This window comes from Eubalaena glacialis, chromosome 4, assembly GCF_028564815.1.
Source record: "Eubalaena glacialis isolate mEubGla1 chromosome 4, mEubGla1.1.hap2.+ XY, whole genome shotgun sequence".
In the NCBI taxonomy this organism is placed as follows: domain Eukaryota; kingdom Metazoa; phylum Chordata; class Mammalia; order Artiodactyla; family Balaenidae; genus Eubalaena; species Eubalaena glacialis.
In genome coordinates this window covers 34,926,990-35,418,343 of record NC_083719.1, presented here as the reverse complement: position 1 = coordinate 35,418,343, position 491,354 = coordinate 34,926,990, and the positions used below count along the sequence as shown (strand labels likewise).

The window sequence follows — 491,354 nt, the reverse complement described above, 5'->3', positions numbered from 1 at the left end:
CAGGGTGTCCAGACACAGACCTCGGCCTGAGAACTGTACTTGTGTGTAACCTAGGGAACGTGGTTTTTTAAATGCCTTGCGCTGGACATCTGTCAAATACGAGCCTGCCCACCTCATTCCACTGCAGGGAAAAGAAAGTGAGAGAAGAAGCTGTCAAAGTGCTTCAGAAAGTCAATATCGTTCTGCATAAGCCTGTCATTTTGTTAAAGCATCCAACTCCCAGTCACCACATGCTTTTCTGAGTAGAAAGTTCAAAAGTCCAGTTCCAGGTTGTCTGAGATCTGACGGAGCAGCCCATCATGCTATCTTTTCACTATTTACTTTATTACTGACAGCCAGTTGTAACGTCATTTATTTAACAGATTCGGCTTACTAAATGACATTTTTTTTACAGGGTTCCCAGACACAAAGCCAAATATATACCCAGAGAGAAATGTTTAAGCAACAACTTAAAGAAACCAAGCTTCTTAGCACTAGAATAAAAAATCCCCAGGGCATGGAAAATAGTACAGGGAGGCCAAGACTAGGGAAGGAGCATAGTACCAAAGAATTCGGGCAGCAGATGTCACATAAGATACCCTTCTTTTTAAAGGAATCAAAGAAGTGGAAAATTCTGTTCCTTCGAGTCTTTTCTGGTGCTCAGCTGTGGCTCAACAACCCAACTGTTCAAGGCAAAGACACCCAGAATGAAAGGAGGGGGAAAGATTCTAGTAGGGGTGTGGACCACACTGTCCCATCCTGAGGCAGGAGGCAGGATGGGTGTTGATCTTGAACTGGTCCTGCTCTAGCTGTATCCCACTCAAATATAATGAGGCTTCTTTTCCCTAAGAACCGCCCCTAATCCCTTGATTTCTGGGGTTCCATGCTTTGCTAGAGCAGTAGGAGTGCTTACCAATGTCTGGAGTTTTTCAAAGGGGAATTGCCCACATAGAGAGAGATTAGGGCACAGGCAGGCAGAACACCTGCTGGGTGGTCAGTACTGCCAGGCTGGCTGAAAGGGCAGCACTGGCAGAAGTGGAGAACAGGCAGTCCACGAATGCTGACTCCACTCCTTCTGAGATGAACTTCCAATTTGGCCTTTCAGACTCTGACACTGCCAAATTCTCTCTTTATATCCCTTCTATGCCTTCTCATTCTCACCCGCCCCCCTCACCCTCAAGCTCAGAGAATCTTCTAGCAGGTGCCAGAGGGACTCACGAAATATTTTCTAAGTTCTATCGTTTATGCCCTGAGATGATTTCAGGGCCATGCTTAGCAAAGAAAGATTACCTTCTTTCTTCCTCTGGGTTCATCTGGAGCCTTCATTCTGTGAGACAGGGAAGCTGACTGCTCCGTCTTTGGGAGAAAGGTCATCATGCACAGAAAACATTGGTTAATATAAAAAATTAGGGAACCAGACATAAATTTGCAACTTACGTGAAAGGCAGTCCTTTTTAAGCCCCATGAATAGAGATCCTCTGATCTCATATATGATCATGTATAGGTCTATAGTAGTATTTGCCTCTTTATATTTTCCAGATTATGAGGGAAAATGTATCAGGTACTGAATTAACTAATTTGCTACAAGTTAAGGCATGCCAGAGTACATTTACCTTATGAAATGTGAAACTGTACTTACCATTCCTTCCCCGCTGCCTGGAATATCCTACTTTGACCATATAGGGAAATTCTCCTTAACCTTCAAATTCCAGCTCAATTGTTTAGTGCCTGGCTTTTCCCAAAGGTGGAATTAATTAATTAACTATCCCTGCATCTGCATCCTCATGGGTCTTTATACCTACTTGTATTAAATATTTCAGTTTTTACTAATATGTCTACTTTTCCCATTAATTATGAGACCTCTGAGGGAGGCACTATATATTCTGAGTATCCGTACCTAAAATGTCTACGTTGGTGCCCAGCAAATGGTACGATGCCCAATAAATGCTTAACCAAATTGAATGAAAATGTAGAACTTCCAAATTTGTATCTCAAACCCAGATCTTTATACAGAACTCTGAACTGCCATCCTCCACATTTTCTCACACTCCACATTCAAAATCGGGTTACTTCCTGACCCCTCCATGCCTAACATCTGGTCCAAACCACCATAGTCCTTCACCTGGATTACTGCTGTAGTCTCTCAAACTCCTACTGGTCCTGTTTTCCTGGGGGATCCAAACTAATACAATATTTACTGGTAAAATTAGTAAGATTCTAGAAATAAAGCACACCTACTTTAAAAGATTTTTGAAAACTAACACTGAATTCCCATCCACTAGGTTCTTTCAACAAACGCTGAAGAGCCTGCACCATGACAGGTTTGTTCTATGAACATAAGATGCCTCAGGGAACAAAACTTACATGGCCTGTTCACAAAGACCTTGCCTTCATGGGGCTTACATTCTATTTGGGAGAGACAGTGAACAATAATCGACATAATAAATAGGTAAATCACTGAAGTGCTGCTCAAAGGAAACTATAGTAGGATAAGGGTTTCAGGAAAGCCAGGTAACAGGTGGAAGAATGCTGGGAATTCCTTCCTTGCCCAGGACTCAGCAGCATATTGTGGAGTTGATCATGTGATGCTGTGAACACCCTGGAAGCGCACCCTTGACTTTCCCCACGCCTGTCCCCAGCCCCCGCCCTCAATTGCCTTGGTTGAGAAGATGGCAGGGGAATCATGAAGGGAAGGAAACAGCTGAGGAATGTATTTACCTTTTCTTTCCCCTATTGAAAGGCAACAGGGGAAAAACTATTTCATGATCTGGAAATTCTTAGCCAAGACTTATGAGGTGGTCCCAGAGCCAGAACTAAAGCTTAAAATCACCATTTATTTTATGAATTTCAAAAAATAGGTATTTCAATTCAGAGCTCTTAAAAACTAAAAGGAATATGTTTGCCTGAACTCTCTCTAGTGGACTCAGAGCCACCCCCAGAAAAGCTCAGGACCTGGGCAATGCCAGCCATGTGCAGCCAGTGGGTGGAAAGGAGCCAGACAAGATAGGTCTCAACAGAGACTCGTGAATGAATGTTCCCCTTTAAATGACTTAAGTGCAAAAATTAAAAAAATTTTTTTTAATATTTTGAGATTATTTTCTCTATCCTCCCACCAAATGCAAAAGCTTGTTTTTAAAAAGCATCTGATAGATGGTCCTCCAGCTTCTGTCTGGATAATTATATTGATGAGTAACCCATTAGCTCCCTCATTGGGAACCAAGTTCCATTTTGTGACTGCACCATTTGTTAAGAGTACTTTAGCCAGAATCTGCTATTCTATTATTTATACCTGATTCTATCTCTAGAGCACATAGGGAAAAATTAGAAATTTAAATTTGCTTTTTTTCATGAGACACACTTTCCGCATGTCTCACCGTAAGTTACCCCTCCTCCAGGCCAAACACATGCAGGTCTTCCCACTACTTTTCATGTGATGAGGTTTCCAGACCCTACACCATGCTGGACCTCCACCTTAGTATACACTTCAATTCATCAAAATCCTTCATAAATTGCTGTTCCCAGTATCAAATTCAATCCCATTATGGTCACCACAAGATAGAGGAGGGCCATGAGCTTCCAACTAGGTGTTCTGGAGTAATGGAAATGGCAGAAGCCTTGGAGTCCAGTAGATGTGGTGGGAGCCCCCAGCTCTGATCCAACTTCCATCTGTTGTCACTCAGCCTACAATCCGAGGAAGTGAATTTAGCAACCTTACCATGATCAGGGCATTTCCATCCCTTCTTTTCTTTCACATTCAATCCTCTCCTACTTTTTATCTTCACATATTGCTTGGTTCTTTCCTTCTATCCTCTTTATTTTTAAAAGAGGTGGGACTATAAAAGCAAAAAAAGATGTGAATGAGAAAGGGATCTGAGCAGGTATGAAAAAGTTTTTCATAGCAATTTTATAGAAATTAGGCACACAGAGTATTTCCAACTACTAAATAAACTATCAATCTAGTTTGCTAATCAGACTTCTCCAGGGCATAATGAAAACCCAAGAGGAAGAATACTGAATGCTTTGCATACGAAAGGAACAGACCTGCCTGCCACCCATTGTCTACCCAGTGAAACCAGGTAAGGTCAGGTGAGGGGAGGAACTGCTGGAGAACTCCTTGAGGCAAGAGAGGGCTTGCAGGGTAACAGAACTTTACTCAAGGTCACTGGCCCTCTGCAGCACTTGCTGAACCAGGTGAAAGCTGAGACGTATTAACCAGAGGAACTCATAATATCTTGGATAAAAGAATTTGAGAGCTAAGTCAAATAGGTCTCAACTGTTGTAGGCAAATAATAAATCAGAATGTCTGTTGAAATTAAATTTGCTTCATAAATTTTTTTCTCATACGTTTTCCTAACGCTATAGAGTATTCCAAGCACATTCACAGCAATTATGTCGATTTTTCTTCACAGCAGTCCCATGAAGAAGGTGTGATTATCCTCTATCAGTGAGGAAGCTGGTTAAAGAAGCAAAGCAACTGGACCAAATCATGCAATTAGGTAGTTATAGGAGTTGGATAGGAACCCAGAGCCTTTCTGGGTCAAGTCCATTCTTGGGACTCCTCCGCAGTTTCTCCAGTTATCCACGCCAACAATTTTGTCTATCTTCTGTTTTTAAACCAGCAGACCACAGAAAACTTTAAAAATTTCCCCCAATCTCTCTCTCTGTATAATATATATTGTTGATATGAATATTAATTTCTTAAATTATATGGAAAAATTACATTAGATTATTAACTGTGTTTTCCTCTAGGGAGTGAAAAATTTTAGAAAGTGGGAGGGAGTAGGGGGAATGAAAGAACAAGGACTTTTACAGTTTTACACTCTAGTTTTCTTTTTTAATTGAGGTATAGTTGATTTACAATATTATGTTTCGTGTGTACAACATAGTGATTCGCAACTTTTAAAGGTTATACTCCATTTGTAAATAGTTTTCTTTTAAATCAGGGAACATAAAACCTGAATCTGCATAACAAAGACCTCATCTATATCAGAAGTTGAGTATTCATATGATACTAAAATTCTGTGCTTTATGAAATGCTTGAATGGCATTTCATAATGCCATTCTACTAGCTCCTCTAGTAGATTAAATGTATAATTCACTTTAAAATAATTTGATTCATAAGCAACATTCTAGAAACACATCCATTGTACAATGTGAGATGAGGTACTACCTCTCATCAATTTATTATGTAAGTTTTATATATAATAATAGACAGTTTTTATTCTGTCTATATGCCTTATTATCTATTTTATTATTTATTTGCCTTATTTATTTCTATCTGTTTAGTATTTTCCTAGCCCCCATCTTCTAAAAGAGGATTTGAGGTGCCTTCTGGAGAAATATATAAGCCATGAAGAAGAATAAATAAAACAAATGAGAAAATGGGAATGGAAGAAAAATAAGGTATAAAACTAAGATAACAGGCAAGGATCGTTAGCTCTTGAAATGCATATTATAACATCCTGTTCATTTGCTAGAAGTGGGCCACAGTTTTGGCTCTGAGCTTCTTTGTGACCATAAGAAATAAGAAGACATGATCCATTATAAGATGTATACTTTCCATAGGGTGAAAGCCAAGAATTGCTTAGAAGTGCATCTTCTTCTGAAACCAAAACATACAAGAAATTGTTCCTGAAGGTCATCATACAGGGACTCAACATAGTGGACTGGATGATGTATTAGTGATGTTGTATAAGACGAGACTGAGGGACATTCTTTCCCTCTGAGAATTCATGTGCGGATACCAAAGTGGGAAAATGCTGCCAGAAATTAGAGGCAATCTCACACTCATCTTTAACTCCTTTTTAACTCAAAGCCATTGGTAAAATTTAATGGTAAGAACACAAAGTATTTATTTCATAGCGACCACAGAAAGTTTTGGTTCAAAGTTATTTTAATTTAGTAATATCTTAGATTTGAGAATGCTGGTATTTAAAGTTTTAATTGCACTCATAGTTCATAAAAATCTTAATCTGTGGAACTATGTGTCCCAGAGTTTGAACAAAATCCATCCAGATAAACAAAAAACAGAATAAATAAGATATTTGAGATTTATTTACAATTCTCGGCTTTCATGGGATTACTTGAAGTAAAAGATTGACCTAACTACTGCCTTATCTGGAGGTTTATTAGGTTTACTGTAAATACATCGACTGTTGCACTTATGTTTATAACTCACAAAAAAGTTAATAAACATTTTAAACCACATTTGCATGCTTGATGCCTGATGGGTGTTGATTCCAAAATGAAAATTATCAAAACGCAACTTAGAGCCTGTTTTTTCCCCTTTAGAGCACTCTCTAGAAATAAGTTTGCAGAAATAAACAGTATTAGTAACTTTCAGTTATTGAAAGTGGTCATAATAGGACTGGTGGAATCAGCAGCCCAATTTTTGTGGCATGAATCAAGGTCATCAAAGTTTCTCTGATAAAGTTCCCCACTGTCTTCTCACACTGCTGTACCCCAGATTTGTCTTTCTGGGCATGCAATTCCAATGTCAAAATCTCTTCTTTTGGTTAAGGCTTCGTTTGTAGAACAGTCTTTTCAAAATTCAAATATTTATTTAAGATGAGCCACAAATTAATTTATGAGAAACTATTTACACAGTCACAGGGATGAATTAAGTGGTTATAATTTTTAAAACAAAGTAGTTGCTTAATTTATGGTTTTCCCCAAGAATTCCATATTTTGAAGGAGATTGTGTGCCAAGTATAAGTTCACTTATATTCCCATTTTCATTAATCTCTCTATATAAATACAAAATTGAGCTGCAGATCACTGTGAGATAAAATTGGGTTAACATAGTTTCACTCAGTGGGCAGGAATTTGGTGTTTCATGTTTCCTATCTGGCTTTATTATGGGTAATGTATATTTTGCATTAGAAGAAAGTGATTATACACAGATATAGGTATATCATAATATAATATATGTTTATATATATTCTAGAATTTTAATTTTAAAACATAACATATTTCCATGGTAAAAAAAAAATGAACACAAAAGAATATAGAATGAAAATTTATTTGCAACAGATAAGACAGAAGAAAGACTTAATTAACCTATAAAGAGCTCTTAAAAACTGATTTCTAAAAAACAGACAAATTACCCAATAGAAAAATAGACATTTCAAAGATAATTAAGAAGAGACAATTCACAGAAAAATAGAAAAATAAAAAGAATTATAAACATATGAAAAGATGCTCAAATTTATTCACTGCTAAAACTGTAAATCAAAACAATAAAAAACTTTTTTTTAAATCTATCATACTGGAAAAGATAAAACATGTTAATAATATGCACTATTAGTCAGGGTGTGGGGACAAAGATATTCTTATTCAATGTCGATTGAGAATGTAAATAGGCAAAATCGATTTTCAGGATCATTTGGCATGTTGATAAAGTTTTAAATGCATGTATTCTTTTACCCAGAAATTCCACTTTTAGAGGTATATACTTATAAACTCACAAAATTTTGCTAAATTATATGAATGAAAGCAATTTAAAAATGATTCTATATTGTTTATCTTTTGACTTTTTAAAATGGTATATTGTTTCTATGAAAAGATATTTAATTTTTACATGGTCATATTATCCATTTGCTCATCACAGGCTATTTATTACCTTACATAGTTAACCCTGCCTTGAGATAAGCCCAAATACCACCACTTTTCATTTGAGGAAACCCAACCAAGAGAGCATTCATTCACTTACTCAGAATGAGAGTAGAGATTTGATCTCAGTTCTAACTGACTTCAAAGCCTATGATATTTCACCTCATTATACTCAATCTTGAAAAGTTGGAAAGACTGAAACCTTGAAAGTAACTTGGGGATCGCCACCACTGTTTTAATTCTTAACAATTTGGGGACCATTAGATGGGAGAAAGGATTCTTAGCTGCTGATGCATAGTCCTCCTTAGTGTAGTCACTTATTCCACCTCTTAGTTTTTGGTATATAAAATATGCATCCAAATCTTTCTCAAACTTAGAATGTTGGAATAAATAAAATCACATTTCCATATTTGGAAATTTGTCTCTGAAGGTAATAACGTTTTCAATGATTTCCAAATGGGGAATTAGCACATCAGAAAGATTGATAAAATAGATAATCAATAAGGACCTACCGTATAGCACAGGGAACTCTACTCAATATTCTATAATAACCTATATGGGAAAAGAATCTGAAAAAGAATGGATATATGTATATGTATAACAACAACTTTTCTGTACAACTGAAACTAACAAAACATTGTAAGTCAACTATACCCCAATATAAAATTAAAATTAAAATTAAATTAAAAAAAGAGATAACATCTAGAATGGCAAGTACATGAGGAAAGGCACACTCCCATATAATGATGGTAATGTATGGTTAGTAACATTTTCAAAAGACAATTTGGCAACATATATAAAAATTTAAATTCTGCATACCCTTTTTTTTTTTTAACATCTTTATTGGAGTATAATTGCTTTACAATGGTGTGTTAGTTTCTGCTTTATAACAAAGTGAATCAGTTTTACATATACATATGTTCCCATATCTCTTCCCTCTTAAATTCTGCATACCCTTTGAACCATCGATTCTACTTCTGGGATTGTCCAACAGTAACATCTACCCGAGTAAAAAGACATATGGACAACGATATTTATTCCATATTTAATAGCAATAGAGACAATCTGATGACAAAATACTCCTTAGTATAATCAATTAAATCAAAAGTTTATACAATGGAGTGGGATGCAAATATACAAAGAATGAGATAGACCAGTCTTCACTGATATGGGCTGCTGTTAGTGATCTATTATTAAATAAAAATAGTTGCAGAAAACTAAAGTATGAACCAACTTTTGTAAAAATGCATAGCAAAAGATCTGGGTTACCCCTAGAGAGGGGATATGGGAAAGGGCAAGTGGGGAAAGGTGAATATTCACTCTGTATTTCATATAGTATTGTGTACTGTTTGAATTTTCTAGTGAGTTTAAAACTTTCACAAATTCAGTCTTTATATAGTTTTGATTTTTTAGATTTTTTTTCAGTGAGCAAAGACAACTTCTGTAATTTTTTAAAAAGCAATGATTTTTTATAAAGGTGAAAGTAATACAACTGCTTTGGTTTAAGAAACAGGTAGTATAGCCAAACTAAGTCAACTACTTTGACTCAAACTAAGGCTGAAAACTGTCTTCCATTAACAACACAAAGCAATAGATTAGAGAGTTTTACTTTCAGTAAGAATTGTTTACATTAAAATTTGGTGAGGGAGTAGCACTGACATAAATACACCACCAAATGTAAAATAGATAGCTAGTGGGAAGCAGCTCCATAGCACAGGGAGATCAGCTCGGAGCTTTGTGACCACCTAGAGGGGTGGGATAGGGAGGGTGGGAGGGAGACGCAAGAGGGAGGGGATATGGGGATATATGTATACATATAGCTGATTCGCTTTGTTATACAGCAGAAACTAACACAACATTGTAAAGCAATTACACTCCAATAAAGATGTAAAAAAAAAAAAAGGAAAAAAAATTGGCATTGTTATTAACCCAACTTTCTTGAGAGGTCTTAAAACCATTCAAGCAAAAATGACTCACAGAGAATGATGGTTATGTTAAAAATCCCCATAAGGCCTCCCTTCCCATAGGCTTAATACAGACCCAACTTATTTGTATATTCTGAAGAAAGGAAGAGTTCACAGTGCGATAAGGCTGGTCACTCATTCCAGCTCCCACTATAATCAGTTTCTTTTATTTCTTCTGAGTGCTGGCACTCCATCTCTGTGCCCAGCAGATTATCGTCTCAGCACAAGTCAGGGAGGAGACGTGCATTCTTTCCTGGGGAGGAGTTGTTAGACTTCTTGGCACATCCTAGGTTAAGGTTGGATTATGCTATCATGAAAAAGAGTTTAGCTCAGGAGGTAATCTGTACTTTGTTAATTTATCTGGGCACAGAATTTACTAAGGAAAAACTCTGTAATTCTTGCTCCCTGGTGGATTTCAAAGAAGACATGGTAGCTTTTCTGCTTGAATGCTCTGCATATGATGTGCTTTGTGATACTTACATTTCTACCCAAATGAAAGGTTTTAGTTAGAAGCTGGAGATGATTCTTTTAAAAATAGATATTCTAAATATGCCAGAAAAGAGGCTGGTCTGGTCAGGCCTGGGGATGGTGTTAGTGTAGTTTAGATTTAGAAGTTATGAAATTGGTGGAAACACTTCTGGGTCATTGCAGTGAGAGGTTTAGCAATGTTGTACAGAAGCAAAGCCTAACAGACTATGGTTTGTTTCTTCTCAGATTCAATTGTTACAGTTACTTTTCTTCCAAAAAGCTGGGGACATAAAACCTACTCCACTGTCTTGCTGCCCTATCTTCCCAGTGTAGAACAACAGAGGCAGCTCAGAAACAGTAGCGCTGTGAAGGATCTTTTTTTTGAATTATATTTTATTTATTTTTTTATACAGCAGGTTCTTATTAGTTATCCATTTTATACATATTAGTGTATATATGTCAATCCCAATCTCCCAATTCATCACACCACCCCCTCCCCACCACTTTTCCCCCTTGGTGGCCATACGTTTGTTCTCTGCATCTGTGTCTCTATTTCTGCCCTGCAAACCGGTTCATCTGTACCATTTTTCTAGGTTCCACATATATGCGTTAATATACGTATTTGTTTTCCTCTTTGACTTACTTCACTCTGTATGACAGGCTCTAGATCCATCCACGTCTCTACAAATGACCCAATTTCGTTCCTTTTTATGGCTGAGTAATATTCCATTGTACATATATACCACATCTTCTTAATCCATTCATCTGACGATGGGCATTTAGGTTGCTTCCATGACCTGGCTCTTGTAAATAGTTCTGCAATGAACATTGGGGTGCATGTGTCTTTTTGAATTATGGTTTTCTCCGGGTATATGCCCAGTAATCGGATTGCTGGGTCATATGGTAGTTCTATTTTTAGTTTTTTAAGGAACCTCCATACTGTTTTCCATAGTGGCTGTATCAATTTACATTCCCACCAACAGTGCAAGAGGGTTCCTTTTTCTCCACACCCTCTCCAGCATTTGTTGTTTGTAGATTTTCTGATGATGCCCATTCAGGCTGGTGTGAGGTGATACCACATTACAGTTTTGATTTGCATTTCTCTAATGATTAGTGATGTTGAGCAGCTTTTCATGTGCTTCTTGGCCATCTGTATGTCTTCTTTGAAGAAATGTCTATTTAGGTCTTCTGCCCATTTTTGGATTGGGTTGTTTGTTTTTTTAATATTGAGCTGCATGAGCTGTTTATGTATTTTGGAGATTAATCCTTTGTCCAATGATTCGTTTGCAAATATTTTCTCCCATTCTGAGGGTTGTCTTTTTGTCTTGTTTGTAGTTTAGGTTGCGGTGCAAAAACTTTTAAGTTTCATTAGGTCCCATTTGTTTATTTTTGTTTTTATTTCCGTTACTCTAGGAGGTGGATCAAAAAAGATCATGCTGTGATTTATGTCAAAGAATGTTCTTCCTAGGTTTTCCTCTAAGAGTTTTATAGTGTCTGGTCTTACATTTAGGTCTCTAATCCATTTTGAGTTTATTTTTGTGTATGGTGTTAGGGAGTGTTCTAATTTCATTCTTTTACATGTAGCTGTCCAGTTCTCCCAGCACGACTTATTGAGGAGACTGTCTTTTCTCCATTGTATATCCTTGTCTCCTTTGTCATAGATTAGTTGACCATAGGTGGATGGGTTTACCTCTGGGCTTTCTATCCTGTTCCATTGATCTGTGTTTCTGTTTTTGTGCCAGTACCATATTGTCTTGATTACTGTAGCTTTGTAGTATAGTCTGAAGTCCAGGAGCCTGATTCCTCCAGCTCCGTTTTTTTCCCTCAAGACCGCTTTGGCTATTCAGGGTCTTTTTTTTTTTTTTTTAATTTATTTATTTATTTTTGGCTGTGTTGGGTCTTCGTTTCTGTGCGAGGGCCTTCTCTAGCCATGGCAAGCGGGGGCCACTCTTCATCGTGGTGCCCGGGCCTCTCACTATCGTGGCCTCTCTTGTTGCGGAGCACAGGCTCCAGACGCGCAGGCTCAGTAGTTGTGGCACACGGGCTCAGCCGCTCCGCGGCACGTGGGATCCTCCCAGACCAGGGCTCGAATCCGTGTCTCCTGCATTGGCAGGCAGATTCTCAACCACTGCACCACCAGGGAAGCCCTATTCGGGGTCTTTTGTGTCTCCATATAAATTTGAAGATTTTTTGGTTCCAGGTCTGTAAAAAATGCCATTGGTAATTTGATAGGGATTGCATTGAATCTGTAGATTGCTTTGAGTAGTATAGTCATTTTCACAATATTGATTCTTCCAATCCAAGAACATGGTATATCTCTCCATCTGTTTGTAACATCCTTAATTTCTTTCATCAGTGTCTTATAGTCTTCTGCATACAGGTCTTTTGTCTCACTAGGTAGGTTTATTCCTAGGTATTTTATTCTTTTTGTTGCAATGGTAAATGGGAGTGTTTCCTTAATTTCTCTTTCAGATTTTTCATTATTAGTGTATAGGAATGCAAGAGATTTCTGTGCATTAATTTTGTATCCTGCAACTTTACCAGATTCATTGATTAGCTCTAGTAGTTTTCTGGTAGCCTCTTTAGTATTCTCTATGTATAGTATCATGTCATCTGGAAACAGTGACAGTTTTACTTCTTCTTTTCCAATTTGTATTCCTTTTATTTCTTTTTCTTCTCTGATTGCCGTGGCTAGGACTTCCAAAACTATGTTGAATAATAGTGGCGACAGTGGACATCCTTGTCTTGTTCTGATCTTAGAGGAAATGCTTTCAGTTTTTCACCATTGAGAATGATGTTTGCTGTGGGTTTGTCGTATATGGCCTTTATTATGTTGAGGTAGGTTCCCTCTATGCCCACTTTCTGGAGAGTTTTTATCATAAATGGTGTTGAATTTTGTCAAAATCTTTTTCTGCATCTGTTGAGATGATCATATGGTTTTTCTTCTTCAGTTTGTTAATATGGTGTATCACATTGATTGATTTGCATATATTGAAGAATCCTTGCATCCCTGGGACAAATCCCACTTGATCATGGTGTATGATCCTTTTAATGTGTTGTTGGATTCTGTTTGCTAGTATTCTGTTGAGGATTTTTGCATCTATATTCATCAGTGATATTGGTCTGTAATTTTCTTTTTTGTAGTGTCTGATTTTGGTAACAGGGTGATGGTGGCCTCAGAGAATGAGTTTGGGAGTGTTCTTTCCTCTGAAATTTTTTGGAAGAGTTTGAGAAGGATGGGTGTTAGCTCTTCTCTAAATGTTTGATAGAATTCACCTGTGAAGCCATCTGGTGCTAGACTTTTGTTTGTTGGAAGATTTTTAATCACAGTTTCAATTTCATTACTTGTGATTGGTCTGTTCATATTTTCTATTTCTTCCTGGTTCAGTCTTGGAAGGTTATACCTTTCTAAGAATTTGTCCATTTCTTCCAGGTTGTCCATTTTATTGGCATAGAGTTGCTTGTAGTAGTCTCTTAGGAAGCTTTGTATTTCTGTGGTGTCTGTTTTAACTTCTCCTTTTTCATTTCTAATTTTAATGATTTGAGTCCTCTCCCTCTTTTTCTTGGTGAGTCTGGCTAATGGTTTATCAATTTTGTTTATCTTCTCAAAGAACCAGCTTTTAGTTTTATTGATCTCTGCTATTGTTTTCTTTGTTTCTATTTCATTTATTTCTGCTCTGATCTTTATGATTTCTTTCCTTCTACTAATTTTGGGTTTTGTTTGTTCTTCTTTCTCTAGTTCTTTTAGGTGTAAGGTTAGATTGTTTATTTGAGATGTTTGTTGTTTCTTGAGGTAGGATTGTATTGCTGTGAAGTTCCCTCTTAGAATTACTTTTGCTGCATCCATAGGTTTTGGATTGTCATGTTTTCATTGTCATTTGTCTCTAGGTATTTTTTGATTTCTTCTTTGGTTTCTTCAGTGATCTCTTTGTTATTTAGTAACGTATTGTTTAGTCTCTGTGTGTTTGTGTTTTTTACGTTTTTTTCCCTGTAATTGATTTTTAATCTCATAGTGTTGTGGTCAGAAAAGATGCTTGATATGATTTCAAATTTCTTAAATTTACTGAGGCTTGATTTGTGACCCAAGATGTGATCTATCCTGGAGAATGTGCCGTGCACACTTGAGAAGAAAGTGTAATCTGCTGTTTCTGATGGAATGTCCTATAAATATCAATTAAATCTATCTGGACTATTGTGTCATTTAAAACTTGTGTTTCCTTATTAATTTTCTGTTTGGATGATCTGTCCATTGGTGTAAGTGAGGTGTTAAATTCCCCCACTATTAATGTGTTACTGTCGATTTCCTCTTTTTTTTTTTCTTCTAAAACTTGGGAAATGCTTATTATGTGTAAAGTACCATTCAAAGTGTTTTTTTGTTTTTTAAAAATTTATTTATTTATTTATTTATTTATAGCTGTGTTGGGTTTTCATTTCTGTGCGAGGGCTTTCTCTAGTTGTGGCAAGCGAGGGCCACTCCTCATCGCGGTGTGCGGGCCTCTCACTATCACAGACTCTCTTGTTGCGGAGCACAGGCTCCAGAGGTACAGGCTCAGCAACTGTGGCTCATGGGCCCAGCCGCTCCGTGGCATGTGGGATCCCCCCAGACCAGGGCTCGAACCCGTGTCCCCTGCATTGGCAGGCAGATTCTCAACCACTGTGCCACCAGGGAAGCCCGATTTCCTCTTTTATAGCTGTTAGCAGGTGTCTTATGTATTGAGGTGCTCCTATGTTGGGTGCATGTATATTTATAATTGTTATATTTTCTTCTTGGATTGATCCCTTGATCATTATGTAGTGACTTTCCTTGTCTCTTGTAACATTCTTTATTTTAAAGTCTATTTTATCTGATATGAGTATTGCTACTCCAGCTTTCTTTTGATTTCCATTTGCATGGAATATCTTTTTCCATCCCCTCACTTTCATTCTGTATGTGTCCCTAGGTCTGAAGTGGGTCTCTTGTAGACAGCACATATATGGGTCTTGTTTTTGTATCCATTCAGCGAGCCTGTGTCTTTTGGTTGGAGCATTTAATCCATTCATGTTTAAGGTAATTATCGATATGTATGTTCCTATTACCATTTTCTTAATTGTTTTGGGTTTGTTTTTGTAGGTCCTTTTCTTCTCTTGTGTTTCTCACTTAGAGAAGCTCCTTTAGCATTTGTTGTAGAGCTGGTATGGTGATGCTGAATTCTCTCAGCTTCTGCTTGTCTGCAAAGCTTTTGATTTCTCCATCGAATCTGAATTAGATCTTTGCTGGGTAGAGTAATCTTGGTTGTAGGTTCTTCCCTTTTATCACTTTAAATATATCATGCCACTCCCTTCTGGCTTGTAGACTTTCTACTGAGAAATCAGCTATTAACCTTATGGGAGTTCCTTTGTATGTTATTTGTCATTTTTCCCTTGCTGCTTTCAATAATTTTTCTTTGTCTTTAATTTTTGTCAATTTGATTACTATGTGTCTCGGCATGTTTCTCCTTGGGTTTATCCTGTATGGGATTCTCTGCACTTCCTGGACTTGGATGGCTATTTCCTTTCCCATGTTAGGGAATTTTTCAACTATAATCGTTTCAAATATCTTCTCGGGTGCTTTCTCTCTCTCTTCTCCTTCTGGGACTCCTATAATGTGAATGTTGTTGTGTTTAATATTGTTCCAGAGGTCTCTTAGGATGTCTTCATTTCTTTTCATTCTTTTTTCTTTATTCTGTTCCAGAGCAGTGAATTCCACCATTCTGTCTTCCAGGTCACGTATCCGTTCTTCTGCCTCAGTTATTCTGCTATTGATTCCTTCTAGTGTATTTTTAATTTCAGTTATTGTATTGTTCATCTCTGTTTGTTTGTTCTTTAATTTTTCTAGGTCTTTTTGTTAAACATTTCTTGCATCTTCTCGATCTTTGCCTCCATTCTTTTTCCGAGGTCCAGGATCATCTTCACTATCATTATTCTGAATTCTTTTTCTGGAAGGTTGCCTATCGCCACTTCGTTTAGTTGTTTTTCTGGGGTTTTATCTTGTTCCTTCATCTGGTACATAGCCCTCTGCCTTTTCATCTTGTCTATGTTTCTGTGAATGTGGTTTTTGTTCCACAGGCTGCATGATTGTAGTTCTTCTTGCTTCTGCTGTCTGCCCTCTGTTGGATTAGGCTATCTAAGAGGCTTGTGCAAGTTTCCTGATGGGAGGGACTAGTGGTGGGTAGACCTGGCTTTTGCTCTGGTGGGCAGAGCTGAGTAAAACTTTAATCCGCTTGTCTGCTGATGGGTGTGGCTGAGTTTCCTCTGTGTTGGTTGTTTGGCCTGAGGCGACCCAACACTGAAGCCTACCCGGGATCTTTGGTGGGGCTAATGGCGGACTCTGGGAGGTATCACGCCAAGGAGTACTTCCCAGAACTTCTGCTGCCAGTGTCCTTGTCCCCACAGTGAGCCACATCCATCCTCACTTCTGCAGGAGACCCCCCAACACTAGCAGGTAGGTCTGGTTCAGTCTCCTATGGGGTCACTGCTCCTTCCCCTGGGTCCCGATGCACACACTACTTTGTGTGTGTCCTCCAAGAGTGGAGTCTCTGTTTCCCCCAGTCCTGTCAAAGTCCTGTAATCAAATCCTGCTAGCCTTCAAAGTCTGATTCTCTAGGAATTCCTCCTCCCGTTACTGGACCCCCAGGTTGGGAAGCCTGACATGGGGCTCAGAACCTTCACTCTAGTAGATGGACTTCTGTGTATAAGTGTTTTCCAGTTTGTGAGTCACCCACCCAGCAGTTATGGGATTTGATTTTATTGTGATTGCACCCCTCCTACCATCTCATTGTGGCTTCTCCTTTGTCTTTGGATGTGGGGTATCTTTTTTGGTGAGTTCCAGTGTCTTCCTGTCGATGATTGTTCAGCAGTCAGTTGTGATTCCAGTGCTCTTGCAAGAGGGAGTGAGAGCACGTCCTTCTACTCCGCCATCTTGAACCAATCTCCTCTCGCTGTGAAGGATCTTATATGTGAAATCATCATTCTCACATAACAATGACTGTCGAAGAAGGAAAAACCCCTTTTAGGTTTTTTGAAATAAAGAAGAGTCATTAAGCTATTGAAAGTGTACAAAGTCAGAATTAATGAAATAACAGTTGAGACTGATAATTTTCTAGGATACTGGTAGTATGGTCAATTATTTGATGGAAAAGCCATTTCAACCTAGAATTGCATGAAACTCAGATAAAAGAAACCTGAGCCATAAAATAGCTAAGAAGGAAACCTGAACTTACCACAGAAGCAGTTGCATAAGCCATGCAAGGCCAAAGGTTTTACCAATGCTTATGTACAGAAACTGGAAGTTAATGGAAGTTAATACCTGAACCCCAGCTATTATCTATATTTCATTCTATATAATGTCATATTTAGTAAAATGAATATAATTCTTGTTTCAATCATTCTTATCTAACCCTCCTGTCTTTTTAAGGAACCCAGTTGGAGAACCCTTGTGGATATTATTTTAGGAAGGCATCTGTGGCAGTCATGGAAATGCTAAGATCTCCCTTCCAGAGAACTTGTGCAAGTACTGGGGTTGGCAGACTACCTCCAGAGGCCCAACCTTTGGATCCGCCACAATGTTCATGCCAAGGCTGCACTTTCTTCAGGTTTCACCCAGCCAGTGACTGGCTACTAGGGCTGGGCCATTTCTGCCCAACACCAGACTCTTCTAAAGGGCAGTCTCTACTTTGTGGCTCCCCATCGACCTGACTGACGCAGTGTCAGAGCTGTAGTATAGTCTGAAGCTCTTCCTATTCAATACATCATCATCCTTCCTTCCTTCTCTCTTTACAGAGGTGCTAGACCTTCATCACAGTCTGATGCTTTCCTTGCCTATTCTGCTCCCTCTCCCCTACATCTTTCACAGGTGTCTCCTCCAAAAAATCCTTCAACTATCTAATTCCATCTTGCCTTCAGCTTCTTAGATAACTTGAGATGATACAGCATTTGAATTAAGTGGACCCCCAATTTGCAATAGAGATAAAAGTTCTTTTAACTTTTAAGTATACTTTTAAAGAACTTTTAGGCACTGCTTAAAATCTTGTTCCAACAAGAGTCATTGCTGTCTGAATGTGTTTTAGATTACTTACTTACAAGGAGGCCTTGAGCAAGATGCCCCTTATCTGAACAGTGGAGCTATTACTGTTTACAATGCTGTGAGAGAATCTTCAGGGACTTGGCTTTCTCTCTGACCCAAGTACAATTTGTTTTTCAGCCAAAAAGAGTTACTTCGATGCCAGTTGGCCATCACTGTTGATTGGCATCTCACTGGCTATACTTTGCAAAAATATGTTTGATGATGAGGTTCAGAGTTCTTACATGCAGATCAACCCACTGGATCCATCAGATTCTAAAGAATAAGAGTATCATATAGAATTTTTCTCACATTTGTCTCTGCTTAAAATGATAACTTATTCCTTGAGGATGTCAAAATCTGATTTTAATATGATCAGATTCAGATTCAATTAATGAAAAAGGATAAATCAAGAGGACGAGTTTACTTACATTTTTCAGCCATGTATGTATGTATCTGTAATATGTTCATTTTCCCCGCAGATGGGTAAGTAGGATCATCCATTTTCTCACTTACACAGACCTCCTTCAAAGTGTCTTGGTTTTACACAGGCACTTTGGGTGCATAAGTGCCCTGGGTTCATTATAGTACCCTGTGCAACTAGTGAGATTCATGAATATAATTTAAATAGTATGAAGAATTTCTTGATAAAACTCCAGTCAAATTTAATTTTTAAGCCCTTTAGAGCAGATTATTTTCACTATGTATTACAATACCATCAGGAATTTGAGCATAGTGGATTTATATATTTCCTGTGTTATTATTGTCTATGTGCAATGACCTATTAAATTGATTACCTCACATAATTCCCATTACAACCCTATGTGTTATGTTATTTATCATCTCTAATTTAAGATACGGAAGCTGGGTTTTAGAAAGGATGAGTAATTTGCTCAAGGTTACATAGCTAGCTAACAGTTTAGCAGGGATTTTAATGTGCGTTAGTCTGACCCCATGTCTGCACTTTTATGTACACATGGTACATCTTTCCTAAATGTCCTACATAATAGAAGATGGGGGCCATGCTACACATTAATGTAACATTGGGCAAGTCTTTTAACTTCTCCTGGAGAATTTATAAAACAAGCAGGGTGAGTTGGCCTCGAGCCCTAGACTCTCTCTGGGGTTCCTTCCTGCTGTAACATTCTTTTACTCTATAGCGAATCTGGATAAGCTCCTACCAAAACACAGTCTGAAAAAAATTATATGCATTGTAGGGTGCAAGCCTCTGCACATGCTGATCGGGTATGCCAAGTCTTCTGAAACGTTCTTAAATGTCTATCACTCCCTCTACCTTAAAATAGAGTACATATGGCAACAAAAGAAAAATGTCATTTATAGCTTTGATGAATGGGTGTCCTGTGCTCCTGTTGGGGAGTATATCTAAGTTTAAAACCATGATTAAATCTCAAAACCAAGACATCATAATTTAAAACAAATGGATAGCTGTAAACTATATATAAAAATGCAACTGAATTCACCCAAATCTTTAAAGAAAGGCTTATATCCTACAAACTTTAAATTAGTGTTCCTTATTATAAGTTCTAATTCAAGTAATAGTATTTGGGTGATAGGTCTCTGATTTCCTCCGCTGCACTCATCCTAAAGTTTCTAGTCTGATAACGCTAGCAATCTATAATAATGATAATATCTGAGATAAAGGCATTTGGATCTAGAAATGGTCACTCAAAAGTATTCAAAAATCAGTGAATCATCCAAATGGAAAGTCTCCTATGTGCAGTATGATATAAATTATTTGTTCTCTTTGAAGGATTGGCATCTCATACCTATCCTGAGGTTGAAAATATACAATTTCCATGTAAAATACACAATTTCATGTTTGCATTAGCAAATTGATGCCATGTGAGCAGAGTATTGTTGTATGGGCCAGGTGGCACTATGATACAATCATACAATTTCCTCCTCAGAGGTCTCTTCAGTTTTATTCATTTACTCCTATAGTTGTATACTACAGGAAGCCTTGAATGGATTTGCTGGCAATTTGGACTATAATAGAATGTTGTTGAATAACTTGCTCATCCCCCACTTGTTATTATCAGACAAAAAATAGGACATTGAAAAGTGAAGTTAATATTTAAATAGTCAAAGCACTGAGAGTTCCCAAAAACACTGAGCCCAGGATTTAGTTTATAAAATTTCTCTTCTCATGTGTTCTCTCCCCAACTGTTATTCCTGTCTTAACATCCACTTCAAGTTGAAGCCAAAATTTTGCCCAATGGACCTGCCATTGCATGTTTATTATTTCTTTAAAAATCAAATTTAGCATCATATTGAAAACATGTTGAATGATCAAAATGAATTCTGTAAAGCTCAGTCTTTCCTTCTGATTTTCTCCGCAGCGGCAGCTGGACTAGAGGTGCTTTCATGTTCTTTAAGAACATTTCTCCTTCTTGTTATAGATGCACTCAGCCAGACCTGAAAATATCATTTTCTTTTCTTTTACCCATGAGGGGAAATAACCCAGATTTTAATTTGGCAAATGTGCCTATGAAACAAAACTGAGATACCTCAGTTTATGTGGATGGTCTCCTTTTGATACACCATCACCAAAATGAAGCAGAGAAACCTAGGTTTTCGGTTTTTCTTTTTTTTTTCCTGGTTGAAACAAAGAATTAAAAGGAAACAGAAGAAACAAGCTCCTATCTTGCCAGAAACACACATATCCACAACATCCCTGGAGGTGCCACATGACTGATATGGCTCTTGTTAAACAGTAACTAATAGCAAAATGGCAAGCAGCTAAAAGGAAATTGGCTTAACACTTCTCAACCCCAAAGTGAAGTGTTGTAATGAAAGGGCAGCACAGAGAACAGGTGTAACTCAGTGTCTTGATGTTAAGTCATAGAGGAGAACTGGCAGGATTTGAGTTTTGTGAGCAATGAGTGCAGGCATGCCCGTATTTTTCTGGGTGAATAATGCTTAAGTTTGTAGCTGTTTAATTTTCTAACTACTGCTACTATCCTACCCGTCTGAGCCCATTCAGAATGACTTACCAATTATATACCAGGGCATACAATTTCAGATGATTATTTCATATCTCTCCTCTCCTCTCAAACCTCCAACTTCTCTTCTCCATCCTCTCTTTTAGCTGTGACCTTGCTTCTTAGTTCACCAAGAAAATTGAAGTAATCAGAGGAAAGCTACCACAGACCCACCCTCCGCCACCACTGCCACCACACCTACCCACCTTCCAGCATCTGTCCACGTACACCTGTCATGATCAATCAATTTTCCACTCCTACTAAAGCCAGACTCCCTTCTTGTGCACAAGATTCCATGGCGCCTCACTCAGGACATTGTTGTCTGCCTTCTCTCCTGCTATTAATTTTTGCTCTCTCCTGACTCATTCCTGACATATAGTCACAATTAGTATATTAAGGAGAAAAACTGTTTTTTATTCCAATTCCCCTCCCAGCTGTCATCCATTATTTGTAATTGACTCAAACTGGAAACAACCCAAATCCATACCAGCATGTTAATGAATACACAAATTGTGGTATATCCATACAATGGAATATTAACAACAAAAAGATTGAACTACTGACACATACAACAACATAGATAACTCTCAGAATGATTACATAAGCAGTGAAAGAAGCCAGGGCAAAAAGTGCATACTTCATGATTCCATGTTTAGAAAAATTTAGAAAATGAAAACTAATCTATTGTGGCAGAAAGCATATCAGTGGTTTTCTGTGGATGGGGGGAAGGATGACTGGCGAGAGGAAGGGATAACAAAAGGACATGAGAAAACTTTTGATGATATTGGATATTTTCATTATCTTGATTGTGTTGATGGCTCCACAAGTGTACACATATTTCAAAACTTATTAAACTGTATACTTTAAATATGTGTAGTTTATTATTTATCGATTATACCTCAACAAAGCTGTTAAAGAAACTGGAAACATCAGAGTGTATCACACAGTAAGTTTAAACTTTGTTTCCTGAAAATTTTGTTTCATTGTGTGTGTGTGTATGCAGCACTTGTATTTTCATATCAATTATCTCTCACTTTAAAAAACTATTTTCTAATTAATTAATTTCTGTCCTTAGGTATGTTTTTTGCACTCCCCTTCTGCTTCTCCTCCTCCTCCTAAATTCTGGAATTAAGTGCATAATTCATTAATTTTTTTCTCTTGTTTTTAAGAAAAAACTAATTTAAGGCTATAAATTTATTGGGGACTTCTCATGTATTATTTTAATGTAGTGTTTTCAGAGTCATTAGCTTGTTCTGGGCTTCTTTTTGACCCAAACAAAGATTAATTAAGAGAGCTTTTAAAACTATCTTTTATTGAAGTTTAATTTCTAATTTTATTGCATTGTGCTCAGAGAGCCCTGATCAGCTTCTTCTAATTAGAATGAAATATTCTGGGAGAGAGTATATTAAAGTGGTTAGGAGGAAGCTCTGAGTCACACACGCTGGAGTTAGAATTCTGTTTTTCCCACTACAATACTGATTTTGGGGGCACAGATTAGATAAGTTCTTTAAGCTTCAGTTCCTGCCTCTTTAAATAGGTTTAATAATGTCTATCTCATTGTATTATTGTGGGGATTAAATGAGATGATAGATGGCAAAAAACCCTTGGCATGGTGGCTGGCCTGAAACGGAGCTAAACTCATATTAGCTAACTAGTATTAACATTGTCAATTCTTTTTTTGACTAGGAAATAATGTTTACTCTAACATGTATTCTCAAATTACAGCATTTAATCTAATTTATAGAACATCTTTAGTACTTATATTGTTTAAATCAGCTATGTCATTTTTTCTTTGTATTTCAAAGTGGTCTGCTTAAGTCTCCCACTAAAGTATTTTTTCAAGGACTTCTCTTTTCCAATCACTTCTTTGTATATTTCAATGACCTGATATTTGCTCCACAAAGTTTCATGATTATAATCTCTTCTTTGGGATACCTTGAATCAATATAAAGTGTTGACCTTTCTCCACTTAATCCAGTCCTTTTAGGCTTGAATTCTAGGTTGTTTCTTATAATAAAATGGTCACTGTTTTTTGCTTATATTTTTACACTTACCTAAAGATATCTTTTTAATTTAAATCTTTACGTTACACTTTTAAGCCTTTCTTTTCAAAGACCATAAGGTGGAATCTGACAAATCCATTAGTCTTTATTTTTCAATAGAGAGTGTCAACCCAGTTTTGCTTAGGATTATGTATGTCTTTCTGCATTAATGCTTCTTAGAGGTTATTTTTTACTCTGGTATTTGATTATGTTTTGTTTTTTCTTTTTATTCAATTGATTTCTAAGATACACTCTTTGGAATTATTTTTATTAGAAAAATTAGATCTATTTTTCTGTGATTATGAATACTAAGAATGCAATGGTTTCCATTGACACATTTGTAAAATAATTTTCCTCTTTTCTTCCTCTCTCAATTTCTCAGTTTTATTGACATCATCTATTATTCAAATTGAGAATCTATTTGATAAGATTCTTATGTTTTACAAGTTTATTTTTAATATTTATATTGGAATTTTTGAACATTTAAAAATGACTTATTGATATTTTTGAAGTCTCTGGTTTGTGAGTTTTAATGTTTTTCCACAGTTCATTTATTTTCCTCATTCTTGAGTTCTTTATTTAGTTTCATCTCTTGGATAGCTCTAGCATATTTTTAAGTAATGTTTTAAGGGATGGTATCTGGATAGCACATTTTTTAAAGCCCTTGCATTTTTGTTCTTTGATGAGTATTTTGATCCGTAGACTCAAATCTTTCTTCAGTTCAGGAAATATTTTATTTTCCTGTTGTTTCTTTGACCATGGACTTTGCACAGTATGCTCTATACTTTTCTTCTTGAATTCCCATTAAACTCACTTTGTTCTATTTTCAATCTATGTTCTGGGTAGTCTCCATTTGCCCCTCTGCTCCATTTGTCCCTCAGCCCTTCTCTGTCCTACTATGTGTCTCAGAAAGCCAACCTCTATAGACTGCATTGTCCAGTTTCTCTTGCCTCCTGGTCTGGCTGTCAAAAGGAACCAGTGGGGCTTCCCTGGTGGTGCAGTGGTTGGGAGTCTGCCTGCCAATGCAGGGCACACGGGTTCGAGCCCTGGTCTGGGAAGATCCCTCATGCCACGGAGCAACTAGGCCCGTGAGCCACAATTACTGAGCCTGCGCGTCTGGAGCTTGTGCTCCACAATAAGAGAGGCCGCAATAGTGAGAGGCCGGCGCACCGCGATGAATAGTGGCCCCCACTTGCCGTAACTAGAGAAAGCCCTCGCACAGAAACGAAGACCCAACACAGCCATAAATAAATAAATAAATAAATGGATCATCACATTTAAAAAAAAAAAAAAAAAAAAAGAACCAGTAAAAGATCAGAAGGAATGAGGAGTGGGGCGGTGGTGGTGGTGTATTTACTCACCCTGTTCCCTTTCTACCAGGCCTGAGCTGGGACAGAGGCTGCATTCCTCTACCAAATGTCACAGCTTCTGTTGGGCAGCACCTCTTCATTGGTTAATGGAGGAGAAAGATAACAATGTAATATAAAAATGTATAAATTAAATAATTACAGTTTGGAATATTTTCTATGAGTCAATAAATGGGGTGTTATGGTACAGAGTACCCTGAGGAGGCTACTTAGAGTCTGGGCAAGGAAACCTTCCCTCTGGAAATAACACTTAAGCTAAAAGATGAGCAGGTATGAAGAGCTGAAGAGAGAACGGTACACACAGAAGGAATTGTAAAGCAAAACGCTTTTGGTGTTCTGGGAATGAATAAAAAAGTCCAGTGTGACTGGAGCATAGTGAGAAAGGACAGCCATGGAATTAGATGAAGATGAAGAAGACAAACCATTAAAGTGTAATGGAAAGCTATTTGAAAGTTTGTTAGCAGGGAGAAATGTACGTTTTTAAAGGATTGTTTTGAAGGCTGTATGAAGGGTGAATTGTTGCAAAAGTGAAAATGGACAGTACAGGTAGTTGGCTGTTGTAGGAGTCCATGTGAGCGGTGCTAAGGACGAAGATGGTAGCAGCCGATTATTCCTTTCTCCTTTTAGCATTTTTGCAGCGCTAAGATTTTTCACTCTTGTGTCTTTCATTCCAATCGAGGATTCAAAATGAAATTCAGCTGAATTCAGCTGAAAATACATTAAAAAACACTCAGGGCTTCCCTGGTGGCACAGTGGTTGAGAATCTGCCTGCTAATGCAGGGGACACGGGTTCAAGCCCTGGTCTGGGAAGATCCCACATGCCGCGGAGCAACTAGGTCCGTGAGCCACAACTACTGGGCCTGTGCGTCTGGAGCCTGTGCTCTGCAACAAGAGAGGCCACGATAGTGAGAGGCCCGCGCACTGCAATGAAGAGTGGCCCCCGCTTGCCGCAACTAGAGAAAACCCTCGCACAGAAACGAAGACCCAACACAGCCAAAAAAAAAATAAATAAATAAATAATAATTAAAGGTGCTAATAATTTAAAAAAAAAAAAACACTCAAAGAGTGCCTCTCGTTCCAGTGCCACTTTTTCAGCTGTTTGATCTTAGGAAATTTTCACTTGCCTCAACTTCAGTGCCAGATTTGCTTCTACTTGAAAGTAGAACATTAGGGCTGTTTTGGTTCATGTGCTGTTTGGTTCATATACTTTCAAAAACTGTCAGCAGTCGAAGGGTCTGTCTGTATTTCTTTTCTTCCTTTGCCTCAGCCATCTTGACTGTCCTAAGCAGCACTGACTTACCTTAATTTCCATGTATATTCCACTTTAAAAATATGCAAAGATTCAGACTCTACTTACAGTTAACCCTGCTGTACTTTCACAGAGGCTGTGCCTTCTAATCAAGGTTATTCCTTATCACCATATGGTGGCAGACCATGAAGATAGTAGATGGTGAGCCTCCAAAGTCCTTTGATGGCAGGGTCTTCTCTTACATTTCTTTCATACCCTTCAAATTGCAGGGCTGAACCCAGAGATGGTCACGGGCCTGGTGTGAGATCAGTGAGTGAGTGGACCTCGCAGAGTTACGCTTACAAGATCTCTATGCAGCAAATTGTAGCAGTGATGCTTTTTATCTAATGGCAGACTTGATGTTCAATAGCTTCCCCTAAATCATTTAAACCTACTTCAGGTTTAATGGGCAAATAAACCTCCTCCCTCTTCTGTTCCACCCCAAGGCAAGGCATGATTCCTTGGTTTGCTCGGTTCATGGTGAGCCTATTGCCTTCTCTAAGGGGATTTGTTCTTCATTTCATTCAAGCAGGGTCCCAATTCTACTTGGCAATAATCCCCAAATGCTTTGCATATGTTTTCCCATAAGGACTGGGAGAGACAAACAAATTTAGGGACAGCCACATGTATCCTAAAGTATAATGTGGAAAGTATGCATATTAAACTTCATCATGGTCCTAGCTTATATATTATGACTACAAAAAATTAGTTTTAGTTCATGTATCCAATACCTAAGTGAAGCAAATGTGGCCCAGGAAAAAAAATGTAAGCTGCATAAAAATCAGACAGTTGTTCTTAGAACACCTGCCTTCTATTTTCTCTCGGTTTGACCTGAGAAGGAACTGATATTAAAGGAAAGACCTAAGCAGAGTTTATCTGCTATAGGAGGACACTTATGGCCTCCTGGGCTTTGTCTGCATGGAAGTGCCTGAGTCAGTTTTAGCTGAGTCAAGGCAATTGTCTAGGGAAATGCCTCAGTTGTCAAAAGAGTTGAAATGATTGGATGTTCGTGCTATAGTGCAGTCATTTTGATTTTCTATTATCAAGCTGAATAAATTTCTAAAAAAAGATTAACCAATGACACACAAACATGACCTAATAATAAAATCTGTGGAGCTATTAGTTCTAAGCGTTTGGATGGAAACTAGAGGAATCCACAAGAAACACTCTGTCCTTGGGCGTCTTATTCCCTAGAGGGTGGGAACTGTGACTTGCTTCTTTTTTTTCTTTTTTTAAAATTTATTTATTTATTTGTTTTTATATTTGGCTGTGTTGGGTCTTTATTGCTGTGCGTGAGCTTTCTCTAGTTGAGGCGAGCAGGGGCTACTCTTCGTTGCAGTGTGTGGGCTTCTCATTGTCCTGGCTTCTCTTGTTGTGGAGCAGGGCTCTAGGTGCAGTAGTTGTGGCTCGTGGGCTCAGTAGTTGTGGCTCGCAAGCTCTAGAGCACAGGCTCAGTAGTTGTGGCACCCAGGCTTAGTTGCTCTGGGGCATGTGGAATCTTCCCGGACCAGGGCTTGAACCCATGTCCCCTGCACTGGCAGGCAGATTCCCAACCACTGCGCCACCAGGGAAGCCCTGTGACTTGCTTCTAACCAACAAAATACAACAGATAAATCACAAAACCAGAAGAAAGAGATGGAAGGAAAGGAGCTGACCGAAATAATTTTGGGGAACAGGGTTTTGACTGAACACTGTAAGTCTAAAGATAAGTGTATACAAACATTTCACTATAGGTGGAAAATTTATTTCTCACAAGGATATGGGTGGGAATTCTGAAACTACTTTTTTTTTATACTACAGTTGATAATTAAGTGTATATGTTATAGGTAATAAGAGCCAGGTTTCTCACTTTCAGAGAAAAAAGTTACAAATGAGGAGAGGAAGAAAGTAGAATAAACCCTATAGAGGTGGATTGGTGTCAGAGGCATCAAAATGGACTCATGTTTGTTTTTAAATATGTATACAGATAAATAAGTAAATGAATAAATGAGTTAATATATTAGCTTTATCCACTGAGAGTGGCTAGAATAGTGATATCCCAGGAGCAATGAGCACAGCTAACACCCCGAACTTATTTTCTAAATGTCATTCTCCAATAAAAGCAACCAGAACTCCTTGGAAAACTGGTTTAGTCCAGGACTGAGTCAGGGAAAACACAAGATTAGCTTGAGCATCTTGTGGTGTCTGAAAAAAAGGAAGCACACACACACACACACGCAAAAGAATTGTGGCATATCAAAATGGCACAGTTTTAGAATTCTAAAAAAGTTCCCAATGGCCAAATTTAGAACAGCTTGAGTAAAAAAAAGTTATAACCCAAAGAATAAAATAAATAAAACAAAATAAATATCCATGAGTTCATACTAATATATATATATAAATAAATAAATGACCTAGAAGTGACAACTCTTCCTTACAGAAGAAGTACAATTAATATATGTAAAAGGAATGAAGGAAATAAAAAAAATCACCATTAGAATATCATACTAAGAATTGCTGTCAGCAAGTCCATTATGTTTGCTTAAGTCTATTGGCTAAAGTTTAATCAAAACAGGATTTTTGTCCAAAATGTCTAATTTACAAATCCCTTAGTCACCAAATGCATTCATCAATTAACACTTCTGATCAAGTATAACACTAATTAAAATAAAATTAAGACAACATACCAAAAAAACATAATAGTTGATTAAATTTCTAATTTAATACTCCTATACAATTCCACTGTATTTTAAAAACCATCTGTTTTATTATAATTCCCTTTTTAAACACAAGAATGTTATAGCGATAAATGTTAAAACAAGGATTTTCTAATATGAAATGAATCTAAAATAATCAAACTCTACTTTTAACATTATTTGAGAAGAAAAGAAATTCTACCTCTGCATTGTGCTTAGTTGTTATTTCTAATTTTTCTTTCTTAGCCTCTTGGAGTTTCTTTCTGAGATCAGCAGTAATATCCAAGTGTGTTTCACTTTTAACCATTTGTTTTATATCAGATGAGGCATTCTTCAACCTATATGAGATCAAAATAAAATTCTTATTAAGTAAAAAAAACCCAGGTTTTTTGCATAATCTCAAAATATCTCTTTCAAAATATTTAGTAATTACAAAGGAAAATTACTATTTTGTAAGTTGCCACCTTAGCCAGATGATCAAGGTTAACATCCCCAGTATTAATAGCTATCATGATCCCTGATATGAAACCCTGAGAAGGGCACATCACCCCTATGGTAGCCTTCCCAATTATACATAGCCTCAAGGTAATTATAAGAAACATTAGACAAACCCAAGTTGAGGAATATTCTTCAAAAGAATTGACCAGTACTCTTCAAAGGTGTCAAGGTCATGCAACATAAGAGAAGACTAAGGAACTGTCATAGATTGGAGGAGACCAAGAGACATTACATCTAAATCAGGGGTGGGCAAACTTTTTTGTAAAGACACAGATAGTAAATATTTTAGGCTTTGTAGGCTATATAGTCTTTGTTACATCTATTAATCACCACCATTTTAGTGTAAAAGTAGACAGCGATAATAAGGAAATAAATGATCATGGCTGTATTCCAATAAAAACTTTATTTACAAAACCAGAAAGCGGGCCAGATTTGGCCTGTGGGGCTGGAGTTTTGCTGATTTAAGTATAATTTAGGATCCCACAGTATAGACAAAGGAGAGTCAATGGAAAAAAAAAAAACTGGTAAAATCTGAATTAGCTCTGTTTATTAGTTAATCATACCAAGATTAATTCCTTAGTTTTCATAAATATTCTATGGTTATGTAAAATGTAAACATTAGAGAAAACTGGGGGAATGGTATATAGAAATTCTGTAAAATTTTGCAATTCTTTTGTAAATCTAAAATTGTTTTTCAAAAAACTCCAAAAAGTCAATTAGACAGATACACACATACATACTTAGATACATATATACATCATTGGAATTGAAGGTGCCTAAGAGAGCAGAGGCATGCTTAGTTACTGCAGGAAGAGTCAGTGCAAACTTGGCCAGAAGCATATTTGTAGGCCTGGTGAGCTTTGAAAACTACTACAAATTGAACTCTTATTTAAGTGTTTTTTCAAGTCACTAAAATTTTCCCTCTAAGCATTTTTATTTTATCCTTGAGACAACAGACATGCTGGGAGCCATTTAGGAGATTCTTAAAATAACTTATATAAAAATTGTTCATTTGTAGAGAAAACTCTCACAACTTTAAAGAACTACTAAAAGTGCATTTATGAGCTGGTCAAAGCAAAGTTTCTTCTTATCATCCTCAAATGATCCTTTAAATGATTCAGGTTAAACTGTCAATTCATTTAAAGAGTCTGAGGTCTTTTGTGTGCTTAGAAACATAAAAAGACCTGCCCAAAGACAAAGGCAGATAACTCTACATATACATATTCACAGATTTCATTCTACATTTCTTTTAAATCCACTTAAAAATGCTTAATTATTTTCCTGAGAAATATAGAAATATGTGGTGGGAATAGGGGTAGGGGTTGTGGCATTTGGACTTAGGCTGGAATTGAAATACCACTTCTTCCCTTGGTAGGAATCATATATATATTTCTGGCTAACTTTTTTTTTTGTACTGTTAAACCATACTTGTAGGATCTTAGAAGATCACTTACCTTGGAAGTACCTGAAGTCATCAGCCATGAGGCAATCAACAAAACTTTATTAAGTATAACTACTGTGTGATAACTCTCTCAGTCTCCATCTTGTTTAACTCAAATCCTGTTAGAGCAAGCTCTAAAATCTATCACAAATATAACCATTTCCACCATCTCCTAAGTCCCAAACTAATACAAATCACCATTGTTCCTCACCTGGGCTCCTGCGTCACCTCTTACCTAATCTCCTATGTCCACTCTTCAGTTTGCTCCTCACATAGTAACCAGAACTGGAATTCAGATCACATCACTTCTCTGATTTGTATCCTCCTATATTTTCCCATTTTATTAAAAATAAATCTGAACTTTAAAACTGGAATTCACATCACTTTTCTGATTAATACCCTCATATTTTCCCACTGAATTAAAAATAAATCCAAAATCCTTTTCAAGGACTACACAGTCCTACACAATCTCCCTCCTCCTTACCTCTCTGTTCTAATCTTGTTATTCCCTTTATCTGGAATGTTATTTCTCAGGATTTGTGTGTGTGTGTGTGTGGCTTGCTTGTTCTTATTTAGATCTCAGCTCAGATGTCAGAAAGCCTTCCTGAATTTCATGTATAAAGTTAGCCCCAGCAGTCTCTATCTCATTACATTCTTTTCTTCATAGTACTTGTTACTCTCTGCAATTAGCCTGTTTCCTTTATATGGCTGTTTTCTTGAACTAGTCTCTTGAGGGTAGGGACTGTATCCATCTTACCCACCACTGTACTTCCAATGCCCAAAATGTGTCTAGCATGAATAGGTGGTCAATGAATACTCCTTGTTAAAAATAAGTGAACCTGTGAATGAATTAATGCAAGGCACTGTACTAAGCAAATACAAGTATTCAAGATTGATTTCCATCCTCAGAGAGTTTATAATCTAGTAATTTGCATGACATACTAGGAGAGATCTTACAAGACAAGGGTAATGCAGGGTCAGGATGGTTTATAGGAAGGACTGATGAATACTGACTGAGGAGATCAAAGTGGTATAATTCAAAGTATGCATTAAAGAGTCAGTAAATTTTTAAAATGCAAAGACCTGTGGCTGCAAAAGGGGTGTGTAGACTGCTCTCTCCATTTACTCCTCCAGGCCAAGGGTAAAGCCCATCAGGGAATGTAGCAGTAGACAGCAGACAGTGGGAAACAGGAGCAAGAATAAAGGGTTTATGAGGTCAGTTAAGAAGGCTTCTGCTCATTAAGTGACAGTTGGAGCTATAGAAGTAGAAGAAATTTTGTGGGAGAAGTGGGGAACTGATGCAGATAAAGGCAGAATAAATAACTACATCTAAGAAATAGGTAAACATAAAGTTACTACCAGGGAGAGAGACAGACAGAAAGAGAGACAGAGAAAGAAACAAAGAGAATGGCCAGAGTGGTAGAAAGAGAGCATGTAATAGAAACTCATATTATTTATCAGCCATTTCAAGTCAATTTTGAAACTAACAAACACAAACATTATCTGGTAGGATTTTAACCAGAAGGATTACAGAAACCGAGGGAAAAGAGGTCCAAGAATGAAGAGTTGGCCAACAGGGTCAAACAACAAGTCTAGAGAACTGGGAATTGGGTTTGGCAATCAGGAGGTTGCTTCAGACCTTCTGGGAACAGCTCTAGAGAAGTGCTAGAGGCAGGAGGCAAAGTGCAGTGGGATAAAGATGACTGGCAGGGGGTCAAATGGAGGGAAGGCAGTGAGTTTAGTTTTGTTTTTCAAGAAGTTTGGTGGTGAATGGAGTTAAAAAAATGTGTACTTTATTTTTGTTTTGTTTTCAGTGTTTTTGTTTTGTTTTGTTTTGTTTTGTTTTGTTTTTGATGGGAGGACATGCAGCCATTGCAAATCATCTTCTGGAGGGAGCATTGACGGGGGTGCCTGCATCACTGAGTGAGGCCTAGTCATGCAAATTACTATTGATGTGCAAATATGGTCGGTGTTGGAAGGATTCCCTCCTCATGAAGTGAAGGAAATTGGGGCCAGCCAATCTAACCTGTTAAATGTACTAAACTGAGTTAAATTTGGCTCGTATACATATGTTTCTGTGAAATTCATCTGTTTCTACACTCTTTGTTCTGTTTTGTGTTCTCTTAGTTCTTTTCCCATAAAGTTTTCTTTTAAAAACTTTCACATTAATTTGACTAAATTAGAAGAAAATAATTTTTTTCACACTTTAGTCAAGATAGATTAGTATATAGTTGGGCAATTGGGGGAAGTGTGTATGTATGTGTGTGCGTTGGGTGATAGTACAAATTAAAATGATTTAAGGTGGATAGGTGAATAGGGATTGGGAACATATTAGGGGAAAAGGTAGGGACAACTGTAGACGCTGGTCCTTTATTACTTGCATAGTTGTCCCTATTAAGTTATAGAACTAAGATCAGTTGACTATCAAACTTTTGGGGAGCTCAAAACCTTGCTCGAACTTTCGATACGTTTGCATGTCTGGCTTATCCCTATGAGTATAGACATTTCAAGGGCTTCATGTGGCTTTCTTCCTGCTCTGTTCACCCTCACAGTGTCTAGCATGAGATTATGTACTTTGTGTGTTATCCTCTGCTGATGGCCATGACCAAGATTCACCACAGCTCTAGAATTCCTGCTGCATTTCGGTGCATTCAGATGTGGCCTGAGGCATGTTTCAAGACATGAAAGGCTGAATCAAGCACGACACTAATTCTGTATCTAATATGAATCCTCCTAAATTAATAGCCAGGGTCTGGAAGTTGTTTCTCCTTCCCAAGACCCAAGGCAATAGCTAATTATTTCAGTGTGAAGGCTGTTAATGGAGCTGGAGAAGAAAGCCACTGAAAACTGATTTCTTTAAAGCTAAAGTAACTGAAGAAAACATCATTCAATCAGTCAAGAAACATGTATTTGGCATCTAGAACTTACTATGTTCTGGGCAGTTAGATGTTTGTCATGAAAATTTAAATAAGAAAATAGTTCCTGTTATTAATGGGCTCTACCCTAGTGATCTATGTAAGATGGTGGCCATGAGACAGGAAAAGCTTGTCTCTGAGAGATATAAGTAGAAGTCATGACTTAAGAGAACAGATACGTTAACCTATAGGCAGATCCATAGGAAGGACAGCCATGCGTGACCTCTACAAACCACATAGGAGGTATTGACAGCTGTTTGGACATTTACTGTAAAAGTCAAGAGGAGAGCAAGGAAGACTTGGATTTAACAGGAGTCTTCTACCAGTTGTTCTGGCCACCAATGCCCTGAATGTGATTCTTTTGTTGCAGGATAATTGTACAAGAGGAACAGATAAGGTGGCATTATAAGATTTGAACAGTGGACAGAATGAAAGCAGAAGAACTTACAAAAGCCATCTCTTGAAGGTGTAGTGATGAAAGCAACAGAGAAGTTGTGAGGTCTCCTAGCAGAGAGGGTATTAGGATCTGCCTGCCATTTCTATTCCTTCACTCCTCTTTCATGTTGTCTGTCACGTCACCTGTGGACTTGGGATCAGCCAGCTTGTTTGACTTGTTATTTGACTCTTTTTACTGCATTGAAAGCTGATGCTTCTGACTGACTCAACTGTAGATCCATTCTGTATTGCTAACACTGGACTGTGTCTGAGCTCTGGTAATTAAGGTTATCTTTTTTTTTTTTTCTGCCTGAAGTGGGTTTTGCAGGATTTTGCCTGGTGACAGTATTTTATTACTCACCACAGTCTACTGAAAAAAATGAGCTATTAAGTACTAAAAAGACATGGAAGAATCTTAAACGCATATTATTAAGTAAAAGAAGCCAATCTGATAAAGCTATATACTGTATGATTCCAACTATATGACATCCTAGAAAAGGGAAAACAATGGAGGCAGTAAAAAGATCAGTGGTTATCAGGGGTTGTAGGAGAGAGGGTGAATAGGTGAAGCACGGAGGATTTTTAGGGCAGGAAAATACTCTGTATGGTACTATAATGATAGATATGTGTCATTATACATTTGTTCAAATCCATAGAATGTGCGACACCAAAAGACAACCCTAAGGTAAACTATGGACTTTGGGGAATTATGATGTGTCTATGTAGGTTCATCAATTGTAACAAATGTGCTGCTCCAGTGGGGGATGTTGATAGTGGGGAGGCTCTGCAGGTGTAGGGCAAGGACATATGGAAAATCTCTGTACCTTCTCCTCAATTTTGTGTGAACTTAAAACTGTTCTAAAATAATAAAGTCTTTAAAAAATCAAGTCTATTAAAAATAATTTCTAGAACATTACCAAAGTTATCATCATAATCTCCTTTCCATCTTTTGCAAACTACCATCAGGTGTTCCATTTTTCTTCATTAAAATTTTTTTCTTTTTATTAAATATGACTTCAGTTAAACTAAGAAAACTAGAATTTGAGGTAATAAATACATTTATAAAATTAATTTCCACTGTATATTATTAATGTTTAATCTTTTTGTCATACATATTCAAAATGTATGACATTCAGGGGTTAAGAAGCTGCAGTATTCTTTCTGTACTAAAAGAATTTTAGAATTTTTTTGTTCTCTGAGAATAGACCTCTCCCTCTCTCTTCTAGATTTTCTAATTTCAATCACACTCTCAGGAAAGCTATATGCATAAAAATTGCAAATTGTATCCAAGTGAAATATTTATCTCACAGTCTCACAAAGCTTACATCCTTATACTCTGTCTGCAGTTCCCGTTCTTAGAGTCACACCATTAGGTTAGGCTTTTATTACAATGTGGGCAACAGAAATGAAGACCATTATGTTTCAAAATCAAAATTAAAGGAGGGGGTATTGAACCACTGCATCCATTCTTGAGAAATCTTTCCTAAATTACTTCTCTTAAAGCCTTCCCTGGTGAACTCAGCCTATTTTCTGTCTACAGCAATAATTGACACTTTATTATTCTGAACTTCAAATTATTAGTATCACATACACATAATCTGATATATTATTACATACATTTTGTTTCATTAAATGGCTCTGTGTTCTGAGCTAGACCTTAAACCCTTGGGCTTTTGTCTCACAGCACCTTGCTCTGTAGTGGGTCTATGGTTTATATTCCATAAAAACTTGACTATCAATTGACTATCGGAGACATTACCAGAGAGCAACATACAGCTACTGGAGTTGTGATTACTTTGAATTTGAATTCGCTGCCTTCTGCACTTTGCTTAGCCTCTTTCTGCATTTTCTACCTTGCTACAGCACTGTGAGTTGCTGTCCTCCTACAGGCTACAAAAATACCATTGTCCTGTGGATTATGAGTCTTTCTGCCTAGTTATTACTGAAAATTGTAAAGACCTCTTTAAGCTTGAGCTCCCTTCATCTGTGCAACACTCAGGTCTGCTTTTAAAGCCAGTGTATTGTCTAGGTCCTCCTGGAGGAAGCCTCCCATCAGTCATCATGTTCACTAATAATGTCAAACCTTTCCCACATTAGCCTTTTCATTTACTATTCTTTGGAACCATTTCAAACTTACTGTCAAGTAATAGCCCACCATCATTTAACTCTGTACATTATGGCTTTCTTCCTTCCTCCACATTCAACTCTTCCTCCTCAAACACTCAACTCTCCTACCCCATACAACCTCTAAACTAGACATTACTGCAAAAGAGTCATGAGGTTTTCAAGCATTTCTCTGCCCTAACAATTTATTTCCAGAGTCATAATGCATTTAATCTTTCTAAATTTCTCTGACCTTCTTAAGCTTTCATATAGGAACAGGATGCTCGGTTAAGTAGTGGAGCATGAAATATCCCTTTGCTGTTTGGTACAGGGAAATGGAACCCTGAAAATCTATTTGAGGCATAATCATCTGATAACTGTTCAAACTCCAGGCAGAGCAAATCAGGAGCGGATTTATTACTGCTCCAAAGTAAGATTTTGATTTTGATAAGAGTTTCTGAACAAGAAAAACAGTCATTTCATGCTGATATTACTTCTTATATTTTTGTTCAAGCTTAACAACCTATGCAAGAGTAATAACATTTCCCTCCAACTTCTGCCTTTCACAAAGAACTGTTATTCAGAGACCATAAGCCCTACAAGTCATTAATGATCATCCTGACTGAATTATTTAGGAGAGCTTTCTGTGGACTCCATGATTTTAGCCCACACTGGAGCTGAATTATAGAGGTCCTATTTTCAGCATGAGGCTGTGATTCCCTATGTTAACTTGAACATCTGTTGATTTAGATATTTGCCTACCCAGAAGTCATGTGGTTGTCTTTTGAAATACATTAAATGTTAATGGGATCCTTAGGGGAGTCTTCTTTATGTAAATAGTGGATAATTCATATTCTGTGCTTAACGTTTTTCTTCCTGTTGATTTTGGTGTAGAGCTGATGGGACGTATAATGCTTCCTTTAACCACAGGGAAGAGGTGAGGCTGGAGGGGTAGAGGGCTTCAGTTGTCTGTTCCTCACTGTACATTTATTTCCAAGGCAATGTTTCAGGGTAGTAGAACAACCTCTTTGGGCACAAATGTTGGTAATGCATTTCTCTAGACGAAATAATAAGTGAGGTCCAAATCCATTTTCTAGAACATTTGGGAGTGTTTTGAAGTAGTCCTGATGTTCCCTGAGGTTATGGAATTCCATGCTCCATTAGGAAAAGGTGGCTACAAATGTGATGGAGAGAGAGGCAGGAGTTCTTGGCACATTTGTGTGTGTTTTCTAATGTGGTTGGTTTGTGTGGTCTGAACAAGTAAATGGCAAGGAGGGTGCAGAAAACCCCATGTCTTCTGGTCTTCTAACAAGTTGACCTGTGTGCCACAGAATGAAAAAGGATGGAAAACTCTTAAAAGGAAGACCAATTGTTATCTTGGCACATTTGTCAACAAATTGATCCTTAATTGTTCACACTGACTTGTTCAACACAAATGGCAAATGCCTTTATAAATCTAAATCTGCCATGGATTAAGGTTACAAAGAGTCCTGTTCACTCCAGGGCGTGGTAGTCCCTGTGCTGCTAATGCTGTTATTTTAAAATTAGGGATTAATGGTCCTCTTCTTCTAGGTGTCTGATGCCCTAAAAAGTTGCCCAACACCAAATGAAACAAACCTACGTCTGCTTCATATGCATCATAAGCTAACCCTTTCCTTAGTGTTTTTGGGTTTCATGGGAGAATTACAACATAGTTTAAAAATGTGTGAGCTGTGAATTTATCTGTGTGATTACCAAACTGCAAACCACTTTATGGCAGTTATACAAGTCCAGTGTGGACAAAGGCTGCAAACGTATGTTTATGTCCTCCCTCTTCCTGTTAATTAGATTCAAAATGACTCCCATAACGTCAGAATGACCCCTCCCCCACCCCCAAATGAGAAAGTGGTGATTATTCTTGGGAGAGAGAGAGCACACGCGCGCATGCGCCGTGAAATCCCTGTGGAAATCCCTGATGAAGGGAGGGGAGTGTGCGTGGCTGGAGGTCAGGCCAGCTTAAGTCCCTGCTGGTCCATCTTTATGTCATCTATATAGTAGGCTCATGTACAAGCTTTTATTTGAATCTAGAGTCCAATGGCAACAAGTTAAAAAAAACCCTGCTTTTTATCACAAAACAGCTAGCAAAATTAATTTTTGATGCCATGTCTCACTTCCACCCTCTTTCTACATCCTTATTTTCTTGATCTTTATTCCAGTCAATCAATCAATTAATAAAATCTCTATGGCCTCCTCTTAGAAAGCTTAATTTGTAGCAGGAATAGAGGATGGCACCATCCATGGCTCAGAACTTTTTTGTAAGGCCCTTCTCACTACTCCATAATCTTTATCTCTACCATTCTCACTCTGATGGCTCCTTTGTCCTCTACTCAATTACCTGAGTCCTCTGCTTTCATCTAAAATTCTTTCTCTCTTTCTGTCTCTCTTCCTCTTCCTCCTCTTACAATTCTCATTTCAAGAGGAACCACAAAAGATAGTGAGGCAGAGAGTAAGAGTCAGAGATAGAGAAAAATGCATGACTATGGTACAGAGACAGCTATTCTCTCCTTTTCTGTATCCTAATTTATGCAACTTTTACTGGGATCTTTGTTCCTTTTATTAAAAATATGCATAAAATTCTTTAGAGCAAAGCAAAGAGCAGCTTTAGCTGCAGACAGCCGGTGACACTGGCAAGCATGTCTTCTAAAGCTCCTCATGCTCCCCCTGGCCTGCCCCCCACTCCCTTATGTGTGTCCCCTGCCCCAGACATGCCCACCTTCTTGCTGCACATCACTGAGCAAAAGCGAATTCTCAGTGGATATGGAACAAGGGTTGACAAAGTTTTCCCAAAAGGGGCCAAATAGTTAATATTTTAAGCTTTGCAGGCCACATGGTTTCTATTGCAACTACTCAACTCTGAAGTTGTTACACGAAAGCAGCCAAAAGCCATACATAAATGAATGGGCATGGGTGTGTTTCCAATAAAATTATATTCATGTACACTTAAATCTGAATTTCAAGTAAGTTTCATGTGTCACAAAATATTTTTCTTCTTTTGTTTTTCCGCAACCATTTAAAAGTATTAAAAAAATTCTTAACTGGTAGGCTGAATAACAACAAAAAAAAACGCACAAGGCCATGGGCCAGATCTGGCTGGAGGGCTGTAGTTTGCAGACCCCTAATATAAAAGATAAACTCTCAGAGGCTATGAATTTGATGCCAGTGACATGAAGTTTAATCTACTTCTATTTTGGCATGAGTCATGCACACAGGCGAGGCTCTTTCAATACAATACGTCTCAAGGCTCCCTTAAGGCATCCAATTATCCCAAATCATAAGTGAAGACAGAGAACATTCCATCTTGAAAGAACTGAAAGTTACTCAGGAAGTCAGATTTTCAGAGAGCATTATGATCTACGCATGCCAGCTTTTAAATTCTCATGGTCACCGGTAGTCTCCTCCTGTGGTATGTTTTCCATCTGCAATTACCTCCATCTGTAAGGAACCCGGAAAGCACTGCCACATAGATGATGTCACTCTCCTCAAGCATGATACCTGAAGGAGGGGAAGCAGCAGGATTAGAAAAAAAATCATTTAAGGGGAAGAAAATATATCCCCTCTGACAGAAGTTTCCCGTAGCCAAGAACCAATAACAGCATTGACCCAATTCTAAAATGGGTCTGGGAAGTTCAAAATTCAACTCCAGTGACCTCAAGGGTACAATACCCACCCCCCCAACTCTCCCTTCAGTAAAACCTGTCTTCCAAGGAGAATAAAATTTCTAGGGCTTGCCCTTTGCTTCACTCACCGCAGTGTTTGCTTTTCACCTGCACTCACTTTTGATCATTTTGAAACTACAAAGGGCCTTGACAAAAGACAAAGAAGAGCTTGGCTTCCTGTGAGATTTTCACCAACTTTGTTGCTTTCAGAGCTGGAGCCTACCATCTATATCCAAGCAACGAAATGACTGCATCATTTGAACAGCAGAAAATTGAGTAGGAAAATTGAATTCTGAAGCTGAAGGACAGAGTACAGAATCAAAGGCCCTTGCTTATAAATGAGTTCTGTTCAATCTTGCTTTTTCATGTATCTTCTTTTTGTTGTCAGACTGTTTTCCCAACTAGATAGTCATACTGGGAAACTCTGCTTGAAGGCCATTTGATATCTAGAGGAAAAAAAAATCAACATATAACTTGAAGAAGTGGTGCGTTTTCACAGAAATTAAAAGAAACATTTGTTGTGATGACATACCCTGTGGCAAGGATATTGTATTAGAACAAACAGTTCCCAACTTATAAGTAGATTGTGAGCCAAAATTTGGAAGTCAGTTGTTTGCAACTTGGAAGGCATTCGCCTATAGGGACAGTGTTGTAGGTGGTGGCTGGACACCAGCATTTAGTTGTGATGGCTTGTGTAATCCAGTCATACTTTTGAAATGGTAAAATGACGCTGTTTGAGCTTCTCAGACTGAAGTATGCAGGGATTAACAATGAACATTTCAAGTCAGGGAATAAACATGGTACAACTTCCTGGCATGTTAATTTTGTTATAAAATTTAAGGAAGAATTCTTTCTGAATTAAAAATAAATATGTAGAATTTTGAGTAAAATAAAAAATCCCTGAAAACTTTAAAGATTAATCATGAGACTTCAAAACTACCTTGTGCTTATAGCTTGAAAGTTTGGTCTAAGTCCCCAGACCCCCTTGATTTCAGAGCTCTCCTATTAGGCAAAGTGGAGACGTGCGAGGAGCAAAGCAGTCCAGCATGACAGCTCCACGTTCACCTGCAGCACGGCAGCTTGTTGTATAGACTCCACTGGTCCATGCCGCACTAAGAGTCAATGAAACTCAGCTTTGTAAATTACAATCTTGCTGGGGTGGAAGGAAAGAAAGCACCCAAAGGTATTTGGAGATTGGAGGAGGCCAAGGAGACATGATAACTACATCCAGTGTGGATCCTGGATTGGATTCTGGAATAGGAAAAGGACAGTAATGGGATAACTGGTGAAATTCTAATAAGGACTGTAGATTAATCATACTATTGTAACAACAGTGGTAGGGGGAAGAAGAGTAGGGAGGTCAGAAACACATGATAAAGATTGAACTATTAAAAAATCAGTAGTCATAGCAATCTCAGTCTTTGTTCTCAAATATCTTTTTATCAATTAGTAAGATAGGGGGATCTCCTGATATTGTTTCCACATATGCCATCACCAGAGACAGCACTAGTGAACAAGGCTGAAAGCAGCTGGGGATGAGTATATAGGGCTTTCTTTGGATGATTCACACATCTAAATTGGACAGTACACAGAGGCAGATCAAATTGTCTCCCAGACTCCACCATGGCTGTGAGGGTTCAGGGTGGCACGGAGCTTTGTTGGGAGACTTCCTCATGAACTTTCTAAGTCAGAGGTCTCATTCCAAGGCAGTCGACCTGAAAGTCCTGCCCCTACCTCAAGATATTGGTGGGGCCAGGAGGATTTCCTGCTCATGGGGGTCAGTGTAAGGCTTAGCATCAGTTTTGGCCTGAAGTGTAATTTCCCAAGCCCTTAAAATATTCAGGTTGTCCATGAAAGGAAAGGAACATTATATTAGTGTGACAGACATTCTGTCAATATAATTAAGCTATTGGATCTCTTTCTTCTTTAGAAATGGATGTGAAAGCAAAGCAGGGAAGAGCTAGTTGTGTAAAATGGAAATGGCGATGAGTGGTATGCCATTTAAAGAGAAAAGGGGCAGAAAGGGAGACGCTACAGCGGCAGGTACAAACTTACATGACTACAGTTTTGCTGCACCCCTGTGGATGGAGAAGTAGAAGTTTGGATATTTGATGGCATTAGAACTGCCTAAACTATAGACACACATGCGTACACTCATTTGTGCGTGTTTTATGAGATTTTTTTCTGACTTGTGCTTGCTTTACTTTTACTTCAGAGGTTAGTGTCTAGGGAGTGTATTAAGAGTAGGATGGAGGGAAGAGTAAGGGATGATCAAGATGCTCAAGGTTAAGATAGATAACTAATAAGAAGCTGCTGTATAGCACAGAGAACTCTACTCAATACTCTGTAATGGCCTATATGGGGAAAGAATCTGAAAAAAAAAAAAAAGAGTGGACATATGTATATGTATAAGTGATTCACTCTGCTGTATACCTGAAACTAACACAACATTGTAAATCAACTGTACTCCAATAAAAATTTTAAAAAAAGAAAAAAGAAAACAAAAGAGTCAGGGACCAGAAAGAGAAGTCTGCCTATGGCATAGAAGGCTTCCTCTAGTCCACAGTCATGCCTAAGAATGGCTCCTTATGTCTCCAACTATTCGAGAAAAAACAAAAACTACTCCCAGAGGTGCTCTAAACCCTGCATGGAGCATAAAAGAAACATTTCCCAACATTTACTATTCTGTTGTTTGTTCTGAAGGCTTCACAGCATTTAGTGAGTTAGAGATCTCCAAGAAAATGCCTTGCTCTGCAGAGCAAATTTCCTCTGTTCTACTCTATGACATAAATCACAGCAAGATCCTTTTGACCCACCTCCTAGAGAAATGGAAATAAAAAAAAAAATAAACAAATGGGACCTAATGAAACTTAAAAGCTTTTGCACAGCAAAGGAAACCATAAACAAGACGAAAAGACAACCCTCAGAATGGGACAAAATATTTGCAAATGAAGCAACTGACAAAGGATTAATCTCCAAAATATACAAGCAGCTCATGCAGCTCAATATCAAAAAAACAAACAACCCAGTCCAAAAATAGAAGATCTAAATAGACATTTCTCCAAAGAAGATATACTGATTGCCAACAAACACATGAAAGGATGCTCAACATCACTAATAATTAGAGAAATGCAAATCAAAACTACAATGAGGTATCATCTCACACCAGCCAGTATGGCCATCATCAAAAAATCTACAAACAATAAATGCTGGAGAGGATGTGGAGAAAAGGGAACACTCTTGTACTCTTGGTGGGAATGTAAATTGATACAGCCACTATGGAGAACAGTATGGAGGTTCCTCAAAAAACTAAAAATAGAATTACCATATGACCCAGCAACCCCACTACTGGGCATATACCCTGAGAAAACCATAATTCAAAAAGAGTCATGTACCACAATGTTCATTGCAGCACTATTTACAATAGCCAGGACATGGAAACAACCTAGGTGTCCATCGACAGATGAATGGATAAAGAAGATGTGGCACATATATACAATGGAATATTACTCAGCCATAAAAAGAAATGAAATTGAGTTATTTGTAGTGAGGTGGATGGACCTAGAGTCTGTCATACAAAGTGAAGTAAGAAAGAGCAAAAAAATAACATATGCTAACACATATGTATGGAATCAAAAAAAAAAAAAAAAGGTTCTGATGAACCTAGGAGCAGGACAAGAATAAAGATGCAGACATAGAGAATGGACTTGAGGACACTGGGAGGGGGAAGGGTAAGCTGGGAAGAAGTGAGAAAGTGGCATTGACATATATACACTATGAAATGTAAAATAGATAGTTAGTGGGAAGCAGCTGCATGGCACAGGGAGATCAGCTCGGTGCTTTGTGACCACCTAGAGGAGTGGGATGAGGAGGATGGGAGGGAGACATGAGAGGGAGGGCATGTGCAGATATATGTATACATATAGCTGATTCACTTTGTTATACAGCAGAAACTAACACAACATTGTACAGCAATTATACTCCAATAAAGATGTTAATTAAAAAAAAAAAATTTCCTCTGTTCTAATATGGCCCAGCCCAGCCCAGCCATCCAAAGGGTAAGATGTTTGTAAATGGATTCACCCAAGCCAGGATATACTTGTGTACTGTTGGAAGAGTTTTTTTTTTCCCCTTAGTGTTTAACTTTTTATTTTGAAACAATTTTAGATTTAAAGAAAAGTTGCAAACATAGCACAAAAATTTCCCATTGAGTTTTTCCCAATGTTAACATCTTACATAACTATGATACAATTATCAAAACCAGAAAACTAATATTGGCACAATGATGCATTTAATCTACAGACCTTATTCGGATTTCCCAGTTTTCTCACTGCTGTCCTTTTGCTATTTCAGGATCCAATCCAGGATTTCATGTTGCATTTAGCTGTCGTGTGCCCTTGGTCTCCTCCAATCTGTGATAGTTCCTCAGTATTTCCTTGTCTTTCATAACCTTGACAATTTTGAGATGTATTGGTCAGTATGTTGAAAACTGTCCCTCTTTAAAGTTACGTATTTTGAATAAGAATACCATAGAAATGTTGTTTGTCCCTTCTAGGAACATCATGTTGAGAGCTTATGATGCTAGTATATTTTATTATTGATGATGCTAACCTTGGTTAACCAGAATCCTGCCATGGTTCCCCACTGTAAAGTTATTCTTTTTCCCTTTGTAATTAAGCAATATACAGTGAGATACTTTGAGACTCTGTAAATATTCTATTTTTCATTATATGTCACTCAACAATTTTAACATCTATCAATGGTTTTCTTTGCAAAAAGTATTATTATGGTGATCACCTAAAGGTGATTTTCTATTTATATCATTCTTTTTATGTTTATTCATTGGGATTCTGTTGCAAGGAGGAGCTCTCCCTTCTACCCCATTTATTTACTTATTTGATTATTTATATCAATATGGATTCATGAATATTTTATCTACAGGTTATAATCTAATACTATCATTATTTACTGGAATAGGTTTTTTATCTGTTTTTTTAAAATTTTGCTTTCTAACCTCATGCATTCTGACTTCCTAAAAGGTGAAAGTTATATAAAGAAAAACATCCTCTCACCTATCTTTAGATATTAAATTTTAGTGCTAGACCTGACCTGAATAAATCTTTCGGAAACACTAGAGAGACTGGAAGGCACGGGAAAATGTTTGGTATATTTTGGTAATACATGATTCCAGACAGCCTTGTCTCAAGCAAGCAATTTAAAGATACCCTCAATGGCTAGAGATAAGATTTTAAACCAGGAGAAAGAGAATACTTTCAACTGGGAAGATGAATATGAAGATAAGCTCCATATTGGAATTATTAGAATTTGGCTTTGAATGCTCAGAATTTGTCTAAATTGTAAATGTACAACTTCCTTGCTGTTAACTGAATCCCTCTCTCTGTTATTTCCTACTTACTAAGGGAGAGAACACAATATCCACAAGTATTCGATGCAGAAGAGGGACTTCCCCCTGTGTACTATTTCAGAACCACTTTTCCGAGAAAAGCTGAAAACAAACAGTTGTGAGGTGTCCTAAACATAATCCTTTCCCCTGGGTAAGTTGTTCTTTAATGCTGGAAACTACCCACCCCCCTTCCCTGAACTCCCACAGCTCATTAGTTCTTTTCTTAAGACCATTACCACATTCAGTCCTAATCATTTCTACTCAGAAATAAGCTGCTGCTTTACTTGATAATATTAATGAGTTATTTTTACCTTTTTAGGCTTGATAATGGTATTGTGGATTTATCTTTTTTAAGATTCCTTATTTTTTTGGAGATATATACTAAAATATTTATGGATTTCATGATATGTCTCAGATTTATTTCAAAATCATCCAGGATGGGGTTGGGGATATTGGGTAGAGGGTGTAGGAAAATATCTCCATGACCTTAAATCAAAAAGAACTTCTTTATCCATTGATCTATCAGTGGACACTTAGGTTGTTTCCATATTTGGCTATTTTAAATAATATTTCAGTGATCATACATTTAAAGTAATTATTTATAGGTAAGGACTTACTAATACCATCTTACTGTTTTCTGAGTTTTTTGTAGTTCCTTTGTTCTTCTTTTGCTATCTTCTTTTGTGATTTGATGACTTTCTGTAGTGGCATGATTTGACTATTTTCTCATTATATTTTGTGTATCAAAAATAAACCCAAAATGGCTTAAAGACTTAAATATAAGACATGTTACCATGAAATTCCTAGAAGAGAATATGGACAAAACATTTTCTGACATAAATCGTACCAATGTTTTCTTAGGTCAGTCTCCCTAGACAATAGAAATAAAAGCAAAAATAAACAAATAGGACCTAATCAAACTTACAAGTTTTTGTACAGCAAAAGAAACCAGAAACAAAATAAAAAGACAATCTATGGACTGGGAGAAAATATTTGCAAATGATGCAGCCGACAAGGGCTTAATTTCCAAAATATACAAACAGCTCATATAATTCAACAGAAAACAAATAACCCAATCAAAAATGGGCAGAAGACTTAAACAGATATTTCTCCAAAGAAGGCATACAATGGTCAACGAGCACATGAAAAGATGCTCAACATCGCTAATTATTAGAGAAATGCAAATCAAAACTACAATGAGGTACCACATCACACTGGTCAGAATGACCATCACTGAAAAGTAGACAAAAAACAAATGCTGGAGAGGGTACGAAGAACAGGGAACCCTCCTACACTGTTTGTGGGAATGTAAATTAGTGCAGCCACTGTGGAAAACAGTATGGAGGTTCCTCAAAAAACTAAAAATAGAGTTGCCATATTATCCAGCAATCCCACTCCTGGGCATATATCTGTACAAAACTATAATTCAAAAAGAACATGTGCCCCTATGTTCATAGCAGCACTATTCACAACAGTCAAGACATGAAAAAAATCTAAGTGTCCATCAAGAGATGAATGGATAAAGAAGATGTCATACATATATACAATAGAATACTACTCAGCCATAAAATAGAATGAAATAATGCCATTTGTAGCAACATGGATGGGCTTAGAGATTATCATACTAAGTGAAGTAAGTCAGAAGGAGAAAGACAAATACCATATGATATCACTTATATGTGGAATCTAAAATATGACACAAATGAACTAATCTATGAAACAGACTCACAGACATAGAGAACAGACTTGTAGTTGCCAAGGGGGAGAGGGGGGTGGGAGAGGGATGGATCAGGGGTTTGGGATTAGCAGCTGCAAACTATTATACAGAGAATAGATAAACAACAAGGTCCAACTGTATAGCACAGAGAACTATATTCAATATCCTGTCACAAACCATAATGGAAAAGCTCATGAAAAAGAATATATATATATGTCTGAATCATTTGCCGTAGAAATTAATATAACATTGTAATCAACTATACTTGAATAAAATAAATTTTAAAATAATAATGTGTCTCAGTATAAACCTTATTAGGTTGAACCTGTTTAGGGATTTTTGAGTGTCATGTACCTTCATGTCCAATTCTCTCCCCAGATTTGGGAACTTCTCAGCCATTACTTCTTTAAATAAGCTTTCTGCCACTTTTTCTCTCTCTTTTCTTTATGGGACCCCTATAATTCATACATCAGATCTCTTGATGGTATCCCATAAATTTCATAGTCTCTTTTTCATTACTTTTGATTCTTCTTTTTCTTCTCTGAATGGATTATTTCAAATGCCTTGCCTTTAAGTTCAGAGATTCTTTCTTCTGCTTGATCAAGTCTGGTGTTGACACTCACAATTGCCTATACTTAATTTCATTCACTGTATTCTTCAGGTCCAGAATTTCTGTTTGGTTCTTTTATATGATTTCTCTTTGTTGAAATTCTTATTTTATTCATTATTGTTTACCTGATTTTATTGAACTGTCAGTGTTTTCTTATAGCTGATTGAGCTTCCTTAAAACAGTTGTTTTGAATTCTTGGTCAGAAAATTCATAGATCTCCAATTTATTGTGGATGATTACTAGAAAATTATTCTATTCCTTTGATGGTACCACGTTTCCTTTATTTTTTTGTGTGTGTTCCTTGAAGTCTTGCATCGCTGTCTTTGAATTTGAAGAAGGAATCACCTCCTCCAGTTTTTACTCACTGGCTTCAGGAGAGAAATACCTTCACAAGTCAGCCCAACTAGGGATTCTGAGGCTTTTTCAGAACTTTTCTGTGGATGGGATGTACCCACTCCACACCTATTCCTCCCTCTTGGGTTATTCTTAAGATTGTATGCCTTCTCTTGATCCTGCAAAGCCAGGTTGAATGCTGAGAGCCTCTCTTTTGTTTTCCTTGGAGAAGTGCTGTCAAGTGCTCAAGTTTGTGTGCCTTCTCCCAATGCTGCAGAGCTGTGTTGGCTTTCTGTGTGTGCTTTCAAGCCATCTGCAAAGGCTCATACTCAGTCCATGCAGGCATATGCAGAGAGCTGGCCATATGAGTGTGGGTGACGTATGTGGAACACTGGGGATGCCTATGGGCCAGTTGGGGGAGTCTGCAGGCAAGGCATCCAAAGTGGTTTATGAATGGGCTTCCTGATGGAGTCTGCAATGTGGTGAGTAGAATCTGCAGCCCTCTGATGAGTTCCAAGTCCTGGTTGCTGTGCTCCAAGCTTCTCCCAACCCCTCAGTCATGCCAATCACCTCAGCATTCTGGGTTGGGTGAAAAAGAAGTAGGCCTCTTGGGGAGTGTCCCACAGGGCCGGGGAAGCCAGACAGTCACTCACTATTCTCTCACTTTCCCTGTGGAAGAATTTGACACTGGGCTGTGCTGCCTTGGAGGAGAGGGGTAACATGGATAAAATGAAACTGCTCTTCTTACCCTATTCAATGCATCTATTCTTGGATTTTTTGCTCCAACAGTGTGCTAGAACGTTTCTGCTAGACACCCAGTCTCTGACAAAAGTACACTGATCTGTGGGTCATTGTCAAAGTTGATCTTCTATGAGGGATGAGGATGGAAAACAATTAAACCATGTCATTGATATCACTCTCTCCCTTCTGAATTCATTAATTGGAATTTTGTTGTAAAGAAGAGCTATCCCTTGTCCCCTATTTATGCATGTATTAAAGAAGTGAGAAGGGTGAGAATTAGATGCCTTTATTTTATTTTATTTATTAATTAATTTATTTTCATAGTGTCAATTCTTTTATTTTTAAATATTTTTTAACATCTTTATTGGAGTATAATTGCTTCACAATGTTGTGCTACTTTCTGCTGCACAACAAGTGAATCAGCCATATGCATACATATAACCCCATATCCCCTCAGTCTTGTGTCTCCCTCCCACCCTCCCTATCCCACCCCTCTAGGTGGTCACAAAGCACCAAGTTGATTTCCTGTGCTATGCAGTTTCTTCCCACTAGCTATCTATTTTACATTTGGTAGTGTGTATATGTTAATGCTAACACCTCACTTTGTCCCAGCTTGCCCTTCCCCCTCCCCGTGTCCTCAAGTCCATTCTCTACATCTGCATCTTTATTCCTGTCCTGTGCCTACGTTCATCAGAACCTTTTTTTTTTTAAGATTCCATATATATGTGTTAGCATACGGTAGTTTTTGCTCATTCTGACTTACTTCACTCTGTATGACAGACTCTAGGTCCATCCACCTCACTACAAATAACTCAATTTCATTTCTTTTTATGGCTGAGTAATATTCCATTGTATATATGTGCCACATCTTCTTTATCCATTCATCTGTCGATGGACACCTAGGTTGCTTGCATGTCCTGGCTATTGTAAATAGTGCTGCAATGAACATTGTGGTACATGACTCTTTTTGAATTATGGTTTTTGCAGGGTATATGCCCAGTAGTGGGGTTGCTGGGTCATATGCTAGTCCTATTTTTAGTTTTTTAAGGAACCTCCATACTGTTCTCCATAGTGGCTTTATCAATTTAATTTCCCACCAAGAGTGCAAGAGGGTTCCCTGTTCTCCACACCCTCTCCAGCATTTACTGTTTGTAGATATCTTGATGATGGCCATTCTGACCAGTGTGAAGTGATACCTCACTGTAGTTTTGATTTCCATTTCTCTAATGATTAGTGATGTTGAGCATCCTTTCATGTGTTTGTTGGCAATCAGTATATCTTCTTTGGAGAAATGTCTATTTAGGTCTTCTGCACATTTTTAGATTGGATTGCTTGTTTTTTTGATATTGAGCTGCATGAGCTGCTTGCATATTTTGGAGATTAATCCTTTGTCAGTTGTTTCATCTGCAAATGTTTTCTTCCATTCTAAGCGTTGTCTTTTCGTCTTGTTTATGGTTTGCTTTATTGTGCAAAAGCTTTTAAGTTTCATTAGGTCCCATTTGTTTATTTTTGTTTTTATTTCCATTTCTCTAGGAGGTGGGTCAAAAAGATCTTGCTGTGATTTATGTCATAGAGTGTTCTGCCTATGTTTTCCTCTAGGAGTTTTATAGTGTCTGGCCTTACATTTAGGTCTTTAATCCATTTTGAGTTTATTTTTGTGTATGGTTTTAGGAAATGTTCTAATTTCATTCTTTTACATGTAGCTGTCCAGTTTTCCCAGCACCACTTATTGAAGAGACTGTCTTTTCTCCATTGTATACTATTGTCTCCTTTATCAAAGATAAGGTGACCATATGTGCATGGGTTTATCTCTGGGCTTTCTATCCTGGTCCATTGATTTATATTTCTGTTTTTCTGCCAGTACCATACTGTCTTGATTACTGTAGCTTTGTAGTATAGTCTGAAGTCAGGGAGTCTGATTCCTTCAGCTCCATTTTCTTTCTCAAGATTGTTTTGGCTATTCGGTGACTTTTGTGTTTCCATACAAATTGTGGACTTTTTTCTTCTAGTTCTGTGAAAAATGCCATTGGTAGGCTGATAGGGATTTCACTGAATCTGTAGATTGCTTTGGATAGTATAGTCAGTTTCACCATGTTGAGTCTTCCAATCCAAGAACATGGTATATCTCTCCATCTATTTGTATCATCTTTAATTTCTTTCATCAGTGTCCTATAGTTTTCTGCATACAAGTCTTTCGTCTCCTTAGGTAGGTTTGTTCCTAGGTATTTTATTCTTTTTGTTGCAATGGTAAATGAGAGTGTTTCCTTAATTTCTCTTTCAGATTTTTCATCATTAGTGTATAGGAATGCAAGAGATTTCTGTGCATTAATTTTGTGTCCTGCTACTTTACCAGATTCATTGAATAGCTCTAGTAGTTTTCTGCTGGCATCTTTAGGATTCTCTATGTATAGAATCATGTCATCTGCAAACAGTGACAGTTTTACTTCTTTTTTTCTGATTTGGGTTCTTTTTGTTTCTTTTTGTTCTCTGATTGCTGTGGCTAAAACTTCCAAAACTATGTTGAATAATAGTGGTGAGAGTGGGCAACCTAGTCTTATTCCTGATCTTAGAGGAAATGGTTTCAGTTTTTCACCATTGAGAACAATGTTGGCTGTGGGTTTGTCATATATGGCCTTTATTATTGAGGTAAATTCTCTCTATGCCTACTTTCTGGAGAGTTTTTATCATAAATGGGTGTTGAATTTCATTGAAAGCTTTTTCTGCATCTATTGAGATGTTCATATGGTTTTTCTCCTTCAATTTGTTAATATGATGTATCACGTTGATTGATTTGTGTATACTGAAGAATCCTTGCATTCCTGGAATAAACCCCACTTGATCATGGTGTATGATCCTTTTAATGTGCTGTTGGATTCTGTTTCCTAGTATTTTGTTGAGGATTTTTGCATCTATGTTCATCAGTGATATTGGCCTGTAGTTTTCTTTCTTTGTGACATCTTTGTCTGGTTTTGGTATCAGGGTGATGGTGGCCTTGTAGAATGAGTTGGGAAGTGTTCCTCCCTCTACTATACTTTGGAAGAATTTGAGAAGGATAGATGTTAGCTCTTCTCTAAATGTTTGATAGAAATCGCCTGTGAAGCCATCTGGTCATGGGCTTTTGTCTGTTGGAAGATTTTTAATCACAGTTTCAATTTCAGTGCTTGTGATTGGTCTGTTTATATTTTCTATTTCTTCCTGGTTCAGTCTCGGAAGGTTGTACTTTTCTAAGAATTTGTCCATTTCTTCCAGGTTGTCATTTTTATTGACATATATTTGCTTGTAATAATCTCTCATGATCCTTTGTATTTCTGCAATGAGTTGTTATTTCTCCTTTTTCATTTCTAATTCTGTTGATTTGCATCTTCTCCCCTTTTTTCTTGATGAGTCTGGCTAATGGTTTATCCACTTTGTTTATCTTGTCAAAGAAACAGCTTTTAGTTTTATTGATCTTTGCAATCGCTTCCTTCATTTGTTTTTCATTTATTTCTGATCTGATCTTTATGATTTATTTCCTTCTGCTAACTTTGGGGTTTTTTTGTTCTCCTTTCTCTGATTGCTTTAGGTGTAAGGTTAGGTTGTTTATTTGAGATTTTTCTTGTTTCTTGACGTAGGATTGTACTGCTATAAACCTCCCCATTAGAACTGCTTTTGCTGCATCCTATAGGTTTTGGGTTGCGGTGTTTTCATTGTCATTTGTTTCTAGGTATTTTTTGTTTTCCTCTTTGATTCCTTCAGTTATCATCTCCTGGTTATTCAGTAGTGTATTGTTTGGTCTCCATGTATTTGTAGTTTTTATAGTTCTTTTCCTGTAATTGACATCTAGTCTCATAGCGTTGTGGTCAGAAAAGATACTTGATAAGATTTCAATTTTCTTAAATTTACCAAGGCTAGATTTGTGACCCAAGATATGATCTATCCTGGAGAGTGTTCCATGAGCACTTGAGAAGAAGTGTATTCTGCTAGTTTTGGATGGAATGTCCTATAAATATCAATTAAGTCCATCTTGTTTAATGTGTCACTTAAAGCTTGTGTTTCCTTATTTATTTTCATTTTGGATAATCTGTCCATCTGTGAAAGTGGGGTGTTAAAGTCCCCTACTGTGATTGTGTTACTGTCGATTTCCCCTTTTATGGCTGTTAGCATTTGCCCTATGTATTGAGGTGCTCCTATGTTTGGTGCATAAGTATTTATAAATGTTATATCTTCCTGGATTGATGCTTTGATCATTATGTAGTGTCCTTCTTTGTCTCTTGTAATAGTCTTTATTTTAAAGTCTATTTTGTCTGATATGAGAATTGCTACTCCAGCTTTCTTTTGATTTCCATTTGCATGGAATATCTTTTTCCATTCTCTCACGTTTAGTCTGTATGTGTCCCTAGACTGAAGTGGGTCTCTTGTAGACAGCATATATATGTGTCTTGTTTTTGTATCCATTCAGCCAGTCTATGTCTTTTGGTTGGAGCATTTAATCCATTTACATTTATGGTAATTATCAATATGTATGTTCCTATTACCATTTTCTTAAATGTTTTGGGTTTGTTTTTGTAGATCTTTTCCTTCTCTTGCACTTCCTGCCTAGACAACTTCCTTTGGCACTTGTTGTAAAGCTGGTTTGGTGGTGAATTCTCTTAACTTTTGCTTGTCTGTAAAGGTTTTAATTTCTCTGTTGAATCTGAATGAGATCCTTGCTGGGTGGAGTAATCTTGGTTGTAGCTTTTTCCCTTTCATCACTTTAAATATGTCCTGTCACTCCCTTCTGGCTTGCAGAGTTTCTGCTGAAAGATCAGCTGTTAACCTTATGGGGATTCCCTTGTATATTATTTGTTGCTTTTCCCTTGCTGCTTTTAATATTTTTTCTTTGTATTTAATTTTTGATAGTTTGATTAATATGTTTCTCAGCGTGTTTCTCTTTGGGTTTATCCTGTATGGTACTCTCTGTGCTTCCTGGACTTGAGTGACTATTTCTTTTCCCATGTTAGGGAAGTGTTCAACTATAATCTCTTCAAATATTTTCTCACACCCTTTCTTTTTCTCTTCTTCTTCTGGGACCCCTATAATTCAAATGTTGGTGCCTTTAATGTTGTCCCAGAGGTCTCTGAGACTGTCCTCAATTCTTTTCATTCTTTTTTCTTTATTCTGCTCCCTGGCAATTATTTCCACCATTTTATCTTCCAGCTCACTTATCTGTTTTTCTATATCAGTTATTATGCTATTGATTCTTTCTAGAGTATTTTTAATTTCAGTTTTGTGTTGTTCATCACTGTTTGTTTGCCCCTTATCTCTTCTACATCCTTGTTAAATGTTTCTTGCATTTTCTCCATTCTGTTTCCTAGATTTTGGATCATCTTTACTATCATAACTCTGAATTCTTTTTCAGGTAGGTTGCGTGTTTCATCTTCATTGATTTGGTTTTGTAGGTTTTTACCTTGCTCCTTCTTCTGTAACATATTTTTTTGTCATTTCTCTTTTTTTTTTTTTATGGGTGGGGCTGTATTCCTTTCTTACTGGTTGTTTGGCCTGAGGCGTCCAGCACTGGAGTTTGCAGGCAGTTGGATAGAGTTGGGTCTTGGTGTGAGAATAGGACCTCTGGGAGGCCTCACTCTGATTAATAGTCCCTGGTGTCTGAGGTTCTCTGTTAGTCCAGTGGTTTTGACTTGGAGCTCACACCACAGGAGCTTGGGTCTGACCTCTGGCCTGGGAACCAAGATCTCACAAGCTGGTCACTGGGGGTTCCTCCCATCTCCTTAGGTGTCTGTGGTCCAGCACCGATGCCTGGTAGGTGCCCTAGTTGTGTGGAGAGATGAATTCTGTGTCCTCCTAATCCGTCATCTTGACTCCACCCTAGGTGGCTTTATTTTAAACTCACATTTTAAATATTAACATTTTTAATGAAACACAATACAAATAAATGTATAAAACACATATGGACTACCTTATAAAAGTTTCTAAAGTGAACAGACACTTCCAGAAATAGGTCACTAATGGTTTTCCATAAACCCTTAGTGCATCCTTTCCTAGTGACAATCTACACCCCTCTTAGAGATAACTGCTGCCATGACTTTTATAGTAAACGTTTCTCTCCATTTCTTTATGTATTCCTAAACTTTAGAGTTCACTTTTGCCCATTTCTGGATTTTATATAAACAGAATTATGCTATATGTATTTTTATGATTTTCTCCAACATATTTTGAGACGTCCATATTTCTGTGGATCTCTGTACCTCGTTTATTTTTAGTGTTGTAGTATTCCATTGTATGAGTATAACACAATTTACTCATTCTGTTAATGGGTTTATAATTGTTTTTAGTTTTTTGCCATTATGAAAAATGTTACTATGAACATTTTTGTGTATGGTTTTTTTGTCTTTTGGGAGATTGATTTATAGCTCTCTATATCTTCTATATATATGTTAGTAGTTCTTTTTTGGTTACATTGCTGCAAACATCTTTCTTCCCCCACTTTATGACTTATCTTTTCACTCTTTTTATGTCATTTGATGAACAGATGTCTTAATTTTAATGTCAAATTTATCATGTTTTCCTTTATAGTCGGTGCTTTTGTATATTGTTTATGAAATCCATCTACACCACAAGGTCATAAAGATATTCTCTTATATTCTTCTCTAATACTTTATAGTTTTGGCTTAACATTTAGATTTTTAATACATCTGTGATTGATTTTGTGTTTGGGGTGAGATAAAGATTGAATTAAAAAAATTTTTACCTGTGTATAGTTAATTGTCCTGAAGCCATTTATTTGAAAGTATGTTTTTCATTAAAAAGACCTGTGGTTAAAATTACACAGTCATAAAAAAAGGAAATAATGCCATTTGCAGCAACATGGATAGACCTAGAGATTATCATATGAGGTGCAGTAAGTCAGACAGAGAAAGGCAAATATCATATGATATTACTTATATATGGAATCTGAAAAAAATGATACAAATGAACTTATTTACAAAACAGAAATAGACTCACAGACATAGAAAACAAACTTACGGTTACCAAAGGGGATGGGGGGAGAAAAATTAGTAGTTTGGGATTAACATATATACACTACTGTATATAAAATAGATAAGCAACAAGGATCTACTGTATAGCACAGGAAACTATACTCAATATCTTGTAATAACTTATAATGGAAAAGAATCTGAAAAAGAAAAGAACGTATATATATGTGTACATATATAACTGAGTGACTTTGCTGTGCATTTGAAACTAACACAAAATTGTAAATTAACTATGCTTCAATTAAGAAAAAAGACAAGTGGTTGCCAGGAGTTGGGGTTAGGAGAGACGGAAGGACGAATAGGCAGAGCACAGGGGATTTTTAAGGCAGTGAAACTATTCTGTATGATACAGAATTGATGGACACATGTCATTATACATTTGTCAAAACACATAAAAAATGTGCAACACAAAGTGTGAGCCCTCGTGTAAAGTATAAAATTTAGTTAATAAGATATTAGTATTGGCATATTAATTGCAACAAATATTACAATTACAAGATGTAAATAATAGGGGAAATTGGAGGGTGGGGTGAGGATATTTGGGAACTCTGTTCTGTACACTCTGCTCAATTTTCTATAAACCTAAAACTGCTAAAAAAAAAAAAGTCTATTAATTTTTTAAAAAAATTCTTTTTCTCAGTGCTCTGAGTGCCACATCTATTATAAATTACATTCCCATGGGACTGTTTCCAGGTATCCATTCTGTTCCATTAATCTTTTTATTTATATCTTATCAATAAACATTGTCTTATCAGAGCTTTATAAGGAAGCTTCCTGTCAAATTCTCCCACTTTTGTATTTATTTTGAAGAGTGTTTTGGTTAGTTTTGGTCTTTTGCATTTTTATAAATTTTTTGGAAACAACTTGTGAAATCACATACATACACACATGCATGCATGCACACAAGTAGTTAGTATTTGGACTGAGATTGCATTGAATTTATAAATTAATCTGGGAAGAATTTATACTTTTGTAATATTGTCTTCCTTTCTATGAACAAAGTATTTTCTCTATTTATTTAATTCTATTTTAGTATCTTCAGTAAGGTTTTATAATTCCCCCTGTAGAAATCTTGCATGTTTTTGTTAGATTTATTCTCAGTACTTTATATTTGTTGATATGCTTATAAATGGTATCTTTTTAAAGATTTCACTTTCTGTTTGATTCTGTTGTCTGAAAATATGGTTTATTTCATATATTGACTTTCAATTCTGGGACTTTGCTCAGCCCTACTATTAACGTTAATAGTTTACCTCATAATTCTTTGAATTTTTATACATATCATTGTATCATTTGTGAATAGCAGTAGTTTTGTTTCTTTCTTTCCAACCTGCATAACTTTTAAATTTTTTTATTGCTTTGCCTTTTAGTGATCACTAGAGCTTCCAGTTCAGGGTCAAACAGAAGTGGTACTCTCATGCATTCTCTTCTCACTCCTTATCCCAAAGAGAAATATTCAAAATTTTTACCTTTAAGTATAATATTTATTGTAGGAATTTTTTTCTTTTACAGATACCATCTGTTATATTAAGGAAGTTCCCTTTTATTTCTAATTTACTAAGAGTTCTTTTTTTTCCCTCACATTACTGAATTTTATCAAAAGATTTCACTGCATTGCAACCCTTAGGTGGAAAAGAGGCTGAAAACTACAATCATTATGCAGTATAGCTATCTGTGTAACTAAAAATTGGGAATATAATACTCCAGAGCAAAGAGAGCCTGGGCTGAGGGGCCACTGACAATCTCTGCTGCAAGCTCCAATATGTGGTGGGGCCCTTTTACTGTTTAGAGGTTTTTTAATTGGTAGCCCTTGGTATAGGACTACCATACTTTCCAAGGAGGGGAACATATTTCCATATGGGAAATATGTGGGTCCCAGGTCCTAAAATCCCAAGAACAAGGCTTCCTGAAGACTTTATCTGGGATCCAGTGCCCTATATCAGAGCAGGGACTGGCCAGAGCTGCAGAATCCCTTTAATCCTGGGTGTTGATGTCTTGGGCACAACAGGCAGCTGTTCCACTGTTGACACTCCTCTTCCTCTTCTCTGATTTTCATTCATTCAGTCTTCTGTTGTATTTTAAACTAAATTTGAATTTCATTTCTGGAGCTCATTTTCACAGTTCCTGAGTTACTCAGAGAAAAGACATCATCTCAATACATGACTAACAGAATTGAATTTGAGTAAAGGTGGTTACAGTTTAATTTTTAATAAAATGACTGCATTGGCTCTCTTAAAAGCTAAGTGATCATTCTCATTTGGCCCTTTCTCCTTAAAGTTAGTGAAACAAAATCACTAGGTTTTGAAAAGAACACTGAACATAGTACCAGGTAATGGTGTTGCCTGTGGCAATGACAGAAAAGAGCTCTCTGGCCTCAAAGGGCTCAGATTCCTTACAGTGGGCTCCTTATCCAGGTCTCAGATCAACTGTGTTTAAATGGGCTAACATGGTGAGCTATATTTATAGGGAAAGATATTGAAACAGAAAATTTTAAGTATTTCATGGACTTAAAAATGTATGAATGCATCTAGAGTTCCAGAGCTGATGCAACCTAAATTTATCCTTGTTTTTTTTCCAGCTTTATTAAAATATAATTGACATGTAACATTGTATAAGTTTAAGCTGTACAATGTGATGATTTGATACATGTATATATTGCAAACCATCTAACTGATAAGGTGTTAATATCCAAAATATATAAGGAACTCATACAACGCAATAGCTAAAAACCAATCTGATTAAAAACGTAGGCAGAGGGGGACTTTCAAGATGGTGGAGGAGTAAGACGTGGAGATCAACTTCCTCCTCAAGACTACATCAAAAATACATGTACATGTGGAACAACTCCTACAGAACACCTACTGAACACTGGCAGAAGACCTCAGACCTCCCAAAAGGCAAGAAACTCCCCACATACCTGGGTAGGGCAAAAGAAAAAAGGAAAAACAGAGACAGAAGAATAAGGATGGGACCTGCACCTCTGGGAGGGAGCTGTGAAGGAGGAAAAGTTTCCACACACTAGGAAGCCCCTTCACTGGTGGAAACAGGGTGTGGGTGGGGGGGAAGCTTCGGAGCCATGGAGGAGAGCACAGCAACAGGGGTGCAGAGGGCAAAGCGGAGAGATTCCCGCACAGAGGATCGGTGCCGACCAGCACTCACCAGCCTGAGAGGCTTGTCTGAGTGGGGGTTGGGAGCTGAGGCTCAGGCTTCGGAGTTCAGATCCCAGGGAGAGGACTGCAGTTGGCTGCGTGAACACAGCCTGAAGGGGGCTAGTGTACCACAGTTAGCCAGGAGGGAGTCTGGAAAAAAGTCTGGAACTGCCTAAGAGGCAAGAGACCGTTGTTTCAGGGTGCGTGTGGAGAGGGCATTCAGAGCACCACCTAAATGAACTCCAGAGGTGGGCACGACCCACGGTTATCAGCGTGGACCCGAGAGGCATGAAACGCTAAGGCTGCTGCTGCAGCCACCAAGAAGCCTGTGTGCAAGCACAGGTCACTATCCACACCTCCCATCCCGGGAGCCTGTGCAGCCCGCCACTGCCAGGGTCCCATGATCCAGGGACAACTTCCCCGGGAGAACACAAGGTGCGCCTCAGGCTGTTGCAACGTCACGCTGGCCTCTGTTGCCACAGGCTCGCCCCGCATCCGTACCCCTCCCTCCCCCCGGCCTGAGTGAGACAGAACCCCCTAATCAGCTGCTCCTTTAACCCCATCCTGTCTGGGCAGAAACAGATGCCCTCAGGTGACCTACATGCAGAGGTGGGGCCAAATCCAAAGCTGAACCCCAGAAGCTGTGTGAACAAAGAAGAGAAAGGGAAATCTCTCCCAGCAGCCTCAGGAGCAATGGATTAAATCTCCACAATCAACCTGATGTACCCTGCATCTCTGGAATACCAAATAGACAATGAATCATCAGAAAATTGAGGTGGTGGACTTTGGGAGCAACTGTAGACTTGGGGTTTACTTTCTGCATCTAATTTGTTCTGGTTTTATGTTTATCTTACTTCAGTATTTAGAGCTTATTATCATTGGTAGATTTGTTTATTGATTTGGTTGCTCTCTTCCTTTTTATATATATATAAATATATATATATTTTTTTCTCTCTTTTTGTGAGTGTGTATGTGTATGCTTCTTTGTGCAATTTTATCTGTATAGCTTTGCTTTTACAATTTGCCCTAGGGTTCGGTCTGTCCTTTTTTTTTTTTCTTTTTTTTAGTATAGTTTTTAGTGCTAGTTATCATTGGTGGATTTGTTTTTTGGTTTGGTTGCTCTCTACTTTCCTTCTTTCTTTTTTTTATTACTTTTAAAATTTTTAATAATTTTTTTATTTTTAATTTTAATAACTTATTTTCTTTTATTCTTTTTCTTTCTTTGTTTCATTTTTTTATCTCCCTTTTCCTCTAGGCCTTGTGGCTGACAGGGTCTTGGTGCTCCAGCTGGGTGTCAGGCCTGAGACTCTGAGGTGAGAGAGCCAATTTCAGGACATAGGTCCACCAGAGACCTCCTGGACCCACGTAATATCAAACAGCAAAAGCACTCCCCGAGATCTCCATCCCAATGCTAAGACCCAGCTCCACTCAACGACCAGCAAGCTATGGTGCTGGACATCCTATGCCAAACAATGAGCAAGACAGGAACACAACCCCACCCATTAGCAGAGAGGCTGCCTAAAATCATAATAAATACACAGACACCCCAAAACACACCACCGGACACAGTCCTGCTCACCAGAAAGACAAGTTCCAGCCTCATCCACCAGAACACAGGCACCAGCCCCCTCCACCAGGAAGCCTACGCAACACACTGAAACAACCTTACCCACTGGGGGCAGACACCAAACACTACGGGAACTACAAACAAGCAGCCTGCGAAAAGGGGACCCCAAACACAGTAAGTTAAACAAAATGAGAAGACAGAGAAAAATGCAGCAGATGAAGGAGCAACATAAAAAGCCACCAGACCAAACAAATGAAGAGGAAATAGGCAGTCAACCTGAAAAATAATTCAGGGTAATGATAGTAAAGACGATCCAAAACTTTGGAAATAGAATGGAGAAAATACAAGAAACGTTTAACAAGGACCTAGAAGAACTAAAGAGCAAACAAACAGTGATGAACAACACAATAAATGAAATTAAAAATTCTCTAGAAGGGATCCATAGCAGACTAACTGAGGCAGAAGAACGTATAAGTCACCTGGAAGATAAAATAGTGGAAATAACTACTGTAGAGCAGAATAAAGAAAAAAGAATGAAAACAATTGAGGACAGTCTCTGAGACTTCTGGGACAACATTAAATGCACCAACATTTGAATTATAGGGGTCCCAGAAGAAGAAGAGAAAAAGAAAGGGTGTGAGAAAATATTTGAAGAGATTATAGTTGAAAACTTCCCTAATATGGGAAAGGAAATAGTCAATCAAGTCCAGGAAGTGCACAGAGTCCCATACGGGATAAATCCAAGGAGAAACATGCCAAAACACATATTAAGCACACTATCAAAAATTAAATACAAAGAAAAAATATTAAAAGCAGCAAGGGAAAAAAAACAAATAACACACAAGGGAATCCCCATAAGGTTAACAGCTGATCTTTCAGCAGAAACTCTGCAAGCCAGAAGGGAGTGGCAGGACATATTTAAAGTGATGAAAGGGAAAACTCTACAACCAAGATTACTCCACCCAGCAAGGATCTCATTCAGATTCAACAGAGAAATTAAAACCTTTACAGACAAGCAAAAGTTAAGAGAATTCAGCACCACCAAACCAGCTTTACAACAAATGCTAAAGGAACTTCTCTAGGCAGGAAGTGCAAGAGAAGGAAAAGATCTACAAAAACAAACCCAAAACATTTAAGAAAATGGTAATAGGAACCTACATATCGATAATTACCTTAAATGTAAATGGATTAAATGCTCCAACCAAAAGATGTAGACTGGCTGAATGCATACAGAAACAAGACCCATATATATGCTGTCTACAAGAGACCCACTTCAGACCTAGGGACACATACATATGAAAGTGAGGGGATGGAAAAAGATATTCCATGCAAATGGAAATCAAAAGAAACCTGGAGTAGCAATTCTCATATCAGACAAGATAGACTTTAAAATAAAGACTATTACAAGAGACAAGGAAGGACACTACATAATGATCAAGGGATCAATCCAAGAAGAAGATATAAAATTGTAAATATTTATGCACCCAACAGAGGAGCACCTCAATATATAAGGCAAATGCTAACAGCCATAAAAGTGGATATTGACAGTAACACAATCATAGTAGGGGACTTCAACACCCCACATTCACCAGTGGACAGACCACCCAAAATGAAAATAAATAAGGAAACACAAGCTATAAATGATACATTAAACAAGATGGGCTTAATTGATATTTATAGGACATTCCATCCAAAAACAACAGAATACACTTTCTTCTCAAGTTCTCATGGAACATTCTTCAGGATAGATCATATCTTAGGTCACAAATCAAGCTTTGGTAAATTTAAGAAAATTGAAATTTAATCAAGTATCTTTTCTGACCACAATGATATGAGACTAGATATCAACTGCAGGAAAAAATCTGTAAAAAATACAAACACATGGAGGCTAAAGAATACACTACTAAATAACCAAGAGATCACTGAAGAAATCAAAGAGGAAATAAAAAAATACCTAGAAACAAATAACAACGAAAACACAATGATCCAAAACCTATGGAATGCAGCAAAAGCAGTTCTAAGAGGGAAGTTTATAGCAATACAATCCTACCTCAAGAAACAAGAAACATCTTAAATAAACAACCTAACCTTACACCTAAAGCAATTAGAGAAAGAAGAACAAAAATCCCCCAGAGTTAGCAGAAGGAAAGAAATCATAAAAATCAGATCAGAAATAAATGAGAAAGAAATGAAGGAAATGATTGCAAAGATCAATAAAATTAAAAGCTGGTTCTTTGAGAAGATAAAAAAAAATGGATAAACCATTAGCCAGACTCATCAAGAAAAAAAAGGGAAAAGACTCCAATCAATAGAATCAGAAATGAAAAAGGAGAAGTAACAACTGACACTGCAGAAATACAAAGGATCATGAGCGATTACTACAAGCAACTATATGCCAATAAAATGGACAACCTGGAAGAGATGGACAAATTCTTAGAAACATACAACCTTCTGAGACTGAACCAGGAAGAAATAGAAAATATAAACAGACCAATCACAAGCACTGAAATTGAAACTGTGATTAAAAATATTCAAACAAACAAAAGCGCAGGACCAGATGGCTTCACAGGCGAATTCTATCAAACATTTAGAGAAGAGCTAACACCTATCCTTCTCAAACTCTTCCAAAATAAAGCAGAGGGAGGAACACTCCCAAACTCATTCTACAAGGCCACCATCACCCTGATACCAAAACCAGACAAAGATGTCACAAAGAAAGAAAACTACAGGCCAATATCACCGATGAACATAGATGCAAAAATCCTCCACAGAATACTAGCAAACAGAATCCAACAGCACATTAAAAGGATCATACACTATGATCAAGTGGGGTTTATTCCAGGAATGCAAGGATTCTTCAGTATACGCAAATCAATCAATGTGATAAACCACATTAACAAATTGAAGGAGAAAACCATATGAACATCTCAACAGATGCTTAAAAAGCTTTCAACAAAATTCAACACACATTTATGATAAAAACCCTCCAGAAAGTAGGCATAGAGGGAACTTACCTCAACATAATAAAGGCCATATATGACAAACCGACAGCCAACATCGTTCTCAATGCTGAAAAACTGAAAGCATTTCCTCTAAGATCAGTAACAAGACAAGGCTGTGCACTCTCACCACTATTATTCAACATAGTTTTGGAAGTTTTAGTCACAGAAATCAGAGAAGAAAAAGAAATAAAAGGAATCCAACTCAGAAAAGAAGACATAAACCTGTCACTGTTTGCAGATGACATGATTCTATACATAGAGAATCCTAAAGGTGCCAGCAGAAAACTACTAGAGCTAATCAATGAATTTGGTAAAGTAGCAGTACACAAAATTAATGCACAGAAATCTCTTGCATTCCTATACACTAATGATGAAAAATCTGAAAGAGAAGTTAATGAAACACTCCCATTTACCACTGCAACAAAAAGAATAAAATGCCTAGGAACAAACCTACCTAAGGAGAAGAAAGACTTGTATGCAGAAAACTGTAAGACACTGATGAAAGAAATTAAAGATGATACAAACAGATGGAGAGATATACCATGTTCTTGGATTGGAAGAATCAACATTGTGAAAATGACTATACTACCCATAGCAATATACAGATTCAATGCAATCCCTATCAAACTACCACTGGTATTTTTCACAGAAATAGAACAAAAAAATTCACAATTTGTATAGAAACACAAAGGATCCCGAATAGCCAAAGCAATCTTGACAAAGAAAAACAGAGCTGGAGGAATCAGGCTCCCTGACTTCAGACTATACTACAAAGCTACACTAATCAAGACAGTATGGTACTGGCACAAAAACAGAAATATTGATCAATGGAACAGGATAGAAAGTCCAGATATAAACCCATGCACATATGGTCACCTTACCTTTGATAAAGGAGGCAAGAATATACAAAGGAGAAAAGACAGCCTCTTCAATAAGTAGTGCTGGGAAAACTGGACAGCTACATGTAAAGGAATGAAATTAGAATACTTCCTAACACCATACACAAAAATAAATTCAAAATGGATTAAAGACCTAAATATAAGGTCAGACACTATAAAACTCCTAGAGGAAAACATAGGCAGAACACTCTATGACATAAATCACAGCAAGATCTTTTTTGACGCAACTCCAAGAGAAATGGAAATAAAAACAAAAATAAACAAATGGGACCTAATGAAACTTAAAAGCTTTTGCACAGCAAAGGAGACCATAAACAAGACCAAAAGACAACCCTCAGAATGGGAGAAAATATTTGCAAATGAAGCAAATGACAAAGGATTAATCTAGAAAATACACAAGAAGCTCGTGCAGCTCAATATCAAATAAACAAAGAAGCCAATCCAAAAATGGGCAGAAGACCTAAACAGACATTTCTTCAACGAAGACATACAGATTGTCAACAAACACATGAAAGGATGCTCAACATCACTAATCATTAGAGAAATGTAAATCAAAACTACAATGAGGTATCACCTCACACCAGTCAGAATGGCCATCATCAAAAAATCTACAAACAGTAAATGCTGGAGAGGGTGTGGAGAAAAGGGAACCCTCTTGCACTGTTGGTAGGAATGTAAATTGATAGAGCCACTATGGAGAACAGTATGGAGGTTCCTTAAAAAACTAATAATAGAACTACCATACGACCCAGCAACCCCACTACTGGGCATACACCCTGAGAAAACCATAATTCAAAAAGAGTCATGTACCACAGTGTTCATTGCAGCACTATTTCGAATAGCCAGGCCATGGAAGCAACCTAAGTGTCCATCAACAAATGAATGGATAAAGAAGATGTGGTACATATATACAATGGAATATTACTCAACCATAAAAAGAAAAGAAACAAAATTGAGTTATTTGTAGTGAGATAGATGGACCTAGAGTCTGTCATACAGAGTGAAGTAAGTCAGAAAGAGAAAAACAAGTACCATATGCTACACATATATATGGAATCTAAAAAAAACCAAAAAACCAAAAAAACAAAAACCGTTCTGAAGAACCTAAGGGCAGGATAGGAATAAAGACACAGACGTAATGAATAGATTTGAGGACATGGGGACAGGGAAGGGTAAGCTGGGACAAAGTGAGAGAGTGGCAGTTGCATGGATATGTATACACTACCAAATGTAAAATAGATAGCTAGTAGGAAGCAGCCGCATAGCACAGGGAGATCAGCTCGGTGCTTTATGTCCACCTAGATTGGTGGATAGGGAGAGTTGGAGGGAGATGCAAGAGGGAGGAGATAATGGGATATATGTATATGTATAACTGATTCACTTTGTTATACAGCAGAAACTAACACACCATTGTAAGGCAATTATACTCCAATAAAGATGTTAAAAAAACAAGCAAAAAAAATATGAGCAGAGGACCTGAAGAGATATTTTTCCAAAGAAGAAAGACATACAGATGGCCAAGAGACACATGAAAAGATGCTCAACATCTCTAATAGGGAAATGCAAATCAAAATCCCAATGAAAAAAAAAAAAAAAGAAAAAACCCACAATGATATATCACCTTACCGCTGTTAGAATAGCTATTATCAAAAAGACAAGAAATAACAAGTGTTGGCAAGGATATGGAGAAAAGGGAACCCTTGTGCACTGTTGGTGGGAATGAAAATTGGTGCAGCCACTATGGAAAAGAGTATGGAGGGTCCTCAAAAAAGTTAAAAATAGGACTACCATATGATCCAGCAATTCCAATCATGGGTATTTATTGGAAAAAAATGAAATCACTATCTGAAGGAGATATCTGCTCCATGTTCATTGCAGTGTTATTCAAAGCAAATTTTAATAAAACTTTGTTCTCTTTTCTGTTTACAGTACTAGCTTTAACGATTTAAAAAGAAAAAAAGAATATATTTTTATGTATTTATGAATTCAAGAGGTCCTTATATTTTACCTTTAAACCAATTGCTTCCATAGTCAAATTATCTTCTTTCTTCATGTTGACACTTGTAGGAACTTTTTTCTGTAGCTGTTTGTGAACTTATTGGCAGATAGATTCAAGTGTCTTTTCCCTCTATGATTTTATTTTTATGAAAACTAGCAAGCAGGTACTATACCACTGTGCTGGTTTTCTGTTCATTCCTGAGGACAAGAAAAGAAATATTAATCATTATTCTCTTTGACTTGGGGATTTCACAGCCAGCAAGCACCTTCTTCTTTTAGATTTGTGTACTTTTCTGGGTGGATTCAGAGAGATAGATAGGGCTGGGGAAAAACCCTCTTAAAATAGAGATAGGTAATGTAAGGTGAGGATTTTGATATTCGTTTGACAAAAAGACACACTCACATTCATGTAGTCAGTCAGCAAGGCAGTGCACATACATACATGCACACAGCAGAGAAGGGGAAATTCTTTCGAGCAGGCAACTTAGCTATGGAGCTATAGAGATTTTACCTCCCTGTGCATTAGCCAGTGATCTCTGGATATAATGCATATTGGAGTAGGAGTTGGTTTGCATATTAACTTCAAAACAGCCTCAGAGTTCAGATTTATTTTTCAATATCCCTCTATTCGCTTTTTGTCTTTTACATTCCTCTTTTCCCCCAAAAGTACAATTAAGTATATATTCCCATTCTTTGGTTAAGTGAAATTTTATTATATATAATTTTTACCCTTCAGATTCTTCCATTAAAATAAAGAGCAAAGAAACAATAAATAAAACAAAAGATCAAATCATTTCCTTTTCAGAACTATTATCCAAGTTCTTCTGGTTTAAAATTTCTTTAGTGTTTTGGTCTGAATTAAGAATTATAGATGGTCAAATTATAGAATTTTGCACTCATTCATTCTTTTAGCCTAAATATGGATGGTCTTCTATGTGCCTGATATGGTGTAGACTCTGCATATATAATGGCCAGAGAAATAAATACATAAAAGGAACAACATGGTCCCTGCCCTCATTGAGCTTACAGAAATTTAGCTACATACATTTGTTATTTGTGCTTTTGAGATTCTTTGCAAAAACAAGAGTTGAATTTGCTACATTTATAGAGGAGGTCATTATATTTGAAATGTACAGTCTGTAGTCTTGAAGGATAAAGATGAATTTTATGCTAGAGTGTTATAAGATGAAAGCAGGTTACCTGTGGTTCCATGATGAAATTCTTATTTCTTTGAGGAGAGCAGAAGGCAGCTCAGGGCCCCTTCTTTAAGGTCTGGCCAAACTCCAGGATGATGTGATATTTGGGAGGAAAGCATTGTTCTTTGGAGTATTTCCTTAAATAATAAAGATGTCAAGAAAACAGTGGAACAAAAGGAAAGAAGAAATGGTAACGAAGATAAAAATGTACAAAGAATAAAAGAATGGAGGAAAGGAAAGTAAAGAACAAGTTAGAAGAGGTAGGAGGGGAGGAGAAAGAGAAGGAAAGGGGAGGGGAGGTGGGGGAGAGGAAGAGGATGGGGAGAAGGGAAGGGGTTTGGGAAAAGAGGACTTAGAAATAACCAGTGGTTTCCTGAGACACAAGGAAGGAAAATAACCACTAAAAGAGAATTTTTTCCTTAAAAAAAGAAATAAGCCCACACAGCCATCCCCTCCTCCATGTTGCCCCTTCCCCTGTGCCCCACTCCTGCCTGCTCTTGTTTGAGGCATTTTCAAAGGAAGCTTAGATCCCCTTGGGCCACTCACCTATCTTTTCTCCAAAGCATCTTACTGGAGGTTGTTACCCTCTCGTTAATGAACTCTAGAAATTCTGGTTTTGTTAAGTCTTTGGAGAGGAATTATTTCTGAACTAATTCTGAAATATATCTAATTAGTTAAAATAAAAGCAGCCTTTTAAAAACATGGCTTCATTAAAATCATCTGATTCTTTATTTAAATAGCTTTTCTCTGAATTCCTTCTATGAGGGAAGATGCAACAAAAAAAGATCAGAGAGAAAGAACGAATACATTTTAATGAATATCTTTTATTTTGGTAATTAGAATTTATGGAGTCACAACATTTAAGTATTGAATGCATGATATTTTTATCTCAAAACCCTGTCTATATATTTTGTTTCTAAATAATTTTTGATGAGAAGCCCACTTGGGAGGAAGAAAAATGCTGTAATGTATGGATGTAAACATTGACCTCTGTGATTTGTACTCAGCGAGGATCCCTACCCAGGTGTGGGTGTGTTGTATAGTGTCAGGAATGTTACTCAAACTCTAAGGCCAGATGTCTTTCACATGTAAAATGGAAGAATAGCATTTACCTTTTAGGATTATCAGGATTACAGAAAATATCTATGAAGGCATATGGAATGCAAGAAATAAATGGCACCTCTTATTAGGGTGCCTGCCCTGGGTTCTTCCTTTTCTTGACCTTCTAATTCTAACTTTTCTGCTTCTGTTGTAGGTGCTGTGACCTAAGCATTATATGAGCAAATGTGTTAGATGCATGTAGAATTAGAGTTAACAGCAGTTGAGAGGCTGTTCTAATGGCAAATTGCATAAGTTTTACTCCTTAGAATCCTTGACCTCTATCTATGCAGCTCAAAACTTCTTTTGCCTTTTTCCTGGTACTCAGAGTACAGCAGTCTGTAAGTGGTCTATGCCTCAGTAACGTATTGCTATAGTTTCAGTGATCCACTGGGAGGTTTTCAGGTTCAAGTGCAAATAGTTCTGTTTTGCCTTAGAAACTTGGAATCACCCACACTGGGAAATCACCTATTTTTCCATCTGATTAAAGTAGTATTGCAGAGACATAATGCAGCTCTCAAGAGTAAGTTAAGTTTTTTTGAATAAAAGTTTTAGCCTGAATAAAAATTTTAGACCCTCCTATGTCTTCCAAGAGGACATTGCCTCAAGATGTCGATTTTATTTTGTAGGGAGACAGGTGACCTTTAATTTGGGTTCCACCTACCTCTACCTTATTTATTTCAAGCACTGTGGGTACAGGCAGACAGATATTATATACTCCAAACACTATTATATGTGTATTATTTTATTTAGAGTTTCTTTTTCATTTTCTAGCAGAGAAGGTAGTGCAGGATACCAAACACATATATAAAACATGCATAAAAATGTATTTTCTGCTTCTTCCATCTTACTGGGGCTCCCACAAAGCCTCAACATCTTTTAACACCGATGTCCTTCCAGAATTAACCACGTGGTGCATCTCTCTGGCCTGCTCTTCACAACATGACTCTCATTCACTAATTCACAATTTTCCCTGCTTGTCTCTCACATCAAAATTCATTTGTGCTAGGTCCCTTTTATATATTCATATAGTCTTAGCAATGGAAAGACACAACTATCCACCAAAATTAGGAGTTCCTATTATAATAGCGGTTCTCCCTTCTTTTGGTTTCAGTATCCCTTTTATACTCTAAAAAATTATTGAGAACTCCAAAGAGCTTTGGTTTAAGTGGGTTATAGTTATGAAGATTTAACATATTAGAAATTTAAATCTAGACCTATTACATGTTAAGATAAATAACATTTTTATGAGGAATAACTGTGTTTTCCAGAAATTTACAAGAGTGTCACTGTTTAACATATGGATACTCATATCTGCTTCTGTATTCAATCTGTTGTATTATTTCATTCAAATAGCCCCTGGAAAACCCCACTGTACACGCATGAGAGAATGAGAGTGAAAAAGCCATATGACATCTTAGTATTTGTATTAGTTTTCTACTACTGCTGTAACAAACTACTACAGACTTAGTGGCTTAGAAAAATTAAAATGTATTATCTTATAGTTCTGGGGATCAAAAATACAAAATGGGTGTCACTGAGCTAAAATCAAGCTGTTGGCAGGGTCGTGCCTGCTTCTGAAGGTTCTCGGGGAGAATCTGGTTTCTTTGTCTTTTCCAGCTTTGAGAGGTCACCAACATTCCTTGGCTATGTCCTCTTTCCATCTTCAAGGTCAGCAATGTTGGGCTCAGTCTTTCTCATACTGCCATCTCTCTGGGGCCCTCTTCAGATTCCCTCTTCCACTTTTATGGACACTTGTGATTACATTGGACCCACCCAGATAATCCAGCATAGTCTCTTTATTTTAAGGTCCCATGATTACACCTTTAATTTGTTACAGTCTTAATTCCCTTTGCCATTAATGTAACATATTCTCAGGTTCCTGAAATTAGAACATGGACATCATTGGGAAAGCATTATTCTGCCTACCACAGTATTATTGTTAAATTCATTTTGACCCCATGGATCCCCTGAAAATGTCTCAGGGAACTTCAGGGGTTCCCAGATCCCTCTTTGAGAACCATTATTCTGTGATATCCCTAATAGGTAGCATGTGCTTGATAAGGTACTTCATAAGGCAGCCTTTTTTAAAGAAGTAGGTAAAATTTAAAACTTTAAAAAAATTTGTCTTCTGTAACTCCCACCCAGTAATGCTCTTCTATTCCTTGGAGCTACAAAGAGTAAATCCACTCCTTCTACAATGTTAACATACTTTCAAATATTTTAAAAGTAGTATTGATTTGTCATTGAGTCATATGATTTTTCTCTTCATGTTAAACATGGACAGATCCTTCTTAGAAAAGTTATGACAACATCAACAATGATAATATTTGTCCAAACTCTACCTATCCTTCAAGGCTCAGTCTAGTGTCAAATTTTCCATAAACTTCCTCAGATGCCTCTGATAAATTGTTTTTGGTTTCTCTGCTCTTCTATTGCTCATTACAAGAAAATTCATTTATATTTGGGGCTTCTCAGTGTGCTAAGATTGTAGATTTCTTGAGGGCAAGGTCTTTCACTCATTTCTTCTTACATTACACACAGTTTAGTATCTATTGGGGAAGGAGCTCACTAAATGGTTTTGAATGAAAGGATAAAATAATTGGAGCATGGGTCCCAGCTGGAGTTCGTGTTTACCCATGGTCTTAGGAACACATGGCATGGTGGAGGATTCCTTGCAGGAGGCCTGAGAGCAGAGGTTCCTGACGGTGGGGCATTCATCCCAAGGGAAAGGAACATAGGGACACACTCTGATGTGAGGAATTTGCCACAGGTCTGAGGGAGGAATGACTGAGCATAACACAGTATCTGCCACTGGGGCTATATTGAGTGCTGGGGAGGAAGGACTCAGAATGAAAATGGAAGCACTGTTTCCTGAAAGTCTCTACAAGAATAGGTAACATAGTGCAGCCCCATTCCAAGACCCACATTCTGGTGAGTATCACATGATCACACAGCTTCTCTGAGGCACAGACTTGTATCATCACAGCAGGACCTGCTCAAGACTTCTGCCCAAGCTCTCTGAGCAATGGCATCTTTAGCAGAGACAGATTGTTAAAACTCTTTTCCTTGAACAACACTTCCCTATTTCCCTCACCACTCAGCCCCAGTGACCCCCATTCTGCTCTATGCTTCTAAGAGTTCAACTTTTTTAGGTGCCACATATGAGTGAGATGATGCAGTATTTATCCTTCTCTGTTTGGCTTATTTCACTTGGCATAATGCCCTTGAAGTCCATCTCTTTTGTTGCAAATGACAGGATTTCCTTCTTTTTTAAGGCTGAATAATATTCGTATATATTCATGTATATATTTTTATATATATCACATATTCGATGTCCCTTCATTTGTTGACAGACACTTAGGTTGTTTCCATATCTTGGATATTGTGAAAAATGCTGCAATGAACATGGGGGTGCAGATGTCTCTTTGAGATACTGATTTTATTTCATTTGGAGTTTCAGATATATAGGATGAATAATTTCTAGAGATCTAAGGTACAGCAGGGTGGTTACAGTTAACAATACTGTATCATATACTTGAAATTTGCTAAGAGTAGATCTTGTTCTCAAAAAAAAAAAAGTAACTACATGAGATGATGGATGTGTTAACCAGCTTGATTGTGGTAAAAATAATTCATATTGAATACACACATATATCAAAATATCACATTGTATACCCTAAATATGTACAAATTTAACTTGTCAATTATACCTCAATAGAGCTGAGGGAAAAAGCTCTTCAAGAATCAACAGAAATATTAATTTTGATAATATAAATGAGAGCAGAGGCAAAATAGAGCAGCAGTAGCTCCCTTACCTCCTGAGTGAAAGCATTTGCTCCTCTTCTGAACTCAGGCAGGGAGGCCGGTCCTGAGGCGGTCATTCACTGTTAACAGAAATAAAAAGCAACAAGACACCTTGGTGCAGGGAGGAGGGTGAAGCCACCATATGATAGCTCAGGAGCTAGTGCTTATCTTGAAAGACACAATCTCTACTGAAGGAATTGGGCTTCGAGTGGGGCATGGAGGCCCTGGAATTGTGGGTAGGGTAGAGCCAGGGGAAAAGTTCTGTTTCGCCTCCTGTTTTTCACCCCCAGAATGGCGTGGCCCACGTTTCATGAACTGCAGCTCCCCATCCTGCCTTGACTTCCTCACAGTTTTACTTCTCAGAGGGAGAACCTTGGTCTCCCCATCTCCCACTCATTTCTGCTGTTATAGAAGTCCCTGAAGTGTTGAAATGATTCCCCAGTTGATGAAATCTAGCACTTTGCCATAGGGCGAACACTTAGCTTCTTCTGCAAACACTTGAGTCTGCTCTTATTAGAATCTTTTTTTCCCTTGAAATCAGCTCTGCTTACTGTTAACAACTTACAAACAATTCAGATATATTAGCTTCAAACTTATTAGAAAGATACATAGTGTGGAAAAGCAAATAAATATTGTAATTCATTCCCTGTTTGTTCATTAAAGAAATCAGATAAACATGCTGATCTTAGTATTCTGATGGTGTAAGTATATATGTGTCACCAATTTTCATAATGACCCCAAAATTAAATAATCACGTTCTCATCCAACAATTGTATAACACTCATTTTGTTCCAAAGTTAGAGATATCAATAAAAACACATGCTGCTCTGCGCCAGATGAGAACATTGGTTTTGTTTTCCTACTCTTCACTTCCAGACATCTGTATCTGCACTCCATCCTAAATTACCGGGGTCTTTACCACTCACTGAGTGCCTCCCATGGCAAGTACTAAGGCGTTCCCGCCCACACTGGCCTTTGCTGTGGTGTAGTTTGTCTTCCAGACTGAACATTGGGTGATGTGCTCTGATATCAGCTGACATGTGGTTAGTCCCACCTGGTTTTCAAACACTGTGACTGAAATGCCACTGTTACTGGCATTGGTGAATAATATCCATGGTCACTGCCGTTGTCTTGGGTCACAATGTCATACAGTGTCCTACTGACACCAGAATCCTGGGGTTTCCCTAACTCATTTCCAACCAGCTTTTTGGCTGCTCTACCTTACTACACTGACTTAATCTGCCAAGCTCTTTTTTTCTGTTATTGGTATTTGACCACCCAGGTGCTGTATTGGACTTGAAGCTTGACTTCTAGGCTTGCCCTCTCTCAGGATAGAAGTGTGGATGAAAAATGTTGCCTGCTATATCAGTAAACAAAGGATGTTTTGGCCATCAAGCCGTCAGCCACTGCAGCCACCCCCCAACTGTGCACCCTGAGGGGATTCAGAATAGAAAAAAAACAGGATACTTGCCCTAGATAGTTAAGGAGCATATCAAAAGAATGATTTCAACTAGTCCAGACTCTTGCATCTTCCCATACACAGAAAAGTGCTAAATTCATTAACTTGAGATATCTGATTTTTCTTTAACAGTAATCTTCTGATGTTCTGACTACCTGTTTTTTGTTGCAAAAACTCCTATTTGTCCTGGCTTCTCCCTTTTCCCTCCTCAGAGTAATCCCTCAGAGCCATCTGATAGGCTGTCTCCCAGGCTTAAGTCCTCAGTTTGTCCACCAAATAAAACATAATGCTCAACTGTTAGGTTGTGCATTTATTTCAGTCAACAGAAGCTAGGCACAATTACTCTCTGCTGTAAGATTCACCCTAACACCATGAGGGTTTCTGTGGTGTTCAGGAAAATGTGCCACTCAGATATCTGACGTTGGAGAGTATATACTGACCCACAACTCTACCTGTTATGCTCAGAAATGCATCACTGTGGTTGAGTGAGGCCACACTTCCCAGGGACTGTTCCCAGTCACTGAGGAGCATGGCCAGGATATGAAGGTCAGGAAACTACCTGGAAGGCAACCGCGTTCATCTGATGGGTGACTTTGGCTCAAGGACTTCCTGTAGGCTTTTCCAAAACCTTCTAAGAAATGTATTGTACTCTGCATCCTCTCTCCTTCCCTCCTTTCCCTCCCTCCTTCATAGGACTCAAACCTTTATCACAGTCTGACATCTCTCCTGGCTTCCTCCCCACTTTCTCTCACCAGTGTTTTACCCAATAAATCTCTTTCATGTCTAATCCCATCTTGGCATCTGTTTCTTCAAAGTCTAGAACTACAACAATTTAGAACAACTAAAAATTTCATCCTCCTGCCTTATTTCTCAGGGGTACTATATCTAAGATTGAAATCTCAGCCATATCTCTTCCAATTCCCCTCTTCCTACTTTCTAATTGACCTTTTCTTTTAGATGGGAGAATGGCTAACATTATCATTTTGTAAACACTTCAATTTTATTGTTTATTTTTGAAACTCTAAAATCTAGCTTTTAGCTTTCTTCTTACTTAGAGAAATCAAGTTTTTGGAATTTCAGAAAACAAAATCTCTAGCCAAACATATCAAACAAAAATCTCTTTACTTCCCACAAAATGTGGCTCTTACTTTTGCTTGCATACCATGTGTTCAACAAAAGTTCATTCAGAAATTCAGTCACTGTGTGTCAGACACACAATTTACAATATGTGTCAGACACATAATTTACAATATGAATCACAAAGTCTGCAAGAATCCCTTGATTTAAGAGAAAACGTTCCCACCAAGGAGAGAGGAGATGATAGTTCCTTTCTGGATTGGAAGGAGGAGATTATAGGGGAGAACAAGAGAGTTTTAAGGGCCAGTATTAGGCTCTGCTCCATGTTTCTATCCTCTGTAGACATTGAAACACTGGTGTGTGTGTGTGTGTGTGTGTGTGTGTGTGTGTATGTATGTATGAGAAAGAGAGAGAGAGAGGCAGGGAGGGAGAGAGAGAGAGGGTATGTGTCAGAAGTCTCTGGATATGTTCGAATCTCTGAAAGCTGATGGGTCTTGTGTCCCATTTTACATCTGAAATTGCAGGTGAAAAGATTATAGGGTTAAGTATGTTTCTCTCCTGGTCCCTTTTTTTTAAAAAAATAAATTTATTTATTTTATTTAATTTATTTATTTTTGGCTGTGTTGGGTCTTCGTTGCTGCGCGTGGGCTTTCTCTAGTTGCGGTGAGCAGGGGCTACTCTTTGTTGCGGTGAGCAGGCTTGTCACTGCGGTGGGTTCTCTCATTGCGGAGCATGGGCTCTAGGCGGGTGGTCTCAGTAGTTGTGGCACGAGGGCTCAGTAGTTGCGGCTTGTGGGCTCTAGAGCGCAGGCTCAGTAGTTGTGGCGCACGGGCTTAGTTGCTCCGTGGCATGTGAGATCTTCCCAGACCAGGGCTCGAACCCGTGTGCCCTGCATTGGCAGGTGGATTCTTAACCTCTGCGCCACCAGGGAAGCCCCTCTACTTGTCCCTTTTAAAAGATGAAGAAACTCTAAAAAGAGTGACAGGTAACATCACTAATGCCTTTGAATAGCATAGTTCTTTGTAGTGGGGGCTGTCCTGTGCATCCTGAGATTGTGGGGTGTTTCAAACAGCCCTGGTCTCTATTCACCAGGCGACAGCAGCACTGCCCTCTACCCCAAGCTGTGACAATCAAAAACGTCTCCAGCCATTGTCAAATGTCCCCTGAGGGGCGACATCACCCCTGGGTAAGAGCCACTGTCCTTATAGTAAATTAGAGTCAGTTAGATGGCTCTTTTCCATGCTACAGGGACCAGGGTATCACAAGCCAGGATGGAGAAAGGGCACTGAAAGGGATGGTGAAGCCAAAACACCAAACTCCCTTTGCTATCATTTTGTCCTGGGTTAGGTCTTTGTTCAGTCTTTGGATTCTATCAGGATTTTTAAAACAAAATCCACATCTAAGTATGTGAAAAGGAGAACTATTCCAAAAAACAGGATATAAAGAAGACAGTGGGTGTGTTTAATGGCCTGAGGTTGGTCAGGTTGCAGCGAGCAAGCTAGTTTCATTTAATGGCTTATTAGTGGGCTGCTGAAAAACAGTGTCCTAGTCCTAAAACAAAATCTGCAGCTAGACCAACAAGCAGCTTGAGCCCCAGACATACATAAGTGTCCCAGGCAGAAAATAATAAGTTGAAATTCATTTGGCAAAATATTAGCTAATGCAGTTGAAAAAAAAAACCACACCACAGATATTCTGATGGGAAAATACACCTAGTGAGTAATATTTCCAAAAAAGCCTGTGAGTGTGCACACAGGATGAATTCTGCAGTCTGATACCACAATAAGAAAGACTAAATAATTTTTAGATGTGGGAGGCCTAGAAAAAGCATTAGCTTCATATGCTCTGACCCTGAGACTCTGGGTAGTAAATATAGCCAGGTGAGGTCACTCCTGGAATTTATTTACTTTGGCTTATTCCAGGTCTGAATAGATGGAAATTATTTGGCAAGCGTTCAAGAGTGAGCCATGACAAAGGTGGGCAAGGAGGTGGATGAAGAAGTTAGAAGGTGGAGGAGACAGAATATTACCAGGAGCTTCTCCTAAGCACCAAGAGTGAATACTATGCCGCATAAACACTTCATCAGAGATTGATTTATGGTGGAACCATTTAAAGTGACTCATACTCTAGAATGTGGTGGTCATTAACAATGTGTAACCTGCAGTCGACCCACTCAGAAAGTAGCCTTGTCAAGACAGAGCTCTGTAGGAGATACGCTTATCTGCTTTTATTCATTTGGGGCACCAGAATTAATCATAATAGGTAAGGTTCTAAACATCTCCAGGCACTGTGTAATTCATTACCGGGAGGAGGTTCTTTAGACTGAGACTTTAAAGACAACACAATGATACCACACTATATATATTTTACTGACCTCAGCAAAACACTAAGGATCTATATATTGCACAGTATATGTACACATACATGTATCTATGTATCTATCATCTATCTATGTTTCTATCATCTATCTACCAACAATGTATTTTGATATCTATTTACTAAGGAATTAGAAATAACTCATAACTAGCATGATCAAGAGAATAATTTGCATCCTTGTCTGATGTAGATCCTAGTCTCTGCGTCTCATGATGTGTCCCTCCTGAGCAGGATGTGCTGGGCTATCCGTTTCTTAATGAAGGCCTTTTGGATTAATCCTAGGAAAAGCACACTGAATATAGGCTGTGTTCTTTGGAGGTGAGCTGATAAATTTCCTTATAGCAGAGATTTTAATGTGCTTTGGAGATACTGTTTTTTTTATGGGAATACACCTGTTAATTTTCTTTCATAAAATTAAATTCATTACACATAACTTTGTTTTTAAAATTATCCTTTTGGAAACATGTATATTCTATATGTATTAAAAAGTCACTGACATAAACTAAAATAATTAAATTCTACTAACTTTGTCATTTTTACATCCTCAAAGAACCTCACAAAAAATTATGTGAATCACCTTGAAATGTCACCTCCATGTCAAATAGTCAAATAGGAGCCTAGAAAGATTAAATTACTTCCTGCTTTAATACTTTGGTTTGTCTTGATAAATACCAACCTGTGCAGTTACCTACGATGGCTCCCTTCTCAGCTGGTTGGGAAGAGAGACAGGAGTCCAACAGAGCCTCCTTAGAGCTACTCTCCTCTTCAGGTTCTGATTCCTGTCCTCACCCCTTTTCCTCTCCAACTTTCCCTTCAAACCCTCTTGCTCTGATCTGATTTCCCCAGCTTCTGTACTATCACCTAATCTAAAAATAACTAACGTTCATTTAATGGTAAATATTAATATAGCCTAATTTCTAATCAATCTACAGAAAAATATCCTTGGCTCTTCATTAAAAAAATTTGCTGTTGGTTCATTGTTTATTGTAACCTATGCCAATCAGGCCTGAAAGTCAACTACTAAAAGGTATTTTGTTTAATCTGCAAAGTGTTTTAGAAATTGGTTAATTGGGGGACAAAACATATTTAAATGAGAAGGAATGGGGGGATCTACCTACCAGCCAGTGAGCTGAAGTTCGGTAGTCTTTCTGCTGGGCAAGGCTGCATGACTTGTTTAGTATTTGAAGATAGGCTGGCATGCCTTAGGTATCAAGGATACCTCTGATGAGAGCACAGGGAAGGTGATCTAAAGAATTGTTAAGGAAGTCAAAAGATCACCCCAGAATGTGCCTGGTAGAAGATTCTAAAAAGAGGCTTCTTTAGTGGAATGGCAATTTTGCTTTGTCATCAGCTAATTTGCTGATGTTGGTCTTATAGAGCTTTGTTTCTCAACTGAATTTTTGAAGTTATTTGTCTTACTTCAACCTGTTCCTAAAATGTTGTAATGTTTGGTCTACCAAGCTGTTTCATTCTGGTATGCCCTCAGAGGTATAATGAGCCCAAGACCCAGGAAATACTGACGTTCTACCACCTTATGATTCTTCTGTATTCAGAGACGGTCATCATACTGTGATTATAAAATGAAGCACAAGTCTGTATTGTTATGTGAAGATGAAAATGTGAGTTCTCCTGATCCTATAAGTGAAAGGAGTTAATCCATGTGATTATGCACTAGGCCTACTGCCACAGCCCTGTGTTTGTAATGTTAATGAACACTTTGAGCTTCCATAATCCAACCTTAAACATCCAAGTTATGAGAGAACAGACATTTCCATGTAAGAGTTATGTGATTTAAACAATACACTTACTATTTTTATTAGTGATAGCGTTTCCTTCTATCTGAAGGGTTAAGGATGAGAGATTGCTAGCATTTGGGGGTATTGTTGTTTTTTCCCTTTGACACTTGTGAAAAGAGATGAAATACACAATATAAATGGCTGGTGATGAGACTTTTGAATTCTGTATCAATATTGTCATCTCTTCTCCAATAAGATTAAAACTGAAGTAGGTGGTACAGTGTGATGGATGTAAAGTAGTTTAATAGAGATAAAGTGTAGAATTATCTCTTATTGGGGGCACTTAGGATAATTTCCTTTTCCATCTGAATGCCTGTTTAAATTGCCTTTTATACCTAAAATTTTCTTATTAATCTATAGTCATCTTAGCATTTTCAAACCAACAAACATACTCCTTAACTCTTTAATTCAGTGCTACATCTCAGGTTAGTTTTCTGAATCTGTAGCTATGGAAAACTATGATACATTAATAAAACTATAGCAGTTTGAAAAGAAAAATATCTTTCCAACTTTTTCCAAGACAAAGCAGTACAATTTCATAACTGCAAGGGACCCTAGAAGTATTGAATCCAACATCTTCATTTTAATAGAAGGAATAAGACCTATGGGAATAGAAAAATTTGTCTGTCACACAACTTGCTGGCCCTAAAACCTGTGTTTCTTTGTTCTGGGTGCAAAGTTGGTCTCCCTGTGTCATGGTTCCGGCCTGTGAAAGAATACTCTCATATCACATATCATTTCCAGGTGTACTGATAGCTAAGGAAGGAGCCTCTGCAGAGGCAGAACAGCTTAGTGGGTAAAGTTTGAGTACTAGACTGAGAGGATTCTGGCTTGCAGAATCCTGGCTCTACTGGCTGTTATTTTAGGCAAGTTACTTAACTTCTCTGACCTCAGTTTCCTTATCCATAAAATGGAGTTTATAATCTTGCTAAATCTACAGGTCATTGTAAAGGTCAAATGAGGCTCTGACACATATTATGAACTCAATATGTTTCGGAATAAATAGCCTAACTCTGGTTTTGACAACCATGAGTGGAGTTCAGTAATTTTAACATTGAGAGCTTTATCTCTTTATCTTCAGACCACAGAATTCAATAAGCAGAGGGTAAGAAAGATCCAAATCAATTATGACTAACAGACTGGTCTCAGTGTTTTGATTTGCCAAACCCAGCTAGCCTGTATAAATTGGAAACCTGAGTCTTTTCCCAGAGATTCAGATCATTTTCACCACCACAATTCCAGGCAGCAGAGCATCTATCTCAACTTGTGACATCTCCAGGGATAGAGACTTGAGAGCCCTCTAGTGAGTCCATTTTGGGGGATTTAATCCCCATCTTCTCAGTTTACCTCCCTAAGAAAACAGCAAGAAGAGAAGAAAGTCAAATTTGAACTTACTGAATGTTCGTAGTAATATGTAAAAGATACCTTAAGTGTGTGATTTGGGTTTCCCCACATTTGAGTGTGAGTAGTTTATTTAGGAAGTGATCTCAGAGGGCATCAGTAGGGGAGCAGAAAACAAGACAGAAAAGTGAAGAAGATGCATTATCAAGCAGGCTATTGCTGTGAACAACTGGTGCTCAACCTCTCTGTGGAATTAGATGTAAAACACACCAAGATTTATTGTACCTGAAATGTGAAGAAGCTAGGATATTTACCCTTCAACTTCAGGCATCCCTGATTGAGAGCTGTTCCTGGGTGATTTAATTCCCTGACACTTCCAGCCTGTGCCATACATGGGCTGAGAGAAAGCCATGTGGCAGGATATTGCAGTAGAATACTGCGGCATAAACTTGATGAATGAGTGAGTATGAACAGAATCTGGGTGATGTCGCTGTAGTATGTCTTATGATAAAACCAATAACCACTGGAAAGCATCTGGCCACAGAATGTGATTCTTGAAACTGAAGAATCTGATATATTTATCTAATGAAGTATCTTTGAAGAAATAAAAATAGACCATATTACATCCTTCTTAGAAAAAGCAGGGGAAGGTGGACAAGAGGTGTCCTTTTGCACCTGAGGACGCATATACCTAAGCCCACATCCTTTTGAACCCATCTTCATTCCTAATTTTACTAATACTTTCTGGAAATATGGCTTATTAGAAATCATTCTGCAGTCATGCTCATAGATTATGTATTTTGCACCTCTTTCCTTCCCATATATTATTATAACAAATTTTGTCATGGTATTACAAACCTTTTGTTAATTAGCATTTGGGTGATATTTTTTGAGGGACCCATGTACTATAAAATTGTTATATGGGGAGGGGAGCATGCATTTATAGATTAGGTATCATGCTTAATACTTTGGGATAATTTCCTAAGTAATAATAATAATAAAGAATAATAATGATTAAAAAAAGAAATCATTCTAAAACACAACAATAGGCCGTTATCTCTGCAGTTCCCATTTTCCACTCGGCACATAGTGACAAGACGTTTATCAAGTAGGTGGAAACATCAACAGCCCAAGACTTGGCTCTTCATAAAGCATTGTATTTTGCAAAAATTCAGTTGATTACTAATTATAAATGGACAGAAGGATAATATAGATAATACTGAAAGAATAACAATATAAGGAAAGTTAGCATGAGTCTAACTCAAAATTCAGAATAAGTTCAAGCTGTTGCTCTGGCATATGTCTTCATTTGGGACCAGAGTGAAGGGTGGGAAATTTCAAAATTACCCAACATGTTTTCTTTTGGTACTTGGAAAGATGTCTAGGGTTTTTCTATTCTTTTCAATTTATGAAATGAGCCCAATTACTTGTGTTCCTGGGATGCATTCACACAACTAAGAATTAAAGCACCATCTTGGGTCCTTCTTTTTCTCTACCCAGGCTCACTAATCTGCTATTTAGGAAAGACAGTGATAGCATATATTAAATTTACTTGCATGTCATGACTTGCTCTAACAGCAATGCAATGTTATCTTTATCTTTTTCAGTCAAAGTTTTAAACAAACCCTGTTAACGAAGTCTTATCAATAATTTTGATGAGACAGAGTATCCATAAACTACTCTGCAGAGGCAGCCTTTGGATAAGAGTTGCACATTAGGACAGCAGCTAAATGATTGTTGTAGGATCCACAGCTATAGAGGTAAATTAATTTATATTTTGGTATGCCCTGTGATGTCGTAAAAATGGTAAACCCAAACTATTTAAAATTATGTCTAAGAAGGCAGAACATTTGCTCCCATTGGGCATTAGGTGGAAAATCAGGCATCAAGTTGAGTTTGCTCAACACTATGCTTTTGTTGATTGTTTACAGATCAACCACCAGCAAAGTGGAACAGGGACATTGGATTTTGGGGGGTTGCTTTTAATGATTGCAATTAGTTAATGGATTGTTAGTGGACCGGCAATTAAATATCAGATTAATGACTAAACAATCAACTGGGAAATGGTTACATCCTTTATTTTAATTTTTTAAAATGGAAGCATTATAAAACAAGTTGGCAAACTACGGCCCATGGACCAAATCCAACCCACCATTGTTTTTCTAAGTAAAGTTTTATTGAAACTCTAGCCATGCTCCTTTACATATTGTTTAGGGCTGTTGTTGCATTACTGTGACAGAATTGAGCAGTTGTGACAGAGACCAATGACCCCCAAAGCCTAAAATACTTACTATTTGAGAAAAAGTTTACTCACCTCTGCTACAGAGATGTGACAATTATTTTGTACAACATATGCTTGTAGACTGCTACTTAAAGAGACCAAGGATGTGGGTTTCATTGCTATGTGTACATGTTAATATTACCTTATCATGCAGACTCTAATTTGCCCTCTTTCTACTCAGCTCATGGCAGAGGGAGGATACTATTTCTCCTAAAACAAACAGACAAACAACCAAATAGCAAAAGGTCTTCTGATGAATCCCAGTCCCTTCTGATGTACGTCAGGGAATATTAACTTTGTTCTGTCAAGAACAGTCTTCCATTCTATGTTGAGCAAATTGTTACTCTAATATACTGGTTCTCAAACTCCAGTGTATATCAGAATTATCCAGAGAGCTTTTTAGAATGAAGATTGCTGGGCTTAATCCCTCCTTTCCTCCTAGTTGCTGATGCGGTGGATCTAGGGTGGGTCTTAAGAATCTGCATTTCTAAACAGTTTCCCAAGCGATGCTGATGCTGCTGGTCTAGAGATCACTTTAAGATCCACTGCTGGAATACACTGAGGCTGATTAATTTCTGTCCCTCTCCTGTATAGGCACTTTGCCTTAAAGCTGAAACAACCGTTACCCGCTCATGGTTTAGTAGAGAATGGTAATCAACAAAGAACAAGCAACAATCTCCTTAAAGGTGACTATTTCACACTACTGCAGTACACCAATTAAAGCAAAAAGAAAGAACAAGAACAGGTGAGACTAACCAGTCTTAGTTATCAAGCTACTATAAGGGAGCAGAGACAGATATAAAAGACAGATAATGTAGAAAGTTTTCATTCTGTGGGCGTGTAGCAACTGACAGCAGAAGGTAGGAGTGTTTGTGAGGATAGAAGAGAAGAGATGAGACATTATAAGGTGTTAAGATGTCAAAATGTTCTCAGCATTTTTAAGTACATGATTCATTAGGTAGTGAATCATAGAATTTACATTGTGAGAGATCATCTAATACTATCTTTTTCCCCACATACGAATTTAAGATGTATGTGTGTGGATTTACATAAATATTTATTCCATAAAACTTTAATGTTAAAACTGCTCACTTGGTCTCATATTCATAAATTCACAAGATCCTCTTATGGTCAAAGATTTCTTTTGCAACTAAAAAAACAAGAAACAAATTACATTAAGCACCTAATATCATATAACAAACCACTAATAAGACAAAGAAAAATGCTAAGTCCCCTTGATTCTTGGTGAATAAGGCAGACATTAATGGAAATAAATAAGCAATAAAGGTTTATTTTTCTTGGATACTTTTTAATTTAAGTTGCTTTGCCTTTTCTTGAGGAAAAAAAAGTAGGGGGAGAAATTTAATCTCAAAAGATTAAATTTGAACTGGGCAGTGGTGAACAAATATAATTCATACTCTACCCTCTCAACAATCATAAGTAAACACGATTGAAGTGGCTTCCTATTAGAAAAAGTTCTAAAAAGTTAGAACTGGGAAAATTTAAACCTGATGTTTCTCATTTCCTTCCAACTTCTCCTGTGTCTGTTGCAACACTTGACTTTTCCTCTGCATCTACGCCGGTGGGTTTCTGGATTGCTGGCACCGTGGTGTGTCTGGCTATTGCTCCTGAGAAGAAGAGGCCCAGGCTGGGCATGCCTGAGCTCCCCCTGCTCTTTCCTCTAGTCCCTGCATGCTCCCTCTCTGCACTTCCTGCTGTCAAAGTTATCATTGTCTCCAGTCGCACAAGCCCAGAAGCTCAGAGAGAACCCTGCCAACTCCTGCTTCCCTCTCAAATCTAGCCTGTTCCCAGTCTTCTCCATTCCTCTTTTTTTTTTTTTTAATATCTTTATTGGAGTATAATTGCTTTACAATGGTGTGTTAGTTTCTGCTTTATAACAAAGTGAATCAGTTATACATATACATATGTTCCCATATCTCTTCCCTCTTGCATCTCTCTCCCTCCCACCTTCCATTCCTCTTTTATAATGTCTTTCACACCTGTCCCCTTGTCCCCTTGTCTCTCTCGTTCTCTCTCTCGCTTCCACTTCCACCCACCCACTCTAAACCCCCCTCAGGGCATAGTGGTTAAGAGCATGGGTTTCAAGCTAGGGCACCTAGACTTTGCTCCCAGCCCCCATGCCTCTGAGCTGGCAACTTCTGATGTTAAAGTGTCTGAGCCTCAGTGCCATCATTTTATTTTAAAAGTGGGCATAATAATATTTGCTCATTCAGTTGTTACGAGGATAAAATAACATACAATGCGTAGCATGGTGTCTGGCACACAGTAAGTGTCCCCAAGTAGAGTGACTATAAAAGTTATCATTCAGGAGGTGAACTTATTGTGTAGCTTCAATTTTCTTTTGCACCTTATATACAAGTACTTACTTTCTTATCTAATCTTGTATTCCAAATTTTCTTTTACTTTCTTATATAAAATTTTTATTGCCTTTTATGAAGGATTCATCTTCCACCCTGGAGGAGAGGACCCTGTAGAGAGAGAAAAACAAGAATTCACTGTGTAGGGATAGTGGTGAAAATGTCTGCCTTTGTGCAAATGTCAGAAAAATCAAAGAAGGCTCTCCCATCCTTCTACCAGCAGTATTCATATATTATGTTTAAGTTTTTAGGGTGCTTTCATATTTGCCATTTCTCTTGAACTCTACTGTTATGGATCAGATTGTGTCACTCCCAAATTCTTGTGTTGAAGTCCTAAACCCCAGTACCTCAGAATGTGATCTTATTTGGAAAAAGTCATTGCAGATATAATTAGATTTTGATGAGGTTATACTGGAGTAGCTCCTATTCCAATAAGACTGGTATCATTATGAGAGGGGGAAATTTGGACCCAGATGCACACACAGGGAGAACATCATGTGAACATGAAGGCAGAAATCAAGGAACGCCAAAGATAGCCAGCAAATCACCAGATGCTAGGAGAGAGGCATGGAGGAGATTCTCCTTCGCACTGTCAGAGAGAGCATGGCCCTGCTGACACCTTAATATCAGATTTCTAGCCTGCAGAATTATGAGATGATAAATTCCTATTGTTTAAGCCACTCAGTTTGTGGTAGTTTGTTATGGCAGCTAGCAAACTAATATGCTTACAAAGATGCTATGAGACAGAGCAGGTGGTGACTGTAAAACAGACTAGGGTGTGAAGGAACTACTTCAACAGTGGTAGCTGGGGAGGGACCAGGAAGGCAGGGAGTTGCTGCCCAGTAGAAGTCAGGGGACCCAGGCTGGGTCCTCAGGCAATGCCTCTGTTTCCCTCCCTGCTCAGGCTTGGCAAGGAGAGGAACAGGAAGTTAGATCAGAAGATGAGGCCTGAGCTAGCCTCTGGGAAGCCCCAAAGCACAGGTAGCCATTTCCCCATTGCTGAAGGTTCATCTTCCTGAGAGTGGAGTCCTCCAGGACCATTAAAGGGCAGAGGGCATTATGCTCCCAGCCCAAGCAACCCTGAATGGTTTTTAGTTTGTAGAATTTTCCATCTAACACAGTTTCCCAGTGCATTTAATTCTCATAGTCAATCAACATCACCCCTGCTCTATCTAACCCGCAGGCCAGAACAAATTATAATTACACTTTTAAAGGCAAGAAGGGTAAGCTAACTCACAACCTCATGCCAAGAGGTATAGAACATGTACCAGTGCCAGCTGTTTTCTACATCTGAGTTTTCCCCCTTTAATTGTGAATTTATGACAGTTTAATGAATAACTGAATCAGCTGGAAGTCTGATATCAACATAAGTGGGATTTTAATCAGAAAATAAATCCCTTTCAAATTTATCAGCTGAAAAGCATCCAGATCTACCCCCTCGGGAGCTAATTTTGGTATATTCATGGTGATGAGAATGGCAGCCCAGAGTGGCTCAGGAAACAGATCATCCCCTAGGCAACATGAAGCACGCTGGTGGATTCTATCTCAATACGCTTTGTCAGATTGAACTACACTCACTGGAAGGGAGCACCTAGCAATATGTCTGCTATGAATAGTGCAGAATTATTTTTTCTTGTTTTCTGTGGGTTTTTTCCTTCTGTTTTGGAATTTTAAAAACTTTTGTAATAAAAAAGTGCTACCATTCCCCCTTTATAAGTTTCAGTCAGGCCTAGACAAACATCAGTGCAATCTTAAAACCCATTGAATTGAAATCTAATTGGCCTCTCTGTAATAAACTTGACGGATAAAAAGACCACATACCTATTTAAATTTGTATTTCAGTTAAACAATGAATAATTTTTTACTATTAGTGTCATCCAAATATTGCATGGGATATACTTCTAGTAAAAAATTTTCCATTATTTATCTGAAATTCAAATTTAACTGGATGTCCTATATTTTTATTTGCTAAATCTGGCAACCCTACTCTGTCAGAGATGAAGGTTTTTCTATCCCAGTTTCTGTGTTCCCTTAATCAAATAAGAAGATGTTACTGCGTTCTTTTTTTCCTTAGCAAAGAAGAACTTTGAGTGTGCCCTAGAACAGTTTTTTAAAACATGTTGTCCCTGATCACTCAGTTAAAAGGTTAAAATGCCAACTCATGAGTCTCACTTAAGTCGAGTTTAATAATCGGATTCTCAAGCTCCACAGGAGAGCCTTAAACACGGTAAAGAAATGACCCCTAGGATGTGGACCTCAGTTAAAACCTGATGTGAGTGTCCTTTCTTACTGTAGAATGTATCACTCTGAGGAAGCATTGAGATTTGATAGCACTGGAGACTACTGCATTTTTATCATAGTCTCAGTTATTGAAAATAACACTTTATTTCTAATGCCTTTCTAGAAATTGCCAAAATATATACTTGTATTTAATTAAACTGGTTTAAGAAAACAAAGGTATAGTTTTTATTCATCAAAACAATTTACCCACACTCTTGTTACTGTGCTCATCTCCAGGCCTCCAGGCCCAGGCCTAGGGACGAATACAAACTATCATTCACAATAGTTCTGTATTTCTAGGTCTCAAAAATATATCACAGGTGGAAACCCTGCTTGGAATAATCCAGAATCCAGAAAGCTTTGCTACAGTTTAACAAAATTTATTATATTGACATTAAGTGATATACAATGTAATTTTAAATACCACTCTAGATAGCAAGTTACTTTCTTGTGCAAGATATTGAACTCACTCAGTTTACTTTCTCATCTAGAAGATAATAATAGTAATAGTAGTACTTCAGGGTTTGGGGGGAATTAACCTAAAGATATGTGTAAAGTAATTAGCACTGCTGCTTGGCATATGTACATAGCACAGTGCTCAATGAATACTAGTTGCTAGTATTATTATTATTAAAAGTATTATTTCATTTATAAAATCATAAAACTTGCAAAAGACATATAGTTGGAGAAGGCTTTTCCATAGCAGTTCTTTCCTAATTTTGCATTCTGGGGCTACTATGGAAGGACACCACTTTAAAACCCAAGCACAGTGCTATGGATGTGATGCAAAGATGTAGCCTAAATCCTTCCTTCTTTCCCCTACCATCTATTGTTGGGAATTTTGACTCTTTACTGAAAGTATTGCCTGATGGCTCCATTGTTTTTTCCATGTTACCAGAGGGGCCCCTTTGATACAGTAAACACAAGAAATGCAACCAGTTAGCAATTTAATTAAAAAAAAATCTATATTCAGACCAGTGTGGCTGAAGAACAGTGAATAAGAGAGAGAATAGCAGGATTTGAAACTGACTAAAAAGCTGGAGATTGGTTTGAAATGCTCACATTTTAATTAATTAATTTTATTCTGAATGTGCTGGGGAGCCATTGGAGGGGTGTTAGTAAAGGAAAGACATGATTACCATTGCAACAAAAAGAATAAAATATGTAGGAATAAACCTACCTAAGGAGACAAAAGACCGGTATGCAGAAAACTATAAGACACTGATGAAAGAAATTAAAGATGATACAAACAGATGGAGAGATATACCATGTTATTGGATTGGAGGAATCAACATTGTGAAAATGACTATACCACCCAAAGCAATCTACAGATTCCATGCAATCCCTATCAAACTACCAATGGCATTTTTCAAAGAACTAGAATAAAAAACTTCACAATTTGTATAGAAACACAAAAGACCCCGAATAGCCAAAGCAATCTTGAGAAAGAAAAACGGAGCTGGAGGAATCAGGCTCCCTGACTTCAGACTATACTACAAAGCTACAGTAATCAAGACAGTATGGTACTGGCAGAAAAACAGAAATATAGATCAATGCAACAGGATAGAAAGCCCAGAGATAAACACATGCACATATGGTTACCTTATCTTTGATAAAGGAGGCAAGCATATACAATGGAGAAAAGACAGCCTCTTCAATAAGTGGTGCTGGGAAAACTGGACAGCTACATGTAAAAGAATGAAATTAGAACACTCCCTAACACCATAAACAAAAATAAACTCAAAATGGATTAAAGACCTAAATGTAAGGCCAGACACTATCAAACTCTTAGAGGAAAACATAGGAAAAACACTCCTTGACATAAACCACAGCAACATCTTTTTTGACCCACCTCCTAGAGTAATGAAAATAAAAACAAAAATAAACAACTGGGACCTAATGAAATTTAAAAGCTTTTGCACAGCAAAGGAAACCATAAACAAGACGAAAAGACAACCCTCAGAATGGGAGAAAATATTTGCAAATGAAGCAACTGACAAAGGATTAATCTCCAAAATTTACAAGCAGTTCATGCAGTTCAATATCGAAAAAACAAACAACTCAATCCAAAAATGGGCAGAAGACCTAAATAGACATTTCTCCAAAGAAGATATACAGATTGCCAACAAACACATGAAAGAACGCTCAACATCACTAATCATTAGAGAAATGCAAATCAAAACTACAATGAGATATCATCTCACACCAGTCAGAATGGCCATCATCAAAAAATCTACAAATGGGCTTCCCTGGTGGCGCAGTGGTTGAGAATCTGCCTGCCAATGCAGGGGACACGGGTTCAAGCCCTGGCCTGGGAAGATCCCACATGCCGCGGAGCAACTAGGCCCGTGAGCCACAACTACTGAGCCTGCACGTCTGGAGCCTGTGCTCCGCAACAAGAGAGGCTGCGATAGTGAGAGGCCCACGCACCGCGATGAGGAGTGGCCCCCGCTTGCCGCAACTAGAGAAAGCCCTCACACAGAAACGAAGACCCAACACAGCCATAAATAAATAAATAAATAATTTTAAAAAAAATCTACAAACAATAAATGCTGGAGAGAGTGTGGAGAAAAGGGAACCCTCTTGCACTGTTGGTGGGAATGTAAATTGATACAGCCACTATGGAGAACAGTATGGAGGTTCCTTAAAAAACTAAAAATAGAACTACCATACGACTCAGCAATCCCACTACTGGGCATATACCCTGAGAAAACCATAATTCAAAAAGAGTCATGTACCACAATATTCATTGCAGCTCTATTTACAATAGCCAGGACATGGAAGCAACCTAAGTGTCCATCGACAGATGAACGGATAAAGAAGATGTGGCACATATATACAATGGAATATTACTCAGCCATAAAAAGAAACGAAATTGAGTTATTTGTAGTGAGGTGGGTGGACCTAGAGTCTATCATACAGAGTGAAGTAAGTCAGAAAGAGAAAAACAAATACCGTATGCTAACACATATATATGGAATCTAAAAAAAAAAAAAAAAAATGGTCATGAAGAACCTAGTGGCAAGATGGGAATAAAGATACAGACCTACTAGAGAATGGACTTGAGGACACGGGGAGGGGGAAGGGTAAGCTGGGACAAAGTGGGAGAGTGGCATGGACATATACACACTACCAAACGTAAAATAGATAGCTAGTGGGAAGCAGCCGCATAGCACAGGGAGATCAGCTCGGTGCTTTGTGACCACCTAGAGGGGTGGGATAGGGAGGGTGGGAGGGAGGGAGATGCAAGAGGGAAGAGATATGGGGACATATGTATATGTATAACTGATTCACTTTGTTATAAAGCAGAAACTAACACACCATTGTAAAGCAATTATACTCCAATAAAGATGTTAAAAAAAAAAAAAAAAAAAAACAAGACCAAAAATGGGCAGAAGACTTAAATAGACCTTTCTCCAAGGAAGATATACAGATTGCCAACAAACACATGAAAGAATGCTCAACATCAGTAATCATTAGAGAAATGTAAATCAAAACTACAATGAGGTATCATCTCACACCAGTCAGAATGGCCATCATCAAAAAATCTACAAACAATAAATGCTGGAGAGGGTGTGGAGAACAGGGAACCCTCTTGCACTGTTGGTGGGAATGTAAATTGATAGAGCCATTATGGAGAACAGTATGGAGGTTAAAATTTTAGTTTTAGCACATAGCACAGGGAGACCAGCTCTGTGCTTTGTGACCACCTAGAGGGGTGGGATAGGGAGGGTGGGAGGGAGACACAAGAGGGAGGATATATGTATATGTATAGCTGATTTAGTTTGTTATAAAGCAGAAACTAACACACCATTGTAAAGCAATTATACTCCAATAAAGATGTTAACAAAAAAAAAAAAGGAAAGACATGAGCAGATTTGCTTTTTGAAAAGATCATTCTGGCTCCCCTAATTCCCTCAGGCAATAAATAATCTCTCCTTCTTCTACTTCTATGGTTTATGGTTCTTTGTTTTGTTTTCTGTGTATATATTCTTCTATGTTTATGGTTCTTTGTTTTGTTTTCTGTGTATATCTTCCTTGATTAAATGTAAACTTACGGAAGATGGGAAATTACCTTATTTTATCTTTATAACCCCTATATTTCTAGGTGCTTTGCAAATAATAGTTAGTCAACAATCAGTTTTTAAGTGTGAATTAGTGCACAGATAGGAACAAAGAAAGCAACATAACCAGCCCCAATCTGCAAGATAGGATAAGTGACAAAAACCCAGGTGTTGACACTTCTCCTCCAAGGATGGCAGTTTTCACACAGTGTGTGGCTCACTCGGCACTGCATTAAACTAGAGCAGTTTCACCACAGGGCATTTTGATCAATCCAAAGTAAAAGCATTTATTATCTCAGTCACTGTTTTGTTTGGGGGTCATCAAAAAGAAATGACACAAATTGTGAAGGTGCTATTTCTCGGATACATGCTATATGAAAAGGAGATTCTTTTATCTGTACAGGATGCACACGCTGTGCTGTATACCATGGCCAACTGTCATAGGCTGGTGTCCTTACTGCTTTTCTGCATTTAGGTCAGAATCTTGGGAGCAAGATGCAAGAATAACAACACCTTGTATTCTCATACCACCACAATTTTTAAGTGTCCCCAAATGTTCCACAGATGTTCAAATGTATGAGGAATGTGTAGCACTGAGCAGTTAAGGGCTCGAGGTGTCCTGATTCTAAGCTAAGTTTTTATTAATCAAAACAAGAACACAAAGGATGTTTCCCACCTTTCTGCCTGTACATGTAATGCTTTGGACAAAAATTTTTCACCCAAAGTTCCAGTGGGGTATGGAAGACTGGTAAAGCCCACAGGACTGATAAGAAAGAAATGGAAGGCAAAGATTGGATGAGCTTTCCCAGTCAGCTGTGCATACATCAGGATGGTTGCCTGTCTGGGACTGGACTTCCAGAAGACCGTGGAGCAGAAAGGATTTAGCCAAGAAAATGAAGGAGAGGATCAGAATGAGAACACCTCAGATTGGCATGAAGCCAAAAGGGGCCAGAGTGCAGAAAAAATATACTGACTGGGATGTTTATTGAATGCTTTCTCCATGGTGTTTAACATAAAACTACTTCCCCAAATATTTTCCCAAATCTTCAGTAAACTATATATTGCTTAATATTGCCTTTGAAGAGAGTCAATTCTTAGGAATGAATGTGGGGAAGTGCTGAATCCAGCTTCAAGGGTAGCTGTGGGCAAGAGCCGATGCTCCCCTGAAGCCAGGATCTATGGTTACACAACTCCAAAATCAAATGTCATATTTCGCCTGATCTTGGAAAATTCTTGCCACAACTTTCAGAAATTCATTCATGAACAGCAGCAAAAAAAAGATGAAGTTCTTATTCTCCAGAGTTTTATCTAAAATATATATATAGCACGCAGGATCTAAACTGGTGATAAATTCTTAGTCTGTACTTTCTAAAGATAATTTTTTATTGAGAAATCATTCAGAGGCCCCTGTTCTTTAAAGTGGCTGGACAGTGTCCATATAAGCTCAGTCTTGCTGTCTTGCAAATTGTTATTGGAAACATGATTAGACTCCAAAAAAACATCTATTTGACTTGCAACCTTTGGCCGGCTGACTGCTTTTTCCTGTCTCATCCTTTTACAACCAGCTCCATTGAACCAGCTGCTTCCTTAGGCTCTCATAAAGGAATGTATGCTCTTGGAAACAAGAGAAAAATAAAAAGAGAAAAGGAAAGCAGAAAACCTGTTCTGTATCAGTTCCCATGATGAGGTGGGGATTGTAGAGCTTTATTTTATCCAACCCCCCTGAACACTTCTGTTATCCGTCAGACTTCCCTGATGAGTCTGATGTTTCCTGTTTATTTTTTAATAAACTTTAAATTGATGCATACTACTTAACGAACCACACATCCCATAAGTCTAAAATTCCATAAATTTTCACAACAGTAACACTCATGTATTCACCACTAAGGTCAAGAAATAGGACACCAGCAGTACGCCAGAAGTCCCCCTCGTGTCTTCTCCTAGTCATTACAACCTTCATTCCTTGACAGGAGTAAACTTTACTTCCAATTTCATAGATTAGGTTTTTCTTTCTTAATACTTTATCTGTAAATGGAATCATATTAGTCTGCTTGAACTGCCATAACAGAGTGTCACAGATGGGGTGGCTTAAATAACAGAAATTTATTTTCTCACACTTCTGAGGCTGAAAGTCCAAGATGAAGGTGTCGTCAGGGTTGGTTTCTGGTGAGAACGCTTCCTGGCATGTATACGGCAACCTTCTCACTGTGTCCTCACATGGCCTTTCCTCTGTGTGGACACACTCCTGGTGTCTCTTCCTCCTCTTATAAAGACATAAGTCCAATAGATTAGGGCTCCACCCCTATGACCTCATTTAATTTTAATTATCTACCTAAAGGCCCTATCTCCACATACAGTCACATTTGGAGTTAGGGCTTCAATATATGAAATTTTAGGGGTGTGTGTGTGTGTGTGTGTGCAGTTTAGTCCATAATATTCAGTATGTACAATTCTATGCCTAAATTTTTGCTTAATATTATGCCTGAGATATTCATTCATTTTGCTTTTGTGAAGCTTTCATCCATTTGTTTTCAATGCTATAGTATTCCTTTGTATGGGTAAAATATATTAGCCATTCTATTGTTGATGGACCTTTTAGTTGACTCCAGTTTGGGGTTATCACACATGAAGTTACTATGAACATTCTTGTGCATGTCTTTAGTAAATATATGCACACACTTCTGTTTGGTATTTCCCCCAGTAGTGGAGTAGTTGGGTCTTAGCATATGTGTATGTTCAGTTTTAGCATATATTGCCAAAGAGTTTTCTAAAATATTTGAACCAATTTACACTCCCATCAGCAGCATATGAGAATTCTGGTTGCTCTATATCCTCACCAACATAGTTATTGTTGACCTTTTACATCTTAGCCATTTTGTTGGATGTTTAGTGGCATTACATTGTAGCTTCAATTTACATTGATGACTAACGATTTTGAGTACCTTTTTATATTTATTGACCTTTTGATATACTATTTTGTGATGTGCCTATTTTGCCTGTTTCCTTTTGTATTAAATATTTCTTCTATAGATTTGTTAGGGTTCTTGATATACATGTTATGTTTAATTTTTCTTCAATTCTGTAGTGTCAAAGAACAACTTCTAGATTTTTTTAGTCACCATTGACATAGAAATATTTTACTCACATATATAAGTGAGAACTGTCATTAGACTGTTGTTAAGAAACAAAGGCAAAGAATAGACTTATAAGAAGAGAGAAAAGGAGAAATCTGTGGACAGTCTGAGCCATCTGAGAACAGTAAGTTTTGTTTTACTCTGTTTTTCGTGTAGGAGGAGTCAATTGATGTTGGTGGGTGGATTCTCCAGAAGTAAACACTGAGATGGAATTTAGGTCACAAATGTCTGTGAAGGGAAGGGGAATAAAGCAGGTTTGGAGAGAGGGAACTGCAATTCAGGACAAACAGAGTCATTGCCAACATTTCAGGGAAGAGTAAATTTTGCCTTTACATTTTTGGGGGTAAACTGATAAACTAGAAAAATAGTCAGTCTAGGCACTTTGCCCTTGAGCAGGTTGGGTAGGTTTATCAAAAAAAACAAAAACAAAAACAAAACAATTTATCTTTTAATTCTATAAAAATTTCTAAGAGTTTAGCTGTCCTGTAGTATATCTGGCCATTTCTTTCTATTACCAGCCCCACTTTAGGCCAGTTCTGCAGATTCCCTTCATCAAAATTTCTCAGTGGCTTGTCTTCCCCCTCCCTTTCTAGTGTATGCTAATGAAGAGAATTTCTTTGATTTGTACTTAATTTTAGTTCTTTAAAACTTCTAAGATAATGTAGGAAAATATCTTCATGACCATAAAATAACAAAAGTTTTCTTAAACAGAATATGAGAAATACTATTTAAAAAACAATTTATAAATTAGACTGCATTGAAAATAAGAACTCTACTCAGATGTCATTATAAGAGTTAAAAGACTATGAGAGAAAATATTTTCCCATACATTGTATCCAATAAGATTAACTTTTTTTTTGGTGTTTGAATATCCAATTGACCCAATGATATTTCTTTGTTTGTAGTCATTTTACTATGATGTTCCTAGGTGGATTTTATTTATATTTTTCTTATTTACTGTTTGTAGCATTTCTTGGATCTGTGGCTTGACATCTTTCACTAATTTTAGAAAATCCTTGGTCATTATCTCTTCTAGTATTGCTTCCACCCATTCTCTCTTCTTTTACTGGAAATCCAATTACATATGTTAGATCTTCTCACTGGTGTCCATCTGTCTCTTAAATGATTTTCTATATTTTCTTCATTTTGCTTTCTGTACTTTAGCCTGGATATTCTCTTCCCAGTTCTAAAACAGTTAGAAAATGCTCTCCTAACTTTGTCTGATATTCTGTTAAAAACAATTTATTGAGTTTTTGTGTTTTTCATTTCTAGTATTTCAATTCAAGTCTTTTTTTCTCTAACAGATTCTAGTTCTCTGATAAAATTATCCATCTATGGTAGTTTTTCCATTATCTGTTTTTCTTCTCTTGGTTTTAGATTATTTGTTTTTGTCTTGTTGTATGACTGGTAATTGAAAGAATGCTAAACATGTATGAAAAATTGAGAGCTAATTAGAGATTCTGGATAACATTATCCTTTTCCAAAGAGAATTTACTTTTGCTTCTTGAAGAAAGTTAGATTAGGGCAGATTATTTCATCTCTTCTCAAACTGAGCTAACAAGGAGCTGGGTTTCAGCCTTCCTGCAGGCTGGTCAATTTCCTTTACTATTTAAGTTTTGCTCCTCAGGAGTTTCAACTGAAAATATGAAGTATTTTCCAGGGCTTCTCCTCCTTGGCAGACCTTGATCTTCATTTTTTAAAAAATCCCTTGAGACTGCCAAAAACTCTGACCAGCTTGTAAGGTTCTTAGTTCTAGTTATGAATTGTCAAACACATGTCAGAGCATAAAAGGGAACTTATTTCAATGGTTCAGGAGTATCTCACAGAACACACAAGGTAACTTGATCCATGGAGATGGAAAAGATGCTGATGTTCCTTGAAAAGAAAAGCATAACTAGATGTTGCACTCACTTCTCAGAACTTCTTTCTGAAATCACGACCTTTCAAGTCCTTGGTGCTTTGATGTCCCTTTAATGCCTTCAAACAAATTTTCAGAAAACATTTTTTGAGATTTCCAGTTGTTTTCAGTGGGATATGAAATGAGACAGTCCGCTGATAGCCAAAAGTGGAAGGTGTTTTCCTGTCCTTTTAATTGGTACCCTTCAGCTCTGCATAAGTCCTTCCTCTCCTTCCCTCCCCCTTCCCAGTTACTGTTTTATCATATCCACAGGAGACGCATACCTAGTTTTAAGGAACCACCTTTGACTTTGACTTTGCCTCACAATATTTAGGATTGTACACTTACATATTTCAATTCAGATAACACTGACTCCTGAGACTCACCCCTGCCTGGGCCTGGAAAATTTATCCCTACAACTCAGTAATAATTCTGAAGGCATTTGACAGTGTCCTATGGCTAATACAGTAAAAATATTATTGAAGTTAACTAATGTTTGATGTTTGCCAGGTACAAATAGTGTGTGTGTATATATATATATATTTCTACTAAAGTTATTTAGTGACTTTTAATTCTTATTTCTAAGCCTTATTATGGATTCTATTTTCTCCAATGGCTTCATAAAGAGTGAATTGAGAATTACGAGAGATGGAGATACCTGAAAGACTAAACTAATCTGTTTCCTTAGCTCAGAGTTAGAAAGAAACTTATTATAGGAAAATAGCTAAGATGAGTGAACCTTTGCTCTTGCCATTTACTATAAGACCTGGAGAATGATAAATCCCTTCCTGCTGAAGAAGGTGAGTATCTGAGGCTACATTGGAATAAGATTAAGTGATGAAAAATTAAGGATAAGGTCATTGTGATAACTGGTAATAAAAACACACTCAAACCTCATTAAGCATAAAAGGAACTTATTGATTCAGGAGCATCTCATGGAACACACAAGGATTCAGGAGCATCTCATGGAACACACAAGGTAATGGATCAATGGAGATGGAAAAGATGCAGCCACTGCTAGATATGTCATGTGAAGCATAGAGCAAAAGAGAAATAATGTGGTTATTTTCCCTCCTACAACCCTCTGATCCGCCACAGTTTCTGATTGGCCAAACTTAATTGGAAGGCAAGAGAACTTTGGAAATAGAGAATGTATTAGCCCCCATGGGAGCAAAGAGAGTGCAGGGAATGGATTTGAAGATAAGATGCAAATGACATATACTGTTATCAAAAGACAAACTATTAGTTTATTGTATGAAAAATATGTGATAATGGTCCAGGAAATCCTATTTGAGAATACTATTTAAATGACAGTCTTTCTAAGGAAAATTTTAAAGGTGACGGTGATTTTAAAGACAGCGACATACCTATCTGAAAATAGATATACCAGGAGCAGATTCCAAAACCACAGACATACCTCATTTTATTGTGCTTTGCTTTATTGCACTTTGCAGATACTGTGTTTTTTACAAATTGAAGGTTTGTGAACCCTGCATTGAGCAAGTCTATCAGCACCATTTTTCCAACAGCATTTGTTCACTTGGTGTCACTCTGTCACATTTTGGTAATTCACACAATATTTCAAATTTTTCCATTATTATTATATTTGTTATGGTGATCTGTGATCAGTGATCTTTGATGTTACTATTGTAATTGTTTTGGGGTGCCATGAACCTCGTCCATATAAGATGGCATTTTAAGTGATTAATGTAGTGTGTTCTGACTGTTCTACCTACCGGCTGTACCCCATTTCTCTCCTTCTCCTTGGGCCTCCCTATCCCCTGACACACAACAATGTTGAAATTAGGCCAATTAATAACCCTGCAATGGCCTCTAAGTGTTCAATTGAGAGGAAGAGTCTCATCACGCTTCTCACTTTAAATCAAAAGCTAGAAATGATTAAGCTTAGTGAAGAAGGCATGTCAAAAGTCAAGATAAGTAATAGGCCCCGTGTGACAAATAGTCACATTATGAGTACAAAAGAAAAGTTCTTGAAGAAAATTAAAAGTGCTACTTTAGCGCACACAAGAATGATACGAAAGAAAAACAGCCTTACTGCTGATATGGAGAAAGTTTTAGTGGTCTGGACAGAGGATTAAACCAGCCATAACATCCCTTAAGACAAAGCTGAATCCAGAGCAAGGCCCTAACTCTCTTCAATTCTATGTAGGCTGAGAGAGGTGAGGAAGCTGCAAAAGAAAAGTCTGAAGCTAGCAGAGGTTGGTTCATGAGGTTGAAGGAAAGAAGCCATCTCCATAACATAAAAGTGCATGGTGAAGCAGCAAGTGCTGATGTAGAAGCTGCAGCAAGTAATCCAGAAAACCCAACTAAAATAATGAATGAAGGTGGATACATGAAACAACAGATAGTCATTGTAGATGAAACAGCCTTATATTGCAAGAAGGTGTCATCTAGGACTTTCACAGCTAGAGAGGAGAAGTCAATGCCTTCCTTCAAAGCTTCAAAGGACAGGGTTAGGGACTGATGCAGTTGGTGACATTAAGTTGAAGCCAATGTTCAATTACCATTCTGAAAGTCCTAAGACCCTTAAGAATTATGCTATATCTACTCCGTCTGTGCTCTGTAAATGGAACAACAAAGCCTGGTGACAGCACATTTGTTTACAACATGGTTTATCAATATTTTAAGCCCACATTTGAGACCTACTGCTCAGAAAAAGAAGATTCCTTTCAAAATTTTACTTCTCACTGACAATGCACCTGGTCACCCAAGAGCTCTAATGGAGATGTACAATGAGATTAATGTTGTTTTCTTGCCTGCTAATATGACATCCATTCTACAGCCCATAGATCAAGGAGTAATTTTGACTTTCAAGTCTTGTTATTTAAGAAATACATTTTGTAAGCCTATAGCTGCCATAGATAGTGATTCTTCTGATGGATGTGGGTAAAGTAAATTCAAAGCCTTCTGGAAAGGATTCACCATTCTAGAGGCCATTTTAAAATATTTGTGGTTCATGGGAAGAGGTCAAAATATCAACATTAACAGAAGTTTGGGAGATACTGATTCCAATGTTCATGGCTGACTTTGAGGGGTTCAAGACTTCAGTAGAGGAAGTAACTGCAGATGTGGTGGAAATAGCAAGAGAACTAGAATTAGAAGTGGATCTGAAGGTGTGACTTAATTGCTTCAATCTCATGATAAAATTTTAACAGATGAGAAGTTGCTTCTTACAGATGAGCCAAGAAAGTGGTTTCTTAAGATGGAATCTACTCCTGGTGAAGATGCCGTAAAGATTGTTGAAATGACAATAAAGGATTTAGCATATTACATGAACTTGGTTGATAAAGTAAAGCAGGGTTTGAGAGGACTGACTCCAAGTTTGAAAGAAGTTCTGTTGTGGATAAAATATTATCAAACAGCATTGCAGGCTACAGAGAAATTGTTTGTGAAAGGAAGAGTAAATTGATGAAGCAAACTCATTGTCGTCTTATTTTAAGAAATTGCCGCAGCCATTCCAACCTTCAGCAATCACCACCCTCACCAGTTAGCAGCCATCAACTCCCAGGCAAGACCCTCCACCAGCAAAAAGATTACGACTCACTGAAGGCTCGGATGATGGTTAGCATTTTTTAGCCATTAGGTATTTTTAAAATCCAAGTACACACGTTTTTAAAGACATGATGCTATTGCACACTTAAAACATTTGTATACACTGGGAAACCAAAAAATTCATGTGACTTGCTTTATTGCAATATTAACTTTATTGCAGTGGTCCGGAACTGTACCTGCAATATCTCCGAGGTATGTCTGTAATGGTCTTCTTCGGTAATCATATGTATGTTGGCCATACGTTCATATGAATGCATATTAATGCTTATGATATGCATTTTCACACATTTTCATATAATTGTCTTACTTATTCAGATATTTCATGACTTAAAAAAAATATTTCCCCTTGCTTAGCTCATCATGTTGAACTGAGTCTTTGCGCATGAATCTGAATGTCTGATTCCTCTTAAGACAATGAATCCACCTGGCTTATATCTACTGTGTGGAGAAAGTTCACCTCCTGTGGCTGAAAAATACTGAATTAGAGCTAGTTTCTATCTACTGAAATGCTTCTCAGCTACGTTTTAAACTGTGAATAAATTGAAGAGTACAAAAGAGGAACCTCTTTTATAGGAGTTAGTGGAAAACAATTCCAGAATGTATTATTCCAGTTTTTATTTTACTCAGAACAGAATTAGATAAAAGCCTAACATATCTCTCTTCAGTTTTAGGATATCAAGAAATGGAAGACATCACCAGTGAACCCAATCTACTGTTCTGGTATAGAAACATCGTCAGCCTAACAATAAACAAACAATCCAACTCTTATAAGCCATGCAGAAAACAAAATAAATACTTTGAACTTAGAGTTAGGATAGAGAGGTTCCTCATGGGATGTGTGAACTTCCACCCCGCTTGAACATTCTCTATGATTCTTTCCATGGAGGGGATGCTACTAAAGAGCAGGACTTGTAGTGGGACTGTCCCTCCCTTCCCTTGTCTGTGGGCTGCCATTTGATTCCTGAAAGAATTGTATCAAATAAATTTTTGAGCCAAGATCACATCTACTACTTTGGATAGTCTTCTGGGCCACTGCCATTGACAAGGAGGTTTGGAATTAAAGGGAGTTTGTTTATTTTAGCTTTACTGAATCTACTCTGGTGGTAGGATATCTGGGGTAAGGCAAAGAGACCTCTGTAACAGCACAATCCAATGCTGCTGGATGGAAGTTTCAGCAATGATCTATAATCTGTGCTGTCCAATATGGTAGCCACTGTCACAGGTTGCTATTAAGGACTTGAAATATAGCGAGAATGAAACATTAAATTAAAAAATTTTTAAATTTAATTCACTTAAATTTAAATAAACACATGAGGCTAGTGGTTACCTGAATTAATTTCCTATTGTTGCTGTAACAAATTACTACAAACTTAGTGGTTTAAAACAGCATTTCCCAACCTTTTTGGCACCAGGGACCAGTTTTGTGGAAGACAGTTTTTCCATGGACTGGGGAGGAGGGGTGGTTTGGGGATGATTCAAGCGCATTACATTCATTGTGCACTTTATTTCTATTATTATTACATTGTAATATATAATGAAATAATTATACAACTCACCATAATGCAGAATCAGTGGGAGCCCCGAGCTTGTTTTCCTGCAACTAGATGATCCCACCTGGGGTGATGGGAGACAGTGACACCCCAAGTGTGTTGCTAGTGTCCAGTCTCCTCCGTGATCTCGTTTTGGTTGCTGTCACTGCAGAAAACCCTGCTTCACAAAGATTGGATGTTGGAAATGGAAGCAGGCTTTTCAGTGCTTCTGCGGCAATCTCAGGATATTCTGCTTTGACTTTAATCCAGAACGTATGGAGATTTGAAGTTGTCTCAAGCATACTTTTAAGGCCACTGTCATTTGCGATCTCAAGCAGTTGATCCTCTTCTAGCACGGACAAAGTCGATTCACCTGGCTTATTCACAAATGGGTCGCGGATCCATTCCTTCCCAGTTCGGGGGTCTTTTGTGGTTGGAAAGTAATGCTCAAGCTCTTTTGAAAGCTGGGATAGGTGATCATGCACCAGCTGGGAGAAAGAAGGCCCTGGCTCAGTCTCTCAAAATCTCTGCTAATGTTTGAAACATATCAAAAATCCCAATGTTCACTCGTCACCCCCATAATTCCAGTTTGGCTTTGAATGCAGCCACATTATCTGCCGACTTGAACACAGTTGTCGTCCTCCCTTGAAGTAACAGATTGAGTTCGTTGAGCAGGTTGAATATGTCACACAAGTAAGCAAGTTTTGCGACCCATTCTGTGTCACTGAAATGTGCTGCCAGGGGTGACTGTTTTTCTAAAAGAAATCTCTGGAGCCGCTCTCATAACTCAAAAATTCTGGCCAGTGATCTACCTCTAGAAAGCCATCTCACTTCTGTGTATAAGAGAACACGTGTGTGCTCTGCGTCCTTCTCCTCACAGAGCTGCATGAACAGACGTGAGTTAAGGGCGTGTACTTTAATGTGCTTGATAATTTTAATCACATCCTGCAAAATGTTGTTAAGTTCAGGTGACATTTTTCGGCTAGCCAGCATTTCTCTATGGATGACACAGTGCATAGACTCACATTCAGAAGCGGCCTCTTTGACCTGAGTAGGGAAACCAGAAAGCTGTCCAGTCATGGCAGCTGCTCCATCTGTGCATATACTAACACATAATGACCAATTCAGTTTTCCTGATATGTAATCATTCAAAGACTTGAATAGTTCTGCAGCTGTGGGGTTCGTCGGCAACAAAAGTGCACGTAACATATCCTCATGCACATCCTCCTGAAAAATATATCACACAAAAACAAGCATTGTTGCCTTGTTGTCAACATCGGTAGACTTGTCAACCTGGATCATGTACCACGGTGACTCATTAATCCTCTCTAAAAATTGTGCCTCAATATCCTCTGCTATTTCATCAATTTGTCTAGTTATGGTGCCAGCCGAAAGAGGAACACGTGCCACCTTTTGAACTGCAGCCTCTCCTGTAAGTTCATGACAAATGTCCTTAGCAGCAGGCAGGATAAACTCTTCACCAGTAGTAAAGGGCTTCTTAGCTTTAGCAATGTGGTTAGCCACTAAGAATATTGCTCTTGGTGCAGACACTTTTGATGAAGTGGTGGCCTTCAATAATTGCTTCTGTTCTTCTTGTCCACATTTTTTTTTCTTTTGAAAAACTCCAAAGACTTGTCTTTTAATGCAGGGTGCTTGGTCTCCATGTGGTGAAGCAGTTTTGAAGGTTTCATGGCTTTGTTGGATAGCTTGTTGCCACATATTATACAAAGCGGGCTAGGAGAATGTCAATCACCTGTTGCAATGAACCCATAATTTAAGTAGGACTCTTGATATTTTCTTTTAAATGCAGCTTTCTTTTTGTTGGCAGTCTTAGGGTCTTCTACTGTCTCATTATTGGGTCTTTCTCCCTTTACAAAGAAGCTCTCCAGCGACGTTTGTTTTTTTACTCATTTTGGCTAGAGTTAGCTTATGGCTTACCAAAACTGTGACTAAGAAAAGTGCGCGGTGCAGGAAGGAGGTGCGGATGGAAGCGGTAAATAAAATAACAGGCGTGCCACACGCGGACTAAAATAAATGTCGGTTTCTGACTTAAAGCCTGCCGCCAGATGCAGTGTACAATTGAAGTACATCTACTCACTTGCCACTATAAACCCGGCCACCACATGCAGCTTAATTGTCACTTGCCACTCACTGATAGGCTTTTGATATGGGTCCGCAAGCAATTGATTTATTATGGTCTCTGTGCAGTCAAACCTCTCTGCTAATGATAATCTGTATTTGCATCTGCTTCCCAGAGCTAGCATCACTGCCTCAACTCCACCTCAGGTCATCAGGCATTAGATTCTCATAAGGAGTGCACAACCTAGATCCCTCACATGGGCAGTTCACAGTAGGGTTTGCAGTCCTATGAGAATATAATGCCGTCACTGATCTGACAGGAGGCGGAGCTCAGGCAGTAATGCAAGCAATGGGGAGCGGCTATAAATACAGATGAAGCTTTGCTCGCTCGCCTGCCACTCACCTCCTGCTATGTGGCCCAGTTCTTAACAGGCCACGGACCACCACCGGTCTGTGGACCGGGGGTTGGGGACCCCTGCTCTAGGGGATAATCTATTCCTCTCCTTTCCCAGCTTTGGGAGGCTGCCCACATTCCTTGGCTCATGGCCACATCACTCCATCCTCTGCTTCCATTGTCACACTTCCTTCTCTGATTCTAAGTCTCCTGCCTTCCTCTTTCTCTTATAAGGATCTTCATGATTACAATGGGATCACCTGGATAATCCAGGATAATCTCCCCATCTCAAGGTCCTTAATCACATCTGCAAAGTTCCCTTTTGGTATCTTAGGTAATGTAGTCACCAGTTCTGGGAATGAGGACTTGGACATGTTTAGGGGGGAACATTATTCTGTCTACTATACTATTGTGTTGAATACTATGGCTCTAAAGAGAAGTCAGGACAGGGCAGGTACGAAAAAATCTGGAAGAACTGAAGGTATAGAGAGATATGTCCAAGATTTCTAGTTACAGAGATAGAAATTAAGCTGTGAAAACCGTCAAATTTTTATTAGAGCCCACAGGAATCCTGATGGAGGAGAAGGGGTATTTGATTTGAGAAACAAGCATAGAGGTGCATTAATTTACCTCAGTAAACTCTATTATAATAATTATTAGAAACAAGGGCCAATAATATTTGCTTAATACCAACTTATCTGAAAGTTCTATAATGGTAGGTTTTAGATTACTTACTAAAATTTCTATGGTTGATGGTGTCCAGCTCAGTCAACTGTGCCAGTCAGAGCAGGCCATGATGGATTATATGGATGGATTGCTTGCCTTTCAAGTAAGCTCGAGAAATAACATAATATTCACTATTTCATTCTAAAGTATCATTTTTAACTAAATTAGTATCATAGTTGACTTATAATAATTTTAGTTGTTTTCTAAAAATAAGTTCATCCTCAAAGAATGTTTTCCAACATGAAGGATAGTCTTGTAAAAAGATGCCACATCCTTAAAGTAACTCCAAAGAAAAGTTTCAAAATCATTTTGATCAATGACAACATAATTTAGTGTTACCCTGAATATTTTTAATATCCTTTGTTAAAGTTAAATAAAATGGAAACCAGGCTTGAAGCTCTCCCTAGCAAACAAAATTAGTTAAGACACATAAGCAAAACTTCATCTAGTTTACTCCATGAATGTAAACAAAACTTAGGTTATTTCTTGCAAATGCCTCTGATAATCATAAATGAAACTTTAATCATCTTCCTAAAATGGTATAAGATAATCAATTTTAATCAATCCCCTGCTGTCTGAAAACTCCCATTTTAATAACCAATCATTGTAAAGGTTAAACAACTTCCTCATTTTCACTTTATAAGGCATCCTGTAATGGCATGCCTCCGAGCTTTGTACCAGTTTCAGGTTTGAAGTACCCCTGTTCACCATTTGTTTCTCACGCAATAACAAGTAAAACTCTCTGAATTTCTTTTGATATCTTGCATATCAAAAACACTTAAATATTCCAATGTGACTTTTTAGGAACAATATGAGCTGAGCCTTAATTTTTTAGTGTGTAGATTACAAATAATTAGTGCTAGTGTGATCAGATCTTGTGTCAACTTCAGTGGGGCAATTTAATTTTATGAACATATACTGAATACTCTTTATGTGCTGATGATATAAAAATGCACAAGATACAGTTACTGTCTGATCTCAAGTTATATTTTAGTCCAGTAAGGGACATACTTAAGCAAACAAGCAAAAACTTGCAGGACATTAGGTGTTTCCTCAAGTTATAAATCTCTACCAAGTACCATACAAATGTTAGTTTTCATTTATTTAGCACTTTACAGTTTGCAGAAGTCTCCTGTGTTCCCAAGGTGCAACCACACTATAAATGAGGAAGCCACCATCTAGGAGAAGGAGGGGACCGCTGATGGTCACTTGGGCAGTAAATGGAGGAAGAGATTATCACCTACTAATAGTTTATTACATCTACTTATAAAAAATCTATTCTGCCATACTGCCACACAAGTTATAAAGTGATAAATGGAAGAAGTTAGGATGCAATATTATGGGAATCCGAGGAAAAGAGGCAAGACTTGATTGGGAGGAACCAGAGAAGGTGTCACAACTGGGTCTAGAATGGTGAGTAGGAGCTGGGGCTGACCAACGTGGAAATAGTAGCTTAAACAAAGTTTCTAGAATGGGCTTCTCATTATCCTTTTATTACATTTTCCTTTTTTCCCACCATACCAAACTACTTGCTGTTCCCCAAACACACCTTATTTTCTCATGCCTTCTCTAAAGTCATGCAGTATCTTCACCTATACCTCTCCAGTCACCTCCCCCTTGGTCCTTTGTTTTGCTGAAAAGTGCCTGTTTATCTTTTATCAGCTGAATCATTTCTTTCTTCTGTGAAGCTTCCCCTGACCAGCACCCTTCACACTTCCCTCCTCCTCCCTTCCCCCTAGACAAACAACAGATGGAGGGACTATTTGTAGTTTGTCATATCACCAAGGGTAGAGAGAGAAGCCAGGTAGATCTGCGAGGGCATTTCTTCTGTAAGAGAGCATGTTAAGAGTCTGCAGAGTGTTGAAATAGGTTAGGCTCAGTGAGAGCAGAGAGAGAAGAGTGAGAGATATCTGTAGTAGTAACATTTAAAGGGCAGGGAGCAGATGAGGTGAGAGAAAGGGGAAAGTAAGTGTAACATGACTCAGATTTTGATCCTGGCTGACTTAGAGCAGGTGTCAGCAAATTTGTGCTGTAAAGGTTCAGATGATAATAATAACAACAACAACAATAATAATAATACTAAGGCTTTTGGGGCCATAGGGGCTCTGCTACAACTACTCATCTCTGCCACTGTGGCACAAAAGCAGACATAGACAATATATAGATGAATTCATTTGGCTGTGTTGCAAGAAAACTTTATTTACAGGAACAGGCTGAATTTGGCCTGTGGGTTATAGTTTGCAAACCCAACTGAGAGGATGGTGGGTCCTTTATCAGAAATAGAGGTTCCAGGAGCTGAAGCCTATTTACAGATAAGGGAAAACTGGCAGAGGTGGGGCTTAATTGAATTTGGATGTGTTGAATCTGAGATGCTGGCATGAATTCCATGTGAAAGTGTCCAGCAGGCAGTTTGGAATATACAGTTGGAAAAATCAGGAGGGAAATACAGATTTGGGAGTCATTGTCACAGGAATGACATAGTTTTACTTTAATAATTTCTTCTATAGGAGTGTAATCTATACAAAACATTTAAAAGATGTGAAGTTATGCTTGTTACAGTTCCCAGAATTCAAAGGCACAGCTAACTTCCAAGTGTAGGTCATTTAAAGGAGGTCTGCAGTTTGAAACTAGCAAATAAGGAATCAGAGGGCCCCCTAAATGTCACTGATTGGTCAGTGACCTAAAATAAGTGACGCTAAAATATTGTCTCCTGTGGCATCTTGAAAACAAACCAAATAAAGAATCAAACCTGCTCTTTATCCTGTGTCTCTGTCCTTCTTAGCAGTAAACTGAGCTGGAATCATGGGAGTCATTGGAGATTTCCCATCCTCCCTTTTGAGCCTCCTTGCATTCATCTGGTTCATTTCATATTTTTAATGTTTCAAATGCTGATCTTTCTTCTTCATTACTGGTGCCTTGTTTTAGGCCCTCCTCAGTTTTTGCTTGAATTGCTGCAATAACCATTTTACCCTTCTTCTAATCTTTGACCTTACCCTATACTACCAATAATATAATATTATTATATACTAATAATCTCTATACTAACCCTCAGTCTTGTGCATTCTCTTCGCTGTTTGCCATTGATTTCAGAGATCCAGTTGAAAAATTTGTGCTTCCCTTCCCTGCTAGGCTCTACTGGTCCAAAAGATCAGGTTCCAAGAGGGAGAAGGCTTTCATGAGGTCACTTTTGCTTCCTTGAACCAAGACCATCTGTTAGGCAAGGAAGAAGAGCCATCCTTAGCAGGGGTAATTGACCCTAATTATCAGGAGACACAATAGGGCTGTTGTTACACAGTGGGGACAGGAAAGAATATATTTGATTCCCAGATGATTCACTAGGGTGTCTCTTGCTTCTTTCCTAATTTTGATAGTAAATGGACAAGTGCAGAAGCCAGGTTCTCTATTGTCCGATTATGACAGTAAATAGACAAGTTCAGAAGCCATATTTTTAAGAAGGTCATGGGGCTCTAAAACTCAGGGATGAGAGTCAGGGTCACCACATCATGCGAGCCCCGTAGACTAGCAGGAGTGCTAGTTAAAGATGAGAGTAATCTAGAATTGGTAGTTGAGCAAGGAAATGATAAGCACTAGTTGCAGCCCTGAGACTATCTGTAACCATGGAGGCTGCAGTTCATTTTGTTAGCCTTCCTTAGGTAAGTTTTCCCTGGAAAAGAGACCATCCAGAATCCTGGACGAACTCTTCTCAGATGGGAGGAAGCAAGCAGATCTGAGGGATGCAAGGGGTAAACTCTAGTGGATGCTGAGGTGCACAGCCCAGATCCTGTCTCCAGGACCCAGGCACCCATGCCCCCACCTGTCAGGAACTGACTGCTCCAGGCTGAGGCCCTCCTCAAGGTAGAGAGGCCTAGCCCCTTGCTTCAATTTGGGACATATCTAGAGAACCAAACCAGCCCCAGGGCTCCGTGTGGGAGTGGCTGGGGCCTCTGCTGCAGATGCATCACAGTTCGACTTCTCCCCCTGCCCAGTCCTGCCTCCCTCACTTCCTTACAGGTATTGTTCCTGAGGACACTCCACAATAAGCCACCCACTTGCAAATCTCCATCCCCATATCTGTTCCCCTGGGATCTCAACCTATAACATACACTATTACAACATTTTCCATGTTGATATCTAGGGAGTTACCATTTCAAGTAAGCACATTTTTTATTAACGAAAATTGTGCTCTTGATTCTTTTGAAGTTCAGAACACATAATGCTTATTATCTATTGCAGCCTCTCTGCTCACAGGCCTGGCTAGTTCAGCCACTGACTCATGGCCTCTCCTCAGGCACATCAGTTAAGATCTGTGGTCTCATTTTAAACCAGCCAGGAAATTGGGCCCAAACTCCAGACTGGAGACCTTTGAAAATCATGTTAAAGCCATATTAATTCAATTTCTGTGACTTTGGTTATATTTCATGCTCTATTTTAAGCTGTCACTTTTTAATCTTCCTGATTTTCATTGTTTATTCAAAGATGAATGATGCACTAGAACCTTGATTATATCAGCTGAACCAAATGTGTGACATGAAAGCCATGTAATGTTGAAAAGGCTGCCAACCAAATAAGATTTCCCAGAATACAAAACAAGTGGAATAATGAAGCCCAAGTTTTGTCTCATGGACACTTTACTGCAATAGTCAGTGATGAAGATAAATGTGGTCTGAAATTGTGTCCATGTTATGTATTCGGTCAACACATCCTAATATGGAGGAAGAGCACTTATAAGGTAAATATCACCCTAGGCATTTGGATGTTTGGCATGGCAGCAGAACTCCCCCAGTACTGGCTATAAGACAGCTTAAAAACTCACTCAGGCCTCTAGCATCTACATCTAATGTTTAAGGAGATTGATTTGTATTACATGCTTCCAGTCTATTAATTTTACATCATATCTCAACCTTAAACGTTTCTGTGCTTCTTTGGTAAGATTTTTGTTTGGAATTAAAGGTCTAGAATTTTAGAGCTGTCTTACATTACACTTATTGACTGCCTGGCTTGCCTTGCCTTCTGGATTGTAGACTCTCTGTGGTCAGGAACTGTGGCTTATTCTTTTTTTTTAAATTCTGGGAGTTTCCTGTGAGCTCGGCTTCCTCAACATGGCAGCGCCCTTGTCTGTGGAGGTGGAGTTCGGAGGCTGTGCGGAGCTCCTGTTTGACGGTGTGAAGAAACATCAGGTCACCTTGCCTGGACAGGAGGAACCCTGGGACATCCGGAACCTCCTTGTCTGGATCAAGAAGAACTTGCTAAAAGAGCGGCCAGAGTTGTTCATCCAGGGAGATAGCGTGCGGCCAGGGATTCTGGTGTTGATTAACGATGCCGACTGGGAACTGCTGGGTGAGCTGGACTACCAGCTTCAGGACCAGGACAGCATCCTCTTCATATCCACGCTGCACGGCGGCTGAGGGCCCTTCTCTGTGCCTGGGCCCCCTTGGGGTGGGGAGAACAGAACAATCAGACATCCCCTTGGGCCCTGCTTCCAGATCTCCCTGTCTCCCTTGGCTGCTTTCTTCCTTCCTCTGTCCCGTGAGCTCCCTCCAGGCAGGGAAAAGAGGCCAGGTGCTAAAAATGAGCCTTTCTCAGACACGTGAGCAGGGGAAGGCAGGCAGGCGGGCAGGCGCCCGAGCCCGGCACTGCCTCTCCCAGCAGCTGAGGTGGGGGAGGGTGCCCCTCAGTCTGTCAGGAGTGGAGGGGTCTGTGCGGCCAGGTGACCCTGCAGCTCTCTACTCCTGTGTCTCAGTCTAAACACTGAGTGACCGCTGACAAGGCACTCCAGCTCCTGGGCCGTGGTGCCTTCCTGGGGGAAGATGAATGGATCTGAATAGCTGATGGCAGGCCCCTCTCTTCTCAAAGATTGGAGGGGTCTCCGCCTCAGTTTCCCCATCTGGACAGCAGAGGGCTCTGCCTGTCCCCCACTGATATCATTGTGGAACCCCAGCTGGGGTCCCCTATTCAGTGCTGCCCCCCCACACACAGCAGCTGCTCTTCCAGCCACACCCCTCCTCCTGCTCCCCCATCCACAGCCCTTGACCCTGGCTGGCCTCCCCCAACACAGTCCACCAGATGGGCTCCTGAGACCCTCCTCCCGGCAAAAGGCTGCCAGCATGCAGCTCATTCCGCTGAGGGGGGAGAGAAGGAGGGTGTGGGCTAAACCTTGGACTGGCATATAGAGGTTTGGGGGGGGTCGATGTGCCTCAGTTTCCTCCTCAACAACTGAATTTTTATAGTATCTGAAAACTGGGGAGATACTTGATGGCACAAATGTACACTTGATCTCCTCTCTCACCTTCTGCAGGAAGCAGGATGGGGGCAGGCAGCACCTGGTAGGCAGGATGGTTCACCCCTCCTCCCTCCATCCCTTCTGGAAGTCTTGGGGCCTCAGTGCCTGCAACAGCTGGCCTTGGGCAAATAAAAGCCTAGGTTGTTTACTGAAAAAAAAAAAAAAAAAAAAAAAAATTCTGAAGTCTCCTGCATAGGAATTTGTGGGCAATATGTTAACAATAAGTCATGCTGAGTTTAATTAGGACTGGCAGAGCATTCAGAACTCAATTAGCTGAAACTTCTCATTTTTGAGATGAAGAAACTGAAGCTCTGAGCAGTAGGAAATAAATTATTTATGGAAGGGCTGAGGCAAACCACATAATATGCACTAATTAAAATGAGAAAATGTAAGAACTCGAATATGACTTATTTCCAGTCTGTTTTCGTGCAATTACTTACATCTGACTAGAAAGTAAATTGCCCATTATTAATTAAGGAACCTTGCTTGTTAAAAGGCACCTCTTCTTACAGGATACCTTCTTGTAGTTATACATCTTGTCTGATAAACTTCTATTTTCTAAATCATTTTTCTATTTTCAGTAGAAAGTAAAATATCTTAGATTCATTCACATTAAGGGAAAATTTGATGATTTCTTCCTGCTTTAAAGTAAGTTCTGCAGACTGATTACCATCTAAACCTTAAAGTCCTAAATGAAATGGATTACTAATCTGATCTTTGGAATGTTTTGGTAATTAACAGTTGTAGATATTAGATGAAAACATTTAAAAAAATATTATAATGTAAGTTTCCATAGCAGTTTCTTAGGTGATACTGTGAAAAAATTTGTTTACTTGCTTTCTTGGTTACCGCTATATTTTCTCCTCCATTGGGCATTTGCTTTGTCAAATATTAAATAGAATTCTAGAACAAATTAAGTGAATTGTAAGCTTAGAGACAGGCTGCCTTCATGGCATGAGACCTCTGTATTTGCACGGTCCCAGGCTTAGAAACGCCATGTGCTTGTTTCAATGTTCTGCTGTCACTTTCTTAAAAATTCTTAAGAATACTTTAACAAGGACCTGCATTTTAATTTTGCACTGGATCCCACAAATTAAGGAGCTAGTCTTACTTAGAAGTAATTTGAAAACCATCAAATTCTTATCTTTCCTTCACAATTCTAATAAATATTAAAAGTATTTCTTTTGTAAAACTTCAATCAAAGAATGCTCGAGAATTGAGATGTTAGTTGAGACTTGATCCCTAACACTTTTTTTTTTAACTTTCTTTGAGCTAAATGCATTCAACTACTTTTCTGTCTGTCTTAGTAGATATAAAAGGGAATTTTTTTGGTTGATGGAGGACTTTGTGTGTATTGGTTATAATCATAGGTTTGAAGATATATAAACCAGGATGAGTATTTCTGGAATGGCCAGAGAACTTCACGTGTCTAGAAACCAGATCTATCACATTCACAACTTTTCCCTAAGGTTTTGCACAGTGCATGGCATACATTAGGAAGAATTGCTTTTCTAATGAAATCCCTGGCTTGTATAGACTTAATTATGAGTATCCTCTTCCTCCTATTATTAAATGTAGAAAATCAAAGTGAATTAATATTGCTGGTTATCTGGGACCTGGTTAAATGAGATTTTACTGAATACTATGTCCATTGTTGGGATAGGTATCAAAAACTATCAAATTTGCAAATTTTTGTACAGAATTCTTAGATGGAGGGTATGGGAATAGAGGAATGAGATTTAGAGAACATGGAGCATAAGGAAGTAAGAGAAAGAAATTGATAATGCCCAGATAAAAGGAAGCCCCTGATACGACCTTATAATTTAAGATTCAAATGAATCACATGTGCATTAAGAGACTCAACTTTCCTCCTATTCTCTCCAAGGATTCCTTGAATGAAAGGAGGGTTACGTTTCTTTGAGTCTCTTGGTTCTGAGTTCCTGCTTCTGCTAAATCAATTGAGTTTGAAAATTATCTTGCCTTGTCCTCAAATACTGTCCCTTTTCCATGCCATGGCTCACCCTGTGGGGACCTACAGAAATGGTAACGGTTTTAATGAGGATTTGGGTTATGGGAGGGGTTATGCTTTTCACAAACACAGACACTTTGAATTCGATATTAATATGTTCTCATTCTTAAATGTCCTTCTGCCATCCTAACAAGGGGAATTTCTCACTGAATAACATTTCTCCTTGGGTTCTAGTCACCTGCCATGTTACTCTGTTCCCTCGCTCTCTGGTCCATGCTCATCCCCTCCTCTCTCCTCTCTCACTATTATCCCAATCACTGTATTCCATCTTCTTCCAGACGACACATATTTATACTCTCACACTAGTTTTATTAATAAAAACTGTTCTCTCCAGGATAGGAACTCTGGTGAAAACTGAGGAAAACAGACTATAAAATACATACTTACCCTAAATAAAAGTGGAATGGTACACATAGTTCTTTGGCTTGCTCCGCTTCCTCAAACATCTTTTCACTCTTTTCTTATCCTTCACCTTTCTGTTACATTTCTCTTAATCATAGAAGAAAACATTGCTGTGACCAAGAAAAAATTTGATGAAAAATTTTATTCTCACATTATAGCTTAACAAAATCATGTTTTTCAAACCATACAGATGAGTTGTATAGTAGCAAACTCATAACAGTCAATTAGTAAGGATTTTCAGAGTTAAAGACTGGTTTGTTTTATTTTTCCACTCATTTAATTTATTTCACTTGTTAAAGCATTTTATTGAGGTATAATTAACATATGAAAAGGTGTACATATTTAATATATACAATGTGATGTGTTTGGAGATAAGTGTACACCCTTGAAACTATCACCACATCCATGCCATTAACATATCCATCACCTCCAAAAGTTTCTTCCTGACTCTTTATTTATTATTACTTTTTATGTATGACAAGAACACTTAACATAAGATCTACCTTCTTAGCAAAATTTTAAGAATACAATACAGTATTGTTAACTATAGGTTATGATGTACAGTACAGATCTAGGATTTATTCAACTAGCATAACTGGAACTTAGTACCCTTTGACTAGTACATCCCCATATACCCCTCCTCCCAGCCACTGTTAACCACCATTTTATTCTCTGCTACTATCAGTTTGACTATTTTAGATTTCTCACATAAGTGGTACTGTTTAGTATTTGTCTTCCTATGTCTGGCTTATTTCACTTAGCATGATGTTCTCCAGGTTCATCCATGTTGTCACAAATGGTATGACATCCTTCTTTGTCGAGAGATTTTATCCAAACGAATACTGAATTTTGTCAAATGCTTTTTCTGCATCTATGAAAATGATCATATAATTTTTATTCTTTATTCTGTTAATGTGATGTATTACATTTCTTGATTTGCCTATGTTGAACCTTGCTTTCCAGCGATATATCACACTTGGTCAGGTGTATGATCCTTTTAATGTGCTGTTGAATTCAGTTAGTTAGTATTTTGGTGAGGATTTTTGCATCTATGTTCATCAAGGATACTGGACTGTAGTTTTCTTTTCTTGTAGTGTCTTTGTCTGGCTTTGGTATTGGGTCATGCTGGCCTGATAAAATAAGTTTGGAAGTGTACCCTCTTCCAGTTTTTGGAGGAGTTTTGAAAGGATTAATATTAATTCTTCTTTAAATGTTTGGTATGATTCACCTGTGAAGCCCTCTGGTCCTGAGCTTTTCTTTATTGGGAGGTTTTTGATTACTGATTGAATCTCCTTATTTATTATTGATTCAGGCTTTCTTTTTCTATTATATACAATCATTTAAAAAATTTTTAGATTCCACATATAAGTGGTAACATACAGTATTTTTCTTTCACTGTCTGACTTATTTCACTATGCATAATACCCTCTAGGTCTATCTACACCATTGCAAATGGCAGAGTTTCATTCTTTTTATGGCTGAGTAGTATTCCATTGTGCATACTACTACACACCACATCTTCTTGTCCATTCATCTCTGGATGAATACTTAGGTTGCTTCCATATCTATGTTATTGTAAATAATGCTGCTATGAACATTGGGACATCGGGGTGCACGTACCTTTTCAAATTAGTGTTTTTGTTTTCTTCAGATGTATGCCCAGGAGTAGAATTGCTGGATTATATTGTAGTTCTATGTTTAGTTTTTTGATGAACTTCCATACTGTTTTCCATAGTGGCTGCACCAATTTACATTCCCACCAACAGTGTAAGAGGGCTCCTTTTTCTCCACATCCTCACGAACATTTGTTATTTGTAGACTTTTTGATGATAGCCATTTTGACAGTGTGAACTGATATCTCATTGTGGTTTCGATTTGCATTTCTCTGATGATTAGTGATGCTGAGCATCTTTTCAGGTGCTTGTTGGCCATATGTATCTCTTCTTTGGAAAAATGTTTATTCAGGTCTTCTGCCCATTTTTTAATTGGGTTGTTTGCTTTTGGATATTAAGTTATATGAGCTGTTTATATATTTTGGATATTAACCCTGTATCGGTCATATAATTTGTAGATATTTTCTCCCATTCAGTAGATTGTCTTTTCACTTTGTCAATGGTTTCTTCGCTGTGCAAAAGCGTTTAAGTTTAATTAGGTCCCATTTGTTTATTTTTGCTTTTGTTTCTTTTGCTTAGGAGACGGATCCAAAAAAAAAAAATTGCTACGATTTATATCAGAGGGTTCTGCCTATGTTCTCTTCTAGGAGTTTTATGGTTTCTGGATTTATACCTAGGTCTTTAATCCATTTTGAGCTTATTTTTTTTATATGATGTGAGAAAATGTTCTAACTCCATTCTTTTACTTGTAGCTTTCCAGTTTCCCCAGCACCACTTATTGAAGAGAGTGTCTTTTCTCCATTGTATATTCTTGTCTCCTTTGTCAATTCAGGCTTTTTATTTCTTCTTCAGTCTATCTAGGTAGGCGTGTGCTTCTAGGAATTCATCAATTTCTTCTAGGTTGTCCAATATGCTTGTGTATCATTGTTCATAATAGTTTCTTATGATTTTTGTTTCTATGGCATTAGTTATAATGTCTTCTCTTTCATTTAGGATTTTCTTTAGCTGAGCCTTCATTTTTTTCTTGATCAGTCTAGCTAAGAGTTTGTTGATATTAATTATTTAAAAAAAAAAACTCTTAGTTTCATAGATTTTTTTTTCCATTGTTTTTTTGTTCTCTGCTTCATTTATTGATGCTCTAATCTTTATTACTTCCTTTCTTCTGCTGACTTTGGGCAGGTTTTGGAGCTTCTTGGAAGGGAGGGATACACAAAAATTTTATTTGGGGGTGATTTATACAGTGGTGTTTGGTGTTTGGGCAGAAGAAAAGGGATCTACAATGACACAGTAAATTAATACACTTTTAAGAGATTCTTGTGAAATACTGAAGTATCCTTCCAAACCAGACAGGGCTACTTACACATTATTCATGTCAATAAGAGCATTTAAATGGAAACTTTTCTGAGGATCCAGATGCATACTTCATGAATTATACCTCATGAAATGAGAAAGCTTAATTCAGTTCCAGTGATTTTTAACAAGGGATGCATTTTCAAATTTGGAAACAAGCTATAAAATACTGTAATGCTCATGCATTACATTGATCAGTGACGATAAATGATTAGAAGAAGGGAAAGGCAGAAACACATAAGTCTCACCTGAGGAATTTTTCAAATGAGTAGATTCCCCACCTTCTGCCAGAAAGTATGACCACTATGTCTAGAGAAGAACAAATCCACATGCAACAAGCACAGCAGATGAATTTGATGCAAATGGTCCACAGTCTGAGTCACACCAGAAGAAACTCTACCTGGGGTAAACAGTATAAAGAGTGTCTGTTTTGCTTTTCTGTTCAATTTTTCAGGTCAGTTAGCATGGTTCCATCCTCTTCTTCAGAGATATTGAATCAGAACATTCATGGGTGTGATCCCAAAAGAGATCATTTTAAATGCTACCCAAGGGGTTATAATAATCCATTAGTTTCCTGTTGGATTTGGAATCCAGTGTTCCAGAGCAGTGTTTCTCAAAGTTGGTTCAAGAATCACTTGTATCAGCACAACCTGGGAGCTAGACAAAATATAGATTTCTGGGCTCCTTCTCAGGCTCATTGAACTCAAATTCTCTGGGATGATGTCTATGAAAAAACAATTTTTAGCTAGATCTGTCCTTGTTGTTTGAGAATATCCTGGAAAACTAAGTTTGTTCCTGGTAAAACAACAAAAGATCAAAACTAAAGTAAATGCAGTTATAGAACTGGCTGTCCTATCAGGAGGTATGTGAAAGATTCTGATCAGGCAGAGTATGAAGACCAGCAGGATGCCAGGTTCATACTAGATGAGTATAATAGAGACAGGCTTACTTGAGAGTCTGTAACACAAGAGCAAAGGGAAAATGGTGAGAATCGGTGAGAAGCATCACAAGAGGACACAGGGGTCTCTCTGGGGAGTTCTAAGGGCTGTGTTCTGAGTAGAAGGATGAATTCAAGAACTGCAGGGCTCACCCTCAGAGTCAAAGGTTAGTCACAGTATAATGAGAGGACTTTTGTGAGATATCTTCCTTGGCATTTTCTTAATCAGAGCTCTTTGGTTTGAAAGTAGAGAACCATTCAGGCTAGTTCGAACAAAGGGAAGGTTACTGTAAGGATGCTTATGGAGTGAAAAGTGGATGAAATCTACAAAAATGTAAGGGCTCAGTTTTAGAGATGGATGATGGTATTTCTGGATTAAAGGAGTCTTTAAATGCCTACAAACAGAAACTTAAAGACTGGTGCTTTGCCATTAACAACACTCGCTGCTCTCGACCTGTCTGGAGCATTCTGGCTTTTCTGCTTAAAATGAGTATTTCTTTCCTTGATTTCCATTCAGTTTTTCAAACTGGGAATCTAACTGGCTAAGGCAGTTGTGTTTGTTTCTCCAAGTTGGTCATCCTGTGGATCAGTTTGCCATCACTGGTTTAATTAATTTGGTGAGAAATGGTGGGGATATGGAGTAGGGGAGCAGCCACATGATTCAAAATCTCTTCTTGGGAAGCAAGGGGGAGACATATTTCTTTAAACCACAGAGGGTGAGCAAGAGACAGCCAGAGTAATAAACATGTTTGGGCCTTTCTCTTTTTAATTGAACCACTTACATACACATTAATTTTCACCTGGGAACATGATAACTTTGCTTGACATCTCACACTGGGGCACATGAGAGAAACAGAGAAAGTGACCTGGCTAGAAATTCAGAGAAAAAGCTAGAACCCCCTGATATCTGGACAGGATACTTTTGAGACTCAAGAAGACAGTCAGAGCCCACTGTGGCCTATATGTCAACATATTTGTATACCTTAGGATTAGGTCTGTGCAAACAACTTGATAGATTTTTAAATTTAGTTATTTAATTATTTAATTAATAATTATTTATTTAATTATTCTGTGGAATTCAGGTAAGTATGTGTGATTTCAGACTATGCTTCTGTTCCCTTCTGCCAATTGCAACACTCTGATGGCTCTGGTTTCTCAAATCTTGCTAACATAAAAATGACTTTTTATGGGTACAGTTCAGTAGATCTATATAATTTTCTCTTCATAGCTTTTGTAGCTGGTTGGAAAAGGTCTATATGATGCCAGCATTTCCATATCTCAGTATGACAGATTTTTTTTCTGCACACATTCTACAGTGAACCCTTTTGAGACATAGCAAAGACTTGTGAAAATGTGAAGATGTTGTAGCCACTGGTCTTCTCTATGACAAATAATTTTCCACTTCTTCCATGGTGAGAAATTATAATACTACATTGTCTGTGTCCCTTTGAGAAAAATCAGTGGCTGGCTTTCTGAGGCCAGATTAGAATAATGATAATTAATAAATTATCTCAAATATGTTCAACAATGAAGTAAGGAAAAATGTATCTGAAAGGGTAAAGGTGAAACATCCAGAAATAAAAACATTGCATTGGGGGAAAGCAGGGGGGAGGGGATGAATTCAGAGATTGGGATTGACATATATACATTAATATGTAATATGTATAAATAGACAACTAATAAGAACCTGCTGTATAAAAAATAAATAAATAAAATAAAATTCAAATGAAAAAATAAAATAAAATAAAAACATTGCATTTTGTATCCAAGGACCAGAGCCGAGTCCCATCTGTGACATTAATGCTGCTTTTTGGACATAGTCACCTAAAACTTCTGAAAAATTGAGTTGAATTGGTTCTGTAAACTATAGAATGTTAGAACTTATTATATGAGTATATATACATATATGTATATATGTGTGTATATAAAAGTATGTGTGTATATATAGTGGGTGTTATGTATATAATTTGCCATCAGAAAACTCAAACTTTATATATTATTTCTTTGTAAGCTCAGGCTCTCTCTTTGGAAGACCCACGACTATGTGCTAAGGACTTTGAAACTCAGGCCTCAGTCAATGTCCATTAATCCATCTATCCATCTGTCTACCTATTCAGTCTCCCCTGAACTTTAAGGTCTTAGATAGTGACATGGTGAGGTCTGATATCTGAGGTGAGAAGAAATAAGAAATCATTCCATTTCTATTTTGTTGTTGTTTTTTGTTTATTTGTTCCTCATTTTAAGTCCTGGTTTTCATTTTACGGAAGGGATGTTAGGTAATGTGTCCCTTAGAGGCAGTAGCATGTATCCTTATCTATCCCCAGGAACTAATGGGGCACTCAAAAGTATTTGACAGCATGAATGCATGAACATATGTATGAATGTACTTCAGAGACTAAAATTCTGGAAGCTTCTCTATGATCCACGCCCTTTGAAAAGCTCCTGTCCAAGGTTTATTATGAAAGATAAAACCAGGGACTTGAAGAGTGGAATATTTTTTATTCCTCTTTTGTTCAAACTTCACTATGTTTGAGCAGTGAAGGACAATGAAAAGAGGAGAAAGGAGAAGAAAGGAAAAGATGGAGGAATTGGGTAAAACACTCTGGAATGCTGCATGCATGGTAAAAAGAGGAAAAAAGTTCAAGACTCCAGATGGTCATCAGAGTGGCATTACCACTAGCTCTCTCAAGGCTTCCACCCCCATCACTTCAAATCCAAATCTCTTCTCTTTTAAGAATAATGACAATGTTGTACTGATGACATGGATGAAGACTAATCCAGTTTAAATATCAATTTTGCAAAGAAATTTTAAATTAAAAACAATTCTATCCAAATTCCTCATTCCCATGGCTAGTTAAACTTTTCCAGTTCTAAATTATAGCACAGGAGAGAGCAATATTTATAGCTGACTTTGTCATTGTGGGAACACATGTAACCGCAGCCTCAATGGATGCTGGGACTTGAGAGGCAAGCTGGCATAAGGGAACTGGAGGGAAATGTGAACCAGGCTACTTGTGGTTGTCTTTGCAAAGGCATTTAGCTTTTAGGTCATTTTTATTGCAACTAGCATCCAGTTACAGTGATGTGACCATGGGGACCTTAAGAACAGAGCATTGCCATTTGATTTTATTACTGTTGCCTATATGTTGTAAAATGGATGAGTTTGATGCCTAGACCTTTCAGTACATGATTTCTTTTGGAGGCATGATAGTCTCAGATCCTTTCATAAATGCCATCTAGTCATCCTCATTCAGCCATTTGGTGGAAGTCTATAAAATTATAAGAGATGGAGTTAAATGAAATACACATTGGATTTTAAAAGCTGCCCCTAATTACCCATGAATATCTCCCCAGAGGTCTCTTTTTAGTAGCACAAGAAATATCTCTTTTAGGCTTCTGGACAATAGTAGCCATTACAGTCCCTTATAGGGTAAAATTAGAACTTAGGTAAAATTTGGTCATTTTATAGGATCCTAAGGAGACTATGATGTTTCTGGTTATCGAAGAAGATTCTGCAAATCATTTATGCTGTTGACACCATGACATTTTAGATCCTGAAATGTAGCTAGACTCACTGCTGCTATAAATCTAGCAAACTGAAATCTTTTCAGAGGTAAAAAATACAAGAAGAAGAAATAGTTTCCAAATCTAAAAGTAACACAATTTTACAATTTCTACCAAGAGAAAATTAAGAAAATAAATGAGACTTTTTGTTTGATCTTGATCATAACATGAAGAATGCTGCCCCTGAGAAAAAGTGGCTTGAATTCCCCTCTTTAATTGTTCAGCAAATAGAAAATGTTTGTGAGCAGTCAAGGAATAATAGCAATTAAAAATTAATCCTGAGGGAGGGGCAAGATGGCGGAAGAGTAAGACGCGGAGATCACCTTCCTCCCCACAGATACATGAGAAATACATCTACACGTGGAACTGCTCCTACAGAACACCCACTGAACGCTGGCAGAAGACGTCAGACCTCCCAAAAGGCAAGAAAATCCCCACGTACTTGGGTAGGGCAAAAGAAAAAAGAAATAACAGAGACAAAAGAATAGGGACGGGACCTGCACCAGTGGGAGGGAGCTGTGAAGGAGGAAAGGTTTCCACACACTAGGAAGCCCCTTCGTGGGCAGAGACTGCGGGTAGCAGAGGGGGGAAGCTTCGGAGCCACGGAGGAGAGCGCACCCACATTGGTGCGGAGGGCAAAGCGGAGATTCCCGCACAGAGGAGCGGTGCCGACCAGCACTCACCAGCCGGAGAGGCTTGTCTGCTCAGCCGCCGGGGCGGGCGGGGCCTGGGAGCTGGGGCTCGGGCTTCGGTGCTAGCCGGGAGGGAGTCCGGGAAAAAGACTGCAGCTGCCAAAGAGGCAAGAGACTTTTTCTTGCCTCTTTGTTTCGCGGCGCGCAAGGAGAGGGGATTCAGAGCACCGCCTAAACGAGCTCCAGAGACGGGCGCGAGCCGCGGCTATCAGCGCGGATCCCACAGCAACAGGGACGCAGAGGGAAAAACGGAGAGATTCCCGCACAGTGGCTCGGCGCCGAGCAGCACTCACCAGCCCGAGAGGCTTGTCTGCTCACCCGCCGGGGCGGGCGGGGGCTGGGAGCTGAGGCACGGGCTTCGGTCGGATCCCAGGGAGAGGACTGGGGTTGGCTGCGTGAACACAGCCTGAAGGGTCTAGCGCACCACAACTAGCCGGGAGGGTGCACGAGAAAAAGTCTGCAGCTGCCGAAGAGGCAGGAGACTTTTTCTTGCCTCTTTGTTTCGCGGCGTGCAAGGAGAGGGGATTCAGAACGCCACTTAAACGAACTCCAGAGACGGGCGCGAGCCGCGGCTATCAGCGCGGACCCCAGAGACGGGCATGAGACGCTAAGGCTGCTGCTGCCGCCACCAAACAGCCTGTGGGCGAGCACAGGTCATTCTCCACACCGCCCCTCCCGGGAGCCTGTGCAGCCCACCACGGCCAGGCTCCCGTAATCCGGGGACAACTTCCCCGGGAGAGCGCACGGCGCGCCTCAGTCTGCTGCAACGTCACGCCGGCTTCTGCCGCCGCAGGCTCGCCCCGCCTCCTCCGTACCGCTCCCTCCCCCCGGCCTGACTGAGCCAGAGCCCCCGAATCAGCTGCTCCTTTAACCCCGTTCTGTCTGGGCGGGGAACAGACGCCCTCAGGGGACCTACATGCAGAGGCGGGTCCAAATCCAAAGCTGAACCCCGGGAGCTGTACGAACAAAGAAGAGAAAGGGAAATCTCTCCCAGCAGCCTCAGAAGCAGCGGATTAAAGCTCCACAAACAACTTGATGTGCCTGCATCTGTTGAATACCTGAATAGACAACGAATCATCCCAAATTTAGGAGATGGACTTTGGGAGCAGGATATATTAACTTTTCCCCTTTTCCTTTTTTTTGTGAGTGTAGATGTGTATGCTTCTGGGTGAGATTTTGTCTGTATAGCTTTGCTCTCACCGTTAGTCCTAGGGTTAGGTCCGTCCTTTTTTTTTTTTTTTTTTTTGGCTTAAACAAATTTTTTTTCCCTAATAAATGTTTTCTTAATAATTTTTTCCTTATTTTCTATTTTTAAAAAAATTTTTAATAAGTTTTTTCATATTTTTTATTTTAAAAAATTAAAAAATTTTTTTTCTTAATAAATTTTTTCTAAATAATTTTTTTCTTATTATTAGTATAAAAAATTAATAAATCTATTTTTAAAAATTAAAAAAAATTTTTTTCTTAATAAATTTACTCTTAATAATTTTTTTTTCTTATTTTTTATTATAATTGCTTTATTTTATTTTATTTTATCCTCTTTTTTTCTTTCTTTCCATTTTTTCTCCCTTTTATTCTGAGCCGTGTGGATGAAAGGCTCTTGGTGCTCCAGCCAGGCATCAGGGCTGTGCCTCTGAGGTGGGAGAGCCAACTTCAGGACACTGGTCCACAAGAGACCTCCCAGCTCCACGTAATACCAAACGGTGAAAATCTCTCACAGATCTCCATCTCAACATCAAGACCCAGCTTCACTCAACGACCAGCAAGCTACAGTGCTGGACACCCTATGCCAAACAACTAGCAAGACAGGAACACAGCCCCATCCATTAACAGAGAGGCTGCCTAAAATCATAATAAGGCCACAGACACCCCAAAACACACCACCAGACGTGGACGAACCCACCAGAAAGACAACATCCAGCCTCATCCACCAGAACACAGGAACTAGTTCCCTCCACCAGGAAACCTACACAACCCACTGAACCAACCTTAGCCACTGGGGACAGATACCAAAAACAACGGGAACTACGAACCTGCAGCCTGTGAAAAGGAGACCCCAAACACAGTAAGATAAGCAAAATGAGAAGACAGAAAAACACACAGCAGATGAAGGAGCAGGGTCAAAACACACCAGACCTAACAAATGAAGAGGAAATAGGTAGTCTACCTGAAAAAGAATTCAGAATAATGATAGTAAGGATGATCCAAAGTCTTGGAAATAGAATAGACAAAATGCAAGAAACATTTAACAAGGACGTAGAAGAACTAAAGAGGAACCAAGAAACGATGACAAGCACAATAAATGAAATTAAAAATACTCTAGATGGGATCAATAGCAGAATAACTGAGGCAGAAGAACGGATAAGTGACCTGGAAGATAAAATGGTGGAAATAACTACTGCAGAGCACAATAAAGAAAAAAGAATGAAAAGAACTGAGGACAGTCTCAGAGACCTCTGGGACAACATTAAACGCACCAACATTCGAATTATAGGGGTCCCAGAAGAAGAAGAGAAAAAGAAAGGGACTGAGAAAATATTTGAAGAGATTATAGTTGAAAACTTCCCTAATATGGGAAAGGAAATAGTTAATCAAGTCCTGGAAGCACAGAGAGTCCCATACAGGATAAATCCAAGGAGAAACACACCAAGACACATATTAATCAAACTATCAAAAATTAAATATAAAGAAAGCATATTAAAAGCAGCAAGGGAAAAACAACAGATAACACACAAGGGCATCCCCATAAGGTTAACAGCTGATCTTTCAGCAGAAACGCTGCAAGCCAGAAGGGAGTGGCAGGATATACTTAAAGTGATGAAGGAGAAAAACCTACAACCAAGATTACTCTACCCAGCAAGGATCTCATTCAGATTTGATGGAGAAATTAAAACCTTTACAGACAAGCAAAAGCTGAGAGAGTTCAGCACCACCAAACCAGCTTTACAACAAATGCTAAAGGAACTTCTCTAGGCAAGAAACACAAGAGAAGGAAAACACCTACAATAACAAACCCAAAACATTTAAGAAAATGGGAATAGGAACATACATATCGATAATTACCTTAAATGTAAATGGATTAAATGCTCCCACCAAAAGACACAGACTGGCTGAATGGATACAAAAACAAGACCCATATATATGCTGTCTACAAGAGACCCACTTCAGACCTAGAGACACATACAGACTGAAAGTGAGGGGATGGAAAAAGATATTCCATGCAAATGGAAATCAAAAGAAAGCTGGAGTAGCAATTCTCATATCAGACAAAATAGACTTTAAAATAAAGACAATTACAAGAGACAAAGACGGACACTATATAATGATCAAGGGATCGATCCAAGAGGAAGGTATAACAATTGTAAATATTTATGCACCCAACATAGGAGCACCTCAATACATAAGGCAAATACTAACAGCCATAAAAGGGGAAATCGACAGTAACACAATCATAGTAGGGGACTTTAACACCCCACTTTCACCAATGGAAAGATCATCCAAAATGAAAATAAATAAGGAAACACAAGCTTTAAATGATACATTAAACAAGATGGACTTAATTGATATTTATAGGACATTCCACCCAAAAACAACAGAATACACATTTTTCTCAAGTGCTCATGGAACATTCTCCAGGATAGATCATATCTTGGGTCACAAATCAAGCCTTGGTAAATTTAAAAAAATTGAAATTGTATCAAGTATCTTTTCCGACCACAACGCTATGAGACTAGATATCAATTACAGGAAAAGATCTGTAAAAATTACAAACAAATGGAGGCTACACAATACACTACTTAATAACGAAGTGATCACTGAAGAAATCAAAGGGGAAATCAAAAAATACCTAGAAACAAATGACAATGGAGACACGACGATCCAAAACCTATGGGATGCAGCAAAAGCAGTTCTAAGAGGGAAGTTTATAGCAATACAAGCCTACATCAAGAAACAGGAAACATCTCGAATAAACAACCTAACCTTGCACCTAAAGCAATTAGAGAAAGAAGAACAAAAAAACCCCAAAGCTAGCAGAAGGAAAGAAATCATAAAGATCAGATCAGAAATAAATGAAAAAGAAATGAAGGAAACAATAGCAAAAATCAATGAAACTAAAAGCTGGTTCTTTGAGAAGATAAACAAAATTGATAAACCATTAGCCAGACTCATCAAGAGAAAAAAGGAGAAGACTCAAATTAATAGAATTAGAAATGAAAAAGGAGAAGTAACCACTGACACTGCAGAAATACAAACGATCATAAGAGATTACTACAAGCAACTCTATGCTAATAAAATGGACAACCTGGAAGAAATGGACAGATTCTTAGAAATGCACAACCTGCCGAGACTGAACCAGGAAGAAATAGAAAATATGAACAGACCAATCACAAGCACTGAAATTGAAACTGTGATTAAAAATCTTCCAACACACAAAAGCCCAGGACCAGATGGCTTCACAGGTGAATTCTATCAAACATTTAGAGAAGAGCTAACACCTATCCTTCTCAAACTCTTCCAAAATATTGCAGAGGGAGGAACACTCCCCAACTCATTCTACGAGGCCACCATCACCCTGATACCAAAACCAGGCAAAGATGTCACAAAGAAAGAAAACTACAGGCCAATATCACTAATGAACATAGATGCAAAAATCCTCAACAAAATACTAGCAAACAGAATCCAACAGCACATTAAAAGGATCATACACCATGATCAAGTGGGGTTTATTCCAGGAATGCAAGGATTCTTCAATATACGCAAATCAATCAACGTGATACATCATATTAACAAATTGAAGGAGAAAAACCATATGATCATCTCAATAGATGCAGAGAAAGCTTTCGACAAAATTCAACACCCATTTATGATAAAAGTCCTGCAGAAAGTAGGCATAGAGGGAACTTTCCTCAACATAATAAAGGCTGTATATGACAAACCCACAGCCAACATTGTCCTCAATGGTGAAAAACTGAAACCATTTCCACTAAGATCAGGAACAAGACAAGGTTGCCCACTCTCACCACTATTATTCAACATAGTTTTGGAAGTGTTAGCCACAGCAATCAGAGACGAAAAAGAAATAAAAGGAATCCAAATCGGAAAAGAAGAAGTAAAGCTGTCACTGTTTGCAGATGACATGATACTATACATAGAGAATCCAAAAGATGCTACCAGAAAACTACTAGAGCTAATCAATGAATTTGGTAAAGTAGCAGGATACAAAATTAATGCACAGAAATCTCTTGCATTCCTGTATACTAATGATGAAAAATCTGAAAGTGAAATTAAGAAAACACTCCCGTTTACCATTGCAACAAAAAGAATAAAATACCTAGGAATAAACCTACCTAAGGAGACAAAAGACCTGTATGCAGAAAATTATAGGACACTGATGAAAGAAATTAAAGATGATACAAATAGATGGAGAGATATACCATGTTCTTGGATTGGAAGAATAAACATTGTGAAAATGACTCTGCTACCCAAATCAATCTACAGATTCAATGCAATCCCTATCAAACTACCACTGGCATTTTTCACAGAACTAGAACAAAAAATTTCACAATTTGTATGGAAACACAAAAGACCCCGAATAGCCAAAGCAATCTTGAGAACGAAAAATGGAGCTGGAGGAATCAGGCTCCCTGACTTCAGACTATATTACAAAGCTACAGTAATCAAGACAGTTTGGTACTGGCACAAAAACAGAAATATAGATCAATGGAACAGGATAGAAAGCCCAGAGATAAGCCCACGCACATATGGTCACCTTATCTTTGATAAAGGAGGCAAGCATATACAGTGGAGAAAAGACAGCCTCTTCAATAAGTGGTGCTGGGAAAATTGGACAGGTACATGTAAAAGTATGAAATTAGAACACTCCCTAACACCATACACAAAAATAAACTCAAAATGGATTAAAGACCTAAGTGTAAGGCCAGACACTATCAAACTCTTAGAGGAAAACATAGGCAGAACACTGTATGACATAAGTCACAGCAAGATCCTTTTTGACCCAGGTCCTAGAGAAATGGAAATAAAAACACAAATAAACAAATGGGACCTAATGAAACTTAAAAGCTTTTGCACAGCAAAGGAAACCATAAACAAGACCAAAAGACAACCCTCAGAATGGGAGAAAATATTTGCAAATGAAGCAACGGACAAAGGATTAATCTCCAAGATTTACAAGCAGCTCATGCAGCTCAATAACAAAAAAACAAACAACCCAATCCAAAAATGGGCAGAAGACCTAAATAGACATTTCTCCAAAGAAGAGATACAGATTGCCAACAGACACATGAAAGAATGCTCAACATCATTAATCATTAGAGAAATGCAAATCAAAACTACAATGAGGTATCATCTCACAGCGGTCAGAATGGCCATCATCAAAAAATCTAGAAACAATAAATGCTGGAGAGGGTGTGGAGAAAAGGGAACACTCTTGCACTGTTGGTGGGAATGTAAATTGATACAGCCACTATGGAGAACAGTATGGAGGTTCCTTAAAAAACTAAAAATAGAACTACCATATGACCCAGCAATCCCACTACTGGGCATATACCCTGAGAAAACCATAATTCAGAAAGAGTCATGTACCAAAATATTCATTGCAGCTCTGTTTACAATAGCCAGGACATGGAAGCAACCTAGGTGTCCATCATCGGATGAATGGATAAAGAAGATGTGGCACATATATACAATGGAATATTACTCAGCCATAAAAAGAAATGAAATGGAGGTGTTTGTAATGAGGTGGATGGAGTTAGAGTCTGTCATACAGAGTGAAGTAAGTCAGAAAGAGAAAAACAAATACAGTATGCTAACACATATATATGGAATCTAAGGGAAAAAAAAAAAAAAAAAAAAGAGGTCATGAAGAACCTAGTGGCAAGATGGGAATAAAGACACAGACCTACTAGAGAATGGACTTGAGGATATGGGGAGGGGGAGGGGTGAGATGTGACAGGGTGAGAGAGTGTCATGGACATATATACACTACCAAATGTAAAATAGATAACTAGTGGGAAGCAGCCGCATAGCACAGGGAGATCAGCTCGGTGCTTTGTGACCACCTAGAGGGGTGGGATAGGGAGGGTGGGAGGGAGGGAGATGCAAGAGGGAAGAGATATGGCAACATATGTATATGTGTAACTGATTCACTTTGTTGTAAAGCAGAAGCTAGCACACCATTGTAAAGCAATTATACTTCAATAAAGATGTTTAAAAAAAAAAAAAAATTAATCCTAGCATTTAAATAAGACCTGATCAAAACCTGCTACTGGAAATCCAGGACTTCCCTTTTAAAATCCTTCTTTTCAAAGGTTAATTTCAACAGAGGGTTGGATTCTTAGCGTTCCTTTGCAGAAATATTTCGATTAAAGATAGGAATTTGTGCCTTTGGCTGAATTACCCCTGACATTTCTAAATTAAATCCATTGTAACAGGAATAGCTCTTTCTACCCTGGAACATATCGAACCTGGAGTCAAATCCTGGTTTAAATCTAACACCCTCTAGTAATTCCAAAACTTTCCCAAGCCATCTCTTTGAGAGACACATGGAGGCAAAAATAAGAATGCATTTTAGACAATAATTTGCCAAAAGTTCAGCAAGTTGGAAAGATATTGAAACCCCTCAAAACCTAGATGAAAAATTTCTGAAATAGAGCCTTGTGCCACTAAAACATCTAGATGCCCAGTTAGACATATTAGCTATTGCAGTTGAGTCAGCAGTAGTGGTTCCTAAAATGCAATTGCAAAATAGTTTTGTTAGGCCTCATGAATCTAAGATACTATTAAAGTCTGTCCAATTTGTTGTGTTCAAGGGGTACCAAAATACTACACTGTTAATTTGCCTTAACCTTTTTGTAATTTGAGGAGTAATTTGGTTTGTTTTCATTCATCAGAATCCCAGCAAACCCTAAATGACAAAATGTTACAGAGGCCAGGTCAAATCTGGCAGGTTTAGAGCATGATGATAAATGAGAGATACCTTCTAGCTACCCAATGAGTGTGTGTATCTGTGAAAACTATATCATATGAACCTTTGAGGTCACTGAGCCCAATTCACGGCCAAATCCCGGGATCTCCTCGACAGCAACCCTTGACCTATTGTTTCGAAGTCTCTGCTTAGATACCTCAAGTGATTCATTGTACCTTGGCAGAGCGGAGAATATTAATATTAATTAATAAAAGTAAGTTTTATTTGCTCATTTATGTTGAGCTGAAATCCTCCTCCTGCTAACTTCCATCCTATAAATGGAAGAAAATAAAAGGTGTACAGTTTTCAAAAATACAAGCAATGTTCTTTTGTGCTTGCTCCTTCTCCTTAGACTTCTTACAGAATTGCTTAACTTGCATATTTACAGAATCCATTAAAAGCAATGCCAGATGTTGATAGGAAGAGCAGCATGGCAATGCATCTCAAAGCTAGAGAGTGATAAATTTTGGCAATATGCATGGTGCTTGGAAGCACAGCATGTGGGGCAAGACCACCCCATTTTGAATCCCAGCTCCGCCCCTTACTAGCTGTGTATGCTCTGATGAGTTACTTAACCTCACTGTGCTTCAATAAAATGGAGCTATTACTATCTACCTCATAGTGCTGGGAGGATCAAAAGAGCCATCTCTAAACTATTTAGAACAACACCTTGCTTATAAAAGTAATACTTTGGCTCAATGTGAGGAAAAGTGGTAACAATCAAAAAAGAAAAGTAGATTTCCTGGCACAGATAGAAATATGAACAGAAGTGGGATACCTGCTTTTTAGGATTGAGTGTGTAGTCCTGCATCATGTACCTGTTTGAATTAAGATTGAATTAAGGCATCTCCCAAATTTAAGATCTCAATCTAAATTCATGGAAGATCAGGCTTATAACACTTGTCCTATAAAGATTTAAAATATGTAAGGATTTAAAATATGTAAGGATTGGCAACAATGATACCTTATATAGCTAACGTTTCACCTCATGCTTTAGGCCTTTTTTATTTGGACTTTGTGACCATTCAGACATTGAAAAATCCCTGTTGATGGGAAAGAATGGCTTGCAGAGCCAATGAAGAGTCACAATGCACGTACTTCGTGAGCTTCTCATTAGGGAGCTCATGGTGCCTTCATCTGGGAATGGTAAACGGCCACATCTGTTCACACCAGCAGGCCTGGCAGCTATAAAATTAAATGTTCTGAAAGAAACAAAGCTTCGTTTCTTTAAGCATATACTATAATTCATCAACTTTGTCACTAATTTTGGCTTTTTTTCCTTCCCAGAATACAAAAATAGCAATAATATTATTAATAAAGATATTCCAAACTGTCCTTTATTTTTCATGCCACTTTGGCAGAATCTGTGGACATCCTCTTTCAACAACTTGTCTAGAACTCTCAGCATTTTCAACTGATTTAACACTCCCACACTGGGCCTTTGTGGTGTCATCAGGCTGAGTTCTTTTCCTTGCAGCTGCATTTCCAAATAATTCCATCCATTCACTGGATTCCACATGTGGCTTCTGACTTCTCAGGTTTGGAAATAGGCCTCCCATGAATGAGATAATGAAGGCTCCCATGGCTGGCTGCAAGGTTCCCTTTTAACAGTAGATTCTTAAGACCCTAAAATATTCTTCAGCATTTGGCATAGCAGACAGTCTACAGCAGCTATCTGGCTTTCTAATAAGCAGAACAGGTTGTTTCAGTGCAAGAAGAAGCTGTGGTCTGAGGTTGGGTGTGAAGTTTATTTTCCATCTGTTACTGAGAGATGTGTGAGTACCTGAATGGGAATGAAAAGTTACGTCCTGCAGCTTTTCTATTGAATTACCAGTCAGTAACCTTTTTCTACTGAAAGGTATTATAAATTAGGAATGTGTTCTTAATTTTCTATGGTTTATTTTCTTCTCTTATGCCTGTCAAGACAGAACCTTGGAACTTATAAATTGTATAGTATCATTAGAGGAGATACAAATGATGAAGATTCCAGATTAATCCCTCTTCTTAGAAACCAGACAGAAGGAAGGCAATCTGCAGCAAGCCAACCTCAGTTTCTAGACAAAATGTGGTTCATCTGAATTCTTATTTTCCAAATGGCTGCAATTAGCAGTACAATAAGATATGCCTGTGGTACGCACAGCTACGTCCCTTTAGAATCATTGCTGCAATTTATATTCACCAAAAGGCACTCAAGGACGCTATATGGGGTCCTGTTTTTAACAAGGCCAAGATTAATACTACCAAGGTTAAAGGTCATGAAAAAGAAACATTGGATGTTGAAAAGCCACACACAACCCGAGATCCCTGGTCTGAGGGAGTTTGATGTAAATCTATTTAGCAGTGCAGTTTTATGTTTTGGTTTGTCTTCAAATTTAGCATAATGCTCCATGTGAGTAGAATAATCTTTCACCAAATAATGCCCAGTAATTTTCTTGATTCTCATTAGTTCCTCTGTTGTCACTTGTTCATCCTTTCTGTCTTTATACTGCAGGTCTGTCCCTGGGCTCAAGTGAAGATTATGAAATAACAAAATTTCCCCTGTAAAAATCCCCCAAGTAAATCTGAGAAAATATTTAAAAGAAAAATGAGTCATATTATGAAAATTGGTTAGTTATAACTGGGAAAATAATTCATTTAGAGAAATAATGTTGTGATGGTTGGTTGGTCAGTAGCTAGCCCCATCCACAAAAGCCTACCTTTTATATTTCCAAACTATCAATACTTCAGTAATTCATTCAATCAACAGCTAGTTATTGAGTACTTGTGATGGGCCAGGCACTGTGCTGAGCTCTGAGGACTCTATAATGGGTAAAACACTGCCACTGTCCTCAAAGAATTTACAGTTTACTGGGGAGACAACAAGCACCAGACAACTGGGGGATAATAAGGTAAACTGTGTTTCAGAGGCAGATTCAAAATCTGAATCTTCTCTTCTTATCTTTATGTCATGGTTAATCAAAATGAGTCTTTATTTCCTGGCCCAAGCTCATTGTTTTTTAGAGAACAAACTTGTGAGACTGTTGGCCTTTGCTAGTGATCATTGAGAATGGGAGTATTATTAGAAGACTCAGGACAGGGAAATATCTTCAGGTTTTCAAAAAGACTAAGATGTCATTTCTATAAAATATTAACTAGTAAGGTGATGTCAATCTCAATTAAGCTTTTAGGAAGCATTATTGAATAAATAGTTGGTGAGCACCTAGAAGTAAAAGCAGAGATTACTAGGGATTCACCAAAAAGTGATGAATTCCTATTTTGATAGGGTTACTTGATTAACAGAACAGAGAGAAGCAATTGATGGAAATCTAAATTTTACCAAGACAGTTGACAAAATCTATCATTATAACATTGTGTATAAACAAATGATGGGATAATATGGTACTGTTTAAAGTACAATTAATTCAATTGAAACAACTTTTAAAAAAAATCAAAGTCTCTAAGCTTATAAAAGGGTTCTGTCCTAGCCAATGTTTATCATGACTTGGAGAAGATATAGAAGGTATGCTCATCCAATTTGAGGATGAAGAAAATCAAATATGGAGGATTAGAGAGTATCAAATGACAGACTCAGGAGCTCCAAAGATTTTCACAGGCTGTAAGGAAACAGACAGATCAAAGCTATTAGAAAGAAGATGAACAATGTGGATAACAGATTAAAATTATCTAACATAAGGATAATGTTATTCTCAAAGTAGAAGCTGTAATAAGTGTAAAAAGAAATATGTGTAGAGCTAAATTTTATAGCTCATTTTTTGAAACAGGGAGCTAAACTTTTCTTTACATTGTGTGCCAGGAAAAACTGAAGCAGAAAGTTGGACACTGAAACACATTCTAATTACTGAATGTCCAGGTTAATTTCAAGAGACTTTTAGATATCAAAACATATTCTAGTTACTGAATTTCAAAAAGTAAGTCATCGTCAAGTGGGAAGAATCAGGCTGGCTCAGTTTTCTCTCTAGTGATGCTCACTTCTCAAAGACAAAGGATACTTGTCCCCAAATTTGAGAAAACGATCAGTTTTCTCTCTAGTGATGCTCACTTCTCAAAGACAAAGGATACTTGTCCCCAAATTTGAGAAAACGATAGTGACCCAAGAATCTTAATTTCAGCCAAATTGTTGAGAAAGAATAAAGGCAGAACCTTCATTCTGAGACATGAATGATGTTAAGAAAACTCACTCCTCTGAGTTCTCCTTGAAAATAAAATATCCAACTAAAGGATAATTTAAAATAAAGAACTCTACTTGGGAATGTATGAAGAAAGGACTGAGTTTGAGCATTGAATTCATTTAAACATAAAACCTATGAATAATATGTTGGTGGATGAAGAATAGAATAAAAATGTTATAAACTCTTTAGACTTTAAGAAAATAGTTTATAAACATTTGGAATTAGGGAAAAGATACATAATTGTAAATTGAATAATCTATTTTATTTTTTAAATGTTTTAGATTTACTTTTGTTAGTTTTTGTTTTTAATTAATGGCCTTTTTTTAAAAAAGTAGTTTTAGGTTTACAGAAACATTGAGCAGAAAGTACAGAGTGTTCTCATATACCCCTCGCCTTAAACACAGTTTCCTCTATTTTTAACATCTTGTATTAGTGTGGTTCATCTGTGACAACTGAGCCAACATTGATAGATTATTATTAACTAAAGTCTGTAATTTACATACGAGTTCACTCTTGGTGTACATTCTATGGGTTTTGACAAATGTATAATGACATGTATCCACCATTACAGGATCATATAGAATAGTTTCATTGCCCTTAAAATCTCCTGTGCTCCATCTATTCTTCCCTCCCCACTCCATCCCCTGGTCCACTTTACAAATACTGATCTTTTTAATGTTCCATAGTTTTGCCTTTTCACATAATTTAAAGCAGTAATTTAATTGATACTGTCTAAAATTGAAACATATAGTAAAAAATTCATATGACTCCATCCCTAAGAGTTTTCATTTCTTTTTCTTAACTTTAGAAAAAATTGTCTCCCAACTGAACCAAGATGGCGGAGTAGAAGGACGTGCTCTCACTCCTCTGGTGAGAACACCAGAATCACAACTAGCTGCTGGACAGTCATCGACAGGAAGACACTGGAACTCACCAAAAAAGATGACCCACATCCAAAGACAAAGGAGAAGCCACAATGAGATGGTAGGAGGGGTGCAATCACAGTAAAATCAAATCCCATAACTGCTGGGTGGGTGACTCACAAACTGGAGAACACTTATACCACAGAAGTCCACCCACTGGAGTGAAGGTTCTGAGCCCCATATCAGGCTTCCCAACCTGGGTGTCTGGCAACGGGAGGAGGAATTCCTAGAGAATCAGACTTTGAAGGCTAGCAGGATTTGATTGCAGGACTTTGACAGGACTGGGGGAAACAGAGACTCCACTCTTGGAGGGCACACACAAAGTAGTGTGCGCATCGGGACCCAGGGGAAGGAGCAGTGACCTCAGGGGAGACTGAATCAGACCTACCTGCTAGTGTTGGAGGGTCTCCTGCAGAGGTGGGGGGTGGCTGTGGCTCACCGTGAGGACAAGGACACTGGCAGCAGAAGTTCTGGGAAGTACTCCTTGGCGTGAGCCCTCCCAGAGCCAGCCATTAGCCCCACCAAAGAGCCGGGTAGGCTCCACTGCCTCAGGCCAAACAACCAACAGGGAGAGAACCCAGCCCCACCCATCAGCAGACAAGTAGATTAAAGTTTTACTGAGCTCTGCCCAGCAGAGAAACAGTCAGCTCTACCTACCACCAGTCCCTCCCATCAGGAAACTTGCAAAAGCCTCTTAGATAGCCTCATCCACCAGAGGGCAGACAGCAGAAGCAAGAAGAACTACAATCATGCAGCCTGTGGAACAAAAACCACATTCACAGAAACATAGACAAGATGAAAAGGCAGAGGGCTATGTACCAGATGAAGGAACAAGATAAAACCACAGAAAAACAACTAAATGAAGTGGAGATAGGCAACTTTCTAGAAAAGAATTCAGAATAATGATAGTGAAGATGATCCAGGACTTCGGAAAATGAATGGAGGCAAAGATTGAGAAGATGCAAGAAATGTTTAACAAAGACCTAGAAGAATTAAAGAACAAACAAACATAGATGAAAAATACAATAACTGAAATTAAAAATACACTCGAAGGAATCAATAGCAGAATAACTGAGGCAGAAGAACGGAAAAGTGACCTGGAAGACAGAATGGTGGAATTCACTGCTGTGGAACAGAACAAAGAAAAAAGAATGAAAAGAAATGAAGACAGCCTAAGAGACGTCTGGGACAACATTAAACGCAACAGCATTCGCATTATAGGGGTCTCAGAAGGAGAAGAGAGAGAGAAATGACCAGAGAAAATATTTGAAGAGATAATAGTCAAAAACTTCCCTAACATGGGAAAGGAAATAGCCACCCAAGTCCAGGAAGCACAGAGAGTCCCATACAGGATAAACCCAAGGAGAAACACACTGAGACACATAGTAATCAAATTGGCAAAAATTAAAGACAAAGAAAAATTATTGAAAGCAGCAAGGGAAAAACGAAAAATAACATACAAGGGAACTCCCATAAGGTTAAAAGCTGATTTCTCAGCAGAAACTCTAAAGGCAGAAGGGAGTGGCATGATATACTTAAAGTGATGAAAGGGAAGAAGAACCTACAACCAAGATTACTCTACCCGGCAAGGATCTCATTCAGATTCGATGGAGAAATTAAAACCTTTACAGACAAGCAAAAGCTGAGAGAATTCAGCACCACCAAACCAGCTCTACAACAAATGTTAAAGGAACTTCTCTAAGTGGGAAACACAAGAGAAGGACCTACAAAAACAAACCCAGAACAATTAAGAAAATGGTCATAGGAACATACATATCGATAATTACCTTAAACGTGAATGGATTAAATGCTCCAACCAAAAGACACAAGCTTGCTGAATGGATACAAAAACAAGACCCATATATATGCTGTCTACAAGAGACCCACTTCAGACCTAGGGACACATACAGACTGAAAGTGAGGGGGTGGAAAAAGATATTCCATGCAAATGGAAATCAAAAGAAAGCTGGAGTAGCAATACTCATATCAGATAAAATAGACTTTAAAATAAAGAATGTTACAAGAGACAAGGAAGGACATTACATAATGATCAAGGGATCAATCCAAGAAGAAGATATAACAATTATAAATATATATGTACTCAACATAGGAGCACCTCAATACATAAGGCAACTGCTAACAGCTATAAAAGGGGAAATCGACAGTAACACAATAACAGTGGGGAACTTTAACACCTCACTTACACCAATGGACAGATCATCCAAAATGAAAATAAATAAGGAAACAGAAGCTTTAAATGACACAATAGACCAGATAGATTTAATTGATATTTATAGGACATTCCATCCAAAAACAGCAGATTACACTTTCTTCTCAAGTGCGCACAGAACATTCTCCAGGATGCAACACATCGTGGGTCACAAATCAAGCCTCAGTAAATTTAAGAAAATTGAAATCATATCAACCATCTTTTCTGACCATAATACTATGAGATTAGAAATGAATTACAGGGGAAAAAATATAAAAAACACAAACACACGGAGGCTAAACAATACATTACTAAATAACCAAGAGATCACTGAAGAAATCAAAGAGGAAATCAAAAAATACCTAGAGAAAAATGACAATGAAAATACGACGATCCAAAACCTATGGGATGTGGCAAAAGCAGTTCTAAGAGGGAAGTTTATAGCTATACAAGCCTACCTCAAGAAACAAGGAAAATCTCAAATAAACAATCTAACCTTACACCTAAAGGAACTAGATAAAGAAGACAAACAAAACCCAAAGTTAGCAGAAGGAAAGAAATCATAAAGATCAGAGCAGAAATAAATGAAATAGAAACAAAGAAAACAATAGCAAAAATCAATAAAACTAAAAGCTGGTTCTTTAAGAAGATAAACAAAATTGATAAACCATTAGCCAGACTCATCAAGAAAAAGAGGGAGAGGACTCAAATCAATAAAATTAGAAGTGAAAAAGGAGAAGTTACAACAGACACCGCAGAAATACAAAGCATCCTAAGAGACTACTACAAGCAACTCTATGCCAATAAAATGGACAACCTGGAAGAAATGGACAAATTCTTAGAAAGGTATAACCTTCCAAGACTGAACCAGGAAGAAATAGAAAATATGAACAGACCAATCACAAGTAATGAAATTGAAACTGTGATTAAAAATCTTCCAACAAACAGAAGTCCAGGACCAGGTGGCTTCACAGGTGAATTCTATCAAACATTTAGAGAAGAGCTAACACCCATCCTTCTCAAACTCTTCCAAAAAATTGCAGAGGAAGGAACACTCCCAAACTCATTCTGAGGCCACCATCACCCTGATACCTAAACCAGACAAAGATACTACAAAAAAAGAAAATTACAGACCAATGTCACTGATGAATATAGATGCAAAAATCTTCAACAAAATACTAGCAAACAGAATCCAACAACACATTAAAAGGATCATACACCATGATCAAGTGGGGTTTATCCCAGGAATGCAAGGATTCTTCAATATACACAAATCAATCAATGTGATACACCATATTAACAAACTGAAGAAGAAAAACCATATGATCATCTCAATAGATGCAAAAAAGCTTTTGACAAAATTCAACACCCATTTATGATAAAAACTCTCCAGAAAGTGGGCATAGAGGGAACCTACCTCAACATAATAAAGGCCATATATGACAAACCCACAGCAAACATCATTCTCAATGGAGAAAAACTGAAAGCATTTCCTCTAAGATCAGGAACAAGAGAAGGATGTCCACTCTCACCACTATTATTCAACATAGTTTTGGAAGTCTTAGCCACGGCAATCAGAGAAGAAAAAGAAGTAAAAGGAATACAAATTGGAAAAGAAGAAGTAAAACTGTCACTGTTTGCAGACGACATGATAGTATACATAGAGATTCCTAAAGATGCCACCAGAAAACTACTAGAGCTAATCAATGAATTTGGTAAAGTTGCAGGATACAAAATTAATGCACAGAAATCTCTTGCATTCCTATACACTAATGATGAAAAATCTGAAAGAGAAATTAAGGAAACACTCCCATTTACCATTGCAACAAAAAGAATAAAATACCTAGGAATAAACCTACCTAGGGAGACAAAAGATCTGTATGCAGAAAACTATAAGACACTGATGAAAGAAATTAAGGATGATACAAACAGATGGAGAGATAGACCATGTTCTTGGATTGGAAGAATCAATATTGTGAAAATGACTATACTACCCAAAGCAATCTACAGATTCAATGCAATCCCTATCAAATTACCAATGGTATTTTTTACAGAACTAGAACAAAAAATCTTAAAATTTGTATGGACACACAAAAGAGCCCAAATAGCCAAAGCAGTCTTGAGGGGAAAAAAATGGAACTGGAGGAATCAGACTCCCTGATTTCAGACTATACTACAAAGCTACAGCAATCAAGAAAATATGGTACTGGCACAAAAACAGAAACATAGATCAATGGAACAAGATAGAAAACCCAGAGGTAAACCCATCCACCTATGGTCAACTACTCTATGACAAAGGAGGCAAGGATATACAATGGAGAAAAGACAGTCTCTTCAGTAAGTGGTGCTGGGAAAACTGGACAGCTACATGTAAAAGAATGAAATTAAAACACTCCCTAACACCATACACAAAAATAAACTCAAAATGGATTAGAGACCTAAATGTAAGACCAGACACTGTAAAACTCTTAGAGGAAAACATAGGAAGAACACTCTTTGACATAAATCACAGCAAGATCTTTTTTGATCCACCTCCTAGAGTAATGGAAATAAAAACAAAAATAAACAAATGGGACCTAATGAAAGTTAAAAGTTTTTGCACAGCAAAGGAAACCATAAACAAGACGAATAGACAACCCTCAGAATGGGAGAAAATATTTGCAAACGAATCAATGGACAAAGGATTAATCTCCAAAATATATAAACAGCTCATGCAGCTCCATATTAAAAAAACAAACAACCCAATCCAAAAATGGGCAGAAGACCTAAATAGACATTTCTCCAGAAGACATACAGATGGCCAAGAAGCACATGAAAGCTGCTCAACATCACTAATTATTAGAGAAATGCCAATCAAAACTACAATGAGGTATCACCTCACACCAGTTAGAATGGGCATCATCAGAAAATCTACAAACAACAAATGCTGGAGAGGGTGTGGAGAAAAGGGAACCCTCTTGCACTGTTGGTGGGAGTGTAAATTGATACAGCCACTATGGAGAACAGTATGGAGGTTCCTTAAAAACTAAAAATAGAATTACTGTATGATCCAGCAATCCCACTATTGGGCATATACCCAGAGAAAAACATAAATCAAAAAGACACATGCACCCCAATGTTCATTGCAGCACTATTTACAATAGCAAGCTCATGGAAGCAACCTAAATGCCCATCTACAGATGAATGGATAAAGAAGATGTGGTACATATATACAATGGAATATTACTCAGACATAAAAAGGAACGAAATTGGGTCATTTGTTGAGATGTGGATGGATCTAGAGACTGTCATACAGGGTGAAGTAAGTCCGAAAGAGAAAAACAAATATCATTTATTAACGCATATATGTGGAACCTAGAAAAATGGTACAGATGAACCGGTTTGCAGGGCAGAAATTGAGACACAGATGTAGAGAACAAACGTATGGACACCAAAGTGGGAAAGCGGCGGGGGGGTGGGGGTGGTGGTGTGATGAATTGGGAGATTGGGATTGACATGTATACACTGATGTGTATAAAATTGATGAGTAATAAGAACCTGCTGTATAAAAAAAAATGTGCCTTCTTGATAAAATGTTTAAAATAAAAAAATAAAGAAAAAATTGTCTTGCATAAAGAAATACTTATTTGAAGTTCACAATTAACTTCTGTTTTAATTATTTTCCTTTTTAAAGGTCAAAATATATTTTTATATTGTTAGTTTTAAAATAGTATGCATAGTATGATTATATTTCTACTAGTTTTTTCCTGAATATATCTAGATATTCATTTACCCAACTGCACATATACAGAGCTATATTTGGAATCATGTTTAACAAATATCATAAAGTTGTTCTGGGGTATTGAGATTTTGGATAATTTGTAGCTGTTTTTTGGTGATTTATTTATATTCTTCATATATATGTCATGTGCATCTCTATTTTTAATAAGAATTATTATTTTTAAAAAGCAAATAAAATTTATTGAAATAAATGTAATGAGATTATGCAAAATTTTTAATTTGGGTCAAAAATGTATCTCATAGCTACAAGAAGTTTGGGGTTTTTTGGGGCTTGAGCCACTTGTTCTCCTTGAATGGCCCTGCAATAACCCTTTCTCTGCTCAAAAAAAAAGAAAAAAAAAGGAAGTGAAAGCTAAGAAACTTAAAAAATACTTTTAGTATAGATAAAAGTGAGCTTAATGAGTGTACTTCAGAATTTAATGAAACAATAGACTGTATTAATAATGTCAAAATGAGGAAGTCCCTATGTGCTCTGAAGACCACACCTGGAATTTCTGGATGCAAATACAAATGTTTTCAGAGAAAGAACTAACAGGTAGTTGTTAACATGGACAAACCATGGAGAGAAATAATTTGATTTGGTGATACAAAATCCTCCTGAAAGGACTCTCCACCATCAATGTCTAGGTACAAGTTGGTCCACCTTTTGGCATGGATGTTGTGGTAAGAATTCCAACTTCAGGTGGGTTATAAGAGTGAAAGATCTACATGTTTCCAAAATGTTATCCGTTTTAAGACCTAGGTTTGGAAACAAGCAGTGATGATGTGATGAGCACAGCTTTTCCACAATCAGATAAAGCCATTGAAAGCCATACTGATGCTACCTTGTGAATCATCACCAAGTGTGAACCACCAGCATTTCAGCAAGCAGTTGTTCGCCTTCATCTCTCCAAATGTTCGGGAAGATTTTTCTTCCCAAGGGGCAGTGGTAGAAGAATGGGAAAAGACTATGTGCTAATTAAGATGTATATTTTTTGAAGGATGCTTTTATGATTGATGCAAAAAAAAAAAAAAACATCGTGTGCATCCCAATATTTCTTCTTAGAGTCTCAAAATTCAAACCGAGGAAAAATTTAAAATGTGTGTGTACATAACATATGCAAGTATATGATTAAAGGGCAATGTTTGTGAAGCTAATTTGGAAATGTTTGCTTCTATGTCTCTATCTTCTACACCCTGTACCTCTTTCTGTGTAGACTGTGGAGCTTTATAGCTCAAAGCGGTCTTAGCAATCATTTAATCCAACCACTACATTGAACCAATGAGGAAAATGAGGCTCAGAAAGGTTAAGCAACTTTCTCAAAGTCACATAATTGGTTCCTAACAGTGATGATCCTAAACATCAGTACTCTTGACTCCCAGCCCAGAGGCTTTTTTAGCTCATATCAGAGACTGAACTATCTGTGCCTTTATGGTCCCTCTTCATATTGGCTTTCTGATATAGTACAATGCTTTGGGCAAAAGCCTTTTTCAGTACATACCTGTCACAGACATTTTGGATAAGCTACAATCTTTGTCATTCTCCTGTTTTTGTGTCTATATACTAGAGTGAGGTCCTTGGGGTTCTTTGCAAAAACCATTCATCTTCCATCGTCCTCTGTTCAAGGAAACATATGATTTAAAGAAATTCATGGGGGGTTTTTTTGTTTGTTTATTTATTTGCTTGAGAATATTGAGTAGAAGAGAGGAGCCCTTCATAGGTCAAGGTTCTGGTTTGCAAACAATAAGATCCATTCTGTCTGATTTAAGCAGGTTTAAGCAGTAAGGAATTTACTGCAGAATATTAATTAGCTCATATAATCTCCTGGAAGACTAGAGGCTTGTATGCTGCACAATTTGTATGCTACACAACTAGGAACAATGAAGCCAGGAAAAATGCCTTTTAGACAAGAAACTATTCCAGTAAAAATCATGCTGCCACTGCACACCACTTAAACTCTCCATCAGCCAGGCCTCTACTGCACAGGGAACAGAGATCCCATCCCTTTACAACCATTAGAACCACTTTCATTGTGGTGAAAGGGCTCCCTTCAGGGGTCCCTGGAGCTTCCAGAGCAGTTAACTCTCATTTTCAGGAGGTATCCACAACAACTTCAAGACCTCTGCACAGAGCATGACTATTCAAAGCACAAAATAATGGAGCCTAAGAGACTGGTTCTGGGCCATGAAACCTCATCATGAGTTTCTCTTGATTCTTTGAAACCCCCTATCTGCAGCCTGAGTCAAACCCCCAACCTGCAGCCCTCTCAAGTGTGTTCCTTTCTCAGACCCATCACATTCACAAAGGATGCCCTTTATGGTGCAATGGAAGGGCTTCTGTCTAGATGGGTTTCTGTTTCATTAATGGAGACATTCACTAGCAGTGGTGTTGCATATGCATAAGAATTCAATAAAGTTTTTCTAATGACATTGCTTAGTTAAACAGGCACCTTTGTATTTTGCGGGTGTGGGGGGGCTGTGTGTTGGTTAACCTGGAGCATATTTTCTAAATTAAAATAATAAGCATACTTTATAATTATCACTGTTGGTCGTCCCAACTTTGATGAATTTACATGAAGTTCCTATCATTCATGGTTAGAGATGGTTGAAAAAATAATAGCTGAAAAAGCTTTCCTAAGGTCAGTGAAGACTTCCTGGTCACAAAGTTCTCTTCTGAGGGAAAGTTAGGAGATCCACCAGAGATGATAACATCACAGTACTGTACATCAAGTGAGACTTGGAAATAATATAAAGGGACATGCTTATCCTGGGCTGGATTTTATTCAAACACCATGCAGATGACATATCTAAAATGTCTAAAACAATTCTCAGCAAAGAATGATGTAGATCTGAATGCATTCCAGATGGGAACAGGGTTTATTTACTGGACTCAGAAGCTGAAGAGAATTTAAATATATTTGCTAAAAAAATAAAAAAGGAAGGACAGGAAAAAGACAAGAAAAGATATATAGAGAGGAAAATTCTAGGGCTGAATTTGTAGATAATTTCTGCTGTGAACTGAGTATACATGTTTAAAAATCTGTCAACCACCTAATCACACAAACCTGTGTTTTAAACCTGTTGTCTCTATTCAGTCACTTTTTGGCTGATTGATCCTTCAAAATTTGACCCAATCTCTAAAAGAATGTTTTGATTAGGAATACTAACCTCACTGGAAGATTACTTTTTTTTTTTTTTAAGTTGTCAGTTTCTTGAGCCTCTGGGAACACAAGATGAAGCTGAACTTTAAAAAAAAAAATCTTAACTATTCTGTTTGCTAATCCAATTTGTTAGAACTCATTCCATTCAACTGAGAATTTGGAAGCCTCATTATCAATGGTATTATCTCAGAACACAAGGCAAAATTTCTGACATATAATTGGAATCCAGTATGCTCCACAAAGAGTGCCAGATACATTTTTTGATAGAAGAAAGAAATGAGTGGCAACAGTTGGTGAGGTAAATTCACTTCTGAATAAATAATGTATTTACGGTCCATACACAAGTTTTGACATCAATTCATTACAAAAATATGTCATCTCATAGCCCACAGGATGGCAAATGGAAATAGATTAATATAGATCCAGAAAGACATGAAAGGGCATTTGTACAGGTATTGAATATGGCTGTTATTAAATAGTGTTTCTTTCTTTTTTTTTTAATATTTATTTATTTGGTTGTGCCGGGTCTTAGTTGCCGCAGGCGGGCTCCCCAGTTGTAACATGTGAACTCTTAGTTGTGGCATGCATGTGGGATCTAGCTCCTTGGCCAGGGATTGAACCTGGGCCCCCTGCACTGGGAGCACAGAATCTTAACCACTGCGCCACCAGGGAAGTCCCAATAGTGTGTTTCTATTATGTGATGTCATCAATGGGAGTTTGGAGGTGGATGGGCGAATAATAGTAGAAACCTTATGGACAGTTTCCTCCCTTCCTGTTATTTGTGAGAGGCTTGAATTTTAAAGAGAACCTTGAATGAATATACAAGAGTGGAAAGATATTCCAAGTCTGACAGAGAAACCGAGAGTTGGCACAGAAACACTTACAGCAGAAAATGCACATATTAGTCAGCTTTGCTGCAATAACAAACTATCTCAGCAACTCACAAAGATTTATTTCTTGCTCTCATCATATATGGGTTACAGGCAGGCTTGGCTGGGCTTAGCTTCATGCATTTTCTCATCCTAGAACCCAGGCTAAAAGAGTAGCTATCACCTAGGAAGTGTTATTCTCATGGAGGGAAGGTTGTGGAAGAGGGTGAGCAGAAACTTGTGATGCCTCTAAAGCCTCTGTTCAGAATGCACACACTGATATTTCTACTTACTTTCTATTGGTCAAAGCAAGTCACATGGCCAAGCTCAAAGTCAATGGATGAGGATGCATATTCAGCCCACTGGAAGGCACAGAAAAAGGTGTGGGTGAATAATTTTATCACAGGGAGGGAGAGAATAGTTGGGAATAATCTAATCTACCACAATGTATCGAGAAGAATTGTTTTAATAGACCTGATGAGACAGGATGGGGCAGTAATAAGGGTTAGATTATCTAGGGCTTTTTCAAAAACAATCTGGAAATACAGGAGAAGTTTGTCCTGGTTTGGAGAGCAACCTCAAGCAGGGTCAACCAGATAGAATCATAGTTAGAAGTGGTGATTTGTCTTAGATACCTCAGGACTCTTCTTTCCTTTCCTCATCCCATCTTAAAACTTTCAGTCACTTTATAAGCTCCCAACTCACAGCATCAAATCTTACTTAGGATGAGGACCTATCAAAGTGAGACACTCACAATGGTCTTCAAACTTAGCATTTCGAGGTTCTCTCCAAATGACAGTATATATACAGTCACATTGACAAATTAAACATTTAATATAAATTTAACCATATCTTGAGCAGTTTTTTCATTTTTTAATGTAATAGGGCCCTGAAAACAAAAGGACCTGTCTCAACTTTTGACAGGCTCAGCCTAAGAATGTATCTGATAGTGTACATCTAGTGGAAGAGTATTTTTTCAACAAAATTTTATAGGGATACCCAGTGGATAGAAATGTTACATTCTGATTTAGGCAGCACAAGGGAAAGTCCAGAGTTACCTCCACTTTCAACTCCATTCTCCCCTGCTACATCTGAGGACTGCTGAGGAAGCCCTATCAATTTTTGAAGCACTGCGGGAACACCACTGCTATAGGTTTCTGATAAGGCCTAATGAGTCACATCTTTTGGAGCTTTTAAACAGTCCCCAGTTTGGTCAGAAAAGGGAACAGAGCTCTAACCCTGGAATACATGGCTCAGTGGTTGATCAGGGAAGTATTTGGGAGCAGGAAGCATTTCTGCCATCCCAGGAATCATGCCACATAGGAGGCTACTACTCATAAGGTAAACTGTAATGCAAAGTACCAGAGAGGGAGTGAAGAAATCTCTGAAGTAGGAAAGAGAGAAGTATCTGTGCTTGATATAAGAGAAGGCAAAGAGGAAGGAGAGGTGGAGAAAATCAGAGCAGGGTTGGTAGTTTGATCAGCATGGAATGAAAAGGAGAAGGTTCTGACATTCCCACACTTAACAAATGTCGAACTCTTCAGCTCAGCTCTCTATGCTTCCATGGGACGGATGCCTCTGCGATCCTCAATTCAGCTGCTCAGTTAGTTCTCCATATACAAATGATGGTGAGACATTCATATACAGGAAAGAGCATTCCAACCGGTGTATCTTATTTAAAATATAATCCTGCCTTTTATAATGGCACATAAATATCTATTTTTTTCTAGCATAAGAGAAGAAAGAAATATAAACTTCTTAATCCTAGTCAGGTACCCCATCAGTGCCCTGCTACCAAACAATAACTTACTCAACCATTTATTTCATTAGGAATGGCTAGATTCATTTATTACAGTTTATTGATCACTGTAATGAAGATGATGTTGATGGTGATGTTAGCTAATAATTATCAAGCCACTTATTGTATGTGTAGTACTTTACATTGATTACCTCATTTAATCCTCACAATAACCGTGAGAGACAGGTATTATTATTATCTCCATGTGTAGGCAAAGAGAGGTTAAAAGATGTCTCCATGACATATTACCACCAAGTGCTGAAGTGTGGATTTGAATTATACCGTCCCATGAAAGCTTTACAACAATGCTGTAAGATGAGTATTATTATTCTTATTTTACAGACAAGCACGTTGAGGTAAGCAATTTAACCAAGATCCTGCAGCTAGCTAGTAAGTGGTAGAGCAGAAAGGTAAATCTGGAATTGCCTAACTTCAATGTAGCCATGTTACAGGCTACATATCAGTGTAAGTAAAATAATTTTACAGGGTAGAAGAATAATCATCAGTTTATATTTACATCTCTGCTCTGCCACATATTAGCTAGGTAATATTTAGCATCAATTTCCTCACCTGTAAAGTGAAGACAATGATATGTGTATTATACTTCAGGTTCTTGTGACAACTAATTTAAATAATGACATAATTCGAATGTTGGTGCGTTTAATGTTGTCCCAGAGGTCTCTGAGACTGTCCTCATTTCTTTTCATTCTTTTTTCTTTATTCTGCACCTTGGCAGTTATTTCCATGTCACACTGGTCAGAATGGCCATCATCAAAAAATCTACAAACAATAAATGCTGGAGAGGGTATGGAGAAAAGGGAACCCTCCTACACTGTTGGTGGGAATGTAAACTGGTACAGCCACTATGGAGAACAGTATGGAGGTTCCTTAAAAAACTAAAAATAGAGCTACCATATGATCCAGCAATCCCACTCCTGGGCATATATCAGAAGTAAACCATAATTTGAAAGGATGCATGCACCCTGATATTCATTACAGCACTATTTACGATAGCCAGGTCATGGAAGCAACCTAAATGTCCATCGACAGAGGAATGGATAAAGAAGATGTGGTACATATATGCAATGGAATATTATTCAGCAATTAAAAGGAATGAAATAATGCCATTGGCAGTGACATTGATGGACCTAGAGATTGTCATACAGAGATGCAGTAAGTCAGAAAGAGAAATGCAAATATAGTATAATATAGCTTATATGTAGAACCCAGAAAAATGGTACAGATGAACTCATTTGCAAAGCAGAAATAGAGTCACAGATGTAGAAAACAGACTTGTGGTTACCAAGGCGGGAAGGAGGGTGTGGGATGAATTGGGAGATTGGGATTGACATATATACACTACTATATATAAAATAGATAACTAAATTATATTATTTAGAAAAAATATGCAAAGAGATCTGTAAGTTGTTCACTGTTACAGTAGTACAGACTCTCTGTCCAGGAAAAAGACTCAGTATCAATAGATGCAAATTATCTATCAATCAATAAAATATGATTAGCATTTTACTATTCATGAAATAATATGAACAATAAAAATCAAAGGCAAAAAATTCAATGCAAGATATAAAAGAGAATAAAAGAAAATATACCAAATATAGACTTTGATTGTCTTTGGTTGTAAACTAAGGGTGATTTTTTTTGCCCCTCTTCATGCTTCCCTTGTATTCTCCAAGATTTTTTATTATGAATATGCATTCTTGTAGTCATAAACAAAAACTTAATATGCTTCATTAAAAAATTATTGCAAAGGCTCAAAAAATAAACAAATAAACAAATAAATGAATAAAGACATAAAGTCTTGCTACAAACTAAGCTCTTTATAAGTGTTAGCTGTCTCTCTTCCTAACATTATTCTCCCCCCCTACTGTTCCCTACTACATATGTTAATTTACTCTCACAAGATTCCACCAAGCAGATGTGCTTGACATCTCTGCATATAATTTTAATTTACTTCCCTGGGTCCGTCTCCAAGGCATGTAATAGCAGTTTGGAGAGCCCTGATCTTTAGAAGGGTTGCATATTATTTTTTCCAATATTCAAAAACATATGTGAATACCACAGAAAAATTATTTTCAGTACTAACAATGTTACAACATAGGAAACCACACCTGTGTACCATTAGATTAGAATGAAACTTATCAGAATCAGAATTCCTGTGGATTCCTGTGACCCATTAAATAAGGGGTACTTAGATGTTTTCCTAGTTGGTATTGTACTCTCTCTGACACAACTGTCAAGTTATGTCAAGTTGTGTAGACACAACTTATCTTAATGTTTATCTCAGATGAAAATATTTGACTTTTAGCAGTCTCAGTCTGAAATAAAGCAAAAGAAAACAAGTACATACACACACACACACACACACACACACACACATAATTTATAGGTTTAAATAAAACCCTAAAATTACTCTGAGAGCTCATAAACAAGAGTGATGAATGATCCATGAGTCATTACAGAGGTCATTTTGGCTGAACCAGGACCATGGAATTAATTTTAAGAAGAAATGGCTCTTGAACATAAAAAAATATGAGGAATAAATATTAACTGTGTGCAATCAGAGACATCTCTGAAGTTTTCAGTTTGATTTAGTGTCATCCCTTATTATCTATATATAGGGCCTTAATCTCCTCAATTAAGGATTATCATTCTTCATTCAAGAATTGTATTCAACAGAAGCACTGGGGAATCATTAGCTCAATAAAATAATAGTCATGTATATGGGGCTTAATGAATAAAAGGAGATATTCATTAATCTCTTTTTGAGCATCAATTATGTGCAAGAACTGTGCTGAATCCTAGGCATACAAAAACAAACAAAGCATTATCTTCCCCCAAGAAATTTACAATCTAGTGGGAAATTCAAATGCATAAATTGATTATTACAACATATAAAGTGCTCACCTAATAGACCTAGGCACAATGGGCACCCAGACCATGTCACAGCCATCACGTGGTTGAAACATAAAACAGAGCTTGTTGCTGACAAATTTACTAGCAGAGAAGCGGCAGAACCACATGATCCTCTAGGTTCTAGTTGTGTCGTGGGGTGGTGTGCCTAGGCCAGCCACAGTGCGATAGGACAGACCGTGGGAGTCTGCCCCTGAAACATTCTTCATATTTATAAAGGGAGGGGCTCTCTAGGTGACTATGTAACAGTGGGCTATTCTATAAGGGAATGGCCTTGTTATAAAGGAGCAGCATACAAAGATTGGGCACTACATCCATCTGTTCTTCAGGGGAGTTACTCATACTTGCTGAGCCAGCAACCTGCCAAACTACAAAGGAGAAGACTATTAACCTCAAGGGCCATCTGAACTTGCTTCTTGTTCTGGAAGTGCAGAGAAAAGCATGGAGATTCAGAGAAGGCTTTCTGGAGGAGGATGTTGGTATTGAGTTTTGAAGGAGTTAGTAAAATGAGGAAGGGGAAGATCATTCTGGTAAAGAGAAGAGCAAGTAAGAAGGAATAGCATGAAGGACACAGCATAGCATATTCCTGGAACTGCAAATGGTCCAGCGTGGTTGGATAAGAGTTAGTAGTGAAGCTACAAGGCAAGTGGATGCCAGACCAGTGCATCATGCAGTTTCTAATAGCTCAAAACAATGAGGAATTTACCTGCATTTATTCTTTCTATTTAGCCTTTACTTGCTGATGTTGGGGAAAAGGGATCACTGAACAACCAAGTAAGCAAAGATGACAAATCCTGCCTCTTAAGTTTAAAAGCCACTGGTCTAGGTGTAAACAAGAAATATTCGGATGCATATGTACAGACAGAATATTCCTGTTCCTTATCTAGATAAAAACAGTTTGCTAGGGGAAAGGGAGAGGAGGGAGACCAAGTAGAGAGAAGAAACCTTCAACCCTCAAGAAGATACCAGGAGGGTCCAGAGACAGGGAACTAAGTGGATGTAAAACAGAACTGAGAGTCCAACCTAGCTATTCAGGGTTGCGGTGACCTGAATCTTTTGTTTCCATCTAATGAGAGCTGCCAATCAACAGTATCCCATCACCCATTGATTGTATAGTAGGAGTAAAGCCCTCTTTTCCCCTAAGGCTATGCTTGACTCTTCAAATAGCTCACACCTTTAAGACAACTGCACTTTTAAGAGCTTGGGATATTATAATTTCTAGGTCTCATTACTCCCAGAGAGATGGGGATGGTATGGAAAGGAGAGAGTTTCCAATGGTCAAAGTGGAACTAAATATGTGGTAGTGTAATAGAGAAGAACAAACCTGACTCCATATTGGATCTGTTTCTTTAGTTCTAATCCCTGTGCTCTGTTGCCTGAGCTTAGTCATGCTGGCTCTGCACTTTTGTAGAAGAATGTTGCCTAGAGCCTGAAATATATATGATACCTTATTCTCAGGGCTCTGGCCTTTAAAGGTATAATAATTTTCCATTCATATAGAAATAAAAAGTTTCAGAACAGAAAATAATTGTTTTGTTGGAGGTTTATAGCATGGACGGCTGCAAGAACAAAGGATTCCTGCACAAAGAAGTTTGCAACAACCAGCTTCACTTCCTCCCCTTTTAGTATAAAAGAAGCCTGAATTCTAACTCTGATAAAGTGGTTCTTTGGGACACGAGTCCACCATCTTCTCAGTCTGTTGGCTTTCCAGCTAAAGTCACTATTCCTTGCCCCAACACTTCATCTCTTGATTTATTGGCCTGTCGTGGGGTGACCAGTAGAGCTTGGACTCAGTAACAGTAGAATATCAGATACAGAGAGTCCATGAGAGGCTGTGATAAGTTGGAAAGACTAACATGTTTATTTTCCAGAGTGAAATATCCAAAGTAAGGCAGGTATAGACAACTATAAGGAAGAACAACCATGGTATGAAATCATGACCAAAACCAATAAGACTCTAGAAATCCTTTAATACCTGTAAAAATCTGCATTGCAAAGTCCTCTTCTTATTTATTTGTTAAAAACACTGAAAAACAACAAGAATTTTTTCTTTAGAAGCCTACATAAATGTATTTTTTAAAAGAATTATTAATGTCAATTTCTTCTGTTGTTATTTTACTATTACGTAGTATAAATACCATTAAATGAGACTCCAAATTCTGAATTATAATATTTTAACCTGTGTTTACTGCATTGACATTAGCCTTTTGGGATCAGTTTTTTTTTTTTTCCTTCCTGATTATCAGAGTACCAAAAATACCTTAAAAGAAAGGAAATACAAATTTCAGGAAAAAATAGTAAAAAAAAGAGGAGGAGAAAATCATATGTCATCCTACCACCACAAAGAAACTAGTTTTCACATTGTTAATCTCAGGGCTTTATTCCTTCCATTTTTTTACCAAGTAATATTTTTTCATATAGTTAACATTATCCTATTGATAAAATTTTTCTTTTACTCTTAACTCTATGTTATACCAAAACATTTGTACATGTTCTTGAAACCAAGAAAAAGTCTATTTTCTAAATTTGTTTTACTGGTCGTTTTAATCATATACTTGTTTCCACATCCCCAGGCAGACAGCAGGAACAGGGTGGAATTACTGGAATGGGACCAACCCCTGGGGAATGTAACAGTACTGGAAGGAAGGGACTATATGAAAGTATGCCCTAGTTAAATGAAAGGTTCTTTAGTGGGAAGCAGGCTTTTAAGAATTGTGCCTTGGATAACAAATAGAGCAGACATTTTTATTTAGTCTGGAGCTAATCTTAAGGGAGAATTAAAAGGAACATAAAGACAAAATTCCCTGTGTATGTTACCAAGTCCAAGCTCACACTGCTTGCCACATGACAGGCCAATAAATCAAGAGACGAGTTGTTGGGGCAAGGAATAGTAATTTTATTTGGAGAGCTGGCAGATTGAGAAGCTGGTGGATTAGTGTCCCAAAGAACCATCTTGCCTCGGTTTGGATGCTAGTTTTTTTCATAGAACAAAGAGGGGGGAGGTGAGGAGGTAAAGTACAAAGGGGATAAATTGTTGCAAATATCTCCTGGTTCCAGCCAGACTCTGAACCTCTGTTAATTTCTTCTTTCCTGCAGCCATTCACAGGTGGGCCTGGTCAGGATGTTTTCTGTGAGCTAAACAAAGGTATTTTAGCTTAATGTTCAGGCATGGGAGGCAGGGTTCCCAGAGATGGGCCATTATGTATACTTTAAGCTATAGGTAACATCCCTTTAGTGATTAACTTGTAGCAAAAGCACTAGAATACAAAGGTTAAAGCAAAAGAAACAGATCCAATATGGAGTCAGATTTGTTCTTCCCAATACATGTGCAAGGAAAATTACCTACCTACAGCAGTGCTTTCCTAGATGTCAAAACCAATGCTGTGGTTCACAGAACTGGTTCTGACTAGCTGAAGCTGATAAATGACTATGAATGTTGAGCTACCCCAGCAGACTAGATTCTCAATGAAGCTAACAGAAGACTTTTTCCTGACAAGTAAAAAATGGGACTTATTTTAACAATTACAATTAGAGGTAGGGATTCATTTCAGTCTATCCAGAGTACTAGTTTTAATTAATTGGCATAGTGCCATGAATGCCCCCACATTTCAACTCTAAAATTACATTGACATTTTGCTTTTAGAGTACTACTGAGTGAATTTCTTCAGTGTGTGTTCCCTGGTAAATAAATACATTAAGCTGTTGTTTTGATTTTTGAGTTTTGTTTCGTTTGCTCTGTTGTTGCTGCCGTTGCTGTTATTCTTTTTTTTAAATATCTTTATTGAAGTATAATTGCTTTACAATGTTGTGTTAGTTTCTGCTGTACAATAAAGTGAATCAGTTATGTATATACATATATTCCCATATCCTCCCTCTTGACCCTCCCTCTCACCCTCCCTATCCCACCCCTCTAGGTCATCACAAAGCATCTAGCTGATCTCCCTGTGTTATGCAGCAGCTTCCCACTAGCTATTTATTTTACATTTGGTAGTGTATATATGTCAATGTTACTCTCTCACTTTATCCCAGCTTCCTCTTCCCCTCCGTGTCCTCAAGTTCATTCTCTACATCTGCATCTTTACTCCTGCCCTGCCACTAGGTTCATCAGTACCATTTATTTAGATTCCATATATATGCGTTAGCATATGGTATTTGTTTTTCTCTTTCTGACTTCCTGTTGTTATTCTTTTTTTAAAATTTTACTTATTTTTTAATTGAAGTATAACTGACTTCCAATATCATGTTAGTTTCAGGTGTACAACATAGTGACTCAATATTCTATACATTACAAAACAGTCACCATAACAAACCCAGCTACCATCTGTCACAATACAAAGTTACTATTATATTATTGACTATATTCTTCATGCTGTATATTACATCCCTGTGACTTATTTATCTTATAACTCTAAGTTTGTACCTTTTAATCTCCATCACCTATTTCACTCATCTCCCCATCCCCCTCCTCTCTGGTTTGTCCTCTGTCTCTAGGAGTCTGTTTCTGTTTTGTTGTCTGTTCATTTGTTTTGCTTTTTAGATTCCACGTATAAGTAAGATCATATGGTATTGTTTTTCTCTGTCTGACTTTCACTAAGTATAATACTCTCTAGGTTCATCGTGTTATCACAAATGGCAAGATTTCATTCTTTTTTTATGGCTGAGTAATGTTCTGCTATATATATGTGTGTGTGTGCTTATATGTATGTGTGTATATATATATATCACATCTTATTTAACCATTCATCTGTTGATGGACACTTACGTTGCTTCCATATCTTGGATATTGTAAATAATGCTGCAATGAACATAGGGGTGCATACAATCTTTTCAAATTAGTGTTTTTGTTTCCTTCAGAAAAATACTCAGAAGTGGGATTGCTAGATCGTATGGTAGTTCTATTTTTAATTTTTTGAGGAACCTCCATACTATTTTCCATAGTGGCTGTATCGTTTTTATTCTTGTACCAACAAATCAATGAGTTGAGTGAAGTGGTGTAATGTGCACAACAGTAACTTTTCCTATTTGCTTTTTGTATTTTAAATCCATTAGATGTGTTTCAAAGTGTCTCTTTTGAGTGAAATGAGAAGTCTTCTCACCTGCCCACAATATTAAGAATGACAGAAATGCTGAAAAGTTTGTCAGGTTTGTGTCTGTGATGCTTGGTAAACTGTTCTGATAGGGCATAGTGTGGGGAATACAAGGAGGGAGGAAGAACAATAGCAAAGAAAGGCTTTAAATAGACATGCAACCCACTCAGTCATTCCATTAAGCATCTCTGGAAAAGATGAAGTATTTGGTCTCTAGGGTCCCATGTATTTCCCAGCAGTGCACATTATAAACCAGTGATGCTATGAACTTCTGCCTCCTTACGTTCGTACAGAATTTATTATCTGTGTACAGATTACATCATTATTAACATCAAGGCATAAAAACTAATAACTCAAAATGGGAATAGACCTTGGCCAAATCATGAAGTATGCAAAATTTGTCTTCATCTCCCCTTTGCCTCAGATACCCAAAGGATGTCCTCCCCTGGGCACCACATTTGATACTATTTCCAACAGTCAACTTCCCAAGCTCCAGACTCTTCTTACTCCTTCCTCTTATCAGAATTCAGTTACAGGTTTACCATTCTCCTGGACATGGCTCATTTTTGTTTTTTTTTCCTAAAATGGTGGCTAATTTCTTGGTACACTGATCAAACTTTCAAGTCTAATTAAGAACAACAAAGAATGAATGCTATTAGTGACCCTTTCAACGGGAGTTTTCTAGCGCCATGGTCTTCAGAGAAATGGATGTTTGAAAGGGTATGCCCCACACAGCAAGGAGCTTAGGAGACAATTCTCAGGAGGACCCCTTCTTGGGGCTCCCAGGTCATAGCCACCAGATGACTGTTTACACCTATTGTGTAAAGCTCTTTCTTAAGGTATGATTTGAATATTTATGCTTGTGAAACACCCTGCCAGTTTGGCTCCTAACATTGTTTTTTAATTACTTTGTAGAGTTATAACTTATATATCTTTTATTCAGTGGTGGCCTGTTATTTTACTTTTTAAAATTATCATCAGTCTCATCATCATCCTAGCAAAAATAATCACTACTTCTACTTTCACAACCATGAAGACTATGTTCATGTTCTGAGTCTTCCGTATGTGTCATATGTCTGGGAAAACTGCCCTCCTGTTTCCATGAGGTGAGGAGGGAACCTCAATGAGATAACACAGTCCTCTTCTATGGGAGAAGTATGCATCTATCTGATGTTGAGATGGAAAGATTCTGACATCTTCTGGATGATGTTTCTTCATTAGATAGAGTGAAGTTGTCAGACCCCTAAATACATGTCCTCACTTGTTCTATTTCCACTTACAAAGCTCTAAGGACATTAAAGCTGCCTATGGAGACTCCATCTCCAAAAGGAATTATGAAACGTCACTGTGGTTTAACTATGGTTATCAGATTTATCAGTCATTAAGTCCCTATTTTTATTCTTTTCCAATGTCAGTTGGTTCAAAACTGTGAGGGACAACAGTAAAATTACTTCTCAAAGGCTGAAACCCTTAACACCAGGCTCTATGCCCAGAGTTTTACATGCATTATCCTGATTAACTGTTACAACAACGTTGAGAGGTAGATATTATTACTCTCATTTTACAAATGATAATGAGAATTTCAGTGGCATAAGTAGCAGGTAAGTAGGAGAGAAAGGATTCAGGTCTAGGTCTATCACGTTGCTTCCTAGTCTTTATGCTTTTACCATCCAAATACTCATCCTTAAACACCTTATAGTGTAGTATCACTTGATTTTGAAATTTAGGTAAATGGAATCATGCTTTATGTATGCTGTTATGTCCGGTTTCTTTTGTATTGTTCATGAGATTTTCCCCATGCTGTTCCATATAGCTGTAGTTCATTCATTTATATATTGAATAAAATTCAATTGGCAAAACTTATTTTTTATACTTCTAATGGACATTAGAATTGTTTATAGTTCTTTACTATTTGAATAATATTACTATGAAAATTCTTGCACATGTCCCTAGGTACACATGTGCATTTCTCTGTATTAAATCTTGCTTCACAACTAACACTTGATATTCAGTCTTCTAATTTTAGCCATTCTGGTGAATGAGTAACCGTCTGTTCTTGTGGTTTTATTTTGAATTTCCCTGATGTTTAATGAGGATGAGCACCTTTTCATGTGACATTCTTGGTTGTTTTGTTTTCCTAATTTATGAATTGCCTTTTAAATTCCCTTGCCATTTTTTTTTTCTACTGGATTCTACTGGGTATCTGTCTTCTTATTGATTTGTAGGAACACAACATATGATGGAAGCCTTATGTCAAGTATATATGTTGCAAATATCTTCTACCACTGTCTGGTTTACCATTTCACTTTCTTTTGATGAAAGGAAGTTTTAAAATTTAATATAATCAAATATATTGGTTTTTTTTTCTGTTGTTAGTATGTCTTGTGTCCTTTTTAATAAAATCTTCTCCTACCTGGTATAATGAAACTATTCCCCTATATTAACTTCTAAAAACTTCATTTTGCTGGTTTTCACATTCAAGTCTCACTTGGAATTGGTTTTTCTGGTGGTATGAGGCAGAGGTTGATTTATCTGATTCATTTTCTGTTTGCTATAGGGAAATTGTCCCAGTATAAATTTTCCAATTTATGGAAAATATCATGTTTTACTCTTTGCTCTGTAGTGTCTCCACTGTCAAGTGTTTATATGTGTGTGGGTCTTCTGGGGGTCTTCTATTCTCTTCCATTGGCTGATATTTCTAATCTGGTGCTACTTCCACACTGTAAATAAAGCTTTATTTGAACACAGCCATGGTCACCCATTAATGTATTTTTTATGGCTTACTTTGGCACTGCAAGTGCAAAGTTGAATAGTTGAGACAGAGACAATATAGCCCAACAAAACCTACATATTCACTACCTAGCCCTTTACAGAAAAAGGTTGCTGACACTTGTTCTAACCTATACAATAAGATTTTTCTTTAAATGAAACAATATATTAAAATTGGTAAGAAAAAAATATAATATTATTGTCTACTCAGGAAGTCCAATTAAATCAGTGAAAAGAAAAGTACTAGCACTGATGACAGAGTTCAGTAAAATGCAAGATTATAGGACAACTACAAAAAAGAAACACTTTCTTGTAGCTCATTAGCTAACTAGAAAATATTATGCAAAAAAGGTACCATTCTCAAGGGTAATAAAAGTTTTAGTATCCACTAGCAATAATCTTAAAACTGTGAAGATTTTAAGTAAAATTACTACAATTTATACATTAGTGGGGATGTACTCTCATGTTTGTGATGTAAAGTCTTTCCATTAAGAAGAGTCACTCTATTTATACAAGTCTTATTTTGTATTTTTCACAACAGCCAGGACTCCAGATGGTGTCTCTAGATGAAGTGTGCAGGAGCCCCTCTAGGTTTGGTATCATCATCTGTAATATGGGGAGAAAAAAAATCTTTCCTACTCACCTCATACAATAGCTAATGGGATAAAATGGAATATTAGATGAATTAAAAATTTAAAGTGCCAAATGAAAAAAATGATATTAGCATTTATGTTTAATTCTATGTGAAAAGGAGAATGAGAGCAATGAAATCAGAATACATGTAGAGGGTGTAAAGTGAGAAACACAAAAGGAAACTAAGGATGCAAGGTTTTAAAGTAAGATGATAGGTTAAGCTATCCAAGGTCATCTCATGTTTACTGCAGTCTTTGGAAATTAGGTAATTTCTTGTGATGTGCATTTAAGTCATGCTGTGGTGTAATGCGTGGGATTTGCTTGGAAATCATATTTAAGGCCCAGAAATGGATCAGTGATGAACAGCAAGTAATATTTGGGAAGCAGTGACACTTAAAGTAGGCAGTTAGAAAGTACTAAGTAGAAGTGTTCAGAAGAGAAAGGCTGAGAGAAAGTGATTATTGCTTCATGCTAAAAACTGCAGTAGAAATGTGCACCTGGGTGGTGGGCACAGAAGCTGGAAACTATACTTCAGACTGGTTCTGGGAAAGAGCACTGGTGCTTCTTTGAAGTACAATAATCTTACTGTGACAGGGAGTGAGAGGGTGATACTGCTCCTTCCCTTCTTCCCTGTGTTTTATTATGAATAGTGTGGTCTTTAGAGATAAATAGTATTGGAGAGATAGGCTTTTAAACCAGAATGATGGTCAGATTACCTGGGGAGATTTTAAATCATACATATCCGCAGACCCAAATCTGCTGAGGATGGAGTGGGGACAGGAATTCGTATCTTGAAGATTCCACTTTTGATCACCCCAGTTTGAAAGTTCCAGAAACATTAGGGAAAGGACCCTTGTTGTCTTCCTGTCTATTTAGGAGTTCTTAAATTTAACAACTCCTGTCTATTTCAGAGCTGTTAAAATCCTGTGAGCCTCAGTCTGTTCCTCTGAAGATTAGATCAGAGTATCTTTAAGACTCCCTTCAGATCTTTGCCTCTGTGAAGTTTTAGAAAATCAATCACATAGAAGATTTGCTATAGAGCTCAGTTTGAACATTTTGAAAGAGATTTTCACCATTAAAGTCAGTTAACCAAAGGACTGTCTCATCTTGAACATCTCAAAGGAAGAGTAGATCTAATATATGTCAGTTAAGCCTTGACTGAAATCATTCATTCAACATTCAAGAATTCACCAAGAGGCCTTTTTATGACAAGCACTGTCACATGCACTGGGGATAGAGAAGAGAACACCACACACACAATCTCTGTCCTTGTGGTACTTAATTCTGGAAGGGGGGGGCAGCAGGTAGAACAATAACAGCCAAAACAAACAAACAAACAAACAATTACACGTTAGGATAAGTGCCATGAAGGACACAGACAGGATGAGATGATAGAAAGTAATTTGGTGGGGATGGAATCAGGTGTCTACTTTGCATAGGATATTCATGGAGGGCCTCACTGTACTGGCCCCTGAAGGAGGAGAGGGAGCTTGGCATCCAAAGGGGAGGGAGAAGAGTTTTCTAGTTAGAGGCCCAGTGAGTTACAGAGACCCTGAGGGGTAAAGAACTTGGAATGTTCAAGGATTGAAGGGAAGACAAATGGTGACTTGGATAGGGCCAGTGGTGGTGGAGACCCAGAGAAATGGCCGGGTTTGAGAGCTGTTTTAGACGAAGAAAATAGATCTTCCTTAAAGGAAAATAACACTCACCTCCTTGGTATGACAGAGAAATACAGAAACATCTGAACACTGAGCCATTCTGTGAAATACTCATTGCATGATCTTAGCCAAACTGTGTACCCTCTCTTTGCCTCAATTCCTTCATCTACAAAATGGAGATAATAATACTCACCTTATGGGTTGTTATAAGGATTAAAACTAGAAAGTAAGTATAAATATTTTGCACAGTGTTTGGAATATATTACATTGTTGATAAATGTTAAGTAATGTTATAATTATTATTATTAATTTTTTTATCATATGGTTTTATAGAAGAGATGAGTCTATCAGTATCCTAAATAAAATAAGCCTCCATCCTAGGTATTTAGGTTTACTCCTCACTGGAAAAACGAAAGACTCCTAAATCAATATAGGAAATTTATTTTAAAATACTTTGTTATAGACAGTATAATATTATACAGGGACCAGTTAAAATTTTATATCTAGAGGTAGTCAGTTAGCATGTGATCAAGAATGTACTGTTTAGGAGAGGTCAGCCAGCATTGTGTCAAGTACCAGAAGCCACGCTGGTTATCAATAAATTTATCGATATGTTTAACATACTGAATGTAAAAAAAATAGGTTTTATTGCTGAAACCAACGTCTTGCTAAATAACGTAATGGATGTTATATGTAGCTCTTGTTGGTGAAATGAGGCATTTCCAATCTTGCATTATCTAGACAGAAGGATTCAGCAAGGTCTGTATCCTGTACCCATTAAGAACATCACCCACGGCTTGATCCCTAATAGATCCTATATCCAGCTGTCTGGGTATATCTGTTTGCCTCATGCCCACTAGAGGACACAGACTTGGGAATCTGCCTCATATGAATCTCTAATACCAAGTATGCTTAAGTAACTTAGATGACATAGAAATGGAACTTCATCAAGCTTACAGAATATATTTATTAACTGTGATACTTGCCTTCTTAATAAATATTTAATAAATGTTATATGTGTGGAAAACTTTATTTGACACTGGCTTTCATTATAAAACATGTAGCAAGACTGTGGGAGATTAGCCCTTTCCTCAAATTTTATTGGTGGATACTTTCTTCTACCAAGAAGAATATAAGGAAACTGAATTGCTTGGGAAAGCTTGCAATAACGCCACGATTCCAGTGAATCACTTCCCCAATGCCCAATGTAGAGCCTTGCTTCCAAATAACAGCTTCTTTGGTATAGAAGCTGTGACTGCTACTTTAGTTTCCCTAAGATCTGTGGACCAGGAGTGGCCATGGGAAAACAACAGGTGCTCTGTTACCAAATTTTTGTTGTCACCAGTGATGGCTATGGTATCCCTGCTGCTATCACCGTAAAGAAAGTCCTTGTCCCACCCGAACTGCTCAAATGACCTTTTCTTTACTGTTGCTATCCAAAAGGAATTATAAACGGGGGGTTACACTAAAGGTCATTCCCTTGCCTCTCACCACCTCCCCGATTCCACCCCCTCACACAAGAGAAATATCTGGACCTAGAGACTTATACATTCAATGCCTGGTCCCACTCAGGGGATTCCAATGGTAACACTACTTTTCTTCCTTCTTTCCTAGTCTCTTACATAATAATCCAAATGATACAGATCTTCTTTTTCCCCATTGGTAAATACAATCTAGACTATTTTCCTTGGGCAGATGGATGAGATTTATATTCAGTACCTCTAATCTGTTCAAGTCTAGTATTTAAGTAGGGATAATATTCAGATGTCCTGAGAAGATTTTTCAAAAATATATATATACATATGTATATATGTATATGTATATATATATATGGCTGAGTCACTGTGCTGTGCACCTGAAACTAACACAACATTGTAAATCAACTGTACTTCAATAAAAATAACAATAAGCCAACATCACATCTCAAAGATAATTTTTAAATAAATATATATATAGTTGTGAGGCAAATTTGGCTATATTAATATTATTGAGTTCTGCAGATGAGCAAGGTGAACATGAGGTTGATTTGGTCTTTGGAACATCCTGATAATTGATCAGTGAATTTTGAGATTGTCTTTCCCTCTTATTCCAGAATAACTTTTCATGATAATGATAAATTATGTATTGACATTTGATGTAGAATTATTTCTAAGAAATAAAATAAATTTAATATTTAATAAAATATATATGTGCATATGTATATATATACATATATATGTATATTTACACACACACACATACCTAGCCCCCATCGTCATAGAATCAGACTCCTTTCTCTGGGTGGACCCAAGCATGTATAATTGGAAAAACTCCAGGCTATTTACATATATAACCACATTTCAGAGCTACTGCTTAAGTTTCTAAACAAATTGGGTGTGGCCCAGGTTCACTAAATGGGTAACTAGGCTTGCCTTGATACATGTTTTCAAAACATTTCATTTCCTAAAACTGTGGAAGTGTAGCTCTTAGAAGTTCCCAGCTGTTTCTCTTGCATTCTTGTCTGCCATATTCAAATGGTTCTTAAGGACTGGGGTCATCTCTCTTCCCCTCCTCTCTTGTTAGGTGGTCCAGCATAGACCAATCAGGACACTTTTAATCACATTTTTATAGGTCTTGGATTATACTGGCAATTTGGAGTATTGGGTTGGAGTACTAAATCTTCTGGTTCCACAAGCCCATTCTCCAGGTCTGAGCTGCATGCAGAAGTTCCCCACCTCACGCTGGGGGTCAGGGAGCACATAGCTAAAGAGGCGGTGTTACTCAATCTGATGGGGGCAAAATGGAATGGGTGAAGAATCAGGCAGGTCAAGAATCAGAGTTGCTGAGGGGCTCATACAGGAGGATGTTTCCAGTTGACAAATAGTAAGCATTCATGGTGTGCCTGCCCTGTGCTCTTCTGGGGTAGGTGGGAAAGACTTGACCTGTGTTTTCTTGTAAATCAGGAGATTCTAAACTTTCCTCAAAATAAGTGAAACTTTTAAATTATGCCACAGGGTTTTATCTCCCATGGGTACTCATTAATTATTTGATCCAAATTCCTTGCATCGTAGCACAATGGCAAAATTGCAAACTATGAATTTTTCAAGAGAACACTGGAAACCAGTTGTAAACACTTGAAAAACACGTAGTTAAATTCACAACTCAAAAGCAAATGTTTTGTTTTTCATATTCACATTATTTTTGTAGGAGTGGGCAAACTGTGTCACCTTGCATACCTTCCCTCTTTTTGTACATCATTAGTTCATTTCCACCTTCATTCATCATTCATTCAATAAGTATTTATTGTATGTTTGCTATGTGCCAGGTACTGTGCTCTGACCTGGAGATAAAAGGATGAACACAAGTGCTCACCATTCCTACTTCTTGGAATTCTTACTCTGGTGAAAGACAGGCATTAATGAAAATATCATACATCCTTATAAAGTTGCATTTTAAGTGTTAAGTGTTACAAAGGAAAATGATAGCATACTATGAGTGGGTATAATATAATCTAGTTAGATGAATCAGAAAAGACTTCCTTAAGGATAGGAAGTGGGCTGAGATCTGCAAAATAGGTAGGATTTAGCCAGGCAAAAACATGCAACAAAGGGAACAGCATGGGAAAAGTCCATGTGGCCAGAGGACCATCTGAGTTTAGGGAACTCAAAAAAGCCTGGAGTAGCTGGAATGAGAGAGCGAAAGGAAGGGCAATAGGAGATAAGGCTGAGAATGTAGGACAAGGCAAGGTGAGGAGGGCTCCCCTCATACACATTGTCTTACCCTCTCTGATTTTCCCCTTACCCAGTTCTCTCAACTGAAGGACTTCATTTAACACTCCCAACACTTTCCCTACATCCACTACTTTCACCTAGAATTTCCTCCCCAAATTCCATTTTTTCCATGACTCTTTCAGTGATGCCTCAAATAGAATTTATCTGATACTTTCTGTTTCCATGAACTTTGCATTTTTATTAAAATTTATCATATTTCAGGTTACCTCATACTTTTTTTAAACATATATGTCTCTCTTTCCATATTTTATGACCTACAGAGCAGGAATCTTGTTCATTTCCTATGGGTCCTAGCAAAGTATCTTGTGTCTAGCAAGAGTCTCATAAATTCTTATTGAATCATGTTAACACCAGGCTTCTGTAGAAAACAAAAAGTCAAATACATTCCTTTGTTTCCTTTCTTTTAAAGATTTTTTTTTTTTGCTCAAAAAAAAGGCAACAGAGAACAGAAAAGGTATTATGTAACATTGCAGACAGAATCCAAAAGTCCCTTAATATTTTTAAAGATTAACTTTCTTTTAAAGAAGAAATATGCCACATGAAGTCCAGATAAGAATCTCCTGCTATTTGGGGAGATATTATTATATTATTTTGGAAAACTCCAAATAGTCTGAATGAAGATCTCAATCTTTTACCCAAAAAATGGTATCTTATAATTAAAGCAACTTTCTGTAAAAATTAATGCTGTTTATAAAACATTTGGAAAATAGAGAAAAGTGGGAAAGAGCCATATTTGATGAACTTTGTTTCATCCTGAAGTCTTGATCTTCCTTCATATGTATGTAGAGTTCTCTGATTTTACTTTTTCCCCACTATTTTTGAGAACCTTGTGGAAGCTTTAGACTCTATAATATGTCCTCTTAACTGAAAAGGATTGGCACAATGCACAGCCATTAACTTTTATACGTGTACTTTCTGTAATCCTTTCTAATGCAAATGCTTATGCCTCGTGCATTACTTTCATAGAAAATGTTATTTCTTAATTTACAGTTATGACTTAGGCTGAACACGGACTTACTGTTTATCAGCTTTAACCCTGATGGAGTGGATTTAGGTATTGAGGTGAAATGGTAGGCAATTGAGAAAAATGAAACTTAGGGATTAGTGTTAAATGTTGACAACAAGCATTGTAACAATTTGAGGCAGTGTGAAATTGCCCTTTTCAGTGATTATGACAGTAAAGAAAGGCACCACAGGGTCATTGCTAAGTAAGGAGGACTGAAGCAAAGTTGGGAGAACACAAAAGGAGGCTGCATCTCCCTGCTGGAAGTTGATTCAACAAAAAGAGAAATTGCAAAAGTTGAGTATGTTTTTAACAGCACTTATGAAACACTGAGATTTTAACTTTTAGACAGAGGCAGGGTGGTCTAAGCTAAAATGAAATTGAGAGAGAAAAAATTATGAAGAGTAATGCTTAGTACCTATGGACAGGTTTTTAACCTGGGATCCACAGATCATTTCCAGGAGGCTGTATGCAAATTTTACATCTGTGTGTATTTTCAGGGGTTCATTAAAGTTAAGAAGCTCTGTGTATGGTATAATTTTCTACCCATTTAATCGAATTTATAATCTATTATTTACTTTTGAATACTTCAGTTTAAATGGTGTGATATAACTGTGTCCATTCCCTAGTTTTAATTGATATTCTGATGTAGCATTTCAGAGAGTGTGGTCGCATACCCCTCTGGGAACTCCAGCCAAGACCCATTTAGATCAAACCTATTTTCATGATGATATTAAAATGTTATTTACCTTTGTTACTGTGTTTACACTTGCACTGAGAGTGCAAAAACAGTGGTCAGTAAAACTGCTGGCACCTCAACATGAATCAGGCAGAAGTACCTAAAGTAATAATTATATTCTTCATTGCCATGTATTCACAGGAAAAAGAAAAAGTTTTATTTAAGAATATTCTTGATGAAGTAGTAAAAAACAAAAACAAAATAATTTATTAAATCTTAACCTATGATCACACAATTTTTTACCATTCTATGTGAAAAAAATGGACATTACACATAAAGCACCTCTACCACATACCAAAACTGATGACTATTCAAGGAAAGTACAATTTTTGAATTTTGAGATAAACAAGCCATTTTTTTCAAGTAATTATTTTTACTTGGAAAAAGACTAAAACAAATTATGGTAATTCAGATTATCACTTCACAGATAACAACTGACAGTATTTATTGCCAGTGATAAAATTCAAGGTTACAGGAGAAAATTAGAATTTTGCAAAATATGTGTCTGCCACTATCAGCATAATAGCCTACCAATATTTAAAGAATTTTTTATGAGATCAGTGCTAAATGTAGCAATTTTTTGTGTTGTATAAAATATGTCAACATTTGGAAGATCTGCATGACACAGTGAATATTTTCCAAATGACTAATGCTTGATTGACAGAATCATGCATGGATAAAAGATATACTCAAAGTGAGAGGTAGACTGGAGGACTTTAATGTAATGGAATAGGAAAAATTTATCAAGTTTTAGAATAGTACCAAAAAAAATATCATAGAGGAAGCTTGCACAAGCCTCTTAGATAGCGTAATCCACCAGAGGGCAGACAGCAGAAGCAAGAAGAACTACAATCCTGCAGCCTGTGGAATGAAAAACACATTCACAGAAAGATAGACAAAATGAAAATGCAGAGGACTATGTACCAGATGAAGGAACAAGATAAAACCCCAGAAAAACAACTAAATGAAGTGGAGATAGGCAACGTTCCAGAAAAAGAATTCAGAATAATGATAGTGAAGATGATCCAGGACCTCGGAAAAAGAATGGAGGCAAAGATTGAGAAGATGCAAGAAATGTTTACCAAGACCTAGAAGAATTAAAGAACAAACACCTAGAAGAATTACAGAACAAACAAACAGAGATGAACAATACGATAACTGAAATGAAAAATACACTAGAAGGAATCAGTAGCAGAATAACTGGGGCAGAAGAATGGATAAGTGACCTGGAAGACAGAACGGTGGAATTCACTGCCGCAGAACAGAATAAAGAAAAAAGAATGAAAAGAAATGAAGACAGCCTAAGAGACCTCTGGGACAACATTAAATGCACCCACATTTGCATTATAGGGGTCCCAGAAGGAGAAGAGAGAGAGAAAGGACCTGAGAAAATATCTGAAGAGATTATAGAGGAAAACTTCCCTAACATGGGAGAGGAAATAGCCACCCAAACCCAAGAAGAATAGAGAGTCCCAGGACGGATAAACCCAAGGAGAAACACATCAAGACACATAGTAATCAAACTGACAAAAATTAAAGACAAAGAAAAATGATTAAAAGCAACAAGGGAAAAACGACAAATAACATACAAGGGAACTACCATAAGGTTAACAGCTGATTTCTCAGCAGAAACTCTACAAGCCAGAAGGGAGTGGCATGATATATTTAAAGTGATGAAAGGGAAGAACTTACAATCAAGATTACTCTTCCCGGAAAGGATCTCATTCAGCTTTGATGGAGAAATCAAAAGATTTACAGACAAGCAAAAGCTAAGAGAGGCACATATATATAATGGAATATTACTCAGCCATGAAAAGAAATGAAATTGAGTTATTTGTAGTGAGGTGGATGGACTTAGAGTCTGTCATACAGAGTGAAGTAAGTCAGAAAGAGAAAAACAAATACTGTATGCTAACACATATATATATATATATATATATATATATATGGAATCTAAAAAAAAAAAGGTTCTGAAGAACCTAGGGGCAGGACAGGAATAAAGATGCAGATGTAGAGAATGGACTTGAGGACACAGGGAGGGGGAAGTGTAAGCTGGGACGAAGTGAGAGAGTGGCATGGACATATATACACTACCAAATGTAAAATAGATAGCTAGTGGGAAGCAGCCACATAGCACAGGGAGATCAGCTCGGTACTTTGTAACCACCTAGAGGGGTGGGATAGGGAGGGTGGGAGGGAGACGCAAGAGGGAGGGGATTGGGGGATATATGTATACATATAGCTGATTCACTTTGTTATACAGTATCAACTAACACACCATTGTAAAGCAATTATACTCCAATAAAGATGTTTAAAAAAAAAGAAAGCTAAGAGAATTCAGCACCACCAAACCAGCTCTATAACAAATGCTAACGGAACTTCTCTAATTGGGAAACACAAGAGAAGAAAAGGACCTACAAAAACAAACCCAAAACAATTTTAAAAATGGTCATAGGAACATACATATCAATAATTACCTTAAATATGAATGGATTAAATGCTCCAATGAAAAGACACAGGCTCGCTGAATGGATACAAAAACAAGACTCATATATATGCTGTCTACAATAGACCCACTTCAGACCTAGGGACATATATAGATTGAAAGTGAGGGGATGGAAAAAGATATTCCATGCAAATGGAAATCAAAAGAAAGCTGGAGTAGCAATTCTCATATCAGATAAAATAGACTATTAAATAAAGAATGTTAGAAGAGACAAGGAAGGACACTACATAATGATCAAGGGATCAATCCAAGAAGAAGATATAACAATTATAAATATATATGCACCCAACATAGGAGCACCTCAATATATAAGGCAAATGCTAACAGCTATAAAAGAGGAAACTGATAGTAACACAGTAACAGTGGGGGACTTTAACACCTCACACCAATGGACAGATCACCCAGACAGAAGAACTAATAAGAAAACACAAACTTTAAATGACACAATAGACCAGATAGATTTAATTGATATTTATAGGACATTCCACCCATAAACAGCAGATTACACTTTCTTCTCAAGTGCACACAGAACATTGTCCAGGGTAGATCACAACTTGGGTCAGAAATCAAGCCTCGGTAAATTTAAGAAAATTGAAATCATATCAAGCATCTTTTCCAACCACAACACTATGAGATTAGAAATTAATTACAGGGAAAAAACGTAAAAAACACAAACACATGGAGGCTAAATAATACGTTACTAAATAACCAAGAGATCACAGAAGAAATCAATGAGGAAATCAAAAAATACCTAGAGACAAATAACAAAGAAAACACGATCCAAAATCTATGGGATGGGGGATTAGAGAGCAGGACATTCGGCTTGCGAGCGGGAACGTCTTAGTCGTACACGGAGAAAGAACGATTTAAAAATGGGTGATGTTGAGAAGGGCAAGAAGATTTTTGTTCAGAAATGTGCCCAGTCCCATACTGTGGAAAAGGGAGGCAAGCACAAGACTGGGCCAAATCTCCATGGTCTGTTTGGGCGAAAGACAGGTCAGGCTGTCGGATTCTCTTACACAGATGCCAACAAGAACAAAGGCATCACCTGGGGAGAGGAGACGCTGATGGAGTATTTGGAGACTCCCAAGAAGTACATCCCTGGAACAAAAATGATCTTCGCTGGCATTAAGAAGAAGGGAGAAAGGGCAGACTTGATAGCTTATCTCAAAAAAGCTACTAATGAGTAATAGTTGGCCACTGCCTTATTTATTATGAAACACATGTCTCATGACTTTTTATGTGTACCATATTTAAATTGATCTCATACACTAGAATTCAGATCATGAATAGTTGATGTAATATTTCTGTCCTGATTTAAATAAGATTGGCTTGTGGCTAAATGAATATGGTCAGCTTTTTGAATTTTGATAGTAATTCTGGTTCAGCAAGCACTATCACTGTTTTCCCCATCTAAAGAGATGATTAAACTTGAATAAGGAATGTTAAACTTTTCAGGGATATGGTGAATGCCTTCTCAAACCCTATAGGAGATTGGTTTTATATTTAGATTTCTATAACTGGTTATATTAATATATTTAAATATTGAGAAGCTCCCTTCACTGTCTCATAGACCAGCAAGATTCACCTGTGTTTCAAGTTGTGTTCATTCACCTGTTAAGGCAAGGGTTGAAGATACACTGACAATGTCCACTTTATCTTTTTGGTCTTAACTATGCCAATTTAATTAAAATTCTCCATCTTAAAAAAAAAATCTGTGGGATGTGGCAAAAGCAGTTCTAAGAGGGGAGTTAATAGCAATACAGTCCTACCTCAAGAAACAAGAAAAATCTCAAATAAACAATCTAACCTTACACCTAAAGGAACTAGAGAAAGAAGAACAAACAAAACCCAAAGTTAGTAGAAGGAAAGAAATCATAAAGATTAGAGCAGAAATAAATGCAATAGAAACAAAGAAAACAATAGCAAAGATCAATAAAACTAAAAGCGGTTCTTTGAGAAGATAAACAAAATTGATAAACCTTTAGCCAGACTCATCAAGAAAAAGAGGTAGAGGACTCAAATCAATAAATTTAGAAATGAAAAAGGAGAAGTTACAAATGACACTGCAGAAATACAAAGCAACCGAAGAGACTACTAGAAGTAACTCTATGCCAATAAAATGGACAACCTGGAAGAAATGGACAAATTCTTAGAAAGGTATAACCTTCCAAGACTGAACCAGGAAGAAATAGAAAATATAAACAGACCAATCACAAGTAATGAAATTGAAACTGTGATTAAAAATCTTCCAACAAACAAAATCCTTGGACCAGATGGCTTCACAGGTGAATCCTATCAAACATCTAGAGAAGAGCTAGTACCGAGATAGTACAAAAAAAAGAAAATTACAGACCAATATCACTGATGAATATAGATGCAAAAATCCTCAACAAAATACTAGCAAACAGAATCCAACAACACAATAAAAGGATCATATACCATGATCAAGTGGGTTTTATCCAAGGGATGCAAGGATTCTTCTATATATGCAAATCGATCTATGTGATACACCATATTAACAAATTGAACAATAAAAACATATGATCATATCAATAGATGCAGAAAAAGCTTTCAACAAAATCCAACACCCATTTCTAATAAAAACTTTCCAGAAAGTGGGCATAGAGGGAACATACCTCAGCATAATAAAGGCCATATACAACAAACCCATAGCAAACATCATTTGCAATGGTGAAAAACTGAAAGCATTTCCTCTAAGATCAGGAAGAAGACAAGATGTCCACTCTCACCACTATTATTCAACATAGTTTTGGAAGTCCTAGCCACGGCAAACAGAGAAGAAAAAGAAATAAAAGAATTCAAATTGGAAAAGAAGAAGTAAAACTGTCACTGTTTGCAGATGACATGATACTATACATAGAAGATCCTAAAGATGCTACCAGAAAATTATTAGAGCTAATCAATGAATTTGGTAAAATTGCAGGATACAAAATTAATGCACAGAAATCTCTTGCTTTCCTATACACGAACAACAAAAGATCAGAAAAAGAAACTAATGAAAGAATCCCATTCACCATTGCAACAAAAAGAATAAAATACCTAGGAATAAACCTACCTAAGGAGGTAAAAGACCTGTACTCAGAAAACTATAAAACACTGATGAAAGAAATCAAGGATGACACAGATAGATGGAGAGACATACCATGTTCTTGGATTGGAAGAATCAATATTGTGAAAATGACTATACTACCCAAAGCAATCTACAGCTTCAATGCAATCCCTATCAAATTGCCAATGGCATTTTTTACAGAACTAGAACAAAAAATCTTCAAATTTGTATGGAGACACAAAAGACCATAAATAGCTAAAGCAATCTTGAGGGAAGACAACAGAGCTGGAGGAATCAGACTCCCTGACTTAAGACTATACTAGAAAAGTACAGTAATCAAGACAATATGGTACTGGCACAAAAACAGAAATATAGATCAATGGAACAGGATAGAAACCCCAGAGGTAAACCCATGCACTTATGGTCAACTATTCTATGACAAAGGAGGCAAGGATATACAATGGAGAAAAGACAGTCTCTTCAATAAGTTGTGCTGGGAAAACTGGACAGCAACATGTAAAAGAATGAAATTAGAACACTCCTTAACACCATACACAAAAATAAACTCAAAATGGATTAAAGACCTAACTGTAAGACCGACACTATAAAACTCTTAGAGGAACACATAGGAAGAACACTCTTTGACATGAATCACAGCAAGATCTTTTTTGATCCACCTCCTAGAGTAATGGAAATAAAAACAAAAGTAAACAAATGGGACCTAATGAAACTTAAAAGCTTTTGCACAGCAAAGGAAACCATAAACAAGATGAAAAGACAACCCTCAGAATGGGAGAAAATATTTGCAAAAGAAACAATGGACAAAGGATTAATCTCCAAAATATATAAACAGCTCATGCATCTCAATATCAAAAAAACAAACAACCCAATCAAAAATTGGGTGGAAGACCTAAATAGACATTTCTCCAAAGAAGACATACAGATGGCCAAGAGGCACATGAAAAGCTGCTCAACATCACTAATTATTAGAGAAATGCAAATCAAAACTACAATAAGGTATCACCTCACACCAGTTAGAATGGACATCATCAGAAAAATCTACAAACAACAAATGCTGGAGAGGGTGTGGAGAAAAGGGAACCCTCTTGCACTGTTGGTGGGAATGTAAATTGATACAGCCACTATGGAGAACAGTATGGAGGTTCCTTAAAAAACTAAAAATAGAATTACCATATGACCCAGCTATCCCACTACTGGGCATATACCCAGAGAAAACCATAAATCAAAAAGACACATGCACCCCAATGTTCATTGCAGCACTACTTACAATAAACAGGTTATGGAAGCAACCTAAATGCCCATCAACAGATGAGTGGATAAAGAAGATGTGGTATATATATATATATATATATATATATATATATATATATATATATATACACAATGGAATATTACTCAGCTATAAAAAGGAATGAAACTGGGTCATTTGTATAGACATGGATGGACTTAGAGACTGTCAGAAAGAAGTAAGAAAGAGAAAAACAAATATCTTATATTAACACATATATGTGGAATCTAGAAAAATGTTACAGATGAACTGGTTTGCAAGGCAGAAATAAAGACACAGTTGTAGAGAACAAACGTATAGACACCAAGGGAGGAAAGTGGGGGTGGGGTCGGGTGGTGGTGGTGGTGGGATGAATTGGGAGTTGGGATTGACATATATACACTAATACGTATAAAATAGATAACTTATAAAAACCTGCTGTTTAAAAAATAAGTAAATAAAATTAAATTAAAAAAAAAGAATATAATAACTATCTGAAATGGTTATTAAAATATTCTGCTCTTTTTCAAACTACATATCTCTGTGAGGCCAAGTTTTCTTCCAATATTTCAAACAAAATGTTATATTGCAACAAATTTAATACAAAAGCAGATATTTGAATCAATTTGTCTTCTATTAAGACAGATATTAATATAATTTACAAAAATGTAAAATAATGACACTTCTCACTAATTTATTTCTTGTTTTGGAAAAATAATTATTTTTCATAAAATATGTATAACACGTGTTGGGTTTCATATTGTTATTTTTAAATGAAATAATATATAGATTTTTAAAATTTGCAATTCTAATTTCTAAAATGGCAAATATTAATTGATATAATACACAAAAATGAGAGCACTTCAAGGGTTCTGGAACCAGTAAAATGCTATCATGTATATAAGTGTTTGAAACACTTAATTACTTTCTAAAATTGAACCATAATGTCCACATTTTTCTGTACTTGGCTTTATCACTTGATAACTTAGAGATCTTTCTATATCAGCACACATAGATTTACCTCATTCTTTTAAATAGCTACATGATATTCCATTCAAAAGGGGTACTGGAATTTATTTTATCAGTCCCCAACTGATGGACCTTTAGTTTATTTTACAGTATTTTGCTTTATAAACATTACTGTAGTGAATATCATTCTACTTGATGTACTCTTGACTAATATCTGTCATTTACCTCCAGCCAAAGACCACCAGGAATATATATACAGGTCAAAAAATTGAGTTTATTACTCATTGCAGTGAGGGAGAAAACATACCATGGGTGATTTTGTAGGAGGTCCAAAGAAGGGGGATTAGCTCTAGACTGGGTGCTGTCAAAAATCGTGAATAATTCTGTGGCTGGGTATTTCAACAAATCTTATCTACGGAAAGGGCTTACCGGAAAGAAGTTAAAGTTATAGGTGGGTAAGAAGCAGCAGTCACTTATATTAGCTGGGAGAGGGGGATATTTGGTATTTTGTGTTTTGCACAGTGATAGTTTTTGTCTACACTTAGACAAAATTATAAAGTAGCTTTATTTTGCCTCATTTTATCAAGTTCTCAGAATGACCTTGTCCAACTTTGGTATTTTGTGAGAATGTGTATGTCCCACAGGAGAACATGAGCTAGCTGTGAGCATCAGGCCAACTCCTAACAACACAGAGTTCTAGCTACGTGTCAGTTGGGATTTCAGGAGCTGCTTTTCTCTTTCTCATATGTAGAGTGTACGTTTCTGGTATTGTAAATGCTAGGTCAAAGGGGATGCTGAGGCAGCCAGAGAAAACTTCGTTTTGTCCTGTCTCCTTCCCTTTCATTCCAAGTTGGCAGCATTTCTGCTGAGATGGTTGATTGGTTGGTTCCATAAATCACACTCATAATCTCTTTAGAGCAAATGATTATCCAGCCATACCCTTGATTTTCCCTCTAGTACACACTTTATCCATTTTTGCAATATGGAAACACAGAATTTTCTAAATTTTCAAGTTTTGGTTCCATTTTTCATGACAATTTCTTTTTCAATTTACCTCATTCCTCTCACACTTTACTATGAGCAGCAATGAAAAACCAGGCAGTGCTTTCAATACTTTGCTTAAAAGTCTTCTCAGCTAAATATCAAATTTAATTGCTTACAGGTTCTACCTTCCACAAAACACTGGAATACAAATAAGCCAAGTACTTTCCCATTCTATAACAAGGATCCTCTTTCCTCCAGTTTCCACTAACATGTTCCTGAATTCTATCAGAGACTTCACCAGAAGAACTCATCATTCATATTTCTACCAACAGCCCTTTAAAGGGAATGTAGGTTGTATTCTAATATGCACCTCAAACTTTTCCAGTCTCTACCCATTACCCAGTTCCAAAGCCACTTTCACAATTTTAGGTATTTGTTACAGCAGCACTCCACTTCCAGATACCAAAATCTATATTAGTCAGGGTTCTTCAGGGAAACAGAACCAACAGGAATATAAAATTAGAATTTCTACTTTTATTTTAGATCTATTTCTGAATTCTGTTCTATTAATCTACCTGTTTGATCTCCAGTATCAAACTGCTTCCATTTTTCTAACTCCATCAAAATATTTAAACTATGGCAGGATTAGATAAACTACATCCCAAGTTTGTTACTGCCTCCTTTAAAATTTTTTCACATCAATTCTCAGATGTTTAATCTTCCAGATGATTCCCAGTATTATTTTGTAAAGTTTCCCTTCATTCTCCCACCATAAAAAATTCTTAGTACTATATTAATTGGTTAATATTTAATACAAAATTAAACCTAGAAAGAATTCACATCATTAAAATATTGTCTTAAGGGTTCTCATTATGGTCTTGCTGGATTAGCTTATAAAAGACTAACCCTCCTGGAGAGAACAACTAAAAATTTTGTTTAATGTTTGAAGGCATTAGAGAACTACTACTACTACTATCAAGACTTAAGAAGCCAAGATATGATATAGAAGGTAAGTAAAAAGAAGTTAACCAAACCATGTGACCTTTCTTTTCTCCTAAAACTGGAAGGTTGAAAAGCTGAGTAGAGTTTTTGGCAGTCTTAGAGTTTTAGTGACACAATTTTAGAGTTCAAGTTTTGCCAAATTAGGAGCGCCTTGGCATATACCCCAGTATATTGCATTTGAGACCCCAGAAGACTGGATCCTAAGAGTAGGAGAATCAGAGATAGATCAGCCCTCAAAAAAACTGAAATAGAGCCTTGAAGCACGGTAGTCTCTGATGGGATTATGGTAACTTGCCCTAGATAAGCTGCAACCCAGAAATAAGAGCAAATTCTCTCTGGAGAAAGATAGGATCTCTGACTTTGAAATGCTTCTTTATAAGCAAGGTCCTGCGTTCAATCTAAACCATCTTTGTTGTTCAGCAGTTTGACTATGATGTGCCTAAAGTGTGATTTTATTTTTATTTCTTAGTGTCTCTTCAATCTCCGGTTTGATGTCTTTCATTGCTTTGGACATACCAGAAGACAAGACCAAATGACTGAAAACTAGGAGAAAGATCTATAGGAGATCCAGATATTGAAGTTATTACACAGGGATATTGAATATTATTAATACATTCAAGAAAATACAGGAGAAGATGAAAAATTTCAGCCAAGAAGTAGAATCTAATTTTTAAATGTCCACACAAACACTGGAATTTAAAGATACAATAAATGAAATTAAGAACTCAATAGGTGGATGCAAGGACACGGCCAAACAAAAGGTTAGAGAACTGGAAAAAAATGTTAAACCAGAAACTAATGAAATTGGTCATCTACATGGAGTGTGTGGAGATGAGATGAAAGGAAAAGGGAATGTAACCTCTTCAAGTATTCCTTTTAATATAGTTTGGTATTTTGAATCATATTATTCTTTTAAATATTTGAAAAAGCTAAAACTTACTCAGCCATAAAAAGGAATGAAATTGAGTTATTTGTAATGAGGTGGATGGACCTACAGTCCATCACTTATAGAGTGAAGTAAGTCAGAAAGAGAAAAACAAATACCATATGCTAACACAGATATATGGAATCTAGAAAAACAGTACTGATGAACCTAGTGGCAGGGCAGGAATAAAGACGCTGATGTAGAGAATGGACTCGAAGACACAGGCAGGGAAGGGGAAGCTGGAACGAAGTGAGAGAGTACATTGGCATATATACACTACCACATGTAAAATGGATGGCTAGTGGGAAGCTGCTGAATAACACAGGGAGATCAACTCGATGCTTTGTGACGACCTAGAGGGATGGGATAGGGAGGGTGGGATGGAGGCTCAAGAGGGAGGGGATATGGGGATATATGTATACATATACATGATTCACTTTGTTGTACAGAAGAAATGAACACAACATTGTAAAGCAATTATACTCCAATAAAGATATAAAAATATATGTATATATATATATATATATATAAAGAAAAAGTTAAAATCAAATATAAGGGGAAAATAAGGTAAAAACAAATGAATAGGCTTCCAAGATGGCAGAGGAGAAAGACGTGGAGATCACCTTCCTCCCTACAAATACATCAGAACTACATCTACATGTGGAACAACTCCTACAGAACACCTACTGAACACTGGCAGAAGACCTCAGACTTCCCAAAAGGCAAGAAATTGCCCACGTACCTGGGTAGGGTAAAAGAAAAAAATGAAACAAAGACAAAAGAATAGTGATGGGACCTGCACCTCGGGGAGGGAGCTGTGAAGGAGGAAAAGTTTCCACACACTAGGAAACCCCTTCACTGGCGGAGATGGGGGGTGGGTGGGTGGGAAGCTTCAGAGCCACAGAGGACAGCACAGCAACAGGGGTGCGGAGGGCAAAGCGGAGAGATTCCCGCACAGAGGATTGGTGCTGACCAGTGCTCACCAGCCTGAGAGGCTGGTCTGCTCACCTGCTGGGGCGGGTGGGGGCTGGGAGCTGAGGCTCGGGCTTCAGAGGTCAGATCCTAGGGATAGGACTGGGGTTGGCTATGTGAACACAGCCTGAAGGGGGCTAGTGAGCCACAGCTAGCTGGGAGGGAGTCCGGGGAAAAGTCTGGAACTGCCTAAGAGGCTAGAGACCATTGTTTCGGGGTGCATGAGGAGAGGGGATTCAGAGCACCGTCTAAATGAGCTCTAGAGATGGGTGCGAGGCGCAGCTATCAGTGTGGACACCAGAGACGGGCATGAGATGCTAAGGCTGCTGCTGCAGACACAAGAAGTCTGTGTTCAAGCACAGGTCACCATCCACACCTCCCCTCTTGGGAGCCTGTGCAACCCGCCACTGCCAGGGTTCTGTGATCCAGGGACAACTTTCCCGGGAGAACACATGTCGTGCCTCAGGCTGTTGCAACGTCACACCGCAGGCTCGCCCCGCATTTCGTACCACTCCCTTCTCCCCAACTTGAGTGAGCCAGAGCTCCCTAATCAGCCGCTCCTTTAACCCCATCCTGTCTGGGCAGGGAATAGTTGCTCTCAGGTGACCTGCACGCAGAGGCAGGGCCAAATCCAAAGCTGAACCCCAGGAGCTGTGCGAACAAAGAACAGAAAGGGAAATTTCTCCCAGGGGCCTCAGGAGCAGCAGATTAAATCTCCACAGTCAACTTGATGCATCCTGCATCTGTGGAATACCTGAATAGACAACAAATCATCCCCAAATTGAGGCGGTGTACTTTGGGAGCAAATGTAGACTTGGGGTTTCCTTTCTGCATCTAATTAGTTTCTGGTTTTATGTTTATCTTAGTTTAGTATTTAAAGCTTATCATCATTAGTTGATTTGTTTATTGATTTGGTTGCTCTCTTCTTTTTTTATACATATATATATACATTTTTTTTTCCTTTTTCTCTTTTTGTGAGTGTGTATGTTTATGCTTCTTTGTGTGATTTTGTCCATATAGCTTTGCTTTTGCCATTTGTCCTAGGGTGCTGACTGTCATTTTTTTTTTTTTTTTAGTATACTTTTTAGCGCTTGTTATCATTGGTGGATTTATTTTTTGGTTCGGTGGCTCTCTTCTTGCTCTCTCTTTCTTTTTTTTTTAAACTTTAAAATTTTTTATTTTTAATAAATTTTCCATTTTAATAACTTTATTTTATTTTATTCTTTCTCTCTTCCTTCCTCCCTTTCTTTCTTTCTTTCTTTCTCTCTTTCTCTCTTTCTTTTTCTCTCTTTTCTTCTGAGCCATGTGGCTGACAGGGTCTTGGTGGTGTGGCCGGGTGTCAGGCCTGAGACTCTGAGGTGGGAGAGCTGAGTTCAGGACATTGGTCCACCAGAGACCTCCCAGTATCATGCAATATCAAATGGCGAAAGCTCTCCCAGAGATCCCCATATCAATGCTAAGACCCAGCTCCACTCAAAGACCAGCAAGCTACAGTGCTGGACACCCTATGCCAAACAACTAGCAAGACAGGAACACAACCCCACCCATTAGCAGAGAGGCTGCCTAAAATCATACTAAGTTCAAACACAGCCCAAAACACACCACCGGACGCGGTCCTGCCCAAAGAAAGACAAGATCCAGCCTCATCCACCAGAACACAGGCACGACTCCCCTCCACCAAGAAGCCTACACAACCCACTGAACCAACCTTACCCACTGGTAGCAGACACCAAAAACAACGGGAACTACGAACCTGTAGCCTGCAAAAAGGAGACCCCAAACACAGTAAGTTAAGCAAAATGAGAAGACAGAGAAATACACAGCAGATGAAGGAGCAAAGTAAAAAGCCACCAGACCAAACAAATGAATAGGAAACAGGCAGTCAACCTGAAAAAGAATTCAGAGTAATGAGAGCAAAGATGATACAATATCTTGGAAATAGAATGGAGAAAATATAAAAAACGTTTAACAAGGACCTAGAAGAATTAAAGAGCAAACAAACAATGACGAACAACACAATTAATAAAATTAAAAATTCTCTAGAAGGAATCAATAGCAGAATAACTGTGGCTGAAGAATGGATAAGTGACCTGGAAGATAACATAGTGGAAATAACTACTGCAGAGCAGAATAAAGAAAAAAGAAGGAAAAGAATTGAGGACAATCTCAGAGACCTCTGGGACAACATTAAACGCACCAACATTCGAATTATAGGGGTCTCAGAAAAAGAAGAGAAAAAAAAGGGACTGAGAAAATATTTGAGGAGATTATAGTTGAAAACTTCCCTAATATGGGAAAGGAAATAGTCAATCAAGTCCAGGAAGCATAGAGAGGCCCATACAGGATAAATCCAAGGAGAAACACACTAAGAGAAATAGTAATCAAACTATCAAAAATTAAATACAAAGAAAAAATATTAAAAGCAGCAAGGGAAAAGCAACAATTAACATACAAGGGAATCCCCATAAGGTTAACAATTGATCTTTTAGCAGATACTCTGCAAGCTAGAAGGGAGTGGGAGGACATATTTAAAGTGATGAAAGGGAAAAACCTACAGCTAAGATTACTCTACCCAGAAAGGATCTCATTCAGATTCGATGGAGAAATTAAAACCTTTAGAGACAAGAAAAGCTAACAGAATTCAGCAGAACCAAACCAGCTCTACAACAAATGCTAAAGGAACTTCTCTAGGCAGGAAACACAAGAGAAGGAAAAGACCTACAAAAACAAAACCGAAACAATTAAGAAAATGATAATAGGAACATACATATCGATAACTACCTTAAATGTAAATGGATTAAATGCTCCAACCAAAAGACATCAACTGGCTGGATGGATACAAAAACAAGACCATATATATGTTGTCTACAACAGACCCACTTCAGATCTAGGGACACATACAGACTGAAAGTGAAGGGATGGAAAAAGATATTCCATGCAAATGGAAATCAAAAGAAAGTTGGAGTAGCAAGTCTCATATCAGACAAAATAGACTTTAAAATAAAGACTATAACAAGAGACAAAGAAGGACACTGCATAATGATAAAGGGATCAATCCAAGAAAAAGATATAATAATTGTAAATATTTATGCACCCAACATAGGAGCACCTCAATACATAAGGCAACTGCTAACAGCCATAAAAGAGGAAATCGACAGTAACACAATAATAGTAGTGTGCATTAACACCCCACATTCACCAATGGACAGATCATCCAAAAGAAAATAAATAAGGAAACACAACCTTTAAATGATACATTAAACAAGATGGACTTGATTGATATTTATAGGACATCCATCCTAAAAGAGCAGATTACACTTTCTTCTCCAGTGCTCATGGAACATTCTCGAGGATACATCATATCTTAGGTCACAAATCAAGCCTTTGCAAATTTAACAAAATTGAAGTCGAATAAAATATCTTTTCTGACCACATCGATATGAGATTAGATACCAATCAAAGGAAAAGAAAACTGTAAAAAATACAAACACATAGAGGCTAAACAATACACTGCTAAATAACCAAGAGATCAGTGAAGATACCAAAGAGGAAATTAAAAAATACCTAGAAACAAGTGACAATGAAAACCTGACAACCCAAAACCTATGGGATGCATCAAAAGCAGTTCTAAGAGGGAAGTTTATAGCAATACAATCGTACCTTAAGTTATAAGAAACATCTCAAATAAACAACCTAACATTACACCTAAAGCAATTAGAGAAAGAACAGAAAAACTCCAAAGTTAGCAGAAGGAAAGAATTCATAAATATCAGATCAGAAGTAAATGAAAGAGAAATGAAGGAAATGATAGCAAAGATCAATAAAACTAAAAGCTGGTTCTTTGAGAAGATAAACAAAATTGATAAACCATTAGCCAGACTCATCAAGGAAAAAAAGGGAGAAGACACAAGTCAATAGAATTAGAAAGGAAAAAGGAAAGTAACAACTGGCACTGCAGAAATACAAAGGATCATGAGAGATTACTACAAGCAACTCTATGCCAATAAAATGGACAACCTGGAAGAAATGAACAACTTCTTAGAAAAGCACAACGTTCCAAGACTGAACCAGGTAGAAATAGAAAATATAAACAGACCAATCACAAGCACTGAAAATGAGACTGTGATTAAAAATCTTCCAACAAACAAAAGCCCTGGACCACATGGCTTCACAGGCGAATTCTATCAAACATTTTGAGAAGAGCTAACACCTATCCTTCTCAAACTCTTCCAAAATATAGCAGAGGGAGGAACATCCCAAACTCATTCTACGAAGCCACCATCACCCTGATACAAAAACCAGGCAAAAATGCCACAAAAAAAAAAGAAAACTACAGGCAAATATCACTGATGAACATATATGCAAAAATCCTCAACACAATACTAGCAAACAGAATCCAACAGCACATTAAAAGGATCATACACCATGATCAAGTGGGGTTTATCCCAGGAATGCAAGGATTCTTCAGTATACACAAATCAATCAATGTGATATACCACATTAACAAACTGAAGGAGAAAAACCATATGATCATCTTAATATATGCAGAAAAAGCTTTCGACATAATTCAACACCCATTTATGATAAAAATGCCCCAGAAAGTAGGCATAGAGGGAACTTACCTCAACATGATAAAGGCCATATATGACAAACCCACAGCCAACATTATTTGCAATGGTAAAAAACTGAAACCATTTCCACTAAGATCAGGAACACGACAAGGTGGCCCACTCTCACCACTATTATTCAACATAGTCTTGGAAGTTTTAGCCACAGCAATCAGAGAGGAAAAAGAAATAAAAGGAATCCAAATCAGATAAGAAGAACTAAAACTGTCACTGTTTGCAATGACATGATACTATACATAGAGAATCCTAAAGCTGCTACCAGAAAAATACTAGAGCTAATCAGTGAATTTGGTAAAGTAGCAGGATACAAAATTAATGCACAGAAATCTCTTGCATTCCTATACACTAATGATGAAAAATCTGAAAGAGAAATTAAGGACACACTCCCATTTACCACTGCAACAAAAATAATAAAATACCTAGGAATAAACCTACCTAAGGAGACAAAAGACCTGTATGCAGAAAACTATAAGACACTGATGAAAGAAATTAAAGATGATACAAACAGATGGAGAGATGTACAATGTTCTTGTATTGGAAGAATCAATACTGTGAAAATGACTATACTACCCAAAGCAATCTACAGATTCATGCAATCTCTATCAAACTACCAATGGCATCTTTCACAGAACTAGAACAAAAAATTTCACAATTTGTATGGAAACACAAAAGACCCGGAAGAGCCAAAGCAATCTTGAGAAAGAAAAACAGAGCTGGAGGAATCAGGCTCCCTGACTTCACACTATACTACAAAGCTACAGTAATCAAGACAGTATGGTACTGGCACAGAAACAGAAATATACATCAATGGAACAGGATAGAAAGCCCAGAGATAAACCCATGCACATATGGTCACCTTATCTTTGATAATGGAGGCAAGAATATACAATGGAGAAAAGACAGCCTCTTCAATAAGTGGTGTCAGGAAAACTGGACAGCTACATGTAAAAGAATGAAATTAGAACACTCCCTAATACCACACACAAAACTAAACTCAAAATGGATTAAAGACCTAAATGTAAGGCCAGACACTATAAAACTCTTAGAGGAAAACATAGGCAGAACATTCCATGACATAAATCACAGCAAGATCCTTTTTGACCCTCCTCCTAGAGAAATGGAAATAAAAACAAAAATAAACAAATGGGACCTAATGAAACCTAAAATCTTTTGCACAGCAAAGGAAACCATAAACAAGACGAAAAGACAACCCTCAGAATGGGAGAAAATATTTGCAAACGAAGCAACTGACAAAGGCTTAATCTGCAAAATATGCAAGCAGCTCATGCAGCACAATATCAAAAAAAACAGGGGTTCCCTGGTGGCGCAGTGGTTGAGAATCCGCCTGCCAGTGCAGGGGACACGGGTTCGAGCCCTGGTCTGGGAGGATCCCACATGCCGTGGAGCGACTGGGCCCATGGGCCACGGCTGCTGAGCCTGCACGTCTGGAGCCTGTGCTCCGCAGCGGGAGGGGCCGCGATGGTGAGAGCCCCGCGCGCCGCGATGAGCCGCAGCTAGAGGAAGCCCTCACACAGAAACGAGGACCCAACACAGCCAAAAGTAAATAAATAAATACATAAGTTTTAAAAAAACAAAAAAAAAAAAACAAACAACCCAATCCAAAAATGGGCAGAAGACCTAAACAGACATTTCTCCAAAGAAGATATACAGATTGTCAACAAACACATGAAAGGATGCTCAACATCACTAATCATTAGAGAAATGCAAATCAAAACTACAATGGGGTATCACCTCACACCAGTCAGAATGGCCATCATCAAGATATCTACAAACAGTAAATGCTGGAGAGGGTGTGGAGAACAGGGAACCCTCTTGCACTCTTGGTGGGAAATTAAATTGATAAAGCCACTATGGAGAACAGTATGGAGGTTCCACAAAAAACTAAAAATAGAACTACTCTATGACCCAGCAATCCCACTACTGGGCATATACCCTGAGAAAACCATAATTCAACAAGAGTCATGTACCACAATGTTCATTGCAGGTCTATTTACAATAGCCAGGACATGGAAGTAACCTAAGTGTCCATCGACAGATGAATGGATAAAGAAGATGTGGCACACATATACAATGAATATTACTCAGCCATAAAAAGAAACGAAATTGAGTTATTTGTAGTGAGGTGGATGGACCTAGAGACTGTCATACGGAGTGAAGTAAGTCAGAAAGAGAAAAGCAAATACCGTATGCTATCACGTATATATGGACTCTAAAAAAAAAAAAAAAAAGGTTCTGAAGAACCTAGGGGCAGGCAGCAGTAAAGACGCAGACATAGAGAATGGACTTGAGGACACGGGGAGGGGGAAGGGTAAGCTGGGACGAAGTGAGAGAGTGGCATGGACATACATACACTACCAAATATAAAATAGATAGCTAGCGTGAAGCAGCTGCATAGCACAGGGAGATCAGCTCCGTGCTTTGTGACCACCTAGAGGGGTGGGATAGGGAGGGTGGGAGGGAGACGCAAGAGGGAGGAGATATGGGGATATATGTATATGTATAGCTGATTCACTTTGTTATACAGCAGAAACTAACACACCTTTGTAAAGCAATTATACTCCTATAAGGATGTTAAAAAACAAACAAACAAACAAAAAAGTGAATATAACCATATATAACTATGAGATTTAAAAAAATCTAGTATCACAACCACAGATTTGATTAAGAATTGATAATATATTTTAAGTTTGAATAAAACAGCTTATACAAAACCACCAAAGAAGATAGGGTCTCTTATGTTATCCATTCTCTTATGTCAGGTTTCTTAAAAGCAGAGTGTGGGATGGGAATTTGCGTGCAAGTGATTTATTGAGAGAATACTCTCAGAAAATCCTATGTGGGAGTGAGGAAAGCAGGATAGTGAAGAAAAGCAAATTAGCAAAGAGGTGACTTCAGATAAATCTTAGTCTCAGCCTGATCCCAATGGGAGATTTAGAGGGTAATTGTACAACAGAGTTTGTTCTGCCTAGAGACAAAGAGGCTGGGATTTTATACCCCTTTATCTGTCAGTCATTGGATACGGTCATTCCAAGGGGGAGGCATGTGACTCTCAGGTAACCTAGGAATGATGGGTCCAGTTGCCCATGATCAGCCCTCCAGAAAAAATTGCTAGCAGCAACATCTACAACAGCTAGATATCTGGACTATCAAAGCAGCAAAAAAGATTCCTGAGATCTGAGCTTGGCTACAACAGCCTCTGCAGCACCCATGTGTAAGTACCATGGGTTAAGTTTCTCCTATAATTTAGTTCCAGGGGAAGCATACTGTGCAGTCTATCATGGCCTGAATAATTATAATTATCATTATAGGCTATAATGATGGTGATGATGATAATGTGGTGCACAGTATGTGGCATTCATCTCCCATAAGGGTTTTTTCATGTATTAACTAATTTAATCCTTATAACAACCTCATGATAGAGATACTATTATTACACTTACTTTTTCAGACGAAGAAACTGAGACACAGAGAAGGTAAGGTTACACGGTTAATGGCAGACTGGGATTTGAACCCACTCAGTAAAGCTCTAGAGTTTCTTACCTAGTTAAAAAAGAAAAACACAGATCCTCTTTAAGTTGTCTTAGTCTACAACTTTGTTCATAACTGACTGCACTGAGAATTAATGCTGGACTCAAAGGCAGGTCTCTCTAGTCCAGACATGAGGAAGGCCAGTAGGCTATCAGAGGCATTAGATGAGAAATCTATCCAGTGATGCTGTATTCTGAATACTGGCCAATCAATCGAATCACAATATTTGAATGTGACAAAAGAGACAGAGTCAGAAGTAGAAGTCAGAGAGTCTCAGACAGAAGCCTGTAAGCAGAAGCCTTCAGAGGATAGGAATGGGAGCAATAGACGGAAGTGGAAAGAGAAAGGAGGTGATGAGAGGGTGAATCGTGCCCGTATATGACTGGGCACAGAGTCGGGGCAGAAATTCTGTAGAGACTGAGAAGGGAGCTGACTCACTAGCCTGGGGCTGCTTCCTGTTGTTATTGGGACTCTTGTCTTGCTGTGCCACATCAAATCACATTTTAGCTCTCGCTAAATGTATTAAAAAATTAATATGTTTTAAACGATAATAAATCTTTACCAATATATTATTCTTTTTGGCCAAATGAACTGAAGAAAAAGGTAAATCCCACCTGGTGACCTGGGATGCCTCATTTTATCAGACAAAGAGGCCAAAATATCCATCACGCTTCCTTTTGTGACTTAAGTGTTCAATGGCATAAAGCTAAATTTAGTTTCAGGAGTGGGAACAATTTTATTCCTAGATTCTGATAAAATATGACCTGTATAAGGATTGAACATGGCACTTCATCTTTCAATATTTAATTGTTCTGCTTTAATATAGATTTGATATTTTAAGCCTCCTCTTTGAAAGCAGGCACAGTATAAATTTCAAACAACAATGTGGGGGAGATGGAAATAATATTTCATATCATGTTGTGGTATAGGAATATATGACAAAGTAGGTCAACAGACATGAAATAAAACATTATTGAGTAAGAGAATGTGACAAAACACAGCAGATTGATTTATAAATTTAGAAAAGCACACAGCCCTTTAAAAGGAGGCCAAGAGTGGCCAAGAATGCCAAGGAAATCATTTCCTTACATAGCAAAAGCAAAATGCTTGGTGTTGGGAAATAGGAAGGTGAAAGTTCATACTGGCTATGACTATTCCTATTTATGTAACTTTTTGTAAAATAAGGTATTATAAAAAGTTTACAAAATGCAAAAACTAAAGTGTGAGAGTAAATAAAAAGTAACTGAATAAATACATTAGATGGTACTTAACTAGATTAGAACTTTGTCACTTAATGCAGGAATTATCAACTCTAAATTTTTCTCCTTGGAAATCTGCGAAACATCAATAATACGTAGCCTCAGCTAAAACTACTTAATAGCCTGGAAATTTCCATATGATCTACATAGACCATTGCAGAAGTAAAACTAAAACCTCCCAAATCTCAACTGATCTGAATTCTTAGGGAATAGTTGCATTCATTGCTTTAAATTTTTTCTATTAACTAAGAGTTCACCAATTAGTCCATTTTGTTTCAACTCTTTGCAGCTAAAAGTATCTATAATATAATATGCCAAGTATCAATTTGCAGTGTAGTAAGGGGAAAATATTTGACAAAACGTAAATGTTATGACTGTAAGTGCTTTTAAGGAAAGAAATTTACAGACAGTTCTGTAAAACACTCAGTATAGTGCCTGACCCACAGTGAAAATGCTCTGTGCATGTACAGTCAGCAGTAGTATAGATGTCATGAGTGGTCTATCCATTGTAAGGTAGAATGCAGAAAGACTACTAAGTGATTGAAGGTTTCCTTTATTTTCAACCCAGTTTATTTTTTCTATTATAAAGTTTTTTATATTTATTGTACATTTTTCTTTATAAAAAGAAGGAAAAATATATAAATAAATAAATAGCTGGGTAACCTTTAGCTGTGTTTCAGGAAATTGAGGTTTTAAATTTCTTCTTTTCTTTAAGAAGTGTAAAACATTTCCACACATATTCATCATCTATCTGCACAATAGTTCTGTGTAATAAAGGGCAGTTACTGTTCCCAGGGCATAGAAAGAAAAACATACAAAGGTTAAGTGACTTGCTTGCTTGGCAGGAACAGAATTAGAATCTCTGTCACTTGGCACTTGATTCTCCCACCATGTAGCTTAAGACCATTTTGCTACCAAACAATATTAATTACTAATCACTAAGACATTCACGAACATTGATCACCACATGGATTGGTTTAGGTCCTTAAAATGTGGTGAGGAAGAATTTCTCACCTTTTTCTCCTAATGGCTAAAAGCCCTGATTAGCTAAGATGGGCTCTTAATAGTTTTAAACTTTAAATTTTCACCTGTGATAGTCTTTGAAAATATCATTTAACTCTGCAACAAATGAGACTAAAATAAATAGATGGATACAATCTTGCAAAGAAAATTAGAAAAACATAACATCCTACTGTCAGCCAGCTCTCCCTAGAGTATACTGTTTACAAATGAACACAAAGCTGGCTACTAGTAGTAGTCATGGAGATGGTGAGAGGGATTGGATTTAGGATATACTTTGGAAGTAGAGCTGGCTGGTTTTGCTGATAAATTACGTAAGTAATTTATCAGCAAAAGAGGCTAAATCCCAACTTTTGGGTCTGAACAGCAGGGTGAATGTGGAATCATTTCCCAAGATGAGAAATATAGGAAGAACAGGTTTATGGGAATGAAATACAGAGAATTTGATTTTGAAAATGTTAAGCCTAAGGTGCCTAATATTCATTAGGTGGAGATATCATATAAACAATTACGTATCTTAGACTAAGACTCATGAAAGTGATCAGAGCCAAAGATAGAAATGTGAGTGGGAGGGAACTAAATGGGATCACTGGACAGAAGGTGCAATTGAGAAGATTTCTGAGGACTAAGAATTGGAAGCACTAAGTCAATAGGATCCCATAGGAAAAAAATGGTTCAGTCGGGGAAGTAGGAATACAGTGTAGTGTCCCAGAAGCCAAGGGAAGAAAGCATTTCAAGATGTTCTCAAAATAATGATCAAATCTATCAACTGCTACCAAGAATTCTTATAAGATGACTAAGACAAGATCATTGGGTTTTGCAACATGCTGTTCATTAATGACTGTGAAAAGTGAGATTTCTATTGGACATAAAGTTCTAGTTGAAATGAGTTGAGAAGAGATGTGAAATGAGAAATTGAAGAAAGAGGGTAAACAATGAGTTCTAGCACTTTTGTCAAACAGTGAAGTAAACAAAAAGTAGCTGGAAGGGCATACGGGATCAAGCTCTTTGGTTTTGTTTGGTTTTACTTGTTTAGATAAACTTGGTTTGTTTGCTTTGTTAAACATGAGATATAGTACAGCATGTCTGTATGCTATTGAGAATAATATAATAGAGGGAGAAATACTGATGCTACAGAAACAAGAAGGAATAATTACAGGAGCAAAGTCCTTGAGTTAAAGAATGGCATCATATACATACTACTATATATGAAATATATAACTAATAAGGACCTACTGTATAGCACAGGGAACTCTACTAAATACTCTGTAATGACCTATATGGGAAAAGAATCTAAAAAATAGTGGATATATGTATATGTATAACTGAGTCACTTTGCCTTACAGCAGAAACTAACACAACATTGTAAATCAACTATACTGCAATAAAAATTTTTTTTTAAATGGCATCAAGTGTACAAGCTATATATTGACCACAGTTGGAAGCATGGAAAATTCATGCACTGTAATAGGAGAGAAGTAGGGAGCACCAGCATAGAGGCAGATAATTTTGTAAACTTTAGTGGTAAAATGGCGAGGAAAGTCTATTCCGCTTACCCCTATTTTATTAGTGAAATGAGAAGAAACTGCATCAGAGTGATTTGACAGATTGGGAAGTTGGAGACTGGAGAAGAGAAAGGTGTGAAAAGTGGTCTTGGAAAGAGGAAGAATGAACTGACTAGGGAAAATTGTAGTCTTGCCATATGGTGTTTGGGAACTACAGCTTGGTTCTGGGTTTTCTTCCCGCCATCTCCAACTGTTCAGCCAGAGGCAGAGAATGCAGACAGCTGGATTTAACCAAGATTGGGGTTTGCCAGTGAGTATGACGACAGGAGAGAAAAGCAGCAGAACTAGGAGTCTATGAAGAGGAGTGATTAAAGTAATGATTACAGGATCTAAACTGGATAAGGAGGGAATTAAGTATAATTACAGATTAGTGTAAAAAGCAGTAGTAAATACATTAGAAATATCAGCTGGTAAAGAATGGAAACTCTATACTTTTTATTCCCCCCTCTTTCTCCATTGTTACTATTTTCAAAACATAAGGTTTCTTAGGAATGTTAACTATCATATAATATAGTGTAACAGTCTGCATTAAAATGATACTAATTTGGTGGAAATTCAAAGTTATACGGTTTTTAGACAAACTTTCATTCATGTATTCCAAAACCTAAATTAGAGGAGAGTCCATTGAAACCAGCATTGTCTGTTGCATTTGCTTAGTACCTAAATCTTTTTTGACTCATCCCCTCAAACTATATCCAAATGAACCTCCAAGAACTTTGGGTTCTTTTACCTATAATGTTTCTCTTATTTGTATTACTTCTCTTTGACATTCACCTCACACCCATAAAGATAATCTCCATGTAAAGACTCTCCAGCCTACATTGTCCTGCAAGATTAACCTTTGGACTCGCTTACTTATGCTCCATTTTCAACCTAAATATGTCTCAAATATAACTAACATAGTTTTATTTTATGTCCCAAACTGTTTACATCTATGCAGTACTTTCTAGTTAGTCTGGAATTTCCTGCGCTTTTACATTATTTTTTGTCTTCCTCTTTCCTTCCTGTTTCTATTCCATACCCCATCCTGTGTATGCCAAAACCTGCCCCTGGAATATTCAGGGGTTTTGTTGTGCATTTAGTCAGCTGTGAGGGAGAGACCTTGAGAATCCTGGACACCAGGGGACCACAACTAGCCGGCAAAATTTTTCCCTGGTAGTCTTGGCTTGGATACACTTCACAGGCTGTTTCCTATGAGCTGGGCAAAGATTGCTCATTTGAAAATCTCCCTCCTAATCAGCTGCTTGTTGTCTGGCCTCTGTGCAAATTGGAGCATGATCCTTCAGAAGAAGGCAATTGCAGTTTGCTTGTGAAACTTGGGAGACATTTGTTACAGGAGAGAATGGCTGTGATTTTGTGAATTCAGAGCCCAAGACCAACCAACTTCCTTTTTTCTTTCAAACATATGGGATGAATAAAGAGACAAATAGTTTAGTGATCTAGCTACCCTTATTTGTCATCATTTTTCCCCCCTAAAAAACCATTTTTAAAAGGAAAGGAAAAAAGCCTTTGTTTATATAAGCCATCATGGTTTGACAGCATAGTTGGAACAGCTGGTGACCTAGCTAAATCCTTCAGAAGGCTTAGCCAAAGGGAGAAGCAAATACATAGGATAACAAGATACTGATATGTTATAGAGCATACTGGAGGTGGTTATCAGATCTATAGAATAAAGAATTTGGTCAAATGCCAGGCTATAAATTCTTCTCCTTAACTGGAGAACACACACTCTGAAGGGCTAAGGAGACATCAGGGAACTGCTGAAACCAAGAAACATTTCCTTGTACAATACCTTCTCTCCATAGTAAGATAAAAATGATGGTCTAAGGAAGAGAGAACACAAAGATGTTGGTGGGTGACCTCTTGTGTATAGATGATGCTTCAGGGAGGCTGCAAACTAGGCCCTGTGAAGTATGTTACCTCTTCCACCCCACATGTTCATAGCAGGAGTCCAAACAGCCGAGCTGGACCCCTCCTTGCTTCAGGGCAGACAGAGGTCAATGTGACTCAGGAAAGAAAGTTGCCAAAGGGAAAGTGAAAACAGATCCAACTGAAAATATTGCAAGAGCTGAAGGAAATCACATCAGGGCTCATGAGGTTGACAGAGTGACCCACAGAATGTATAAGTTCACTACTTTCCCATTGGTAGTTTAGGTGCAATTCAGAGCAAAGTGAGTCCAGGGAAAATGGCATGACTTGGACCTCCAATCATTTGCCTTCCACAAAAATAGAATGTTCTGCAAAGTCTGCATTTTCTTCCCTATCATATTTAGTGTCTCTGGGAAGGAATGTCAATGAACACATTGTTAGGGAATGTTGTTGGTAGAAAACAATCAGAAATCTGGGGCAAGTGTTCATTTATTTCTCTTATTGTCCTTTTTAAATGCTCTACCATAGGTTAAGCTCAACAAAACTGGTAGTGTCTAGGAAACACATTAAAGACAGGTTATGCTTACAGCCCAACTGAGAAACCAAAATTCAATTGATCAAATATATATATACATTCCTTATGCCAATGCCAATACCACAGTCTTGATTACTGTAGCTTTATAGTAAATTTTATTTTTCCTTTATTCAGAATTATTTTGGCTCTTTTAGATCTTTTGCATTTCCATATAAAGTTTAGAGTCTGCTTGTCAATTTTTACAAAAAAAGACTTGGAATTTTGATTGGAATAGCATTGAAACTGTAGAACAATTTGTGAAGAAATGACAGTTTAACAATTTGGGGTTATCTGATGCAAGAACATTGTATATCTCTACATTTATGTCTAATTTCTCTCAGCAATGTTTTACAGCTTATAGTACACACAGAACTTGCACATTTAAAAAAATTTTTTCTCTAAGTATGTCAGTTTTTTGATGCTACTGTGAATGGTATTGTTTTGGATTTTTGTTTTCCAAGTGTTTATTGGTAGTATATAGTTGTTTTTGTATATCAACCTTGTAGCCTACAATCTTTCTAAATTAACTCATTAGTTACAGGAGCTTTATCTTGTAGATTCATTAAGATTTTCTCTATACATGATCATATTATCAGAAAACAAAGACAGTTTTATTTCTTTTGTTCCAAATCTTATGTCTTTTAAAAAAATTCTTATCTTACTACAATGGCTACCTTCAGTATAATGTTGAATAGATGTAGTAAACATGAATATATTTGCCTTATTACTGATTCTAGGGGATGAGGGATGTTCATTTCATCTTTCACTAATAAGTATAATGTTAACTGCGTAATTTTGTTGTAGACATACCTTATCATCTTGAAAAAAAAAATTTTTTTTTAAGTTTTTAAACACTGGGCAAAAGGTTGCACTGGTTTGATCTCTGAAAGAAGGAAGTTAAATGAAGAACATCCTTTCACTTTAGTTTGTGCCTGGAGGGACTCTCTGGACTGTAGCTCAGAGAAGGGAAACTGAAGCAGACTTAGGTAGTCTTGCTGAGTTAAAGAGACCAAGTTTAGATTTCAGAGAGCCTGAGGCAGCTGGAATTGGTGGGTTAGAGCAAATGAGAGAGGAGAATTATACAAAAAAAAACACCAAAAACCTCTAGAAATCTTCATAGGACTCTAATCTATTGGTGAATATTAAGGTGTGTATATATATGGTGAAACTCCATGCAACAAGGCAAAGAACTACCAGGGATCTATACACTGAACAATTTCCAGAACTTATACCTGGTTGGGAGACATTTGATTTCTGAATAGCTGGAGTGAGAAGATCTTACTGAAGACTTGTGACACTCAGTAGTGAACCCAGTAGACACATACCTTAGTAGTAATACTAAATTAGACCTAACCTTAAAAGGCTTAAGACTAGCTTTAAAAGATCAAATTGCTTCACAAGTAATTTTAATGCATGCCCTGAAAAAGTTAATACTCTTCAAATGAGGATAATAAAATCCAGTTCCTCCACAATATAGCACATTACAGTGTACCCCATCCAATATAAAATTATTAGGTATGTAAAGAAGCAGGGAAAACTGACCCACAAGAAGGAGAAAAATCATACAATAGCAATAAGCCCAGAAATGACAAAGATACTATTATCACCAAACAAGAATTTTAAAACATTGATGAGAAATATGCTCAAAGATTTAAAGAAAAACATGAATATATATGGATAGTAAAAGAAAAATATGAAAAAGAAACAAAATGGAACTAGAATTATGATTTAATTATTGTAAAAAATACAATATTTGAAATAAAAAATTAAAGGAAGGGTTTAACAATAGCTTTTACCCCATTGAAGAAAATATCAATAAATTTGAAGACATAACAGTAAAAACCCTCTAAACTGAAGCAGAGACCCAAAAAGATGGAAAAAAATTAACAAACCCTCAGTCCCTACGGCACAATATCAAGGCTACCATATATGTATTTTGAGTCCCCCCAAAAAAGGGGTGGCATAAAGATGTTTAAAGAAATACTTTTTGAAATATTTCCAAATTTGATAAAACTATGAACCAAGATCCAAAAATAACAATTTAAAAAAACAGAATAAACATTAAGGAAGACACATCAAGGTACACAATAGTCAAATTGGGGAAAACCAGTGATAAAGAGAAACATTTTTAAAGCAGTCAAAGAAAAAAAGAGATATTAAATACTGGGGGAAAAAATTGAGTAATCATAGACTTCTTGTTAGAAACTACACAAGCCAGAAGACAATGTAACATCTTTAATGAGGTCAGTTTCAAATCAAATAGAAAAATAGGAATTTTAGGAAAGACCACTAGCTGTCTCATAATGACTATTAGTCTTTGAATAATTTCCATGGAGTTTTGGGAGAATAAACACACACCAATCCCCCACCTACCTCACTCAATGAGCTCCTCTACTTAACCTCTCTACTTTTTTTTTTTTTTAACATCTTTATTGGAGTATAATTGCTTTACAATGGTGTGTTAGTTTCTGCTTTATAACAAAATGAATCAGTTATACATGTACATATGTTCCCATATCTCTTCCCTCTTGCATCTTCCTCCCTCCCACCCTCCCTATCCCATCCCTCTAGGTGGTCACAAAGCACAGAGCTGATCTCCCTGTGCTATGCTAACCTCTCTACTTTTGCCAATGGTAACAACCTCATCATGGTTCCCTAAGCTTTATATCTTGGGTTGTCTGGGCTCTTTTCTGTTTGGGCTTCTTTATTTTGCACGTTCAATCAAATCTTGATGATTCTCCCTTCGTGATAGTTCTTACACTTGTTCCCTACATTTAATTCCTATAGGTACCATTCAAGCCAAGGGCTTCCATATGATTTCGCCAAGTCTTTGTGACTGGTCTCTCGGCTTCTAGTTTCTCCAAACTATACCAGCTTATCTTTTAAAAATACTGCCATATATAAAAATGTAGAATATAAAAGTTAAATGTAAATGTAATGTAAACTTTTCTATTCACCTGTTTTATTCTGAGTGCAAAGAGATTCAGAAGTTTCAGGATCTTGGTCAGCTCTTGAAAAGCCTATTTCCTCATTTGTAAAAATGTGGTTAATTATATTATGGACCATCTTTAGGTTGCAGTAAAGAATAATAAAGTCATGTGTTTAAAGAACTTAGCACAGCATTTAGCACAAAATAAGTGCCCAATAAATGTTAACTTTTATTATTATTATTTGATTCTAGTGGTTTCTATGTCAGTTTGCCAGGTCATGGGAGCAAAGAACCTGGGAATTATCACAGTCCAGGTTACAGAGGCAGACCTCCTCCAATCACTCCTTCCTCTAGGCAGAAAAGTTATCAAATCCCGCCAATTTTGTCTTCTCAGCTACCTGGATGTGTGACACACACATTCATGATCAATATCCTTATTTAACCTTCCTTTGCCATCCATTGTCTCAGTCTAGGCCCTGAAGTGTATTTGAGTTCTTTATCTAAATTTGTACCTCAGAACATTGTTTTCTTTTCTAAATATTCAGTCTGTTTATGCCCTGCAACACTTCCTTTCCCATGTTTTTATAGATCCATTAACAGATATTTGTTGAATGTTGTGTTAGTCAAGGTTCTCAATAGCATATCTATATCTATCTATCTATCTATCTATCTAGATAGATAGATAGATTATTGTGAGAGATTGGCTCATGCTATTCTGGAGGCTAAGAAGTCCCATGATCTGCTATCTGCAAACTAGAGAACCAGGAAAGTTGGCAGTATAGTTTCAGTCCAGATCCTTAGGCCTGAGAACCAGGAGAGCCAATAGTGTAAATCCCAGTCTCAGTATGAAGGCCCAAAAACCAGAAGCATCAATGTGTGAGGGCAGGAGATGTATTTTCCAGCTCAAGCAATAAGAGAGCAAACTGGCCCTTCCTCCACTTTTATTTTCTATTCAGGTCCTCAACAGATTGGATGATGCCCACCCGCACTGGTGAGGGTGATCTTCTTCACTTAGTTTCCTGATTCAAATGCTAATCTCTTCTGGAGATACTATCACAGACACATCCAGAAATAATGTTTTACCAACTATCTGGGCATCCCTTAGCCCAGTCAGATTGACACATAAAATGAGCCATCACATGGGAGACTTGTTGGAGATGTTTGCACAGGCCCTCATGGGCCTAGTGCCTTAGGGCAGAGAATTCCAGGCTCCTAGGTACTCAGTGAATGGTCTAGATTAAAGGAGGTGTAGGTGGGTGTATCCCCTTGACCTTGAAGACTCTCAGCCGATGGAGAGGGCAATAGTTGGGAGAAGACTAGCAAGGCCTTCTAAAGTTCAAGGCCCAGGGTCTTTGGGCAATATTGTCTTCTAACACTGACTGCCTCCTAAATTTCAAGAACTGTGTTCTTCAGCATTATATCCTTAACAACTGGTTAATCTCTTCATCAGAGCTTCTAATTTAAGGAATATTTGGAAACTACTTCTCTTGGAAATAAACTCAAGGTGAAAAAGCAGAGAGGATAAACCATAATGGAGGGAGGCCTTCAAGATGGCAGAGGAGTAAGACGTGGAGATCACCTTCCTCCCCACAAATACATCTACATGTGGAAGAACTCCTACAGAACACCTACTGAACACTGGCAGAAGACCACAGATTTCCAAAAAGGCAAGAAAATCCCCATGTACCTGGGTAGGGCAAAAGAAAAAAGAAAAAAAAACAAGACAGAAGAATAGGGACAGGACCTGCACTTCTGGGAGGGAACTGTGAAGGAAGAAAAGTTTCCACACATTAGGAAGCCCCTTCACTGGCAGGGATGGTTAGGGCGGAGCTCGGAGCCACAGAGGAGAGTGAAGCAACAGGGGTGCAGAGGGCAAAGTGGAGAGATTCCTGCACAGAGGATCGGTGTCGACCAGCACTCACCAGCCTGAGAGGCTTGTCTGCTCACCCACTGAGGCGGGTGGGGACTGGGAGCTGAGGCCCGGGCTTCGGAGGTCAGATCTCTGGGAGAGGACTGGGGTTGGCTGCATGAACACAGCCTGAAGGGGGTTAGTGCACCACAGCTAGCCGGGAGGGAGTATGGGAAAAACTCTGGACCTGCCGGAAAGGCAAGAGACCATTGTCTCAGGATGTGCAAGGAGAGGGGCTTCCTGCTCCGTGTGCCCACAGACGACGGAACACCCCCTAAGCGAGCTCCAGAGACAGGCGTGAGCCACGGCTATCATCTCGGACCCCTGAGGTGGGTGCAGAGCACTACCACTGCCACTAAGGATCCTGTGTGCAAGTGCAGGTCACTACTGCCACCTTCCCAGGATCCTGTGCAGCATGCAACTGCCCGGGTTCCATGATCCAGGGCCAACTTCCCCAGGAGAACACACAGCATGCTTCAGGCTGTTGCAACGTCACTCTGGCCTCTGCTGATGCAGGCATGCCCCGCATTCCAATTGAGACTACTGTACCTCTCCCTCTCCCCGGCTTGAGTGAGCAAGAGAGCCCTTATCAGCCACTACTTTAACTCCCTCATCTCTGGGTGAGGAACAGACACCTGAGGGCAGTCTATACGCAGAGGTGGGGCCAAAACCAAAGCCGAACCCCAGGAGCTGTGCGAACAAAGAAGAGAAAGGGAAATTTCTCCGTGCAGCCTCAGGAGCAGTGGACTAAATCCCCACAATCAGCTTGGTAAACCCTGCATGTGTGGAATACTGGAATAGACAACAAGTGTTCCCAAAATTGAGGTGGTGGATTATGGGGGCGATTCTGGGGTAGATTTTGGGGTTTGCTTACTGTGTTTGATTTGTTTTTGGTTTTAGGTTTATCTTAGTTTAGTTTTTAGTGATTGTTTTTATTTGTGCGTTTGTTTAGTTGTTTGGTTGCTATCTTCCTTTTTTTTTTTCTCTTTTTGTGACTGTGTGTATGTTTCTTTGTGTGATTTTGTCTGTTTAGTTTTGCTTTCACCATTTGTCTTGGGTTTCCCTCTGTTCGTTTTTTTTTTTTTTTTTTTTTTCCTTCCATTTCATCTGAGCCATATGGCTGGAAGGCTCTTGGGGCTCTGGTTGGGTGTCAGACCTGAGCCACCAGGTGAGAGAGCTGAATCCATGATGTTGGACCACCAGAGACCTCCAGGCCCCATGTAATATTAATCGGTGAGAGCTCTCCCAGAGATCTCTGTCTCAACACTAAGATCCAACTCACCCAACGGCCAGCAAGCTCCAGTGCTGGACATCCCATGACAAACAACTAGCAAGACAGGAACACAACACCACCCATTAGCAGAGAGGCTGCCTAAAGTCATACTAAGTTCACAGACACCCCACAACAGACCACAGGACATGGCCTTACCCACAGAGGGACAAGATCCAGCCCCACCAACCAGAACACAGGCATCAGTCACCCCCACCAGGAAGCCTACAAAACACACCAAATGAAACTTAGCCACTGGGGGCAGACACCAAAAACAACGGGAACTATGAACCTGTCGCCTGCAAAAAGGAGACCCCAAACACAGTAAGTTAAACAAAATGATAAGACAGAGAAATACAAAGCAGATGAAGGAGCAAAGTAAAAAGCCACCAGACCGAATAGGCAGTCTACCTGAAAAAGAATTCAGAGTAGTGATAGTAAAGATATCCAAAATCTTGGAAATAGAATGGAGAAAATACAAGAAACATTTAACAAGGAACTAGAAGAACTAAAGAGCAAACAAACAATGATGAACAACAAAATAAATGAAGTTTAAAATTGTCTAGAAGGAATCACTAGCAGAATAACTGAGGCAGAAGAATGGATAAGTGACCTGGAAGATAAAATAGTGGAAATAACTACTGCAGAGCAGAATAAAGAAAAAAGAAGGAAAAGAATTGAGGACAGTCTCAGAGACCTCTGGGACAACATTAAATGCACCAACATTCGAATTATAGGGGTCCCAGAAGAAGAAGAGAAAAAGAAAGGGACTGAGAAAATATTTGAAGAGATTATAGTTGAAAACTTCCCTAATATGGGAAAGGAAACAGTCAGTCAAGTCCAGGAAGTGCAGAGAGTCCCATACAGGATAAATCCAAGCAGAAACACACCAAGATACATATTAATCAAACTATCAAAAATTAAATACAAAGAAAAAATATTAAAAGCAGCAAGGGAAAAGCAACAAATAACATAGAAGGGAATCCCTATAAGGTTAACAGCTGATCTTTCAGCAGAAACTCTGCAAGCCAGAAGGGAGTGGGAGGACATACTTAAAGTGATGAAAGGGAAAAACCTACAACAAAGATTACTCTACACAGCAAGGATCTCATTCAGATTTGACAGAGAAATTAAAGCCTTTACAGACAAGCAAAGGCTAAGAGAATTCAGCACCACCAAACCAGCTTTACAACTAATGCTAAAGGAACTTCTCTAGGTGGGAAACACAAGAGAAGGAAAAGACCTACAAAAAATAAACCAAAACAATTAAGAAAATGGTAATAAGAACATACACATCAATAATTACCTTAGGGCTTCTCTGGTGGTGCAGTGGTTAAGAATCTGCCTGCCAGGCTCCCTGACTTCAGACTATACTACAAAGCTACAGTAATCAAGACAGTATGGTACTGGCACAAAAACAGAAATATAGATCAATGGAACAGGATAGAAAGCCCAGAGATAAACCCATGCACATGTGGTCACCTTATCTTTGACAAAGGAAGCGAGAATATTCAATGGAGAAAAGACAGCCTCTTCAATAAGTGGTGCTGGAAAAACTGGATAGCTACATGTAAAAGAATGAAATTACAACACTCACTAACACCATACATAAAAATAAACTCAAAATGGATTAAAGACCCAAATGTAAGGCCAGACCCTATCAAACTCTTAGAGGAAAACACAGGCAGAACACTCTATGACATAAATCACAGCAAGATCTTTTTTGACCCACCTCCTAGAGAAATGGAAATAAAAACAAAAATAAACAAATGGGATCTAATGATACTGAAAAGCTTTTGCACAGCAAAGGAAACCATAAACAAGACGAAAAGACAACCCTCAGAATGGGAGAAACTATTTGCCAATGAAGAAACTGACAAAGGATTAATCTCCAAATATACAAGCAGCTCATGCAGCTCAATATCAAAAAAACAAACAACCCAACCCAAAAATGGGCAGAAGACCTAAATAGACATTTCTCCAAAGAAGATATACAGATTGCCAACAAACACATGAAAGGATGCTCAACATCACTAATCATTAGAGAAATGCAAATCAAAACCACGAGGTATCACCTCACACCGGTCAGAATGGCCGTCATCAAAAAATCTACAAACAATAAATGCTGGAGAGGGTGTGGAGAAAAGGGAACCCTCTTGCACTGTTGGTGGGAATGTAAACTGGTGCAGCCACTATGGAGAACAGTATGGAGGTTCCTTACAAAACTAAAATTAGAACTACCATATGACTCATCAATCCCACTACTGCACATATACCCTGAGAAAACCATAATTCAAAAAGAGACATGTACCACAATGTTCATTGCAGCTCTATTTACAGTAGCCAAGACATGGAAGCAACCTAAGTGTCCACTGACAGATGAATGGATAAAGAAGATGTGGCACATACACACAATGGAATATTACTCAGCTATAGAAAGAAACGAAATTGAGTTATTTGTAGTGAGGTGGATGGACCTAGAGTATGTCATACAGAGTGAAGTCAAAAAGAGAAAAACAAATACCATATGCTAACACATATATATGGAATTTAAAAAAAAATGGTTCTGATGAACCTAGCGGCAGGACAGGAATAAAGACGCAGACGTAGAGAATGGACTTTAGGACACGGGGTGCGGGGGAAGGGGAAGCCGGGATGAAGTGAGAGAGTAGCATTGACATATATACACTACCAAATGTAAAATAGATAGCTAGTGGGAAGCAGCTGCATAGCACAGGGAGATCACCTCGGTGCTTTGTGCCCACCTAGAGGAGTAGGATAGGGAGGGTGCGAGGGAGGCTCAAGAGGGAGGGGATATGTGCATATATGTATACGTATAGCTGATTCACTTTGTTATACATCAGAAACTAACACAACATTATAAAGCAATTATACTCCAATAAAGATGTAAAAAAAAGAAACTATAATGGAAAAGAATATGAGAAAGAATATGTATATATATAAAACTGAATCACTTTGCTGTACAGTAGAAATTAACACATTGTAAATCAACTATACTTCAATAAAATAAATTTTAAAAATAAAATAAAACAAACATACATTACCTCACACACACACACAAAACAGAGAGGGGAATAAAAGAGGATAAAAATTCACACCACCTTCAGACAAAGTGGTCAAAATATTTGAATGTTCTTTGATTGACAATTTCTGAGTTTATTGCTAGGATAGTGCAATTAACTGATTTGTAAACTCTTAAGATTATCCTGGTCACTACTAAAAATTTGTAATATTTTTCCCTCTTTAGATCTTCCTCTTCTTTTCAAGATCTTTTCCTTCATATGGGCCCAAATTCCTATTTTCATATATTTGTGTATATCTTTAAATGTTTAAATTTCTCCAAATTGAGGGTGTTTCTGCTACCATTGAAAACACTAAATTAGGTCTCCCCTGGTGGCACAATGGTTAAGAATCCACCTGCCAATGCGGGGGACACGGGTTCGAACCCTGGTCCAGGAAGATCCCACATGCCATGGAGCAACAAAGCCTTTGTGTCACAACTACTGAGCCTGCGCTCTAGAGCCCGCAAACCACAACTACTGAGCCTGCGTGTCACAACTGGTGAAGCCCGCGTGCCTAGAGCCCACACTCCGCAACAAGGGAAGCCACCGCAGTGAGAAGCCTACACACTTCAACGAAGAGTAGCTCCCACTTGCTGCAACTAGAGAAAGCCCACATGCAGCAATGAAGACCCAACGCAGCCAAAAATTTAAAAGCTAAATAAAATAAATGAATTTTTTAAAAAAGAAAACACTAAATTTTAATAATAATATTCTGTTTAGTTTTATTACCTGCTTTATTAGAAATGACATCAGTACTTAGGAGAGAGCTCTATTGATCTGTACTAACAAAATTGAGTTTTCATACACACACATACGCACACGCACACACACACACACCATAGCTAAAACCAATGATTATTTGAAAGAAAATGTAAAAGTTTTTTTCTTTCTCTCCTTTTGTTAAATAGGACTATGCTATTCATACAGAGACCTGCTTTTCATTTTAAAGCTATAGTGACAATTTTGGCGTAATCATATATTAAGTAGTCACATCAGGATAGATTGTGTACATAATATTGAAAAGTTCTGTTCTCTCCTCAAAGAGCTAATGTTCTAAAAGTTAATAGAGGGATAAAGAGGATAAACAAACATGGACAGGCATGGATTCACACTCAGCAGAAACTATCCTTATTATAGTTTCCTTTTCTGTTCTCTTCCTGATTGCGTACAAATAGATTTTTGGCATGTAAAATCATGTCATTGTTTAAATTGGCAGTTTGGGGAATTGGCTCATCCCAGCTCCACCTCTTTCAGGCCTAGCGACAAACAGTCCCATCTTGGGTGGCCTTCCCGTGTGGAAAGTGTCTCAAACAGACAGGAGACCAAAGGCTGCCCTGTGATCTACAGCACGGGAACTTTCCAGATGGGTTTATAGCATTGCTATAAACCCATCTCTGACAGCTGGTATATTGGTTAATTCAGACTGACATGAATTAACTATAGTCCAGTGGATTTAAGGCTCCATAGTGGAGAGAAAAAGAAAGAAAACTTGTCCAGTGCTTCATAAAGCATGGTTATTTAACATTCTTGCTAACAGTCTTTTAAGAGTTATAGTTGGAATGAAATTTTCAAAGAACACTGAAGGTGAATTTAGCTCTGGTGAGAGAAACATAATGGGGAGAAAATCATCCAAGGTAAAAGGATGTGGCATGTAGCCCTCACTCTTTTCTCCCTATGTACCAGGAAGGGGATTGCCTTCTAATGCCTTGTGAGAAGCTCTGGTAAGAGGGAAAAAAAATTCTAAGATGTAATATCCCTCCCAGGCATAAATCGATTGTGAAATTATTTACATTGATCTCCTCAAATATAATGTGCCTAGAAATAGTGAGAACACTGTTCTCCAGGCTAACATCTCCTTGAATTGGTCTGAATTAAACCTTTATCTGGACTAAGGGCTGGTATGTATTTTCCAGCTCATGCCTTTAATAAAACCTTGATATATTTTTATTGGAAGAACCCTAGAGGGAAACACAAGCCTTGTGCCAGAGGACCTGAATGTGGGACTCTAGAAGAAGGAGAATGACTGAAAGAAAAGTTAGAGGTTGAAGGAGTATAAGAGCTAGAAGAGAGACCTATCTCTTCTGGATACGCAACAGCTAATTACATCCTGAGGGCTTACAAGAAGAAACTGAAAAGCATTCCCATTAAAAGCTTTGTGGGGTTGGTTCGCAAGTAGCATTGCTTTGGTGTCCAGGAAAACTGTGTAACACAACCTGGGAGGAGGTGCTCCATACTGCAGGATAGCATACTGTCTGGTTCTAGTGCTTTGAGTCTCCAGAATACATAGCACCACTCTGGCACTTTTAGACTGCAAAGAATTCATGGCAGCAATGGCCATGGAAATTATCATGGAGAATGAAGCAGAAACACTAACTTCTTCCCACATAGTCGTGTGCTCTCCACATAATCCAGTCTCACTGCAATTAAGTGAGACTATGTAACTACTTCTTGTCAATACTCTGTGAGCAGAAGTGACCTGTTTACTTTTCGGCAGAGCATTCAAGAGCCACTGCAAGATCTTTCAGTATTTCTTTTCCTACATTTATGACTTTTCAGGCCATTTGTTGAGCTGGAAACATGATAAATGGTGGAACCTTTATTAGATTGGATTTCCAAGTCACAACTTGGAGGGGAACTGCCGAGGAAAGCTGTCATATCCCCAGTGAACTTGGCATGATTTTTGAGTAAGAGTGAACTTTTATGTGCAGTCACTAAGATTTCAGAGTTTGTTTGTTACTGTAGCATAACTTTCCTCAGCCTGACTAAAATAAGGAGATTATACCAAAAGAAGGGAAGAAAAGGTTAGATGCCACATGGTAGTCAACAAAGTGTGTCCATGAGACATTTGTAGAGATACTTAGAATACCCGTTAGAGACTTTAATAGCTACATAAATAACAAGTAGGTTAAGATTTGCAAAATAAAGTTTATTACTGTTCATATAATCCTTCCATTTAAACCTTACTATGTTATGTATTAGAATAGATAGAGACCTCAGAGATGGCTTTTCCAATTCCCTTATTTTATATATGTGCACCTTAAAGCCTAAGTTTGCAAATTTGCTTGCCTAAGGCCTCTCAGCAAATTAATTACAGGGAGAAACTGGGATGAAGGGTAGCCTGAGGGTCTATTAGGTACTAGGCAGGCACAGTGAGGCCCTTTACAGATTGCCTTATTTCCCAACTCTCCCAGATTGTTAGTGCTCCCCTTTCAAAGCTCTTACAGTACTTGCTTTATTTGTACAGTTGTACTTATACTTCATTGCAGTTATGTGTGAATTTCACAGAAATACAAAGGATCGTAAGAGACTACTACAAGCAACTATATGCCAGTACAATGGACAACCTAGAAGAAATGGACAAATTCTTAGAAAGATACAACTTTCCAAGACTGAACCAGGAAGAAATAGAAAATATGAACAGACCATTTACAAGTACTGAAATTGAAACTGTGACTTTAAAACTTCCAACAAACAAAAGTCCAGGACCAGATGGCTTCACAGGCAAATTCTATCAAACATTTACAGAAGAGTTAACACCTATCCTTCTCAAACTATTCCAAAAAATTGCAGAGGAAGGAACACTCCCAAGCTCATTCTATGAGGCCACCATCACCCTGATACCAAAACCAGACAAAGGTATCACAATAAAAGAGAAAATTACAGACCAATATCACTGATGAACATAGATGCAAAAATCCCCAACAAAATACTAGCAAACCAAATCCCAACAACACATTAAAAGGATCATACACCATGATCAAGTGGGATTTGTCCCAGGGACACAAGGATTCTTCAACATATGTAAATCAATCAATGTGATACACCACGTTAAGAAACTGAAGAATAAAAACCATATGATCATCTCAATAGAGGCAGAAAAAGCTTTTGACAAAATTGAACACCCATTTATGATAAAAACTCTCCAGAAACTGAGCATAGAGGGAATCTACCTCAACATAATAAAGGTCATATATGACAAACCCACAGCAAATATCATTCTCAATGGTGAAAAACTGAAAGCATTTCCTCTAATATCAGGAACAAGTCAATGATGCCCACTCTTGCCACTTTTATTCAACATAGTTTTGGAAGTCCTAGCCATGGCCATCAGAGAAGAAAAAGAAATAAAAGGAATACAAATTGGAAAAGAAGAAGTAAAGCTGTCATTGTTTGCAGATGACATGATACTATACGTAGAAAATCCTAAAGATGTTACTAGAAAACTACTAGAGCTCATTAATAAATTTGGTACAGCTGCAGGATACAAAATTAATATACAGAGATCATATCTTAATGTCTTCAGTGTCTAACTCAGAGCTTGTAGCAAAAATGAACTAAATAAAATTTTATTGCATAAATGAAAATTTAGGTGGTGTCAACACTGAGGAAAGTTTTGGGTAGGATAGTGCTTTGGATATATGGAATATATACATTAAAATTATGTAAAAGATTCACTAAAATTTTTGGCTATTAGAACAAAGAATACCATCTCCAAATCCTGGTAAAGGTGTATCTTTTACCATCCAGCCTCAGAGGCTGAAATTTCCAAAATTAGTGTATCCTTTGGTTTGCATATTGAAGGTATTTATCAAAATAGAAATGTGACCTGGGAAAAATGGAATGACATATAATTATTTATCCATTAACACCTTTGTGCAAATTAACTGGCCATATGGTCTTAGCAGACATCAGGTTCCTTATGGAATGGAATTTAGAATATTAATTTTTAAAGGGTGGGAATAGAAGTATAGACCCACCTGGACAAGTAAAATTTCACAATGGAGAATCTGGGCCATCATTTAATGGCTTTATTAAAGTCATGAAGACATGAGAAAAGGTGAAAATTTAGTCATCATTTTGTCAAAATTACAAATAAGGTCCCATATATAAGCATCCTATAGGTAATTTGTTAGCTGCCTTTCTTTATTTTCTCTGCACTTTCTAATACTTATCTTTATCCTTTAGAGAGAAAGGAGGGAGGAAAAGAGGGATTAAATTATAATGTTCCTTTTCACATTATGTAATATGAGATCATTGAGATTAAATATATATTTACTGCAATATGTTTTGTTGGTCAATACCAAAAATCTTGATAAGATAAATTTGCTTTGAGTTATCCCTACCTAATCAAACAGAAATTATATTCTCATATCTTCCAAATGAAATCATCAGATTGAAATTAGGAAAATATAGACTTCAAAATTAGTGCCTGTCCCTGTAAGAAAAGACAGAGTCTTATAGACATAGCTATGCTAATATTGATTATTGGATTACTTCTTTCCGTTTCATTTACTAAGACCAAGTTAATTTGATATACCGTTAGGTGAGCCAGTACAGTGTTCCCAGCAAAATAAACAATATTATCTAGGAGTGGACATAACCCACAGATACCATGCAGACTAAATCAAAAGTGTTAATGGAAGATTACTTCTTACTCCTATATGACCTTTGGAATAGTAGATTCCTTGCCTTTAAAAAAAATAGTTTTATAACCTACATATGCATTCCCTAAACAATACAATTTAGTTTTTCCTAGTTTTAAAATTTCTACAGGGACTTCCCTGGTGGTGCAGTGGTTAAGAATCCGCCTGCCAATGTAGGGGACACGAGTTCGAGCCCTGGTCCGGGAAGATCCCACATGCCGCAGAGCAACTAAGCCCGTGCGCCACAACTACTGAGCCTGCACTCTAGAGCCCACAAGCCACAACTACTGAGCCCACGTGCCACAACTACTGATGCCCACGTGCCTAGAGCCCGTGCTCCGCAACAAAGAGAAGCCACCGCAATGAGAAACCCATGCACCGCAACGAAGAGTAGCCCCCACTCGCCACAACTTGTGAAAGCCCGTGTGCAGCAATGAAGATCCAACACAGCCAAAAATAAATAAATAAATAAATTAATTAATTAAAAAAAAATTTTCTACAGAAGAACAAAGCTATAAATATTCTTTTCTGTCTTGTTCTTTTTATTGAATATTGTTGTGAGATTCACCCATGTTGTTGCGTGTAGCTGTAGTTAGCATTCTTTGGAATGAATATATCAAAATTTTATTCATCTCGCTGATGATACATGTTTAATGTATTATGAGCATTTGACAAAATGTGGCAAGAATTTAAGTATATAAAAATTAAAACAGAAAAATTTTTGAACAATATTTTATTGTAGTTTCCTTATAGATTCATTACTGAATCTGGACTGAGAATATTACCAAATCATTGTGAAGGGATGGAATAAAGCAATTTTAAAGAGACAACTTTGAAGGGAGACTAAGTGTGGACATGGAGCATGATTGGGGTGTCTGTGAAGACTTTACCTTTTGGGGGGTGACCTTCTCCGAGTGCCATATTGCTTGCCCTGTCACCTTAGGACTCACCTTCTCCTAACCCTCACCAGGTATTCAGGGTCCCATTGCCAGCAACTAGTGAGTTCTGACCAGAGGTTGTACATATATCCAGAACTTTCCCTTACCCAACCAAAACCTACCCACTGCCTGCTGTCCAATTTTTTTCAGGGCTCCACTTTCAACTTCCCAAGGTGAGCTACTTGCATGGTACCAGATAGGGTATCAGTTGATGGTAGATGGTCAGTCACTGGGGCACGAGTTCCCTGCCCACACTGTGTAGGTAGACAAAATGCTCCATTTTGGTTGCTTTATTTAAAGAAGTCAAACTAGTGGTGATATTTAAGGGTAAACCAGTGAGATTGTGAAAAAGAGAACAAAGGAGAGAATATGTCTGGCCTGTAATTAAAGATAACCATATAATTTATAGTCCCAAGCAGAACAATTTTGAGAGTGAAAGGTGGCTCTGTTAATATTTACTCCAGAACAATAGTCATAAACTATGGTATTCGATGATGGTGTTGAATATGCAAGTTATGGTGTGTCATGTGAGATTTTTCTGGGGAAGATGGTTCATAATTATCATCATGCCTAAAGAGGTCTGTGACACATAAAGGTTAACAGCCAGGAGTGTGTACACATTTAGAGGCAGATGTCATAGTGGGGTCTGAACTGAGATGAAATCTTCATTCCAGAATTTAAGACTGTAACCTCAAACCAGTTCTTTGCCTCTTAAGCCTGCTGTTTTCCTCATTTAAGAAAATGAGGATAATACCTTCTTGACTGGTATATACATAAGAAGGTCCCTGTCACCAATTGATTAAGTGTATAGATAATTACATATAAATATCATGTTCTCCTTTATCCCCATAATACTTTTTCCCTCTGATTTTTTTGCATCATCAAAGACAATGTTATATCAAGATTAAATTAAATTACAAAAAAAATTGGATGGATCCTAGGAATCATGAAGTCAAATCCTTTACTTAACAGGTGAGGAAACAGAGATCCAGAGAAGACTTGACTTAGTCATTACAATATAATTACAGACAGAGGCAAGGATGAAAGCCAGCTCTCCAACTTCAGCAATACAGAATTCTCTTAACTTTTCATGTTGCCAAATTTCTCCACTAGCCACCCAGTACCCTGTAAGTGGTAAAGTGGTAAAGACCATCTGGAAACTTCATGATAGTCTACCCAAAGGGATTAGTCCACAGTAAAAAGTGGATAAAAGGCCTGCGCCCGCTCGTATAAAGGCAGACGCCGCGCCGCTCCGCAGTGTTGGCCTTGTTCTCCGCTTTTCTTTCTTTTTGGAGACGCCGCCCTGCTCTCATCAGCCTCTGGCCAGCCATCTCCTTGAATCCTAACACCATGCCTTCAATTAAGTTGCAGAGTTCTGATGGAGAGATATTTGAAGTTGATGTTGAAATTGCGAAACAGTCTGTGACTATTAAGACCATGTTGGAAGATTTGGGAATGGATGATGAAGGAGATGATGATCCAGTCCCCTTGCCAAATGTTAATGCAGCAATATTAAAAAAGGTCATTCAGTGGTGCACCCACCACAAGGATGATCCTCCTCCTCCTGAGGATGATGAGAACAAAGAAAAGCGGACAGATGATATCCCTGTTTGGGATCAAGAGTTCCTGAAAGTTGACCAAGGAACACTTTTTGAGCTTATACTGGCAGCAAACTACTTAGACATCAAAGGTTTGCTTGATGTTACCTGCAAGACTGTTGCCAATATGATCAAGGGGAAAACTCCTGAGGAGATTCGAAAGACATTCAATATCAAAAATGATTTTACTGAAGAAGAGGAAGCCCAGGTACGCAAAGAGAACCAGTGGTGTGAGGAGAAGTGAAATTTTGTGTCTGATGCTGTAACACTGTAAGGATTGTTCCAAATACTAGTTGCACTGCTTTGTTTATAATTGTTAATATTAGAAAAACAGTCCACAAATGCAGCAGCAAATCAGTTGTATTAGCAGAATGTTGTCCTCATTGCATGTGTAGTTTCAGTACAGATTCCAAACTTATGGCTCAGTTTCTTCTAGTATGATCAAAAGTTCTTTTTTCTTTGCTCTGAATAAAATTGAACTGTGGGTTCTCTATAGAAAGTGGCATTTTGGGCTTTCCCTCTTTTTGTAAAGCAATTTATGCCTAGTTTATTGTCCAGTTAACTTTAGTTTAGTGACTTTTAAAAGTTGGCATTGTAAATAAAACAACTTGCAAAAAAATTTTCTGAAATAGAATTAACAAAGTATTATCTTTATTCATGATTTGGAAACTGGAAAAAGGCTAATTGAGGTAAATGTTATCAGAGTGGGGTTATCAGAATGTCTTCCAGCTTCCTGGAGTCCACTGGTATTGATTAGCCTATATGTAGCAGGGCTCCCTTAATTGGATCTGAGGACTTGTTTTTGCATTTTTAATCCTCTCAGCTTTGAATATGTTGGCTAGAGGCTCATTTACTACCCAGTTTGTGGTTTGGGAGGAAACAGAATTAGACAGTTTGCTGGCTTTTCTATTAAAAGAGACACTTAACCCATGTGGTGTGTCATCTTTTTATAATCAGTAATCCTATGTGGGGAAAACCATAAACACTACTTGCATGTAAAAAATAATTTAACCTTTAATGTTAAAATGTATGGCGTTACCCAGAAAGCATCAGTCACGAATGCAAGATACTTTCAATAAAAAGTAAGTTACATAAAAAAAAAAAAAAAAAAAAAAAAAAAGTGGATAAAAAACGTTGGTGCTATATTTTGAAAAAAAAAAGTTAATGTTTTGGGTATCCATTTACAATACAAAAGATGTGGCATTAAAAATACTTCAGGAAATCCTTTTGGAATTTTAGATGTAGAAGATTTATTATAAAATTATAGGATAGTGTTATTTTGCTTTTACAAGTTTTTTTGTAATTTGTTTCTCATTATATCTTTCCAAGTCATTTGCTATTTAAGAAACAAAACAAATAAAACCAAAATGGTTTGCTCGATGTCATCGAAAAAGTTGGCCATAAATTGGGAACCAAAATCAAGCTTTGCTTTGTTTCAAGGAATGAGAATTCAGATGAAGAAAAACCATTCCAGGAGAAACATTCTGGGTGGCATATTGGAAAAGAATATCTGCAAAGTTCTGTGCAATTCAAAAAAAGATAACTTCCTTCCTGATTGTTTGAAATTTCAACATTTTTAGAAAGAGAGATTTAAAATATTTTGCCATTTACACTAAAGTTCTGATACAAGAAAGTACATTTCCAATGTAAATGTCATGGATTAGGATAAATAAGATATGCATCAGATTATTTCTGTACTCTCTGCACAAGAAAATATAACTTGATAGTCAGCATTGACAATGAGGTTCATTTCATCCTTTTTAGTATGACATAGACAGAAAGATGATGTGTAAGTTGGCAGCTAAAGGGAGAGACAGAGTAAAACAAACACATGCAGAAATTTATAGGTGCCAATGGGCAAGTTGCTGGCAAAAGCCATTGATGATATAAGGAGCTTGGCCAGTGGATTTTTTCCTTAAAAATGTTTTCACTATGTGCCTCTAGGCAGTGTTGAAATTTTTCTATTCCACTATATGTGTGCTTTTTATAATTTGATTTTGGTTTGGCTTACTTCTAAATAAAATTTCATTTCCTTTCAGTTCTTACCTTGAAGTTAGACTTTCAAAATAAAAATACCCTCCTCTCTTTTATATTCTAAAATATCCTGAGATATAGGGAAGCATAGAGGTTTTATCTTTCTAGAAACTTGCCTTATTAACTTGCAATGCAAATTTCTTAATTGTTTATAGTTAATCAATTTCCGTATCATCATTACCAAACTACATGGCTAGAATCTATTGGACACTGGTTTGTGTTATATGATTAACACATTAAAATGGCTGTATTAAAAGGGCTGTTTTAGCAATGATTTGGAATTTATTTAGATGGTTGAGATAATCATAATGCTTTCAGCTGTCCCTGAAATAGCTGTGTCACTGAAATATTGGCCCTTTTTAATAAACAGAAGAAATATCTCACCAATGAACTTGAACTCACCGAAACATTGATGTCAGTCTAATATCCCACAAGTCAGCTGAACTTGAGCCTCATAGAAAATATGAAGAACAGAAAGAAATAAGAATGTAATTTGTAATTCCACATAACCTACCATATTTTAAAGGAATATATTATTTGTGAATATGAAAAAAGAAACATACATGTTTTCTAATGCATGTTTTTATGTTCTTCAAATGAATATCAGTGCTGAAATCTTAAAAATGTTTTAATAATGTTGCCATACTCATAAAATAAGGCTGGTGTTAGAACAACCAGGGAGAAAAGCTGTTGCAAAAAACATGACATTGAATTCTGCTGTCACTAAAGATATTTTCCATAGAGACTAAGTGATATACCAAAAAGTGTATGGCACCAATCAAGTAAACTGTAAATGTGTGCCATTGTAACAAAGGAAATAAAGTATGTGAATTTGGCCCAGTGGGAGACCCAAGTCAAAAGAGTTTTCAGTGTAGAATGGCCCATAGCTGCGTTAATGCTCTGTTATCTGAAGAACAAAACCAACCAAACACTGGAGAATTCAGTAGTATAAAAAAGACCTGAATAGAACCATTTTTATTGGAAAGGCTATTTCCTAGTGTAAAGGCATTTCATTACATGCCTATTCTTTGAGTCAGCACTGTTGTGTAAAATTGCTTGACAGTATGGTAGGTGTTTGTGGAAAATGAAGAGAAAAACTACTATATTGCTAGAGAAAACTACTATGACTAGAGAAGGAACAAAACAGTGGTTTAAGTTTCAGCTTTGAAGAATATGTCAAATCTTTCACGGAGATATATGTATATATGTACATATATGTGTGTGTGCGTACGTGTGTGTGTTTTTACTCTATCTCAAAACAATGAAATATAGCTTGAGTAAAATATAAACTGTTCATCTATTTAAAATGTTAATGACTTTTAGACACATTAATAGCTATAAGAAGAGCTGAAAATGTAAGACCTAGAAATGTCTATAAGCGTTTTTTGACACTGTGACAAATTGAAGGTGGGTTTCAATCCTTAATTTGTAACTTCCTCCCTACAAACCCATCAGGAATTCATAGCTCTAACTGACCTAAGATGGGAGGGCCAATGATCTATTCCTCTGGTTTGCTGTTATAAGAATTAGCTTCCTTGCATAGTTCCACCTGGATCCTAACCCCTTCAAAAACAAATAAACCCAATCTTTATGGTCCTCCCTCTTCCCACCATGCCCCATTTTGAAGAGATTTGGAGTTCAAAGACACACCGTGCCATTGTCTTCTGGTTGCAGAGACCCAACAGACTCTAAACCCTTTTAACTAATTAACTGCTTATTTCCTATCTGCACCCTCAGAGCAATATTTTATTGCTTCTACAGAGTTGCCACCTACATGAGTCATCTGGATAAACTTTTAAAAAGGAAGTATTGGGTAATTTAAATTTGCTGAGAGTAGAACTTAAATTTTCTCATCAAAAGAATAAAAAAGATTGAAAGAAAAGGAAAGGAAAGGAAAGATAAATATGTGAAGTGATGGATGTGTTAATTAACTAGATGGTGGGAATCCTTTCACACGATGTATACAAATATCAAATCACCACAATGCACACTTAAAATATTTTACAATTTTATTTGTCAATTATACCTCAGTAAAGCTGAAATCAATCAATCAATCAATCAATCAATCAATCAATCAAATGGCCTAGAGCCCTCTCATGTCCTGAGGAACCTCTTCAGGACTCCTGTGGAACTCCTTAGAGGACAATTTGAAAACCACTGCTATAAAGAGACAGAAGTCACTTATTTTTCATACATTTTTTTCAGGTCAACACATTTTAAATTTGTTAGTCAGGGACTACCTGTGTTGAAATGGAAAAAATATGTGAAAAATAAATGACTATGTATAGATTTAAAAAAATAAAAGTGAGAACAAAAGAAATTATAAGAAGAAAGAGTTGATATATGGCAGACATTTTACTTTATTTTCTTTTAAGTCTTTCTCCTTGCTTTATTTCCTCCCTCCATGGAGTATTCCTCTAACGAGAGTAGCCTTCCCCCACCCCGCATGTCTACTGGATATTTGTTGTATTTTGGCAGCCCAGGAGCTGACCTCCCTCTGGTGTTTGGAGCCCTTCACTCTGCACCGTGGTGAGAGGCATAGGTGGGCTCTAGCCTAACAGCCAAACAAGTCAGATGCTCCCTTCCCAAGCTTCTGGTGGGTGGAGTACAGTCTTGGCAGCAGCCAGATATGGTATCTCCAACTCAGAATAAGATGTAGGATGCTCATGACCCAGAGAAGCAGATGTAGTGGAGAAGCTACTATAGTGGGTACAAGAGCAATTCAGAAATGTCCTGTTTCTCCAAGGTCACTATTTCTTCCATCACTTCAACAACTAATTCCTTCCCTGTGGTAAAAAGGAGTCCCTGATGATTTCCCCAGCTACAAGGGTCATGAGACTGTCAGCAGTCTAGTGAACATTTAATATGCTGTGCTGAATGAAACTTCTAGTACATATCTGGGAGTCGAAGTCCTTGATGGTTAATATAATTTACCTGCTGTGCATACAGAGGCAAATTACTTAGCATCATACGTAAACAATATAGTATCTAGCTCACTGGTTTGTCATATTAAAAGAGATAATACATGTATAGTGCCTGGCATAGAGTTAGTCTGTTATAAATAGTAGCTATTATTATTGTCATTACAATTTCTATTACTTATTCTGTGACTATTTCCATTACTATTATATCTTGCCTCTACTAGCTTGTGAACTGTCAGCCCTTATATCCAGCCCTCATATCAATTAGGCACCAGCTAGTCACCTAGCTGGTTGTTGGTTGTTTTTTTTTTTTTGCAAGACCATATATTACTTTAATAAACAGAAAAAGTAATAAAGCTATATTGAGTTGTATCTTCTTGGCATATAATGCTATTCTATCTTCATTTCTAACTGATCTGACTCTTTTGAATAAGGTAGACCTTCCTTGTTATATTCCCATTTTTATTTTATCCAAACAATTCTACATAATACGTCATAATATGTAGTGATAGTTATGAGATACTATTTACTACTCAGTTACAATTCATATTCCCACTTATTACATTTACTTCTCCTATCCTATAGTATAACATATATTTCTTAGGATCCGTGGCTTCCAAATACATTAAAACTTTGACATATTCATCTTTTCATACCACCTCCCATACCTTATGCTTCTTTTCCATGTTTTAGAAGGTGTTGGTTATAATAACTGATCCCTAACTTATAATAGTGCTTGTCAAAATCTTGTCATGTCTCCTAGGTTGCTGCCTGATTGAGAAGTGATCACATAAAGTTAATGCTTTCTCAATATTATACAAGAGAATGGCACACAATTCCATGGGAATTAATTTTTATCCATGTATAAGGAGTATTTACTGAGATAAGTACTAAGGGAGTGATTATAGATCTTAAACTTTACATATAAAAACCAAAATTAACTCATTACTTGAGTTTCCTGAGCTCTAATTCAGTATTCAATTATAGAGCCAGCTTTCATGCAAAGCTTAGCAATGAAGACAATAACAAGATTAGCTATCAGGGCAGCATCATTATTGGATCTTGAGTTGGTCATGATTGCTAGTTGTTGTTCTTGCTTGCTAATTATAAGGCTCCCTTATAACCTCCCTCATTCCATTCTCTGGTATATTTAGAAAAAATTGTGGGTTTGTTTCATATCCACCCTGAGTCACTCATCCTATCATATATTCCTCTACTTGGTCCCAGGTCTCCCATGGGCTGTCCCTCCTTTTACTGCTAGTCCTGCCCTGAAACTCTTGGACTAAAATCTCCCATCCATAAGGAGATGCAGTTCTCGTACCATTCTCTGTGGTGAAATAAATGATGCAGTTCTCTTTGCTGTTCTCAGTGGCAAAATAAATACAGGATGGTGTATACTTCCCATGATTGCCATAGAAGTCTATATGGTATATCAGCTTTTATTGAAAGATTGCACATCAATAAAAGAAATTACAATGGGGATCAGGTGCATTTAAAACTGTCTACCAAATAGGGCTTTTTCCATTACCAAAAAAAAAAGACAAAACAATAAAACACTGGAGTATTAAACTCTTTACAGGAACCTCCCAAAGGAGATCGCTACCTCTCTTGGGGGGCAACTCCATTCCCTATTTACACAGGTTGGTATGAATCTGGAAACCACCCACTCCCTACGCTCAGGAAATCTGTGGATCCCATAAACCACCAGTAGTGTAAATCCCAAATTCTGAGTTATTCAGCTTAAAGCAACACCAGAAGGATTAAAGAGTTGGGGGTTGAGAATGGGATATGGCTCTCCAAAATCTGTTAGTTGTAAGCATGTCTCCTTATCCTTCCTGATAATCCAAATGGATCAAAAACACACATCCACAAACATCTTCCTAGGATAAACATTAATTCTTAGAAAGACTATAATATAAATCCTTATTGAAATAGAGAAACATTTTACTAATTACAAAATAATTGGTATAGTTGTCCCTGGACTTGACAACACAATGTACAGGGGTAAGAGTTTTCCTTTGTTTATCCTCCTGTTTCCGTATTGTACCCATGAGCCTTTCACTACATACAAAACAGACAATTCCAGTGACTTCTAACTTTGATGACTGTAGCCCAGCCCAAAAAGTGCTTTATGTAAATACCAGTGATTCTCTGCAGGAGGATTATTTTGTCCTGACTGACAAAGACTTGGTGAATAAATACCTCAGCTTGGATGGATTACTTTAAGGAGGGTTCTTTGCTGTCTTTCAGAATTCCTTAATGGACCTAAGTTCTGGTGGCCTCAGTGGTAGCTGACGTGGTAATCTACCCTTTATTAACCACCTTTCCTACCATCTTATGTCCCTATTCCCCTAGGAGGGCTTACTGGGATCCCCAACCAAACGATTTACTTGCACTTGAATCCTTGTCTTAGGATCTGCTTCCGGGCATTCCAAGTTAAGAGAGTAGTCATCCCTCTCTTTTCAGACAGAGCAGAAGTTTTCAGATTTTATATTTGGGGCCAAGTCAGATTCTTGGGCAGGGTGAATTCCTCTCGTTTCTGAACAGGAAAAAAACCAGTGTGATGACCCATTATTCTTCTGAGTGGGAAGATGGAGCTGTTGTTTGTGTAGTTAAGGAAAGATTAATCTTCTAGCAATTAAAATCTTAAAATAAAAATTTACCATTAGTTTCATGGTTGTCCAGTTTAGTATTTTGTGGGTTGTTTCAATACTCTCAGACCGTGGAGAAACAAAGTTAGCCACAATATTTTAGTCAATACTTGGTCTATGAATTAGATTTTAAGTCATGTATGTGTCTTTCAAATATAAATCAACTACACTCCTTTCACTAAAATAGGCATATTCATAATTTCCATAAATTCTAATGAACTTTATCCTCTGGCTGTTTTTTTTTTTTCTTCATAAATCCTCCCACTTCTTGGGAGCAGTACTAGAGCACAGCTTTGGGACTAGGGTGGCTGGAGTTTACATCCTGGGTTTTCTGCATTCTCACTTTAACTCCATATAACTTGCTTAAACACTGTGCTTCAGGTTCCTCATGTAGAAAGGGAATAGGGTTCCTATAACATAAATGGAGTTATTGTGGTAATTAATGAGGTAATGTATTTATTTAAAGTAATTGGTCTGGTTCCTGGCACATAGCACAATACTCAATCACTGTTGGGGATTACGAGTACTGAAGTAGGCTCATTCTTCAATTGAAAGAAAGAGTGAAACGCAGCACTTAAGTACCTAAGAGTCCCTCACTTTTCTGCCCAAGATTTCCCAGTGCTGAAGGGAGCTTCCTCCCTTTCTTCTCTCCTATTATTAATCCTCATATGAATCAGTGAAAGTGAGTAGAAATCATCAGATGGGTAAATCTCATCTGGCCTTCTGGAGTGAATATTCATTTCAGAAAGACAACACACCTCCTGAATGGATAAGTGAGATTTGCATGACACTACTTTTGCACTTTTCCATTTCCCATGATTTTTTCCTTCCTCCCAGGGACACATGCATCCTTGATTTAAACTGGACTCATCTTTTTTGCCATAATATGCTGTGTTCAGTCACAGCCAGCACTAGACCTTCACCTAAATTATGGGGTTAGGCTAAAGAGATGATACAGGAGTAAAAATAATTCACTAATGGGAGGCAAAAAGGAAAACATGGTCCCTCACACTTTTGTGGAAAATATGGAAATATAGTGTGGTCATGCCCTGCTTCTCTATGAAGTATTGGTGTTTAATAAAAACTTGAATTAAAAATCAAATATTTTGTTTCCCACTTTACTCTTCATATCATGTCAATGGTGAATGTTAACCAATGTCAGCTCATAGAATTGTAAGATATATGATATATATATGGTATATATATCTACCTCCAAATTCCTGAAATAGATTTGAACAAAAGGAAGAAAAAGTGATGGATGTACCAAAGTTCTGATAGGAAACATATGGCCACTCCAACAGGTTAATTGAGGATAATTTAATAAAAAGCCTATTTACATAGGTGTCAGGAGAATTAAGGGAAACCAACAAAAGACAGTGTATTCATCTAGGGAAAGGAAAAGGAGAAGCAAAGAAAATCACTGGGGTTTTTTGTTTTTATTTTTTAACTAATAAGATATCTGTAAGAGATCATAAATGTTAAAAGGCTCATTCCTCCATGAAACACTATAGTTAAAATAGCAGTCTACTCTTAGTGGTTCATAGCTATTTCCTCCTTCATGTTCCCACTAAACTTCCTACTCAGCTCTAACACTCAGGACATTATTTACTTGTCCCACTACCTAGTGAGCTCCTCCAAAATAGTCAGGCATTAATCCTAATGGTGCCCCTTTCGCCATTCCTTTACTTCTCAGGTACAAAAGAGAATAAAAGTTTGTGTTTGTTTTTTTGTTTGTTTGCTTTAAAGCTTGAAAGTAAGTACTCCCACTTTGAAAGCTTGACAGAGGATAAGGAGAAGTAGGGAAAGGAGCTGATACATATCAAGTATTTTGCTTAAGCAACTATGTTAGATGTGTGACAAATCTTTTTTCTACTGTTTGTTGTAATCATGGTCTTCACTCTGGAACTATGCAATGGTCCCTCTAACTTCTGAGCAGTGTTGCGGCAAGCTACAGCGTTGCTGCAGTCTAGAGCATGACCTTCTGACTAAGATCACATCCCCATTAGAAAGTGGACAATGAAATCAGTTGGAGTCACACTTTCCCCTAGGGCAACGGACTTCCCTTCTTTAAGATAAGGATTGGCACTGGGCACGCCCTTCCCGGACCTCAGAACTCAGCTCTGTTTTGTAGTGAGTCTGGAAGGAAATTTATTGTTAGTTGGCATGGGAGTTGAGAGGCTCAATCCCCCTTCTATTTATCATTAAAACTCTATTGACTTCATCTCCCTTGTTCAAAGAATTCTTCCATTGGCACAGCTCTGTCAGAATTTTCTGTACACACAGCTGTCGGGTTGTTCTAATAATGCATTTACATTACAGGAAACTGGTAACATTAAATATTTACAGGGTGGGGAGATCAGAAAGAGAGATTGCCAAAATATCCTGAGTTGAACCAAAAGCCCAAGGGATAGTATAGTAGATGTTTTCTACTCTCTTTCTGTCTGAGGAAGATCAGACGTGGCTATTAGACTTTTTCAAAGTAATATTCTTAATCACATTGCTTGGAAAAGGATCTTATTTCTGCTATAAGTTACAGGAAGAAATAAATCCCTTGTTGGCTCCTTTAACAAAAATATTGTGACTGGGTGTGCTACAATGTGCTTCTATATTCAGAGAGCTCTAACAGTGAAATGCCTTGCCTGTATTTAGGAAAACCTACTTTAACGGTTAAGAATTTATGTTCCAAGAGTTTTCAAAGGAAATGCATTCATTTCAGTGCATTTGTTTGACATGACTAATTTTCTGTTGCTTTTCCTAATTTCATTCTCATTTGATTTATCTGAGAGTTTGGGAGAAACGAGCATTTCCACATCAATTAATTTTCCAGGTAATTTTAGCAAAACTGTTTATTTTGGTCATACTGGGAAAAAACTAAAATTTTATTAAAAAATGTTCCACTTGGATCAAGTTCATCATTTTATCCTGAACACCTCTCAGCTCTGCTGGCCTGTGGGATAATGATGTCTTGTTCCTCTGTATTTTTGGCATTTAGTGCCATACATGGTACATCCAGTACTCAGTCAGTCACCACTTACTGTCTGCTTTGTCACTGGGGTAGCAGTGACTAAACATGGTCTCTCCCTTCATTGTGTCTATTGATTAAGAAGGTACTCAACACATATGTAATAAATAAATAAATGTTAATTAATAACACAAATTCCTCTGGCTTATTGCATCTACTTATAGATACATGACCAGTTATTTGGGGGTATCTGTAGGGAAGTCTTCCATGTGCCTGGAAATAAGTCTATGTTCTTCTCTTCTATAATTTTAGAAAACACACACTTACTTCATGTCAGACCTGTTCTAAGCACTTAATGTACATTAATTCATCTATGCTGTCCTCAGAACCACTATAGTAGAAGAGCTGCATGCCAAATGTGAAGAAGAGACTTTCTTCACCTTGATTTCTACTTTGTTAGCTGATCCTAGAAACACCAAAGTTCCATGAAATTGCTCATGAAAACAGCTGATTTGGGTTCTGCTTTTAAACCCCTCCCTCCAGAAGCACTGATGAACAGTCCAGCACGCCAGGAGTTGGGGAGAATTACCATGTCACTCCCTTCCATCGTCCACCTCTCTCTTACTTCTCCCCACAAACATTTGCTCTGATTTTTCTAATTTTTCTATCAGCCAAAATCAAACGTTCTCATTCATATCAACTTGCAAATAGATACTTAGGGAGTCCCAATAGCCAAGAAGGGAATTCCCATTTTACTGAACTGGGACAACTGTTAAACCATTTAGAGCATTAAAGGCTGTTTCAAAATATACCTTCTTACCCCTTCTCATTAGCTGTTTTAGTCAACCATGAGATAGGAAAGCAGGTAACTAAGCAACTGTATTCATCTCATAGGCCTGATATAACAAATTAACACAAAGTAGGAGGCTTAAAACAAAAGAAATTTATTCTCTCACAGTGCATGAGGCCAGAAGTTCAAAATCAAATTATCTTCAGGGTTGGTTCCTTATTGGAAACTCAGAGAAAAAATCTCTTGCCTCTCTCCTAGATTCTGATGATTGCTGGCAATTCTTAGCATTCTTTGGCTTACGGAAACGTCACTCCAATCTCTGCCTCCATCAACACATACTCTCTGTGTGTCTATATCCCTGTGTCCAAATTTCCCTCTTCTTATAAGGGTACCAGTCATATTGGATTTAGAGCCTATCCTAATCCAGTATGTCCTCATCTTAATTACATCTGCAAAGATCCTGTTTCCAAAAAGGTCACATTCATAGGTTTTGGGTGAACATGAATTTTGTGGAGACACTACTTAACCTAGTATAGCAACTGCATTATTTTAAACAGGAATAAAATGATATCACCTTGATAACTGCTGTAAGCAACATTTTCCTAGTCTAAGAGGATGTTTTCATTTACTTCTGGGTGGAGGCTCTGTTGAGGCTGGAAGAAGATGAAACTTAGAAAAGTTAAGTGTTATTATAGATTGGGTGTCTATCATCTATCTATCTATCTATCTATCATCAGTCTGTCTATTAATCCACCTATCTATTGAGCAAGTTTTGTCCAGTCATAGTACATAAGGTTCACTGATTTTTGCACCTGACATTTGAGGAAAAATGACCTGCTTGGTCCATAGATTATAAAGACATCAATTCCCACTGCCTTCTTTCTGTTGTGTTCAAGATTGTGTCATGTAATCTTCCATCTGAAGGTTGGGTTTTTTTTTCCTTTTTATTTACAGACTTTGAAAATCTCTTCTTTTTTTAAAATTAAAGTTAAGAAAACTGTTAAGCAAAATATGCCTATTAAAGTTCTTAATTTTGTTACATAAAGTATATACTTTTGTTATATAAAGTATATACTTCTGCAAAAGTATATTTGCAGAATATACTACTTTTAAGAAGAGTACTTCCTTGAGGATATGGGGAGGGGGAGGGGTGAGATGTGACAGGGTGAGAGAGTGTCATGGACATATATACACTACCAAATGTAAAATAGATAACTAGTGGGAAGCAGCCGCATAGCACAGGGAGATCAGCTTGGTGCTTTGTGACCACCTAGAGGGGTGGGATAGGGAGGGTGGGAGGGAGGGAGATGCAAGAGGGAAGAGATATGGCAACATATGTATATGTGTAACTGATTCACTTTGTTGTAAAGCAGAAGCTAGCACACCATTGTAAAGCAATTATACTTCAATAAAGATGTTTAAAAAAAAAAAAAAAAAAAAAAAAGCAGAGTACTTCCATTAGATATTTTAAGCATACAAATGGAATTTAATTTTATCCTTCAATTAAATACAATGGGCACAGTAGAACCAGCACTGATATGGAAGGTAGGTTGATAATATTGCATTTCTATTTCCACAGCAAACTTACATATCATCCTGATTGAGCACATAACCTGTTTAATGTATATTCTTTATATATATCTTTTGATTCTATTATTTTTGATTCTATTAGGTATTATTTAGTACCTAAATTTATCCAAAATTTAGTATCCAAAATTTACAATTTAGTGTTAAATTAGCATCTGTCATAGACTGCCTAAGACTAGTATATGAAACAAGGAATTATCCTAAAAGTTGTATAAGGGAGTATTTTGCTTAATCAAATTTAATAAACACAAATGCCACATGAATGTTTCATTTTTAAGGAAATAGAATACAATAAAATACAGAATACCATACAGTCCAAATGTGGGACAAGTAAGAGCTTCTTCCAGCTTAACCATCATTTTATGTTTCTTTACTCTTTCAGAGAGCTAACTGGCTATTTTAGTGTCTTATGGTTAGCATTATGAACTTGTAACAATTCTATAAAAATATTAATAATAAATACTATATATAGTACTTACTATGTGGTAGTCAGTAATCTAAGCATTTTATGTATATTAACTCATTTAATCCTTTCAATGACTTTAGTAATGTAGGTACAATAATTATCTCCATTTTAGAAATGAGAAAACTAAAGCACAGAGGTGCTAGGCAAGGTGTGACTTGCCTAAAGTCACAAGCTGGCAAACGGCAATGTCAGGATTTGAACCCAGGTAGGCTCGTTCTGGGGATCACGCTCCCGCCTGCATACTACATCACCTTTTTAAGGGGGGTAGGGGGAGTGTGTCTCTGCATATTTGAAATCATACTCTACAGAATACTAACCTCGTGTTTGATCTATCCTTGAAGACTAGTTAGCAGCCTCTATCATATAGGCAAAGACAGTGTGGTAAAACATGGAAATTATCTAGGGAGTATTAAAATAACATAGCTGGAATTCATATTTTAATTCATTTAGTCAACCAGCCTTTATGAAGCAGCTTCTAGGTTCTATGTATGTACTAGGGATACAGTGATAAATGAAACACAGCCCCTGCTCATGGTGGAGGGACACAGACATGTAAATAGCTACACCACATACCATCTGTTAGGGCTCAACAGCAGAGGCATGAGTACACTGTTAAAGGAAAACATTTTGCCATGATGCCTCTGAATTGGTCACTGTATGTTAATGCAGTTCCTAGACTTCATTGTAGGACATTTTGAATGTCAACTCATTTATTTAAATACCTTATTTGAAAAACATGCCACCCCATCTGGGACCTGCAGATGTTCAGGGCATGGCTCTCAATCTGAGAAGTGTTCATACTCATAGACCTCACCTCAGTGTATCTGTAACAAGCAACCCAGTGCTTTGCTGATCAATGACAAGAGCTTAGCCTTTCATCAGAAGCCATGTCTTTAAAATAAGGGGCAGGAATTAATGCAGGATCACCCAACTAGGGCCTTCTCTAGCCTCAACAATTTGATTATTATTAATTAGGGTTTACTGGGAGTGGGCCAGTGCCCTAAGCACCTTGTATGCATCAGCTCATTTTATCTTCACAGCTTCCCTGTAAGGTACATACTCCTAATTATCCTCATTTTAGAAATGAGGAACGGAGGCTTAAAGTTTGCCCAAGTTGTTGCCAACAGAAAGTGACAAAACCAGGACTCAATTCTGGCGAGCAGCACTCACCAGCCTGAGAGGCTGGTCTGCTCATGTGCCGGGGCGGGTGGGGGCTGGGAGCCGAGGCTTCGGCTTTGGTCAGATCCCAGGGAGAGGACTGGGGTTGGCTGCATGAACACAGCCTGAAGGGGCTAGTGTGCCATGGCTAGCCAGGAGGGAGTCCAGGAAAAGGTCTGGAACTGCCGCAGAGGCAAGAGACTTTTTCTTGCCTCTTTGTTTCCTGGTGCGTGAGGAGAGGGGATTTAGAGCACTGCTTAAAGGAGCTCCAGAGATGGGCACCAGCCGTGGCTATCAGCGCTGACCCCAGAGACGGGCATGAGACGCTAAGGCTGCTGCTGCAGCCACCAAGAAGCCTGTGTGCAAGCACAAGTCACTCTCCACACCTCCCCTCCCAGGAGCCTGTGCAGCCCGCCACTGCCAGGGTCCCGTGATCCAGGGACAACTTCCCCAGGAGAACACATGGCGCACCTCAGGCTGGTGCAACGTCATGCCGGGCTCTGCCGCCGCAGGCTCGCCCCGCACTCCGTACCCCTCCCTCCCCCCGACTGAGTGAGCCAGAGCCCCCGAATCAGCTGCTCCTTTAATCCCATCCTCTCTGAGCAAAGAACAGATGCCCTCAGGCGACCTACACGCAGAGGCAGGGCCAAATCCAAAGCCGAATCCCAGGAGCTGTGCGAACAAAGAAGAGAAAGGGAAATCTCTCCCAGCAGCCTCAGGAGCAGCGGATTAAATCTCCACAATCAACTTGATGTACCCTGCATCTGTGGAATACCTGAATAGACAACGAATCATCCCAAATTGAGGAGGTGGACTTTGGGAGCAACGATATATATATATATTTTTTTTTTCCCTTTTTCTCTTTTTGTGAGTGTTTATGCGTATGTTTCTGTGTGTGAATTTGTCTGTATAGCTTTGCTTTTACCATTTGTCCTAGGGTTCTGTCGGTCCAAATTTATTTATTTATTTTTTTAGTATAGTTTTAGCGCTTATTATCATTAGTGGATTTGTTTTTTGGTTTGGTTGTTCACTTCTTTTTTTCTTTCTTTTTTAAAAATTACTTAAAAAAATTTGTTTTAGGAATTATTTTTTGTTTTTTATTTTAATAACTTTATTTTATTTCATCTCTTTCTTTCTTTCTTTCTTTTTTTCTCCCTTTTCTTCTGAGCCGTGTGGATGACAGGCTCTTGGTGCTCCAGCCAGGCATCAGGGCTGTGCCCCTGAGGTGGGAGAGCCAAGTTCAGAACATTGGTGAACAACAGACCTCCCAGCTCCATGTAATATCAAACAGTGAAAATCTCCCAGAGATCTCCATCTCAATGCCAAGACCCAGCTCCACTCAACGACCAGCAAGCTACAGTGCTGGACACCCTATGCCAAACAACTAGCAAGACAGGAACACAACCCCACCCATTAGCAGAGAGGCTGCCTAAAATCATAATAAGGTCACAGACATCCCAAAACACACCACTGGACGTGGACCTGCCCACCAGAAAGACAAGTTCCAGCCTCATCCACCAGAACACAGGAACTAGTCCCCTCCACCAGGAAGCCTACACAACCCACTGAACCAACCTTATGCACTGGGGGCAGACACTAAAAAACAATGGGAACTATGAACCAGCAGCCTGTGAAAAGGAGACCCCAAACACAGGAAGATAAGCAAAATAGGAAGACAAAGAAACACACAGCAGATGAAGGAGCAAGGTAAAAACCCACCAGACCTAACAAATGAAGAGGAAATAGGCAGTCTACCTGAAAAAGAATTCAGAATAATGTTAGTAAAGATGATCCAAAATCTTGGAAATAGAATGGAGAAAATACAAGAAAAGTTTAACAAAGACCTAGAAGAACTAAAGAGCAAACAAACAATCATGAATTACACAATAAATGAAACTAAAAATTCCCTAGAAGGGATCAACAGCAGAATAACTGAGGCAGAATAATGGATAAGTGACCTGGAAGATAAAATAGTGGAAATAACTATTGCAGAGCAGATTAAAGAAAAAAGAATTAAAAGAAATGAGGACAGTCTCAGAGACCTCTGGGACAATATTAAATGTACCAACATTCAAATTATATGGGTCCCAGAGGAAGAAGAGAAAAAGAAAGGGACTGAGAAAATATTTGAAAAGATTATAGTTGAAAACTTCCCTAATATGGGAAAGGAAGTAGTTAATCAAGTCCAGGAAGCACAGAGAGTCCCATACAGGATAAATCTAAGGAGAAACACGCCAAGACACATATTAATCAAACTATCAAAAATTAAATACAAAGAAAAAATATTAAAAGTAGCAAGGGAAAAACAACAAATAACATACAAGGGAATCCCCATAAGGTTAACAGCTAATCTTTCAGCAGAAACTCTGCAAGCCAGAAGGGAGAGGAAGGACATATTTAAAGTGATGAAATGGAAAAACCTACAACCAAGATTCCTCTATCCAGCAACGATTTCATTCACATTTGACAGAGAAATTAAAACCTTTACAGACAAGCAAAAGCTAAGAGAATTCAGCACAACCAAACCAGCTTTACAACAAATGCAAAAGGAACCTCTCTAGGCAGGAAACACAAGAGAAGGAAAAGACCTACTATAACAAACCCAAAACAATTAAGAAAATGGTAATAGGAACATACATATCGATAATTACCTTAAATGTAAATGGATTAAATGCTCCAACCAAAAGATATGGACTGGCTGAATGGACACAAAAACAAGACCCATATATATGCTGTCTACAAGAGACCAACTTCAGACCTAGGGACACAGACAGACTGAAAGTGAGGGGATGGAAAATGATATTCCATGCAAATGGAAATCAAAAGAAAGCTGGAGTAACAATTCTCATATCAGACAAAATAGACTTTAAAACAAAGACTATACAGGAGACAAAGGACACTACATAATGATCAAGGGATCAATCTAAGAAGAAGATACAACAATTGTAAATATTTATGCACCCAACATAGGAGGACCTCAATATATAAGGCAAATACTAACACTCATAAAAGGGGAAATCGACAGTAACACAGTCATAGTAGGGGACTTTAACACTCCACTTTCACCAATGGACAGATCATCCCAAAAGGAAATAAATAAGGAAACACAAGCTTTAAATGATACATTAAACAAGATGGACTTAATTGATATTTATTGGACATTCCATCCAAAAACAACAGAACACACTTTCTTCTCAAGTGCTCATGGAACATTCTCCAGGATAGATCATATCTTGGGTCACAAATCAATCCTTCGTATATTTAACAAAATTGAAGTTGTATCAACTATCTTTTCTGACCACATCGATATGAGACTAGATATCAATTACAGAAAAAATCTGTAAAAAATACAAACACATGGAGGCTAAACAATACACTACTTAATAAACAAGAGATAACTGAAGAAATCAAAGAGGAAATCAAACAATACCTAGAAACAAATGACAACGAAAACACGACAACTCAAAACCTATGGGATGCAGCAAAAGCAGTTCTAAGAGGGAAGTTTATAGCAATACAATCCTACCTTAAGAAACAAGAAACATCTCAAATAAACAATCTAACCTTACACCTAAAGCAATTAGAGAAAGAAGAACAAAAAAAGCCCAAAGTTAGCAGAAGGAAAGAAATCATAAAGATCAGATCAGAAATAAATGAAAAAGAAATGAAGGAAATGATAGCAAAGATCAATAAAACTAAAAGCTGGTTCTTTGAGAAGATAAACAAAATTGATAAACCATTAGCCAGACTCATCAAGAAAAAAAGGGAGAAGACTCAAATTAATAGAATTAGAAATGAAAAAGGAGAAGTAACAACTGACACTGCAGAAATACAAAGGATCATGAGAGATTACTACAAGCAACTATATGCCAAAAAAATGGACAACCTGGAAGAAATGGACAAATTCTTAGAAATGCACAACCTTCTGAGACTGAACCAGGAAGAAATAGAAAATATGAACAGACCAATCACAAGCACTGAAATTGAAACTGTGATTAAAAATTTTCCAACAAACAAAAGCTCAGGACCAGATGGCTTCACAGGGGAATTCTATCAAACATTTAGAGAAGAGCTAACACCTATCCTTCTCAAACTCTTCCAAAATATAGCAGAGGGAGGAACACTCCCAAACTCATTCTATGAGGCCATCATCACCCTGATACCAAAACCAGACAAAGATGTCACAGAAAAAGAAAACTACAGACCAATATCACTGATGAAAATAGATGCAAAAATCTTCAACAAAATACTAGCACACAGAATCCAACAGCACATTAAAAGGATCATACACCATGATCAAGTGGGGTTTATCCCAGGAATGCAAGGATTCTTCAATATATGCAAATCAATCAATGTGATACACCATACTAACAAATTGAAGGAGAAAAACCATATAATCTCTCAATAGATGCAGAGAAAGCTTTCGGCAAAATTCAACACACATTTATGATAAAAACCCTCCAGAAAGTAGGCATACAGGGAAATTACCTCAACATAATAAAGGCCATATATGACAAACCCACAGCCAACATCCTCCTCAATCGTGAAAAACTGAAACCATTTCCACTAAGATCAGGAACAAGACAAGGTTGCCCACTCTCACCACTATTATTCAACATAGTTTTGGAAGTTTTGGCCACAGCAATCAGAGAAGAAAAAGAAATAAAAGGAATCCAAATCGGAAAAGAAGAAGTAAAGCTGTCACTGTTTGTAGATGACATGATACTATACATAGAGAATCCTAAAGGTGCTACCAGAAAACTACTAGAGCTAATCAATGAAGGTGGTGAAGTAGCAGGATACAAAATTAATGCACAGAAATCTCTTGCATTCCTATACAGTAATGAGGAAAATTTTGAAAGTGAAATTAAGAAAACACTCCCATTTACCATTGCAACAAAAAGAATAATATACCTAGGAATAAACCTACCTAAGGAGACAAAAGACCTGTATGCAGAAAATTATAAGACACTGATGAAAGAAATTAAAGATGATACAAATAGATGGAGAGATATACCATGTTCTTGGATTGGAAAAATCAACATTGTGAAAATGACTATACTACCCAAAGCAATCTACAAATTCAATGCAATCCCTATCAAACTACCACTGTCATTTTTCACAGAACTAGAACAAAAAATTTCACAATTTGTATGGAAACACAAAAGACCCTGAATAGCCAAAGCAATCTTGAGAAAGAAAAACGAAGCTGGAGGAATCAGGCTCCCTGAGTTCAGACTATACTACAAAGCTACAGTAATCAAGACAGTATGGTACTGGCACAAAAACAGAAATATAGATCAGTGGAACAGGATAGAAAGCCCAGAGATAAACCCGTGCACATATGGTCACCTTATCTTTGATAAAGGAGGCAGGAATATACAATGGAGAAAAGACAGCCTCTTCAATAAGTGATGCTGGGAAAACTGGACAGCTACATGTAAAAGAATGAAATTAGAACACTCCCTAACACCATACACAAAAATAAACTCAAAATGGATTAAAGACCTAAATGTAAGGCCAGACACTCTCAAACTCTTAGAGGAAAACCTAGGCAGAACACTCTATGACATAAATCACAGCAAGATCCTTTTTGACCCACCTCCTAGAGAAGTGGAAATAAAAACAAAAATAAACAAATGGGACCTAATGAAACTTAAAAGCTTTTGCACAGCAAAGGAAACCATAAACAAGACCAAAAGACAACCCTCAGAACCAGAGAAAATATTTGCAAATGAAGCAACTGACAAAGGGTTAATCTCCAAAATTTACAAGCAGCTCATGCAGCTCAATATGAAAAAAACTAACAACCCAATCCAAAAATGGGCAGAAGACCTAAATAGACATTTCTCCAAAGAAGACATACAGATTGCCAACAAACGCATGAAAGAATGCTCAACGTCATTAATCATTAGAGAAATGCCAATCAAAACTACAATGCGATATCATCTCACACCCGTCAGAATGGCCATTATGAAAAAATCTACAAACAATAAATGTTGGAGAGGGTGTGGAGAAAAGGGAACCCTCATACACTGGGAATGGGAATGTAAATGGTGGGAATGTAAATTGATACAGCCACTATGGAGAACAGTATGGAGGTTCCTTTAAAAACTAAAAATAGAACTACCATATGACCCAGCAATCCCACTACTGGGCATATACCCTGAGAAAACCATAATTCAAAAAGAGTCATGTACCACAATGTTCATTGCAGCTCTATTTACAATAGCCAGGACATGGAGGCAACCTAAGTGTCCATCGACAAATGAATGGATAAAGAAGATGTTGCACATATATACAAAGGGATATTACTCAGCCATAAAAAGAAACGAAATTGAGTTATTTGTAGTGAGGTGGATGGACCTAGAGTCTGCCATACAGAGTGAAGTAAGTCAGAAAGAGTAAAACAAATACCGTATGCTAACATATATATATGGAATCTAAAAAAAAAAGAAAAAAAAAGGTCATGAAGTACCTAGGGGCAAGACGGGAATAAAGACGCAGACCTACTAGAGAATGGACTTGAGGACACGGGGAGGGGGAAGGGTAAGCTGGGACAAAGTGAGAGCGTGGTAGTGTATATATGCACATATATACACTACCAAATGTAAAATAAATAGCTAGTGGGAAGCAGTCGCATAGCATAGGGAGATCAGCTCGTTGTTGTGTGACCAGCTAGAAGGGTGGGATAGGGAGGGTGGGAGGGAGGGAGATGCAAGAGGGAAGAGATATGGGGATATATGTACATGTATAACTTATTCACTTTGTTATAAAGCAGAAACTAACACACCATTGTAAAGCAATTATACTCCAATAAAAATGTTAAAAAAAAGTTCTATGAATCACTCATGGACCTTCCATTTATTTGCTTAAAGATAAAATTAGTGTCTTGAGAATTAATCTCAAGAAGCCAAGTAGTCAGAGAAACCTTATAGGCAATAAATAGGCATAGATGTATGAAACATAAATGAACTATGAATATAATGAGAGCAGAGGAAAGAGGAAGGAGGAGATTCCAGGGTGGAGAAAGAACACAGGCTAGAGGATGTTGTCTCTAGATTGGAGACTGACCCATGTGGACAATGGAAGTCATCAGATATTTGTGAGCAGGTGACTAATAGTGGCCACTACCTGGATTTCATGCAAAGAAATAAAGACTGTTGAGGAGATGACCAATTTAAAGTGCTTGGAGAGCTGTTTAGTAATTGTTCAACTTTTTGAACACTAGAGCTATCAAAAAGAGAAAAAGAAAGAGGGAATGAGAATAATATCCAGATAGACAAAGTAACCCATCTACATATCTACATAAGCTATCTGCACAGCCTATTCCCACGTATAATCATGCATGGAGACCAGTAACACTGTGGTTAGGAATACATAATTTCATGGTTAGATACCTGAATTACAGCTCCAACACTCTAGCAGATGTCTGAACTCTCTTCTGTAAAGTGAGGATAATAATAGTACATCCCTTTTAGGGTTGTCATGAGGTTTAAATAAAATAATACTTGTAAAGTATACAGCCAGTACTTGACATGTGCCCAATAAATGCTCTCAATTACAACAATAATAATAGCTCTTATTATTACTACTATTAATATAATCACTGCTTGAGTAAATGTCAAACAAATGTGAGAATAACTAGAGTATCCAAATCTAGATATGGACAAGAGGGTGGCTGGTGTTGAACAAGTTTTCCTTAAAATCAGTAGTTGGAGTTGAAAAAGTTTTCCTTGAAATAAGTGACATTTGGTGGGTGATAAATTTGGATTTAGATGGGTGATTTTAGGGAGAGGACAAACCAAAGCTCAAGGGTTGTATTGGTCAACACATCACCTGAGATCAATGTCTCCCTAATCTCTTTCGTACATTTAAAATTTTGAACTACTCACCTTTCAACATGTTGAGAAGCACTACTAAAATGAGAAGAAAAGTATACTAAAGTCAGGAATACTGTGAAATTTGCTTCTCTGGGCTTGAGTTTTTAAAAACATTAGTTCTGTTGTCCTTTCAAGCTCTAGTGGGCTATGGTCTTCTGACCTAAATCATTGATGTGTGTTTCTAAAACTAAAATTGACTTGAAAAATTCACCCATGTTATATCAGAGCAAACCAAGGTCTTGACATAGCTACTTACTTTAAACATTAATGCTTTAAAAAAACAGTGTGACCCTATGCAAAACTACTACAGCAAAAGAACCAACCAAAAATTTAAAAAATTAAAAAAGAAAGAAGAAACAAAGAATGAAAAAGACAGAAAGAAAATTTATGCTGCAAAAACAAGGAAAGCAAAGGAAAACAAAATTAATCCCCAAAGAAAAATACACCCTGGTCTTTTTTCTATAGAAGACCTAAAATAAAATATAAATTTAATACAGTAAATATCAAAAATGAAATGACAAAACAACAGAATGAGCGTTTTTAAAGATGGAGAATAGAGAGAGTCAAGATGGCAGAAGAGTAGGAGGACGTGGAGTTCACCTCTCCCCACAAATGCATCAGGAATATATCTACAAACAGAATAATTTTCACAGAGCACCTGCTGAACACTAGCAGAGGACCTCAGACACCTAAAAGGAGAAGAAAGATCCCCGCATAACCAGGTAGGATGAAAGAAAGGAGGGAAAAGGAAGAGGAGAGGAAGTGGGATGGGACCTGTGCCCTTGGGGGGGGGGGGACTTGAAGGAGAGGAAAGGTTCTTGCATCCAGGGAAACCACCTTACTGGCAGGGAGATCATCTGGGACAGAAGGGGAGGTCTGGGGGCTCAGAAGAGAGGGCAGCGACCGGTCTGTGGCAGGCAGGGCAAAGTGAGATCTACACAGATGGTCTGTGCCACAGCCCTGTGTGTCCCAGCCTGAGACGTGTGTCTGTGGTTTGGAGAGCAGATCGGGGAGAGGACTGCTGTTGGCTGCAAGGAGACAACCTGAGGGGACAGGAGCTCTGCAACCAGGAATGCTCGTGGAGGAAGCCCATACTGCCATAGGAGTGAAGCGCCATTGTTGAGTGACACACGAAGGGCAGGGCTGCCACTGCAGCCTCTCTCCCCATGTGTTGGCCCCTACCTCTCAGGGCACTAGAAAGGGCGCCTGCCGGGGCAGGCTCTTGCATCCCAGGTCGTTGCCTCCTCCGCACCCCACTGTGGTGGGCTCTTCTGCTCTGTGGCATCCTCGGGAGTGCCTGTGTGTGGCCCACATGCAGAGGTGGGGCTGAAACCACAGCTGAGCCCCGGGGCTGTACAACCAAGGAAGAAGAGCTGAAATCTCTCCTCATGGCTGTGCAAACCACAGATTTACATGCCCGCAACCAGCTTTCTAAACTCAGCACCTGCAGAACATCTGAACAGACAATGAGTGCTCCCAGAGCTGAGACAGGTCTAGCTTTAGCAGCTGTGGATTTTGTGGGCACATACACATGGGGTTGGGCCAGGCCAGAGTCTGAGCTGCCCCCATAGCACCCACAGCAGGTCCAGATCCTTGATTACTGCCATCCTGGGACCTGACTTCAGTGGACCTATGCTGGTGGCCTGGTGAAAACAACACCTGAGAGACACCAGGGTCAATTGCCAGCACAGCCACCGTTAAGGTTGGGCCGACAGCAGTGCCAACAACAGTGTGATCTGAGAGTTCACACAATGGGTGAAAGGTGACACAACAGAGTACACCCACAGGGGAACAGCTTCAGAGGAGGAATATTCACTGGCTTCTCTCCCAGTGGGAGAGCTCCAATCCTGCCTACTTTGCACCACATATCAGAAACACAGCTAAGAAACAGATCTGGGGGCCTCTACTCCAACAACTAGGGAGCATACCCTGCCCCTGACAGGGCAGTGACAACCACGGAGCAAAGGGTAGGCCTTGCTCAATATTCAGTGCAAGCTCTGGTCACCACAACATCAGTCACAACTCCTATCAAGGGGATAAAGGCCAGCATACACTGAGGAAAGAGGTGGCAGACATCTATACTAAAAAAAGCCCTGCACCAAAATATATTAAACCCACGCATGCTACACAGGATGTTCCCACATAAAAATACCCTCCAAGATAGTCTGAAGGTCTGGCATTGGTAGGAAGAACCCCCACAGCATTTAGCCTTGAAGGTCAGTGGGGCTTGAGTACAGGAGTTCCACAGGGCGGGGGGAAACAGAGCCTCCACCCTTGGAGAGCACACACAAGGTCTCACATGCACTGGGACTCAGCACAAAGCAGTACCTCCATAGGAACCTGAACTAGACCTACCTAGAGGTCTTGGAGGGTTTTCTGGGGAGGCAAGGGTAGCTGTGGCTCACTGTGGTGGCAAGGACACCAGTAGCAGAGGCCTCAGGGAATACTGATTGGTGTGAGCTCTCCCAGAGGTCCCCATTTCGGTACCAAGACCCAGCCCCACCCAACAACCTGCATGCTCCAGTGCTGGAAAGCCTCAGGCCAAACAACCAACAAGATAGGAACACAGCCCCACCCATCAGAAGACAGGCTGCCTAAACTCGTACTGAGCTCTCAGACACCTCAAAACACACCGCTTGACATGGTCCTGCCCACCAAAGGGACAAGACCCAGCTCCACCCACCAGAGGGCAGGCATTAGTCCATCGCAACAGAAAGCCTACACAAGCCCTGGGACCAACCTCACCAACCAGGGAGCAAACACTAGAAGCAAGAGGAAATATGATCCTGTAGCCTGCAGCAGGGAGACCACAAACACAGAAAGTTACACAAAATGAGACCACAGAGAAATACATTGCAGCCTAAGGAACAAGATAAAAACCCATAAGAACAACTAAATGAAGGGGAGATAAGCAATCTACCTGAAAAAGAACTCAGAGTAATGATAGTAAAGATGATTCAAAAATCTCATAAAAAGAATGGAGGCACAGACTGAGAAGATACAAGAAATGTTTAACAAAGAGCTAGAAGATCTAAAGAACAAACAGAGTTGAACAATACAATAACTGAAATGAAAAATCCACTAGAAGGAATCAATAGCTGAATACCTGAGGCAGAAGAATAAGTCAGCTGGAAGACAGTGGTGGAAATCACTGCTACAGAACAGAATAAAGAAAAAAGAATGAAAAGAAATAAGGACAGTCTCAGAAACCTCTGGGACAACATTAAATGCATCAACATTCACATTATAGGGGTCCGAGAAGAAGAGGAGAAAGGGAAAGGGACTGAGAAAATATTTGAAGAGGTTATAGCCAAAAACTTCCCTAAAATGGGAAAGGAAAGAGTCACCCAAGTCCAGGAAGCACATATCCCATATAGGATAAACCCAAGGAGGAGCACACTGAGACGCATATTAATCAAACTGACAAAAATTAAATATAAAGAAAAAAATATTAAAAGCAACAAATAACATACAAGGGAACCCCCATAAGGATATCAGCTGATTTTTCAGCAGAAACTCTGTAGGCCAGAAGAGAGTGGCATGATATATTTAAAGTGATGAAAGGGAAAAGCCTACAACCAAGAATACTCTACCCAGAAAGGCTCTCATTCAGATTAGAGAGAGAAATCAAAAGCTTTACAGACAAGCAAAAGCTAAGAGAATTCAGCACCACCAAACCAGCCTTACAAAAAATGCCAGAAGAACTTCTCAAGGCAGGGGGAAAAAAAAATAGGCCACAACTAGAAACAAGAAAATCACAAATGTGAAAGCTCATCAGTAAAGGCAAATATAAAGTTATAGTAGGAAATCATCCACACACAAATATGCTATCAAAGCCAGCAACCATGAAAAGAGAGTACAAATTAAGGAAATGGGAATTGCATTTGAAATTAAGACCACTTAAAACAACCTTCTACATTTATAGACTGCTATATCAAAAACTCATGGGAAGTGTAAATCAAAAATAGATATACACACAAAAAAAGAAAAAGTAATCCAAACACCACTCTGAAGATAGTCATCAAACCACAAGAGAAGAGAACAAAAGAAGAAGGGAAGAAAGAAGACTGACAAAAATAAATCCAAAACAATTAAGAAAATGGCAATAGGAATATACATATTGATAATCACCTTAAATGTAAATGGATTAAATGTTCCAACCAAAAGACATAGACTAGCTGAATGGACACAGAAACAAAACTTGTATATATGCTGTCTACAAGAGGCCCACTTCGGACCTAGGGACACATACAGACTGAAAGTTGGGGGAAGGAAAAAGATATTTCATGCAAATGGAAATCAAAAGAAAGCTGGAGTAGCAATACTCACCTCAGACAAAATAGACCTTAAAATAAAGACTGTTACAAGAGACAAGGAAGGACACTACATAATGATCAAGGGATCAATCCAAGAAGAAGACATAACAATTGTAAATATATATGTACACAACATAGGAGAACCTCAATATATAAGGCAAATACTAACAGCCATAAAACGGGAAACTCACAGTAACACAATAATAGTGGGGTGTTTTAACACCCCACTTACACCAACAGACAGGTCATCCGGACAGAAAATCAAGAAGGAAATACAAGCCTTAAATGACACATTAGACCAGATGAACATAATTGGTATTTCTAAGGCATTTCATCTGAAAGCAGCAGAATACACTTTCTTCTCAAGTGCACATGGAACATTATCCAGGATAGATCACATCTTGGGCCACAAATCAAGCCTTGGTAAATTTAAGAAAATTGAAATCATATCAAGCATATTTTCCAACCACAACGCAAAGAGATTAGAAATAAATTACAGGAAAAAAAATGTAAAAAACACAAACACATGGAGGCTAAACAATATGTTACTAAACAACCAATGGATCACTGAAGAAATAAAAGAGGAAATCAAAAAATAGCTAGAGAAAAGTGACAATGAAAACACAATGATCAAAAACCGATGGGACACAGGGACTTCCCTGGCAGTCCAGTGGTTAAGACTCTGAACTTCCACTTCAGGGGGCACAGGTTCGATCCCTGGTCAGGGAACTAAGATCACACTGAAAACAAACAAACAACAACAAAAAACCTATGGGACACAGCAAAAGCAGTTCAAAGAGGGAAGTTTATAGCAATACAATCTTACCTCGGGAAACAAAAAAAAAATCTCAAATAAACAACCTAACCTTACACCTAAAGCAAATAGAGAAAGAAGAACAAACAAAACCCAAAGTTAGTAGAATGAAAGAAATCATAAAGATCAGAGCAGAAATAAATGAAAAAAAGACAAAGAAAACAAAAGAAAAGATCAATGAAACTAAAAGCTGGTTCTTTGAAAAGATAAACAAAATTGGTAAACCTTTAGCTAAACTCATCAGGAAAAAAAGGGAGAGGGCTCAAATCAATAAAATTAGAAATGAAAAAGGAGAAATTACAATGGACACCACAGAAATACAAAGGATCATAAGAGACTACTACAGCAACTATATGCCAATAAAATGGACCACCTAGAAGAAATGGACAAATTCTTAGAAAGGTACAACCTTCCAAGACTGAACTAGGAAGAAACAGAAAATATGAACAGACCAATCACAAGTACTGAAATTGAAACCGTGATTAAAAATCTTCCAACAAACAAAAGTCCAGGACCAGATGGCTTCACTGGCAAATTCTATCAAACATTTAGAGAAGAGTTAACACCTATCCTCCTGAAACTCTTCCAAAAAACTGCAGAGGAAGGAACACTCTGAAGCTCATTTTATGAGGCCACCAACACCCTGACACCAAAGCCAGACAAAGATACCACAAAAACAAAAAATTACAGGCCAAAATCACTGATGAACATAGATGCAAAAATCCTCAACAAAATACTAGCAAACTGAATGCAACAACACATGATCAAGTGGGATTTATCCCAGGGATACCAGGATTCTTCAATATACACAAATCAATCAAAGTGATACACCACCTGAACAAAATGAAGAATAAAAACCATATGATCATCTCAATAGATGCAGAAAAAGCTTTTGACAAAATTCAACACTCATTTATAATAAAAACTCTCCAGAAAGTGGGCATAGAGGGAACCTACATCAAAATAATAAAGGCCATATATGACAAAACCACAACTAACATTATTCTCAAAGGTGAAAAACTGAAACCATTTCCTCTAAGACCAGGAACAAGACAAGGATGTCCACTCTCACCACTTTTATTCAACATAGTTTTGGAAGTTTTAGACACCACATCAGAGAAGAAAAAGAAACAAAAGGAATCCAGATTGGAAAAGAAGAAGTAAAACTGTCACTGTTTGCAGATGACGTGATACTATACATAGAAAATCCTAAAGATGCTACCAGAAAACTACTAGAGCTCATCAATGAATTTGGCAAAGTTGCCAGATACAAAATTAATACACAGAAATCTCTTGCATTCCCATACACTAACAACAAAAGATCAGAAAGAGAAATCAAGGAAACAATCCCATTTACCACTGCATCAAAGAAAATAAAAATAAACCTACTTAAGGAGGCAAAAGACCTGTACTCATAAAACTATAAGACACTGATGAAAGATATCAAGATGACACAAACAGATGGAGAGACATACCATGTTCTTGGATTGGACGAATCAATATTGTCAAATGACTATATTACCCAAAGCAATCTACAGAGTCAACGCAACACCTATCAAATTACATTTTTCACAGAATTACAACAAAAAATTTTACAACTTCTATGGAAACATGAAAGACCCCAAATAGTCAAAGCAATCTTGAGAAAGAAAATGGAGCTGGAAGAATCAGGCTCCCTGACTTCAGACTAAACTACAAAGCTACAGTAATCAAAACAGCTTGGTAGTGGCACAAAAACAGAAATATAGATCAATGGAACAGGACAGAAAGTCCAGAGATAAACCCATGTACCTATGGTCACCTAATCTATGACAAAGGAGGCAAGAATATACAATGGAGAAAAGACAGTCTCTTCAATAAGTTGTGCTGAGAAAACTGGATAGCTACATGTAAAAGAATGAAATTAGAACACTCCCTAACACCATACACAAGCATAAACTCAAAATGGACCTAAATGTAAGGCCGGATACTATAAAACTCTTAGAGGAAAACATAGGCAGAACACTCTCTGATATAAATTGCAACAATATTTTTTTCAATCCACCTCCTAGAGTAATGAAAATAAAAGCAAAAATAAACAAATGGGACCTAATGAAACTTAAAAGCTTTTGCCCAGCAAAGGAAACCATAAACAAAAGGAAAAGACAACCCTCAGAATGGGAGAAAATATTTGCAAATGAAGCAACTGACAAGGGGTTAATCCCCAAAATATACAAACAACTCATGCAGCTCAATGTCAAAAACAAACAAAAAAATCCAATCAAAAACTGGGCAGAAGATCTAAATAGACATTTCTCTAAAGAAGACGCACAGATGGCCAAAAAGCTTATGAAAAGAAGCTCAACATCACTAATTATTAGAGAAATGCAAATCAAAACTACAATGAGGTATTACCTCACACAGGTCAGAATGGTCATCATCAAAAAGTCTACAAACAATAAATGCTGGAGAATGTGTGGAGAAAAGGGAACCCTCCTACACCATTGGTGGGGATGTAAATTGGTACAATCATTATGGAAAACAGCATGGAGGTTCCTTAAAAAACTAAAAATAGAACTACCATATGATCTAGCAATCCCACTCCTGGACATAATCCAGAGAAAGCCATAATTTGACAAGACACAAGCAGGGACTTCCCTGGTGGTCCAGTGGTTAAGAATCTGCCTTCCAATGCAGGGAACGTGGGTTCGGTCACTGGTCGGGAAACTAAGATCCTACATGAAATGGGGCAACAAAGCCCATGTGCCACAATTACTGAGCTCTCGCGCTCTGGAGCCCTTGTGCTACAACTAGAGAGAAGACTGCTCGCCACAAGGAAGAGCATGCACACCGCAACAAAAGATCCTGTGTGACACAACTAAGACCCTATGCAGCCAAAAATAAATAAATAAATAAAAGAAAAGACACACTCACCCTTATGTTCATTGCAGCACTATTTACAATAGCCAGGATATGGAAGCAACCTAAATGTCCATCAACAGAGGAATGGATAAAGAAGATGTGGCATATATATACAATGGAATATTACTCAGCCATAAAAAGAATGAAATAACACCATGTGCAGCAACATGGATGGATCTAGAGATTGTCATACTGAGTGAATTAAGTCAGATAAAGAAAAATATTATATGATATCACTTATATGTGGAATCTAAAAAAAAATGGTACAAATGAACTTATTTACAAAACAGAAATAGAATCACAGATATAGAAAAAAACTTATGGTTACCAGGGGGGAAAAGGGGGGAGGGATAAATTGGGAGATTGGGATTGACATATACACACTACCATATATAAAATAGATAACTAATAAGGACCTACTGTATAGCACAGGGAACTCTACTCAATACTCTGTATTGACCTATATGGGAAAAGAATCTGAAAAAGAGTGGATATATGTATATGCATAACTGATTCACTTTGCTGTACACCTGAAACTAACACAACATTGTAAATCAACTATATTCCAATAAAATTTTTTTAATTAATAAAATAAAAAAGGAGACAAAAGAGCCAAGGAAATAAATTAAGAACAAAGGATATGCCATTTCAAGTTTGAAAAAAATAATCAGCAAGTAAAGAACAGAAAGAACGGAAAACCAAATTAATGATATAGAGGGAAAACTTAAGAGAAACATAGTGAAAGAAGAATAAAAAGACAAATAAAAGCTAAAGCATTTAGTGGGGAGAGAGGATAGACAAATGGATAAATAAAAGAGTAATTGCTGCCAATGAAGTAGAAAACCCAAGGATAAAAATGTGTAAAGCCATAATTAGTACATTTTCTGAAATTAAGGTAGAAGAAAATTTGTAGATCTGAAGGGAAAATTGTGTCCAAGGAAAGTATGATTCAAAATGACTAACACTAAGACATAACCTTGTAATTTAACAAAATCTTAAAGATAAAGAAAAAATCTTTAGCTACCTAGGTAGAAAAAGTAAGTCATCTCTAAAGGGGCAAAGTGGTTTCATGTTTCTCCCCAGCAACTGTAAATACAAAAGACAATGGATTAATATCTCTCAAATTCTGAGGGAAAGATAATATAATTCAAGGACTTTTTTGTATAGCTATACATCTGTTCATATATAAAGAAACAGATAGACATTATAAAGACAAAAATTCTGAGAATATAGTAGGCATGAGCTGTTCATTAAAAAATCTGCTTGACGAACTCCCTGCCAACTAATGTCTCCCACCAGTAGAGACATGAAAATAGAAGAACTAGTGTGGAACACAGACTCCAGTGAAATATAGAACTGTTCTACAAAGTGGTAGGGAAAAGTTTACAGATTATAACTTCTATAAGCCCAGACAATACAAAAATAATATTGTAATAAATACATATTAGAATGTTTGTTTATTTCTTACTGGGAATTAACAGATACTGTCTAAAGTTGATAAACCAAGAAACAGAAGTATATACATTTCAAAATTATCACCATGATAAGTCTAGTTGTCTTCTGTCACCATACAAACATACTATGTAATTACTGACTATCTTCCCCACGCTGTACATTTCATACCAGTGACTCATTTATTTTGAAACTGAAAGTTTGTACATCTTAATCTCCCTCATCTATTTCTCCCCACTTCCCACCCCCTTCCCCTCTGGCAACCCCTTGTTTGTTCTCTGTATCTATGACTGTTTCTGTTTAGGTATATTTGCTCATTTGTTTTGTTCTTTAGATTGTACATATAAGTGAAACCATAGAGTATTGTCTTTTTCTGTCTGACTTATTTCACTTAGCATAATACCCTCTAGGTCCATCTATGTTGTCACAAATGACAAGATTTCATTCTTTTTAAGGCTGAGTAATATTTCAGTGTGTGTGTGTATGTGTGTGTGTGTGTGTGTGTGTGTGTGTATACACACCACATCTTATTTATCCATTTACTGATGGGCATTTTGGTTGCTTCCATATCTTATCTATTGTAAATAATGCTGCAATGAATATAGGGTGTATATATTTTTTCGAATTCGTGTTTTCATTTTCTTTGTATAAATACCCAGAGTAGAATTACTGGATCATATGGTAGTTCTATTTTTAATTTTTTGAGGAACCTACATTCTATTTTCCATAGTGACTGCACCAATTTACTTTTCCACCAACAGTGCACAAGTGTTCCTTTTCTCTACATTTTCGCCAATACTTATTATTTGTTATCTTTTTGATACTAGGCATTCTGACAGGTGTGAAGGATAACTCATTGTGGTTTTGATTTGCATTTCCCTGACGATTAGTGATGTTGAGCATCTTTTTATGTGCCTGTTGGCCATCTGTATGTCTTCTTTGAAAAAATGTCTATTCAGGTCCTCTGTCTCATTTTTCAGTCGGGTTGTTTGTTTTTTTGATGTTCAGTTTTATGAGTTCTTTGTATATTTTGGGGTATTAACCTCCTGTCAGATATATAATTTGCAAATAACTTCTCCCATTCAGTAGGCGGGCTTTTCATTTTGTTGATAGTTTCCTTTGCCGTGCAAAAGCCTTTTAGTTTGATGTCATTCTACTTGCTTATTTTTGCTTTTGTTTCCCTTGCCTGAGGAGACATATCCAAAAAAAGTATTAGGAAGACTGATGTCAGAGTGAATATTTCCTTTAATTTCTTCTAGAATTTTTATGGTTTCAGGTCTTAAATTTAAGTCTTTGATCCATTTTGAGTTGTGTACCAGGAACTAACATAATGTTGTAGGTCAAATATACTTCAAAAAACAAACTGATAGAAAAAGAGATCGGATTTGTGGCTACCAGAGGTGGAGTGTGGGAGAGGGGGGATTGGATGAAGGTGGTCAAAAGGTACAAACTTCCAGTTATAGGCTAAAGAAGTACTAAGGAGGTAAGGTACAACATGATAAAGATAATGAACACTGCTCTATGTTATATATGCAAGTTGTTAAGAGAGTAAATCCTAAGAGTTTTCATCACAAGGAAAAAAGTTTTTTCTATTTCTTTAACGTTGTGTCTATATGAGATGATGGATGTTCACTACACCGACTGTGGTCATCATTTTATGATGTACGTAAGTCAAATCATTATGTTTTACACCTTAACCTTATACAGTGCTGTATGTCAATTACATCTCAATAAAACTGGAAGAAGAAAAAAAGGAAATGGTTTTTCCTTTTCCAAAATGTCATAGTTGGAAACATGCAGTATGTGGCCTTTCCAGATTGGCTTCTTTCACTTAGTAATAAGTATTTAAGGCTGTTCCATGTTTTTTCATAGGTAGATAGCTCATTTCTTTTTAGCACTGAATAATATTCTATTGTCTGGGTATTTATTCAGTTTGCTTATCTGTTTACCTATTGAAGAACATTTTGTTGCTTTCAAGTTTTGGCAATTATGAATAAAGCTGCTATAAATATTCTTGTACAGGTTTTTACATGAACATAATTTTTAAACTCATTTGGGTAAATACCCAGTAGTGGAATTTCTGGGTCATGTAGTAAGAGTATGTTTAGTTTTGTAAGAAACTTTCAAATTGTCTTCCAAAGTGGCTATACCATTTTACATTTCCACCAACAATGAATGAAAGTTCCTGTTGCTTACATCCTCACCAGCATTTGGTGTTGTCAGTGTTTTGGATTTTAGCCATTCTATAGCTGTGTGTAGTGGTATCTTATTGTTGTTTTAATTTGCATTTCCCTATAAGATATGATATTGAACATCTTTTCATGTTTCTTTGTGTTTGTGTCCAGGAAAATTCATCACCTTCCATATTGACCTTTGCTTTCAAAGGTGTCCCCTCTCTCTTTTAATTGTCATCAAAGCCACTTAGAATAACACTTAGGAAAACAACTTCCAGAAAAGAATTTATCTGTGAAGAGAGGAATGGGGGTTTGGGTAAGGCAGCAGGAAGATTTTTCATTTTTTAACTTACTCTACTAATTGAATTTTTCCCATATGCATATAATTACTTTTATTTTTCAAATAATTAGATAGGTTAAGAAACAAAACAGCCATAATGACAAGAGGAGAAACATTCATAATAAGAAACCAGTGGCAGAAAACCTCACTCTAATGTGATTTATCATTTATTGCTCACTTTGGCTGTCAGCTATCGTCAAAATGAGAACATCACTAAAGAGAAAGTAAAGAACTAAAAAAAAAATCTCATTAGCAAGATTTTGAAGGGGAAATGATAATTAAAAGATACAGGGAAGAAGATTTATGTAATACACAGTGAGCCTCATACTCAGCTTCTCACCTGAACCCTCAAACAGCTGAGCTGATTTCTAACAGCTGGCCATGCAGAAGTCTTTCAATGTCCCACTAAGGCTGGAAAAACATGGGAGAGGATCTCAAAGAAAAGGATGTTTTATTAGTTTCTGGTTTTAGTCCTAACAAATTACTGGCTAAGAGAACAATAAAACAGTTTCATTCATACCAAACTAAACACCTAAATACTTCGCAGAATATAATTAAAGAGAAATTTTTACCCATCCATGAGCTCTCATGGCATCCCTGATTGTAAGATGGTCTCACTTTTCCTTGAATCAAGATTCAGTGTAGAAATGAAAATGCCTCTCAGCTTGGGGCCTGCAGCAGCCGCTGCCTGAACTGAGTTAGGATGCACGTCTTCCTGGCTAGCTGCTTTGGCTCTTCCAGAATGATAAGACAAAGGATAGGCAGAAGGCACAATTCCAAATCACTGCTGAGAAAAATACCAAATTTCTCTCTCCTTGCCCCTTTAGCTCTCATTTTAAGAAACAAACATGCAAACAAAAACAACCACAGCAAATCCCCAAACCTCACCATGACTTGTATATATCTGTCAAAAATTTTATTTTGGAAGAAAAAGAGAGGAAGGCTTAGAACTCCACCGTTTTGGAGGGGTAAAGGAAGAAAACACCATTTTCTTGGAAAGTTCCTTTCCAAACATCTTGAGAGTGAGTCCAAATAAAACGCATGTTGCTTGCTTTTCAGCAGAAAATCTCTATCAAAATACTGCATGTAATGGTAGAATTGTTTCTCCTCCATTTTTAATTAAACAAATAACTAAAAATAACGTGCTGGGTTAGTGATGTCAGGACCTTACTATTTCCCAGATTGTGGAGAAAGTTCCAATGAAGGAGTAGTTTCAGTGATATAGCTTGGTTACTGGCCTCATCTCCTTAAGATTCAACTTAGTCTTTCTCTGAAAATATCACCCTGCCCTGTATTCCTTGGCTCTGAAACTCAAATCCAGTTGGATTTTGGTTCTGCTTTCTTACAGCACTTCCTAAAGTTCATGCATGGATTTGACTGAGAGCTTTTAAGTCAGAGTTCTGGTTTAGGGAAGCAAAGTGAAATCTTATTCAATTCAATTTAACCAATAGTTTTTAAGTAAGGAAAAATGCTTCGAAAAGCCTAAGATGTCTTTTGGCATATAATCTTCTATACTGGAGAGTAGAACTACAGCCATTTCTGTTTCTAAATAATGTGACCTCAGTTCTGCCCACTACTCTATTTTCATCTTATTGACATTAACCATCATCACAGTGAACTGTTGAACTATTGATATTATATGTCCTCCATCAAAGCTGCCCTACTCAGTGTAAGGTAGGATCCTTCAAGAAAAATCAAATTAGAACAGGCCATTAGAGGCTTAGAAATGCTTGGGCCTTTGACACAGGAATGCCACTTCTGTTGATTTTTTCCTCAAGTCACCTTATGTGGATAAAAAAAAGAAATTTACAAAACTGACACATACAACAATACTAACCTTAGCATTATTCATAATGATGAAAACTGAAAATAAACTTAAGGTCTAAGAATCAGGGAAAGGTTAAGGAAAATCCCCACATGAAAATTTTGTAACCATTAGACTGTTGGTTTATCAAACATTTGAATTATTGTGGAACAATAATTAATTAATGGTTAATTATTCGAACTATGTTAAAACATATATGCATGAAAAAACTCTGGAAATAAATATGCCAAAGTGTTATTAGTGATTGTAATGGAACTATGGATAAATTTAGTCTGATTTTTTCTATCCATTTTTTTTCCCAAGTAATCTCTCATGTACTTGTATTACTTCTGTAATTTAAAAAAAGCATGTTTTTAAAAGTTGGAACAAAAAAGACTATATTTTTGTCATAAACCTCATATGTTATAAAGACTTGTTTCCCTTGAAATGGTTACTGGTTCACACATTGATATAGGACCCAGAAAAAAAGCAGGAAACCAGCACCTCTGGAACTCTCGGAGGAGAAAGTGAAGTTGGCGGAGGTAAATGGCTCTCTTCCTCCCCGAGAAACTAAATGACAACCAGGAACCAAGATATTATGCACAGCTACAGGGAACAGACATAGGAGTTAACAGAAAAAAAGTGATCCTGAAAAATGAGGTGTTCCTTCTAAAACAATAATATTATTCAATATTTGAAGGACATTTCCCAGTTGATGAAGGACTTTGTAGACATAATCTCAGGCTATTCTTTCAACTACTCTGTTAGAGAAGTATAATTTCTTCGATTTTACATATCTTGAAGCTGAAGCTTAGAGAAGTTAAGTAATTTGCCCAAAGTCACAAAGCTTTTAAGTGAAGGCTTAGGTTCTCAACTCAGGCTTCCTGATTCTCAACTCAAGCTATTTCTGCTCCCACATTGTTACGTAATGGACTATATGTTGTGCAAGACAGTGCCCATGTGCAAGGCACTCTGCTGGATTTATAAGGGGAACAAATATGTTAGAAGCATGGTTTCCGTCTCCATGAGCTGATGACCTAATAGAAGAAAGAGAACACAGAAATTGTCTAAGAGCACAGGTCATATTTAAGTGCCAAGTCACTAGAGTAGACAGAAAATGCTGTAAAAGTTAAGAGGAAGGAATATTAGCTGTAAGCAAAGGTTATTGTGAAATGATGATCTGGTTATCATGAAAAGGATTGGGGAAGGGAGGATGGTGGTGTGGCTACAGTGGGGACAAGAGGAGAATGAATCAAGGAGCAGAAGTGACATCAAACCAGCTTCAATTCTCTTCTACAATCTGCCTGGACAGTCACTCATCCTATTTCTTTTTTTTTTTTTTTTTTTTTTTAAACATCTTTATTGAAGTATAATTGCTTTACAATGGTGTGTTAGCTTCTGCTTTATAACAAAGTGAATCAGTTATACATATACATATGTTCCCATATCTCTTCCCTCTTGCATCTCCCTCCCTCCCACCCTCCCTATCCCACCCCTCTAGGTGGTCACAAAGCACCGAGCTGATCTCCCTGTGCTATGCGGCTGCTTCCCACTAGCTATCTATTTTACATTTGGTAGTGTATATATGTCCATGACACTCTCTCACCCTGTCACATCTCACCCCTCCCCCTCCCCATATCCTCAAGTCCATTCTCTAGTAGGTCTGTGTCTTTATTCCCATCTTGCCACTAGGTTCTTCATGACTTTTTTTCCCTTAGATTCCATATATATGTGTTAGCATACTGTATTTCTTTTTCTCTTTCTGACTTACTTCACTCTGTATGACAGACTCTAACTCCATCCACCTCATTACAAATACCTCCATTTCATTTCTTTTTATGGCTGAGGAATATTCCATTGTATATATGTGCCACATCTTCTTTATCCATTCATCCGATGATGGACACCTAGGTTGCTTCCATGTCCTGGCTATTGTAAACAGAGCTGCAATGAATATTTTGGTACATGACTCTTTCTGAATTATGGTTTTCTCAGGGTATATGCCCAGTAGTGGGATTGCTGGGTCGTATGGTAGTTCTATTTTTAGTTTTTTAAGGAACCTCCATACTGTTCTCCATAGTGGCTGTATCAATTTACATTCCCACCAACAGTGCAAGAGTGTTCCCTTTTCTCCACACCCTCTCCAGCATTTATTGTTTCTAGATTTTTTGATGATGGCCATTCTGACCGCTGTGAGATGATACCTCATTGTAGTTTTGATTTGCATTTCTCTAATGATTAATGATGTTGAGCATTCTTTCATGTGTCTGTTGGCAATCTGTATATCTTCTTTGGAGAAATGTCTACTTAGGTCTTCTGCCCATTTTTGGATTGGGTTGTTCGTTTTTTTGTTATTGAGCTGCATGAGCTGCTTGTAAATCTTGGAGATTAATCCTTTGTCAGTTGCTTCATTTGCAAATATTTTCTCCCATTCTGAGGGTTGTCTTTTGGTCTTGTTTATGGTTTCCTTTGCTGTGCAAAAGCTTTTAAGTTTCATTAGGTCCCATTTGTTTATTTGTGTTTTTATTTCCATTTCTCTAGGAGCTGGGTCAAAAAGGATCTTGCTGTGATTTATGTCATAGAGTGTTCTGCCTATGTTTTCCTCCAAGAGTTTGATAGTGTCTGGCCTTACACTTAGGTCTTTAATTCATTTTGAGTTTATTTTTGTGTATGGTGTCAGGGAGTGTTCTAATTTCATACTTTTACATGTACCTGTCCAATTTTCCCAGCACCACTTATTGAAGAGGCTATCTTTTCTCCACTGTATATGCTTGCCTCCTTTATCAAAGATAAGGTGACCATATGTGCGTGGGCTTATCTCTGGGCTTTCTATCCTGTTCCATTGATCTATATTTCTGTTTTTGTGCCAGTACCATACTGTCTTGATTACTGTAGCTTTGTAATATAGTCTGAAGTCAGGGAGCCTGATTCCTCCAGCTCCATTTTTCGTTCTCAAGATTGCTTTGGCTATTCGGGGTCTTTTGTGTTTCCATACAAATTGTGAAAATTTTTGTTCTAGTTCTGTGAAAAATGCCAGTGGTAGTTTGATAGGGATTGCATTGAATCTGTAGATTGCTTTGGGTAGCACAGTCATTTTCACAATGTTGATTCTTCCAATCCAAGAACATGGTATATCTCTCCATCTATTTGTATCATCTTTAATTTCTTTCATCAGTGTCCTATAATTTTCTGCATACAGGTCTTTTGTCTCCTTAGGTAGGTTTATTCCTAGATATTTTATTCTTTTTGTTGCAATGGTAAACGGGAGTGTTTTCTTAATTTCACTTTCAGATTTTTCATCATTAGTATACAGGAATGCAAGAGATTTCTGTGCATTAATTTTGTATCCTGCTACTTTACCAAATTCATTGATTAGCTCTAGTAGTTTTCTGGTAGCATCTTTTGGATTCTCTATGTATAGTATCATGTCATCTGCAAACAGTGACAGCTTTACTTCTTCTTTTCCGATTTGGATTCCTTTTATTTCTTTTTCTTCTCTGATTGCTGTGGCTAACACTTCCAAAACTATGTTGAATAATAGTGGTGAGAGTGGGCAACCTTGTCGTGTTCCTGATCTTAGTGGAAATGGTTTCAGTTTTTCACGATTGAGGAGGATGTTGGCTGTGGGTTTGTCATATATGGCCTTTATTATGTTGAGGTAGGTTCCCTCTATGCCCACTTTCTGGAGAGTTTTTATCATAAATGGGTGTTGAATTTTGTCAAAAGCTTTTTTGCATCTATTGAGATGATCATATGATTTTTCTTCTTCAGTTTGTTAATATGGTGTATCACATTGATTGATTTGTGTATATTGAAGAATCCTTGCATTCCTGGGATAAACCCCACTTGATCATGGTGTATGATCCTTTTAATGTGTTGTTGGATTCTGTTTGCTAGTATTTTGTTGAAGATTTTTGCATCTATATTCATCAGTGACATTGGTCTGTAATTTTCTTTTTTTGTAGTATCTTTGTCTGGTTTAGGTATCAGGGTGATGGTGGCCTCAGAATGAGTTTGGGAGTGTTCCTTCCTCCGCAATTTTTTGGAAGAGTTTGAGAAGGATGGGTGTTAGCTCTTCTCTAAATGTTTGATAGAATTCACCTGTGAAGCCATCTGGTCCTGGACTTCTGTTTGTTGGAAGATTTTTAATCACAGTTTCAATTTCAGTGCTTGTGATTGGTCTGTTCATATTTTCTATTTCTTCCTGGTTCAGTCTTGGCAGGTTGTGCATTTCTAAGAATCTGTCCATTTCTTCCAGGTTGTCCATTTTATTGGCATAGAGTTGCTTGTAGTAATCTCTCATGATCGTTTGTATTTCTGCAGTGTCAGTGGTTACTTCTCCTTTTTCATTTCTAATTCTATTAATTTGAGTCTTCTCCCTTTTTCCCTTGATGAGTCTGGCTAATGGTTTATCAATTTTGTTTATCTTCTCAAATAACCAGCTTTTAGTTTCATTGATTTTTGCTATTGTTTCCTTCATTTCTTTTTCATTTATTTCTGATCTGATCTTTATGATTTCTTTCCTTCTGCTAGCTTTGGGGGTTTTTTGTTCTTCTTTCTCTAACTGCTTTAGGTGCAAGGTTAGGTTGTTTAATCGAGATGTTTCCTGTTTCTTGATGTAGGCTTGTATTGCTATAAACTTCCCTCTTAGAACTGCTTTTGCTGCATCCCATAGGTTTTGGATCGTCGTGTCTCCATTGTCATTTGTTTCTAGGTATTTTTTGATTTCCCCTTTGATTTCTTCAGTGATCACTTCATTATTAAGTAGTGTATTGTGTAGCCTCCATGTGTTTGTATTTTTTACAGATCTTTTCCTGTAATTGATATCTAGTCTCATAGCGTTGTGGTCGGAAAAGATACTTGATACGATTTCAATTTTTTTAAATTTACCAAGGCTTGATTTGTGACCCAAGATATGATCTATCCTGGAGAATGTTCCATGAGCACTTGAGAAAAATGTGTATTCTGTTGTTTTTGGGTGGAATGTCCTATAAATATCAATTAAGTCCATCTTGTTTAATGTATCATTTAAAGCTTGTGTTTCCTTATTTATTTTCATTTTGGATGATCTTTCCATTGGTGAAAGTGGGGTGTTAAAGTCCGCTACTATGATTGTGTTACTGTCGATTTCCCCTTTTATGGCTGTTAGTATTTGCCTTATGTATTGAGGTGCTCCTATGTTGGATGCATAAATATTTACAATTGTTATACCTTCCTCTTGGATCGATCCCTTGATCATTATATAGTGTCCTTCTTTGTCTCTTGTAATAGTCTTTATTTTAAAGTCTATTTTGTCTGATATGAGAATTGCTACTCCAGCTTTCTTTTGATTTCCATTTGCATGGAATATCTTTTTCCATCCCCTCACTTTCAGTCTGTATGTGTCTCTAGGTCTGAAGTGGGTCTCTTGTAGACAGCATATATATGGGTCTTGTTTTTGTATCCATTCAGCCAGTCTGTGTCTTTTGGTTGGAGCATTTAATCCATTTACATTTAAGGTAATTATCGATATGTATGTTCCTATTCCCATTTTCTTAAATGTTTTGGGTTTGTTATTGTAGGTGTTTTCCTTCTCTTGTGTTTCTTGCCTAGAGAAGTTCCTTTAGCATTTGTTGTAAAGCTGGTTTGGTGGTGCTGAACTCTCTCAGCTTTTGCTTGTCTGTAAAGGTTTTAATTTCTCCATCAAATCTGAATGAGATCCTTGCTGGGTAGAGTAATCTTGGTTGTAGGTTTTTCTCCTTCATCACTTTAAGTATATCCTGCCACTCCCTTCTGGCTTGCAGAGTTTCTGCTGAAAGATCAGCTGTTAACCTTATGGGGATGCCCTTGTGTGTTATTTGTTGTTTTTCCCTTGCTGCTTTTAATATGTTTTCTTTATATTTAATTTTTGATAGTTTGATTAATATGTGTCTTGGTGTGTTTCTCCTTGGATTTATCCTGTATGGGACTCTCTGTGCTTCCAGGACTTGATTAACTATTTCCTTTCCCATATTAGGGAAGTTTTCAACTATAATCTCTTCAAATATTTTCTCAGTCCCTTTCTTTTTCTCTTCTTCTTCTGGGACCCCTATAATTCGAATGTTGGTGCGTTTAATGTTGTCCCAGAGGTCTCTGAGACTGTCCTCAGTTCTTTTCATTCTTTTTTCTTTATTCTGCTCTGCAGTAGTTATTTCCACTATTTTATCTTCCAGGTCACTTATCCGTTCTTCTGCCTCAGTTATTCTGCTATCGATCCCATCTAGAGTATTTTTAATTTCATTTATTGTGCTTTTCATCATTGCTTGGTTCCTCTTTAGTTCTTCTACGTCCTTGTTAAATGTTTCTTGCATTTTGTCTATTCTATTTCCAAGATTTTGGATCATCCTTACTATCATTATTCTGAATTCTTTTTCAGGTAGACTACCTATTTCCTCTTCATTTGTTAGGTCTGGTGTGTTTTGACCCTGCTCCTTCATCTGCTGTGTGTTTTTGTCTTCTCATTTTGCTTATCTTACTGTGTTTGGGGTCTCCTTTTCACAGGCTGCAGGTTCGTAGTTCCCGTTGTTTTTGGTATCTGTCCCCAGTGGCTAAGGTTGGTTCAGTGGGTTGTGTAGGTTTCCTGGTGGAGGGGACTAGTGCCTGTGTTCTGGTGGATGAGGCTGGATGTTGTCTTTCTGGTGGGCTCGTCCACGTCTGGTGGTGTGTTTTGGGGTGTCTGTGGCCTTATTATGATTTTAGGCAGCCTCTCTGTTAATGGATGGGGCTGTGTTCCTGTCTTGCTAGTTGTTTGGCATAGGGTGTCCAGCACTGTAGCTTGCTGGTCGTTGAGTGAATCTGGGTCTTGATGTTGAGATGGAGATCTCTGAGAGATTTTCACCGTTTGGTATTACGTGGAGCTGGGAGGTCTCTTGTGGACCAGTGTCCTGAAGTTGGCTCTCCCACCTCAGAGGCACAGCCCTGATGCCTGGCTGGAGCACCAAGAGCCTTTTGGGAGGTCTGACGTCTTCTGCCAGCGTTCAGTGGGTGTTCTGTAGGAGCAGTTCCACGTGTAGATGTATTTCTCATGTATCTGTGGGAAGGAAGGTGATCTCCGCGTCTTACTCTTCCGCCATCTTTCCCCTCCCGTCCTATTTCTTATATAAACTATTCAGTCATTAGCAAGCAATCATGTCATTTTGGGGGGTTTTTAAAAGGGTTTTTTAGTGGCTTATCACAACAAAATACAATTATTGTGCACTTTCTCCTTCATTATCTGAAATGATGAATTTCCTCCACTGATTAATTTATCCAACTAGCTACATCTCCTGTGGGCCGACAATGACCTGAACATCAGCACTGGTATGGCACTGAGTAAGCAAAGTGCAACCAGACACTGTTCACTGCCCTGAAAGTGCCTACTTTCCAGAGGGAGAGACTTACGTTTAAAATGCTTACAATTATGTGTGTAATGATAGAGATAGAAACTTGGCAATTTATGAGGTAAAGGAGGTGCGCCTACCCAAGCTTGGATGGGGATGTGGCATTATTCAAGGATAAACTGAAATTACCTGGCAAAGAAGGGAGAAGGGGTAATTTCAGGCAGAGGAGGCCACATGGCCAAAGTCAAGGAAGCAAGGAAAGGCTGGTGTGCCAGGAATTGCTAGTAATTTGGTGCTTTCAGAGATCATAGTGAAAGGCAAAGGGGAGATGAGATTAGGGAGATAGGATACAACAATTATAGTGGGTCTTGTAAGCCATTTTGGGTGGCTGAACTTTAATCTGTACAGACAATGGAGATGCAACAAAGAGTTTAAAGCAGGGCATGGGTAATGTGTAGTGTAATTAGTAACATCACTGCTGTGCTGTACTCTACTATACATTACTAAGTACATATAAAACATTCTGTCAGGTTTATGGAAAATATTTTTCATTTTTAAAAAACAAATAATAGGAACCTTATGAAATTTATGTAAATCCCTTTGTCAAAGCTTCAACTTTTACCTCATTGATGAAAGATTTATGAAAATTCAGAAGAACATGATTAAATGTCCTTAATATGACAGATGATTCCTGTTTACCCTCTACCAAGATTTGGGTTTGGCTTATTTATGTCATAGCAGCAAGCAAGTGGTTGTAAAAGCCTATGGGATATTGTTCAACTGCTTGTCTAGAAAATGAAGGATGAATATATCTCCTTTGGGGATATAGCTTAAACAGGGACAAAGTGTTTTTCAATTTCTGTGAAACACTTCTTTATATTTAAAGAAACAAATCAAACAAGACAAAAACAAAAAGGAATCTCTGCATTTTTTCATTGCTTTGTTGTTAGCTTTCAAAAATTTTATTTAAAAATCAAGAAGTATATTTTCCTAAAAAGTATGAGTGGTCCAGTTTCCTGGCCTCAGACTAGGAATTATGAACTGATCCCTGTTCCTGCAGCTGATTATCCTCTTGGTGTTATGAAAAGTAGCAGCCTTTATATGACTCTGCTTCTGTTAGAATTAGATTCTGGAGTTGTCCTGGTTTCTTGAGGGAAAAAAATGGAGAGATTTCCACACTTCTTAAATTACACCTGCCTTAGAGGTATGAGAGCCCTGCACTCAAAGAATTTAGTATTTGAGGATGGGACTTCACAGGTTATCTGAGTCCATATTCTCTTCTGACCATTGTATCCGAGGCCTAGAGCAGTGATGCTTCGTGTATAGTTACACTAGGGGTTTGCAGAAGACCTAGAATGGACTGGGGGGCAAGGATCACACAGATGAAAGGCAGGTCCAAGAAGGGTGAGAAAAGGGGGCATTCTGAAGGCCAGGGACCTTGAATGAAGCCGATTCTTTATGGGATGGGGAAAAATGACACCTCTTTGGGTTTGTTGCTAATGTTACCACTGGACTCTGCCTATTGGTTAATATTTCCCTCAAGCTGGCCCTCTTGTCACCTTCATCCACAATCCAACTCAGAAATCTCTTTTATCGTTAGAATCTTTTTTCTGTTTTTCTTTTTTCAGTTTAACTGGTAACAACAACAACGTGGCATGAATATTTTAATTCCCTACTCTCTGCCCATCAGACATTACTACCTGGTCACGGCTCATTTCCTCACCAAGCCCAGACTTAGCCTTAGAATTTGTCACAGTCTAGCACTCTGGGCACTATTGCCAAAAGATCAAACTTAGCCCATTGGATACAATTTCTTTGCTATCTCTGGATTAGAATTAAAGGTGAATTCAAGAATTAATTCTCTGGATTAGAATTAGAATACTGCTTCCAAAAGTTCTCTGTTGCACCGGAAAGATGGTGTGATATTTTTGTTTACTACATTCCTTCCTTTTAGTTGAATACTCAATTTTCACTTGAGCCTACTCAGACAACTATTTCCCCATTTGGCTGAGAGATGGTGTCAAATGCTTTACTCTCTGCCCCAGCTCTGGAAGCTCTTATCCCAGTAAGCTGATTGTCTTTGGTTTTACTTTTCCCTGTGCTAGTTACTTTCATTTTTCTACCCACAGGGAGGAAGATATTAATACCACTGTATAAATTTTTAAAAACTTCAATTTATAAAATAAGCAATAAAGGCCCTGCCCTTTCCTCTGGGTTTGTACAAGGTGCCTATCTAAATGCGGCCTGTGTGAATTCTGGTTTCCTTAGTAGGTTGCAAAGAGCAGAGACCTTGCTTTTCACAAGTCACCTTGCCTATTTTTGACCCCTGCCATGGGGTGCTTTAGAGAATCTTCTGCATAGTTTTGAATAAGATGAATTTGCCCTTGCTTCTGCCTGGTTGCTGTAGCTGTCTCCATGCGTCTGCCATAGTCCCCTCTGTGGGGTACGAGTGAAAGAAAGGTGATTCATTCATTCAGTGAACAAACGTACACTGAATGCCTGCTATGAGCCAGGCTCTAGGCTATGTACCGTACTTGCTGTGGTTAGTCAAATAGAAATGATTCCTGGCCTCATGAAACATAGAGTTCAGTGGAAGAGACAAGCAATAAACAAATAGACATAAATGACATATTTGCAGAGTGTGATAAATGTTTTGAAGGACAAGAACATGGAGTTATAAGAGAATGTATCCGGAGAATCCATTTATATTGGGTGACTGAAGAAGACACCTATGAGGAGGTAAACTTTAAATGGAGACCTGAGGGTAAGAAGTTAGTCATGAGGGGCCAGGAGAAGCATTCCACCCAGAGGGAAAAGTGTGAGTGCAGCCCTGAGGTAGTATTTGATGTGAACAAAGACCCCAGCTCCCCCATGAGGGCCTAATCTGGCTTTCATATAGGCACAGTAGCTTTGGCAGACAAACACAAATTCCAGTCAGGAAAGAGGGAGGCCACCTCCTGAGTAGGATCTCTTCGTGTAAGAAAGATTTTTCATTTCTCTTGGGGTGAGATATGCTCATTAATTGATTTACAAAGTTCTCACAGCAATACGCATGGGTCAGGAATGAGGCTTTACACTCACATTAAAAACTTGACATTTAGGACTGCCTTTTGGACAGGTCTGTGCTACAAAGGCCAAAGTCAAGACAGAAATGCTGACTGCCCCATGCCCTTACAGTTTGGTGTCATTGCTGCTGTAGGTAAAATGATTTTCCAGCCTTTGGGAACTAAGGTGCCAGATTCTCTGAAGAGAGCATTGTCCTGATAAAGGAAAAACATGAATGTGCTGGGTGTTTAAAGTGTGGAACATAAGAGAGGATGGAGGTAATGTTTTCTTTTGTTTTGTTTATTTTTCCCACAATTTTCTTTACTTTTCAAACCAGATAGTTTGGCCACTGAAAGTCATGTTTTTGCACTTCTTTTGTGGCATTTTGGCTGCTTTTCCAGAGCCAAAAAAACTGAAATATAAATAAATCCAGGAAGGCTCTTATAAGCAATTATATTAGCCATATATTTAAAATTATTTTTTGTTTTAAGTAATTATTTCTTGAGCTGAAACTTAGCTTACCAGATCTGCCTAGTTGGGAAGTTTTTTGAAACAAAAATTTTGACAGAGTTACCTCCTGTATCAAAATCACTCACATAATATGAGGAATGGCAAGACTTTTCCCAAGTCTCTACAGAGTAAGGTAAAGCAAAAAAGGTAGTTAATTGCCTAACAATTCACCAAAAATGTTGCTCATAATTGTTCTACATTTCTCCAGAACAAAACTAAAGATGCTACTGGAAAACTACTAGAGCTCATCAATGAATTCAGTAAAGTTGCAGGATACAAAATCAATACACAAAAATCTGTTGCATTTCTATACACTGACAATGAAAGATCAGATCAGAAAAAGGAATTAAGGAAACAATCCCATTTACCATTGCATCAAAAAGGATAAAATACTTACAAATAAACCTACCTAAGTAAGCAAAAGACCTGTACTCTGAAAACTATGAGACGTTGATTAAAGAAATCGAAGATGACACAGATGGAAAGATATACCATGTTCTTGCATTGGAAGAATCAATATTGTCAAAATGACTATACTACCCAAGGCAATCTACAGATTCATTGCAATCCCTATCAAATTACCAATGGCATTTTTCACAGAATTAGAACAAAAAATCTTAAAATTTGTATGGCGACACAAAAGACCCCAAATAGCCAAAGCAATCTTGAGAAAGAAAACTGGAGCTGGAGGAATCAGGCTCCCTGTCTTCAGACTATACTACAAAGCAACAGTCATCAAAACAGTATGGTACTAGCCCAAAAACAGAAATATAGATCAATGGAACAGGATGAAAGCCCAGAAATAAACCCACACACCTATGGTCACCTAATCTATGACAAAGGAGGCAAGAATATACAATGGAGAAAAGACAGCCTCTTCAATAAGTGGGGCTGGGAAAACTGAACAGCTACATGTAAAAGAATGAAATTAGAACATTCTCTAACAGCATACACAAAAATAAACTCAAAATGGATAAAAGACCTAAATGTAAGACTGGATACTCTAAAACTCTTAGAGGAAAACATGGGCAGAACACTCTTTGACATAAATTGCAGCAATATCTTTTTTGATCCACCTCCTAGAGTAATGGAAATAAAAACAAAAATAAACAAATGGGACCTAGTTAAATTTAAAAGCTTTTGCACAGCAAAGGAAACCATACACAAAACAAAAAGACAACCCACAGAATAGGAGAAAATATTTGCAAAGGAAGCAACCAACAAGTGATTAATCTCCAAATATACAAACAGCTCATGCAGCTCATTATCAAAAAAACAAACAAACCAAACAAAAAATGGGCAGAAGACCTAAATAGACATTTCTCCAAAGAAGACGTAAAGATGGCCAAAAAGCACATGAAAAGATGCTCAACATCACTAATTATTAGAGAAATGCAAATCAAAACTACAGTGAGGTGTCACCTCACACCAGTTAGAATGGCCACCATCAAAAAGTCTACAAACACAGGGAGGGGGAAGAGTAAACTGGGACAAAGTGAGAGAGTGGCATGGACATATATACACTACCAAATGTAAAATAGATAGCTAGTGGGAAGCAGCTGCATAGCACAGGGAGATCAGCTCGGTGCTTTGTGTCCACCTAGGGGGGCGGATAGGGACGGTGGGAGGGAGACGCAAGACGGAGGAGATTTGGGGATATATGTATACGTATAGCTGATTCATTTTGTTATACAGCAGAAACTAACACACCATTGTAAAGCAATTATACTCCAATAAAGATGTTAAAAAAAAACCAAAACAATAAATGCCGGAGAGGATGTGGAGAAAAGGGACCCCTCCTACACTGTTGGTGGGAATGTAAATTGGTACAGCCACTATGGAGAACAGTATTGAGGTTCCTTAAAAAACTAAAAATAGAGCTACCATATGATCTAGCAATCCCACTGCTGGTTCATATATCCAGAGAAAACCATAATTCAAAAAGATACATGCACCCCAATATTCATTGCAGCAGTATTTACAATAGCCAAGACATGGAAACAGTCTAAGTGTCCATCAACAGATGAATGGATAAAGAAGATTGGTACATATATACAATGAAATATTACTCAGCCATAAAAAAGAATGAAATAATGCCATTTGCGCAACATGGATGGACCTAGAGATTATCATGGTAAATGAATTAAGTCAGAGACAGACAAATATATATCACTTATATGTGGAATCTAAAAAAATGATACAGATGAATTTATTTACAAAGCAGAATCAGACTCACAGACTTAGAAAACAAACTTATGATTACCAAAGGGGAAAGGTGAGGGGGGAGGGATAAATTAGGAGTTTGGGATTAACATATACATACTACTATATATAAAATAGGTAATCAACAAGGACCTACTCTATAGCACAGGGAACTCTACTCAATATTCTGTAATAACCTAAATGGGAAAAGAATCTGAAAAAGAATAGATATATGTATAATGAATCACTTTTCTGTATACCTGAAACTAACACAACATTGTAAATAAACTGTACTCCAATACAAAATTAAAAATTTTTCCATAAAGCAAAAATTATCAGATCTAGAGAGAGAAATTAACAACATAAATATAGAAAGTTTGCAGGGTACAAAGTCATTATACAAAATAATTCTGTTTCTATATTAGTGGCAAACATTTCGAAAATGCAATAAAATACCAGTTACAGTTGCACACAGTACATAAAGCACTTCAGAATAAATTTAATAAAAGATGTGTAAAACTTCTACAATGAAAGCTATAAAATATTACTGAGAGAATTAATGAACATCTAAATAAATGGAGAGGAACTTCCCTGGTGGCACAGTGGTTAAGAATCTGCCTGCCAGTGCAGGAGACACGGGTTCGATCCCTGGTGCAGGAAGATCTACATGCTGCGGTGCAACTAAGCCCATGTGCCAGAACTACTGAGCCTGTGTGCTACAACTACTGAAGCCCTCGCACCTAGAGCCCATGCTCCACAACAAGAGAAGCCACTGCAATGAGAAGCCTGTGCACCTCAATGAAGAGTAGCCCCCACTCACTGCAACTAGAGAAAGCCCGTGAGCAGCAACGAAGACCCAACGCAGCCAAAAATAAAATAAATAAAATAAATAAATTTATATAAATGGAGAGATATACCTAGCTCATGGCTTGGAGCACATAATTTTGTTAAGATACACATTTTCCCCAAATTGATTTATAGATTCAAGACAATCCCAAACAAAATTTCAGAGACTTTTAAAATAGAAATTAAGGGAATTCCCTGGCGGTCCAGTGATTAGGACTCTGTGCTTTTGCTGCCGAGGGCCCAGCTTCAATCCCTGGTCGGGGAACTAAGATCCCACAAGGCACACTGCCAAAAAAAAAGAAATTGAAATGCTGATCCCAGTGTGTATATGAAAATGCAAGGGGCCTCAAATGGCTTAAACAATTTTGAAAAAGAAGGAAAAAAATTGAATTACTTACATAACTTGCTTTCAATACTTAAGTATAAGGCTAACAAAATCAAGTAGTATAGTATTGGGGATAAAAGTAGAAATATAGATCAAGGAAGCACAACAGAGAGTACAGTCTGAACTGTAATTGATGAATTGTGGAGGCTCAGTATGAACAACTCTGAGAATTAAAAAATCTAGGGGGGCTTGGTCATAGGTGGTCACCCACAATTTTACAGATTTATCTCCAGGAGCTTGACTAGATTCTCATAGTAAATGTCAGAGAAAAATCCCCTCATGCTTCTGGCAGAGGAAGAGGAAAAGGAACCATTCTGAAATATACCAGAGCACTCTGTTCTTAACAAGGCCCAACCTCAGGAGAAGTTAGTTAACCAGAGCCTAACCCACTGGGGCATTATCAGAGCCTAACTGACCTGGAAGAAGGGAAATACCCAACTCCAGCCTATGCTAGCTATCCTGTGCCCCCTAAGCGGGGAGGAAAAAATACTGAGGAACCCCTGTGAAGCTCATAGTTCAGAGCAATCTCTCTTCTAGAAATTTATCCTGAGGACAGAAGAGGGAAATACTTATAAAAGGGAAATGGACATTATTCAATGTTACATTGTTAGTAATCACAAAATGAGAAACAACTAAAATGCCTATCTGTGGGAAAGAGTGGAATAAACTGTGGTATATCCACACAATGGATTTCTATAAAGCCATAAAAAAGAATGAGGAACATGTCTATGAACTGACATGGAGTGATTTCCAGGGTATATTTTTAAGCAAAAAAATTCAAAGTGCAAATTGTATATAGTATTCTACCTTTTGTACAAGAAAGAAGGGGGAATAGAAATAGATATCACATATTTGCTTATTTTTGCAAAAACCAAAAAACCAACAGCATAGGAAGGATAGACAGAAACTACTGAAAATGGTCACCTATTGGGTGTAAATGGGAATCGGTAGAAGGATACAGAATTTTTAAATATAATTTGTAATCTGAGCTATGCAAATGTTCTGTATATTCAAAAATTAAGCTAAATTTTAAAAAGTAAAAAGAAAACCCTAAAATTTAATACAAAGAGAAATAAATTAATCTAACTGTATATTAAATTGATAATATAGTCACACAGGAAGAGGAATTAATTCAAGTACTTTTGGAAACAGTGTTTTAACTAAAAAATCCTAGTGGGATCAATTCTAAGAAGAAAGAGAACTGCAAAGAAATGCTAAACTTTACCTAATTGGTTTATTGTTAGTTGTAATACTATTTTAATTCTTAAACTGCTGAATTTACAATATAAGATGACAAATAAGTGAATATATTATTATAAGGGATCAAGATTTTCACTATGAGAGAAAAAGAAAAAATAAATATAGCATTTAAAGAGCTAAGGAAAAATTATGTAATGTTAAATTTGAATTGGAAATATCAACATGAATTCATTTAAAAAGTATATTTCTTAGCTCCATCCGTTAGAGTAGCCCAGAAAAAATGGCACCTTACTAAAAAGAAGTACTCAAACACTAATGGGGTCATATCAAAAGGACAGAGGAACATACTTAAAGGTTTCCTCTTGACTAAATTTGATATAGTTGGAGCACTGAAAAGTATAAAGATAGTGATACATTATAATAAATTAAATTTAAAAATAAGTCCATTGTGATACTCAAAAGGAGCAAGAATTGGAGGGAGGGGTAGTTCTTCTTTTGAGAAAAATTCCAGTTAACAGATAGGATTAGCTGTTTTGCCATCTCCAGTGTAATAACTTATTTAGGTAAATATCATCAATGAATGCTAAAATTGGGATGTGGGATTGTAGGGAAAAAGAATATTCACATAGTTGCAAAATATCACTCATAGATTACTTACTAAATATAAAGGGGAACTATAAATAAAGAGTGCAAATGGTCATCACCTTAACCAAGTAATTAACTTAGCATTAATAGTAGTAGTTCAACCTGGAATTATACATTTTCTGCTGTGATGCATTAAGTACACAATATCTCCTATATATTAATCTTGCCAGAAATGTTTAACCTGACTCTAACCACGAGAACAAAATTAGACAAATTCATAATGTTGGACATTCTGCAAGACAACTGGCCTGGATTCTTTTTTTTAAAGTCAATATCATAAAAAGCAAAATCAAAAAGCAGGAAGACTATTCTAAATTAAAAGAAATTTAAAAGGCAAAAACAGCTAAATGTAATTTTTGCACCTGGGTTGAATCTTTGAGGAAAAAAACACTAGATGTAAAAATGGAACTATGGCTCTTTTTAAAATGCCCTTAATCTTTTTTATTTTTATTTTTTGGCTGCCCTGTGATGTGCGGGGATCTTAGTCTCCCCGACCAGGGATCAAACCCAAGCCCTGGCAGTGAAAGCAAGGAGTCCTGACCACTGGACTGCCATGGAATTCCCTAAATGCCCTTAATCTTAATGAGGTCATGTTAAAATTTTAGGGATGATGGGTTATGCCGTGTGCAACTTACTTTCAAGTAGTTTGGAGAGAGAATGAGAAAGAGGAGGGGAGAGAAAGAGAGAGTGCAAATGTGGCAAACATGTGTATCTAAACAAAGTGTATTTGAATGTTCATTGCACTATTCTGCCAACATTTTGGTGAGTTTGAACATTTTCCAAATAAAGAGTTGGAGAAAAGTAAAACAAGTACTTGCTTTAACCAGTACTTGTAAACTGGTTAAAGGTTACAGAAACTGTAACCTTACTGTTTGACTAAATTGTTATTATCTAGGAAACAATAAATATGCAATGAAATTTAAAAGTGGTGTTTTATATAACTTTAACTTTGTTTTATGCAGTTTGAGATGTGTACAGCATCCTCTCTGTCTTACTGACACTGTCCTAAGACCCAACCAAGCCACATTTCAGAGCCATTTTGTGCTATGTACAGCATTCCAGGGGCCATGCTACCTTGTCTTGGTGGAATATGTGAATTTTTCTTTTGCTAGGCTTTCCCTTTTATCATCAGTAGAAAGGGGGTGGAGCCCAGCAATGTTTTCTGTTCTAGTGCTGATTTTGTTTTCTCTTCCAAAAAAATCAAAACCAGTCTCAATTTTTCATCATGGAGGGTGGTGGGGAGAGCAGATGGAGTGATGAGCTTCCTGTCAACACCAGAATTCCAGCGCCAAATGCCTTAGAGTGTCGAGAAGTCTGAGGCACTTTAGGAAATGGCCCTAATACTTATTTTATTTTTTAATATTTTTATTTATTTATTTATTTGGCTGCATCGGGTCTTAGTTGTGGCACGTGGGATCTTCACTGTGGTGCACGGGCTTTTTGTTGCAGTGTGTGGGCTTCTCTAGTTGTGGTGCGACGGCTTCTCTCTAGTTGTGGCACGAAGGCTCCAGAGCACACGGACTCAGTAGTTGCAGCGTGCGGGCTTAGTTGCCCCGTGGCATGTGGGATCTTAGTTCCCCGACCAGTGATTGAACCCGTGTCCCCTGCATTGGAAGGTGGATTCTTAACCACTGGACCACCAGGGAAGTCCCCCTAATACTTTTAGAGCATCATTAATCTACTAAAGAAGGATAAACCAGTCCATAATTCTCCAGGACTGTTTTCAAATGTTGGTGAATTCTAAACTACACTCTTTCCAAGTGCTTTAAAAGGCTATTAAATGTTGCCCTTTCACTTCAAATAGACTAAATCAAAAATATAAGTTTTCATGTTATGTTAGGGAGGGGTCGAGAGCTCCCTGTTAATGGCAAGTATCTCTAAATGGTGAGGCTAAGGTTAATGTTGTGAGAGAGAAGGGCCTGGAACTGATGCCAGGAAGGCAAAGAAAATCTCCTCCTTGTTGGTGATGCCTGCCGTCTTCCTCATGAAGACCCTTCATTAGGTTCTCTCTCTGTACAGAGAGTCCTCGTTATCCAAGGATTGGTTCTTTAAAAAAAAACACTTTAAGTGAATTCACTTTCAAAAGGGAACCAAAATTATTTGTTAAATTATTTTTTAAAAGGGCTTTATAAAACTTTAGCTTGAAATATGACAAAAAATTATGAATATAAGTTTAACAAAATTTAAGAATAAGTTGTTGATTTGGAGGCTTTTTGCTAAAATTAGCACAATAGAATACCCTTCCACTATATGTTTGGTTTCCTAGATACAACACTCAAAGCATAATCCAAAAAAAAAAAAAAGGTCAGAAATTGTACTTCACTGAAATTAAAAACTTTTGCTCTTTAAAAGACAATACTAAGAAAATGAAAATGAATCAACTGGGAGGAAATATTTGCAAAACACGTATTTGATAGAAGACTTGAGTCAGGATATATAAAGAACTCATTAATAAGAAAACAACTCAATTTTTAAAATGGGCAAATATAGCACATGCTTATTGTCAAATATTTTGAAACTTAGACACATGAAATGGAAAGCAGAATTTACCCTCATCCTACTACTTAGAGATAATTACTATTAAATAAAATTTTAAATGGCATGTCCTTCCAGGTTGTTATGAGTAAATATATCATTTATTTTCTATTTTTATACTATTTTACAATCTGCTTTTTTTTTCACTCTACAGTATGTATAATATTGAGCATGTTTCTGTATCCTTTGATATTTGCAAACGTGATTTTCAATAGCTATAACGGAGGGGTCATAATTTATTTACCCAATTTTGTACAGTTGGACATGTATATCATGTTCAAGTTTACAATATTATAACTCACACTATTGTGATGAGCATTGCTGCACATAAGTCTTTAACCATTCAGTTTATTTCTCTAGGTTGTTATGATTTCACAGATATGACATTAAATTCCATCAAAAATGAGTACACTTTAATGGGTTCTGTCTTTATACACAGGAAACTCATATTTAACTCACTAAATTCATATTTCTAAGCAGAAACCCAACAATGGAATTGTTGGTGCATATTTTCAAGGATGAAGTTGAGTGTAGCCAATGCCTCCAATCAAGGGACAAGGTGGAATGTGAATTTGAATTGACAGCTTTACCTAGATTTGTGTGCTAAGTTTATGGAAAGAGTTCTGGAAAAGCAAGAAGAAAGTTCATGTTCAAATTCTCATGGCTATTATGGACACAGAAGGAATGGAGGCATCTGAGCATTTCCATCTCTACTCTGTTAGTACCTCACAGAACATCGACACTTAATTGTTTTTTTTTTTTTCCTCAGAAACATATTCATGAGAAGCCAGCCATGAGTTCAAGTTTTCCAATGCCAAGCTGAGAGTGTTACAGCCTCTCACATACCACTTCCACTGGAAGCTCATATTACCCAAGTTTTTCAAAACCCCCACTGTCTTTTTTGTTCTTTGAAGCACCATGGCCTACCACAGTGCAACTCTCATTAGGTGTTTAATAAAATATGTGTTCGTTGTTTTCTAATCGAGAATGTTCTGTTCTTTGCATCTCAAGGATCACTTAGGAGACAAACAGCAACATACAATAATTAGATCTGATTGAACCTAATTGATTTGAATGTTAATGAAACAGTGCCTCCTCTATGCTTTGCTTCACTCAGACTTTGATGATACTTAAGCAGGTGTCCTGCTTCCCCAACCTGCTACCCCTACTTCTCCCTACCATTGCATTCAACACTGTTGTGCCATCAACACTGTTGTCTGAAAACCTTTTAATCAGCTGTGGGCGAAGTTGGATAGGAGTGCTCAGCTCTTCCAGCTCTATCACCTCCCATGTTAGTTGCCAAGGGAACCATCTCACTGAGTCAACAATAAAAGACTCATCAGATTTGTTTTTTTTTCTTTTGCCTTCAGAAGAGCCACTGAAATGTCCTCTTGCATCAGAGCACAAGTGCCAATCTTTTCTCTCATTACTTCTCACACGATCTGAAAGCAATCTTTATTTACAGTGAGGGATGAAAGAGGGGAGTTTGACAAGCCTGGGTTGTGAAAGTTAGCTGAGGTCAATGCCATAGAAACAGCATGCATTTGTTCTCTGAAAGGAAAAATTAAAATTTGATATTTAGCTATTTTGATAGAATTTTCAGCTATGTGTCCTGTTTGGTCAGAGTAGGGTGGATGGATCTGTATTGTATTCTGACCGCTGTTTTGATACATCAGTGAGGTACATGATGAGCCTGCCCTCTAAGGCAGGACAGGGTCTAAACTTCTTTTGTTTCCTTCTATAGTACTCTTATCCACTGGCACGAGCGGAACTCTCAACAAATGTTGGAAATTGCTCACCAGTGGCTGCTGCCAAACTACAGGTCTTCTGCGCTGTTTCAAAATTTCCAGCCAAGTCACTGTCTGGAAACATTTAGAGGCTGGTGAGGAAGAGTCTCTACAGCCTTTCTATTCAACATGCCTGTATCTCCTTTGAGTTGTAAGCAGTACAGCTCCATGAACACAGAGACAAGGAAGTCCCTTTTAAGAGAAAGAATGTGTCCAAAGGCCCCTCTTGTAAGAGTTTGGGGTGAGAGAAAAGTCTTTATGCATACCCATCCCCATTCTCAATATTTTATACAGAAAATATGAAGTTAAAATGGGCATTATGTGCAATGTTCATTGGAAAAAATGACTACAATGTCCTAGGATAGCCAAGCTGAACAGAAGGGCAGATAGAGAGTAGGGTCTGGTATGGGAAAAGCCAGCCCCACTCTTTTCAACTAGGTTTCTGTCTGTTAGAGGGAAGTAGTCCGATTGTTTTTTCTGTATTTTTGTACTAGTTGAGCCACCTCTTTCTGAGTCACTGCCCAGTTTCTCAATTGTGACAATTTCTCTAACTGTGATCATTTGTTACCTGCATCAGTATCATCTGAGGCTTGTAAAATAACTTCAGTGTCTTGGGCTGGACCCCAGACCTGATGAATCAATATCTGAGGGTGGAGGCCAGACATGTACATGCTAAACTGTTACCCCCAGGTGATCCTTATTTATAGAACTAATAAGGACTAATGCAAGAATGTCTGTGGTAGGAGCAAAAAGTTTCCCCTAAAGGAAGGGTCACGGGGCAATCTTCTCAGAACACAAGTTGTAATTCTAGATGAGCTTTGGGAGAGGGGGACCCATGACATACTTACAATTGTTTGAAAATTTTTGTAAGTGTGTCTACATACATGTTCCTGTTGGGGAGCTTTAGATCTTTAATCAGATCCCCAAGAGAGTTCATGACTCCCCCCAAAATATCAAGAACCACTTGTTCGTGGAATGCTTGAGTTGATGTCAGGAATATTGGCAGGTGTCCCCAGAATAAAATGTCTTGAATAACCCCCTCACCCACTCTCACTCGTTCCCTTTCTTCCCCTGCAACACCTCTTCCCAGCTTGGACATTGGGACTTGGAACAATGACACCCATCAAAAATCTCAATTACTAAAAATATAAGTACAAACACAAATAGGGTTTGTACACAAACGAAATGATACAATGAATATTTTACTGGCTTTCCTTTTTGGACTAAATTATTGCCCTAAACCAGAAAACAAAAGGTTAATTTTGTTCTCTGCCCACATTACAAAAACAAAATCAGTGTTGATGGAGTCACTCCACTTCTCCAAAAACCAAAGTGGTTTCTGAGAAATATCTCGCCACTTTGAAGAGTGAACGATTAGAACACTCGTGATTAGAGAAATCAGATTAATTGGCCCAGAGTGTGGTGTGAGAGTGTGTTCTTCAATGAAGGTGGCTGTGCAAAGTGGATGCACACAGCGCCCATCCAGAATGGTTCAAGGGACTAGGGCCGTGTTTCTCAAAGTGTGCTGAGAAAACTGCATGACCAGAGTTATCTCAGGAAGCCTGTTAAAAATGCCAATTCCCTGTACCCTTCTAGACCTTAAGAATCAAAATCACTGGTGATGGAGCCAGAGAATCGGCAGTTAGAACAAGTATTGAGGAGATTAGTGACTGTGAAACATCCTAAAGTTGTAAAGTTCTCCGGGCATCATTTCTCCTGAGTCATCTTTACATAAAGATAAAGGTTATAGAACAGAGAAGGAAGTGCTATTGAGCCGGGAACCTAAAGCACATCATTGGTAAATAGCAATTAAGGACCCACTCTCTACCCAGAGAGTATTATAATCCTGTCCAGATGTTTATTTCAGAGGCTGAGAATTGGAAAACAATTGCATAATCATAAAAATTCTGTCCTGGACACAATTAGGAAACATATTACACCACTGTCTTTGGTGGAAATCTTAAAACTTCATTATTCTACATTTGAAACATCCCAATGAATGTCTCCTCCTTTCAACAAAAAGGACTCAACCTAAGTATGAAAGGATAAATTTCAAAATTATAGGGCAATTCAAATTCCACCTCTAAAGTTCTCTGCTTGATAAACGATGTTCAGAAGTGGGCCTGTCAAGTCCCTGGTCTAGGCAACCTTAGGGAGGGTGGCGACTTCACATATTGTGGATTACTGTTCTCAGAAGGGTGTGTCTGTGAGACAAGGGAATCCATTCCCAATTTGGTCAGTCCCAAGAGAAACAAAACATTTCTGTTTTTTATCCTTTTCCTTTCATTAGTCTCTGAAATTGTCACTGCCTAGAGCTCAGGCTCAGATATTTCTCGGCTGGTGACTGTTTTCACACCAAAGCATTTCTAAGGAAGTTGGGAATAGATCTGTAGCCATAAATAAAATATTTCATTTGTTATCAGATAATTAGTAAGAATATTTTCTATGTCTTCTTGTCTATTTTTGCTCCCTCCCAATGTCTATGCAAAGGAGAGACCTGCCTCCTGAAAATAAAGTTGTTTTTTTTTTACATGTCCTTCATTTTTAAAAAAGAAAAAAAAGTGCTAAAGCAAGACATTAAATTCACTAGGAGGTATAAGCAGATCAGTAGGTAAAAGCTGATGTCAAAAAGCTATGTCCACCCCAGCCTGCTGCCACAAATTTCTGTGGAAAGGATTTCAAAGTAGGGTTTGCCAAATGACCTTTTTACTAGTTACCTCAATCAAGTTAATGAGATCATTTATACTGCTCCCATGAAGTTCTGAGGTATTAGAGAATAATATGAAGGGCTGAGGTGTTAGAGCATAACTCATCTCTACTGATATGGGCAGCAACTCCTGACTGGTTATTTACTGTGGTTAAGCAGAATAGTGCCTCTCCAACCTCCCAAAAGATACCCACATCCTAACCCACAGATCTAGTGAATATATTACTTTACATGGCAGGGAAATTAAGGTTGCTATCAGCTGACATTAAGAAAGGGAGAGTAGTGGGACTTCTTTGGTGGTCCAGTGGTTAAGACTCTACGCTTCCAGTGTAGGGGGTGAGGGTTCGATCCCTGGTCAGAGAACTAAGATCCTACATGCCACGTGGCCAAAAATAAATAAATTAATTAAATTAAATAAAATGGGGGGGGAGTTAAAAAAAAAAAAAAGGGAGAGTAGCCTAGATTACTCAAGTGGGCCCAATGTAATCAGAAGATTCCTTAATAGTGGAAGAGGGAGGCAGAGAGTGTCAGAGTACTTCACTGTGAAGCCTTGACTTGGCATTGCTGGCTTTGAAGATGGAAGGGGGCTATGAGCCAAGAGATGTCAGCAGCCTTTAAAAGATGAAAAGGGCAAGGAAACTTCTTCCCCAGAGCCTTCAGAATGTAACACAGCCCTACAAACACCTTGATTTTAGCCAGTGAGACCCATTTCAGACTTCTGACCCGCAGAACTGTCAGATAAGAAATTCGTGTTGTGGTAAGCTTCTGAGTTTGCGGTAATGTGTTGCAGCAGCAGTAGGAAACTAATATATTCATCTAGATATCTTCTGTCTCTTTTCCCTTTTCCCTTTCAGAATAAAGGAACTTATTAGTATTTTTTAAAAATTAACCTGGATTTTTCCTCAAATAGAGGGGAAATTTCAGACTGTTTCCTGTTTCTCTTTCATTATCCCTAACATCTGAGCAGTACTTGACCTGTTCCAGTTAAATTAGACTATAATGATGATGATGATATAGTCATAGAGAATCTTGAGAACTGAGAGGGCTTCAGTTCCTGGGGAGATAGTCGTGTTCACATCTGGGCTTGTGTTTCTAGGACCTCTAGATACTTAGAGGAAACCTGAGCGTGGGGTGGAAAAGATGCTCAGTCGGGAGAAAGTTCATCTTCCAGCCTCTGCTATGAAGAGAACCTCTTTTGACTGTGTTCACAGCATACAAAACTACTTAGTCATATTTGAATTTTGATGATGTGCAGGTCTTCTCAGGCATCATACAAAGGACGATAGCGTTATAGATTTAACTTCTTATTCTGTTGCTTATTTCTAAGTGAAGAACCCTGCTGGGATTCTATTCTCTCCTTCACCTACCAGCTTTCCTGCTCAATTAATTACTGCTTATGTTCGGATGAGCTGGTTTAAGAAGTGCCTCTTTCTCACACTTTCTCCTGCTGTCTGTAATAATCACCATATTCACCCTAAGAGAGTCGAATCCTGTTTCTTTGAGAATGAAGATTCTTTTCATTTCCTTCATTCAATAAAAATGTACCATTTTAAATGCATTAAGTACTATTAATTCCCAACTCTGAAAATCAGCACACCAACCTTTTGAAGGATTTAAGATTTTAGGACAGATTGTAAAACAATGTCTTTAAAATTTATGGAAGATAACTAACATTTTGGAGTACCTGATGTATGCCAGGTTCTCTCCTAGGTAATTTTGTGCATATCTCATTTAATATCCACAATAACCCTATAAATTATACATGATGTCTATTTTTCACATAAGGAAAAGCAGCTCAGAGAAGTGTTAACAATTTTCTAAATATCACCTAGATGGTAAATGGTATAACTGGGAATTGAAGGCCAGGCCTATCTGATTCTCTTTCCTGCTCCTTCCACAACAGCACATTGTTTTACAGCTAAATAGTGATGAATATGAATGTGAAGTTGATGCCTTTATTGCAGGGACTGATGCAAAATATATAATGTGTGTTTAGAGATATTTTTACTAGATTTTATTTTTTAGAGCTGTTTTAAGTTCAGAGAAAAACTGCTCGGAATATACAGAGTCCCCATTTAACTCATTTTCCACCTCCCCACAACACAGTTTCTCCCATTATTAGTAAGTGTACAAGTGTGTTGCGTTTGTTACGATTTGAGCTAATATTGATATGTTACTAATAACCAAAGTCCATAGTTTACTTTAGTGTTCCCTCTTTGTGTTGTTTTGACAAGTGCAAAATGTCATGTATCCATCATTACAGTATCATGTAGAATAGTTTCACTGCCCTAAAAATGCCTTGTGCTCCACCTATTCATCCCTCCCTTCCTCCCTCCCCTTGAACCCCTGGTAACCACTGATCTTCTCACTTTCACTATAGTTTTCAGAATGTCATAGAGTTAGAATCATACAGTTTATATTTTTTTCAGACTTACTTCTCTCACTTAATAATGTGCATTTAAGATTCCTCCATGTCTTTTGGTACCTTAATAGCTCATTTCTTTTTATCACTGAATAACACTCCATGGAATGGTTATACTATAGTTTGTTTATTCATTCACTTATTGAAGCATTTCTTGGTCGCTTGTAGTTTTTGGAAATTATGAATAAAGCTGCTACAAACATTCATGTGCAGGTTTCTGTGTCAGCTTGTTTTCAACTCATTTGGGTAAATGCCAAGGAGTCTGATTGCTGAGTCACAAGTTTATGTTTAGCTTTGTTAAAACCTGCCAAACTGTCTTCCAAAGTTCTGTACCATTTTTGCATTCCCACCAACAATGAATGGGTCATCTCGTTGTTCCATATCCTCACCAGCATTTGGTGGTGTCAGTGTTTGGGATTTTTGCCACTCTAATAAATATGTCTATCTCATTGGCCTCATTGTTTTAATTTGCAATTACCTAATGACACATGATTTTTTAAATTTTTATTGATGTTTAGTTGATTTACAATGTTGTGTTACTTTCTGCTGTACAGCAAAGTGAATCAGTTATACATATACATATATCTACTCTTTTTTAGATTCTTTTCACATATAGGTAATTACAGAGTACTGAGTAGAGTTCCCTGTGCTATACAGTAGGTCCTTGTTAGTTATCTATTTTATACATAGTACTGTGTATATGTCAATCCCAATCTCCCAATTTATCCCTCCCCCCTTTTCCCCCCAGTAACCATAAGATTGTTTTCTACATCTGTGACTCTATTTCTGTTTTGTAAATAAGTTCATTGTACCATTTTTGTAGACATATGATTTTGATCATCTCTTCGAATCCTATTTGCCATCTATCTGTACATCTTTTTTTTTAAATGACCCAATTTCTTTTTTTAATTTTTATCTTTATTTTTATTTTTAAAGGAACTCCTTTATTTATTTATTTATTTATTTATGGCTGTGTTGGGTCTTCGTTTCTGTGCGAGGGCTTTCTCTAATTGCGGCAAGCAGGGGCCACTCTTCATCGCGGTGCGCGAGCCTCTCACTATCGTGGCCTCTCTTGTTGCAGAGCACAGGCTCCAGACGCGCAGGCTCAGTAGTTGTGGCTCACCGGCCTAGTTGCTCTGCGGTATGTGGGATCTTCCCAGACCAGGGCTCGAACCCGTGTCCCCTGCATTGGCAGGCAGGTTCTCAACCACTGTACCACCAGGGAAGCCCTTTTTGATGAGGGATCTATTCATACCTTTTGCCCATTTTGTAATCAGATTGTTTTCTTAATTTTATTTATTTATTTATTATTATTATTATTATTATTTTGGCTACATTGGGTCTTCGTTGCGCCGGCTTCGTTGCGCGCGGGCTTTCTCTAGTTGCGGTGAGCGGGGGCTACTCTTCATTGCGGTGCACGGGGTTCTCATTGCAGAGGCTTCCCTTGTTGCAGAGCACGGGCTCTAGGTGCGCGGGCTTCAGTAGTTTTGGCGTGCGGGCTCCGTAGTTGTGGCGCCCGGGCTCAGTTGCTCCACGGCATGTAGGATCTTCCCGGACCAGGGCTCGAACCCTGCGTTGGTAGGCGGATGAGTTGGACTAAGGATGTTTCCCTTGCATTGGTAGGCGGATTCTTAACCACTGTACCACCAGGGAAGTCTCCAGATTGTTTGTTTTCTTGTTGTTGATTTTGAGTTCTTTGTATATTTTGGATGCCAGTCCTTTAATAAATATGTGGTTTGCGCATACTTTCTCCCAGACTGTGGCTTGTCTTTACATTCTCTTGACAGTGTGTTTCACGGAGCAGAAGTTTTTAACTTTAATGATGTCCAAGTTGTCAATCTTTCATTTCATGAATTGTGCTCTTGGTGTTGTATCTAAAAAGCCATTGCCAAGCCCAAGATCACCTAGATTTTTCCCCATTTTATCTTCTAAGAGTTTTATTGCTTTGCATTTTAAATTTAGGTCTATGATATATTTTGAGTTAATTTTTGTGAAAGGTGTAGAGTCTGTGTGTAGGTTCACTTTTTGCATGTGGATGTCCAGTTTTTCTGGCACCACTTATTGAAAAATCTATCTTTGCTCCATTGTGTTGCCTATGCTCCTTTGTCAAAGATCGGTTAATGGTATTTGTGTGAATCTATTTCTTTGCTCTCTCCTTGGATCTATTTTTCTATTCTTTCACCAATAACACACTCTTTTAACTGGAATTTTAGAATAATATGACAAGAATGCAGTTATAATGTCCTTCGCAGCAGGGCATAGGAATACCTTTGTTATATTGAATTATATTGAACAGATACTTTATTTCTTTGCAAGGTGATTCTTCTTCCAATATAGCATTTGAAGCATTGCAGAAGGCAACTGGTTTGGCTTAGTGTTGGTCTCTAAGAGGACTTCTGGGTATCTCTTCCATCTTTTTCCTTTTATATCCAGAGGGAATGGGCTGTGATTGGTTTGGATTGAAGACAAACCAATTAATTTGGAATAATTGGTCATTGAGTGGGTAGAGTTACAGGCCAAGCTAAAAAATAGAGAATTCAAAAGTGTGGGATCTCAGTTGAACTCCCTTTTCCACTAATACTGAGATACTTTCTCTTCCAACACTCAGCTAAGGCAGACAGAATGGAGGTCATTCTCACTTTGGGTGTGCACCTCCACACCACCCACACATTTGGACAAGTTCCCTTAGTCTCTTATACTCTTTTCTACTTCTTTAAGACCTTCCAAGGGTGGAAACATCAGACTTTGCATAGAGGCTAAATAGGTTAAGCAGGTTTCTCTGCCACTTCATTCAAATCAATTGAGGCAAGCCAAGATTAGATAACACATTTTCCATCAAAATTAATGTAGCTCTCCAGGGCTTTCCATTGGCATTTGGGACCAAGGCCTCTGCTAGCAATAAAGTGTAACATTTTTCTTGCTTCGTTTGCTAGGTGGTGACCCTGAAGTGAGGCAATGGTAGCTGAAAGAATAATTCAACAATTTCTGGGATTCTTGAACAAATTTCATAATATCTTCTAAGTCGCATACCAACAAGTCTAACTGCTAATGTGATCATAGATTTCTATTTTGATACACCTTAAGCATGAAATTAAAACTTTGTCTGTTTGGTCAATATTAGATTCTCTGTAAACTAAAATGAAGTTCAGATTACTTTTGCTGGTTTGAATAAATATTCAAATTGATAGATTATATTCACAGTGGCTTTTTGTCATTTAAAAGGATAAGATATAATTTTGGCTTTAAAACACATAGCAATCAAGGTTCTGCATGTGGGTTTGCTGTTTCAGAACACCCCTATTATATCAGCTACTGTGATTATAATTTCTTAAATGGCCACCTATTAAATGTTTGGCTCCCCCCTTTTTTTTTTCCTGTAAAAAAGCAAACACTTCAGGTTACACATTGATTCTCTTTTGCTTTACTCATTCAATCATCAAACACTTCCTGAACACTTCTTATACACCAGGAAATAGAATAAGTGATAGGAGAACACAGATGAGTGAGAGGTAGTCCTTTTCACAAAAGAATTTACAACCTCTAGAGAAGATTACCTTCTAGCCTATGCCAAAAAGATCTGTTTCTGGGTCTTCAATACATAAAACATGTGAACCTTAATTACCAAGTATGGTCCATTTTATCTGCAACTGAGAAGATTAATCAAATATACTAATGTGACTTACAGTTTCCTCTGGTTTCAAAACTAAACCTTCAAAATAAATCTTTCAAAAACAGAAACTAGTTGTTCCTTATGTACATAACTATTTCATGGCCAGCTATGTAGTCTTAGGTCTTTTCTGAGATTGATACTGTTACTGAAGGCCCAACTGGAATTTGGATTTGGTAGAAACAGTGAAAGTTGTAAGTTCCCTGGGTGTAGAAAGAATCTTAGGTTCTGATGAAAGTAGGAAGAGATCATGAAAGTGGATGGTATTAAGGAGGCCAGTAAGTGAATGCCTCACTTGATTAATTTCTAAACCTTTGAATGATTAACTTAATAATGACTTTGCTCCCAATTAACACCAGCCTGAGGGGGCTATCCCTAATCTACAACTTAAATGACTCAAAGGAGAAAGGTCTCTATGTCTTTAATGTATTCATAATTCACAAAACGCAAGACAGTACTGAAACAAAAGAAAAGAAAGTATTCCCTGAAGACGTAAATTTTTCTAATGAAAGAAGGGAGAGGAAAAATATTAAAACAAATCCTTCCAAGAATGCTGTGTTGTTGCTATAAAAAGAACACAAATTAAAAAGAAAATTTGGAATACAACATCCAAGAGTTTAATATATGGAATATTTCACATTGTTTGCAACCATAAGAGTACAATTAGGGTCTACATCTGCTGTATGCTTTAAAAAAATCTTTACTCAACTTTGACTAAAAATGTGCAAATCAGTTCAACTAATGCTAAATCCAAGAGAAAAAGGACATGAAACCATCTGTGTAGAAAAGCCAGGAAAGTGCAAACAATGAGAAGAGCCAAGGAAAAAATACTGACAATGATTTAAAAATAGGAACAAGTAGCAGTAAATGGAAGAAACATCACTCAAGGGGTGAACTATGTGGACACCCAACACTCCTGTGCAGCTGCTCTGGTCTCTTTTCAAAACCTGAGCCAAGAAGATAACTCAGGGAGCTATTCTTGACTTTTAATGGGGAATAAAACCCTGGCAATTTACAGGGGTGCTCAGTGTTGGTTAACACTGCTGAGGAATTTCAAATAGGCTAGAGCCTGCCTGAAAATTCCAGGTGCTAAAATTGGCACATATGTTTTCATATCAGAAGTATGCTGTACATAAAATGCAAACATACATGATTTGTTTTTATGTTCATATTTGTATAATTCATAATTTTTAATTTTAAGACCTTTGCACAGCTCCTGAATAATTCTATAAAGAAGTACATGGGCCATTATTATCCCCATTTTTTATTTTTTATTTAAAATATGAATCTAGTTTGTAAGTAGAAAGAGACTCCATTTATTGAGTGCTTACTATTGGCAGACCCTGTAATATATATAGAAGATGAGGCAGAATGTAGGACTTCTGGGCCCTTAAAGTGTCTTGGGAAAGAGACAGTATTGCAATGTAATGGGCTCAGAGCTGAAGCTTTGCTCTTTTTCCATTTTCTCACTGTGAATATTGTGTGTGTGTGTGTGTGCATGATAGAATACTACTCAGCCATTAAAAAGAATGAAATTTTGTCATTTGCAACAACATGGATGGACCTGGAGGGTATTATGCTTAGTGAAATAAGTCAGACAGAGAAAGACAAATACTGTATGTTATCACATATGTGGAATCTAAAAAATAAATTAATATAACAAAACAGAAACAGACTCACAGATATAGAGAACCAGTGAGGAGAGAGAAGAGGATAGGGGCAAGATAGGGGTAGGGGATTAAGAGGTACAAACTGTTATGTATAAAATAAGCTACAAGGATATATTGTACAGCACAGGGGATATAGCCACTATTTTACAATAACTTTAAATGGAGTATGGTCTATAAAAATTTTGAATTGCTTTGTTGTACACCTGAAACTAAAATAATGTTGTAAATCAACTCTACCTCAAAAAAATAATAAAGTTTAAAAATAAATAAAAATACTTTATTGCTAAAAAATGCTAATCATCAAGAAAAGAATATTTATCTTCTCCCTTCTGAAGAGAAATAACAAGAAATAACCAAAGAGCCCCTGTGGGTGGAATGAGTAAAAGGGTGAATGCATTTTTTTTTTGCTTTGCGAAGGTTACCAAGCAGAAATAAACAGCACGGCTATCACATAGATTCTATTGCCCAAACAAAATGTGCACTTTGCAAAGGGTTTCAGAAGCCAGCAGCACAACACTGAAGCTCCTATATTATAAATTCACTCAGGAAATTGTTTCCCCCCAAATAGCCTAGTTATTATCTAACAGGTATATCTTTCTTTCCTTCTTCCTTGCTTTCTAAAAAGAACAGTGGCTTTGATGAACTTTTCCTGAGTTCAAATTCTGGTTCCTCCATTTACTGGCTGTGTAAGTTGCTTAACTGCTACCTATTTTCTTCATTTATCAGATAAAGATAATAACCCTGCCTGGCTATGTTGTGAATCTTAAGATATTAAGTGCTTGGCACAAAGTTTAGCACATGGCTGGCACTCAATAAATACTAGTTGTTCTCTCCTACTATGTTATAACTATTGGGCTTATCAACAGCTTACCATTTACCACCCCCATACAAATCTTTTCAAATAATTTTTCTTTAATTTCAACCATCATCCTTTTTGTAAAATCAAAGAATATTTGAGCTAAAGAATATCTTAAGAGAGTATCTCCTCCAACCTTCAATGGTTTTATATTCTTCAGTGAGTGGGATTTAAGTACAGATAAGGAAACAGGCCCAGGGGTGCGATGTGACCTGATCAAGGTCACATTGGTGGTGAGAGGTAGAATTTTAGGGCCAGATCATCGGTCTCTAGTCAATGTTTATTCCCACATTCCCTGGTGCCTCCCTACAGATGTTTTTCTAATTCATAAAAGATTAGAAACGAGCCTTTTACAATACTCTTTCTCATTGAAATCTTTCTCTTTTCCTTAAAGCAATGACAAATTGGACCTTGAGAATGCGGGCTTGAGCTTTTTGCATTATATTATTATTTGTGTTAAAGAGTGTGTGATGTTGGTTCAGGAACCATTTTCAGACTCCAGAGGTAGCATTGCTGACTTGGAATCAGGGTGTTTCTTTTTCACAGTGGTAGAATTCTGGAATGCCAAATATTTTCTCTTCCCTTTGATACCTGTCTGTTTGGTTTTGTTTTGATCTCAAAGAAAGAAATCATTTCATGAGGAGAATTCTGTCTCAAAAGCTAATAAAGAAACCAAACTTCCTAAATTGTAACAGGGTGGGAAGACACCTCCAAATCAATTGCTTATCCAAATCCATTAAATTGCCAATTCTTTTAACCAACGTAGGTTGGTAAGGTAACCCCTTAGTAACCAGAAATTGTGTATTCAGACCACCACTGCATTCACCTAACAGAAATAAAGGGATATATTCTCAAACACTGTAGACAACAGTAGAAAATTCCATTTTGGCTTGAAGTCAAGAGAGTTTATTTGTTGACATGCCTGAAGTATCTTATCAGTAGCTAGCTTTAGCTATTAGGCTTTTTCACAATGTGAATCCCCCAAGGAAAACAAGAATGAAAAAACAAGGGTATGATGAAGTTCCAGAGTAAAACCTTCAATGAAAGTAAGAAAATGAAATCATTTAGGGTTTCTCTGTCCCTAAAATTTACCATTACCAAGTATTCTGTCTAGACTGGTGAACAATAAAGAATAACCTGGGTTTCAGAAGGGTATTTCAGACTTCATTATCAGTCACACATTAAATAAAACTTCATTGAGGATATACTATGTTTCAGAAGCTAATTAAAAAGTCTGGCGATCAAATGCTCAAACATAGTCATACACATGCCCCCCTCTCTGCAACACACACACACACACACAAACACAGGCTCTTTTTTCTTCATCTTCTTCACATGTAACAAACTTGTCCACCCAGACTAAACACTCTTCCTCTCCTCTTGGTCAGCCTCCCTTCTAACCAGAATCAAGGTTTCAAGCTGTCCTCTCTGAAGGGGTGTTACCAAGTATTGGGCTAAATGTGCTTCTGACCAAATTGGTTCATTTTATCACAGCAATATTTGCACATAGTGTCCTTTCTTTTCCTTATCTCCCATTTGGCTTTTAACATCTCAGACAGTGTTACTTAATTATGTGAAGCTACTAAAATACTATCATAAACCAAATCAGCCTGTGATATTTGCTGTTTTAAAGCATTATTTGGCTACAGAAATGTTAGGAAAACTGGGAAAAAAGGTGAACACTTAGCAAATGAAGATGGGCCAAAAACATAAGCGCAGGTAATCCTGTTTAGCACATGAAATAGTGCTATTATCCATTTCATATTTGGGGCCCCAGCCTAAGAACACTCAATGACTTCTGCCAGATAGTGTTTAAATTTAGTTGAAGTTTAAGTGACTTTTCTGAGGATGGAGGCTATGAGGTATATCCTTGTAGTCCCAGCACATTGTAGGTGAAAGGCCCTGCTGTATATATTCTAAGGTGCTACTGATTTAAAATGCACCATTATTTTTTTTTAACATCTTTATTGGAGTATAATTGCTTTACAGTGGTGTGTTAGTTTCTGCTTTATAACAAAGTGAATCAGTTATACATATACATATGTCCCCATATCTCTTCCCTCTTGCGTCTCCCTCCCACCCTCCCTATCCCACCCCTCTAGGTGGTCACAAAGCACCGAGCTGATCTCCCTGTGCTATGCGGCTGCTTCCCACTAGCTATCTATTTTACGTTTGGTAGTGTATATATGTCCATGCCACTCTCTCACTTTGTCCCAGCTTCCCCTTCCCCCTCCCCGTATCCTAATGCACCATTATTTTATATACCACTAAGGAAGAAAAAAATACTGCCAATTAAACCAATGGTTTATTCCTAGTGAAAAAGCTGTATGAGACTTAGATTTTTCATTCATTGCTCATATTGTTGCCAAAATGTTGGCTCTCTGTGCACCAATGCCAAACAGAAATACAGAGACAGAGTTATGCAGGAGAAAGAAACAGTGGCTTTATTTCTTTGCCAGGCAAAGGGGGAACACAGTAGGCTAGCACCTCAAGAACTGTGCCCCCCTCCACCCCTGCCACTGGGGAATAGGGAGAGGTTATATAGTCAGGGATAGTGGTCAGAGGTATGTGATAAGGATCAAGGCAGTAACAGTTTTGAATTCTTTCTTCTGCAAAGTTTCAAAAGGGCACGGTTGCTGACAAGATTAGGGTATGTGCAGGGTCTCAGGTGGTCAGTCTCCTAATCTTGATGAGCTTCTCTGGTCCCTTTAATCTTGCCTCTGGTGGTTTCATGGCTCTTCCTCCCTTGATTAGCAAATGTTCAAATCTGCCCTTTGGAGCTCAGGGAAGGTCATGGAGGCTGGAGTCTTGACTACAAGAAATGGGGGACAAAAAGGCCTCCATACCCGGGAGCCCCACAGGGCCCTGCTCGGCATCAATATCAAATAAAGTAAGTTGGCTAAAGTTTTCCTAAAACTTTTTCACGTTGAGATTCTATAAACCAGAAGGTGCATCCTTACTTCAGAGATGTTGAAATACGGAAAAGATATGCACTTTAGAATCTACAGAAGATGAGAGATGGTGTTCAACATCTCTCATGTTTGAAGCTGCTGCTGACAATGGCGATAACCATATGCATGATTGTGATCAACACATGATCACCCTTGGTTGACATTTCTCATTAAGTTGTGTGACTATTTGACTAATGTCCATCTATGCCACCTGACTGTAAGGTGTCCATGAGGACAGTGACCATGTCTGTTTTTCACATCATTATCCCCAGCCTGTAGCTGAGTTAGAGCTCTATAAATGCTAGTTATGTATTAATGGAATCAATAGATGAATGATGGTAATGGAGTGCCAGTCATAAGAACAGCCTGAGGAATTTTTTTTTTTTTTTTTTTTTTTTTTTTTTTTTTTTTAGCCTGAGGAATTTTTAAATGAGTTTTTAGTAGGTGGCTTTCTTCCCTTAGTCAACTTGAGACGTATATTCTTTGGAATGCCAGGAAGTTAGCTCCAATAAAGTGACTTCTAAATTTTAATGCTAAAAAAACTTTAAAAAATGCAGATATTTAACTGAGATAGAAGGACTCACAACCCAGCTAAATGTATTAAATAATGTGCAAAGCTGCAGGCTGAGTTCATGCCAATGACCTATCACCTGCTCTCGTTGCAGGTGAAAGCATAGATGAAAAGTAAATAGACAATTTTCCCATGTGATAGTGAAACAGGTGGGGGGGAGGTGGGGGCTTGTGGTCTCCTGGGCACAGAAGCCTTTTTTTTTGTCCTCCAGCCTCCATGACCTTCCCTGAGCTCCAAAGGCAGATTCAAACAGTTGCTAATCAAGGGAGGAGGAGCCAATAAACCACCTGAGGCAAGATTAAAGGGACCAGAGAAGCTCATCAAGATTAAGAGACCAACCACCTGAGACCTTGCACACACCCTAATCTTATCAGCAACCCTACTCTTGAAGTATTGTTATAAAACTCCTCATCAAATCCTCCCAGGTTGGGACACATAGTTTTTTGAGGCAGGAGCCTGCGGCCCTTTGCCTGGCAAAGCAATAAAGCTATCCTTTTCTGCTTCACACAAAACTGTCTCTGAGATTCGATTTGGCACCACAGCATAGAGGCCGAGCTTTTGGCATCAATAGTACCTAAAAAAGACTTGAGTCATATGTGTGAATGCATATATATGTATTAGTGTATTGGATGTTGGCTTAAAAACACAATATAAAGCAAAATGTGAGAATTAGAGGACTTTTTGGTTCATCTTTTTCAGCTGAGAGCAGAGCTAATAGCACACACAATACTTACTGTAAGAGTGGCAGAACATCAAAGAAAGATGAACTTTCAGCCTGGATAAGTCTGGGCTCCGATAAGGAAGAAGTATAACCCTTAGTCTTGAGATGGGGATATCTGGGTAGATGCACTTAGAAATCTTGAACCTCCATATTTCCCTGAAATCTCTGGGCCTTTAGAAGTGATCCATTCTCCTTTGCTAGAAAATAAAGGCTCTCACCTTATCTGAAAATATTACCTAGGTATATGCCTACTAAAACAATGCTTGCCCTCCTCTGCATCTGCCCCCACCTTCTCTCCTGGCCACAAAATCCATAAGTACCAACATGATATGACTGGGCAGAGATTTAAAAGAGAACTAAGGCCATTTATTTGAATACAGCATACCTTGGAGATATCCCCCGTTCAGTTCCAGACCACTGCAATAAATTGAATATCACAATAAAGCAAGTCACATGAATTTTTTTGGTTTCCCAGTGCACATAAAATTATGTTTACGCTATACTGTAGTCTATTAAGTGTGCAATAGTATTAATGTCTAAAAAAACAATGTATGTACCTTAATTTTAAAATGTTTTATTGCTAAAAATTTTTAAATACTTTATTGCTAATAAATGCTAGCCATCATCTGAGCCTTCAGCAAGTCATAATCTTTTTGCAATAACATCAAAGATCACTGATCACAGATCACCATAATATAGTAATAATGAAAAAGTTTATAATATGGTGAGAAGTACCAAAATGTGACTCTGAGACACTAAGTGAGCAAATGCTGTTGGAAAAATGGTGCCAATAGACTTGCTTGACTCAGGGTTGCCACAAACCTTCAATTTGTAAAAAGTGCAATATCCAAGAAGCACAATAAAGTGGAGAACAATAAAATGAGTGATGTCTGTAATTGTATCCTGCAAAGAGAGGAATATCCAGATCTTTAGAAATCTGTTGAATACAGCATTTGTTTTGACACTGATACCTAAGGACCCAAGGAACTATCATAGCCCCATTGCAGTAAGGGCATATGGTACTCAGGTAATAAATAAAGCCCTTCCCAGGTCCATCCCACAGTAGAACCACTAGGTCAATGGGCCCACCTGGTGTTATTTTCCTGGTTTCTGCCATATAATCAGAATGGACATTCTTAGCAATTGGCAGAATCTCCATATTGGTGCCCTAAACTGTGGCGTTAAGAGCATTTGTAGTGGGAAAGGCCGAAATGCAGGGGTGATGATCCCCTTCATTTCCCATTTAATTCACTAGTGTGACCCTTGCAAAAACTACATAGACCAAGACATATGACGGAGGACTACCAGAGCTTAACCAAGAATAGCCCCATATGCAGTTTTTGTGTCAGACAAATATACCAGATATGGTAAAATTGCCAGAACAAATTAACACAAATTATGGCATGTAGTATGTGCCTGTTATCTGCAAAAGCATTATTTTCCAACCCATAGAAAGGGGGATCAGAGGCAGAGTCTATTTACCCCTGGTGGTGAAGAAAAAAGCCTGAGCTTCCTTCACAGGTGGATTGGCTCAGTATGTGGCTGCAAGCTAAAAATGAACTGCCAGTCAGGAATACACAATGGAGAAAAGACAGTCTCCTCAATAAGTGGTGCTGGGAAAACTGGACAGCTACACATAAAAGAATGAAATTAGAACATTCTCTAACATCATACACAAAAAATAAACTCAAAATGGATTAAAGACCTAAATGTAAGACCAGATACTATAAAACTCTTGAAGGAAAACATAGGTAGAACACTCTCTATAAATCGCAGCAATACTTTTTTTGATCCACCTCTTAGAGCAATGAAAATAAAAACAAAAATAAATAAATGGGACCTAGTTAAACTTAAAAGCTTTTGCACAGCAAGAGAAACAATAAACAAAATGAAAAGACAACCCCACAGAATGGGAGAAAATATTTGCAAATGAAGCAACTGACAAGGGATTTATCTCCAGAATATACAAACAGCTCATGCAGCTCAATATCAAAAAACAAAAACCCAATCAAAAAAAGGGCAGGCGACCTAAATAGACATTTCTCCAAAGAAGAGATACAGATGGCCAAGAGGCATGTGAAAAGACGCTCAACATCACTAATTATTAGAGAAATTCAAATCAAAACTATGATGCAGTATCACCTCACATGTGTCAGAATGGCCATCATCAAAAAATCTACAAACAATAAATGCTGGAGAGGGTGTGGAGAAAAGGGAACCCTCCTACACTGTTGGTGGGATTGTGAATTGGTACAGCCACTATGGAGAACAGTATGGAGGCTCCTTAAAAAACTAAAAATAGAGCTACCATATGATCATGCAATCCCACTCCTGGGCATATATCTGGAGATAACCATGGTTCAAAAGTATACATGCACCCCCATGTTCATTGCAGCACTATTTACAATAGCCAGGACATGGAAGCAACCTAAATGTCCATCAACAGAGGAATGGATAAAGAAAGAAGATATGGTACATATATACAATGGAATATTACTCAGCCATAAAAAAGAATGAAATAATGCCATTTGCAATGACATGGACGGACCTAGAGATTGTCATACTGAGTGAAGTCAGTCAGACAGAGAAAGATAAATATCATATGATATCGCTTATATGTGGAATCTAAAAAATGGTACAAATGAACTTACTTACAAAAAAAAAATAGAGTCACAGATGTAGAAAACAAACTTATGGTTACCAAGGGGGAAAGGTGGGGGATAAATTAGGAGACTGGGATTGACATATACACACTACTATATATAAAATAGATTAATAAGAACCTACTGTATAGCACAGGGAACTCTACTCAATACTCTGTAATGACCTATATGTGAAAAGAATCTAAAAAAGAGTAGATATATGTATATGTATAACTGATTCACTTTGCTGTACAGCAGAAACTAACACAACATTGTAAATCACCTATACTCCAATAAAAATTAATTTAAAAAAATTAACTGCCAGTGAACCACAGTCCACTCTGGGATGGCCCTGAAAGACAGTGATGAGTGGAAATCCTCCACTGGAGGGAACTCAGAGAAGTGCATCTGTTATCCACAAAGAAGTAGTATATAGTAAGGGTAAAAATTGACTCAGTGATAAATGGTTTCTCTGGTTAGTTAGAAGCCTGCAAGGAGCAAGATTCGATTTAGGGACAAGGAAGTTTGGGGAAGAAGCATTTGGATGGAGTTTCAGGAGTGAGTACAACATATAATGATCTTCGCATCATCAGTCAGTGCTCAAAGAGAACATCCGCCCTGGAAGAAGAACCAAATAACAAAGCTGACAAGGTGACTTGACCAGTAGATGGCAACAAGTATCTTGTTGTTGGCCAACTCACTGTTCATGCAATGAGCTCTAGAATTGAGAAGTAATGGTGGCAGAGATGAAGGCTATGTAATGGCCCAAACAGTGTGGGTTCCCTCTCACAAAGGCTGATCAACTGCAGCCACCATTGAATGTCCAATATGCCATCAACAGGTAACGATGAGAATATAGTATCGTCCTTCAGAGAGACCAATCAGTTATTTGGTGGCAAGCTGACTACACTGAACCTATTCCACATTACAGGGGGCAATATTTCATCCAGACTGTCAATCAACTCTCAGTCCCTGCTCACACTGTCCAGCTAGCACTGCTCCAAGGGTTCAGCTTGTCTAATCTAAGACTTTAAATCCCACATAGCATTGCTTGGGACCAAGAGGCAAACTTTATGGCATGGTGGCATGTAGTCATGGGATCTATTTATTGATACCACAATATACTGGATCATCCAGAAGCTGCTGACTTGATAGATTGGTAGAAAGTCCTCTTCAGGGCACAGTTGGAGCTCTACCCTCTACTCTTCAGGGCAAGGATGAAGAGCTCTTCTTCAGCATGTAGTATATACCCTAAACTAATGGACTTTAGTAGCGTGGTGTCCCCAGTAAGTAGAATGGAAGGTCGGGAACAAAGGGGTAGAAGTAGGAGTGTGCCCACGCATCATTCCCAGTCACCCTCAGAGAATTTGTGTTTCCTCACTCCTGCAATTTTAGGCTCTGTGAGTCCTGATTCTTAGAGGGTGGATGCTCCCTCCAGGAGATACAAGGAGAGTCCCCATAAAAAAGATATGACTAACTCCTGGTCACTTTGGGCTCCTCAAGCCAGTAGACTATCAGACAAAGAGCAGTTACCATACTGGCAGGGGTAATTGACCTTGTTGATCATGAGGAAATAAAGTACTGCTAGCTAATGCAAGCAGGGTGACTCACTGGGATGTCTCTTTGTATTTCCATGACCAATTTTACTATAATGAGCAAGTCTAATAACCATGGGCTAATAAAACATGGTAACTAGAGTCTTGGGTGCCACAGGTCAACCCAACTAGCCCAGCAAAGGTGCTAGCCAAGGGAGAGGGAAGTCTAGAATAGGCGGTAGAGGAAGCAGATAATGGTATCTTGGGCCCAGTTGCAACAGTGGGAGCTGTAGTTTGTCTAAATAATCTTCTTCTTGTAAGTGTTCCCAGAAAATTCAGAACCCTGGAAAAGCCGTGCCTGGATGCAGTTAGTTTAATTTGAGAGGCAAGTGGGTCTGAGTATTGCAAGGCAGATACTGTAGTGGACCCCATGGTTGCCCTGCCTAGATCCACTTAACTGGGTTGGAACACCCATACCCCAGCAGTCACACTTTAGCAACTGTTAGTAGCTCACAGCTATTTCCCTTCTCCTAATGGAAGCCATTATAATAACCCCAGGCATAGCAACCCATGCTGGCACTGGACAAACTGAGGTGAAATTCATGCTCCATAGCTTCCAGTGGAACCAAACTCGTTCCAGCTGGTCTCCAGCTGAGACCACATCCTTGCTTAGCTCCTCCCCCTGCCTATCCTTCTCTCACTCCTCCTCTTCTCCTGAAATCACTTGCTCAATAAATCACTGCACAAGAATCCCAGGCCCTGGCTCTGCTTGTAGGAAACCCCATCTAAGAGAGATAACAAATGGATCATTTGGCAGACAATCCTCTCAGCCACAGATGCCTTTAAGACGAAAACATTTCTTCCAAACTCTTGTTGCTGACGAAATCACTTTTATTTTACTGTTAATTAACTATGCTTAGATGTAAAGGTACTTATAGATTCCTTATGTGATTGGATCTAATAAAACTATAAAAGCAAAACAAACTTGCCAATTAGATTAAAAACCAAAGCAAACAAAAATAAAGACTTTTGCATTAATAGAGGTGCTTCTATTTTAACAATGATTATAATAAGTGACATATTTCCAAAGTGTTTCTTGAAAAATCTAGTACCTTAATCTATAAGATTTATATATTATTATAAAATAGAGAAATGCAAAAAAAAAAAACCGAAGCAAAAATAAAATTTAAATTTACAACATTAATGTAATGTGACAGATTTATATTTTTCTGAAGCTAAATTGCTGATGTTGGATTTAAAAACACAAAGATGTAGCCCCAGATTTGGTTCTATATTTAGTCTGTTCCTGTATTTTAACCTCAACAATACAAATTCAGAGCATGCTGTTGTTGTTGTTAGTGTTTAAGTATGTTCTACAAAATATTAATAACTTCCAGGCTTTTATACTAGTTCAGGACAATCAGTTCTTATTCTTAATTAAAACTCAGCTAGCAAAAAAATTCTCTAGTAGCAATGGTAACAAGTTCTTACTTGTAACTTTTTAAAGCTTTCTCCCTCATTAGGTAATGGTTCAGAATAAAATGATGCAGGCTCTATTGAGTTTGGTTCATCTGTTCTGTGCGCCTCAGGAAGATCCAATGCTCTTACTACTTTTATCAATTTGATGTGCTATGCCACATTCATTCATGGGGTACACCATGACATCATTTGAAATTTCTTTTGTGGGAGTACTATTGGAAACATAGAGGCAAATATGATCACTGAAATTAAGCAGCTATATAGAAGGCCCTATCATGATCCCAAATATGCTTATGTCACATTCTAAAATAGCAACAAAATGAAAATAAACAGTTAAAAATTTCTCTTAGAGAATTCATATACCCTATACACTACCCCTTCAGTTTGTATACTTTATTTTAGGAAGCAATGCACTAAAAAGATTATGAAATATTTTCTACTCTAAAATTATACGAATTTTGCCAATGTCAAAAACTGCCATAAATGGTGGTGGTTCATCTCAAAAACAAAAAATGCCTTAGCCAATAGAATATGCTGCCTTTGCATTCCCCCTGCAACACATTGACTGTGCTTCAACAGAGGTGAAACAATTACTGGTTTTCTCTTATAGTAGTACCCAGCCTTTTGGAGACTTATTCTCAATTGAATTTTAAGGTTTTCTTTTTCTTTCCAAGTAGTAAAGGTTTATAGATGAAACTGAATCTTGGTTTAAAATGGTAAAACAACATTTCTTTCTAAGAAAAAAATGCATCCTTTACCTTAATAAACCTCATTACCTTATAGTACCAACTCATATCAATTAGTAAGAAAAAATAAAGAATAAAAATATCTTCTCCATCTCAAGTGGCTCTGTGAATGGATGACTTGAATAAAATTAAAATGATTGTTCTAACTTGACATTTGTAAAGAATGGATGTTAATCAAAATGTTTTTTTTAACAATTAATTAGCTCCAAGAGCAGGAGAGCTGCCATCTAATAGGCAATTTCTGTGATCTCTGCATTAATTGCCAACTCTGGTACATGAAGATGAATTCAGATAAATAAGAGAATTGTAGAAATGAATTATTTTGGTGTTTTTATATCTTCTCATAGTAAACTTGTGCATAGCCATAAGCCACTAAATTTATAGTGCCTATAAAAAGTTTTCTTCATTAAATGATTTCTGCCTCACACTTTTGTGTTTAATACATTAGCCGTATCTAAACTTTCATTTGTGATCTCAGGGGCAGAACATTTATTTTAAAATAAAACTGTTTTTAGAAGTCTTATTAAAAGTTTATGACATTTTGAAACTACATTAGGCATTTAGAGTCAATTTTCTTCTCAGACCTAACTCAAAAATAGCATTACAAGAAGTGATTGAAGAAAAAGATTGGTCACAAAGTCACAAATATAAAGGTGCCACACTTTAGATCTAGCTAAATTGGATTATTGTGATGAGACCCAAGGGACCCCTACGTAATTATGTCAGTTGTTCAGTATCTTGGGGGAATAAGAAGTTCTGAATTAGAGACTTTTCTAAACAGAGAAACTCAGCTTTTCTGTTGTGGTTAAAAACAGAGCAGATTTGTAGTCCTGCAAACCTAGGTTCATATCCTATCTTCTCTACCTTGTGCTATTTGTGTAATTTTGTCACCATAATCTACAAAGCCAAGAATAAAATACTGAGCTTTCCGAGGATGACCAAGTGTGTAAACAACCTGGAATTGCTGCTTGGCACATGAAGAGTCAAAAAGTTTATATGCACTTTCCACATTATTTCACTTCCTCATTTCTCTTTTACATTCACTGCATCTGGTTTTCCTCAAGCCCCTTTTTGAGTACTCCCCTCACCCTTTCCTTATTCTTGCCCTGACTCTTCCCTGGAAGTGCTTTCAAAAGGGGGTACTAAATTATTTCATACTTTTCTAGCCTTTCCTTACTTGATTTCTTTGCAGCATTGATGCCCATGACCATTTCCAAGAAAATTCTCTCTTGGTTTTCACCACACAATTATCTCCCCAGTTTCTTCTAACTCTTTCGGCTTCTCCACAGCCCTCTCTGCTCATCAGGTATCTAGGGTGTTTTCCAACACCAACAACCAGTTCTCCAGTTCTCTGGACACTGACTGGGCGTCCAGTGATCAATTCAATTCTGACACTAACTACCTGGAGTTAGCGTCAGACTCCCCAGGTTTGAGAGCTCAGTCCAACAAGACTGCCCCACTTCAGGCACCAATTGTAAGTCCCTGGGTCACCCATACTTCTGACTTTTTTCCCCCTCAGAAAAAGAGGTAAGCAGAAATTGAGTAGTTAGATAGCAAGGGAGCTGAAGTTAAAGTGTGTAATAAATAGTAATATACTCCTCTGAGGAGAGCACCTGCAGCAGAAAAATGAAATGACACTGAAGGCCCAAAGAAATAGCTATAGGCACAAAAGATTTTGACACAAATAAGCAAAAGAAGAGAATTATCTATTTAAAGCCAAATTAAGAAAAGAATTTATATTCACAGTGCTAAGAATAGTGAGGAAAGGTAAAAATCATACCTTTGTATTTCCTTAAATATGTCTCTATATGATACATTCAATTTAAATGTATTACCTAATTAGTATGTATGATTAGGTCTTTAAAAATATTAAAAATATTTTGGAGTACGCACTCTAGGGGAAAAATTGTGAAACACACAAAAATGATTACTGGCTTTCCTGTCTGGAACATACTCCAGGGTTATCTCAGCCTATTGCTATCTTTGAATTATTTTACAACAAAGTTGTAGAAAATTGACAGTAATACAAATGATTCTTATTCATAGAAATGCAGTTGTGTCTGGTGGAATACAATCAATTATTTCCCTGTAGATATTGACCAGCGTCCTCAGTTTTGCATTTACTTGTAAATTCCTTTCGGGTCTTGATGCCTATAAATTTGTCTGCTCTTCAGATTCTCCTTTGAACCAGTTGTACCATCTATTGATTCTCTCATTATTTAAAAGTAAGTCATTGTTTATCACTACCATGTGTCAGGGAATATTTTAAGTTTGGGGATAAAGCCCTAAATAAGATAGAGTTCCTTCCCTCATGGAGCTTACACTTTTATCACATTTGTTGTTTCAATAAAGATTTCTACGATTTTGAAAAATCTGAGCCAAAAAAAAAAAACAATGCCCCTCTCTAATTAGGTGGTTTGATTTATGTCAGCATGTAGTGTGACTAGACACCTAGTAAGTAAATGTCAACCTACCTTCCAGCTCATTTAACAATTAAAGTGTATGGATCTTTCATAATTAGGCCAAAAAAATTAATTCCAAGATACTTCTCAGGAAGTATAATTTCTAATCTGTTCTGGGCAATAAATTCTCAAAAAGTTGGTTTTAATAAACAATATTTATGGAAGATTTGCTGAGTTGAGTTCACTTATATCTCTAGGTACCTTAAATTTGGAGCCAAGATTGGGTTAAGCCAGGCCATCAGAGAATTATGCATATGTCAAATGTTCCCCTCACTCATGAAATTGTTTTACTGAATTATTCTTTGGTTTTAGGCCTTTGCCTACATCAATGTATAAGAAATACAGAATTTATTTTTTTATTTATTGGGAAGATGTTGAAGACATTGTTTACAATGTCACAATGTCTACCAAATGAGGAAAGCCACTGAATTGGTCAGCCTCGAAAAACCTAGTCTTCTCCTGAAATATTGTTTTATTTTTGTTTGGGGGGCATAGCAAAATTTAACTAACTTCGTTTTCCTCTGTATTAATTGCTAGGAAGCTTGAAACAATATTTCTGGCTTACACAGAGCAATGCACAGGGCATATTGTCACAAATATTATGTACTAATCTTATTGTCAACATCATGTTATTCATTATCCTCATTTCCCATCCCCTCAATTTCTTCACATACTTATTAAGCTGTATGAGTAAGCCACTATTTAATGACTATCTACAGCGGCCTCAAATCTATTTTTGGAACCATATATCATATATGTTATCGTTGATAACATTTATTGAGACTACTGTGTGCTAGAAAATATGCTAAGCACTTTATAAATATTATCTCATTTACTTCTCACTTCAATCTTAAAAGTATTATATTTATTCCTATTTTGTAGATAAAGAAACTGAGACTCAGAGATTGACCAAGTTCACACAGCTGGTTAGGTCCAACAACTAGTAAAGAGCTGAGCTGGGATTTAAACTGGTTCTACCTGACTCAGAACCTTTGTTCACAACCACTTCATTAGGCTGCCTTTATATGTATATATATTGTGTGTGTGTATGTGTGTGTGTGTGTATAAACAAATAACTAATTTTCTACTTAACCCAAACCTGTATGGAACCAAGTTGTTCAGTTCATGGTTGCTTAGGCCAATAACTATTGTTGAAATTGTACCAGCTTGCTTTAATCACAGGAAATGTTCACTGTTGAAATATATAAAATAACATGTGAAATACCTAGGAGAATATCAGGTATATAATAGGCTCTGTAATTAAATGCAAAAATTTGTTCCTCCTTCTAAAAAATTCATCTTAGGAGAGTTAGTAGTCAGTGTTTCCAAACATCAGTCCTCATCTGGAATCCAAGGCTCCCTTCCCACGGGCAAGTATTGGTTAACCCACCCTCCCTTTTTGCCACTGCCAATGACTTTAGTCCTCATCAGCTCTAAGGCAAGTCATTTAACTTATCAGCCTTAGGATTCCACACGTAAAATGAGGAAAATATAAGTACCGTACTGGGCTTTCATGAGGATCAAACAGAGCAATTATGTGAAAGAGTTTTATAAAACAAAAAAATAAAGTTTTGTCATCATTATTCATTACGTTACTTTGCTTTGTATGGAAATTATATGATTATCTTTAAGCAAAATGGCTTCATGTATACATGGTGAATACATAGAGGATTTCCTGATTGGAGGGGGCTATGACATTTGCTCCAGAAATATAACAAGAGTGTCACTCTCAGAGAGTGTTTGAAGTATCATCCATCCCAAAAGCAGAAGTTACATGAGGACTTCTCAGTGCCCCATGGAACTTACAATTTGGTGATCTGGACATTTTCCCCATTTTCTAACTCACTCTCTTAATCTACTTTTAAAGAGATTAAACGTGCAATTCAATAGAACTCTGCTTTCCAGGTATACATGTGCCAAAATATCATTTATCATTAATGAATAAGGACATTTTGATGATTGCCTTCATGGATAGGGAGATATTTCCCCTCCAAAATAAAAGTACAGTGTTAGTAACTAACACTGATTTATTTTCAATCAATTATATAATATATGTTTATCATGCTTTATATTATTTGTTTACATATCTGACACCCTCAGAATACCAAGGTTTTTGAGAACTTCATCAAATTACTTCACTATTATTTAATATGTGTCCTTATTTGTAAAATCAACAAGTTGAATGAAAAGATACTGAAATTTCCTTCTAGCTTTGATACTCTATTACTCTATGAACTTAATTGGAACATGTATTAGTTTTTCTGAAAAAAAAAATACTGTTTCTGTTCTTCTCTAGTATAGCAAAGTATGGTTTCATCTTTGTACCAGGCTCCATTAGGGGAAATTCTGTTATGTAATGTAGGATGCTGTCTTCCAACACAACCTGACAAAAAGCCAGAGAAGAAAAAGCAAGAAAACTTGCTCTGCCATGTGTTTTATATTTAGACAAAATTCAAGTTTTGAGTTCCTGAAAACACTAGACATAACAGTGGAACAGATCATTTATTTTCTCTGTTTTGAAGGCTCTTTTTCACACCCTTGCCTCTCTGATTATTTAGAACATCTTTTCCAGATTGTGAAAGAGATGTCTTTTGTTGCAAATGTCCCAGGGGCAACATTTTGAGCTACCTCTACTTGAAGAGCATGGCACTCTTTCCACTGCACCATGCTTCTCACCTCTAAAATCTATCATCATGTTCAGAATCTGGAAAAAATGATGAATTTTTATATGGCTGTCCTAGTCACACTCCATAAGCTTCTGACATCTCTTTCTCTTAGAAATGGTTCCATGTCGATGACAAGAGAAAATGAATTTTAAGCTAATGTATTCAACCCCTACATTCATAAATCTTTTTCATATTTCAGAGTTACATTTCTAGTGAAGTGTGAAATTTGGAGAGTGCTTTAACTCTTTCTTCTTACAAGTGGAATTATTCCTAAAAAGGTAGATTAGCTGTATATTGATTCAACAAATATTCATTGGATGTCTAATTTGTGCTGGGCCTAATACTAGGTGCTGGGGATGCAGAGATCAAAGAGACCCTCCTGGAGTTTCTAGGAGGTCACACTCTAATGAAGGACACAGGAATAACAGAGATATTATAATAAATTGTCATAAATATTATGATACAGAGAAGTACAGGACAGTTGGGAAGCACACAAAAATGATAGAGAGAAGCATAGGAGTTTCTTAAAGAAGGTGATCTATGAGCTGGGTTTTGAGAGACGAGTAGGTGTTAGCCAGATAAGAAAACAGGAGAATGGAGTAAAGCAGGCAGAGAGATGCAAGCACAGAGACAATGAAAGGAAGACCAAGAAGAACTTGCAAAATTACAGATAGCTTCATGCTCTTTGAACATCATGCTCCAAATTTCAAGTTGGGAGAAATGAGGTGGGAAAGGGAGTGTTCCCTCATCAGAGCAGAGAAAAGTTAACCTGAACACAATATTACAGATCAAGAATAATGAGTTAAAAGTTGACCATATCACTTTTCTAGAGCTTGAATTTTTTCAAATCCATTGAGTTTGGATGGCATTTGGGGCTTTTAAATGGTAAGAGTAAAAATTGAAACCCATTATCAGAAATAGGGTACAAATTTAATCAAGTTCCTCATAATTTAAATGTAAATTATGGACTTTTCCCTTAATGGTGCCGAATATTCCATTTGCTTTGGCACCATCTGAGATGGGGCAGTGTTAACTGCCAATGATTTGCCAGGATGTCTTTCCAATGGCTCCTGCCTTGTGTGACCCTGTGCCTCCCCACCTTTGCCAATCCCAGAACCAAATCTCTCTCTCTCTGGGCCATGTCTTGACCACCCACCCAGTCCCAGGACCCATAATAATCCGCATCTGGATAGGCCAGGCGAAGTCTAATAACTTGTCTAGCTCACAAATCATTTAAGTCAGTGATATCAAATAAAATATCAATGTTATTATTTTTTATACCCAGCGTTCACTAAATTATAACTAGTGTCATATATCAAAAGGAAGTTTTGATTTTGTAAAATGATATAAAGTTTCTATGTAAGAAAATATAGATGAGAAGAAGCAAAAACAAAATTTTAAAGTAATAAGTACTGATTGATACAGCCACTATGGAGAACAGTATGGAGGTTCCTTGAAAAACTAGAATTACCATATGACCCAGCAATCCCATTACTGGGCATATACCCAGAGAAAACCATAATTCAAAAAGACACATGCGGGCTTCCCTGGTGGCGCAGTGGTTGAGAATCTGCCTGCCAATGCAGGGGACACGGGTTCGAGCCCTGGTCTGGGAAGATCCCACATGCCGCAGAGCAACTAGGCCTGTGAGCCACAATTACTGAGCCTGAGCGTCTGGAGCCTGTGTTCCGCAACAAGAGAGGCCACGATAGTGAGAGGCCCGCGCACCGTGATGAAGAGTGGCCCCCGCTTGCCGCAACTGGAGAAAGCCCTCGCACAGAAACGAAGACCCAACACAGCCACAAATAAATAAATAAATGAATAAATAAAAATTAAAAAAAAAAAAAAGACACATGCACCCCAATGTTCCTTGCAGCACTATTTACAATAGCCAGGTCATGGAAGCAACCTAAATGTCCATCGACAGATGAATGGATAAAGAAGTTGTGGTACACGTGCACAATGGAATAGTACTCAGCCATAAAAAGGAACGAAATTGGGTCATTTGCAGAGACGTGGATGGACCTGGAGATTGTCATACTGAGTGAAGTAAGTCAGAAAGAGAAAAACAAATATTGTATATTAACGCATATATGTGGAATCTAGAAAAATGGTACAGATGAACTGGTTTGCAAGGCAGAAATAGAGACACAGATGTAGAGAACAAACGTATGGACACCAAGGGGGAAAGCGGGGCGGGGGGCAGGGGGAGGGAGGGTGGAATGAATTGGGAGATTGGGATTGACATATATACACTAATATGTATAAAATAGATAACTAATAAGAGCCTGCTGTATAGCACAGGGAACTCCACTTCGCTGTACAGTAGAAACTAACACAACATTGTAAGACAACTATACACCAATTAAAAATATATAAAAATAAAAGTATCTCATCCAAAAAACAAAAAAAAGTAACAAGTACTGACCTGTTTTCACAGGTATAGAGATTTATTGTAGAGCTATTATAATTAAAATAATATCTTACTAATATAAAAATAAGATTGATGAAACTGGAAAGAAAGCTCAGGTGATCTCATCCAGTCTATGGCTTTAAGTATCATTTATATGCCAATAATTTCCAAAGATTTACCCAGTTTAGGTATGGTATCTCAGGTCTAGACTTGAATATCCACTTGCCTATTGTATTAGAGTTCTCCAGAGAAATAGAACCAAAAGGCTATATATAGATACATAGAAAGAGATTTATTATGAGGGATTGACTCACACAATTATGGAGGCTAAGGCATCCCACCACATGCTGTCTTCAAGCTGGAGACCCAGGAGAGCCAGTGGTGTAGTTCAAGTCTAAATCTGAAGACCTGAGAGCCAGGGGAACCAATGGTGTAAGTCCCAGTCCAAGTCCAAAGGCCCAAGAACCAGGAGAGCCAATGTCCAAGGATAGGAGAGGATGGATGTCCCACCTCAAGCAGATCATAAATTTGCCCTTCCTCCACACTTTTGTTCTATTCAGTCCCTCAATGGATTGGATGATGCCCATCTGCCCTGGTGAGGGTGATCTTTACTCAGTCTACTGATTCAAATGCTTAGTCTCTTCTGAAAACACCCTTACAAACACACCCAGAAATAAAGTTTTACCTCCTATCTGGACACCTCTTAGCCCAGTCAGGTTGACATAAAATTAACCATCACACCACCTATATAACAACTGACTTGATTCTTTGAAACTATTTCTCCCCCAAGCTAGTCTTCTAATCCTTCCCCTCTTAATAAACACCACACAATTCACAGTTCCTAGAGCTAGAAACCTGAGAACTATCCTTGTCTCCTTTCTTTCCCTCACTCCTCACATCCAATTCTAGAACAAGTCTTCTTGGTTCTACCTCCATAATACAACTCCATCTCACTGCTACTGTCATAGTCTAAACTATAGCACTGGCGTTGACCATGCAGACTCCCCAGCTGATTTCACTGCTTCTACTCCTGCCTTCCTCCAATCTGTTCTACCAATTTTGTTACAAAATAAATCAGACCATGTCACTTCCAACTTAAAACTCTTCAATGGTGTTTCATTTCAAGTTGATAAAATCTAGTCTTCACCATGCCTTACAAAGCATTGCATGATTTGGCTCCACCTAAACAGCAGAAGAGCTATTAAAATATCACTGAAATAAATTGGAAATTTTAGTCCATTGATCTCATTTCCATTTATTACATTTCTTGCAGAGTGTAAACTGGGCTCATGATCTTAATCAAGAATACAAAAACAGAGAAACAAACACATCTCTCTTCTTGCTAGGGCAGGTCCATCTCTGCTGAGTAGTTTGCTACAAGTAAGTGACATTTTACCAAGCAGTGCAAGCTATGTCAGTCAGCCCTGAGAACAAAAAGACATCTGAAGCCATTTCACAAACTATGTAACTTTCTCAATTTTTATAAAATACAGGATATTTTTGTTGAAAGAAACAAAAACTCTCAAAATACCTTTATTGAAAACATACTAGGAAAACTTATGGAACCCACATGTTAGAAGCAACGCCATGTACAGTGGACAAGGGAAGGTCATCTGGTATTTCTGTTTATCTTCTCTCAGTCTCTCTCCATGTAATGTCTCACTGGTGCTTCTCTCTGTGCTTTTGCTCAACTCACTTCTTTGCAGATTGACATCCTCTGAAAGGCTGTCAATTTCTGATCCACCATAATTTTGCCTCTTATTGATATTTCATTTGCTTGGTACTAATTCCACATTGTTTTAAGGTTGACTCCTTCATGCTGATTGACATATTTATTTCTAAATTATTAATAAAGCTATTCCTAACATTTTAGCCATAATCCTAACCCTTATGTTAGTCTAATATTTGTCAAATAGTTAATGATCTGTCTCATTTGAGGATATCAAGCAAAGCCCTTGATAAACAACCATCTATTTGGTTGGGTAATTCTTTCATTAAACAAGTATTTAGTGAATACCAACATGCATCAGGCACTTTCATAAGTCCTAAAGATACTAACATGAATGAGTCAAAGTCCTGTACTTTGAGGATTCTGAGTAGAATAGAGTGACAAAAAATGGTCATGTTAATAAATTAATTAACAATTTAATAAATCTCTATTTTGTTTTTATACTTATTAAATTTAATAAATAAATTAATAAGCACATCAATATATAAGTAATTTACTTTCAACAAGTGATAGAAAATGAAGTGTGTAGGATGAAGCGGGTTGGCTTCTTTTGCTAGGGTGGTTTAGGAAGGCCTTGCCAAGGAGGTAAATTGTGATCTATGACCTAAATAATGAGAGAGAACTACACAGGAACTGGGAGGGGGAGGGGAAAAATAAATTAGATTTTCTGAAAAAACCTCCCGATGAAAAACACCTAGAAGTGCTGGATAAAATATCAGCAAATATTTTAATTGCATAATTGAGTTTCAAAAATGAAAAGGAACTCCTCAGATGCTGAAAACAAGAGGGATACATAACAGCTGAATCTATCCCTTGAGGATATTATCTGATAAAAGGAACCTAGAGCCCTGGGTTTTGTTGGCTCTGTGATATCAGAGAAAAAGCTCCATACAGGTTGTATAGTTCTCAATATAACCTGAAAACATTGAAAGACCACACCTCAGTGAAAGGTGAAAAAAAAAAATCCTGCTGGAAGAAGGAGTTAAAAAGGTAGCTTGTCTCTTTTGGTAATTGTTTGGATGGAGGAAAGTATCTGTGGTCATATATAAAACACTGCTCCCAACAATGAAGGGATAAACTATTGCTCTCATGCAGCCATGAGACATTCATGAATATTGACTACACACTTAGACACATAGCAGTCAAACTGTTGAAAGCCAAAGATTAAGGGGAAAAAATATTTTTTAAAGCCAAAGGGAAATGTGCTGGGGTGCGAATATTAGGATTCTATATCTACTGAAGCTTTCATTCAAAAATAAAAGTGAAGTAAAGACATTTTCAGATAAACAAAAGCTGAGAGAATTTGTTGCCAGCAGAACTGCACTACAAAAAAATGCTAAAGCAAATTCTGACACTAAAGGAAAATGTCATCAAGAATAGGAAACTTACTAAAAACAAATAAAAATGGTGAAAAGAGAAAAAAAAAAAAAAGAAACCCTCTGTTTTCTTCTCAGCAACGTGTTCTATTTCCTGCCTGCTTCCCTACCTTAAAAATGAGCCCTTGAGAATGGTTTATTTCCCCCACTACTCCTCACCTCCCACCCTCACTGACACCCATCTTAAAACACAGGATATGCTATCAGTTTAGTATGTTGTGATCCAGTTAGTGGTAATACAGTGTTGCTTCTACTCCAAGAATACTTGTTTGGCATTTATATTGCAAACTCTCAGTCACTCTAACACTGTCTTTTTAAGTTTAACTTATTCATAGGCATTGCTCTTCATTAGAGATCTCTGTTGTGCTTAATCTGTTTTTCAGTCAGAGCCCTGTTGTGATTATTTTCTTCATCTGTAAAGGTAAACGAGTAATATTCCTCCTGTTGCTAACAGGGGATTGAAATTTGGGGTGACTCAGGACTGCTCTTCCTAGTCACTTCCTCTCTGTTGTGTATAGGTGTTATTTAACTGTTCACTAGCTTTCAGCCATTTTGACTTTTCACTTTTATAACTTTTTTTCTGAATAAAAGCTTGTGAAATTTTCTTTTTAAATTTAGAAATACAATAATTTTACCAGAAATAGGTCTAGCTGTGTGTCCCTTTCCATTATCCTATCTGGGATTAACAGAGCTTCATCAATATGCTAAATAAAGTCTACATCTTAAAGAAATTTTTTTTTCTATTATTTGGAACTTTAGAAACTCATAGTACATTCAAAAATTTCCCAAGAGTATGTTCTACTTTAAATATTCCTCCATTCATTTTATGTAAAAGACTGAATAGACTCAGTAAATATGCTAACAAATATAAAAATTCAAAAGAGACTAGGCCTTATTACTGACTGATTTCACAAAGAGCACATCAAATAAAATTTCCCTAATACAGACATGTTACAAAATATTATAAGCCATATGATGAGTCTAAAATTAATAATTTGACCCCCATAGCAATGGTAATAAGGAATAATGAATATGCTAAATCCTATGCGAAAGCTTTCAAGAGCCATAAAAAAACTTTGCTTGAATTATAAATAATTGTGTTCTATAAGGAAAGTAAATGATAAAGAAAAAACGGCCCAGTATAATTCAGTTGCAAAGAAAAATTGATTAACATAATAATATTATGCAGAAAGAGTGTTTGTGTATAACAACTAGTTATATGCTTTATCAGAAATTGACCTCATTAAGAACCACATGACTTAAATGAGAGAAGTTCACTAGACTCTACGGTTTCATTCCTCAGTTATCCCCTGCCTTCCACCTCCATCTCCAGGCCCTACTTTAAAAGTTCCTGGGCTTCCCTGGTGGCGCAGTGGTTGAGAATCTGCCTGCTAATGCAGGGGACACGGGTTCGAGCCCTGGTCTGGGAAGATCCCACATGCCGCGGAGCAACTGGGCCCGTGAGCCACAACTGCTGAGCCTGCGCGTCTGGAGCCTGTGCCCTGCAACGGGAGGGGCCGCGATAGTGAGAGGCCCATGCACCGCGATGAAGAGTGGTCCCTGCACCACGATGAAGAGTGGCCCCCGCTTGCCGCAACTAGAGAAAGCCCTCGCACGAAACGAAGACCCAACACAGCTAAAAAATAAAATAAAATAAAATAAATAAAGTAGCTATTAAAAAAAAAAAAAAAAAAAGTTCCTGGCATTTGTCATTGTCGAAGTTTCCCTCAAATGCTGCCAAGGACAGAAGGGGAGAATTTTGTCTACCCCAATCACTGGCAGAATCTACTAATAAGCAAAATCTACTTTGATTTCCCCAAGCAACTCATTTCTGAATTAGTTACCCTTTCCTACAGGTATCTAGGCCTCTTATGCTCTCTCTTTCAAAGAAAAGAAATATCTGCTCCAAGGAAATAATATGATATCATAGACTTACAGCCAACTCTGATTTTTAGATCAAGGACATTTCAGATATCAGCAAGTAAAAAAGAAAGTACATATTTTAAGTACTGAGAAAAATTTTACCTGTGTAACACACAGAAATAACACAAAAGCAGGCCACTTGTGATTGCTTGAATCTGTGTTCCATTCCTCTGCACATAAGATGAATAGGCTTATTATTAGATAGAAATTCTGCATTCATTCATTTACTCCTCAACATTTTTGGAATGATTAGTATGAGTTAGGCTCTGTGCTAAGCACTTAGGCTATAACTGAACTGATATTCATGATATACATAATTCATCCATGGAATGGACACATTTCATTTATTTGGATATTTTTGCCCTGCCTCATCCCCAAAAGAACTAAAAGCTCTTAGAATGGATATAAGCCTCAGGAATGAAGAAAAAAAAAAAAAAAGCAGACACAAAGGACAAAAACCCAAGGAGTGGGTTGTTAGGTTACTAGGGCACGAAGTGCAGTGGCATGGGGGTGGCAGCAAGACCCTCAGATCATCCGAAAGAGAAGGTGGTCCACGCCAGAGCAGAAGGTAAAGGCTAATCAAGTGATGTGAGAGAGAAGCTAAGGGAGTAGTGTTGGGTCTGAAACTGTAGTTGGTGATGGGGAGTCAAAGGGCTGTTGACCTCACATAGCAGAGCCTAAGGTGTAGAGCTAGGAGTATAAAATTGCACAGATTCAACTGGACAGTGGACCTGCCTGACGCAGAGAAACAGAACTGACACTGAACCTGCTTAGAGTAATTCTCCAATATGCTGATGCTGGAGGAAATGACCAACACCTTCTGGATAGATAGAATTTGTTAGCTCTGTAGTAGTTCACGGGAAATGCAAGTCCTCATATTTAATTCCAGGTAGCAAGTTCACTGCAGAAAGTGCTACTGTAGGTACATTGTCATAACACTTATAATCTAAAGACCAGAGCATATTCTAAGGTAGTGATTAGAGTGAGAAACTGTGGTTTCAATGATATTATAAGGAATAGCCACTCACAGAAGTTAAAGGGCTTTATATCCTAGTCCAGTCGTACTGCAATTAATTCTTAGTCATTTGGAAACTTCCTGAACCAGGCGTCATGCTAGATGCTGACTGGGGATTCATATATGAACAAGATGAAATTTTCATCCTTGTTATCTTCTTTTGAAGCAGTATGGCATTAAGAACATGGACTTGAGATAAGCCAAATTCCAAATTTGAGTTTTATCCCTTCTGGGTAACCATGGGCAAGTTACTTAACTAATTAATTATTAGTTTCCTCATATGTCAAATGAAGATAACATCCATATCACAGGGCTGTTAACAAAGGTTAAACATGGCAAAGGATGTAGTGCCCTAATACTAGGCAAGTGCTCAATAATCATTAGCTGCTACTATTAGCCTTTAATATTTTGTGGACAGGAACACAATTGTTGAGAACCCTCTTGCATGGGATACTTGTTTCACATTAATTTATACCTGATGGCAATCTGGATTTCCTCCTGATACTTTTCTAAGAAATATTACTACTAGAGCATTCATGAGCTATACTTATATTCAGGAAACTGTCAGAGCATACCTAATTTGTGAAGTTGGCATCTTAGTTGGAGATGATACATGTAAAGATCAATGAAACATGAACATGTAAAGGATAGGATTATTACCATGCTAGATGCCTTCCAAAAATTCAGAGGTAAGGCTCAAAACCCAGAAGTGTGAAGCTTCAGGGTATAAAGGTACTGAAGGGAGTCAGGAAGAAGTAGAAAGAAGTCCAGGTAGAAGATACATCAGGTGAGCTTCTCCATCACTTGACAGACATTCAGACGTGAGGGACAAGGTGCTCTGTCACTTGACAGAGGTTCAGACGTGAGGGACAAGGTGCACCACTAGGTTCAAATTAGACTGAAACATAAATGGCAGTGTGGTAATGAACCTGGGCTAGAAATACAGAGTCTGGTATCAGCCATGGTGAGCAAAACTGGTGATTTCCATGCACTGTTAGAGTGCCTCATCAGCCAGGACTGATAATTACAATGGCAGAAAAAAGATATAATGTCTAAATTAGAACAAAATAGGGCCTGGCCATAGTTCTGGTCAGACTGAGGTAAACTGCTGTAGTTGTCAAAGGTGCAGCCTCTTTCTGAAGATCTGAGTCTTCAAGGAGGATCTCCCCAAAAGGAGAATATCGTGTCCAAGACAGAGCTATTTAAGAATTTTCCTGAGCTCAATCTAGAAGACACTCGTATTTAGAGGAAAAAAATAGTTGTATTAGATCAGTTTGGCCTCAGCTAAAAACAGTGAGGACCTAAGGTGATACCTAGTTCTAGACTTAGGTTAATGCAGAAAAAAATCAAATGCCTCTTCCTTATACATTGTTAAAAACCCAAAAGATTGGTCCAAAAAAGTTACCCTTTGAAGTCTGAACTTAATTTGTGTAGCAACACAAGTGAACAGAATTTAGTAATGAAAATCTAGGACAAATGCATAGCATAGCATAGCATGGAAATGAAAGATTTAAACAATATGTGCACAGTACAAAGAAGCAAAAGCTTATGTATATAGCTGATTACTACTCAAAATAGAAACATATTCATACAAGTCCACATCATTCTAATAATGTAGCAAAGCAATTAGAATAGGAAAGGATCCCAGTGAAGTCGATCCTACTGTATCAAGAGAAACCATTCTCAGATAAATCACTCAACAAATGCGATTTGGGTCTTTGGGGGACTACTGGAGAGAGGAAAAACAGAATAAACAACTGACATGGGAAGAGGGTCAGGTAAATTTGGACCATGTAGGTATTTCTAAATCTTACTTCTTTACGAACTTTGTAAAAGCTCCATTAGTCAACCAAAAGAACTAAAGAGATTAACAATGCTCTAGAACCCTGCCTATGGGTCAATGTTTGCCCATCAAAACAAGAAATGCTTTAAAACTAAAGCTCAGATACAGTAAAAGCAAATTTTTTACTGAAATTTCCACATGTTCTAATCAATTTGCTTTGAATCAGATAAAACAATCCTTAATCTCTAAGTAGAAATGCTTCACACTGTTGGCTCAGTTTGCTTGAACAAGTTTAATTCATTATAATTTATCAACAGTGTGTGGGTCTGGAAAAAGGGGAAAGGACCTGGACACTTTTTATGCTATTGCTGTTGATGGGGTCACAAAGAGGATTTGCTTTCCATCCTTTCTTTCATTTGATAATAACCAGAACTGATGTGCAAATAGCTTGAGAGCCCAGGATAATGGAGATCTACCCTGTGAAAGGCAAAATGCAGGGGACAATTAAGGAAATGAGTTTATTCAGGCTATTGCAATAGGGAGAATGTTCATTAATGAGAAACATCAAAAAAAAAAAAAAAGCAAAGTGGGGGAGGGCCTGCAGCTTTATAGGGGCAGGTAAACAAGAGAGTCATCAGCAAGTTCTAAGATTCATGAAGGTTAGAGCTAAGTCCTATCTGAGTCACTGAGGAAGGAAGGAGATGAGTCTTATCTTCTGTGAGGGCAGAATGGTTCTTTGAAGTTAGCCATTTCTCAGAACACAAAAGGGTGGGAGCACAGGGCTCAGATAAAGTTCAACATTGTCACACCTTTTTATGCTTTTTTTAAAAAAATTCAATTGTTAGTTAGTTTAAGTAGAAGAGCTATTTTATTTTCCATACTACCAAGCTATTCTTATTTACAAACTGAAGTAAATTGAAATATTAGTACAAATAGTAAATTTAGAAACACTATGATGGAAATGCTTTTAAATTTATAGTTAAAAACAATTCAAATAACAAGAAGCAAGGTCTTTCGAAACATGTATTTGAATTCTGCAACATTTGTTTTTTGCAGATGTCTAAAACCAAAGTACTGGAGTAAAAAACTAACATTTTTTTTTGTGAGCTAAGACTTCATAATCCCCGGATCTGTTTATTGTACAATGAATGGTACTATCACTATTTTTTATCATGGAAATTTTCAATTTCAAATATACTCAAAACCAATACAATAGCATAATGAACACTCATGTACCACAACTCAACTTCAGTGATTGTCACTATTTTACCATTCTTTTTTCATCTATCCCCCTGCAGGTTTTTTACTCAAGTATTTTAAAGCAAAACCCAAATATCATATTACTTAACCAAAAATACTTTGGTATGGATATTTAACTGACTCTTTTTAAACAAAGCCACAATATCAGTATCAAAACCTTTAAAAAAATCAACAATAATTCCTTAATATTTTATAGTGTTCAGTCTGTGCAATTTTCCTCTATTATCTCAAATAGAGGTTTAATGACTTATTCAAATCAGAATCCATACAAGGTCCATACATGTATTTGGTTACAATTGTCTCTTTAAGTCTCTTTTAATCTCTAACATCTAACCTTCCCCTTTTCATGTCATATTATTTGCTGAATAATCTGAAACTTCTTTTGTCACAGAATTTCCACATTCTAAATTTGACTAATAGTATCCTTAGGGTTTCTTTCATGATTTAGAAGTTTGATTAAACTCAGATTCAAGTCTTTTGGCAGGAATACCTATCAACATTTTGCTCAAACTAAATCCTATTAGGGTTGTCAATATAATAAATTCATTTTTTTATTGGATCAAAGTTCCTGAAGCACAGGTGGACCTCTTAGCTCCACCTATTTGGCCTCCCAATTTCTCAGCATCCAAAATGATTCCTAAGGAACAACCTTGAAATACTAGGTCTCTGTCCATAGAGAAATATATGAAAACCCATAGGACTAGATGATCTCTAAAGTACATTCGTTAATTAGACATAAAAAGGACTAAACTGAGAGAAATGCTCAAAGCCCAACTTCACAGAAATGGTGTCCACACTCCCTCCTAGAGAGCTGTTTTGGGGTAAAAGCAGATCTTCTTCCTCCAAGATCAACCCTCTTCCCCATTTCAATTATTGATGGGTAAATCATTAAATATTCACTACATGCCGTGGACAAATTTACTCTTTTCGAATGCAGGATCTCTTAGGTTTAGTCTTTCACTTTGGATCCAAAAATCACTTCCAACTTCTAGAGATTATCAAGTTCTGAAAGAATAAATGTACATCTTAATGAAAGTAAAGCAATACTTCTGGTGGCAGTGACAGTATATCAGAGGGTCTTCAGGCTGGTCCGTCTCCTTGAGGCAAGGAGAAGGTCACAACAGAAGGCAACAATAAGAAGGAGGGAGGAAGGCAAACACAAATTATAAGTCCTTCATAGTTTTGCCAAGGATTGGTCATGTCTGGGTATTGACTTAGTTTGTCCAGAAACTCACAGAAGACCTCTCTGTTTCTCTAGCAGAGATATTTTATGATCTGTGAGGCAAGAACATCAAATAAGCACACTGTTCTTTTTCTGGGACTCACAAATTATATCTGAGAAAAAATGGGAACATGTATCCCTTTTAATTCAACGTCTATTCACATCTTTTCCCTCAGCATCAGCACTTTATTTTCTGAATAAAATTTATTCCTTTTCTGTGTATCAATTTAGATGATACTGGCATGACTTTACATACTAGCAGGGTCATTACTAGTTCCTGGTCATTTTTGTTTGTTTTTTGTATTTTATCCATTTCCCACAGAAAGACTATGACATCTAAATCATTCATTAGTTTTGATAGCAAACTAAATCTTTGCTTTCTATGTAATTTTTCTGAGTTGTTTAGATTCTGACTGACTTTATTCTTTAAGATGAATAGAGCATGGTAGGGGAAGCTTCTTGCTAATAGCTAATAGCTAATAAAGCTAAATTTTATATGTGAAAAATGATCTCAGGAGCAGGGCAGATCTAACGGTTAAAATCATTATTATTTGTTTTGGGTTTTAAACAGGGAACATTGCTGGTTAACTTACCAGGAAACAGAACAAATAGCTGGTCAACATCATCCTGATTTTGGACATTTAATGGTTTGTACATCTTGTTTGTTGAACTGAACTGGTTCACTTAACTCTAATGGCTGCTTTCAAGGTTAAATTCATTTTAAGCCTTCAGCTATTAAAATGCAGGAAGTAAATGTTCACAGAATGGTGGGCCTGTAATATGAACATGCTAAAAAATGAGGTGCCCATTTGACTTAGTACATGAGGGAATCATAATGCTGAACCCAGTCTGAATGTTACCTGATTTACTGATTGGGCAACAAGCATGGAGAGTCTTTGTCACTATTAGACCAAAACTACATAAGCAATAGGTTGCAATATGGGTAGACTCCAATAATCTTACTCTATTAGACTAGGTTGTTTAACAATCAATTCAATGATAATCAGCATTCTAATTATGATGCTAAAATACCCACTCTTTCAGAATTCTTTCTACGCATTGGAAGAGTGGAAATGTCAGCATTCAAACATAAGAAATAAATTTATTTGTGTCGGAGAGGGCATTTTAGTATAATACTTGAAATAAAACTAAGGTATTCTTATCTTAAAGTAGAGGGCAAATGTATAAGTAAGTTTTATAAAGGGAGTTGAAGTCTTGATATATACCCTAATATTGAACCATTTTGTATGTTATTTTGTAATTCACATTATTAATAATAGTGTTATTGAGATATAATTCAATTGGTAATTGGCAAACATTGTTTGCAGGAACCAGGAGTTCAGGTGATCCCCTTTTGCTTGCTCCTGAGAAGGAGTTGCACACAGTTTTTCAGATTGCCAGGAGACTGTGAGTTTAATTTTGAGCCTGGCTTCTTGGGAACTGTCCCTGCATCCAAGCAGCTTATTGTTAAGTCAGTGTTTGGTCAGAGGTTGTGTTTAAGCTCCTTCTGCCAGAAAAGTTTCCCCCTTTGTCAATAAATAGGTCTGTGTGCGGCTCTGGGAATGCTAGCTTGTTTGCCCCTCACTGTGCTTGGCTTCTCCTGAGTGGGTGAAGCCTAGGGCATGCACACGGCCTCCCAAACCCCAAGGTTGGCAGTTGTTACGGGCTGAGCATTTGGAGAGCTATGTCACTCCAAATTCATATGTGGAAGCCTTCGCCAGTACCTCAGAATGTGACTGTATTTGGAGATAAGGCCTTTAAAAAGATACTTAAAGTTAAATGAGGTTGTTAGTGTGGGTCCTAATCTAATATGACTGGTGTGCTTATAGGAAGAGGAAATTTACACAAACAGAGGAACAACCATGTGAGGACACAGCAAGAAAAGAGGCCCTCTACAAGCCACAGAGAGAAACCACAGAAGAAAGCAAACCTACCAACAACTGGACCTAGGACTTCTAGTCCCCACAACTGTAAGAAAACAAATTTCTGTTGTTTAAGCCCCCCAGTCTGTGGTATTTTGCTATGGCCACTCTAGCAAACTAATAGAGCAGTGATCCCAAAAGGCTGTCTCTTTCTCTGGTTCTGTTAAGCTTCTAGCTTGCTGTGCCATTTTCCTCACATCACGGAGCTATCACCCTCCTTTTAATTGTTATTCACCAACATCTCCATTGTTTTTGACAACTCTTTTAGGCATGGAGTTCTCCAAGCTTTGTTCCAAATGAAGTCATTCCTTTCAGGCAGTTTTGGAGCTCTTCATCCATACATACGGAGTTCTGCCTTTCCCCCAGGCAGAACTCCAGTGCCACTGCACCAGAGCTAGGGGAGGGGACCTGCTTTTCCCAGAGGGAGAGCCCTGCTCAGCAAGAAGATATTAGCAGGTGGCATCCCCTGGTCTTCTTGGCTTGCCCTCTGGCATGGGGTCTCTACCTTTGAGTGAACTGGGGTAATTGAGGTCCCAGTTTTCTCAGCCTGCCATGCCTGGAGTAGAGCTTCCAACCCTACAACTGGGAGCTGTGTTAGGGCGGAGACCAGATCCTCTCAGTCAAGCCTGCCTGCGACAGGGCTGCAACACAGGGCTGGGGGGATGATAAACACCGGTAGCCTCCCCCTCCCCAGTTGAAACCAGAGCCCCAGATGCAAGCTGGGAGCAGGGAACCCCTGTTTTTTAGCCATACCTGGAGTATGATGTCCAGGGTCAAAAAGCTATTATAACATGGAGCTGGGGGAGGAGGTGGGATAAGGGAGTAGGTCATGGCTCAAATTCCATAGAACCTTGTTCTTACCAAAAATTAATAGATTTTCTTGAATGAATGTTTCTCCATTTGCTGTATGTCTCTAGGACAATTTTCAGAGACCTTAAATAATTTTATCTTATAATTTTCACCAGTTAAATTGTTTTGCTGATTAGACTTTCTGCCAAGTTCCTTACTCCACCATTCTGAGCTCTAACCCCTAGCAATTCACCCTCGGGCCTTAATTCCAAGGGTAAACGTTTTGATGCTGATGCTCCCTATAAGTCCTGAGGCCCAATTTATATGTCTTCGTGAAATGTAGAAGTGACTGATTTGAGATACATCATGATTATATAGCCACGTGGAAGGTATTTGCCACACTCTGGTAAAAAATAATGGCTAACACTTATAGGGTCTTTAATATGTGCCAGGTATTATTCTAAGTGCCTTGAATGTATTCACTATATTTATTATCACAACAACCCAGGAGGTAGGCATTATTTTTATCATTTTTATATATTGGAAAACTGAGGTACAGAGAAGTTACCCAATGTTACATAACTAGTAATGGGCACAGCTGGGATTTGAACCCTACTGCTTCAAGTTCAGCCTATCCTAAACTGCCTCTGTCTTTTAAGATTGCAAGCTATAATATCTCCAAAGTAAATACAATTTATGTTTCTTTATGAAGGAATGATTTGTTGAAAACTTGGGAATTCTAAGTTGGATAGATTTTACTATACTTTGTACCTTTTCTAGAAAAACTGATACCAAATTAGTTTCAGATAAAAATAGTAGTGTAATGCAAAAGAGGTTTTGTTTTGTACAAGAGTATCTATGGGAGTTATAGGCAATCATCAATTCTAGTGAAATTCAAAGAAAACTGGCTGTGGCTTGTTAGTTCAGAAAGTTCGTTTAGAAAGGTCCTAATTATATGGGTCAATGCTTTGTGGTCGGTAGTCTTCTTACATAGCCATTGTCCTGTCAGTCATCTTTGATTGAGTTTGATTACAGTGAAGGTGGCATGCACTCAAAGCAAACAGAAGTTGCCACTTTCCACTCTTAAATTAAGTCATCCAGTTTTTCTTTGAAGGATTCTTTTTAAAACCCTCATCCATAACTTACCCTTCCTACTTCATAGAGAAAATGGAACACATTAGAAAGGAACTCAGTCAACCTTCTGACATCAGACCTTCAACGTCGCCAGAATAGTCATCTATTCTTTCTGCCTTCCACCCTTCCTTGCCTTCCCTCTTCCTTTTTGTGCCCCATCTCCCCAACTGATTGTGTATTTCAGCCCATTCCGAGGGATAGCCCTCAATTAATTACCCTCCCAATTATCTACAAACACTCCCTCTATTCTGACTCTTTCTCATCAGCATTTATACAGGCTCAGATCAGTGATTCTTAACTTTGGTGTACACCAAAATCACCAAAATATTCAGGCCATACCCATGAACAATTTAATGACAATCTCTGGGATTTTTTTTTAAACAGCTTCCTAAGTGATTTTAATGTGCACCTAAAGTTGAGAACAATTGCATAAGAATTACCATCTTAACACACACACATGCACACACACCTACTATCAACAAAAATGACAACAATTACAATAACAAATAAAAATGATAAACCAAAAATATTTTTAGCCAGATCTCCCTTGAGATATTGACCCATTCTCTTTCCCTCCACAAATGAGGTGGCTGCTATTGGATCCCCTTTACTGGGCTAGCACACTCTTCCCGTAGCTTGTGTGAGTTTTGTCTTATACTAATTCACAGCTATCTCCTTCAGAGAAGAATTTCCCCCAGACAAACAGGAGCCACACCATTTCTTACTTCTTGAGCATTTCTCATTCCACTGGAATCTTGATTCTACCCACCGACCCCCCCACAACCATTTCTCTAAAACTGCTGGTTCCAAACTCACCAATCACTTCCTTGTTTTAATTTCCCTTATTTATCTCTTCTTACTGGTGTGTAGCATTTGACTCTGCCAGCCTCTCCTCTCCTCTTTCCTTGTATTTCCTGAAATTACACTCTTCTGGTTTTCCTCCTCCTCCTTGTAGCTATCTTTCATGTTTCTTGCCCAGGATTAACTCTTGGTGTTCCTCATAGTTTTATGCTAGGTGCTCTTCTCTCAGTCTACACATTCTCCCTGGGCAAGGTCGTCCATATCCAGGCTTAAGTTACCAACTGAATGCTGATGACTCCCAAATTTATACCTCTAATGCAGACTCCTTTTGTAAATTCCAGACTCATCTACTTAACTTCATCCTCAACATCACTATATGGATGTCCCAGAGTTAACTCAAATGCAACATGTTCACAAGTGGTGTAATGTCCTGCCCCAAAGCCTAATTCTCTTCTTGTGTTGTTTCTAACTCTTCCTTCTTATGCCTCAAACAAATGAACAGTTGTTGATCCAATCTCTTTAATGACTCTCCATCCCATCCACTTCTCTCTATCTTTACTTCTACTACCTTAGTTCAGGCTACCAATATCTCTAATAGTAATGACTGATATAATTTTTCAGCAGGTTTTTCTGGTCTCTGATCTTGAAGTCTTCTTCTACCCCCAATTTATTTTCTCCACTGCAGCCAGAGGAATCTTTCTAAAGTGCAAACCTAATATATCATGATTAAAAAAAAAAAAACTCCTATGGCCCCCCAGTGCTCTCAGAATAAAATCCACACAAAGTATTTAAGACCCTTCATGATGTTGCCTCAGATGACCCATACAAAATCATTGTTTATTATACAATTTCCAAAACCCATCTCACCCCTCTTCCCATCACAGTCCATTCATACTAAACTTATTATAATTCCCTAAACATGAAATATTTATTTTCACTGCTATAATTTTCAATCACCAAAATCATATTTTTGGGGGGAGGGGCTCACCAAACTTTCATAAATGCACTAATTCCTATTCATATTTTAGGTTATAAGTTAGCTGTCACTTTCTTTAGGAAGCTTCCCCTGACATATTCCTCAACCCCACCCTTACCTACAACTAGTTTAGAGATTCTCATTGCCTTGGATTTTCTCTATCGAAGGATTTTCTCTATCGAAGTCCTTATTTTTCTGTTTTGTAATTTCCAGGTTACTTGTCTGCCTTCCCCAACACAATCGTAGAGAATGTGACCTGTTCACATACTGTATTGCCTTGTAGAACAATGACTTATACAAAGTTTTTGCTGAATTCATATTTGAAGATGAATGAATGATTCTACCATCCTAGCACATAGTAAATGCTCAATAGATAGTTACTGCACTTCAAATAAAGTATAACCAGTATGCACATTTCTAGATATATTGCTTAGACCATGGGTCAATAGGTAAGATTTAAAATCGAGAATTTAAAAAACCCCAGAAGTGTATGTCCTCTACCCTCTTCCCACTGTTGAGATTTATAATGGAAACCTCAATGATGTTCTTTTCCCTGAACCCAAGATATTAACATGGTGACCTTTGTTGTCATCCCATGGCACCAGTAAATACTTTATTTCTTAGCAAAACAAAACAAAATAGGAGACAATAGACTCCTAAACTTAATCTGACCTAAGATAAATTTTAAAAATCTGAATTAAGTCACAAACCCAAATTATTTTTATCTTTAAGATATTAAATGATTTATTTAGTTGCTTTCCGCTGTGTTTAACTGGTTATTCAAACACTACAATGTCATAGTCTTTCATGAACGACCTCCTGGGGATTTTTACCATTTGTTAGAGGTGTACTCCACTTCAAGCCAAACCAAGATTTACACAAACTCAGAATAACTGAACTAGAGATTGTCTATTTGTTTTAGAAAGAACTGATCAGCATTTATATTTGAACAGTATTCTTCCTTTCTTATTCTGAATATTACTAAATTAATATTAAGTTTGATTTACATGCAACTTTTCAGGTATACATCCATAACATAAAACAAGACACAACTATTAAAAGGCTTTCAAAATTTTTCTTAGCAAACATCAAATAGGCTGTACATTTTCAAATTCCTGTGGACACTGACCCCTAAGTTATAGCAATAAAGCTGGTAATGCGATTTCTCTTAAATGATATCTACTTGGTAAACAAGATCTGATTCTGACTGGTTAGAGTTCTCTCAATATCTCAAGCAAGGGGAATTTTGTGACTAATTTGAGATGGAATTACTTATCGTGGCTAGGTATCCTGCTTTCATGATGTAATATTGCCAAGGAAATTCAATGACTAAAGTGTTAAAACTAAAATGGGGGAAAAGTTTGAAGGAGGAGAGTTTGTTTAATAGTGCTTTTCAAAAAAGTGCCTTTAAAAATGCCCAGCTTGAAAAATAGCTTCTTTATGAAGCTCTGAAGCTTTTCAGTTCTGCTTACAGATTGATTTATATCCTTTAACTCATTGCCAAGGTCTTGTATACACTCTGGGGCTGTGTGGTTTGCAATGTGAAAATGCATGCTAAATCAAAGAAGAGCAACGGAATACTAAAGAAATGGTGGTTTACCAAAAGTTAGGAAATATAGGAAGACTAGTACTACCATTTTCAAAGTTCTTTAGATTCAGGAGTTCACATCCTATCTTTTAATCAGAAAATAATTAGCTAGAATCTTCAGTAAACAAAGTTCCTTCCTATATTTGACTTAAAGAGAAAACGATTAATCAGAAGAAATTGAGTCAATAACCAAGATTTAGTTAAAATGATGTTGTACTTTTTGTCCTGAAGAAATGTTATTTATCCCACTATCATGTATCTCTACCCCTACATGATTATACAATGAGAATAACCCTGAAGCTCTGTAAACATTCAGCTCAACAAAGGAAAACTATTTTTTTCTGAGACTGTAAAGTGAAACAATACATTTTAGAAGAATTTATAACAAATGTTATAGACTTTTACTGAGACTGTAAAGTGAAGCAATGTATTTTAGAATTTATAACAAATGTTAAGCACCAAGTCTTATCACACTTACCTTTAAAAGGCATAGATCCTATTTATAACATTCATCAGCAAACCTATTTACAGTTTCTATCTTCAAAATAAATCATGAGTCTAACCGCTCCTCACCGTCTCCATAACCTTCACCCAAGACCAGGGCTGAGATAGCCAGCATGCACATGTACAACTGTACCAGTCGCTAAAATATTGAACCACTTCTGACCAGCTGGTACATTAGCCATTACACTGAGCCTGCCAGGTGCCCCTGCCAGCCACTTTGAGCCCTTTTCTGTGACGTCCTATGACTGCCCTTGATATAGAAACTAAACAGTTAACACCTGGCACAGCAGGGCTCCTACCAGATCCTTGAGAGTCAATACCTGTAACATATGGAACCTAGATCTTCCCTAGACCAATGCAACATTATCTCTTGCAGCAGCCTCCTTGCCACCACTCTTTTTTTTTTTAAATTTTTACTAGAGTATAGTTGATTTACAATATTGTGTTAGTTTCAGGTGTACAGCAAAGTGAATCAGTTATACATATACATATATCCACTCTTTTTTAGATTCTTTTCCCATATAGGTCATTACAGAGTATTGAGTAGAGTTCCCTGTGCTATACAGTAGGTCCTTGTTAGTTATCCACTTTATACATAGTAGTGTGTATGTCAATCCCAATCTCCCAATTTACCCCTCCCCCCGCTTACCCCCTGGTAACCATAAGTTTGTTTTCTACATCCTTAACTCTATTTCTGTTTTGTAGCTAAGTTCATTTGTACCCTTTTTTTAGATTCCACATATAAGCAATATCATATGATATTTGTCTTTCTCTGTCTACCTTACTTCACTCAGTATAACAATCTCTAGGTCCATCCATGTTGCTGCAAATGGCATTATTTCATTCTTTTTTATGACTGAGTAATATTCCACTGTATATATGTACAACATCTTTTTATCCATTCCTCTGTTGATGGACATTTATATTGCTTCCATGTCCTGGCTATCGTAAATAGTGCTGCAATGAACATGGGGGTGCATGTATCCTTTTGAACCATGGTTTTCTCCAGATATATGCCCAGGAGTGGGATTGCAGGATCATATGGTAGCTCTATTTTTAGTTTTTTAAGGAGCCTCCATACTGTTCTCCATAGTGGCTGTACCAATTCACAATCCCACCAACAGTGTAGGAGGGTTCCCTTTTCTCCACACCCTCTCCAGCATTTATTGTTTCTAGATTTTTTGATGACGGCCATTCTGACACATGTGAGGTGATACTGCATTATAGTTTTGATTTGAATTTCTCTAATAATTAGTGATGTTGAGCGTCTTTTCACATGCCTCTTGGCCATCTGTATGTCTTCTTTGGAGAAATGTCTATTTAAATCTTCCACCCATTTTTTGACTGGGTTGTTTGTTTTTTTGATATTGAGCTGCATGAGCTGTTTGTATATTTTGGAGATTAATCACCTGTTGGTTGCTTTGTTTGCAAATATTTTCTCCCATTCTAAGGGTTGTCTTTTCATTTGCCACCATTCTTACCCCCTGCTGTCTGTTATACAGGAAAACAAGGTGATTTTTATTATTATTACTAACATAAATCAGATCATATTGCTTGCCTCTTCAAATTCTTCAGCAGTTTCCCATTACACTTAGAAGAAAATCCAAACTCTGACCTCGGTTCACTTGGCCCTGGGTAATCTGGATCCAGCCTCCCTCTTTAAACTCATCTTCTAACATGCTTCACTGTGTTCCAGCACCACAGGTATTCCTGCTCTTCTCATTCCAAAGCGTTTATATTTGCTCTTCCCTTTAACTGGGAAGTCTAGATCTCCAGTTTTCAATTCTTTCAGGTCTTTTCTCATATGTCACCTTCTCAGAAAGGCTGATGTGATGGCAACCCTATATAAAATAGCAACTTCCACCTCTGCACCAGCTTGGACCCATACCCAGTCACCAACTTTTCCATCACTCTATTTGTTTCACAACCCTCATTCTGTTTTTGTGTTAAGTTGTCATCTTACTTATTTTCTGTCTTTCCTATTGAAAGGTAAACTCCCTGAGAGAAGGACTATTCATAGCTTGCTCGTGATCCTAATCTGTTCCCAATGTCTCATGAAATATCTGTACTATAATTTCCTTCCCCTATGCCTGCTCTTTCTTTCCCTCTGACGTAAATACACTTCCTCCCAATGCTACCTGTCCAAACCAGCTTATCCATTAATGACAAGCTCAAATGCCATCTCCTTAGAACCTTCTTCGATCATCCCAAAGCATGTAATCTCTCCTTCTCAAAACATGGCTACCAATATTGCTCTATTTTCTCTTAAGGCTTTAACTGCTATATTTTTGGTTTTTGTGAATTACCTTCTCCTTTCAGTGAACTATAAGCACGTTGAAAGACAAATTTTTAACCCAGATATGAGCTTTCGTTTCAGTCATTAGTAAGTTCTCATCCAGAATGAACTTGCCTTTCTATTTATTAGCTGACTTCTTTCTTTAGGATAAACCTAAGTTTTAAGTAATAGGACAAAGAGAGTCTTCATAAATTTGCAGTTCATGGTGAGTTAACTTTGGCTGATGGGGAAGGGAGTTGTGACAATTCCCCTCAGGACACATTGCTGCTTGCTTAGGAAAACTTAAATATAGTTTACAAACTTGAGGGAAAATAAGGTAGAACGACTCCCTTAAAGAGATTCTTTCCAGATGTTTTTAAAGTAAAGCCTTATAATCATTCAATGTTCACTAGTCTCCTTGTTCAAGAGTTCATCCATCTACACAAGTCATATTTCTTTTCTAATAAAAACTCTTTTAAGCCAATGAAAGTATTTACTGGCATTGGTTCTCCTTTATGAGAAGTGAGCATTTTAATATTTTTTAAGCACATGATCTAACTGCAAAGCTAAATCATTTGTAATTCTTGTAAATCCTATCTTTTATCATCAAATAATCATTTATGGAATTACAATATTTTAGTGCCAAAGAGTTCCTTAGAGTGCAGATAACAACAATTGTTAACTCCTAACTCCTAACTGTAACTATTAACTCCTGTTAGGAGCTAATAATTTTAAATGCTGGCTATGCAATAATTCATTTAATCTTGATGACCATCCTCTGAAGTACATGCTATTAATATCATCATCCTTATTTTAAAGATGGAGAAACTGAGACACTTGTCCAGCGTCACAGAGTTAGTAAATGGCAGAGCTGGAACTTGATCCATCCTTGTCGTGTTTGGATTTGTGCAGCAGACATGTACTTGTTCTAATTCGCTTCTCCCTTGCCTTCCATTAGAGTGGAGGTTTGACTTCTCAACTTCCCTTACATGTAGAGGTGGACATTTGACACTTCTTTGGCCAATAGGAGTAGACATGAGTTCTTGGGAAAGTTTTGCCTTCCCCTAAAAAGGAGGAAAACTTCATAAAGAAAAAACATTTGACTCTTTGCCCTATTTACAATGTCACTTTCATATCCTAGTTAATTTCCGATTATTACTTGGTTTTGAATGGGAGCTATTCTTTCCTGGTTAGTCAATACCTGAAAAATAGTGTTAGGAAGACAGGGAGTGAGACAGGATAGAAGGCAACTTAAATTCAGGTATATTATCTTGGAACACTTGCCTCAACTCGGTTGTATGCTCTGCCCTGGGACATCTCACCACTCTGTCCACACCAGTGAAGACATTGTCCTCAGCAATCAATGTAGTATAAACATATACATGCTCTCCACCTCAAGGTGAACAGGAAGTTTTCTTGGCTTACTGTGGAGAACTACATGTCATAGAATTTTGTTTTTATTTCTTTGGAAGAGAAGGGTAGTTGTAGTGATTTAACTTATTTATTTCTCTTCAACTGACTTTTGTCAGGTTGACTGCTACCACTATCTTTCCTCTTTGTTAACCCATTGGCAGCCTGCTTCTTCAAATTTTAGTTGTTTGCATAGTTTCTCCATCCTGTCATTTGTGTTACCCTGCAATAGAGAAACTGGCCCAAGGTCTCTCATACAGCCCATGCATAGCCTCAGACTTTGCCATTCCAAGCAGGGGATTTGTGGTTAGGTTCTTCAGAGCCAAATAACAAACATTTTCCCCATGTATATGCTCAAAGATCTGAAAAATAAATGATCTGCAATCAGTGTCCTCTTTCCCTTGGTTTTGGCACACATTCTTCAACCATTTGGACTAAGGAGTTATTTTACATAACTAGCTAGCTTCACTGAACAATAAAGAGTCTTTTCTCTCATTTGTCCTTCTTTATGTTATTTTGCTACATTTAAGAGAGAAACAGTGTTTAAAACAGTTTCTCCTTGCTAATCCTTAGTAGAATTTGTTCCCTTAAGGTTTCAAAGGCATACAAGTAATGTACTCAGGGCCTTGATGTATAGCATTACTCTTTGACTGATTCTTTTTGTGGTTTATTTTGATTAGCACCTAGGAAGTACTAATAATGACTGCAATAGTAAACCTCTTCCTTACCAGACAGATATGCTTAGAACACTGGATGCTAGTGGTATCATAAACACAAATACCAACCAGGACACTGGAATTGCTTCACAGTTCTCAGATATAAGTTGGCTTATATCTGATTATAAGATTCTGAGACTCTGAGAATTGAGGGCTAAAGGTGTATCAAAAAAGGCTAACAGGGCTTCCCTGGTGGCGCAGTGGTTGAGAATCTGCCTGCCAATGCAGGGGACACGGGTTCGAGCCCTGGTCTGGGAAGATCCCACATGCCGCGGAGCAACTAGGCCCGTGAGCCACAACTACTGAGCCTGCGCGTCTGGAGCTTGTGCTCCGCCACAAGAGAGGCCGCGATAGTGAGAGGCCCGCGCACCGCGATGAAGAGTGGCCCCCGCTTGCCGCAACTAGAGAAAGCCCTCACACAGAAACGAAGACCCAACACAGCCATAAATTAAATAAATAAATAAAAATAAAAAAAATAAATAAACAGGAGCTGTTAAAAAAAAAAAAAAAAAAAAAAAAAGGCTAATAGGAACAAGACCTGTGGATTTCAGCCAGGATTTCTCAACTTCGGCATTATTCACATTTGGACAAAATAATCCTTTATGTGGGGGAATGTCCTGTGGATTATAGGGAGTTTAGCAGTATGCCTGGCCTTTACCCACTAGATGCCTGTAGCAAAACTTTCCCCCATCTGTATCAGAAATGTCTCCAAACTTTGCCAAATGCCCACTGGTCAGGGGGCGGGGCATAATCACCCTCAGTTGAGAAGCACTGGTTTAAGAAAGAAGTAGAACTGTGTTGCAGTTAAAATAGAGGTCGTCACTGGATTCACTGGGGAGCTCTGGAGCTGGGATGGCTCTTCAGAATTGCCCCACATCTGCTTCAATGAATATTAGAGAAGTGCCTCAGTCCTAAAAGGGAACCTGGTGGCACACTATAGCATCCTCTACATTGGTCAACCAGGACTCCTAAGCCTTGTTAAATACTTTTGAACATAAAAATACCTAGTAAGATGTCGATGTGGGATTTGACCATCATAAGTAAAGTGAGAGTTGAATAAAATAATGTATGTAAATGTTCTGGCATATGTGATATGCTAATTAATTTGTAACCATAATTATTTTGTTCACATATGTAATGTCCTAGCATAATTAAAATAAAACAAAATCAGGCAGATTTACACCATACTCTTAAGGTTACCTGACCCCTTTCTCTGGTTGCTTAGCAATGAAAGACAAAGAGACAAAGCTACCAGTGTGACCAAATACTAATTTACATGATTGGAATTTTAGCCCCAAGAAGTCTTTCAATAGTAGACATTGTCCTAATGTGAAAATGACAATAAACACTCCATAGTTGACCTTGCACTCATATTGAAACATGTTCCCAGATATAAATGCTACACTTCTCTCTTGTAGTGATAATTTATAATTAAAAGACATTTTCATTGAGTACAAGTTTTGCTTACGATTTAATAATTTTAGACTTTGATTTGCTGTGATGAATCAACAAACGCAGCAGAATAATGTGTTATCTTAATTATGTCAGGTTAGTGGGTAAAAAGCAGAGGTGACCTTGATGTGTTAAGGGGTATTTTATAAATGAAGTGACAAATGTGAAAACAATGTTTTCAGAATATTTCAAACAGCGATGAGTAGAATTCAGCAAAGGAGAATTGAGTGATGAGAGGACACAGAGGAACATAAGCAAGCTCTATTCAAAAAGACTGATTTTATGGTACTGAATCCATATACATATTAAGACTAGATACACTATACTGATTTTTTTTTTTTAATTTTTTTAATTTATTTTTAGCTGTGTTGGGTCTTTGTTTCTGTGCGAGGGCTTTCTCCAGTTGCGGCGAGTGGGGCCCACTCTTCATCGCGGTGTGCAGGCCTCTCACTGTCGCGGCCTCTCCCGTTGCGGAGCACAGGCTCCAGATGCGCAGGCTCAGTAGTTGTGGCTCACGGGCTTAGTTGCTCCGCGGCATGTGGGATCTTCCCAGACCAGGGCTCGAACCCGTGTCCCCTGCATTGGCAGGCAGATTCTTAACCACTGCGCCACCAAGGAAGCCCCCACTATACTGATTCATCTGTATAGATACCAACTTGCAAACCATTCATTAGCATTAAGTGTAGTAATAAGAATATGGAGAATATTTTAATAGATTGTTAAACCCTTTTCAGTATTATAATTTGGAACTCAGCCATTAGAATGATTGGGTTGCTAAAATAATGTAAAAGTAATTTTGAAACAGTTTACTGTTTAAAAGAAAAAAGTATCAGCAGTGTTAATGACAATGACTTAGAAAGTGGTTCACCATAAGCAAAATTTAAGAAATCAAGTTAACCACAAGTGAAATAGAAAATATCCAAGCACATTTTTGTACCATTAAACTCAACTTTAGCAATTAAAGTGTTTGTTATATCATATTAATTTGAATATTAGTTTGGGAGTTTCCTTTGATTAATTTGGGTATTTTGGTAAACATTTTTAGTGAAAACAACTTTAAACTTAACCAGACTATGTAATATGATTATTTCTCACAACTTAATGAACTCACATAGAACCCCCAAATTTGTCTAGAATTTTTTAAACTTTTTATTAAAGTATGACACACTTTTAATTTGCTTTGATTTTGAAGCAGTAAAAGGACTATAAGTAGTTTATTCTAAATTTAAAATATATGTTAGCATTATTACAATAAAAGTAATTCAAGACAAAACTAGAGGTTCTTAAGAATGTCTTCCTTGAGAAATATTTAGTCTATATCTTACTCAATTTTGAGAATTTGAAAATTTTGAGATATTGAGTTGTGTTATATTGCCAATATTGAGGCTTGTGTCAAATTTAATGCTTATTTATGCTTGTTTTCCTGACAAAACTGTTCATAACTTTGAGATTTAGTTAAAAAAACCACCAACTCTGTGATGTTTTTCCTGACCTCCACACTACCACAGTTAACAACAATACAGTTAATCACTTCCTCTGCAAATGGCCTTTATTGCCCTTATCACATTCCACTGTCCTTTTATTACCATCTGACCTTACTTCCCAGAAAGTGAGATCCTTTAGAACACAGTCTGTAATTTATTCACTGGTGAATCCACAATCCCTGGCTCAGTCCCTGGCACAGGGCATTCAATAAATGTCCAGTGAACAAATTTTTAATTAATTCATGGAAAGGCAGGAGCAATTATCCTCATCAGTAATAAGACTCAAAAATTTGTAACATGCAATCACTTGGAAAATATAAGTGTTACACAGGGAGAGTAATATGTGGAGACCAGCCTGGCTATGGCATCCTGGAGAAAAGTGAGGACAGTTCATTGAGGGGACTTAGAGAATGTGAATCAGTCCACCAGCAAGTGTTCCCCAAACTGTCATCTCAACCTCTCCTCTTGGGGGATTATTTTTTTAGGGCAAGTCAGAGGAAAGTATCAGAGAGCGGTGCTGATGAAAGAACCAGCCCAAGAATGTCACTGAGCTTTGAATAAAGTGATTGCTAAAGAGCTGTCTGCTAAGGAACTGTACACAAAGCAACGGAAGAGACATGGACCCCTTCAGGGGTTGTTCATAAGTCCCAATACCATGTCTGAAACTTTTATCAGCCAGGAATATAAGCTGAGGTCTTACCCAACTTTTCCTTCTCACCTTTGGAATCTGTCAGCATAGAATGTTATGCTTTGGTAACAAAGAACCACCAAACTCCAGCAGCCTAAACCAACAAACGTTTCTTTCTTTCTCACATGAATGTCCAGCACCTGGTGGTTTTGCTCTGCACCATCCTCATTCAAGACTCAGGCAAATGAAGCATCCCCTGTCTGGAACATGTTGGTTACCCTAGCAGACAGAGAGAGACGCTCTGGAGAGTCAGGCAGCAGCAACTAAATGTTCCCTCTCAAAAGTGACACGTGTCATTTCTGTACATGACACACATTTTCCAAAACGAGTCAGTGGCCCCGCGTAACTACAAGGTGGCAGGCAGCGCCATCCTGCCCTGTGCCCAGAAGCTGGGGAGCCAGCACAAACTACCACACCCTAAGACGAACTCCTCCAGAGGCAGGCCTTGACAGATCTCCAGAATCTTGTCTAGGGGATTATCTTCTTTTCAATTAGGAAAAAAAAAAAATAACATCTTTTTAATCTTCTCTCATTTATTAGCCTCATGTTTGCCTTTAAAGAGATGAACTATACTCTGTACAGCCATTATGTGGGGTGAAAGAAAACAGACACAAAGATGACATACTGCATGATAACATTTATATAGTTCAAGAACGAGTAAACCTAATCAACGGTGACAGAACGCAGAGAGGTGGTTACTCGAGTTGCAATACTGACTGGGAAGAACACCTTCAAGGGGCTAAAAATGTTCTGTCTCTGCATATACATGCATACATAAAAGTCGACCAAGTTGTACTATTACGATTGAGCCATCAAATGTGTGTTACACCTAAAAAGAAATCCTTAAATGTACAACTTGGGCATTAACGAAAGCTGAGAAGAAATGTAAGATTCATTGAAATCCACCTCTGACCTGACACACTGTTTAAAAAAAAAAAGAACTGCATCTGTAACTCAAATAAGAAGACATTTCACTCAGAATTCATGAGAAAGTGAAAATTGGAACACTTGGGATGTTTCCATAAATTCCATAAGCAGGCTTTTTCTTAAGTGATTTCAAATCACCTCATCTTCATTATAAAGCTATATACAGTTGATACATTGAGTCAACTCTAAAGATATGATAATGTAGTAGAAAAGGAGATGCTTCCTGGAACAGGCTAATGCAAAAAGCTAGCTCATCAGGAACACCTGTCAATGGACATGAAGTTTTAAACAAAACTATTGATTCACAGGCAGAACTAAAAAAGCACATGCTGGGGGGACATAAAGTAATAGAGTTCTGGTTTTTTACTAGTGAGAGGAAATTATGTTTAATAATTCTTCATTATTATAGGAAACTTTATTCTATACAACACTACTTAATGAGGTCCTTGAAAATCCAGAATTTCATCTTGAGTTGTCTTTATAATTATTTAAGAAAATAAGCATCATGTTTGGAGACTAAGTCCTCCTGGAGAAATTCCACTTGTATAATAATTTTATAAAGAAATGTGTATTGTTCTAAACTAAATGTATTGTGCATATGGACAAAACTTTAGTCATTTTGACACCCTAAATAAAACTAGCTGGTTTCTTTGGGTTGTTTAATAGTTTACAAACAATGATCCATCTTAATGGTTCTCAAATTTGTTCAGATGGTAGAGAATTCATGGAGATCTTTTCAGAACACCATGATCTTTGTACCACACTTTGAAATCTGGACATTTAATTCACTTAAACAAATTAAAAACTACTTTCTTAGCCAAAAAAAAAAAAAAAATTATACACACACACAATATAAAGTAAAAATCATTGGTATAAAAACTTTGAAAAGAAAAATGACTTAAATAAAATATGATGAACTGTTTCCAAGTTTTCCTACAAATATTTATTTCCTACTTATAATAATAATAAACAATATATAAATAATAAATTATATACATATATATTATATACTATAAGAAATAAATAATAAATTTATATATTATTATATAGTATAATAAATAATACTAAGTTAGGTAATTCAATAGCTAAACGTCACTAATAGACTAAAACCAGCTGTCACCAAAGGTTTAAATAAAATTTTAGGAGGGAAAAAAAATAGAAAAAGTCTATTGATTAAGATATTTTTTTCTAAAAAGTAAGAAAATTGATATTATTCAGCTTTAGCCTCAGAACATTTTGTTTCAACTTAGAGAATGCCAGGATTTCAAGAGCACATAGCTTGCTTGACTTCATTGTCAATGATAAGAAATGGAAATCCTTTTTAGTTTTATTATAACTGCTGGAGTTTCCTTAGGATTCGATTTTATTTCAGCTCCTTTACTGCAAGGGAGACAGGAGAGAATTGGAAAGTGTTTACATATAAGGGCTATATCAAGAAATACCACAGGACAATGACCTCCAACTTTCTTTTTTTCCCTTGTACTACTAGAAAGAATTTTGGCAAACTGTGTAACTCTTTGCACATTTTTAACTTAAAAACTATTATATTTTATCATAAGCTTAAATACTTGTAAACAATATAATTTCTGGTATATTTAAATATTGACCTGTAAATAAAATTGTTATAGTCTTTCTTCTAAATATGTCCAAAAGGATACACATCATTGTCCATTTTAATTAAATATTTGACTTAGCTCTTCTTTACAAGCAGAAATTTTACACTCCTTCCTTTTCTGCTTGAAACTGTGTTTCTATTCCACTTTTCCCCATAGAATTTTACCCTAATCCAATCTATTGTTATATTTGAAATTCTTTTGTTAATCAGTCTATCTTGCTTTTGGGGCACAAAAATCTGTATATAAATTAAAATGCTGTTTTAAAATTTATTAAGACCATAAAGCTGTATTAAAATATTTCTTAATTCATTTATTATTACAATTATCAGTAAACAATCAGTATGACTTACACATTGATAATTATTAGATATAGAAAAGTAAAACTTTATTGAAAATATAAGCTAGTGGGTATAGTTGTTTTTTGCAACTGGTTCACTATGGATAAATATTGCTTATTTCTAGGATGAGACAGGGTGTAACAGACACTCCATGCCTATTACACATTTTTGATAGACATAATTGCTGAGAAATTATATGAATAGAAATGGAAGGAGTTTTGTGTACCAATGTCACTCAATTCTTTGAACTCCTTCCAAGTTATATGGTAAAAATCACATTCTGATTATATTAGTAAACTGTCACACTCATCCATCATCAAAAGTTATTTTCGATGATCTCTTGTCTGACACTCAACATGTGCTCCTCAGTATCACTGAGAGAGAAGAATTGGCCTGAATTGCAAAGGAATTTGTTACACAGTCAAGAGAGCAATGTATTTGTCAACTTCCGGAAAGTATGCCCAGATGGACTTATCAAGACCAAAATGACTGTTAATTGTATCTTTTACTCTTTTACCCAGAAGCAACTTATTCAAACTGATAACCTCAAAAAGAGTTGGAAAAAATTCAAAATATTGCTATCTTCAATACATCTTAGCCAATATAATTTTTTAGTTACTTATTTTTATTTTATCATGAGTTTTACATATATTTTTGTCAAAATGTTAGCACTATAAATTTAACTTCTTCAAGTTGTGGAAAATGTCTGTCATATAACCTAATTAGCACAGTCATCCTACTGCCTCTTTCCTTGACTGTTCAGAGTTCTTATAATTTGGGTTTTCTATCAATACGCGAAAACAGGTATAGAGTATGGGAGGAAAACAAAAATTTATTGAATTACATTGTATGCAAGGCATTGTATTAAGAGATATGAACTATTCCTTAAATCTCATCTCATTTACCACCTCCTAGTTCACTATGTTCCAGCCTGAAAGACCACCTCACAGTTCCTCGAATATGCAAAGCAGACAATGCCCCTGTCCCTGTTCGAGTATGTTTTCTTACCATTAAGATACTTACTCAAATATGCCTTATCTAATATGGTACCTCACCACTCACTGTGTTCTTACTCTGCTTCACTTTTCTCTTTGAACTTATGGCCATTCGATATATTATATATTTATTTGCTTGTAGCTTGACTCCACCCTCAGCAGCATTTAAGATCCATGAGAGTAAACACTTTTGTTATTCTCTGCTGTGTTCCCAGGACCGAGACCAGTGCTTGACACATAGTAGGACCTCAATAGATATCAGATGCTTAAGTAAAAAAATGAATGGGAGTCTCTCTGACCTCAATTAACAGTAAAATATTAAAAGAAAGAAAGGTAAACTAGCAGAGTTACTAATAGAAATAGTCTATTTTGCCAAGTATGGACACTTTAAAAATTGTTACCCAATAGTGACTCATTGCCTAAAACAAAGGAATCTTTAACACTGAAACCCAGTGGAATCTAGCAATTCCACTCCTGGGTATATATCTGGAGAAAACCATGGTTCAAAAGGATACATGCACCCCAACGTTCATTGCAGCACAGTTTACGATAGCCAAGACATGGAAGCAACCTAAATGTCCATCAACAGTTGAATGGATAAAGATGTGGTACATATATGCAATGGAATATTACTCAGCCACTAAAAAGAATGAAATAATGCCATGTGTAGTGACATGGACCGACCTGGAGATTATCATACAAAGTGAAGTAAGTCAGACAGAGAAAGACAAATATCACATGATACTGCTTATATGCAGAATCTAAAAATAATGACACAAATGAACTTATTTACAAAACAGAAATAGACTCACAGACTTAGAGAACAAACTTATGGTTACCAGGGGGAAGCATGGGGATAGATTGGGAGGCTGGGATTGACATATACACACTGCTATATTTAAAATAGATAACCAACAAGGACCTACTTATAGCACAGGGAACTCTGCTCAGTATTCTGTAATAACCTAAATGGGAGAAGAATTTGAAAAAGAATAGATACATGTGTATGTATAACTGAATCACTTTGCTGTACACCTGAAACTAACACAACATTGTTAATCAACTATACTCCAATATAAAATAAAAAGTTAAAATAAATTTTAAAAAATAAAAATAAATAAATAAAAATAATCCATTACATCAGAAACAAATGAGTATATTTAACTGTTCTAGAAATTCACTATATTTTTCTTATTTTCTTATTTCATACTAGTGGAAACTTCAGCAAGGAAATCATTACTCCAAATATATTGGCTGTCAACACTTATCTGAGCCATGCCAGAATGTTATCTTATTCACACTTAATCTTGAGAAACTTTACCATAAACTGCTTCAGCTAAGGCATTGGTAGTTGATAACTGGATAAAAACACTAAAATATATTTGAAAGCAAAAAAATAATAATTTGGGTGATTGATTTATGATGAAATTGGAAAATGTTTAATGGCTTTCTAGAAAGAACTTCTAACCTAAAGGAAAGAGGGAGTATATTCTTTTGGTGGACTTTTGGGCCTCAGAAACTGAATCATGAGAAGGAAATCATTTTTCAGAGCATCCTTCAAATTACCTTCATAAAAGAGTGAGTGTTCACAGATGAACCTAAAAGAAATTATACATTTCCCCTGACACAGTATCTGAGATTTGGGGCAAGTCTGATACAGGACTTGCTAATTACTGCCTCTTCCCCATCCTATCTCATTGCGTGTTCCCATTTACATGTAATATCCTAAGTGTCATGTTATGCTTTGCCTCCTTGCCTTTCTTGTTTGTTTGTTTTTAGTCTTGTGCTATATAGTCCATATATTCTTTGATATCTTTTAGCTCCAGTAACTTGGAAGGTAAACATGCTGTTTTACTTGTAAGTCTTACAATCAAATCACTAGTCTCTAATTATTAATGTCAAGAATGAAAAACAGCCTTTATTTGCTCTTTCAATGATAGACAAAATAATTAGCATATCTATACCATCTTTAACACCCATATCCTCTCTTTAGTGTTGTTTTGTTTTTTGTTTATAATCTGGAATGTTTTTATTATTATCTGGGATTATTTTTAAGTGTTATCATCAATTTCAAAAAGTATGTTTGTTTCATTTTGTAAACACACAACAGTTGTTTATACTTTGTTTATTTAAATAGTTTCAGGGCTAAACATCAGGTCCTTTCCTATCATGATATAGATGATGAGTTTTTATTTAGATGTATCTCTTGTTTGACTGAGTTTGTCTTCAAGTGATTCTTATGGTTAGGGGAACCTAGAGGAATGGTCCCTGTCTTGACCCTTCTCATCACTGGCACCAACTAACTCTAACCCCTCCAAAGTAGGAAGTCTTAAAGGAGTAGGCCAGCATTTCCTCATTTCCTGCAAAGGCTGTAACACCTCACTACTTTCTTAGGAAGTTTAAGAGTCTTTGGTGGCTTCTTTAATCTGGTCTCATCCATCCTCTATCTACTAGAAATCCACTGACATTACATTCATGGCATACCATTGTTACTACTCCCTACTCTTGTTATTTATTTATTATTTCAATAAGTTTTGGAGAAGGAGCAGGTTTTGGGAAAGGAAGATTTGATCACATCACTACTTTGTTTCAAACATCCTAGCTAACTCCTCACCTATAGAGTAACATTCAGATTCCACAGGAGAAAGATCCTTCATTCTCTGGCCCAGCCCACCTGAATCTTGTACCTGAGCAAGTACCCCATTCACCTCACCCTACTCCTGGCCCTGTTCCTATGTATAGATAAAAACAAAGCAAGACTTTTTGTTCTTAAACTGGTTTGGTCAGAATTAATCCAAAATTAAAAGCATCCCTTATTTTACTTATTTTGTTTTGGTTTTGGTATTTTATTTAGTGCTAAAAATCTGAATGAAAAATCAACTCAGAGCCAGTAAACACATCAATAGCAACGAAACATGGAAACATGTCATGTAAATAAATACAGGACAATTATCTATGAAATAGCTGTCTTTGTATTTCAACAAATATCAGAGAACAAGCCTCCTAAGCAAAGCCATCTACAGTTTGAGTCAACAAACACCTTGGAAAAAATTTACCAGTGCTTTTGGCTATGGGTATTACTCCTCAGATGTTAATAAACATGCAGAACCAAGTTGACCAAGAATATCATTCACTAGCAATCATCAGGGATCTCTCAGCAACTCCTCAGTCACTCACAACTGTTTGACTATGTTGACTGCCAGGTCAAATATTTTTCTAGCTAGAAAATCTAATGAAGAACATCTTTTTATAGTTTAGTCTTAATTCTCCTCTGTTTATTGCTTATTACAAACAGTCTTATGAGTTCCTATGACATTTATACATAGAATAACTGTTAAACCTAAATTAAATTTCTCAAAACATATTACTGTGTCTAATGAGGTCAGCTTCTCTGATCTTTGTTAGGCTTTCTTCCAAACTAACTTCAAACTACACTCAACCTGCTAGACACATTTGATCATGAGTTGCTTCACAGCAAAGAGTAGATATGTTTATTTGATCTAATTAACTAGGATAAAAGGATAAGCCTGTAGTACCTTGGGATATTTGCTGTAGATTTCATAAAATATGTATAGAAATTACCCTGCACACACAAAAAAACTGTTTAACTGAAGCAATCTCTGAGCTTTTTAAAATTTGGGCAAATAAATCAAGAATAATTGAGATAATATTTTCTCTTTTGAGCAACGGTAAATCAAGATAATTTCCATTATCTAGTTTATGCTAATCATTTGAAATAGCTCTTATTAGCAGTGAGCTGAATGCTTCTGTCTGTAATTAATCTAAGCTTTTGATACTTGGTACAATAAAATGACTGGTTTTGCATTTATACACACCTTAGCCTTTTCAATTTAAAAGACATGTAAATACAAATTATTAACCACTTTTACCAAGAGATGAAATTGAGTTACTACTAATTTTATGTGCACGTTTCTATCAAGCATAAAAGAAGTGGTCAGCCTTCATTTCTAGCTAATTTAACAGAGTCATGAGATGACAAATGTCTTTTTTCATTAGAATCTGAGAATTTAAAAAATGTACATTAGCTGCCAGAGCCGTGCTATTACTAAAAGTGTTAGAAATAAGATTACTGCTTTAAAAATAAGTAAAATGGGTTTTTCAGGTAAAGAGCTCTGATGATAGTATCCCTAGGATAATAATCAAAATATGTTTCTAAATTTCTAGGCACATTTAAAACATGTCTTTTCTTTGGTACACTTCTTGAGAGCAAGATTTTTTTTTTTTTTTTTTTTTGGCTGGAGTCCCATGGTTTCTATTGCCTCTTACAGGGGAGGAGATGACTTTTGTTAGGTAGAGTAAGTACTGTCTGAAACTCACCAACATTAGCCAGTTTTGACAATGGGGAGAAGAAAGTAACTGTGCTCCTCCTCCTTCCCTTAGTGAACCTCACCTCCATCTCCTTGGCTTGTTTTCCAGAGTCTCCCAAACCTCTTAATTTTAAAGCCTTTTGGGACAGCCTCAGACTTCTTTAGCTACAGTCACTCTCTTGGTGATTTCATTCAGGCTTGCGGTTTGAGATATACCCTCTCTTTGCTAATGCTCCCAAATTCTTATCTCAAGTCCAGACCTTGCTCCCCAAACTCCAGACTCATATATCCAACTGCTGCTTTGACATCTCTATTTGGATGTCCAATAGCATGCCAAACTTGGCATGTTCAAAACTGAACTCCTCCTCTTCCTCCACAGAGGCCTTTGCCCTAGCTGTTCCCTTTGCTGGAAAACCCTCCCCTCCCCCAGAGAACTGCCTGGATAACCTCCTCACCTCCTACAGTCTTTGTTTAAATACTGCTGCCCTAAGGCGTCCTGCCCTGCCCTGACTGCCCTATTTAATACTGCAACCTGATCCTTTCTCTGATCCTCACCACCCTGATCCTCCTGACCCTCCTCTACCTTTTTCGTCCACAGCACTTTAACCTACTATTTGGTTTCCCTATTCATTTTATATTCCCCCACTCAGATATAAGACCCTTGAGGGCACCATCTTTTCCTCTTTGGTCCATGGTGGAAATACACACATAATAGTGCCTAGCACATAGTAGTTACACAGTAATTATTTATTGAATGAATGAATGGCAATAAACAGACATATCCCTGTATCCCAGTGCATAGGGTTAGTCATATATGAATTTATAACATTAAAAAATCTGTCTCATTGCTCCTCCACAGTGCACCATCTTTTCCTGTCTGCATACCTCATTCTTTCATTTATCGACTTCTCTTCCCTTCTCCTTTCTTCCCTTCCCTTGTCAAGTGTCCAGTGCTCTTTTGCTGCCCTTTGGTTTCTAATCAGGAAACTCTACTAGGAAAAGCAGAATAACAGAGGTGAAGAGCCCTGTTTGAATCTCTGTTTCTCTAATTACTCTTTCTGTGCATTTGTGCTCATTACTATTGTGCAGGAAATTCAGAAGACACCATCTGGATGCTAACTGAGATCAAAACTATATCTTCAACTTGTCCAGACCTAATTGTATTGTTGAGCACATAAAGAAGCTTGAAAATAAGGGTCACCCTGTGTGTATGTGTGTGTGTGTGCGTATTATAAAACACAATGTTATCATACAGGGATAAGAGATTATTCACTGTGATGTGTATCCTAACAAGTTCTTAGAGTTACAGAAAATGTAGTCATTTGGATTTTATAATATAGGATACTCTGATTGTACAATATTGGATTTCCCAAGTCAATCAGAGTTTGACAGGTATAAATCCTACGAGTTAAGGTATAGCAGAATTGACCAATTTTGTCAGATTAAGAACATTATCACACAGCATCCTGGATCCAAGGCACCTCTTAAAATAAATGAAACCTCAGCTTGTGTCCCATTTCTTGCTGCTAGCATGTGAATGAGAGTTTCTTTATTTTGTTTTTTATTTTATTTTATTTTTTAACATCTTTATTGGAGTATGATTGCTTTACAATGGTTAGTTTCTGCTTTATAACGAAGTGAATCAGTTATACATATACATATGTCCCCATATCTCTTCCCTCTTGCGTCTCCCTCCCTCCCACCCTCCCTATCCCACCCCTCTAGGTGGTCACAAAGCACCGAGCTGATCTCCCTGTGCTATGCGGCTACTTCCCACTAGCTATCTATTTTACGTTTGGTAATGTATATATGTCCATGCCACTCTCTCACTTTGTCCCAGCTTCTCCTTCCCCCTCTACGTGTCCTCAAGTCCATTCTCTAGTAGGTCTGTGTCTTTATTCCCGTTTTGCCCCTAGGTTCTTCATGACCTTTTTTTCCCTTAGATTCCATATATATGTGTTAGCATACTGTATTTGTTTTTCTCTTTCTGACTTACTTCACTCTGTATGACAGACTCTAAGTCCATCCACCTCACTATAAATAACTCAATTTCATTTCTTTTTATGGCTGAGTAATATTCCATTGTATATATGTGCCACATCTTCTTTATCCATTCATCTGTTGATGGACACTTAGGTTGCTTCCATGTCCTGGCTATTGTAAATAGAGCTGCAATGAACATTTTGGTACATGACTCTTTTTGAATTATGGTTTTCTCAGGGTATATGCCCAGTAGTGGGATTGCTGGGTCCTATGGTAGTTCTATTTTTAGTTTTTTAAGGAACCTCCATACTGTTCTCCATAGTGGCTGTATCAATTTACATTCCCACCAACAGTGCAAGAGGGTTCCCAAATGAGAGTTTCTTAATTGCTGTCTCATCTCCCTCCTCAGTCAGGACTAGGAGGATCACAAGTTCAAATGTCATTCTAGATTCATGTTGGATTCAGCTGTTTATTGGCTGAAATTATTTGAGTGGTCAAAGCTTTCCCATTATTTCATAAAATCTAAAGGAGGACTGATCAGTCCAGTCAATACTAGACAATATTAGACTTCTTTTGTTTGTTTTTCCTTGCATATCAGCTTTGATGGTGTGATACTGGTGGGGTGGCAGTAGAGTGCAAGTTTGTAAAGGTTCCAGTTAGGCATGTCCTCTCAGCCTCCTAGTGTCTTTAATTGTATTGAGGAATCCAGACATAGGAGGGCCAAAGTGGGTCTTCTAAAGCATAAGGCCCCAGGTTGCCCTAGGATGAGGACAATACTGCCTGTATGACCCTAATATAAAATTAGCACAACCCTGGATTGCTTTCTCATCTTGAACAAGATCAATCATCCAGCCATGAAACTGAATAGCAGGTCCAAAAATATTCACTCACTAATTGCTTTATTATGTTTATCACCTGTTGCCAATATGTATTCATCTGATTGCCCCACTGACTAGAAAAACCTGAAGCCAGGGCAAGAGTTCCTCAGCAGAGATCATAACTGTACCTAACACGGTACCTATTCCTACTCTTTCCTCATCTCCCTTCATCTCCCTTCATATGCCTCTTAGAATATCTAAAGGAAAACCAGTCCTTAACTTCTTCATGCATTAAACTTGCTAAAAGCATAAGCAATTAATTTCACATTTGTATATGAAATTATTTAACCATTCATTCTGGGAAAAGCATTAAAAAATTGAAACTGTAGAGTTTATTCACTCTGATTCTTTTTTCTTTAAAAATTAATTATTCTGTGCATAGGTAGTAATTAACCTGATCTCATTCATTAACCTGTGCATAGGTAGTAATTAACCTGATCTTACTCATAATTAATCTCAATCTCATTCTTATGTCCTGTCCTTTGGGCAGTGAGATTATTTGCGAACCTCCATCTTTGAGAAATTGACTGCCATATTTTTCTCCTTTGCTGAGAGATAAGTTCCTCTTAAGATAGAAGTTGAAGAGATAAAAGTTTTGCTTTGGGAAACTTGGAAATATGGAAGTCAGTTGAATGAAAGCAAGAATAAAGAAGTCAGAAGGGGCTTCCCTGGTGGTGCAGTGGTTGAGAATCTGCCTGCCAATGCAGGGGACACGGGTTCGAGCCCTGGTCTGCGAAGATCCCACATGCCGCGGAGCAACTAGGCCCGTGAGCCACAATTACTGAGCCTGCGCGTCTGGAGCCTGTGCTCCGCAACAAGAGAGGCTGTGATAGTGAGAGGCCCGCGCACCGCGATGAAGAGTGGCCCCCACTTGCCGCAACTAGAGAAAGCCCTCGCACAGAAACAAAGACCCAACACAGCCATAAATAAATAAATAAATAAAATTTAAAAAAAAAAAGAAAAGAAGTCAGAAGAACATTCATTGAACAAATACATATTTTTATTATGTTCCAGTTTCTCTTCTAAATACTGGTGACAGAGCAGTAAACAAATGAGACCAAAATACCAGCACTTACACTTAAGTGGGAGAAACTGATGATGAAAACACATGCACAGCAAGTTATTTAGAATTCAAAACGTGTATAGGTAATGGAAGAAAACAAAGCAGGGACAGGGGACAGAGTGTGTAGTCAGGGAGGTATATTAGTGTTCTACTGCTGCATAACAAATTATCAAAAACTTAGGAGCTTGAAACTACATCCATCATCCAGGCACAGCTTAGGAAAGTCCTCTGCTCAGTATCTCACAAAGCTGCAATCAAGGAGTTGGCCAGGGCTGAGGTCTCATCTGACACTTGGGGTCCTCTTCAAGTTCAGAATTCTCCCAGATTGGCAGAATTCAGTTCCTTGCAGCTGGAGAACTCAGGGTAGGTTGCTTCTTCACAGTCAGCAGAATCAAATGACAATAGAGGAATAAGATTAGCTTTTCTTTATTACCCTCTTCCTCCCAAATATTCCCCAGACCCAAGACGTATCAGACCACCACCCTGGAAAGATGAAATTCTTTACTCAACGATCATGTATATGTCAAAAAGAATTACAATATGGAAAGAAAAAAAAAATGCTTGTAACTTTATCTACCTGTGATAGAAGTAGCTTACTGGCCTGTATTTTAGTTTCTTGCTTATAGCTCTGTCTCCTCTTTATCTCTTCCAATCCCTTTTTCCTGTTCTCCAGTCTAGTATCTCACTTCTATCCTGTGCAAACTCCAACTTTCCCCACCCAAGAAGGTGGTCCTGACCCCTCCTTGAGCCATTTTATATGTTATAACTTGAGAGCTTCATGTCAGGGTGAGATGCAAACGGAGGCTACTCAAAGGCTGTTGGTAGATGTATAAATTTCTATTCAGTTTTCCCACAATAAATTGTTGTGGCTGATTTTCTCCCTGTTTCAGTTGAGAAGTAAGCACACTTATCTAAGCCAGGAGTCAGCAAACCACTGTTCTTTAAAGGGCCAGACAGTAAACATTTCTGTCTGTACAGGCCATATAGTCTCTGCACTGTGTTCCAATAAATTTTATTTATTAAAATAGGTGACAGACGAGTATAGTTTACTGACAACTAATCAAAGCATTATTTTCTTCTCAGTAACATAGACTAATCTCATATTCTAATGTCCTCTTTCTCCTGTAGACATAACTTTGCTCTTATACTTTGCCCCTACATACCCACCAAAAGACAAGCAAGGAATACATGAAATAGCATCATTATACCAAGGCGGACTTGATTATTTCATAGATCTGGCTCTCACCCCAAAGCCTCTGCTTAGATTTATTTGTTATATGGCACTGTTCCAGTTTATTCTGCCAAACAGACAACAAATATTTGCCAAGTTCTTATGATGTGCCTATCATTATGGGGAACTTTGAGAAAGAAAAATGTAATATATGTCTCCTCAATGAGTTTATAAATTAATTGGTGAGGCACACACACAAATTAAATAACAGTACAAACTGTAATTCAAGAAGTATGATAAGGCAATATTGGATTAAATGTCCATATAGTGGCACAAAAAATAAATGCAAAGAGTTCAGAGGAAGGCTGTGTAGGTTGTCAATGAAGACTGAGGGAGAAAGGACTTTACACTGGATATAAAGAATTAATAAAATTTAGGGACTTCCCTGGTGGTCCAGTGGTAAAGAATCCGCCTTCCAATGCAGGAGACACCAGTTCAATCTCTGGTCGGGGAATTAAGATCCCACATGCTGTGGGACAAGTAAGCCCATGCGCCACAACTACTGAGCCCGTGCCTCAACTAGAGAGAAGCTCACACACCGCAACAAAGAGCCCGCGCACTGCAACTAAGACATGACACAGACAAAAATATAAATAAATAAATAAATAAATATTAAAAAAAGAATTAATAGAATTTAGATAAATAGACTGTGGGGTTTTCCAATAAATTTGAGGAACCAGTAAGGTCACAACGTAAGCAAAGAATGCATGTACATATTCAGACAACAGTAAGCAAACCCAATTGAAGAAAAGGGTTTGTGTGTGTAGCACAGCAGCATTTGTCACAATTCTTTTGACTGCAAGGGAGACATAACCCAACTCCAATGGGGGACTGATGAATTCTGTTAACTGCAGAAGTCGCTTCTTCAGACACGATTAGGACTACAGGCTGGTGTTATTATTTCAGGGCTCTCTGTCATTCTCCATCTCTCTACTTTGCTCCTCTCTGTGGTCTGACTTCCATCTGTAAATTCGCTATCTATGCCTGATGGCAAAAATGGCCACTGACATTACCATATTCATAAACACTTAGCTTAGAAAGTCCATGGAAAGAAAGTACTTCTTTCTCACAGCACCTGAATGTCAATTCAGGGAAGAAGAATAATTGGCTTAATATAGATCATGTACCCAAATGAACTAACTACTGTACCCAGAGGGATGAGGCTGTTATAATTTCTTCTGCCCTCAGCAGGTGCCCACATCCTGTGATGTCTGTGGAGAAGAGGTACACAGGAATTGGAGGGGGGTTATCCTCAAAAGTAACAGAAATGCTATAAAATAGCAGATTACCTTATAAAAATTGATCTCAACCTTTTCCATGGGTTTATTACAGCAAAATATTTGAGGTGTATACTACATCTAATACTATACATACCATCTATGAACTATAAAACTCAATCCTAGTACGACAATTTCTAGAAAGATGTCTGAAACTCTGAAAAGTCCCTTAAGATATTCAGCTATGTGGTCCTACAATGTGGGTTCACGCTCTCCTCCTCTCTCCACAGCCCCAAATCACTATTATAGGGGAATAAAGCTGGGAAGACATTCAAATTCAGACAATGGATCTGAAAGTACAGTAAGTCCCTACAAACGAGTTCCGTTCCAAGAGCGCGTTCGTAAGTCCAGTTTGTTTGTAAGTCCAACAAAGTTAGCCTAGGTACCCAACTAACACAATCGGCCATGTAGTACTGTTAGTTATAGTACCCAACTAACACAATTGGCTATATACTATCGGCTATAGTAATAGGTTTATAATACTTTTCACAAAAATAATACATAAAAAACAAACAAAAACAAAAAATAAAGAAAACATTGTTAATCTTACAGTACAGTACCTTGAAAAGTACAGTAGTACAGTACAACAGCTGGCATACAGGGGCTGGAATCGAGTGAACAGGCAAGAAGAGTTACTGACTGGAGGAGGGAGAGGAGGTGGGAGATGGTAGAGCTGAAGGATCGTCAGCAATAGGAGACGGAGGGCAAGGTGCCATTTCACTCACACCTGACGTTGATGGCACAGATTCTGGTTCTTTGCTGGATTCAGTTCTGTCTACCCTCTTGAAAACATGATCCAGTGATGTCTGGGTAGTAGCTCTTTTTTTCTCGTCATAGATGACACGGAAGAACCGGATTGCATTCTGAATGGCTGCTGCAAACTTTGTGTACCGTTCTACATTCGGGTCCTCTTCCTCAAAAACTAACAGTGCCTCCTCAAATAAAGAAAATTCCCTTGCCATTTCCTGCATCGTGAATCTCTTTGGTTCTTCAGTTACTTCTTCTTCCTCTTGTCTCTCTTCGTCCTTTCTCTGGGCCACAGCTTTTTTCTCATCACCACTGCTTTTAGGCTTGCTTTTGGACATCCTGGGCTTGAAATAAAGATACTGTACTACTGTACTGTATACAGTATTGTACTGTAAAGTACACAAAAGCACAACCACTTGTAGATGATGCACACATGTGACAATATGTGCCAGACACGTGAACTAACTTACATAATTGGACATGCGAATGCACATTTGCATCTTTGAAAGTTTGGAACTTGAAGGTTTATATGTAGGGGACTTACTGTATAGATAAGAAGATCGAAGTTTGTTATATTTATACTTGATATTGGCAGTTACTTGGATACCATTATGGAAATTGACATCTATATTTCATTTTTTAAATCCTGTATTTGTTTTTAATTATCTACTTGCAAAATAATCTGAGTCTTGTTTGCTTGCTTATGTTCTTCTCATGGAGAAACTAAAAGTAGAATATCCAAATAACCTGAGCTTCTCTCCTCTCCCTCATCCACACACTCCCATACCATTCACAGTTTAGCTATCCCATCCCAATGACCCAAAACATTCTGGGGGTATCAGAAGACTGTGTGGTTTTATTCCCCAGCTACCCCCATGCTTTTCTGTGTGGGTAAACAGAACAATCTAAGCTCACTGAGGAATATTGAAGGATGTGACTAATCATATGTGTAAGATTTGCTGTTAGGGACAACCGTAGGATGTACTGATGAAGAATTATGAAAAACAGGATGTCAGAAAAAAATCTGATAAAGAATTATGAAAAAAACAATGTCAGAGTAAACATGATAAAGAATTATGAACTACAGGACGTCAGAGTAAACTCAATGTAACTGCTGAGGCAAATTGAATACTAGCTGATTGTTACTAAAAGTAGGATTATGTGTAAAAGCTATAGCTTTAATTCTTTATAGACAGAGCTAAAAATCCTCTACAGCTTTGTAACTGCTTTCTGGCTACCTGCAAGCATTTCGGTATTTGCTGTGCTCAATAATAAAATCAGCTAATTCCATATTTATAATTGAGGTATTCCCTCAGATATCAATTTTCTTTCTTCCCAAAAGACTACAACCATCTACTTAGAAGTTCCAGAGGGTTTGGGGGAGTCACTTTAAGAAGGTAAAGGAAGGGCATTTAAGGAGAGTGTATTGAGACAGTCTGAAGCACACAGTGGACCGAAGCCCCCACAGAATTCATTTAAACCTTTTGTGTCACTGAGATCATTTAAAAGCTAAACAAAAATTGCTTGTACAGAAAGATGTAGCCAAAGTGTTTCCAAAATTAACCCAGACTGTGAAAGAAACCAACTTGCTAATTGTAGGGTACTGAATACTAAAATATCTATGAGTTTTCTTTAGCTTTTGTTAAAACCAAATAATCTAGTTTGTCCTTCTGAAATAAGTGGCTCCCACCACCAGCATGACGATTTACATCAACATAGGAAAAGAGTGAAATTAATACACCAAAGCATATATTTTTATCTGATTTTTCTGTCCCATTTTATTCTTTCTCAATTGCTGTTCTTTCACATTCTGTTTCTTTTAAAAATATATGTATGAAACTAAAATACACACAAAAAATTACACAGTACCAAATAAAAAGTTAAAGTGTCCCACCCAATCCCACAAACCCCAATCTCTTTCACTGGAGAAAATAATTTTTACTAATTCTGCTTTTAATTTTCTGGTAGTTATTGCCACAATTCTAAATGATAAGCTTAATCTGTGGCTTGGAGAACTGTCTTTATGTTGATTACTCCAAATTTTTTAACTCTAATCATGACTTCTTGACTGAGGCATGGTCTCATAAAGCCAGCTTCCAGCTTGCATGTGTAACAAGCATTACAAACTTAACACCTCAAAATAGAATTCTAGATTCCACTCTATTTCCTACCCTAAACTAAGTCATAAAAAATTCAACACCCATTTATGATAAAAACCCTCCAGAAAGTAGGCATACAGGGAAATTACCTCAACATAATAAAGGCCATATATGACAAACCCACAGCCAACATCATTCTCAATGGTGAAAAACTGAAACCATTTCCACTAAGATCAGGAACAAGACAAGGTTGCCCACTCTCACCACTATTAGTCAACATAGTTTTGGAAATTTTAGCCACAGCAATCAGAAAAGAAAAAGAAATAAAAGGAATCCAAATTGGGAAAGAAGAAGTAAAGCTGTCACTGTTTGCAGATGACATGATATTATACATAGAGAATCCTAAAGATGCTACCAGAAAACTACTAAAACTAATCAAAGAATTTGGTAAAGTAGCAGGGTACTAAATTAATGCAGAGAAATCTCTTGCATTCCTATACACTAATGATGAAAAATCTAAAAGAGAAATTAAGGAAACACTCCCATTTACCATTGCAAAAAAAAGAATAAAATATCTAGGAATAAACCTACATAAGGAGACAAAAGACCTGTAGGCAGAAAACTATAAGACACTGATGAAAGAGATTAAAAACAATACAGACAGATGGAGAGATATACCATGTTCTTGGATTGGAAGAATCAACATTGTGAAAATGACTATACTACCCAAAGCAATCTACAGATTCAATGCAATCCCTATCAAACTACCAACGGCATTTTTAACAGAACTAGAATGAAAAATTTCACAATTTGTATGGAAACACAAAAGACCCCAAATAGCCAAAGCAATCTTGAGAAAGTAAAACAGAGCTGGAGGAATCATGCTCCTGGACTTCAGACTATACTACAAAGCTACAGTAATCAAGAAAGTATGGTACTGGCACAAAACCAGAAATATACATCAATGGAACAGGATAGAAAGTCCAGAGATAAACCCACACACATATGGTCACCTTATTTTTGATAAAGGAGGCAAGAATACACAATGGAGAAAAGACAGCCTCTTCAATAAGTGGTGCTGGGAAAACAGGACAGCTACATGTAATGGATGAAATTAGAACACTCCCTAACACCATACACAAAAATAAACTCAAAATGGATTAAAGACCTAAATGTAAGGCCAGACACTATAAAACTCTTAGAGGAAAACATAGGCAGAACACTCTATGACATAAATCACAGCAAGATCCTTTTTGACCCAGCTCCTAGAGAAATGGAAATAAAACCAAAAATAAACAAATGGGACCTAATGAAACTTCAAAGCTTTTGCACAGCAAAGGAAACCATAAACAAGACAAAAAGACAACCCCTAAAATGGGAGAAAATATTTGCTAATGAAGCAACAGACAAAGGATTAATCTCCAAAATTTACAAGCAGCTCATGCAGCTCAATATCAAAAAAACAAACAACCCAATCCAAAAATGGGCAGAAGACCTAAATAGACATTTCTCCAAAGAAAATATACAGATTGCCAACAAACACATGAAAGAAGGCTCAACATCACTAATCATTAGAGAAATGTAAATCAAAACGACAATGAGGTATCACTTCACACCAGTCAGAATGGCCATCATCAAAAAATCTACAAACAATAAATGCTGGAGAGGGTGTGGAGAAAAGGGAACCCTCTTGCACTGTCGGTGGGAATGTAAATTGATACAGCCACTATGGAGAACAGTATGGAAGTTCCTTCAAAAACTAAAAATAGAACTACCATACGACCCAGCAATCCCACTACTGAGCATATACCCTGAGAAAACCATAATTCAAAAAGAGTCATGTACCACAATGTTCACTGCAGCTCTATTTACAATAGCCAGGACATGGAAGCAACCTAAGTGTCCATCAATAGATAAATGGATAAAGAAGATGTGGCACATATATACAACGGAATATTACTCAGCCATAAAAAGAAATGAAATTGAGTTATTTGTAGTGAGGTGTATGGACCTAGATTCTGTCCTACAGAGTGAAGTAAGTCAGAAAAACAAATACTGTATGCTAACACATATATATGGAAACTAAAAAAAAAAAGGTTATGAAGAACCTAGGGGCAGGACAGGAATAAAGATGCAGACGTAGAGAATGGACTTCAGGACACGGGGAGGGGAAAGGGTAAGCTGGGATGAAGTGAGAGAGTGTCATGGACTTATATATACTACCAAATGTAAAATAGATAGCTAGTGGGAAGCAGCCACATAGCACAAGATCAGCTCAATGCTTTGTGACCACCTAGAGGGGTGGGATAGGGAGGGTGGGAGGGAGGAGATATGGGGATATATGTATATGTATAGCTGATTCACTTTGTTATAAAGCAGAAGCTAACACCATTGTAAAGCAATTATACTCTGATAAATATGTTTAAATAAATAAATAAATATATAAATAAATATATAAATAAATAAAAATAAACTACGTCATACCACTTAGTCTCCCCAACTTCTGTAAATGGCACTGTGATCTACTTGGGTGCTCATATTAAAAACCATCCCTAATTCTTCCTTTTTCTTCTTCCTTTCTATTCTGTCCATTGGTGTTGGTGAGGTGTTAATGTCCCCCACTATTATTGTGCTACTGTCGATTTCCTTTTTTTCCCTCTTTTATACCTGTTAGCAGTTGCCTTATGTATTGAGGTGCTCCTATGCTGGGTGCATAAATATTTATAATTGTATATCTTCTTCTTGGATTGATCCCTCGATCATTATGTAGTGTCCTTCCTTGTCTCTTGTAACATTCTTTATTTTAAAGTCTATTTTATCTGATATGAGTATTGCTACTCCAGGTTTCTTTTGATTTCCATTTGCATGGAATATCTTTTTCCATCCCCTCACTTTCAGTCTGTATGTGTCCCTAGGTCTGAAGTGGGTCTCTTGTAGACAGCATATATATGGGTCTTGTTTCTGTATCCATTCAGCCAATCTACGTCTTTTGGTTGGAGCATTTAATCCATTTACATTTAAGGTAGTTATCGATATGTATGTTCCTATTACCATTTTCTTAATTGTTTTGGGTTTGTTTTTGTAGATCTTTTCCTTCTCTTGCATTTCCTGCCGAGAGAAGTTCCTTTAGCATTTGTTGTAAAGCTGGTTTGGTGGTGCTGAATTCTCTTAGCCTTTGCTTGTCTGTAAAGGTTTTAATTTCTCCGTCAAATCTGAATGAGATCCTTGCTGGGTAGAGTAATCTTGGTTGTAGTTTTTCCCTTTCATCACTTTAAATATATCATGCCACTCCCTTCTGGCTTGTAGAGTTTGTGCTGAGAAATTAGCTGTTAACCTTATGGGAGTTCTCTTGTTTATTATTTGCCATTTTTCCCTTGTTGCTTTCAATAATTTTTCTTTGTCTTTAATTTTTGGCAATTTGATTATTATGTGTCTTGGCCTCTTTCTCCTTGGGTTTATCATGCCTGGGACTCTCTGTGCTTCCTGGACTTGGGTGGCTATTTCCTTTCCCATGTTATGGAATTTTCTACTATAATCTCTTCAAATATTTTCTCGGGTCCTTTCTCTCTCTCTTCTCCTTCTGGGACCCATATAATGCGAATGTTGTTGCGTTTAATGTTGTCCCAGAAGTCTCTTAGGCTGTCTTCATTTCTTTTCATTTTGTTTTCTTTATTCTGTTCTGTGGCAGTGAATTCCACCATTCTGTCTTCCAGGTCACTTATCCATTCTTCTGCCTCAGTTATTCTGCTATTGATTCCTTCTAGTGTATTTTTCATTTCAGATATTGTATTGTTCATCTCTGTTTGTTTGTTCTTTAATTCTTCTAGGTGTTTGTTCTTTAATTCTTCTAGGTCTTTGTTAAACATTTCTTGCATCTTCTTGATCTTTGTCTCCATTCTTTTTCTGAGGTCCTGGATCATCTTCACATCATCATTCTGAATTCTTTTTCTGGAAGGTTGCCTATCTCCACTTCATTTATTTGTTTTTCTGGGATTTTATCTTGTTCCTTCATCTGGTACATAGTCCTCTGTCTTTTCATTTTGTTTATCTTTCTGTGAATGTGGTTTTCCTTCCACAGGCTGCAGAATTGTAGTCCTTCTTGCTTCTGCTGTGTGCCCTCTGGTGGATGAGGCTATCTAAGACGCTTGTGCAAGCTTCCTGATGGGAGGGACTGGTGGTGAGGGTACAGCTGGGTGTTGCTCTGGTGGGCAGAGCTCAGTAAAACTTTAATCCACTTGTCTGCTGATGGGTGGGGCTGGGTTCCCTCCCTGTTGGTTGTTTGGCCTGAGGCAACCCAACACTGGAGCCTACCTGGCTCTTTGGTGGGGCTAATGGCTGACTCCGGCAGGGCTCACACCAAGGAGTACTTCCCAGAACTTCTGCTGCCAGTGCCCTTGTCCCCACAGTGAGCCACATCCACCCCCCACCTCTGCAGGAGACCCTCCAGCACTAGCAGGTAGGTCTGGTTCAGTCTCCCATGGGGTCACTGCTCCTTCCCCTGGGTCCTGATGTGCACACTACTTTGTGTGTGCCCTCCAAGAGTGGAGTCTCTGTTTCCCCCAGTCCTGTCAAAGTCCTGCAATCAAATCCTGCTAGCCTTCAAAGTCTGATTCTCTAGGAATTCCTCCTCCAATTGCCAGACCCCCAGGTTGGGAAGCCTGATGTGGGGCTCAGAACCTTCACTCCAGTGGGTGGACTTCTGTGGTATGAGTGTTCTCCAGTTTGTGAGTCATCCACCCAGCAGTTATGGGATATAATTTCATTGTGATTGCATCCCTCCTACTGTCTCATTGCAGCTTCTCCTTTGTCTTTGGATGTGGGGTATCTTTTTTGGTGAGTTCCAGTGTCTTCCTGTTGATGCTTGTTCAGCAGTTAGTTGTGATTCCAATGCTCCTGCAAGAGGGAGTGAATGCACGTCCTTCTACTCCACCATCTTGAACCAATCTCCTCTACATATTTAATAATTATTTAACTATAATACATGCTTTTTGAAAATGCAAAGAACATAGAAATCTATAGAAAATAGTGAAAATGTGCATACTCTTTTATAGAGTTTTAATTATTTACTAGAAATAGTACTTCATTATATATATTGTTCCATGATATTTTTCTTCTTGAGGTATTATGGCCATCTTTCCATCTCTCTGTATATATATGTATTTTATTTTCTTTAATTGACGATTAGCATTCCATTTGTGTTTGAAACAACATTTATTTAACCCGATTGAAAGATCATTGAGATCGTTTCCTATCATTTGCCATAACATTAGTAAAATAAATACCCAGTATGTTATATTTGTAAAGGTACATAGTTTTTCTGTAGGATAAAGATTCTCTAGTCAAAATATAAATGCATTATACATGTTAAAAGATATAGTAGAAACTCTCCCAGCTAAAATTCTGTTTCTTGCTATCCAAAAAAATATAATGAAATCTAAATATATAATTTTAAAATCTCTAGTAACCACATCAAAATATTAAAAGAAACAGATAAAAGGGACTTCCCTGGTGGTCCAGTGGTTAAGAATCTGCCTTCCAATGCAGAGGACACAGGTTCAATCCCTGGTTGGGGAGCTAAGATCCCACATGCCACAGGGCAACTAAGCCCACATGCCACAACTAGAGAGAAGCCTGCATGCTACAGCTAGAGAGCCCACATGCCACAGCTACTGAGCCCTCATGCTCTAGAGCCTGCACGCCACAACTAGAGAGAAGCCCATGCACCACAATGAAGAGCCCGCACGCTGCAACGAAAGATACCACATGTCCCAACGAAGATCCCACATGCCACAACTAAGACCCAATGCAGCCAAATAAATAAATTAATAAAAAAAGAAACACGTAAAATTAATTTTCAGCATCTGTTTTATTGAACCCATTGTGCCCCAAATATTATCATTTCAGCATGTAACCAACATAAAACTTATTAATGAGGTATTTTTATATTTATCCTTTTATCATACTAAGTCTTCAAATTTTATTATGTATTTTACACTTATAGTACATCTTAGTTCAGATGCTGAATTTTTTTAATACAATTTTTAAAGGTTACACTCCATTTACAGTTATTACAAAATATTGGCTATACCATGTTGTACAATACATCCTTGTAGCCCATCTTACATCCCATAGTTTGTACCTCCCACTCCTCCACCTCTATATTGCCCCTCCTTCCCCTCTCCTTACTGGTAACCACTAGTTTGTTCTCTATAACTGTGAATCTGCTTCTTTTTTGTTATATTCACTAGTTTGTTGTACTTTTTAGATTCCACATATAAGTGATCTCTGTCTGACTTATTTCACTTAGCATAATACCCTCCAAGTCCATCTATCTTGCTGCAAATGGCAAATTTCCATTCTTTTTTATGGCTAAGTACTATTCCATTGTCTATATATATAACATATCTTCTTTATCCATTCATCTGTTGATGGACACTTAGGTTGCTTCCATATCTTGGCAATTGTAAATAATGCTGCTATGAACATTGGGGTGTGTGTATCTTTTTGAATTAGTGTTTTGGGGTTTTTTTGGATATCTACCCAGGAGTAGAATTGCTGGGTCAAATGGTAGTTCTATTTTTATTTTTTTGAGAAGCCTCCATACTGTTTTCCACAGTGGCTGCACCAATTTACATTCACATCAACAGTGTATGAGGGCTCTCTTTTCTCCACATCCTTGCTGCCATTTGTTATTTGTGTTCTTTTTGATGATAGCCATTCTGACAGTTGTGAGGTGATATCTCATTGTGTTTTTGACTTGCATTTCCCTAATGATTAGCAAGGTTGAGCATCTTTTCTTATGCCTGTTGGCCATCTGCATTTCCTCTTTGTAAAAATGTCTATTCAGTTTTTCTGCCCATTTTTTAATTGGGTTGTTTGTTTTTTTGATGTAGAGTTGTATGAGCTGTTTATATATGTTGGATATTAATCCCTTATTGGTCCTATCATTTACAAATGACAATCTAAAACCTACAGGATGCAGCAAAAGCATTTCTAAGAGGGAAGTTTATAGCAATACAAGCTTACCTCAGGAAACGAAAATCTCAAATAAACAATCTAACGTTATATCTAAAGGAACTAGAGAAAGAAGAACAAACAAAACTCAAAGTTAGTAGAAGGAAAGAAATAATAAAGATCAGAGTAGAAATAAATAAAATAGAGACTAAAAAAAAAATAGAAAAGATCAATGAAACTAAAAGCTGGTTCTTTGAGAAGATAAGCAAGATTAATAAACCTTTAGCCAGACTCATCAAAAAATGGGAGAGGGCCCAAATCAATAAAATCAGAAATGAAAAAGGAGAAGTTACAACTGATACCACAGAAATACAAAAGATTATAAGATACTACTACGAACAAGTATAAGCCAATAAAATGGACAACCTAGAAGAAATGGACAAGTTCTTAGAAAGATACAATCTCCCAAGACTGAACCAGGAAGAAATAGAAAATATGTACAGACCAATTACCACAAATGAATTTGAATCAGTACTTTAAAAACTCCCAACAAACAAAAGTCTGGGACCAGATCACTTCAAAGGTTAATTCTACCAAACATTTAGAGAAGAGTTAACACCTATTCTTCTGAAACTATTCCAGAAAACTGCAGAGAAAGGAACACTTCTGAACTCATTTGTAAGGTCAACATCACCCAGATATCAAAACCAGACAAGGATACCACACACACAAAAGAAAAATTACAGGCAATATCACTGATGAACACAGATGCAAAAATCCTCAACAAAACATTAGCAAATCCAACAATACATTAAAAGGATCATATATCATGATCAAGTGGGGATCACGGGATGCAAGGATTTTTCAATATCCACAAATCAATCAAAGTGATAAACCACATTAACAAATTGAAGAATAATATCTCAATAGATGCAGAAAAAGCTTTTGATAAAATTCAACATCCATTTATGATAAAAAAAACTCTCCAGAAAGTGGGAATAGAGGGAACATTCTTCAACATAAGAAAGGCCATATATGATAAACCCACAGCTAACATCATACTCAATGGTGACAAGCTGAATGCATTTTCTCTTAGATCAGGAAGAAGACAAGGATGGCCACTCTTCCCACTTTTATTCAACGTAGTTTTGGAAGTCTTAGCCACAGCAATCAGAGAAGAAAAACAAATAAAATGAACTCAAATTGGAAAGGAAGAAGTAAAACTGTCACTGTTGGCAGATAACATGATACTACAGATAGAAAATCCTAAAGATGCTACTAGAAAACTACTAGAGCTCATCAGTGAATTTGGTAGATTGCAGGATACAAAATCAACATACAGAAATCGGTTGCATTTCTATACACTAACAACAAAGTATCAGAAACAGAAATTAAGAAATCAATCCCATTTACCACCATATCAAAAAGAATAAAATACCTAGGAATAAACTTACCTAAGGAGGCAAAAGACCTGTATGCCAAAAACTATAAGACACGGATGAAAGAAATGGAAGATGACACAAACAGATAGAAAGATAAACCATATTCCTGGATTGGAAGAATCAATATTGTCAAAATGACTATATTACCCAAGGCAATCTACAGATTCAATGCAATCCCTATCAAAATACCAATGGCATTTTTTACAGAACTAGAACAAATCATTTTAAAATTTGTATGGAAACTCAAAAGACCCTGAATAGACATTAAATTTTTGTTGAAAATACTTGATCTATATTTAAAGTTCATATATTTGTAGTTGTCAGAGTAGATTCAAATATCCAACTTGTTCCAAATATACTTAAAAGTTTTTCAGTGATTGAATCAGGTATTACTTTTTGAATATAACTTTAAATTTATTTATATTAAATTACATACGAAATTCAGTTCCTTTCTTGCACTAACCTCATTTCAAATGCTCTATAGCCACATGTGGCTAATGGCTATGGTTTTGGACAGCATAGATATAAATTAATGTGATTAACCAAAGCTTTCTATTTTCTCTATTCACCATACTGACTGACAAGAAGTTGAATATAGCTAAAAATCTACCTTTTGGTAGCAGTAGCAGCATTTTCCCCACCAGTTGAGTCTTATATTTACAAAGATGAAGTTGTATTGTTACAAAATCTGTTTGATCTCTTTGTTTTTATTATTGTAATTGTGCAATTCAATCAACATTACAGAATAACGATGAAAAATAAATATGAAAATGTTCATTGTTTTGGAAAATTTTATAAAGGAAAATCGCTTTAAAAAAACTTATTGATTTACAGGTGGGCAAGATGACTGTAAATGTTTGGAAAAATACTATAAAATTATAGAAGAATTCTGTACTCCTTTGCCTGGTAAATTTCCTTAAATTCTTGCTACACTTTAAAACAACAGAAAATGGACATCTATTTTTGGCATCTATTAAGATAATCATATCTTAATTAAGATAATCATATAATCTTCCCCTGTTTAACTGTTAACCTAGTTAATTGCATTGAAAATTTTACTAATATTTTACTTTTATTCCTTTACGTTATTCATTAATGGACTTCTGAGTTTAATTCGCTAATATTTTACCAGTATTTTTGCACTTATTTATATTTTTATTTTTTTGTGTCACACATGCTTGGTTTTCAGCATCTGATGCCTGTCCTGACACCATTTGCAGACTTTTAAGAATTGCATGGCCTGAGGCCCCATGCCAGGTAGAAGTATGGTGACAAACTGTGTTCTAGGGTGGTTGCTTCCATTTCCCTCAGGCATATATGGCACAGCTATTTTCAGTCTCTATTGGACATAAATAAATTAGAATCAACTAGTTCTCCCTTTTTTTTTTTTTTTTTTTTTTGGTGAATAGGAAGATCCTAAATTGCTTTCTTCATGTCTCCCAGTATGAACTAGAGATAAAAGACACATTTCCAGGGACTTCCCTGGTGGCGCAATGGTTAAGAATCTGCCTGCCAATGCAGAGGACATGGGTTTGATCCCTGGTCCGGGAAGATCCCATATGCCGCGGAGCAACCAAGCCCATGTGCCACAACTACTGAAGCCCACATGCCTAGAGACCATGTTCCGCAACAAGAGAAGCCACTGTAATAAGAAGCCCATGCACTGCAACAATGAGTAGCCCCTGCTCACCGCAACTAGAGAAAGCCCGCAAGCAAAAATGAAGACCCAACGCTGCCAAAAATAAACTAATTAATTTTAACAAAAAAGACACCTTTCCTTCTGGTCTTTCTATTGCTTGGAGTGTAGAGCAAAAGAATAGTATCATTTCAAACACTGTCTAAACATTGCTTCTTAATAAATTTCCTGCTTTGATTTCTTATTGGTCTTTTTAGCAGTTAGAATACTTTTGGCTGCAAGTAACACATTATCTGACTAACATTCCTGAAATATAAAGACTTTTATTTCAGTAAAGAAGGTTGAATAAAAAAGAAAAGTTTTGAGTGTCACTATTTAGTAACCAGAGCCAACTGTACAGCTCTTCCATTGTTATCCTTTTCAAATATAACAGCCATTACAACAAAATATTAAAATAATATGACTTTACAACCTGACCATTAAATTTTTGTATCATAAAATGTTTAAAAAAGAATTTCAAAAAAAGTTGCATGTTCAACTTTTATTTCTTAAAATGTTTTGTGTTAATAACATTTTAACATATTAGTGAAAATATGTTTCTGTATCACTAATAAACAAAATAAAAATATTTTTTATATAAAAATATAAAAAGAAGTCCCTAGGTAGGTGATTACAAGGTTGGTTTGTGGTTTGATTATGCCAAGAAGGATCCAGGACTTTTTAGTTTTCTACTCTGCTACCCTTGATGCTTCAACTATGTCTCTTCTTATGGATGCAAGATGGCTATTGATGTTCTAAGCATCATGCAAACCTGTAACAGCATACCAGTGAGAAAAGATAAAGATGGGGGTAAATACAGCTTTCCTCCTAGATCTCTCTCCTTTCAGCAGTGAGGATTATCTTTTGCAGAACCCCCAACATATTTCTATTTGTATCGCATTACTCAGAACTGGGTTATATGCCACCTCTGGTTGCAAGAAAGGTGAAGAAAGTATCTCTTTTTCAGCCTCTATAGCTGGAGGTGGGCAATGGAAAAGGGGATTGGGAGTGGCTAATAGATTGTAAACTAACACTTCCCTGGCTCACTGCTCTATTTTTATTTTAATTGATTAATGTATTTGCTTTTTTCCATCTTTCCTTTGTGCTCCCCAAGATGATATCAGTTCTTCCTTAATAGGACTTAATATTTCTATCCAAACACACTTTTAATGTTTTTCCTGATTCACTGAGTGCATCCTAGCCATTCCCTTTTAACTTGCTTGGCTTTGTTTTGTGCCATCACTTTAAGGGCAAGTCAGTCTCTGTTTCTAATATAAATACTAGGTGGTCACCACATTCCAAATGGTTTATCACACTTGAGATGTTTTCAGTCACTTGTTTCAAAACAGACTCTCATGAGATCAGACTCTCCATTCTCCTATTATTTCCAAAAACACACTTTAGTCCTATGTTTCCATGGCATACTTTTCCCTCTGGTAATATCAGTTTAGTCATATTCCTTCTGACCATTAGCCTGCCAGAGTAGAAAGAGTCAAGAACTGAATCTTCTTCCCAGCCTCTGCCTGTAGTAGAATTGACATTTGGAGAGTGTCATATTAGCACACTTGTGCTTAGATAAGAGATTCAGATAAATATGAGTGTATCTAATAAATTGGAAGCATCATCAACCTGAAGGTATGGGTTGATTTGAGTATGAAGAAGGCAAAGGCTACTTCATTACAAAATCACTCTCAAAATGAACAATCGTAACATCATCTGTATGTCTCAAGGACCAGCTCTTCTCTGAATTAAGTTCAATGTATAATACAATTTTTTTAAGGAAAAGTAATAAAACATGCCAGTTTGAAGTCTATACACACAAAATTAATCTCAACAGTATTTTCAACAATTGTTTGGAACTCAGACCAACAAAAGATTTTTTTCAGAGAGGAATATTTATTGATGATGGTATCACATTGTTTAGTGTTGCTATGTATAGTGATGATAATAAAAATAAGACCACTTTTAGTTGGTTTTATTCCCATTTCTAAATCCTCTACAGATAATACTCCCCCACCCCTTATTGTCTGTACCTGGAGCACACTGTGCCTACTGCCCCATCCTTGGTATGCCACTGGGGAAAACTAAAATTTTTGTATGTTCACATTGTGCCAAGAATTATCTCAGTGTTTTTTATATGACATATCAGAGGAGATATTTTTATTCCTGATTTATTGATGAAAAAACTAAGGCTGAGAAAAGTTAAAGTTAGTGAGGTGATCAGACACATCTAGAATTAAACTCAGATCCTTCAGGTTCCCAACCCATGCTCTCTGATGAATACCAACTAGCTTGTAGGGAGTCATAAGGTGGATTCTAGTCCCAAACCTCATTTTCCTCATCTGAAAAAGGGCAGGCTTAGGTGAACTGATAACTAAGACCCATTTAAGCTAAAACATTGAACTTTCTTTTTGGGGGGCTCTTTATGTGCCAGGCATTGAGCTAAAGCATTTTACATATGTTATTTGTTTAACAACAACAAAACCTAATGAAGTAGGGGAGAAAACAGATGCAGAGAGGTTAAATAACATGCTGAAGGAACTCTAGAGTTCCAGCAAAATTGTGGAGCTGGGATTTTAATTCAGACCTATTTGAACCTAAAATGCCCATGTGCTTTAAAGAAATTGTTCTCAGTTAGAGATATATGTCAGAATATGCAGAATGAAAGGATGGGAATTTTTAAAAGCATATTCAACAATATAAAATTATTTTATATTCACATTTCACAAATATACTTTTTTTATAGGACAAGTTACTGAAAATGATTCTCAAATATTATAACCACAGATAAGGAGAATGTCAGTATATGTAGGGTCAGAAGCTGCAGGAAGTAATAAGTTTAGTTCTCTCCAGAATGTTAAAAATCACAATGAACAAATCAAAAGTCCTAGACCCAAGCATGGAGAAGTGAGGGTACAGAAGCAGGGTAAGGGTGACGTGGGGAAGTCTCCTCATTACGTCTCCTTAACAAAGAAACCATACTTGCCTCAGCCAAGTAAGTCAAATCTCTGTCTTTCTAAAGATACTGGCAGTCTTGATATTTTTGTCTTCCTTGTAATTCCATCTAGTTATCCTATAATATGATTAGGCTACAGTGGTAAAAAAAAAAAAAAAAAAAAGCTATATAGTCTTTCTTCATGGAGCATATGGTCTTGGAGGGAAGCTTATAGACAAATCTTAGATTCTTGCCTTATTTCTGCAGTTGAGTAGGAAGTCATTAGCTAGCATTGAATTCATGGAGAATTTCCTTGCTGATGTGCAGTACTGGCCAGAAGCCACGTCAGCTTTCTTCACCTCTGGGGAAAGGCTGGCAAAGAGTGAGGTGTCAAAGCCAAACCTTACCTACTTCACATTTTGCCAGGGTACAGCCCTGTTTGCTCCCAACTCAGCACAAGCTTATAAAACCTATTTCTGTCCTGTGGCACTTGAGCATATGCAGTTTAATGGGAATTTTTCTGGACTAGTTGGACAAATAAAGGTGAGAATGGAGAGGAAAGGACAGATTCAAGTATCATTATGAAGGAAAATTTGAGAGTGTATGGGGACTGACTGGGTGGATACCAAGGAAGAAAAAGGACTTAATGCAAGATCCAAATTTTTTAGCCTGAGTGGTTTGGGAATGGTTATTACTACTTGATGGAAATATCAGCCAACAAGACAATTTGAGGAGAAGTACTTTAGAAGAATTGATAAGGACACCTATGTGGAAATATGAAAATATATGTTCAACTTCACCAAATTAGGGTAAAAAGTGGCATTCATCCTCCTTTTAATATTTGAATCAAATAACTACAGAGTCTTCTCTCCCCTCACAATCTTGAATCCATAATAAACCATTCAGTCTCAGGTGTGACTCTAGATACTTATGGAGAAAAAGTGGAAAATTTAGTCAATTCCCTATAGGGTTTCTGTTCTTTGCTTCTCCTACCTAACATTACTGAGCACTGCTTTATTATAGGCACCACTGTGAGTCTTTCACATGCATTATTGTATCTAATCTTCACAACAAACCTATGAGAAGGAGCTATCATCATACCCATTTTGCTTATGAAGACACCAAAGTCGAGAGTCACAAATTACACACAAGTCACCTAGATTTAGAGACCTTTTCCTTCTCTGTCTCTGGCACCCTGATGCCTCTGTCCTTATGGACAGCTCTGGCATCTGGTGATGCTGCTGGCAACAAGCAGTGAAGCAACCCACTGCAACCCTTGTTCTCTGCTGGAAGTCCAGTGGTGACATAAGGCGTGCCTGACCCCCGACACAACATTGTAGAAACCCAACACAGTCCTGGTTTGCTTTCCAAACTCATAATTCATTGCCACCAAAATCTAGGGGCTCAGATCATAGAGGAGTCCCAACTCACTGAACACAGTGCCTAATAAAAGATTCCCCTCTCCACTCTCACTGGAAAAACACTAATTTCTCAGAGTATGTCTCTGCATCAAGCCTGGGCATCCAATGTTACAGCTCTTTAGTAACATGGATCTTTCAGACACACAGACACATGTACACACACACACACACACATACGCACACACTCTCAGACATTTTACTCAAGAAGCATTTGTAGAGCCAGGGTTTCCAGCTTTCTCCCAGGACAAACTAGTCCCTGGAGTTATGCCCAGACCACCTGTTAAAGACAGAGCCATGAATTCCTTTTGAAGACCCTGGTGTCTAATTCTTGACAGTTTCTCTAAGTTAGAGTTCCTGAACCCATCAGAGTTTCTAATTATGTTGAACGTCAAGGAAAAAGCAATCCAATGTCTCTACACCTTTCCTCCTGAGGCCTATTTGACTCCTATGTAAATTTACTAACTTTTCTGAATTTCTCCCCAACTTACTTTGAGCTTAGCATATTAAGTCATTTGAGAAAAATTATATTTGTTGCTTCCTGAAAGTGCTTAATTGTTTCACATCCACATATGTAAAAGAAAGAATTTAAGTGATCCTTCCCAAAACAAAGAATGTATACCCATAGGTGAAAGAAGCCATTGGCAAATTTGACATGGCCATATCTTTAATTAACAAATCTTAAAATTTTCCCTTATTGTACACATCCTACCTAGGAATGGGACTTAAATTAGAGGTGAGAATATGTCAGAAAGTTTATTAGGACATCCTTCCTTAGAGTTAACCCAGGGCATCCTTCCTTAGAGTTAACCCAAATCCATGAATAATATAGTTTCTTATTATAATGAATATCAGCTATAATCATCTAATAATAATTTGATAAATAATTATTTAATACCTATATGAGTCAGGCACATGAGCCAAATGGTGGGAGTATGAAGATGAAGACATTATTCCAGCCATCAAAAATCATTTTATCACACCCCTTAAAATGGCTATTATTTTAAAAAGAAGAAGAAAACAAGTGCTGCAAGGATGTGAGAAAACTGAATCCTTGTACATTGCTGGTAGAAATGTGTAATGGTGTAACCACTGGTGGAAAATGGTATGGCAGTTCCTCAAAAAATTAAAAATGACTTACCAGCAATTTCACTCCTGGGTATATACCCAAACAAATTGAAACAGAGACTTAAACAGATACTTACATACCTATGTTCATAGCAGCATTATTTACAATAGCCAAAGGTGGAAGGAACCCAAGTGTTCATCAAGAGATGAACGAATAAACAAAGTGTGGTTTATACATACAATGGAATATTATTCCACCTTAAAAAGCAAGGAAATTGACATGTGACAACATGGATGAAACTTAAAGACATTATGCTAAGTGAAATAAGTCAGTCACAAAAGGACAAATATTGTATGATCTCACCTACAAAAAATGCCTAAGACTAGTCAAATTTATAGAGATAAAAAGTAGAATGATGGTAGTCAGGGGCTGCTGCGAGGGAGGAATGAGGAGTTACGGTTCAATTGGTATGGAGTTTCAGTTTAGGAAGATGAAAGAGTTCTGGAGAGAGATGGTAGTGATGGTAGCACAATAATGTGAATCTACTTAATGTCACTGAAATGCAACTTAAAAATGGTTAAAATGGTGAATTTTCTGTTATGTATATTTTACCACAACTTTAAAATTTTTAGCTTTAAAGAAAGAAACATTTAGTCTGTTGTGGGAGGAAGAATGACAAGCAAACAATTAAATATAGTAGTCTCTTTATTTAAAGTCAGAAAATAAAGAAGAAGGTGTTACCATTTTGAAATGTTAACTGTTGAGCACCATTCAGCCCGCTACGATGCAGTCACTTGTACCCCTAGCCCTGGCAGTTCGGAATCAGAGAAGAAAGGTAACAAATTCTTGGCTTTCAATTTCCACAGTCAAAGTACAAAAGAGGGGCAGAAAATAGTTAAAAGATTCAAGTTTCCTCTCCAACACACACAGATTCTCAAACTAGGTAAAGATTCCACGGGTGGAGGATAGAGAGATGGGAAGTGATGGGAGTAGAGGAGTTGAAGTGTAGACACTGAACTATTGGCCTGGGCAATGCTTTGCAGGGAATCGATTGTCACATGGACTGGGAGAACAGGAAGCAGCTAGAAGCAGAGTCAGTGGCCAGATCAGGCGTTAAGTGCTTGAAAACAATATAGTCTGCATGTTCTCAGAACGGCACAACACCTGCCCTGAAGCACTGCTTTAGTTGCTCTTCTGATTGATGGTAGAGAGCAGGTTACCCACTGGAAATCCAGCAAGAATGATACCTATATGCTTTCAAAACTTGCTCAATCCCCATCCAACCCATAATCTATATTCTATAATAGATTATTCTGTATAGACTATTCTATATAGAATAATCTCCCTTTCAGCAGCTCAGGATCTTTGTATCTCCCTAGAAAAAAGGGCAGATCTCTGCACAACTGATAGTAATATGGGAAGGAAAGAAAGCCCCTGTCTGACGTAGGACATTATAGGTGGGGCTAGCTCAGGATCTCCCATCAATCTGAGACAGTGTAGGAACAGAGATCAGCTTAGTTCTATAGTTACTACTACATATTTAGAAACTTGGAGTGCTAAAAGCAAAAATGCTGAGTATCACACATTAGAAATTCGAGCAGAAATTCTGTGGTAATTTTTTTAAGAAAAAATATAACAATACTAATGTTGAATAATAAAATCCATGCTAGGAATCCAAGGCTCTTTTGGACAGTAGGACAAAAAGAGACCCCCCCCCCAACAAAGTAATATCACCAGGACAATGCTCATGGTTCCTATGAGACTCTCACTTAGTTAGATACGTCTATAGACACAAAGTACAAAGTCCCAGGGCACAGAGTATTAGGGGTCACAGTCAGTATCATGAAGGGGATGGAAGAAATCAGGACAAATAACTGGGGCCCAGAGGTCTGGAAAGGGATCCAGCCCTGAACACACTGCATTATCAAAACAAATTCTCTGAAAAGATTTTCAATTAGTCTGCCCAAATTTACTTCTAGTAGCTCTAGTTACAGACTTGCCTATTCTGGGATGAGGAGGGAAAACAAAAAGAAATCAAGCTGGTATGTCTAGTCCCAAAAACTCTAAAAAAGGATCAGTCATGCATCCTTGATTAGGCCTATGTCAATACTTAGCTCTTCATTAAAAGAGGTCAGCTGAATGTAAAATAATGGAACGCCCATGACCTATTGACTTTGTTGCATCATTAACTGAAATTATCCCTGAGCCAATATGTGACCAATTTCTTTCTTATTATTCACACATTACCAGTAGACTCCAGCTTCTTGGGATTCTAAATCTCTTAGCAATAATTTAGCAGTAACACCACAATGTCTCATTGTTTTCTAGTTAAAGTCATCTTCATGTGATTCTTCTCAAGTCCATTATTCATTCTTTTCCTTTCCTTCTGGCTGTTCTTCCCCTTCTCAATGGCTACTCCAAATTGTTAAGTTTCTTATGGTACCAAATACAGGCAAATGACTAGAAACAGGAAACTGGCTTGAGTGGATCTTGTTTCATGTGTGAATACTAACCAGAGAGCAGCCCTTATCACCACCCAATTCTAGAAATATTTGAGATTAGTTTACTTTGTTTTTTAATTTAATTTAATTTTTTTTAATTTTTAAATTTTTTGTACAGTTTTTAAAGGTTACACTCCATTTACAGTTATTACAAAATATTGGCTCTATTCCCTGTGTTGTACAATACATCCTTGAGCCTATCTTACACCCAATAATTTGTATCTCCCACTCTTCCACCCCTATATTGTCCCTCCCCCCCCACCACCACCACTGGTAATGGCTAGTTTGTTCTTCATATCTGAGTCTGCTTCTTTTTTGTTTTATTCACTAGTTTGTTGTATTTTTTAGATTTCACATATAAGTGATAACATACAGTATTTGTCTTTCTCTGTCTGACTTATTTCACTTAGCATAATGCCCTCCAAGTCCATCCACCTTGCTGCAAATGGCAAATTTCACTCTTTTTTATGGCTGAGTCGTATTCCATTGCATATATATATACCACATCTTCTTTATCCAGTCATCTGTTGATGGACACTTAGCTTGCTTCCATATCTTGGCAACTGTAAATAATGCTGCTATGAACATTGGGGTGCATGTGTCTTTTTAAATTAGTGTTTTTGGTTTTTTTGGATATATACCCAGGAGTAGAATTGCTGGGTCATAATGTAGCTCTATTTTTAGTCTCTTGTGAAACCTCCATACTGTTTTCCACAGTGGCTGCATCAATTTAAATTCCCATCAGCAGTGTATGAAGGCTCTCTTTTCTCCACATCCTTGCCAACATTTGTTATTTGTATTCTTTTGATTATAGCCATTCTCACAGGTATGAGATGATCTCTCATTGTGGTTTGGACTTGCATTTCCCTGATGGTTAGCGATGTTGAGCATCTTTTCTTGTGCCTGTTGGCCATCTGCATTTCCTCTTTGGAAAAAATGTCTATTCAGGTCTTCTGCCCATTTTTTAATTGGGTTGTTTGTTTTTTTGATGTTGAGTTGTATGAACTGTTTATATATGTTGGATATTAATCCCCTATCAGTCATATCATTTGCAAATATTTTCTCCCATTCAGTATGTTGTCTTTTCATTTTGTCAATGGTTTCCTTTTCTGTGCAAAAGCTTTTAAGTTTAATTAGGTCCCGTTTGTTTATTTTTGCTTCTATTTCCTTTACTTTAAAAAATGGATCCAAAAAAGTACTGCTGTGATTTATGTCAAAGAGTGTTCTGCCCATGATTTCTTCTAGGATTTTTATAGTATCTAGTCTTACATTTAGGTCTTTAATCCATTTTGAGTTTATTTTTGTATATAGTATTAGAGAGTGTTCTAATTTCAACAAATCCAAAACAATTGACAAAATGGCAATAAGAACATACATATTGATAATTACCTTAAATATAAATGGATTAAATACTCCAACCAAAAACACAGAGTGGCCGAATGGATACAGAAATGAGACTCGTATATATGCTGCCTGTAAGAGACTCATTTCAGATCAGGAGATATATACAGACTGAAAGTGAGGGGATGGAAAAAGATATTCCATGCAAATGTAAATCAAAAGAAAGCTGGAGGGGCTTCCCTGGTGGCACAGTGGTTAAGAATCCACCTGCCAGTGCAGGGAACACGGGTTTGAGCCCTGGTCCAGGAAGATCCCACATGCCACAGAGCAACTAAGCCTGTGCACCACAACTACTGAGCCTGCGCTCTAGAGGCCATGAGCCACAACTATTGAGCCCATGTGCCACAACTACTGAAGCCCGCGTGCCTAGAGCCCATGCTCTGCAACAAGAGTAGCCACCACAATGAGAAGTCTGCGCACCGTAACGAAGAGTAGCCCCCACTCACTGCAACTAGAGAAAGCCCGCACACAGCAACGAAGACCCAACAAAGCCAAAAATAAAAATAAATAAAATAAATAAATTTTTTAAAAAAGGAAAGAAAGCTGGAGTAGCAATACTTACATCAGACAAAGTAGACTTTAAAATAAAGACTGTTACAAGAGACAAAAAAGGACACTACATAATGATCAAGGGATCAATCCAAGAAGATACAACAATTGTAAATATATATGCACCCAACTAAATATATAAGGCAGATATTAACAGCCATAAAAGGACAAATCAACAGTGACACAATAATAGTAGGGGAGTTTAACACCACCACTCACATCAATGCACAGATCATCCAGAAACAAAATCAAAAAGGAAACACAGGCCTTAAGTAACACATTAGATCAAATGGACTTAACTGATATATATAGAGCATTCTAGCCAAAAGAAGCAGAATACACATTCTTTTTAAGTGCACATGGAACATTCTCCAGGATAGATCACATGCTAGGTTACATAACACGCCTCAGTAAATTCAAGAAAATTGGAATCATATTGAGCATCTTTTCCGAGCACAAAGCTATGAGGCTAGAAATCAACTACAAGAAAAAAACTGCAAAAAACACAAACATGTGGAGGCTAAACAATATGCTACTAAACAACCAAAGGATCACTGAAGAAATTAAAGAGGAAATTAAAAAGTACATACAGACAAATGAAAACAAAAACATGATGATCCAAAACCTACCAGACACAGCAAAAGCAGTTCTGAGAGAGAAGTTTATAACAATACACACTTAACTCAGGAAATAAGAAAAAATCTTAAACAAACAACCTAACCTTGCACCTAAAGGAACTGGAGAAAGAAGAACATAGAAAACCCAAAATAAGTAGAAGGAAAGAAATCATAAAGATCAGAGCAGAAATAAATGAAATAGAGACTAAAAAAAAAAACAATAGAAAAGATCAATGAAACTAAAAGCTGGTTCTTTGAAAAGACAAACAAAATTGATAAACCTTTAGCCAGACCCATCAAGAAGAAAAGAAAGAGGGTTCAAGTCAATGAAGTCAGAAATGAAAAAGAAGTTACAACCAACACCACGGAAACACAAAGGGTCATAAGAGACTATGAACAAGTATATGCCAATAAATGGACCACCTAGAAGAAAGTCTACTATGTATTGATTCCACTCAACCAGTGGAATGGATTTGCTATTTAAGTTTGAAAAGATACAATATTATATAATTTCACAATAACATTTAAGTATTGGGCTGGCCAAAAAGTTCGTTCAGGTTTTTCTGTAAGATGTTATGGAAAAACCCAAACAAACTTTTTGGCCAATCCAATATATTATAAGTAAGACTATTAATGCCTAATGAGTTAGACTACCTAAGAATCATGTTCATTAGCTCTAGGTGAAAATGAATGTTGCATTAAAACTATTTGTATTGCCCACCTGTGAAAGCTAAGTAGATAAAGAAAGTGATTGGGGATTCAATCTAGGCATATTTACAATATAAAAATTTCCTCTCAGATGTAACACTTATCCATGGATTATATTCAGTTAGTAAATAGTTACTGAATGTTTCATATGATGAATAGAAAGAATAATATAGATTTCCACTCCTGAGGAGTTTGCAAATTTATAATCTTAGGGAGTGGATAATAGTTTTAAAATAATTTTAACGTAAGTCAGTTGCGGCTCTTTACAACTCACATGATGCTTAGAATTTAAAGTCAATTCCTAAATTGTGAAAATAAAAATGTAGTCAAAATATATCTTGAAAAGCTCTTAAATTATCCAAAAGGTACAGCATACATAGTTTAATTGCAGTGTTTTTAAATGCACAATATAACATTAATATGTGAAATGTAATAAAGAGCAAACAAGCAAAAGATCCTTTTACAGTGATCTTCTGTTGAATTTTTACTGTGAAACTGTTGCTAAACTATGCCCATTAATTTGTGTAAAGTAAATGACTTGTGTAAAGTGTAATGCAACACTACTCTAGGAAATTCGTATCATAAAATAGGTACAAGCTATAAAAATTCAGAGGAAGAAGGACTTACCCCTCAAACCATCTCTCTAATAAACATTTTCCTGATAGAATACCTGCTTTTTTTTTTTTTTTTTAGTGACTAAACGTATTAGTAAAGGTTCTCCAGAGAAACAAAACCAATAGGATATGTATGTGTGTGTGTGTGTGTGTGTGTGTGTGTACATATATATGTATACATATATATCAAGAGAAAGAAAGATTTATGTTAAGGAATTGGCTCACATGACTGTGTAGGTTGGCAAGTCCAAAATCTTCAGGGTAGGCTAGCGGGCCGGAGACCCAAGGGAGAGTTAGAGTTCAAGTCTGAAGGCAGCCTGCTGACAGAATTTCTCTTCTTGGGGAGGGGTGGGTGAGGCTCAGTATTTTTTTTGTTTCAGGCCTTCAACTGATTGGATGAGGCCCAATCACAGTATGGAGAACAATCTGCTTCACTAAAAGTCTACTGATTTAAAAACTAATCTCATCTAAAAAATATCTTCACAGAAACAGCTAGAATAATGTTTGACCAAATATCAGGGTACCAAGGCCTAGCCAAGTTGACACATAAAATTTACCACCAAACTTCACAGATGGTTTTTATAGGAAACATAGTCAAACTATAGCCCACAGGCAAAATTCAGCCTGCCATCTGTTTTTGTATAACTCACAAGTTAAAAATTAATTATTTTTATATTTTTAAATGAATAGGGGAAAAATCATAAGAACGCATGAAATTCAACTTTCAGAGTCCATAAACAAAGTTTTATTGGAACACAGCCAGGCTCATTGATTTATGTATTATCTATGGCTGCTTTCATGCTACAGTGGCAGAACTGAGTAGTTGCAATGGAGACCTTATGGCCACAGAGCCTAAAATATTATTATCTTACCCTTGAGGGAAAAAGTTTACCAATCTCTATTCCAGAAAATGTTTGTATTTTCTATTCATTCATAATTACATCCTCAAAACTCCAAATGACATTTTTAACAAAAGGATGTGCAGAAAAAAAATCTCAAGTTACATTCAAATACAATAACTAGGGCCTCAGAATCACATCTACATATAGTGCCTGAGAGACACAACAGTGTCGTATTTGATATGACAAGATGATAAGAAGTTTTTTGTTTTAAACTAGCTTTCAGTCTCTTAGAGCACTGTACTGGTTTGCTAGGGCTGCTGTAAAAATGTAACACAAACTAGGTGGCTTAAGCAACAGAAACTTACTGTCTTACATTTATGGAGGCTAGAAGTCCAAAATTAAGATTGGCAGGGTTTTTTCCTTCTAAGGACTGTGAGGGAGGGGCCTCTCTCCTTGGTTTGTAGATGGCCATCTTTCCCCTGTGTCTCACCACATCATTTTGCCTTTATGCATATCTCTTTATGCATGTCCAAATTCCTCCTTTTTATAAGGACACCAGTCGTATTGGATTAGGACCCACCCAAATGACCTCATTTTAACTTGATTACCTCTGTAAAGACCTATCTCCAAATAATGTCACATTCTGAGGTACTGAGGGTTTAGATTTCAACATATGAATTGCAAGGGAAACAATTCAACCCATAACAAGCTACAAACAAAACAAACAAACAAATAGAAAAAAAACTTTATCAACATGAACTTTAGGAGTGTAAGCAAAGCTCCATTTTGCAAATGTTTAACCTTAAAGCCTTGACCAACCTCTTATGAAGATTTACCAAAGCATTGCTTTGTGTTTCTTCAGCAAAACCAATATAAGTGGGATTCAGTTAATTTCTCTGACATTGATGTCTTGTCTGAAATTTCTCCATCACTACCCAATTTGTCAGCACTATCACTTTGTACAACCGGTGCTGAACAATGGCTATTACAATCCTTCTTCTTTGCTTCCTTCTCAACTTTCTTTAAATGCTATATTTATACATCACTTGGTAAATATCAACTCACACAGGAAGTTGACTGGTTTTCTGTGTAATTTTTGTCTGTGCTTTTATAACAAATTTATTTATTGCTGTGTGTTATTTGCCCCTCCATATTGTAAAGGTGTTTGGATCACAGTATATTACACATGTTATTTCATATAAAGTAACTACTATTTGGTTTAAGTGTTTCAAATATTAATATAGTTTCTTGCTTATACACAGGCATTTATATTATAGCAACATTTTAGAAAATTGATTGGGGGATTTGGGTGTGATATAAAACACATTACAATTTTTCTCCTTTAACGTAATGGGAAATAAACTCTGGATTAGCATTTTCATGCAGAGCTTCTGACTTAGAAATTGTTTATGACATTAAGTACAGATGCCAGTACTTCTCAGTGGAGAGATGATAGAAAAGTACCAGTTGAACTGTGATTTCATGACTCAATTTCATGAAAACTCAGGGCAGTGATTCAGGCCAAGGTAAAAGACACTGAAGTGCAGAAATACAAAAAGTGCCAAACATTTGGAACACTCGTTACATGACAGCACTTGATAAGCATGGAAGAGTTGAGAAGCAGGGCTTCACCAGGAAATGTTAGATCACAGAGGGTCCTCAGTTCCAAGCTAAGGGGTTGAGAATTTACTGATAGGAAACAGAGGGTCATATTTATATATATATATTTTATATGTTGATTTTTTTTGAATGAGGAATCCAAAGGGGTTAAAACTAGATACAACTTGGCCAATGACTTTTTGGAACAGAAATGGATTAAAAGGTTTGGTTCAAATCCTCAGGTGTGCCCTATTGGTGAGGAAGAGATGACAGTACAGAAAGAATATTTGATCAATTTCTCTGCAGCTGGAATGACTGTGGAGGAAATACTCTTCCTTAAGATGCAATAATAAAAATATCCTAAAGCAAAATTCTCCAACAGTTGAGAGAACTATTCTCTGAAAAGTAGCCAGTACTCAATAAAAAGTTCAGATGGAGGGCTGAGAACAAGAGGAGAGATTTCTTCTCCAGTGGTTAGAGAACATTAGCTCAGTGATTCAGTAACTTGTGGAGAAAAGAAAAGTATAAATCTTCATTTCAAACAGCTTCAAAAATCTGAAAATGTTTTGGAAATATATTTATAGTTTTTCACTCCAATAGGCTTCCAAGATAAGCCAAGATAAGGAAGCATTATATGAGAATACAGCTCAAAGTATATCCTAAGAGCTATTTATCAAGCACCATCAGAAAGTATACTTATGAGGCAAATAAAGCTTACAGTTTGAATCTTGACCAAGGGGCACAAGGTAAGACTATTCTAATTCCTTGGAAAGAGCTTCATTGTTTTATCACATCAGGGGATGAGCCCTTTCCAGCATCCCTCACATTCTCCTGCTGTGTCTTTTCTCCTTAGGTTGCCCTCCTCCTCCTTTTTACATGATCCCTTTTCTCTACAAGTGGTGAGACATAAATGGTTGAACGTTTGGGGCAGAAGAGGTGAGAGAGAAGCATTTTATTCTTCCCCTTTGTATCAAGTTTTCATCAATTGTTTTTGGCAATTTGCTAGCCAGTTTTAAAAATAACCAGCTACATACTCACTTAGATAAGTCAATTAATGCCTCTGTGCCTCAGTTTCCACATTTGTAAGATGAAGAGGATAAAACACATGGTCTTTAACATCCTTTCCAACTGTAAATTCAAATGCACTACTTAGAATTGCAGAGTTCAAGGAGAGCCGACTCTACCCAACCCCATCCATTCAAAGCCCAGAAAACTTCTGTGGTTTTGCCAAGAGGGAGAAATTGAACTGGAATCAAGATTTTTGGCTGCTTATGGTTATTTCTGCTCTATTCTAATTTCTTCTTATTTGAAGTAGTAAAAAGCCAGCCTACATTTCAGAGATTCAGATGGAGCTTTGAGTCTATATGTGACCAATTTTCTAAAACTAAATAATTTTTTCCAGTCCTAATGATTTTTTTAAAATTTTATTGAAGTATAGTTGATTTACAATGTTTTGTTAATTTCTGTTGTACAGCAAAGTGATTCAGTTATATGTTCTTTTTCATATTCTTTTCCATTATGTTTTATCACAGGATATTGAATATAATTCCCTGTGCTATACAGTAGGACCTCGTTGTTTATCCATCCTATATATAATAGATTGCATCTGTTAATCCCAAAGTTCCAATCTTTCCCTCCACCATACCCCCTTCCGCTTAGCAACCACAAGTCTGCTCTCTATGTCTATGAGTCTCTTTCTGTTTTGTAGATATGTTCATTTGTGTCATATTTTAGACTCCACATATAAGTAATATCATACGGTATTTGTCTTTCTCTGTCTGACTTTACTTAGTATAATAATCTCTAGGTCCATCCATGTTGCTGTAAATGGCATTATTTCTTTTTTAAAATATTTATTTATTTATTTGTATAAGCTGTGCTGGGTCTTAGTTGCAGCATGCAGGATCTTTGCTGGTGCATGCGGGCTCTTTAGTTGCAGCATGTGAACTGTTAATTGTGACATGCATGTGGGATATAGTTCCCTGACCAGGGATCAAACCCTGGTCCCCTGTATTGGGAGTACGCAGTCTTAGCCACTGGACCTCCAGGGAAGTGCTGGCATTATTTCTTTTTAATGGCTGAGTAATATTCCATTGTGTACATATACCACATCTTTATCCATGCATCTGTCAATGGACATTTAGCTTGTTTCCATGTCTTGGCTATTGTAATAGTGCTGCTATGAACATATGGATGCGTGTATCTTTTCAAATTACAGTTTTGTCTGGGTATATGCCCAAAAGTGGGATTGCTGGATCATATAGCAACTCTATTTTTATTTTTTTGAGGAACCTCCATACTGTCTTCCATAGCAGCTGCACCATCTTACATTCCCACCAACACTGTAAGAGGGTTCCCTTTTCTCCACACCCTCTCCAGCATTTATTATTACTTATTAAAAAGTCTATCTTTTTTAAAATAATTAATTAATTTATTTATTTATGACTGCATTGGGTCTTCATTGCTGTGCACGGGCTTTCTCTAGTTGTGGTGAGCAGGGGCTATTCATTGTGGTGCGCGGGCTTCTCATTGTGATGGCTTCTCTTGTTGCGGAGCACTGGCTCTAGGCACACAGGCTTCAGTAGTTGTGTTTCACGGCCTCTAGAGCACAGGCTCAGTAGTTGTGGAGCATGGGCTTAGTTGCTCCGTGGCATGTGGGACCTTCCCAAACCAGGGCTCGAACCCGTGTCCCCTGCATTGGCAGGTGGATTCTTAATCACTGAGCCACCAGCGAAGTCCAAAAAGTCTACCTTTTTAATAATGGTCATTCTGACCATGATGTGAAGTGATACCTCACTGTAGTTTTGATTTGCATTTCTCTAATAATTAGCAAGGATGAGCATCTTTTTATGTGCCTATTGGCCATCTGTATGTCTTCTTTGGAGAAATGTCTGTTTAGGTCTTCTGCCCATTTTTTGATTGGGTTGTTTTTTTGTTACTGAATAGTATGAGCTGTTTGTATCTTTTGGAAATTAAGCCCTTGTCAGTTGCATCATTTGCAAATATTTTCTCCCAGTCCATAGGTTGTCTTTTCATTTTGTTTATGGTTTCCTTTGTTGTGCAAAAGCTTATAAGTTTGATTAGGTCCCACTTGTTTATTTTTGCTTTTATTTCTATTGCCTTGGGAAACTGACCTAAGAAAACATTGGTACGATTTATGTCAGAGAATATTTTGCTTATGCTCTCTTCTAGGAGTTTTATGGTATCTTGCCTTGTATTTAAGTCCTTAAGCCATTTTGAGTTTATTTCTGTGCATGGTGTGAGTGAGTGTTCTAACTTCATTGATTTATATGCAGCTGTCCAGCTTCCCCAACACCACTTGCTGGAGAGACTGTCTTTTCCCCATTGTGTATTCTTGTCTCCTTTGTCAAAGATTAATTATGTGTGGGTTTATTTCTGGGCTCTCTATTCTGTTCCATTGATCAGTATGTCTGTTTTTGTGCAAATACCATGCTCGTTGGATTACTGTAGCTTTTAATATTGTCTGAAATCTGGGAGGGTTTTGCTTCCTGCTTTGTTCTTTTTCCTCAGGATTGCTTTGGCAATTCTGGGTCTTTTATGGTTCCATATAATTTTAGGATTATTTGTTCCAGTTCTGTGAAAAATGTCATGGGTAATTTGATAGGGATCACATTAAATTTGTAGATTGCTTTGGGTAATATGGCCATTTTAACAATATTAATTCTTCCAATCCAAGAGCATGGGATATCTTTCCATTTCTTTGAATCATCTTCAATTTCCTTTATTAATGTTTTGTAGTTCTCAGGATATGTCTTTCACCTCCTCGGTGAGGTTTATTCCTAAGTTTTTTTTTTGATGTGGTTTTAAAAGGGATTGTTTGTTTACATTCCCTTTCTGATATTTCATTGTTAGTGCAAAGAAATGCAACCAATTTCTGTATGTTAATCTTGTATCCTGCTACCTTGCTGAATTCATTTATCAGTTCTACTAGTTTTTGTGTGGAGTCTTTAGGGTTTTCTCTATATAGTGTCATATCATCTGCATATAATGACAATTTTACCTCTTTCCTACCAATTTGAATACATTTTATTTCTTTTTTCTTGTCTGATTGCTGTGGCTATCACTTCCAATACTGTGTTGAAGAGAAATGGAGAGAGTGGGCATCCTTGTCTTGTACCAGATTTTAGTGGGAAGGCTTTTGGCTTTTCACTGTTGACTATTATATTGGCTGTGGGTTTGTCATAAATAGCTTTTATTATGTTGAGATATATTCCCTCTATACCCACTTTCATAAGGGTTTTTATCATGAATGTATGTTGAATTTTATTGAATGCTTTTTCTGCATCTATTGAGATGATTATGTGGTTTTTGTCTTTCCTTTTGTGGATGTGGTGTATCACATTGATTGATTTGCATATGTTGAACCATCCTTGTGACCCTAGGATGAATCCAACTTGGTCGTGGTGTATGATCTTTTTTATGTGTTGTTATTTGCTAATATTTTGTTAAGAATTTTTGCATCTATATTCATCAAAGATATTGGCCTATAATTTTCTTTTCTGGTAGTGTCTATCTGGTTTTGGTATAAGGGTGATGGTGGCTTCATAGAATGTCTTTGGGAGTTTCCTTCTTCTCCAATCTTTTGGAATTTGAGAAGGATCAGTATAAGTTCTTCTTTGTATGTTTGGTAGAATTCACCTGTGAAGTCATCTGGTCATGGACTTTTGTTTATAGGGATTTTTTTAAATTACAGGTTCTGTTTCACTTCTAGTGATCAGTCCGTTAAAGTTATGTATTTCTTCTTGATTCAGTTTTGGTGAGCTGTATGTTTCTAGAAAGTTGTCCATTTCTTCTAGATTGTAGAATTTGTTGGCATATAAATGTTCATAGCATTCTTTTATGGTTTTTTGTATTTCTGCAGTATCAGTTGTGATTTCTCCTCTTTCATTTCTTATTTTGTTTATTTGGGTCTTCTCTCTTTTCTTCTAGGTGAGCCTGGCCAAAGGTTTGTCAGGTTTGTTTACCCTTTCAAAGAACCAGCTCTTGGTTTTATTGATTTTTTCTATGATTTTTAATCTCTATTTTATTTATTTCCTCTCTGATCTTTATTACCTCCTTTTTTCTGCTGACTTTGGGTTTTGTTTATTTTTCTTTTTTTAATTCTTTTAGGTGGTGGGTTAGGTTGTTTATTTGAGATTTTTCTTGTTTCTTAAAGAAGGCCTGTATCGCTATGAACTTCCCTCTAAGAACTGCTTTTGCTGCATCCCATAGATTTTATATGGTTGTGTTTTCATTGGCATTTGCGGCAAGGTATTTTTTAATTTCATTGTTGACCCACTGGTTTTTTTAGTAGCATATTGTTTAGTCTCCATGTAATTATTTTTTTCTCATTTCTTTCTCTGTGGTTGATTTCTAGTTTCATGCTGTTGTGGTCAGAAAAGATGCTTGAGATAATTTCTATACTCAAATTTGTTGAGGTTTGTTTTGTGCTGTAGTATGTGGTCAATTCTAGAGAATGTTACATGTACAATTGAAAACAATGTGTATTCTGTTTTTTCTGGATGTGATGTCCTGAAAATATAAATTAAGTGTAACTGTTCTATTGTATCATTTAGGATCTCTGTTTCACTATTGATTCTCTGTCTAGAAGATCTGTCCACTGATGTGAGTGGGGTGATAAAGTCTCCTACTATTTTTGAATTCCTGTAAATTTCTCCCTTTATGTCTGTTAGTATTTGTTTTATGTATTTGGGTGCTCCTATATTAGAGGCATATATGTTGATAAGTGTAAAATCCTCTTCTTGTATTGATACTTTTATCATTATATAGTGTCCTTCTTTATCTTTCTTTATGGCCTTTGTTTTAAAGTCTATTTTGTCTGATATGAGTGTTGCTACCCCTGCTTTTTTGTCATTTCCATTGCATTAAATATCTCTTTCAATCTATGTGTGTCCTTTACCCTAAAGTGGGTCTCCTGTAGGCAGCATATTGTAGGCTCTTTTTTTTTTTTTAACATCTTTATTGGAGTATAATTGCTTTACAATGGTGTGTTAGTTTCTGCTTTATAACAAAGTGAATCAGTTATACATATACATATGTTCCCATATCTCTTCCCTCTTGCATCTCCCTCCCTCCCACCCTCCCCATCCCACCCCTCTAGGTGGTCACAAAGCACCGAGCTGATCTCCCTGTGCTATGCGGCTGCTTCCCACTAGCTATCTATTGTACATTTGGTAGTGTATATATGTCCATGACACTCTCTCACCCTGTCACATCTCACCCTTCCCCCTCCCCATATCCTCAAGTCCATTCTCTAGTAGGTCTGTGTCTTTATTCCCGTCTTGCCACTAGGTTCTTCATGGCCTTTTTTTTTTTTTTTCCTTAGATTCCATATATATGTGTTAGCATACTGTATTTGTTTTTCTCTTTCTGACTTACTTCACTCTGTATGACAGACTCTAACTCCATCCACCTCATTACAAATACCTCCATTTTATTTCTTTTTATGGCTGAGTAATATTCCATTGTATATATGTGCCACATCTTCTTTATCCATTCATCCGATGATGGACACTTAGGTTGCTTCCATGTCTTGGCTATTGTAAATAGAGCTGCAATGAATATTTTGGTACATGACTCTTTTTGAATTATGGTTTTCTCAGGGTGTATGCCCAGTAGTGAGATTGCTGGGTCATATGGTAGTTCTATTTTTAGTTTTTTAAGGAACCTCCATACTGTTCTCCATAGTGGCTGTATCAATTTACATTCCCACCAACAGTGCAAGAGTGTTCCCTTTTCTCCACACCCTCTCCAGCATTTATTGTTTCTAGATTTTTTCATGATGGCCATTCTGACCGGTGTGAGATGATATCTCTTGTAGTTTTGATTTGCATTTCTCTAATGATTAATAATGTTGAGCATTCTTTCATGTGTCTGTTGGCAATCTGTATATCTTCTTTGGAGAAATGTCTATTCAGGTCTTCTGCCCATTTTTGGATTGGGTTGTTTGTTTTTTTGTTATTGAGCTGCATGAGCTACTTGTAAATCTTGGAGATTAATCCTTTGTCAGTTGCTTCATTTGCAAATATTTTCTCCCATTCTGAGGGTTGTCTTTTGGTCTTGTTTATGGTCTCCTTTGCTGTGCAAAAGCTTTTAAGTTTCATTAGATCCCATTTGTTTATTTTTGTTTTTATTTCCATTTCTCTAGGAGGTGGGTCAAAAAGGATCTTGCTGTGATTTATGTCATAGAGTGTTCTGCCTATGTTTTCCTCTAAGAGTTTTATAGTGTCTGGCCTTACATTTAGGTCTTTAATCCATTTTGAGTTTATTTTTGTGTATGGTGTTAGGGAGTGTTCTAATTTCATACTTTTACATGTACCTGTCCAGTTTTCCCAGCACCACTTATTGAAGAGGCTGTCTTTTCTCCACTGTATATGCTTGCCTCCTTTATCAAAGATAAGGTGACCATATGTGCGTGGGCTTATCTCTGGGCTTTCTACCCTGTTCCATTGATCTATGTTTCTGTTTTTGTGCCAGTACCAAACTGTCTTGATTACTGTAGCTTTGTAGTATAGTCTGAAGTCAGGGAGCCTGATTCCTCCAGCTCCATTTTTCGTTCTCAAGATTGCTTTGGCTATTCGGGGTCTTTTGTGTTTCCATACAAATTGTGAAGTTTTTGTTCTAGTTCTGTGAAAAATGCCAGTGGTAGTTTGATAGGGATTGCATTGAATCTGTAGATTGCTTTGGGTAGTAGAGTCATTTTCACAGTGTTGATTCTTCCAATCCAAGAACATGGTATATCTCTCCATCTATCTGTATCATCTTTAATTTCTTTCATCAGTGTCTTATAATTTTCTGCATACAGGTCTTTTGTCTCCTTAGGTAGGTTTATTCCTAGGTATTTTATTCTTTTTGTTGCAATGGTAAACGGGAGTGTTTTCTTAATTTCACTTTCAGATTTTTCATCATTAGTGTATAGGAATGCAAGAGATTTCTGTGCATTAATTTTGTATCCTGCTACTTTACCAAATTCATTGATTAGCTCTAGTAGTTTTCTGGTAGCATCTTTAGGATTCTGTATGTATAGTATCATGTCATCTGCAAACAGTGACAGCTTTACTTCTTCTTTTCCGATTTGATTCCTTTTATTTCTTTTTCTTCTCTGATTGCTGTGGCTAAAATTTCCAAAACTATGTTGAATAATAGTGGTGAGAGTGGGCAACCTTGTCTTGTTCCTGATCTTAGTGGAAATGGTTTCAGTTTTTCACCGTTGAGGACAATGTTGGCTGTGGGTTTGTCATATATGGCCTTTATTATGTTGAGGAAAGTTCCCTCTATGCCTACTTTCTGCAGGGCTTTTATCATAAATGGGTGTTGAATTTTGTCGAAAGCTTTCTCTGCATCTATTGAGATGATCATATGGTTTTTCTCATTCAATTTGTTAATATGATGTATCACGTTGATTGATTTGTGTATACTGAAGAATCCTTGCATTCCTGGAATAAACCCCACTTGATCATGGTGTATGATCCTTTTAATGTGCTGTTGGATTCTGTTTGCTAGTATTTTGTTGAGGATTTTTGCATCTATGTTCATCAGTGATATTGGCCTGTAGTTTTCTTTCTTTGTGACATCTTTGTCTGGTTTTGGTGTCAGAGTGATGGTGGACTCGTAGAATGAGTTGGGGAGTGTTCCTCCCTCTGCTATATTTTGGAAGAGTTTGAAAAGGATAGGTGTTAGCTCTTCTCTAAATGATTGGTAGAATTCGCCTGTGAAGCCATCTTGTCATGAGCTTTTGTTTGTTGGAAGATTTTTTTTTTTTTAATTTTTTAAATTTATTTATGGCTGTGTTCGGTCCTCATTTCTGTGCGAGGGCTTTCTCCAGTTGTGGCAAGTGGGGGCCACTCTTCATCGCAGTGCGCGGGCCTCTCACCATCGCGGCCCCTCCTGTTGCAGAGCACAGGCTCCAGACGCGCAGGCTCAGCAATTGTGGCTCACGGGCCCAGCCGCTCCGCGGCATGCGGGATCCTCCGGGACCAGGGCCCGAACCCGTGTCCCCTGCATCGGCAGGCGGATTCCTAACCACTGCGCCACCAGGGAAGCCCTGTTGGAAGATTTTTAATCACAGTTTCAATTTCAGTGCTTGTGATTGGTCTGTTCATATTTTCTATTTCTTCCTGGTTCAGTCTTGGCAGGTTGTGCATTTCTAAGAATTTGTCCATTTCTTCCAGGTTGTCCATTTTATTGGCATAGAGTTGCTTGTAGTAATCTCTCATGATCGTTTGTATTTCTGCAGTGTCAGTGGTTACTTCTCCTTTTTCATTTCTAATTCTATTGATTTGAGTCTTCTCCCTTTTTCTCTTGATGAGTCTGGCTAATAGTTTATCAATTTTGTTTATCTTCTCAAAGAACCAGCTTTTAGTTTTATTGATCTTTGCTATTGTCTCCTTCATTTCTTTTTCATTTATTTCTGATCTGATCTTTATGATTTCTTTCCTTCTGCTAGCTTTGGGGTTTTTTTGTTCTTCTTTCTCTAACTGCTTTAGGTGCAAGGTTAGGTTGTTTATTCGAGATGTTTCCTGTTTCTTGATGTAGGCTTGTATTGCTATAAACTTCCCTCTTAGAACTGCTTTTGCTGCATCCCATAGGTTTTGGGTCGTTGTGTCTCCATTGTCATTTGTTTCTAGGTATTTTTTGATTTCCCCTTTGATTTCTTCAGTGATCACTCGTTATTAAGTAGTGTATTGTGTAGCCTCCATGTGTTTGTATTTTTTACAGATCTTTTCCTGTAATTGATATCTAGTCTCATAGCGTTGTGGTCAGAAAAGATACTTGATACGATTTCAATTTTCTTAAATTTACCAAGGCTTGATTTGTGACCCAAGATATGATCTATCCTGGAGAATGTTCCATGAGCACTTGAGAAAAATGAGTATTCTGTTGTTTTTGGGGGGAATGTCCTATAAATATCAATTAAGTCCATCTTGTTTAATGTATCATTTAAAGCTTGTGTTTCCTTATTTATATTCATTTTGGATGATCTGTCCATTGGTGAAAGTGGGGTGTTAAAGTCCCCTACTATGATTGTGTTACTGTCGATTTCCCCTTTTATGGCTGTTAGTATCTGCCTTATGTATTGAGGTGTTCCTATGTTGGGTGCATAAATATTTACAATTGTTATACCTTCTTCTTGGACTGATCCCTTGATCATTATATAGTGTCCTTCTTTGTCTCTTGTAATAGTCTTTACTTTAAAGTCTATTTTGTGTGATATGAGAATTGCTACTCCAGCTTTCTTTTGATTTCCATTTGCATGGAATATCTTTTTCCATCCCCTCACTTTCAGTCTGTATGTGTCCCTAGGTCTGAAGTGGGTCTCTTGTAGACAGCATATATATGGGTCTTGTTTTTGTACCCATTCAGCCAGTCTGTGTCTTTTGGTGGGAGCATTTAGGCTCTTGTTTTTTTATCCAATGTTACTCTGTGTCTTTTGATGGGAGCATTTGGTCCATTGACATTTAAGGTAATTATTGATAGATATGTATTTATTGCCATTTTAAACCTTGTTTTCCTCTGGATTTTATATTTCTTCTTTGTCCCTTTCTTTTTTGTTTTTCCTTTTGTGGTTTGATGATTTTCTTTTGTATTATGCTTATATTCTCATCTTTTTGGTTTCTGTGAATCTAATGTATGTTTTTGATTTGTGGTTGCCCTGTTTTTCAAGTATGTTAAACCCTTTCTATACCTACTTGCTTTAGACTGGTAGTCATATAGGCTCAAACACATTCTAGAAAAAAAAAATTTACATTTTCTTACTCTTCTTCCCCACATTTTATGATTTTGATGCCCTCGTTTATATCTTCATGTTCATCCTTTTGCTGTTCATTGTGGTTATCATTGCTGTCACACACACACAAAATTTGTTTTTAATCTGCACACTGGCTTATTTAAGTGATCTACTTTTCAATTGTGATTTTCTCTGTCCTATAGATTTTTACTTCTTTTCTATTTAGAGAAAACTTTTCAATATTTCCTTTTTTTATAGGTTTAGTATTGCTGTATTCTTTTCAGTTTTGCTTGTCTGAAAATTCTTTATCTCTCCTTCTTTTCTAAATGTTAATCTTGCAGAGTAGAGTATCCTAGGTTGCAGATTTTTCCCTTTCAGGACTTTGTATCAATATATACCTTGTCACTCCCTTCTGGCCTGCAACGTTCTGTAGAGAAATCAGCTGATAGCCTTATGGGGGTTCCCTTGTAACTAACGCTTTATTTTTCTCTTGCTGCCTTTAGAATCCTCTATTTATCTTTAACGTTTGCCATTTACATTATAATATGTCTTGGTGTAGGTCTGTTTGTATTTATCTTATTTGGGACCCTCTATGCTTCCTGTAAATGGATATCTGTTTCCTTCTTTAGGTTTGGGAAGTTTTCAGTCATAATTTCTTAGAATATATTTTCAATCTCCTTTTCCTTCTGGGAACACTATTATGCATAGATTGGCGTGCTTTATATTACCTCATTGGTCTCTTATATTGTTTTCTTTTTCTTTTTTTTTTATTTGGGTTTCTGTCTGCTGTTCTAATTGGGTGATTTCCATTATTCTATCTTCCTGATCACTTATTCGTTCTCCTGAATTATTCATTCTGCTATTCATTGCTTTTAGTTCAGCTTTCATCTCTGTAAATGAATTTTCTACTTTTTCTTTGTTCTTCCTTATAGTTTCTAGTTCCTTTTTACAGTAATCTGCACTTCTGTCGATAGCCTTTCATAATTCCTTCTGTATTTTCATTGTCTCCTTTTTGAACTCAGTGTCTATTATACTGAAGAAGTCTGTTTCATTGTTTGTTTTTTCAGGGGAATTCTCTTGATCTTTTCATTGGAAGTGGTTCCTCTGCTTCTTCATTTTACCTTTATTTCTCTCACTCTATGAGTTTAGGAGAAACAATTATCTACTGTGGTCTTGGAGGGTTATTTTTATGTGGGAGCGTCTGTCCCTGTGTAGCCTGCATGGGTTTAGTATTTTTGGTGCAAGGGCTGTTTTTAGTATGGATGCCTGCTGTCTGTTTCCTCAGTATATGCTCGCCATTATCCCCTTGATAGGGGGTGTGACTGGTGTTATGGTGACCAGAGCCTGCACTGGATATCGAGCAGGGCCTCCTCTTTTTTTAAATACAACTTTTTTTAAAATTTATTTATTTATTTATTTATATTTTTGGCTGTGTTGGGTCTTCGTTTCTGTGCGAGGGCTTTCTCTAGTTGCGGCAAGCGGGGGCCACTCTTCATCACGGTGCGCGGGCCTCTCACTATCGCGGCCTCTCTTGTTGCAGAGCACAGGCTCCAGACGCGCAGGCTCAGTAGTTGTGGCTCACGGGCCCAGTTGCTCCATGGCATGTGGGATCTTCCCAAACCAGGGCTTGAACCCGTGTCCCCTGCACTGGCAGGCAGATTCTCAACCACTGCACCACCAGGGAAGCCCAGGGCCTCCTCTTTGCTCTGTGGTTGTCACTGCCCTGTTAGGGGCAGAGTCTGCTCCCTAGTTGTTGGAGTAGAAGCCCCCAGATCCATTTCTTAGCTGCAATGTGAGGTAGGTGGAAATGGAACAGTCCCACTGGGAGAAGAGCCACTAAATATTCCTCTGCCAGAGCCGTTCACTGGTGAGTGTGCTCTGTTGTATCACCTTTCACCCTTTGTGCTGGCTCACAAAGTACACTGCTGTTGGCACTGCCCTCGGCCCCACCTCAATTGTGGGAATGCCAACAATTAGCCCTGGTGTCCCTCAGGCATTGTTTTCACAAGGCCACCAGTGCAGATCCACTGAAGTCAGGTCCCAGGACCACAGTGGTCATGCACCTGGACCTGCTGTGAGAGCTATGGAGGCAGCTCAGATCCTGGCCTGGCCTGGCCCCCACATGCACACACCCACAAAGCCCCCAGCTGCTAAGGCCAACCTGTCTCAGCTGCAGGAGCATCCGTTGGCTGTTCGTGCGGGTGCTGTATTTACAAAGTCGGCAGTGGAGGTATAAATCTGTGGCTCATGCAGGTGTGGGGAGAGATTTCAGCCCTGCTTCCTAAGTCACTCGACCCCTGGGGCTCAGCTGTGGTTTCATCCCTGCCTCTGCAAGTGGGCAACTTGCGGGCATTTGCTCCTGGGGCCCACCGAGGCAGCGGTTGGCACAGGAGCGTGCAGAGGCAGCAGCTGTGTTGCAAGAGCCAGTCAAGCTGGCGGTTGTGGCGCACAAGCCCACCCAGGTGGGAGCCCGCCCAGGCAGCCAGTCCTAATGATTTTTAAACATATATGTGAGTTTTATGATCTTATGTAGTGAAGTATTTCTGCTATTTTTGTTGCTCATTCAATCCAGTATAACACGTACTATTTGAGAATTTTTAGCTCTCTTAAACAGACTTGGAATTCTCTTTACGTCTCAAAGATCCCAGCCATTGTACTTCTACTCTATTCACCATTTAAAAAAATTACCCACTTGCTCTCACACGTTATTTTGTTTGTTTGTTAATTGAAAAACAACAAATTTACTGGTTGCAAAATTTAAATTTGCTGAAGATATTAAAATAAATTTTTTAAGTTAAAAACGTCTTCATATTTTAGATTCCACATATAACTGATATCATATGGTATTTGTCTTTCTCTTTCTGGCTTACTTCACTTAGTATAATAATCTCTAGTTCCATCAATGTCCATGTTGCTGCAAATGGCATTATTTCATTCTTAAAACATTGTAAATCAACTATACTTCAATTTTTTAAAAAAAGGTTTCAGCAAGCATGACTGCTCCAAATCTATGAGAATGTTTTATATAGTCAGGATATGGTCCATCAGGGACATTAGAGGAAAGGAATGGGTGATAAAACAACTTGGAACTGACCTTTCACTAACAAGCGTTTATAGAATATAGAAAGCTAAATCACAGGCAACTGTGGTAAAAAGCTGGATAGATGTCACAACATTCAGCTATTGTTTTTGCCAACCCAGCCTCCAATCCCTCTTCTGAAAACAGAACCACATTTTCAATTGAAGAATTCTCCCTCCTTCTCTCTTAGTCTATGTAGTTCAAAAGTTCCACAGAGAGCCTAAGTGCCAGGTCTGGACAATTAAAACATTATCTCCTTTAGGCCATGGAGGTTGGTACCAGAATGGGTATATAAACCAAGTCAAAGTGAAGCATTAAGTCTCCATTCTTGTCTTAACTCCACAACTTGTCTAATTCTTCTATTAAGTTCCTTAAAGTTGTGCAGTAATTTTTTTCTCCTTTGAAAAGAAAGTCTATGTTACCTGTCCAATCTATCTCATAAAATTGTTCTGAGGATGAAATGAGTTAATACACAACTTGTGGAAATGTTTCTAAGCAAGATGCATTACAAAAGTATATTCAATTATAATATGTATAATTGGAATCATAAAATACATATTTACGTGTATTATGCTATTGTCAAAATAAGATATAAATGTGCTTTGGAAAGAAAAATGCAATATATAAACACAAGGTGATGGTGATAACATCACAGCCAGTTTGCTGCTAAGCACCAGGGCATGACCTCAGTGAAACTGAAGATAATTTCATATTATATGAGCCCATTCATCCACTTAGTTTTTCAAGGATTTATTGAACACCACTGTGTGCCAGGCACATTCATTTGGGTACACACAAAGTCTACACTGGAGATTTTATACATATAATATGTATTATGTATCAAAAAGGAAAATATGGTTATTTAACACATACAAACATTCTCCCATCACACATACACAAAAGTAAACAACTAAAGGACTATAGCTGTTTCTTCCTTCTATAGGAAACATTGGATCAGAGAAAGATATCCTTGAATAAAAATCTGAGTAAACATAAAAGAAAATCTGAGCGAACATAAGAGGAAACATGAAAGGAAAAGGAAATCAGAGCAAACATAAAAGGAAATGTTTTCATTTCAAATTGTCTATCCATGTTTTCTACTACTAAATGATGGAGTCCTCAAGGGAGAGCTCTTTATTTACCAGAACACCTTAATGAGTTTGAGGATACAAGTAGGGCCACAGTTTAGATTAAGATCATCATAGTAAGAGCTGCTCTTAAATGATACCCATTATTTGGCAGGCAGTGCTCTAAGGACTGTACTATATTAACTCATTTAATGCACACCACATCCCTATGGAAGAGTTACTCCTATCATCCTCACTACAGAGAGAGTAACCAGAACATCATCATTACACAGTTTTAAGTGACAAAGCTAGGGTTTGAACCCAGGCTCCAACACCCTTGTTTTTAACCAGTACATTGGATTGCCTTCTTAGGGGCTAAAGGAAGCAGAATCCTTTTGTTTTATCAAGTCAGAGGGTCTGATTTTTTGAAAGACAGCAAAAGGGAAGGCTATGAATGGAAACCCATTATTATGACCAGATAGTTGAGCTCCACATGAAAAGATGTCCAGCTAAAATTCTTCAGTGGCAGGTATACTGATGGGCTTTTTAAAAAAAACAGCTTTTTTGAGAATTAATTAATATACCACTCAGTTCTCCATTTAAAGGGTACAACTCAGTGATTTTTATTATATTCACAGAGCTGCACAATGATCACCACAATCAATTTTAAAACATTTATTAAAAACTCCATTTCAAGGTAGAGTGACATATATTTGCAAACCAAGGATCCAATCTCCATCATACTCAGGTCATGCAAAATTACAGTAAATCAGCTTCCATAAGGACAGTAATATCTTATAATTTGTATCATACTCTAAAGTATGCATTCACATCAATGAGTTCATTAGGTAATCCCAATACAACCCTATGCTATAATAAGGAGAAAACTGTCCATATTTTATAAATGAGAAAACTAAAACTCAGAAATATTAAATGATGGCATTAATTCACTGCAGAGAGGAACCTAAAATTCAGGTCTCGCGATTCTAAATCCTATAAATCCTGTGCCATTTTTATTATACAATGTTTTATCGATTGTAGATAAGTCAAATATATCTGCAATCCAGTGATTCAAAAAATCTCCCATGGCTCAAAAAGTAGTCAAAATTGCATATTTTTATCTGAATATCTACATGATTTCCTTTTCTATCACTGCTAATGATACTATACAAATGAAAAGCTTTTTCAGCCCTTTTGTCAGTTATTAAGTGTCATTTTAAAAGACTGGTGTTTGTGAGATTATGATTGTTACCATGGTAATGAACTGTAATATCAAACTCTATTCATAAGTCATTCCTAGGTAAAGAAACACTGCGAGTTTCTTTCATTTAAAGCAGAACCAATATTTAATAATAAGAATGCAGGTTAAATTCAACACTTACTGAATGCCTACTGTATACCAGGCCTTGTGCCAGTTTCTAGTGATACAGAAACAAATACTATCAGTTTAAAGCCATTGACACAAATTACTTTTTTAGCAGTTTGCTCTTTCAACTAAGGTTATGGTTGGGTTTGCTACTATCTTGTGGAGATGTGTAACTAAAAATACAGGAGATATATAGGATATATATCTAGGATGTAAACAGTCCTTCATCTGATAGGAAGTCAAGAAAGAAAGAGTGCTTGCTTTAATTAAGAAAGAAATAGAAAAATAACTTTAAGTGATAACAACCAGCAGTAAGAATTTGGGAAGACCTAGCTCTTCTAGACAGAAATTGGCAATTAATAATTGCCATCAATTAATAATTTCATTTTGAAGAACTTAGCTTGATGACACAATCATGACCTGCATAAAGCTATAATAAAAGGATGTTCAATTAAACATGATTTATAATTTATAATAACAAAAAAGAAGAATCTAATAGACCAAAAAAGTGATGATTAAGACAGTTATAATACATCTATATAAAGAAATACCATGTGAGCTTCACGAAGATGAGAAGTTTTATTCTCCTGTTCACTGCCTTATCCTCATCACCCGACACACAGCAGATGTTCAAAAAATATTTTTGAATAAATTTATGAAGCAAAAGTATTAATATGGCCATTAAAAATAATGCTATTAAATAAAACTTAAATCCATTAAAAAGTTTTCACAATGTGTATTTACATTTGAAAAAGCAAGTTAGGGAGACCTTCAAGATGGTGGAGCAGTAAGACATGGAGATCACCTTCCTCTCCACAAATACATCAAAAATACATCTACACGTGGAACAACTCCTACAGAACACCTTCTGAATGCTGGCAGAAGAACTCAGACTTCCCAAAAGGCAAGAAATTCCCCACGTACCTGGGTAGGGAAAAAGAGAAAAGAAAAAAAAAAGACAAAAGAATAGGGATGGGACCTGGACCTCTGGGAGGGAGCTGTCAAGGAGGAAAAGTTTCTACACACTAGGAAGCCCCTTCACTGGCGGAGACGGGGGGTGGGCGGAGGGGAAGCTTTAGAGACACGGAGGAGAGCGCAGCAACAGGGGTGCAGAGGGCAAAGCGGAGAGATTCCCACATAGATGATCGGTGCTGACCAGCACTCACCAGCCTGAGAGGCTTGTCTGCTCACCTGCCACGGCGGGTGGGGGCTGGGAGCTGAGGCTCCGGATTCAGAGGTCAGATCCCAGGGAGAAGACGGGTTGGCTGCGTGAACACAGCCTAAAGGGGGCTAGTGCACCACAGCTATCCAGGAGGGAGTCTGGGAAAAACTCTGGACCTGCGTAAGAGGCAAGAGACCATTGTTTTGGTGTGCACAAGGACAGGAGATTCAGAAAACTGCCTAAACGAACTTCAGAGACAGGTGCAAGCTGCGGCTATCAGCGCAGACATCAGAGACAGGCATGAAACACTAAAGCTGCTACTGCAGCCACCAAGAAGCCTGTGTGCAAGCACAGGTCACTATCCACACCTCCCCTCCTGGGAGCCTGTGCAGCTCGCCACAGCCAGGGTCCCGTGAACCAGGGACAACTTCCCCGGGAGAACACATGACACGCCTCAGGCTGTTGCAGCGTCATGCCAGCCTCTGCCACTGCAGGCTTGCCCTGCATTCCATACCCTGCCCTCCCCTTGGCCTGAGTGAGCCAGACCCTTAATCAGCCGCTCCTTTAACCCCCTCCTGTCTGGGTGCAGAACAGATGCCCTCAGGTGACCTGCACGCAGAGGTGGGGCCAAATCCAAAGCTGAACCCTGGGAGCTGTGCGAACAAAGAAGAGAAAGGGAAATTTCTCTGTGCAGCCTCAGGAGCAGTGGATTAAATCTCTACAATCAACTTGATGTACCCTGTGTCTGTGGAATACCTGAATAGACAACATATCATCACAAAATTGAAGCGGTGGACTTTGGGAGGAACTGTAGACTTGGGGTTTGCTGTATGTAACTGACTAGTTACTGACTTTTATGTTTATTTTAGTATAGTTTTTAGTGCTTGTTATCAATGGTGGATTTGTTTATTGGTTTGATTGCTCTCTTCTTTTTTTTAATTACTTTTTTTATTTCTTTATTTTAATAATATTTCTTTTTATTTTATTTTATTTTGTTTTACTTTATTTTATTTTTTCTTTCTTTCTTTTTATTCTCCCTTTTCTTCTGAAACATGTGGCTGACAGGATCATGATGCTCCTGCTGGGTGGGAGGCCTGAGCTTCTGAGGTGGGAGAGCCGAGTTCAGGACATTGGACCACTAGAGACCTCCCAGGCCCACATAATATCAATCAGCAAGAGCTCTCCTGGAGATCTCCATCTCAACGCTAAGGCCCTGCTCCTCTCAACGACCAGCAATGTCCAGTGCTGGACATCCCATGCCAAACAATGAGCAAGACAGGAACACAACACCATCCGTTAGCACAGAGGCTGCCTAAAATCATAATAAGCTCACAGACACTGCAAAACACACCACCGGACGCAGTCCTGCACGCAAGAAACACAAGATCCAGCCTCATCCACCAGAACAGAGGCAACAGTCCCCTCCACCAGGAAACCTACACAACCCATTGAACCAAACTTACCCACTGGGGGCAGACACCAAAAACAACAGGAACTATGAACCTGCAGCCTGCGAAAAGGAGACCCCCAAACAGAGTAAGTAAAACAAAATGAGAAGACAGAGAAATACACAGAAGATGAAGGAGCAAAGTAAAAACCCACCACACCAACAAATGAAGAGGAAATAGGCAGTTTACTTGAAAAAGAATTCAGAGTAATGATAGTAAAGATGATCCAAAATCTTGGCAATAAAATGGGGAAAATACAAGAAACGTTTAACAAGGACCTAGAAAAACTAAAGAGCAAACAAACAATAATGAACAACACAATAAATGAAATTAAAAATTCTCTAGAAGAAATCAATAGCAGAATAACGGAGGAAGAAGAACAGATAAGTGACCTGGAAGATAAAATAGTGGAAATAAATACCACAGAGCAGAATAAAGAAAAAAGAATGAAAAGAATTGAGGACAGTTTCAGAGACCTCTGGGACAACATTAAACACACCAACATTCAAATCATAGGGGTCTCAGAAGAAGAAGAGAAAAAGAAAGGGACTGAGAAAACATTTGAAAAGATTATAGTTGAAAATTTCGTTAATATGGGAAAGGAAATAGTCAATGAAGTCCAGGAAGCACAGAGAGTCCTATACAGGATAAATCCAAGGAGAAATACGCCAAGACACATATTAATCAAACTATCAAAAATTAAATACAAAGAAAAAATATTAAAAGCAGCAAGGGAAAAGTAACAAATAACATACAATGCAATCTCAATAAGGTTAACAGCTGATTTTTGAGCAGAAACTCTGTAAGCCAGAAGGGAGTGGAAGGAAACATTTAAAGTGATGAAAGGGAAAAACCTACAACCAAGGTTACACTATCCAGCAAGGATCTCATGCAGATTGAATGCAGAAATTAAAACATTTACAGACAAACAAGAGCTAAGAGAATTCAACATCACCACAGCAGCTTTACAACGAACGCTAAAGGAACTTCTCTAGGCAGGAAACACAAGAGAAGGAAAAGACCTACAATAAGAAACCCAAAACAGTTAAGAAAATGGTGATAGGAACATACATATTGAGAATTACCTTAAGTGTAAGTGGATTAAACGCTCCAACCAAAAGACATAGACTGGCTGAATGGATACAAAAACAAGACCCATATATATGCTGTCTACAAGAGACCCACTTCAGACCTAGGGACACATACAGACTGAAAGTGAGGGGATGGAAAAAGATATTCCATGCAAATGGAAATCAAAAGAAAGCTGGAGTAGCAATTCTCATATCAGAAAAAATAGACTTTAAAATAAAGACTATTACAAGAGACAAAGAAGGACACTACATAATGATCAAGGGATCAATCCAAGAAGATAGAACAATTATAATATTTACGCACCCAACATAGGAGCACCTCAATACATAAGGCAAATGGTAACAGCCATAAAAGGGGAAATTGACAGTAACATAATCATAGTAGGAGACTTTAACACCACACTTTCACCAATGGACAGATCAACAAAAATGAAAATAAATAAGGAAACACAAGCTTTAAATGACACATTAAACAAGATGGACTTAATTGATATTTATAGGACACTGCATCCAAAAACAACAGAATACACTTTCTCCTCCAGTGCTCATGGAACATTCTCCAGGATAGATCATATCTTGCATCACAAATCAAGCCTTGGTAAATTTACAAAAATTGAAATCGTATCAAGTATCTTTTCTGACCACAACGCTATGAGACTATATATCAATTACAGGAAAAAACTGTAAAAAGTAGAAACATATGGAGGCTAAACAATACACTACTAAATAACCAAGAGATCACTGAAGAAATCAAAGAGGAAATCAAAAAATACCTAGAAATAAATGACAATGAAAACACGACAACACAAAACCTATAGGATGGAGCAAAAGCAGTTCTAAGAGGGAAGTTTATAGCAGTACAATCCTACCTCAAGAAGCAAGATACAACTCAAATAAACAACCTAACCTTACACCTAAAGCAATTAGAGAAAGAAGGACAAAAAAATCCCAAAGTTAGCAGAAGGAAAGAAATCATCCAGATCATATCAGAAATAAATGAAAAAGACATGAAGGAAACGATCACAAAGATCAATAAAACTAAAAGCTGGTACTTTGAGAAAATAAACAAAATTGATAAACAATTAGCCAGACTCATCAAGAAAAAAAGGGAGAAGACTCAAACCAATAGAATTAGAAATTAAAAAGGAGAAGTAACAACGGACACTGCAGAAATACAAAGGACCATGAGAGATTACTACAAGCAACTATATGCCAATATAATGGACAACCGGGAAGAAATGGACAAATTCTTAGAAAATCACAACCTTCCAAGACTGAACCAGGAAGAAATAGAAAATATAAACAAACCTATCACAAGCACTGAAATTGAAATTGTGATTGAAAACTTCCAACAGAGAAGCTTCAAGATGGCGGAAGAGTAAGATGCGGAGATCACCTTCCTCCCCACAAATACATCAGAAATACATCTACATGTGGAACAACTCCTACAGAACACCTACTGAACGCTGGCAGAAGACCACAGACCTCCCAAAAGGCAAGAAACTCCCCACGTACCTGGGTAGGGCAAAAAAAAGTAAAGAAAAAAAAGAAACAAAAGAATAGGGACAGGACCTGCACCAGTGGGAGGGAGCTGTGAAGGAGGAAAGGTTTCTACACACTAGGAAGCCCCTTCAAGGGCGGAGACTGTGGGTGGCAGAGGGGGGAAGCTTCGGAGCCATGGAGGAGAGCACAGCAACAGGGGTGCAGAGGGCAAAGCGGAAAGAATCCCGAATAGAGGACCAGTGCCGACCAGCACTCACCAGCCCGAGAGGCTTGTCTGCTCACCCGCTGGGGTGGGTGGGGGCTGGGAGCTGAGGCATGGGCTTCGGTCGGAACCCAGGGAGAGGACTGGAGTTGGCTGCGTGAACACAGCCTGAAGGGGGCTAGTGCACCACAGCTAGCTGGGAGGGAGTCCAGGAAAAAGTCTGGAGCTGCCGAAGAGACAAGAGACTTTTTCTTGCCTCTTTGTTTCCTGGTGCACGAGGAGAGGGGATTCAGAGCACCGCTTAAATGAGCTCTAGAGACGGGCGTGAGACGCGGCTATCAGCGCGGACCCCAGAGACAGGCATGAGATGCTAAGGCTGCTGCTGCAGCCACCAAGAAGCCTGTGTGCGAGCACAGGTCACTATCCACACCTCCCCTCCCGGGAGCCTGTGCAGCTCGCCACTGCCAGGGTCCCGTGATCCAGGGACAACTTCCCTGGGAGAACGCACGGCACTCCTCAGGCTGGTGCAACGTCACGCCGGCCTCTGCCGCTGCAGGCTGGCCCCGCATCCATACCCCCCCCCCCCCCCCCGCCTGAGTGAGCCAGAGCTCCCGAATCAGCTGCTCCTTTAACCCCATCCTGTCTGAGGGAAGAACAGATGCCCTCAGGCGACCTACACGCAGAGGTGGGTCCAAATGCAAAGCTTAACCCCGGGGGCTGTGCGAACAAAGAAGAGAAAGGGAAATGTCTCCCAGCAGCCTCAGGAGCAGTGGATTAAGTCTCCAAAATCAACTTGATGTACGCTGCATCTGTGGAATACCTGAATAGACAACGAATCATCCCAAATTGAGGAGGTGGACTTTGGGAGCAACGATATATACATTTTTTCCCCTTTTTCTCTTTTTGTGTGGGTGTATGTGTATGCTTCTGTGTGTGATTTTGCCTGTATAGGTTTGCTTTTACCATTTGTCCTAGGGTTCTGTCTGTCCGTTTTTTGGGGTTTTTTTAATACTTAAAAATATTTTTATCTTAATAATTATTTTTTATTTTAATAACTTTATTTTATCTTCTCCTTTCTTTCTTTCTTTTTTCTCTCCCTTTTATTCTGAGCCATGTGGAGGACAGGCTTTTGGTGCCCCAGCCAGGTGTCAGGGCTGTGCCACTGAGGTGGGAGAGCCAAGTTCAGGACACGGGTCCACAAGAGACCTCCCAGCTCCACATAATATCAAATGTCGAATGTTCTCCCAGAGATCTCCATCTCAACGCCAAGACCCAGCTCCACTCAACGACCAGCAAGTTACAGTGCAGGACACCCTATGCCAAACAACTAGCAAGACAGGAACACAGCCCCATCCATTAGCACAGAGGCTGCCTAAAATCATAAAAAGGCCACAGACACCCCAAAACACACCACCAGACGTGGACCTGCCTACCAGAAAGACAAGATCCAGCCTCATCCACCAGAACACAGGCACTAGTCCCCTGCAGCAGAAAGCCTACAAAACCCACTAAATCAACCTTAGCCACTGGGGACAGAAACCAAAAAAAACAGAAACTATGGCCCTGCAGCCTGCGAAAAGGAGACCCCAAACACAGTAAGTTAAGCAACATGAGAAGACAGAGAAACACACAGCAGATGAAGGGGCAAGGCAAAAACCCACCAGACCTAACAAATGAAGAGGAAATAGGCAGTCTACCTGAAAAAGAATTCAGAATAATGATAGTAAAGATGATCCAAAATCTTGGAAATAGAATGGAGAAAATACAAGAAACATCTAACAAGGACCTAGAAGAATTAAGAGCAAACAAGCAGTGATGAAAAACACAATAAATGAAATTTAAAATTCTCTAGAAGGGATCAATAGCAGAATAACTTAGGCAAAAGAACGGATAAGTGACCTGGAAGATAAAATAGTGGAAATAACTACTGCAGAGCAGAATAAAGAAAAAAGAATGAAAAGAAATGAGGACAGTCTCAGAGGCCTCTGGGACAACATTAAACGCACCAACATTCGAATTATAGGGATCACAGAAGAAGAAGAGAAAAAGAAAGGGACTGAGAAAATATTTGAAGAGATTATAGTTGAAAACTTCCCTAATATGGGAAAGGAAATAGTTAATCAAGTCCAGGAAGGACAGAGAGTCCCATACAGGATAAATCCAAGGAGAAACACACCGAGACACATATTAATCAAACTATCAAAAATTAAATACAAAGAACAAATATTAAAAGCAGCAAGGGAAAAACAACAAATAACACACAAGGGAATCCCCATAAGGATAACAGCTGATCTTTCAGCAGAAACTCTGCAGGCCAGAAGGGAGTGGCAGGACATATTTAAAGTGATGAAGGAAAAAACCTACAACCAAGCTTACTCTACCCAGCAAAGATATCATTCAAGTATGATGGAGAAATTAAAAGCTTTACAGACAAGCAAAAGCTAAGAGAATTCAGCACCAGCAAACCAGCCTTACAACAAATGCTAAAGGAACTTCTCTAGGCAGGAAACACAAGAGAAGGAAAAGACCTACAATAAGAAACCCAAAACAATTAAGAAAATGGTAATAGGAACATATATAGCAATAATTACTTTAAATGTAAATGTATTAAATGCTCCAACCAAAAGACGTAGACTGGCTGAATGGATACAACAAGACCCGTATATATGCTGTCTATGAGAGACCCACTTCAGACCTAGGGACACATACAGACTGAAAGTGAGGGGATGGAAAAAGATATTCCATGCAAATGGAAATCAAAAGAAAGCTGAAGTAGCAATTCTCATATCAGAAAAAATAGACTTTAAAACAAAGACTATTACAAGAGACAAAGAAGGACACTACATAATGATCAATGGATCAATCCAAGAAGAAGATATAACAATTGTAAATATTTATGCACCCAACATAGGAGCACTTCAATACATAAGGAAAATACTAACAGCCATAAAAGGGGAAATCGACAGTAACACAATTATAGTAGGGGACTTGAACACCACACTTTCACCAATGGATAGATCATTCAAAATGAAAATAAATAAGGAAACACAAGCTTTAAATGATACATTAAACAAGATGGACTTAATTGATATTTATAGGACATTGCATCCAAAAACAACAGAATACACATTCTTCTCAAGTGCTCATGGAACATTCTCCAGGATAGATCATATCTTGGGTCACAAATCAAGCCTTGGTAAATTTAAGAAAATTGAAATCATATCAAGTATCTTTTCCGACCACAATGCTATGAGACTAGATATCAATTACAGGAAAAAATCTGTAAGAAATACAAACACAAGGAGGTAGACAACACACTACTTAAAAACCAACAGATCACTGAAGACATCAAAGAGAAAATCAAAAAATACCTAGAAACAAATGACAATGAATACACAACGATGCGAAACCTATGGGATGCAGCAAAAGCAGTTCTAAGAGGGAAGTTTATAGCAATACAATCCTACCTTAAGTGACAAGAAACATCTCAAATAAACAACCTAACCTTACATCAAAAACAATTAGAGAAAGAAGAACAAAAAAACCCCATAGTTAGCAGAAGGAAGGAAATCAAAAAGATCAGATCAGAAATAAATGAAAAAGAAATGAAGGAAACGATCACAAAGATCAATAAAACTAAAAGCTGGTTCTTTGAGAAGATAAACAAAATTGATAAACCATTAGCCAGAAACAGGAAGAAAAAAAGGGAGAAGACTCAAATCAATAGAAGTAGAAATGAAAAAGGAGAAGTAACAACTGACACTGCAGAAATACAAAGGATCATGAGAGATTACTACAAGCAACTCTATGCCAATAAAATGGAGAACCTGGAAGAAATGGACAAATTCTTAGAAATGCACAACCTTCCAAGATTGAACCAGGAAGAAATAGAAAATATAAACAGACCAATCACAAGCACTGAAATTGAAACTGTGATTAAAAATCTTCCAACAAACAAAAGCTCAGGACCAGATGGCTCCACAGGCGAATGCTACCAAACATTTAGAGAAGAGCTAACACCTATCCTTTTCAAACTCTTCCAAAATATAGCAGAGGGAGGAACACTCTCCAACTCATTCTACGAGTCCACCATCACTCTGACACCAAAACCAGACAAAGATGTCACAAAGAAAGAAAACTACAGGCCAATATCACTAATGAACATAGATGCAAAAATCCTCAACAAAATACTAGCAAACAGAATCCAACAGCACATTAAAAGGATCATACACTATGATCAAGTGGGGTTTATCCCAGGAATGCAAGGATTCTTCAATATATGCAAATCAATCAAAGTGATACACCATATTAACAAATTGAATGAGAAAAACCATGTGATCATCTCAATAGATGCAGAGAAAGCTTTTAACAAAATTCAACACCATTTATGATAAAAACCCTCCAGAAAGTAGGCATAGAGGGAACTTTCCTCAACATAATAAAGGCCATATATGACAAACCCACAGCCAACATCATCCTCAATGGTGAAAAGCTGAAACCATTTCCACTAAGATAAGGAACAAGACAAGGTTGCCCACTCTCACCACTATTATTCAACATAGTTTTGGAAGTTTTAGCCACAACAATTAGAGAAGAAAAGAGATAAAAGGAATCCAAATCAGAAAAGAAGTAAAGCTGTCACTGTTTGCAGATGACATGATACTATACATAGAGAATCCTAAAGATCCTATCAGAAAACTACTAGAGCTAATCAATGAATTTGGTAAAGTAGCAGGATACAAAATTAATGCACAGAAATCTCTTGCATTCCTATATATTAATGATGAAAAATCTGAACGAGAAATTAAGGAAACCCTCCCATTTACCACTGCAACAAAAAGAATAAAATACCTAGGAATAAACCTACCTAAGGAGACAAAAGACCTGTATGCAGAAAACTATAAGACACTGATGAAAGAAATTAAAGATGATACAAAATAGATGGAGAGATATACCATGTTCTTGGATTGGAAGAATCAACATTGTGAAAATGACTATACTACGCAAAGCAATCTACAGATTCAATGCAATCCCTATCAAACTACCACTGGCATTTTTCACAGAACTAGAAATTTCACAATTTGTATGGAAACACAAAAGACCCCGAATAGCCAAAGCAATCTTGAGAAAAAAAAACGGAACTGGAGGAATCACACTCCCGGACTTCAGACTATACTACAAAGCTACAGTAATCAAGACAGTATGGTACTGGCACAAAAAATAGAAATATAGCTCAATGGAACAGGATAGAAAGCCCGGAGATAAACCTACTCACATATGGTCACCCTATCTTTCAGAAAGGAAGCAAGAATATACAATGGAGAAAAGACAGCCTCTTCAATAAGTGGTGCTGGGAAAACTGGACAGCTACATGTAAAAGAATGAAATTAGAACACTCCCTAACACTATACACAAAAATAAAACTCAAAATGGATTAAAGACCTAAATGTAAGGCCAGACACTGTAAAACTCTTAGAGGAAAACATAGGCAGAACACTCTATGACATAAATCACAGCAAGATCCTTTTTGACCCAGCTCCTAGAGAAATGGAAATAAAAACAAAAATAAACAAATGAAACTAATGAAACTAGTTGGGACCTAATGAAACTTAAAAGCTTTTGCACAGCAACGGAAACCATAAACAAGACAAAAAGGCAACCCTTAGAATGGGAGAAAATATTTGCAACTGAAGCAACTGACAAAGGATTAATCTCCAAAATATACAAGCAGCTCACGCAGCTCAATATCAATAAAACAAACAACCTAATCCAAAAATGGGCAGAAAACCTGAGTAGACATTTCTCCAAAGAAGATATGCAGATTGCCAACAAACACATGAAAGGATGCTCAACATCACTAATCATTAGAGAAATGCAAATCAAAACTACAATGAGGTATCACCTCACACCCGTCAGAATGGCCATCATCAAAAAATCTACAAACAATAAATGCTGGAGATGGTGTGGAGAAAAGGGAACCCTCTTGCACTGTTGGTGGGGATATAAATTGATGCAGCCACTATGGAGAACAGTATGGAGATTCCCTAAAAACTAAAAATAGAACTACCATATGACCCAGCAATCCCACTACTGGTCATATACCCTGAGAAAACCGTAATTCAAAAAGAGTCATGTACCGCAATGTTCATTGCAGCACTAGTTACAATAGCCAAGACATGGAAGCAACCTAAGTGTCCATCATCAGATGAATGGATAAAGAAGATGTGGCACATATATACAATGAAATATTACTCAGCCATAAAAAGAAAAGAAATTGAGTTATTTGTAGTGAGGTGTATGGACCTAGAGACTGTCATACAGAGTGAAGTAAGTCAGAAAGAGAAAAACAAATACGGTATGCTAACGCATATATTTTGAATCTAAAAAATATATATATAGTTCTGAAGAACCCAGGTGCAGGACAGGAATAAAGATGCAGACAAAGAGAATGCACTTGAGGACACGGGGACAGATAATGGTAAGCTGGGACGAAGTGAGAGAGTGGCATTGACATATATACACTACCAAATGTAAAATAGATAGCTAGTGGGAAGCAGCCGCGTAGCACAGGGAGATCAGCACAGCGCTTTGTGACTACCTAGAGGGGTGGGATAGGGAGGGTGGGAGGGAGACGCAAGAGGGAGGGGATATGGGGATATATGTATACCTCTAGCTGATTTACTTTGTTATATAGCAGAAACTAACACAAGATTGTACAGCAATTATACTCCAATAAAGATGTTAAAAATAAAAAAATTAAAAATCAAGTTACGAAGTAGTGTTTATAGTGTGACACAATTTTCTTCTCTCAATTTTCTTGTTTTCTTCACTTAAAAGGACACAATTCACAGCTGAAGAATGCATTTGTTTTTTAAAATAAGCATAGTAAAAATTTAGTAGTTGGTAGAATTATATAACTGGAAGTCTTCAAATCTTGCAGTAGAAAGAGTGGGGCACCTTACGTCTTGAAAAGACTTCACCTTGAGCAGTTTTCCATTCCAGAAACCACTTATTTTATGAAGGCTCTTCAAAAGTTCCAGTAAATTAAAAACAAACAGAAAAGAAAGAAGAAACAACTCCAGAACACTTTCAGTTCAAATCTGAAAACATTCCCCCAATTAATCAACCTGCCATTGTAATGAATTTCTTCATGTAAACTTTTTGTTTTGTTTTGTTATAGAAAAATCTTTATTTTTACTTTTGGAAAGGGACAGATGGTATTAACAACATATTGTAATTTTTATTCTAAGAAAGTACAATATCACTTTTTATAGCAACTTTAACACGAACCTTGTCTTTAAAATAACGAGATCTTTGATGATTTCCAAAACCATTAGTTGGTTCTATTAATCAATTATGGTGCCACCTCTCTGATAGCTTGACCTACAAAATAGTTGTTGGGTTCATGTCAATGATAATATCAGCCTTGGTCATCATTAACATGGATTCATGTAAACTTTTGATTGGCTATCCTATCAAGAGTTTTCGCAGAGACCGAGGCTGGCTCCTAACAGCTCCACCAATGCCTCCTTTTCATAATAATAGAGCTGAGAAATGTTTGCTCCAGGATCACAGTATTGAGTAGGAGACCCCACTCTGCCTCTTCTGCCCTCCTCAAGTTTCCTCTTCAATGGTGGAAGGTAAGGGCAAAAGACAGTATAGTTTCATCAGGAGTCCAAAAGAGCCACAGCAGAACCTTGACTTCAGCTCCTAAGTTCTCAGACCCACTAAAAGTTTGTAAATCATTACTCATGTGCTCCAAATAAACAAAGAGTATACTTTCATTTCACAGGTAGGGATTGAATTGACTGCTAAACCTAATATTAGTTTAAATAAAACAACTCTGTACTAAGTTCCAACAATACATAAAGAGCTACAGAAAAATCTAAATAGAACAGTGTGTGTATTTATTATATAAGAGGAGGGAGGGACTTTCCTGGCGGCACAGTGGTTGGCAGCCTGCCTGCCAATGCAGGGGACACGGGTTCGATCCCTGGTCCAGGAAAATCCCACATGCCACGGAGCAACTAAGCCCGTGCGCCACAACTACTGAGCCTGCGCTCTGGAGCCCGGGAGCCACAACTACTGAAGCCTGCGCGCCTAGAGCCCATGCTCCGCAGCAAGAGAAGCCACCACAGTGAGAAGCCCACGCACCACAACAAAGAGCAGCCCCTGTGCACCCCAGTGAAGAATGGCCTCCACTCGCCACAACTAGAGAAAGCCCGCACACAGCGACAGAGACCCAACGCGGCCAAAAATAAATAAATAAATTTATTAAAAAAAAAAAAGAGGAGGGATATTTCTTTTTAAAAGGAAATGGAAAATGAAGGTATGTAGTATATTTTTTTAATTGAGAAAGATAAAACAATGTATATTCTTAAATACGCTATGAATTAGGAGACAGTTACCTGCTGAGAGTGAGAAGGCAGGGCTGAAGTTGAGGTTAAGGATTTCAGGAGAGAGCAAAAAGGTTTAGAATAACTAGAGGTCTAGAATAACTAGAAATATACCAGAGTCCAAAGGGAATTAATATAGGAACTGTCAAGTAGCAATGAAGATCCATTTGAGTTTGAATAGCAGAAATCTGAAGAGACCAATCAGCATGGTTTACTACTTTCTCAACCAGTGTTCAGGAACCCAGAAGAGCAAACAATTACATATTTGGGGTAAGTGAATAAGGTCTAAGCTTTTGCAAGGAGCTCTCAAAATACTGTCAAGCAGGGAAAAGACTAGGAAGTTCTGGGGGGATAACATCAACCTAATCCTAGGCTAGGAGTAGACTAAAGTAATTAGTAATTAGGAGAACATAAAAGGATAGTAACTAAACTGCCACTTCTGTAGGAGTAAGGGAGTTCGTGGACACTAAGTAGGTTGTGGTCAAAGTTACAAAGTTTATAGTTTAAGACACTGCAAGAGAGTTTCAGTGATGTTAAGCTCCAGGGTGTCATCTTGGGAGGCTTATGTAGAACCGAAGGTCAGGGGTTTAACAGGGGCAGAGAAACTCTAAAGGTCAGATATCAGAAGGGACATTAACATGAATGTTGACTCATCCAGGATGGTGATGAGGCAGAGAGCTACACTCTGAGAAACCTATTTAATTCATCTAATATTGGGGTTTTGTGCTGAAGATGTGGTAGGATAGAGTTCATGACAACGGAAATGAGAAAAGACAATATAAATGTAGACTTCAAAAGGGAAGAATATCCAGTGGGGGCAGAAAATATGTGTTCCTTGGTGGCTGATCCCTACTCCTTCCATAAAAGGTTAAAGAAATTTGCCTGGCCTGATATTAAAACTAATGGGTCCAAAAGCCAGGAGAATGAAGAGTACCCATTCATACGTTTTCTTTATTTTCCCCCTGTGCTTCTCTTTCCATGGTTCAATAAAAATACTATTAAAATAATGTTATTTCTCAACTAAGAATAATCATAGAAAGAGAAAACATTGTAAAATGCATGTTCAAAATAATGATAACTAAAATTGCAACCATCAGAGTATTAAGTAATTGGTACTATTCCTGGAGAATTAGTCAGATATTGAGGGGGTTCCCTGGTTAGCACCTACTTTGCAGATCTAGCTCAAACATTATTTTCTCAGAGTAGGCTTTTCTGAACCTCCCACCACCAAGACTTCTTCATAATAGTCATCATATTGCTCTTTCACATTTGTTTGAACTTTGATGAATGTCCCCACCCCCGCACTGCACTGTAAGTGCCATAAAGCAGTGAATTTGAAATCTCTATTCTATATATTCCCTATGTCTGTCAGATTGCCTATCACACTGAAAACTTCTTTGAGTGAATTAATGAATGGTATGTGTCAAAATTCCCTTAGGACAGTATTCCAGGTTTTAACATTCCAAACCAGGTGTTAACCTTCAAAACCAGGCAGCATGCCAAAGGGATAGATTTGGTACCTCGGACATACAGAATCTGAAAAATGCAATCACAGAAGGAGTGGGAAGGTCAAGGGAGGATCACTGAAATTAGCCACTTAACTGTGTAATATTTAAAATTATTTAGTAATATCTTAAAATTTTAAGTACACTTTTATGATGATGGTACTGCTGCACCAAGTAAAGGAAGGAATCACAATGCTAGCCCAGATCTAAATCCCACTTCAGACATAACTACTGTAACCTAGTAGGTCCCTTTGGAGCAGGTGTGCACCTGCCAGGCAAACACATTCTGTCCCTGCCATATTTCCTCTCCCCTAGTGTTGAAGAAATTGATGCTAAAGCCTAGATTGCCAAGACTGAGGAGTCACGAAGCTAATAAATAAGCTTCCTGGGTATGTGCATTTTTATAGTAATCTTTAGTCTGAATCAAAGGTGGAATGTTTAAGCTAGGATGAATGAAGAGCAGGTGCTGACAAAGGAGGTAATGGGAAGGTATTTTGGAGAGATGCTTCTAGAATTAGTAAATCATCACTGAGTAGATATCTCTGACTTGAGCAATTCAAGAAATACAATAAAGAAATAACACAGGGCACACAAAGCACCTGACTCCTGCTGTTGTTTTAATTGGTTGTGATCTTCAAATTGTTTAATTGGGTCAGGTTACAATAAGCCCCCAAGGTAAATATAGTTTTATGTATGCAAAGAGCGCTTTAAAGAAAATTATCTAAATTATAGTAATCACCTAGCAACCTAATGTCCTCCCATTTGTCTCTACAGCAGCTTACTAAGTAAGGTCTTAAGGGAATTTAGAATGCTGGGTTCTGAGCTAAATTTTGAATTAATAGTTATTTTGGCTTTAAAATACCACTCCAGATTTAATTACACTAATCATATCTAACATGTTTATTTACACAAAAATCAGTCAGCCTCTTAAGCTATTTCTTCACTGCTGACATTTGAACCTACTTTTTCATAAGCACTTCTTATTAAGGATAGCCAATGATAATATCTATCTAAGTCACAAGCCCTGATAATGCAAACTGAAAATTCTTTGGCATGAAGGAGATTCAACAGGTTCACTAGTATTGTGCTCAATGCTGGCATCGTAGTGGCTTCATTGTTTACTTTCTTAAATCATTTAACTTAATTCCACTGTGGTCAGGGAATACAATGAAAGATTTAAATGCTTTGAAATTTGTTCAACTTACTTTATGATGCATCACATGGTCTATTTTGTTAAACATTCACGTACATTAGATGGAAGATAAATTCTGTCATTGGTGGCTCAGTGTTCTACATAGCTCTGTTAAGTACTTAAGATCTGTTCAGATCTCCTGTATCTTTTTTTTTTTGTCTGTTGGAAAAATATGTTTTAAAACTAGAACCAATTGATTTCTAAGAAATCAGTAGTGGGGGTGAGATAAAGAGAGTACTCAAGGTTGTTTCCAAGATTTTTGGCTTGAGCAATAGGACAAGTGGTAATTAAATGAGGAGGAGAAAGGAAAAAAAGTTACCGCACATGACTTACATCCTCCCGCACATCAGTCGTCACTGTCTCTTCCTCAATCCCCACCCCTCCTCCCCACACCCTGAAGGACTTGATGCCAAATGAACATGCAGAGACAGTAATATAGCTATGTTATATGATAAGCTAACACACAAGAAGTTCCCTAATTTCCCTTTTGCCCCTCTCACAGTGCTTTCCCGTGATGTGGCCTATCAAAGAAGCTAATTTTCTATCAGACCCAAGAGAAGTGAGAGGGAGTTGCACGATGACTCATGAAAATCTTCTGACAGAAACATGGTTCATTTTTTTATATGGAGATGGTAAAGTTGCACATAAGCAAATATTTCATTAGTTTATCTGAATGTTGCATGTACCATACTTTTCAATCCACGGATGCTGCAAAAGACATTATGATGAAATGTCACTCAGGCTTGTATAAGTGTCAAAAAGGTTCAAGGTCATTTCTCTACAAAAATAGCCCTTACAAGGAACTTATTCACACACATGTATAGTTTTTCATTTCTATAGTGTTTCAGTGCCTAAACTGGACTCAGAAATATGAGGACCCTCCAACAACAACAAGAAAAATGAATATACATAAGCATACATAGACAGATATTTGGTAAAATCCTTTGAAAAAGTTACTCGACACCCCAGGTCAGGAGAGGTCAGGAGAGGTCAGGAGAGGTCAGGATATCATTGGTAATTCAAGGAATCTGTGATGTGCCGCAAACAAAGTGAGGCTGGGAGAAGTAATGGTTGCTTTGTTTTGAGATGGAGCTGATATTTATGATTTCCATTTTATTTCTAAAAAAGCTTTCTAAACTAACATGATGTACTAATCTCTAATAAAAAGCAGCCTAATTGCTTCCCTTTTAGATTGCAGTCATAAAGGTCTGGTTTTTCTATAAAAACACTGCTCATTCTTAGATTACAGTGTATTCATAAACAGACTCCTGTGTGTTGTTTCATTTATTTTTAGTTAGAGAGAATATAGCATTTACTTGCATGAAACTAAACTCAGGAATTAAAGCTAAATGGATTTAAACTGGGAGACTTTTCCCCCTATAAACAGCAGGAAGACTGTAGCATCTCCATATTAAGGCAAAGAGCAATGAAAAAAATAAATCAAAACAATTTACATAAATATTAGAATTTTATTATTTTGTCCACCCAAAAGCTACATTATTTTCTTGCTTGAGAAAATCAATAACAGAAGTACTTAAGAACTCAAAAACCTCCACCTTGTATTTAGAACATTTGCATTTTTGTGGTGTTATGCCTTCTGAGAGTTAATAATAACATCGAGTCTGGGTACTATCTTGCCTAGGGTTACTTGAGTAAAAGAGTAGAGTTCAAAAAGTTCACACAAACATCCCAAACAAACACAGTTCTGAGAAGGGGATCATTCCATTGTAGAACCCTATGAATTTAATACATCATTACAAGTGGTAGCATCACATTTTGTTCCCTGGACCTAAGCTCATCAAAGTTCAATTTTATTACAGAATGATGAAAGAAAATGAATAGTAGGCTACATTTGTCCTTAAAATAACTCAAGTAAACTCCCTGAAAATGACTGTCCTTCCTTCTTTTTATATCTTCCTTTTTCTCTCCCCCACTCCACATACACATCCCCCTAAATGAAAGCAATCTTACAGCCAATAGCTTTTTTTTTTTAACATCTTTATTGGAGTATAATTGCTTTACAATGTCGTGTTGGTTTCTGCCAATAGCTTTTTTATGCTCTTAGTCAAAAAGGGTAAACCTTGCTTTGGGTGGTTATGCTAAACAATGGAGCCAAGAGGTAAAAGAAATTGACGCTAGGACAAGAAAATCATTTCAAGTTAAATTAGGGCTTTTATATCACAGCTTAACCTGAACATGTTCTAAAATTTTCTCTAAATTTTCTCAGGATTGGGAACTGCTCTCATACAACCTTGGGCAATGCTTTCTAAATTTAACCCAAAAAAGTTACAATTTCAAGGATTATTACTACCATAACTGAATGCTGAGTTTGAAATATATGTTATGAATCAAATGTGTAGCCTTTTACTCTTAAAGAAAGAGTCAGAAATTTTAAATAGAACATTTGAAATAATTGAGTAGGGGATGGAGGAAACGAAAAGTTCCACTAAGAATCAGGTGGCAACATATTTATTTTTCCTATTCGTTTTTTTAATAGTTGGAGCTTTCCTGTAAACTACAGAGCAGCCGATAGTTTATGTCATCTAACTCTCTTATACCTAGTTAGCAAAAGGCTCTATTTTCTCTTTTTAGATAAATATGGTTAATAATAATAATAACAATGATAGCTAAGTTTCATTAAAAGCTTACTTTGTCGAGCTCTTTACTTAAATCAACTAAGTTCTCTCAACAAGCTTATAAGGAATACACTACTATTATCCATTTGGCCAAAGAAACCAAATTACAAAGAAGTCAGGTAATTCTCCCAAGTTAGTAAGTAGAAAAGCCAAAATTATAATCCAGGCTGACTTTCTCAAGAGCACTCTTAACCTCTCTCCTGTATAGCTCATAACATTAAGCCTATTTCCTTCCTTTGCAATACCCATTAAGCCTAGAATTTTTCTCTTGTCATTCTTTAAACTTTACTTTAAATATGTATCATCCTTTAGTAACTGTAGAAACTCCAGTAAATAAATTGAAGGATAGTTTTTGATGTTGCTGCTTTTTTATTACTAGCTTTGCTTGCCTTTGCCTCCCAGGACTATTTCTTTCAATGTTGCACCCATCGTCATCATTGGCAACATCCGCAAAGATTTATTCCTACTATATGAAAACTTTCATGTATCAAATATAATCTTGTAAGCTTGTTGAATAAATTAATAAATAAATACAGAGATGTGTTAGTACTAGATTGTGAAGGAAATTACATGTCTTGCCAAACTATCTTTTTGCAGGCAATGGGAGGCATTTGGAATATTTAGTAGGGTAATGACATACTGATTTGATGATTTAAAAAAATCTCAAAGTGGAAGTTTGGGAAAGAGTTTAGGAAAGAGTGAGACTGGATGCATGGAAATCAGTTAGGAGAATTTTGCTGTTCAATCCAGGCAGGAAATTATGAAGATTGGTCTATAATCATGGTAGGAGGAATTGAGAAGAAGGGTGGATAGAGAATCTATTGAAGAGAACACAACTTGGAGAAAATTAGACTGAAGTCACACATTGATAGTGAAGAGGAAAGATGCAAAATACCTCTTTAGGACAGAAGTTTTTCCATACAGCTTAGGAACATTTCCCACTTGGGGTTTTCATGCCCAGAAGAAAGCTGGACAAGAAAGAGGAAGTGAGTGCAATCATCCAGAGCTAATTTTTCCTACCATGAACCAAAATTTAGCAGATTAGAAGATAAAAGATAAAATGTTTGGATTTTGAAATTATAGAAAAGGGAACTCTATTGATGGAATACTTGAAACATCATTGCATTATGAAGCTTTACATTATGAAGCATCCAATATGATTCAGCAAATGGAAATTTTAGAGTCAAAATATTTTATAGGATAGGAAAAGGCTCTCATATATTCTTGGTGGAAATGTTAGTATTTGAAACTGTATATATAGTATAATTCCAATTTTTTAAAATATGTGCATAAAAATATGTAGATGAAATTCTGTGAATATTGACAGGTTCTCTCTGAGTGTTGGGTTTATGGTTGATTTTTCTGTTTTATTTATAAGTATTATCTACATTTTCCAATTTTTAAAATAATGAGTTTGTATTCCTTTTATCTTAGAAAAAACACATGATTTAAAAGAAACAACAAAAAAAAAACCATGGATGTAGCTATAGTGTAACAAAATGGTTCTCATGTATTTAAAGTGTTATTTTTAGGATAAATCTAAGTAAATACTCTTTAATTCATAGAAAAAGAAACACATACATTTGGGGGAAAATCTGAATTTCTCGGCTATAAAGGTGATTAATAGCAATTGCAGTTCACTAAGTAATGTTTTGGAATCACTATCCCAAAGGAAATTTAAATGATTTACAACTCCTGCCTATATGCTTTTATTTATCATAAAGATGTGTTTTATATTCCAATTTCCTCCTTTAGAAGAATGTTGATTTATTGGTGATGGTGTGTTATGCAGAAATTAAAGAAAAGGGAGTTGAGAAATTAGATTCAAGATTCTTTCAACCCTTTTTTACTATTTTCATCCTGGAATGTGGAGAAACGATAACACAAGAAAGTATTAACCTATGTGTTTGTGCAGTAAAATTCACAATTATTCAAAATGTTTTCCTGAATATATACTGTAGTCTCTTTATGACACTTCCCAGTCTCCTAGCATTGAGTTTCAGTCAAAAGTGTTGCGCTTCTGTAATTTTTCTATTCAACACACACCCACCTCCTCCCCCAAAATCTTTAACATTATCATGAGTGGCTCAGATTCTGCCTTCTATAAAGACATTGGAATTGAAATACTCTTAAGACTGTCTCATAGCAGACTCTCCCAGGAGGTTCGAAATGTTCAACATTTGTTCCATTTCCCCAATTCTATTGTAAATAAGATCTCATCTTGTTAGGCCATAGTCACCACTTGACTTCCACTGGGAGAGTCAGTAGCTGGTTATGAGTGAGCACCAAGGCAGCTATTTTTAGGTCTTCAAAACACGGACCTTCGGGCTAACCTATATTAATCCAATGATTCACAATCTTTTGGTAAGAAAACATGCAAACCTGCTCTCTAACCCTCCCAGATCCTTTCCCCAAATTAAGTCTGCTGTAAGCCCCAACACTAGGGTAGCCAGCTCCTGAGTAGCTGGCACAAACAGAATAGCCTGATGCATCTCCTTGTTTTGTCTTGTCTTTAGATTGATTTCAGACATGGTTAATACAAATAGGTATATGGGAGCCACTGGTGAGTATTTTTGAAGGTAGAAAGAAATTCTATGAAGGGGATATGATCATATTTAATGAACCTGAACTCTTTAGTAATACGAGAAGATAAACTTACAAGAGGATGAAATGTAGTTACAGACTCCTTGGATATTGGAATTTAAATTTGTAGGTCTGAGAATTTAAAGTTTTAGGCCCTAGAAATATAAATAGTAACCAAGAACCAAGGACATGTCTTAGCAACACCAGGGGACCTTATGGGCTCAGAAGTGTGTACTGGAGCCAGCTTGCACTGGCTCAGTGCAAAAATTGTCTCATTTCTTCCTAATTCCACATTCAGTGATGTCACAATAATAGCTAGAAATAGGCCATGGTTGGAGAAGTTAAGTCACAGAGATTATCAAACACTACAGATTAGGACTTTTTTTTTCCCGATAGGCAGTTGTTGAGCATTTGCTAGACATAAACAAAGGAATATAGATTTCAGAATTTTTAATAATGTAATTAGTTGTAAGCATGATCGTACACTCTTTCAAAGTCAGTGCTGTATAATGAAAAAAACAAAATCTACACATGAAGAAGAATATTATATAAGGCAGACTGATTAACTGAAGATATACATCATAAACCCTAGGGCAACTACTAAAAAAATTTTTAAGAAGTATCAATAATAAGTTAATAGTGAAGATAAAATGGAATCAAAAGAAAAATGTTCAGTTAACCAAAAAGAAGGCAGAAAAAGAGGATGAAAGAAATGAAGAACAGATGGAACAATAGAAAGCAAGATTGTAGAATTTAATTCAACCATATCAACATTGACAAAATGTGAATGATCTAAATGTGCCAATTAAAAACAGAGATTGTCAGACTGGAGTTTTAAAAAGTATATGCTATTTATAAGAAATCTCCTTAATATAAAAGCATAAATAGGTTAAAAGTAAAATGATGAAAAAAGATATACCATGCAAACACCAAGAAAAGAAAACTTGGGTGGTTTTAATAATATCACACAAAGTTACTTTAGAACATGGAATATTATCAATGTTTAAAAGAAAAATTAGATAATAATAAATGGGTCAATTCTCCAAGAAGACCTAAGAATTCTAAATGTGTACATCCCTAATAACAAAACCTCAAAATACACAAAACAAAAACTGATAGTGCTAAAAAGAGAAATAGATAAATCCACAATTACAGTTTGACACTTCAACATTCCTCTCTCAGTAATTGCTAGACCAAAGACAGGAAATCAGTAAAGATACAGGAGACATAAGCAACATTATCAACCAATATGTCACTATAATATCATATTATTTACATTTATGGAACACTCCATACAACATCTGAGTAAGCATTTCTTTCAAGTGCATGTGGAACATTCAACAAGATAGACAGTATTCTTGGCCATAAAACAAACTTTGCCAAATTTTAAAGAATAGAAATTATTAAAAGTATGTCTTTAGATCATAATAGAATTAAACTAGAAATCAATTTTTTAAAATATATCTGGAAAATTCCCAAATATTTGGAAGCTAAAGCTGCAATGAATACTCTCATATATTCATCATTGCAACTGAGTTCTATTATTTTCTTAAATACATAATCTTCAAAATATGATGACCCCTTATGATGCAAATGAATTACTATTGTCATATGCAAGGTTTTTTTGTTGTTATTTTATAGGACTAAATATACCACTTCTCAAAATGACCCTTGGCAGAATTACAAACCTCAATCTGAAACTGAAATTCAAGAACTTTTCCAAAACTATCCCCCATATACCTATGTCCACATGACAACCTCCTAGTCATCCTTTTAGACATAGCTCAAACATCCCCAAGAAGCCTTCTTTGACAGTTGTCTATGCATGCCCACTCCTAATAATCCCCCCAAATTAGACTTTCCTTCTTGCATGTTCCCATAGCTCTCTTCACATACCCCTGGTGACACATCTGGTGTCCTCTGCCTGGTTACCTCTACTTGTCCTTCAAACTTCAGCTGCAGGCTCCATAAAAGCATTCCATGTCCTTCTCCCCTACTTACCTTCACTGGGTTAGACAATTCTCTTACATAAGCCAAAAACACTCAATAATTAGTGTAGGGTTTCTCAAGAGCAGCACTATTGACGTTTTTGACCTAATAACTCTGTTGTGCAGGGCTGTCCTGTGCATTGTAGGATGATTAGTAGTATCCTTGGCCTCTACCTACCAGGTGCCAGTAGCACACACACCCCAGACATGACAATCAAAGATGTCTTCAGACATTGCCAAGTGTCCTCTGCGGGGCAAAATACTCCCTTATTTGAGAACCACTGATTAAGTGCTACTAATCATACTGATTGTGATCAGTCTGTTTATCTGTTTATTAATCTATCTTAGACTATTGGCAATTCAAAGGAAGAAACTGTATATTTTCTTTCTGAAGCCCAGTTTCTAGCACAGAACCTGGAACCTAATAAATACTTATATTTTGCTGAAGAAAATAAGTGAAATTCTATTGCTTTGGAAATTATTTTGTTTATAGATCTATATAGCACCTTTTTTCTTCTTCTCCCTTCTGGATTGGGATCTCCTTGAGGACAAAAAACCTTATTTATTCACTTTTATGAATAAAAAGTGAATAATGCACTAAAGTTGTCTGATCATTGTTTTATGATTATATCAATCAACAAAAGAATTTCTCATGTAGATAAGAATGTACTAAAACTGACAGATTATAATCCACGCTTTCAAGAGTCAGTGGGAGAAAGAAGAGGTGCATTTTTTAAAACATATATATGTAAAATGAAGTAAATGGGAGCATAAAACTCTATTCATAATTATAGACAGCTATCTGCAAACTTCATAAGTTATTTTAATCAATTTATTTCTGCTTTAATAAACTAAATATAATATAACAGGGATGAAAATGATGGAACCAAAACTATAAATTGCTAGAAGGATAGAGAAAGACATGTTCTACCTATTTTAAAATCATTAAAATGCACATAATCAAGAGGGAAGACACTAGATGACTTATGAGCCTATAGAGTGGTCTTTTTAATAATAATCAAGGTAATCATTATTTCCAAGAAGATTATCTAGCATGTAAGATGCTAGTCATGCACAGAATTATTATTAGACAGAAAATACTTATCTTTTATGTCTTAATTTTTACCAGGAAATACACTCCATTAAAATTAATCAGTTAAAAAAACTGATCTATTACATTGAGTAACTTTTTATTATCTAGCTTGTGTTTTTCAAAAATTATTATTACATGTGTAGTGATGGATGGTAACTGGACTTATTAGGGTGATTATTTCATAATGTATAAAAATATTGAATCACTATGCTGTACACCTGAAACTAATATAACATTGTATGTTAAGTATAACTTAGTTAAAAATTATTATTAGAAAAGCAGCACATGTGCATTGTAGAAAATTAGAAAAGCGTAATTAAATCAATCCTTCACCACCAGAGACCATCACTACTAATTCACGCCTATATTTCCAGGTCTTTACACACACGCGCACACACACACACACACACACACCTTTGTAGTTACATATCAATATAAAATCGTACTGTACATACTCCTCCTCAACCTACTTTTTTCAGTAAGTAATCTCTACTTTCTCTTTCAGTACCTTTTATCTCTTCTAATACTTATACTATATTCAAAATTCCCCATTTGATCCAAAAATATCACATACAGATGGTTTGTCCATTCAAATATCAAATGTAGGATCAAACTTTCATCTGGTTTTTATGTCCCTTAAGTTTCTTGTAATAGATTATAATCTCTTTTTCACAATCATGACTTTTTAAAGAACCAGGTCAATTACCTATTGCAGAATATCCCTGGATTTTTCTGGTTTCTTTGCTATGCTACCATTTAACTTGTCAGTCTCTATCCTGCATTTCTTATAAATTGTACATTATATTAGAGGCTTAATAAACCCAATTTAAATATTTTTGCCTAGAATAATTCATAGGCCTTGGTGTGTACTTCATGTGGTTTTATATCTGGCACACAATATCTGATTAACAAACATTAATGACACTATGATTGATTGATTCCTATACTAAGTTATTTTGTTTTCCCCTCCACTGTACAGATAAAATTTTCCCCTTGTGATTAAAAAATAATGTGTGAGGTTTTCTTTTAACTATTAACCAATGGCCAGTTTTCCATAAACCATTTACTTAATGATCTTGACACCGATTAATAATCCTTCCCTCAATCTATTAATGTAATTTCTGTGAAATTATTTTTTCTAATTCTACAGTCCTTTCTATGTCTTATAATGCATTTTTCTGTAAAACAGCATGCTTCCTCAAAAACTGGGATATTTGGTTACCCTGTTGGTGAGGACGTAAGCAACAGAAGTACCATAGACACCTGGTGGGAATATTCACACTTCACTTTTGGAAAACAATTTGGCATTATCTAGCCAAGTTGAAGATACACACAATCTATTACCCAGCATTTCCATTTTAGGTATAGCATTTCCCACTTTAGGCATTCTTCACTTAAGATCAGAAATTTATTTTTGTAAATTAGACATTTTAAAAATAAATGCTAATTGAGGTCTATTTCTTAATATTTTAAATAAGGAAAATTATAGTGTTTTTATATCAACCTAAAACCTCAACCAATTTCCTAAAACATAACTAATTCAGAGTAAAATGCATATAAAGTATTCATTAAATGACTAATATGGTTACTTCAAATAGTTTCTTTGTATGCAGAACATGCTGTATTAGTCTAGGTTCTCCAGAGAAGTAAAACTTGGATATATAATATCCAATTGATGTAATATATCATACATGATTTATTATAAGGAATTGGCTCACGTGATTATGGAGACTGAGAAGTTCCAAGATCTGCAGTTGAACCCAGAAATCTGGTGAAGACCCAGTAAAGCCAATGGTGTAGTTCCTGTCCAAGTCCAATTGTGAAGGCAGGAGAAGACCAATGTTCCAGCTAGAAGACAGGCAGAGAGAGCAAATTCTCTTTTATTCAGCCTTTTGTTCTATTCAGGCCTTCAATGAAATGGATGAGGCTCACCCACATTGGAAAGGGCCACCTGTTTAATTTAGTCTGTCTATTCAAATGTTAATCTCATCCAGAAACTCCCTCACAGATACATTCAGAATAATGTTTAACCAAATATCTGGGCAACGCCTCCAGTCAAGTTGACACATAAAATTAACCATCACATATGCCCTTCAGTGATTCTAGCTACACCTTTCAAAACATTAATACTTAACAATTCTACCTGGAATATAACCCAGACTTCCCCTCCCACACACACATTGTTTTGTTTAAAATGTAGTATTGAGTTTGCGAGACATAAATACAATTTTTTCATATAAATCAGCTAACAAGGATATTGCAAGGACACTTACATTCTAAAGTTTGGATATCAAAGTCCAAGAGGTGTTTCACAAGGGAAATGTTAAAGTATGCCAGTACTACCCTAAAAACATGTAAACATATGCACTAGCATACATGTGTAAGAATATTTGTAGCAGTGTTATTTATGGTAACCAAAAACTGCAAACACCTGAATGTCCACTTACAGTAGTATGAATGAGTTGTGAAATATGCATACAATGGAAGAGTATATCACTAAGAAAATGGTATGCAAAACGCTATAGTATGGATGACCTTGCAAACACAATATTGAACAAAAGAAGAAAGATAAAAATAATTCCAACAGTATGGAGTCCACTCATATTAAGTTCAAAGCAGGCTAAACCAGGCCATTGTTTAGAGATGCACATATAGGTTGTAAAAGCATAAAGGAAAAGAAAGGTATGATTATCACAAAGCCAGAATAGTGGATACTTCCAGAGTGGAGGGATAGAATTATAATTAGGAAGGAAGCCACAAACAAGGTGGGTGTTCTTGGATGTTGCAAAATTTCTATTTTTTGACTTGGGTTATACCAGAGTTTGTTTTATAGGTATTCATTAGACAGTACAGATATATTTTATAAATTCTTCTGTAAGTACATATATTTCATAATAAGAAAAGAATAAGAGATGAATGGAAAAAGTTAGAGTAGGCATTATATCGGAGGTACAACTGCAAGATGCTGCTGGCAGGCACCAACCTCTGCTTGCTGTATCTGACCAAGTGTCAACACATGTATAACTGAACTGCAGAAGATAAATTAAGGACAACTAAAATAAGACAGAGACAGAAGCATTTGCAAAGGAGCTTGCACTTAGAAAATGCTCAAAAACAACACATTTGTTGGATTGGAACTTGATGAATGGAAAAAGAAAACTTCCATATATGTAAAAGGCTTAAAGAAACAGTCTAGGGTCTTCCCTGGTGGCTCAGTGGTTGACAATCCGCCTGCCAATGCAGGGGACATGGGTTCGAGCCTGGTCCGGGAAGATCCCACATGCCGCGGAGCAACTAAGCCCATGTGCCACAACTACTGAGCCTGCACCCTAGAGCCTGAGAACCACAACTACTGAGCCTGCGTGCTGCAACTACTGAAGACCGCGCACCTAGAACCCATGCTCCACAACAAGAGAAGCCACCGCAACGAGAAGCCCGCACACTGCAACGAAGAGTAGCCCCTGCTCACCACAACTAGAGAAAGCCTGCACACAGCAACAAAGACCCAACGCAGCCAAAAAAAAAAAAAAACCAACAGTCTAAAAGATGTAAAAATAAAACAAAAACTAAACACCTTCATGGGGACATAATAGGCATTCATAAAATCATAAAATGTAAGAATACTGTGAACATGGCTTTGGGCAATAAATCCTGCAATTTTCAAGACATGAGGATGCCAACGAAATTCAAAAGAAATCATTTTCAATAATTAAAAGAAATTGTATCTTACACAGAAAGCAGTAAATATACAAGTCATAATTATTATATGTGCTTAAATTTTGGTATTGACAGAAAAAAATACCAAATAAATAAGCACCTAGCCAGAATATTCAGCCTCAGAAGAAAGCGTTCAATCATTTTATAACTGTTTAAAATTCAGTTAAAATAAATGTTTCTCAATGCTTTGACCAGGCTCTGGTACATGAGGCAAAAGTTCAGAAGCATTCTCCTATGACTTCCGATTTCCCATAGAGTGCTGCCCTCTGCAGGGACAGCTGTGTCACATCTGATCCCACTTTTCCGTGGTAATTTTTGTAAAAATTTCCACTTTCATTTTCATGAATGGAATGTGTCTATCTTCCTCCTGAAACACTTCATTTGAAATTGCAGTCAGTTGTAAACAAGGTAAAGATGGCTATGACATGTTTTCAATTAAACTAAGAAAAAAATCTATTTTTGTATTTACAAAGAAAATCATAAAATGGAGAAAATATATATTATAAATTGTATTGCATTATTCAGTATAAGGAGAAATCAAATCTGAAATATTTTAAAGTAATTTTAAAAACAGGTATTCAAGGCTAGATATATGAGCAATGAAAATGGATTTTTTTTTTATATTGGAGTATAATTGATTAACAATGTTGTGTTAGTTTCAGGTGTACAGCAGAGTGATTCAGTTATACATATACATGTATCTATTCTTTTTCAAATTCTTTTCCCAGTTAGGTTATTACAGAGTATAGAGCAGATTTCACTGTGCTATAGATTAGGTCCTTGTTGGTTATCTATTTTAAATATAGCAGTGTGTATATGTCAATCCCAAACTCCCAATGTATCCCTCCTCCCCACCCTTCCCCCTGGTAACCATAAATTCAATCTCTAAGTCTGTGTGTCTGTTTCTGTTTTGTAAATAAGTTCATTTGTATCATTTTTTTTAGATTCTGCATATATGTGATATCATATGATATTTGTCTTTGTCTGACTTACTTCACTTACTATGATAATATCCAGGTACATCCATGTTGCTGCAAATGGCATTATTTCATTCTTCTTAATGGCTGAGTAATATTCCATTGTATATATGTACCACATCTTCTTTATCCATTCATCTGTTGATGGACATTTAGGTTGCTTCCATGTCTTGGCTATTGTAAACAGTGCTGCAATGAACACTGGGGTGCATGTATCCTTTTGAACCATGTTTTTCTCTGGATATATATATGCCCAGGAGTGGGATTGCTGGATCATATGGTAACTCTATTTTTAGTTTCTTAAGGAACCTCCATACTGTTCTCCATAGTGACTATACCAGTTTACATTCCCACCAACAGTGGGAAAACACCCTTTTCTCCATACCCTCTCCAGCATTTACTGTTTGTAGACTTTTTGATAATGGCCATTCCGACTGGTGTGAGGTGATATCTCATGAGCAATGAAAATGGATTTTAAGATTACGTCTTCTTAAATATTTGGCTTAGGGATTTCCCTGGTGGTCCAGTGGGTAAGACTCCACACTCCCAGTGCAGGGGGCCCAGGTTCAATCCCTGGCCGGGGAACTAGATCCCACATGCATGCCAAAACTAAGAGTCCACATGCCACAACTAAGAAGTCTGCATGCCGCCGCCAAGAAGTCCACATACCGCAAGTAAGATCCCGCGTGCTGCAACTAAGACCTGGAGCAGCCAAAATAAATAATTAAATAAACAAATTTTTAAAAAAATATTTGGCTTAAATTGCTATTCTATAATTAAACAGCCATCATAAGAGGTTTCTTATTTCAATGATGCTGCCATCACTCAAAACCAGTTTTGAACTGTTTACATAAAATTGCCTTCAAAATTGTTTAAAAGAAACAAGAAAATCAGACTATTTTATAATTTTTTTTTTTTGCTAATAACATTACCAAATTTCATCATCAGCGTTACTTAGAAACTCAATTTTGAATGTCATTCTTACTTTAGAGCAGATAAGATTTTTGGAACTAAAGATTTTCCACCACCAAGGGTATTTGAAAGAATATGATGAATGATTCTAAGAAATTTTGAAAAAGGAATTCCAAGATATATATATATTGGAAGGGAAAACAATCATTTATATGTAAACTGTCGGGTGTCAGCTTCTGCCTAGAATGTAGAAAGTTGCAAAAGATCATTCCTCCCCTAGCAATAATAACAATCCAGATAACCCATAAAATCATAATTTATTAAAAAGTCATCAGAGAGCTAAGGATGGAGAAAAAATATCTAATGAATTAAAATCCAGAAAGTTACATACCTCTCTTGGGAGCAAAGCAACCCAATAGCTTCTTTCATCCTTGGTGAAGCAGTAGAAAAGGAGAAAGCTGTCAGAGCAAGAAGAAAGGTAAGAAGAAAACTGGGATAACTCAAGAATTAAACTTCTGAAATTTTAACAAATTTTTGTAGACTAAGTGTGAGCTGGCATGATGGTTTAAAATCCTTAGAACACAGAGTACAGCCGCCTACAACACTTCATAGCCTTCGCAGAGTAGTCATGAGAAATATTGGGGCTAGAGTAGGAATGCTTAAAAAAACTTTCAAGCACTCAGGCTTTACATTGATACAAGGCAGCAGGCACCTAACTTTGGTGAAGAGGGGCAAGAATACTGAGAGAGACCTGCTCTACCAAGGTTCAGTGTGCAGGACCTCATGAACTCCGAGGGCAGGAAAGGAGGACTGAGACAAGCTCTATAAGTTCTCCAGGCTGTACACTGAGTAAGAGCAATGATCATTTATGACTGAGAGAGGGGCAGGGAAGCTGAAAGAGATTCTTCCCCGAGGTGTAAGCATAGGGGGTTTCTTGAAGTCTGAAGGCAGCATAGGAAAAACTGAACTGAACTCTTTAGGTACATGAGGTCTTCAATGGGTACAAACCAATGACTGATTTTGGCTGGCGCAGAGGCAAGAAAGCTGAGAGATACCTCTCTGAGATGTAGACAAGCAGGGCCTGGGGAAGGCTGTGGGAAAAGCAGCAGAATGGAAACAAATCCTCCAGGTACTCAGGTCCCACATCTGGCTAAAAAGAAAATTCTGATCCCTTGCACAAACTATTTGAAGTCTGTGGTGAAATAAATCTAACTAAAATAAAGAACTAAGCCTAGATCCAATTCAGTCATGGACTAGATTAACTCATCTCCTCACATTACTGGACTGACAGAAGGAATGTGCAATGGGTGTAAATATTATTGCTTCAGTTTCTATTGTTCTATTATCAATATCCAACTATCAATCAAAAATATGTGACATGAAAAAAGGGGGAAAAAAAGTGACTCATTCTTAAGAGAGAAAAATCTGATCCAACATGGTCCAAGTGTTAGAATCATCAGAGGGAATTTAAAATAACAATGATAAATATATTAAGCAATCTCATGGAAAAGATGGATAGCATGTATAAACCGATGGGGAATTTGTTCCTGATACAAATGAAAACTATAAAAAGGAGCCAGATGGTAATCCTAAAAATGAAAAATAAAATATAAGATGAAGAATTATTTTGATGGGCTCATTAGCATTCTGAACACATCAGATAAAAGAATCAGTGAATTTGAGGACAATAGAAATTATCTAAATTAAAACACAAAGAGAAAAATTTTAAGAGGAGGGGGATCAAAACATCCAGTAACTGTGAAACAAAATCAAACAGGCTATCATTTGTGTAGCTGGAGACCCAAAACAAGAAAAAAGAATAGAGCAGAAGAAATATTGGAAGAGATGACTGACAATTTTCCAAAACTGAGGAAAGATCAACCCACAGACCTAAGAAGTTCAGCGAAACCCAAGAACAGTAAATACAAAGAAAATTACACCTAGGCATATTATGGTTGTATGGTTGAAATCTAAAGCATAAAGATAAAATCTTAAAATGAGAAAAGATATATTACATACAATGAACAATGATGAGAATGATGGTTGACTTATCAGAAAAAACAATAAAGGGGATAAGCAATTAAACGACATCTTTAAAGTACTTAAAGAAAAACTGTTAATCTATAATTTTATATCCGGTAAAAATATCCTTTTAACATGAAGTCAAAATAAAGCCATTTGGAAGCTGGCAAAAACTGAAAGGATCCATCTCATCTCTGGCAGACCTGCACTGTAAGAAATATTAAATACTCACTAATGCTCTGTGGGTTTTTTTCAGTCATTTTAATGTGCTTCGTTTGTACAGTTTCAATTACTATGTCTTCAACTTCAATAATCATTTCTTCTCCAATGTCTACTCTACCATTAATCCCACCCGGTATGTTTTTCATTTCACACATTGCAGTTTTAATCCATGGAAGTCCAATTTGAGTCTTTTTAACATTTTCTGTCTTTACTTAACCTGTGCAGTATTTACTCCAGCTTCTTAAACTTAGGGAATATAGTTATAATAATTGTTTACTGTTCTCGTTTACTATCTTCTGTCTCCCATCTGGATTGGTTTTGCTTGATTATTTTTCTCCTTCTTATGGATCATAGTATCTTGCTTCTTTGCATGATAACTTTTTACTGGACATTACTAATTTTATCTTGTTGACTGCTGTATATTTTTGAATTCCTATAAATATTATTGAGCTTTATTCTGTGATATTGTTGTTATTTAGGAACAGTTTGAGCCATTCAGCTCTTCCTTATAAGCATTGTTAGGAGGAACCAGAGCAGCATTTAGTTTAGGAATGATTTTGCTGCTGCTGAGGCAAAACACTTCTGAGTACTCTACCCAACATTCCACAAATTATGAGGTTTTCCATTTTGGCTGGTGCCCTCTGTAAACACTGGGTATTATTCCCTCTAATCCTTTCTGCATTGAGCAGTTTCCTCACCCTCATGCAGTGATCAGTACTCAGCTGAAGACTCATGGAGGACTCTGTAGATCTCCAGAGATCTCTCTCCCTGTCTCTGAACAGCTCTTTCCTCTGCTACGCTCTTTCCTCCGAGCTCTTGGTTCCTTGGTCTCCCCAGACTTCCAGCTTCAACTTTGCAACTTAGGGAGACCTCCATGTTTTGGGATCTCTCTCCCTTTGGCCTGGGAAATCTGCAGGCAATAAGCTAGGACAATTATAGGTCTCATCTCATTTGTTCATATAGCAAAGGGAATCACTACCCTTTACTGTCCAATGTCTAATGTCTTAAAAACTGTTCTTTCATGTATTTTATCCAGTTTTTTGTTGTTTAGGCAGGAAAATAAATTGTGTTCCTCTGAATTTACTCTCCATCTTGATTAGAAACAGAAATCTTTGTATCATGCTTTTTAAAAATATTTTAAACCTATGTAGTCTGCACATATGACTGAAATGCTGATTTTTCCTTTCAGATTCACTCAAGTAGGAATACTCTAGGTCCTGTATGATATCAAATTTAGAATATAACATAAATAGTAAGTATGGACTTTGAAGTGGGCAAAGCAATCCATAAGCAGGAACACGCACACACAAAAAAGAAAAGGCATACAAAAGGGCATTGACCCTATGATATTTACCCCTATTTACAGACTTTCTCCTCCTTTTTAAAATTCTTCTCTGACACTACTTACCTTTAGGACCAGATGTTCCTGTATTCCCTATGATTACTTTCTGCTCTGGAGAGGAAGTAACATAGGATGTCTAAAAACTCTTTTAGTTGCCAAAAAATTTCGCAAATTTGCGCACTCTGTTTTGTCTAGGTAATGTAGCCTTGCCCATTTTCTCTAGAATTTCTCTAGAAGTGAAGAAACATAAACATATGCAACTCACACCACACATTTATCAATTTTATACTAAGTTAGTTTCTGTGTTTTAGCTTTCATCCAGAAATGTAATTTAAGAATTTAAGTAATTGAGATTAATCTCTGATGTCTCTCTTTTGGATATCACTCAGATTTCAGAGAAACATATTTGTCACAATCAAAGATATGAAGTGATTAAAATAAAAAGTAATATCCTGTCTTCCGAAGTACACTGAAAAAAGGTAACATTGGGACTTCCCTGGCAGTTCAGTGGTTAAGACTCTGCGCTTCCACTGCAGGGGGCACAGGATTGATCCCTGGTTGGGGAACTAAGATCCTGCATGCCGTGTGGCGCGGCCAAAAAAAAAAGGCAACATGAGTGGTTTATAAATGCTTCTATTATTTGCAGTATTGAGAACAGGCCAACAGCTGGTGTTCAAATAACTAAAGCCTTTTACTAAAAATTCAGAATACAGGGATTGGCTAGATGTGGATGATGCATCATGATTATATGATTCAGTGCTTTGCTCAGGGATTGATGCTTTAAGGAGAGTGGTTATACAGCCCCAATTACTAAGCATCTTAATTTGAAATTCATATATGAGAGAGAAAAGAGAGAGAGAGAGAGAGAGGTGGATAGAGCAGAAGGAGGGAGAAGAAGAGGGGAGAAGGAAAAGGAGAGTGAGGGGGAGAGGGATAGGAAGAGAACTTATGAACATGTGTAACAGGATTTAGGTAGCATAGTACCTTTATCCTGCTTGAACCCTATCCTAGGTATATTAACCTACCTCATTTCTTTCCCCTTGCTTCTTGCTGTATATTTTCAATTGATTCAACTAACTGCATGATTAAATTATCTTGATTTGGTCTGTGAGCCCTTCTGTTCTATTACGTCTGGGAGAGCCTGCCTAGTAGAGTACTTGGAGACTACCATACATCAAGTTATTTCTTACCATGATGATGATTTACTTTGAAACAAATTTGATAAGATTCAAGTTTAATCCCATAATAAAGTCACTTTATTTCACTTGCCTCCCAATATTTCCAAAGAGAAAGAGAAGTAGAATTACAGAGGGCAAGTCTAAATAATGCAAATGCCTTGTGTTATGCAGAGGAACATCATCCTTCATGTGTCAAAGCTGAACAAAAGTTGAACACCTCTGAACTAGAAAATTAGCACTCCAAGTGCAAAGCTCCCATATCCTCTAGACTTAAATTGATATTTCTTTCTGTATCCAAATCTTCAGGTTTATTTCTTTGCTCTTTAATAAAGATACTAGATCACATTGGAAGTTGAGGTAGGGAAGTCACATAGGGAAAACGCATCATTTAGCTTCATTCAGTTCCATTTTCGGTTTCAACAATAGCCACTCCCAAAGCTGGTAAGAAAATCCTACGTTCACTTTACCTTCTCAACTCCCACTGCCCCATCCAATTTCCCCACATTCTCCTATCATCTTCCTATTTGAACACTCTAAGTATACTGTGCTCTGTGTTGAAAATTTTTAGCAACCTAGGATGTGCTAGCATCATTACATAAAAAGCATAGCTGCCAGTGCTACATAAATTGAGAACAAGCAAAGCAGTGCTCTTTTACTTCATTAGCATTCAGTTTGCAACACTAGACTCCTAATTAAGAGATTCATAAGTATTCATATTCATTCAGGCTATTCTACTTTTTATTTGCTAATTTGGTTAGAAACATTTAGACACATTAACTGTTCTTCCAGTCAAAATAAATACTTGCTGTGTTTGTGGATAAGCCAACTGATGACTGTCTTTTCTTGAAAGCAAAATATAAAACATGTTTTTTTCCCATTTTCAATTTTCCTTTATTGCTTTATGTAAATCATTACATTTGGATGAAGGAAAGTAATTCTTCTAAGAGTGAACTTTTGAATTGTTATTGTTAGCTTCTTCCAATAGTAATAATGTCCTCAAGTTATGCTGGTAACTACAGTATAGGAAACAATGAACCTGAGAAGTTAGTTTCTTTGATAAAGAGAGTGATCAGATGCAGGGAGGGGTGACTTGAAGTTTTACCACCTGAGTAGTGGTTGAAGGATCAATGGATGATATTCCAGAGAAAAGGTTTTACAGGCTGTGAAACAGTTTTTGTTTGAACATAAGAGAGAAATTTGATTTATTCTACGTTGCCTCAGAAGACACAATTAGAATTGATATAAGAAAATTATAAGGAGGAAATTGCAGCTCAAGAAAAGAAGACCTGCTTAACGATTACATTTTAAACTGATCTGATTTTAGAATCCCACAGGATAATAGGGTCATCTAAATTAGAATCTCCATACACCTTCTGAATATCATACAAATCAGAGAGAATAAATAAAGCCATAATAACCCATGCTTACAGCATGACTAAAACAGAATAATACTTCAATTTACAAGTAACTAGGGAAATAAACATTCAGAAGCAAGCAGAGCCACCTCTGGAGCCCACTGTAGAGCAGCAAGTGGGCACTTGAGGTGTGGAATACAGATATAATTATTTTCCAAAAGATACGAGTCCCACCCTTAGAGCATAAATGCTGAGAATAAGTCTGACACCTGGATATTCAGAGTACTGGCTGTGTGGAATTGAGAGGGAGAGCCTTGAAATTGTTTGCAATCAAAGGTGGGAGTTGTACCCCTTCTTGAAAAGAGTGGGAAAGACTTGGAAAGGGAATAGCTTTAAGGGGATGGATTCATGTGGATTTGAGGGTGAAAGAGAAGAAGGAAATAAGCAGTAAAAATTAAAAGTTCTACACTAACATAAAATAGAAACATCAGAAGACTTCATTATCCTCTCTCCTTTCCCACCCAAACAATGTAGACATTCATGAAATAAGCTGCACTTCATCATGCCAACAGAAGAGGGCTCTCTTGAGCTAAGAAATCTAATTTGCCACCAAACTCATCCTTTTCTACACACAACGGTTAATGCTGGCCTAGAAAAATGTAAGATATTCCTAAAATTAACAGAATATAGAAGACGACATCTATATTAAAAGTATTGTAATAGAAAACAAAAAAATGAAAATCAAAACATTTCAGATGATGAAAATTATTCCCAAAAAACAACCACAAAGCACAGAAAAACCATAACAAAATATGCCACACAAAATTAGTTATCTTTAAACAAGCATTTGCAGGTGTGAAAAAAAACTCAAAGAATATATTTAAAAGTTCAAAATAGAAATGAACATAAAGTTAGGAAGATGTAAAATGAGAGTTAACAACACAGGGGAAAAAAATGAAGATAAAGAAAAAAATCATCCTTCCTTGCATGATAACCAAGGAAGAACAGCTTAGACTGAGAATATAATGAGGGACATAAGCAAAAATTAAAACAGATAAAATAGTGAAAATGAAATAAAGAGAGAGGTAAAAATGGTCAGTAAAAAAGTGACAGAGAAGGTAGGGGGAAAAAATCTAAGTAAGGAAATGGGCATTAACAAACGTATTAGTACAAAGATAACCCATTAGAACAAAAATAAAAATATAGAACATATAAAATACATAATATTTTATATATGACATGTAATATTAAAAATATCTAGAGAACATATCAAAATTAAAAAAAAGAAATATACAAAGAGATTACAAAAAAAGGAAACTACAGTTTCAAATTTTCAATATCTGCAAATCAATCATTGTGGTACACCACATTACCAAATTGAAGAATAAAAATCATATGATCATCTCAACAGATGCAGAAAAAGCATTGACAAAATTCAACATTCATTTATGATAAAAACTCTCCAGAAGGTGGGAATAGAGGGAACATACCTCAACATAATAAAGGCCATAGATGACAAACCCACAGCTAACATCATACTCAACAGGGAAAGCTGAAAGTATTCCCTCTAAGATCAGGCACAAGAGAAGAATGCCCAGTCTCGCAACTTTTATTCAGCACAGTATTGGAAGTCCTAGACACAGCAATCAGACAAGAAATAAAAGGAATCCAAATTAGAAAGGAAGAAGTAAAACTGTCATTGTTTGCAGATGACATGATACAACAGATGGAAAATCCTAAAGACGCTACCAAAAAACTACTAGAGCTCATCAATGAATTCGGTAAATTGCAGGATGCAAAATTAACACACAGAAATCTGTTATATATCTATACACTAACAACAAACTATCAGAAAGAGAAATTAAGGAAACAATCCCATTCATCATCACATCAAAAAGAATAAAACACTTAGGAATAAACCTACCTAAGGAGGTAAAAGACCTACACTCAAAAACCTATAAGATGCTGATAAAAGAAATCAAAGATGACACAAACAGATGGAAAGATATACTGTGTTCTTGGATTGGAAGAATTAATATTGTTAAAATGACCATACTACCCAAGGCAATATACAGATTCAATGTAATTCCTATCAAAATACCAATGGCATTTTTCACAGAACTAGAACAAATAATTTTTAAACTTGTATGGAAACACAAAAGACCCCAAATAGCCAAAACAATCTTAAGAAGAATGGAGCTGGAGGAATCACGCTCCCTGACTTCAGACTATATTATAAAGCTACAGTAATCAAGACAGCATGGTACGGGCACAAAAACAGACACATAGGTCAATGGAACAGAATAGCCAGCCCAGAAATAAACCCACATACCTATGGTCAATTAATCTATGACAAAGGAGGCAAGAATATACAACGGAGAAAAGACAGTCACTTCAATAAGCGGTGCTGGGAAAACTGGACAGCTACATGTAAAAGAATGAAATTAGAATGTTCTCTAATGCCATATACAAAAATAAACTTGGGACTTCCCTGGTGGCGCAGTGGTTAAGAATCCACCTGCCAGTGCAGGGGACATGGGTTCAATTCCCGGTCCGGGAAGATCCCACATGCTGCGGAGCAACTAAGCCCGTGCGCCACAACTACTGAGCCTGCGCTCTAGAGCCTGCAAGCCACAACCACTGAGCCTGCGTGCCACAACTACTGAAGTCCGCGCACTTAGAGACCATGCTCCACAACAAGAGAAGCCACCACAATGAGAAGCCCGCACACTGCAATCAAGAGTGGTCCCCACTCGCCACAACTAGAGAAAGCCCACACGCAGCAACAAAGACCCAACGCAGCCAAAAATAAATTAAAAAGTAATGATAATAAAATAAAATAAACTCAACATGGATCAAAGACCTAAATGTAAGACCAGAAACCATAAAACTAGAGGAAAACACAGGTGAACACTCTTTGATATACATTGTAGCAATATTTTTGGATCTGTCTCCTAAAGCAAAGGATAAAAGCAAAAATAAACACATGGGGCTAAATTAAACTTAAAAGCTTTTGCACAGAAAAGGAAACCATAAACAAAATGAAAAGACAAGCTACTAAATGGGAGAAAATATTTGCAAATGATATGACTGATAAGGCACTGATATCCAACATATATAAACAGCTCATATAACTCAACATCCAAAAAAACAAACAATCCAATTAAAAAATGGGCAGAAAAACTGAATAGACATTTTTCCAGAGAGGAAATGCAGATGGCCAACAGGCACATGGAAAGAAGCTCAACGTTGCTAATCCTTAGGGAAATGCAAATCAAAACCACAGTGAGATATCATCTCTCACCTGTGAAAAGGGCTATCATCAAAAAGAACACAAATAACAAATGTCGGCAAGGATGTGGAGAAAAGTGAAGCCTCATACAATGTTGGTAGGAATGTAAATTGGTGCAGCCACTGTGGAAAACAGTATGAAGGTTTCTCAAAAGACTAAAAATAGAACTACCATATGACCCAGCAATTCCACTCCTGAGTATATATCAAAAAAACCCTCAAAAACACTTATTTGAAAAGATACATACACCCCAATGTTCATGGCAGCATTATTTACAATTGCCAAGATATGGAAGCAACCTAAGCATCCATCAACAGATGAATGGATAAAGAAGATGTGGTATATATATATACAATGGAATACTACTCAGTCATAAAAAAAGAATGAAATTTTGCCATTTGCAGCAATGTGGATGGGCTTGGAGGGTATTATGCTAAGTGAAATAAGACAGAGAAAGACAAATACTGTATGTTATCACTTATATGTGGAATCTAAAAAGACAACACACTAGTGAATATAACAAAAAAGAAGCAGACTGGCAGATAAAGAGAACAAACTACTGGTTACCATTGGGGAGAGGGAAGGGAGGGGGCAAAATATGGGTAGGGGGATTAAGAGGTACAAACTACTATGTATAAAATAAGCCACAAGGACATGTTGAACACAACAAGGAATACAGTCAATATTTTATAATAACTATAAATGGAGTATGACCTTTAAAAATTGTGAAGCACTGTACTGTACACCTATAACATATAATATTGTACATCAACTATACTACAATAAATAAATCAATTTTTAAAAAGAAATATATAATACATAGTAAATATTACTTAAAATAATATGTAATAATCATATCAATAAAAATGGACTTAACTGACCTATTAAATAAAAAAAATTTTCTAATTGGCTCATGTAGCAAAACCCAACTGCTAAACAAACCCAACTGTTAAATAAACAGACTCACTTAAAACAAAGTGACTCAGAAAAGCTGGACCAGGTAAATACAAGTAAATAAAAAATCCTGATATTCCATAAGGGAGACTTTAGGGTTAAAAGTATTAATTAAGACAAAGAGTTTACTAGATAATACTGAAGGATCCAATTCACAGTAAAGAAAAAATGGCTATGAATATATATTCACCAAATAATGCAGTAACTTCCTTAATAAAGCAAGCAGAAATAGACAGAATACAGTAATAACAGGTGACTTCAATACTTCACTCTCTCTCAAAAAAGATCAAAAGAACAAAAAAATTTAAGTTATATACAACCCAAATAACGTAATCAATAAAGTAGCTCTTACTGACACCTATCAAAAAGAACATACCTTCTCGGGGCTTCCCTGGTGGCGCAGTGGTTGAGAATCTGCCTGCCAATGCAGGGGACACGGGTTTGAGCCCTGGTCTGGGAAGATCCCACATGCTGCGGAGCAACTAGGCCCGTGAGCCACAATTACTGAGCCTGCGCGTCTGGAACCTGTGCTCTGCAACAAGAGAGGCCGCGATAATGAGAGGCCCGCGCACCGCGATGAAGAGTGGCCCCCACTTGCCGCAACTAGAGAAAGCCCTCGCACAGAAACGAAGACCCAACACAGCCATAAATAAATAAATAAATAAATAAATAATTGTATAACTTAAAAAAAAAAAAAGGAACAGAATGGAGCTGTTCTGTATAAAAAAAAAAGAACATACCTTCTCAAATGTACATGACACATTCAGTAAATCTGACCATCTATGAGGTCATCACAAAACCTCTGTAAGTTTCACAAAGTAAAATTAATACCACATTCTCTGATTATAAAACAACAATTAGAAATTAATTAAAACAGAAAACAAAAAGACTCTTCAATGAAAAATTTTAAACTTTCTATTGAACAGTTCTTTGGAAAAGAAAATAAAAATAAAAATTTCAGAATTTCTAAAGAATCATGATATAAAAACACCACATTAAAGAATCTATGGAATACAATAAAAGCAGTGATAAAAATAATCAAATTCCTAAGAAAGAAAGTAGAAGAGAGAAGGGAAAAATAACTGCAGACATTAATGAGGTATAAAAGAGAAGAGCAAAGCACAAAATAAATCAAAATTCTAGTTCTTGAAAAATAAGTAATAATATAGACAAAGGAGACAGCACACAAATACAAAATAAGAAATGATCAAGAGGAATTAATCACTGAAACAGGATCTATTTAAAAATCATAAGTAGTTTCCAAATATCTATGCAAATAAACTGGAAAACCTAGATGCAATAAATAATTTCTCAGGAAAAATTGGTCCCTACAGAGAAAGATTAAGCAATTTCCATAGAATAGAGAAAGTCATCAAAGAACTATCCTGTAATAAAGGAATCAGAACCAGATGTTTTCAGAGAATAAATTCTACCAAAATTTTAAAAACCACATGTTCCCAATATTACCTAAACTGTTTCAGAGAATGGAAAAAAGAAAAACTTTATAATCATTTTTATGAAGCAAGTGTAACACTAATACATCAACCTGATAAAGATATCACACTTTCAAAAATTCTTATGAATTCACGTACATTCATACTAAAATTTTTTAAGCAAATATTAGCAAAAGATTTTAACACTACACGAAAATAATACAATATGAGGCAAGAGAGATTTATCCCAGAAGCGTCAGAATGGTTCAGTATTAATCTAACATATTTCACCCTATTAAAAATTTAAGGAGAAATACCATGATTATCACCATAGGTGCTAAAAAGACCTCTGATGCAATTTGTCACCCATCCCTCATTTTAAAAAAGCACTTAGTAAGATAGTATTTAATGCATACTTCCTTAACATGATTACTAAACCATCATTCCTAAAGCCAATATGTTACATAGTGGGAAACCTCTGACTAGAGGCATTTCCACCAGGATGAGGAACAAGGCAAGAAAGGAGGTTCACTGTCTCACTACTCTTTAACATACTACAGGTATTAGCAAAGCAAAATCACATAGAAGATTAAGCACTGTAAAATAAGAAGTAAAATCTCCCTATTTGCAGATGATGCCTTTATATCTAGAAAATCAAAGGAATCAAAAAAACTAAATCAAACCATAAAGTAGGATATAAATTTAATACACAAAAATCAGTAACTTTCACATATACAAATAATAACTAGAATATAGAATATAGAAGGTTAAGAATATAGAAGGTTAAGGGAAAACTCCATTTATAATAGGAAAAATAAAGATAAAATTCTTAAAAATAAACTTAACAAAAAGTGTGCAAAATATATGTATATAAGGAAAACTTGAAAACACTTCTGTTTTGAATAAACGGAAGCACATCCATTGTCTTGGGTGGGACGACTCAACATCCTAACTACGTAATTTCTCTCCAAGTTATTATATATATGTGTAATATATTTATGCATGGGTATACATAGCATTTCCAATAAAAAATACAAATTTTTAAATAAGTTGATATTATAGGTCATATTGAAAAATAAATATTTAAGAATATATTAGAAAACCTTTCAAAAGAGGAATGATGGAGGACAAGCTCTATCAGATATTCAAAAATGTTAAAACCCCTCTATAAGTGTAACAGTGTAGCATTAGAGCAGGAACACAGAAACAGACAGAAAAGCAAGGCTAAACTCGATTACATGAACAAATTTAGTGTCTAATAAGATGGTATCTCAAAACACTGGGGGGAATATGGTCACTTTTAATAAATTACAGTTGACCCTTGAACAACACAGATTGGAACTGTATGGATGCACTTATATGCAGATTTTTTTTCAAAAGTATTTACTCCTACTACATGGAAGTGGAATCGTGGATACCGGAAGAATAGTGTATAGAGAGAGCTGACTATAAGTAATACACGGATTTTTGACTGCATGGATGGTCAGCACCCCATCCCCCATGTTGTTCAAGGGTCAACTGTATGATGAAACAATCAAATATTCATTTGGAGAAAGACAAAATTGAATTCACACTTCACAATATACCTGAACACACTCCAAATGGAGCCAAGATTTATGTGTAATATATGAAACCACACAAGTATATACAAGTAGAAACATGGGTAAATTCCCTTATAACCTGGGTGTTGGTAAAGAATTTCTAACTATTACCAAAATATATATGTAACAAAAGAAAATGTTAATAAATTAGACTACATTTTTTAAAAGCTTTGCACATCCAAAATACAATAAGTCAAGTCAGAAGACAAATGATAAACAGGGGAAAAAAATACTTCCAACATACATCATAGACATAGATTTGTCTCCCTGATACACCCAGCCCTTTAAATTTTGAGGGGAAAAAAGAACAATTTGATATAAAACTGGGCAAAAGGCATGAACAGAAAGCTCAAAGGAGAAAAAATTCAAATGGTTCTAATAATGTTCATAAAAATAACCTCGAAAAATCAGGCTGAAGTAATACTAGTCCATACAATGTAGCAAACGATTTATTACCAGTTACTACTTTCTATTTCATTTAGTAAATTATTAGTCTAGATTTCTAACTTAATAGTATATTATTTTAAAAGGAAGCAGACTCACAGATATAGAGAACAAACTAGGGTTACCAATGGGGAGAGGAAAGGGGGGAGGAGCATAATAGGGGTAGCAGCTTAAGAGGGGCTTAAGAGATACAAACTATTAGGTTTAAAATAGAAATTTTAGTTAAAATAGAAATTTGGCAAAGGAATATTTAATTTATTTAAAACTTTTAAGAACCCTATGAGGTAGGTACTACTATTATTTATCTTCATTTTAAATTAGGGAAACTCAAGCACATAGAAGATAAGAATCTTGCCCGAGATCATAAAATAATAAAGATTTGAACCCAGACCAATCTGGTTTTAGGGTCTTTGCACATAATAACTTAGCTATGCTACTTCTAACAACTTCTTATACAGATGTGTAGAAAGAATAAGCAGCTAGAAATTTTTAAATACAGGAAATTTAATTTGATGAGACTGGTAGCAAGAATCAGATCTCATATGTTATGCAAATTTGCTTAGGACTTATTCCAAAGATCAAAGAATATGAAGGTAAACACAACCCCATCAAAAAAAAAACAGTAAAAAGTCATCATACTATATAGTAAAAATGAAATAATGATGAAAATCATGAGGAAAATGAGACTATGTGAGACTTTTCACAATATATAATAATAATAATTAAGTAAATAAAGTTCAGATAATGGGTGTAGACATAATGTTAAAAATGTTTTAACAAATGAACATTGTAATATAGGAGATCATAGATGATAAGGTGTTTAAAAGACAATGTAAAAACCACTAAAAGTTTTGTTTTCAGATAGAATGTAGGTCACAAAAGATTGTTATTGCAGCAAGAAAACACAGGATAAAATGAAAATTATACTTTAAGCCAGCAAAGAGTAGAAGATACAAAGAAATCTAAATAAACTAAATTCCAAAGAGAATCAGGCTATTTTAGTGATCAAAGAGCTACACTCCTTTTATGGGACCAATTGCCTATTCTGGGTATCTGTGGATGGAATAGCAGCTCTGTCATAGGAAGAGAGATTTTGCTGGGATGAGAAAAATACCACTGAAGCTTTTAATTACAAAATGACTGGCACAACATATTGTAAATGAAAGAACTCCAAACGTGAAAACAAGCTGTTGAGCCCACCAATTCTCCCCCACAGGAATTTTGGCAAGAGACAAAGAGGGCAGAAAAATGTCTCACATTTTTGTTCAGTGCTTAGGTTTCAGGACCCTGCTGGAATTACATCTAGAGATGAACTGAAACTGACTGTATAGGCAGCCCAACCCCTTTCCAGATGATAATAAGATCAGCTCCTTGGTGGTAGCATAACATATTGGGGATTGGCACAAAAGGAAACAAGAGATACGATCTGATTTGTAAAAGAGATAAGTTAAATAAAGATATGGTCCAGCTCCAAGTCAACCTAGCTGACTGATGAAAAAAGGAAGGATGGCTGAACTTGCCTGAAAAACGAAAGACAAAATAAAAAGTATTATCTACTTCACAATCTACTATTCTCTTAAGGAAAAATTCCCTGCATATAATTTTTAAAAACAGGAAACATACAGAGACTTCCCTGGTGGTCCAGTGGGTAAGACTCCGTGCTCCCAATGCAGGGGGTCTAGGTTCAATCCCTGGTTGGGGAACTAGATCCCACATGCATGTCGCAGCTAAAAGTTCACACGCCACAACTAAGAGGTCCGCATGCCGCAACTAAAGGTCTCACATGCCACAACTAAGACCCGGTGCAGCCAAAATAAATAAAAGAATAATTATAATAAATACATATTTTTTAAAAATAGGAGACATATAAAGAAATAGGAAAAATATGGCCCCAAATCAAGAGAAAATATAGTCAATAGAGGTATAGTATGCTCACAAATGACCTAAGTTGAAATTAGTTAAAAATGATTTTTAAAAAGCATTTAAATATGTTAAAGAATGTAGTGGAAAAGACAGAATGAATGAAGAGACAGAGTTTTAGCAGAAAAAGGGAAGCTCTAAAAAAGTGAAAATTTTAGAACTAAAAAATATGATTAAATTTTTAAAAAATGAATGGATATAATAAGAAACTAGACAGAATAGAAAAAAAACACAAGCTGCATGGTGTGGCCAAAAAATAAATAATATTTTGTGGGACAAAATATCAAATGATCTAATATATGTGTAACTGGGAGTTCCAGAAGCTGTGGAGAGAAAGAACTGGACAGCGGAAATATTTAAATATATTGGCTAAAGATTTTCCAAAACTGATGGCATATGGTCAGCCAGAGATCCAAGAGTTTCAGTTCTTTAGTTTAGTTCAAAACTAAGAAATCATTCCCAGACACATCAAACTGTTGAAAATTAAAAATAAAGAAAAAAAATTAAAGCAGCCAGGGAAGTATAACACATTCAATTCAGGGAACAAAAATAGCAATGATAGCTGACTCTTGTCAAAAACAGTGGAAGCCAAAGGTAATGGAATTATATCTTTAAAGTGCTGAAAGAAAAAAGTCAACCCAAGATTCTATTTCCAGATGGATATTATAATTCCTAGAGCAACTACTAAAAAATAATATAAAGTGATATAGCTAAAATGTCAAAATGCTTTTTGGCCCAACAACTTCCTACTGGAATAATTCTTCTGCAGAGAACATAATATTAATACAAAAAAGGCAGCTACCTGATACCACTGAATAGTGAAGAGAAGCAGGCAAATTTTGGCGGAGAGTATACACTCTGGGAAGTTCAACAGAGTAGTTTCCCACTTTTTTTTTTTAAACTTGTAGATTGGGGGTAGGCATTGGTATACATTGTAGCATGGGGAACTGGTAGAATAATCACAACCTTTCTGGCATGGAGAATGAGAGTACTGACACGGGGCAATTGCAGCCATTAGAGAGAAAAGCCAGAGTCTTAGAAAAGAAAAATCTAGGAGGGGAATCCCCAAATTCTGTCTGTATCTTTGCATCTTGAGCGCAAAACCAACTCAAGTTGCTCACTTAAAAAAAAAAGATATGAACTGAGAGTGGAGCTATTGCCCACGGGACAGAGTTTGTAATTTATGTCTAAACATGTTAACTGATTAAACGAAAGAAACATCATCCATTGGAGAAAAATAGCAGAATCCAGAGTCTCCACAACTTAGCATTTATATTTTTCAGAATACAATACAAAATTCTGCAACATAACAAAGAAAAATGAGAATGACACGCATTCCCTTCATAAAAGAAAATCAACTGAAATCAACTCTTTCAGATTTCGGAATTAGCAGACAAGGATTTTAAAGCAGCCATTACAACCATTCTCAGTGATATAAAGGAACATATGCTCTCAATGAAACAAAGGAAATCTGAGAAGAAAAATAAAATTTGGGGAAAAAAAAGGAAATTGTAGAACACAAGATCTAACTGAAAAATTCACGGGATTTATTTAACAAGAGAATTGAGATGAAAGAGGAAAGAGTTTGAGAACTTGAACATTAATCAGTTGAAACTACCCAAACTGAAGAACAGAGAAAAAAAGACTGAAAAAAATGAGCAAAGCCTCAGAGACAGGTTAAATAACAACACATTTAATGGTGTTACACAATGGAGACCTAAGAGGGAAGAAAAGAGGAAAGAATGGGGAAGAAAATATATTTGAAGAAATAATGACCCCAAATTTCCCAAACTTGGTGGATGACATGAATTTATATATTCAATATGCTCATTAACCCCCAAGTTGGATAAATATAAAGACAACCATACCTAGGCACACTATGGTGAAAGTGTTGAAAACCAAGACAAAAAGTAAACTTGAAAGCAGAGAAAATTACATTCAAGGGAATGAAGATGCAATTAGTGAATGACTTCTTATCAGAAATTAGAGGCTAGAAGAGAACAAAAGAACATCTTGAAATGGCTGAGAGAATAAAATTGTCAACCCATGATTTTATATACAGGCATACCTCAGAAATACTGTGGGTTTTGTCACAGACCACTACGATAAAGCAAATACTGCAATAAAGTGAGTCACACAAATTTTTTGGTTTCCAAGTACATAGAAAAGTTATATTTACAGTATACTGTAGTCTATTAAGTGTGCAACAGCATTATGTCTAAAAATACAATGTAAATATCTTAATTAAAAAATACCTAACTGCTAAAAAATGCTAATCATCATCTGAGCCTTCAGCAAGTCACAGTAGTAACATCAAAGATCACTGATCACAGATCACCATAACAATTATAATAATAATTTAAAAGCTTGAAATATTGTAAGACTTATCAAAATCTGACACAGAGACATGAAGTGAGCAAATGTTGCTGGAAAAATGGCACTGATAGAGATGCTCAGTGCAGGGATGCCACAAACCTTCAATTTGTAAAATACACGTGTCTGTGGAATACAATAAAGCAAAGTACAATAAAACGAGGTATGCTTACATCTTGAAAAAAATAAAAGAATACTTTCATTATTTAAAAAATTTTTTTCTTCTTTTAATTTCTTTATAATATATATGACTGTTTCATCAAAAACTGTAACACTGTCTTCTGGGATTTATAACATATGTAAGTGTAATACATTCAATAGGTGTTAGCAAAAAAGAGTGGTGAGGAGAATAATAGGGCATAAACAGTTACATTTTGACATATTACACATATTGGTACAATATTAACTATAAGAAAACTTTGGAAGGTATATATGTTGTAATCACTAGAGCAACCTCTAAAAAATGCAAAGAGAAAAGCTACTAGAAAAATTTTAATCAATTTCTAAAAAAATATAATTCAAAATAGAACAGAAGGAAGAGAGAAACAACATTGGTAAAGAAGGGATAAATGAAAAAGCAAATAATAAAACAGTAGATCTGAACCCAATCATATCAATAATCACATTAAATGTAAATAATCTAAACATTCTAATTAAAATGTAGGTATTGCCAGAATGGAAAAGGAAAAGGCAAGACTTACTATATTCTATCTATAGGAGATACTTAAAATATAAAAACAAATTTAGGTTATATGTAAATGGATGGAAAAGATATACCATGAGAACAATATTTTTTAAAAGCTGAATTGATTAATACTAGAAAATGGATTTCAAGACAGTAAGTATTATCAGCAAAAAGGACATTTCATAATGATAAAAAGGCCAAATCATCAGGAAGATAAAGTCATATATGTGTGTGCATTTAAAAACAGCATCAAAATACATGAAGCAAAAATTGGCAGAATTAAAAGGAAAAATAGGCAATCACAGTTGAAGATTTTAATGCCTTTCTATTAGTAAGTGATAAAACAACTATACAAAAATCAATATAGCCATATAAAAATATCTGGACATCGTCAACTACCTTGACCTAACAGATAGATACCAAATATTACACCAAAAAACTATAAAATATAAACTCTTTTCAAGTGCATGTGGTACACTCGCCAGAATAGACCATAAGCTGGGCCATAAAGCAAGTCTCAATAAATTTAAAAAGACTGAAATTTTACAGAGTATGTTCTCTGATAAAAAGATAATTGAATTAGATGTCAATAAATTATCTAGGAAATAGAGATTAAACAACACTAAAACAATACTACTAAATAATCACTGGATTGAAAAAGTAATCACACGGGATTAGAAAATATTTTAACTGAATGATAATAAATATACAATATAAAAAAACGTGTGGATGCAGCTAAAGAGGGCTTGAGGAAAATCTATAGCTTTTTCTTTTTTTTTTTTTTAAGAAATAGAATCAATGACCTAAGTTTGTACCTTAATAATCTAAAAAAGGGAAGATGAAATTAAAATTTTTTTTACATTTAAAAAGCAGAAAAATAGAGATTAGAGCATAAATCAATGAAACAGAATATAGAATAAATCAATAAAACCTAAAGCTGGTTCTTGAGAATAATAAAATCAGTAAAACTCTAGCCAGACTGATCATGAAGAAAAAAGACATAAATTACCAACATCAGGAATGAATGAGGTAACATAACTACATATAATTAAAAAAAGGGGGGAGTAGATCTACTTTTGGCATAACAGCATGAAGAGTTCCATGTAATGGCTCCCTAGAGAAACTAGAGAAAATTAATTTTTAAAAATCATTAAAATCTCTGTAAATGGTCCTAAGAGCATACAGCAAATGAAGAAACATTTATTCAAAAATATATATATACTAAAACTCAGTAAGAACAGTAAGAGTCCATGGGATTTGAACCAAGACCCACTCCCCTCCTTCCCTCCTCCAGCTCAGAAAGAAGAAACTCCATTCTAGACTGGGGCAGCTAAGGAAACAGCACTCTCTCTCCAAGTCAGAGGGCAACCTTCCTAGGAGGAGCAGGATGTCAGCATTTCTCATTCTGCCCCCAACTATACAAGTGCTGAAGCTAAGTTCTGGATAAGTGCACCCAAGATGTGAGACCGCCTTTCTCTGAAACGGCACCTGCTCGAAGGATGGAGGCTGTATCTTGGGTGCAGCACCACTAAGAATATTATGCTTTTTTTTATTATAACTTAAAAATTCTTCAATTCCAATGAGATAGGAGGACTGTAATGTTTCCTCTGCAAAGTGCAAGCAATTAGTGAATAGGAGGTCATATGATCATGAGCATCTCTGGAATATTTTCTCTATGAGTAAGGAATAAAATTTGGCTTTAGCACCTCATGAGCTTTCAAAGTTATTTGAAAATAGCAAGAATTTCCAGTTATTTTCACTGAATTAGTATTGAATATGATATAAAGTTAATTCCTACTGTTTCAGAAAAGAAACAGAAGTTGTATGGCCAAAATAGTAAATGAAATTCCAGTGAATATTCAGTTTTAAATAGTACATTTATTAAAAATAGATAGAAACTTATTTTGTGATAACCATTTAAGGACCTTTGAAAAGAATCTATTGAAAGCTTAGTAAATTTGCTATTCCCCACTATGGCAATCTTTGAAACGAAAAGAAGAGAAACCACAAAGAATGAGAGAGGCACAAACTTGTTTTTCCAGAATTTAATATTAAAAAAAAATATATATATATATATATATATAAGTTATTTAAAAATATTAAAAGGTTCATTTTGTGGCCAAATGCTAGCACTGAAACTTTTTTCTTGTAATTGATTTAAGGTAAAAAGTAAAAATTATATTAAAAAATAGAGTAGCTACAGCTGTCCAATATAAACCCTACCTGCAAAAAGGCAGGGCAGAATGAGCTGACTTGAGCAAATATCCACATCACGACCTTAGTAACAAGTTTCAAATGCTTTCAGTTCCCAAGGTCTAAAAGGAGGATCATCTTGCATGCTTAGATTCTACTTCTTCAAGAATCCACTGAATGCCATTCAAAAAACCAGTTAAAGTTTCAGCCTCTGTATCCTGGACCTATGAGCAAATAAAAGAGATTACTGTCAATAAGAAACTGAGTGAAAAATCTTATAATTAAGTGGGACATTTTCCTGGACACTCAAAAAAGAACAGGACTAAAAAAATCCCAATAAACTTTGGGTGAGTCACTCAAGTTTGGTCTTCTAGAGAGCTTAGATTAAAAAATATCATCTTCTCTTCTGTCTTATAATTACTACCAATATGAGGTTTATTACTTATCTCAGAGGTCAGCTTTGATACCAAATATCTCCCACCGATTAAGCTACTAAAACTGACTTTTAGAATGTTATTTTATTAAAGAGAATGACTAGAAAAGAATTTTAAAAATAAAAATCAATTAGAAAGTAGAGTGAAAACTAAAATGAGATTTTTCTCACCAGAGAAAATAGGACCTTACCATCCATGGGTGGCTTAGATGATTCAGACGCAGCTCATGGGCCAAATAAAAACAGGGCATTCTTTTTACATTAGCTTGAGAAATACAAGATAAAACCAGCATTGGTCTTCCTGAAGATCCAAAAGCTGGATCTGTCATTGCCATAATACGAGAAAATTCATCTTGCCATTCATGTCCTAAGGAATGTAGTCAAAACCCTTAATTTGCATTACTTGTAATGACTTAAAAAATAATAAAACAAAATTAAGAACTAACAAAACAAGGGAAGCAAAAAATTACCAGGATCCAAACATAACAAACTGCCTCTATTGCTGTGTTCATTTACTGTTCTTTCGTAAAACTACATCAATCAGCCTTGCAAGGATAGGAATTTAGGTGAAATCAGAGAGAACAAAAACAGTACCACTCAGATGTCTCTATGGTTTAAAAGCAAAAATACTTTGATATAGATATTTTCCTCTCACAAATTCTGTAGCTGTCACTACCCTTTCTTTCAAAGGCCGCAGTTTCCAAAACTTAAACATATAATTGAGTCTAGCTTTTTTATCCAAACTGAAAATCTCTGTCTTTCACTGGAGTGTAAATCACTGACATTTTGTGGTAGGCAGAATTCTAAAATGACCCCAATGACTCATACCCCGTATAATCCCTTCTCCTCTGAGTGTGAGAGGAATCTGTAAATACAGTGGGATTATCACTGACATGATTAGGCTATACTATAAGACACAGCTGACTTCAAGAAAGGGAGATTATACTCAGTGAGCCTAACCTAATCAGGTGATCCCTTAAAACAGATGAGATTCTTCCTAGTGAGAGAGACTCTCCATTGCTGGATTTGAAGACAGAGGGAGTCACATGACAAGGAATGATGATGGCCTGTGAAGCTGAGAGCTGCCCCAAGCTGACAGCCAGCAAGGAAACAGGGACCTCAGCTGTACAACAGTAAGGAGCTGAATTCAGCCAATAACTGAGTGAGCTAGAAAGCAGATTTTTCCCTAGAGCCTCCAGAAAGGGATGTAACCCATCTGACACCCTAATTTCAGCCTCTGAGACCTAGGCTGAGAACCCAGCCATGCCGTGCTCAAGACTTCAGACATAGAGAACTCTGAGCTAATAAATAGATGTTGTTTTAAGCCACTAGGTTGGCAGTAATTTGTTATATATTAATAGAAAACAAATAAACATTTAATGTAATTATCAACACAGTACATTTAAATCTATCATATACCTCTTGAATTTTGACTTGTTCCATCTATTCTTTGTTCCTTTTCCTGCCTTCTTTTGAACTGACTTTTTTAATGATTCCATTTTATCTTCACTACTGGCTTATTTAATTATACCTCTGTTACACTTTTTTTTAGTGGTTGCTCAAGGATTTACAATGTATATTTTAAACTTATAACAGTCTACTTTTTTTTTTAGTTTTTATTTTATTTATTTGACTGCATTGGGTCTTCGTTGCTGCGCGCAGGCTTTCCCTAGTTGCGGCGAGCGGGGGCTACTCTTCGCTGCGGTGTGCAGGCTTCTCATTGCGGTGGCTTCTCTTGTTGCAAAGCACGGGCTCTAGGCACGTGGGCTTCAGTAGTTGTGGTGCATGGGCTCAGTAGTTGTGGCTCGTGGGCTCTAGAGCGCAGCCTCAGTAGTTGTGGCACATGGGCTCAGTTGCTCCATGGCATGTGGGATCTTCCCGGACCAGGGCTCGAACCCGTGTCCCCTGCATTGACAGGTGGATTCTTAACCACTGTGCCACCAGGAAAGTCCCTAACAGTCTACTTTTAAAAAGTATTATATTACTTCACATATAGAACCTTATAATACTATGTTCCCATTTCTGCCTTTCCATGTTGTGTAATATTGTTACAATATAGTTTATTTAAAAAATATCATAAACCCATAATACATTGTTACTGTTTTTCCTTTACATAATGATAAATAAATTAAAATTAGAAAAAAGTATTTTATGTATAGCTATATTGTTTACATCCCAAGGCTCTTCATTTCTTTTTGTAGATGCAGTTTTCTACCTGGTATCATATTTTTCTGCCTGAAGAGTTTCCTTTAATATTTCTTGTTATACAAATCTGCTGATTGAACTTTCTCAGATTTTGTTTGTCTGAAAAAAGTCTTGATTTTGCCTTCATTTTTGAAAGATGTCTTTGCTGGATATTAGATTTTCCCCCCTTTGAATACTATAAAGATTTCCCTTCATTACCTTCTGGCTTACAGCAAAATTCTGTCAGAAAGTCTCTGTTCTTATCTTTGGCCCTCTATATGTATGTTTTGTTTTGCTCTGGTTGCCTTCAAGATATTCTCTTTACCTTTGGTTTTCATCAGTTTGGCTATGATGTATCTGTATTTTTTATTTATCAGGTTTGGAGTTCTTTGAGAATCTTGGATCTGTGGTTTATTCTCTTTCAGTAATTTTGAAATAGTTTTGGTCATTATCTGTTCAGAAATTTCTTTTTCCCTGTTCTTACTCCTTTCATGTTTTGGGGCTCCAATCACATATAAATTGAATCAGGGGTCAGCATACCAAACTCTGAAGATCTGTTTTTATAAATAAATTTCTTTGAGAAACAGCCATGCCCATTCATTTGCAAACTGTCTATGGCTACTTTTGCACTATAATAGCAGAGTTGAGTAACTGTGAGAGATTGTATGGCTCACGTGCCTAAAATATTTACTATCTGGACCTTTAAGAAAATGCCAACCCCTGAGTTAGATCACTTAATAGGTTCCCCCAGCTCTTGAATGTTTTGTCCTCCACTCCTACTCTTTTTTCTCTTTGTGTTTTAATTTGGGTAATTTCAATTGATCTATCTTCACATTCACAAAAGGTTTCCTTTGTTAATATGTCCACTGAAGGAACTGTTCACCTCTTATCATATTTTTCAAATTTAGCATTCCCATTTTATTTTTTCATAGCTTCCTTCTCTCTGCTGAAAATCCCTATTTGTTCACATATATTGTCCATCTTTTCCACTAGATTCTTTAACATATTAATCATAGTTCTTTTAATGTCTCTTTCTGAGAGGGCTAACATCCAGGCCATCTCTGTGTCTAATTCCATTGAATGCTTTATCACTTGACAATGGGTCATTTCATTTTGATATTTTTTTGTATCTTATAATTTTTAATTTAATGCTAGATGTTTTATGTGGAAGAACAGAAGAGACCGAGGTAAAGGGCATTTACTTCTAGAAATGGACACGATTCTTCTGTTAGGCCATTAATGCAGTGGGATGAGTCCAGCTAGTCAGTAGTTGAGCTGGATTTGGCTTTTGTTGCTATAGTTAATTTCAGTGCACCATAAACTGTAAATTTTTTCAGCAGTGAGATGCTGCTACCTTGTTCCTAGTGAGAATAATATGTTGTATATTTATGCCCTACCTTATTCACAGAGGATTTGGGAAAGAAATTACAATACTGGCTTGTGGCCCAATAATATTCTATTTTCATGCTATTTATCACACTGTGAATGGCAATTATTCAGAATATATGGATAGTGTTCTTAACTAATCTACTTAATCAAAGTAAACACTCCACCCCACACATCTCTCTACTATCTGGAAAATTAAAATAAAGGTAAAATTTTTCATTTACCTGCATAAATTATTTGAATAGGGCCAAAAGCAGACAAAACACCAATAACAAAAAGTGCAGAAGCATACAACAACAAAAAAACACTAGGTAGTTATAGTATCAAACTTCGGTGTGCATCAGAATTCTGTAAAGCTTGTTAAAAAAACAGATGCCCAAGACACAACCCAAATCTATGAGTCATAATCCACCAGGGTAGGAATCAGGCAGCTGCGTTTTTAACAAGATCCCTCAGTGATCCTAATGCACATCAAGTTTTGGGAATCCAATATTAACAGTAATAACAGAATCACATTGATAAAATTAGCCATGATATTCTTAACAAGCCACAGTAAAGCCTAAAAACATACTTTCTTATTTGCTTTGCAAAGAAAGTGCTTTTAAAAAGAAAATAAGATAATACTTACTTTTATGAGCTTCAGCATTTGCAACATAGATGAACCCATCAACAACTTCACACACCTTCTGAATTTGTGGAATTACACTGTACCGGCTTCCTTGTTGATCATCCCCTTCATTCTGTATACTGAACATCTTGTTAACTGCACTTGTATGTTCTTCTCTTGCTCTATCTCTTTCCTTTCTATAAGAAAAATGTAAATATAGAACATAAACAGACACTAAACAGACTTCGCCCCCCTAAAATATTCCATTACTGATGTCTCAGATAGGTTGCCAAGTAGGCAGCCTTACCTTGTAGTTGAATATAATATTAGGATGTTGAATTTATGTTGGTTGCTCAACTGAAAACTGACTCCTGATCCAATACCTAAAGGAGAAAATTACAGTTATCAAAACAAGTCATTAATAAAGACAGCAAAAGATGAGAATGAAAAAAATTACTTGGTATAAGTAAAAAGAGTAAATGAAAAACTATAACAAGTTATATATATAGCTTTGGAATAAAATGAAATATTTGTGTTGAAGAAAAGATGCCATATGCAATTTTCATTCACATGGTAATAAACTATGGATATAGAAGAAAAAACTGCTAGGCTTTAACATTCCTTTTTATACCATCATCACTATCGTCATTAACTTTATCATCATCCTCTCAGTAGCAGCTGCATCGTAACAGCTACTACTATTTATCCTCAAGACTAAGGCTTAGTTTCCCTTCTTTTATGTTTCTCATTAGTCTTATACTCCACGTACACATTCAACCAAATGGCTTTTTTCCCCCCACTCTGAGAAGCTGTTTTTAAATTCATGGCACCTTAGAAAACTGAGGAAATATGGCAGACACTGAAATTTGGAATTAGACTTGGGCTAGAATCCTGAATTTGCCACATATGTCCATGTTTCTGTGAGCCTGTTTTGACATCAAAATATAGAAATAATACACACTTTTTAGGGTTATTGTAAGCATTAAATGAGATCACATATGTAAAACACCTATGGAGTGACTGGTAAGTAACAGGTGCTAAACACTAGCTTCTTACTATTTTATATCTAAATCATTCAACATTGTCATTCGTCCTTCTTTCTTAACTCCTTCCCTCCTTTGGCTGTGTTAACACTACGGGGCTGATTCTCCTCTTGCCTCCTGGAAAGATTCTTCTCCTCTTCCTTGGCTTTACCTCTTTTTGCTATATAAATGTCCTCTTAGATCTGTCTACTTCTCTCCATCCTCACCCCCACCTTTTAGTCTAAATTATTATCATCTCTCACCTGGACTTCTGTAATCATTTCTAACTAGCCTCCTAAATCCACTTCTGCCCCCTACTATCCATTCTTCTAACAGCAGCTGGAGAGATTGCTTTAAGATGCTTTTAATTATATCTCTTCCCTTCCAAGCCCCTGCTCTTCAGATAAACAAAATTTTAATATAATCTGGCCTCTACTTACCTCATTAGGACAACTCCATCTTTCATACCCTTAATCCCTGCATTATAACCACTCTAGGTATTTAAAGCAGCTATGCCGTGCCATCTTATGTCACCATTCTGGGCAACACATATATAGAGATCTTGGTGGCTAGGACTGCAAGCATCCCAGGCAAAGTGGCCCTAGTCCTCCCACCACCAGGGGCCTCCCCAGAGAGATCACAGAAACAAATTCTACCATGTCTCTGATCTTTGTTTTCATCAGTTTAATTTCCAGAAATTACCCTCTCAACACATCTAACCTCGGCCCAGTATGATTCTCATGTTGTTTTGCCCCACCTTGCCAATGATTCATCCCTCCACTCTTCCCTGACCTTGCAGGGTCTGAGGCACAATTACATGGGCAATTTCAAACAATCACTCCAGCTGCTGTCTGGAGAATGAAATTGCCATTTCACAATCAGCAAATTTCCCCATATCCCCAACCTCTTCTTGAAGGGTTCCTTCCACCTCATGGCCCTACCTGAAACTAGCCTGTCCCTAGGTGCCGCTTCTCTTAACAGTGGGCTCTCAAGTAACGAAGTTACCTATTCTCTCACATCTCAGGGTAAAGAGATGAGGTGGTCTCTTTACTCCTCAATGCCATGTCTTAACCATTACTCACCAACCCTCTTGATAAAACTCCATTATCTCAGAGACACGCACACCATTTAGCTGTAATACCATCTCCCCGTCCTTAACCTTGTAACTCATGAATCTCCTTTTGATAATCCCTTCCTCCAAACATTCATTGACGATTTCAGCACCTGGCTCACAATATTCCTCTCTATCCTCAGAAACTTCCAAGTCCATGTGGACTTCATATGATTCCCAAATCTTCATTTCTAGCCCAGATCTTTCTCTTGAGATATGGATGCATAAAGTCATCCATAAAGTCATGCAGTCATTCACTCATCAAATATATATTGAATGCCTACTATGTGCCTGGCACCACAGCTAAGAATAAAGCTGACAAGATTTCTGCCCTAATGGAGCTTCCATTCAAGTGGCTAGCTTATAGCAGGCATCTCTACTTGTATCAAAAGTTTCTCTTCCTCCTGTGTTTCCTTAACCTAGTGAATGGCACCATCATCCAATATGAAAATCAGACCAAAAACCAGGAATTATCCTTATTACTGCTAACACACATTGAGTCAATTCTATATCCTTCATATTTTTATCACAATATTGTAGTGGTTTCTTATCCCTTCTAATCAATTCTCCACTCAGGAGCCAGAGTGATCTATCCAAAATGCCATCTTGATCATCTTACTTCTCTGCTTAAAATCCTTCAACAAATGCTTGACATACAAGCGTCTTCTCACCTGGCCCCACTCTGGACACACAGAGCTACTTCAAGTGTGTCATGCACACTCAGAACTTTGGGATTTTAGAAATGTAGTTCTCACTGCTTAGAATATTTTACCCTTTTTTTGATGGCCTACCCCTACTTATCCTATTGACTCATGTAAGGCATCATGTTCAGTGCAGAGCCTTCTCTGACCCTTACCTTTCTACACAGGAGCTAATTACACCACATTCTAATCACCTGTATACATGTCTCTGCCCTCGTCTAGACCAAGTACCTTTCAGGGCAAACAGGAGATTTTTTATGTTGTTTGTTTTAAATCTCTGCATCTTTAGTATCTAATAGGTACTCTCAATAAATGAATAAGTAAAGCACAAGCTAGTTTACACTGTTATGCATGTTTATTATATATCCTGTTTACCAAACTAACTACATGGCTGTTGTTGCTATTGTTTTTCTTAGAAATAAAGGTAAGGTGATAATTTAGCTCTTTTTTGAAATTCCAATATATATCAAAGTACTCTGCATATAGTAGGTGATGAATGGTTTTTGCTGTTAACATTCTTTTAAAATATGGTAAATGTAAAAATATAACTTTTTTTTATAACATCTTTATTGGAGTATAATTGCTTTACAGTAGTGTGTTAGTTTCTGCTTTATAGCAAACAAATATAACATTTTGACAACATATAATTTGCTTTCACATAATCTCATATTCTGGACTCAGAAAGTAAGAGAAAGCTTACCTCTTATAAAAAGTAAATTAATTCTTTCAGTCCATAGAGACCTGAGGGCTCCCATGCACCAAATTAGTATATTTCATTACAACAAAGAGTTAATTAATTTAAAAACTAATTTCTTTCTATTTAACATTAGAGTCAAGCTCAAAGTGTTTGAATTATTATGTACTGTAGATTAACATGAAAATTACCATCAATCTGCCTCTGAGGCAAACCAGCTGTTGGGCAAAGCTCCTCGGAAGACATCAAGCTCAACACCAAAGATGTATTTAGTTCTTCCAAACCTGGTCCAAACATGGCAAATCGTGGTTCATTCTGAATGATCAATGAGTGTAAAAATGAGGTGACAGCTCCATACATAGGACGGCTAGATTTTGAGGATCTTCTTGTATATGGACAGCACATTTTATAGCTGTATAAAATTGTCACAATTAGAAAATTAACACAAACACTTACTTAGCCAGTTATTCATTCAACGATATATAATGTATTGAGAACTTGCTAGACAAAAGGGATATAATGATTATACAGTCCCAATCCTCATGGAGGGCAGTGGAGGACAGGCACCATTATAATACGTATGCCGAGTTCCATGACAGAAAAAAGCACAAGATGCTATGGGAGTAGTAGTGGTCTAGTAGCTGAGGAGGTCTTCCCTGGGAATCGGTTACTTACTTTCTAATTTTTCATTTAGATTCTCTCATGAAACACTTGGTCTAACACGTGTTTCAATGCTTAAAATTCACTACATAAAGCAGTGATTCTCAACCTGGGGAGATTTTGCACCCCCAGGGAACATTTCTTAATGTCTAGAGTCCAGGGATGCTGTTAAACATCCTACAATGCACACACAAGACAGTTCCCATAACATCTGCTCCAAAAGGTCAATAGTGCCAAGATTGAGAAACACTGTACTAAACATAAACTACATAGATAGTTAGCATAAATGTCCCTAGAGATAAAAAAGAAAAAAAAATTACTAATGCTACCAATATAACCAAATTTCTTAGGGTACTTCTATTAACAGTAACAGTTCAATAAGTATTAATTACAGGGCAGCTCAAATGTTCCGTATAGGTAACCTGGCAAACTAAGAATCATGTGAAAGAAACAACTCAACTTTTTCAATAGCTATAAATTTCTAAACTAGCAATTCAACATGTTATCAAAAATTAAAACAAAGTTACTCAAATCAAAATAAAACCTAAAGCCCTTTAAATTGAGCTGGTTAAGACAATAACTAACGTTACAAGACAATCATCTTTACTTAGGAACTTTGTAATTCAAGAAGGAAAAAAAAATCAACTTTGCAGCTAGGTAGATCTGGCCAAGCCTCACCATTTTAATTAGTCATATAAGCCACTTATAGTCTAAACTTCAGTTTTTTCATCTGCATTATTTGAGCAATAACAATCAATCCAGGGTCGTAAGGATCAGAAATAATTTATATGATCACAAATGGTCGTTATTACGATTATTACTATCCCTAGGAAAACGTGGTTCCACAGCGCACAGAAACACTTGATGTTATGGTTGGCTGTGGGACAACGAAGAGGTAACACTAGCAAGTGAGAGTACAGTAGCACTTGTTAAAATTACATACATGCGTATTTTAATCAAGTAGTCTCACAAGACTTGATGTAATGGCATCTGTATTGGAATAAGGAAAGAGTCTGAATAACTTAAAATATGAAAAAAAGTCCCACATGTAGCTATTAAATCTACCATAGGAAAACAATTCTTACCTAACGCACAAATACTCTTTAAATTTTACTTACAATGCCTTAAATTTGGGGCTCTTAATAAAGCAGGTTATATCCAGAACTAACGACATTACAGTCCCTTACAAATTATACGACCTTAGACAAATCCATAACCATGCAGAACCTTCATTCCACATCCATAACACAAGGAAAATACCTTCTTATTGCGTGAGAATTAAATAAGTAAACATACATAAAACATCCATCATAGAATCCAATACACTATAGTTGCTCAATAAAATTAATTCTCTCAAATACATGATATTCAAAAATGTCAATGCGTTTGGGTGATAACAAAATCTTATTTCCCAGAAACTTAAGAATGGTTTTCTTCCATGCAAAAGAACTCCTGTCTGAACTCTGGCCTTTCCTTCTCTGGATATGGAAAAGTATTTATTTTAACAAAATAACAAGTGTTCTAAAGATAATGAAAATTTTAAGAAGTGTTTTACTTCTTGCCATATAAACTATCTATAATTATTCAAATACTCTACTTAGGTACTACAGGGAAATAACAAAATGTGAACGCTGAAAGGGTTCTATGAACGAAGTTATTTTACCTAACCCCCAATTTTTACAAAAGGACACTCAGACTCAAAATTCATGCAACAAATTAGCAGGAAGGCCAAGACTAATTTAGACTACTGACTTGTAATATAGTCAAATTTAATATCTTCTTTTTAATTCATAAAACTAGATACTTACACTGCCATGTAGTCAAAAAATGCACCATCAGTGACCTCAGATATAGGCTTTTTTAAGATTTCTAGATCTGGAAGAGACTTCCAGTCAACAGAAGACCAAGAAGGAAGATCCCGCAACAGAAAATATCTCCACAGAATTGCATCTCGTACAGTTTCATTCCAATAATGACTTGTACTTCCCAACTGACATAGATCATGAGGTGAAAGAAATGACAAAATATATAGCTGTACATCTATCTGAAACAGAGGGAAGCAGCAAGTAGGTTAAAGGGATGAATAATTTATCTTGGTAGAAAGTTTTTTTAAAATAATACATTACAGGGACTTTTAAAAATAATAAATTACAGGGACTTCCTGGTGGCCCAGTGGTTAAGAATCCACCTGCCAATGCAGGGGACACGGGTTCGAGCCCTGGTCTGGGAAGATCCCACATGCCGCAGAGCAATTAAGCCTGAGCGCCACAACTACTAAGCCTGCGCTCTAGGGCCTGCGAGCCACAACTACTGAAACCGGCACTCCTAGAGCCCGTGCTTCGCAACAAGAGAAGCCACCGCAATGAGAAGCCCGCGCACCGCAACGAAGAGTAGCCCCCGCTCTCCGCAACTAGAGAAAGCCCACGCGCAGCAACGAAGACCCAACGCAGCCAAAAATAAATAAATTTATAATAAATAAATAATAAATTACAAAATAACAAATAATTATACTAGGAAACCAAAGGTCAACTGAACAGTGTATCATTTTAATAATTAAATCTATCATGACAAATTACAAAATTAACAGTTTTTATACTAAATAACAAAAAATCAACTTAACAGTCTTTTTTTTTTTTTTTTTTGAAGCGGCATGTGGAACTTCCCTGACCACGGATGGAACCCGTGCCCCCTGCAGTGGAAGCACAGAGTCTTAACCACTGGACCACCAGGGAATTCAACAGTCATTATTTTTAATGATGAAATCTATCATGCTGAAGTTAATTTCCTGTCTCAGGATAGAATCATAATGAACATTTCATTTTTGACACATTGAAACATTCCTGAAATACCTCCCATTGTTCTGGTATTTTTCAAGTAAAATAACCACTTCATTTAATTTTTCCTTATAGATATTCTGCCACACCATTTATTTGAATGACCTGCTTAATGAAATAATTTATTCTTCAAAATAAAATCTTTATCAAGCGGACAAACTTCTGATTTTATCATTACATTAAATCAAAGAGGAAATCTGTCACCTGCGTTCTTCTGTAAAATCTGTTATTTCAGAGAACCTCTGCAAGGAGATCCATGGAGGCAACCTAAGCCTGCAGTTTTTAATTTCTGATGGACCTCAAGAGTGTCAATAGTCCAGCTGAGATATAGCATTTTAATAATTTCTAAGAAATTCTCCTCTCTCCGTTTTCCTATGTACCTGAAAAGTTTAACAATGAAAAATGTGTGTAATTCTCGTGGCCTGCCGTAACTTGAGGCCCTTGTAATTTAGTCATTTACTTTCCCGCATTTTTTTTTAAGATTTTTTTTTTTGATGTGGACCATATTTAAAGTCTTTATTGAATTTGTTACCATATTGCTTCTGTTTTGTTTCGGTTTTTTGGCCAGAGGCATGTGGGATCTTAGCTCCCCACCAGGGATCCACCTGCACCCCCTGCAGTGGAAAGTGAAGTCTTAACCACTGGACCGCCAGGGAAATCCCTAGTCATTTACTTTCAATTGTCAGTTTTGTCACTTGAAACACAGGTAAGATAACAGTCGCAAAATCCTAGGAGACTGTGTGTTTTGCGGGACCGCCAGGTGTTTCGGTACATGGAGCCTGGGATGAAAGATGCTGAGAACACAAGACACTGGACGCTTTCCATGATTTCCAGAACGTCTGGAATGGTCTCCGCGTTTCCTTAACCTGATGTTCAGGGTGCCCCAGTCCCTAGACCTGTTTTCGGGGTAGAAAACCAGAGGGTGACCTGGCTGGTTGCCAGGGCACAACCTGCAGGTGAGTTTCGGGGCGACCTTCGGCCCAGCTGCGGGGCACCAGGGGTCAACGCCACGGCGTTTCTGCTCAACTTCTGCCCCCAGGTGACGACACTGCCCGGAATGGCTGCAGGGACGGGGCCAGACACAGGCCGGGCCCAGGGAGGCTCCCCCCCGCCCCGGCCCCCAGAGGCCGCCTCGGCGAGCGCCCCTCCCGGCCCGGCCCGCGGTCCTCCGCGGGTGGCGGCCGACGCTCACCGGCAGCCGCGTTAGCGAGCTAGCCTCCTCGTCCGCCTCCTCCGGGGAGGCCCTCGGAGCCGCCCTCTCCTTGCCCACCGACTGCCAGAAGTTCCTCCAGCCGCTAAGGATAGCAGCCTCCAGGCGGCCCCAGTCGCTGTGGTGAGGCTGAGGGGAGCCGCCTCCAGTGCGCCGCTCGCTTCCCGCCATGGCTGCTGACGCAACACGTGACGCGCCGCAGGGTGACGCAGGCGCGTCCTTCCCCCTGCTCCCCGCCACCCCCGCCTCCGCTCCCTCCCTTCCCCCACCCCCCGTTGCCGCCCCCATCTACCCCTCCGCACCCCCGGTGGAGAAGCCTCCAGAGCCCGGGACGGAACGGAGAGATGGACCGATTGAGCGTGGTTCCCAGTTGAGCTTGAGGTTCCCGCCGACAATCACTGCTCCCCTCACTCCACGCCTCAACCTTAGGCGCGCTGACCTCACCCGTTGGTATAAAATCTCTCGCCCTTTGACCCTTTATAACTTCGTTACTTCACCCAAGGTGGGTCACTCTGTCTGGGACCCATTTCCACTTTGCCTGGGTCTGGGCGACTCTTACTTATGCAAAAGACGGTGGCCCTCTTCCACTATCTGGGGCTTAATATCTCTACGTAATCTGGTTTAAACTGTCAACCAGCAATTGCGTGCAATTTCCAGGCCATGCAGCTATCCGTTCTCTTCGTGAGAATATTCAAATATGGAAATTTCTAAATTTCGGAATCAGCCTCTGTCCACCATTGTCTTACATCAATTGTCAAAACCTTCTCTCACATATTACCCAAATCACCCATTTAAAAAAATTAATCTATTTTTTGTTGTTGCAACTTTTTTTTATTTTTACAGTGTTGTGTTAATTTCTGCTAGACAGCAAAGTGATTCAGTTATACATATATACATTCTTTTTTATATTCTTTTCTATTATGGTTTATCACAGGCTATTGAATATAGTTCCCTGTGCTGTTCAGTAGGACCTTGTTGTTTATCCATTCTATATATAATAGTTTGCATGTGCTAACCCAGAACTCCCACTCCATCCCTCCCACAGGCCTTGGCAACCACAAGTCTGTTCTCTATGTCTGTGAGTCTGTTTCTGTTTTGTAGATATGTTCATTTGTGTCATATTTTAGATTCCACATATAAGTGGTATCTTTATGGTATTTGTCTTTCCCTGTCTGACTTACTTCACTTAGTATGGTAATCTATAGGTCCATCCATGTTGCTGCAAATGGCATTATTCTTTTTTACGGTTGAGTAATATTTCATTGTATATATGTACCACATCTTATTTATCCATTCATCTGCCAATGGACATTTAGGTTGTTTCCATGTCTTGGCTATTGTGAATAGTGCTACTATGAACATAGGAGTGCAGTATTTTTTGAATTTTAGTTTTGTCCAGATATATATCTAAGAGTGGGAAATTAATCCCATTTTTTAATAGTCTTCAAAATAGAAGACAGGATCAGCAACTTCATAAAACCATTCAAGTCTTTAAGGATCATGATAGGCTACAGGGAACATAAACATAACGTGTGTGTATGTACAAATATTTAAAGACATACATATATTTAACATACTATATATTCACCTGTCTCTGTCTCTCTCCCTATCTGTATCTATATCCATATTTTATCTATATTCCACATAGCAGAGCGCCATAATGCTTAATGGACACAGTGCTTATCGGTTTGTATTTGCACTTCAAAAATAAATATCTGGGGATCTAAATGTCAAATAACAGAAACTCAATAAAGCCCGATAACTGAGGTTCTGTGAGATCTGAATTTAGTTTCATTATTTATCTTGCATGCATGCCATTGCCAGGGGCCAATAACCAACCCAATTGAAGGCTTAGTTCTGTGAGACTGTCCAGACAAGAAAAAGAGCCATGAATTAATTGGCATTTCTCCTACCTCTCTAGGAACAAGAAAGAACACAAGAAAAAAAAATCAGTTTAAGTATGAAGTACTGAAATGGTTCTAAGCTTTCTTAGAAAGTGACATTTGTAAAAGAATGTGTTCAAATAATTTTTTATTATGGAAAAATTTGAATACATATATATATAGGAATATGAGAGTGAATAATAAAATGAAATAAAATGTATTTAGTAGCTAAGATTCTACAGTTACCAATGATTGTTTTTTGTTTACAAGTTGCAAAATGTTGCTTTTCGAATTTTGTAATTCCTTTTATTAGATGAATTAAAGAAAAATTGTCCCTCGTCAACCATTTGACTGCCCTCCCCAAGATCTGAATCGGCCTTATCTCTAAGGAGCCCTAGTTCGTTTTAATGGGAAATGGTATTTAGACATTATTTAATGGTCTTCATACTGTTATTTCCCATTCAAATTTAGAATTACAGAATTTTTACTTACCTTATTTAGTTTCATGTCTCTTTTCTCTTACACTGAAAATCCTCATTTCTAATTACATACATTTCTGATTTTCATAGTTATTAACAATATAAGTACGGAGGAGTTTGATTTCTTTCCAGTTCCTTTTGCCCTTGGGGATATCCCACTAGGGGTGTGCAAATTTTGTGCTTTAAAGATAACTGACACATTCCTGTGTATTGAAGCCACCAACTTGCTACATAATTACAGCTCATTTGTTTCATTTTGCTTTGGATTTTTAGGGGTTTTCTTTAATTCTGATGTAAAAAATACAAAATTCAGCATATATTCAGAGAAGTCTAGTTTCCACCCTGATCCCCTCCAACTGGTTCCTCTGCCCCCATCTCCCACTTCCACCATAGGTAACCATTTTTTTTAAGTTGTTTTTTTTTTTTTTAAATATAAGCAAACGAGATTATACACACACATTTATATTCTTTCTTAAATAAATAGTACTATACACCTTCACCTTGTTTTTCACTTAATATGGCCACTCCATAGCATTTTACAGAAATATTCCTCTTTGGTTTTTAAAGCTACATGCTACTCAATCATGTGGGTTTACCAGTTTAATCTATTTTTAAATAGGGTATCCATAATATTTAGATGACTAATACTAATTAAATGCATCTAACTTGTGAGATAAGAGACCAAAGGTAAGAGAGAGACCAGAAGCCAAGTCAATCAATCAAGCTGATTGGTAAATGTGGAAGTTCATATACAGCAGGTATATATACATTTGGAGTCTGAGGCTGAAAAACTTCTGAAAATTAATTGTAGGTTTTCTGCCAGCCACACTTATTACAAACATTTAAGATGCCTATACAGCCAGTGATTTCTTCTCTGAAAACTGCTTCCCATTTAGAATGGCCACCACCACTTGTACTGAGCAAAGGGCAGTGAGTGCTCACTGGCCAGAACAAGAGTTTGTCACTCAATTATTCTGGTTCATGTAGCATTATGGTATTTTTCAGCATGATGAATGAGGTATCCCAATACATAGAACTGGCCATTAAGGAAAATAATAATAACTCTTTTGAGCTCTTACCATGTGCTAGGCATTGAACTAAGCACTTTGAACATTAACTCATTTATTCTTCAATAACCTGTGAAGTAGATATTATTATTATTCCTGTGTTAAACAATAAAATGCTAAGGCACAGAAAGGTTAAATAATTTATATGGAATCACACAGCTAGGAAACAACAGAGCTGGGATTTAATCAGGCCTCTACCCATATTCCTAACCACTAAACCACCCTGTCTGAAAGTTATCAGGACCAGAATAAATAATATTGTCAATATGTTACCACACCAAACTTGGGTCCATTTGCCCTTATGCAGTAAAGCCAGTCTATTGACACTAGGTTGTGGTGAAGGAAAGTGCAGCATCTACCTCAGGCGCCAAAGAAGGAGCATGCGCAGCTAATGCTCAAAAGACCCAAATTCTCTGATGGCTTTCAGAGAAAGGTTTTTAAAGACAGGGCGAGGGAGAGGGTTGCAGGGTGCATGGTCAGCTCATGGACACTCTTGACTGGTTGGTGGTGAGGTAATCGGGAGTCAGCATCATCAACCTTCTGGTTCCAACCAGTCTGGGGTCTATGTGCTTGTGGGCAGCATATAGTTAACTTCTTCCACCTGGTGGGATTTTCAGTATTTGCAAAACAGCTCTAAGGATATGGCTCAGAATATTATCTATAACCCTTGAGGAGGAGCGAAAGGTCCTTGACTTTGTTAATGGTTAAACCATTATTATTTTGTCCTGTTTGACTGTTTTCCTTTGTTTCTGCATTTTCTCACTTCTCTGATTAAATTTATTTTTGGAACTTGGGGAAAGCCTAGGAGGCTAAAGTTTTTCTATAAACAAGAGGCAGGTGGAGGACATGGGGGGAGGGGGGGAATCTGTCCCAGAAAGGCCCCATAGGGTCCTGCTTCATTACAAATCATAAACTAACATGATAAAAGTTTTCATTCTGACACAACACTCAGATATAAAAGAAAACAAAGATACAAATATGGGACTATGGTTTTATTTTTTTTTTTTAATTTTATATGCTCCAAAACATTTTACTTGGAAATTTTCACTAGAAGTAGGAAAATAAAAAACAGTAAGGAACAGCAGCACGAATACGTAATGCATATTTTAACTGTGGATACATTAAATGTATGTTAATGTAATACTTCCATAACATGATAGCTCATATTGTGTTAAAAAACAAATAATACAAGGAGGTGATACTAGAGAACTATGGAATCCTGTATTCTGTGGCAGAAGGGGTATCCTTATGGGAGTCAGAAAAGGAGCCCTGGAAGGTGGAGAGAGAAAAGTAACAAGCAATCTAAAACTAGCATATAAGTCAGCTGTGGGTTTTTAAAAAATGGCATTAAAATGAATCTCCCACTTTAATGAACATCAGAGAATTCCCAGTGGGATTGACTGTAAAGGCAAGAATGTAAATTTTATTGTGGGGTTTTAGCCAATGACTCTCACCTCACTCTACTGTATGCAAACAAATAAGGGAAAGTCTTCACTCATGATCTGGACCTTAATCAGCATCAAACAATTCACAGTAGCCAGAAACCCTATAAATGCAGCAAAGCAGACAAGCCTTTAACTAAGTCTCAAAGCCTAGATAACATGAGAAAATTCATAGTGGAAAAGAACCATACAAATTTAAGGATTATGAAAAATCCTTTAACAGAGTTTAAGTTTTAGTAACCATCGAAGAGTTCAAAATGGAAACTCCAAGTGTAATAAATGCTACAAGGTCTTTAGGTTATCACTTACCCATTAGTAAGGCCCACACTGGAGAGAAACCCTTTAAATGGGATCAAAATGAGAATTTCTTAGGTAGTGATTCATTGTTTAATTCAGCATCAAAACTTCCATAAGAAAGAGAAACTTCATGAATATACTGAATGTGCAATGGCACATTGAATAGTATTCAACCAGAGGGGTAGACCCAAATGCTGAAGTAGACAGGTGTTTAGAGGTGCCTTCCCAACCACCCTAAATAAAACAGCACCCCTCTCGAGTCACACTAGCCCCATGCCCTGCTTTATTCTTCATAGCACTCATCACTCACCAAGCTACACATTTATTTCTTAAAAAAATGCGTTAACTTCCTCCACTAGAAAACAAACTCCGGTGTTTTACAAAGCTATATACTCAGTGCCTAGGAGAAAACCTAGCATGTAATAGGCACATAATAGTTGTTGATGAGTGAATTATAGTAATTATAGCACTTTCCTTATGTGGAGTATTTGGTATCTTGAAGTTAATCCATTCTAAATGGAACAGAACTTACATAGCAGGCTTTAACACATACAAAAATGTACTGCCCATTGTTTTGTTAATACATCACAGTAAAAAGCATTATAACTGTTATGGTCTACAAATTATTCTCCAATTGTGTGAGGGATGAAAAAGTTGTACGAAAAGCACCCAACAGTACCCCCATTAGTGTACCAACCAGTGAGAGACCCAAGTGGTTCACAGGGTCATGAAGACAAAATGGAGTTCCCAGCTTCTGAAGAGAAAACTCTCTACTTTTCTCTGGTTCTAGATCTAAATAATACTTTACTCCTCTGAGGGGTAACTCCCTCTTGGCCTTGTCAACCACTGGTACAGAGGTCACGGCAGTTTGGAATCCAAGAGCAGTAACCCTTTTGTGGCAGACTTTGGCACTTAAGAATCATGCCTCTTCTTAATTCAAAAAACATTACCAAGGGCCTACCATTCATTAAGCACTATGCATAAATATAAATTTTTAAAATATGGAGTTTGCCAACTCCTAAGAAAAATGACTATGAAGCAATGTGATCAGTGTGATAACATGGGCTGGGGAAGTTTCAGGGAGCAGAAGCAGAGTAACATGTAACTTTGACCGAAAAGGGCTGGAAAAAGCTTTATGGATCCAGTATCACTGGAGCTGAGTCCTAAAGGATAAATAGGTATTCACTTGACTACAAAGAAGGGCAAGGCGTTCCAGCCAGAAGTAACGAGGATACTGAGGGAAAAAAAACACACAGCACATTGGGGAAGGAACTAGTACACTTGTGATTGATCATGATTCTCCAAAAAGGGTGGGGTGAGGGTGGGCAGTCTCTGATTTAAACCTTTATACTTAGAAAGCACAAAGGTATTTTCATAGCAAAACTTGTAAAAGCTAAGTTAAATAAAAATCTTCTTAGCTGTGTAAGGATAAACAAGGAGACAAAGGCAGAGATAGGGAGAGACTCTCCTTGTCCCAAGCAGCTCCATCAGAATGTTGATCAAAAATGAGCCTAAGGAACACTGGACTAGAATACGATCACACAGGAAGACCTGCAGAGATGAGGCTGGCAAGGTTGGCAGAAGAAAGTAGGTTACAGCATTCTGTGTTGCCCTGCTTTGCGGAAGATCGAAAAAAAAGAGAAAACATGAACCGGAAAAGATTTTAGATGAAAAGTAAGGATTAGTTGTTTGAACATATCAAATTTAAAATTACTACGGGAGGTCTATGTGAAGGTATTTAATAGGCAGTTAGAAAGAAGGTTTAGAGAGCAGAAGCTGGGATTCAAGCTACAGGTTTGGGAGTCAGCCTAACATTACAGGTGATAAAAGCCATGGCTATCAATAACATCACATAAAAGTACAGTTGACCCTTGAACAATGAGGGGGTTAGGGGTGCAATCCTCCTGGCAGTCAAAAATCTGAGTATAACTTTTAGTCAGCCCTCCATATCCGCGATTCCTCTGTATCCGGAGATGCAACCAACTGCTGATCGTGTAGTACTGTAGTATTTACTACTGAAAAAACCCCACGTATAAGTAGACCCACGTAGTTCAAACCTGTGTTGTTCAAGGGTCAACTGTATTTAGAGTAAGTAAAAAAGAAAAAAGGGAGAAAGAAAGTAAGGAAGGAAGGAAAAAGGGGAGAAGAGGGAGGAAAAAGAAAAAAAGTATTCTGGAAAAGAGCAATACATACAGGATATTGGCAGAAAAAGGAGAAGCCCCAGGGGAAATGAGGGAGCCGGCAGAGAGGAAACGTGGAGACTAGTCTTCAACATGAAGCAGGATACCTCTTCTCCTCTAAAAAAGGGGGAAATGAGTAGGGCAAAACGGGTAAACAGACACTGACCTCCTCATAGTCTCTATTTTCTGTAAGACAGGACCAAGAGCCATGTGCTAAGGGAGGGGACAAAGGGCCAGAGGAAAGTGATGAGGCAAGTCAGAGGTTTGGATTAGCCACAGTGGGAAAGGGACAGGGGCCACACTAGTAACAGACGAAAGGCTCACGCTGAGGGCTCTTCTAAAGCTGAAGGCAAGATACTTAGAGTGATTCCACTTTGAAGGAGCTGCAGGAACTTCACATGGAACTCAGCATCCCAGAAAAGATGGTGGAACGATAGGATTAATTCAATGTTGAGGGACTGCAGAATGATTAGGTTGAAAGACCCGGGGAAGATGGATTTGAAGGGACTGTGGAGAGCACGTCATATGGTGCCCCATAAGGCCAAGGCTGGACAGGGAAGGAAGAAAATCTGAAAGAGGCTGATGGTGAGGAGAAAAGGGGGCAGCAAGAGGAGGAGGCTATGAGGAAGCTAAAGAGATAGAAAAGAAATGAGAGAGAGAAGAATCAATCAAAATGAGGAAGTAAAAAACTGGAAAGATAAGAATGTCACTAGCTATTGAAATTTAAGATTTCAGAAAGAGAAACTCAGGATGGTGATATTCATGTTGAGGCCATGGGAGTTAAGTTCCTGGAATGTGATGAAGTCAATGGCCCAGAGGTGAAGGATATTGGCAAGGTATCAGACAGATCATCCCAAGACGACAACAGGAACTGAGGTAGACAGAAAGACTGTCAGCAAGATACCAGGTTGGGCTCTTGGCCTTTAACACTCACTCCTACAATTAAAGACAAAAACTATTAAAATTTCAAAACATGAAAAGATGTGCTCTAAAGACATAAGACTAATGGTGGACTAACCTAACTTGGTTTTATCTTCATTACTCATTTAATAAACCATGCATATTCTTTTAAACAAAATAGGAAAATCATTTTGTAATTTTTATAAAATGCCTAATAGACTAAAAATTTTAAATGCCATTAGTAGTACGTGGTGAAACAAACAAAAAATCTTTTGTGGAGTCTTCCATTATTTATCTTATTCTGGAAATGGTACATGGATATTAGTCACAATTTTTCATTTTGCCAATTTTTATATCTATAGCATATATACAAAGCAAAGAGGGGACTTGATTTTAATCTCTGAACTGCAGCAAACTTCAAGACAGGGAGATTAAAAAATAATCTAAAAACAGGTAAAATGTTCAATTTTATGTTATGTATATTGTACCACAATAAAAAAAAAATCTAAAGTAATAGAAAAAAACCTTTATAGAGATAAATTGGATTTCTCCTTAGTATTAGTTACAGGATATCTGTAGTTCAGAGTGAGTTAGAATAACATAAATGCCATTTTAGAAATTAAAGAATCATTCCTTCACAGGTTTAAGAATATATAGTGAGGGACTTCCCTGGCGGTCCAGCGGTTAAGACTTTGCCTTCCAATGAAGGGGGTGCAGGTTCGATCCCTGGTTGGGGAGCCAAGATCCCACATGGCTCGCGGCCAAAAAACCAAAACATAAAACAGAAGCAATAATGTAATAAATTCAGTAAAGACTTTAAAAATGGTCCACATCAAAAAAAATCTTTTTAAAAAAAAAAAAAAAAGAATATATAGTGAAAGATGGTGATGGCATTTAAAAAAGGGTAACCATGCTGGCTATCTTTATGTAGTGTAATGTTCCTAAATTCAGTATCAATATGTCTTCTTTTCTGGAACTTCCATTTCCTGAGCCTTTTTGTTTTTCTGTTTGAAAAGGACTAGATGAACTTACTAGTTAGTGTGATGCTGAAAGAAGTTTAAAATTTGTTTTGCATTTGTTGTATTCCATTCTTGTTCTTTCAGGGGTCCTTCGCACACAGATACATACTTTTTCAAAATTTTTTCTCCTACTTCTCGGAAATCCAAAGGTTCTTTGTGTGTAGTGTAGCTTGCTCCAGAAACACCAGTATCCACTTCATGATTTTCTGGCTGTTGATCTGCACAATGCTTCAATCCCCAGTAACACATTTCTCCACTGTACATCATAGCCAGCAAATGAATGTCACTAAATATTCCTGGGAAAGTCATTTAAGTTGAGAGATTAGAATTTAAAAAGAAACCCTTGTGATTAAGACTCTAATAAAATCCTTCTACATCATTAAGCATTTTCCCTTCTCATTTAACAGCTATACTTAGAAAAGCCAAATATCACTAATACAATCTTCATTCCATCGGCACTTCTATCTCTATTTTATCTATAAAAGAGGCCCCATCCCACCCTCTCCAAAAAAAGAATTATTTTTAAAGAATCATACAGGTCAGTGTGTTAATCTTTCTGGTGTTCTCTTTAGGATCTCTTTGAGAATCTAATCTAAATCGATGGAACCTCTCCCAGAACGTACATCCCATATTCCGCATACAATTTCAGAGTACTCAGAGATTCCCTCAATCCCATACATGAACACAACTTTTATTTAGGGGTATACTCAGGATCAGTAATACAGTTCCTATATTTCTACAGCAGTGTACAGAGATGATCCTGCATAATCATGTCCCTTAGATTCTAAGTTACCAAAGATGTTAAATGGTATCCAAGATGCTTTATGTTCCCAGGAAAAAGGAATACATTGCAGGATTTCCACCAAAAGTTGAAAGCGTGCTTATTATGGAAGAAGGTGATTATATAATTAAACATTTATGACACTCAAAGTATATTAATTTGATATAAAAACAAACAGACCTAGAATTGTAAAGATCTGGGGATAAATTATCGACTTTGTACAACTCACCAAAGCTCTTTAAACCTCAGTTTGCAAAAATCAGGATTCCACATGCCCTACTTATTTCATGGAATTTTCTTAAGGAACACACAAAATAAAATGCATAAACCATAAAGTGCTATTAAATTATATGACTATTTAACTCCTTCAAGTCAAAATACAAATAAATGATCTATTCTACTGGACAGGTACTTGTGTGACTAGAAAAGTTTACCTCAAATAAATGAGCATCATAATCTCAGTTGCCCACCTAATATGGCTCATCAGAAATGACTATGATAATACTAGAGATATAAAAATAGAAGAAAAATTCAGCTTCCAAAACTGTTATAGTTTGTATTAACTTGAATCTATTGCAAGTTTTTGGTAGTCTCAGAGTTTGTCCCTGCAGGTAACCCTTCACCTCACCTCCAATTCAGCTTATAAATAGTAGCAAGAGAAGGAATAAGCTTAGCAGCCGAACTGATGCATTACACTGTTATATCAACAAAAGAAATAATTAAGAGCAGAATCTGAGGCTTGCATTCATGAAAATACGATGGGCTACACTCTATTAATTATGCTTTCTATGTATAAAACAACTCAGTAAGTACAATGCATATTACCCATAATCACTTCTTGTCACTTCATTTCTTCACAGTTAAAAGATCATAAACCTCAGAGAAAAAGCTGGAATAGCATTAGATGTTATTTAGAATATAAAAAGAAACAGACCTAGAATCAAGAGGATCTGGGTGTAAATTATTGACTTTGTACAACTCACCAAAGCTCTTTTAAGCCCCAGTTTGCAAAAATCAAGATTCCACATGCCCTCCTTAATTTCATGGTGTTTTCTTAAGGAATAGTTTGCTGTTTTTTCCAAATTAACGATTTTCACTGCAGAATTATATTTCATATTAGATAGGACGTTTCACTGAATTCATATCCTTTTTCATTTTTGTGATCCTACACCCTAATTATTCCTCAAAAGACTGGTAGAGGGGAGTAAGGAGATAGAAGCAAAAATGAAGAGAAAGTTGAACTTTTAAGCAGACTAGAGCCTTAGGAGGAGGAGCTGAAGTAAGTCCCACAAAATGAAGCCACTTGGGAAAAGATGAGAAGTGTTTGCTTAAGGGAGAGCTGGCATCCAATTTGTGCCCAACTCTAAGTTAGCCTCATTCTTTATATTAACAAGGAGTGATGGTTAAACAAGGTACACAGATATCCTTTGGAAAGGTGTTTCTGAGGAGAGAATGAATAGCTATATGCTAAAGAGTGGTTCTCAAACTTTAGCCTGCATTAGAATTACCTGGAGGATATGCTGAAATGCTGATTGCTGGGCCCCCACCTCCAAAACTTTCAGATTCAGGTATGGGATTGGGTCTATGAATATGCATTTTTAACAAAGTCCTAGGACCTAGGGTGAGGCTGCTGGTCCATAGACTATGCTAAACTACGGTACTGCATTAAAATACCAAAGGAAGAAATGAACAACGTAAAAATTACACATTCTCCCTCTCTACTCCCCCAAGGAATCCATTACTCTGTAGCTATAGTCTTTTTGCTGCTACAAATTTTCCTTGGTATTTTTTCTGCTAATGCTCAGCATTGTTTTCAATAAAATACTTCACTTTGCACTGCTCATATCCTTGGTGAACACATCAAGAGAGTGCAGGGTGCAGGGAGGAACAGGGTGAATAACCCATGAAGTAAAAGTGATGGCAGAAAGATGACTTTCACAGGAAAAAAAAGGTGGCCAGACTGGCATTCTCTAGAAGCAGTGATGTCTAAATCTGACTGCATCATAATTACGGTAGGTTATAAAAATAGATTCCTGAACTCCACATATTAAATCAGACCCTGCATGTGATACACAGAAATCTGTATTTTTGGGCACTTCCCTGGTGGCGCAGTGGTTAAGAATCTGCCTGCCAACGCAGGGGACAAGGGTTTGAGCCCTGGTCCAGGAAGATCCCACATACCGCAGAGCAACTAAGCCCGTGCGCCACAACTACTGAGCCTGCGCTCTAGAGCCCACAAGCCACAACTACTGAGCCCACATGCCACAACTACTGAAGCCTGTGCACCTAGAGCCTGTGCTCCGCAACAAGAGAAGCCACCACAATGAGAAGCTTGCGCACCGCAACGAAGAGTAGCCCCTGCTCGCCGCAACTAGAGAAAGCCCGCGTACAGCAACAAAGACCCAACACTGCCAAAAATAAATAAATAAATAAATAAATTCAATTAAAAAAAAAAAGATAACATTAAAAAAAAAGAAGAAAAGAAATCTGTATTTTTAAACAAGCTACCCAGGCAATTAGTGATGTCAATTCAGAGCTGCTCCTTTAAGCCATCTGAAATCCAGGTTCTGGGCTAAGCTATGAGCCAAAGGCTGCTGGGAAGGGGGCTCTTCAGTGGCATAAAAAGGGCATAACCCAAGGATGTGCACAGCTGAACAATCTTTTAACCTAGTTAACCCCAGAGTTATCCTGACAAGGCTATTTTTATAAGGGCCCACAGAAGAATGAACCATAGAAATGAGATAAGAAGATTTACTGAATACATTACCTGGTAATTTTTAAAAGATGAAAATTTAATGGCATACAGGTAATGATCAAAGGACAAAATGATTATCTCACCTTGGAAAACGAAATAAAAATCATACTAAGTATACACTGTTTTGAGTTTTATGTAAAATCAGGTAAATTATCATTAAGATCTGGCCACAAAAATATTTTGATGATTCATATAGAACTTTTCTCTCTAATTGGTACTAAGAATTATTCTGAATTATGTTTTTTATATTGGCTAACAAAAAATTTAAAAAAAAATTAGAACTACTCCACCAGGGCCTTGAGAGTAATTTAGCCTATGAAAAGTAGGCTTCCTGGCCTCTAATCTACATCTTGAGGAATGAAGTAGGGAGGAACAAACTGCTTTAGATGAGAGCAAGAAGTCAGCACCAAAAGAGGACGGACTCCTGTGGCAAAACTGCTAGGGAGTTGATGTTGTTTTGTTGTTTCCTGGAAAAAAAGAGACCCTTTCTGTGCCTTTGATTCCCCTGTTGAAGAAGCAATGGAAGACAGAGGTGAGTGTAATCAATTATAATCCAAGAGAAGACACCAGTATCACAAGCATCGTGATAAAAAAATTCTAGGCCCTGAGAATATATGACTTTTTGATTAGAAATGGGAGAATAAGGGAAATTGGTGACTTGTGTCCTTTTCTTTGGTTCTAAATAAGCTTTAATGCCCATCTCTGCTTTTTCTTTTAAATCAATCCATGTGGGTGAGGAAGTTTTAGAAAGATCATTTTTAATGCAGCTAATCAGTTCACTAGTTACCTGGAATAAATACTTCCCACAAATAAATCAAAACACCCCATGTTTGTCAAAACATCATGCCCACTGAAGGAGCACCTTATATTCACGACAAGTTTTTTTAGGACAAGCTACTTGCCTGAATAAACTGAAGGTAACAACTTTTGGACAACAGTAGCCAGTCATATGTTAATGGCTCTTAAATCATGGTGTTTTTTTTCTGTGTGATGTTTTCTAATAGAAAGGAAAAGCCTACAGAAGCTAACAAAGAAAGAATTAAAATACACTTATAAAATTAAAACACAGAATTTTCTCTAAGAAGTTTTCTTCTTCTTCCCCATGTTTGAATTTTCCCCATCAAAATTTCCCCAAAATTTCAGATGAAGCGTAAAAGAAAGTTTACACAAAGAATCTAACATCACTTGCCAGCTATGTGACCTTATCAGGCTTATCAGGACCTCAGTTCTTCCATTTGTAAAAAGAGACGCTAAAAGTAAGTAGTTCTTCCCTCTCAAACCTCAGTCTAAAACCTAAATGATGCTCCATATCTAGTTCCTAACATTTTTAAGTGCATATAAGTTTATGACAGAAACTAGCAGTTACCACTCAATATTCATTCTTCCTTTCTTTCTTAGTAAAGAGACATTATTTGGGATGGCAATGTATCATGTAAAGGACTATACATCCCAGATTCCCTTGTAGCTATATGAAGCCATGTGATTAAATCCTGGCCAGTGAAATGTAGGTAGAAGTGTTCTAAGTGTTGTAACAAACTTGAGAAGGATGAAAGAAAGACTTGGCTGAAAGAAACATCCTTTTGCCATTCCTATGGACTGAAACACAGGTGAGACATAAGGAGCTCCAGCAGCATCTTGAGATACTGAGAATGTAAGCAATGTCCTCAACAGGGATGCATGTTGCACAACTCTGGCAAGTACTGTTTACATGCATTCTATATAACTCGCCTCCTTCTGAAGCTGTAGGGCTCCACTTTGAAAGACGATGGAGGAAAAAGATAGGAACCTGATGATGCCATAAAGCTACCATAACCAGCTCTAGACCTTTTTGAAGTGAAAAAGCAGTAAATTTCTCCTTGTTTACAAGTTACTTCCAGTCTCAGGACTTCCCTGGTGGCGCAGTGGTTTAGACTCCGCGCGCACAGTACAGAGGGCCTGGGTTCGATCCCTGGTCAGGTAACTAGATCCCACATGCATGCTGCAACTAAGAGTTCGCATGCGGCAACAAAGGAGCCCGCCAGCCACAACTAAGGAGCCCACCTGCCGCAACTAAGACCCGGTGCAACCAAATAAATAAATATTTGAAAAATAAAAATAAAAGTTACTTCCAGTCTCTGTTACAAGTAGCTGAACCTAGAGCAGGATCAGGGCTTTGTGGGGATGCAAAGTAAATAAAAGCAACATGATATATTACTGTCCCTAAATTACTAAGCAGAGATTAGCAGTATTTTTCTATATTACGTGAGAAGATTTTTTAATTGTTTAAAAAGTCCTTTTATTATTTTTTTGTCTATAATGTAACCTGAAATTTATTTCAATCAAAGTTAAATCTAATAAACTTCTTAAAATTTTAAAATGCTTTAAAACACTTAGAAAACTACAAAAAGAGATCACATTACCTTCACTCAGTAATTTAGCTGTGTCTAGGTCTTGGAAAGAAACTCCTTCATTTAACTGGATGGGACACCGAAAATTCAGCATCTGTAGCAAGTAACTGATTCCATCAACAAGGTACTAAATGAAAGTCAAAGACAAAGAATCCAAGTATTAGATGCAGAGCTGTAGAAACTTCAAATGTTAATATTTTTACTCAAGAGAATATTGGCTAATATACAGATATATCATGATTATCATATTACAATATAAGGACCTACTACCCCAAAACTTTTATAAGTATAACCCTCCAATTAGTAAAAAAGTATGGGAAAAAAAGAGAAATCATTAACCAAGAACACATGATTCAGTAATATACTTGTCAAAAATGTCATCAGAGCAAGAAAAGGTTAAAGATAATAAAGATGTGTTCAAAAACTTGTTAAAAATATGGATGTACTTTATTACAATTTAGAAATATTATGATCAAACTTTTACATCTGAAAGTGTGACCTCTCATTTGCAGACCCACATAAACCATGTGTACAATCAACCTAAGTTAGGAAGGATCCTTAGTGATACAAATTTTAAGACAGGATCTTTGGATTTACTGATTTGGTCAGAAGAGTCAAGAAGAATCAGAGGGCCACAATTTTCTAGGAGCAGGGTCATGTGGGACCTTTAGGAGTGACCTGCTGATAGAAAGAGGCTCACAACCAAGTTTGTTTTCTTCAGGCCAAAAATATGCTTAGAAATTAATATAGATTATCTATCTTGTACGATAAAAAATAAAAATCCAGAACTTAAAAAATAACATATAAAACTTCCCAGTTTACAAAGGGCTTTCACATGTTATCTTATTTAATCTTCACAGTAATTCCAGTTTGTTTAAGATTACATAGCTGGTAAGTATAGGCCTGGAATGCCAACCCAGGCCCTTTGATTCCTCTGCTCTTAATCCTGTACTAAACAGCTTTTGGAAACCTACAAATGTCAACAATCAAAAATGTATGAGGAATGCTTTTTCACCTTTTTAAGCAAGCTAGATTTTCTTGTGAGCCATTCTCTCCTTTTGGTCAGAGAATGACAATACATGTAGAGTAGGGCTCCTCGTCTCCAAGAGAGACATTCCAGGAGTTCATCCCCAAGCAAATCGCAGTGCTGAAACACAACAAAGACATAGCTAAAAAGAGAAACTTCGTGTCTGTAAAAACCAAAATTAAATTTCAAAATATTGAGCAATTAAAAATACTCATTTCAAAAAATTTGCTCTTTACTTAGCAACCTACACAGGAATGCCTTACTCTGAATCAATTAGAAATATAGAAATCAATTGCTACATGAAAATTAAAATAACTACTCCAATTTACAAATATTTCTAGAAAATTGATGTTCAAGTATTTTAGTAACCAATTCGCTAATATATTTGAAATATAAGTATTCCATAATCTGATGGAAAAAATAAGTTTTCAGAAATATATGTTACTTGAAACAATTTCTACTATTGCTAAAATAAAACAATAAAAAGATATACACAAAAACAATTTTAATAAATCAAACTTTAACTATGTGGTATCATTTAAAACTTGGGATTATTTGTTTCTACAGTTAGCATTCCCTGATAAACACAAAGAGCAACAAAGATATCTACGTAGAGAAAGCCAGCGGACAGTTCAAGATGAGAAATTATTTGCTTGAAAGCTAGAGACAAAAATCTTGGAATCATCTAAATAGAGACAGCAGTAAAAACAAGTTGTCAAGCAAAGACAAACTACAGACTATCAGAGGATTAAGGAGATATCTTTGGGGAGTGCCTATGTTTCCAGAATGGAAGAGAGGGGAGATGCTTGAAAAAGAGCAAGAGCAAGCCTTCTTAGAGAGGAAGAGGAGCATGCAGGGCCTCCAAGGGATGGGGTGATCATTGGTAAGAAAGGCAACAAATGTCCAGGCAGAAGACTGTGAAAGGATGAGAGATGTGGTATTAGGTTACTAGGGACCTTCAAGAAAACACAGCATCTGCAAAAGTAAAGGGAGCAGAAACAGCAAATGTATGTTTAGAAAATTACTAGGCACTGTAGTTACAATATAATTCCATCAAACAAACATTCTGAAATATATTTACAAAAGTATGATACTTGAGTTGTGACATCAGTCTGAAATGTTCAACTCTCTTATGTCCCTCCTTCAATCTTAATTTAAAACAAAGATACATTTAAGAAAAAAAAAATACAGATTCTAAAGGGTAATACAGCAGTAATCAGCAGCATTCCACCAAAATTCATAGTTGTGCAAAACTTACTTTTGGATGCATATTATTTTCTTTAACCAAAATTTCTGGTTCTGAAAGAAAACTGATCAACTCTTTTACTTTCTGTGAAGAATCTTCAGGAAAATCTTCATCTACTAGCTTGTTCTCCTCAAAATATGTCATGTCCAAAATAGCCTGAAGTAAAAGAGAAAAAAAAGTATAAATGATTTCAACTCAAATGAATAATTCTTACAGTTTAATCTTACATATATAGATACTTTATTAGACATTTAAATCTTCTAGCATAGTATTTAAATTTAAGTAGTCAAAATATCTAGCTATAAATATAATCTAAGATGAACTTTATAGTAAACTTCATAGGATTTTTCTAAAATACTGAATTAAGATAATCTAGCTTCCCTCAAAAAGTAAAGTGGGTATTTATGTTTTAATTCAGATAAGCTAACTATATACAATATAATTATGAAAAGTTTAATTATTATAGTCTTTGCTATTTGTACATATATACTTCCTGAACATTTTCTAAATGCCTGCCATATCAAGACAAGGTCACTACCTCTATTTTTGTATACTGAATCTTCAAAGGATTACCTGTTTCTCAAATGAAGCGCCAGCACTTTAAAACTACCCGATCCTTTTCCTTTGTTTAATCTACTGGACTAAGACTAAGGAAACTGAGTTCTGGTATCATTTCTACCTAACTAACAAAAGACAAGTCATATTTTATCTTATTTTTGGAGCCTCAGTTTCTTCATTGACAAAATGATGAAACTGATCCAAATGCCTTTCAAAGTCCCTTGCTTTGAGGGTAAAATGAATTAACATATGTAAACACTTCGAACATTACCTAGCACACAGCACTACTTAAGTGTTAAGTGCTCTTGTGTAGAAGGCCTAAGCCAGGAAGGGAGAGATCATCATCCTAAGGAAAATGACCTGTTGATTCAGAACCATAAGTAAGATCCAAAGGGGTTTGGGGAATTTTAATCTATATTTCTAATTCTTTTGCCTTATTCTTAGAAATAAGTTAAAATGTTTAGAACTCTCCCATGTGAAAGAAACGAGACAAGCAAGGAACCTTCTGAAAGATAAGAGAGTCAGGCAAATTTCTCCCAAATTGTAACAGCTCTCAGGGGTTTGTGGGTAGTTGTTACAGGCTCATTCAACCACATCGGAAGGCAGAAACCATCTCCATGTACCTCCTAACAGAAAGCAGAGTGTCAGGCACCTAAGTGCTGTGCATTTTGGAAACTTGACTAAGTTTACTCTATTTCCTATAAACCACTTCATCTTTATTATCCCTTGGCAATCAAGTAAGGGCATACGAAGCACTCTGTCAACTATAAAGTGCTATACAAATGTCAGTCACTATAATAAAATTGTTTCTTTTCTTTTTTCTTTTTTTTTTTTTTTTGCTGCACTGTACGGCCTGCGGGATCTTAGTTCCCTGACCAGGGATCGAACCCATGCCCCTTGCAGTGGAAGCATGGAGCCTTAACCGCTGGACCGCCAGGGAAGTCCCTCAAAATTATGTTTCTTAGTGTCCACTTGCCTCAGCAGTGTTTGAGAAAACTGAGAAAACAGATCTTATCTGTAGAAAGGTCTGAATTTGAAAGGAAAGTAAAAAAAGAAGAGGGGAACAGAAAAATCTTATGGACTTGCATAACAAAAGCACAGGTAGTCAAGTTGAGAATCCAAAGGAAAGGTGAATTTCAGGAAAAAAAAAAAAATCAGAGCCCTTATAGAAACCTCCATTCCCTCTGACTAACCTTTCACACCTTGGAAATTGCACATTTGAGTGTTTTGCTTAATTATCTATAAAGGGAAGCAATACTGTTATCTGCAAGATATTTTTCCTTTTTTATCAACACATCCAATAAACTTTTCTTCTTTGTAAGGATACTTACTGCCTTACAGTTTCAAGTCTATATGCTTTATACATACAGTTTTTTTAACACAAATACTTTAAATAGGGAATAAACTGCTTTCATTTTACCTAAATTTTGGAGTCAACCCTCTTAAATAAGCAAACTGCCTCAACAACGTCAGAAGCCACATCTGTTTCAGTACCTGTGTGTAAAGTTCAAGAAGATTTGATGGATTTGAACATTCTTTGTCTTCTCCACACAGAAGTTTCAATTTTTCTAGAGCTGCAGAGGCCCGAATTAAAAAGTGATCTATAAGAGATAAAAACATGATTACTGGAGCAGCGCGGGGTTGTCATGGCGCAGCTGCAGCAGCTCCGGGCGCAGGAGGCGGTGGACTCTACGGTGAAGAGTCTGGAGAGACAGAACATCCGGAAGACGCAGGGCCTCATGTTCCGGTGCAGCGCCGGCTGCTGTGAGGACAGCCAGGCGCCCACGCAGCAAGTGCACCAGTGCATTGCGCGCTGCCGTGCACCTCTGGCTCAAGCCCAGGCCCTGGTGACCAGCGAGCTGGAGAAGTTCCAGGACCGCCTGGAATGGTGCACCATGCATTGCAACGTCAAAGCCAAAGATTCAATAGATGTGGGGAGTAAAGAGCTTCAGGTGAAGCGGCAGCTGGAGAGTTGCGTTACCAAGTGCGTGGATGACCACATAAACCTCATCCAAACCGTGACCAAGAAGAAGGAGTCTCTCTCATCCACTGGGAAACAGATGTCTGCTATTGGCTATCGGGGCTGAAGGCAGGAACCTATTTAAAAAGAGGAATGGGGATTTGGGTTTTCTAAAGTTTATGAATGAGGAAATTAAGGATGGCAGCAAGTTTAAGGCCTATGTCACTTGCCTCTGGACACTGGTTCCTTTGTGTTTGAATCCTAGAAAGTGAAAAAACCTGGTGCTAAAATTTGGGTCAGAGATAGCACAGGAGAGTTTTTGTGAGCCTGAATTTCATGTGGCAAGTGCTTATCCTGGCAACAGGGAGTCTCCCTTGTACCAAACCACAGCACTCCAAGGTACCAGGTTCTCTTAGTACACAGATATCAACAGGCTGGCAGGTTCATCTGACCTGCTTATGATCTGGTGGAGTGTGAGGAGAGGTGTTTCTATTTGTTGCCAACCTCCTGTTTACCAGAAGGATCACTACAACATTCTCCACAAACTGGAAATAAAACAAAATCCATGAGGTCACTAACTTAGAAGGGGAAAGGAGGGCTTCTGGGGATTTGTTTTGCTTGGTTTTGTTTTATATACAAGGGCATGAAGTTACTTTAAAATGTAGAGTTGGGAGAGGTAGTTTGGATAAAAACTTTGAAAGGGTCCTTGAGGATATTCATTTCTGGCCATCAAGATGTGGATGCACATTTCTTACAATTCTCACATATTACATCTTTCAGCCTGGAGACCCTGCAAAAATATAAGAAGCGCTATCACACTGGTAGGGGAAGCAAACCTTCCCTCTAACTGGCAGCCATGATGGGCCCTGAGGGTGTCTGCAGCAGAGTCAGCTGAGTGACAAGACAATCTTGCAGTGATACTCACCCTTGAAGGGAAAGGGGATTTTGATTGTGCTATATGCTAGTATTTAGGAATGAACAGCAAAAGAGGAATTGTTAGCTGCGTAATTAAGAGAGTTATGAAGTACTGGCCTTGGAAAAATCTTGTTTTTATAAAACAAAATAGAATGAAAGCCTAAACCCAGTATTGCTTACTTTGCCTCCTGTAATAACAGAGTTCTGTTGAGACAATCCCCTGGCAACACGAAGGTCAAAGGAGAAAAAGTAAGCAACTCAGGGGCGAGCTGTGACTCCTTTAGGGCAAAAAAAGGGACAGCCCTCCGTTACCAGATACCACTTTTGCGACCTGCGTTGTTCTTGCCCCAGTTCTGGCACCTTATCATTTTATTAAGGACCTTGTGTTTTTACCAACTTATTACTTGAAATGATAATATAGCATGTCTGTTTGCTGTTTCAAGACTGTGTTATATTTTCCTAGTGGTTTGGTTTTAAAAATAAATAAGACTTAATTTTTCTTCAAAAAAAAAACAAAAAAAAAAGATTACTTCACATAGTTTCAGAGTGTCATTTAAATGAAAAAAGTTACATATCTAAAATGATGAAATGAAATTATTACAGCATGGTAATAATATCTTTTGTAAAACATGAAGTACATCATAATGCCTAATTGTACTTAAATTTATCATGGAAATTTATTCTTGAAAGCTGGACTGAAAACTTTCTAGCTTCAGTTGCCACTTCTTAAGTGCAATCTGTATTTTCATAATGCTTCTTTTATGATGCTGACATACTCAAAATGTTTAAGCAATAAATTTAAAACCTGTATTGGAATAGTACAAATAATATACATAAATCAACAGAAAGGACTTCCACTAAAAACTTATAATTTCATAAATATATTCTCCAAAAAATAACATGATTGATTAAATCAAATGTCTCATAAAATGTAAGCACTCTGAGCAATTATAACTTTATAATTGTGTTTATGTATTTATGTATGCAAATAGCTGTTACAATTAAAATTACACAAATTTCCTGAATATTTTACTCCTTTAAAAACCTAGAAATGGGACAAATTACTTAATGCCTTCAAAACCCAGACAAAATTAAACTAAATACTTCTGATATACCCTCTAAAAACAACTCCCCCTCACTTCCCCTCTACATTGTCTAATTTCTTCCTTTTCTCTTATGTCATATTCCCTTTGCTTCGATGTTTTCACTTTTTCTTATGGATTTTTCCTCCCTAACCTACAAAGTGTCCATACCAAGGTGCCATCCACAATTCTGCATCATCTCACGTAGCCAAATTTAAATATGCCCACCATCAAGACGCTTAAGTTCCTAAGTGTGCCCCTCTGTGGCTTCCTCCTGAAATATATATCCTTTTCCCCTCACTGGCAAATGGACAGAAAATGTAGCACTTGGTGAGGGTCCATCTGATCCAGCCTCAGCACCTACACAGGTACGTAAGCTGCTCAGCGTTGGAACAAAAGCACCACCAGCTTAAGTTGCGTCTGTTGGCAATAATACGATGACTTTAAGTTTTCCCTGGTAAAGCCTAACCTGTATCTAAACCAGATTCTGACCGCTTTAAGGTCCACTATTCACCTAAATTGAAAACGAGTTCTTTAGCACTGCCTCCTATCTCTCCTCAGCCCAGAAGGATCATCCACACAGCTCAGAAAAAAAAATTCTATTGTGAACTAAATTGTATGAAACATGGTCCTCCTTAGGTACTTCTTAAAACACTGAGTTGATACTTTCTTCTTAATTTGCAGGATTATTTTAAACGTAAAGACTTGCACTGAATTCACTGAACCACTGCTGAAGGAGTATCTCATATGAATTCATGACATAATTACAGAGGTGGAGGGATAATGGCTCACAATTTTAGAAAACTTCTATGAAACGTAGTATTTTTCCTAACCATTCAAAGCAGTGACTGACAAGGCAAAGACAAGTGATTCTTACATAGTCCCTGGAAAAGGTCCCTCTCATGGTATATTTCCATAAAGTAAACATACTATGCTTGTACCATGAGAAATAAATGAACAAAAATTGACCAGAGGTAAAAAGGAGAGTATTCTTAGATGGACTAGTGTCTGGTTGTATCTGATCTAATTTAAAGACAACAGGAACTATCAATCCCTATAACCTAATGTAAGTATCATTAAAGGACAAATTTTGGCTGCATATTATTTTCGTGCTATGGGAAAATACAAGTTCAATTCAAATACATGCAACCATGTTTTAATTAAACTTCATAAATATAAGAAAATCTTGCTAGTAATACTGATGAATAGCTCATAACGTGGACCACTACTATTTTAATTCCAGTACACTTCAGAACTTTAAAGCCTCCAAACAAGAATATATACCACTTTACTTTTATTTTCAGCCCTCGTTCTAGACTGGATTAAAGAACTCTTCCATTGGAAAATGAGAATGGCTTTTGGGTTCAATGGTAAGTGAATAGCATACATTCTTTGATCTCTTTAGACTGATTCTAATGGAGTTGGAGTGGGGTGGAGATCACTGAATAGCTTACTTAGAAGTAACTTAGATACACTTCCAGGTACAGCTACTACTGTCCATGAACTAACTATTCATGTGATTCACTTACCACAAACCAAAAAAGAAAACAGCTTCAGGGTAGTCTGTGGGTTTTTAAGAACATACCCTTAAGAAAAGGAAATGCAGCAAATAATCTTCACTGGGACTAGAGCCATTTTATCATGGACCCTATTCAATAAATTCACCAACTACTCAGTCGCTTGGGAAAACGTTCCACTACTATTTTCCTATGAGTTAGATGCCAATGAGACAGTCCACAAGAATTTTTAAAACTGTCTATCTGTAGTAAAGGTGCAAAACTCAAAAAGAAATAATGTAGAAACATACAGGCAGCTGATAAGCATTGAAAGAGAACAAAAGTCGAAGTAATTCTCCGTCAGTTTTTCAAAGGAAACCGCTTAGACATTTCCAAAAAAGTATTCTAGTACTGACAGGGCCCTTGTGAGACCTGACGTGATGAATGTGAGAGAATCGTCTAAATTATACCAATGTAAATCTCTTCTGTATTGTTTACAGCTGAGTTTGGAACCCAAAACATAACACAGAAATTTACAACGAAGCAATGAAAAAGTCGAACTGTTATACACGCCTAGCTATCTCTACTAAACGCAAAACCATTACTTATTTGCGTACCATCATCCAACTTTAACCACTCATTTAAACTTCCATGTGTACTTCCATCCAGATCTTGCCCTTTTCCCAGTTGCTACCGAGACAGTTAAAGACAAGCAGCACTGATATGACTGAGATTTCAGCGCTTTTCATGGGTTATGAAAAATGGGGTCTCGAAGCAAACGCCTTGCCTTAAGGCGTTGTGAGTTCTTGGAGGTGGACCAGCGACCCCGCAGCGGGGGCCAGAAGGGCAACACCTTCGGCAGTCCTGGCCTGGGATCCACACGGACAACAGGCCGCAGCCTCCCCTACGGCCGTCAACCGCCAGCTCTGAACAACCATCCGCCCGCCCGCCTCCCTCCCTCTCCTCGGCTCCCTCACCATCTTCGCCGGCGGCTTCACTAAGTTGTTGTATGTGGGCCTGAGCCAGGTCCCCGAGCTCCTCCACTCGCCTCACCACACTGGAGCCAGAGGCCGCCATGGCCACAACGGGCGGGCGCGCCTAGCCACGTGACTGCGCCGGCCTGCGGTCACCTGATACGCCGGCGTCGGCGGGGAGTGGGGGGGTGGAGCTCTCCTGATAGGTGGGAGGGGACCCCAGCTGCAAAAGAGGGCAGGCTCAGGCCCGCACAGGTTGTTCCGGGTTATTTTCTTCCTTCTCGGAATTCTCTCTCCAGAACCCTGAGCAGCAGGCCGACTTTTTTGGGGCGGGCGTGACGTCAGGACGCACCTCCCCTCCTCTAAACCAATCGGAAGCCGCTCATGTCCCCACGCTGACCCAATGAGAAGCCAGATCTCTGGGTGGGGGTGGGAGGGGGGGTTGGCGGGGGCTCTGACTAGAGAGTGCCGGAGTGGTTGGCTGTTCTCTGCCCTGTGTCCAGCGCTGCAGCCGCAGTCAATAGAGCAGACGGGAAAGTCTGAAAATAGGACTGTCTGGTTTTGGTTGCCTAAAATGTGGAAACCCTGGGAGACACTGCTTTGGGAAAGATCCCTGGTGTTCTCCCTCCTTGCTGCAAGTAGTAAATCATTCCTTCTCTGGTTAAAAAAAAAAAAAAAGACTGGCTCTCCTGGAGAACATCCAAGTCTCTAAGAGGTTACTGTGCGTCTAGGTGGGGACCTCCAAACACTGGTGGAAATTCCCAGTCTAAGCGGTTGAGTGTCGCTTTTTTAAAGTTTAATTTTAGCAGCTGGGTTTGTTTTATTTCTGGTCTGCTCTGTCTAGCTCACATTTAACATATTCATCATCATCTCACGTCCAATAGTACAAAAATTTTGCATTTACAAAAATTTCTATTGCCATACGTCTGAAGACCCTGCCTTAAAGCCCTTCGTGTGAAAAGTTCATCCTCTCAACTGTGAGTTTCAAAGCACTCAGGAGTCTAACTTCCACTTTGCAGTCCCTATTTTCTTGCCTCTGGTCAAACAAATCTTTAACTCGTTTTTTTCGTTTTTCAATTTGACACAGTATATCTTGAATAATCTCCATCCTGTCTTCTTTCTTATGGAAGATAGTTTTTTATTTAATAGAAAATACTAAAAATAGGTGCCAACTAAAAGTTGTCGCTTGTCATCTGTTGCCATTCTACAAGAATGAAGTCACTAGCCCCTGTAGTCGCTGACCTTCAACACACTCTGAAAGGAGTTCAGGGTAGAGATCAGAAACGAGGCACACTGTTCTCTGGGAAAAACTGCAGAACAGACCTTCAGATAGTTAGATATTTTCAGGAGAAGATTTTGTGAGCCCAATTTCTTGTGTCTTCTCATTTCTAGAAAACCAGTAAAATCATTAATGGAGACATCTGCTCCTCGTGACTAGCAGCAACCTTCTGCCAAAATGTGTGCTTGACTGCACATATCCCCCTTCACTAAAATCATATATACACTGACAGTTCCTCAGAGCTATCTACAGTCCAGGCTATAGTCCTCATGAGGCCCCAAATAAAACTTAACTCACAACTCTCACGTTGTGCAATTTTTTGGCAGTTGACGTAAGGAAATAGTGTAATTGACCACAATGGCTTTCTAGCGGACCTTTGTAACACCAGTTTCTTCCTCCTTCAATTCTCCCTAAACATAGGGAGCAGGAATCAGGTATTAATTTTGTATCCTCAGGGATTCCTACAGTGCCTGATACGTAATAAATACTCAGGAAAAGTTTATTAATTAAACAAAAACTTCATGTTATCTTGTCAATATATTACTGTCTAATCAGGAAGCTGAAGGCCAGGAAGGTTGCATTACGTGATCAATGTGGGCTAAAGAATCAAAATTCTTATAAGCATTTGACATCTCAAAATGCCAAACCTCACTAAGTATATATATTAAATAAAATTTACAGTTCCAGAGATTCATTAAACAACCACGGACTTTCAGCGGGAAACATACCTGACACTGGGAATTATTGCTCAACTGATAGTAAGTGTGTGCATGTCTTCAGAGAGAATTGGAAGGGATCTGAGAACATATAGTACAGCCCCTCATCTCCGGTTGAAGAAACTGGACAGAATTCAACTATTAACTGCTCCAAATCCTAGAATATGTGATACTGTGATTTGTCCAAAATCATACCAAAGTAAGCATGTGTAGAAGACCCTCACCATAGATATAAACAGCTAACAGCCGGCCCTCACCAATACACACTGAAGAAAGGGCTTAAAGCCAGAGACCCAGTCCTAGAAAAGAGGAAATGTGAGTAATTTCTCCAATTTTATAGTTAATTAGTTCTACTTTAGGAAACCTACAATGCATAGAACAAATACAAATATAATGCTAGATTTTAAAAACTCATTGAAATTAATAACTCATTATGAACCTACCAGAAAGTATCTTCTAAAATAAATAATTGATCTCATTTGGACCATTTTCCTCCCAATTGATATATAACAGATAAAATCCAATTAGCTAAGAAGAAATTAATTTCTAGGTATTTTATAAAAAATACAGGGCTTCCCTGGTGGCGCAGTGGTTGAGAATCTGTCTGCCAATGCAGGGGACACGGGTTCGAGCCCTGGTCTGGGAAGATCCCACATGCCGCGGAGCACCTAGGCCCGTGAGCCACAATTACTGAGCCTGCGCGTCTGGAGCTTGTGCTCCGCAACAAGAGAGGCCGCGATAGTGAGAGGCCCGCGCACGGCGATGAAGAGTGGCCCCCGCTCGCCGCAACTAGAGAAAGCCCTTGCACAGAAACGAAGACCCAACATAGCCATAAATTAAAAAAAAAAAAAAAAAAAAAAAAAGCCGTTAGATCCAGAGGACTCACCCACTTTAAAAAAAAAAAAAAATACAAAGTCTTTTTTTCTTAATTAATTTGTTTGTTTGTTTGTTTGTTTTTTGGCTGTGTTGGGTCTCCGTTGCAGTGCATGGGCTTCTCACTGTCGTGTCTTCTCCCGTTGCAGAGCACGGGCTCTAGGCGCACGTGCTTCAGTAGTTGTGGCATGCAGGCTCAGCAGCTGTGGCTCGTGGGCTCCAGAGCCCAGGCTCAACTGTTGTGGCGCACAGGCCCAGCCACTCTGCAGTATGTGGGATCCTCCCAGGCCAGAGATTGAGTCCGTGTCCCCTGCATTGGCAGGTGGATTCTCAACCACTGCGCCACCAGGGAAGCCCCCCAAAAATACAAAGTCTTTCTAAAAATAAATTCTTGATTGCCTCTGAATTACTAGTACTTACAACTTGTACCATTCTTTTGAAACCTTCCCTTTACTGCTTTACATTTTTTGTGTGGGTCTTATTCTTTCATATAAATTTGTCAACCCCCTGTGAACGGGGATTGAGTTCTATTTTTTTTTTTTTTAGTTCCCACCAGTGACTTGAATGTAACAGGACCTCAATAAATGAGGTCTTTTTCATTTAATGACCCATTATTGGGTTAGGCACTATAATAGGCACTGGATTTATGGCAGTAAACAAAATAAACATGATCACTGCCCTCCTGGAGCCTGTTACCTAGTGGGAGAAGACAGAGACATAATAATTACACTAATGAATGCATAATTTTAAAACTGTGGAAGATGTTATGAAGGAAAAGAAAAGGGATGATTTGGTTTGAGAGATCAGAGAAGTCTTCTCAGAGGAAATGATATTATCACCTAAAGGATAAATAAAATTAGGTGAAGAGAAGGGGTGCGTACCAGTCTGTGTCCAATCAAGAGAAAGAAGCTACATGGTCATTTGAACAGGGAAAGTTTGATATAAAGAATTATTAACAGGGACTTCCCTGGTGCTCCAGTGGTTAAGAATCCGCACTTCCACTGCAGGGGGTGTGGGTTCTATCTTGGTTGGGGAACTAAGATCCTGCACACCGCGAGGCACGGCCAAAAAAAAAAAAAAGAATTATTAACGGGATTGAAGTCACAATGGATTAGCTAGTAAGAAGTAAGAATAGAGGAATAGCAGAGATAAGGGGCAGTCATTACTCTTGGGATAGAGACCTAGACCTTGTTGGAGAATTCCTGGCTGTGCGTAGCTGGCTAGTAGAGTAGTTCACACCAGTGGAACTTGCTGGAACTCTACCCTCTGGGACTTGCTAGAAATCTGCCCTCCAAGGTGCTGGGAAAGCTGCTCACGGTGAGGTATCTCACAGGAGGCACTCTGCTACAAAACTGCCCAAGATGGGCACCAGGAGAAGCTGCTGGCCTTGCTGCAGAAGCCTGCCAAGCACAGAACCTGGAAGGAAAACCTTTTGTCTCCTGTAATGTCTCTCTAGCTCCCTCTACTGACAAAGTTTAATATATCAGCTGACAAAAATTATTTAAAGGGCTCATATATTTTTTCACAAAACAGGCAAAAAGGACAAATTTGGAGCTGAGAGGCAATAAATATATAACCAGCACAGTGGAGAAGAACATATCTGGCACAGGGAATAGCATTATGCAAAGACTCTGAGTTTGGAAAGAGCTTGGCAGTTTCGAGGGATGAAAGAAGGCCAAAGGCTCCTGGTGCGAGGGGAAAGTAGAGCAAGGAGAGGCTGAAGAGCACATGTAGAGGTTATCTCCTGAGGTGGATGCCTCACCCCCAACCATGGAAATGGACTCCACACCCCAGTGTGAGCCCCCATCAGCTGTGTCTGTATCAATTGTCTCTCTCTTCTGACCATGGCCAATTCCTTTATTCGATTAGGTGGACATAAATTAGTTCAATATTTAATGAGCCCCTACTCTATGCCAGGCACATGTAATATGGTAATAAACAAGAGAGACCTGCCTTTGTGGAGATAGATTCAGGGATAGATAGATCCAGGGGTAAAAGTCTGACAGAGCCAAGCCAATCAGATTCTTTCTCCTGTTCATTTGGGGCATTTAAGAGAGAAAACTAATCACATCAATGTCAGCACTCCAGTGAGACAAATCCACCTGCTGCTGCAGAGGTTCCTGCGGGAGGACTTGGTTTCTTTACCTCCCTGAGTCTTGTTTGCTCAGCTTTTCCTTGATAGTCTCCTGTGTCTGTATCTAGAAACTAATTAGAGTCAGTTTCTGTTGCATGCAATAAAAAAAAAAGAAAACAAAAACATAATAGAACTTACGTATAGAACAGTAGAGGCAGATCAGGCAGGGCTTCTGATGCCATGTTAAAGATTGTAGACTTTATCATAAATGGGAAAAAAGCTATTGAAGTATTTTAGGCAAGGGACTGATATGATCAGACTGTATTTTAATGACTCACTCTGGCTGCTGAGGAGAATGGAATAACAGAAGTGTGAGCGAGAATTGGGTAGCTTAGTTGGGAGACTAGTTCTTTGGAAGAAAATAAAGTAATTCCTATCAGAATGAGCACAGCGAAAATAGAGAGGATTAGGTTTGACACACTATAGAAGTAGAATTGACAGGACTTGGTGACGGGATTGGAAGTGAGAGGGAAGGAGAAACAGGTGTCAAAGATGTCTTCCAGGTTTCTGCAGAGAGCTACTTGGCCAAAGGCAGTGACATTTGCTGGCTCAGATGAATCTGGAGGAGGAGCAGATTGGTGAGGGAAAGCAAGAATCAATTCAGTCTTATTGATTTCTAGAGTTCTTTATGCAAATCCAAGCTGAATAAAACTTTCATCTAATATAAGTTTTTACATTCATCTAAAAAAGCAATCGACAATTAATTTTTGAAGTTTACCTTGGGGAGAGAGAGAGAGGGAGAGAGAGAAAGAGAGCAACATCCCCTATAGGCATACTGGTAATTAAGAGCTGCTGTGTGAAGGGGCTTGAAATATAGATGTATTTTTTGGCTGCGTTGGGTCCTCGTTGCGGTGAGCGGGGGCTACTCTTCATTGCTGTGTGCAGGTTTCTCATGGCGGTGGCTTCTCTTGTTGCGGAGCATGGGCTCTAGATGCTCAAGCTTCAGTATTTGCGGTGCATGGGCTCAGTAGTTGTGGCGCACGGGCTTAGTTGCTCCCACGCATGTGGGATCTTCCCAGACCAGGGATGGAACCCGTGTCCCCTGCATTGGCAGGTGGATTCTTAACCACTGCGCCACCAGGGAAGTCCATGACTGGGAATGTTAAAGGCATGATAATTAAAGGGATCTTGAATAATAAGAACTTAAATATATAATTTAAGCTCTAGAATAAATTCATTCTGGAACAGAGCAGAAAGACTGCTGTGCCATTTAGGTTTTCTAGGTCTCATTTTATGTTATAGGAAACCGTTTCTTCTCCTCTACTCTCCAAGATAATTAATCATTTTCCCTATTCTGGGGGCAGCCCTATTTTGCTGTTTCCTTTAGCATTTTTAATGATATCCATATTACCTGCAAGATATATCTGCCAGATAAACTAATTCTAATAAGTGTGCACTATTGCTACAGTATCAAATAATTTCCAAGTTCTGTGTTTTGTCGGTGACATGACATTTAAAGACTGGGTACATTATTATAAGTCCACTGGAATCTTAAGAATCTTTTTTTTTTAATATTTATTTATTTATTTGGCTGCACTGGGTCTTCGTTGCGGCATGCAGGATCTTTAGTTGCAGCATGCGGGCTCTTAGTTGCGGCATGTGGGATCTAGTTCCCTGGCCAGGGATCGAACCCGGGCCCCCTGCATTGGGAGCGCTCAGTCTTAACCACTGGACCACCAGGGAAGTCCTTAAGAGTCTTGATACTTCTAAAACAAATTAACAGAACACATTGAAACCTTACAAATAACTGTTATTTAACTTGCAAAGATTCCATTAAAAGCTACACTTTGATTTAGATTACCAGTTTTTTAATCCCTAATAAGCAAATATTGCAAAAACATATCCACACAGGACATGAATCTCAACTGACAGACCAGACACACTAGCTTCTTAATATCCTAAAGAACTTACCTTAAGGAAAAGCGTTGTATTAAGTAGAATAATTTTGGCTGCAGATCTCAGAAAACCCAACTACAACGTAAACAGTGAGGAAATACATGGTTTGGAAAATGAATCCCAGAGGCAAAACAGGCTTCAGGGCTGATTTAAGCCAGCAGCCCCAGCTCCACGTCTCTGCGAGTGTCTTGGCTCTGCCTTCTTTGTCTGTTGGCTTCACGCTCAACCTGACAGTGAAAGGGCTGCCGCCATTCCAAGCCTCATACTGTCAGAGGAAGAAAGAAGCAGGTACTACTGGAAACTTTCACAGAATTATAACGAAGAACTTCTCCAGAATTCCAGATCAAACATTTCCTCACACTTTATTCGTTCAATCTGGGTCACATGATGGTAAATTACTGACACAAGGTTAAAATGATAGGGAAGATAGATAGACGGATAGACATTACAAGGATAATCACAAGAAGTGATTATATATCTAGAGAGAAATATAGACATAGGTATATACACATATATCACAAAGATAATCCCCTTAAGGTCAAGTCATAGTGCTAACCTCATCTACAAAATACTACACAGCAGCACCTAGATTAGTACTTGATTAGATAACTGAATATTACACTATAGCCTACCAAAGTTGGCACATAAAACTCACCATCACAGGTTCCATTTCCAAACCTGTGAGGCGTGTGTTGAAGAGGGTGAAAATGGAAATCTGTACAAAATCAGGATTCTGACCAAGAATTGGTCATTAACTTAGCACAAAGTTAAAGCCCAAGAGCATTAATTTGTGCCAGTTAATAAGAAAACTCCATTATTTAATTTCTATTTAATCTACTGAAGTAAAAGTTCTCCCTATCCCACTGTATAATATTGTTTATATTAACTTCAGATATTTAAAAAAAATGATTTTAATGTAATTTGGTCAGGCACAAGGTGTTTTAGTTTTTCTTCTCAATTTATCAACAAAAATTAACAGACAAAATATAATATAAAAGAGAACTTAATACTTTTTTAATCTAAAAAATTCAACTTCGTACATCACCAAAATTTAATACACTTTCATTTCTTATACTTGATCCAGAAACTTCCCTTTGACTTTACCGGCTATAATAATTAATTGCCTCTGGCAAATGCAGTTTACTTTTCCTGGCTCAAGACAACTTGTCCCAAGTTAAGTCATTTGAGGTCAGTCACTTTCAACCATATTTCTAAGCTCGATGGCCCTCAGGAAAGGGAAGTTCCACAAGCTCCAACCTGCCTTTATGCCCTCATCTCCCTACTATCCTGAACATCTACTCCCAAGATTCTTCCTAACAATCACCTTCCTCCCATCTTTTTTACTGTGCACCCTGGAACGCTTGCTCCAATGTTAATAGAGGCCCCCATCTCCCCCAAATTTTCATCTATTTATTTCAGTGGACACAACTATTTATACTTCATCTGCTTGAGGTCAAGCTCCCTGATCATTCCCCTCTTCCCCTCTACTGACCTCTGGATCCCTCTCTCACACTCAGTAAAGACACTGAGTCTTCGTTTACATCATTTATCTTCACCCTAAACCCTGCCATAATCCTAAAATAGCCCAGCATCCTGGTAGACCAATGAACCAGGCTATAGACCTCAGAAGCCTTAAACTCCAAAACTCAGTCTCTGACTACATCTCATATATCATTTACAATTCTCTCATGATCTCACAACAATGCAGATTTTTGATCAAGAAAAACCCTTTGGTGAAATTTTCTCTCAATCCTTTTAGCTCCTTTCTGGCCTTTTTCCCCTGGATAACAAGATTGGTCAACTGAACCTTTCACTCTACAAAACCCAACCAATCTTTAATGAATGTTCCTCTGCCCTGCCACTCAGGTGTTAAGCTCTGAAGCACAACAGACTTATTGCCATGCAGACTGATTCCATGAGCTGGAGCCTTCATGCTGCCTGGCAGTCCTTAATCACTTGTCCTTAGTCAGCTTCTTCTGGTGACATTCACTCAGACAGCAAGCTCCTTGATGGCAGATTGAATACCTCATGGGTGGTTGCATCCCTTGCATATACCCCTGACTTACAGAGAGTAGACAAATATTTATTAACTTATTAAACGTTAATTAATTTATTAGATATTTATTTTTTAAAATGAATGAATGTACCTTAAAAATGCTTGAGCTCCCCCCATTTCTTGTCCCTGTGTTCCTCTCTGGCTCCTTTCCATTCTGAATCCAGCCCCAACGTCCGAACTTTGCAGAAGTGTAGTCTACAGTCACTGACTCCTGTCTCCTCTTTCTTATCCTTTATTGAGTCATCCACACACTTCAGTTTGGCTTCTTTCCTCATCGTTTTCTGGTCATTATCTCACTGAACATCTCTGCAGCATGTGACACTGTTTATCACAATTTCCTCTGGGAACTCTCTACAGTTCCTTGGTTCCAAGACTCTATACCCTCTTGATTCTCTTTGTTCTTCTGTTGTAAATCATTACTTTACTGTCCCTTCCACAGAATTAACTTTTTCTACCCTCCCACCGAATGTGAGTGTATTAGCGTTAGAATCCCCTGGAAATGGACACTAAAATGGAGATGTGTACAGGTGGTTCTTTTTGGAGTGCTCTCAGGAAGATTATCTGTGGGAGAGGTGGGACTGGGCAGGGGAGAAGTTGAACTGGGATGCAGTTGCAACTGAGGCCTCAGCTGATCCTACAGAGAGTTCTTGAATTAAGGTAGCCCTTAATCGATGTCACAAACTGAGGCAAAGAGGCCAAGGCTTTGTATTTCTACACTGATCATTCGTTGGATGAAGGATTTCCCCAGAGAATGGGCTCAAAGTAGGGCAAAGCATCTCCCTTGGGCGGAGGGCAATTCTAGAGAAGTGATATAGATGTCATATAGCTGTGAGCCATCAGTAGGCAGTGCTCCCAGCAGCTGGGGAAGTGAGTGCCCTGGTTGTGAAGCGGGGAACTGTGACGGTGCAGCATAGCTTCCTCTACAGTGGCAAGCTCCCTCCCACTCCATCTTCAGCTCACTGCTCTTTCTGCTTCTTACTGTCCTGCTCTGCTTAACATACCTCACTCGCGTGGTTTCAGCTACCACCTATACTAATGACTCCCAAATCCATCTCCAACCCAAACCTCTTCACTGAGCATCACCCTTCCATATACTCACAGAAAACTGCCTACTGGGCATTTTCAGCTGCAAATGCCATAGACGTTTCAAATTTAAAATGTCCAAATGTAGAATCATCATCCCCAATCCCTTGCTCTTCTGTGCATCCACAGTTCCTATTGGGGAGTCATCCTTGAATCCTATCGCTCACTCAGCCCCACTCCAGGCCAGTCCAACCAGACAGAGACCTGAATATTTTACCTTCTTTCCATTTCTGGATAGAGGTGTGGAACTATCCAAGCCAGAGTGTTGATTAACATATTCAATTTTATGAAGAGAATGATTAACCCACTGTGAGCAGAGCAATGGCCTCACAAAGATGTCCAATTCCTAATTTCTGGAGCTGTGAATATTTTACCTTACATGGCAAAGGACAATTAAGGTTGCAGATGGAATTGAGGTTGCTAATCAGCTGACCTTAATACAACGATATTATCCTGCATTATCTGGGTGAGCCCAATGTAATCACAAGGGTTCTTAAAAGTGGAAGACGGGGGAAGAGGAGATCAGAGTGATGCCTTATGAGAAGGACTTGATTTGCCATGGCTAACTTTGAAGATAGAGAAAGGGGATTATGAGTCAAGGAATGTAGGTAGCCTCTAGAAGCTGGAAAGGCAAGAAACTGATTCTCCCCTACAACCTCCATGTATTAGTTTTCTATTACTTTCTGTCACAGATTGTCACAAAATTAGTGGCTTAAAACAGCACACATTTATTCTCTTATGGTTCTGGAGGTCAGTATTCCAAAATCAGTTTCACTGGACTAAAGTCAAGGTGTCAGCAGGCCCACATTCGCTCCAGAAGCTCTAGGGAAGAATCCATTTCCTGTATTTTCCAGCTTCTAGAGCTGCATTTCTTGTATTCCTTGGCTCGTGGCCCCTTCCTCTGTCTTCAAAGCTAGCAGTGTAGCATTGTCAAATCTCTTTATGCTTTTATCACATCACCTTCTCTCTAAAGTCAAATCTCTCTACATCCCAAATTCTTACCTAAGAATTTAACTTGTAGTAGTTCTTCCCACTCTTACAAGACTTCTTAGAAACTATTCATACATAAAGGATAACAAGCCTTTCTATTACTATTCGACAGACCAGCACTGTCCAATAGAACCTTCTGTGATAATGGATATGGTTTATATTTGTTTTGCATTTCATATAAACAGAGTCATATACTATATGGTCTTTTGTGACTGGCTTCTTTCACTTAGCATAATGTCTTTAAGGTTCATCCATTTTCATGCATGTATCAAATACTTCACTCCTTTTTATGGCCAAATAAGATTTCATTGATTGGCTATACCACATTTTGTTTACGTATTTATCAGTTGATGGGCATTTGTGTTGTATTCACCTTTGGGTATTATGAATAATGCTGTTATAAACATTCCTGTACAAGTATTTGTGTGGCCATATGTTTTCATTTCTCTTGGGTATTGAATTGCTGTGTTATATGGCAACTCTATGTTTAAATGTTCGAGAAATTGCCAGCCTGTTTTCCAAAGTGGCTGTGCTACTTTACTTTCCCACCGGCAGTATATGAGGGTTCCAATTTCTACACATTTCCACCAACACTTGTTATTATTTCACTTTTTGATTCTAACCATCCTAGTACGTGTAAAGTGGTATCTCATTGTATTTTTATGTGGATTTTCCTAATAAATAATGATGTTGAGCATCTTTTCATGTGCTTATTGTCCAGCTGTATATGTTCTTTGGAGAAATGTCTATTTAGAATCTCTGCCCATTTAAAAAATTGGGTTATTAATACTTTTATTATTGAGTTGTAAGAGTTCTTTATCCCATCCCTTATAAGATGTATGGTTTGCAAATATTTTCTCCTATTCTGTGGGTCACTTTTCACTTTCTTAATAGTGTCCTACTTTTTCTTTCGCTGCTCATGCTTTTGATGTCATATCTAAGAGTCCATCACCAAATCTGACGTCATGAAATTTACTTCTATGTCTTCTCCTGAGAGTTTTATGGTTTAGCACATTTTACGTTTAGGACTTTGATCCATTTTGAGTTAATTTTTGCCTATTGTGTGAGGAAAGGGTCCACCTTTATTCTTTTGCATGTAGATAGCCAGTTGTCTCAGCACTATTTGTTGGAAAGACTATTCTTTCCCCATTGAATAGTCTTGGCACCCTTGTTGAAAATTAATGCATTAATTCATAACTAGGCAAGTTTCTTTATCTTCTTCCCTAGTTATTCTATGCATTATTGAAAGTAGAATATTGAAATCTCTGTTATTATTGAATTATCTGTTTCTCCCTTCATTCCTGTCAGTTTTTGCTCCATGTATTTTGTGCTCTCATGTTAGGGGAATATATGTTTATAATTGTTAAATCTTCCTGATGGATTTTCCTTTTACCACGACTTGGTGGGTATACTTATGAATGACCTGGCTATGGGGGATGCCCCTGTTCCCCTCTCTGCTCCCCCTCAATTAAAAGGAGGTAAAAATAAGCCTTTTCCTACATGCAGAGAGTCTGGTTTTCTTATTACTAGGATTGGCTTTCAATAGATAATTGGCACAGCTATACAATCATTGTCAGAAAGGAGGGCCACAGATTATTTATTCTAAAATACAAAGGACATTTTTTATTCTGTGCATTTCATTATTATAAACAGCAAGAATGTGACTCTTGTTTCCAAATCATTAAGTTCTAGCTCTTTCCTAGGCAATATCAAAAAAATATTTCTTACAAAAACTAGACTTCTAGTTCCCTGAAAGAAGGAAATATATCTCATTATTTCTTATATTTCTACTGTGTAGAAGCTCTATATTTCTACTGTGTTGTAGCTCTACAACAAATGTCTGATGACTTGAAATTTTAAAACTATGTTTATCACTTCTCAGGTGATATACCTTTTTATCCACAATGAAACTTTAAAAGGCATTTATTGGGACTTCCCTGGTGGTCCAGTGGTTAAGAATCCGCCTTCCAACGCAGGGGACACAGGTTCGATCCCTGGTCGGAGAACTAAGATCCCACATGCCGTGGGGCAACTAAGCCCCGCGCTGCAACTACTGAGCATTTGGGCCAAAACTAGACAGCCCGAGTGCCGCAACTACAGAACCCATGCACTCTGGAGCCCTCATGCTACAATTAGAGAGAAGACTGCACACCGCAACGAGGAGCCTGCGTGCCGCAGTGGAGGATCCCGTATGCCGCAACAAAGATTCCATGTACCGCAACTAAGACCCAACACAGCCAAAACTAAAATAAATAAATAAATATTAAAAAAAAAAAAGGCATAGATTATAAGACCATAAGAAATAAAGTCAAGGGAATTCCCTGCGGTCCAGTGGTTAGGACTCCGTGCTTTTGCTGTTGAGGGTGTAGGTCCAATCCCTGGTCAGGGAACTAAGATTCCACAAGCTGCAGGGCGCAGCCAAAAAAAAAAAAAAGAAATAAAGTCAAAATCACCTGAAGTAAAAGTGGTTACTATTAAAATTCTATAAATATTCTTCCAGACATCTATGCATTAAAAAAAAACAAAACTTTTTTCATGGAACAAAACTATAGGGTTTTAACCTGATTTTATGACATGTCAATGTCTTGAAGATATTGAAATGTGTCATTCTTTTTAATATTGCTGAGCTTCTAAAACTGAGTTTAAGAAATTACTAGATAATTAATGGTTCTTCACTTTTTAAAATTACACAAATAATATGTATTAAATATAATACAAATTAAAACAATGCAACACATACAGGTGGAAAATTTTAAATTCCCTTCATTTTTCTATTAATTTCTATACAAATACCACTAACATATAATTTTGATTTGTTCTTTTTTACATAAATGGAATCACATCATGCACATTATCCTGAAACCTGATTCCTTATTTATTTATTTATTTTGGCTGTGCCGGGTCTTAGTTGTGGCACATGGGATCTTTGTTGTGGCATGTGGGATCTTTAGTTGCAGCATGCAGAATTCTTAGTTGTGGCATGGGGACTCCTAGTTGTGGCATGCATGTGGGATCTAGTTCCCCAACCAGGGATTGAACCTGGGCCCCTGCATTCGGAGTGTGGAGTCTTACCCACTTGACCAAAAGGGAAGTCCTATGATTCCTTTTTTTTCCCTAAGGTGTTATTTATTTATTTTTAATTAATTAATTAATTAATTAATTTTTGCCTGTGTTGGGTCTTTCTTGCTGCGCACGGGCTTTCTCTAGTTGCAGCAAGAGGGGGTTACTCTTCGTTGTGGTGCGCGGGCTTCTCATCGCAGCGGCTTCTCTTGTTGTGGAGCATGGGCTCTAGAGCGCAGGCTCAGTAGTTGTGGCACATGGGCTTCATTGCTTTGCGGTATGTGGGTTCTTCCAGACCAGGGCTTGAACCTGTGTCCCCTGCATTGGCAGGCAGATTCTTAAGCAGTGCGCCACCAAGGAAGTCCCCCCTTGATTCCTTTATTTAACTATGTCCTGGTGAAGTGTTACTGTAAGTACGTGAAGATCCCTCTCATTCTTTTTTACTGCTGTGTAGTATCCCACAGTAAAGGGGTGGAAATGTTGAAGGAGGTGGAAATTTAAAATGATATTTTGCCTTACAAAATATGAGAGGATTATTTCTTCTACATCCTTGACAACACTGTTTATAACTAATCTTTCTAACGTTTGCCTATCTAGTAAACATAAAGTGACATCTCATTATTTGAAATTGCATTTCCTTGGTTAGACCATCTTTTCATATAATAACTGGTTATTTACATTTATCCTTCCATTATATGTGTTCATTTTTCTTTTTTTGGTGATTATCTTTTTTGTCTTTTTGTTTTGTAGGTATTAGAATTATGGCTATTAACTGTCAGATTTATATGTGAAGAATACTTTCTCCCACTTTGTTGTTTGTCTTTAAATTTTGGTCACGAGTGTGAGATTACAACTTTAAAGTTTATGTGGTTTTGTTGACTCTATCAATCTTTCACTTTACAGCTTCTGGATTTTATGACTTGTTTGGAAAGGCCTTTCCCATCCTAATATTATAAAATAATTCCTCTACATTTACTGCTACATACTTCATTTACTTCATACATACTAAAACCAATTTAGGAACTAGTTCATCTTTTTCTACTAATTAAAAGGACCAACTTTGACACATATTAAATTCACATGCCTATGAATTGCTGAATCCCATGTTAATTCCACGTTGTTTATTTAGGAAGTTTAATTCTTACATTTTCTTACATACACATTCTTACAAATTCTTACATTTCTTACATTCTTACATCTTTTTATGTACAATCTGTCTTTACAGCATATTTACAGAAATTATATTTAGTTTGCTAAGCATGTGATGACATTGGAACTATGTGGAAGATTCTGTTCCTATATTGTCAGTGTCAAAGATAAACAAAGCTGGACATTAAAGTGCTGAAAACAGATTTCATTCAGTAACTACTGACTGTAGGGGCAAGAGCTGAGCTCCGTCTGATTAGTGCAGAGATGACTGGGCATTTTAATGGAAGAATAAAGGAGTAGGGAGGAGTGAGCGGGGCTCAGGTAGGAAAGGAAGTGAAACATTACAAAGAGTGGTATCAAAGTGATTAGGCTACCTGTGTCTGCTAGCTGGCAATTAAGGAAATTAGAAATCTATCCTCCCATTGAGACTGGGAGACGAAGGCCCAATTCTTCCTGATAATTATATTTCCAAGGAATAGTTTTCAGGTCCTGGAGGAGGACACCTCTGAGTAGTAGGAGGTATGTATACATCTCAAAGGGACAGAGGAAGGATTCATAATTGTAAGTGAATGCTCTGAGAAAGGGAGTTCAGGAGCCAGACATTGGCTAGTATCAATAAATTCTTCTGACAGTCCTGATTTTTTGCAGACAGGAACTCAAAAGGGGGCTGGGTCATCCCTGGGACCTGGCCTTAGGCTGCTAGAAGCCATGCTAGAATTGGTAAGGTTTCTTAGTGAAGGGGTTTGGATGGAGTTGGAGTTGTTATGTGCTAAGAGTTCTTTGCAGTTCTCACCAGGCATAAGTCATCACGTGCAAAACTGACATTCATTTCATAGGATATCTTTGCTAAGCAATTTCCCACAGCTTGAATTACACTATTTTCATAGGACATGTTCATTTTTGACTACAAATCCTTCCATAGTTTTTGCCATACACAAAAAAAGTTATCAGAACACATGGATAAAATTATTATTTTATATTTTGCTGTGTTTCGATTAGGTGTCACAGGGGTTTTTAAGAACACTCCATGTACAAAGTCATTAGCTGATTTCTGAGGTAGTTGATTTTTATTGTCGTTGAACCAATATTCATTCATACAAATGACCTGAGCTATTAGACTATCACCTTGTCATAACAGCTCCAAAAGCGCTTCTTGTCAAGTAAATTCTCCTGACTTACCTTGGAAGTTGGCTCACATCACTCTCAGGGAAGCCTAAGTACTATATTAGAAAGTGGATGGGTTTAGAAAGACACAGAAAAAACACAGTCCCTACCCTTTTTTGAGGTATTTAGGTAGAGGTAAACATTCTTAGAAAATAGACTTATTGCCCTTGTAAATTGAGTCGTGCTTAGAAAAAGATACTTCAGAAATGTATGAAGAGGAAAGCAAATTTCATTCAATTTCCTGCCACCAAGAGATAACCACTGTTAACATTTTGGTGTGTGTATATTTAATATACACACATATATATACATATACATGTATATACATTTAAACATACATTCAAACACACCTTTATGAATATCTCTATGTATACATACACATATACATTTTAGTAATTTTACATAAATGGACTCATACCATACATGTTCTTCTATAACCCTTTTTTCATTCAATATTGAATAGTGGACTATTTTCTGTGTCAATAAATATAGATCACCGCTTTAATTGCGTTAATGAAGAAAATCTCCCAAATTGATAACAACTTTATAAATTCTTCACACCCCAACTACAGTGATATTTTACAAAGTTCAAAACTGATCATTTGGGGGCTTCCCTGGTGGCACAGTGGTTGAGAGTCTGCCTGCCAATGCAGGGGACACGGGTTCGAGCCCTGGTCTGGGAAGATCCCACATGCCGTGGAGCAAATGGGCCCGTGAGCCACAACTACTGAGCCTGTGCTCCGGAACAAGAGAGGCCGCGATAGTGAGAGGCCCGTGCACCGCGATGAAGAGTGGCCCCCGCTTGCCGCAACTAGAGAAAGCCCTCGCACAGAAACGAAGACCCAACACAGCCAAAAATAAATAAATAAATAAATAAATAAAAATAAATTAAAAAAAAAAAACAAACTGATCATTTGGGACTTCCCTGGTGGTGCAGTGGTTAAGACTCCACGCTCCCAATGCAGGGGGCCGGGGTTCGATCCCTGGTCAGGCAACTAGATCCCACATGCATGCCGCAACTAGAGTTCGCACACCACACCTAAGGAGCCCACGTGTCTCGACTAAGGAGGGGGCGAGCCGCAACTAAAGGAGCCCGCCTGCCGCAACTAAGACCTGGTGCAACCAAAAAAATAAATAAAAATAAATAAATAAATAAATATTAAAGAAAAAAACCTGATCATTTTACCCCCCTGATTCAAATCTTCAATGGCTTCCTTTTGCCCTTACAAAATGGACCGTGATTCTTAGCACACTTTTCAAGGCCCTACATGACCTGTCTCTTGTCCACCTTTACTCATGCTGGATTATTTCTTATACCCACTAGGGCTTTGCATCATCGCCCTTCAACTAGCTAACTTCTGCTGATCCTTAGGGTCCTGATTTAAAGACAATTCCTACAAAAAGTGTTCACTGACACCCCTCTCCCTCTTATGTCAGTCTGTCATACAGTCTGTTAGCACTCCACACTTCTCACTGACAAGACCCGGAACAAAAATGCATTGTTCAGTCTTAATCTTCTGATAAGAGGTAAACTCCACGAGGCCTGGGACCATGTCTGTCTGTCTTATTCACAACTGAATCCCTAGCCCTTAGCACAGTGCCACATGGAAGGAAGAACTTAATGATTAGTCTGTAGATGAATTAGTCTGTAGACTAATGTACTTTTACAGACTGATCCCCTTATTGATACATTTAACTATAGTGTTTTGTTGCTGTTATAAAAATTGCTTTTCATAATTTACAAAGAAATAAACACATACACATACACATGTATGTTTATGCCCCTCGTTATCTGCAGGAAATTGGTTCCAGGACTCCCCGCAGATAAAAAAATCCGTGGATGCTCAAATCCCTTGTGTAAAATTGCGTAGTATTTGCACATAACCTACGCACATTTTCCCATGTACTTCAGATCATCTCTAGATTATTTACAATACCTAATCAATGTAAACGCTATGTAAATAGTTGCTGCTGTGTGGCGAATTCAAGTTTTGTTTTTTTGGAACCTTCTGGAATATTTTTTTCCAAATATTTTTCATCTGTTGAGGTTGGTTGAATCTATGGATGCAGAACCCGCAGCTTCAGAGGGCCAACTGTATGTATATATAGGGTACAACTTCAAAATTTATATATACAGATTACACAAAGTTTGTAGACCACTACTCTAGAATATGCAGAGAATAAAGATAGTGAAAATAATAATTATCACAAGATATTGATATCAAATGAATTTTTCTTCCAAGGTTCTTATCCAAAATGGGACACGAAGCTTGCCTGTTAAAATCTGCTCTGCCTTTCCTCCACATGTGGTCACTGAAAGCAAGCTATACATTCTGTGACCCTGATTTTCCCCCAGTACTTTTCCTACTACATTCCAGGGAATAGCACTTCCGTGCTTTTAGACTGATTATATTCCAGGAGTAGGCAGTAGATTAGTCAGTTCTATTCTTTTAATATTCAGGGGTGTTTCATTAGAAATCAACAAATAGAGCTGCAGGACAAGCCTGAGGTAGGTAGAAAACCCACAAATGTAGACATGGAGATAGCAATGTTTCAAGTCACAACTCAAGACTACTAGGAACTGGCTGATGTCCAATAGTGATTTACATTATTATGGGGAGATATTTACCTTGTTCATTCTCTTGTTTCCCAACTAAATGGCTTTATTTCATTGAAGGCTGCCACACTCGTTCATCTACAGAGAAGTACATACTGGAAGATTATTACTGTTACTCCATTCTGGGCAGTCAAAGGAAAAATTAGTGTGTGATGTGAATGGAACATAGTATCTAGTCTCCTGAAACACTCCCTTGGGTTTCCAGGTTGAGACTGGAGAAGGAAAAAGTTGGTAATCAAATTGGATATATATAATATATATAAAACATAATATTTATGTATATATATATTGTGGTAGGAACACAACATGAGATCTACCTCCTAACATATTTTTAACTGTACAATACAGAATCATTAACTATAGGCACAGTGTTGTACAGCAGATTTCTAGAACTTATTCACTTATTCATCGTGTATAACTGAAACTTTATGCCTGTTAAATAGCAACTCTCCATTTCCCCCCTCCCCTGAGCCCCTGGCAGCCACTATTCTATTCTCTGCTTCTATGAGTTTGACTCTTTTAGATACCTCATATAAGTGAGAATCATACAGTATTTGTCTTTCTGTGACTGGTCCATTTCACTTAGCATAGTATCCTTAAGGTTCATTTGTTGTGTCACATATGGCAGGATTTCCTTCTTTTGTAAGGTATGACTTTACCCCATTTCCCTTTTTTGTTAATGGCTGTACAATATCCCATTTTATGAATGTTCTGTAATTTCTCTAACTAGTACCACATTTTTGGGTATTTAAGTTGATTCTAATTATTTTGCCATTAAAAACAATACTATGATAAATATCTTAATGCATGTATCATTTCCCACATGTGTGAATATATCTCTGGGATAAATTTCTAGGGATGAAATTGTCAGTGTATTTTAAATTTTCATAAATATTGCCAAATTTACTTTCATAGAGGAAGTATACATTAGTGACATATACTAGGGAGACTTTCCTACATCCTTGCCAAATCAGCATGTGACAATCTTTGCCTATATTTTGGTGAAAAATATGCCATTATAGATTTAATTGCAATTTAAAATTTATCAGTGAGGTAGAGAGCCTTGTACACTTGTTTTCAACCTCTTTTATTTCTTTTTCTGGTTGGTCAGTTTTAGTGATTTGTAGAAGCTCTTTATATGTCATTTGTTTCATGACCTTGTTTATGGCTTTTTTTACTGGTCTGAATTTTTTTAAAAATGTATTGTATTTATTACTTTTTGCTTTATGGCTTTTGGGTTTGTGATACATTTATAATGATCTTCCTCATTCTAATATTTAAAAAGCTACTGTATTTTCTTCTTATAGTTAAGTGAAATTTTAAGAATGTGGCATGTCAAATAAATGATGCAATTTAATCATGAAGTCTTTTAAATAAAAATTATTGTACATATAAATAACCATGGTCACTGCCAAAAATTGAAAACCTATAGTTTTTAAGAATTTAAAATGCATCCTAAAAAATTGATTGGCATTTTATGCAAAAGTAATAAACTCTTTATATATTTTCTATATTTTAAAGTAACTAGGACAATTAAATAGTTTCTTGTTGATTATATATATATATATGTATATATATGCATATATATATAAATTTACATAATTCCTGAGACATTTCTGCGTTAACTCTTACAGGGTATAACCATAAAAGAAATAATTTGCTGGTGTATTCTGTCGGCCTGATAGACACAAGTCACTTTTAGATTTCAATCACATAATATTCTCTTCCTATATAGCAGGTCTATGTTTTGTGATGGTGAGTTGGCATAAAGCTTATTGTTCTTTGAAATGATGTCGTCACTTTAACTTGTTTTTAGGATCTTCTACAAAATATGTGGAATTAGAGGTCTTTTTTTTCTTTTTCCCCCCACATGTAATGGGAAGTGTTCTTTTTATTTTTCCTCCAAAATTTACACATTAGCTTGCTATTTGTTTTTCTGATTACTGACATTTCTATACCACATTTTCTTTATCCATTTATATGTGGATGTACACTTAGGTTGCTTCCACATCTTGGCTATTGTGAATAATGCTGCAATGAACCCGGGTGTAAAAATATCTCTTTGAGATACTGAAATGTATTTTAAATTCAATATATTTTAAACTCTCACACTAAAACTACATATATATAGTACTTTTAAGAGTTAATTTAAAGTTGTAAAATATTTAAACAATGAGAGAAAATACCTAAAGTCCTGCCCTCATCACATTTTTTTTTTTCTCATTTTTTGGGTGGTCCTTTTCAGTTTTGAGCCTTATGCAAAAATATTTAACACATTACTGTGATCATTATATAGTACACATTGAATTCTACCTTTTACAATGATCCTAAACACCTATTTAAAGTTTTTACTTTTTAGTGGTGGCAGTGTTCCAGAAGGGAATGTGAGAGAATAGTCATGTCCCAGGTCTCGGTCCCCCTTGGGCTCGAGTTTGGGACGGGCCGCCAAGTGAGCATCCTTGGCTTCATGCAGGAAAGAATTCAAGAGTGAGCCATAGTAAAGTGAAAGGGAGTTTATTTAGAGAGATACACATTCGACAGACAGAATGTGGTCCATCTCAGAAGGTGAGAGGGGCCCTGAGGTGATGAGGTGTTTAGTTTTTATGGGCTGGGTAATTTAAAATGCCAAGGAGTGGGGGAGTTATTCCAAATATTTTGGGGAAGGGGAGGGGATTTCCAGGAATTGGGCCACTGCCCACTTTTTAACCTCTAGGTTGGCCTCTGAACTGTCACGGTGTCTGTGGGCGTGTCATTTAGCATGCTACTATATTACAATAAGCATATAAATGAGGCTCAAAGTCTATGGGAAGTTGAATCTTCCACCATCTTGGGCCTAGTTGGTTCTAACCAGTTTATGTCATATCCTCAACGGCTGTGTCATTCTTTTAATGGTTGTGTCCTGCCCCCTTCCTTCCTGTCTCACTATAATAGTCTTTTAAAATGTATTTAGTAATTCTATCAACCTGTGTTGTATTTTATACATATGCTGAGATATAGAAATCTATATTTTTTCTAAATTTACAGCAAATTTTCCTAACCCAGTTCAGGGACTAGTTCATCTTTTTCCGCTAATTAAAAAAACCATCTTTGCCATATATTATTCTGAGTTCTGCCTCCTAACTGCATGATCCGGTAATCCTTAATATGTTAAAATCAGAGTTACACCACAATTGAGTGTATATGCTACTATGTTAGAATTGACAGAAAAGTTAAAATATAATTTAAAATTTAATTTCAAGATTCAATGTTTGTGGAACCCCTGAAGTACTTCTGAAACAGGAGGGAAGGGGGCGGGGCACAACCTTTCAAAGAATGACATAGCCATAAGACATGACAAAAACTGGTTAGAACCAACTAGGTCCTGATGGCAGAAGATTGGACTTCCAGTGGACCTTGAGCCTCATTGTAATACATTAGCATCTAAATGACACACCCATCAGTGCCACGACAGTTCAGAGACCAACCTTAAGAGGTTAAAAAGTGGGTGGTGGCCCAATTCCTGGAAATCCTCATCTCTTCCCCAAAATAGTTGAAATAATCTTCCCACTCATTAGCCTATGAAAATACCCAGCCCATAAAAACTAGCCCACCCCATATTTTGGGGCCTCTCGCCTTCTGAGATGGCCTACACTCCATCTGTGGGGCGTGTTTCTCTCTAAATAAATCCACTTCTTACCTATCACTTTGTCTCTCACTGAATTCTTTCTGCGATGAGACATCAAGAACCTGAGCTTCATTAAGTCCTAAGACCAGGTGTGTGATCACAACTAAAAGCCCGTGGGTTCAAGTCCCAATCTGAGTTACACGGTTTCACTTCTGCAAAGCTTTTAAGGTATGATGGTTTAGAAAGATCTTGGCTATAATTGGATGTTGAACTTTAACTTGTAGCCTATGAGGATTTCTTAAAGCGTTTTAGGAAAGCATATGAGAAGATCACATCTGTATTTGAAATGATAATTTAAAAAGCAGTTACCTTTAGGGGAGAATAGTACTTCATTTGGGAAGCAACTGCAATAATCCAGCTGAGAGAAACTGAAATTGAAGTCCTGCACTAGGGCAGAATGAGTAAAATTGGGGAGGTGGGGTCAGATTCAAAGATATCCCATAAAGAGGGAGGCGTAAATAGTCTTCAACACCATAGAGTACAGGGTTTGAATCCTGTCTGATGTTTCCCAGTTTATGAAAATATAGAAAGTATCTGAGAAATATATACATTTACAAGGTATAATCTTTTAACACCAGAGTAGTACAAACAGATACTGGTCCAGACATGCATGACCTTTCATCTTGCAGTTCTGCAGCTCTCCTTAACTACTGACAAGAGGTCACATAGCTAGGGAACAGCAGAGCTGAGATTTGAACACAGGCAGTCTAGCTACAGAGTCCATGTTCTTTACTACTTTGCTATCAATATTTGATTCTGAGTTGTGCGGACTCATCTTGTGAAAATCAAGAGGCAAATATAGTTTGGAATACTGTATAAAGGTGATATACAGGTGAGAGGAAAACCAAAAGAGATGGTACCTTTCTATGCCCAGTTAAGAAGCACTTTCCCCACTTAAAGGCAATGGGGAAAACCTGAAATTTTTTAAGCAGAAGTGACATGATCAGACTTGAATGCATGCAAGATACCTCTGGTGTGTTTTGCTCTTTTGAGTTTCCTTTGCACTTTAACATAATTTTCATTTTCATTCCAGGAGTTGAGCCTTCTCCAAGCATCACATGCATTTAGTTGTTTACCATTTTTTCCTAAGAAAAAACTACACTTTAAGTAAAATTCAATTCATTTTTTATCCATTGAACAAATATTAGTACACATTAGTTAATTAAAAAGCACTATTTCAAAGAATCTATGAAAATAAGAAGCTTACAAAAAAGGTAAATTAGGGAATAATGATTTGCATAAAACAATACTTGAATTTATAAATTTATGTAAAATTTCAAATTTATGTCTTTCAAATCCACTAGAGGAAAACTGTCTGAAGGGATTTGTTTTTCCATATATTAAAGGATCATCGTATAAAATGAAGCACGCATATATTTTTTTTAAGATTCAAATGACCTACTTAAAAACTACAATTACTAGCTAAGCCAGTCAAACAACTGGTTTTGAAAACAATTTTAAA

The 491,354-nt window shown here is 37.4% G+C and overlaps 6 protein-coding genes across 7 annotated transcripts; 4 read left to right on the top strand and 2 right to left on the bottom strand.

Annotated features, from left to right (window-relative positions):
• Positions 1-109,551: 109,551 nt before the first annotated feature.
• Positions 109,552-110,017, top strand: LOC133089656 (ubiquitin-related modifier 1-like). The gene has a single exon (XM_061187750.1). It carries the CDS (start codon positions 109,575-109,577, stop codon positions 109,878-109,880), a length of 306 nt encoding a protein of 101 aa, XP_061043733.1. The 5' UTR covers positions 109,552-109,574; the 3' UTR covers positions 109,881-110,017.
• Positions 110,018-116,524: 6,507 nt separating this feature from the next.
• FBXO4 (F-box protein 4) lies at positions 116,525-442,934 on the bottom strand. Its single transcript, XM_061187749.1, has 9 exons — positions 442,746-442,934; positions 440,528-440,763; positions 438,251-438,471; positions 434,839-434,914; positions 434,553-434,728; positions 430,546-430,721; positions 429,952-430,145; positions 405,020-405,149; positions 116,525-116,549 (listed from the first exon to the last, which is right to left on the bottom strand). The coding sequence occupies exons 1-7, from the start codon at positions 442,932-442,934 to the stop codon at positions 430,056-430,058; spliced, it is 1,164 nt and encodes a 387-aa protein (XP_061043732.1). The 3' UTR covers positions 116,525-116,549; positions 405,020-405,149; positions 429,952-430,055.
• On the top strand, positions 168,183-168,534 carry LOC133089654 (cytochrome c-like). Its single transcript, XM_061187748.1, has one exon. It carries the CDS (start codon positions 168,183-168,185, stop codon positions 168,498-168,500), a length of 318 nt encoding a protein of 105 aa, XP_061043731.1. The 3' UTR covers positions 168,501-168,534.
• Positions 207,759-208,640, top strand: LOC133089653 (S-phase kinase-associated protein 1). The gene has a single exon (XM_061187746.1). The coding sequence runs from the start codon at positions 207,890-207,892 to the stop codon at positions 208,379-208,381; it is 492 nt and encodes a 163-aa protein (XP_061043729.1). The 5' UTR covers positions 207,759-207,889; the 3' UTR covers positions 208,382-208,640.
• Positions 442,935-447,177: 4,243 nt separating the features above from the next.
• On the bottom strand, positions 447,178-467,496 carry RIMOC1 (RAB7A interacting MON1-CCZ1 complex subunit 1). 2 transcript variants are annotated; one of them, XM_061189224.1, is made up of 7 exons: positions 467,215-467,496; positions 462,279-462,385; positions 460,239-460,382; positions 458,969-459,100; positions 457,966-458,080; positions 452,044-452,326; positions 447,178-451,047 (listed from the first exon to the last, which is right to left on the bottom strand). In XM_061189224.1, coding segments are annotated over exons 1-7 (882 nt in total). In that variant the 5' UTR covers positions 467,315-467,496; the 3' UTR covers positions 447,178-451,046. The 2 variants fall into 2 exon arrangements, with proteins under 2 accessions (XP_061045207.1, XP_061045206.1); XM_061189223.1 differs by having other exon boundaries at positions 447,178-452,326.
• LOC133089502 (protein FAM136A-like) lies at positions 462,431-462,871 on the top strand. Its single transcript, XM_061187588.1, has one exon. The coding sequence runs from the start codon at positions 462,431-462,433 to the stop codon at positions 462,869-462,871; it is 441 nt and encodes a 146-aa protein (XP_061043571.1).
• Positions 467,497-491,354: the final 23,858 nt, after the last annotated feature.

Coding starts and splice junctions, on each gene's coding strand:
- LOC133089656 (XM_061187750.1), top strand. CDS start 109,575: ATGGCAGCGCCCTTGTCTGTGGAGGTGGAGTTCGGAGGCTGTGCGGAG.
- LOC133089654 (XM_061187748.1), top strand. CDS start 168,183: ATGGGTGATGTTGAGAAGGGCAAGAAGATTTTTGTTCAGAAATGTGCC.
- LOC133089653 (XM_061187746.1), top strand. CDS start 207,890: ATGCCTTCAATTAAGTTGCAGAGTTCTGATGGAGAGATATTTGAAGTT.
- FBXO4 (XM_061187749.1), bottom strand. CDS start 442,934: ATGGCGGGAAGCGAGCGGCGCACTGGAGGCGGCTCCCCTCAGCCTCAC. Junction 440,764..442,745: donor GCTCGCTAACGCGGCTGCCG/GTGAGCGTCGGC, acceptor CCTCTGTTTCAG/ATAGATGTACAGCTATATAT. Junction 434,915..438,250: donor GCCTCAGAGGCAGATTGATG/GTAATTTTCATG, acceptor TTTCTCCTTTAG/GTATTGGATCAGGAGTCAGT.
- LOC133089502 (XM_061187588.1), top strand. CDS start 462,431: ATGGCGCAGCTGCAGCAGCTCCGGGCGCAGGAGGCGGTGGACTCTACG.
- RIMOC1 (XM_061189223.1), bottom strand. CDS start 467,314: ATGGCGGCCTCTGGCTCCAGTGTGGTGAGGCGAGTGGAGGAGCTCGGG. Junction 459,101..460,238: donor AAAATAATATGCATCCAAAA/GTAAGTTTTGCA, acceptor GTTGTGTTTCAG/CACTGCGATTTGCTTGGGGA. Junction 452,327..457,965: donor AGCTAAATTACTGAGTGAAG/GTAATGTGATCT, acceptor TGACTTTCCCAG/GAATATTTAGTGACATTCAT.